Source organism: Canis aureus, chromosome 36 (assembly GCF_053574225.1).
Source record: "Canis aureus isolate CA01 chromosome 36, VMU_Caureus_v.1.0, whole genome shotgun sequence".
Lineage (NCBI taxonomy): Eukaryota > Metazoa > Chordata > Mammalia > Carnivora > Canidae > Canis > Canis aureus.
In genome coordinates, this window is record NC_135646.1 from 18335553 (window position 1) to 18827500 (window position 491948).

Below are 491948 nucleotides of genomic sequence, written 5' to 3' on the forward strand. Positions count from 1 at the left end.
CAATAAAAAGATGGAGGTCAGGAAAGGGCTTCTGGCTTCAGGAGAAGGTAAGACAGAGCAAGACACTCAACAGGCTCAAAGCAGAAACTCAGTCCTCTGAGATATCAGTAAAGGGACTTGGAAGAATGCTAAACCTTACCTGAGTATGGCAGGAGCCCAGTAGCCATTTCCCAAGGTGAGAGTCCAGTGGTCAGAGCTTCATTAGTTCTAAGTCTTGGATAGTGACTAACGCTAAGGCTCATTCAGTGAAGGACTGAAAAATTTTAAAAACCCTTAAAACGTTAGTTAGGACTGAGGTAAAATAGGGCCTGCAGGTGAAGCAAGACATTTGGGAACCCAGATGAAGAAAACTGATCGAGATAGAGATATGAGACAAAAATAGGGCTGATTGGATGCCAAGATCATGTTCTGAAGAGGCTAGCACTCATAAATTCTGATACTTTTATTTTAGAATAACTATACTTCATTGACAAACCTAACATGAAAAATGCCATACTTGCTTTTCCTTTGGGTTCATTGTCCTTAGGAGGGTGCTATTGTATTGCAAGGATTGATGGGATTTTCTAGTCACTATTTTTTAAATTAAACTATCCAAGTTTAGTTGGGTTGAAACCAGACCGTGGTTTTCAAAGAGCAGACAAATTGAGACCAGACTATATTCTAAACTCCCCCACATTCTGGTTTCATTATGTTCTTGAAACCCAGACCAATTTTATGAAAATAGTTGATAAAAGTGGGCTTGATTCTTAGCAAACCTGACCCAGTTAGAACCTTAGGTTGGATTAAAATCGGCTTTAATTTTGGGGTGCAGTGCTAACAGTAGAAGTGAAACTAAATATGTGCAAATGTGTAAGAACTGAAGAGGAAGAAAAAATTATTAAGTGATAAATTTATTAACCCAAATCTCCTAGCAATGAGTGGACAATAACTGGTAAGAAAATATTTCCAGTTCTAAAAGCCCAGCAATTACTCTAAGATCATAATTCTAAAATAACTTTTCTGATTAAGTTCAAACTTTCCAAGAACATTTACCTTTTATCCGAAACTGAACCATGAGAAATTTCAAACTAAAAGTCTTCATAGACTGCTTGCATGAGAATTATGTTTTCATGATGGAACTACTGAGTAATCATTGCCATTTACTAACTATACAATACTGAGGCAAGAGACTAAAAGTCACTGGGGCCAGAAAAGAGAAGGAAGAAGAGAGAAGGGGGCAGGAGGATGAAGGAATGAAAGAAGAAAGTAGGATGGGAGGAAGGAAGCCAGAGTAGACAAGGGTTGTTAAGACTAGGCATTCCCAGAGCAAATCAGTTCTGACCAAACCCGTTGGAAGCAGAATACTGTTAATGTTCATCCAAGTGCTTCTCAGAAACATCATTTTCCTTGGTGTAGCATCTGCCATCTGGACCAATCCCCAGGAGCTCTAACTCCAGGCAATCACAGAGTAATTGGGCCAATATTGATACTCAACTCCCACTGTTATTATCTCTGTAAGCCGGGGTTTCTCAACTTCAGGACGATTGACATTTTGGACCAAAATGGGATTAAACATGAAAGGGTCTTATTAGGAGAAATATCCGTGAAAGAAAATGGGAAGGGAGATAGGAAAAGCTAGAGGAACCGTCAGATCATTATGAAAATCTGACCCCTAAGGGAAGGAGAGTGGGAGGGAAGATTGGGTGGAAGCATGCTAGACCCCTATGCAGTCTAAGAAAAGTTTGGCAAGACTGTCAAGGGTCCTTGAGCCAAGGTGGACCATCTGGAACAAGCTTGCTTTAGAATTCCTACCACTCTGAGTTATTGGCTAGGAGCTAGTCATGGGAAGAAAGACCTCAGCAGCACAGGGCAATGGATGTCAGAGTGCAGCAGCCTGAGTCCCTGGTCCATTACCCTCCTTAAGGTAGGGGGGTTATGAGGCTCATTCTCATAGCCTACTCCTTGTGCCATGTATACCCACTTCACTTAGGTTCAGGCAGCTTCTCTTCCACATTCCCTGTAGGCCTTTCATCCTGAGGGAAAAACTCAAATGAGGGAGGTTAATGGATGAACCACAACCCTCACCACTGCAGTTGATCTCAAGACCATAACTAGTCTTCCTCCTCTCCCTCCCCCAGTCTCTATTCTAAATTCCTTCCCCATATCCTCAGCTATCACCTCAGCAGATCTTGGCGGCTTACCTCTTGATGTGACCCAAATCTCCATTCCTGATGATCTGAGCCCTTGATAATCATATCCTTCACAGCTCTGGGTGACAACACATTTTTTTTCTTAGTTACAGTGGGTCAAGAGTACCAGGACACATCCAAGTAGATCATCTGTGTTCCACCTCTATTCCTCCCTGTCCCATTGTGTAGAAGCAGCCCTACCTCCCTCACTGATCTTTGTCAATTGCCCGCACTAGAGTGATGAGTCTTCTTCCTCCCAGCTGGTTAGGGAACACAGGATTTCCAAGGTATCCTCATGACAGCCATCATCTATAGTTCTTTGGGAGCCTTGCTGTGTCTTCTAGCAAAAATGTGCTCTTCTTGATTAGCAGAGACAGAAAGCACAAAACCTCCCAGTGGGTCAATGGGAGTGATGGTAAATGGGCTCAATTCTTCTTCCACCCCTTCATTCCTTGATTCATGTTCCCTTTCTACTGGGTACACAGGACCATAAAGGAGTCTCTGATTTAATAAATATATTGCATCCTGAAGGATGACACTCTATCCTCTCAGGGTGTTTTTTTTAAGCTGACAGTTTGGCTGCTGCTTTCAAAGGACATTGCTGCACTCTGTGAGGCTGACTGCCTATGGGTACAGTATGTGATACAAGCAATGGACACGAGCCCATTCCAGCACCACCTTCGATGTGAAGTGGTTCCTCTGGTCAAATGATATTAAGAATGAATTATTTGCATGTGGATCAGGCATTCTAGAAGTCCCTGAATAGTAGTGCTGTTATAGGGCTCTACAGGCAGATACAGCAAGTCTATCCTAAGAGTAGGTATCTGTCTCTGTGAGAGAGAACCACTAGCCCTTCCAGTATGGAAAGGTCTCAGTGTAGTCACCTTGTCCCCAGGTAGCCTGTTGGTCTCTTAAAGGAATAGTGCCATATGGAAGGCTCAATGTTGCTAAAAATTTGGACATTCATAGATAGAATTAGCTAGATCTGCCCTGGTAAGAAGTCCAAACTACTGGACCAACATGTCACTCCATCTACTTCTATTCATGTGTCCATTGTACCAGGGCTGGGGTAACCAATGATGAAGTCTGGTTAACATCAACTGGCCAAATAATTGTATCCACTTTGTTGTTCAGTGCTCCTTTCATGGTGAATGCTTTCTTATGGACATTAATGTGTGAAACAAAATATTTATGCTTTGTGCCCACGTCCAAATGTTTAGTTTCAAGATTCTACCCCAGGCTTCCTTATTTCCAATCTTCCAATCCTTTCCTTCCAAGTCCTTTATCAGATACCCAGGACATTGGCCACTTCCCAGGATCTGTAGTTTCATTTTAGGCCATTTCACCTTCCACATAGAATAATGACTGGGAGCCTGGCTCACAGATCAGCGCACTGGGAAAATTCTTCCTCCTCCCTATCTTTCAAGGCCATACCTGAATGAAGCCCTAATGTAGCCACCGCCAACATCCAGCCTTTACCCAAGTCCCAGGCAGAGCCACCCATAAACAAAACTTTGGCTTTTTCTTCCCCTTTCAGCTGGTCATATTGGAACACCCATTTGACAGTAGGTACAAGCTGGGAAAGTGGCAAGGGTACAACTGTGGTGGATGACATGGAATCTGGGCCATCTGCTCAAGCAGCTCACTCATGTCTGCTAGCTATTCTTAGGCTCCATCCCAGATATACCATTTCCGTTTTATGATAGACTGATTTGGGACCATGTGACTTTATAATCTGGTGGCTCTAGGCTCATTATGGGCAGTTTCAGCTGCACAGTCACTACATCTTTTGGGGTCCAGTAACAAACCAAAAGCTATTTCTCAAAGAGTAATGCTGCAAATGCCATGAATTACTCCAGAATCCTAGCAGTCTGAATTATGATTCTTGTGCTAGAGCTTGTAATAAACTCCATACTGCATCTTTTGCCACCACTGATACCTTCTACACCATAGGACCTCCTGAGCCATATGACCCAAGTGACAAGGCTGATTGTACCACATTCTGGACATGCCACAATATGCTTTTCTGCTCTGAACTGTGCTCAAAGCTATCAGCCTTCCATGTAACCTGAGACAGAGGTGAGAGCAATATCTTTGATGTGGGGTGTGTTGCCTCTAGAACTCAAAGAAGCCTACCAAATACTGTTTCTTTTTTTTTTTTTTCATTTTCTTTTGTGTGTGGTTGTGATAGAAAATGCAAGATACAATAATTTGTCTTTCACTTTGAAAGGGCTATTCCAGCATTTCCCTGAGCATAGGACCCCTAAAATCTTCATTTAGGTGTCTGACCCTGAATCTTCACCCCTATTAGGACATACATAGTTTATCAAAGCCCTCATAATAGCCACCTCTTGTTCAATTGCCATGATGTCATCATGATGTCATCTATGAAATAGATCAGTGTGATGTTCTATGGAATGTCCAGGTGGTCAAGGCCTTTGCAGACTATACCATACCAGAGGACAAGAAAAACATAGGGGAAAAACAGAACTGAGGCAAAACTGTAAAAGAGTATTATTTTCCATCCCATGAGAATGCAAACTATTTCTGATCCTCTTTTCTAACTGGAATGAAAAAGAATGTATTCATCAAGACAATAGCTATATACCATGAGCCTCAGACCTTACAGTCTACTCCAGGAATGACCCCCATTCTGGCACAGAAGCTGTACTTGAGACTGCTATTGCTATGGTAGTCTATAGAACTTTTGGAATCTATCCAGTTTCTGAAGGGACTAGACAGGTGAATTAAATGGAGGCGTGGTAGGAATCACCACCTCTGCATTCTTTAGATCTTTAATGATGGCACTAATCCCTACCATCCTTTCACCCCAATATATGATATTTTGGGAATCTATTATCTTGGATGGGGAAGAGGGGTGGTAAATTTCAAAAGTTTCTACTTGGTCTTCCAATGGTAACTCTTATTCCATGGACCAATTTCCAAACATATCAATGCCAATTTTGTAATCCTCCAGGATTCTATTTATCCCTTGGCCCCCATAGGCCCTCACTCTAACAAAGGGTGCCATGATGATATTTTGGAACTCCAAGTATTGGTCATCTCAGACTTTGTGTCCATTAATCCTCAGTATGTCTGGTTATCACCCTTTCATCATTGGAGTAAGTGGTCATAGTCTCTTGGGAAAAGAACCGATGGAATTGTCACAATATTCATAGCATGGGGCTAAAAAGTCCATCTTCCTAATCACCTGGCCATCTCTTTTGTCAGGGAGTTCCAGATCTGAAAATTGGATCAAGTTGAGGAATCAAGTGAAGGATTGCAACTTTTTATGGGAGTAATTTTCTTCAGCCTCCTGATCCTCCACTCTTGTCTTTGTTTTTTCTTGTACTTGCATGGCTTTCCAGAGTTCTATCATCCCTAAGAATGTTAACAAGCCCAGCACTGTGACTACCTCTCTTACCATTATCTCTAGTATACAGAGGAAGCAACCAGTGATGTTGGTGCCCCTCTCCCAGCATATTTCTTATGGCATTGACAAATAATTTGGCCTCTGGTCTCTCTAATGGAACATCATCCTCTGATGGATCTTCTGGTCTCATAGAATATATCCATTCCATCATGCCCACCTCTTCAGTTTCTTTATTCCTTCCTTTCCATATGCCAGGGCAACTTCATGAGTGTTGGCAATTGCATTATCCAGCCTTCTAAGAGCCACCCCAACAGTGAGTTTGTCCCATCCCCTAATAACTTCACTAGGGTATTAAATTCCATCCCTCAAGAAAGATCTCTTGAGTCAATTGATTCTTTCTTACCCCATCTTATATTCCAGACCCCTTTATCAAGCACCTTCAAAATCTAATGACAGTATTCCCTTAGCTCCTAGAAATACATGATGACTAATTGTTGCAATTCTTTGGATATAGAGTTTCTTTACTTACCAGGCCCAGCATAACCTCAACCATAGTACACTATCTTAACCCTAGTTAACGGCTTGACCAGCAAGGGGAAAGGGAACAGTCTGAAGGTGGCCCCTGTTTTGGAGGTGAGATTTCTACAGCATATTCCAGCACCATAGAACCACTAGCCTTACTATTGAAGGTGGGACACCTCTGCAAGCCCAGAGGATTTGGGAAGGCTTCAGAGTCAACACCCTCAGGACACCATCCAGATGTCTTTATTCCGTATTTCAGTATTACACATTTTTCCACCAGATCCCTAACCTTTGTATAACAGACCTTCCTTGGCTAAACATTCACATGTCTCCAGAGCTCTTTGACTCTAATGAGTAGGTCATCAATCTACCTCTCAGCTACATCTAGTCTACCTCTCAGCTATATCTTTCCTTCTACTGCAGGAGACATAGTCTTCTTTGAAAACTACCACGGAAGTTCTCTGATTCTCATACATGGTAATGCTGCTTCCTAACAGTCCTCAGTCTGCCAGTATTTTCCTGAAGGACAAGTGCCTACTTTCCCCATGAGTACTTTTCCCTCCTCCCTCATCTCCACCCCCAATAGATTTATTACTCCTTCTGCCACTGCTGTAACCTATAGATACTTCTATCAGTATCCACAATGCTCCATTGGCTTTGTTAATTTTCAGGTTTTCTCCCCCATATTCCATTCCTTAAAGGCAGGGGCCATGTCACTTTTGTCTTAATGTCATCAGCATTTTGAATAGTGAATACACATGTAAGAAATAAATGAAATACTTCGATTATCTCTGAGAGGACAGGGGGTAGCACAGCCTTATATCTCTGAGAGCACAGCCTTTATATTTATATTCTCCCCTCCTTCCTTTTCTGCCCTCTTTTCATTTCTTTCCTTTGGTCAGCACACACAGGTATCCATCCACCCTATAACTGCCGTCCATTATGGTGGCTTTTCAAGGGCAGCAATAAACCCTTTCTAAGAGTGTAAACAGTCTGAGTTCACATATTTTGGGGGTTCTGGGCAGTTATCAAAAATCAAACAAGTATTCCAACAGTCATGCACCTAGATTTCTTAAAAATCTAGATATGAAATATCAAATTGCAAAGACATATGGATGCCAAATCAGAACTTTCCATTTTGATCTGGACACAGCCCTACTTTTACTAGGAAGCTGGGAGGAATGTTGTTAAGGATCACAGCTGCTCTTATGAATTTGCAGCCTCCAAAGTGCATTAGAGTTGACAGCACTTGTTGAGCCTCCAATATACATATGGAAAAGGTCCTTAATGGGTTCCAGATGTCCATGGAAAGAAACTTTCAATGTCTTTGGGCTGAAAAGTGAATTAAATAATAATAGAATACTACTCTTAAGACCCCCTGCATCACAACCTCTTCACAGGTGAAAGCAACTCTGAAATGAAGTCATAACTCCCATGAACTCACACACACACACACACACACACACACACACACCTGGTCACACACACAAAACACCTCAGAAATGTTCTCTCATTCCCAGAATAGTGAGCATGGAGTGCAGGAGGGAGGCTCCAAGAAGAAACACCCTCTACCTTTCCACCTTTCCACCTACATTCCACCTACATTCACCTTTCCACCTACATTCACCCCCCAGTTCTAAGTCCTTAAATGGGTTCAGAAGAAACATAAGACTTATTCTATCCTTGACTGTGGGCTGCTACTTAACATTAGAAATGCATGAGGAACTAAACTGGGTCTGCTGGAAGGAAAGCAAGTACAGGCATTTATTTGTGAGCCGAAAATACGTTGAAAACATATTAAAATGCGGTATCCTAGAATTTCAGTGTTGTTTTTTTTTTCCTTCAGAAAGAAGGAAAAAGGAAAGAAAATATGTTTCTCATTTCTTGATTTGTATCATCTGGAGTAACTGAATACTTGTCCAATAGACTTCCTCAGGTCTCAGGCTCCAATAAAGTTGAAATTAAAAGAAATTGCACTAACTCAGTCTTCCTAAAGCTTTTAAAATTCAGGGTTATTGAAACTATGTCTATAAAACAAAAGAGAGTCTTTAAACCAAGTCTGGTCAGGAGGGAAGGGGAAGGAGGAAAGGCTGCCTGATATGAGTCCTGTTTCTCCCCTTTGCTCTACAGCCCCTCCTAGCCAGTATAGTTGAGTCCAAGGTGCTTCCCTGTTAAATAGAGTCACTTGACTATGTTTAGTTTCTGTCCAGCCTCATTTGGTCCTAAAAGAGGGATTAGTCTGAATTGAACATAAAATTACAGGGAGTACTCATACACTACAGACCTACCTGAAATTAGATGTATTGCCCCAACTCTTGCCTTCTTTACCAAGATTTAGTACTCATTTGTGTATCAGGTAGTCTAAGCTAGGGGAAGAAGAGACTATAGGAAAAGTTTCATGAAAATATTTATGCAACCAGATATTTATATGCACATATACATAGTATATGGGTAATAAATGAAATTAATTTGATTTTTCTTCACACAAAGTTGGTGGAATATGGCTGATGACTTGGATATAGAAAAGAAAGAGTAGACATGATAAAAAAAAAATCAGTGTGAAAGGAGATGAGAGCAGGAAAGAGAGAGAGAGAGAGAGAGAGAGATGAAGGAAGGGGTTGGAGTGATGTAGCCACAAACCCAGAAATGCCAAGGCAGCTGCCAGAAGCTGGAAGAGATGAGGAACTGATTCTCCCTTATGACCCCTAGAAGGAGAGCAGCTGAACTAGATTTCCAGCCTCCAGAACTATGAGAAAATCCACTTATGTTAGGTTAAGCTACAAAGTTTATGGTAATTTGTAAAAAATAGCCTCAAGAAATTAACACACTTGAACCTGAAAAAGTTCCTCCTTTCTTCCTCTCCATGGCATACATGGCATAGCACTTACAGCACTCAACTGTTATCACCTATTTGCTTTTCGTTACACTCCCATGAGATTAGTGTAAGGAAGAGCACTTTCTGTTCTCCCCACTGTACCCTCAGTGCCTAGCACAGGGGCTTTCATAAAATAGATTCTAAACAAATATTTGTAGTAGATACTACATCACTCCAACCCCTTCTTTAATATATATATATTATATTTATTTATTATATTTTATATATATATAAAAGGTGAATGGATGGATGGATAAATGAATGAATGAACAAGGAAAGATTCTCTTATAGAGAGAAAACATGGACACCTAATAATGACTATTTGAAAGGCTATTATGTCAAGAGAGAGAGGTGAAATTAAAATGTATCAAATGTCTGCTGTATCAGCTACCATGCTAGATGATTGATGTATATTACTTCATTAATCATCACAAAATACCTAAAGATATTTCTGCCCTGGTTCTATAGAAGTAAGTTTAAAAAAAAAAAAATGAAGTAATTCTCCATTGTCCTATAGGAAGGAATAGACATCTATAATGGCCCTGAGTGTGTGATGAGACCCAAAAGATGAAAGACAAAGCAGAAAAATTCAATTTAGAAAGCTGTTCTTTGTATTAATAACCAGAGCTATCCAACAGTGATATATGTTGCCTCAAAAAGCAGATAATGGCGCTGGGTATGTTCAAGCAAAGGCAGGATGATAATTCATTTGGACACAAAACAATGTCTGAATTAAAGGGAGGTCTGTGTAGATTCTTAGATGACCTCTGAGGCTCATCCCAACCCAAGTTCTTTGGTTCTAGGGTAGAGCTGGGAAGCCATTGAATGAACATCTTTGTTGAAGGCTTAAGAAACATGTGAATTTATTCTTATAGGCTGTAAAATCTAGTAGAGAACTAGCCACCCATGTTCCAAAATGGAGCCGAAGTTGGCATGAGAGCATAGTTCCTCCTGAGGACCATTCTCTCCCATCTTTGAGCCAGTGATCCATTTTCCCTTTCCCTCCGTCTTGCAAGGATCAGTCCTCAGCATTAGCCCAAACCTCTTCCCTATCTCCTGATACACACCAGGATCCAAATGTTCAGAAAGCTATTTTGAAAGTTATCTGAGCCTTATAAAGCATTACCCAGAGTGTTTTAGGCCCAGTACATGGTCCATGAAAAACAATCTTCCCTGGAGATAGGGCTTACTCCATAATTACTTGAATATACTGTATGTATGAATAATTCTTTTCTATTTTTTAATAAAATCTCTGAAATGAACTTATTATTTACTTCTTTCTCCCAAACACGGACTACAGAAAATAAGATGAGTAAATGAAGAGTTCAGTTTGACTTTGGATGCCCATTCTGATATGACCTCTGCTTCCTTTCAACATTCAGGGATACTTTGTGCTTTGTGTTTCTCTTGGCATCCTTATTTAATTGAGCTCCTAAACTGCCTTGTATTATTGCTATTTGTCTTCTTGTCATAGTCTCCCTATGTGATCATGAGCTACTTGGGAGCCAAAATAAATCTTATTTTTTAATCCCTGAAGTACCTTTAACACTATATAGCATGTTCTAGTTAATTGAACTGCTCAAAGTGTGGCTATAATTTTTATTTTTATGTGAATCTAATTATATTTCATTAACAGATAAGAATTTCTTGGCTATAGCGTAAATAGTACCTTCTGAATTCATATCAAGGTGATGACCTCTCAGCTTGGAAAAACTAACAACTTACTATATGCAGAAATCATTACAATCAAGATTTTAAGATTTTTCTTTGTTGTCTATCAATTTAAACATTTGCACTTTTTTTCTCAGACAAACCCATGTACTTAACGATTGTTTAGGTTTTTATTTTATTTTCTAAATTAACACTTAACAAAATCTACTTTTTCTACTTCATGTGCAATTCTATGAATTTTTACACATGGATAGATTTATATAACCATCACTACCATCAAAATAGAGAACAATTTCCTCATCCCAAAAAACTCCCTCATACTATCTGTTTGTAGTCATGCCCTCTGCCCAACCCTAACCACTAGCAACCACTTTCTCCGGCATTATAGTGTCGTCTTTTGGAGAATGCCAAATAAATGGCATCATACACTATGTAACTTTTTAAGACTGGCTTCTTTCACTTAATACTTTTTCGATTCATCCAGTTGTGTATATCAATATTTGTTCCTTTTTATTGCTAAGTAGTATTCCATTGGATGGATGTACCATAGTTTCCCCATTCATCTGCTAAAGAACATTTAGGTTGTTTCTACTTTTGGTGAACAGAGCTGCTGTGAACGTTTAAGTACAAGTTTTTGTGTGAACATAAGTTTTCATTTCTCTAGGGTAAATACCCAGGAGTGGGATTGCTGGGTCATATGGAAAGGGTATGTTTACCTTCATAAGACAATGTCAAACTGGCTGTACCATTTGGCTTTCCCACCAGCAAGGTATGAGAGTTCTGACTACTTTGCATCTTCACCACCACTTTGTATTATTAGCTTTTTAAATTTTAATCATGCTAATAGACCAGTAGTTGTATCTCATTGTTTTTAGGTTTTTATAACATTTATAAATGGGATAGTTCTATTAAAGTTGGGGGGGGGCATAATCCCTGGGTGGCTCAGTGGTTTAGCACCTGCCTTCGGCCCAGGGTGTGATCCTGGAGTTCCCGAATCGAGTCTCACATCGGGCTCCCTGCATAGAGTCTGCTTCTCCCTCTGCCTGTGCCTCTGCCTCTCTCTCTCTCTGTGTGTCTGTCATGAATAAATAAATAAAGTTTTTAAAAATAAATAAATAAAAATAAAATTGGGGGGGAATTGAGCAGAATACATGGGCTCATAGCTATTTTTATTTATCTTATTTTCCAATATCCCAAGTGTATAATATAGCACTCCCTTATAAAATATTTCAAGGTTGAGCTTAGAACTGAATAATCACTTTCTAAAACTATATTTAAAGCTTAACTAATGGTGTATAGTACTAGAGCAACTAGATGTTCCCACTGAACCTAAGCAGAAATCATAACTGGACATAACGGAAAATGCAGTAACCCCAGCACAGGGAAAAGGGGTACAAAATATAGAGGAGGTAAGTCAACTTTTATGTCATAATTTCAGGGGTGGGTTCTTCTTCCCAGGCCCCTCACTCCCTACACTGCAGACATGCCTAGCCAAATTCATTCCCACATGAGAACTTTAGCACATTCTCTCCCCTCTGCTGGAAGTGCTGGTTCCTTCTTATCACTCAGATTTCCACTTAAATAACATATCATCAATGATATCAATGGCACCCGTCTTATTGCAGGCCCACAAGTCACTCTCTATTTTCATCATGATGCTTATCATTGCCTTACATTATCTTATTTATTTATGATCTGTCTTTCCTTGTCAACTCAATAGTTCCAGGGTCCAGAACAATGCTTCATACATAATGAACACTCAGTAAATGTGTGTTGAATGAGCGGGTGACTGAATGGATAAATATACGTATAAGAAACTTTCTTCCTACAGAGACTGCGGGGGGATATGTTACTCACGGTACTTTAAACCTAAGCCCTGACTGTAACTTAGTCTTCACATCTTTGAGGCATTGATGGGAAGGGGCAAACAAACTGGAACTACCATTTCAAGATCGTAAGCACTTTTCTGTCTTGTGGAGACTCAAACAAATCTTTGGTATAGACCATAAAATCATTTGAATTAAGCCTTTCATTTATAGAACAAAGACCCTAATCATAAATACACATGTCTGAGATGATATCACACCAGGAAAGCAAACTGCTTCTGAGAATGTAAAAGGTTGTCTGTAGGGTGAGCAGACCATGTTTTCTTTGAAGAAACGTTTCTCTTCTAAGAATGAACTTGGATGATGCTGGGTCTGCATACTCACTCTGGTTCCCATGGAGCAGTGTTTTGAATGAAGAGAGACACTCAGAAACCTACTCCTAGGACCTTGAAAATGAAGAATTTGTAGACCTGATTTCATTTCATTTTAAGGGTATGTGGCATGGGCCTGGTGGCACGCAATCAGAACTCTCTCATTACAACCCAGCTTGTGTGCTACTACAGCCTGAGCAACCCAAACTCTGAGAAAGGTTTAAATTAATTAAGTAAACAAGTAAATAAGATGCTTGCCTTTTAATTTTGGAATTCAGAAAGGAAAACATAAGAACTCACAAACACACCCTTATCCACATATATATACCTCTGGATGTGCATTCTCTATAACAACACTGGCCCATTATGCCCTGTTGTGATTGTCTGAAATCAACCCCATGAATAGGGGTGACCTCCTTTAGAAATAAGACAATCTAGGAAATAAAAAAGAGCCCTGGGAAACTGGATCTTGGAATGAGTTGCAAAAGAAAAACCTAATACTGTTTGGGTCTTACTGCCTTAAAACTGGACCCTGAAAAACCAAAGTGTTTTCAGAGTGCTCCTTATCAACAGTTTTTCTTTATAATAAAATGACAGTACTTATGACAATAGCATCGAAAATAAATCCTTCATCCTCACAGAATAATTTGATTCAGCCACTCGGGCATGTGATAAATATTTGTTAAATATCCACTACATGCCACTTTACAGGTACTGAGAAAATAGTGGTGAGCAAAACAGACATTAGCCCTAACTTATGTTGCTCACAATACGGTAGGGAAACAGACATTAGTCAAATACAATCATCCAATTTCAAATCGTGAAAAAAGCAAGGAAGCCCTAGAAGCTTTTATCAGAGAGGTATAATCTAGTCTAGGGAGAAATGGAGGCTCTCTTAAAGAGAGTAATTATTACTAAAGAGTATTATTACTAAGGAAGTAATTATTCCTGAGCTGAGATCTCAACATTGAATAGGACTAAATTAGGCAAAGAGGAGGGGAAGAATATTCCAGGAACAGGGAGTAGTATGTACAGAAGCCCAGGAGGAGGGGAGAACATGGCACATTTTAGGACTGGAAAGGAGGTAGGTGAACGAGGCAACAAAGAGGTCTAGGAGTCAACTCATGCAAAGTTTATGGGTTATAGTAGGGATCTTTGCCTTTATTTTGAGATCATAAGAAGCTTTGAAGAGCTTTGGAAAGATCACTCTGGTGTGAGATAGAGCTCCCATTGGAAAAGGCAAGAGGTGACTCAGGAGAAGCATTTAGGAGGTGTGCCAGTCATTTAGTTAGAGTCTCTCAGCTCAAATCAACTCTTCTGTACTACACAGTGTGATGCTGAGGCTAGGAGTCTGAAGACATTTCTACAGTCAACAACTAGGTCCACGTTAGGCTGTCTATATAGAAGATGTTAAAGGACACTGCAGGACTGAAGCAAGAAGAAGGGATTTGCTTTTTCTTGTCTGCTCCATGCTTGTGTGAACATCGCCCAAGGCTCACTTCAACTCTGCAGCCACCATGTCTTCCATTAGCATCAGCTGGATCCACTTTGCAACCTTTTTCCAAGACCTATAGGGCCAGTTTCATTACTCCCGCCTCCACTCCCCAGAGACACCAGTGCTAACCAACTAGAGACCTCTTCTCAGAGGTCAGGGACCCAAACAAATGAGGGTCCTTCTGTGAGTTGCTAGGCTTTAGTAATTCTAACCGCTTTATCTTGTTCCCCCTGGCCCAGAGTGGTGGTTGCAGTTGCTACCTCCCTGACACATTAGAGTTCTCTTTTTGCTTCTCAACTACCTAGTTCACATCACCAGGCCTGGTTAAATTCTCTTTGTTCAAATAGTGTGGTTTCTATTCTCTGACTGGACCCTGGCAGATACAGATGACTACTGCAGCACCATAGCAGATAGGGGTGGAGGTAGCAGAAAAATAGATAACTACAGCTTTTTTTCTGAAGTTTCTATTCCAACTTGTTTACCCCATAATTGATTTATTCTTTAAGAGGAGAGGGTCTGTCTTCCTTGTAATTGGTAGAAACTAAGTTCATAAAAGGGACCTAATATTTATTGAACAAATTTAAGTGGGTTTTGTAAGAGTATAAAGGGTCTCAAGGGACATCTCTATAATTTCTAATTTGTCCTACCATCTTGAAATAGAATATATGCCTATATATGTTCAGTAATAGGTATATCTAGAAACTGAAGCCTTAAAAGATATGATGGTTCAGTTTGTTGTGCTAAAATAACATAAGAATATTGTCAAGTAATTTTAATTCAGGATTTTGTAAAACACTCGCTAATCCTACCGGTTAATGTGAGACACGAGTTATTTTTCCCAGCTTGATAACAGATACATTTCAAAAACTGTTTCCTCAGCAGAAATGAAACTCACAGCCATTGTTTGATTTAGGGTACAACTTTAGTGCCTTGGGACAATAAGATCCATGAGCTTTCATTTATCTGGGTTATGAAAAAGCAGACTCATATCCCCCATGCTATTAATAAAATATTTAAACTATATGATACATCTATGAAAATGTTAATTATTCTTCAAAGACTATAACTTCTATTAAATTTTTAATTCAATTTAATTTAAAATTGCAATGATGTCTTTTAATGTTTGTGTCACTGTATTAATCAAGGCAATCAATTCACAAAATCACTACTCTATGTCAAGTTAGCCAATTTTCTTGCCTTGAAATATCTGAATTTCTAATTTTTTTTTTTTTTACTTTTTAAGTAGGCTCCACATCCAGTGTGGAGCTAAAAAGGGGCTTGAACTCACAACCCTGAGATCAAGACCTGAGCCGAGATCAAGTTGGACTTGACCAACTGAGCCACCCAGGCACGCCTGCATTTTCTATTAGAAAATCAGTCTATTAGATTATGGCTCATCTTCCCACATCATAGTATTGCAAGTCCTATCAATTTTTCCTTCCCAGTTCCCATAGTATTGCAAGTCCTATCAATTTTTCCTTCCCAGTTCCCATAGTATTGCAAGTCCTATCAATTTTTCCTTCCCAGTTCTTTCACATCCATATTCTTCTATCAGTTTCCTCTTGCACTGCCCTAGTTGGCCTTTGTTACCTCTTACTTGGACTATTATAATAGCCTCCTAAATAGGGTTGCCAGATTTAACAAATAAAAATAGAGGACACCCAATTATTGGGTGAATTTCAGATAAACTACAAATACTTCTTTGGTATTTCCCTAATATTGCATGGGACAAACTTATACTTAAAAAAATTTGTTGCCTATCTGAAATTTAAATTTCACTAGGCATCCTGTATTTTTTCTGGCAATCCTACTCCTAACTCATGTTTTTTTCCTCTCCTTGTCCCAATTCCCTCCTCTATATATTTTTACATATATCTAAAAAATATACTTCTGACCATATCATACCATTGTAACCTTTCATTTTTCAGGCAAAAATGAATTCATTGATGATTTTAAAATACAAGTACCCTGCCCCAGCATTCAAGGCTATAACAATATCCTTTTAAGATTACATTTTGGCATTTTAACTTACTTTTTATCAGTTGAATTTGCACTATTCATTGACCCTATAACTTCATGTTTTCCCATTCCTGTATCTTGTCAGTATAGTCCGACTTCTAGAATTCCTTTTTATCCTTTAAGTTTTATATCAGAAACAGAGTAATAATACCTATACAGAAACTACTCAATAAATGTTTGTTTTTATATTGTAATCATATACTTCAAGCAAAAAAAGAAAGTGGATGAGATTTTTTTAAATAGAGCAAAATATTGATTCAATTCTTATTGCACATTTGCTATATTGAATCCAAAAGCTCCAACCTGGAGAAAGATATATTATTCTATAACAAATATAAAATTTATTATGGAAACTAACGGTGCTAAATCCTCGACACATGAGAAATCAATTAGAGTTGTCTAGAATGGAAAAACTTAAAAATGAACCACCTGGCACCTGTATGTTAGTGAAATGAAAGCACCCCACCCATACCCATGCTGCTCCAAAAATAAACTTCAGTTGTTTTTCTACTTTCTATCATCCTTAAGTCTTATTTGTTCTTTCTATTTATATTGTGGAGCCATTCTGAAATTCTGAGAGTTTGTTTGGAATAACCAAAATGTGGGTATTTAGCTTGAACTCATATTTAATACATATTTAATTTTCCAGGTGTGCTAAAAACAATAAATAAAGTCTCAAATATCCCAAGTAAATTTTGTTGTAAGTTTATACACACACCAAAAAAAGCCATCATGATCCCAGCTTTTATATTACATTTCAATCATTTGCAGTATTAAGCAGGGCAGATATAAGTTAATATTTTTTAAAGACTTTATTTAAAAATCTTTACTTGAGAGAGAGAGAGCACAAGGGAGAAGCAGACCCCTGCTGAGCAGGAAGCCAGATGTGTGGCTGGATCCCAAGACCCTGGGATCATGACCTGAGCTGAAAGCAGAAGCTTAACTGACTGAGCCACCCAGGCACCCCTGTAAGTTAATATTATTAATAGTCTTTTTAAAACACTAATAACAACAGTGCTTGCACTATGCTTTTTTTCCCTCTTAAATATCACTTTGCATGGAAACTTAACCTGAGAAAAGAGATTGGCTTCTGAGAAATGACATAAAACAACTTACAGTATATGAATTCAGTGACTCAAGATGGTGAAGTAGAGAAAACCTACTTCTCCTTGGTCTCTCATTTTACCAGTTTATACTTTCCAAGTACTCTACATAGATATTTTCCAACCTGCTTCCTTCTACAATCTTCAGAAAATATCTTTCCCACTTTGAGAATAAATTGTTTTCCTATTAAGAATACCAGATGCTAATCCTAATGGAATCCCTGGCATCCTTGAAGTGCCCCGGTAGAATGAAGCATGGACATGGCTAGGGGCGTGACCTCAAACAATGGAGAAATGACTTCGGTTCTCACAGGGGCATTTGGTCCCCACAGTAATGAATGGATGAGCCAGCACCTTCCACTCCTAGTGTTGCTGAGTGGGCCTCCAGGAAATGAAACGTCTCCACCAACACCAAACCCCAAACCAATGAGAGGAGCAGCATTTCTGGCCTTAATCATACCCCACTCAGCTCTATGGAAACAAGACTGCTGGCTTGCAAAGAAGCCAGAAATAACACTTCCTCTACTGGTTCAGGCAAGAGCTGAGAGATACCTTGAGAGGTTCCTGGGTTCATGCTTCCCTACCTAGAACTACAACTTATTTTCCAAGTATTTTAGAGGGCTATATTTTTGAAAGGGCAACGGGAAGAGAGCAAAGACGAGAACCATGAGCGCCATCATTTCCATGACTGTCTCTAGCATGAACACTGTGCCTGGTTCATAATAAGAGCTCAACTAGTGGGTGCTAGAGCTGGCTCCCACCTTACCCGGAGACTGATTATTAGCACTGCTTCACAGTTCCCTGTTGAGTGACACCATGTTGGTAGATCAAAATTAGCCATCGTGGGAGTATGCACACCACGGAAATTGGCAAATGCTTCCAGCCCTCCTCCTCTCCTCCTCCAGAGAGTTAGTTATTAAACATTTATCGGCCCACCACTGGGCTCAGTTAATGTTAATCGTTGAAAGTTACGGAATGCTTCTTATATTCCAAGTGTTTTTACAAATACCATCTCACTTGATCATCACAATATTAAAGGTGGAAATAATAAGCAGATGAGAGTGTAAAGTAGCTATGACATCTGCCATTCCTTTCAGTGCCAATGTTCACTATAATTGCCTTCATTTCACTATACAAGTGAAGAGACTGTGGCTCATGTGATTAAGTAGATTGTCCAAGGTCATCCAGCCAATATGAGGTATATCTGGAACTTGAACCAAGGCTGGCTGAAATGAAAACTTCTGTGCTCTCTGTCACACACCACTGTCTGATCAGGGAAAACCCCAACAGGGCATTGAACTGTAGTCTATAGAGCTACTACCTGAAGAGTAAGAAAGTTAAGCTCTGGTCAACTTGGTTGTTGGAAGTACTGCCTTGGCCTTAGAACCTGACCCATTTGGGGGGACCCCTATATTTTAGAATGCCTTCCTTGAGTTCCTTTCCACCTGGAACACCTGGGAACACCGAAAATTAATTATACCATCCAGGCAGGAGCCCAAACAGGGAACTTTGTTGGCTCCAGTTTCTGTTTCTCCCTTTGGGGATGTTCACCGACCTACCAGCATAAGAAGTAGACCACCTGACACAAAGAGCTCTGGAAACATGTCCATGTGGTAGCCCTGAACCCCATGGCCAGGTCTCATTCCAGGAGGATAGCCTGCTGAATGGATTATTCCTACTGGCTGGTGGAGTATTTTTTTCATGGGTTCATGCAACACTGGGCCCCCAGAACGTTGCTGACATGCTGATTTGGAGCGAAGCACACTCATATCACATACAGGGTGAGTGCAGAGCTTTGGGACCACCAGCAAGCCTTGTGGTAAGATAGAATGATGGCCCCAAAGATATTCACACTGCGGTCCCTGGAACCTCTAAATTTGTTGTGTTACGTGGCAGAGAGGACTTTGCAAGGACTTTGTACCTGTAATTAAGGTACAAACCTTAAACAAGGGAAACAAGGGAAATTAGCCTATATTATCTAGGTGGGCCCAAGCTAATCACATAAGTCCTTAAAAGCAGAGAACTTCCTCCATCTGAAAGCAAAAGAGAAATAAGGCAGAAGAGAAAATCAGAGAGATTCAAAGCATGAGAAGCTGCTGTCGGCTTAGAAAATGGATGAGAAAAGGGGCACCTGGGTGGCCCATCGGTTAAGTATCTGACTCTTGTTTTCAGCTCAGGTCATGATCTCAGTGTCTTGGGACTGAGCCCCATGCTGGGCTCCACACTCAGCATGGAGACTGCCTAAGATTCTCTCTCCCTCTCTTTCTGCCCCTCCCCCTCAAACTCTCTCTTTCTCTCTTAAATAAGTCTTAGAAAGAAAAAAAAGAAAGAAAGAAGAAAGAAAGGAAGGAAGGAAGGAAGAAAGAAAGAAAGAAAGAAAGAAAGAAAGAAAGAAAGAAAGAAAAAGAAAAAAAGAAAGAAAAAGAAAAAAAGAAAGAAAAAGAAAAAAGAAAGAAAGAAAGAAAGAAAGAAAAGAAAGAAAGAAAGAAATGAAAGAAGGCCATGAGCCAAGGAATGTAGGTAGCCTCTAGAGCCACAGAATGACACCTGGCCAACAGCCAGCAAGAAAATGGAACTTCATTTCTATAGTCACATGAGACACACTTCTGTCAGCAATCTGAATGAGCTTATAAATAGGTTAATCCCAGAGCCTCCAGAAAGGAATACAGCCCTGCCCACACCTTGATTTTGGCCTTGTGAAATCTGGAACATGACAAGCTGAGCCACGTGTGCCTGATTTCTGACACGTATGACTATAAGACAATAGAGAAGTGTTAAGTTGCTAAACATGCGCTAATTTATTATGGCAGCAATAGAAAAAGAATACAGACCACCACCAACTGACCCTAGGGTTTGAGCCACATATGCAGGCCCATGCACAGGCTCTAACCTGTACATGTCTGACAGCACTGAGGGAAGCAGGAGTGGAAGCAGGTGCTTTATCTTGTACAACCCCTTCCCCACCACTAATACTTCCACCACAAATGGGCCCTTCCAAGTGATGTCTTCCCCTGCTTCCAATTGACATGGTGTTGTCATGCTCTCCTGTAGTGTTCAGTGCTCAGGCCTATAGTGTTAAACTGTGCCTGACATGGGACACATATTCCTTACATAAATGAAACCACTGTTCCCAATCTGTCCATGGAAACTCCCCTTCTCCTCCCAGTTTGCACAGTGTATGGGAGACAGAGATGTACTCATCACTGAAATCACATTCTAGGAATGCAGTGATAATGACCTAATAAGTTCAAAAGTTCAAAAGAAGGTATGATTGGAAGACATGCTGTTCTACTTCATTCTATAAAATTCTGACCAAAACCAAAACCTCTTAAGCTCTCTGCCCCTCAGTTTTCTTATCTCTCAAGTAGGGGAAGGAATTAGATCTACTTCATAAAGTAGGATTGTTAGAAACAGATTATTAAATGAGGTAATAAACATAGCACTTAGTATGGGATAGGGTCTTAGTAAATGGTTACAGAGTAAATTAACTAGTTGGCTAATTAATTAAACAATGATGTAAGTTAACTATCTAAGAGGAGTAATTGTCTTCTACCTCATTGACCTACTCTATTGTCCTCTGATCAAGACTCGCTATTGTCAGTGGGAAGGTGGAAATCAGAACAATTTCCAATTCATTTGTTGCACCAATGGTCAATTTTGAAGTGTCTAGGTGGGGAGGATGCTCTCTGGGGAGTAAACTGGCTTGTCTAACATGGTTCGGGAAACTCCTTTTCCTGGCTTCTCGCTCTTCCCACCGCATCACTCTCCCCTTTTCTCACCATTATGCCACATGCCCTGCACTCTGAGATTGCACCTATGTGTAAGAGCGATCTGAAACAAACTGCAAATCTTCAGCGCCAAAGTGACACAGTACAAATCAAGTGAGATATGACACCTTTTTTTTCCTAAGTAAAAATGGCCCATTTGGCTCTATTTCTGATTTCTTATAAAATCCAAGGAGATGTTGCCTAATTGAGTTAAGGAAAACATGATTATCCCATGGAATTTTAAGGACCGAGCTCTCCAATTTAGAAGTTCCTAGAAATATAACTCTTATGTACAAATTAGAGGTCTCCGTAAATGGAAAAGATCTGTATCCCGTTCCAATCCAATACCATAGCACACCGATAATGTAGGTTTTCCTAAAAAGGAAAAATGAAAAAGCAAACTCCCTTAAAGAAAATATTTAGATGAAGCTGAAAGTTCCTAGTATAGTAAACTTAAAATAATTATCTTTGAAATCACTCTCGTAGTAGTGAAGGTTTTCAGAGGTAAGGAATAAACTACTGTCTCCTTGCTATCGTGGTTACTATTGGAAGGTATTGTTTTGTATTGTTTTTAAATCTGTGTATAGCAAGGTTTTTATCCTTTGGGGGGCGTAGTATAGTTTAATTTAGTTCATATGATGGGCAGGTGTCATTGCTTCTGGCTGCCTACCATTTGACTGTCCTGCCTGTACTTGAAGAGTTGCCTTTATTACGAGTTTTCATGGGAGGCTGGGACCACTTGCTACTCTAAAAACTGAAATGCCAGATACGACCTCTCCAGGCACCCCTTACAGATAGTTCCAGGCACAGGATCTAGCACCCACTCTAGAGTGTGAATCAGATGCACACACCTGGAACAGAAGTGCTGCTGTGCCAGCGACAGAGTTCAGCACCTGGCCAGGGCAGTGGCAGTGGTATCCTTCCCAGAGAACAGTGTGGCGTGATGGCAGGTACCACACTTTGCTGCTGCAGCTCCACGCCTCCCTAGCTCTCCAGCTCTGCCAGGAACCCTACCAGCCACCCTATGTCATTTTAATAAATGAGGTGAAATCAGCTGGAGTCTAGATTGCCTATCACTGAGACAGAACCTCTGACAGACTGAGCACCTAAGGGGAAATTAAAGATACAGAAAGTTGGAGCAGGGCTGTCCCCACCTCTGGGGAGTCTCAGGCCTGGAGTGATATCTCCTCTTCAGGTCTGCCACCAGAGAGCTAGCCACCTGTGGGGGGCTTTTCCATATCTTAGCCCACATGGCTGCATGTTCAGTGCAGCATAAAAGAAAACAGATCAAAGCAATGAACTGTACTGTGCTGCGTGTGGAACTGTCAAGAGACAGGAAGCAATAGACACCCATGAACTGTGAATATTTGAAACCACAAATTAAAAATCTGTGCTCCCTTGGGTCTCCTTGGGTCTGTTTTAAATAAGGCTCCTAATTCTGTTAAGGTAACTCCAGAGGTATTCAAATAAGTGGTTCGGACTATTTTCTTTTATAAAGACTAATTCAACAAAATTTTAGCAAGGATGTATCACATAGACAAACCAAGTGAGGTTTGTCAAGGATTCAGAAATAAGTTAGATTACAGGCTTCTGCATCTCTACATTTACAGAAATATCATGTCACATGCTCATACAGTACTCCGATTATTACAAGTGTCACCTTCTTTTAATACTTCCTATAATAAATAGTTTCATTAGCAAAATAATCTTGTTTTTAAAAACTGTTTCTAAAGTGCATGAAAAGAGTTTATTCTCCTAGATGGATAAGATATATTTACGCATTCTTGTATACACTTATACAATCAAATCTCACACATTCTGGAAAATCAAATATTCTGGATATAGAAAAATCTCCATCTGGCCCATAGATTGCAAACTTTCAAGAACAGAAAACTATAAGATGTACCTACTCTTTAAAATATTTATTTCTATGAGGATTCAGAAAAATTCTTCACCTCCACAATTCTCAGCAAATGCTTTGGAACGGCATTATGAACTCTGATGTAGATATGTCAGTGCCTGATAAAATAGAAGGAAATAATTTTGCTTCACACAGAGCTTTGAGAGTATCATGTGAAGTCAGATTTCAATGTGGTCTTTTGCCAAATTAAACATACTTCCAATAACAGGAATGAGAATAAATAAGATTTCACCACAGGCCCTGGGTATGGCTGGGTGGGTCTGGGGCTGTCCAAGCACATGTGCATGATGCTCACAGCAGAACCAGGCACAGTGTGGTCACAGAAGCCTACAGCTGTCCCTTGGCCCTGCATTCTTCACCCCACTGAGTAACATCAACATCCTGTGACACCAAGAAAGCCTGGATGAGATATGCCGCTGCCCCACAGAAGGCTCAGAGTCTAAATAAGTCCATAGACATTCTCATTGCTGTTACCCTGGGTCTTCAGATCCCTCAGACTCCCCACAGGGACACCCTCCCCCCATATTTGGCGTCCTGCTCTTTTTCTATTTGCCTGCTCCTGTTTCTCCTCTGTGGGTCCATGGAACAGGTGGGTCCTGCTAGACAACTCACTGTCTACCTGCTGCCAACCCCCAAGTAGGGAACACCCAAAGAAGAGAAGACCTACAAGCCCAACTCTCCACACCTCCCTGTTCTTTGTCCTGTCATCTAGGTCTTTGGGGTCATAGTGTAGACCTTTCCTTCTGGAAATCCTACAGTCCACTTGCCCCACAGCTGTCCACTGTATTCAATGCCCCACAATCAAGATGTTTTGGCAAAAGCTGCAGAAAACTTCTTGACTCAATAACATCTTTTCCAGATTTCCATGCTCAATTTTTGCTCAGAAAGTAGCCCTACAGGCTCAACTACAAGGGGACCACCCGAAACTGAGCATTATTTATATTGAACACTACAGTATAGTAAGTAATATATCTAGTCTTTATCCCTGGTTCCTGACACAGAGCTTCGAAAACCTTTGGAATTTCCTGAGTGATAGAAGTGTCTTTTGTCATTCATAATGAACCCCTTGCAATCACACCTGACTTCATGCTAATAAAGTGACTTAAGGTGAGACCCTTAGCTAGTCTCAGGAGGAGCTCATCACCAAAAAGTGGAGATGATCAGTGGGCTGAAATATTCAGCCCCATCCACTGACCTTGGGGGAAAGGAGAGAAGGACTGGACATTGGGTTATAAAAACTCTTTTTTTAAAAGATTTATTGAGGGCAGCCCTGGTGGCTCAGTGGTTTAGTGCCACCTTCGGGTTGGGGTGTGATCCTGAAAACCTGGGATTGAGTCCCACGTTGGGCTTCCTGCATGGAGCCTGCTTCTCCCTCTGCCTATGTCTCTGCCTCTCTCTCTCTCTCTCTCTCTCTCTCTCTGTCATGAATAAATAAAATCTTTTAAAAAATGTTTAAAAATAAAGATAGATTGATTGATTGATTGATTGATTGATTGGGGGGAGGAGCAGAGGGAGAGGAAGAGTCTTAAGCAAACTCTGCACTGAGCCCAACTTGGGGGTCCATCTCAAGATCCTGCAATTACCACCTGAGCCAAAACCAAGAGTCAGACACTTAACCAATTGTACCACCCAGGCACCCCAGGTTATAAAATCTTTTGAGCAATTAAATTGGAAGAGTTTCTGGGTTTGTAAATACATTGAACTGCTGGGAAAATTGAGTGCCCAAAGAGGACATGGAATCTGTGCCACACCCGCTCATAACTTGTCCTGTGTATCTCTTCCATTTTGCTGTTTCTTGGTTTTCTCCTTTATAATAAACCAGTAAACGTAAGTAAAGTTTTCCTGAGGTCTGTGAGCCATTCCTGCAATCTGCCAAACCTCAGGAAGGGGTCATGAGAACCCCCAATTTACAGCTAGTTGATCAGAAGTACAGGTGGCCTGGCAGTTGCAACCATTGTCTGATGTAAGGGCAGTCCTTTAACTTACTGGATCTGATGCTAACTCCAGGTAGTTAATGTCAGAATTGAGTTGCATTGCTGGACAGCCAACTGGTGTCAGAGAATTGGTTGGTGTCAGAGAAAATACCCCAGAGATATCCAGGACTCCACTCTGAGAAAGACTTTGTCACCAAGGCCTTAATAGACATGGCCTAAAAATGCCCCAGCAGAGGAATGTCTTCTCTTCCAGGTTCTGGTTTATTTTGCTGTTTCTTTTTCAAAGGAAAAAGTTAAACGCAAACTCACCCAGAAGCCAAGGACCTATAAATCAGAGTCTAGCTCTTGAGAGGTGAGGAAATGATTAGTCTGCTTGGGCTGCCACAACAAAATGCCATAGGCTGGGTGGCTTAAACAACAAAAAACAATTTTCTCACAGTCTTGGGGACTGGAAGATCAAGGGGGCTGGCAGGGTTGGTATCCACTGAGAAGAGCTCTCTTCTTGGGTTGCGGACAGCCACCTTCTTGCCATGTCCTTACATGGTGTTTCCTCTGTGCACAAGTAGAAAGAGAGAGAGAGAGAGAGAGAGATCTGGTATCTTTCTCTTCTTATAAGGACAGCAGTCCTATTGGATTAGGACCCAACACTATTGACCTCACTTAACCTAATTAACTCCCTAAAGGCCCTATCTCCAAATACAGTCACCTTGAGGCTTGGGGGGACATACTCAGTGCATCACAGGAGGGATGCCTTTATTTGTTTTCTGGAACCAAGCTACATCACTACATCCAGTTACTGGATCATAGAATTATAGAATGTTAGACATGGAAGGAATATTAGCTCTTTCATCTTCCAATGAGGAGATTGGGTTCCAGATGGGTGAAGTGACTTACTTGTGGAGATTATGCACAGTGAAGCTGGGAGTGGAACCCAGACTCTCCTGCCAGGTCAATGCTCTTTTTCACTGCCTCCTATAGCCACTAAAGGATGGATTCTTCAGAAGAAACTTTGAAGGGCCAGATCTTGATTTATTAGCAAAGGAGGGCTTTAGAACAATGAAAGGAACCATGAAACATTGTATGGCCATTAGAAACTCAATACATATTCCTAAATCTAACAGTGAGGTTTTTTTCCCTGTCAAAAACGGATCATGATGTTAGCCAAACTGGATTCAAAGATTTAGTCACTCTGTGGGTATAGCATAAGCCACTCCCTCCGAGCCTATGTGGGTTTTCTAAAACTTAAAGGAGTGTCAGTGACACCCCTTATGCCTTGACCTCATTACCCAGGAAACACACTACTGCCAAGGTACAGCCATCAAGACCTGGTGTCCCACTCTCCCCGAAGTATTCTCAAGTCTCTTCAGCCAACCAGGAGTCAAGTGCAAACCCCAACTTCTATTTTTGTCCCACCTTTGCAAAACCAAGTGTTTCCCACTGGCAACTCAAAGTGAGTCTCTCATATAATTCTCAAATAATGCTGATAAGACCCTCACATGGTCCTGAGACAGATGAGGCAATGGTTGCCTACAAAACTCTGGGAACAGTTTTCTAGGACCATCTTGACACTAACTGTTGAAGCAGGTGCCTCCTGACAGCTGAGCAACCCCACTGGAGACCCTGAGCATGCTACAGACTCTCAGCCCCAGGTCCTCCTCCAGCCCCTGCCTCGTTGATTTGGCTCCAGTCCTAACACTCACCTCCTTTCCTGGACTGACCTCCAATTCACAGTAAATACCACAGCCAAAATCACTTCACAGGATACTGCTTCTCTTTCCCACCTTCAAAATTATATATTATTATTTTGAATATAACCCCAAGATTGTATTGTGTTCATAATAAAATAAAACAGAGGCATAGAACTGGATCTTATCCCCTCCCCAGTCCAAAATGCACAACTCCAGAGTTGGGCTCAACACACTCAAGCCTCAGCACAGTCTTCTTTGTAGTTTATTTATAGTTTACCACATATTATTAGTACATGTGTTAAAGGATTGCTCTATGGGCATAATTTTTCCAATTCTTCTCTGCACTCTGGGAAATGACTTTTCTCAATTCATTGACAGACGTTCTCTTCTCCTGAGTCTGGTGGTCTTGTCATGTTCCATTTAGAGGCCTCTCTGCATGATCACTATCCTACTCTATCCTCTGGGGCAGAAGAAAAAACAACTTCCACCCCACAATATTTCCCTCCTCTCCACAGGATCAGAAAACAGGAGCCTGCCCCATTGTTGTGCTTAAAATATGTCCCATAACAGTCTCTCCCCACCACCCCTTCTGTGAGATAATGATTGGGCACATTGGGTTATCTTTAGCTTGGTTCCTAAAATAAACCTCCAAAGAAAACTTAATAATGGAATGTGTACAATTTGGCTTATTTTTTCCCTCCTGGTCCCCCCACCAGGTGCTTCTTATTGGAGAATTGGGATACAGACAGGGTGTCCTACTTGAAACACAGAAGACAAAGACACAAGGGTGATGTTATTTCCAAAGGAGGGGTAAGAATGCAGCGTGCAGCACATGCAAGCAGACCAGGCAAGGCCTCCTTCAGGAAGTGACCATTAAGCTGAAAACAACAGGATGAAGAAGACTTATCAGGATAAGGAGCATTTCAAGCAGAGGGGGCAGCAGCTGCAAAGGCCCCTAGTGATGGAGAACTTGGTGCTTTCCAGAAACTAAAAGAGACCACCAGCATGGTCGGACCAGGGAGAGGGCGAGGGAGCTTAGCACAGAAACAAAGAGGTGCCATGGACATGGAGACTGAAAGTAAAAGCTTCATATGAGACAATCTCATGAGAAACCAATTTCTCTTCCTATGTGATGCTGTCTTGGACTGCAGACACATAGGACAGGTAGCCTTCTTTCCTGTGACTCTGGTTTCCTCTAAAATCCAGAACCCACCTCATCCCCTCCAGACAATCCTCCCTAATGACCCTTCACAGCACGTGAGGGTCCCTTATCCCAATCAGCAGCCTTTCCCCTACACCAGTTGGTACTAAGAAGAAAACATGGGACAAGAGAAGCAAAAATGGCTCCGACTCTTGGCCCATCCCCTTTTCCAGTGAACTGTAGGAAAATCCTAGCCTCACAGAATTTTTTAAAATGTCATCTTTGTCACTTAATGTAGGGGAAAGGATTCCCTGGCTACTAGAAACACATCACCAAATGTCTAGGCATCCTCTCTTCACGCATGTCTGTCTGCATCTCAAGGCAAAACTTCTCCCATGTTACAAAAAGATTCTTGACTGTCACAAAAAACTATCGAATATGTCCAAAACAAAAACAAGCAAACCAAAAAATTAAATAAGGCTTTCACAAAAATGAAATCAACCAGGAGCACTGGGTGGCTCAGTTGGTTAAGTGGCTGCCTTTGGCTGGGTCATGATCCCAGGGTCCTGGGGTTGAGCCCCGCCACCACTCCCTGCTCAGCGGGGAGTCTGCTTCTCCCTCTGCCCCTCAGCCCACTCATGCTCTCTCTCAAATAACTAAATAAAATCTTTAGTTTCTTTCTTTCTTTCTTTCTTTCTTTCTTTCTTTCTTTCTTTCTTTCTTTCTTTCTTCTTTCTTTCTTTCTTTTCTTTCTTTTTTTATCAATCAATCACATTGTCTCTGCAGGTGTCACAACCGCTTAAGGTCCTCAAATTGCAAGGAAACACACTAACCCATAGATGGCGCAAGTTGACTGCTCAATAAATACCTAGTTCCAGATGACCTCACTGAATTGGTCTGATCTGGAAACCAGGCTGCCTCCAGGCTGGACAGCCTCCAGCCCATCCCCCATGTGTGCTTCAACCACGAGCTGGTTGTGTGGCTTCTTTCTCTATCACACTGGATAATCATGGAGAAAGATTCAGATTTCTCCATTTTTTTTCAAGATTCAGATTTCTCCATTTTTTTTTTTCAAGAACTCTGTCTGGTATTTTAATTTCAATGCTGTATAAAAATTAGCCCAAATTCCTCAGACTCTGGTGCAGTTCTTCCTACCCACATCCTCAGTGGGCAGATTCTAATCTGGTCCAGTGCACTCGGTAGCATCTCCAGCTCTTCCTCATGTCTGTCCTTGGTCTCTGAACCTCTTCCATGTTTTCCACAACCTGCTTGGTATTATTATGCCAAGCCTGGTCACAAACACCAAATCCATTTGGACAATAACAGTTGTAGCTGAAGGGCAACTTCGTGTTGTTAATTTAAGTGTTTATATTTGTTTACTGATAATAATTTATGAAGCCCTATCTTTGCCTCAGTAAATCCTAGCAATGATTCAATGAAAATAGTGGCTTTCTGCAATTTGGAGGTGAGAAACAAATTTAAGAGGCCAAGGATGCCTGGATGGCTCAATTAGTTGAGTGTCTGATTCTTGATTTCTGCTCAGGTCATGATCTCAGGATTGTGAGATGGAGCCTATGTCAGGCTCTGTGCTCAGCAGGGAGGATGCTTGAGATTCTCTCTCTCTTTCTCCCTCTGTGCCTCCGACCTCCCCCCTCAAATAAATTATTTAATTTTTTAAAATTTAAAAGGCCAAATGGTTAGCATTTTCCAGGCTGGTAACATCAGGCCAAAGACAATGAAACAAAAAAAATGAATTTTTCAACCCATCTGAGTGTGTCTCTCCATGCTTTGTTCATGTGTGTCCTCCTAATTTTGTTGTTTTTTTCGTTTTTGTTTCTAATTACAGTGCTATAAATGCTGATCCATAGTTTGCAGTTAGCTATTATGGTTCACAGAATTTATACTTCCTGGGTATAATCATAATGTAAATATTGCTAACACTACCCCCACTTACAGAACCTTTTCAGAGTTCAGGTATCTTTCTAAAATACTTCTTAACTGTGTTAAATCAGGTGACCCTCACCACAATTATATGAAAAGCAAAGCACTATAATTACTCCTCAATTTACAGATGAGGAAGCTAAGGCACAGAGAAGTTAGAAAATTTCCATGAAGGTCACACAACAAATTGTATTATAGAGCTGGGGTCATCTAATTTCAAGGCCATATTGTTACCCACTATACTAGTGCATACTTAGAGCTATTACTGGATCTCGGAATAACTAGGTTCATGTTCCGTCTCCTTGATAAATTTGTGACAGGTTGGCTTGAGTTCGAGCGTAGGGGTGGAAACAGCTGCTGCCTGGAACCTCGTGGTGTGGTATTCACAAGCCACACTGGTCAAGGGAATCTAGTATAAATCCAGTAAGGCTCCCCACAAACTTGGTGAGGCTTCCTAGGGGCAGAGCTAGGGAAAGTTAGTGGAGGTCTCATTACCAAGAGAAGAGTGCCTTAGCCTTTTTTATCTGTTACTCATTTTTAAAATGGAGATAATTCCAACCAGCTCACTTTAGCTTATACTACTCAGAAGTCCACTACTCAGTGGGCAGCACCAATCTGTTGGATCCAGAGTAGGAGCCTCCTTTCTATTAGAATTTCAATGTGTGGTATCAACAATTGCAAGTCTGTAAAAACTAAATGAAATACAACATGTAAAGTGCATTTGCTGGCTCCTTAAAAAGTTAAACATAGAATTACCACATGATCTAGCAAATCCTAGGTACATACTTAGAAGAATTGAAAGCAGGAATGCAAACAGATATCTGTACACCAGTGTTCGTAGCAGCATTATTTAAAAGAGCCAAATGCTGGAAGCAGCCTGCATGGTCTCAATGTTTGTGTTCCCATAACCATATGTTGAGATTCCGATGGCCAATGCGATGATGATAGTAAGAGATGGAGAAGAATCATTACTAAAACAATAAAACATGAACACACACACATACACAAAGAGAAGAGATGAGGCTTTTGGGAGGCAATTAGGTCGTGAGGGTAGAGCCCTCATGAGTAGGATTAATGTCCCTCCAAAAAGAGGCCCCACAGAAGTCCCCCATCCCTTCTACCATATAAGGTCAGAACAAGAAGTTTTCTTCTACAGCCCAGAAGAGGGTTTTTACCAGAACCAGACCATGCTGGCACTTCCAGCCCCCAGAACTGGTATTTTATTACAGCAGCCAAACAGACCAAGACAGAACCCAAATGTCCATCAACAGACAAATGGAAGAAGCTACATGCTACAATAAGGCTAAGTGAGCATGCCACAAAAGGACACGTATTGTATGATCACTTCTATGAAATACCTAAAATATGCAAATTCATACAAACAGAAAGTAAAGGAGAAGTTAACAGTGGCTGAGGGGAGATGGGGAAGGGGGGTTGTCATTAGTGGGTACAGAGCTTCTATTTCAAATGATGACATTCTGGAAATGGATGATGGTGATGGTTACACATTACCCAACTCTGTAGATGTACGTAAGTGCCACTGAATTATGATGACCACAATTCTGATAAGGGTGGCCATGTGACTTACTACTCTCTGCAATGAGATTTAAGTTCCATTACTGAGTGGGGTTTCTGTTCATTAAAAGGTAGAGGTGGGGAAATGCTGATTCATCTGGCATGCTCCCTTTTACCTTTGACCCTTTCTTCCTTCCTCTAGCATAGAACATGGGCATAATGGCTAACATTCCAGCAGCCACCCAGAAACTACAAGGTAGAAGTCAGCATGGGGGAAGCGGAGCAGAAAGAAGTCTGAGACACCCTGGCATTGTGGAACTGGTACACCTTTTGTGGAATGCTTATCTCTGGACTCTGTTACTGGAGAGAAAAGAGAATTCATCTCTGGTTTAAACCAGTATTTAAACCACGTGCTGCTGAGCACTAACCCTAACTGATTAGATCATTACCCTCTATTGTTGTTATTATTGCTCTCCGTTTTATTATCAAGAAAGGGGTGCCCGGGCCAGGGTTGGTTTGACAGAGTCAGCAATGCTTGGAAGACTGGAGATGCTGGAAAATGAGTTATCTACAGGCCTAAGTGATATTCATTTGAAGCTTTCGGATTCAGGAGAACCACCCTGCCAGTCCCACTGCCACAGATGTCATCATAAAAAAACAGAGACATCATTGCCTGTCTCCCGGAGCAGCCATGCTGATTGATGTACTTCTCCCTCAGCTTAAGTGTGAAGAGTTTTCTGGTATTTTATTATACCCTGGTATACCCAGAGTATTTTGGTATTTTGGAGTAGAAAGGACTGCTAGGCATCTGGCATCTTTTCCTTTAAAGGGAAGTTGAAGGGCACCTGATGGCTGTCAGTTAAGCCTCCAACTCTTGACTTCAGCTCAGGTCATGATCTCAGTGTCATGAGACGGAGCCCCATGTGTGGGGCTCCATGCTCAGTGGGGAGTCTGCTTGAAATTCTCTCCCTCTCCCTCTACCATCCCCTCCCCTGCGCTCATGTGCTCTCTCTCTCTGTTTCTCTCTCTCCATCTCTCTGTCTCTCTAAAATGAAAAACTAAATCTTCTAAAAATAAATAAATAATGGCTCAGTCGGTAGAGCATCTGCCTTTGGCTCAGGTCATGATCCCGGGGTCCTGGGATCAAGCCCCACATCGGGATCCCTGCTCATCTGGGAGCCTACTTCTCCCTCTTCCACCATCTGCCACTCTCCCTGCTTGTGTTTTCTCTCTCTCTCTCTCTCTCTGTCAAATAAATAAAATATTTTTTTAAATAATAAATAAATAAATAATAAGGCTGAAGTTTTCTCTAACAGCATTTCACAACTTAATATAATGTGTCACACCAGGATAGAGTGGCTCATCATCTGGTCGAGTTAATCTAACACCTTGTATCATTGACTTCTGCATCATTGACCTTTACCTGCACACCACTCCAAGCCAACAACTTCCTAGAATGGCCACACCCTGGACCTTGACAGGAATAAGAACTACTTCACCAGAATCTTGATATCTGACATTTCCTTGTCCAACTGCCCCTCCCTCTTCTCCTCCCAATTACTGTGCTTCTGCTCTTTGGCCTCATTATGATGGTCAATGCCATGGGTGTGTGTATTGACTCAAGGAAATTCAGCACTATCTATCAATGTTTTAGATGCACATGCCCTTTGGCCAAGCAATGCTATTCCTAGGAATGTATCCTATAGATCATTGGAGTGTGCTCAGTAACACACATGTACAAGAATAATTCAGAAAAAAAAGAGTTTAAAAAAAACTTATCAACAAAAGACTCATTAAATTGTGATATATCCGTAAAGTTGAATGCTATGCAGTTATTTAAAAAAATTGAGGCAAATCTATATGCAATAATATGAAAGTTTCACCTAAGATACACTTACTTGTAAAAAAGGCAAAGTATATTATATGCTTCCACATATATGAGGTAATTTATGTAAAAATAAATTATATATATATTAACTGTACCTAGTTTGTATGTATAATACCTATACCTATAATATGAATATGTAGAATATCTATACCTATAATACATACACATAGTACCTATCTCTAAATGGGTATACAGGACACTAGCAATAGTAGAAGATAGAGATGGAGGCTGAAAAAAGATTTACTTTTCACTGCATATTCTTTCATACTTGAATTTTATTCTGTGTGCCAATATTACCTATTTAAAATAACTTTCAAAAAAAAATGTTCATCCCACTGCTCCTCTGCTCTCCTAGGCTTCTTACAGGCTTGCTACCTCTCTGACCCACCACAAATCCATGGTCTGTCTGTAGCAGACACTCACAATACCTGGGCTTTATCCCCTTAGGCCTTATTTTCCCACGGGCACCAGTAGACCAGACCCTCACCAGCCAACATCTCTTCGCTTGAAGCTTTTCTCTGGCCACCCAAGTTCTCTGTACCTCCAGGTGTAGCAGCTGTCAGCTCAGGCATGATTACCCCTGGAGGAGTCCTAACCATCCGCTAATGGGAATCCCCTCAGGGGAGATAATTGAGATGTATTTCCACACTGGCTCATAGATTCCCCATCACGATGAAGCTCCTGTTGTCTGCAGTGCACGTCCTTTATTGACATCTTTCCCTCCCGTCACACTCCCTGCCCTCCCTACCAGCATTTTTTCCTACAGTCGTCTCCCAGTAAACTGCTTGCTCTCAAATATCTGCTCCAAAGTCTGCCTTCAGGGATCCCAAATGAAGATGGAATAATTTCGATCACACTCTCTTTAAGACTAACAATTTCTCTTGACTTTCTCGGGACCTCCCATGGCAAATTCTACCCTAACCACCTGTTCAGTGCCCCTGAGAAAAATCACTAAATCATGCTGAGTGATCTTCCCCCAATTTCATATTTGCAAACTCAAGCTGACTCTTTAGCACTGTTCAAAATGCCTCATCAGTTCCTTTCTCCTTTCCCAGAAGCAACATCTTCAAACTATTACTATTAATGAGTTCTACTTACCCCCATCTCCTTGCTTCAGGGTCGCCAACCTCTTCCCTGAGAAAAGAGAAGCAGTGACAGCAAACTCTTGGTGGTTTCTGTATCTGTCCAAGTATTTCATATGTGTTTATTTATTTTCTCTGATGGAAAAGTTTTCCTTTTGGGCTTTTTGCAGTTCATACAAAATAACTATGGAACCCGACAAGGTAGGTTCATATTCCGGTCTGCCATTGTGACCAGTCCTGTGACCTTGGGCAAGTGACTCAATCTCTCTCCTCTATAACAAAGAGATAGAAATAGTACCAACTTCATATGATATATTGAGGAATAAATGAGTTAATACATGTAAAGCACATAGACCAGAGCCCGAAATATTGTAAGTACTTAATAAATTTAGTTATAGTTCCAAAGGTTCTGCAATGAACACCTGTCACTTTTGAAATCAGAAAAAAGGAGAGTATTACTGTATATTTGTATGTTTGTTCCTATTGCTATTTACCAGTTCTTACCTCCTGCCTCTTTTGGAAGACCAGAGGCCTCTATTTCTGCATGCTAACTCCTCCACCAGTACTCACTAACCCAGCCTCTAACCTATTATCTAAAATCCTGACCTTCAGCTATCTCCCTTCTCACTTGTATTATCATTCTCTTTTTTCCATTGAATCAGCCTCAAATATGGTCAAATTATTCTCATTCAGAAAAATTAAAGAACTAGCTTCCTTCCACCCTGTGGTCATCTAAAGTTAATGCTTTTCTGTCCATTGCTCCTAGCTTTCAGAACAGCTCATCTTTCCCACCAAAATCAGACTTGCCCCCCTACCATTCTAATAAGCTCCTCCGGCAGTGGCTACTGATCTCACAACACCAAATTGACATTTTTTTTTAAAGTTCTCTTCTACTGGACTTCTTTCCACAGCACTTGACAATGTCTGTTACCACCACCTTCTATTGATTAATTCGTCATGGTTTATTGAGCATTAACCATAAATGTTGTATTATGTAGGGTTTTAGATGCCGAAATACAGTGATAAAGACTGTCCTAGGTTGTGTTTCTCCAGGAAGCAGACCCAGTGACAAGAGTTCATTGTAGCAGTTTATTTGGGGAGAGATTCTAGAAACACCAGCAGGGGAGTAAAGAAGTAAACAGAGAAGGGGGGAAAGCCAATGTAAGTATATTCACGAGCAGTGAGGTTAACTTGGCTGAGTCCTGCTTTGGACCTCTCAGAGACAGCAGAAAGCAAACTTCAGCACTGTCCTTGAGAGCAGGGAGGGGAACCTAAGGTATCTGTCTCCTCTCATCTGTTAGTAACTTCCGGCATCTCCAGCCTGCCTCACCAGAACACCAGCATGCTTGAGGAGGCCTCGGACAGAACATTGCAGATGCTCGCAGTGAGAAGCTGCTGGTATCTATGGCAACAGGGGATATGTCAGGGGCACCAGCAGAGTCTGCTCCAAAGACAGGCAACGTTCCTGTTCTGTGGAGCTTCCTGAGACAGATAACAAGATGTGAGCCAAAAATGAACAATGTAATTTCAGATAAAGACAAATATGCTGAAGAAAATGAAACCATGCAATGTGATAACCACTGGGTGTGGGCATTGTGGGCTGAATTGCGTCCCTTCAGATGTTCAAGTCCTAACCTCCAGTACCTCAGAGAGTGATATATATATATATATATATATATATATTTTTTTTTTTTTTTTTTGGAAACAATCCTTACAGAGATAATCCAGTTGAAAGTCATTAGGATGGTAATACAATTTGACAGGGTCCTTATAAAAAGAAATGTGGACACAGAAATTCACATACAGGGAAATGATGTGATGAGACACACGAAAAAGAACAGCCATGTACAAGCCAAAGAAAAAGCTGGATCAGATTCTCCTTCACAGCCCTCAGAGGGAACCAGCCATGACAGTAACCTTCATTTTAGACTTCTAACCTCCAGAAGATGAGACAATACATTTCTGTCATGTAAGCCACCTGGTCTGTGATACTTTGTGGTGGCCCTAGCAAACGAATACAGTAGATGTCTAATAATTAGATGAGGTGGTCAGGGAAGACCTCTCTTTGGAGGTAATATTTAAGCTGAGGCCTAACTAAGGGCAAGAGCTAGATTTGCATAGGTTGGGGACAGAGGGACAGAGCACTTTAGACAAAGAGATAAGCAAAGTCACGGGCCCAGAGGGAGCATGGACTTGGTATGTTCAAAGAACAGAGAAAGGCTGTTGTGGCTGGATTTAGTAAACAGTAGTGGCGGGTTGGAGAGCTGGCCAGGGGCCAAATGTGGGTCTGCTCAGGTCATGATAAAGTTCGGATTTTAGTCAAAGTGCAATGAGAAAGCACTGGAGGATTTTAATCAGGGGAATGACATGATTTTATTTCTGCTTTTGTAAAAGTGTTCTGTCTGCAAGATGGAGAATGGGCTAGGTAGAAGGAGAACTGGATCAGAAGCAGGGAGGCCACTCAGAAAACTGTTACTGTTGTCCAGGGGAGAAGGGTTAGTGTCCTGGAATCATGGGGTGCCTATGGAAGAAAAAGAAGTGCAGAAATTCATATATAATCAGGAGCTAAATTGATAAGACTTGCTGATGAGCAGAGGTTGGAGGTGGGACATAATCAGGAAAGTATCTGATTGCTTACTTGAGCAACTGGGAGGATGACGAGCCATTTACTGAGATGGGAGAGCTTGGGAGAAGACAAGGTTGGGGTCAGAAGAGAGGAGAATCTCTCTTTCCTTAGCTTTCAGGATACTCTCCTCTCCTGCTTTTCTCCAACTCTCTGACTCTTCCTTCTGTGTTTCTTCTTGGCTCCTCTTTATCTACAGAAATGTTGGCATTTCACATTCCTTTCTCTTTGTTCCTCATACCCTCCTTGGGTGATTTTATTCATTTTCAAGACTCTGGTACCACCTCTATGCCAAATTCTACCAATTGTACATGTCCAGCCCAACCTCCTTCCAGAGTTTTCAGAACTATACATTCAACTGCCTTGTAGATTCTAAACCTGGAAATTCAAACTATTGTGTCTAAGCTTCTCTAAACCCATCCATGCAGCCTAACTCTCAAATCTACTCATCCAGGTGGGTTCTCTAGCTCAGCCAATGGTTCAACCATTCACCTGAACTCTCTTGCTCTCATCTTCTCCCATTTCTACCCCATATTCTTCCCAAAGCTCCATGATTGTTAATGTGGTTTTGAGAAAAGGAAAGAATTAAGAACTAGGATTTTAAACAGTGTTCATGATTTATCTAGAATTGAAAATCCTGTTTCCAAGACAATATTCTAAGGTTATGTGAAATATTACAAGGTTATCTGAAATATTTAGCGATTGAGATTTTTGCTTGATGAAAACATAAGTTTACTAGAGGGAGAGTAGTGGGAAAAAACTCATACACCAGAAATGAGGCAACAAGCATTTAAGTATAGATTTTGTGACCAATTTACCATTTGTCCTTGGCTAGTTGGTCATTTACCATATTGGTGTCTGAGTTTTCTAATCTGTCAAATGGCTATGAAAATTTATACTATCCCTATCCAACTCACAGGGATGTTTTACCATAAAGGAAAGAAGATTATTATCATTAAAAGTATCAGAAAGGAAACAAAATCAAATAGGATATTAAAAGAATAATGCATCATGACCAAGTAGGGTTCAATCCCAGAAGTAAAACAGTTTAATACTTGGATATCTATTAATATTGCTCACTACATTAACAGATGAAGAAAAGAAGTCATACAGTTATTGAGAAATATGCCCAAAAACCATTGGAAAGATTCAATATTAATTTACAATTTTAAAAAACCCCTCTGATCAAGTTAAGCAACTTCTCTTTTAATTTTTGGCTGACTAGTTACATTTACTATGTGTTTCTCATAAATGTAGTTTTAGGGTAAAGAGTTTCAAAAGCCCTTACTTAAAAAAAAAATGCTTTTGTCTCTTCCCTTTTGTGGACATTGCAAAAACACCAATGGCCAAAATGAAGTTCAATCCCTTCATGACTTCTGACCAGAGCAAGAACCATAAAAAAGCATATCAATGCACCTTCCCACATTTGCAGGAAGATTATGCCTTCCCTTCTCTTCAAAGAGCTGAAACAGAAGTACAATGTTTGATCCATGCCAATTGGAAAGGACAAAGGACAGCAAATTGGCAAAGTAGTACAAGTTTACAGGAATAAATATGCCATCTACACTGAACGAGTACAACAACAACAAAAAAAAAGGTGGATGGCACAACTGTCTATGTGGGCATTCACCCCAGCAAGGTGGTCATAACTAGACTAAAACTAGAGAAAGACCACAAAAAAGATCCTTAAATGTAAAGACAAATCCCACCAAGTGGGAAAGAGAAAGGGCAAATATAAGGAAGAAACAATTGAGTACATCCTTGAATAAACTAATATAATATACAACTTTAAATAAACTGTTTTTAAAAATGCTTTTCAATTTAAAAAAAAAAACTACCAAACAAGCACGGAAAAATAGAATTTGAAGTATAATTTCATTATTTGAAATCATCTTAAAGGCTTATACTTGCATTATTTTCTTTTTACAGCTATTATGAGTCACAACCTTAATTTATTGATACACTTAAATCAGAAATGCAGTCTCCAATAACAACTATGTGAGAGAACACCTGCTTTGGGAATGTGGATGAGCTCGACAGTATAGAATCAGGGGCACAAAATGAATTTTGATTCTTTTCTTTGGTTAAGAAATTATCTGTAGATATTCCTATATCTTTCCAGCAACTCCAATATCTTCCAGCTATTTCTAATTGGAACCCAAAGACCAGTCATTCAGCTATCCCACCCCTGGCCTTTCCTGCTGCTTCCACATCACAGAATGAATGCTGGCAGCCCTGAATCATTTCCAAGTCACTGGCAGTGCAAGAAAGCTAGCAGAGTTTGTATTTGTGTCTACTTTCTTCAGTATAAAAGTGAGTTGCTTGTATTTCAGGCCATAGAATTACAGAGCATTATTATTGAAAGAAGTCTGAGAAACCCAGTTTAAACCAGTAGCTTTCAACCCTGGCTGCACACTGGAATGAACAGAAGACTTTTCAACAATGATGCCTTGACTTCACCCTCAGAGTCTAATTTAATTGGTCTAGGAAGAGACATTGGCTTTGGTGGTATTTTGTGTTTCTTTTTATTGAAGTATAATTAACATACACTGTTATATTAGTTTAAGGTATAAAATATGATTCAACATTTCTATACATTATTCTGTGCTAATCAAGATAGGTGTACTCTTAATTCTCTTTATTTATTTCACCCATCCTCTCACTGACCTCCCCTCTGGCAACTACCAGTTTGTGATAGATAGATAGATAGATAGATAGATAGATAGATAGATAGATAGATAGATAGATAATAGATAGATAGATTTTTTGTAAAAAGAGAGAGCATAAGTAGGGAGAGGGACAGAGGGATAGGGAGAGAGGGAATCCCAAGCAGGCTCCATGTTCATCACAGAGCCTAACACAGTCATGGGCCTGATCCCATGACTGTGAGATCATGACCTGACCCAAAGTCAAGAGTCTGACAGAGAAATGACTAAGCCATCCAGGTACCCCTACAATCTATATTTAAGAGCCTATTTTTTATTTGTTCATTTGTTTTATTTCTTAAATTCTGCATATGAGTGAAATCACATGGTATCTGTCTTTTTCTGACTGACCTATTTCCCTTAGCATTCATTATATCCTCTAGGTCCATCCATAGATGAATGGATAAAGAAGATGTGGTATATATATATATATATATATATTAGAATATTACTGGCTTTGGTAATTTTTGAAAGCTCCCTCAAGTGATTCTAATGTAACTGCAGTTATAAAACACTACTCTAGTTTAAGTTTTTCATTACCTGAGCAAACATAGAGCTAGATTGACCAGCTAGGTAATGGCAGATCTCACTGACTTATAGGTAATATTTACATTAAGATTTCCAACACTTGAAAATGAGTCAAAAAAGATGACTGTGAGGAAAAAAAATGACTGTGTCCACTCAAAGCCTTCCTAAAATGTGGTCTTAAGCCCACCCAAAGGGTCATCTTTTAAGACACAAGACATTTGTAAGACATGCTTAGGTCTTTAAAGGTCAGGTGTTAATTTGTGGAAATGAATACTATACAAATGATTTTGTATAATAGAAATAAAAATTATTTTTATTGAGCTGAGAAGATAACCCCAAAGGTTATGATTTTATTGGCCTATGGGACATGAACCAGTATTGTATCTAATTTAGCAATTTTATTCTAGTATATTATTCCATTTATATTCTTACTCACTCTAGCTTTTTCTCCCTCCCTCCCTCCTAATATATCACTTACAGAGATACCTTCTCAGTATCTCAGTTTCCTAACTGGCTTTATCATCTTTCTGGTTACCTCATTAATGAGAAATAAAACTTTGATACTTGCTCACTATGTATTGATATGAAATACAATATAATATAAAATTAATATAAATGTTAATATTATTAATATAAAATTATGAGAATGTTTTGATACTTAAAAATGATGTAATTTCTATTAAGGTAACCTAAACAATTAAGAAGCTTTACTTGATCATTCAAGATGTAATTTATTATATTCTCCAAATATATTACTCATCAACCATATCCAGAAGCCATAAAGTTGGAGACTTTTACTTCCAGCAAAGTGGAGTATTGAGGACCTAACTAACGCTCCCTTTTGAAAAAAAAAAAAAAAAAAAAAAACTAAAAAATAAATAGGCAAAATACATAAGCCTACAGTTTTTAGATATTGGACACCAGAAAGCCCAGAACAATGATCCCTGAAAGCCAGGGGAAAATGAGGAGAGCTCTATGATCGTCCCAGTCTACTATCTGGGAAGATTTTCAAAAATGCAGTGCAGGGAGGCAAGCTCCCTAAATTGAGGAGATGAAACTTGGAACTTAGGGATGCCAATGCAGCTAGAGTTTCACAGGTGAGAGCTTCACAGAGAGAGCTTTAGAGATCTGAAGAAGGTCCCCCTAGAATGTTCAGGTAGAAAGTGATCAGTATATATATGTAAGAAACTACATCAGACCAGGGAAAGAATTAGAGGAAAAATACTTGTTGCTTACTTAAGACTGGAAATAGCTCCTGTTTCCAACCAAGGTGGAAAGTCTCATATTTCATGGCCCATTGGGTAGAAGAATTAGTAGTGAGGAAAAATCAGCCCTAGACTAGAAGCAGTTTTGGTACCATCTAATAAGGTTTAAAAGCAAACCTCAAAAGAATGCAAGTAATTTAGCCTAGAGTAAGCATCAAGAATATTTATAGGAATATAAAAATAACCAGCACCCTACAAGGGAATATTGACAATGTCTGACATTCAATCCAAAATTACCAGGCAGATTATATTTCTAAAACTTTGCAAAAATAAATAAATAAATAAATAAATAAATAAATAAATAAATAAATAAATAAAATAAAAAAATAAAACTTTGCCACTGTGTGAGAAAGGATTATCAAGAAATTGAAATCTTCTGACAAACCATAATTAATCCAATGGATAGAAAGGAAACAAAGTTGAATACAAAAGTTTACTTATTAGCAAAAAGATAAAAAGTGGAGGGTTGTTTTTTTGTATGTCCATTAAGTGCAATTGACATCGAGATTTTTTGTTGTTTTAATAGGGCTATTGTGTTGCTATGGTTACAAGTTGCGTTGGCATTTTCACTAGGAAACGATGTGGTCTGAACATTCCTCCCACTTTTTACATCTGCCCACATGCTCCAGACAGTGATTGGTAACCTGGCTTCCAGCCCTAACCTCCTCCGCCACCCCAGTGAGTGCACATTTTTCATCCCCTTCTCAGAAAATTTTAGCTCCTCTGAGATATGAAGTTAAGCTCTGGTTCCTGCTCAGAATGCATATTGTCAAACCACAAGACCCTGGGCAGCCTCCTCTGTGCAGCTCAATAACCTTTTACCTCTTTGGCGTGATATATATGCATGAGATCACCATGAGAAAATTCATTAATTTTAATCATAAGCTCTTTAAAAATGCATTTAAAAATAAATTTAATCACTACAGAGATATCCATCTTGAAATTCTGGATGTTTTTCTTAAAGCAATGTAAAGCAATTATAAGTTATTTTTGCAGCCTCTGGATGATTCTAAGTTTTACACGTTCATATATCATCAAATTTTTCCTCTCTCCTTCCCCATTTTGATGTCCTCCTCCCATCTTCTTACCAGTTTTTCTTGTAATCGTTATTCCCATCATTCAAGTTTGTATCTCTGAAATTTAATCCTCGAATCAGATCATTGGAATGCCTCCTAAAAAATAAAGAGACAGAAAGCAGAAACATTCCCAGGATTGGGCCTCCTGAGCACTGGCCCGGTAGTAGCAGCAACTGCAACTGGTCATCCTCAGGCATGGGAAGAACTGCTAACCATACCCTAGCTCAGGTTCTTCCATTTCTCATTTCTAATTGTCTTTATTCCTGAATTCCCTTTTCAACTTCTCTCCATACTCCAATCCAAGTGATCTTTCTAAACTGCAGTCTGTCACTTGAAAGCCTCCTAATGGATCCCCACTGGCAATAAGATGATGTCCAAGCTCCTGAAAATAGCATTTGAGGCCCTTAGTGATCTGGATCCTGCCTCCTACTCTGAACTCAACTCTCAATGTTCATGCCCCTCCCTATCCTCCTGCCAGTCTTCTCTCTTTCTCACCCCTTCACCCACCCACAGCAAACTCCCTATCATTCCCAGCTCCCCCATGTTCTATACTTTCCTTTGCCACCATGTGAGGCTTTCTCAGCCTAGAACCCCCTCTGTTCCTCATTCCTCCTCCATACCAGACCAGAATATCAAATTATAATAATATAGTTTCCAGGATGATCTTTTATCCTAGAAAAGGGCACATAGCACTCTGTCTCATAGCTTCTGTTGTCTCTGATCTTTGCAGCCAAGTTTATTTTTAACTGTGAATTGGAATTCTCTACAGTTGTGAGTTTCATGATGTCAGATGCCAGTAGGAAACTGAACATTCAAGTCAGTGATCCACATGTCTGAAAATATATGAATGTTTAGGACTATATGGCTCTGGTCTAAGAAGAAATTAGTAATTAGCGGGTCCTTGGGTTACCACACTCTGAAATCTCCAAGTACTTTCAAATACTTCATTGCATTCACTGGCCTTCTCATGGCGGCCACAGTGGCATTGCTTACATTCTGACACTTGACACAAGATACTTTTTATGGGCAATAGCAGCACAATTTCCGATTGCCCAAGCCATGGGCAGATATGTGGCAGCCTCAATACTCCCTGATATGTGATCCACTGCCTCCCTGGGCACACCTGACCAGTGACTGCAGGGCTATTCTAACCCAAATCTGTGATATCTTGGAAAACACTCAATACTACAGACGCACAAGACTTGAAATTAGACTCTCTATACCTCTACTTCTATCATGTGACCTTAAAGAAGTCATTTCCCCTTTCTGTGTCTCACTTATCTCCTCTTTAAAACTAGTAATTTGGACAAGATCACTGATTTTTCAACTGGGATCCAGTTGACTGCCTGTATCAGAATCACCAGGGATGCTTTTTGTCAATATAGACAATTGGGACCCTCCCCCTCCTATTGAATCACACTCGTTAGTAAGGAGTGAAGAGGCCTGGGGGAAGAGGAGATTTAGAGAATAGGAGAAATTTAAAATCAACATTTTAGATAGCTTCTTAACTATTATGCTTTTTAGAACTTGGGATCCACTGCAATGGATGATGAGGTAAGCAGTGTCTCTCCACCATGCTCCCAATATCTAAGTTACTATCTATTATGAGATGTGTTATAAAGGGAAAGAGTTATTAATAAAGTTTAAAAATTAAGTTTAGAACTATATTTACAATATAAAATTTAGAATTGTGGTATTTAAAAATTAACTATAGGGACTTCAAGGTAATCATTGTAAATTGTGCCACTTCCATTCATTCATCTTCCCTTTTATTTGTCTGGGTGGGAGAGCAAAGTCTTCCAGGCCTTTCTTGACTACGTGCATAGTCCTATATATCCATGTGGACTTACAGATTTGTAGGAATATATCAGAGCTTTTCAAAAGCTCCCAATTCACCAGTTTTTCCGCTTAAGTTTTGTGGTCTGCCTTTAAATGCTAGAAGTCTTACTATTCTTATTGAGATTTAGCTATTTTTCTTGAGTAAATACTCTTGTGATCATTGCAAATCTCTAATTAATTTCCAGAGTTCTAAAGAAGTTGATTTTGATAGTTCTTGATGCTCATCTGGAAGAGCAGATTTTTGGAGATCTTTACACCCCTAATTTGTTTGTTTGTGTTTTGGTTTTACCTCGTGGCCTTCTCTGAATCCCACCCCAACTATGTGCAGACATAGTCCCAGAATTTCAGGGTTGGTAAGCTCCCAAGAAGTCTTCAACTATGGGTAACTGGAGACATCCTTCAGATGGGTGCTGCCGAGAGGCATTCTCTATGCTTCCCCAAGGTTCTGGGAGAACCCAGGCCCCATTGCTTAGTGACAACCTCAATAATGTACCCTTATATTCGCTTTTCCTCTTTCCCTGCCTCACTCTCCATTCCTTCACTCCTGCTTCAAAGAATTGCCTCTCAAATGAAAATTCACACACCCTAGTCCTTGCCTCAGGCTCTGCCTCAGAGAGGACCCAAACTAAAATAGCTTTCAGTTCTGGTGAACACTCAACAAATTACTGTAGTGCTTTGCTTCACCACAGTTTTCTGGGTTTTAATCAAATCTGAATATATTCAATGGGGTTATGTAGCACTCATGTGTATCCCAGAGTAAGAGAGGAGTGAGCATTAAAAAAAGCTGTTCTAAAGCACTATGATTTCTAGGTTAGAAAAGGAGCCGCCAGCCTTTGGATTGGGGGTAATAACCAAATATAGCAAAGGATATATGGAGACATTTGCTTTTTACCTCCAAACAAAACCAGATTTTATAACCAGAAAAGCAGCATCTCTCATACTAAGGGTATTATGCAATTAAATAGAAAGAGGTCTGGGCAAGTTCTTTCTTGGTTGAACTCTCGGATAATCACCACAGGGCTTGATAATGATGATTATGATGCTGACAACAACAGAAATGATAGTTCCCATGATTGACAGCTGACCATGCTGGGCACTCACCATAACCACTTAAAGCTTAGACTTTAGCTCCAGCTAATGAGAATTAGCACCTGATGGGAACATGCATCTGAGTCGCCTTCCCTTATTGGGTGCCTAAAAGCCATGGTGTCTATCTGAATTGAACTTGGATTTACATAAAATGCATGTGTATTCCCAGACTTCCAAATGTCCTTTTAACTATATAAAATCTCATTTGCAGCATCCTTCCATCTGGAGATTCTTGTTACTATTCCAAGTGGCCACGAGATGCATTAGCCACTGGGTCATGTGGTTGCTATTACCAGGTGCTCATAGAAAAACTCCCACCTAGCAGTTTCTAGCAAGAAGCCTAGCAACAGACTTTGGAAGGATTTAAGGGGTCCATGTCATCACTTCACATGTGGGTAAGGAGTTATTTGCCTACCAGCAAGAAGCTTTTCGTTTACCTCTGGGCCTGTCTAGTGGCAGTCACGCTGCCCTGATTCAGGGACTGAAGGCATCTTTCCATTAAGGATTTGACACAGACAACAAAAATTAATGTAAAACTTGTAGAGAAATATTGAATCTACTTTTTGGGATAAAACACACAGTTCTCTACACTGTTCATTATAAATAGTATCAACACACTGTCGTGTCTCCTCAGTAGAAATAGTTGTGAAACCTTCTGACGAGAATGGTTAGTGCTAAGGTAGGCGCCTAATAAGAATTATAAATGACCACAAAAACATGTGCTTTTTTTTTTTTTTTTTTTTTTTTTTTAGTAGCTATCATGTGCCAGGAACTTCACATCCATTATCGCTAGCCTTCAGAGGCACGCTGTAAGGAAGTACTCCATGAGATCTCCAGGTTACATGTGGGGATACTGCCAGAGGTTAACTTGTCTAATTTAATATATGATGTTTGAATGAGTATTTGTATGAATAAATGAGAATGAATAAGTGAAATTAGCTAATTAAATGAAAGGGGAATTGGGACCTGCTCTAGAGCAGGACCAGCAATGCTTCTACTTTTGTCATTTTGGTTCAGAAATAACTTTTTTTTTTTAATAACTTTTTTTTTTGCTTCTTTTCAATACTTCCTGCCAGCTGGTATTTTCCTGATAGTGGATCCAAAATACTGATTTCATAGTATTCTCATATTTTCCTGTCTGCAATTTCTTATAGTTGTTTACTGACCCAACTAAAGATAACTGACTGACAATATATGTATTTCTGCCTTTATGTAAAGTTTCACTATCTACGTAATGCCAGAAATGGTGAATGAATGACTTTAACAATGACCTTCACAAAATGCTTATAAATGTTTTGTGTCAAAATAAACTTTTGCACTTGAATTAGAAAAGATATTTAAGTTTGTTGATTTCTTTTTTCATTATAAAAACATACTAGTTATGGAAAGTTTGACAAAACAAAATAGAATAACCTTTTTATAAATATATATGATATCACTACTGAAACCGTTGTTAGCATTCTAGTGTGCTAAATTTCCTTCCTGCCTCCCTTCATAGCAGAGGTCTTTTGTTTTGCTTTGTTTTGTTTTGTTTTCAATGGAGGGGTATTTTAATGCCTATCATTTTTTGTTTTTTCCTTAACATGTAACATTTTTAAAGTTTTTAGCACTGTATACTCTTTTTATTTTTTTTTATTTTTTATTTTTAAAGATTTTATTTATTTATTCATGATAGTCACAGAGAGAGAGAGAGAGAGAGGCAGAGACACAGGCAGAGGGAGAAGCGGGCTCCATGCACCGGGAGCCCGACGTGGGATTCGATCCCGGGTCTCCAGGATCGCGCCCTGGGCCAAAGGCAGGCGCCAAACCGCTGCGCCACCCAGGGATCCCCTGTATACTCTTTTTAAACATCATTTTTAATAACAGCATAAAAAGATAATTATTATATTATTATTTGGGAAATAATTCATATATATAACAATTAAAGAATTTGCTTATCTGCTTGAAAGCATTTAATGCAAGCAATTTTCAGAATTTAGATTTAGATTTATTTCCTTAGGTATAATCGTGTATGTATATATATCATATACATGATTATATGGTTCTTCTTCATATATATATAATTTTTATGATATATGTATATATCATCATATATATATTCCCCATATATATATATATATATGATTCCTCCCTCCAAATTCATAAGCTTTTTCCCTGACAGCTTTGTGGTACCTCTGATCACTGAATATTATCTTAATTTTAACAGGTTTGGTAAATTTGTTTCCTCACTAATATTTTTCCACTTAACTATTTCATATTCACCACTGCTCAAGCATGTTGCCTTGAGTGTGAGAGAAAAAATGGCAGATATTGCTAAAGTCTTTTCCAATTCTAAGACCAACCAAAGGACCAAGTCACCAGTTTTCCATGTTTAATTCAACAAGCAAAACAATACAGTTCAAAAGCATATGAAAGCAAAGCTAATTATATCCATCCTGCCCAGACTCCACTTCCACCCCCTGAGGTGACCAGTACTAGCAACCCAATGTGCATCCTTCCACCTTTTGCCTTTTCCCTGGTTCATGATACTGGCACAAGTACACATAAGGATACATGTTGTAGATTCTTACCAAAATATTTCCAGATGAAATTATATGGCATTTGGGATTTGCTTAAAAATATTTGCTTGAAAATGTGTTGGCAGGGGGGCACCTGAGTGGCTCAGTCGGTTGAGTGTCTGCCTTCAGCTAGGGTCATGATCTCAGGATCCTGGAATCGAACCCTCTGTCAGGCTCTCTGCTTCTCCCTCTGCTATTCCTCCTGCCTGTACTCTTTCTCTCTGTCAAATAAAGAAATAAAATCTTTTTAAACATTTTAAAATAAAAATGTTTTGGTATATTGCTACTTGTGATTATAGTTGCTATTCTTAGGAAACAGAAATTATCATATTTAAATAATCTCATTTTATTCTTATTTTGCTTATAGTTTTTATTAGGAATCAATGTCATCAAATGCCTTTTCAGAATCTATTGATATCATATTTTTTCTTTCAATGTATTAATGAAATTATGAAATAAATGATAGAGTCTTATTTCTAAATCATCCTTGCAGTCATCAAATAAATTCTATATGGTGATAGTATATTATTATTGTGATACATTGCTAAGGTCTGTGTGCTATTTTATTAGATTGATTTATCTATACCATTCATAAGTTTGGTTTGTAGTTTTTTGTTTGTACTCTATCAAGTTTTGGTATTAACATCATGCTGACATTGTAAGAATTATTCCATCATTTTCTATGGTCCAGAATAGTTATATAATATTAAAAGTATCCATTATTTAAGGCTAAAAAGAACTAAGCTATAAAAACATCACATCTGGAGCACCTGAGTGGCTCAGTGGTTGAGTGTCTGCCTTTGGCTCAGGTCATGATCCCAGGGTCCTGGGATCAAGTCCCGCATCAGTCTCCCTACAAGAAGCCTATTTCTCCCTCTACCTATGTCTCTGCCTCTGTGTGTGTGTGTGTGTGTGTGTGTCTCTCATGAATAAACAAATAAAATCTTTAAAATAAATAAATAAAAACATCACATTCTAAAGCCTTTTCTTAAATGGTAAATCTACAACTACCTAGCTTAGATCATCTATGGCATCATTCCTAAGTTCACAAAAAATAGAAATCAATGGGGGTTCTTGATAAATACAGAAATTACTAGGCCCTGACCCTGGAGATTCTGATTCATTGGATCTGGGATATAATCAGCTGTAGGAATTTATAGTTTCAGCAGGTAGAGGATTTGTAGCATAACTCTATGGTAATTAGTCTAATCAAGTTTCCCAATTAATTTTAGGTTCGTTTGGGTAATTATATTTTCCTAGAAAATTATTTCTTCTAAGTTTCCAAATTTGTTGCACTTGAGTTATATGTGATATTATCTTATAATTCTTTTGATCTCTTACATTTCTGTGGTTGTTTTCTGTCTCATTCCCCATTTTATATATTTTTGCTTTTTTCCTTAATCCAGTCCTAAAGGAACTTATCTATTTTATCAACTTTTACAAAGAAGCAATTTTCAGATTTATTTAGCCTCTGTGACAATTTAAAATTTCTATATCATTAATTCCAATTTCCTTCTAAATTAGTTCTGTCTTAGATTATACACCAGTCAGATAGTTCATGGTCATCCATTTTGATTTGACTGCATGTATATATCGCAAGATTCCTTCATTACCACTATTTTCTACCCTGAATATCTTTTCCTGTCTGGAGGACTTTGGACTTATTTATTGTTTGCTTAAGGTCTTTCCTTCAGCAAATTCCTCTGATTTTGTTTAAGTCTTCTCTGATTATTCTATTTACTCTTCTCTATGGCTGCTGACCCTTGAAGTATATTGTTATTTTCCTTGGTCCTTGAATATACTTTAGCACTAGAATCTTGAGAGCGGTGGAAGCACAGCAGTCTCTGACTGTGCAGCCCATTACATTGATGTAAAAGTTTTCAATCTCTTGCCTAGAAACTGAGAGGATCTCTCTCTTTGTGGGAGAAGACCTAGCTTTCTTCTTTGGCTTCCTGGGGAACAAAAAGACAGGCACACTCATGCTAGCCAATGTCAACCTTCTCTCCAAGTGCTCAGGTATATCCATGTGCCAAGCCCTCCCCAGGAATTGTAGCTTTCAAACTTTCCCTAGGCTTTATCTGGACTTTATCTGGCTCTAGAGTGGTAGGAGGAAAGGAAGCTTGGCCTCCGTGTACCACTTGCTTCCCAGTTAACCCAGGAGAAGTTTCAGCTTGGAGTTATTAGCAATAAACAGGAAGAGAGAATAGGGCCTGCTAAGACATCATGTTCCCAGCATGCCCTAAGCTATGTTTAATATATACCTTGATTATATAAGTTCTGAAAAGATTTATGGTTGTCACAGATATGTATTACTCCTTTGAGTGGCCCAACTCCACCCCCTTGAAGGGCACTTCTGCTCTATTGAGGAACCAGTAAATCCATCTCCAAGGTATACAGTCCAGAAAACATCATGGCATTTATCTTTTTATATCTGAACACATTTTCTCTGGGAGATAATCCCCCACTGTCTGTATCTTGAAGTGAAGCTAAAAGAACTGAATAACCCACCTCAGCCATGAAAGATAAAGTAAAGGGTGCAGGCTCTACCAATCAGATGTCTTCATCAGGGACTTTGATTCTTGTGGTGGTGACACAAAGATCTAGGGATGACTGAGAATTTGTATGTGGTGACAGCACCAGCATTTTAAGTCCAGTGAGGGTGACAGTAAGAGGTGATGAAACTCTGGCCATGTTTACTGCAGCCAAGTCTCTCTTGGTTCCTATTTTCCAAGCCTAATTTTTTACACTTGCTATTGATTCTGTGAGTTGCCTAACAATTCCTTTTTCATTTAAGTTAGCTGGGGTTGATTTCTGTCACTTATAACCAAAAACCCCTATGAACACAGAATGCCAGAAAATTCCTCAATGTCCAACTTCATTGCAAAATCCAGGATGGCATGCTGCACTAGTAGCTACGCTTTTAGCCAGTTCTAAACAACACCAGCTTCTCATCATCCCTCTCCTACCCTACCCCACACTCATTCCTATCTTCCAGTGACTACAATCCCTGGAATGATCAACATTCCTCTCCTGAAATACAGCCAGATTAGATCATAAAAGTAAGAAAATCCAACATTTCAGATTACCCTTTTTTTTGTTGTTCATGGTTTTATTTTAAGATGAGAGTCGTATGATTTTGTAATAACATCCTCTGGGATATATTGGCTTTAGTGCAGGAATATACAAAATATTAAGATAATAAAATACTAGGTTGAAACTGAATAAAGCAATCTGACAGAGGTTATTAGAGGTTATTTGGTAAAATTTTCATTTGATCCACACAATTTTCTTTAGATTCACTCACTTTATTTAAGATCATAATTCATTTACTCCTAACTCCTGTTTTCCCCCTATATATCTAAGCTAAGAAAATGGCAAATGCCCAGCAAATACTTCAGCACCAAAAATGTTGGAAAATGAGAATAGTCAATTTGTTCATTTCTAATGTGAAGCTTCTCATCCTACATCACCACCTCAATACAAACCAAAAGAGATAGTTTCCCTAAATATTGTTAGTTTGATTAATACATAGTGTATTTGATTTTCTATTACTTATGTGCCTGTAAGACACATGGATTAGAGAACTTCCAATTTTCCATATGTACTGGTTTTGACATTTACTACCTTCTGATTTTCAAGGAAATAAATAAACAAATAAAGTAATTTAATCAACCTTTATCTTTGCTAGCCTCATGAAACTGCTTTCAAGTTTTCTGACATAAATCTCTGGTTCTGATTCAACTTGTTAGAAAAGTAGATATCATATTTCCGAAAACATTACCTTCATTGAGTCACATTTTGTCTATTTGAACATATGTTCATTATTTTATAATCTTCCTTTATATATTCTACTCTGCCTCTACAGAGAAGTACCCCAAAGCATTTGCAAGATAAACACATTCCCATTCGTGGCTAAGTCTGACTCCTTTGGAAAATCTCTCCTTTTTTCATCGTTTTCATTTTTATCCTTTGGTTCTAGACCTAGACTGTGACCTATTCTTCTCTAAGATTCATCATGTTTCCTCTGATCCTGGTGTTGTACCAAGTGCTTAATGAGAGTCATCTCATACTAGCCTCACAACTCTATAAACAGGAGTTAGTCTCTTCATTTTATAGATGATGATCTAAAATTGATAATTAGGCAACTTGCCCAAGACCACACCGTGAGTTAGTCGAGCTAGAACTGGGCTCTTGGTCTAATTTCATCTATGCTTTAAATACTATGCATATTGCCACTTTTTGGCTAAGCTGCCTGTATGTCATTTTCATCAGAGAAGAAAAAAAGGGAAGCCTTGTCCTTTAGCTAATTACTTGCTTTTACTGTCATTATCCAAGAAATGTCTCAATCCATCCTTGGCCCTACTTCTAATTACTGTTCCAAAGTAGCTCAATATCAAACAAATAAAAAATATCATATTTGGTGGTGCCTGGGTGGCTCAGTCATTGAAGCACTGGACTCTTGATTTCAGCTTAGGTCTTGATTTCAGGGTCTTGAGATCCATCCATCTGTCTGGCTGCATGATCAATGGGAAGTCTGCTTGAGATTCTCTCTCCCCTTCTTCCTTTGCCCCTCTCCTGCACTCCCCACCCCCCTTTCTCTAAAATAAATAAATATTTTTTAAAACATCATATTTTATAGATGACCAGTTCTCTAACATTTAATGGTCTTATGGCTAACAACCTTATAAAGCAAGTCAAGACATCTAAGCACATTGGAGTTTCTCTAGAAAGTTGAAATTTTCAAAAAAGAGATATTCTGCATGTTGTTAGAGCTTAATAATATGCAGAATATCAAAACTTTTAAATATTATAATCATTATGGCCATGATCTAAGGTTATGGCTATTTAAATCCGAATTAATTTAAATTATATACAGTTAAAGTGTATAATTTCTTATTCAACTTATAAAATAATTTCCTTATAATAACAATATATTTTGTTATGTTTCTAATTTTAAGATGATTGGGAGGGTCTTATTTTGATTGAGTTAATTAGAACTTAATGAGGTCAAAGTCAGTAGATCAATTAGCACAAATTTGGTTTATCAGTTAGGATTCTCAACATATTTTACTATGCAAAATAGTATTAGCTTAAATAAAATAGCTATTTATTTCTCTCTCATTAAATGAAGTACGGATATAAAAGGTCTTAGGCAGGTATGACCTTCTCTATGGTGTCAGAAATCCAGGTCCTTCTTTTTTTGCTCTGTATCATTGGAGTTCTGTCCTTGTCTGCATTGTCCAACACAATTTGCCATTCCATCCACATTCCAGATCCTCCAAAGGAGGAATAAGAAAAGTAGGACATGTCCCTGCCCTTTGAGAATATTTCCATGAGTTTACAAATTACTTCTGCTCACATCCCATTGGCCATAATTTAGTCACATAGCTATATTCTAAGTATCTTTATACCCAGCTAAAAACTCTATTGCTATGAAAGGGGTAAGAAAATATTGGTACAATAGAAATCTCTTCACAGTTGATGAATGAAACTTCCTATGGAAAGCATAGTTTTCTACTTAACATTTTTCCTCATCAAAGATTCCATGGCTATAATTTTTTATTTCAAGTATTCAAACCATCAAAATTAAGTCAGCAGCCTTTGAACCCATTAAAGCTGTTAAAATTGTAATACTTTAGGAAAATTATTTTCTTCTATTAAAGAGAAATAGAAACTTGGGGCAGCCCGGGTGGCTCAGCAGCTTAGCGTCACCTTTAGCCCAGGGCCTGATCCTAGAGTCCCGGAATCGAGTCTCATGTCAGGCTTCTGCATGGAACCTGCTTCTCCCTCTGCCTGTGTCTCTGCCTCTCTCTCTCTCTCTCTCTCTCTCTCTGTCTCTCATGAATAAAAAAAATAAATCTTTAAAAAAAAAGAAAGAAACTCAACATAATGTTAAGAAACAGAATAGGAATTAAATTAACTCAAATTCTATGGTGACTGATATGCAAATATTTTCTCACTTTCTTATCTTTCGAAACAAGATGTTAAGCCAGCTGAATGTTTCGTATTCCCAAAGCCATGTATCAACAGTTCTTCATTATTTCAAGGGTCTTGTTACTAAATATTTCCAATTTCTGATTTCAACTTAATTTTGGTCAGGCTGAATTAGCAAATTTGGATTTGTGTTTCTCTTTTATTTCTGTAATTATCCATTTTTCCATGTGCTGGAGTTGAGCCCAAATTGTTTTTTTTTTTTTTTTATTGGTGTTCAATTTACTAACATACAGAATAACCCCCAGTGCCCGTCATCCATTCACTCCCACCCCCCGCCCTCCTCCCCTTCCAACACCCCTAGTTCGTTTCCCAGAGTTAGCAGTCTTTACGTTCTGTCTCCCTTTCTGATATTTCCCACACATTTCTTCCCCCTTCCCTATATTCCCTTTCACTATTATTTATATTCCCCAAATGAATGAGAACATATAATGTTTGTCCTTCTCCGACTGGCTTACTTCACTCAGCATGATACCCTCCTTTAAAAGAACATATAGTGTCTCTCCCTACAGACCAGTATCCTTCTCCTCACACTTGTTTGGAGAAGGGGATGACTGTCTATTTAGATATAGACCCTCAGTAAGTTTCTCTGGTTCCTTATTGCCTTAAAGGAAATGGCCAGCATAAAATATCTTCACTTACCCATGGTGTAACCTAGAACTCACTGCCATTCAAGAAGTAATCTTCTTCACAGCACTGGACACACTAAAAATTTATCTCAAATTAAATCAAGCCATCAGAAACTTGTACACTATATTTTGCTCCTTGTAGAATTACTTTTATTGATGCAAGCCTTGGCATTGTGCCATACTCAGATATTAAAATATATTGTAAAGAATTGCCCTATGAAACTTGTTATTATAGTTATAGCAAAGATATTAAGAATGGTGTCAAAACATTATTCACTGACTTGCCCTTTGACTCATAAAAAAATTTTGGCCCCTTATAAAGAGCAGTCAGTTGAAACCAGCACAGGTTGAGCTCAGCTGCTCATACACCTGGGCCACAGGGTCATTCAAGATGATGACTTTAAGGATTGGTAATGGAAGTACTTTGCCCCTAGAATAAACCCCAGACCAAGGCTCCCTAAACAAACTTTTGAAATTTCCTCTGTGGAAATAGTTCCAAGTGTGTTTGGGGATAGAGGACAGAAGCACATCAGGACCAAAGTAAACACACACTCATGATAACAAAAGAGGAGAAACAGAAAAGTAGCTCAGCCCAGGAGGGAAATGTACCAAGGAGCTCCATTCACACCAGAGCCCTCCTTGCTTTAGCAATCACTGGAGACCCAACTGCCTCCCTGCTTCGGCCAGGCAGCCTGGGGAAACAGCTGGTTTTGAATAATTGTCGGCCTGAAAAAGTTTTCCCAACCCTGTTCTTAGCACCTTGGGACAGAAATAAGAGCTGGATTGATTTTTGCTTTTTAACAACTGCTAAATCTGCAGGCCAAAGGTCAAACTATTTAATGAAGATAAGAAAATCTGGATTCAGACTGACATATAAAAGGAGAAAGGGAGAAAAAGAAAAGAGGAGGAACTAAATGAGGTAATATGTGTAAAGTCTAACATATAGTAAACCTTGTTTATTAATTACTTATAATGATTCTTATTAATTACAAGGTTAAAGCCTACCTTTAGCATTCAGCCAAAATGAAATGAACTTAATACATCATTTAAAGGATCAACACATCCACTCTAGCAAAGAAGAAGAATAAAAGGAAAGGGGGGAAAGAAGAGAGGGATGGAGAAACAAAATAAAGAAGGAAATAAGGAAACAAAATCTGGAGCCTAAATTTAAAGTGAAGAGATTATCTTACAAGGTATGGCATTTGTCTTGTTACAAGTTAGTCTAAAGTTGCACTATACAACTCCAAATTCCGTCAAACGATTGATATTTTAAACCAGTGGCAGAATCAGAAGGCGGAAAACTCCTAAAGAGCTTAGAGAATTTTGTCAATGGACACACAAATCCACAGATACAGGTATTGACACACTTATCTTTATGTAGCATCAATCAAAGATGCTATCCATCGTTATATTCATGTATAAGTAATATATGAATATATCCATATATGTTTTGTTAAAAACAAAAAACAAATTTGTTTAAAAGTATTACCAAGGGGGCCTCGGTGGCTCAGTCAGCTAAACGTCTGAGCCCTGATCTCAGATCAGGTCATGATCTCAGGGTGGAGGGATCTAGCCCCAAGTTGGGCTCTACATTCAGCGGGGAGTCTGCTTGAGATTTTCTCTCTCCCTTGGCTCCTCACTCACCTCTCTCTGAGCTTCTTAAAGTGTTAGGGGTGCCTGAGTGGCTCAGTCAGTTGAGCATCTGAGTCTTGGTTTCTCCTCAGATCACGGTTGTGAGGTTGAGCACCATATCAGCCTATGTGCTCAGTGTGGAGACTGCTTGAGATTCTCTCTCTCTCCCTCTCCCTCTGCCCCTCCCCTCACTTGCTCTTTCTCAAAAATAAATAAATAAAGCTCAAAAATAAAAATAAAATAAAGTAAAAGTATTACCAAATTTTCAGAAGCCTCTTGTCATTATCTCCTCAAGAAAAAGATACCATTATGTGGAGAAGGTGATAAGATTAAGGCATATTATATTCTTAAAAGAGATTCATACTTCTATTTCCAATAATGACAGGCTAGGTTTTTTGTTTTTTGGTTTTTTTTTTTTTGATCAGTTCTGTTGCTGAAAATAAATAAAGATATTAGTTATCATTTTTTGGACTTTCTTATGGCCTTTTTTTTTACACTGGAGACACAAAAATGAATAGAGTATGGTCTCCATGTTTAAAAAATTCAGAAAGAACACAGAAAGTAGAAACTACCCTACATAGGGCAGAGGGGACACAGAAAACTCAAAGTGGATTGAGTTTCACCTTTTGGAAAGAATTGAATTTTGAGCTGTTCTTGAAGTATGTGAATTGCCAGAATTATGTGAGGAAGGCATTCTAAGCAGAGAACACAGGCAACTTCCCAAAGAAAAGAATTTAAAACCTGTAGATGGACAGCGAATGAACTGACTTGGCTAGAGTCTTAGTCTTTGGCTAGAAAGACCCTAATGATGAGCATAAAAATCTAGATTCCTTATTGAAAAGGATCATAGCTTTCACTTCCACGTGATTCTAACACTGGACATTTCTGAGTAGACAATAAACAATTGTTGATTGATTCAACCTGATTCCAATACAACACATATTTTATTCAGCATTTACTCTAATAAGAAATGAAGCTAGAGGCACCTGGGTGGCTCAGTCAGTTAAGCATCTGCCTTCAGCTCAGGTTGTGTTCCTGGAGTCCTGGGATTGAGCTCCACATCAGACTCCCTGTTCTTTTTTTTTTTTTAAAGATTTTATTTATTTATTCATAGAGAGAGAGAGAGAGAGAGGCAGAGACACAGGCAGAGGGAGAAGCAGGCTCCATGCAGAGAGCCTGATGTGGGACTCGATCCAGGGTCTCCAGGATCATGCCCTGAGCTGCAGGCAGCACTAAACCGCTGCACCACCGGGGCTGCCCCTAGACTTCCTGTTCTATAGGGAGTCTGCTTCTCTCTCTCTCTCTCTCTCTCTTTCTCTTTCACTGTCTCAAACATAAATAATAAATCTCAAAAATAAAATAAAGTAAAAGTATTGATAAATAAAATCTTTTTTAAAAAAGAAATGAAACAAAAAATAAAAATAAAAAAATAAAAAAGAAATGAAGCTAAAGAAACATGAGGGGGTTGGTGGGGTAAATCATCATGTCAGGGGGATGCAATTGGCTTTCAATTCTGAGAAACTGGGAGATCAAACCAAATGAACATTTCTGAACAAATTCTTCTTATTATTCCTGTTTATTTTGTTTTGTCAAGTAAAAGCCAGGAGATACACAGAGAAATTCCCTCAAGATTCTGAATCAGAAAGATATAAGTGACTCTACTTAAAGAAACCTTCTCCTTTTCACTTTTTCATTCAGTTCTTGGCCTGCTTAAACAATTTGCATGTCTCTCCTTTCCACAAGCTACTTTCCTACATGATAGAGAAAAGTGACAGTGGCACATCCATTTTTTGAACTATCTTATAGAGAACCTCTTCTTTTCCCTTATTAAATCTGGAATTATTTCTTGAGCAATTGATTCATGGCACTAAAATAACCAGCTATGTATTTACCATTAATGTTTAGATTAAACGTGCAAATATTTCGTTTTTCCATCTGTCTTGGCTAGTCCGCACAAAATAGGATTTTTGAAGAAAGCTTCAACCTAATAAGCTAATAACCTAATAAATGATGATTGCTCTTAGAAGCCCATCTTGATCTTGGCTCTCCTGAACAAATTCACAGTTCCTAAGAATATCAGTTTGAATACTCACACTGTAGTGTTCAATACAGATTAAAAGTCACACAGCATGACCAGTTCCATGGCTACAGAAAGCCTTTTTTTTTAAGTCTTCCCTTTTGAAATAAAGGCAGAACTTCTGTGTTGTAATACAAAATGGAAACATCCCAGAAAAGATCAGCCTTCAAGGTTATCCAAATTGCTAGTTTAGCTTTAAGATTCAACTATTTTCCCTCAAATATACTCCAGGGTACAATGAATTGTTACGGGGGTTTTCCATACTGAGGAAAATTTCAAAGTTACAGATTGAAAACCTCCATTGAAACAAATGCACTATGGCACTTGAAATAAGAGCATCTGTAAATACTTTGCAGAATAATGTTCTTTGTTCAGCAGAGGAAGGCCAGATGATGCAATATGCAGCTTCCAGCTGTGCTTTCCTTCTCGGGTAATTCAGCCTCCTTTAGTGCCCTGTGAAGACTCCTGACCACTTACTGTGCAATTTTGATGATGTGCTTAAACTCCGCTCTTCATCTCATCACTTATGAGGAAGAAGGAATAAAAATTGTATGAGAATGCATGTGTGTCCACAAAGCAACAGCAAGATGGTTATCTTTCTCCTGGGCATTCTTTTTGAAACACAAACAGTGCCAAAGGAAGAGGGAAATCAGTCAGAGACCTTGGGGGATTCAGAATGAGGAAATCCTTCCACAGGATGAGACATACATCCCATAGAAAGTACATAAACAACAGTATAAGCTGGATATTGTTGTGATTTCTCTGAAGTTTTTACATTTCCCAAGTTTTTAAACCATTCATCGTTTTATTGTGCCAAAATAGATGAGCTAATAAGTTGGCTGCCTGCTTTTAGGAGGCTAAAAGACAGGCAGAGAAAAATCCCCTAAATAAAACATAATGGACATATTTTAGCTGATTTAAACATATTCTTAGCACTTAAAAGTGAGCATTATCAGAGCTAAATGCTAAACAATAAATAAAATCAGAGTGTTGAAATGAAACAGATGTTCAATCAGCCATTTAATAGAGTGGAAGAAAAAGTGGTTCAATTAATTGTTTCATATTGTAGAGACAAAACAAATGTCTGATAGGACTTTTAACTTTTCAAGTTGGTGTGGGGTAGTATTGTATATACACTGGCGATTCAGTCTTTGATTGGTCTGAATCCAGAAGACTGGACTTTTCCTTATTTTCTATAACTTTGTCCCATGGTCAATATCCTGTGCTCCAATATAATGAAAATTTTAAAAATAAGATTAATGATGGGGAAATCTCTTATGTAGACTTTCAAAAGTTTCATGTTGTACCACCATTGTTGGGACATGGCTTAGACTTCCAGCAGTAGTCATGGATCTTTTCCTACACATGCTCTCTGGCCTGCACCTCATCACAAATAGGGATGTGTGTCAAAAACCATGCTAAAAAGCTAACCACTCTTAGGCCCAAAGAGCTATGGCGGCGGCAATAGGAAACCTTGAAGGAACTCTGTCTTGCCTGAAGCTTCCTTGCCATCACCCACGTGCTCCTCTGGTTCATGATGACCATGTAAAAAAAAGTAGAAAAAACTTCAAAGTGTGAATTCTTTTCATGGGGACACAGCCTATAAATTTCTCTATTTCATAACTGTGAGCAATAAAAAACATGGAACCATTTGAGGATACACTTAAGTCTTAGGACTCTGGACATAACACCAAGCTCACATAATTCTATAACTAGTATGATATAGTAGACTTTTTGCTCCACGCAATTCATGGCAGATACTTTAGACTCTAATCTAATGTGTTGGGAAGAGAACTACTGCCTGAGGTTCCTTGTTACTTTAAATGAGTTAGTGTATCCAAAGCATCTCACATTGTGCCTGGTCTACATTAGACCTTGATGCTTTCTCCTTTCAGATGAGCTTCATCTCCACATAGGCTGTGAGGCGCCTCCAATTAATTTTCCTCAATTGTAAACAGCTCTCAACCCAGCACCTGCCCCCAAATACACTTATGTTATCCCATCTGTATATCTCAAAATCGGATCTAGGGACAACTTCCACCTCAAACAATTGGTGGAATGAGGTTAAAAATGCAGATTTCTGGGTCCTGCCCCAGACTTACTGAATCCAAAGCTCTTCAAGGTAAAGGGCCTAGGAATCCACCTTTTTTTTTTTAAATCAAGCTTCTAAGGCAATTCACTAAAGCTTGAGAATCTCTGACACAGACCTTCATAGTCTATCCCTCTATTGGCTTAAACCTTGGAAAAACATTGCTCCTTACCAAAAGTCTGTTGCAAAATTGACTTCATTGTTACTTCTTAAAGTTATTCCCTCTCTCTTTGTGGATTCAAGAACCATATGAGGGTTTGCTTCAGGATTCTTTATACTCTGAAGTTAAGATTCTATTCACTCCATACATTTTTGTGTTTTATACAAGAACCCCATGCCATTTATTTGTGAATTTCATGTAGTTGCAGAGGGGGAAAAAAGTCTATCCACTGATGGACTTATTTTCTTCCTGTTGTCAAAAGATGAAAAATATATAACACCATGTTTCTCTTGTAACTTTAGAAACTGGAAATCTTATAGCAATTTTCTTGCCCAAATGTGATAATCTGTTCTATTCTGTGGTCTAAATATATTTGTTCTTTCTCCTCCTTGTAAGTGAACTTGGTTTTGTTTTACATTTAAATGACATATGGTACAGTTGTGGTCTGTGGTGACCTCTGAACCACTTTAGACAGGGTATAAATTTTTACAAACTAGGAAGTGTACATTTTCTTGCATGCAATTCTTGGCACGCAGCAATTCCTGAAAGGGCACTTGAATCAAAATTTAAAACTTACTTTTTAAAAGATGAAGAACTAGTTGTACTGTATTATGTCCAGTTGAGTCTCTTAATTGGATCGGATACTTGGGTCCAGTTGTATCTGTCTTACACATCTATTTTTATAAATAAAAGCCTGAGAGAAGGAGTTATGGTGCATTTCCAATGCCTGCAGAATCTATTCTCTTGTTGTAAGCTATGAATTTCTGAAGCAACACAGCATCTCTATGGCTGCTTGACAAAATTACTAAGGCTGTCAGAGCTTACTCCTGTGTGGTGGAATGCGAACTAACCAAATAACCACAGCCAATGCAGAATAGAGATCTGTGTTGCCAAGCCCTGTAGGGGGAGATGTTGAGCACCCAATGAAAGCACAACATTCCTGGCAGTGACTGTAGCAAGATTTACTTTGGTACTGGCCAATCTCGGGCATAGGAAATAATACCATGGATCATTTATACCTCTCATACCTCCAAATGCTATTCATCACTTAGGGCAACCATAATTATGGCAAAGTTTGGGTTGGACCAGCAATGGGTTTTAACTCTACCTCCCTGTATGTTTCTTCTGCTTCCTCAGCCCCCTTCCACACAGAAGCATGAGTTACTTAACAGAGCTTGACAATGTTCCCAGAAGTTTTTATTATACGTTTCTGTCATGAAACACCTTCCATGTCTGTCTAATTCAGACACAATGAAGAAATCCTCTTTTTCATTTTTTTTTAATTTAAATTCAATTTAGTTAACATACTGTATGTATTATAAGTTTCAGGGGTAGAAGTTAAGTAATTCATTAGTTGCATACAACACCCAGTGCTCATTATATCAAATGCCCTCCTAATGCCCATCACCCAGTTACCCCATCCCCTCACTCATCTCGCCTTAAACAATCCTCACTTGTTTCCTATAGTTTAAAGTGTCTCACAGTTTGCCTCCCTCTGTTTTTATTTTATTTTATTTTCCTTCCTTTCCCCTATATTCATCTATTTTGTTTTTTAAATTCTACATATGAGTAAAATCATTTGGTATTTGTCTTTCTCTGACTACTTCATTTGGCATAATACCCTCTAGTTCTAATCACATTGTTGCAAATGGCAAGATTTCATTCTTTTTGATGACTAATATTGCATTGCATATATATAAACCACATCTTCTTTATCCATTCATCTGTCAATAAACATCTAGGCTCTTTCCATAGTTTAGCTATTGTGGATATTGCTGCTCTAAACATTGGGGTGTATGTGCCCCTTCAAATCACTATTTTTATATCCTTTGGATAAATACTTAGTGGTGCAGTTGCTGGGTCATAGAGTAGTTCTATTTTTGACTTTTTGAGGAACCTCCATACTGTTTTCCAGAGTGGCTGCCCCAGTTTGCATTCCCGGCAACAGTGTAAGAGGGTTCCCCTTTTTCTCTATCTCGCCAATATCTGTCATTTCCTGAGCTGTTAATTTTAGCCATTCTGACCGGTGTGAGGAGGTATCTCATTGTGGTTTTGATTTGTGTTTCCCTGATGGCAAGTGATCCAGAGCATTTTTCCATGTGTCTGTTAGCCATTTGTGTGTCTTCTTTGGATAAATGTCTGTTTATATCTTCTATACGTTTCTTAACTGGATTTTTTGGATTTTCTGGCTGTTGAATTTGATTGGTTCTTTATAGATTTTGGATGCTAGCCTTTTATCTGATATGTCATTCGTGAATATCTTCTCCCGTCCTGTAGGTTGTCTTTTTAGTTTTGTTGATTCTTTCCTTTGCTGTACAAAAACTTTTTATCCTGATGAAGTCCCAATAGTTCATTTTTGCTTTTGTTTCCCTTGCCTTTGGAGATGTGTCTAGCAAGAAATCCTCTTTGAAATATTCCTGCTGAACTGCTATCCACACCCTGATACAAAAATCTCCGAGGGAATTGTGGCAGAGGGTTTAAGTGTATAGGATTCAAATCTTGGCTCTGTCTGTCCCTTATCATCCATGTGTCATTGGGCAAGTTGTTTAATCTCTCTGAGACTTGGTTTCCTTATCTGCAAAGTATAGATATTTATAATAGTAATACCTTAAGAGTGGTTGTTAAAAATTTAGTACATAGGGAAGATATTGGCCGAGGAGTACAAATGTCTAGTCAAAAGATAAATAAGTTATGGGGACCTAAAGACTATGTTGATAATACTGTATTATATACTTGAAAGTGGCTAACACAAAAGATCTTAGATGTTTGCACCATAAAAAAATGGTAATTATATGACATTATGGGAGTGTTAGCCAATCTATTTGGGCAATAATTTTGTAATAGATAAATGTATCAAATCGATGCATTATACACTCTAAACTTACACAATATTATGTCAGTTATCAGTTATATCTCAAAATAAAAAGAATTTAGCACCTAGTAAGCACTTAAATTATTATTTATTAGCACTCACAAAGTATCTGTTCTGGAATGAACAGTTTTATTGATTGTAAGTTCTTTTTTTTTATAGTAAGTTCTTTCTTCTACTAAATAGATTAAAAATTGTTTCATTAATAACCTCACTCTTTGCTCTGAGTTCTGCCTCCAGAAGCTACCCAGAATACGTATATTCCTTCTTCCATACAATAGCATTTAAAATACTTAAGGTAGCTATCATGTGCCTCTTTTCATATAGTTGGGGATAACCACTATTTTTCTAGCTTGATTATCTTGAGTTCCTTCACCAATTTTCTACACACCCTTCAATCCTGTGGCAAAGCTGGCTAGATGCTTATCAATCACATTTCCTTTCCTTGGGCCTGCAGGGAGGCCTAGACATAAGGTTCTGGTCAATAAAATGAGGGCAACATGCTGTGGGCCACTTCCATGCCAGGCCAAATGTCTTGTGAAATCCTCTTTGCTCTTTCACTTATTGACCTGCTGAATGCAGAGATGCAGAGCAACCAGTGCAGGACTCCAAGGAGAACCTGGGAGATACAGAAGCCAGAGGTGACAGATGCTTGAATCCCTGAGTCATCATATAGAAAGCTGCCTGTTAGACATCTGCTAGACTGTGACACAAGTAGGAAATAAACCTTTATTGAATTAAGCAGTTAAGATAAATATTTGTTCATTACTGTAGTATATCATAGCCTATCAAGGTCCTAACCTTCTCTGGAAATATACCAACTCATCAGTGGCCCTCTTAAAAGATGACACAATTTTTATATCATCTGAATTCAATTTTTCAAATGTGACCTGGCTCTAATGGAAGAAAACCACCTCCTTATTTTACTGAGTACATTTTTATCAATGCTTCCCAAAGTTGCCTTGATATTTTGCAATCACATCACACATACATGTGTGGCACGAGTTAAACTTCTACTTGACAAAAACACTGAATATTTTCAAACCAACTTCTCTTAAGCTAGGGGTGACACAGTTAGCATTCACCAAATATTCCACTTACTTTCCTACACTACCCAGCCTCCCTTATAGTCCAGTTGAAGTCAGTTTATATTTTTGAAAATGGAACTGGCATGTATCACTTTGGGGCTGAGTCAGTTAAGAGACATCGTTCCTGCTCCATTTCTCTCTTCATTGCAGTGAACTTGGAAGATGTATTCCAGAAGAACATAAACTTTATAACTTGCATCAAATTTTGCATAAATGAGAAATAAACATTTACTGTGTTAAAATGCTAAAATTTCAGAGTTTATCTATTATGACATCTACTGTTAATTAACTTGACTCCCCAAACTGGTACCAATGAAATTCATTTGTTTATGCTTTAATTCAAAACTTTATATTTATTGTGGTGCCTAGATGACTCAGTTGGTTAAACATCCAACTCTTGGTTTTGGCTCAGATATTGATCTCAGGTCCTAGGATCAAGCCCCACATCAGGCTCCACACTGAGGGTGGAGTCTACTAGAGATTCTCTCTCTCTCTCTCTCCCTCTCCCTCTGCTCTTCCCCTTGCTCGCTGTCTCTCCCTAAAATAAATAAGATCTTTTCAAAAAAACTTTTATTTATCTCTATTAATTGTTAAATTATTCATTAATTAATTATGTACCATAGGAAAGTGCCATATCGTAAGTGAATTCATAATCCAATCAAGTTTTACAGAATGAATGCACATGTGTAACACCTAGATCAAAAAAAGAACATTACTAGCATCTCAGAAGCCCCCTCAGCAGCCATTAGTATTTTCCTAGATGTTTTATTCTTTTTGATGTAACTGTAAATGGGATTATTTTCTTTTTTTTTTTTTTTTGGATTATTTTCTTAATTTCTCTTTCTAATTGTTAATTATAAGTATATATACATGCAACAGACTTCTGTATGTTGTATCCTGCAGCTTTAGTGAATTCATTTGTTCGTTCAACAGCTTTTAGGTGGAGTCCTTAGGGTTTTCTATATGTAGTATCATGTCATCTACAAATAGTGACAGTTTTACTTCTTATTTGGATGCTTTTTATTTATTTCTTGCCATGGCTAGGACTCCTAGTACTATATTGAATAAGAGTGGCAAGAGTAGGCATCCTTATCTTGTTCCTGATCTCAGAGTCAAATCTTTCTACTTTCCACCATTGAGTATGATGTCATTTGTGGTTTGTCATATATGGGCTTTATCATGTTGAGGTATGTTCTCTCTATACCCACTTTGTTGAGAATATTTTTATAAATGTATGTTGAACTTTGTATGTTTTTTTCTGTTAACGGAGGTGATCCTATGATTTTTATCCTCATTACATAGATTGATTTGCAGATGTTGAACCATCCCTGCATCCCTGTAATAAACCCCACTTGATCATAGTCTGTGGTCCTTTTAATAATAGGATTATTGTTGATTATTGTTAAATCATTGTAGCAAATAGTTGAATTTGGCTTGCTAATATTTTGTGGAAGATTTTTGCATCTATGTTCATGAGGGATATCGAACTATAACTTTATTTTTTTGTGGTGTCTTGTCTGGTTATGGTATGGGGGTAATTCTGGCCTTGTAAAATGAGTTTGGAAGCTTTCCCTTCTATTCATTCTTTGGAAGAGTTTACTAAGGGTAGATATTAAATCATATTTGAATGTTTGGTAGAATTTACTAGTGAAATTGTGTCGTCCTGGCCTTTTGTTGGTAAGAGGTTTTAGATTACTGATTCAGTCTCCTTATTAGTAATTGATCTATTCTGATTCTCTACTTCTTCATGATTCAGTCTTGGCAGATTGTATGATTCTAGAAATTTATTTCTTCTAGATTGTCCAATTTGTTGGCAAATAATTGTTCATAGTAGTCTCAGGATCCTCTGTATTTCTGTGGGATTGGTTTTAACTTCTCTTTTACTTCCAATTTTCTTTAGCTGAGCATTTGCTCTTTTTTTCTAATGAGTCTAGCTAACAGTTTGTCAATTTAGTTTATCTTTTCAAAGAACCAGCTCTTAGTTTCATTGACCTTTTCTATTGCTTTTTTTAGTCTCCATTTTGTTTATTTCTGATCTTTATTATTTCCTTCCTTTTACTAACTTTGGGCTTTATTTGTTCTTTTTCTAGTTCCTTTAAGTACAAAGTTAGATAATGTATCTGACATTTTTTCTTGTTTCTTAAGGTAAGCCTGTATTGCTATGAACCTCCCTCTTACAACTGGTTTTGCTTCATCCCATAGATTTTTAGACTGTTGTATTTCCATTTCCATCTGTCTCAACATATTTTTTTAAATTTCTTCTTTGATTTCTTCAGTAGCATGTTGATTAATCTCTAAATATTTTATTTTTCTATTTTTTCTTGTAACCAATTTCTAGTTTCATACCATTGAGTTCAGAAAATACGCTTGATATGATTTGAATCTTTTAAATGTATTAAGACTCATTCCATGACCTAACAGATGATCTATTCTGGAGAATGTCTACGCGCACCTGAGATGAATGTGTATTCTACTGCTTTTGGATGGGACAGCCTGTATATATTTATAAATCTAACTGGTCTGTATTTCTTTAAAGAAAACTCTGTATTTACTGGATGTGAGTGTCTGTTCCTTCCCTAGGCTAGGGAAGTTTTCAGTCATTATTTCTTCACATAATTTTTCTTCACCATTCTTTCTCTCTTCTTCTGAGACCCCTATAATGCAAGTATTATTTCACTTCATGTTGTCCTACAGGTCTCTTCAACTATCTTCACTTTTTAAATTTTTGTTTGTTTTGTTTTCTGTTCTGTTTGGGTGAATTCCACTGCCCTGTCTTCCAGATCACTGATCTGTTCTTCCATTCCATCTATTCTGCTGTTGAACTCCTCCAGCATATTATTCAATTCAGTGATTGCATATGTCAGCTCTGTGACTTCTCTTTGGTACTTTCTTATATTGTCTATCTCTATGTAGAGGTATCTCTTTGTTTGTCTATTATGTCCACACATGCCTCCCTAGACTAGCAAGAGAGATAGAGAGTGCAAAAATGGTGCTCACCAGCACTCTGTCCCAAAAGAAAGTTGTAAGTGATCCCTGCTCTTCCGGCAGATGCTTTAGGATTAGCAAATGAATCTCTTTCACATATAATCCAATATCCTCTCATAGTGCTGCCTTTGTGCTCATTCCTGGTATAAGTGAGTATACATGCAAACCTCTCAAAAGTAACATCTCAGATCCCCATAATCCCCTGTGTCTCCTGGACATAAACCCCATTGGTTTCTAAAACCAGATGTTTTGGAGCACTTATTTCTCTAGTTGAGGTATTCACTGTAGGGCACAAACCCCTCACTCCTCAGAGACAAGCTCCAAACCACAAGCTCCTTCCCTACTATGTGTCACCATGCCAGGGGTGAGGTTTTTGGTGAGACCTTGTCTCTACCTCTCCTACTGGTCTAGGTGAGGCTTTTTTATCCTTTATTGTGGAGGAAGCTACTCATCTATTTCTCAGTTCTTTTCAGAGGGAACTATTCCAATTGTAACAATAGATTTGATATACCCATAGGAGGTGGTGAATTCAGGCTCTTCCTGTATCATTATCTTGAACCACCTGTTTTACCTTTTAAATTTATATTGGTAAAATTAATTAATTAATTAATATTTATATTGGAAATTCATCTATAATTTGAGGGTATGATATGAGGCAGGGATTAAGTTAGTTTTTCCATTTGGATATCCAATTGACTCAATGCCATTTATTGAAAAGACTACTTTACCCCATTGCACTGGAGTAACTCCTTTATCATATTCAGGTAATGGATACCTGGGGATTCTGCTTCTAGACTTTCTATTATGTTCCCTCAGTCAGTTTGCCTCTCTTTTGCAAATATTGTTAATCAGTCTTGACGTATCTGGTAGTGTACATCTTCCAACTTTGTTCTTCTAAAATACTTTTGCTATTCTTGGTTCCTTATGTTTCTGTATGTATTTTAGAATTATCTGGGCAATCTCCATAACATAATCTGTGTTGTTTTGATTGCAGTTTTGTTGAATTCACAAATTAGCCTTTGTAGAACTGACTTCTTTACAGTGCTGAGTCTTCCAACCTAGCCTAGCCTCTTCCTTTACTTGTTCAGGCATTCTTTAGTTTCTCTCAAGTGTTTTGTAGTGTTTAAAATAAAAGTCTTGTACATCTTTTGTCAAATTTATTCATAGATATAAATGTTTTTTATGCTTTTTAAATGATTTTTTGACTTTAGTCTCTATTTGATGCTAGCATATAAAATACAACTGATTTTTGTGTATATGCCTTGTATACATGAATTGCCAAATTCACATATTAATCTAGTTTGTTGATTCTTTTGGACTTTCTATACATGTAATCATGTCATTTGTGATTAATGACTTTTTCTCTTTCTAGTCCTTATGCCTATCACTACTGCATTTTATCTTTTATTTTTTTATTTTTATTTTTTTTGCATTTTATCTTTTAGTTTTAAGTCCAAATCCCAACTCTTGAGATAAGTTCAAATTATGCTTTTATAACACAGAGCATTATCTGTTTCCCCAACAACTTATCAGATTTGTGAATAATAAACATGCATTATATGTGCTCATCTCATTCAAATCAGTGTCCAAAAACATTTTTTTAAATGAGAAAAGGCTGAGACAAAGGCATGGAGAATATGCTAGGAGATCTGCTTCCAAGTTGAAACTAATCATTAATTAATTGTCTTGAATGCAAGTGTTCAACTATCACTTGATCCACCTAAATATTAGCCAGGATCAATCTCTTCACTGAACTATCATAAGATATTTTATCAATTTTTATTTTAAGTCTGTATGCACTGTGGGCCAGTAATTCTCTATCTCTTTAGACTGAAGCTCTTATGTAGAATATAAAAAGTTTACTTCTCCTTTCTCTTAATGAACTCTTAATACTGGTATCTGAATGATGACCACTTCCCTTTTTATGTAATCATAAAATATCTGTTGAATGATTCATTCTGGCACTTTGCTGGGGGCCTATGGTTTCATGGATATTAATTTTCTAGAAGCCACTTTTCTCCCTTTTTTTGGAACTTTAAGGACCACGGCTATTCATTTCTAGTTTCTTGTCATGCCTCCTACCTTCCACAATTTTTTAGAAATTACTGAAATAATTCCTAGGGTGCTAATGCAAATGATGTGAGTTCCATGGGTTACAATCTGTCTGCCTGAGAACTAAAATGCTCATAGGGAACAAGGAAATGTTTTGCTATATCTTCACTTAGTGCATCAGTCAGGATCCTGGCAGGACACAGAATCCCCTCCTTACCCCCAGAGGGATAATATCAATAGATTTTAACAGACAGAATAATTACAGAAATGTAGACAGACTTAAGGAGAAAACAGGGATGGTAAAAGACCAGAGATGGCAGGAAGCTAGTTAGATCCTGAATCGATCAGGGTACCAGTAAGAAATAGATGACACACTTAAACTGGGTAATTGAGAGAATGGATTGCATACAAAGCCCTGGGCAGTGTTTGGGATAAATAAGGAGTGATAGTGCAATATCCTAGAGCTAGTAAGGAAGGGAAATTGGGAAGAAAAGTATCCCCCAAGCCTAAATGAGTAAGTGGAGGGAGCTGTTGCTAGAATCCACAGAGATTACAGTATGGAATAGCTCTGATAGAAGCTGTATTTGGCCTTTTGTAGAGGCCAAAAAGCAACCCAGCATAGCAAAGGGAGAAAGGATAGAGAAGGACAGAGGAATAAATATTCCAATCTCACTTTCCCCACCCCTATTTTCTGAAATCTTATTGATGTTTCTCATTGACTGAACCCACTTGGGAGCCAAAGAAAAGTGAGCCCTTTGATGAAGTCCATACAGAGTAGCCTTCTAGACACAGAGCAAGAGAGACAATATGGCTAAGTAGTTCCAGAACGGCAAAGAATAGCCAGCATAGCCCCTTTGGCCTGAAAGGACAAGTGGAGGAAATGTTATTGGAGCCCTCTGCAAGCTAGAATTGGAAGAGGAAGAGGGGCCATCTGGTGGAAAGCTGTAGATGTGAAGGAATGAAGCACCAAAGCAAGGGAGGGTGCAAGGAAGTACACCCTGCCCTCTCTTGTCTAGGTCTCAACTTGTCTCCCCTGCCTGATTCAAAACCAACAAGATGCTACTTAGCAAAGAAGCTCTTGTGGTATAATCCATTTAGGGCTATCTCCCAGAACATGGAGCAAAGCAGGAAAAGAGAGATGAAGACTAACCAGCAAATTTGCTCTTAGAAATTATCTAAACCATATTTATTTTACATATCTCAGTTTGAAGATAATTTTCCATTCTAGAAACCAGGGAAATGAGGTAAGAATTTAGTCATTTTGTCTTCTTAGTGTCATTTTATATATTCTCTGGCCAAATAATATACTTCTCCTTCCATTTTCTCCTTTCTATTAAGAAGTTCTTCAAAAGTTCTTTCTGTTATATTTTTTAAAAAGATTTTATTTATGTGTTTAACTTAGTGAGGTGGGAAGGGGCAGATAGAATCCCATGCAGAATCCCGCCAAGCATGGAGCTTGATCTCATAACCCTGAGATCATGACCTGAGCTGAAACCTAGAGTCAGCACTTAACTGACTAAACCACCCAGGTGCCCCTCTTTCTGTTATCCTTAAAATTCTTCACAGGGATGCCTGAGTGTCTCAGGGGTTGAGCATCTGCCTTCGGCTCAGGGCATGACTCTGGGATCCTGGGATCAAGTCCCACATCAGGCTCCCCGCAGGGAGCCTGCTTCTCCCTCTGCTTCTGTCTCTACCTCTCTCTGTGTGTCTCTCATGAATAGACAAATAAAATCTTTATTTAAAAAATTCTTCACAAATCATTACATTCTAGGTTTCAGACTCCTAGACATTTAACAAATGTTTAGGAACTTTTGCCTCATAGAAAACCCTGAGCTAAAGAATCACTTGTGTTTCCATGAATGAGCACAAGCCAAAGAGCAGTGCACAAGTCTCCTCCACTCCAGGCATCTATAGACCACTCTGCTCCCTACAGGCAATCTCTGTCAAACCTGGAAGAGTCCCACTCTCCCTAGATACTATGCTCTGACCCAAGAAATCTCTCATCTTGTTTTCTTAAAGACTTCTAAGGGCTTAAACTCTTGGAAACAAAAGCTAGAATGTCTTTTAGATGTTCCACCTTACTGACATAGCTCTTCTAAGACAATGAAGTTTAAGGCCACTTTATTACTTAAGTAGCCAGGAAAGGAGGGTGGAAAGAGAGAATGCAGAGTGAGAAAAAAAGAAACATACCAATTGATATCTCAAATTATGACCTAGAGACATTTGGCTCTTTCCTCATCTTCATTTCTTGGATGTGGCCTTTTAAACTCTGAGTCTACCAGCAAGCCCTCCTGGAGCTTCATTGGTTCTATCAGTTGTTTCTATATTTTCCTTACTGCAATAATTTTATATCACATTGTAAGACAGATGAGTGGATAAAGAAGATGTGAGATATGCATGCACACACACGCGCGCGTGCGCGCACACACACACACTGGAATATTACTCAGCCATCAAAAAGAACAAAATCTTGCTATTTGCAAGAACATGGTTGGGACTAGAGGGTATTACGCTAAGTGAGATAAGCCAGTCAGAGAAAGACAGGTATCATATGATTTCACTCATATGTAGAAACTAAGAAACAAAATAAACGAACATACGGGAAAGGAAGGAAAAATAAGATGAAAACAGAGGGAGGAAAACCATAAGAGACTTAACTGTAGGGAACAAAAAGAGGGTTGCTGTAGGGGGGTGGGGTAACTGGAGGATGGGCATTAAGGAGGGCACCTAATGTAATGCGCACTGGGTGGTATATGCAACTGATGAGTCACTAAATTCTACTCCTAAAACTAATAATATGGTATATGTTACCTAAATTGAATTTAACTAGGAAATTTTAAAAACATATTTCCTTTTAAAGGATGCCCATCCACACTGAATTATCTTCCCTTCTGGAGCCTCTCACGATGAGAAAAGTCTACATTTTGAAATCAGTTTTTATAAAATAGACTAAATCCAATATTGTCTTATTGACTATTTTATGAGCTTAAAACGGTCACTTTTTTTCCCAATGTTAGCTTAAATTTCAACGTGACTATTTTTTCATTGCTGATCAATTATAGTTGACTCTTGAACAACATGGGTTTGAACTGTATGGGTCCACTTATATGCAGATTCTTTTAAATAAATACAGTAGAATACTAAAATGTATTTTCTCTTCCTTATGGTTTTCTTATTAATATCTTCTTTTCTCTAGCTTACTTTATTATAAGATTATACATATAACATACAAATATGTGTCCACTGATTATTTATGTTATTGGTAAGGCTCCCAATCAACAGTAGGCTATTTATTAGTAGTTAAGTTTTTGGACAGTCAAAAACTACACATGGATTTTGACTGTGCAGGAGATAAGCATCCCATGCCCACATTGTTCAAGGGCCAGCTGTGTTCCAGAGTTATAGTTCTTATTTTATTTTTTGCTAATCTTTAAGAATTGGGTGACTAGTATACTATGTTTAAAAAAGAATATACAGAAACCATAAAAATCCTAGAGGAGAGTACACAGTGTAATGTCTCCAACATCAGCGATAGCAACATTTTTTTAGATATGTCTCCTGAGGCAAGGGAAACAAAAGCAAAAATAAACTATTAGGACTACATCAAAATAAAATGCTGTTGCACAGCAAAGGAAACAATCAACAAAACTAAAGTTAATCTACTAAATGGGAAAAGATATTTGAAAAGATATTGACATATTTGATAAAGGATTAATATCCAAAGTATCTAAGGAACTTACATGACTCAACACCAAAAAAACACAAAAAAAAAATCCAATTTTGGATTTTTGGCCAGAAAATGGCCAGAAGATATGAACAGACATTTCACCAAAGAAGACATACAGATAGCCAAGAGACCTAAGAAAAGATGCACAACATCATTTATCATCAGGGAAATGAAAATAAAACCACAATGAGATATCACCTCACACCTGTCAGAATGGCTAAAATCAAAAACACAAGAAACAAGCACTGACAAGAATGTGGAGAAAGAAGAACCCTCATGTACTATTGGTGGGAATGCAAACTGGTGTGGCCACTGTGGAAAACAGTATAGAGGTTCCTCAAAAAAATTAAAAATAGAATTACCATATGATCTAGTAATTCCACTACTGGGTATTTACCCAAAGAATAAAAAATGCTTAATTCAAAAAGATGATATGCACCCCTAAGATTATTGCAGCATTATTTACAATAGTCAAATTATAGCAGTAGCCAAGTGTCTGTTGACAGATGAATGGATAAAGAAGATGTGAGATATATATGTAAATATGTATAAATACATAGTAATATTACTATATATAGTATAATCATATATAATCATATAGTATTTGTATAATCATATACTATATATATAGTAATATTACTCAGCCATAAAAGAGAATGAAACTTTGCCATTTGCAGCAATATAGATGGATCTAGAGAGTATAATGCTAAGTGAAATAAGTCAGTCAGTGAAAGACAAATACCATATGATTTCATTCATGTTGGAATTTAAGAAACAAAACAAATGAACAGGGATTCCCTGGGTGGCTCAGTGGTTTAGCACCTGCCTTCAGCCCAGGGCATGATCCTGGAGTCCAGGGTCACGGGATCGAGTCCCGCATTGGGCTCCCTGTGTGGAGCCTGCTTCTCCCTCTACCTGTGTCTCTGCCTCTCTCTCTCTCTCTGTCTCTCCTGAATAAATTTAAAAAAAAAATCTTAAAAAAAAAACAAATGAACAAAAAACAGAGAGTAAGAGAGAGAAACCAAGAAATAGACTCTTAACTATAGAAAATAAACTGATGGTTCAAGAGGGGAGGTTGGGAGGGGAGGGGGCTGCAGTGAAATAGGTGATGGAAATTATCATAATAAACACTGAGTTGTGTATAGGATTGTTAAATCATTATATTGTACACCAGAAACTAATGTAACACTATGTGTTAACTATATTGGAATTAAAATTTAGGAAAAAAAGAAAGTACATATCAATTGTTTCTTTTAGGAAATTGAGACTTCCAGCAGAAGACTAGTGGTGCTATTCTATGCTTTAAAATGAACAATATACACCTGGTAATAAACATTGGTATAATAAACACATCAATATGTAGTTCTCGAGCCACATTGATTCATCAGGGAGTCCCACATTTTGCAGAAATAGCCTGCATTAGAATTCTCACTCTGGTCATTGGCTGGCAGCAGCCCACAGAAAATTTGGGCCTCCACGTGAACACAGTGTTAGATCCAGTTAGGGAGAAGCTGGGGCCACAGTCAATTACACTCCCTGCAACAGGAAAGCTGAGTGACATGTTTTCATGGGCATCACAACCATACTAATAGATTAAGAGTAGAAAAGCTAGAAGATTAACTTTAAATAGCAAAAACACTGTTCAATGTCCAATGTCAAAACACTGTTCAATGTCCATTTGTGATTTTAAAATAATCATTAGCAAATAGGACTACAAGTGAAAATACTTACCTGGTAAAGAGCACACACTCCCCCCAATAAAAAGAAAGAAAGAAAACTAGAGCGAATCTCAAGCTTAATAGTGAATGTTGAAATTCTTCTCTTTTAAATAATGACCAAAATAGGAATACTTGTTCTCACCACTTCTATTCAACCTTGTATTGAAGCTCTTAGCTACAACCAAAAGCAGGAAAAAGGAATAAAAAACATTAGGCTTGGGAAGGAAAAGGAAGCCATCATCATTCATATGTGAATATATAACATATGAATGTACATAACACAAAAGAATAGCCAGAAAAATTATTAGAACTAAAAAGAGGGTTTGACAAGATTGTTGGATATATGATTAATGTATAAAAGTCTACTACATTACTATATGCCATTAACAAAACATTAGAAAATACATCTTCAGTAAAGTTTTTTTCTCCTTTAAGTTATTACATATATTTTCCAAATTTATTCCAAGATACCATACTTTTATTGCTTTCTAAAATAGCATTTTTTTAGAAAACTAAATGCATGCAATGATCTGCCACATATTTAGATGGTGAAACTTAATATTATAAACATGTTAATTCTATCCAAACTGATGTTTAAATTCAATGAAATGGCAATCCAAATCCGAACAGAATTTCACATGGAATTTGACAAGGTAACATATATAGAGAACAACAAATAAGAGTCATCCCGATGAAGAAAGTCAAAAAGCAAGTTTATGAAAGCACTGCTATTAGGGGAGGGCAATTTTAGCTCAGCAAAATAGACAACTAGACTGTTGGAACAAAATAGAGAGCTGAGAAATAGATCCATATCCATATGGGAGCTTGATGAAGAGGTGTCATTGGATTATCAGTGCAATGGTGGGACAAATGGAGATCTTTTTGGAAAAAAATTAAAGTTATCTCAATCCCATACTATATTCAAAAATCACTTTCAAATGGATTGTAGGCTTAAATATGAAAATAAAATAAAAAAAAAGAAAAGAAAATCATGAAAACCTTTGGAAGCAAATATGATCTCAGGTGCAAGGGTTTTTTTTTTTTAATTTATATATTTGAGAGAGAGAGAGAGCATGCATGTAGGGGAGGGGCAAAAGGAGAGGAGAGAGTGTGTCCAGCAGACTAACCGCTGGGTGGTGGGGCACAGATTGCAGAGCCTGATCCCAGAACCCTGAGATCATGACCCGAGCCAAAATCAAGAGTCAGATAGATCTCAACCAACTGAGCTACCCACGAGTCCCCTATGGTAAGAGAATTTTTAAATGAGACATAAAGCACACAAAACCAACAGAAAAAAGCTTCTAAACAGAAATTATCAATTTATCTTAGCCATGTTTATTCAAAAGCATCATAAAGATCAGGCAAAGGTAAGCCACAACATAGGAGATCATATTTGTAACACAAATAAATAATAGGGAACTGGAATTCAGAAAATCTAAAGAACTCCCTAAAGTAAATGAGAAATCAGCCCCCTGCCAAAAATAAATAAATGAATGGATAAAAGACTTGTCCAGGCATTTCACAGAAGAGAAAACATACATAGTCCAAAAAATTGAAGAAATACACCCATTTGTTGAAAAATACAAAGTAAAACACATTGAGATACTATTTTATACCCATCATACTCACAAAAATTAAATGATAATGATGTTGGTAAGGAAGTGGAAAAACAGAAATCTTAAACATTGCTGGTGGGAAAGAAAATTGATACAACACCTGGAACAAATTTGCCATTAGCTACAGAAGTTGGAAATTAACATAACTAATAACAGCAATTCCACTCCCAGGTATGAATTCTTTAAAGAAAATCCTCTGTGCATGCATAAGGAGATACTAGCTTTCTTTCTTAAAATAAGGGAAAAACAGGTCAGCCCAGTGGCCTAGCAGTTTAGCGCTGCCGTGGGCCCAGGTCGTGATCCTGGAGACCCGGGATCGAGTCCCACGTCGCGCTCCCTACATGGAGCCTGCTTCTCCCTCTGCCTGTGTCTCTGCCTCTCTCTCTGTCCGTCTCTCATGAATAAATAAAAAATTAAAAAATCTTTAAAAAAATAAGGGAAAAACAGAATACAACTTAAATTGGAGACTGGACTGGTACATAGTCAAGAATCAGAAATACCATAGTTCAGTGAAAATGAAGAGCTCAAAATGAATAAATACCTTAAGTCAAATAGTGAGCAAAAAAAGCATGTTGCGGAAAAAAACAGAAAATGACTCTACATAAAGGCCAAAAACATGCAAAACTAAAATATATATTGCTTAAAGGTGCATACATATCTAACAAAATTAAAGTAACCCAAGAAAGTGACAAAACATAAGCCAATATTTATCTCAGGTAAGGAGAGAGAAAGCAGGAATAGAAGGTTATGGGAAGCTTCCAGGATACTGGTTATGTTCTACATTTTATTTCTTATTCTAAGACAGTTGTACACAGGTTTTCATTATATTATTCTGCTTTGAATCCTGTGTGTGTGTACACACATTCTATGTACATTATTTGGACTCTTTTGTATGTATATCTTATAATAACACTTTTAAGAAAAAATAAAGAAGACAAGCTCAAAATAGTTTTTGAACCCTTCAACATTTCTCCTGAGGATTATATAGATACAATTCCCAGAAATGAAGCAAATGACACACAACCTTGAAGACAATAGCCACATCCTAAAGATGGTAGCATGGAAAGACAGAACAAGCCTGGTTCTTTTTTTTTTAAAGATTTTATTTTTTATTAATTTATTCATGAGAGACAGAGAGAGAGAGAGAGAGAGAGAGAGAGGCACAGACACAGGCAGAGGGAGAAGCAGGCTCCATGCAGGGAACCAGATGTGGGACTCGATCCTTGGTCTCCAGGATCATGCCCTGGGCTAAAGGCAGCGCTAAACCACTGAGCCACCTGGGCTGCCCCAAGCCTGGGTTCTGATCACATGGTTGAGCCCCTGAACCAGCCCCGGACAGCCTAGGAAATTTCTTGTGATTGAGCAATTTGCTACTAAAGCCGGGCTGTCTTTTGTTCTCACCTGAATGAAATCTTAGAGGAAAGTGTATTAATGAAACCCTCAGGATCTAAGTCCCAACTATAGTCTTCTGTTTTGATCCTCCAATCACATTCATGTCACTGGGGATATGATGATCCATCTCCCATTCTTAAATCTAATAGCAACATGGTTTCAACACATTCTCAATTTCTTCTCCTGCTAGAACCTCCATTTCAACCTATACTTTCTAATTCAACCATTTGCTTCATTAACTATGTCTCCGTTGGTGTTGCTCATTATATCCCTATGCATGCATATATCCCTATGCATCACACATGCAAATGCTGGAAATTCAGAAAAATTCAATAAAGCTCTGACAGGGAAATATGTTCTAGAATATTATCTGCAAATGGTCTCCTACAAAAGATGTTTTCAATATCTACAGAGATTATATTTTTAGAGATCTCCTTGCTTGAGGAAAGTAAAAAACTATGGCTTCTGGGCACATTGTGACCTGAATTTCTCCCCTCCATTATTTGTAAGGGTTTTTTTTCTAGTTATGATTGTTTCTTGATTCATACTCTATGAAAAGATCTCTCACCCTTGAATTCAATAGCTGACCTTAAAATTAGGTTTCTCATGAAGATATACTGTGTTTCGTGTGGCTATATGAGCATACACTCACATATGCACACAGAGTCAGATGCATATGGGTCAGAGATTAAAACTTTGATTTTGAGAACAGTATTGTGGAATGTTTAATTTCAGATGCCATTAAGAATTCCTGTTAAGAGAGGCCTGGGTGGCTCAGCTGAGTGTCTGCCTTTGGCTCAGGACACATTCCCGGGTCCAGGATCGAGCCCCTCATCAGGCTTCTTGTGGGGAGCCCACTTCTCCCTCTGCCTGTGTCTCTGCCTCTTTCTCTTTCTGTATCTCATGAATAAATAAATAAAATCTTAAAAAAAAAAAAGAATTCCTGTTAAAAGCTTTTGGCTACTTAGAAATCCTTCTGGGAACTAACAAATTTTATTGGCCTGGTTTTTATACATGATCTGATTACCAAATACAGGGATAAAATATTCGGCAGTTCAGTCGTGGTACTTTTTATGTCCTTTCTTCCCAATGGTTAAAGTGTTTAGTTTTTAAAAAATGTAACTGAGTCATTAAAATCATGATAAACATGGAGTCATTATGCGATCCATGTTCAATAAACAAATGAATTTTTTTTCCGGCATCCATTGGAGATATTGAAGATGAATGGATTCTGCACCCTTTGGTCTGAGCTTCCAGAGCAGCCCAGACTACTCTTCTCTCCTTAAACTACTTTGGCCTTCTTTTAGGACAATTCCCTGGAGTAAAATACCGGCCTAAAGAGAACAGGAAAGCTCTCCACATCCACACATCTGCTCCAGCAGGGAGTGCTGGTTGTCCAGAGAAGGACTAGGATCTTCACTGATGCTTATACAATTGCACTCTTTTCTTTCTTCTCCCTCCCAGCCAGTTACATATGCTCAATTAAGTACATAGATTCATTTTTAAAAATTTCTAAAGTACAATCAGTATGGGTTTGTCCTTTAGATGGAGAAGGCTAAGTAAGGTTCAACTCCTTTCTCTTGTATATATCCTACCACAACAAGCACTTCAATTCTCTATGCCTCAGTTCCCTCCTCTAGAAGATGGGAACAATATGTCTACCTCAGAGTGTTGCCATGAAGATCAGCAGAGAGCGTTTCATAAGCTGAATTGTGCTACACAATTTTAGTTTTATTATTATTATTTTAATTCTCAGCTTCAAACTGAGTAAGACAAGTATTAGCAACCTTCCGTAGAGGCCAAGGATAGAAGCAAAAAGGATCCTAAACCAGCATCCCAAAATGCAATGCAGGACACTAGTTTCATGAGTTATTAATAGATATTGTATATTTTAAAAATAAGTTAAAAAATCAAAATTAGCTGGGAAACATTTTTCTAAAAGATAAATCAGTTTTTGGTGAGCATTAGCATAACATATAGAGTTGTCCAATAACTATGTTATACACGTGACACTAATATAACATTGTATGTCAACTATACTTCAATTTTTAAAAAGGTAAATCAGTTTTTTTAATTATAGGACTTCTCAGAACCTTTAATATGTTAATGTACATCGTGACTATCTGAAGGGAATATTATCTGTAGTGTTTCCCCAAAGTTTTTGACACCTTATCTTTTTTCTTTTTTGCAAAATCCTATCTTTAGCAAACACAACTTTATCTTTTGTCCATTCTTTTCCATTTTTACATTCATATTTTTTGTTACCTAACTCTTAGAACACACTCTTCAATTTTTTATATTGGAAAACTGTTAATAGGCAGAGAATAATAGAGTGCCCAAAACAATATTTTGTTGGAACAAAAACTACACAGGTAAGCCCATTCTAAATAATATACTATATCATATAACAACATAAGGGAACAGGATGCCTGGGTGGCTCAGTTGGTTAAGCATCCAACTCTTGGTTTCAGCTCCGGTCATGATCTCAGGGTTGTGAGATGAAGTCTTGTGTCAGGCTCCACACTCCGTGGGGAATCTGCATGAGAGTCTCTCTCTTCTTCTCCCTCTGCCCGTCCCCCCACTTGCATGCATGCTCTAAAAAAATAAATAAAATCTTTTTTAAAAAAAGAGAGAAGGGAACAAAGTATTAAAAGGAATCCAAAACAACAAAAACATGAGTTATATTGTAGTTATACTTCTTGACCTACAAAACAGGTTTTCATAAAGGTAAATAAGCCATCATCATAATTTATATTTAATTATTCTTTCTTGTGAAATAATATGATATAAAGTCTTAATTGTAGGTCCCTTTTCTGTAGATTTTCAAGATGCAACATCTCAATTTTCAAGTTTTGAGTTACATGATCATTCAGGTGCCTGTACTATATGACATGGGGTTCAATAGGCATTGGTTTACATGCTAATATGAAGACATGCATAGTAATTTTATTCATTCAGCACATTTTAGGCCTTAGCACAACTTAAGTAGCACTCAGTTCCTTATTTGTGGCATGAAAAAGTTCCAGCACACTTTCAAAGTCCCAAATTTGCTGTCCTATGTATGTGCATTCATATTTGCCTAAAGTACACACCTTCCCCTTCTCTCAAATGTTTTCATGCCTCTATGAGTCAGATCATAAGTTCTTGGGCCAGACCCAACTCGCCTGCCCCTCTTTTTCCCTTTTGTATTATATGTAGTACTTGTAATCCTTCCCAAACACCCAGAGGCCACCGAGGTGTAACATATCTGTGACTGTGGTAGTTGTCTTTCAAAATATTGCCCACACCTCCCCCAGCATGACCCCCACACTCCCACAGACCCTCATGGCTCATTTTCTCCACTCCAGTGAGGCAAGCAGGCACAAGCTCCACCTAATTTATAAATGACTACATTCTGCAAAGACCCATCTACAGTCAGAAAACAACCTTGGGTTTGATTTGAGTGTGAAAACCACGTACTCACTTGTTTGTTAAAGGAGCTATGAAGATGTATTAATCACTTCAATTTCTGGACTACTCCCCCCGAGAAAAATGAAGAAAAGAAAAACAAGTGGGAAGGAAATCTCATACAGTGTTATTTCATGCCTTGACACAAAAGTTCATAGACTTGTAGAATCTCTGAATTAGGAGAGATCTTAAGGTGAGGATGGTTTAAGCACCTAGCCCACAGTGAGATTGACATGAACACTAGTGAAAAGAGAGGAAGCTTTGAGGTTGAATGAAATGGTTGGCTTTGCCACTTCTTGACACATGGCCTTAGACAAGTTACTTAACTTCTCTGGGTCTCAATTACCTTAACTGAAAATAAACAGTGTTCAGGGTTATCATTAGCATAGGAGGTTATATATTTAAGATGCTTATCATTTGCCTAGCACCAAACAAATGGTAGCTATGATCTTATTTATTACTTATTTAATTCCTATATATTTGACAAATGATCATCCAGCTATCTTCACTTTAGAGATGAGAAACTGGCTGCTTGCCTAGTCAGCCCATTTCATCTTTGGAAAGTTGTCTAGGAGTTAGCTACAAAGTGTATCCTTAATACTGAGGTTGCTAACTGCCTGAGGACGAAAGACTGGGGCTGGATGATAGCAAGGGCTATATTAATGACTAACAGAGGAGGCTGTGGACTCAGATAAATAGGAAGATAATAATTCAGGCTCAGTCAGGTCAGCAGGTGCTCATTAGCACTCCTACACATGCATACCCTACCCTCAAGCCCTTTAAGCTTATTCACAGAAGATTGAAAGAATTTGACTATCTAGCTGCAGCAAAAAATGTGAAGAGGCTGGCAGTGGTAAGCGCTTTGGAACCCACAATATCCAACCAATTCTTAGCGTAGCTCATTCTCTACGTAGGTAACTTGCCTCCAAGGTGAACCTCATGGGGAAAAAGTTTCAGATTCACATCTAAGAAATTACCACAAGTCATGGGTACCAATGACTTGCAACAAGTTGAAAGAGACCACGTAAAGCAAAATGATTAATAATGTGGCTCTGGAAATAAATTCCCTGAGTTTGAATCCTTGACAATCTACTTAAGTTCTCTAAGTCTTAGTTTCATTGTGTCTAAAAAGAACAAAACAGTGTCAATCACATAGAAAAATTGTGAAGACTGGATAAAACTATGTATATTATGCATATGCTACAGTGCTTGGTGCTTGTAAGCATTCTCTAAACATTGGCCATGCATTACTACTGAAGATTCAAATATTAGCTTCTTGAATGCCAACATATGAAAGCTACACATATACATGTGGCATTTGGAAGGAATTTAGAAGTAATACAGTCTACAGAGATGCTGAATACAGATGGATCCCCAGCAAACACTGATATTATCTTTTGATCTCTTCCCCTGCAAGCTTTAAAGATTATAGTGTTAAAGTGATCTTACATAGAAATCTATCCATCAAGTCAAGTCTCCTTATTCCAAATGTTAGACCCTTTCCACTTTGCCTTGATATTTTCACCGTACTGTTGTTGATATGGGATTTGGGATATATGGCTATTTTAAAATTCCTTGCCCCTTCTCCCACCTTGAGAGTATGATTCTCCTTCCCTTGAAATGGGTTGGTCTGGGACACCTGGGTGGCTCAGCGGTTGAGCGCCTGCCTTTGGCCCAGGACGTGATCCTGGAGTCCTGGGATCGAGTCCCACGTCGGGCTCTCTGCATAGAGCCTGCTTCTCCCTCTGCCTGTGTCTCTGCCTCTCTCTCTTTCTGTGTTCCTCATGAATAAATAAATAAAATCTTTTTTTAAAAAAAAGAAAGAAATGGGTTGGTCTTAGTGACTCACTTCTAACCTCTAAGGCAAACCGCTTCTGCTGAACCTCTCAAGGTATCCTTGCCCTTGGCCTCCAGCTGCCATACTATTAGAAATCCTATGCCATATGGAAATAGTCTATAGCTCCCACTTGGCTGCCAACCATCTAATAGGCCAAAGCCTCCAGCTAATAGTATCCCCTGAAATCCTAGCCAGATACCAATATCAGCTGCCAGACTATATGAGGAAACCTTCAAAATGGAAAGCCTTGGAAAACTTTGGAAAGCCTGGAAGCTTTCAAGAAGCTCCAGAGGTACAAATGAGAATCACCAAGCTGAGCCCAGTCAACCTTCAAACTACAAAAGATAACATAATAATATACTATTGTTACGTGCCATTAAGTCTGGGATGGTTTGTTACATACAAGTAGATAACAGAATGAGAACAGGGGTACAGAAAGGGGAGACAGCACTCAGACCTTCCAGTACTATTTGTTGGTATAGGCAACAACTCTCAGAGAACCAATTAATCCTATGTAGGAAATAGCTCTGTCCACACGGGAATATAGTACAAGCTCTGATTATTTTTCTTTGCCCCTCTGATATCAAGTCATCCTGTGCATTCTGCACCAAGAGAAGAATCAAAGAGCTTGCTTTGCAGAAAACAAATCCCACTTAGTCCATTCCCTTCTATTCATATAGTGCAGCAAAAGGTCAGGATTGGATGGTTGAAATGGCCTTTCCCCACACTCTAAAAATAATGCTCAGGGCACTCTGTACACATATGTATGTGTGAAAGGTGACTAGAATCACTCTCCAGGCCAGGATTCACTGCTCTACCTCGCCCTAGATCCCTTTCCCCAGCACTACAGTTCCACCTCATTGTTTAAGTATCTTTCACCATCTATAACTTTCTCTTATTCCTTCACCTTTCATTTCTCTCTACTAGTTGTCCTCTTTCCTTAAGCAGCTTAAATCTTTGCCTCCTTACAACAACAAAAACTTTCCTTTACCTAATTATTTTCCTCTTATTCTCCAATCAACAAACATTTGAGGAATTTCCATAAACTAGTTAATACACAGTGTGCTGAACTTTGGAGATACCATCAAGGAGCTTCCAGACCAATAAAGAAGCTCAGGTGCCGAGAAGCTTCTCTTCAGAAGGAAATTTCTTGCCAGAAGTTCTACTCTCTCTCTCTCTCTCTCTTTTTAAAGACTTTTTCTTTCTTTCTTTCTTTCTTCTTTCTTTCTTTCTTTCTTTCTTTTCTTTCTTTCTTCTTTCTTTTCTTTTTCTTTCTTTTCTTTTTCTTTCTTTCTTTCTTTCTTTCTTTCTTCTTCTTTCTTTTCTTTTTCTTTCTTTTCTTTTTCTTTCTTTCTTTCTTTTCTTTTTCTTTCTTTTCTTTTTCTTTCTTTCTTTCTTTTCTTTTTCTTTCTTTTCTTTTTCTTTCTTTCTTTCTTTCTTTCTTTCTTTCTTTCTTTCTTTCTTTCTTTCTTTCTTTCTTCATGAGAGACACACACAGAGAGACAGAGAGAGAGGCAGAGACACAGGCAGAGGGAGAAGCAGACTCCATACAAGGAGCCTGAAGTGGGACTCGATCCCGGGTCTCCAGGATCACATCCTGGGCTGAAGGCGGCACTAAACCACTGAGCAACCCAGGCTGCCCGAGAAGTTCTACTCTCTTGATCTCCCATTTTTCACTGCCTGGTCACAATTTTTCCTGCTAGGACTTAATTTCCAGCCCCCTGTGTCACTGCAAGTAGTCTTACCAAGGCCCCAGTTGCTAAATCCAAAAAAACTGGTTTCATCTCTCATCTTACCTAATGAACACTACTGACTACACATCAGACTTAGAAACTTTCTTCTCCTTTAGAGTAAATGTAATCCTTTTTCTTCTTTACATTGAAATGTATGAAATAACAGTACTTTCAGCTCAAAAATAGCCAAATAGCCAAGAAGGATGATAGTAGAATGTAGGGAATTTTTTAGTACAGTGAAACTATTCTGTATATTTTAGTGATGAATATACATCATTATATATTTGTCAAAACCCAAAGAATGTACCACACCAAGAGGGAACCCTCATGTGAACTATGAATTTGATCAATAATGATGCATCAATGGTAAATTCATTGATTGAAATAAATGCCAGTCAGGTGGGCGATGTTGACAGGGGAGGTTTTTTGGAGTAGGGAACTATATATATATATGACAAACTACTGAGCTCCCACTTGGCTGCCAACCCTCTCAAGTCCTCTTCATAGGCCTTCCTCCCCTCTGGACTGGCACCCCTTCCCACCCCCACAGCACCTTGGCCCGTACTGGTTAGCTCCCACAGTGCCATTTTCTAGAATGTACCCCCCGGGCCCTGGGAGCTGGGAAGAGCTACATCACCCTTGCTGATGGGGGTCACCATGTAAGTTATTTTTGTACATGTTCAGGTGTGGGTTCTATGGCCCCATCCCCTTCAACCCCACCATATGAATTGTACAGAATATCGCTTTTGAATCTGGGACTGTCTTTTCCTTGCCTTTATATACATTAAACACATGTGAATCTTTAAAAAAAAAAAAAAATATATATATATATATAGGATCTCTCTCTACTTTTTCACCTCATTTGGCAGTGAGCCTAAAACTACTCTTTCAAAAAATTGTGTATTAATTTTTTAAAGGTCAAATATCAATCAACTTCACATGTTTTTACCTAATAGTTCTACTCTCCTCCTTTCCAGTAGCTGCCTTAGGTCTCCACAGATTTTCCTTCCTCAGTCCTTTTCTTAGCTATTGGTATTCTCCAGGGTCCTGTGTTTTCATCTCACTCTGAAAACCCCATAAGACAGCCTCTGTCCTGAGGATCCTGCATATCAGGCTGTAGGCAATGCTATTCCACATCTCTTGTCCTACAAACACAAAATGCTGGAAGAATGCCATGAAAAGTTGTAGGTTGCACCTCTGCCCATTTTAGATGCAGATATTGCTTCCAAGTTTTGAAGAAGATTGAATACCAGAAACTTTTCTTCAAAAAAAGAGTTAATCCTATAAATTCCTCCTCTCAGCATAAGTGCAATAGACCCTTTTACAACAAGATATCACTTCCCACTACTACTTAAACATTCTTTTTCTTGCTTCTCTTTCAGTTCCAATTTGTGGTTCCAGAAGTGCTCACAAATTAGCACATAGTTTCAAGAAGTTCACTTAATATTTTGTAATATTTTGCAATATTAAATAATTTAAAAGACTCCAAAATCTGTATATATGTAAGCCTAGAAAACACACATGAAGGTTGAGACTGACTCTTTGCTATCATAGGTTAGGTTTCTTGAAACCAAACTCTGAGATTCTGAAATTTATTAGAATTTTTACAGGGAAAGCAAAAAAACATCCAGTAGGAAAGCGCAATGAAGGAATCAGGATTGAGCACAGGGAAAAACTGAACTGTGATGCAGTTGCAGTTAAAACAGAAGCCTCAGTCAATACTACTAGAATTTCTGGAGCAGAGATGGTTGTCCCTTCTGAATTGTCCCAATGGTGGCACCTCCAAATTGACCCACCATTAAACAAAGGCCATTCTAGGGGAGAAGGAGTAACTCTGGATAAAGCAATTGCCTTCAGCAGAGAGCAATTCCTAGAGAAGGCACCACCAAAAGCAAGCACTCCAGCAGCACAGAAGTAAAGGGTCAGTCCTACAGGTGACCTGGATGGCACATCTTAGCGCACACCACATTTACCTGGGCAACTAAATGGTAAAATTGCAAAGTATACAATATTTATAAAAACATTAATACCATTTATTTAAATCTTTAAAATAAATAAATAATTGTATTTTAAGAATTTTAAATTGTAAAAAGACATAAAACAATTTTATTAAATTTTTTAGTTATCAAAAGAAAGCCTATGAGAAGGAGGCTAACATGGTTGGAAAGAATAATGTATGTAAGTCAGAATTTTGGCCCAAAATAAAAAAGTCATATATGACTCATTGTTTGTATTTGGCACTATATGAGACGCATATTCAAATATGCTGCGAGTGATAACTGTCTTTGAAAAAATTCAAAGAATATACACAATATTTTACGGATTTGCCAAAAGATAGAAACCTTCCTTAAACAGTAAATTTGACCTTACAACTGCTTTTGAGTACATAATGGGAATGCCAACTACTGTTAAAGCAATTAGACTTCCCTTAGACAAGACAGATAATCCTTTAGAAGAATGAAGTGAAATAACAGAAGATCCTCAAATAAAAAAACAAATTGTGGTCTGTTAGAAAATTGAAATTAGTTCCGTACTTGTTCTGGCACAAGTATTTGGTAGGGACTATTACTTGTTATTTATTATAAAAAGAAATCGATCTAAAAAAAAAAGAAATCAATCTAAACGTGAATGTTTTCTTTTTAAAAGAAATTTAAAGTATTTTTATTTTAGAGCAAATTATTTTTCTAAATGAGAAAAAAGCTACATGTAAAAAAATACAACAAAAGTGGGATTTTAACAAGTTATAAAGAAATGAGTATGAAGAAGATCCATCCATAAGTTATCCCGAAACTAATTTTTTTATTTTTTAAGATTTTATTTATTTATTCATGAGAGACACAGAGAGAGGGACAGAGACACAGGAGAGGGAGAAGCAGGTTCCCTGCAAGGAGGCTGATGCAGGACCCAACCCAGGACCCTGGGATCATGACCTGAGCCAAAAGCAGACAGACACTCAATCACTGAGCCACCCAGATGTCCCTGAAACTAATTTCTCTACAGACTATTTTCTGACCATTTGAGATCAAGGCACAATCTCAATTTGACAAAGAATTACAATGAATTACAATGAGTATAGATAAGTTGCCTCATTCATCATTATAAATTGTGTTTAAAATATTGATTATAACACTTATGATTTGTGCTGAAATAAAAACAAGAAGAATTAGTTTTATGGCATAAGTATATGATAAATTTTTTAAATTCTTTGCTAAGGTATAATAATACAGAAAAGTACACAAATCATACGGGTACAGCTCAGTGAAGTTTCAGAGCAAATAATAACCAGTACCCAGTTCCAGAAACAGAGTATGATAGGTGTTTTAATTTTATCGCTCATCCAGACATCTCAGCCCATTAACAGAAGATCTAGTCATGTATGACAAATTCAGTTGTTGTTAATAACTGCTAACTCTTGGTCTTTACACGTATTTTTCTATTTTGTCATTACGAAGGTATATTTGTCCCAGTAGAGCAATAGAACATATTTCTTAATACCCTGTTTTGATTTATATTGTTTAGGTATTTAGTGGCGCCTCCATCAGTTGGTATTTTACCCTCAGCTCCACGAAGATTGGGGCTTGGTCTGCCTATGACTTCAAATTTAAAAGGCTCTCCTTCCAAGACCTCCTTAATGCTCTACACCCTGCATGTCCAGGTGTAGAGAAGCCTTACCTACCCACTTATTTCTCCCCTGCTTTCCCCAGTCTAAATTTGTTTTATGGTATTATTCTATCGCATAAGCCATATTCTTTTCTTCACAGCATCTACCTCAATTTGTAATTATGCACATCTTTTGTAAGTTTATGTGTTACTGCCTACCTCCTACCTTTCTGAAAGTTCCATGAGGTAAAGAAACTTCTCTGCTGCTACCATTTTATACCCAGCATGTAGCTCATAGAAGACATTCAATAAACATATGTTGAAGAATGAGAAAATGAATAAACTATAGATTGATGCCTGACTCAAAAACTCTGTATCCCAGCCCAGGTCTGACTCCCGAGTGCCACATTTCTGTGTCCAGCTGCCTCAGAAGGCATCTCTACCTGGATTCCCTAAAACGTGTCAAACTCAGCAAATCCAAAGTGAACTTTATCATCTTCCTTCCCCTATAAAATCATTGTCTCCTCCTGAATCCCCATCTCAGAGTGGAAGTACCACCTGCTGTAGCCCCTATCAGCACCCAGAAAGCAACCTTCTCCCTCCCTCTAATAACTCCTAATCAGTCACCATCCCAGCCTTTCCAAATACCTTTCACTAACCCCCCTCCATCCCACATTCTTGCATGACTTATCACAACAGCTACCAGAGCATCCTTCCCATGCTAGCAAAACTATCTTTCCAAATTGCAAACCTAATTAGGTCCCTTGCATTCTTAAAACACTTCCAAAAACTTGGGAGGGTGGGAGGTACTGGAAGTGAGCTAAATGCTTCATCTTTCACTGTGGAGAGTCCATAAGTACTGTTAAGTTTAATAGATCAAGCAATATGAACATAAACATTTTAGAGTCATGAAGATAAATAGAAACTGTAAAAACTGAAGACTAGAACTGTAGGGGAGAGGACAAGCAAGAGAAAGACTTTTAGTTTTCATTTTATGGCTTTCCATAATGTAAGGTTATTAATTATAAATTATAATAATTCAACGTGAAGATTAAAATATATATATATATATATATATTATTAGCTTTCCAGTGCCCTTGAGATAAACTCCAAATTTCTAGGCATGGATTTGTCATATAATGATGTCAGCCACGTTGCTACTCCCAGCTCTTACACTCTCCAACCGTTAACCTGCTCTCCAGCTGTTCTGAATTCACATGCTGAACTCCTCAAAGGCAACGTGCTTGTGTTTTTGCACAAGTTGGTCTCTCTACCTGAAATGTAAACCTCTTCTCCGTGATCTGGCTAAGTCTCTCTTTCCTTTAAGATCCAGCTGGTGTTTCATGTTCTCCACGAATACTTTCCTGAGCCTCTGCAACTCCTCCCATGAGCTAAGTGGTGTTGTACCCTTGAGTTCCAATATCTGCCTATGCCTTGTTTAAAATAGACATATGGGAAAGGTACTGTATCTCTCATAGCCTGGAAGCTTCTTGAGGATGGGGCCTATATCTAACTCCTGTGCCAAATGCAGGGCAGGCATGGAGTTAGTATTTCTTATTGATGAATGCACAATGAAACAAGAGCTTATAACTTTTATCACTAAAATGAAGCAGTTACAAGCAAGGGCTAGTTTCCTTAAAGGGGTCCTACATTAAAAGGCAATAATACAGCTGAAAGAAATGAACAAAAAATATGAGTCGACAGTTCACAGAAAATGAGATATAAATTACTCTTAACCATATGAAAAGATAATGAATCTGATTCAGAAAAAAAGGAAATACAAATTAATTCAGTAATGAGGTCATTGTTAAACTATCAAATTGGTAAAGATAAAAAATGTTGATAACATTGTATTATGGGGAAAAAATAGGATGACAGCCGCTCTTGAACATCAGTATGACCTCTATGCAAAGCAAATTGACAATATTTCTAAAACTACAAATTCAAATACTCCCCCTCAAAGCAATTCTACTTTACACAAGTTTGAAAAGATGTATATACCATAATACTCATTCCAGGCCAGAGCCAAATCTGAAGTTCCAGTCTACAATAAGTAATCTTTCACCTCTGAATTTGAATTCTATATCACTCAATTGGAGCTTAGTATTTACTGTTTATGACCAGTTATTTCCCCAGCCAGACTGTAAATTTCTGAGGTCAGGACTATTTGTTAAACCTCTGTGTCCTTCTCGGTGTCTATCACTATAATGAACACATGTGTGTTCAGTTTGCATTCTTTTCACAGGACACAAGCCTTCCTCCAGGAAATCCTGAAGAAGTTAATGTGTCATCCCAAGAAAGATCAGTGATACCTGAGTAGCCACTGCCAGAAGCTAAGAGAAACTGAAACAGTCAGGGTCGATCCCAGTAAATCTACTTTGACCCTCTGATAAGATTTCATTAAAAGAAAAATGAAAGAGAGTTTTCTGGTTAAATTTTAAGCCACTGGTCTTAATTAATAATGTAATTTTTTAATTCATATTTTTAATAAAGGGTATTTTGAATTTTAAAATTTAATATCTTTTTAAAATATTCATTCTTTTACACCTACTACAATCTCCCTCCCTGACCAGTCCCTGGAGTTTAAGGAGCATTAAGAGATACAGGATTAGAGACTACTCAGCTAGAAGAATCTTGAAAGACTTTACTGGTACGTAATGTTCTATACTACAAGGAAGTGAAGCAATGTTCGTCTTTTTCACATATAAATTTAATTAAAAAATAACTATAAATTCCCCAGACTCCTTTCAAGAGGTGCTCCTTCTCATCAATTCATATAATAGGAGAAAGAGGTGAAAGTCTTACTGATCTCTTGTGGAGAGATCTCTTGTATCTTCTGCTATTCTGTAGTCTATAACACCCCGATAGGCAGTGTGGTCAAGGAAGCAAGCTTCCCGAGTTTCACACGTCAGCAGATATGAATACTATCCTGAGTGTGGTAATAACATTAGTTATTCAGAATTATCAGAGACTCTCAGTCAATGACACAAGATACTATTGAGTAAGTTCTGTGTATCCCCAAGTAATATAATTTATGAGTATTTATGAACATCATCAATAAGCATGAAGATAGAGTTGCTAGTTAAATGCTTTAAGCTTCATGCGATAGGAAATCCAACTCAAATACCTTAAATAATACAGCTATTCATTGTCTCACATGACAAGAAGTTGAAGAAAGCACAGCTTCAGTATTGGTTCCATCTGCAGCTCAACAATGTCATCAGAATCCAAGTTCCTTTCCTCCTCCTGCTCTGTCTACCTCAGCATGTTCTTATCAGGCTAACCCCTCACAGTCCTAAAATGACTGTTCCAGATACCGCTTACAGACACAACACTCTAGCAAAAAGAGACTGTTTATTTCCACAGACCTCTTTTTAAGAACAGGGAAAAATTTTCCCAGAGGCCCCTTTAGAATGCACTGCCATGGCTATTGGTCAGAATATTGTCACGTGTCCTTGCTTAAAACAGTCACTAATGAGAAGATAGGACCACTATTCCAGCTCAAACCAATCATTATCCATTCCTGGAACTCCCCAAAAGCACATGGAGCATAGATACCAGAACACAATTAGAGTTCCCCTTCTGCCAAGGAAGAGGAGGTGGCTTTTGCTTCTGAATGTCTGAACAATGTCTGAAAATGTGTATCAATAAGAATACAGTTCAACAATTTAAGAATTGCTAAATCTTTATCAGTAGTCCTCAATTTTCCCAAGTCTTTTCATAGTAACTATTTCATCTAATCTGTCAAAGACCAAAAGATGTTGCAGATATTTATCAACAGAAAGATGTTCATTCATCCATCTGCTTATTCATTCAATTAAGTATGCTGAACACCTATCATATTCAAGATATAGTTTACCATGGCAAACTAAATAATATGAAGTTTATGTCATCAAGAAGTTTATTATTTTGGGGGTGCCTGAGTGGCTCAGTCAGGTAAGCATCAGACTCTTGATTTTGGCTCAGGTCTGGCCTCAGGGTCAAGAGATTGAGCCTTGCATCCAAGTTCCGCACTGAGCGTTGAGTCTGCTTAAGATTCTCCCTCTCCTTCTTCCTCTGCTCCTCTCCACCACTCACATGCATTCTCTCTCTCTCTCTCTCTCAAAAAAAAAAAAAAAAAGTTTATTATTTGGAAAATGACAAACTCTAAAAATGATGTAATCATTTCTTATGTTATAATGTGAAGGTGCTTTTCAAATTAAATAATTCACACAAAAAAACCCACAAGTTTCAAAATTTTCTCAAGATTTCTAACCTAAACTTATGAATAAAATTCATTAATTTCTTAAGAGAAAGTGATGGAAATCTTTGTGACAAATTATTGAATTTAAGAGTTATATGAAATTGTAGGCCTATTCAAATAATCCTTATTGACAAATATCAAACAAAAAATATATCTATAAAACAGGAATGTGATTCTGGGCAAAACCCCAAAACAATGGCATTTATTTGGGGAAGATTATCCTGGCAGAGTTATAATAAGGAGTATTAAAACTCTTATAAGTATCAGATTTGAGGTTATTTAGTCTAAACCCTTCATGTACTGATAACTATAAAATAAGAGTAGAGTCTGCCATTTACTGAAAAGTTCCAAGGACTCCCAAGAACTAACTCCAAACCTAGTGTTCTCCAGGTCACAGATTTTTTTCTTCTGAGATCTAAGCCAGGAGGTTTCTTCTCACTTTACTCCTAAAAAGCAACATACACACACACACACACACACTCCCCCCCAAGATGTATTTCAGGAAAAATCAACCAAATGAATTAAACTGTGCAGGAAAGAATAAAGAGAAATTTGATGGTATTAAGAATCATTCCACTTTTTTGGTTGTTTTTAAACTCATCCTAGGTAATTCCTGTTTTGAGAATGAGGATCTAATTTTTCTATAAAGAGCCCAGTAATCAAGTGGCAGAGAGGCAAGCATCCTGTTAGCACTTCGGTAGCCCATATGTGTGGGCATTAGAGAAAGGCACTCTCTCTGGGTGGACCTAGCTCTTGCAGGTGAGTAGCTTAAGGGGATCCTACTGGATTTCAGTCCCCTCCAGTCCCTTGGCTTGGGGTACTTATGCATGGCATACAACCCATAAATGTACACAGTGGCCCTACAAGATGGAGAAGAAAACTCTTGGAATTCCTGAGGCTATTCATACAGAATCAGAATTTGAATGCCATAAACAAAGTCAGGATAAATTCATTCTGCCAGAATCCTTATTCATTACTGACATCCTAGACTGTTGGCACAATGATCTTAATCATCTGACCTTTTAGAGGCAATTTCCTGATCTTGGCTGGACAGATTGGGATAAATGCTACATTTGGCCCTGTTTTTAAATTGCCAGATGGTGTGAATGGGTGTGTGGCGTGGGGTGCCCACATATGCTGGGCTGCTTCCAGGGACTACTTGTACCTTGGGTGTAACCAGCAGCTACAGACAGGAGTCAGGAGTGAGGATGAGGGAATGGCAAGAGCCAAGTCAGAGGCCTTCCAATCTGAGTAAAACCAATTTCACCAGTTACATGCGAAAGTTTGGATTCCAGGGGTGTCACTCTTGGTCACCCATAAAGTGACAGCCGACCACAGACCAAAAGCACAGGTGATGGGCAAAAGTAGGAGGCTAATTCTGAGATGGCTGCTTCAGACCTCTGCTGCACCCTGCCCATGCTGGATTTGACTATGCTCTGTATGGAAGAGTTCGCAGGGAGAGCAGTCCTGTTCATTACACAAGACAGGCCATATCTTTTGTCCCTTGCCTGCTGTGCCTCAAAATTTACTTTGTTTCCTTAGAGATGAAAAGGATTTGATAGAGAAAAGGCAAGCGCGACTTGAGAGAAGAGTAACCACAATTCCCAAGATTTTTAGGCTTTTAGCAATAATGTACAGGGGATTCCATCATCTCAAATAGCTTCTCCTCCTCCTTACTTATAATCTCCTATTCCTTCCACCTAAAATGGCTTTCCCTCAGATGAAGTTTCTTTTTCCATATTCTTGAATGATCCTTGCCCTTCTTTCAAAACAGATAGTTAACATTCACCACTCCCAAGAAGCCTTTACACACATCCACACTGATTGCTTCCAGCCCTAAAAATGCAGATGGTGGCTGGAACGCAAACACCAACTTCTAGCTAAAATTGTGGCTTGTGTCTAAGTCAGCAAACTGCAGCCTGAGGCCAAATCCAGCCCACAGCCTGCCTTTGAACAACCCATGAGCTAAGAATGGATTTTACGTGATAAATGGTTGGGGGAAAAAAAAATTGAAAGAATACTCATATTTTGTGACATATGAAAGTTATACGAAACTCAAATATCAGTGTCTACAAATAAAAGTTTACAGGAATGCAGATGTGCTCCTTTGTTTACGTATTGCCTGTGGCGGCTTTTGCACTCCAGGGGTAGGAGTTGAGTAGCTGCACGAGACTATGTGGTCACAAAGCCTAAACTATTTACTCTCTGGCCCTCTGCAGAAAAAGTTTGTCAATCCCTGATCTAAGACATTAAATGTGCTGGAAATGTTACATGAGAACACCTCAAAGAAATAAATTTCCGGCAAACCAACCAAACAAAGGCTATCAAATAGCCACATGAAAGTCTGAGCCCATAATTAAGACTAAATGGTTATCCGGAGGAGGAGCAGGGTATTTAAAGAAGGAGAAAAAGAAGGTGTATGAAGTCTACACTTGGCAAGGGAGGAGATAATAAGGCCTGTGTTGCTCACTGCCACATCCCCAGTACCTAGCCCACTTCTGGGAGCTGAGCAAGTGCTCATGAAGTAGTTATTGAATGAATGAAGAGGAAAGGAAGAGGAAGGAGCATGAAACAAGTGAAACAAGAGTTGCACAGGGTTGGGAGCAGAAAAGGGTCCCCAACAGCAACTTCAAGTGTGTCTACCTTTGTAGAATATGCCACAGGTTCTCAAGAGTTCAAAGCTAACATACCATTTGGAAGCTAACATCTCAAATGTTAAGTATGCACCCAGGAGATGAAAGAAATGACTAAACTATAGTAACGGCCTTGATGCCCATTCGAGCCCACCTTCTCCACCCCTTCCTCCATCACCAGACACTTACATATTTAGTCCAGAGACTAAATTGAGACTTAGAGATTAACAAAGGGAAGGAAATCGAGTATACAGCTCATGAAATAAACAGCACCACTTGTTGATCTTTGATTAACTGGCTCTTCTTTCCGAAACAGGGCCTCTTTTTCTTTCTCTCTCTCTTTGCTTGCAGGTGACACCCACACATATCCTTCAGTGTTGGCAGAGATGCTCACTCAGATAACAACTGGAGTTCATGCTGCACATTTTCATCTTCATGTGTCATCATCACCAAGTAAAACCACAACTATAGGAAAACAAAGCTGTTTGCTGCTCTTTTGTCTCAACTGACATTTCCAGCCCGCTCTCACAACTTGTTCTCTGGAGCTAGAGGAGTGTTCAAATCTGTCATTGAGATAGCACCGACAGATGCAAGGCAGGGAGAGTCCAGTCCACCCCTACTCTGGGATAAATTCACCCTTCTGTGACTTTTTTGTCCCCTTGAATTCCTGGCACTCCAAAACTTTTCACAGTTTCAGCCAGCAATTAGGATAGGAAACGGGGCTTGGAAAGTGTACAGGCCTTCAGAGTGGCCTCAGTAAAGAGGTCAGCATAGAAAAGACAAAATATTCTTGGATCATCCACATTTCATCCCAAGTAATTTTCAAGTATGGAGCCCAAGTGTCCACATACCCTGAAAGGAACAAAAGAACCACCAAGAAAGTACGCTCTGGACAGTGGTCTGGGTTTCTAAGTGCTGAGAGCCTGTGAATTTTCAAAGGGAAAGCGTACATTCCTTTGGGATGCCAAATCAGAGAAACTTGGGAGCTCCACTCACTCAGATTTGTTACCAAAGAACCAAACTTTTGAGTACCAGGAGAACTGACAAAAAGTCAAGAGTTAGGCAGTACCTCAGTTTAGGGGACACAGAGAAGTTACCAAACAAGGATCTGCTATGACTCCCAGACCATCCCGTTGGCTGCTGCTTAATGTAATAATTAGCATTCATTATGCTGGATCCAGAAGTTTCTTTGATTTTTCTCACTCATCCATTATCTTTTTTACAGGCAAGATGAGGGTGGAGAAAGGTTACTGCTTTAAAAGAGATCTATATGTTTTATCAGACTGGGGGAAAAAAGTTAATTCAGGGCTGAGAGCAATTACACCATTCACATAGTTATGTAGCTAGAACATGGTGGGAGGTCTGTTAGGTAAAGTTATGAAGCTCGCATTTTATTTCACTTTGATCTTGGGTTTCAAGGTACTAGAACCTTTTTACAGAACTAGGTTACACTATTTTTATTAGCCCAGCAAAGGAGTGCTTATTGAGCAGATTCATTTTTACCAATCTTGTCCCTTTCCTACTGAATTGTTTTGTCTAGTTGAATTCATAAGTGACTGCTAAGTTCAGTCTTTCTTGGAGTAGAAGGACACATATAAGCTCATCTTTTTCAAGTTTACCTTTATTCAACTTAATGAGCTCCATTTCAACAAAGAAAAGTCACTTTGAAGAAGAACTCATGGCACACCTATTTAACTTCAGGCCACTTTCAAAGCACCAATTGCAATGAAGTAAATTGGAGTTGCTATGTAAATTATCAGGCCAGCTCTGTGTTTCTTGTTCAAGGGCCTTTCCCTACCCACAAGATAATAGCTCTGTGTCTTCGTGTGGTATGTGTGCGTGTGTGTGTGCATGTGTGAGTGTGGTGATTATGTCTGATTTGAATTTTCAGCTTACTCCCAGTGCCACAATCTTGTTCATTGTTGTTCTTATATTTTTTTTGTTCTTGTATTTTTAAATTATTGCAAGCTATTAGAGTGTTCAATCATGAGCATGACAGAAAAAGAAGCTGAAATTGTCCCCAGCATTCTCATCTTCAAGCTCTTTTTGAATCATAGCCAGGCAAGGCATTTATAGAATTTGTTGGGGCCAAAAAAAAAAAAAAAAAAAGAGAGAGAGAGAGAGAGAAATGAGTAGCAGTTCAACAGTAAGATGGGATTTAAACTATAAAGGCAACATTTTCAGAAGCCTTAGTGTAAAGGCATGTCTAAAACTTAGTCAATATTCCATTAAGAGTAGATTTGGGGACTTTAGTGGAAAATCATCTTGCTCTTGACTATGCCTTATTTAGCATGACTTTTCAAGATGTTTCTTTCTAACAGTATTGATTTTCCTCACTGCGCAAAAATTTCTAAAATGTGAATGAACTTCTATCCATTAGATTTTCTTTCACCAATTTTGGCTATGTGTATGTTTAACCTCCTGTTTCACTGATAAAATAGATTTTGGTACTTATTAATAGGAAAGTAGAAAACAGAACTATCTCTCTCCTTCTCAGAGCATTATTAGTACATTTAAACTGAACATTAATCCATAAGGTATATGAAATTCATTCATTCAATCAATAAATATTTATTTCATGCCAGGTACTATTCTAGCACTGAGGATATAGCAATAAACAAAGCAGACAGGGTTACATCTCTCATGGAGCTTACATTCTGGTTTGGGGAAACAAATAATAAATAAATAAGTAAAACAAATCTAGTGTAAGAGAGGGTGAAATGCTGTGGAAAAGTGCAAGCCAGGAAAGCACATAGGGTTTAGTGAGGCAGGGTGGGGAGGTGGTTAACTAAGGTAGGTGGTGACATTTGAGTAAGGGCCTAAAGGAAATGAGGGAACAGGCCAGGTAGATATCTAGGGGAGAACATTTCTGACAGAGGAAAGAGTATGTGTAAAGGCCCTGGGGTGGGAAAGTGCCTGTAATGTTTGAGGAAGAATATGTCAGAAAGTATGCATATACTTTTATCAGAGATTTTCTGGGCCTCACATCCCAAGAAGTCACTCAGTCCAAGACTTAAGAAAGTCATTGCCACTGTCCTTGACTTGGGTTTATAACAGGTCTACAGCAGTGATGACCCTGGTTCTGGATCCATCACTGCCACCATCTCAAACCTTTAGCATGTATTTGAATTTAACACTTTGGGATCAGTCCCCAGGTAGGCTATGGATCCTATCTAGCAGTGCAAAAAGCTGGAATAAGGGATCTGACATCCATGTAACCATCAACATCCCCATTAAATTAGCCATGAGAACTAGTGGTTCAGTTAGTTAACTGATGGAGTCAAGGCTGAACTTTGATCTCTCTCATAGAGCATTCACATCGTACAGAATGCACAGCCTGACATCCCAGAGACATAAACCGTTGGTGTGATAAGAAATTGTGGCTAAATACAAATAAACAAACCAGGAGCGTGAGTACCTTGCTTGACAAACTAATATATGAAAATTTTGATTTTTTTTTTAAGTTGAACTGGAGATTTATTTTAAAAAGACTTATCCCACATCATTTTTAAATTGCAAGTTTTCTCCAGATTCATAGCCAAAAGTTTACCTGCTCTGAAAGAACAATACTAAAGCACAAATTAAAAACAGGCACAAGATAGCTCAGTAATTTTACCACTGAATACACAGAATATAATGTACACTTGGTCTCTTTAACTTGGCATGCTCAGCCCAAAATAAGTGAGCTCACAATCAAAAATTATAGAAATACTATTAATTATGAGACTCTTACAATAATAGCAGCAAATGACATTGTTTTCTTCATAATTACCATATCTGAAACTGTAAAAGCATTGCTCCAACCACTGTTTTTAAACCATTTCTTGGCTCATACTAATAGTGAAAATGGACTTCCCTATTAACATTTCTACTTTGGCTCTGTTCAGAGTGAGTAAGAGAAATCTAAAGTGTGATTCATCTTCAGTAAACCTATTTTTCCCATCAGAAAATAAAACCTTTTTTTTTTTACCAAAGATCAAATCTTTCCATTATTTTTAATTTGTTTTTTGCCATTACTCTTTATAAAATTCTCTAGCTCTATCATTTTTAAATCCAATCCAGTAACTTGGATTAAAGAACTTTGTGTGCTAAGAAGCTTGGCAATTTAGCACATGTGCCTGTATAAATTCAAGAGTTCTTTGTCACCCAAGTACTAGTGAATTTGACCTTCTTTGGATTATTTATATTCATGGAATAGAAGCCCATTTCAAAGTCAACCAAAGTACAATGTTTTCTGTCTGGAATCATAGGATTCCCCTCCCTGCATCACGAAAAAAAAAATAATAAAGAAAACCTCTTTCTATACATAAAATTAGAAGCCAGAACACTGTACATTTCATTACAGGCTTAAACATTCCAAAACAGGAAAATGGTAAAAGTTAAGAGGCTCTCAAATTTTATAGCACCTTATCCCCGGGTAGTGGGTTTGAATTTGTTACAATATTCTCTCCTTTCTCAAGGCATTGCCCAGTTTACCTTTTTTTTTTTTTTTTAATTTTTACTAATTTACTTGAGAGAGAGAGAGAGAGACACACCACAACGGGAGAGGGAGAAGCAGACTTCCTGCTGAGTAGAGAGCCTGACATGAGACTCCATCCCAGGACCCTGAGATCATGACATAAGTCAAAGGCAGATACTTAACCAACTGAGCCACCCAGGCGCACCCCAGTTTAATCTTCATATATTATTTATATGGCAATAATGATAGTAGGTGACATTATTTGTCAGGTATGGTACTAGTGTCAGGGACAAGCAGAAAAAAAAGACAAACTTGGGCCATGCCCTGATGGTGGTTATAATATAGTATATAACATTTACTCTCATTACCTCCATTTTATAGTTGAAGAGCTAGAGTCTTAGAAAGTCAGTGACTTGCCTAAGGCCAGCTAGAAATGGACCCTGAACCAGATTTATTTTATCTGCTTCTAAAACCTAGAGTCCTCTGACATCTGAGTAAATAGAAGCACTGAACAAATTGTAAAGGTAGCAGTAAGGCTGTTCTTCAAGGTACCCAAGCATATGCCAGTCGACCCAAACTGGAAGCAGAAAAATATCCATGGTCATTACAAGGTCAGCTCTTACAGGGTCAGGCTTTGTAGGATATTTTGAGAACTTTGATACTGTCTTAAAAGACACACTCCAAAATACTTTTCCATGTCAATGGACCTCCTGAGTAAACACACAGCTGAACTCAGAGTTCTGGAGCTCTGAGCCCTAAAAGTAAATAAAGTTGCTGTAAAGGAACTCTTGCCATGTCTCCTTTGCCTGCTGTCTTCTGGAAATCTTCCTCCAGATGTTGGCCACCCCCTCAGTACATTGGCAAGAGTTGCATGATCCCCTTTCATTCTCCTCCTCCAGAAGAAGTTTCTTGGGACTCATCCCCCATTTCCTATTGAATACCAACACCTCCTTTTCACAGTATCATCACTGCTCTGGATGCACTTTCAGTGTCCCACTTCAGATTTCCACACAGACAACAAAGAGACCAACCAGGCAAACCTGAAATATATGGAACAGAAAAGCCCCCTATATGATTTGACTGGAATGATCTGCTAAAGAAATAACCCATCAGAGTATTCAAATGATTTTGACATCAAGTAGCATCATTTCCTGACACATTCTTCCTTGGTATGGGAGGACTATTTTATTCTTTTCAAATCATATTGTGAATACTATATTGAATACCCATCACAGGAAGTAAGGAGAGCAAGACTATTTGCCTCAAATTTCCTCGAAGGAATTCCATTGGTCAAAATGACTAAATATGACCAGAATTCATTTTTAAAAAATCTATATCTTTCTAAACTAAAACAGTATTAAATAGAAAATAAGTGGCTCATTTCATAAATGAGAGACAGTGTTTTAATAATTTTTTAAATGTGTAAGTCTCCCGCCCCTCCCCCCATTCTAACCTATCCCCACCCTATACCCTCATTTAGCCAAAAGGAATGATTTTCTGACCTTTCTTTTCCATCTAAAAAGTCCTTCCATATCACATTTCACTTGACCATAATGTTCAGGTGAATGAGAAAGGAATGAAATGAAAATAGATTTCAAGGCTAATAGAATCCATTGCTTTTTTTGTTTTGTTTTCTACTGTAACCTCAAGTCAATAAATACATGGTAAGTTGGAATTTGGGTCATGGCACTGCAAGATAGAGCCTGCCACAGTAATATTCTTTAACTTCATTTCAGAGTCTCAAAATAATGTTATTTGGTATAGTCATTCAAGAAAAATTGGCATCGGTGGCCTAATAAGAGCCCCTAAAAGGAGCCCATGGCCGGCTGAAGACGAGGCGGGTTTTTCCTATCCAGAGCAGTTGTGTTGAGCAGGTGAAGAGCTGCCAGCCGGCTCGCATCTGGATAGGCGTCCATGTCAGGAGCGGTATGCTGCAAAGTCGCGTGCTGGGGCATAGGGTTGGTAGTGCCTTCGGGTGGGCCCCGGCCTCCGGGGGGTCATGTTCATGTAGTCACTCTGAAGGATCCTGCTACTCTTACTCTTTATCTGCAGAAAAAAAGAAGTGTCACTGTGGAGGTGGCAAGGTAACAGAGGGAGATGGAGGAGGAGGAGTTCTAAGACTTGGGGGGCAACTACTTAGAATGTAGACTATCAAACGAAGCTGAATACACCTGAATTCATTGAGCACCTTGGACCTGGATAATGCCTAATCAAACCTAACTACTTTGGACTCTTCTCAATTAACATGCAAAATCTGAATCAAAGAAAGTATTTTTAGATAAATGTATATCCATGTTACTCTCAATGCAATCATTTGACCTAAACTCCAAAAGCATATCTAACAAATATATCCACTGTTCATATGTAAATACTCTTGAAGGCCCTTCTTCCTTTGGCAAGGTTAAGCATCCCCACTGCAGTCTTCTTACATTTGTCATTTGCTTAACAAACCATTTTTCAATAATTAATCCAAGAGGGCCTTCATCCCTTTAGAGTCTGAAATAATCATAAATCCATAGCTCTGGAGTCCAAATTAGTGGAAAGGTATAGTTCTAGACAATGAGTTACATTCCTATTCTCTTATATATATGTACATACATTTCCATAAAGACAATAGTGTCACTCATCTCTGTTCCTCAGACTCAGCTCCTTCTGGATGAATTTATATCAGGGGTGAGGGAAGTAGTGGCAATACCAAACCCAGAGCAAGAGCTATACTCACCATGAATCTTAGCATAGTTTTGACTGAGGGTTAGGAGCATCTTCTCTGAACCAATGTGATGGTAAAATTTACATGTTTGATAAAAGACCCATAAAAATTCTAAAAATAGCTACCCATATTTCTGAATTTGTAATTCCCTATTATGAAAAGTAAATATTTCTTGGCACCTAGGCCCAATGTATAAGTAGACACATGGCACATGAATGACATGAATACTTGAATAAATAAATAAGCAAGTGACTTCTGCCCCAGCCTTATTTCCATGCACCCTTCTCTGAGCCCTTCACACCTCCCTTGTCAAATGAGCATGAGCAAGTTCTCATTGGCCTCCACATTACTAAATCCATCTGATATGTTTTCAGTCTCATCTTTTGAATTCTCAGCAGCATTCTATTTTAATGATTACTCTTGCCTTTTCGAGACACTCTTCCACTTTTGCTTTCCATGAGATGGTACCATGTTGGTCTTCAGCCTACCTGTCTGGCTACTCCTTCCCTGCCTCCTTTGCAGGCTCATCCTTCTCTAAGTAGCCATTCAGTGTTAGAGTTCCTCACAGGACTTCTCCTCTATTCTATCCTCTCTCTCTAGGCAAACTCATCCCCATTTGCAGCTTCATTTACCACCGATTTGCCCAAATTTATATCTCTGGACAAGACCTCAAAAGGTACTTCAAACTCAGTATGTCCAAAAGGAATCAGATTCTCCCCTAAAGTCAGTCCCCTCCCAGTATATATACCAGTATACATAATATATACTATCATATATATATATATATATATATATATATATATATATATATATATATACGGTTGCTCAAGACCTCCTAACTCTCATCCTTGACACCACCAATTCCCTTATCCCTTGCCCAGGGGACATTTGACAATGTCTGAAGGCATTTTGAGTGGTCATAAATGTGAAAAATGCTATGGCATCTAGTGGGTAGAGGCCAGAGATGCTGCTAAACATCCTATGGTGCACGGGGAAGCCCCTAACAACTAAGAATTACCCAGCCCAGAATGTCAATTGTGCCAAGACTGAGAAATCCTGATCTAAGAAGTCTGATCATGAAAAGGAATGGAATGAGAAGGAAGCAATGGATACAAAATATGGGACCAAATTTAGAACGAATATTGTTGGATTGCTTAACCTTCCCTTCTTGCTCATCCCAGGAGATGACTGATGATTTGAGCCTAGGAGACTGGAAGGAGGCTATTCCATCCATAGACATAAAGCAGAACAGTAGGAGAAGTAGGTTTGTAAGAAGAGGCTATAAATTCAGCTTTGGTTATTTGGGATTTGAATGACGGATGGGTTATCCAGCTAAAACTAAGAAGAAGATAGCATTAAACAGACATAATTGGGAGATTCATTCAAAACAGGTAGTCATGGAAACCAAGTGGGTGAGGGAAGTTGCTCTTCAAACATCTTGGCTCTACATCCTTTCTATAAAAAAAGACTAGAGTTCTCTCAAGCACAGGGTTATGGCAGGGCAGGAGTAGGGGCAAGGAAACCTCTACCTCCAAATAAATGTGGAAGGCTGCTGCATCAGCCTGGAAAGCATTTTAGTGTTCACTCCCACTCTGAGGACTTCCTTTGCCAGACTCACAATGGCGATCTTCGCCCCCCAGACACCCAAATACAACTACAGCTGGTAGAGAGGCCCTAATAATGAAGATGTCTTGAGTCTGAGGTTCTCCAGGTTGTACTCAGTCAGCTCCTGTGCTTACCCTCATGCTGTTTTCAGATAGTGGATTTAAGCCACTAAGCTGTAAACACAACAGTGGATTGGAAATTACACATGCGTGGTGGAGAATACGATCCAGAACCCACAGTGTGTATGCGCAGCCAGCATATGCATATATGTGTGGAGAGTATTCATCTTATGTGTCTGTGTGACTGGGTCATCGATTCTGCCCCTTTACCATTCCGCTATGTCTGCTAAAGATGTGTGATTTCAGGACCATCCCTCTCCTGCCCTTCCTCCACCCCACCCTACCCACCTGCTTCAAGGGAAGCAGCAGCAAGATACAATCCATTTAAAGACACAGTCATCAAGAACACACTAGGTTTAAAGGCAGACACCACCTATCCGCACACTATCCACCACCACCACCACCCTTGTGATTGATAGTGGAGAAGACTGTGTTTTTGAAAAGGCTCCTTTAGACTAAGAAAGAGAATAGGCTTACTAGCTCAGTTGAGTGAGTGGAAGATTGAGTGACAGTAACGGGTGCTGTTCTGCAGCAGCTTGGCAAAGAGGAGCTCTTTATTTATTCAAATGTCAGCAACAGGTCAAGAACTGGGATAGAATGTGCAGCTGCTCCCAGAAACCCACTCAGCATACAACTGCCTACGATAGCACATCACAAGCCCTCAGGAAGTTCCAGAAAACAGCAGCTTACACCAAGACCAGCTGAAAATAGGCTTCCAGAATAAGACCCAGGAAATGGCTAAACTCTAGGGATCCCTAATGGCCTGGTGGCCTAGGTCAACAAGGTATAAACAGTAATAGCAGCAAGAAAAGATGGGCCAAGGGGAAAGTGCTGTGTTATCCTATGAAATATAAATATATATTTCATACCCTTTACAGAAAGTACAAAGACCTAGGTTGAGATACAAATAACGGGTTCTTATTGGACAACCTAATTAACTACAAGAGGCAACAGAAGATGAGATCATGCCAACCACTGGCTCTTCCTAATTCACAGGGAACCTAATGAAACAGAGTAAGACCAAAGTAAGTTTTATCAAGACAAAGCAAACAGAGCTATCAAAAAAAAAAACCCGTAGCATCCATGATGCTTCCAAATTGAAAGTAAGCTGTTTAGGGTGCCTGGGTGGCTCAGTCAATTAAGCGTCTGCCTTGTGCTCAGGTCATGATCTCATGGCCCTGGGATCAAGCCCCACATCCCACTCTCTGCTCAGTGGAGAGCCTGCTTCTTCTCCTTTTCCCTCTGCCACTCCTCCCTGCTTGTGCTGTCTCTCTCTTAAATAAATAAATAAAATCTTCAAAAAACATATAAACAAACAAACAAAGTAAACTGGTTAAATTCACTGAAAATGAGAATTGGCTTTTGTTCCTCCACGTGATTCAAGCCACTGAGCAAATTAGTGCCAAATTATAGTAACTGATATTCTAATGCATATTTACAAGTTTTAAATGATGAGTAGCACCCTTCTGGCCACTAAAATTAAAGTAATTCCCAAAACTACTTCCTGGGAAGCTATAAATTACACTGACCTAGGTCAGTGTATTACAAGGGAGCACCTATCCTGGAAGTATACCCAAAAAGCCACTGCATCTATATTTTAGATCAAGAAGTTGAAATTCCCAAGAATCAAAAATAAGGATGAAGATTGTAAATTCTAAAATCATTGGCAAACACCAAAGAGGTTCAAAGTAGGAAGGTACCTTGTATGAAGACCCCAAGGTCCAGAAAGATGAGGGACTCAACTGACATCAGAGGAAGAATTTAGGCAATATATCTCTATATAACAGGTTACCAGGGTTGGGCAACTTGGAGGAGGCAAGACTGGTAAATATCAAGTTGATAGGTAGCATAAAGGATTTCCAGGAATAAACAGCCACTTTGCTCCCTATGCTGCAAAACGTACAGATTAGGCCACAGGCAGCCTAAAAAATGTCCATCTGCCCCCGAAATCTTCCAAAATATGAGGAACATGTGGGGAACGATTGAGAGGCAAACTTTGGTAACAGGCCAACAGAGTTTAAAAGCATCTCAGTCAGGTCACCTGGGTGCCTCAGTCAGTTAAGCATCGGACTCTTGGTTTCAGTTCAGGTCATGATCTCATGGGTCGTGAGATTGAGCCCCACGTCCTGCGCTCAGCAGGGAGTCTGCTTGAGGAGTCTCTCCCTCTGTCCCTCTCCCCACTCACACGCTCATGCTCCCTCTCTCTCAATTAAATAAATCTTTATAAAAAAATAAAGGATTTCGGGCTGGATCTATTATTGAAATGACTATGAACCCAATGTGGCCCTCCTCACCTCCACCCACCTCTCCCAGGACCAAGTCTATAGTCAACAGGATAGTTTCATCTGGCATGGGTTCCAGAAGTCACTGGCCTTTATATAGATTAGTTGAATGTACAGAATGTGCCTTAAAGATATGTTCATTTAAGTCCTAAGTTTGGCCTTTATGGGGGTTATCAAGTCATCAATTTTATAAGCACTCATTAAGCATTACATATGTTTATACCAAATGGATGGTGAATATCAAGAGAAATGGTCCTTTATCCTTGGGGAGCATTCATTTCTTATTGAAGAAATGACTCATACATGCATCTAACTTTAGAAAAATAATTCAAAGACAACATGGAATCAATGCAGGAGATATTCTGTTCCACACCATGTACATGAGAAAGGGGGGGTTCTAAGTAAGTGAAAGATACTTGATAAGGGAATCCCATCTTAATAGTAGATATGGTCATCAAGATGTGTTCAAAACTTCAACTTTGAAGAAGGTAAAGAAAAATACGTCAAGCTCATTACATGAACATATGCACAAATTGGTAAACTCTAGTTCAGTGCTGAGAGCTCAGAAAAGTCTAACTCCCATTATAGTTTCAAAATGACAGCAACCATACTTGGCCTCATGAAACTCAACTGCTTCAGAGGAGATAAAAATATGACTCAAATAAACAGACCTAGTTTCTTTGCTAGGTTTGAATGCATAATTTCAGTAGCCAAATTTCTCACAATTTTTGGCCCTGAACCAAAACTGTTCATTGGTTTCAGCGCCTAGATTCCCAAGTTGCTTGGATTTTTATCCATATGTATATATTAAAACGATTTTATATGTAATCATGATCTTTTTTTTTTTTTTTTTTTTTTTTTTTTTTTTTTTTTCTTAATAGTGTAATCATGATCTTGCAAAATGAGAAGAAAAGCAACTGGCCCTAAGACTCCCACCCCCTACCCTCTACTCTCAAATTACCCATTTAGCTTCTTAATCTGCCTGGCCACCTAAATAGTGCCTTCTAGAAAATAGAATTCACATTAGATTTTCATGTCAGATAAAGCTGAACAGGCTAGAAGAGAATCTACCCAAACCTACCAGGGAAATAACAGCAATCACACATGTTAAACAGAAAATGAACGACATAGGCAAAATTCTTGAACATGTTCAGATACACATGCAGTGCGAAAGTCACACAAAAGCAGTGTTGCTTCTCTTACCCAGTAGGCACAAAGAGCCACTGTTACTAGCAAGCTATAGAAAACTAGGACTGCACCAACCACCACCAGTGCCCAAAATGGCTTAGAAGAATCAGGAAACAGCTCATCTGGACAAAGATGTTTTTCTGAAAAATAGAATAGAGTGAGTTAAACAACATGGGAATGGCACTTGTGTACATTTCCTTCCTTCTGTACATTATGGAAGAATGGGAAAGGGATCAAAATATGCAAAATGTCACTAGTACAGAATGTGTAAACTTCCTCTTTGGGATTTAGCCAACCCCACCACGGATCATGACCTAGTTTTCAAGACTGCCATTGAAAACCATTACTTTAGAGTGGTGCACTCGTAGGGTTGCTTGTTACCTTTCACATGGATAATGGTCCCATTGCTCTTCTCATTGCCAATGTAAGGAGGTGGATACATGACCTCAATTTTGCAAAAGTAAATATCCGTTTGGTTAACGAACAAATTCCGGAGGTAGAATGTCACTGTTTCATTGCCCAGTTTTCCATCACAGTCGAATCCTGTACTTGAGTAGAACTGAGGCTGATGGGAGTAATTTCCATTCACAACACAGACTTCCACAGCACTATCTACTCCCTTATAAAGGGATGCCCGGAACTCCTTTGAGAAGAGGTTGTAGGTATACTTGCAGCTCAGATTGACCTCATTGTTGTATACCACAAGCCTGGGCAACTGCTTCACCAAAATCTTGTTTTCTGAAGAAGGAAAAATCAGAGTGAATTACTTAGAACAAGGGCATGAGGACTTTTTTTTTTTTTTAAATCAAGATATATTAACAAAATAAACAGATCTCCAGCAAAGGCTTTCTCTTGGCAGATGAAGATGCAGGCACTCTTTGAAAGATAATTATACTGAGAGTCTAAAAGTTTACATTTTGATGTTATTTTCATCCTCCTTTAAATGGATTGATGGAGCATGTTTTCACTTGAAGGGCAGAATGTGGCCTTCTGTTGGCACTAATCACCACAGCTCTACATTTGGAATTCTTTTTTTTTTTAATTGGAGTTCAATTTGCCAACATATAGCATAACACCCAGTGCTCATCCCATCAAGTGCCCCCCTCAGTGCCCCTCACCCAGTCACCCCCACCCCCTCCCTTTCCACCGCCTCTTGTTTGTTTCCCAGTTAGGAGTCTCTCATGTTCTGTCTCCCTTTCTGATATTTCCCACTCATTTTTTCTCCTTTCCCCTTTATTCCCTTTCACTATTTTTTATATTCCCCAAATGAATGAGACCATATAATGTTTGTCCTTCTCCGATTGACTTATTTCACTCAGCATAATACCCTCCAGTTCCATCCACGTCGAAGCAAATGGTGGGTATTTGTCATTTCTAATGGCTGAGGAATATTCCATTGTATACATAGACCACATCTTCTTTATCCACATATTCTTCATCTTTCGATGGACCCCGAGGCTCCTTCCACAGTTTGGCTATTGTGGACATTGCTGCTAGAAACACCAGGGTGCGGGTGTCCCGGCGTTTCACTGCATCTGTAACTTTGGGGTAAATCCCCAGCAGTGCAATTGCTGGGTCGTAGGGCAGGTCTATTTTTAACTCTTTGAGGAACCTCCACACAGTTTTCCAGAGGGGCTGCACCAGTTCACATTCCCACCAACAGTGCAAGAGGGTTCATTTACAATTGCACCCAAAAGCATAAGATACCTAGGAATAAACCCAACCAAAGAGGTAAAGGATCTATACCCTAAAAACTACAGAACATTTCTGAAAGAAATTGAGGAAGACACAAAGAGATGGAAAAATATTCCATGCTCATGGATTGGAAGAATTAATATTGTGAAAATGTCAATGCCATCTAGGGCAATTTACACATTTAATGCAATCCCTATCAAAATACCATGGACTTTCTCCAGAGAGTTGGAACATTTGGAATTCTTGAATTTGTACTAAGATTCCAAAGATGTTAATCATGCTAATTGTGTTATCTTCCTGATTGAGTGGAATCCTTGGAAATGGCTTTTTAACACCTGACATAGATACACAAATTGATTTGGTTTTACGTTGTGATATAGGCTTTTGTGAAGGAATTCAAATGAAACATTGGGACTTTGTTTATTGGCCATTCCAAGAGTGGGATGAAGAAGAGTAAGAGAAAACATAACCAAAGAGTTTAACTTACCTTCCATAGCAAATTGTGAGAAGCCTTCTCAAGAACTTCTTCACATTTTGTTCCCTTAATTCATGGGAGATAGAAGAGGTATACAAGAGCTCCCCCTCTCCTCCATTTTTCTTTTTCTTTTTTTTTAAGATTTTATTTATTTATTCATGAGAGACATAGAGCGGGGTGGGGAGACACAGGCAGAGGGAAAAGCAGCTCCACATAGGGAGCCTGATGTGGAACTCGATCCCAGGACTCCAGGATCACACCCTGAGCTAAAGGCAGACGCTCAACTGCTAAGCCACCCAAGCGTCCCATCTACCCCATTTTTCTACCTTTATCCTATTTCAGTAAATGATCAAAGAATATGGAGACTATCTAGTTCAATCTCTTCACTTTCAAAGCAAAGTATCTGAAGTTGGTATTATAACCTAAATGAGGAAGAGAACACATCTATTCCCTCTTGTTTCCCACTAGATCCCATTGCCTGGCACACGATAATATATTCCTTTTTTTAATGACATGAGGCCTAGAAATATTAGATGATTTGTCTAAAATCGCTGAACAGATGGTGAGTAAAGCTACAACTAAAAACCCAAGTAAACTATGACCACCTGAGAAATAGACCACTTAACCACTAAGAATCAATTTTGCAAATTTCTCTAAATTTTCTGTTACTCTAAAATAATGAATGGCTTTGTGTCTCTGATTCAAAATTTAATACAAACCAAAAAAAAAGCCATTATTTTGAGGTATGCTAATAATTGTCTACCTGTTTGCATTCTTTTTAAAAAAAAGATTTTTTGAAGCAATACCCCACATACCTACACTGAAGAGCCAAATAAAATAAAAATCTATTAAAATAAAACCTAAAGTTTAACCTGGATTTGCATTCAAGTGCTCAGGTGTTTTGTTTTTACTTTGGGAAAAAGGGAGATGAATAGAATTAAGTCACTAGTAGCTTTTCATCACCTGCATTGTTCTCAACCGGCTACACATTAAGAACTTAAAATAAGTAAATAAATAAATAAATAAATAAATAAATAAATAAATAAATAAATAAATAAATAAATAAATAAATAAAATAAAAAATAAAAAAACCTACGTCCAGATCCCATTTCCAGAAATTCTTATTTAATTAGTCTTTGCTGGCCTGGAGAAGGGATTTGTATTGTTTTTTTCTCATTTATTTTACACAACTTATTGAGATATAGTTCAGGTATCATAAAGCCACTCTTTTTTTAAAATTCACCCTTTTAGTGACTGGGTGACGTGCACTGAGGGGGGCACTTGATGGGATGAGCATTGGGTATTATGCTATATGTTGGCAAATCTAACTCCAATAAAAAAATATACAAAAATAAATTAAACAAGTAAATAAAATTCACCCTTTTAAAGTATACAATTCAGTGATTGCATTTTGTTATGTCTTCTTTGAGGATAGTTGATACACAATGTTACATTAGTTTCAGGTGTATCACATACAGATGCAACAACTCTATAGTTATGCTAAGCTCATCACCGTGTAGCTACCACCTGTCCTACACAACAATATTACAATACTACTGACTGTATTTCCTATGCTGCACTATTTACTCCCATGACTTACTCATTCCGCAAGTGGAAGCCATATCTCCTGCTCCCCTTCACCCATTTTGCCCATTCCTCCACCTGCCTTCCCTCTGGCAGTGGTTTTTATTATATTCACAAATTACAAATAGATTGCCAGTAATTCCAGAATATTGTATTTTTATTGCCCCCAAGTAGAAATCCCATACCCATTAGCAACCCTCCCCCCGCCCCCGCCCCCCGCCGGTTCCTCCTTCCCTCTAGCCTCTGGCAACTACTGAACTATTATCTGTTTCTATGGATTTGCTTATTCTGGGCATTTCATATAAATGGGATCATACCATATATGGCCTTTTTCATCTGGCTTCTTTCACTTAGCATCATGTTCTCAGGGTTCATTTATGTTGTAAAATGTATCAGAACTTTATTCCTTTTCATGGCTAAATAATATCCTGTTGTATAGATATACCACATTGTTTTTCCATTCATCATATGCTTTCACTTTTTTGCTATTATGAATAATACTGCTATGAACATTCATATACATATTTTTGTGTGGACATATGCTTTCAGTTCTCTTGGGTGTGTACCAGGAGTGGAATTGCTAGATCATACAGTAACTGTCTAACTTTTTTTTTTAAGATTTTATTTATTTATTCATAGACACAGAGAGAGAGAGGCAGAGACACAGGCAGAGGGAGAAGCAGGCTCCATGCAGGGAGCCCGATGCGGGACTCGATCCGGGGTCTCCAGGATCGCACCCCAGGCTGCAGGCCGCCCCAAACCGCTGCGCCACCGGGGCTGCCCTCTGTCTAACTTTTTGAGGAGCTGACAAACTGTTTTCCAAAGCAACTGCACTATTTAACATTTCTACCACCAGTGTGTGAGGATTCTGATTTCTCCACCTCCTTGCCAACACTTGTTATTGTTCGTTTTTTTTTTTTACTATAGCCATTCTGGTGGATATGAAACAGTATCTTATTGTGGGTTGATACCCATTTCTCAAATGACTAATGATGGTGAGCATTTTTTATGTGCTTTTTTAAATTTTTATTTATTTATTCATGAGAGACAGAGGGACAGAGACAGAGAGAGAAGCAGGCAAGCAAGCTCCATGCAGGGAACCCAATGTGGGATTCGATCCCAGGACTCCAGGATCACACCCTGGGCTGAAGGCAGGCACTAAACCACTGAGCCACCCAGGGATCCCCTCTAATGTGCTTGTTAAGTATTTGTCTATCCTTTTAGAAAAATGTTTATTTGGATCATTTGCCCCCAACTGGGTTGCCTTTTTATCAGAGTTCTTTCAAATTTTGATTCAAGTTCCTTATCAGATTTGTGACTTACAAATATTTTTCCCATCTATGGATCATCTTTAGAATTGTCATAAAAATTTCCCCCTTTGATTCTAATATTTAGTTGGGGTTGAAAATCACAACCATGTAACAGATTTCTCAGGGCAGCCCGGGTGGCTCAGGGGTTTAGCACCTGCCTTCGGTCCAGGGCCTGATCCTGGAGTCCCAGAATCAAGTCCCACGTCGGGTTCCTTGCATGGAGCCTGCTTCTCCCTCTGCCTGTGTCTCTGCCTCTCTCTGTGTGTCTTTCATGAATGAATAAATAAAATCTTAAAAAAAAAAAAAAAAAACAGATTTCTCAAGCTGACAGTATATTAGAATCAGCTGCAATTTTAAAAACCCTTGATTCCCCAGCTAATTTAATTAGAATCTCCGTGTAGAGGACCCAGACATTAGTATTTTTAGTTTCTCAGGAGATTCTAATTTGCAGTCAAGTTCGAGAACCAGTGATTTAACAATTGAAAACTCGTTTCTCATCCTTAATTCATGCGCCTCCACAGGCTTTTCCAGGCTCACCTCCTCAAACCCAATCCTCCCAACTAGCCAGATTGTTTAAGTCAACATCCCGGCAACATACTGTCTATGCATTAATCTTTCCGTACTTTGTTAACTAATTTCATGGCCTAGAGTTTTTCTCCCTTCTCAGATCTCAAAATGATTACTATCTGTATCACTCATTTGCCATTTGGTCAGGCTATACATGTTGAATGCCCCTTGTTTCATATGCTTTGAGCTTTTCATTTGTGTGTGTTTATTTCCTCTAGACTTCCAGTTCCTGGGTCTTCTGTGAGCAAGGACAATCTGTTATATTTCTTTGTATACAACTTTGTGAATAATAGAATCTCATTAAATAATCAATAAGTGAAAGATGGTAATCTGACTGTATCATGGTTATCAGCAGCAAAGTCTGATTACCATCTCATTAAATCCTTACTCAAAATTTGTGTCTCAACAATGTTAGCTTCATTGTTCATTCAATGTATTATTCATTCAAACACACTCTCGAAAAGCACTGAAAAGCACATGTAAGGAACCAAAAGGTTCAGCCTGTCATGATAGGGAAATATGACTTGTTTTTTATTGTGTTTTATTTTGCTTGGTTTTATTCTTTGTTTACTTAAAAGAGTCACCGGGCCAGTTCTGATTAGAAGAACCAAACCCAGCAAGAAATGTCAGCATCTCCCCCTGCTTTTCAGGGAGTCCAGGTTAGGTGTAGGTATTTCTGCTTACTGAGCCCTCCAAGAGATTGTTTCTGTTACTAATTATTTCAGATTTTGTTGTGAGGGGAGGCCAAATTCTTCCCACTGTGTCTTCGAGGTCTGATATAAGGAAAAAAATGAGAAGAGGACTTCTTTGCCAAGGTAATAAAAGGGAGCATAACCAGGGAAACTGAAGAAAGCTGGAGAGAAACCCTTAATTGTGACCCAGATTGGTTTCCTTCTCCCAGCACCCACAGTGAGGTGGAGAGAGGAGAGGGAGAGGGAAGAAGAGAAGCTCTAGTATCTATACTTCAGTAGTTTGCTTAATATGTTGCCTTGTATCACTCCAGCATTTCTGTGGGCAATTGGAGAACAAGCTAAGGATTTCTAAAAGTGACTGCTGACCTGAGTGTTGAAGCATGCATACATTTATTCAACATGTTTATTAAGTAAAAGCCTAGCAAGATGAGTCTTTGTGTCAGGGGGGTGAAGTGAAGTAGGAAAGGGTGTGGTCAAGAATAAGGCGTGAGGTAATGGTACATGGAATAGACCACAGGGAATACAATACGAAGAGAGAAAAAGAAGAGTCTGTGCCGAGGAGGTAAGGAGGTGAGAAAGAGCAAGGCAGATGTAGGGAATTATAGCTGCCTCCCAGTTTTGCTGGACCATGACTTACAAAAGACAAGATTGGCAAAACAAGCATGGTTCACAGCTTGGGCCTATTGAAGCATCTTAAGCAAAAGATGATTTCATTGTATATATACCCCTTTGGTAAAAACGTGGAAGGTAAATTTGAAGGGCATAAGTATTAAAACATGGAGACCAGTTAGGTTACAATCGTAGTGGCCTAGGCATGAGGTGACAAGGGCCTGAACTATGGTTACAGAGAAGTGGATGAACTCAAGAAATATTTATAGGTTAAAACTGACAGAACTCAGCATTGGCTTAGATGTGGTGAGGGAGAGAGAAGGAGCTAAAAATGATTATCCTCACGCCATACAGACCAGCTAGTAAGTGACACTGTTTGTTTTTCTTTTGCCTACAACTCTTCTTCACTCATTATGAGAAACTGAGGTGAAGTTTAGATATCTGGGCTATGAAAAAGACAATCTTCCAGCCTATGAGATCACTGCAAAGAAAATACTAGTTACCTCAAGGTTTCTGGGGACACAGCTGACTCCGTGGAGCTTAGTTTACTATTTTCTGTTTTCACAAGGGAGAAATGGTGGATTTCTCTCCTGAACTGGTTTTTCCTTCACAAAGCATGATATAGTGAGGTAACTAGAAGATAGACGGTTTTTTTTTGTTGTTGTTGTTCATCATGGGGCCTCCAAACTCAAACCTCAGCATGATTAAGGGGATTTCTCTGAACCCATTCTACTTCAGTAAATTGAGAAATCTCTCAGAGAAGAGCAATTCAAGATCTCAGTGTCTTGACTGACCATTATATATTCAATATTCTCCTGGTTAATGGCGCATCCAACAACTACAAAGGGGAAGGAAAAGTCTTTTTTTGTTTGACTCCTTGTACTAATATTTTATTTGGAAAGAGCTTGAAAAATATTGATTATGTGGCCATTTGATGAAAAAGAGATGCCCAATGTATTTGTCAATGTTTACTTTTGTGTCTTCCATATCAACACATAATTTTAAAGTTAGGTGTTGTGCTTCATGTAGTTTGCCAAATATGTTCTAGGGTGTGGCAATGGTCTTCTAGCTTAGGGTTCAACCCAAGTTAAGGATTGGCTGATAGAACTTCTTGTTTTCAACACTTATACCCTGATAGCCCTTGGTCCCACCTTGGTTCATGTCAATCATTCACGAGAAGCCTAAGTAAGAAACCATCTTATAGGACTTCAAAATCTTCATCTGCTTTGAGAGAGATACTAACTGAAGGAAATTCACTTTTGGTGGTAGAAAAAGATAACCAATTTCTCTAAATAATATTGAATATATCATTATATTCATGATCATTATAACTTACAGTAGGTACAATAATTCTTATTTTTTTCTTAAAATAGAGCACTGAAAATGCATACCCCTTACTCAATGGGAGTGGAATATTAACATGGATAAGTCACAGCTACCAATAACGGAAACATCAAATGATATTTGGCTTTGAAATGTATTTTAGTTTTCTGAGTATCAGGGAATCCACGGGACTTCAAATAATTTATGAATACATTGTAAAATTTAAGAACATACCCAGACTCAGAAGAAACTAGAGAAATATTTAGCTTCCCCATACTAACTTGTATTTGATTCCTTTTTACTTTTTAGTTCATGTCAAGTGAAAAGCACCCTTCTCAGGTTAATTTGATCTTAGCAGAACTAGCCTTTCCCTGTGGATATTTGGTTTTCCTTCTTGTGAGTAGTTAGGCAAGATCCACCTAGGTCAAATCAACTGCATTAAAAGGGAAACATTCTCAATCCATCAATTATATTTGCTTCTGGTATCAAAAGATTCGCTTGGCTGACATTTCTCTAACTGAATTGACAAGTTGTTTTGATGATGAATTTGGTGCTTTGCTTTCAAAGCCTTTCCTAGCAGCTAAATCAGCTAAAGGTGTGGAGGCAGGAAGCTGTAACCTCAAACCTCTTTCCCTCACAACTCCTCCTTAACAACAGGCAACATGAAGAGTAAGATTAGAGGTGAAAAGGTACTTATCTGCCCCTTATAAGTAAGTCAGTGAGAGCTAAAAGATTTCCCACAGATAATCTTGAATCTTGTGATACAGTTGACTTTTAGAAAATTGGAAGTTACTTGTGCTTCCATGAGAATTGGTTACCAAAAAAAAAAAAACAAAAATCTCTTTTTGTCTATTGTAAAAGAGTCAATTACTATATTAATAACTGTCAACTCTCTGCACAAGAGAGTGGATAACCAAAAAAAAAAAAAAAGAGTGGATAACCATCTCTCAGGTGTGGTTCCAAGCACCAGAGAAGGAACTCGGTCCCTTCCTCACAGCAAGGTTGGATTTCAAAAGAAGATGAAGCCTAAAATGCAATGTGGGAAACACATTGATTTAAATTAGTAATTGTGGCCTACATTCATAGGGCTACAAAGTGCTTTTTCCTATTTTATCTCATATGAACTCCGTATTAACCTGTGAAATAAATAAATAGGATGGTCATCTTTATGCCCATCTCACAGATGGGGAAACTGAAGTTAAAGAGGTCAAACAATGGGCAGCCCGGGTGGCTCAGCGGTTTAGCGCTGCCTTCAGTCCAGGTCATGATCCTGGAGACCCGGGACCGAGTCCCATGTCGGGCTTCCCGCATGAAGCCTGCTTCTCCCTCTGCCTCTATCTCTGCCCCTCTCTCTCTTTGTGTCTCTCATGAATAAATAAATAAAATCTTAAAAAAAAAAGAGGTCAAATTGCCAAAGTTTATAGGACAAGTGACCTTTAGGACTTGGCTCATGCTTCATGATTTCTAATTTATTGTTCTTTTCCCTCTCTTCGGTTACGTCAAAATTTCAGCACAATTTCAGTGATTGATTCTAGATCTTCTCAAAGTTGGATGGATAACTGGATGGTACTAGAAGTGAGTTAGGGAGGAAAAAAACATGGAGTAGGGGAATAAATGGAATGGAATCGGGACAAAACTAAGTTAAACTCCATTTTCTCCACCATTTTGCTGGAGTACCATCCTGGAAAAAGTGCTCAGTTGGAAGGAATGTTGGAGATGATTTAAGTCAAACCTTATAGAAGAGACAACTGAAAACAAAAAAAAGGTAAATGACTTTTTTAAACAAGGTCACACAAATAATGGAAGAGCTAAGATTATTTATTTATGTTTCGAAGAATAATGTTTGAAATCATGAATGAATAGGAAACCAACTTTCTGTGTTCAGCAGATTCACTTGATATCATGGCCATATTTAGAAAAAGTATGTTTCCAAACTTTGTAATGCACACGCACAAAACATTTTGCTTATGATTTCAGAGACTTCCTGAAGGTCATAGATGGATCACAGATAAGGTCTACAGACAATAAATACTGTCACATGGAATATCTCTTATATATTATTTCAGATCCACAACCAATAATCATGCAACACTCTGAACATGAAATCAGTTAATACATAAAGTCACTTTTCAGTCTAAGCCTCATTGGGCAAATTCTTAAACTCGGGACCTTTGTGAATCACATATATTTATCATGTTTAATTTATAATATGCCATCTTTCCTTTTCTCCATCGTAGCATCATAGAGAAACAGAATGGCACCTAAAGACTAGTGACCCAGAGAGTGGAGTAGACAGCACTCAAAACTGACATTTGCATTGAGACATAAAGGAAGCAGTAAAAGGAGATATAATAGGTCTTTAGTTAGCAACGTGACTTTCTTTCGGAACCTCCTAAGAACTTTATTGGGTTCTATCTCTTGCACATCACAATCAGTTTCTCTTGCAGCTTAAAAATCAGGTCGTAAGATCCTAATCACGTCGTTTCCTTTTTTAAAATCCTGACTGAACAGAATTTAATGTGTCAGGCAGGAACCAAAGAAAATGAAAGCTTTCTATTTTCAACCATCTTGCCCTGTGGTGTTTGTGAATACAATGCAAAGATGACACTGGTTTCCTTGGCATAGAGTACCTCCCTCCTGACCACAGAGTTGGTGAAGTTACTGTAACTTTCCTCTGAGTGTATTTCCTGTTCAGGCCTAGGATACCCTTCAACACGTGGCCATTTGACCACTTGTTCCTTTTTAGGCTCCATAAAGGGTAGGCTTGCTCACAGGCCAACCCAGTGTTTGCTCAGGAACCTGTGAGACCAACTGTGCCTTCTGGGAGGAAAGTGGCTCTTTCCTCTGTCTGTGGCTCTGGTAACTCTAGCTGGTGGCTCAGTCTCCTACAGATGTGAGAAAGAGGAGTACAAAGCATTCATCAGATTTCGCCATCTTCTTTGAGCTACTAGGAAGATAAAAAAAAAGCTATGAATGACCTAGTATACCTTAAATGGCTCCAGACTCTGAAATTCATGTTAAAATGAAAAAAAAAAAAAGTAACACACATTACATTTTCAAAATAACTTTGCGATCATTCTCTCTGGTTTTCCAATGGCTGTCATCTTGAAACTCTCCCCATTTTCACAAGGAATAAAGATTTAAGGAAAGCTCCCCCTAAAAAAGGGCTTTGAAAAGGCATGTTGTGTATACATATATGTTGTCTCATTCAGGACTCCAGCAGAAAACAGGCAGCACACTCAAAATTGGGTAACAGGAGGAAGATTTATTTACAAAAGGACTGTTGGCAAAGGTGTGGAACCACAAGACAATTGCTAGAAACTATAGCTCATGGAAGCAGAGTTATGACCACCCTTAGGTATAAAAGGGCATGACCAGGATGAGGTTACCAGAACCAGAAGGAAAGAGAATTGTATAGAGAAGGCCACCATGACAGATGCAATGACTTTGTTCAGAGAAACAGGCCATGGGACCAGCCCTGCCCAAGATTGTGTGTGTACAACTATCAGTTCTGTCAAGCACATTGGTGATTTTTATACAAAATCTAGAGACCTTGGTTAAGCAAATACAAATGTCTACAGATAAGTAGGAATAAAAATAGAAATGGAAACCTAATAAATTTACTCAATAAGCTGCTGTTAACTAGCACCAATCTAAGCTCCATGTTTCACCCTCATCCATGTTTGTACAGAGGAAGACATGTAGTGTAGAGGACATTTGTTCTTGTCCTTTTAAATAACTATTGTGCTTCATGCAACTGTCAGAAAGTAACTCAAAGGTCAAATAGTTCAGTAGCAAAAAGTCCCAACTGAGTACTTAGTCATTAATTATGAAGAGAGAAAAATTATCAAAATGGTCAATGAGTACTTTCAGAATAGAAATTTCAATGTGTCAGAAAATTGATCTTTGGTATCCTGACTTCTGCCATGACAAAGTCATGCATTTATTCAGTAAATAAATAATAGAGCCAAATATACTAGGTTTTGGGGAGATGGAAGATATAAAAGATGCACCCTCTTTCTTCTAGGAAAAATCCTAAGGTAAATACACAATTAGCTATACTCCAAAGCCATAGTACGGACAGTCATATAAAAGAGGCCTTGTTTCCAGACAAGATTATTTGGAGGTTTTTATGCAGACAGACTGGTCTTTAGCTGGGCTATAAGTCGGACTAAGATGAAGGAAATAACTTTTAATATAAAGATTTATTGGGGACCAACAGAGCATTCCATTTACACAAAGAGGAAATAGGTAAAGATGCCTGATACCAATAAAAGAGAGCTTTTAATGCCAAGAAAGGCACATGGATTTTACTAGAAAGGCAACAGGAGACTTTAAAGACACCTGAATTGAGAATAGGGTGATAAGTGCCCCTTTGGGAAAGTTAGCACAGTAGCGCAGAGGGCACTAGCTGGAAAGAGGGTAGTACGGAGACTGTGACCAATCGGGAGGCTGTTGCAATAGCTTTGATGTGAGCTCATAGGGCCTGAGGTGCAGAAGGGGCAGCTGGGATGGAAAGAACAGACACGGAATGGTACTTGGTTGTGCTCACTGGAGGTGAACAAGAATAAAAAATAACAGAGTTTGTGGGCTGCATGAGGGTGAAAGTAGAAGCACTGCTGGCAAAATTAGGTTAAGTGAAGAGAGGCAATTTGTTTGGAAAAAAGCTGTTGGGTTCAGTTTTAAATATCCTAGGCTTGAGGGATGAGTAAAGCATCCTGCAGGAAAGCTCCAAGAGTTAGATGTGTTGGACTCGAGCTCAAAAAAGCCAGATATGTATATCAGGATGTCATCTCTATCAGGATGACAGTTAATATTAAACATGCTGAAAGCCATTTCCTGCATCATCTATCCCTAATGCTCAGAGACACTGCCCAGCAGTGCAGGGTATAAACGCTCCAGGACTGAAACTTCCTAAACAAAGCAATGTAAATGGATGTGATGTGACCCAGCCTCTACAATTCAAAGGTCTACAGTTGTCCTCTCAGCTCCTGTACTAGAAGAATACTCTAAAAGGCCAACAAAGCAGAGCACCTGAACTCACATGGAAGCTGCCAAACCGTTCCCAAATATCCAATTTTATTACCCTAAAAGGGTGCCTGTAGTCCAAATAGTAAGTAACCAGGGCTTTATATTATCCTCCATAAATAATATGACAATAATTCAATCTTACATCTCCAAAGAGCCTCCGCGGGGCCACCTTGGCACATACAGAATCTTCTAGCCTAATGTCATGACCTAAAAGTTTGAAAAATAATTACTATGTGGAAGCTTAATATTACATAGGAAGGCGGAGGAGAAAGAGCAAAGGCCAAGTCCTGCCACAATCTCTAAGCATCTTTGTACCTAACATCATGGTTTGCAATCTCTCCGAGCAATTTCAGAGATGGCTGCTTGGCAGTTCTTTGTATTTTCTCTCTCAGATCTTATGATGAGCATCCACCAAGGAGTGGAGTGGTTGAGTTGTCATGTTAAAACCGATAAAAGCTAGCATTTTTATTCCACATAAGGAGCATTTTTAAACCAGAAACAGATTTGAGATGTCTTCAAGTCCAATCCCCTCATGTATTAGACAAGGAAATGAAGGCCTAGAAAAGTTTTGTCACAGATCAACAGACTAAAACTCCTAGTCATATCCCCCCAACCTTGAGAAATCAGTGGCTTTAGCTTTTAAGTTTGAAAAAAAGAGGGCAAGGGGTAGAATAACAGACATGGCCTCTCTAAAGCCAAGGGCAAGTACTACATACTTGATCAAAAAAACACAGGGAGATACTGTTTGCAAATATTTATTACATACCTACCATGTACAAGAAATGGTGAACACTATAGGTGATAGAAGTTCCCAACTGTCTTCATTTTACCTAGCAATTTCCTCTCTTTCTCTATTTTGTTCCCCTCTACTTTTTCTTGACCTTTTGAAGTCTTATCTTCCTTCCCCACCATTCTAAGCTCAAAAGTCCCAACTGGCCTCCTTTTAGTCAAAATCAATAGCCTTCCCAAGCCACTGTTCACTTCTTCCCTTATACAGTTAATACTACTAAGCACTCTCTGTGAAATTCTTTCCTCCTTTGGCTTTAGTGATGTTCTATCGAGCCTCTTTCCTCCTTTTATCTCTCCAAACACATTCTCTGTTTCTTTCACTGGTTCATCACCCTCTTTGGCTGACTCCTAACCAGAGCAGTTTTCCAGATTCAGTTCAGCTCTCTGCTTTTCTACAGTTATACTCTCTCCTTTCCACTAGTTATCCATTCCCATGATACCAGTTTTACTCCAAAGATGAGGATTCCTAGATATTTTCTTCTTATCCTGCTTCTATAGCTTCAAGTTTGTGCTGGACATCTTTCTGCCATTTCAAGGCTTTACTCAAACTCATTGTACCTAAAAGTAAACACTATTTTACTCCAAAACTCAGTTGCACAACATCTTGATTTCAGGTGGTCATACCACCATTTCTCTATTAAGCCAAAAGCCTTGGCATCACTCTTGATCCCTCCCTCTCTTTCAAAGCCTGGCACAGAGGTGCCTGGGTGGCTCAGTGGTTGAGCATCTGCCTTTGGCTCAGGTCATTATCCTGGAGTCCTGGGATCGAGTCCCACATCAGGCTCCCCACAGGGAGCCTGCTTCTCCCTCTGCCTGTCTCTGCCTTCCTCTGTGTGTCTCTCATGAATAAATAAATAAAATCATTTAAAAAAAAAAAAAAAAAAAGCCTGGCGCAAAATCCTGGAATTTCTACTTTTCAAACTTTCCCCAGAAATGTCACTTCTTTCTCTTCCCACACTTTCTACCCAAATTCCTATCTCCTACCCCTCTTCCTGGCAAAGTGTCAGAGTGTTATAACATGATTTCCTTTGCCACTAGTCTCCACATATTCTAGACCATCCTGCTTCCAGAAACTTCCAGCTGCATCACAATGCCTTGAAAATGAAGTCTGAACTTGTGGTATCAGTATTCAGTCCTTGGTTTGACCTGTTTCTACCCTATCTTTCCACACCTCCACACATTCAGTCCTGGCCAAGAATAAGAACAGTATTCCTGGTGTAATTTCTTTATTTTACTGCTTTTCCCTCCTGAGGTAACAGGGAGTTGGTAAGAATATGAACCCGGGAGCAAGTGTATGGATTTACTCACTTACTAGCTATGTGATCACAGGCGAGTTGCTCCATTTGTTCCACACTTCAGGTTTCCTCATCTTACAGATAAGCTAATAATAGTAACTGTTTCATAAGATTTCAGGGAAGAATAAATTATTTAATATAGGGAAAGCTAGGTGGAACAGTACCCGGTACATTATAAGTGCAAAATAAGTATTAGCTAGCAATTATTATTAATAACATTATCTATTCAAATCATACCTAGCTTTAATGTCCAGTTCAATTCCCAACTCTCCATAAATCATTACTATTGTATATTAATCTTAGTAGAATGTTATGCTTCCCCATTTTAGTACTAACTCATTCATTTCCTTCTTCAACAAACATTTGTTGAACACCTATAATGCTTCCAGCACTGTGCCAAGAAGTTATGATGATTAAGACATGATCCTGCCTACAAGGAGCTCACAGTCTGGGGGGGGGGGTGAAAAGATGCATCAATGCACAATAAAAATGTTGGGAACCCTGAGAAGGAAAGAAGTCCTTCACTTTGCTATTTAGGGTTTCAGAAAAGGCTTCTTCAAGTGAGAGGTGTAGGGGACATTTCTGATTACAAGAATAATGCATGCAAAGTCATTAAGGCATGAAACAGTAGGAGAAGTAGCCAAGAGTTAGTTATCTGTTTCCAGCTGCTATATCCTGTCATGTATAATCTTCTCAACTGGATCATATAGTCTGTGAAAGCAGAGAGAACTTGGTTAATTATTCAAGCAGTTCTTTTGTGCTAAGTCTTTATAGTTCTTTTCCTCTTTTTATGTTCCTTTGGACTCCAATAGAAATTAAAATATAACTGAGGTTTTAATAAATATTTGCTATATTGAATTACACTCCCATTGGAACTCCTTTTGCAAGTCTATAATAAAGGCTGAATACCCAGGGAGAACTTCCTCAAAAGAGGTGAATCTTACACTATGGTCATAAAGTGAAAGATGAGTAAAGCTGTAATTTTGGGTTTGAGAATCTTATATTAGGATGTAAGAGAAGATTGATTGGCCAATCAAGAAGGGTACAGCCTTAGATCATCCAAAAAAAAATGCTGGGAAACGTTGCAAAACCTCTTTCTAACAGCATCTTCTAGGAGCCATCAACACAACCTCCATTTCAATAGCTTGAGAGATATCTGAATTCTTACCCATCTCTAAATGTCTGTGGCTGAATTCACCAGTTCTGTGGATGCTGCTGCTTATAACTGTTTGCCATAAAATAAATTATTATGAACAGAGAATCATCAACAATGATGCTAAATTGGAAGAAAAAAATTTCTAGAAAGATTTCACAATTCTCATATTTACTTCATTGAAGCTCCAACTGGGTTTTTGTATCATTCATAGAACCTAGACTAGCACCTAGAAGATGTTAATAAACACCTATTGAATGAGCACACGAATAAAGACCTGCCTTGCTAAAGTGTAAGAAGAAAGAGGCACTTTACAGAAGAGGAACCTAGTACTTTAGAAAACAGTTACCTTGTGATCCCCTTTTAGTCTCCCTGGGAGCTTCAGTAAAAGGAAACATTCTTCTCATATGGGCCCTTTCTCACCCAGTTTCTATGGAACAGAGTCTGTGGATCAGAAGTGGAACCTTCTGGACCCAATATTCCTAAAGACGGTCTTAAATTATGTAGACTTATTATTAGTAGTGTTCAATATCAAAGAAAGTCATCAGGTTACATGGAAGCTGCAGACATAGCACAGTGATATTGACTCTTCATCATCTGTCAAGTATCCCTAAGCAATGAAAAGTACAACTCTCCACTTCTCAGCAAGTAAAAAAAAAAAAGAAAAAAGAAAAGAAAAGAAAAGAAAATCAAACACCCACCTACATTCCTAACAAGGGAATCTATGTTACTTTTACAACGTAAGATATGTCAATAATGCAGATTCTCGTGTGAATGAGTGGGTGATGAACAGGAGTTCCTGCCGTAATCAATGCATTACTTGGTGAATTGTGAGCCACAAAGTTCACTTAGACACTGCAAAAAAGGGCCCCCGATTAGATCAGAGGTCAGAGTGAACTATGAGTGGGTGACATTTATGACACCATCAGGAACCATTAACAGAGTTACCTTGGTAGCCAGAGTCCCACAGATAATGAAGATGATGACAAATGAAAAAGATGACGGTAATGATGATGCAGAGATAAAGTTGCAGCTCAAAGTTAAATAAGAAATTCTCCACCACAGTGCAGGTTTTCATCCAGCACTGAAAACAGAAACACACGTAACCCATATGGTGACACATAGGTTCAGTCAAGATGCCTATGACCTTAATGTTGAAATACTAAGGCCAAAGTAGTTTCAACTCTCTTTTTTCACATCCGCTAACAAGTGACCAAGTAGCCCTTGACCCCATCCAAGGCTCCTCTCTTCTGATGTTCAGTCATCAAAATGAGAGTGACAAGCAAAAAGTTAGACACCTTCTTTGCGATCACTTCTCCATGGGGCCTGTGTTACCTTCCCCTCAGCTTCAGGGACCCATTCTTATGTAACAACTCTCAGTCTGAAAGCTCTGGGTACCATTTTTTGATGACAAAGCCATGTCAAGGCCAAAAGAGGCAAGGAGTCACTATAAAAGAGACAGATTCCTTAACGCAGTTTCGAAAACCAGAGACCCCTTCAGCAAGTCACAAAACCACCCAGATGTCATTTTTTCCAAAGGTTCAGCTAAACCACCTACTGAGAAGAACAGTACCAGCCTCTGTGAAGTTCCATAAGTAACAAATTTCTTGAAGAAAAAGGCAAGCAAAAATTTAACTGAGATGAAAGGGAAAAATGAAAATTTTTATCCTTTTCAGTGACCTGCTGCAAAATAACTGTGCTTTGAAAGATTGCCTGCCCTCTGATTTGTAGACAAGAAAGTTTGCAATCGTGTCTCCTTATTGATGCCTATACTAGTTAATAAAGAGCTATTGTTTGGGAGATGATAAACCACAAACAGAATTTTCTTCTAGGATATCAGTGGCATAAAATTTTTCATTTTGTAAATGTCAGCACACTACATACAGGAAATGCTTGGAGGAAAATATCCACACATGATAAAAGCTGAATGGTACTCATGTGGCATTTGTCCACTCATGAAAATAGAAGAGAGCAAGACCCCCACTCCTCACCCATAAAAAAGGTTTCAATGGGAGAGCTTCAGAGTTACAATCATGGATTAATTTCTCTTCCTAGTTTGTGAAAATGACTCATTTTATTTCTTGGTATTGATATATTGATATTGACTTTACAGTCCTTGTTGTAGAAGTCCTTTCTGGACAGTTGCCATAAAAAATAAAAAGTAATATCCTATCTTAGGCAAAGTCTATACATTTGAAATGCTCATCAGATTTACTTGAGATGACAAAACACCTAGTCAATTTTTTAACAGCCAAAAAACAGGCTACAGTGCAGTGAATGTCATGCAGTTTTGGCAATCTGATGATTGTATTGCCTTTTCGATGCTTATGTCTCTCTTTTACTTTTCTATGTCCAGCCTCAGAGCAACACTTCCCTGTAAGAGATCAATTACTTGTCTCTGTGAACAACTACCTCAAAGGGGTCACTTGCTGAACTAAAAATGAAATCTTTACCTTGCTTTGCTGATGATTTTTTCTTAAATACCAACCATCTTCCTGCCTTTCTGCTTTTGCCAGAAAAAGAAGCTCCAAGGGAAATGCAGAAGCATTGGAGAAATCAAGCACATTCAAACTGGCCATTATTCTGACAGTTTATTTGCTGAGGTTTGAGAGAAATGAAACGAAATCCTCTTTTGGAAAAATAAGTGGCATTGTCCTGATTTTTATCTTCATACGGGATGATTAACCTTGCTGAAAAATAACCAATATTGGCTGAAAAAGCTACAAACATTGCCATCTATTATATCCACACTCCTTCTATCATCAATCACAAATTGGTTCCCTTTCAAAGAACTACAGTTCTGAGCTGGACTCATATTTGAAAATCCAACAAAATCCTCTCAATTTGTGGATCTCAGTTGCACAATGGCCCAAATCTCATAGAAAACACGTAACTTTAGTAAAGGAATTGTCTAAGTTAAGGTTTCCTCATGCCTCTTAAATTATACTTCTTTATATTAGCCATAAAGATCTTTCTACAGCATCATGAAAATCATGAAATATCAGGTTAGGTTGAACCTCCATAGAATAACCATTTTGAGCCATGCTGTGAGCTAGTGAATTAGAATTTTTAAATTAGTGGGAAAAAGGACTGCTCTTCCTAAACACACACACACACACACACACACACACCCCTCAACACAGACATACCAGAAATCTCTCTAATGCTCTAATGCTAGGGAAGACAATTACACTATGACCAGATAATTTCCTTCTCCATAATTTCTTTTTGGAGGTCGAATACAGAGACACAAATAGCATACGGCAGGTTTTGCACCATTGATGAAAACGGATCATGCATTTTTGTATGCTGTAGTCGTTTTATCTCATCAGCTTTCTTACGGAGAGAAGTGCCTTCTCTACCCCTTGCCTACTTCATTAGATGGCCACTCAGCATCAAATCTTGAAAATTATTATGGGAATGAGTTGGCATTTGTAATATATATGCACCTCAAAATAGAAAATAAAGGTTCCCCATGTGTGTATGCTTAACAGGGTTTTTAGCTACCCCCCTTTCAATAAATGTTCTAAAGGAAAAATATAAAGCTTTGTGTCTTACAAAAAACATTTTCAAAAGAGATTCAATGAGTTGATGACAGATGGATGTCCACAGAACACATCAGGAAAATATTTTGTGTACAAATACTTAAATGGTTGCTGTGAGAATGAGGCTTCTCTTTCCTTTCTATCTATTCGGTCTATCCTGTACTGTGTAAACAATTAGGAAATTTTAAATATGTTTAAAAATAAGTTTAAAATTAAAACCACCATAAGATACTACCTTATACCAGTCAGAATGGCTAAAATTAACAAGATAGGAAACAACAAAGTTGGCGAAGACGTGGAGAAAGGGGAGCCCTATTAAATTGTTGGTGGGAATACAAGCTGGTGCAGCCTATCTGGAAGACAGTATGGAGGTTCCTCAAGAAGTTAAAATAGAGCTACCCTATGACCCAGCAATTACACTACTAAGTATTTACCCCAGAGATACAGATGTAGTGATCCGAAGGGGCACCTGCACCCCAACATTCATAACAGTAACATGCACAACAGAGGAATGGATAAAGAAGATGGTGTACGTATATATATGTATGTAATATATATAATATATTTTACATATATATAATATATATGTAATATTATTCAGCCATCAGAAAGGATGAATACTTACCATTTACATCAACGTGGATGGAACTGGAGGGTATTATGCTGAGTGAAACAAGTCAATCACAGAAAGACAATTATCATATGGTTTCACTCATATGTGGAATATAAGAAACAGCAGAGGATCACAGGGGAAAGGAGGGAAAACTGAATGGGAAGAAATTAGAGAGGGAGAAAAAACATGAGAAACTCTTAACTATAGGAAACAAACTGGCAGTTGCTGGAGGCGCAGTGGAGGAGAAGGTATGGGGTAATTGGGTGATGGGTATTAAGGAGGATATGTGATGTGATGAGCAATGGGTGTTAATGCAACTGATGAATTCTTGAACACTACATCTGAAACTATGTACTGTATGTTGGCTAATTTAATTTAAATGAAAAAATGTATAAATTGTAAAGATCCCTTAAAAACAGTTTAAAGACTTTTTTAAAATAAATTTTAAAGATTATTTTAAAATATATTTGGTAGCTCTAAATACTTGGCACCAGATACTGGGACATAACCTAGCTCATAACCAGTTTATGTCTTTCATTGTATGGCCACATTTTTAAATACACACAGTTTGTAAATGGCTCCCTGGCACAGAAGGCAACAAAATAGATGGGTGCATATGTAACTATTTCACTTGTGCAGGTTGGAAAATTATACCCTTTGGAGCACATGCACATGATGTCAAGAACAGCAAATAATGCAGTCTCCACACCCACCAAAATAAATGAGAAAGAAAATTGAAGATTCTGGCTTTTCACTGTATCTTCAAGAGGAAAATAATTACTCTTATTTATGTCCACATTATTAGATAATATAATCTTATATGCACACAATCTTATATTATCTTATAATATTATGATATGCTCATTACTCAGTACAAAGCTTGAGCCAAGTGAGACACTTTTCTTACTCTGAGAACAAGTGGAACAAACACCTGTCTCCAGCCCACCAAAGCAACAAGCTCTTTCTGTCCGGAATTGTGATTTTTCCAAAGATTGTTTAACCCTGGATATATCTAGAGCTATAAAATTATAAGCCACATCATGTTAGATAGAAGAGTGTAATGGTCAAGAGCATAGGCTGAAGAGTCAGATTAAGGTGGTTCAGACCCTGACTCCAATAACTAATATCTGTATATCCTTGGACAAATTAACATTCCTATCCTTTGGTCTTTTCATCTGAAATCGAGTTCCATTAGAATAGTGTTAGGAGTATCATCCTCATCATCATCATTGGAAACTTAAGGGATTTTTAATCTAATATAACAGATTTCAGCCAATTGTGAAAGAAACTAATTTATTGACATTTATATTGTGCAGCCTTCTGTGATGACTCCGAAATTTATTTTGACACATTCAGTTCAATTCGAGTAGACATCGTAACTACAACTAACATTCATCTTGCAAGCCAAGCTCTGATTGTGCTAAGCATTTCATGCAGATTATTATAACATTCATCTTGCAAGCCAAGCTCTGATTGTGCTAAGCATTTCATGCAGGTAATTAATATTTCATTTTATCTCCACAATGACCTTGAGATGAGGTTACTATCATCCCCAATTTATAGAAAATAAAACTGGAGCTTAAAAAGTTTACATACTAGTCTAAGCTTAGCTAGTAAGAAATGGATCCGTGATATGAATCTTGGCAGTCTAAATCCACAGCTTTCAGAAGCAAGCTGCTTGTAGCAGTTGTTTTAAGTTTTTTAAAAAGTATGATTTTGATACCGTCCTGGGGCAGTGTCAATTAATAGCTAAATAAAACTTATTTAATTCCAAAGACTGTTTGCTAAAATATTATACTGTAGACTGAGACCAGTGAGTTTCTAAATAGCAGGCTGCCATGTTAGAGCAAAACTACATTTCAAATGTCCAAATTTCATAAGTCGTCCGAAATTTAAGATGAGCCAAGCCAACCAAAGACTTTGAAAGAAAAACTTAGAGGAGAAAGGAAATCAAAATTGTTTACCTGTTACTTGAATCGAGGGGAAGAAGTTGAGGGCCAGAAGCAGCCTGAGGATCATTGTGCTAACGGTGGTCCAGGGCTCCAGCCCCCTCCTCCCTGAGGAGCCCAAAGTGTGAGGGGAGCTGAGGATGCACCTGCCACAGCCTAAGTGTCTCCGTCAACCACGGCCACCCCCAACTTATTTCCCTCAGGGCACATGATCAAGGGACTCAAACCACAAGGCATCATGACTGCAACATTTCACACAGGATATTACATTGTTTTGATGACTTTAGACTTTTCCTCTTCTTTTAAAGACAAGCTTTTCTTGTCACTGAAAAAGAATGTCAGTTACTCTATGATGGGCTCATGAGAATTATTCTCCATACACACATAGCAGAGCTATGACAATAAGTGCTTAAAATTCAGCAGGAATTTAAGGGCAGACAAACAAGTATTCTAAAGGAGGAAGAAAGCTAATCACAGAAGAGAGACTTTCAAAGCACCGGGAGAAACAGTGTCAAAAAGACAACAAGAATTACATTGAGGATTTGGGAAACATCCACATCAGTGTTGAGAGGAGTTATTAATATTAGGAATTCAACTTTTGTGTTAGACATAGGTAGCCCTGTGGAGCATTTAGCACACACTGCTTGGCTTCTACTGAGCCTCCCTCAACTCACTTCCAGGAACTTGGCAAGTGCCAACCCAGTGAGCATCTGGAGAGGGTTCCCTAAGCAAAGGGAGAGTCTAGAAACATCACAAGAAACCATTCAAGGTTAAGTAAGAGGCATGAACGTAGGTTCCATAGCAGGCTCCCCAAAGCCAGAAACCACACCTCTGCAACTCTCTTCTACAGGCCAGGCCTCCTGCACGTAGAGTCATCCCACTGGTGGGGCCAACGGGGCCAACCTTGCTCTCCTCATCCGGCATCTGGGTCAAGATCTTATATTCAACAGCTTTCTCAAAACCTTTCTAGTAATTTTTTTCTACTTTCCTGATAATCTAAGCTTTTATTACTAGCTTAACTTTGGTATTAGGTATGTTTTTAAGATAACTTGCATGGTTTTTTTATTCTGTTAAAATAAGATGGATTTCACATAGAAAATTTGTTAAAAGATATATTTTACCTTTTTAAATGATAAAAATAATTATTAAAAAAAAAAAAGTTGGGCAGCCTTTAGCACTACCTTCAGCCCAGGGCCTGATCCTGGAGACCCGGGATCGAGTCCCACATCAGGCTCCCTGCATGGAGCCTGCTTCTCCTTCTGCCTGTGTCTCTGCCTCTCTCTCTCTCTCTCTCTCTCTCTCTCTCTCTGTCTCTCATGAATAAACAAATAAAATCTTTAAAAAAAAAACTTGCCCAAAATCTTAGCACCCTGATATAAACACTGTTAATATTCTGGCCCATTGCCTTCCATATGTTTTTTCTATCAAGATTTTTACATATTTAGTATCATGTTGTATTTATATTTTTCAACAGATATATACTGTTCTCTGTTATACCTTAAACATTTTCCCATGACATTTAAGTATTCTTTGTATACATCATTTTTAATTGATGTGTAATATTCACTCCATCCTCTAATTATGTCATAAACTGTTTAACAATCCCTTATTGTTGTTACCAATTTCTTGACTATTTTAAAATGCTACCGTGAACATCTCTGATGATCTAGCTATAAGCGTAAGAAGTCTTCACATCTCTTCCTCCTCAGCTGATAAATGACAGATCAAAAGTATTTTGTCTGCTGACAGACTCTGTTTGTCCCCATTTCAATTTTCTCACAAACAGATCTTGATGATCCTTTTGTACTAATCTATGTCTCTGCCCTTTGGAGCACTCTCCTTGGAAAAGTTTCACCTACACTTCTGACTTAAAGGTAAATGGTAAAGTCATGTTCCCAGTCCTGGGGAAGATTCACTTCTAGATTTGACCCAGTATTCCTGGCTCTGACTCTCTATATCCTACTCAAGGCCTGATGTCTTACCAGGGACAACTTATAGAAGGCAAGATGCCCTTCTCTAAAAGGTAATCCTTATTCTGAAGCCACCAGACTATCCAGATCTAGAATCTGAGGCTCTCAAACTCATTACAGAGATTAAGAATACATACAGTAGAAACAAAAACTCCCTAAACTTTCCTATGATTGATAACAAAGGCTAAGGCATGAGTTAATAACAATCTTCAAGTATATTAAGGACAATTGTATAGCACCTAGCTAATATTATAACTATGGTAGTGCTTAATAGAATCAAAATATGTGGAAAGAAACCATGCAATTATCTGATCTCCTTTATTTTGCAGAGGAAGAAGCTGAGGCCCAGAGAGGTTAGATGACTTATACAAACTCACAAAACAATAATTAAGTGTACTTGATTTCACTACTTGACCAACCTTATTTGGTTTTCATTCTTTAGAATAAAAAGAAATACCAACTTTGACTTCTTTTTTTTTAACACATAACCCACTAAAGAAGTAAATAATTCCATTAGAATCCTTTCACATTTCCTCTTGAAATTCAATAACATTCACATATACTAAGAAAAAAATGATAGAGATAAAATAAGGGACCTCATTTCAGTAGAGAAATACAGTATTGAGACCCTACTATATTTGCCATAATAATAGCAAGCACTAATATACCAAGCACTTATATGTCTGATCTCATTTAATACAACCTTGGAAGATGCTATTATTATCCTCATTACATGGATGAGAAGGCTAACCCTGAAAGAGATGGGATTGTCAGGAAGTGTGCAGCTGGGATTTTGGGATACCTGGGGGGGTTAGTCAGTTAAGTGTCGACTCTTGATTTCAGCTCTGGTCACGAGATCGAGCCTTGCATGGGGCTCTGCCCTGAGTGTGGAGCCTGCTTAAGGTACTCTTTCCCCCATCCTTCTACCCTCCCCCCACTTTCTCTCTCTCTCTCAAAAGAAAACAAACAAACAAACAAACAAACCAAAAAAAACCTAGATCTTTCAAACTTGAACTGCTATTCCCTAATCACAGCACTTTACTGACTCCCTACTTTCAATCCTTCCCAGGATTGTAAATTGCTTCAGGACAAAAGAATAGGGAATGTGCATTACCTTTCTGTTGCAAGGCCTATTTAACAAGAAGTCTTATTAGAACCTGTGTGACTGGAGTATGGAGGGGAAAAAAGCTAGAGGCCCAAGATAGCACAGAGGAGATATAAATCAAACTGCATTTCATAAAACTGCACCTGTACATTTCTGAAGAAATTCCAGATTGCTTAAATCCACACAGTCTTGAAATGCAAGCACATATGCATCGCGATGAAACAAATGACCTTAATCAACAAGTATATTGAAGGCCCAACTACATGGCTTGTCAGAAAAAAAAAAAAATATATATATATATATATACACACACACATATATATACATGTATATATATATACACACAAGTGACCAAATTCTATAGGCTATTTGAAACATAACAGGAACTAAGGCTGGAGGTAAAAGCCTGGGGTGGGGGAGAAGGGGACTCAGAGCCCAGAAGATTATGATATAATACATATTTTGTTCTTTGTCCTTGGCCCCTAAAACATTTGTAACTTCCTAATCAATAAAAGTGCTAGGAGTACCTTCTGCTTTACTATTTGAGTCTTTGACCCTAGTGTCTGATATATAGCTCCCAAATCCCTTGGATTTCCTGAGTGATAGAAGCATCTTATATTCTAAGAAGGCAATTTTGGTGGATTTCTGGATAGCTTTAGGATGGGAGCTTGTCACCAGAAATATCAAGCCATAATTAGAAGCTTGGAAGAAGCCTGCCCCTGTCGTCTGGGGTGGGGAGAACAGTTAGACATTGAGTTGGTAATTGATTATGCCTACATGACGAAGCCTTTGTAAATATCCCTGAACTACAGGGTTCAAGGAGCTTCTGGATTGATAAACATATCACAAGCTAGGAGGGGGGTGCACCCCAACTCCACAGGGACAGAAGCTCCAACACTGAGACTCCAGACCTCACCCTATATATCTCTTCATCTGGCTGTACATTTGCACCCACTATCGTATCCTTTATTTTATGATAAACTGGTAAGTAAGTGTTTTCATGAGTTCTGTGAGCTGTTCCAGAAAATTATTGAACCTGAGCAAGGAATAATAGAAACCCAGTTTATAGGCAAGTCAGATGGAAATACAAATGACAACTTGAGACTTGGAATTGGCATCTGAAGTGAAGGCAGTCTCCTAGAACTGAGCCCTTAAATTGTAGGATCTAACACTAACTAAACAGTGTCAGAACTGAATTGAATTGTAGGACATCCAGGTAGTGTTGGGGAAATGGTAGGTATGGGGAGAAAATAACACATCTGGAATTCCAATGGCTAAAAGCACAAGATGTGCAGTCCTATACTTAGGGATCAAGTTCCAGTTGGGCCACTTTGTGGCTATACAATCCTAGAAATTGGTAGCCTGAATTCTTTGACCATAAAATGGAGATGAAAATACTTCACTCAACAAGTTGTTCATACCTCACAAAATGTGTGAATCTCTCCACCTTTAGGGTAGAAATAATATTTAATGAATCCCCATTTCATACTCATTTACAATGGGCTGAATAAATGTTTGTTGGGTCAACCAAAATGGATCATTGAACATATGTTCGATATATTTATGTGGATTGGCTTTTTTTCATACCATGAGTGCCACCAGAACTCTGTTTTAGAAATTAGCATAGTGTTCCTCCTTGGTGCACAATGCTTTAATGATAACATATGCCAGTAAAAACTGCAGAGTATCACTGAAGAGTGTAAAGAATTTTAGTTGCCAAGCCAGTCAACCACGAGAACCCTTGTGGCTATCTCTAACTCACATAGACCAAGCCTACCAGGATAATATCGTCTTTGATCTAAATTCCAGACACTTGCGTTTCATTTTAGTTTCTAATTCTCCCCAAAGCTCTGACATACAGAGGTTCAAATGCTCACATGGTGATTGTGGGAAAATAATAAGGCCTGAGATTCTCTTTTTGAGCTATGTGGTATCACCCCAGCTGTTGGTTTGAAAAACTTATTCAAAAAATAGACAAAGATGACATTAAGAAAGTCACGCATATTAGCACAAGCCAGCAAGACCAAAGCCTGAAAAAACATGTGTCTAAAAGAAATGAAAAACAAGAAACAACTGCCATATTTGTTGACTCTTCCCCATGAGTAAACAGCAATTACAAAAAGATCTTTTTGCAGGAACAATCTAGGAGGTTTTATCAAGGATAACATGAAAAATATGGTTTAAAAAAAAGTAGCTTAGAACAATTACCTAAAAACCTTGTGACCAGTTAGAAAGGCAGGCCTACCATTCCAAGTGGTAAAAGCTGGAGCTAACATTTCCTGGAGGCTTTCTGATGGAGGCTGCTGTAGCTAAGCATTACACATACATTATCTCATTTAGTCTCCACAACAAGCCTAGAAGGTGGGTACTTCTTAATATCTCCATCTTATAGATAAGGAAAAAAAACTCAGAGAGGTTAAGTAATTTACCCATAATCACACAGTAAGTAGCAAACCAGGGATTTGAGATCCATTTAGTCTAGATCTATGTGTCATTATAGAAGCAGACACAATCCTGGTCAACCAACAGCTTGAATATGTAATTGATAGTTCAGTGGTTAGGAACAAGGTTTTTAAAGAGAACTGTATCTTTTTATAGGCTCATCTGACCTTTAGTACCAACTTCATAAAGAAGCAAAGAAACAAACAAAAAAACACACAAACACAAAGAACAAACCGGTGCACGGTTACCAGAGGGGAGGTGGGTGGGAGATGAATGAATAGATAAAAGAGATTAAGAGGTACAAACTTCCAGTTATAAAATAAAGAAGTCACAGAAATGAAAAGTACAGCATAAAAAATATAGTCAATACTACTATAATAATGTTGCATGGTAAAAAAAAATAATAATAATAATAATAATAATAATGTTGCATGGTGACAGATGATGACTAGACTTATCTTGGTAGCACTGAGTAATGCATAGATTTGTTGAATCAGTATGTTGTACACCTGAAACTAATATAACATCATATGTTAATTATACCTCAAAAAAAAAAAAAAAGATTCAGCGAGAATTCTATGTGACTTACAAAGTCTTTCTGCAATGAGGAGTAATGCGGTTCTCATTACCTTCCTGCTGACCGCAGCCAAGAGGAAGAGATAAAATGGGTGTAGTTTGACATCATCAGTAAAGGAATCCATCCTGATGAGACCAGGAATCTGTGTACCATCAGCAAAGATACATTATGCACCTAGGCATCGCTAATCTGAGCTTTAGGACAGTTTCATGACAACACGTTCATTCACTTGGTAATCTGGGGTTGGGGGGAGCAGAAGGGGCATGGCAAATACAGAAAATGTCATTCACCATCATGAAAGATTGAGAAAAACTACTACCAGTTAGATTCTGGCTAAACCATTATGAACATGTAAATGTATAGGTTTTAGGACCAGAGGTATTGTTAGGAGAGAAGTCTACTATGCTGTTCTCAAGTCATGTCATTCAGAAAATCTAATGGCCTCATGGAGCCATGTTCTTTCAGTCTCCTAGAAGACCGGCTGCCTGCCTTAGTGTTGGCATGATACAAAGGTACCAAGGGACCTGAGTCAAGCTGAATCTTTTATTTTTTGAAGCCACTGGGACATTTGGATATTTTCTAGTAACAGGAATGTTAATTAAATATGACTGGGGTTGAGGGGGCAAGGTAAGGAATGTATTTCACTCCACATCTTGCATTAAACCTGATTTGACCCTCTTCTATTCCCTACTGTGCAATCAGTGGAATGGTAAGGAGGAAACCTCTGACCTCTCCAGGAAGTACAGTCTTGTCCGGGCCTTGGGAAAACTGTGATGCCTGGTTTTCCTCATTTTAGAAAAAAGTTAAGGGCCTTCATCCCCCTCATATGTTTTTAAGCACAGAACCTCCAGGAAATTGAACTGTTCACTTCAACACTATTTTCAGTGATCTCTCATGTTACTGGGCCCCAAGGGAACCTTCCCACCCTCCCCACTGTGGCATCTCCCTTCCCCCTACCCCTTCCCACTGGTTCCCACACTCACTGAATAAGGAAGGTCAGTCTGAATACATCTGTCCACATCTCTGGAATGCCACAGAGGAGTAACAGCTGTTGACCCCTGTTCCAAACACATGATCCTGTTTGTCCCAAAAGTAGCTTGGATGAACTCCAGCTAATATATACAATCTCCACTTCCTATGGAGAATGTAGGGACGAGGGAGTATATTCCCCACACGTGCTTTGGTATAAAAACAACCTACCTTCAAGTACTGGATCCTATTATACCAATAATAATATCAAAAATTACAAGAAAAATTGTAGCAAAAAATTTATAAAGCACTTCCTATGTGCCAAATGTAACAGTAAGCTAAAAACACCCATTTTTTAAGTTTGACTTTTTCCTTTAAGCTTTAGAAAAAGGAGAATCTTCCCTTCTAAGTCACTACACTTTCACATCTTAATACACACACACACACACTTTTACTAACCCTCTGGTGTACAGGTGATAAATTGAAGATTTGATGTTTTCTCCTAGAAATGTTGGAGGGGGAATAAAAGAAATGCGAAGAGAAACAAAACAAAACAAAACAAAAAAAGCTCTAGCTGAGATGGTACAAAAGTCCCAAAGTGAGAGAGCAAGAATGTTATATGGCGACACATAGTGACTACACTTCTCTTGGTAACACTGAGTAATACATAGAATTGTAGAATTGTGGGGAGCAAGGCTGTGGTCTGAGGAAAGGTCCAGACAAATCTAGTATTTAAGACTCCATCCAGAAAAATCCATTAACACCACAGTGTGTATGATATCTTTTATATATGGTCTTGAGGAAAATTTCAGACTAAATTTGTTTAGTTTAGTTTCTGTTATATGATAGGCCATATATATATTATATATGTGTGTATAATATATAAATATATTTATATAAATAAATTTTATATAAATAATATAAATGTATTATTTATTATATATTTCCATATTTTATATAAAGAAATTATATATAGAGATATAGATAGATAGATATATAATACGCTGCTCAGATTTGAAGTGACTAAAAACTAACTCAGCATTTTCATTGAGGGGCCAGAATCTATATTAGAAACATAGGGAAATCCCATCCATGTCAAGAATCCAATCCACCCTGATTTCTCATGCTGCTGTTCATTGTGGGAAGTTTATCCAGATATGCTATGCCAAACCGTTATAGGAATTTCCTAGAGAAATGAGAATTATTTAGTGGGCTTCGAAGCAGAACAAACAAGAGTAGGAAATCTATAGTGACCTTGAAAAGGCGCTCATTTACCCAATAAACTCATGTTTGGTGCCCACGACAGAGGAGGCCTGTTCTATGCCCTGAGGTTTCCAAGGGAGACTCAAGTCTGAAAGAAATATTGAGGAAGAAGCTCCTAACTTGCTTAGAGAAACTTCTCAGGGCAGGGATGCTACAGTTTGAAGGATAAGCAAAACTGGCCCAATCAGTAATGGAGAAGAATGGGACTTCCTTCTGGGCAAAGTATATACTATTTGAAAAACCCCCAAAAGTTCATGACTTATTTTAGGAATCACAAGAAGTTCATTGTGGCTGGAGCAGAAAGGAGAGGGAACAGAAGTGACAGGCACGCAGGGCAGTCACACCATGGTAAGAAGGTTGCTCTTGTCCTGAGCACATGGGTCAGCCTGCAGGACTGGGCTGCCGACACAGATCTAGGAGCATTAGCATGCTGGACCCAGACTTCAGATAGGTTTCATCTCTTACCTCAATTCCAATGATTGATATCAGCTGCCTGGATCACAGGGGCGAGCAGGGTTTCTGAGACAGCACACCAGATCAGTAGGAGCATGGGAAAAGCCAGGCGAGGGATGGGAACAGCTTCTCTGTGGCTTCCTGACCAGGATTATGATAAAGCCATGAACACAGATCAGATTGCAGCCTACTCCTCCCCACCTGTCCCTCGAATCTTGGCATTTCTCCATTGTTGGAGTTTGAGGAGGCTAACAAATTATTCCCTTCGGCTTGCTAATTCAGTTCTAAATCAAGTCTGACTAAAAAAAGACAAAGGAGGGGGTGCCTGGGTGGCTCAGTGGTGGAGCATCTGCCTTGGGCTCAGGTCGTGACCCCTGGGTCCTGGGATCGAGTCCCCCATTGGGCTTCTTGCGGGGAGCCTGCTTCTCCCTCTGCCTGTGTCTCTGCCTCTCTGTGTGTCTCATGACTAAATAAATAAAATCTTTAGGAAAAAATAAAATAAGAAAGACAAAGGAGTCAGGCTGGTAGAGATGCAAATGGACTGAGTACTACGAGAGAATGTGGCGAAGACGGGCAGCCACAAGAAGCTCCCCAGAATCCGGCACGTACCCACCAGGTGGGGCATTGCTAAAAACCAGAGGCCCCATGTACAGGAGCAGAGTCTTTACCACTCAGCTACCCCTGGGGTAGTGAAGAACACAGCTCTCTGCAAGCAGTTGGGTCCCAATCATGGGGAGAGGAGGCAGCAAGAGCCAGAGGGAGATGTGAGGTCAGGAGGAGGGTCTGTTTAAGGCCGCAGATACAGGGAGGTAAGCACCATTTCACACTCAGGCAAGGAAGACACTGCGGAAAGACTGAAGAGGTAAAACGGAAGGACGAGACAAGAGGAGGGGATAGGAAATAGGCCTAGGTCATAATCTAATACCTTAGCGTTAATTAAAAAGGAGGACCCTTCTTTGAGACTAGCACATCTGTTAGAGCAATCCGATCAATGAACATCACTGACCAGGCACTTTTCATCTCCTAGAAGCCCTGTGCAGGAACCGTTTTTATTGGTTCATTTCACATTTGAGAAGACCACTAAGGAGAAGAAAAGGACTGGAACACATGCATCTGCTTCTGAGACTAATCTTGGGAAAGTTGAATTACCTGATGCCTTGTTCTTTGCCATTACACCGTCATTTCATTAAGCCATCCCTTTAGAAAGAGCTTCCGCTAGGACCATAAATCAACAGGAGAAGCATTTTCAGAAACCTTCATTCAGTTTGTGTGATGGAGAGTGGAGAATGGAGCACATGCATGGCCTTTTAACCTTTAAATTCGATTTTTAAAATCTCTGAGGAAGTGAACAAACATCTCCTTTTGCCTCCTGTCTCCCTCTCTTCAAGATGCAGAAATAGAGGGGCACCTGAGTGGCTCAGTCAGTTAAGCATCTGACTTTTGATCTCAGCTCAGGTCCTGATCTCGGGGTTGTCAGTTCCAGCCCTGCACTGGGCTCCATGCTGGGCATGGAGCCTATTTGAAAGAAAAAAAAAAAGATGCAGAAATGGAAATATTTTAATTTCAGTAAAGGGGCATAAAAGGATTTCTTATCTCTAGGTGTCACCTCAGACTTTTGGGAAACCAGGCTGACTTCTCAGGGCTTGTTATCAGTGTTTTGTCTCTGCTGAGAAAGTAGACTTCCTAAAAATAGCACGTATCAGGTGGCTAAGCTGTGGGAGGTGGTAGACAGGCTAATAATTTGCATTGTGCTTGTTTGTGGTGTCACCTCTGAGGACCCTGAGGCTACAGCCCAAGGAAATGGGGAAAACTTGGGCTGAGTAGGTTTTTTTTCCAGGAGGTCAGAGTTGTTAAGATTATGTCTACCCTTCTCTGGCTCTCTACTTAGGAAACAGTGGTGAAAATGCATTCCCTGTACCCAAGATTATGGGGGTTCCCTCCACGATCGTTCTCTCCCTCTAGTCTCCTTAGACCAGTCTCTCTCTTTTTATTTCTCAGAAACTCAGACTCAAAATTGATCCACAGGCTGAATAAAAATATGTATGCATTTCTGCACAAACACAGAGTTGACAAGTACTTATTGCCTCAGTCAGAAGACAAGAACACTTCATATGAAGGTGGACATGTGGACATTCTGTCCCCAACATTCCTATTATACCCAACTGGCAAGACTGTGTCCATGAAGCCTGGCAGTTCTTACCTTTTTTTGTGTCAGGGACCCACTGAGGACCTGGAGGCCTGAAAAACCCTCTCTCAATCATATTTGAAATTCAAAACAATAAAATACATAGGATAGCAAAGAAAGCCAGAAGTACTGAAATGCAGTTTTCAAATATTTTTAAAACATGATATAGTAATAAATGTGCTTTATTAACACATTAAATAACAAGAATCTAGCTATGGTATGATAACTACTGTAATTTTCAAGTAGTGATATGCGTAAGTGATATTTTGAGATATCCGCAACAACTATGTGATATGAAAATATCTGTGATTTCAACTGATGACAAAGTCACAAGTACTGCTAAAATTACTGTGATTTGTTGCCTAAGTATATTGTTGCAATGCTAAATCCTAGCTAGTGGGGTTACTGAAAACAAAGATGTAATTTTTTTTCTGCCCAAGATTACATCAGAACCCTGTTTAAGAACCCCAGAATAAGCTACTGCATCTGGCTGCCATCAGCAACTCATCTAACAACTTGTGGTACACACACACACACACACACACACACACACACCAAGCACTACATGTCCTGCACTCTCAACTGAAATCTGACAGCATCTTAATGACATTCAAAGGACACTTCCCAGATGTCTCATATCCTGAAAGCTCAAGGAGCAGAAAGTGCAACGAACATAGAGACTTCAACGTCAGTATTCTCTTCAGCCCCCACTTCCCAATGCGGACCAGGCGAGGATGGCTACTCCCAACCATGCTTTTCTCGTGTGGGCCTGATACTTGGCCAGAACCAGAAGCTCTCCAGCTCTACCTGTACTTGTTTTTCTCCTGCATTTTAGATGAATTCCAACTTTCCATTCTGCTCACTGGTTCCTCAGCGGGGTAAGACATACAGTGTGGAGACTTTCAACACACAGTGCAAGGACCACATTCAGGCTCCGACCTCTTGCTTTGCATGATAACCTCAAGCCCCTTGACCACTCTGCAAGCACTCCACATCTTCCATTTGATATTGTCCTTGACCATAGATCAAAAAATTCCTTGGATTCTTCTGTCAGTTAGAGCACGCTCCTCCCCGCGCTCCCACCACTCACTCTGCTGCAGACCCATGAGAATTATTTTTAATCCTCTGAAACACTAATTGCTGTTAGGCATCAAGTCATTCTCTTCCTTCCTGACAGTCATTTCTGGCCACTTTATATAAATCAGGTACTTCTTTCATTCGCTACCTCAATATCCAGTTTATTTTCTTTTAGGTCCACAATTTATTAATTATTTTATATATTTGTGCTTTTGTCTGTCTCTTCCATTAGAGGCTAATGGAAGAGCCTTTTTTTAAGGGTGGAGGGTGAAGACCATATCTGGCTTGTTCACCTTTATATCCCAACACCAGTGCAAGGCCTGGAACATAATAGGTGCTCGATTAAAAAAAAAAAATTTAAAGGTGAAGACCATATCTGGCTTGCTCACCTTTATATCCCAACACCAGTGCAATGCCTGGAACATAATAGGCGCTCAATAAAAAAAAAAAAAAATTGGTGAGTTCATTAATCAGTAATGAGCATGCCCTTTTACAATATACAGCTCTCTAATCTGTCACGTACACACTGAGCTCCTATACCAGAGCAGGAATGGAAGGTAAGGGAGAGTAAAGTGTCAGATGGTACATATTCAAAAGTATTCCTCTGCTTTATGGGGCAGTAGTGGTATCCCATCTGGCCTGGTTTGACTGCCTGTCACCTGCTGATCCAGCTCCCACAGTTCACTGCACTTGCTGTGCCAATATCTAACAGGTATGGATAACTCTGTGCCTTACTTCTCTGATCCCAGGGAAGATGATGGTAGGAATTACAGTTATTTAATCTCTGGGACCATAGTGCTTGGTGCCTTAGGGACGCCCCAATCCTAGCTGGCCAGGGGCTCCTCCTGGCAAACTCTCTTATCATGATTCCAGGGCAATCAGTTTTGGAATGGTAGGCCTCTCCCTGAAATTCACTTCCTTTACAAGCCATATCTTCATGCACAGACAACGAATGAGCATTACACTCAGGGATGGATGCGCCTCTTGGTGCGGGCTGGAAAAGACAAAAGCAAATGAAGCATGCCCTCAAGTGGCTCAAGACGAACAAGAAAACCATCAGCAACTTGTACAAAGTAAGCTTCTGTTTTTACATTGCAAGGGGCAGGGAGCACTATCTGAGTTCCTATAGACATTCTCTTTCCAAAACGTCTGTAACACCATTTAAATGAAGCACCAGAGATATGTTCATGTAACTGTGTGTGTGTGTGTGTATTTACTTTTGCCATCTCTCACAAAATCCTGAGAGTGTATCTCCCTCTAAGTGGCATGTGAACCAGACTTTACCATTCCCTATGATTACTGTTGCTTTAAGGGAATGACTGCAGTTGCAGCACTGCCCAGCCCAGTAAGCACAATGGAACATTTTCCTTGGAATTACCTCACTCCCAATGACCCACACAGGAAATAATTATTTTGGTAGTCGCCAGTAAACAGTGAAACACACTTACTTGAAAAATAAGCTCTTTTTTGACCCTATAAGACAGTGGCTTCACAAGCATAGCTGAGCTTAGTTTCTACCCAAATTCAATAATTTTGTACGTAAATGGTGCCTTATTCTTGGATTGTGGGTTCCCAGATCCAGGCCACGCTTCAGAGTTCTGCCAAAACACTACAGCAAACAGTGGTTGCCTTGTATTTCTGGCTAAAGCAGAATGTAGCATCAAAGAGAAATTAGATTTCTTTCCTGGGATAGAATATGGAAATTCCATGGATGTCCTAGCAACAAATTCAAACACTATAGTCCTGTCTGAGAAAGTACTCCTGCTCTTAGAGACATCAATCATGGGAAGTGCCAGAGAAATATGGCAACATTTGGAGTAAGTGACAGTTCTGGGCAGGATTTTTGAGTCTAAGTGAAAAGTCCAGATCTCCACTCTCTATTCTAGCTGAGGCTTAATTTCAATGGCCTTTCTTTTTCCATGTTTCTCCCAAAAGGCAGCACCCTACATGAAAGCTACAAAGCTCTGAGAAGAATCACACTACCTGTTGAAACAGATGAACTGCAATAACGAAGCAATGTTCTCAACTAAAACTGACTCTATTCTCCTAAAATCTAAAGTCATTGATTTAGGATAAAGTCTTGGTTGCTTCGACAGAGATGTATATTAATGTTGGTTTAAGCACAATTGACAGTTTTTCTTCTCTCAGCTAACAGTCTGGGAGTAAGCAGTCCAGGACTGGCATGACAGCTCAAAGCTCAGGGTCCAGATGCCTTCTCTCGTGTAGTTCCGCATCCTTGGACCCACATGGTCCAAGATGGATCACTCTCACACCAACATCACAGGCAACCAGAAAGTGTGATGAAGAAAAGGATGATTTGTCCCTTCCCCTTAAGGGCACAAACCAGAAATAACACCACTTCTGCTTTATCTCCCACTGGCCAAAGCTTAGTTGTGTGACCAACAGAGCTTCAAAGCTGTTAGCAGCTACATGTCGGGGATTCTGTTATTATGGGGACATAAAGTGAGAATCAATACCAAGAGGCAGCCAGTGGTTTTTCTACAATTGTCAATTTTCATATTATTCCTTTGATGATGAGTAAGTCATCAGAAGACACAGTCTCTTCCTGCAAATCTATTGTATACTGTGCTCCCCTCTAAAATTAGCCCATTTGTCAGGTCACCCATGCCAGTATGGTACACCAGTAGGCCTAAGGAAGGAAAGGCCTTGGGAGTAGAACTGCAGCATCTGTGCGTTAGTGTAGTGATATCTGACTAAATCAGTATGCAGGCTTGGACCTCCTCCTGGGAAACTCCTCTGCTGATGGCTCTGGTTGGTTCTGACTATTGTCATCATTTATTCTATAAATCAAAGACACTACTTGTGTTATCTTAAGAATTACAGGTTATCCCATGGTTGTGAGGGTCACTTTGTCTCACTCTGGCTTCTCTACAGCTCTAGCAGGTAAATAATGTAATCATGAGTCAGGGACACAAAGTTCTCAGGCAATTTCAACTTTGGACAGGAGGGAATATTTCTCCAACCTTGAAACCCTGAGAGAGTAACCTAGAACAAGAAAGGGCTACATGTGAATCTGAACTTTTCTCCGTGGGTTTCTGAGATCACTCCAAGAAATAGGTTGTGAATAAAAGGAGGTAAAGGAGTAATTGATCTAGCCCTTTTCTTGAGTTATTTTGAATTCATGGACTTCAAAAGGTATAGAGAATTCCTGAGCAGGGACTTCCCAGAGATTTTCATTCATCAAGGAGGAAAGAGTGGTGAGGGGCTCTTGTGCTGAATGGATTAGAAACCCACCTGGTGTTTACACCAAACTGCAGGATGTGCTTAATATCCTGAATGGGCCATCACTTGGCGGCAGACCATACCACCTGCTTACAGTATGCAGTCTGGTCATATAAACTGAACAATATTACTCCAGTATCAAGTGATGTAAAAACCAAAGATATGGGTGTTCAATATTTTAAAGATGAGCTATAAAGTGATTCATTAAAGAGGGCCAAATTGTAAGAATTAGTACCTAAAGAGATGATAGCAAAAAGTGAATTTGTTTTGAGTTTTTAGCAGAAATTGTGATATATTACTAGTAAATTATAATAAAGTCATAGCCAAAAAAAAAGTCTTTGAGGTGAGAAAATCCAACATTAAAAGAGAAAATCACCATCGTTTGACATAAGACAAAGTATGAAAGTATAATAATTTATAGTGGATTTTTAAAATATTTATTTATTTATTTATTTATTTATTTATTTATTTATTTACTTATGAGAGAGAGAGAGAGAGGGAGAGAGCGTACCAGAGTGGTGAGAGGCTGGAAGAAAGGGAGAAGCAGACTCCTCACTGAGTGTGGAGCCTGACTTGCGGCTCAATCCCAGGGCCCTGAAATCAGATTCTTAACTAACTGAGCCACTCAGGTACCCCTACAGTGGATTTTAGTGATTTTATATAGCACATGTGTCATGGCTGATTATATAATATAGTTAATACTCACATATGTATAGTATAGGACAATAAAATCCTAACAATGATTTTAATCACGAAACTATTCCAAAACCCAACTTAGATCTCTACTCAGGGAACATTAGGACATCCTCTTCCTGTTTCTGCCTTTTCCAAAAGCTGGAACAGAACTCTTGGAAGGGATCCAAGATGTCAGGAAGAAATTATTTTAAGTGCTGTTATGCTTGGGAGAGGCAGCGGGACAACATGAATTGAGCTCTATATCTGAATCTGTGTATAAGAATAATAAGGTATGCCCTAAAAAGACTCCACTATGTAAATTTCTGGCAATGGACAAGGGAAATTGCACAAATGTCATTCACCCAGGCCTGTTTAGTCACTCCTTCCTTTTCTCTTTTAGCACATGGTGCATCCCTCCAGGAGCACTTATGTCATTTGTTACACGGTGACTACTTATTCACAGGCCTGTCTCCAGCCCTGGCCTGTGACGTGGGAAGGGGTTAAGAACACTAGCTCTGGGACCAAACTGCCTACATTTGAATTCCAGCTCTGCCACTAATTTCTGTGACTTAGAGAAAGTCCCTGAAATTGCCAAGCCTCAACTTCTTCCCTATAAAATAAATTTAACAATGGTATCTAATATGGTAGCTGTCAATATTTCATGACAGACGAGTGAAAAATATATCCCACCTTAAGGTATATCTTCAATAACTACTAGCTGTTCTTCTGATTACCATCCAGGGATAAATCACATCCTATTCATCTTTCCATTCCCAGCATCTATAGGGGATCCAACTTCTGAAAGTATGTAAGTTGAATGAACCAATTAATGAGAAAATGTGATAAAAAAAAAAAAGGCGGTCCCCTCTAATATTCTTAACTCGCTCTGCTCTCAGGCAGTACAAAGAATTCTCTGATAAATTTGGAGAGAAAAATTAGGCGTGTATAGCCATCTCACCCATCTTCCCCTTGTGAAAGAGCTGCCCTCAAGCGGTACGTGCTCGACTTGAAGCTTCCAGCTCAGCCCTGGTGAATAGAACTGACTCTTTCCTCTTTATCTTCCTTTGGGGAGGGGAGGCAAATTGCCCACAGTAAGCAGGCATTCTCTACTTTCCTCCAGAAGCAGGTTTTCCCTTATATGGTTTGGTGCCAGAGAAGACTGATGAATTCTGGGCTCAGTTGGTAGAGTCATAGCCCTCACACTCATTCCCTCCAACCTACTTGACCAACCTATCACAAACACGTTATTTTGGCTTCCATCTCCCATTCATTTGGATTATTTTCTAGTATATTCTATTTACTGAAATCCCCTTCAAAACCCTAACACTGCTTATCAACAAAAAGAGTTTTTTCAGGTTTTTAATTTTCATTTTTTTTAATTCAATTTGCCAACATATAGTACAACGTTAGTTTCAGATGTAGTTTTCAATAATTCATCGGTTGTGTGTAACACCCATTGCTCATCACATCACATGCCCTCCTCTAGTGCCCGTCACCCAGTTACTCCATCCCCCACCCACTTCCCTTCCAGCAATCCTGTTTGTTTGCCATAGTTAAGAGTCACTCATGGTTTGTCTTACTCTCTGATTTTTCCCCATTCAGTTTCACCTCCTTCCCTTATGGTCCCTTGCACTATTTCTTATATTCCGCATATGACTGAAACCATGTAATTGTCTTTCTCTAATTGACTTATTTCACTTAGTATAATACCCTCCAGTTCAATCCACGTCGATATAAATGGTAGGTATTCAACCTTTCTGATGACTAATATTCCATTGTGTAGATGATAGACAGATAGATAGATAGATAGACCATATCTTCTTTATTTATTCATCTGTCGATGGACATCTCAGCGCCTTCCACAGTCTGGCTACTGTGCACATTGCTGCTATGAACACTGGGGTGCAGGTGTCCCTTCATTTCACTACATCTGCATCTTTGAGGTAAATACTCAGTAGTGCAATTGCTGGGTGGTAGGGTAGCCCTATTTTTAATTTCTTGAGGAAGCTCCATACCATCTTTCTGAGTGGCTGCACCAGCTTGCATTTCCAGCAACAGTGTAAAAAGGGTTCCCCTTTCTCCACATCCTTGCCAACATTTATTTTTCCTGTCTTGTTAATTTTAGCCATTCTAACTGGTGTAAAATGGTGTCTCATTGTGGTTTTGATTTGTATTTCCTTTTTTCAGAATCTTAATGAAGTGCTATTCTTGTGAGGAACTGAAAACACATGAAACTCTGGAGAATTGAAGAGTTGAAAGAGGAGAGAGCTGTTTGGTTTTTTTTTTTTTTTTTTTTTTTTTTTCCACTCCAGATCAGTCTTGGCTCTTCTCTTCTGTGTTGGATCTCAAGAGGCTGGCCCCTTTGGCTGCGTCATCTGGACTCTCGCCTTCTGGCTTTCCAGTTGGGTTCCAGCTATTGGAGAAGCCTGAGCGTGGAAAGACCGTGAGATTGGGGTGTTTATTCTGACTGCTTCTTCCCCGATGACAGGCAAGGCTTGGGCAGTGGCTGCATTCCTCTACTTATGGCCGCAGCTCCCATTGGCTTCCCTTCCTGTGGCTACACTCACGCTGAGTTCTCTAGCACCACGGGCTCTCTGCATCCCCTTAGGCCTAGGAGCAGTAACAGCACCCCAACATTGCTAGCTTCTTGGGTGCTCCATCATCTTTGCTAGTACCCTTACCCCTGCCCATACCCCTGTAAAGAGTCCCTTTAATGTCACTAACCAAAAAAAAAAAAAAAAAAAAAAAATGCCCTTATTCTGATAACACCTCACCTAGAAACTTTCTGATAACATAGCTTTCCATGCTGTTCTAAAGAAATAGAAGTCTTGGGACACCGGAGTGTCTCAGTGGTTAAGTGCCTGCCTTCAGCCCAGGGTGTGATCCTGGAGACCCGGGATCGAGTCCCACATCGGGCTCCCTGCAGGGAGCCTGCTTCTCCCTCTGTCTGTGTCTCTGCCTCTCTGTGTGTCTCGAATGAATGAATGAATAAATTAATTAATTAATTAATAAAGTCTCTGGTCAGGCTGCATCTACGTACAGGTTCTCTGGATGGTACAGTATCTCCTCTCAAATCAGAAGATTGTTATTGTTCTTTATAAAAATAGTGAATGGAAAGTCAAAGGGAAGCGGAGGTGGTAGCATTAACTTAGTTTACTTTTACTTCTATGGAAAAAAAAAATCACAGAAGTGAAGGAGTGACATTATAAGATAAAGAACTCTAAGATCAGTGTTCAAAGATAAAGAATCTGAGGTTTACCAGGCACTAGCTTCTGCAAATGTAGCCTTTACATGAACTTGGGCATAGATTCAATTTTTGTTTTCTAACTCTCTAACTTATTTCCATCTACCCTTTCATATTTCAATGCGTTGCCTATTTACCAGTGTTTACAAGTATAGACAATTTCTTACCACCTTAAACTTCAATGCGAGAATAAATTCTGGCTCACAAGATAGCATCAGTAAAGATCAGAACTCTGAGAGAAAGCAATAGCCAAACAATAATTAATTCTCTGCAGAAAAAGTGAAAAGCACAACAAAAATCCTCAGTCCAGCATTTCAAACCCTTCACAATCCAAAGCCACCACACCCAGTAAACTCACTGACCTCAGAAATATACCACGTTCCTTCTGCCATTTATCCTTTGCTCATTCTATGATTAACCCCTGAAACAACTTCCCCATCCCCTCTATCTGTCCCAACCTGACTCTTCAACCTTCATCCCCATCGCTCCACAATGCTTTTCGCAGCATGGCTGACCACAATGTTCTCTGTCTTCTGAGCACCTCCCGCACTTAATAACTTGTCACTTACCAAATGGCACATCACTTCTTTATTCCTTGACCCATTTCACTCTCTCCCTCCAACCTTATTCCTGGAGTACTTCTTGGTGATTTCAATCTCCTTCCAATATAATGTGATCTCTCATAAGCTCTTTATTCATTCCTATTGAGTCATCCTCTACAACACTTCAGCCCCCCAATCCTATCTTGTCATTACCATTGGCAATACCCATTCCATAATCTCAATTTCAAGCATTCATTCTCCAATCAATTACAACCCCCAATATTTCAGATGATTTCAATACCTCAAACATCTCCACTCAATGCCTACTATCCTTTCCTTCCCTTTGTGTTCTAATTTTCCTCCTTATCCAGCTTAAAGACAAGATCCATTACCATACTCCCTAACTCACATGCACCTCAACTCCCTAAACCTTCTCTCCCTCTTACATATTCCTCTGGCAAAAACCCAAGTCTGGTTAAATTCAAGTTCCTACCTTTTCTGTACCTGTACTTGAACATGGCTGGGGATAAGCACACAACCACTTTGACCGTTCTCAATTTTCTCAATTTATATTTGAGACTCTCTTGATGGACTCTAAAGTATTCAACTTGGTGTTTGTGGAAACAATAAACTTCTTTGTTTTTGCTTTCTTAGGCTTAAATAACTTAAATATAGTAAATATTTCATTAAATAACTAAATATAGTAAAAAATGCAAGTGGTATTAACAGGTTTGGGAATAAACCAAGCTGTCTCTTAGTAAGCTGGGAAGAATAGAAGTGTGGGATCTAATAGTGAGTAGCCTACTACTCTGGAATTTTCAACAGGCTCATGGACCTCAGCCGGAGAGTATTACAGAAAGTATGGAGAACCTCTATTAATCTGGCAAGTAAATATAGTGATGGTCAGTTAAGAGAATGTCTACTATACATGTACACATGAAAACTATAGATCCTGTCACTAAGATTCTGTAAATGAGCAAAAATAGGACTTACTTCTTACCACTTCGTTATTGTCAATAGAGAGTCTACTTGAGCCCAGTCTTGTTAGATTTATAGTAAAACTATTGAGAAGCCTATCAGTTTGCCTCGGGTTCTTCCATAATTTATCAACCATTTGGGCTTCCTCCCGTCAGGGTCATTTCCTAGTTAATGCTATAACATAAATACCAATTCTTTAAAATAAAGTAGTTTCACACAGAAGTAGATTATCTCCTCTGCACAGTATGAAGACAACATCAAGGGCAGTGTCTCTCAACTATTTATTTTTATTATCGCCCCCCACCCAGGAACATTTTTAGACATTTTTTCTACTTACTCCCCACTCCATGAAAATCAATATCATAGATATATTTTGTATCTGTTCATATACTGCACATATGCTTATATATTAAAAAGTAATATTTTATACACACAAGAACCCATTGTCACCTCCTTGGGACGGTTATCACACTGCTAAAAATGCATGATTTAGGGAATATGAAGTGCATCCTATATATGACTATTTAATTAAAAATTATATATATTTAAGGTATACAACACAATAACTTGGCATACATATGTGTTGTGAATTTATTACTATAGTCAAGCTAATTAACATATCATCTCCTCATACAGTTATCTTTCTTGTGTGTGTGCTGAGAGCATCTGAGATCTACTCTCATAGCAAAATTTCAGTACTCAATACAGTATTATTAACTATAGTCACCATGTTGTACATTACATCCCTGGAGTCAGTGGTCCCACATAACTGCAACTTTGTAACCTTTGACCAACATCGCCCCACCTTCCCCACCTTCCCACCTCATTCTACTCTCTGCTTCTATTACACAAACCTTATTTGGCTGTTATCTGTGGCTGACAAGGTGAACACAGGGTCCATGGATTTGGGGGAAGTGGTCTATTTTAGTTGTGGAGCTGTCATTAGTGTTTCATGATCTTATTTTTTCATTTGTTTTATTCCATCTTCATTAGCTATCCTATTCTTACCAATTCACTCTCATATTTTTATTAAAATGGCAAACAATTCAATACCAGACTAGGACTGAAGATCATATTTTCATCAAGAATGATACCATATTAAGCAATAGCAGCAAATAAGCCTTTCCTTTTCAAATTATCACCAGTTTCCTTGACCGGAGAAATAAAGTACCCATGAAAAGTACTCTCCAGTATTATTACATACCACTTCATTATGGCCCCTTCACTCCATACTTATTTACGTCAGGGCATATGTATCATCAATATTAGCAACACAGCCCAGAGGTCAACATGATAGCTTTGGGGAGGGTGGAGAGGGGGATGGAAAGAAAAAAAGACAAACGAGAAAGATTAGAAAAGAAAAAAATGCTGGGTTTTTTTCCCTATTTATATCCACAATTTTCAAAAGGAGCTATGAAACATCAACTTAATAGTAGTGTGTTGTCTTACTATATTAAAGAGGTGACTTTGTTCCTCCAATGACCACCTTCTAATACTGAGGTTATTTTAAGTTATTTTCTTAGTTCTGGAGCCAGAAATAAAAATATGCTGTGTCATGTATAATTATTTCATAAGCTTCTAAGAGTAGTCTTCCTGACATTTGGAGAGCAGTGCAAATGACTACTGCTCTTATTTTCTATCTCTGTAACCATTTCTCTTATCTTCTATCTCTGTAACCATTCATCCTTTCATAAATTCAATATGCAAGAATGTACACCCTGATTATAGATGTAGGTAATTTTTGAGCTCTAAAACTTCCATGCAAAACAAGGTTCTGACTCACTAAGCATCAAAACCATTGAAAAACAACTTTAGGAAAAATCAGACTTGTTTGCCAAAAAGTGTTTTTTGCCATTAGCAACTGAACCAAGCCCAGCAGCTGAAATATCTAGAATAAATATTAATTTTCACCCTTTTCCCTATAGAAATTATGCATCTTAATCGTTTATTTGTATAAAGGTCTGTCTTTCTCCATCAGATGTACACTCCACAAGAAGCAATGCCATGTCTATTTTGCTCACCATTACATTTCTATCATAAACACAAGACCTGTACATAGTAGATGCTCAGTAAATTTGTTAAGGATTGAATAAATTGTATGGTGGGAAGGACATATTGATATTTTTTTCAATGCAAAATGATGCTGCCACCACAAAATTTATTTTATTCGCCCACCTTGATTTATTTATTTACTCATCACAGAGTTCTTTTGTGCCTGAACAGAGACTATTAAGACACAGCCCCCAACCCTAAGAGACTCATAATTCAGAGGGGGAGACCAACATTTAAAACAATTAATCATAGTACAGAGGGATACCAAAAATAATACGTATCCATACAAGGGGGAGAGAGAGAGAGAGAGAGAGAGAGCAATCCAATTGTCTCCTATTGAAATCAGAATTGCATCTCCATCAGGCAACCAGTAAAGGGTGGAAAAAATAAATTTGAACTGAAGTTTTGTTTTGTTTTGTAACAGGATCATTGAAAATGAGCCCAAACTAAATTGGGGACTTTGTCCATCTAACTCTATTCAAGTCTTGGTTTCAGGTCTTGAGAGAAATCTCCTCTGATCCCTCTTCACACACACACACACACACACACATGCACACACACACTGGTGATTCCTCTTCACATGCACGCACTAGGTTAGGTCTCCTGCCATACACTCCCATTGCAGTGAGAAGTCCATGAGGCCAACAAATATGTCTAACAGTCCACTGACTGTTATAACTCTAGAGCCTAGAATTATCTCTGGGACATGGTAGGTGATTAATAAATGTTTGATGAATAAATTTTCCCTTGCAGCATATTTTTTTCTCTTTTCAAACCAATTTATCTCATTTTTCCTTTCTATAAACAAAATAATAATTCCTTTCCCTAAAAAAATGTTCTTTGCCTTTTCCTTCAAGATGATTGTTTTTCTAAATGCTTAAAGACATTATCACTTAATAACTTGAAGTAAATTGCCCTTTATGCATCTACACATAGTAGAGAATTGGACTTGAATTGTATATTTGAGGTACCCCAAGGACCAGGCCTATACAAGTAGACTGCCAGAGTAGTTCCCCATGGCATTTCTCCTTACCTCTATTCACAAAATTTCCAAAGGATTAGGCTGAAGAAGGAAGTCTTTCTTTTAGAGAGTAAAGATTAGTATTCTCAGGGGAACAAGGAAAGTCAGCATTCATTTTCTGTGCCCAAAATTAATTTTTACCCTCTGCTTTACTAAAGGGAGGAACAGAGGATCAAGATGCTGGTATAAGGCTTGGAGTGCTCCAGATATTTTGAAGCAGAAACTTAGGGAGTATCCTGAAGAAGGTTTCAATCATAAGACACCAAGTTCTGAGGTCAATGAGTCTTGTGTTTGGTGCTTCCCCAGGCCATGTGGCAGTCAGAGAGAGATATTTTAAGTCATGGCAAGGCCATGTGGCAACCTCAAAAACCACACCCTTTGAATGTGAGCTTTCTCCACCAATGTGAGGCAAGTTTGGCAAAAGGCAAGAAATAAGGGCTGTGCTATGTGGAGACAAACCCCACTGAAATGTTGTTGGCCCTTTTTTTAAAGTTATTATAAGTTCCTTGTTCTTTTATTTGCCAAATGTTATGCTGAAAATTGAAAAATCCAGTCAAAATTGGATGTTTCCAATGTCCAGATGTGTCCTAGATACAGCCTAGATGTCAGAAAGAGGCTTGAACTGATTTAAATCTGAGGCATTTTTTTCCTCACTGTAGAAATATCTCTTCTGAATTATACACAGTTTTTCACATGACCCTTAAAGTAAATAGGGAATAAATTTACTGAGGAGGAATAATGTTGCCCCCATAAATACAGGCTGAAGCAGACATGTGATTAAAGAAAAAAGTTTCAAAGTTTCTCTTAATAGTGTCTTTTTCACACACACACACACACACACACACACACACAATTAAATGATCACTAAAAGAAAATGAGGGTTTTTAAGCATATGTATGTATATCTTTAAGTATATATACAAACATGTTTTTTGCTGTTTCAGTTGCAACATATTAAGATGTTATACCATTATACACTAGTTGTAACAACTGATATAACTGAAATTTGCTGGAGTTTCCCATCAGTTATTATGCCATCTAGAAACAGTGATTTCCTCTAGTTTCCTTAAGTTAAACTAACTCAAACTTGGGGAAGGAGTACCACTTCATTAGTCCTGAGATAGAGCTGCAGATACAGCATCTCTGGATGACGTGGATTCCAGTCCTAGCTCTGCCACTTACTACTCACCTGGGAAATAAACCAAGAATATCTCTAAAATTCCTTCTAATGCCAGCATCCCACAATTCTGCAATCCCCTACAATTTCACTGGAGACAAATCAAGGAGACACTGAGTCAAAGGTCCAAGCCATATCTGCCTAGATACACTAAGCAGCTATTTCTTCACTGGACTCTCGTCACTTCCTCTTGAAACTTGTGAGCCCAGAAAAATTTGCTACTTTGGATTTTGTTTTTGTTTTTGTTTTTGCAAGGATGAGCAGTAAAGCAATGAAGAAAAGAAAATACTGAAATACATTAGCTAATATTTCAAAAATGGTGATAAATTTGGGAGTCATAAGCTTATAATATATTGTTGAAGCCATAAATTTGAAAGAGATCACCATGGGAAGATAATATATAGTAAAAAAAGAAAAAAAAAGAATTAAGATTGAGGACTGATTCCTCTTGGTAATGAAAAGAAGGTAAGCATAAGAAAAGTCCTACACTAAGTAATATATATAATATTGAGTCATTGTATTGTACAACTGAAACTAATACAATGCTGTGCATTAATTATACTTTAATTTAAAAAGAAGAAGAAAAATCCTAAAAGGAGAATTAATATAAAAATAAAGAAAACTGTGGTGCTTTGCAAGAAACCAGAGAAGAAACTACTTTAAGAAATCAGTGGTCGGGGGCACCTGGGTGGCTCAGTCAGTTAAGCATCCACCTTCAGCTCAGGTCATGATCCCAGGGTCCTGGGATTGAGTCCCACATTAGGCTCCCTGCTCAGCAGGGAGTTTACTTCTCCCTCTATCCTTCCCTCTTACTCATGATCTCTCTCTCCCTCTCTCTCTCTCCCTCTCTCTTTTTCCCTCTCTCTCAAACAAAATCTTTTTAAAAAGAAAAAAAAAGAAATTGATACACCAAGCAAATGCTCCTTCCAAGGTGAGAGGTTCAAATCTGTACTACCCACATGTGCTGTAATCCCAACTCAAAAACGTAACAAAGTCCAAGCAGAATCAAGTTCAGAACATCTCCATAGTGCACTTTCACAACCTTAATCACATAAAGCTCCATAGGCCAAAAGCAAATCCAACCTAGAAATGAGCTCATAATCAACAAGTACAAATCTCAGAAAGAATTTGAACAGTCACTCCACCAAAACAGATATCCAAATGATCAATAAACATAGGAAAAGGTGATCAATCTCATTAGTCATCAAGAAATAACTAAAAAATGAAAAATAAACTACATAGCCTCCAGAATAGCTAAAATTTAAAAGACTAACAATACCAAGTATTGGTAAGAAAGTGAAGCAACTGAAACTCTCACACATTATTAGTGAAAGGGTGACTTGTGCATTGTATAACACGGCAATGCAACAGAAATGGGCACATATGAACATATACACAGAACATGTTCCCAAAAAAAAATAGAAAAGAAACATAGAAGATATTCATAGTGGACTATTTGTGATATACAAACTAGAGACAATCTAAATGTCCATCAATAAAAGAATAGACAGGGACGCCTGGGTGGCTCAGCGGTTAAGCATCTACCTTAGGCTCAGGGCGTCATCCTGGAGACCCGGGATCCAGTCCCACATAGGGCTCCCTACATGGAGCCTGCTTCTCCCTCTGCCTGTGTCTCTGCTTCTCTCTCTCTATGTGTGTCTCTCATGAATAAATAAATAAAATCTTTAAAAAAAATAAATTTAGAAAGAATAGATAAACAAGATATAGGTATTCATCTGAGGGAATATTTTACAACAATGGGAACAAACTATGACCACACTCAACAACGTGGAGGAATCTCACAAAAATGAAGTTGAGAGAAAGAAACCAAACATAGGAGTCCATATAAAGTTCAACAAAACTAACCAATGATGATACAAGTTAAGATAATGATTACTTTTCAGAGGGTTAATAACTAAGAGAAAAGGCACAAGTGGGACTACTGGGATACTAGTAGTATTCTATTTCTTGATCTAGGTGGTTGTGACATCAGTTACATTCCATTTGTGAAAATGTATCAAGCTGTAAAGTTATCATTTCTACACTTTTCTCTATATATGTAAATATGAGTATATAAATTATATATATTATTCATACATTATATATAAAATTAAGATTTTGTGACTATAATAATGACTAGTTGGAGGAAATAAAAAGAAAGTTGAACTAAGGGGTGCCTGAGTGATGCGGTGGTTGAGCCTCTGCCTTCGGTTCAGGTCGTGATCCGGGGTCCTGGGATGGAGTCCCACATTGGGCTCCTTGCAGGGAACCTGCTTCTTCCTCTGCCTTTGTCTCTGCCTCCCTCACTGTGTCTCTCATGAATAAATAAGTAAAGTATTTTTAAAAAAGGAAAGAAAGAAAGTTGAACTAAGATCCTATATACCAATAACCTGAAATATGGGATGGGATTGCCATAGTTCAAATATGCTAGAGTCCTTATATTATTCTGGGGGAAAATAGAAATATTTATTGTTAAATCTTGTTAAGTATATATGTTAAAAATGTAAAAATAACCACTAAAAAATAAGAAATATATAAACTTTTAGCATAAATTGAGGGAGAAACATTCATAAAGAAAAATTAGTTTATGCCAAAAAATTGGAAAAAAAGAAAAAGCATTATAAAATCTCCCACAAAGGTGATATAAATATGCCCAAATAAGTCAGTAATCACAATAAATATAAACAAGCTAAACTCACCAACTTAAAAATAGGCATTTTCAGATTGGATTAAAAACAAAACAAAATGCAGCTACAAATACCTTACAAGAAACACACCTAAACCTAGTAACATGTATTTATTTTTTTATTTTTATTTAAATTCAATTAGCCAACATATTTTTCAGATGTAGTGTTTAATAATTCATCAGTTGTGTATAACACCCAGTGCTCATACATCATGTGCCCTCCATAATGCCCATCACCCAATTACCCCATCCCCCCACACATCTCCCCACCAGGAACCCTCAGTTTGTTTCCTAGAGTTAAGAGTCTCTCATGGTTTTTCTCCCTTCCTGATATGTTTAAAGTAAAATAATAAAGATGTCTAGCCTGAGGTTGGATTGACCTAGAGTTTAGGATTTGTTGGGTGAGTACAATAGAAAGACAAAGGGTCAGAGAGGTAAAATAAAATGGTGAGAGTGGTCAGAGTGATAGGCTAGCTACATAATCTAGGTTGGCTCATAAGAAAATGATGGCAGAAGACTACTGATAGGGAGAAAACATAACAAATGTGACAGAAATATAACAGGAAAGAAAATCTTCAAAGAAACCATAGTCTAATGGGATCCTAAAACAAGTATAATGGCACTAAGAACAAAGGAACAAGTTTGGTTTCCATCAAATTTAAATTTAGATCTAACCAGGCCATCTGCTCATGTTTTAACTTTGCCCAACTTTCTTATTTAAATAATCCTCAGGGCTCTGCAAGACATAAAGAATTAATTCATAGCTATGTCCTTCAAAGTTGAAATGTGTTTCAAGAAGTTATCAATCTTTAAACTATAGTCAGCCTTGAATTCTGTTTCAGAGTTGCCAAGATGGGTCCGCAGGAAAACCAGTCATCTGGTCAACAATCAAAATTTCATTGACTATCATGGCAGTTGGGACACAGAAATCTGAAAATTATCTAAGCAACCACTGATCTTTCATGTAACAAATGAAACACACATTAGTTTGTTAATATTCACTTTTTTTTCCCCTGAGTCATGTACCACTAATTTGAGGGAAAACAACCCTTTCAATGTTTACAGGACACAGTAGGTGGAAACATTAGTTCTAGATTCAGCTTAGTAAGTATATAGCTATAAACCCCTTAATAGACCTCTATCTACTGAAATTCTTTTAATTTTTAAGGTCTTGGCCAGTATGCCACATCCTCTTTAACCCTTCTCCACCTTCCTCAAGCAGAATGTATCATTGTTTCTTGTGCATTCCCTCTTCACATTGGTAGTATGGTTAATATATCAGTTATCCTATTCCGCTTATAATTATTTTCATAAGTCCTTATCTCTGTTAAGATTATAAACATTTTGAGGAAAGAACCACTCTTGAACTCTCTCCCAGAATATAGTACTCAATCTTGTAAAAAAAAAAAAAAAAGGACAATAAATGTTGAATGCAGACAGTTGGTCCATTTTGGGGATAAGGAAGAATGATTTTGTTCCATGAGCATTTTATTTCTCTCCATTAAACTAAGGAGGTTGCACGCTGGCATGGGAGGATGACTGGTCTTCCAGATTGTACAATAATATCTCTTTACTCAAAAGAGCTGGAATACCAACAAATATAGGACGAGTCAGTTCAGTATATTTTGACACTGCATCTCTCTGATTTTTGCTTAGAGGCAAGTTTGACCACTTTCTCCTCTTTTCTAATAATTTGCTATGAGTAAATACTTAGGGAGTCTTATAACCCATTCCTGTCCTCAAAATGTACTAACTGTCCCATTAATCCATGGAGCGAGTCCATTGTCCTAATGTACTTATTTCTGAAGGCAAAGTCTATTGCAACTCGGGCAAGTGTTCACGATGCCTAATGAGATTGGCTCTCAGTACAATCAGGGGTCCCAGGTTAGAAGTAGATCGTTATACTATAGCTATAGCAGGCTTTAGGCTTTAGATCGAAGCCATAGGGACTTGTTAGTGCTAATTATTGTTTAAAATAATACAAATGTGTTTAGACACCAGAACTAAAATCTAAGCGTCAGAATCTAAGTCTTAAAGTCTCCAATTCCTAATTTCTATAGCATGGTGAAGTAATTTGCTTGCCAAATAAAACAATCTTCTGTTTTCTAAATCAATGGTTCTCAAAGAATGAAGTTCCCAAATTAGCAGCATTAACATCAACTGGGGGCTGGTTAGAAATGCAAACTATCAGGCACCACCCAAGACCTACTGAAGCAGAAGCTCTGAGGGTAGGGCCCACCTTTCATGTTTTAACAAGCCCTCCAGGAGATTCTGGCACATAATAAAGTTTGAGAACAATTGCTCAAAATTAGAACAAAGCGTAGTCTGTGGACCCATGCATCAGCATCCCCTGGGAGCTTGTTAGAAATGCAGAATCTCAGGCCTCAACCCAGACCTACTGAATCAAAGATTCCATTTTAACAAGATCCCCAAGTGATTTGTAAATTCATCAAAGCTTGAGAAGTATGACCAACGATGAAATTGAGAAAATTAATAATCTCAAAAAAATAAATACAACACTATGGAATTTATAATGTATTTTTCCTCGGTTAATTATACCACATTGTAATAATTCCTCATTCTGTCTTCTTTTATTGTTTTGATTGTTACCAAATGTTTATTATCTGAGTACATTTTTTTCATTGTGCCTTCTTTTTGAAAAAAAGATTTGTTTGAGAGAGAGAGTGCATGCATGTGCATGTGGGGGGAGGGGCAGAGGGAGAGAATCTTTGAGCAGACTCCCCACTGAGTGTGGAACCCACCGCAGGGCTAGATCTTAAGACCCATGAGATCATTACCTAAGCCAAAATCAAGAGTCAGACACTTAACCAACTGAGCCACCCAGGTGCCCTTTATTGTGCCTTTTAATTTAATCCTCTCAGTAACCTTGTGGACCAGTGTATGAACCAGACAAATGCCATTTTGGACAGATCCACTATAGTGACCATTCTGTGACCTGAAGTCTTCTTGAGCATAGCTATCCACTGTCCCAAACTCTTTTGTTTTGTTTAACCACACCCTTAAATACACCCTTGGAGCATAACATCTTTGGTCAGCTCTGGAGATATGACTATGATCTTCAAACATTCCCTCCAGGGTGGTCTCCTGGCACGTACTTCCCAGCCTTTAGGGTACAAAAGCAGGTTTTACAGGAAGTGGGGTGTGGAGATCTACTTATCTTGCAGCCACCCAAGACAGAACTCTGTCTGCAAGTCCCTTTAACAAACCATTTCTCATCAAGCTGGATTTGCCCTTTTTCTTTCCTCTTATGAGGCTCCTCTAGCCTTTGGAGGTCGTTTTGCTTAAACCTTTCTTTCAAAGAACAACCAAACATTGTTGTGATTGTTCTCTTACATATGAGATGCAAGGAGACTGGATAATTGGCCTGATATCACAAAGCCAGCTTGCAGAAGAGTCAGGATTTACATGCAGGTAGTTTGACTCTGGAATCTAGGCTGTTAGCCACCACCTGTAGCTATTCTTCTTGTAACTCCAGTAGGGTTTGGTGTTGAATTTGTTTGTTTGTTTTACTACATTACATTGCCTCTCTAAAGGCATTTTCATTCATAAGTAACCAATTAAGCTCTTTACTAAAACTAGAAATAACATATATCCATTTTGATTGCATAAACATTTATTGAAGTCTATTATATAACAAACCCTGACTTGGTGGGGCTTAAAGCAGTAGGCCAATGAAAGTGTCAGTGGGCCCTCTTGCTAAACTAGAGACCAAAACAGTTAAAATCAGAAATAGACAAGACCACTTAACTCATGCTCTAACTGAAACCCATTGTTCTTATTTCTTATCACACTTTGAGGCATTGGTGAAGACCTTTTGCAATGACCAGGAATACTCCAATCACCAGGCCAGAAAAGTCCTGATAGCAATGGAATGCCTAGACCACATTCCCTTCTCTGCCCATGATCACATGCTGAACACATCCCAACCCCCACCTATGATCACATGCTCTCTCTGCCTGCTGTCTTGCACATAACCACTCCCTCTCATCCAAACCACTCTCTATAAAAACTATAGGTGTCCATCTTGCAGAAGAGAGGTGGGTTGTGAAGGCTGAGCCTGCCACCTCTCCTGGCTGCAGCACCCCAAATAAATTTCTCACTTTCTTTTGCCAAGCCCTTAGGTCTTGAGTTGTTAACTTCTCTTTCAATGAGTTCATCCAAGTTTATTCAGGAACAATGTTGGCAAATCCAGCCAGCGATTATGCTTTTGATTTGTCCAGCCCTCTTGGGATTCCTTGGGACAGAGCAGTCAGCCACAGCAGAGCCCCAGCGCTCCCCCATTCATTTCTAGAGTTAGAGGCTATGATAGATTGATTGGTAACACAAGTGTTCAAAAAGAGTTGGCTGAACCAAAGAATCCGTGAATGACTTTACTATAATATGCTAATGATACAGGAACAGAGATGAGGTGCCTGTACACAGCATGGGACCTGAGACACTTCCTGTAAATGATGTATGCTAAGCTGAACCCATACACAGAGGAAGGATCAACCAAGAATGAAAGAAAGGAGATTCCAGGCATGCTAAAGAACTTGCACTTTATCTGAGGATGATGGAAAATGACTAAGGAATTTAAGCAGGCGATATGAACTCAGATAGACACATGTGAATGCATATATTCACAAACAGTTATATACAATATATTTAAAATATCAAGAATCTTTAACTCCCCAAAAAGCCATCGGAACTTCAGGTATAAAACTAAACCATCAGGCTTTAGATTATTAGCAAACATATCCCATCAGAGGATAGGATTGTATGGTTTCCCACTGTCTTACCTCCCTATACATGGAAATGGAAAGAAAGGGATTAGTGCCCTTAGCTGCCTGATGAGTGAGAAGGGCCAAAAAGAGCTGGAAGAAATGGAGACTCTGCCTGGGAACCATCAAAGAAAAAAATGGGAAGCCCTCCTTTAGTTCCAGTGTCAGCTCTTAGAAGTTATAAAAAATGGAGGAGAGCTAAATTTGAGTGACATACCAATTTTCTCTTTGACACTTAGTGAGTGACACCCCACTAAGATGCCTGTCCCTAAGAATCCCCCAGAAAGTGGAATTCTTCGCTTTTTAAGCTTCATTTACACTATTTTTAAAAAATCAGATTTCTTAGAACTTTCATGAAGAATTATAGACACCCTAGGGGCCCCTGGGTGGCTCAGTCGGTTAAGGGTCCAACTTTTGGTTTTGGCTCAAGTCATGATCTTAGGGTTGTGAGCTGGAGCTCTGCATTGAGCTATGTACTCAGTGCAGAGTCTGCTGGAGATTCTCTTCCTCTCCCACTGCTCCACCCCCTGCTCTCTCTCCTTCTCTCTCAAATAAATAAATAAAATTTTTTTAAAAAGGAATAATTTCTGGGGCACCTGTGTGGCTTAGTGGTTGAGCATCTGCCTTTGGCTCAGAGCATGATCAGGGATCCTGAGATGGAGTCCTGCATCAGGCTCTCTGCAGGGAGCCTATTTCTCCCTCTGCCTATGTCTCTGCCTCTCTCTCTCTCTCTCTCTCTTCTCTCTGTGTCTCTCATGAATAAATAAATAAACTATTTAAAAAAAAGGAATAATTTCTATATCTTGGTATCTCTAAACAACAATGACAAAAAAAAAACCCTCTCATCTTCCTTTTTCTCATATTTTTGCTTACATTTTGCTTTATCTCCAAAGAATTCAAAATTTATTAAGTAGATTAAATAACAAGCATTTAGGGAAACAGGGTTGCTTGTATCATCTGTTTTGTGCATCAAGATTTTTCTTCATCAGAAAAACAAATTGTCTTATGCTCTTTATTAGGGCTCCAGTATTAAAGGTGTTTCCCTTGAGGTGTTCATAAAGCACAGAAAGTTCAGATGAAAAATGCTTTCATTCTCAGTTACCCAAACCAAAGTTCAGACTTGTAAGCTTCTTCTTCAACATAGGGTGTGTTGGAATCTGAACTGGGACATGCAGCCAAGCACCCCACAGTCAAAAGTGCAGGGACAGCCTTTCTTCCTTATCCAGATACCACCACGAACCAGGAATCCACAAAAGAGACATGCCCTTTCCCCTGACAAAAAAAAAGAGAGAGATGACCTAAGAGATCAGGGTTGAGCAGAGATCAAAGCAGCCCTCGTTTTGAGGAGCCCAGCAACTCCCCAGCTGTTCCTCACAGAACATCATCAGCCTCTTTGTGAGGGCACAAGGGAAAGAGGTGAAGTGTGGGGCAGAGGATGGATAGTTCACTTCTTGCAAATGACATGAAAACCACTGGACAGAATGTCTATCTACCTATAACAACCTTGTTTGCCCTTAGTCTTTTTTTCATCCATAACTTGACAACCTCAGTGAAAAAAAATTATAAGTCACCCAAATATTTTAATAAAAGAGCAGACTTACAGTATTGGAACTACCTTAAACCAAATCAACATAGCAACTAGAAACCCCACTTCATCTTCTCCTTATAAAAAGACTTCATTCAAAAATCAATTCTTGAAAGTGGTTTTTATCATTAAGCATTAATCACATTGGAGGGAATTTTCCTGAATGAATGTAAACTATCTATAAATTTCTACTACTTCAAATTTCTACTACTTCAATACAAATACAAATATATACCTACTACAGGTTTAATTATACTAGTTATATACACAGTTAAGGGTCTATTTTTGAAACTAGCTCTAAAAAAGAAAACACTCTTCTATTTTACAAAATACTAAATCCAAATGAGAGAATGACCCACCTAAAGAGTAGTTAACAGTTGTGTCTATATTATACCAAAATTACTATTCATTCCCAATGTCCCAAATTTTGGAGACATAAGCAAAGCTAATTATTATGAATAAATTAGCATTTGATAAAGATCATCTGCTTGGCTTCCCACCCTTTAGAAAGCCACGTATTTTTGTTTTATCCCTTAACAGTTTGATATTTCTTTGTTATATGTAAAAAATAGTGGGCTGTTGATGAGACTAATACACTCACATTTAGTTTTTTAAATATTTTTAACCTCTAAGACAAGTTTAAAAATGATCATTGCCATACATGTCAAGTGGCTGATCAGCTATGATATTTTGTCTTTGAGTGTGGTCCAAATATGGACTGTGTGAAGCCATGGTTATGCCCCATAATGGTGAAAGATAAATATATCCTCTGCTGTATTCTATAGTGGAAAAACAAGTGCAGTCCCCCCTATTTAAAGGCAAACCTCGGGATCCCTGGGTGGCGCAGCGGTTTGGCGCCTGCCTTTCGCCCAGGGCGCGATCCTAGAGACCCGAGATTGAATCCCACGTCAGGCTCCTGGTGCATGGAGCCTGCTTCTCCCTCTGTCTATGTCTCTGCCTCTCTCTCTCTCTGTGACTATCATAAATAATTAAAAAAAATAAAAAAAAATAAAGGCAAACCTCTCCTTACGCATTATCAAGTCTACATTTTTTTGTTTGTTTTTTGTTTGTTTCGGGGTAGAGTTTAGTGATCCATCAGTTCCATATAACACCAGTGCTCATTATATAAAATGCCCTCCTATTGTCCTTCACCCAATTACCCCATCCCTCCCGCCCACTTCCCTTCCAGCAACCCTCAGTCTTTTTCATATCGTTGAGTCTCTTACAGTTTGCCTCTCTCTGTTTTTTCTTATTTTATTTTTCCTTCCCTTCCCCTACATTCATCTGTTTTGTTTCTTAAATTCCACACGTGAATGAAATCGTATGGTATTTGTCTTTCTCTGACTGACTTATATCACTTAGCATAATACACTCTAGTTCCATCCACATCATTGCAAATAGCAAGATTTCATTCTTTCTGATAATATTCATATATATATTCCCATATTTTGGCAATTGCAGACATTGCTGCTATAAACATTGGCTTCTGGGAGCTTTAGAGCCATCTCTTATTCCAGCTCCACCCCCACCCCACCCATGTACCTATACAAATGTCCAAATCATATGAATGTCTTTTTCCAATGCTCAACTACTATTTCGTCTTTTTCCTCCCTTTATCAATTTTTTTTAAAATCTACACTCTGTCTCCACTTTCTCATTTATCCCAACTCAATCCTTACAATTTGACTTCAAAATCCACAACCATAAACCAAAATGTTCTTTTCTTAAAGACACCAACATGATCAAATCCACTATCCCCTTCTCAGTCCTCTTTCCCATTAACTTTTCTTCCTATCTGAAACTGGTACTTCATTCCATTCTTAGGCTCCTCTTTTGCACTGTCCACCAGCTACTCTATCTGAATCTACTTTCTACTACATCTGTTTCTTTTATGTGCCCCATTTTCTCCTATTGTCCTCTAAATAAAGGCATTCTGCATGGATCAGCCCTTGAACTTATCTTCCTGGGCTTCGTTCCTACAACAATCCTTTCTGGACAGAAGATCCTCAAATGTGCCAGTTCTTAGCTCAGCTCCAAGTCCAGGTTTCTCTCTTCTTCCTAGATATCTTAACCTATATGCATTTTAAACCCAGTATGTCCAAACTGGTTTCAAAGTTCCTATTAAGCTTGTTCTTTTTTCCCCAGATACTAGGAGAGAAATCTAAGAGTAGTTTTTGGTTATCTCCCCTTTCCCAACTCCCACATTTAATTACTGTTTTATATATTCTTACACATTCCCAGTCTTACCCATTGTCTTTTATCTGAATTGTTCCAAATGCCACTTGTAGATAGTTCCACATATTCAGTCTCTTTCTCTTCTGACCCCTAAAATATCCTACACACTGTTTCCAAACTAACCCATTAAAGGATGGTTCTTATGGTGTCATTATTCTGCAAAATGAAGCCCAAATGTCTTAACATGTTGTTCAAATCCCCACAAAATGCCTCTGCCTTTGTTTTTTTTTATTTTTTTATTTATTAATGAGACGAGGGAGAGAGAGAGGCAGAGACACAGGCAGAGGGAGAAGCTGGCTCCATGCAGGGAGCCCGATGTGGGACTCGATCCCGGGTCTCCAGGATCAGGCCCTGGACTGATCCCAGCGCTAAACCACTGAGCCACATAGGCTGCCTCTGCCCCTGCCTTTATTACAATACACCTACTCATGAATCTTCTACTACAATAGTACTGGATGCTTCAACCGCTAGTGTAACACTTTGCCTTTGTTCATGGCTACTATTTCGGCCTGAAATGTTCATTAACTCCCAAACCCTTTCCACCTCTTAAATCTAAAGAATATTTCAATTTCTATCTCTTCCATGAAGCCTTCCCTGTTCTCTTAGAATTTTCCCTTTCTTTGTGAGATTTAGAACTCTATTCCAATAAGGTAAATAAATGTCTTTCATAAGCTGACAAGCGTGTGTAGAGATTCTGTTTTATGCCAAACACTACATTCAGGATACAGAGAATAGCCAGTCTCTGACTTTGGGAAGCTTCTGCTCATAGAGGAGAGAAAACACTTAGTATACTAAATTGTAAACATACGGGTGCCTTTCTGTACTAGAGATTCCCATGCAGGCACAGAGAAGGAACACTTAACCCAGCATGGGGCATTAGCATGGCTTTTCAAAGAAGCAACACCTGACCTAAGTCTTGATAGAAGATGGGGCAAAGATGGGCATGAAGTGCATTTCTGAAATGAAAATAGCATATAGAAATTCATGAGAGACCATGTTCCATTTCAAGAACTTCAGTTAAATCAGTTGTCTGGAATTTAAAGTGCACTGGAATGGTGGGACACGAAGCTAAAGACGTGGGCAAGACCACATTGCAAAGAACCCTGAGTGCCTGTATCAGTTGTCCATCACCACAATGGTACTGCATAACAAATCATCCTCAAACTCTGTGGCTTAAAACAATAGACATTTATATTTGCCCATAAGTCTATGGGTCAGCAGATGGCTTTCCTAGTCTCGACCTGAGTCACTTATATGTCTGTAATCAAAAGTATGCATTGAGGAAGCACTTCAGCTGCTCTTCACTGAGCATTCTCACTGGCTCGCCATCAGCTGGTTTAATATGGCATTGGTTCTTCTCCACATTTCTCATACATCTCAAGTAGGTTAGCCTGGGCATGTCCTCGTGACAAGGCCGACTTGAAAAAGAAAATACATCCAATCAGGCAAGACAGCAAGAAGAAACACACATGCTTTTCAAGTCATTGCTTGCCGTTGTGTTCATGCATGGATGAGCCCAGAGTCAGAATAGAAGCTTGTCTCGGGTTTTTTGCCTTCCATGTTCCCAGCCTGGAATATGGTTGTCATAGATACCTACATGGCTCCTCAATCCTCTGTTCAAATGTCACCTTATCCGAACAACTTCCCTAAATACTCATTATGAATTAGCACTCATGACTGCCTTCGCACCCTATCATTCTCTATTCCTGTCTTTCTGAAATGTTATATATTTATTTGAACACTTCTTTATGATTTGCCCCTCCCACTAAACTTTAGGATCAGTGCAGCAGGAACTTAGCTGTCTTGTTCACTGTTTTATTATCACTAGAGCCTAGAATGTAGACTTGGTACATGGTAGGCTATCAACAAATATTTAAACCAGGTAGCTTTGCCCTAGCCACATTGCATATAAACGTTCAGCACAGGCTAACTCTGAAAGAAATTCGTTGAGTTTTATTCATCCTTTCTCTTTCAGGTCCATTTCTCAACACTACTCAGGATTTAATTTGGCTATGATACTAAGAAAGTTGAGGAAAGGGATCCCTGGGTGGCTCACTGGTTGAGTGTCTGCCTTCAGCCCAGGGCGTGATCCTGGAGACCGAGGATCGAGTCCCATGTTGGGCTCCCTGCATGGAGGCTGCTTCTCTCTCTGCCTGTGTCTCTGCCTCTCTCTCTCTGTGTCTCTCATGAATAAATAAATAAAATCTTAAGAAAAAAAAAGTTGAGGAAAATGAATTCTGCAGTATTTAAAAGGTATCAACTTTAGACATTTGCTTTAAAAAAGGGGGGGGGGAGTCTTCCAGCCAAATTCCTAAATTAATGTGCATAAGAATAAAATAAGCTCGCCTAATCTCCCTCAAATCACTTGAGTAGTTCTGAACAGGGAGTGATGACACCACAAGCTTCTATAAATGCATGGCGGGCACTTGCCAACCTGATCTTTTAATACCGAGCAAGTGCCAGCTTCTAAGTATATATATATGTTAATGCTGTTTTCCAACATATCCACCTCTAAATCATCAAATTAAAGAATCCATTGAAACTCTTGACTCATTATCCAGGCTTCACCAAGCCTTGTCGACCCTCAAGGAGAAGGCCACAAGTCTGCTTTTATTTTTTTTTTTAAGATTTTATTTATTTACTCATGAGAGACACACAGAGAGAGGCAGAGACACAGGCAGAGGGAGAAGCAGGCTCCATGCAGGGAGCCCGACGTGGAACTCGATCCCAGGACTCCAGGATCATGCCCTGGGCTGAAGGCGGCGCTAAACCACTGAGCCTCCGGAGCTGCTCAGGGCTGCTTTCAATGCCTGTGCAGGGCCACCTGGACAAGCACCCTCACATGCATTTCTGGTTTTTTTCATTCTGCCCTTTCTTTTATCATGATTTACTTTTCAGGTGTATCCTGCAGTATCTTTTAAACAGTATGCTAAGGACACCCCAGCATTTGATCATTTTACCAAATTTTGTAAAATGTATCGTTGCTGCAACTGAGTATATATACTGTTACTGAGGTCCGTTGGGATTCATCTGGCCAAGAGTAAAATATGCGGCATCATGGCAGATGAACAACAAAGATAGATTGTTTGGTTTCCTGAAACATGTAAACACTTTGTTCCATGAACATGAAAGGCATAATAGTAAGGGCAGCACATGGCCAAACCGGCCATTCCCCAAACACAGACATAGTGTGGAAAGACAGGCACATAAGTGGTGCTCTTGCTGGAGTTACTTTTGTGGACACCTAGAAATATTGTTCTCTCACCATGGAGATGGTGGTGTAGTTGGTTCTTTGAAGCCCTTCATTTGTGTAGCCAGTAATTCTAGCAGCTGAAAGCATAACACAGAAGATTGAGAACCTCCAATATTACCAGGGGCTTTACACTTGTACGGAAGACCCAGGGAGTACCTGCAGATTTTGGATATCTGTAGGGTTATCTGCATATACTCCCTCACACAGAATATGGAACAAGGGGGCGGCTTAATTTAAGGATGACGCTGCATCCCAGAGGCAATTTTCAGAAATGAGTAGTCAAAGTAAATTAGACCAACCCTAAATCTGATGTCTCTAACAGAGGACATTACATAATCTCAGAAGTTCTCCTTACTCTAATTTGTGCTTTGAGATGTAACTATCCCTCAGGGTGCCCAAAATAGGAGACTATGAGAATCAGAGCACTTAAAATTCCCCAAACTCTTCCTCCTCCTTCTGCTTCACCATCTTCCAACTAAATTATATCGGTAGCCGTGTTCCCTCCTGAAGGGTTGTGTCTGAACCAGACACGATGCTGGGGCCTTTTTGGAGATGCTTTTGCTTTAATAAATTTTGTAAGAGAAATACACGTGAGAGCTTCCCATCTCTGTCAATCATATAAATTTAAAATTAGGGCAGCCCCGATGGCCCAGCGGTTTGGTGCCGCCTTCAGCCTGGGGTGTGATCCTGGAGACCGGGGATCAAGTCCCACGTCAGGCTCCCTGAGTGGAGCCTGCTTCTCCCTCTGCCTGTGTCTCTGCCTCTCTCTCTCTCTTTGTGTCTGTCATGAATAAATAAATACAATATTTAAAATAAATAAATAAATAAATTTAAAATTATAGCACTTGTGAGGATCAGAGGTGATGGGGAGGGAAGAAAGAGGGGGGAGGAGGTAATCATGAATCGTTCCCCTGCAGCTGGCATTGCTCAGCAACAACTGTTCATGCAAAACAAAAGATCACTTCAGAAAACCAGAGATAGAGGCCAACAGAAAGAGATCATTATAATCATATTTTAGAGATCAAACAGCTTGAATTACATTTGCTGGAGCCTATTTAAGTTTCTTCATTGTTTGTATAAACATGACAATTTAACATAACTTCCTACACTATGTTAATATAATGACAAGCGTGTATAATAGTATCTCCAGGCATCTAGCATCTGGCAGGTTTCTTATCTTCTACTTATCTTCCACCCTGTTGTGGATAAAAGATAAAAGATGTTCTAACACAGGGAGGCAGTATAGCACAGTGGTTAAGAACACAGCCTTGGCATCACAGCAGGATAGAGTCCCAGCTTTGCCTCTTACTGTTGCGTGACCTTGGGCAAGTTTCTTTACACTCTCCTAAGGCTCCGTTTCCTCAACTGCTAAATGAAGGTTGACATTTACCTGCTTTGTGGTTATTGTAAGAATTAATAGAGATAATGTACATAAAACATTGAGCACAGGGGAGCCTGGGTGACTCAGTCAGTGAAAGGTCTACTTTCAACTCAGATCATGAACCTAACCCCTGGGATGGAGCTCAGAGCTCCACGCATCGTTTGTCCGGCTCCCTGCTCAGTGGGGAGCCTGCTTCTCCCTCTCTTCCCTGCTCGTGCTCTCTCTCACTCTCTCTCAAATAAATAAAATCTTAAAAAAAAAATAAAAGCATTGAGCACAGTGCCTGGGCCATACAGAGCACTTAGGAAATGTTTGCATTTATAATCAATAAATGGATGAATAAACAAATACTTTGTTTTTCCATTTAAACTGCCCACAGTCTATCCTTATCCCACCGCCAGTCTAAGCAAAAAAGGAGAGAAGTCTTGGGAAGTACTTGCAGTATGCTTGCCATGTCAGATTGCTAAGGGAGACTGAGACAACTCTAATTGGCTAGACCCAATGTTGCTATTGGATCAAAGACCTGCTACACAGCCTTGCTCCCTATGGAGGATTCGTCCTCTCACCCCCTCTCCCATGTCCCCAGCTGCACTGCAGGACTCCAGTCACACCACCATGCCTGTCCACGTGGGAAGGAAGCAGCCACCATGCCTGTCCACGTGGGAAGGAAGTATTACTTGTAAGTACTCAGGTAGTTCTCACTGGGAAGTAAGGATTACACGGCTTTTATGTGGAGACATAGTCTCCTGGGGCCAAAGCCCACAATGACGACAAGAAACAAGCAGGGGCAGTGGGGTGGAAGCCTTCTGAAAAAAAATCTGTCTTTCTTTTAATAGACAAAAATATGAAGTGTTGCTAGCTTTAGATCTTAGCTATTTCCCTACGATGTTTACTTAAAGGTCTTACTTAACTTCTTCAAAACATCGAGAATGACCACATACCACATAACCAGAAAAAAAGACAAGGGAACATTATTTATGTCTATGTAAACAATGAAATCAAGAAGGAATTTTACAATTACAGGTTTTCTTTGACAAAAGAACCAAAAGGCCTTCTGCCCACCAAACAGATTTTACAACTGCTTGGGCCTCAGAAGTGGGTGGTACCGTCACTCAAAATGGCTTATAGACCATCTGAAAGTCTATCCACACCAGGGAAAACAAATCTGGTCACGTGCAAGATCCTGCTGCTGCTGCTGCTGCTGCTGCTGCTGCTTCTAATGAGATTCTGTTAAAATAACGTTTTTAAAATGCTTCCTAAATAAATGCAGATTGCATTAACATAAAGGTATTTGCCTGTGTCAGACATTATAGAAGTGCTAAATGACCCTGAGCCTCACTGGCCTAAAGCCAAGAGAAGCACTTCACCCTGATAGAAATTATAGTGCTGTCATTGTGTTGTAATAAGCCTTCATAATGTGAAGCATTGTGTTTCTGCTAAGTCTTGAATAAAAAAAAAAAAATAGAATCAGGGTCGGGTTTCCTTAGAGGAAGAGGAAGAAGTGTCCTTGCTTCCGTAGAAGAGGATATTTACTTGGTCTCAGGAAGTACACACTTTGCTCATCTTTTTTAAAACTCCGTCTTTCAAAGAAAGCTATCTTTTGCTCAAATTTGAATTCTGCTTAAGTGCAGAAGATGTTGCAGTCTTTTCCTCCATAGATTTTAAGAAGTGCACTTATTGATGATAACTGGCTTTATACACAGAAAATCTAAGTGGAGGGAAGCAGTATTGGAAATGTGACACACAGATGACGCTGCATTTCCCTGAGCCATCTCCAGCAGGAAGTGCAGAAACCTGAACGAAATTTAGTGAGCAGTTCACAGGGTGTTCCTGCATTCTTAAGGCTCAACTGTTATGTGGAAAGTAGGTTCAGCCACCTATGCTCCAGTGTAAGAAGGCAAATCTGGTGAAAACCAATAGTGGTCCTAGGGCCAAGAAGGTGAAAGTAGGTTGTCATTTTAAAAGGTTGGTTTCTTGTTAGGAAAGAACAAAGGTCATTATAGTTCAACTTTTACATTTTCATTTTTTTGTTTTGTTTTGTTTTTTATTCACTGGAGTTGTATAACGTGATGCTTTGGGCTAGAGACTGCCCGACGTTGTTTTTTACCCTAACAAAATACTCTTATGGTTATTAATGCCTAGCCCAATCCTATTCATTCCCTATTTCAATACTCTGAGAACTTCTTTTAGTTTTAAAAACATAAATTTTCATCACTGACATATGTTCTAGATTGATTTTATTACAAGTCTCAGACCTAATCTCCGTTAACTTGGAGCTTTTGTTGGTGTCCAATCAAGAAGTTGAAGGCAAGCAATAGCCATTGACTTGTGTGTGTGTGTGTGTGTGTGTGTGTGTGTGTGTGTGTGTGTGTATCTGTACCTTTGAGGAAATAATAACAGTCATAGCTCCTTTTTATCAAGTGTGACCCTAAGCACCTTGCTAAAGGCTTTAAAACATAACCTCCTTTAATCTGTATGACACTTTTCAAAAGAGAGCCTTTTATCTCCATTTTACAGAGAAGAAAATTAGGATTCAGAGGAGTTAAGCAATTTGCCCAGTATCCCAAAGCTCATAAATCACAGCCAAGAGTTAAACTAGGCTGATTTAACATCCATTACACAATGCGACCTCCCAAGCCCTGAGTCTGTTTGCCCTGGGCAAATATTACACTTATATTTCAAAACCCAAGGAAAAAGAGGGAGGTGGAAGTTGCTAAATGGGGGGAAGCAAATGGAAAATTTTGTGGCTGTTTATTCATCCACAAAGTTTCCTGAGGTTCAGACACACTTTGTAAGATCCTTGCAGGGTGGTGGTACAGTTCCTGCCCTCAGGGAGCTAACATTTTAATTGAGAAAGCACCCAAGAATAAAAGTTAAAAATCAAATAAGTGCTTCCATAGACGTATACACAAAGTATTGTGTGTAAGAACACGGAAGAAGGGATTTTTTTTTTCCTGATGGCTTGGAAAACAGTTGGAAAGATTTGTTTTGTCTACTAATCATTAAATAGCACATATTTTAATCTAGTCATTAGGAACATTTGACATTTGTTTGCCAAAAGTAATGAATATTAATTTTGAATATTTGAAGACTTTCAAGTCACTGAACCAAAAAATCTGCTTCTATATTCTCAAACGTTGTTGCAGCAATGGAAATTGACAAAATTTAAAAAGTAAAGTTTCTGGAAAGCAAACCGGTGACAGGGACCAGACTTCTAGGAATTTATCTACTTTCCTGATAAGTTCTTGAGTTAAAGATACATGCATAAGAATGTTCCCACCTTGCTTGTACCAATAAACTAAACAACCCAATGTCTGTCAACTGGGGATTCATTAAATTCTGATATATCCATATAATGGGCTATCATGAACCTTTACTCATTACCTGCACTATGAACCTGATACTCATTAAAGGAAAGAAAATCTCCATGACAGATGGTTAAGTTAAAAACAAAGTATACAAGTATATGGTATCACTTATATAAGTACACACACATATGCACGCACAGAGATGGATAAAATACATAGAGAGATGTCAAGAGAAATTTTAACATTTCTTGGGTGCCAGGATGACTTCATGTTTTTAGTAATTTTCTGTATGGCTTGGATTTTCTGTCTTACCCTATCATTTTTGTAATCGGAAAAGAAAAACAAGAAAACTACTTTATTTGGGGAAAAGGGGAATATGTCTCCTAGACTTACATCTCCTAAAATGATAGATTCTAGAGACAATATTTCAAAATATATTTCTACTGATGTAGTTGTAACTCACCTTGAACAAAACCTTTTCTCTGTCACATCGTAGATTGGAATTTGCTTTGTGGACTTGTCATCGTCAGAAAACCATAACCATGTCAAAGACAGTGGACATGCGGTTGGGCTTGGCTGTCTTGTTCTTTGATGCAGAGAGGCACAAATAGCCAAAGATTCTACTTAGTATATAATGCATATTCTAACAGGGAAAGCATAGGTCTATTCCTTTTATTCATGTCCACTCTCTAGGAATATAACTTTGAGGGCCTAAGATGATTCCACTGACTTGTAACCACGCTTCATACCAGAGAACCCAAGTAGCTGGAAGAAATATGCTGTATCTTTGCTCTTTTTTTCTTTTTTCTTTACTAGTGTTTCTATGTTTATAAACTAAATGACTAGAAGGTGCAAAAGGCATTTTCAACTTTGCGTGCATTGTAATACACACCTCCAAAAGCAAATCAACTATGGAAGTAGGCATTACAAACTCATTTAATCAACGCTATAAAGAAATGATATCATTTACTTTAGGTTATGCAAGTTAGATTGCTATGATGAAAGTAATCAATTTGCACAAAGATCCCTGGGCTGTTGTTTCCTCCTGTACAAAATTAGACCTCTTTCACGGCTAACAATCTAAGATTCTATTACTTACAAGTGTAGCAAATGTCCTCTTGGCGGTTTAAAAGTTTTATGGTTCTCAATAGATAACATTTCAGAATAGAGTTTATTGCAATTATGGGAGTGAGCTGATTATATGAGGAGTATGTGTTGGTGCTGCATTCCGTCATTACTAAAAGAGCACAATTATCAATCTCTCGAATATGGTTAAGAGGATTTGACGTCAACAACTTCATGCCAAGTGCTGAGACATAATAAAAACATATATAACTCAGTAATGAGAAGTGGAAGAAAATTATCAAGAGGAGGAGAATGAAGAGAAAAAAGTATAAGGTAACCCTCTCCGGTCCCTTCCCTCTTTGGGAGCTTTGTACAATCATTCAATAAACTTTAATGTCAGAAACTTTGCTATGCTGCCCACCACTCTTTGTCTGGTCTACCTCTTCATTCTTTGAAGCAGTGTGATTGAGAACCAGGGCACTAAAAGAAAAGAAAAAAGGGAGAGTTTTTAATAATGAAAATTATAGAAAAGGGAAAATTTTTAAAGTCTAATGAATTAAACTGAGAGGACGTAGCCAGAAAAGAGAGAACTAGTCTCTATAACCAAAATTATTACATGGAAGTTTACACAGTTTATGCTTTTAAATGAGTTTTCTGGGGCACCTGAGTGGCTCAGTCAGTTAAGTGACTGCCTTCAGCCCAGGTCATGATCCCGGGGTCCTGGGATGGGGCCCCACATCTGGCCCCTGCTCAATGGGGAGTCTGTGTCGCCCTTTCCTTCTTCCGTTCCCCCTGCTTCTTCTCTCTCTCTCTCTCTCTCTCTCAAATAAATACATAAAATCTTTTTTAAAAATGAGTATTCCTGGGCAGCCGTGGCTTAGCGGTTTAGTGTGGCTTTCAGCCCAGGGTGTGATCCTAGAGACCCAGGATCAAGTCCCACGTCGGGCTCCCTGCATGGAGCCTGCTTCTCCCTCTGCCTTTGTCTCTGCCTCTCTCTCTCTCTCTCTAATAAATAAATAAAATCTTTTTTAAAAAATGAGTATTCCTAAATTGTCCCAGATCGTCTTGTCATTTAAACTATTCTTATCATCTTTAAACAAATGATATATCATTCACAAGTTCCAAAACAAGGAAAATCCCTAACTCTCATACACATTTCTGAGGTTAAAAACCAAATCATTTTCTACAAAAGCATATAATTTCCAAGTTTTCCCAGGACCAAAATGAAAAGAAAGTTCTCAGACTCCCAAATAGTTTTGTTTACCCTTTCATAAATGTCACATGTTTGCATCTTTGGCAGTAGGAAATTTCTAAAAGTTTCTTCATCAGTAAATCCTCATCTCCCACATTTTCTTCTAGGACATAAAATAGAATAACTTTGTTAAATACTCTGAAAATCAAACAGAAAGGAAGTAAGTTGTTGCACCAAAGAATCAACGGGCTGGGTCGATGGATCTGCCACTCACCCTGAGCATAAGTTTGGGCAATGCATGCAGCTTCTGAGCTCTACCTTCTTCAATTTAACAGCCTCTCCTTAGAATTGCATTCAAACCTTGAGTCCTAATGATCTTAGTTCAAATCCTGACTCTGCTACTTGCCAAGCACCTGTGAACTTGGAACTTTACTTAACCTTTTTTGAGTCTGATTCCTCATCTATGAAAATAGAACACGAATACCCACTCCACAGAGTACTTGTTGATAATTAAATGAGAAATGACATAATGTGCTTAGAAAACAACAGGTGCTTTCTAAATGCTAGCTCCTTTTCTTCCCGACTTTCCTTTTCTACACCCTTGTCTTATTTCTTCAGAAATATAATTTAATACTTTATAATTTTTTAATACTTTATAATATTTTTAAAGAATGATGACTTTACTTTTTAAAAATTTGGCTGTGAGGTATAATTTACATACAATAAAGTATGTGAAGTCCACAAATGAGACAATTTTTATATGTATACACTCCATGTAATCACCACTCAGAGCCAGGTGTAGAATATTTACAGGCCCTCAGAATGTTCCCACATGCCACCTCTAATCACTACCCTTCCACAAGTAACTATTATCCCAACTTTCATTATGATTACTACTCTTAAATATCTTTAAGTGAGAGCAAAAATAAATGATGGCATGTCCATATCAAGGAATAAAAAGCAGTAGTTAAAATGAGGGAAGTAGATCATACATACTAACATGGGAAAATCCCAAAACATATTGTTCTAGATTATTGATGTAATTCAAAATCAATAATAGAAACGATGATAGAAAGACTGATAGATGGAAAGGAGAAGAGAAACTTGAAAAGCAAAACTATTTTGAGTTTTTGAAATCCTCACCAGTGTGGCCTCGCTTAGTTGCAGAAGAAGCATCTACACTGAAGTTGGCCACCAGTCACCTAAATTGGAAGACAGTGGGAACCATTGACAGACCACATATTTATTAAAGCAAACGTGCTCCTCTCCCTCGGACTTGGACACTACCACATCCCGAGCTGAAATGCATGTGGAGCCCCACCTTCTCCATCTCTATCCTAAGTGGATAAATGAAAGGCAGAGAACCCTTTAGTCTCAATGTGCAATGATATGGACACCCACCGGCACTGGGGTTCATCAAACTCTCCCTAAATGTCACAATCAAATGTAGTTTCTTCTGGGATTCAGTAAATAGATACAGCCTCAGAGAGCATTTTAGTTGGTTCCAGCCAAAAGCAATCTAATGGGACAAGGCTTTGTCTCAGAAAATCCGGAACCTATCTGATTTGTGTCTATACCTTCAAACTAACTTTTTGTTAGTAACTGGATTTAAATAGGTAACAACTAAATGATTTCAAGCAATGAGCACCTGGTTTGCTTTCAAAATAATCAAAAAGCTCATATTCAAATACCACGTTCATTCTTCCTTCACATGTAAATGTGAATGAGTGGACACAACCATAATTGTACATTAATCTCCCCCCCCCCCCAGTTGCCAGGAAGGCTCGGGAGCCTCCCTGTTAATAATTCTCTGCCCCTAAACTTTCTGAAGTACAATGTAAAGCCTCTTTCTTCTTGCCCTATTATTTGTGGAAATGGGAAACAACCAATGTCTTTCTTATGATGACCTGTCAAATCTTTTAGACCTTTATTCTTTTAAACTAAATAACCCCACAGCTCTTTGGCCTTTCCTCTTAGCCCTTATTTTCCAAACCTTAATTACATTTTTGCTCTTCTCTGGAGCTATGCCAGCTCCCCACATCCTCCTTCAAGGGGAGACACAAGTAGCCACAGTTGGGGTCAGACCAGTGCTAAGAACTGACAGGCCACTTCCTGCCTTTTGCCTTTCATGCATCCCACTATCTTATTGGCTTTATAAATAAACAGCATTTATTTAACTAATTCTAGCAGGGCTGCTATACTGAGTTGAAGTCCACCTTTCCCCGTCTGGCATGGTAGCATTTTGATTTTGTCCTGTAAACTTTTTGCACTTACCCCTTTGAGCTTTGTTTAATTCAAAATATCTTACCCAACAAATTGTCCAGGTCACTTCACTTTTGATCCCTACTTTCTCCATTTCTTCACAAAACCTTTTGCCAATGTTAAAAGTGCCTTCCCAGAAGCTAAGCCACCGATGAAGATCTACTGAGATTTTTCTCTATCTCCCTCACACCATCCCCAAGCAAGTGCTGATACCGTAGTGATAATAACCACCCTTCACCAAGAGATTAAGCTAGGAAATCTTGTGTATGTCACTCACTATTTCCTCACAACAGCCATATGAAGCAGATCTTATTACCCCCATTTTGTTGAAGAGGGACCTGAGTTAGCTATCGATTATGTAGTCTGTTATGGTCGCAGAGCAGGTGTTGGATTCAAACCTGGGTCTCTCTGACTGCAGTGCTGGCTGTGAGCACAAGGCCAGAAAATTGGTGCTCATTGGCATTTGGGTGTAACCTACTTAGCAAATGCAACTCCACTTGTAAAGTGTATGTATGCTTTATCCCCAAAATCAACAACAATCATGGGTGCCTGAAAAACTTAGGAAAAGGAAAAAAAAAAAAAAGATGAAAGTCAAAGACAGGGCAAGACGGACAGAGAGGAATGAAGAGAGGGCATGACTGAAGGTCAGCAGAACCTGTTTCAGGTGACCCTTGGTGAGGTTTTCAAGTGCCCTGTTCTTTCTGATCATAAAAGCAATAATGTGAGACAGAAATAAACTGTTTAATGGTCCTGACAGAGTGTAGCACACTTCCTACATTCCCCTGGACACAAACAGAGAATTACCCAACTGTGACTAGGAGTCATCAGGCCAGAGAACAGATTCTCTAATGAGACACCTGTGCCTAATCAGTTGTTTCAACTGTTAATTTACTACTAATTATTTGGCAGAGCTAAACATTATTTGTCCTATTAAATCTGTTACTGCTTTATCAAGAAAATTAATGTTATGAAAATAGAATTAAAATGTTAGGGGAAAACTCAAAAGTCATGTGTCTTTGTGCCAGTGCAGCTATATATGTGTATAAACACCTAGAAAGAGGATGGACAAACCTGTGGCCAGAGCTAGTCTGGAAAAGGGGGAAGGAGGGGCTCTTTCAAACAATACCACCTAGGGGCACCCCCCACCGCCCCACCCACCCACCCCCACCCCCACCCCCAGCTGGCTCAGTTCTCCTAGCGTGCAATCTTGATATCAGAATTGTGAGCTTGAGCCCCACGTTGGGGATAGAGCCTACATAAAAATAAATAAAGTACATTTCCAAACAATACCACCCAAATTATAAGACATTTGCGTATTATATGGTTTAAAAATTTTTAAAACATTGTTACCAAAAATAAAAATAAAAATAAAAAAAACTAAAACATTGTTACCATGTCATCTGCCCAAGACTCATTTTAAGGAATTTTATTGTTTAATAGAAAAAAAGTCTCAGTTCTACAAGCAAAATATTAAATAAAATGCAGTAAAATAAAGTTTAATAAGAAATGTGGATTTGGGGAAAGTTGGCTTTTAAAAATTGATTTCCCAGAATCAATTTTTAAAGCTCCTAAGCAGAAATAGAATTCTTAGTTCTTGATCGATATCAATTCTACAAACCCAATATCATTAGGAGGAGTGACCCAAATGTTAAACTTTTCCTCAAGGATTTGATGAACTTTCTCTACTGTTAAAAAATAAATGTCCTACTTTTTATTACCAATTCTGACTAAAGCTGGACCCATACTAAATCAAATAAGAATGACTTTGAAATTTTAATACTCGTCTCGTGAGTTTTCTCATAACTTTACCCTTACATATCTCAGTAATGTATTTTTATAGAAAACTGACAAGTTTATCAATGCATCTTTAAATATCGACATTAGAGAACCTCAATTTGCAGCCAGTCAGATTTAGATGTTTATTTTATGGAATAAAGACATTTCTTTAACTTTCTAAACAAAATGTTTTCAAGATTTCTCAATACATAGTCCTTGCAAGCCTGCTTGCCTTTGTAATCTGCTTGTTTGCAAAAATAAATCTATTCCAATAACTGCCTGGTCAAAGTTTCAACCTAAAATAAACTCAAGAGATAATCAATAGGTTGATTTGCTGATGCAGTTGATTGTAGTTAGGTAGGCCTGACCAGAGGGCATCCTGCTAAAACAATAAACAACTTATTCTTGATATAATTCAGTGCAGAAAAACCAACATAGCAATAAAAACTACATCATATCAGGGCACCTGGTTGGCTCAGTCAGTTAAGCATCTGCCTTTGGCTTAGGTCATGATCTCAGGGTCCTGGGATCGAGCCCCACATTGAGCTCCCTACCCAGTGGGGAGTCTGTTTCTCCCTCTCCCTTTGCCCCTCCCCCATCTCCTGTATTCTCTCCATCTCTGTCTCAAATAAATAAATAAATCTTTAATAAAAAATTTTAAAACTAATCATATGGATTTAGTAATATGTAAGTCCTCAATCGGTGTTTATTGAAACTGATGTCAAATCAAACACATGTGTAAGTTCCTCCATTGTATGATATGATCACAACCATTTGTAAATAGTTTAGGTCTGCAATTAAGTATTATCTGTTTTTCTACAACAGAATTCCTTTACTACTGTAGTGTTTATTATAAGACAGTGTTTTAAAAAGTAATACTACATGAATATAGAGCCCTAGCCAAAATTAATGTTCTCAGAATTAATGGCTATCTCTATATAGGAAAGTTTCATAATGAGAAAAATACATAAATTATTCTATGCAGCCTATATGGAATTACCTTAATTTAAACATGATGTAATTAGGCCACCTTCTGGTTGACTGTGCATCAAGCTTTTGATTTGTAGGAGTTGTGTTAGAAGAAACTTAAATGGCAAACCTTCATTTTCAGTTTTGTTCTTAGAAGGCTGCATTGGCCTGGAACATCTGCAGGCTCAAAATGTTTGGGGATCTTTCATAGTAGCTTTGAGAAAAACATGTAGTCAGTTTAAGTTCACAATAGATTTTTCACATCTAATGTGAGTAAGTTCCAAAACAAATAAGTTCCAAAACTCCCATTCTGGAAGTAAATGCATCCTAAAACCACTGACCCAAGATCAAGGACAGGCAGGTAACATCATTAACATCTAATGGAAAGCAACAGGGCAGAAAGATCTGGATCTCTTTCTTCTTCTGCTAGAATATGATGAGCAGTCATGGGTGACATCTTTGTAGTATTCATGCCTTATATTCCCCTTCTTTGCTCACAAGTCTCCTTTGAAACCAACGCAAGGATTGGCAGGCATTCAGAATGTCTCAAAGTCAACAACTGGTCAAGCATGCTGTCTGAGGTAGAGTTCTGTGTACAAACATAACAAACAATGAGGCAGAATCATACCAATGGTTCTAGGCTTGGTCCCAAGTCATGTCACAATGGCAGGGGAAGGCCAGGGAGCAAGAAATTCACCTACTAATTGTTGAAAGGCAGTGCAGAGCATGGCTGAAGATGAAGGCTTGCAGCCAGACCACCTGGGTTTGTATACCAATCCTGACACTTCCTAACCAGGTAACACTGAGAAACTTTCTTTACTGCTCTGAGGTTAAGTTTCCCTGCCTAAAAAAGAGGGATATTTAATAATACCCACCTCAAAGTGTTGTTGCAAATATTAATGCTATAAAGGTAGGTGGCACATGGAGAGCACACAGTTAATGTTAGCTATTCATCCTCATAACTCAATATCTCATTGTCAGTGTAACTCTCTAGATGGTCTAATGCTTGAATTTATTATCCTTGATTTCCAAGCCTATAGTCTCTCCCTCCTTGGAATGTCTGGAACCACCTTGGAATGTCTGCCAAGTTAAGCTTTCTAAAAAGTCTCTTCCACATTTCACTTCTCTGCTCAAAAACTTTCAAGGGCTCCCTACATCTGGGAAAATGTCTGACCTCCTTAGCCCAGCTAGCAAAACTGCCTATAGCCGGCTCCAATCTATTTTTCCAACCCTCTACTCCAGCTCAGCTGATGGCCCTCCTTTTTGCATCAGCCATCTGATAAATATTTCTACTTCACTTTTCATGTACAACTACTTGATGGACAACAAGTGGTTAGTAACTACTTGCTAGCACTATTTTTGCTCTGGCAGCCTGGAGTATGGATGTTTATGTGTAACTGCAGCAGAGGGCCTGAAGGCTGTGGTCTAACCAGGGGAAAGGTATGCACGGAAACTCCAGCCTGACCACAAAGGACCCTGGGAAACTCTGCAATAGTAACAGGGGTAAGCTAAGGTCAGTAGCACAGAGCTACAATTACATTTAACCTCAGATGTGCTCAAGGAATATATACCATATGGTAAGCTATTTAAAATGAATATCCCTAATGAGATATGTAGAGAGAAATTCTCAGGTGAGAGGTCAAAAAAATAAGGCTCTAGAGACTGAGAGGATTTTAAAAACCATAGTTGTGTTCGTGGCTCAATATTATTATCCCAACTGTAAATCTTATTCATTCAGGCTTTCCCCCACAGGGGCACTCACTTTAGGAGGAATTTATTTTGATTTATTCATACAAAGCAACAAAGTAATCTCTCCTTCTAATCAACAAAAACTTCCGGCCCTATTCACAAAACTGACTTAAAACTCACTGTTATGATGGCTTTCTTCCTTTACGGTGCCACTAGGGTTTGGGGAGGACATAGGAGAGAGCAAGCACAGTGTGCCTGGGATTAAGGAGAGGTATGCTAATAACCCCTGAGGATAGAGTAGGAGATGGAGGGAGATTCTAGAGGAATTTGAGTTTGCAATTCCTACTAGAGTTGGCCTCTTTGATAAACCTCTTATGGATGGGCTTAGGTGATACATCCAGCACACGGTCCTCACACATACCTTCATTTGCCTTCTACCTATACACCTCATTCTTTTCAAGGCTCTGTCAATTTTATACATGGTTCTCTTTCTGAGCAATCCATTGCAGAGATCCGTGGAGGCTCATTTTTTAAAAATCAGACAATGAGAAGAAGCCACCCCTACTTCACACTCCTCAATCCTTACCTAATCCACAGGCTCAGCTGGGCAGATGGGGCTTCAAGAAGTCCATTTCTGCTTTCATGCTGAAAAATCCCACCTTGAATCTGCCATCAATAGCTTCTGGCTTCATAATATCTTAAGGATAAAAACTTACTTTCTGTAAAAGAACACAGAGAGGATTGTTTATAATGTTTATAATGTTCTGGCTGCCCTGAAACCTCTCCACAACTGCTTCTCTAGTACCACCTGCCTCGTCTGGCCCACCAAGAAAGTGCAACAGGCTTTGTTGCTTTGGGTTTCACCAGAACATTTCATCTTAAGTGAAATGCATGGCATTCCATTTCTTGGCCATGAAGGGGGATAAAGGACAGAGTCAGCCTTTGACATAAACAGGACTCATCCAGTAAGTAGCCAGAGGGAAATGTTGGCAACATGTAATTAGCCAGCTGGTCAACCTCTATTTAAATCCACCCTCATCTCTAAATGCCAAGTTTTGAAGAATTAACTATTTTGCATACCAGGCATAGTTCAAAACCAGATTTTTAAATATGTTTTCACATTGCCCCGTTTCTGCTTAACTAGTGTCATGTACAAAACTAGGGGTCAAGTAAGTTAATACCTTATATAAAAGGGTGCTGAAACTTTTGGTTGGAGCCAATTGTGAAGTCAGTATAAACTTCTCTTGAACTCTTGCTCAAGAAGAAAACTTCTTGAGTCTCAATTATCTTTCAGGATGGAATGCTTAGATCCAGTCCAGCTCCTTCAGTAGGACAAATATTTCCTTTTTTCCCGGCTTACAAAAGATAGGCTTGGTTATCGAAACGGACTCAAAGCATGCATGAAGTAACTGAAAACCACTGTTGCACATGACAAGGCACAATTCTCATCTTTTTTTTTTTTTTTTTTTTTTGCCTTTTGCAGTCTCCTGTTCAAGAGGCAGGGAAGTGAATGGTCTTTCCTGAAATCCTAATAGAACTACACCCCTGGTTTCTCCCTTATTTGGGTTCAGCTTTCTAGCATGCCACCTCCTTTTTTGTCTTTCTCCTCGACTTATAATATGTTTACTTCAACCATACTAAACTCAAAGGACATGGTCCTCATCAAAGCAAGAACATTCTAACTCATCGGTTTTTTATTTCACTTGCTAATGCTCAAGACTGAAAATCTTAAGTTTGGATATTCTTGGACAAGAAATATGTAGTAAAAGATAACAAACATAAGGAGTAAAGTCTCTCATCATGGAAAATGTTAAGAGTCTGTCTTCTCAGATTAAATAGTGAACAGTTCATGTGAGATTTCAGGAAAAAGTGACTCTCACTAAGGAGTAGCTTATGGGAATCATTCCACACAGAGGTATTCATTTACTGAAATACTTTCCCATTTGTTATTATTAATTGCTCTTTACAATGAACTGGAAACATTTTTTTAATTTTAGTTTCAAAGAGAAATGACAGCATGTCTTCTTTGCTCTTCAAACCCCAGTGCTATACATACATTGTACATAAAATTTACCATACAGCCACTTATGAGAATGGAATCTTTGCCAAATATGCTACCAATGTATGGGCTTTATTTGTCAGAAAATGCATGATTAAGACAATAGCAGAGTGTAGTTCAGTGTGTTTCCCACATGTGCTGTTATGATACTTGGGGCCAACACATTTTTTTCCCTTTTACAACTCAGAAGAGAAGAATGCTTGACTTGTCTTCTCACCTACTTCATTTGATGCCAGAACTCCTCGTGTGCATCTGGGGTCAGATGCTCAGTAGATACCATGGTCAAAGACCATCAGATGTTATGTGAGAAATAGCCTAGGACAAGATGGGAGTAGGCTTCGGCAAATTGCTTTCCTCCCTCACAAACCCGAAATTCCTGTCTCCCAGGCCTAGTAATATTGCCCAACTTCTGAGACTCAGTTTCTTCCTTTCTTGTTTTTAGCACTCATCTTCCTGACGCTCCATTTCCTGCCCAGTTGCGCTCTGCGGATCACAGGCTGACCCAGCCCCCTGCTCCTGGCTCCCAAGGGCTAGTCCGTCTCAGGTGCCCGCTCTGCTGGTCATTGTATTATACTGGCTGCATCCACTGGTTCCCTATAGTTTCTGATATGGGATGAATCATGTCCCCCCAAAAGACATGTTCAAATCCCAACCCCAGTACCTATGAATGTGACTTTTTGGGAAATAGAGTCTTTGCAGATGTCATCACTTTAAGATGAGGTCATACTGAATAAGGATCCTACTGAATTCAATATGACTGGTCTCCTCACAAGAAGAGGGAAATTCAACCATAGGGACACAGTACCCAGAAGACATGCACACAGATGGAGAACACCATGTGAAGACAGAAGCAGAGATTGGATCACACAGTGGCAAGCCAGAAAACTGCCCAGGATGGCCCGCATACACCAGCAGCTATGAGAGAGGCATGGGACAGACACTCCCTGAGGGCCTCGGGAAGTAACCAACTTTCCTAACACCTTGATTTCAAACTTCCGGCTTCCAGAACTGTGAGAGAATACATTTCTTTTGTGTTTAGCCGCAGCCACTGTGCTTGGTCATGATAGCCTGAGGGAGCTAATACAGTTCCTTGCACAATTTGAGAGAATCCCTCCATTCATTTAACAAATATTTATTCACCACCTACTATATGTAAGGCAATCTGCTAGGTGCTGTGAAGACCACCGTAAGTGAAACAGTCTCTGCCCCCCCGAGACCTTTGTGCAGCCTTGTCAGGGAAATGATGTCATATGATAAGTACAGTGACAGAGGCACACACAGGGTGCTGAGAGAACAAGGAGAACACTTACTCCAGAGCCGGGTGAGGGGAGGGCATCCTGGAAGAGATAGTGCCTGGGAAGAACCTTGAAGGCTTCACTCCCTAGAGGAAATCTGCCGGCTGGAATGGAAAAGACAGCTTCTCCTCTTCCACACACACCCATCTCTGAAAGCAGCCTCTTCCTACAGCAAATGTGTTTAAAGGGCAAATTCAAGCCATGTTGTGCCACATTATGATTCCCCAAGTGCTTTTCTGCAGCCTGGATCTTCTTACCAGTCTGGTTTTATGGGAGAATAAAAAGCATTAAGTTCATTTCTTCTTAAGCTTGATGAGGGTAGAGAGGGAAATCTTTTTATTTTTTCTTTTCCCCTTTTGTAACGAGAGTTTATTTAATTGGAAACACTGGTGCAATGCCATTATTTGTTTGTGGATACGATTGGCCTGAAAACACAAAATGCTTTGAATTAAATCAAAGAAAGTTAGGCTCAAGCTCTTTCAGAATGAAAGGTTAATTGGGTCCTTCCCATTATACTGGTAATATATATATAATACGAAAACAGCTAAGAGAAAAGGTGATGCACAGATAACTTGGAAAATTGGAAAGATGATATTTTAAAAAATACTCTTAGCCCCGCTACCCAGAATCTATCATTGTATTAATATAGTTTGATGGATTGCCTACTGGATTGTTTTTCATGCAGTTTTTATTTTGTTTCTCCGTACTCTATAAACAATCTTGTATCCTGCCTTTCTCACACAGCATTATAGCATAAACATTTTCCCAGGCCTTTAGAAACTCTCTACAAACATAATTTTAATGGCTATAAAATGTTTGGCTGCACAGATGCCCATAGTTTACTTAACCAAGCCCTGGGTTGGCCATTTAGGTTAGATCATAACTTCTTAAATTGCCTTCAGATAAACTTAATGAGTTTTAAAATGGAGATTTCAAGCAATTTCATCAGAGACTATTGGTTGCATTATGATACAAGGACCATTTTATCATCAGGAAGTTGATTTTAAAACAAACAAAAAGACAAAGATGTTGACAACGTCAGCAGCTGTTGTCCCCAACCCACCCAGAGATTTTCCCTTCATTGGCCTGTGGTTTTATTACGGGGCCCACTCACATCCCGCTCCTCCCACTTTACGGCCCAGCTTGGTGTGAGTCCTCTGGGGCCTCAGCACCAATCTCCCTGGGCTGAGTACTGAGCAAGTGTCCCCATCATTCTGGGCCATGACAAGTGCTTCAATGCTACATATTACGATGTGCTGGGAGCCAGCTGATGCAGCCTGCATGTGCACACACGTACATATACACATACACACACATTGATACAACAGAGTTTTGCATCAGTTGCTATTTTTCCAAGTTTCTCTTAATCTATTTGCTACCAATGTTCTTTGATACCCTTGCCCTTGTCTTGATCTCACCTGATACCTGAGACTCAGACTCTATTACCTGTGCTTATTTACCTGGGCCCTTGAGAATCATCAACCAGTGGAGACACACTCCTACTTCTTGAATCCCTGAAGCCAACCATTTGCCTGATCCATGGCAAGAAATTGCTGTGCACTTTAGGTAAAATACCTTGCTATCCCAGCTTGAACTTTGTTATTGGATAAGCACCACCCCCTTAATCCCCCAACATACCTCAATGGCCATCGTTGTCATTCAATGTTGTGGCCCCAGTGAGCAGTGCCAGCAGCAGTTCCGGGTCCTCCACCACCACCATTCTGACTGGCTATGAATGAGCAAGATAGGGTAACAACCACTTTTATTTTTAATTCCTGTGTAGTTAACACACAGTATTATATCACTTTCAGGCATAACAATCATTTTGAAAGATATTTAGGTACCAGTCCTAGATATAGGTCCACAATCTATTTGTAATACCCAAATGCAAAATTTCTGAAAACTTAGCCTTTTTTTCATAATTCATTTTGCAGCAAAACCTAATTGTATTAGTTTCCACAAACTTGGTGGCTTAAAACAAGACAAATTTATTCTCTCACAGTTCCGGAGACCAGAGTACAAAATCCGTTTCACCGAGCCAAAATCAAGGTGTAAGCAAGGCTATACTCTCTCCTGTGACTCTATGCATTTGGTGGTATTTGGGCCGACTCAGATAATCCAGGATAATGTCACTTGTCAAGATTCTCAGTTAAGGATATCTACCAAGATCCATTTTCCTGTAAGGGAGCGTTTATAGGTTCTGAGGATTAGGACATGGTATTTTTGGGTGGCCATTGTTCAGCCTGCTCTACTGACCCACGTGAAAACAAGGCTCTCTCTCTCATAATGTGAATGATCATTATGGTGCTACCCTAGACCTCATGGGGGAGTTAGGTAAAAGGCAACATAGGCACTATCTTTCCTTTCTAAAATCAGAAAAACTCTATTCCCTTCTAAAACTTGCTTGACTACAAAGGTACCAGATAAAGGTTTATAAACCTGTTTCAAGTCCACATTGCCCGAGGGAATGACATGTGCCTCTGAATTCCCCTGACTCAAAAGCACCAGTGTTTGCCATCTGCAGAGCATTTTATAGTCCTTTTCACACACAGCATCTCAGTTAACCTATGCATCAATCCTATAAGGTAAGCAATGCAGGTATTATCTCTGTTTTAAAGGGTAGGAAACTCAAGGGATTGGCTGTTTTGTCTTGTCTAAATCCTGTAGCTTGTCAATAGCAAGACCCAGAACCAGAATTTGAGGTTCTAATTTTCAATGCAGTGTTTCCAGTTCATAGATCTCCCTCCCCACAGAGAGACAATCTGAAATGAATTCTTCTTTAAAACATATGATTTGAATATTTTTACTGGTGAAGGTTAGAAATAGCACTTTGAAACCTGTCAAGTGATAAAACAGATAGGCCCTGAGCCAAGATTAAACAAAGGAGACAGGGAAAGTATAATCAAATATTGCCTAGAAACTAAACGCAGCTATGAAGGCTTTATTGCTTATTGACTTGCCTTTTTATTCCTCTGTATGATTTGACTTTCTATTTATGCATTATCTGGTTTTAGAATTCAGGAAGAAAATTTGCATTCATATAGAAATTCACATCATGTCACAGGCAAGTAGACCTATCATTTGTAAAATGAGGATAATGGTGCTTCTTTTGCAGGATTATCATGAGACTTAAATAAGAATATGTGAAATTTCTAACACAGAGCCTTAATAAACATCCGTTCCCTGGAAAAATTCATTATATGCCTCACTCTCTATCTCCATTTCCTCATCTCTCAACACCTTTCAATTTTCTTAAATAGAAACCTGTCTATCTGATGCCACCAATGACCTCCATATTCCCAATCCCAACAGACATGTTCCAGGTCTTAGCTTACTGGACTTCTCTGCTGCATTTGATGCTGTTGACTACTCTGCCTCTGTGAAACTCTGTACTCCTTTGATTTTTGTGGAAATATAAATCAGGGATAATCAGTACTTACGATCATAAATGATCACTGGTGAAAAGAATGAATTCAACCTTAATGGTAGCTAGAGGAAAACAATCATGTCAGAGGAAACTTGGACTCTGGAGAAATTACTCTGGCCCCCTTTCAATGATGTTCCTTCTCTCAGGGTAAGGAGTCTGCAAGGCCCAAGACCAGGATCCTAGCATACTTCCTCAAATAGCTTTCCAAGGCTTTGACAATCCTCTTGCCCAAATTCTTGCCCACCATCAGGGTGATCACACCTAACACTGAGGGATGGCAGGGAAGCAGCTGTTTTCAACAGTGTGAGCAGAACTTAGACATACAGATTGGAGTGCATACAACCACACACTTGCACACAAGGTCCTTCATAATTTGCCTGTGGGTCTCAGAAGGAAAGTGATAAACCATGGCCAGTGGCTGATCTCCCCGTGTTGCCACATTCCAGCATGGAATTCTGAGGAGTAAGAGAACTCCAATTACAATGAAGCCGTATTTTTCAAGATAAGAAAGGAAAAAGTACATTAAAACCTTTCTAACTTGAGCTATAACTCTTAAATATTTAGACATAAAGTATGTAGCCTCCATTTGCTCTCTTATCCCAGACCACAAACATTAGGCATAGGCCTGTGTGGGAGCTGAGTGTTCACATTCGCCAAGACAGTGACTGGCTTTCACCTTGGGTGCCACCTCCAGTGCACCCATCAAGCATGCTTGAGAACTGCATTGAGAGCCAGCAGGGAGGAATTCCTGGACAGATTAGTTATGGGCACAATTAACACCTTCCTTGACCCATCACACTTCTTCATTTGATGTAAGAGAAAATTAAAGTCAAGAGCAGCTAAAATACTCTTCCAGGATAGCACTAGGATTCAGGTCTTCTGACTCCAGGTCCTAGCAGGATAGCACTAGGATTCAGGTCTTCTGACTCCAGGTCCTGCCCTTTGCTTTTGCAATGCTGGAAGCAGGACATGTCTCCATTAGCTGCTAGGCTTGTATGCAGAAAGAATATATAACAGAATGGGACAATTAATTTAAAAATATGCCATGTAAGGAAGATGCAAGTACAGGGATTTTCTAACAAAGCCAGTGTTCTAAATTATGTAGAAATTACTCTGGTTTAATTTTAAGGAAAAGGATATGAACAATCAGTTTGGAGACACAAGGAAATATCTTAATAGGAAGACTGAGTTTGAGGAATCTAAATGGGGATACACTAGTTGGATCTTTTAAGTTGGCTCTTTTAAGAGTACAGAAGCTAGGGGATCCCTGGGTGGCGCAGCGGTTTGGCGCCTGCCTTTGGCCCAGGGCGCGATCCTGGAGACCCGGGATCGAATCCCACATCGGGCTCCCGGTGCATGGAGCCTGCTTCTCCCTCTGCCTGTGTCTCTGCCTCTCTCTCTCTCACTGTGTGCCTATCATAAATAAATTTAAAAAAGAAAAAAAAAAAAAAAAAAAAAAAGAGTACAGAAGCTAATACCTAAAGTAACTCTTGTGACAGATCATAGGACATAAGTGACAAATATTCAGCGAACAGAAGAACATGACAAATGTGGTCTGGAAACCAGCTGCACAGCCTTGGACAAGTGAAAGCCCTTATCCTAAACTTCAGCTTCATTTGTGATACAAGGGCAATCATATTAGTTTATACTCTCGCTATGATGATTAAAGATGATAATGAGGTTAAAAACAAATACAGAGAGCAGGCATTTGTGTCATTGTCTTTGTGGACCCTGTATCATTCATTCAGCCACACAACAACCCTTTAGTGAGTATCCCGTTTGCACCAAGCACAGCTGTGCCGTGGGTCCCAACTTCCCCATCAGGGGGAAGAGAAACAAAGCCAGACACCACCAAGGTGGAGCTGGTACCCAGCCAACTAGACTGCAATCCTCATTTTGAATCCACATTCAGGCTTGTCACCCCTAGAAATCAGGTTAGTTCTGAGAATGTTTCCAGTCTTTCTCACGGGAAGGTAAGAAAACCTCTGTGGATAATAGTGCTTTGTTTGGTGTCAGAGGCAGTTCCATGCAGTGGTTAGACATATGCTGTGCATCCCAACAGCCTGCGTTCAATGTTCGGCTATGCCACAGCCTCTTCATCTGTAAAATGAGAATAATAATAGTGCGTCTTCATAGAGTTGGAGTGAGGTCTAAATCAATTAACATATGTTAACATAGCTAAAACAGGGCCTGGCACATGCTCTGTGCTTCATAAATGTTAATTATTGTTATTTAAATCTCTACTAATCACTGGCACCCAGGAGTCTCCTATTTCTATTGCAGGCATGGGCCTGGTCCCTTTGTAAGTGTTCCCGCACTGGGTGTTGCTTAGAAGAACTACCGTATGAAGAACCTCAAGCTATCAGCTTGATAAGCCAATTATAGGCACATAGAAAAATTCCAATACCCACCCTGGCACCACTTAACGCAGGGTCTAGCTTGCCCATAACAACCTGTTTCATCCCTGAGTTAGCCCAGCCGTTCCCCCTTCAGTCTCACAGGTGAAGAAAACAACCAGGCATTTAAAATGAAAATACTCGTTCCAAATCCTTTGAGCCAATGATTCCCCTTCTGGGAAGCCATCTTAAGGTAAATTACCATCCTAAGAGAAATTCAGAGGTATAGGTACAAGCATCTTTGTAACAGGAACTAAAACTGATGCTTCACCTGAAGCACAAAGACACAACAGTTGCTCCATTCCAAAGGAGAGATGAGTCTAAATGCAAAATTTCTCAAGGATTTAGCTGAAAATTGGTTATACAAGTCTCCTAAATTCCTGACTCACAATGGAGATTCAAAGAGGGCTGAGAGAGCGAGGAGCAGGAGGGTTTTTGAAGAGAGTATCTTGAGAGGACTTGTGCCATGGGTCCCTCTTCCAAGCTTGTTAAATGGTCTTGTTGAATCCCTCCTGGGGTCTGAAATCAAGGGAAAGCACCACTTCCCTCTTTGGTGGGGAAGATGGAAAATCTGCTTGAGGTTCTCTCCCTCTCCCTTTCCCTCTGCCTCTCCCCCCAGGTTCTAAAATAAATAAATAAAATCTTAAAAAAAATAAAGTACAAGTATTAAGTATTACATTTAAATGTGGAATATCAAATTATATATATGGTATGATTTTAATCATGTAAGATATATATGGTTACCTAATGACCATAATCATACACACACACACACACACACACACACATAATGGAAGACATATTGCAAGTTAACAATAGCTATCTCTGGAGATATGAAGGAGGAATTTTTTATTTTCTGCTGTATACTTCTTTATCATTCATAATGACAACGAACTAGTTCTAGGGTCCATTCTCTAACATTACTTGGCACAAGCTGTTTTGCTGGATTCTACCTCCAGAAAATCTTGAATGAATTTCTTTCTTGGCCTCTTCACACTATCCTATCCCTTTCCCCCTTTTGGTGTGCCCTTTTCTTCACCATCTCTGCCTTCAAAAGTCTCCTGTCAATTTTGCTCACTTCATACCACATCATCTTGACCTCAGGATATCTTTATTCCCCTTGTTTTTCTTCTCAGTGAACTTCTGCTATGGATTTACACTCAAACATCCACAACCCCGTGCTATCCAGGAGATAAGTTCATGGCCAAAATAAAACATGGCAATTCTACAATATACACATTTTTATAACATACACATAACTGGAAAAAGAAAAGCCATCGTGGAGAAGGAACTCAACCCCGATGAAAACACAGAGAGCTATAGCATTCAATGCCATCCTCCCCTGGTGAGATCAAGTCAGTTTTGCTCCACAGCAAGAGTAGTAGTGATGGTTTTTACCCAAAAGGGCCTCTAATCTCAGACATACAGAAGTAGAAACCTAAGTCACTGAGCATCTCTACTACCTAGCCATCTCTTTTTTATCTTGCTTCCTTTTCTCCTTCTCATGCCCATTCCCCAGTCACACCTGGGAATGCTCAGTGGCACTACCTAATGCCCAGCAGTCAAGAAGTCAATAATGTCCATAGTCATGCTGTCTGATATGGACCACTTCTCTACAGGTCATCCCTTGTTCAGTGTCTGCAAACTGTGTTCTGCAAACCATTAATTCCAAGACATGTGATTCATTAAATATTTTTTTATGCCCTTCAGAAAAGTAATTCCTTGAAATTTGTTCAACCCAGAATTTTTCACACTTTCTTTTTGACCAGTTTAAGCAACTGCTGTTCTGGGGAATCCTGTTTGAGAAGTACACTCTGACTTCAACCAGCAAGTTATTGCTAAGGAAGTAGGTGGCTCTGGGAGGCCACTTTGTTCTTTCCAGAGAGTCTTCCTGACATAAATCTTTCTACTTTCCCATTAACTATGGAGAAACTGCCTACTGTTGTCAAAGAGACTCACCCCACCCATTTTAACCAGAGATAGCTAAAATGAAGGAAAAGTTAGCCCATGATTGGTGGATGCACTGAAGTCAGAGGACTTTTTGAAGTAAAGTAATCACATGGAGCATTTTTCTGGACTTTCTTACTTTGCACATCAATGCTTTATCATTTTGTGAGTGATTTCTCCACTATATTCCTGGAAGATGCCACCATTCATCTTGTTGAAGTCCAAAGTTGGATTGATTTAAATGGGTCCTATAACTGATGAAAGCTTGTTACCACAGGCAGGAAAGGCAAGTTGTGTAAAGAAAAGGAAAATGAACATTTACCTAAACCTATAAATTCAGGCACTGGGATCTCCCTGGTCCTTAAAGTTACCTGGAAGTGACAACTCCCTAACTCCTTTCCTGTCAGCAAGCCACCAAGGAGTCATCCCCAAGGCCTGAGTACATGTGGCAGCATGAAAAACCTTTGGAACCACTAACACAGCAGAGCACCTAGAGTGGACCCAGGGTACCTCATAGGTCCTTTTTCCTTTGGCACACAGACCATTTTCTATAGGGATTCCAGAATCCTATAAGATTCTCTAGGGTCTTCTGCAGGAATTGGCATATCACTTGGGACTTTATCACCCACACCTATAATCTTTACATTCTGAAGATACTCCATTCCTCTGGATCACAAAACGACCGAGCCTTGTATTTTCTGACACAGTGAGTTTGTTGTTCTTGTTGCTTTAGGTTTGTTTGTTTGTTTGTTTGTTTGTTTTTTGAGCGCAGGCATAATTTCACTATATAGTGCTCAAAACTTTCTTCTTATACATATGTGATATTTATTTCATCCAATTTTATGTTTCTCAGATACTAATCTCTTAAAACGTTGGCTTTATCTCCATGTTCCCACTTTTGAAACTGAGCAGGGAAAGTCCCAAGTGCTAAGCATTAGCAGATAAACACTTACATCCAGGGGGAATCAGAGACACTTTTAAGACCAGCTGGAAACCATTTCATAAATGTGTGGAAAGGGTTTCCTTTTATAATCTATATTTCATTTTAGAGCCATGTGACTGATAGTGGGAAAAAGTTTGTGGTTAAAACACAATACATGAACAACAGAATACTGTAAGCAGAAGGGATATAAAAGATGTTATATGAGAAAAAACACAAAAGGTATAAATAATATATTGAGGACGTCACTGATTGTGAGCAGCTAAGTCACTTAGAGTCACTAAAATCATTTGTTATTTATGTTATTTATGGATTTTTACAAACCACCATTCTTCCTTTCTCCCAAATGTGCTCTGAATGAATGACAGAGGGCCCATGCTGTCCTTCTTTGGCTACTCTGGGTAATTTAGAGGTTCAGCAATTTTCCTAATGAAAAAAAAAATCAAATTCATAAAAAATGTTTACGGACTGCCTTGGCAGAGGGCCTGAGACCATATTCAGGATGTGATACAACACATTTATGTGATTGCTTTCTTTTTCAACACACATTGGAGCTCTCCAAAATTGGTTTTGCCTCTATTCCAAACTCTGTTGGCACAGCTCTTTTCCTAGGTCCTCTGATGGAGTTAAAGTATCCACCATTGGAGTCTTATCCAAGGAAACAGATGATGTGAGTGAAAAAGATCCAAATGGTAATAATCTAATATGGTTGCCGGGTGGGAATTTACCTCTGAGAACACTACCAAGCAAATCATCCCTGATGCCACAAGACAGAAAGGCTCAAAGCCTCAAAATTGAATATGCTGAAAATTGCACGATTTAGTAAATATATTTAAAATACACCATGAAAAAAAATAATAATAATAAAATAAAATAAAATAAAATAAAATAAAATAAAATAAAATAAAATAAAATACACCATGAGAGGGGCTCCTGGGTGGTGCAGTTAGTTAAGCATCTGACTCTTGGTTTCTATTCACGTCCTGATCTCAGGGTCATGAGAGCAGGCTCTGCATCAGCCTCTGCACTCAGCATGGAGCCTGCTTAAGACTCCCTCTCTCTCTCTGCCTCTCCTTCTCTCTTTTTCTCTGTCTCTGTCAAATAAATCTTTAAAAAATAAAATAAAATACACCATAAGAAACAGAGCGAAAGAGTTGAACACACTCAGAAAAAGGCCACCCAAGTGGGTGGGAGGACCATACTCGTATCTCTTCTCTCTCTTCCTTTCTCTCCTTTCTCTCTTTCTCTCCCTCTCTCCCACATCAGCCTATCCCACAAATGGTATGCTTATGAAGACCAGAGATAAGGTTGCACCAAGGAGGCCAACAGACAGAAGGTGCCCTGGGATAACGACACACACGTGTTCTATCAAAGATACACACAGGGAAGTTCACCTGGCCACAGCTATAGCTTCCCAATTAGTCTACAGAAGCTCTGGCTTTGATGTTCATTTGGGGGGAATAATACATGGGACCAAAATGGGTGTCACTGATGGGTAGCCATCTAGGGATGACATAGCTATTGGTCCAGAGGTGACACGATCATGACTTGATCCTTCCATCCCTTTCTATCTATAGGTAACATTCGTGTCTTTTCCCATCATATATTTCACTTATTCTTTTTTTACTATATTTTATAGATTGCTAATTTACTGTCTATGTGGAACACATCGCATGATTTCTGCCTGTCTCACAAGCTATTTCCTTACACCGTATCTTTACTTACCATCCTAAGATAACATCCTAGGAGTTTCACCAATATCTCAAAAGCTCTTGGCTCACTTTCTGTGTACTTTCAACATTTCTTGTGAGCTTTACTTTCCCATTTGCTTTCTTATCTTCCACAGAAGAATCAAATATATCAAACAGACAAAACTAAATATAGACTGTACAAGTGGTATAGCAAATGTATATTACATACAAACCTTTTCTTGTGCCTTACAATAGAACCCACAGGGAATATCTCAAGAGGCAGTGAAACACTCAGCATGGTCTTGAGGCTTTCTCTCATGTTTTACAAACTGATTCCTTCTAAGAAACCATGAATAATTGGTCCAAGTGTATTTTGAGTATCAGTCTTAGGGGCTTGACCTGAAACAAGAAGACTGATTATCCAATGAAGTCTCAGGGACCACAAACCATTTCAACTCCAATTTGGGGTCATTTAGTTGAGCATGTACAAAAGACAGCCCTTGGCCTAATTCTCCTTGGAATATTTATTTAATATAAATCCCCATGTAGATAGAAAAAGAGCCTGAAACCCTCATCTCACTGAGACAACATATAAAATTAAGAGTATAGAATGTGGCTAAACTAATGCTCCAGTGATCACAGGACTCGGCAGTCCCTGTGCTAGAATGCCGGAAACAGAATCATTCCATTGCTGCCTCTATACGATGGAGATTTAGCCAAGGCATTGCTTCCACCTAACCTCGTGTTACATGGCCCATCTGTACCAGAAGGGCAGGTAAATCTGCAGAAAGCAAGAAGGGTAGGAGAACCTCTGGCCTAGTTCAAGAGTTCCCCCAATGCTTTGCTTTCTCCAGTATGGCACAGTCTCTGAAGACACACCTACCTAAGGTCAAATCCCAGCTGTTTAACCCCCATTGGCTGTATGATCCTAAACAAGTTCCTTAACCCCTCTGAACCTCAGCTTCTTCATCTATAAATCAATAAGTATAATAAGGCCCACCTATAAGAGTTGTGGTGAGGATTGAATGGAATGATTTACACCAACAGCATAGCACCCTAAACCTTAGCACATACCAGTCTGATAGTTGGTGCAATCATTGCTATTATAATTGCTGTTGTTGTTGTTGCTGTAACTATTAGCAAGGCCAGCCCTGGAGCAAGAATTATTATTTCAGGAGCAGTGTTCCAAAAATGCATCCCTACCTACTGAATAGTGCCCCAAACCCCTTCAATGAAATAAAGCCTTTTATTTCAGAATTGGTGAAGGACCTTAAAATGAGACTATCTTCCTGGAATTGCAATATATTGACTTAAACTCACACAAAGGCTCAAATGTCTATGGTAAATGCCTTTTCTAGTAGAGGTTTTGAAAATGACAGAATAAGAAATAGAAGAAATCTGGAAAACGAGAGGGTCAGAGAGACAACTGGAAACATTTGGCCCAGTGCACAGGCTTTGAAATCAGACAGAATGGGTCTGATTCCAGACTCTTGTCACACCACTGTCAGTGTGATCCTTTTTAACCCTTCTGAATCTCAACATCCTCATTCATAAAATGGGCATAATTATTGTACCTACCTCCTAGCGCTCTTACAACAGTTCAAAGAAATACAGCATATGAAACACATCAGCTGACACATAGTTCTCACTACGGAGAACTTTTATAGTGCTGCCCAGAGCTGACTCTCGTTCTCTCATACCAGATTTTCCCTTCTGGCTAGTGCTGGCTTTCCTACAGATCATGAGCAGAAAGATTCAGAGGATTTTAAGATTGGATTTCTGTATGAAAGAAATAGCAAATAGAAGCTATATGTTGATGATTCAACTTAGCTGAGAATCTGGACACTATCAACCCTGCTACCACTGCTAAAAGACAGCTAGTGTCTCTACCTCTGGATGAAGTTCTGGGCCAGAAATTTTCTCCAGTTTATACAGCCATGAGTGGGCTTCCAGGCTTGGGATCTCCCCAGACTGTGGAATTCACCAAGGTCAGGATGGTTAGAAAATGGACCCGGGACTTCTGCTCTGCTCTACAGTCTGGAATCCTCTCTGAGCCTCTGGGTGTGTTCCTCAGGAACCTGGTCTCAGCTGAAGCATGGGAACAGACCCCTCAGATCCTTGAGGCCATCCCTGAGCCCCCAGGGTTAATCTGGGAAAGGAGGAGGGCAGGCAGGAGCTCTCAGGACTCTTGCACAGCTAAAGTTTCTGCTTCTACCACTTTCTCAACACTGGATGTGTTCCCCCTCAGGGCCCTGGGAGAGAGAGAACAGCGCCACACAGGTTTTGTGAATTGAGGTTTTTTCTAGTAACTCAAATTTGAAAAGGGGAAGAGAATCCCAACATCGATGGTGGGGAGTAGAAAGTAGGAGAAACACATTGTCAACAAAATTCTCTGCAGAATAGTGAAAGTAATTACCACATTATATAGTCCTCACCTTGTGCCTGGCCGTGGTCTCAGGGCTTAGTTCATTCAGTCCTCACAATAACCTTACAAGGTAGTTGGTAATGTTTTCCCCATTTTATAGTTAAGGAAACAGAGGAGCAGCGAAGTTGAGTAACTTGCCAAAGGTTGCATAGCCAGTGAGCAGTAAAGGCAGGATCCAAAGACAGACACGCTGGCACTGGAGTCTGTGTACTTTACCATTGTGCTAAACCATAATGACAACAAATGTTTATTGAGCACTATCTCGCAGGCACTGCACTAACTGCCTGTTTTACATGGATCGTGTCGTTTGATCTTCGCAGTAACCCCATATGGTATTACTTTAATTCCCATTTCACAGGTCAGTTAACTAGAGTTTGGAGACATGGAGTGATTTGTCCCAAGTCTCAGAAATTACTTTGTCCAGGTCTATGAAGAGGAAAATTACTAGGCTGAAAGAACTCCTTTGCCATCCCACACTGCAAAGCAGAAGTCTTGAGTTGTTGCTAATGAGTAGACAGTAAGCAGTTTTCTCAACATCTACTTCAAGGGCTCTTCATTTTGTTGTTTATGGATCTCAGGGCTTATTTAAACAAAACAGGTCTATTTGAGGATACAGAGTTTTCATGCTATGCCGTCTTTTACTGTTTAGTCTGTTCATGCTGCATCATGCCATAGTTGTATTTGCATTACTTCTACCCAGATGTGAAAGACATTAGCTAACGAGGTCTGTGCTTATGTCAGAGAGGGAGGGGACTCCATTACTCCTGAGAGTGACAATAGCCCTTTCTGCTTCTTCTGATTGTCCAAAACCCATGCCAGCTGATGAGGCTTGCCTATAGTAAGTGGTTCTAGTGTTCTAAGTGCCTAAAAATAAAGCAGCTCTAAGAATCCCATAGTTCTGATGAGATTTTTTTTTCTTTCTTTTTGCAACTGGTATTTGGCTGCAATCACTCCTCAGACATGCTGTAGCTCCTCCTGTGGCTTCCTCAAGAGTGGTGAGTTGATGGTATTTTTGGTTTGGGGTTTGAGGTAGAAGTTTCAGGGAGGAAACAATGAAGCAGCCTGTGATTTCTTCTCAAGTCACGTGCACAATTTACATCAACTCTGAAAAGACTGAAATTAGATGTAAGAAGGTCAAGGGCACCTGGGTGACTCAGTGGTTGAGCGTCTGCCTTTGGCTCAGGTTGTGATCCTGGGGTCCTGGGATCGAGTATTGCATCAGGCACCCCATAGGGAGGCTGCTTCTCCCTCTGTCTGTGTCTCTGCCTCTCTCTCTGTGACTCTCATGAATAAATAAATAAAATCTTTTATAAATAAATATAAATAAATGTAAGGAGGTCAGCCAGGCCTGACTCTGACATAGGAGACTGAGGTACATGCCCCCTGAAAATCCAGTTTGCAGAAATCACAGCTGTGTCTGAGTGATGACAAAAATAACTTCACTCTGAAACATAAAGAGGGATGTCACTTGGGATGGGAAGGATTTTTGGGGGGATTTTCCTATAGGATCCAGTGCAATATGTCAGGTCATCTCCTATAGATCTCTTTTGCTTTCCTTTTGTAATTCCAGAACTATCCTGAGCCCTGGCCTCATCACTCAGACCTCCAGCCCTGGCAACCATCAGGACCCAGACATGGCTAACAGAGACCTACCAGTTCTCCAGGCCCTTTCTTTCTCCCTTTTGCTCTCATGTGCTTTCATTTAAAATATCTCAGATTCATCAGTTCCATTCACCCATCTTTTTCCCACAGATCCCCTGAATAAAGGAGAAGCAGACACTGTTTGCATGAGGAAGCCTGTTCTGATTGTGTCAGTGCTAAACCTCCTCAGTGGTAAATAAATCACCCCAGTCTCCATAGTTACTAACCTCAATCATGTCATGAGCTTCAGACACACAGTAAAAATAAAGATACTTGAGGCTGCATGAACATCAGACTTCATGAGCCTCTGAGGTGACTTGGACTTAGTCCTCAGGCCAGACAACTCGGTTTCCAGAGCCTGATTTTTCATGATTATTCTCTTATTCTTTTGTCTGTGTATAGCTGGTATCAAGGGAAATGGCTGATGTGTAAGAGACATTGACACCAAAGTACTTCGGTGGATAAACAGAAATAAGACTGACATAAATCTATCAACGAGTCAGGGGCAGGGCAGGAGGGCGGCTGGGCTCAATCAGTTAAGCGTCTGCCTTCGGATCAGGTCATGATCCCAAGGTCCTGGGATTGAGTCCCACATCATGCTCCCTGCTTATGGGGGAGGCTGCTCCTTCCTCTCCCTCTGCCTGCCACTCCTCCTGCTTTGGTTCCTTTTCTCTGTCTGCCAAATAAATAAATAAAATCTTTTTTATATATTTATATATATAAATATATTTATAGTTATAGATATGTATTTTGATATATTTTATATCAATCATATATATAGATATAGATATATACATATATCAATGAGTCATTTATCTGCCACCAGCCTGAATAATGTTTTTTCAAATGGAATTTTCTTTTCAGATCTTAGCTCTGGTTAGCAAACTGACAGATGAAAACATAGCAGGTTGCCAGAATTTTTATGATTACTTTCTTCCCAGTCCAATACATAACGTAACAGTTATAAAAACAAAGAAAAGTGTCCAATGTCTTTTCCATACAGGAATCCTTTCTACAATATCCCTGAAGGGCTATTATCAAATCTCCACTGGAATAATATCCATGACAAAGTTGACCACAGCCTTAGGGGAGAGCTCTCGCTGGGTGAGTGCGTGCGTGTGTGTGTGTGTGTGTGTGTGTGTGTGTGTGTATGTGTTTAGTCTTCTTTATGTTGCGTTTATTGCTTTCTGATTCACTAACGTCATTTCCTGGGTTTGCCTTCCACAAGAGCAGAATGTGCAGCCTTAAGTTTTCAGTCACTCAAGGCAAACTAAAAGAGCATTAAACACAGACCAGGAGGCCTGTGATCTAGTCCCAGCATCCCTATTGAACTGACAGGCTACTTTGAGCAAGTGAGGTTAACCTGTTAAAGCCTTAGTTCTCATTTGTAAAATGAGAACAATAGCTACCAGTCTACCTGACAAGGCCCATGGAAGAATCAAGTTAAATAATAAAAATGAAAGAGCTTTTTAAAAAAGATTTTATTTATTTATTCATGAGAGGCACATAGAGAGAGGCAGAGACACAGGCAGAGAAGTGGGCTTCTCGAAGGGAACCCGATACGGGACTTGATCCCTGGATCTGGGATCACTCCCTGAGGGGAAGGCAAACCTCAACCACTGAGCTACCCAGGCATCCCTAAAAATAGCTGGTATTATCTTGGTATTTGCTGACATGATAGTTTCTAGATTTCTTTTGCCAGTTGTCCTCGCTTCAAAGCTTCTTACTTGTCATTGTCTCTTTTAAGCTCTGTGCTCAGAAAAATCCCCCAGAAATGGTAAAACTAGCAAAAGAGAAGGGACTGATCCCTCCGCTGCCTCTGAGGCTGAACACAGCACACCCCCTCAATTACTGCTGCCTCAGGTTACGCTGGTGTTTCCAGGGGCTTCTTCCAACTGTTATTACTCTAAGTTAAGGTCACTTACCACTTCTATGTCCTTTTCAGATGAATTTCTGTCAAATCAGGATTACCTTTTCCTGAGTCCATTCAATGTTAAGGTTAACATGAATGAATTGTCTTATATTTACAGATCTTGAGTTTATCCCTATTGAACTCCATCTTATTAATATTAACTCATTATCAAGGAATAGAATGTTGTTTCATTATTCTTCAGCTACTTCAACTGACCTTTGGGCCATAAATGGGAGTTTCTGCAGCAGTGTGTGACAGGAAGACTTCAGAGAAGTCCCCAAAAGTTCAGTAAACAAAAACATTTGGAAAAAGATCTATGTACCACAGAAGGAAATCTCCTTAACCAAGGTCTCATAACTTACATTCCTGTGGTGAGAAAATATTGTTTTAATAAGATTTTATTGTTAAGATGATTGATCTAGTAAAGTATTTTTAGCATTAATAGACATTTCCGTTTCTAGAGAGTCCCAAACATAATCACAGTTCCAAAGTTTGCAAACATCTTTCTATGTTTAGAGTATATGGATTTTTTTAATTAAAATATTTTTTCAGTCAAACAACACCTATAGATTCACATTATCCATTATGTGAACCAGAGGTGATAAGACTTTTTCTAAAGGAGAAGCCAGTTACTGAGTCTGAAAGCATGGATGGACATCAGAAATGCTGCTTTATTATTGGCCTCTCCAAAGGGGATTGGCAGTGGCCAGGCAGAGGGGACAATATGCCACTCGCCTCCAATGGGCAAGATTAGGTAGGAGTCCCTTGGTTGCAAGTGAAACAAATCCATTGCTAAGTGACTTAACCAAAAAGGTAATTTCTTAGTTTATGTGGTAATTGAAATGTCCAGAAATTCCACTCCTAGGTGTATCCCCCATGCATATATGAAGATGTCAAGGGCAGCACTGTGTATGGTACAAAGGAGCTCAAGTCAACCTAGGAGCCCCAGCCACAGTCAGGTCAATGAGTTATACACAGTAATGCTATAGGAACTTAAAAACACAACATTAGGTTAAAGGGAGGGGTGAACTTAGTGAAGTCTATAATACAATGCCATTTATTTCTATTAAAAACACACACAAGGAGATCCCTGGGTGGCTCAGTGGTTTAGCGCCTGCCTTTGGCCCAGGGAGCGATCCTGGAGTCCCAGGATCGAGTCCCGCGTTAGGCTCCCAGCATGGAGCCTGCTTCTCCCTCCTCCTGTGTCTCTGCCTCTCTCTCTCTCTCTATGTCTATCATAAATAATAAATAAATATATATTTAAAAAAATAAATAAATAAAAACACACAAAACCATCTCAATATATGTTCTTCAATATTATGTACCTTTGAAAAACATAAAAGACATTTAAGTAGGGGCATATAATGGGGGGAGAATGTAAGAGGAGATGGGGGATGAGAGAGAGAAATAATTTTTAAAATGAGAGATGGTTGGGGGCACCTAGGTGGCTTAGTCGGTTAAGTGTCTAACTTTGATCTCGGCTCAGGTGTTGATCTCAGGGTCACTAGATCAAGCCCCATGTCAAGCTCTGCACTGGGCATGGATCCTGCTTAAGATTCTCTCTCTCCCTCTCCCCCTGCATCTGCCCTCCTAAAAAATAATATTAAAATAAAATGAGAGGTGGTGACCATTGATGATATATGCCAAGAATTGAGGGGTATGATTAACTCAACTCCATGTCCCAATAGTGCAAGAATTTTTTTTTAACATTTTTCATCAAACAGTGTATCATGAATCAGGTAGTCTCCATCTCTTAGGTCACTTCTCTCTGCATTGGCTTCCTTTTCCAGTGAGTTCTCTCACATGGAGGGAAAGAAGCAGTAGATTCATGTGATGTTTACAGTTCATGGTCTCAGGAGGAGAAAGACTTCCAAAATTCCTGCCTCTCTCTAGACAAGGTCTTAACTCTAGTTGGGTCATGTAGACCTGTAGACCCATCACTGTCACCTGAAAACAGAACATTCAAATTGGTCAGCCTATTCAGGCACCTACCTTTCTTGTGGGGGTAGCAAGGTCCTTTGATTGACAGTCTCTGTCCTGGGTACCACCAGCCACTACAGCAAAGCATCTCTAGCACAATTCTGGGATCCAAAGAAGTCCTAGGCAGTCCAGAGATAACATTACTCTTACAAAAAGTTGTTTATTAATCGTGCTAGACTGTATAGAGTGCAAACAGAAAATTAGGTTTAGTTTCTTTTTCTCTCATTCTTATGCTTCAAACTTGCTGTCAGATCTTTTTCCTGACCCCAGACAACATCTTGAGAAAAATGTGTAACTTTTCTAGGTCCTTTTTATTTTCGTAACAATCATATGTCAAGGTATCATCCAGGTTCAATCTTCCTTAATAGCCAAACTTCTCTCTTTCCTGTTGTTCAAATCTTCCTCCCTTACATTCTAGATCAGGTCCTAATGGGTTCCAGTAACCTGCAACAGGGAAGTGGAATACACTTCTTTTTCCAACCACACCCCAACCTTGTTTGTTGTTTCTCCCTGGTTGAGGGGTGGAGGAGAAAGGAGAAGTAATGAAGCAAAAAGGTCTTCATTATTTAGCTGGTGCTATTTTATTTTGTTTATTTTATTTGGTGTCCTCTGTGACTCTCCTGAGTCTCCTGGGGAACTTATATGTGTTCCTTAGAAAAAAAAACTCACACACCCCCACTGAAGATCTCCAACACTTTTCTGTCCCCTCATGTAGAGAATAGATTATACTACTGACCACTAATGATTCTCCCTTAGCTCTTGCTCAGGCAGTAATTCCATACACAGACAGTATTCTTGGTCAGGGTCTTTTCAAGTTGGTTATACTTTCCATGGTGTCATTTTACTCCCTATAAAACACAATATTTACCCTGCTTACCATGGAATTGGAGCTTACTCCCACTACAACCTCCTTTCTTCTCTTTGCTATGATGGGCAGTTCCAGCCAGCTTCATGTCTAGTCAAGGAGCAGACTCCATGCTCTGTGCTCACAAACTTTGGGGACAGAGTTCTAGGCTCCCAAGACCACACAAAAATATGTACATGAATATTCATATAGCATTATTCAAAACCCCAAGAGTGGAAACAACCTAATGTCCATCAACAGATCAATATGGTATATACATACAATGGACTGTTAATCAGCCTTTAAAAAGTGACATTCTGAAACATGCTAGAGTATGGATAAACTTTGGAAACATAGTCCTAAGTAAAAGAAGCCAGACACAAAATGTCACATATTGTATGACATTTAAATGAAGTGTCCAGGACAAGCAAATTGATAGACACGAAAAGCAGACTCATAATTGCCAGGGGCCAGGAGAAGGAGAGATGGTGAGTGGCCACTAATGAGAACAAGTTTTTTTGCAGTGATAAAAGTGTTCTAAAATTAGGTAGTTGTAGTGGTTATACAACTATGTAAATATGCTAAAAACCATTGGATTATATACTTTAAAGTGATAAATTTGATGGGGTATGAATTATATCTCGATAAAGTTGTTATTTTTAAAAATTCTCCCAAGAACTCCTGTTGGAGTTGGATGGGGGACAATAAAAACAGTTCAGGGCATCTCTTAGCAAGCCCTGATGTTGGTCTGGAGCCTCTCAATAGAATGTGTAGGCACTTGTGCCCTCTGTGCTCTACCCTGGAGACTCAACCTGAGGCCACAGGCAAATCCACCTAGTAATTTTACTCTGGGTCCTATTTCCAGACCCTAAGAGTAATCAAGATGCATATAGCATCCTCACCAAGTTCTACATGGGCTATTTGCTTTGCAAAATTTTTGGTAGTAGAAATCCCTGATGACACAGCTATAGAAAGTATCACTGTCTATTCAAAAACCAGGGACACTTCACTCCTTTGTGATCACAGAAATAAAGGAATGATATTCACTAAATATCATGATTGAAGATACAATATGAAGCCCTGGTGGTTTACCTGTCACAACAAGGTTGTTTATTAATGTCCTCATCTTGGGACACCTGGGTGGCTCAGCGGTTGAGCATCTGCCTTTGGCTCAGGGTATGATCCTGGAGTCTCAGGATCAAGTCCCACATCAGGCTCCCCGCAGGGAGGCTGCTTCTCCCTCTGCCTGTGTCTCTGCCTCTCTCTCTGTGTCTTTCATGAATAAACAAATAAAATCTTTAAAAAAAAAAAGTCCTCATCTTGTAGCATCATGCAACTCCTTCTACTATTGATAATTACAGACATTGTTTTAGGTGGAATATGCTTTATTCATCCACAATTTTATTGAGGGTCTACCATTGCCGGGCACTCACATGACACAGGGGAATATATAGGCAGGCCCCTTGCCCGCACTGAGCTTACCTCATTTTGGATTCAGTGAAGAAGTATTCCAATGATGCTGCCAAGAAATGCTTCTGTCAGCAATTACCACCAATCAGGAGAAGATGATGTCTCTAGCAGATACCAATGACTCACATTACATGGTCAATAAAAGCATCTAAGATATTAAAAATATAAAAACACATAAGCATACAAAACAAACATCACCATTATAAAGCACTACAATTGAAATCCTTCAAGATTATTATTTATGTTACAAAAGAGATACTCTTGTGGTCACATCCTTTATTGACTGTTAGTGCCATAACACTGTAACTAACACAAGGAGAGGAAGAGAAAGGCTTCCTCTTCCCAAAATGTTACCGCAAGATTCTTGCACAACGATTAATAAATAAATCCACTGTTTTTTCAAAGGACATTTCAGTTTTGCACTTAGAGAAGTGGTTATACTTCAAGATTTCCAAAATTCTGATAGCTACATTGATGTTGAGGGAGTCTATATGCAGGGGCAGCAGGTATATGGTAAAACTTTATACCTTCCTCTCAATTTTGCTGTTAACCTAAAATTGCTCTTTTTTTAAAAAAAATCATCTTTAAACAATTCTTATGGTTACCATCTTTCTATTAACCGTGATACAGTGAAACTTTGTAATTAATGTCCAGTTGGTTTTTCCCCTACAAAGACATACTTTCCAATCTTCTCCAATCCTCTAATTCCTCCAGGTTGCGTTGAACTAGATCAAACACTGTCCCAGCCAGGACTTGCCACCTCAGATCTACCTAGTGTGAATATTAGACCTTTTCAAAAACAAATCATCTTTTCCTACATTCCAAGTCCCCTTGTACTCCCATCCAGCAAGTCCCTTCACTCTGGGACTGGTTGGCCTCAACTCTAGGTCCAAAGGAGTACCTTGATGTCTGTGTGTCTGCATGCGTGCACATATATATGTGTGTTTGTGTGTGCCTGTGTTGTGTTCATATTCCTCACTTGTCAGAGTTTGAGTTGGGGAGACAAATATGAACATATCTGTTTAAACAAACATCATCCAGACTTGGAATTGGAAGAAAGTCTATAGAGCATCAAAGTCCTTCACTTTTCAGACAAAGAAACTGAGAGGTGGAGAGATTAAGTGACTTGCTCAGAGGCACACAGTAATCAACAGTGCCAGAGCTGCAAGCAGCACTATATCCTCAGTCTCCCCCTCCAATGCACAGCTTTCTAAATGCCCTCTCTACTTTACCCTTTTCCAATCTTTCTCTGTGCCATTATTTCCTCATCTTAGGATAGGAATAATATGTTCCACCTACCTCATGGGGCTGCTGTGAGAATTAATGAGATAATGTATATGAGTGTGCTTTGAAACCCTTGCAAATGTCAAATGCTATTTAAAATGAAAATTATTTCAACCCAAGAAAATAAATGGTCACCATTTTTTAAAAATGGATAATAAAATAACTCACAAATGAGAAATACTCTGCAGATGACTTCTAGCACTTATAATTAAGTTTTCAATTAAATTTAAGTACCAAATAGAATTGAAGGGAAAATGAGATTGTCTTCTGTGTGTGGGGCTACAAGAAATCAGCAGGTGCCTAATGGAAATTAGGCAGCTACTGGGGCCTAATGAAAATTAGGTTATGTTGCTAAAAGCAGGGGATTATACTACGCCCTCTATTTCTCTTTCACTATTGTCTCGCTTTCACACCACCCTCGTCAGAAATGGAGCTTTGTGGTTATTATCTTAACTAGACTGTCTTATTCAAGAAGAAAGCAGCCATGTTCAACAGAAGTCAGTCCACGGAGAGAGAAATTCTTTGGGCTGACATTTAAACTATATTCGAGGTTTGGAAAAGTCTGAGGCAGCAAAAATAGGAATGGAGAAAACAGAGAGGAAACCCATGGCTTCCTGAAATACTGAACACGCATGTAAATACTAAGAACAAGAAATATAACAAAGAACTAAAGTAAAAACAATCAGAACTGTAATACTATGACTTCATGAATTGGTGAGTAGTGGAACAATATACGTGACTGGTATTGAGCAAGACTGGCTATTCAGGGAGATAAATAAATTGGCAAAGAAAATTTCTTAACTTGGCCATCTAGAAAGGAAAGTCCCAAGTAGCAAACTTTATACATAGCAACCCGCTCCTAAGTACATCGAGGCCAATGCACATTTATTATAGATATCTCCTAAGATACACACTCCAAAAATTCCTTTGAACCAGCAACTGTACTGTGTAAGTCACTTCATGAGCAACACAGAGAACATCTGACTCAGTCCTTTTCCCTTCCCACCTTCTTTCTATCGCTAGAGAAAACTAGGTGGGAGCAGAACAGCCCTTAAGTGAGATGAGACCAGACACTAAACACCTGCTTGAGAGGGTCAGGCCAGTGTTTGGGAGACAGGCACTAAGGAAGAACCAGCTATGTGAGCATAGTGTCAGGAGAGTAAGTTAATAGGTGAGTGGTGGATCAAGTGGAAGAAGAAACAAAGCAACAGGGAATCCTAGAACAAGTTATAGTTAGAAATCCAAGCAGCAAGAGATAGGGCAACTGGCAGCTGGAACTGTACTTGGAGAATGGAGTTCAAGGACAGACTGTCAAGGCAAAACCTCTGCTCCAGAAGAACCGAGGGCTTGACCAGAAACTAAGGCCAAGACTAAGGATGCAGGAAAATAAGACAAAGACTCAGTCACTGCAACAAAGATGCAAGGGACTGGAATTAAAATAAAAACTTAAAAATATATATAAGGTAGAAGTTTGGTCCAAGGATCAGGGGACAAGGCTTATTTCTGGAAATAAAGCAAAAATTCAAGACAGGCTGACCTGCACTAACAGGGTTCCAATGCTCAACAGCCAAACTCTGGCCTGGCTTGTTTTTTTTTTTTGTTTTTGTTTTTTTTTTTTTTTTCTCTGTTCTCCTCAGTAGGAAAAGTTTCTCAAACCTGGGACAGAGCTACATGGAGACAAAATTTTTAGCTTGCTAATGGGGCTAGCCGCTCCTCTAACACCCTGTGTATATTACTATCATTGCACTTATGTATTTAACAAACACTTATGTAGCACTTACTATATATTTTAGGCGTTCTCCTACATATTTCATTAATATTAAGTCCTACTGCAATCCTATGAGGTGGGTCCAATGATGCTTCCCATCTTACAAATGTGGAAACTAGGCATAGAAATGGTAAGAAACTTGTCCAAGTTCACACAGATAGAAGTTGGCAGAGCATGAATTTGAACCCACTCACTCAGGTTCAAAGTCAATGTTTCTTTTTTTTTTCTTTTTTTCAAGATTTTCTTTATTTGACAGAGAGAGCAAGAGAGTGAGCATGAGCTGGGGGGGTGGGGAGGGTGGGGCAGAAGCAGAAGGAGGCTCACCACGGAGCAGGGAACCAACGCGGGGCCCGAGCCCAGGACCCTCAAGATCATGACCTGAGCCAAAGGCAGACACTTAACTGACCGAGCCACCCAGGTGCCCCTAAAGTCGATGTTTCTAACCATTTATCCCACCTCTCATTTTGCCACCTTTGTCACTATCTGTATGTGTGTCTCTTCCCCTCTAGAGTCTTAAATGTGGCCCCGGCACCAAGAGAGCTTCAGTTGCCTCTATCCCTGGTGCCTACTGCAATGCCTGTAGTACCTAGTGGGTCTTAATAAATGCCTGCAAGATGGCTGCATGAATGAATGAATGAATAAATGAATGAATGAGAAAACGAATATGTACTGACACAGTAAACACACAAACACCAGGAACTGCCAAGTCCTTGACAGAGGGAACAACAAGGAACACAGGATTCAGATAACGTGATCTACATGACTGTGACAGAAGGCAGCCAGGAGCCAAGACAGGGAGTGGCCAGTGGAGCAGCGCAGGGGGAGGTTATGGTTCATAACAAAAGCTGTGGATCAGTGGCTTTAAAAAGCAGCTGAAGTCAGAGCACACTGGGGCACAGGAAATGGTTATACAATAATCTGCTACTTGTAAACGCTCCACCTCCCACTTGCTCTGTGGTATTTTAAAGGTTCTGGCCACACCTGAATGAGTCCATAGATTTGGCCAACCGCTATCATATGTAACACTGACTATTGTTCCCAGACAGCATCGTTAGTAGTCTTATAGGGTTGGTGTACAATGACTTCTGGGTAAGATTAAGCTACAATAAGCATGACTTGAATTCCTCTATCAAAAGGACAGAACAAAGTTAAAAACAGAACTGATCTGCCTCATAACATAAAGCCAGAAAACTGACTTCTGAGAGAAGTCTTCATACATGTTTGAGCATCCAACGGGCCTGTTTTGCTTTTGTGAACAGATATGGGTGCATATAGGTGTTAAGGTGGACCAGATGGTACATCCACATATTTCTCAGTCTCTTATAATTCCCTTTCCAACCAGAGCCATCAAGCTAGACAATGAGTCAGTAATCAATTGGCGTTGCCTATAATTTCAAGAAAAGGAGAAAATGAAAGTAGCTAATATTTACTGAGTGCTTAACTTAGTTCTAGCTTTTATCTTAATGCTCCACATATATTAACTTACTGAGGCCCTATGACAATCCTCATCTTACAGAGGTGAAGAAAGAGGTACAGTGAACTTCGACAATTTGTCCAAGGTCACATGCCAAGTAATTGGTAGAGGCCGGCCAAAAACTCAAGGCAGCTTATCTCTGGAGCCTGGGCTTAGAATCACAACTTGTACAGTTCATCCACTCTGAGTACAGCAAGTAATGGAATGACTAGAATGTAAAACTGGCTTCTTTCTAGCAGCTACACCCTTTTCACCTTTGTATACCCACCTGGAGCCCAGGGACTGTACTTATGCTCCTGATGGTGCTAAGTCACCCAGAATCCTTTCCACTAGATTTAATAGATATAAGGGACTATAGGCTGTGTCCACAGATGTACATTATAGTCTCCAGGTAAAGCCTTTCCTAACCATTGATGGGGCAAAAACAGTTTCAAGAAATATTCAATCCAAGAAACAACAGTGAATTCTGCTCCATGCTAGGTTAGCAGAAGCTACTATTTCAAGTGACTGTGTTTTCAAGCCACTACTACTCTCTCTGGACTCCCCAACACGATTTCTTCAGACCAAACTTACTCAAATCAGAAGATGCCTCTACATAACTAGGAAGCCTTTGGCATTAAATTTCCACCTTGGCAAGAAACCAGAGCAAGAAGGCCTTCCTCAGCCCGTGTGGACCAAGCCCATCCAAAGCAAACAGTTCCCATAACTGTTTACGGTAGAACAAGCTTCTTCCTTTAAACAGGGTGAATGTGGAAAATCACCCAGCCAGACACTGCTTGTTATTTTAGCACTTCTGAAATTCAGGGAGGAGGCCATCCCAGCTAGAGACCCAGCGTCTTTAAATGGGGAATGCACAAGTTGGGAAACATATTGAATGTCCTATTAGAGTCTATAAAAATTTAATGGTTCCCTAAAAGCATGTTTTTATCATAATTACTTAATCGGAGACTGTTTATTATCTGCACATAATAACACCTCCTGGCCCAGCTTGCAAATTCTCCACTTTTTGGTGACACTACCCAAAGGAAATTCAGAATCTGTGTTCCTCTGGACTGGCAGGGACAAGACAGAAAAAGAAACTTGGTTGAGTGGCTTCCCATCATTGGCTTCCATAACTGGATTCTTCTAGCTTTCCGGTTGTAATTAAGAGCTGTTACATTATTACTAAAACACTATGAGACAATTGGTAATGTACACTAAATTTTTTTCTAAATATTTGCGGGGGACCTGGGTGGCTCAGTCAGTTAAGCATCTGCCTTCAGCTCAGGTCATGATCTCAGGGTGCTGGGATCAAGTTCGGCATCAGGCTCCCAGCTCAGGGGGAAGTTTGCTTCTCCCTCTCCCTCTGTCCCTCCTCTGGCTTGTGCTGCTCTTTCTGTCTCTCTCTCAAATAAGTAAATAAGATCTTTTAAAAAAAAAATTGTGAATATTGACAGTCCAAGTCTGAAATTTGGTGAAAGCAAGACATCTGGGTGATAGCCAGATTAGTTGACAGCTTCATTAAACATCAGATAAGCTAAATGTAAGGATTATGGCAAGCCTGTTGTCATTTATGCATATCAGTGATATGAATGATTCTAAATAGATTTAAATTTTCTGTTTTCTAGTTTCCCAAGAGTAAAACATCCCTTATACAAGTTTAATTGAACATTCAGTTTTAAATTCTTAAATGACTAGACCAATTAATAGTACTAAATGTATTGGGAATAGCAAAACAATGTTTAATTCTTATTTATATGGAATCTATCTTAGAAATGGAATTCAGTGGAATTCAGTACACAGAGAGAAAAATCACCCACTTAAATTTCCATGTTCCTACACCATAAAAAGGCAGCGGAGGGGTGGGGAGCGGCAGGGAGCAGTGACCTTTAAGACAGGCTTAGTTACTTATGTTTAAAATAAAGTAGGATCCATGTGCCTTGCAAGGGTGAATTCATGATTACCCAAGATCCCCACAACTAATGGCCCAGAAGAAAGGCCACTGGGAGGGAAACGACCAGCGGACCCTCTGGCTTTACCCTTCTCTGTGTGCAGCTAAGGAAGAGAAGGCCCTTTGGCAGCATCTTCTGCTCTTTGCTCCGAAGTGAAAAGCTGAGAGTAAACGTCAGTGATGCTGTCAGATTGGCTAACCGGCTGGCATGTGTGGCAGCAGCTGCGTGGACCTCCAGAAAACTCTCCTTCTCCCCACAGATCAGATTTTGTATTCCTAATCCCAGGAATCAGGGTGCCAAGCGTGGTACTACAAACTCTGCTGTATCAGCCTGGGAAATAAATAGCAACAACTCCAGGCCCCAGAGTGATCAATCTGTTTATAATTCTGAAACAGGGTGAAAAACAAATACGTAGGCCTTTGTATAGGTCTTTTAAATGAGGATTGCTTGAAATGAAAAAAAAATTGTTTTACTCAACTGTTGCTGCTTCTTTTTTTTTTTTTTTAAAGTAAGGGAGACAATTGTGAAGAGCCTTGGGTATTTTTTTAAGTGAATTTTTAGTTTTGAGCAGAGGCAAAAAAAATGAAGGAATAACTTTATTATAATTGCTAGATTATTTACAATTAAAAACAGAATTTGGAAGCCTATGCAGTGAGTACCTAATACTCCAATGACTACTATTAGTGTTATTTTGTTTTATTAAAATACCAAATACTCTACTCAGTATCTTTTCATATTCTCATTTGCAGAGCACTGTAATGATCATTCTATTAGTCACATGATTACAAGTTTCAACGCTATATATGATTCTTTTAGACTATGTTGAATAGCGATTGCATCTATGTAGAGACTCTAGCTTCTCTCTTCAGCTAGGTTAAATCCAACCACCACATCAAACCAAAGCCACAGATTTCAGTTTGAGTCAGTTGTATTTGTTTTTTATTTATTTATGAACCCTGCCTCCTTCAAGGCAGGATTTGAAGTTGCTCTTATGTTAGTCACACCAGTCCTTAGGGGTCTAGTGGTTGGTAGAAACCAGTATTTCTGGTTCCACTGCCCAGGGAACCTCACACATGCTGATTCACAGCAATCAGAGACCTGTGCAGACTGGCTCAGACAACCACCAATAGAACTTGCCATTCTAGTTTGCTTCATCAGCCATGAGTGGAGCCAGCCAAAGTGGTGAACTCTATAGGGCCTACATCGTTCTTATCGGTATAGAATAGGCAATCGCGACCACCAATAAATACCTCTCCCTCTACCAGTAAAAAAAATACACCCAACTTCAGAGCAGTTGCTCAAAGACATTCTGTCCTAGACTCTGTCAACTGTCAACACAGTCAACATAACCACATTCCTGCCAACTCACAAATTACACATCCGCATCCTGCCATTAGTGTATTTTCTTCTAGTACAGACAGCTTTCCGAATCTAGTTTTCCCATTCACATATTTTGACTGCTCATTAGAAGCCAGAGATTTTCCAGGGAATCCCTGCTAAACGGCTGGATGCATGATCGATGCTTTGATAGCCCAGAGACCTAATGTTCCTTCTGGGCTGTGAACTTGTCACCTCTCATTTAACTCTGGACAATTCTTACATAAGAGCTTTTGGGAGGGGGGAATCTGATTACCCAAAAACTGAAGTTAATGATCCAAGGGACAATTTTCTTTCTTGAGTAAGGATAAAATCAACACACTACTGAAACGTGACCCTCCAGTCTTGGATATTTAGATTTTTTTTGAAAATAAGAGTGCTAAAATATATATATATATATATATATATATATATATATATATATATATACATATAATGTGTGTGTGCTCATTAAAGGAATATGATAGAAAAGGTATTTTGATCCATTCTTTCATTTTGTCAAGATTTCATATTAAGAACTGCTCTTGACTTTTCTCTCTTCAAAGCTATTGTGAAGTCTTACTGGTATAGAATAACTGAGCACAGTTCCTGAATCATATGCTGAAATCCAGCAGTGTTTCAACTCAAAGCTCTACCTGAGGGTTCTCCTCCATCTGCAACCAGCTTTTCTTCCTGAGGCTTAGCAAGGTTTCTGATGGAAGGAAAAGTTGACAGTAGCAGCCCACTCCTCATATCATCCAGCAATTCCACTGTTGGCTTTCCCTTTCATTTTCCAGTTTTTTGGCAGGGTGTCCTCTCAAAAGGATATTCTGTCCTGGTGTGCCTAGGTCAATTAGTTAAGCCTCAGACTCTCAGTTTCAACTCAGGTCATGAGATGGAGCCCCATATGGGGGGGGGGGGGTCTGAGCTCAGTGGGATTCTCTCTGCTTGGGATTCTCTCTCTCCCTCTCCTTTTGTCCCTCCCCACCACTCTCTAAACACAAATAAATAAATCTTTTTAAAAAAGAAAGAAAATTCTGTCCTTCACCAAAGCAACTCTATGCCCCAGACCTGACCTAACACTTGGCATGTAGTGAGGTCAGTAAATGTTAAATGAATGAATGGATTCATGAGTGAATGATTTTCTTTTTCTATAACTTTACCCCTTTTATCTCAGACCTCTCCCCACACCCCTTATTTAACTCTAAATACCTTTAACTATGATCCATTAACCATAATGGCTTTTATAGAAGAATTATCCAATTGAAAGAGAGAAAGGCTCTTCAGGAATGAGATAGAGTCAAATCACCTCATTCTATTCCCTTACAGTGTCAGGTCATTCCACTTTCAGTATGAATTTCAAAAGATAAAAATAATTACCTAATTTTATTTCAATGTTTCCATTGTTAATTCTTTTACATAGAGTATTAATGTTGGATGTTTTACTCTCACAGATGTCAGGGATTATATCTAATTACCCAGTCTTTATGAATACATAATAATAATATAGAAATACTGTCTATCTACATACCTTCAAATTAACCAAAGAAGAAAAATAGCCTTTAAAAAAAGGAGTTGGAGTTTACAGTAGTGCTGGAAAAAGTCACTAAATAAATCATATATTCCCCTCCCCCTTTCATTTCCATCCCAAAGAGCTAGGTTTATCCCCATAGAACTGGTTTGAGGTCAGATGGGAGCCATATGCAAATAGGGTTTGAGAAGTGAAAGGTAATATAGAAATAAAAGATACTATTGTTGTTATCTTGTTGTTTCCATAATCACCAGCTGTTTAACCCTACTGAAGAAGGCAAAAGGAATGTTTACAGTGTAATTTTGTAACCATAGTCCCGTTTCTTAGTCTGCAACCACTTAAGACACCATTAAAGAAAAAAGCCTGGGATCCAAAGAGAAGCACAGAAGTCAGGAGGAGAAATCAGCACTCCAAGACAGAGAAAATCAATGACTAAAATAGCTTCACATGCTAAGCCCTTTGAAGTGGCATCTTCTCTGCTATTTTCCATCACCTCTAGACATCTCCTCTTCGATGCACAGCTATCTATATGTAATCTTCATTCATAGTATGAGCACATGTGATTAATATGGAAGACAAGCCACTCAAGCATCTTAACAAAGGGTTTACATTAGCATGTGTGAGAAAGACTCAGATAACCTCACCAAATGTGATTTTTTTAATGTTTAATCTACTGTGAAATAATTTCCTCTAGCTATTGCATTATTTCCCTAACATTAAGGGCAGAGGAGTTGTGCTAACATGAAAATGTGTGATCTTTGTGTAATTTGTTTTGTATACTTCCGCATACTGTTAATAATTAATCTGGCTTCTGCCCCTGCCATTCCACTGAAACTTCTCTCTTAAAAGGCATCCATCACCTTGTAATCACTAAACACCATTTGGGTCTGCATCCTCCTAGAGCCCTCAACTATAATCCTGAGTGTTGCTCCACCTGTTCCCAAAACCCTCTCTTAAATTTCAACAGGCTTCATTCTCCGGGCTCTCCCATGGCTCAGACCATTCCCTCAGAATCCTAGTGCCACTCCCTCCTTTTTTTCCTGTCCTTTAAAAATGGTTTTTCTCTAAAAGTTTCCAGTGCTCTCTTTCACTCCCTATGGGGATTTTTTGGTGATCTTATCTCCTCCGCAACTTCACTTTTATACCTGCATGTCCATACACATTCTCAAATTCTCTCTAGACAGGCTTCCAATTACCTCCAGTATATCCCTGTTTCACTGCTTTCTCAAACTCAACACATCCACAGGCAAACCTACTTTTCTTCCTCACTTCCATATTTCCATGAATGGGGCCGTCATCTTCCTAGACACCCAGATTCTTGGAGCTTCACACCTATTGCCTCCATTTAACTTTTCCTGTACGTTCTTCTGCTCCAAGCTACCATGGCATATTGACTATAAGCTCAGTTATGGGATTTAACATATTCTCTCTTGTAATTTAGTTAACTGTACATTTATCTTATGTTCCCTCTTAGATATAATCCCCTGAGAAAGGATGTGCCTTTCTCAACTTTGTATACCTGTAGAGTCTAGCAGTCTGGCACATAGTAGATATATTTCATTGAGAAAAGCAAAATTGAGTATTCATTGATACATTTTATCTACATTTTCCACTGTTCTTTGTTATCTCTAGTCAACAACACTGAACTAAAATATACTTAGTTTCGGTACTCTGAGGAAAAGTAACCAAAACAAAAAAAACAAACATTCTAAGTGATACACTAAAATACAGAGTTCTTCATGTGCTGAATTTATTGTGTGCACAGCCCACATTTTCAGTCATTGGTTCCAAATGAAAAAAAAAATGTATTTGGAAGGAACCCTGGAATGTGGGGAACCAAATCCACATGTCATTTAAAAGCTATTCCCTTGGTTTGCTTCCTCAGTAGTGGAATCCCTTCTCCAGTTCCCTATAATTTGTTTGTTCTATTATTACTCCCACACTTGGTTATGAGAGCTCTGTATTGCTAAAAGCTATACTCAAAACACTGCAACCTTAATTCAGTGAAAGCACGAACCTCTGAAAGTGACTCAGCATTGTAATGATGCCCACATTCCTACTTTTGCTGATCACTTACTGACTCCTGGTGTGGTGTTAACTGAGCCCAGATGACAAGTTTTAGGTTTAGGGGTTGGTTTTTGTTTTGTTTGAAAATAGAATAAGCAGCATAATGGAAGGTAACATGGTCAAGCTGTCTGATATCCAGACCTGCATTCCAATACCAGATACATTGGCTTTATATCCACTAATAAGAAGAGAGCAGATGTTGGGTTTATTGTAGCCTGGGGAACTAAAAAGAAGCTTGCACCAACCCGCACTCTGATGCAGACAGAGGTTTAAGAAAATTTGAACAAATCATTCCTCCTCTTACTTAAAGGGCTATAAACAGCTAAATGAATAGAGTACTCCCTCTGCCCTAAGGATTTTTCCAGATTCATCATTTTATAGAAAAAAAAATAGGCAATTCATGCCTGAACCTGCATTTTGAGTGTGCTTCGTTAAGCTCAACAGTTAATTTTTTTTTATGTCCAGCTAGTGGACAGTATAAAGCTAATACATTTATACCAATGCCATTAATGTGTGAAAAGTTTAATTGACTGGTCAATCAGGAATGTTACAACCATAGAATTAAAGATACATTTATAATTCTTATTTGGTTCACATCTAATATGGTTGACAACATCTCAAGCTAATGTTTGAATATTAGCTTATTGTTGAACAGTAGGTGAAAGAGATCTTTACCTGAAACAGTATTGCTAGATTGTTTTTAATGAAGCAAAATTCAAATGGCATCACTTATCTGTTTACTCCTCCCCACTCCCTACAATCTAAATTTCATCTACTTCTACCTATTTCCAGCTCCACCTTCACATTCCCACATTTCAGCCAGCTAAACAACTCATTCATTCCCCTACCATTTTGTGGATTGTTGCTTCTACATATTTAATGTGTTATTCTCTGGTTTCATTCTCAAATCTCAGATCAAATCTTTCTGCCTCCATAGAACATTCCTTGACTCTCCTTCCAACCATATATTTCACTTTACCTGTACTTCTCAAATAATTATCATCACTTTCTACTTTGTATTTTTTTAATTATTTCTATCTAACTTGATTTCCTCTCTTAACATGTGTAAACTCCCTCAGGGAAAAATCCACAGAGAATATACTATACTTTTTTGCATGTAGAAATCCATTAGTATACCTTGGAATAAAAATATAAATGTTTCAAAAAAAAACAATCAAACAAATGTTTCCCAAGGCATATATGATAATGGAAAACTGTCAGTCACTTGTACTTTGTAGGACAACAATCTGTGAGTCCCCTTCTGGGTTCATAGTCATAGATATGATTAGCAAGGCCTCTTATGATTTTCTTTCCTCAAAATGAGACATTGCAACATTGCTCTGTGCCAAATGTTTCCATTGTCAGTGATTGCTGTTCAGTATACAGTGGCTTCACTACACAACTTCCATAAGCTGTGTTAGAAGGAAGCATAAGGCACATGTTTTATAAGTTGCCATGTAAAAAAGAGCAAAAAACTGCCAGTAAATAGCAATTTTACTCTTTCTATTCTAAGGCAATGCCAGCAATCCTGAAGCAGCCAGTACATGGTCACTAATGTCTTGCCAAGTCTTCTTACATTATCAGCTCCATTGGTATCAAAGCCAGTTATCATCATCATCTATTGATTCAGTTGCCACAAAATGCTTGGCATCATACTAAGCACTTGAATAAAAGTGCCTTAATTGTTGAAAGCACGGCCTCTAAGTTCTTGGAATTTCCTTAAGACAGACCACATTGGCATAAAGTATCACCAGTAAGTTAGAAGACTAAATTTTATAAAAGAAATAAAAATTAGATTTTTAATGCAGTCACCTTGGAAGGCAATGTAATTCCAGGTGTTGGCATTGCCTAAAGTTGTTTTAAAACTCTTTTGAATTGTTTTTAAAGTCACATTTATCATAATCTTCTAGCACATTTTATTATATTTATTGCTTTTTGTTTTCTTTTAACTTCAAGTAGAATCATCCCACTTGATTGCCCAGACCTGACTCCAAATGACCACTGGTGGTTTGTTGTGTTTTGTTTTTTTGAAACTCACATCCATCTTCAAAAGATGCAATTTTCCACAACTGAGGACATTTCAAAGAAAATTCTATAGGCCCTGAAGTCTGTTCTAAACATATTTTAAACAATAGCAACATTATTACAGTAAATGTATAATCTTACTGGGAGGGGAAAAAAACTTAGTCTGTGTTTAGACATATTTATTATGTAGTCCCACTTAGCATGTTTCCAAAAAAAAAAAAAAAAACCTATAAAAGGCAAATAGAAAAATCATTAATTTCTTGCATTTATGCATATTGTCTTTTAAAGAAAGTTTCCCTATTCATAGGAATACATCCTTCTAATGAAAATTAACTTCTGTGGGAGCCAAAACATTGGATCTGAGGGCCAAAAAGACTCAACAAAACTAAATATACCACACAGCTATGTAGTTGTTGGAGAATGGTTCACAAATTTTAGTTGTTTCTCATGATAGAATACAATTTAATTTGGTCTATGTATTATAGGATCTCTCTGTTTTTCTAAATCATGCCAAAAATTTAATGAATCACAGCCTCCAGCATAGATGTTTTGCATCTCTGCAGGCACTCTCCAAAGCTGGTACTTAAGCACTGCAACCTTAGCTGCACTTGAACTTGAGGCATTAAGATGACACAATGGACTCCACAGGATACTTGAGAGAACACAGCTGAGCTATACCATTTGGTCACATTATTCTGTGTCATAAGAGGAAAAAAATTATCAAAGACTAAAGGGGGAGTAGACCTAGTTTCCCATGCTATGTAAATGTTTATTTGCAAGTATTATATGTGCTACAAATACCCATTGACTTTTCAACTGTTTAGCTGACCTAATAGTATATAGAGACCACCGAGGATGATCAAAACAATCTAAGCAATGGATATGTTAAATAAAAGTCCAGCAAATAATAATTGCAATTGGAAATGTACAGAATAATTACTATAAATATCTTTCCACAAAAAATGCCTCTAATATTTTAAAGAAAATATCTCCAATATTATAAAAGTAATGAACTACTTAATGAAGAGTTCTAAATCTAACTAGTAGTGATTATAACAGCTCCATTTACTGAGCACCTACTCTGTACACATAGTACATACTTTAAGGTAGCTATTAAATGTCTTAGCATGGCAGGTGGCTCAGAGGCACACAGCTAGTAAATGAGCAAAGTCTATTCTATGTGGCTAGACCCAAAATGGTCATCCTAGAGCCTGATTTCTTTAAATCCATTTCAGTTTTTAAGAATAATTTGGAGGGGTAGTGCAGCACCTGGGTGGCTCAGTCAGTTAAGCATCTGCCTTCAGGTCAGGTCACAATCTCAGGATCCTGGGATCGAGCCTCGTGTGGGACTCACAGTTCTGCGGGGAATCTGCTTCTCCTTCTCCCTCTCCCTCTGCCTCTCTGCCCACTGGTCTCTCTCACTCTCCCCACACTCCCTCTCTCTCTCTCAAATAATTAAATAAAACCTTAAAAAAAGAGCAATTTGAGTGGTAATAAGAGAAAGAAGGGAAGAAAGGAAGGAAGAGAGGAAGGGAGGAAAAGAGAAAGAAACACTCCAACACAGACAGTATCCATTGCCAAGACTCTATTCATGGCTTCAGTGATTCAATCTGTGAACCTATAACCCATACACATTCTATTAGTTCTCTATTTTTACTGAGCCCAAAGGAGTACATAGTCATTTGCTAAAGTGAGAATGGGACTATAGCTGGCATAGAACAATGCTAACTGCATATACTGCAGACCCTGCCTTCTTGGAGCTTTTATTCAGTAAGAGAGTACGTCTGTTTTCTCACTAACTTTTCTCCAGCATTTGCACCGTGCCTGTCACAAATTGTGTTCAACAAATATGTGTTGTTAAAAGCATGTTCAAAGAGTATTTGGAGAGGAATATGGGCAAATTTAGGGAAGTGGCTGCCTGGAGTAATCATAAAGCAACAAAAGCTGCCCCTACTCAAAAAACCTTCAGGGACATCCTACCATTTGGAAGTCCAATTGTGTTTATAGGTTTCTTTTTAAAAAGGTGAGCCAGGGGTACCTGGGTGGCATAGTCGGTTAAGCATCTGACTCTTGATTTCAGCTCAAGTCATGATCTCAGGTCTTGAGATCAATCCCCACATCAAGACCCACGCTCAGCATGGAGTCTGCTTAAGACTCTGTCTCCTACGCCCTCTGCCCCTCCCCCAACCCTGCATGCTCGCTCTCCCTCTCTCATTAAAATAAATCTTAAAAAAAAAAAGGAAGAAAGAAAGAAAAGAAAAGGTAAGCATAGCAGCCATTTACATCTTTGTGCCAAAGTTCTTATTAGGTAAACATATTTGGGAGGGGGAGGTGAAGTCAAAGAGAAGGGAGTGGGGAGTTAGAAAGTATAATTAAGGAAAAGTAGAGAAAGATTCCTCTTGTTCCTCCAACTTCTTCCCCACTCCACTCCAACTTTTTAGTGGATAATCTTCTTGGGCAAGAGAGTCCTTTATTAAACATGACTGAAAAACATCTAATTGCATTATCAACACATCAATACTACAACATGATGCCCGAGTTTGTACATGACCTCAGTTCTAACTTCTGCTACTTTTATGCACAACCACAAACGTATATTCTTGGCCTAGGTTTTCTAATTCCCTAATGCACTACTTGCTCTTTTTACCTTGGCTTTAATTGTGTAACAGCATCTATGTCTTTTTTTTTTTTTAAGATTTTATTTCTTTATTCATGAGAGACATAGAGAGAGAGAGAGAAGCAGAGACACAGGCAGAGGGAGAAGCAGGCTCCATGCAGGGAGCCCGACGTGGGACTTGATCCCGGGTCTCCAGGATCACACCCTGGGCTGAAAGCGGCGCTAAACCGCTGAGCCACCTGGGCTGCCCAGCATCTATGTCTTAAGCTGTGTTTCTCACAAGTTATTTTTCCAAGTGTATGGAATATAGACATATAAAGTTACAGATAAACACACAACCTTGGCAAAACCATCTGCATTCTTCTAAACAGGAATTGGTGTGCCTCACGGCTTCAGCAGTGTCATGGAAAAAGTGATGACCTTACATTCATAAGTCTCCAGGTCCTAGTCCTGCTACCTACTATGTGTTTGACCTTGGGTAAGTCATAGCCTCCTTGTGCTTGATCTTTCTCATCTGTAAAATTTTATAATACATGAGGTGTACACCTCATGGAGCTATCAGGAAGATTAAGGTGATAACATATGGGAAAGTGTTTTGTAAATGATAGAGCTCTGTATAAATACAAGATACTATTATTGTTTGAAGAAGCAGAGTGTTGGAGTTAGACAAACTTGGTTTCTAATCATGGCCCTACTGTGCGAGCTGTGTGACATTAAGCAATTATGTAATCTGAATTTCAATCTTTTCATTTATAAAGTAGAGATAATAATTAAGATCTAACAGATGTGGGATCCCTGGGTGGCGCAGCGGTTTGGCGCCTGCCTTTGGCCCAGGGCGCGATCCTGGAGACCCGGGATCGAATCCCACATCAGGCTCCCGGTGCATGGAGCCTGCTTCTCCCTCTGCCTGTGTCTCTGCCTCTCTCTCTCTCTCTGTGACTATCATAAATAAATAAAAATTAAAAAAAAAAAAAAGCCCTAAAGATTTAAAAAAATAAATAAATAAATAAAAAAAAGATCTAACAGATGTGTTGGGAGGATAAAAGAGGAAAATGTTCCTGGAATACTGCCTGGAACCCAGTAGGTCCTCAGTAAATGTTATCTCCCTTTCCCTTCCCTGTTGCAGGTTCAAATGCCTTTATTTTCTTAAATCAGAATAATTCCCACCATTCTCTTGCCCAGAAATAGCCAAGATGAATCGTGATAGTATGATGAAACAACAAAGCAGCAAATCAGCAATAAGACACAAATCATGGTGTTTTCCCATCCATTAACAATCTCTCATTGCGCTGGAACCATCTACTGCAAATTTCATCAAATGCCAAATAAACACCCAAGGAAACAGCATGAAGCAACCATGGCAAGATAAATTAACCTGGAAAGCTACCATAAAAATATAAGAAATAATCCTGAAAATATCCTTATTTGTACTCAAGAACATAATTACAAATTGCTTAGGCAAGCAGAGTGTGTTAATTAGATTCTTGAAATTTTACCAGACAAATGGTTTTGGCTTCCTAAGACCTTGTGGTGTCCTGGGCTCACAGTACACAAGCTATTGTGCAATTTATTTGGGATTGCTTCTTACCACAAATACTTTTTTAAAATGCATAATACTGCATACTCTGCTACTAAGCTCTACTGTGTGTTATTTCCTAATTAGGGATGCAGACAGGCTGTGCAGTAATGATGATTGATGTCTGATGCACGTCTTAGTGAGGCGGAAGGTGAGGCTGAGGATCAGCTGCAGCCCACAAGAGAAATGTGGTAATTGGTATTGCTCACTGCACTGCAAGTCACATCTTCCTGGAATTATAGAAGAGACACTTAAGAATAAAGAATTATCTTGCATACAATTGTAGTTTTTGCTCATTCTGGGGAACATGAGGCACTGTATTTAATTATTTTCAGTATATAAATTAATGATGATGTGATTTTTATCATTTCATTTTGGTTAGAGCATCACAATACTACTACTACTACTACTACTACTACTACTACTACTACCACTACTACTACTTCATTCTTTACTTTCTGACATGGACCTCTTTCATCCCTTGTGTTTTATACTTCTTGTGTCTTGAGATATATCAATCTTTCAGTTGGTGTTTTATACCTCCTAGCTCAAAATCAGCTATTTTAATGGTAATATTGATAACTGTCCTTGCAATCGTGAGAAACAGTTAATAAATAAAGAACAAGTTCAGAGCTAAGGGTTAATTCTGCAACTTGATCTTTTAGCAATTTACTTGTTTCCTCTAGAATGAAACACTGTAGGGGAATTTGGGTGGCTCAGTTGGTTAAGCATCTGCCTTCCATTCAGGTCATAATCTCAGGGCCCTGGGATAGAGCCCCACATCAGGCTCCCTGCTCAGTGAGGAGTCTGCTTCCCCCTCTCCCTCTGCTCTTCCCCCCACTCATACTCTCTCTCAAATGAATAAAGAAAATATTTTCTTAAACATTAAACACTGTAATTATTACCAATTAACAAACACCAAGTACAGGTAAAACAAGCGACTATACCGGGTATGTAGATTGCACAATGTAAGAAAGCTTTGCCTACAGAGATGGTGCCTACTACTTATCAAGAAAAACAAAAAGGTCTCTGCTATGAAGATGTGTTTTCTACCTAAAGTTAATCTTATAAAGCAGACTTTCTAAAGAGTATGAGTTCTTTATCTATACTCCCTGACTTATCCAACTAACACATCAAAACATAGCGTTAAAATCTTTATCAATTGGGGACTGCATCAGTAAGTTACAGCACACCCAAACAATGAAACATTATATGACCATAGAGGAAAAAAAAAAAAAAAAAACAGAAGTGGATGAATAGCATGAGCTCATTTATGTAGAAAGAAAGAGAAGATGAAAGAGAGAAGTAAAAGAGAAAGAAAGAAAGAAACAGTAGATTTTATTTTATTTTATTTTATTTTATTTTTTTATTGGTGTTCAATTTACCAATATACAAAATAACACCCAGTGCTCATCCCGTCAAGTGCCCGTCACCCATTCACCCCCACCCCCCGCCCTCCTCCCGAAAGAGTAGATTTTAAAAGTTATCACCACACACAAAAAAATTATAACTATGGGAGGTGATGGGTTTCTTAATTAACCTTATTGTGGTAATCATTTCACAATATGTACATATATCAATTATGTTGTATACCTTAAACTTACACAATGTTACATGGTAATTATATCTCAATAAAGCTGGGAAAAAATGAAAAAATAAATACAGGTTCTGGTGAGACTGAGACACCCAGTCTCTCTCTCTTGGTTTCCACCAAAAAAGAAAGGGGAGGAAGAGGAAGGAAGAAGGGAAGAGAGGGAGGAAGGAACAGAAGGAGAAAGAAAGCAAGAAAGAGAGGTTGGGGGCTGAAGGGAGGGAGGGAAGGAGAGAGGGAGGAAGGGAAGGAAGAAAAAAAAGAAGGAAGAAAGGAAGGAAAAAGGGAGGGAGGGAAGGAAAGAGGAATGAAAAGGAAAAGAAAGAAGGAAGGAAAGGAAGACAGAGAGAGAAAATAAATATGTGTATGTTTGTATGCATTAAAAACTTTTGGAAGTGTCCTTGTAGATCATCTTCATCCATTTGTATAATTTATCTTGTTCACATTACTTTTTTTAAATCTAAAAAGAATGGGGCTCTCCTAAGTCTAAAGTTCTCCAAGCTCTGCAAATCTGCTTTATCCTCTTGCTACTTTGATCAGGAGCAACAGCTCCATTCCAATCCAGGTTCTGGATATGGTTGTTTTCTCCCATAGAGCACATAGACAAGAGACAAGAAGGAAGAGTGACAGACTTAACCTCTCTCAGACCATGAGACGATGTTGGAGAAAAGATATTTAACTCACATTTACCTAAGAATTTCCAAAAATCAGAAAGAATCTGAATTTTGCAAGAGGCTGGGTGGTTTTTTTTTTTTTTAAGGGAGGGTGTCCACAGATAAACTGGCTCTGGGTTCCTGAGCGAATCAGAATCAGCCTTGGTAAACTCTGTGCATTCTCTTTAAAGGGCAATTTTGACCCACTCTGAAAAGAAAGGTGGGAGTAAATCAGAGACTTAGCATTCAATAGAGCAGAAAAAAATGGAGTCACTTTAGGCTATTTCACACTCAACATGAGGAGCAGAGTGTCTATTAAAGAGCGGGTTCACAGCCATGCTAACAAAAATTTTAAAAGTTGACTGCAAGGCCATTCTAGGTAGGGCTCAAAGTGGGGCATATCTGCCCAGTGGGCCCTTGCTCCCTGATTAGGAACCAACGTTCACCTGAGACAACTCAAGATAGGACCACAGAGCTGAGGAAGTGTTGGAAAGCAGCCTTGGGACGTATGGGCTCTCTCACTTTGCAGACAGAAATGTCAGGCACAAGACTCATTGTTTCACTAGCCCAGTTCCACTTCACTCAACCTTCCTTTCCTTAGCACAGATGTAGAAATGTAGAGCCGAACAGTTCCTTCATTCTACCAATATGGAAAGGGAGGTGAGGGGCTGGAGGGGTGGAGAGGAAGAGGGGTGGAGAGTGACATGCTCAAAGTCATACAGCCAGTTATTAGCAGAACGGTAGAGTTTTGATGCCATTAAACCCCACACCAGTGTTCTACTGTATCGATGACCTCCAGTTCTTAGGTCTCCTGATGTTTCCCAAAAATAAATGAATTGCTTATCTCCAAGGTACTCATCGAAGACAATGGTCCAATGTTGCCCTTCTTCCAGAGGCTTCTGAATTTTTGTCCACCACTCCTAGAATAAAATATTTCATTTCAAAGGAGTAAATCTCAAAAGACAGGAATAATAGCTAGCACTGCTGTCTGTCCCCAGTGCTTCATTTTATTTCTTGCCTGCATACTGAGGCTACACAGCCAGCACTGATGTTCTGGCTCAAATCAAAGCTGCATTTGATTGAGTTGGAGGGTGTGATGGCATGAGTTTCCATAAGCGGCTCCAAACTTCAAGGTTGTACAAATTATGTTTGATTTTATAACTGGTTGTGTTTCTAACGAGTGCCAGTGCTATTTTTCTGAGTCAATTTCTTTATTTGGAAAGTAAGCAAAAGAAGTATTTTCATTCCCAATGGTATCATTTTAAATTCAGATATTTAGGAAAATGTCACAAGAAACAACTGCAAAAAAAGAAAAGAAATAAGCAGGGCAGGAGGAAGCTATTTTTTTTTCCGATGAAGGATAAAGAATTCTTTTGCTTGCAAATGAAAAAAGATGACTACATATTGACATTATTCTTTACTGTAATTAGAATAATATATACAAAAAATGATTGGCTCTCTATACATCAGACAAAGCATACCTAAAGCAATTATCTTTCCATGTGTACAATGAGAAAGGATGCTTCTGAGTAAGGTATTCCAGATATGCAATCCCCATGATTCTGAATTAGCAAAAATTATCCAAGACTTTTCACCAGTAAAAAGATGATCTCTTAGGTCCTCTCCAGCTCACAGGGAGTTTCTTTTCTTTCCATGGAAAAAGAGTTAATCAAATTAGCTAATTGCAAAGAATCAGTAGCAATATGACTTTTACCTTGGGCAATTCTTCCATGTCTTTCCACATTAAAAAAGTCCCTGGACTTAAATAAAAACACACATGGCTAATTTTTAACTTACGAAATAGGAACAAGATATTTTCCTTATAACAAGCCATTTATCTCAGAGGTAGAATAGCTAAGAAACTTTCTAGGTCTTTTTATATTCTGTTTACAATTTCCATTGTGTTGAAATTTGTTGACTAATAAGTCAAATAGAGCACTGTCATAGGGTAGATCCCCTTGTAGGGTCCCTGGGTTGAAGGAACACAGAACAGCATGTTTGTGAGAAACTGCCTTTCTAAAACAATGTGTGAATTCCCTTCCCATGAAAAAATGGATTCATTAATTCAGATGGTTAAATATTTCTGAATAGTTTCCTCATTTTCTTTTTCTTTCTTTTTTTTTTTTTTTTTTTAGGATTTTATTTATTTGTTCATGAGAGACACAGAGAGAGAGGTCGAGAGACATGGGCAGAGGGAGAAGCAGGCCCCCTGTGGGGAGCCAGAGGAGGGACTCAATCCCTGGGCCCCTGATCAAGACCTGAGCCAAAGGCAGATGCTCAACCACTGAGCCACCCAGGTGGCCCCATTCCTCTTTTTCTTTCTATCACACTTGACTTTCAAATTAGGATTTACAAAGGGCAATTAAATTGATTCCAGTAAACATTTTAGTGCCTAATACATATAGAATCAATCTGATTATTACACGTAGCCTCTTCTTGAAATAAATATTGAAAAGTTTTTGTTTGTCTAATATACCTTCCATCCAATGAAGTACATATCCTAATTGGAGGGAAATTTACCACCACCACCACCACCACCACCACCACCACCACCACCTCCACCAACCCAGCCGGGTTACAACAAAGTTTGGATTGCAAATATAATTATAATGGTAATTTAGGGGGAGAACAGAAACTCAATAGTTCCCTACAGCTTCTTAAAAAGTTAAATATGAAGGGCACCTGGGTGGCTCAGTTGGTTAAGCCTCTGACTTTTGGTTTTGGCTCAGGTTGTGATCTTATAGGTCATGGGATGGGATACGTTGGGCTCCACACTCAGCAGGGAGTCTGCTTGAGATTTTCTCCTTCTCCCTCTGCCCCTCCCTCCTCAAATAAATAAATAAATTTTTTTAAAAGTTAAATTTGAAAAATATAAAATTATTTCATTATTTGAAGTTGGATCAACATTATTATATTCTGCTTTAGAAGGAGGAATGTCTAAAACATGAAAAATAAATTTGAACATCTGACTATAATGCTTTGGGTACCTACTAACGTAGGTAGTCATCATGATTTTCTTCCATAATTTTCTTCTTCAATAAGTTATACCTTCTGAAAAAATAAATTGTATTTTTATGGTCCTTTGCAAATAACTTCCAAATATATTATCTGATTTAACTTAAATAGGCAATTATCATCCCCATTTTACAGATGAGAGAAATAAGCCCAAAAAGGTAAGGGCTCCTTAAACAGACCTTCTATATCTAAGTTGACTATACCAACTACTTCAAAATTGTTAGAAATAGGGCAGCCCAGGTGGCTCAGTGGTTTAACGCTGCCTTCAGCCCAGGGTGTGATCCTGGAGACCTGGGATCATGACCCACAGCAGGCTCCCTGCATGGAGCCTGCTTCTCCTTTTGCCTGTGACTCTGTGTCTCTCATGAATGGATAAATAATAAAATTTTTTTAAAAATTCTTAGAAATGCCAAATTTTGCAAGCAGTAAAACATATTTAAGATCAGTTATCCCTGAGGGGATTAGTAAGTATGAGTTCCAGAGAACATGACCATGCTTAGAGCTGTTTGTGAATTCCTCAAAGATTAATCACCATAATGTCTCTAGTATATAACATCATGCCTGACATGGTAGGCTCTCTATGAATCTTGATTGGATGAATGAGAAATAATTTAATGAATACATGAGTAGTGCCCCTTTTCCCTTTCTGACCTCTAAAACAGTGTCCTTCAAGCTGTGCTATTCAAAAGTACCAAATGGATTTAAGAAGTATACCATAAAAGTGAGCTCAACCAGAAAGTTTTATAGGCTCTTATAGAGAATTTTCTATGCATATTAGCTTACTCAGGTTCTGAAAGGTCCTTTGGTAAAGAATCTAATTTTAGTTGTCCAAGTACTTCCCAAGCATTTACCCACAGAAATCACTCTTCTTTCTTTTTATAGAATTATTTTAACTTCCCTCCACACACCAGTGTGCTATGGAATAAGGTTTCAAAAAGAAACACTTAAAATAAAATCCCAAAAGCTAATAATGGCAGAAGGATATCACAAAAGAGGAAAAAAGTATTCTAGGAATAGGAGCAATATTTTCAAAAAGTTCAGAGACAAAAGTAGAACAAAGTAAGTAAAGGTCAGTTGGTGTGAGATGGACCAGATCAAGTAGCACCGGAGAATCTAGGATGCAGTGTCCCATCATATATGTGGACCAGGAGCTCTGGGACTGTTCTAGGTTAGGCATTGGACAGGAGCCTGGATAAGGAATAGATTAGTATCAGGAAGTTTCCATGTAGGAAAAAAATAGGTAAGAGTCAGGTAAGAGTCAAAAAATAGGACCCCAAACATCCAAGGCATCCAGGAGTAGGCTGAAAGCAGAGATGGAGGCTGATGGCCATCAGGAACAGAGAGGTCTTAGCAAGCACCAATTTTTATAGGGGACTAGGCCAAGGGCCAGAAGTTTAAGTCTAAGAGCCCTATGAGTAAGGTAGAACTCCAACTCCAGAGAGGGTCAAGTCCCAAGTCAAGGATGTTGACAAAAGGGAACAAGTTAGGGCCTGATGACCATTAAGTATCATATACTCATATTGTATTATATTGTGTTTTATCATACTGTGTTTTGTTGTATTTTATTATACTGTATCATATATTATACTATATTATACTGTACTATATGTTGTATTATCCTGTACCATATTATTTTACATGTTATATTACATGTATATCATATTATACTATAAATAATATAATTATTATTTAACAATTAACAATTATTTAGCAATTAACAAGGGAGCATCCCTGCTACTAGACTGAAAATTTGGAAGTCCTCCATTCACCCTATCTGTCTACACTTTTGAACTCAAAGACTCTCAAGATAAGGACGACGTCTCCTTATTTGCTGGGTCTTCATTGTTTTACACTGTACATGACACATGGTAGGGAATGAATGGCAGGGGAATAAATTTGGAATAAATACAAAGAGAATGTTCAAACGGCATCAACAGACAGGATGACTTGAGGCTGAGTTGTCCAGATACTGGCCTGGGGCTCTATAAATTGCCTCAGACCTGACCAAGAGTTGTTCCTGAAACCTAAGTGTAGGACAGAACCTGTGGAGTGAGGGCTTAGGGATCCCAGCTGTTGGGGCCAAAAGAAAGGCGATTGCAAAATGCCAGAAAGAGACTAAAGCATTAGCCTTGATAGAGTCTGAGCAGGTCTTATAAAGTGGATTAGAATATAAGAAAAAAAAATGAAAGTAGATAAGCAGGAAGGACAGCAAAGGATTAAAGAAAGCATTACTCTGGGAGGTTAAAATAAAGAGTGTGTGTGGGAATTTGATATGGGAGCATGATCTAAATTTAAACTGAGGAGTTTAATTTTTCCCCACCCCACACAACTGATTTGGAAAATGTGACCAAGTTGAACAGCAGTCATGGTGCATTTAGAGGAAGCATTTCTGTATGATTGGAGTGTGATCTGAATGTCTGTAATGATTTACTTCTTGTAGGTAAGGACAAGCCTGGCATTTTTATGTGTTTATTTACAACTCTAGAAAGAAGTGCTGGGATCAACATGGATAGGACTCCTATTCTAGCTGAAGATCCATTAGCAACCCTTTGCTTTGCTTCTGGATGAATATTGATCCTGAGTTATAATCACTCCATTCACCAACTCTTTTAATAGATGCCTAAGTCTAGGGCAGAAACATTCATCTACTGTGGCAGTCCAAACTAAGAAAAGTATCTTGATAAGAAAAACCAATTCAGTTACCATGACAAGCAGTAAAATAATCAGACATCAGAAACATGTCTTGTTTGTGTATTTATTTTAATGAACATTTTATATTTACAATAAATCATCTTGTAATTATTTTAAATACCATCCTTTACACTAAATTTCGTTATTTCAGGCTCATTAATTTGAAGTATGTAATAATCAGTCCTAGGTTTGATATTAAAAGAGAGTTTTAAGAGGTGCCTTGGTGGCTCAGTTGGTTAAACGTCTGCCTTTGGCTTGGGTCATGGTCCCAGGGTCCTGGGATTGAGCCCCACATTGGGCTCCCTGCTCAGTGGGGAGCCTGCTTCTCCCTCTCCCTCTACTTGCTGCTCCTCTCTGCTTGTGCTCTCTCTATTGAATAAATAAATAAAATCTTTAAAATAAAAGGGAATTTTACTTCTCAATACAGTTTTATTTTTTCTGCAATAGAAGTCTTGCATATTTTTTTCAGTTAGATTGAGATAATCTCTAAAAGGTGCTCAGAAGAGTGCCTGGTACATAGCAGGAGCTATATACAGTGTTAAATGTTACATTACACTTGTACTAAAATTAAGACTTCAAGAAAATAGTCTACCTCCTTAAGAATACAAGCAGTTATTACAGACTTTAAAAACATGTCCAGTTGTTGTTCAATAGGCATAAAGTTTCAATCAAGCAAGATGAAAAAGTTCTAGAGATCTAATGCATAGCAATGTGTGTATAGTTAACAACACTATAATGTGTGCTTAAAATTTTTTTCAGGGGGTAAATTCAAGTTATGTGTTTTTTACTACAATTTTAAAAAATCTGTATCCAAATGGTCGGTTAATTGCAGTGAATTTCATCTATTCATTAAAGTTCAGCAGAATCTCTTATTGGAAATTTCCAGTAAATGACAGTAATAAGGATATTTATATTGCTGGAGAAACACCAGCTACTATAACAAATTTCTGTTGTCCTATAGCTATTCTACATTTTGAGGCCTACCTCTTGCTCATATAGTACTTCTGGTGGGCCGGCAGCTTTCTTTCAGATGGTGACTTGGGAATCAAGGTTCAATTTATTTGTGGCTCCACCTCCTTTAGGCCCTCATTGTCATGTGCCTCCAATGGGCTGGAGAAGGATGAACAGGATACAGAAGAACAGATTGCAAGTAGAAAGTCCTACCTGCTTCTTAAGTCTTGGCCTAGAAGTGACAAAAGATACTCCTGCTCACATTCTGTTGGTGAGAACTACCACGTGGCCACACTCAGGTGCAAGAGAGGCTGGGAAATCCAGACCTTGGCTCAGCAGCCATGTTCCAGCAACAGCTCTAACCATAAAAAGAGAGAACAGATTTTGGTGAACAGCTCGCTGTCTCTGCCACAGCACCTGAAAACAGTTCTTAAAAACATGTTTAATCTTGGGACGGGGACACCTGGATGGCTCAGCAGTTGAGCGCCTGCCTTCGGCCCAGGTCATAATCCTGGAGTCCTGAGCTCGAGTCTCACATCAGGCTCCCTGCATGGAGCCTGCTACTCTCTCTTCTTATGTCTCTGCCTCTCTCTGTGTGTGTCTCTCTTGAATAAATAAATAAAAATCTTTTTTTAAAAAATCTTGAGGTGCCTGGATGGCACACTTGGTTACGAAGCCCACTCTTGGTTTTGGCTCAAGTCCTGATCTCAGGGTCATGAGCCTGCATTGGACTCCAGGCTGGGCTCCACACCAAATGCAGAGTCTGTTTATCTATTCCCCCCAATCCTTCCCCCTGCTCACTTGCTCTCTCTCTCTCTCAAATAAATAAATAAAATCTTTTTTTTTAATGTTTAATCTTAATTTCAGACTTCTCACAAAATCAAATTGTTATTCTCTTCAGTACTCTGAAAGTACTTTAATTGCAAAGATACTACAAAACTATTTTAAGATTCTCTATTCTCATAATTTTTCCCTTTTACTTTGTCACATCCTTAATTTCCATATATATGACTTTTAAATGTGATTTAAAATGATCCAAGGACCATGAGATTCTTTTTGAGACTTCAAAGAAAGATTTAATGCTGACAACAACATGGATGGAGCTGGAGAATATAATGTTAAGTGAAATGAGTCAGTCAGAGAAAGACAAACACCATATGATTTCACTCATATGTGGAATTTAAGAAACAAAACAAATGAGCAAAAGAAACAAAAAAGAGAAACAAATCAAGAAACAGATTTAACCATAAAGACAAACTGATGGTTGGGAGTGAAATAGGTGATGAAATAGGTGATGGGGATTAAGAGCACACTTACCATGATGAGCACAGAGTAATGTAGAGACTTGTTGAATCACTATATTGTACACCTGAAACTAGTATGACACTGTTACTATCCTGGAACTAAAACGAAAAAACTTAATTAAGATATAATAAAATAAAAAGAAATATCCAACACTGACAAAAATGGCCTCCAATACTTCTTTCTGGCTATAAAAACAGTATTTTATACCATGCCTACAGCATATATTGAATGTACAGTAGGAAAAAGAATGTCAGCCAAATTATAACTTAATTCATATGGAACATTCATTTATTCAAACGTCTACTTTTAGCTTTCACATCAAATTCAACATAGATTCATAATGCTATAATTTTTCAATAATATAGTACTGCAAGTAATATAAAAATAATTTTTTCAGGGATTAAAATGATAAATAAAAGCCCCTGAGGTGACATTAAAGGTGAATTCCTAAGAAGTAAAAGTAAATGGAGACAGGACATTACAAATATGAGGAGGGATAATAGGATTTCAAGTTCTTCCTACTTGAAAAATGGATTGAGCCAACAATTTCAGTGAATCATGTGAATTTGCACATTCTCAGTGTTTTTGTCATAAGTAACCTGTGGTTGTATGATTATTTGTATTATCATCTCTATATTCTAATTAATAGATTATTATTATTTAATAATAATTAAATAGTAGCTTACTATGGAAACCTGAAACTATCTGGTCTACAATGAAACTGCTTTAGAGTGAAGTTGGACAATTTAAATCCTCCTCCCCCACATGCATATCCTTCTACATAATGAGAAGTGGCACTGCGTAATTCAGAAGCAATATTCTTGAGTGCAATAAATGACATTTTCCTTTAGAACCCTACTTCTCCCTCTTCATAGAAAAGACTCACCTGAGTCTTCTTGCTTCATGCAGGCCTCTCTCCACCTCATCACCCATGTCAAGGACCTAGTATCTCCTCCCAAATCAATCACTTAAGCTTATTGATCAAACTGGCTTATTACCTTGGTCTGAATGAGTCTCAGTCAATGTATCTCTTCAACTAGGCATTTGTCTTTTATTCTAATTGTCTCTGAAAGGAGTTGTCAATGAAAGGAATGCCAAGCATAATCAAGCAGATAGAAGTCTTTGTGTGGTCAGGGAGACTCTGGAACCACTTATGACCACTCTGAAAAATTAGTTTTTTTCCTTGCATGTCAAGTGTGGCAGGGTCCCTGTTGGGCTGAATCCTTCTTCCTGGCCTTGAAGAAATAGCAGTTTTCAACTGAGAAGAATTCCTTTGATAGGTGGAGGACAGGGCTCCTAAACCCTGAACTTACTCAACTTACTCAATCTCCCTGAAAAAGGGGATCACATTTATGCAGCTTCAAATCAGGTCAGAAGCTGAGACTTCCACGTTTATTCATGTTCCTGATCAGATTTCTCAGAAACATCAACCATTTGGTCAGTGAGCTAAAAAGCCATTGGAGACACAGTCTGAGGAATCAAGCCTGAAAGTAAGAGTAAGAGCTTTTGAAGAGCAAAAGGACTCTGCTTGGGTGCAAAGTCAATAATGAATGAGGTCAGGAGTGAGACCTCAGTAGGACCTTACACTTTGTTAGAGACAACTCACACCTCAGGATCTAACCAGTGGATCAAATTATTCCTGGATGAAGGGCTGTAACCCAGGAAACCAGAACTTTCTTTGGGTGGCCCTGGAAATTTGATACCTGAATATCAAAAGTCTAGGGAAAAGACATTTGAGCCAACACACAGTTAAACTCTAAAAACCACCACCATATCCAACCCATACCATGTAACCTGCTTTCTACTACCTCACCTATGCCTGGCCTCACCTGAGATGCTACTACTCTGTTCCCACCTGTAAAACCATGTCTAGTACAATTTCTTAGCCACTTTCTTTCTACTGAAAGGATAGGGAAATCTCAGCAATGACTATTTTCTTCCCCCTTAAGTAAATGATTTTCTTTTCTCCTGGGAAAGGATGCTAGCTAGACTCTGGTTCCGAGAATCCTATTCCCAGAAGAAGAATCTCCCAAAGCAAGAATCTCATTTTCACCATTAATGTCTAGAGGGGAGTCCCGTCCCATCTGTACTCAAGACCCCTCTGTCTCCTAGAACTTCCTACTCCCTCCAACACAGCTATGTCTTTACCTCTTAACACTAAGTTTACCCCTGCCCTTCTTTTTCCCAAGACTCCCAAAGATAGATCATGTTTTCTTTAATTCTGGACAGAATTTAATTATACACTCAGATGACAAGACCTACTTTCCTATATATCTTATGCTTTTTCTCTTGTTTCTACTTTTTAATAGTAAAGGTTTTAGCCATCTTTAAATGTGACGTTTTATTTGCTAATATAATATTCCATTTATATTATTGTTATATATATGTTATATACACTCAATTCAGACTGAGAAAATTCTTCATAGATATTAATTCTGTAAGGTCTCTTGACTCTCATTTTTGCAATTTAGATCAATTTCTCTTTAAAATATGTTTTAGTCAACCCATTAATGGCGAAAACCTTTGTGATGTTCCAGGAACTCCAGAAAAATAGTGTTTACTTCTTTGGCTTATATGATGAGAGACATTATCTTGATGCTTTTAAACAATGGGGTGAAGTTTTAAGAAAAATCCGACAATGAAAGATAAGACTTTGACACTTCTCTGTCTTCTCTGATCCCCAAATTCTCCATGCCATCCCTTAGATCCCTTGTCCTCTCCAGACTCTGAGTTCAGTCCTGTTTTCTGGCTTCTTAAAGCCTGAAACCAGCCTTCTGCTGGTTATGCTCTGTCTGGATATATCCCCTTGTTGTTATCACTGAGTTTTGACGTAGCTCCCTGTATAGCTACCATCTCTTTCTCTTACTTCAATAGCTAAATCCCTACCCCTACCCCTTATTTTGTTTTTAATTACAAGAAGTCTGGAAGTGTGGCATCCAGGGCTAGGATTGTGGCTGCACGGTATCAAAGACCTAGCCATATTCTCTTTTCTCCACCATCCTTAGCATTGCCTCTGATCACTATGTACTGATGCAGCATGCAGCATACTTATCTTCAAGGCTGGAAAACAAAAAGAAAAGAACGGGTTCTTGCCAGCAATACTTTTCTCTATTTCTCAGGAAAACAAAATATTTCCCAAAAACGTGCCCCTTACTCCCAACAGATATCCTTTATTTTTTTAAAAAAATATTTTATTTATTTATTCATGAGAGACAGAGAAAGAGGCAGAGACATAGGCAGAGGGAGAAGCAGGCTCCATGCAGGGAGCCCCACGTGGGACTCGATTCTGGGACTCCAGGATCACACCTTGGGCCAAAGGCACATGCTCAACCGCTGAGCCACCCAGGCGTCCCAACAGATATCCTTTAATATGTCTCACATTAGAATTGGATAGCATAGCCAACCAAATGGGGATGCTTTTAGGGAGCAAGAAATGGTATATGTTGTAGTTCCTACTATTCTACTTGTTCTAACTCTGGGATCCACCTTGCTCTTGTCCTTCCGGAAACCAGAACCTGTGAACCCTAGACCCATAGCAAGGGCAGTGCTACCCAATTCCAGGCCTCCTATTGCTGACCACCTGCCTGGGGTTCCACTCGTTGCTCTGACATGACTCATGGATGTTGCTCTCAGATTGACTGGACAGCTTCCCATTGCCTTGGCTAACCACATCTTCAAAGCACCCACTCTATGTCCAGTGCTTGGTCAGTCCAGTGCTCTGAGTCCCCCAACCCCCACCCTTCTAGCCAAGCTGTTCACTAGGGCTAAGCTCCAATGCTGATCTTCAGAGATAATTTAGCTTTTCAGTCCTAGCCTGCCTTTGATCTTATGTTTCTAGGAGTATAGCTGACACATAGTAAAACCTCACAAAAGTTTTTTTTGAAGGAATGAATGTCCAGGTCTACGTGATAAACATGGATTAGAATGAGAGGTTAGGCAAGCCAAAAATCTGGAAGGAAATCATCTATGATAATTCTTTGTTCTATATGACACTCTAAGAGTACACATTTCTATGTGATTAAAAAAAAAATTTACATGTAGATGATCTGTTCTTCAATTGCTATGCTGCTTTGGGAATGCTGGAGGAAAAAGATTTTTCTCCCCCTTTCTGGAGCCTTAAAGAAAGAATCAGGCACACATCCTCACATTACACCAAGAGCTACTAACTTTTTTTTGTTGTTGGTCTTCCCTGTATGCAGTTTTAATGTCTTGATTCTGTGAACCATGATATATAGACGTGGGTAATTGGTGGCAGATGTACGTATCTTCTCCTCTAGAAGAAGTTTAAGAAAATATGATCTAATTGAGGAACAGTTCAAACAAGCACTGATATTCAATTAAAGGTCATGTTCCCTTTGGATAAATCTTAAAGGAAAGAAGGTTTTTGTTATACAAATAGAGGCATAAAACATAAATAGGAAATATGGTAAAAATATTTGGGACAAAAAATCTTTCACTTAGAGTTTTGACAAATGTTCTACATGGACAGCCCTTCAATAAAAAAAAATGCATAAGAGGCCTTGTGGTTTCCCATTATTTGTTGTGGTAACAGCAAAGATGTATCTCATCCTACATTACCATGATATTCTAATTATAACTTTTACTTAGCATTGCTATCACATGCATAAGTGTATCCAAAATTGGAGCAGGGGAACAGAGAATAGGAAATCTCCAGACAAAATGGAAACTCCCTATGTTTCTCTTTGTTGATTTCTATACTTCTAGGAAAAAAAAACAGTAATTACACAGCAAAGGTTATTACAGAGGTTGCAAATATATCATTGAAGAAACTACTGGTAGTGACTTGCCTCACTCTTTACCAAATTATTTTAGAAGGAAAAAAAATCAGTGGATGAGTTAAACACAAATACATGTGAGAGGATTAACTACAAATCACCTAGTGATTCTTCTTATGATATAATTAACTGTCCTTATTACATTCCTGTCAACATTTTTTTTAAGATTTTATGTTTATGTAATCTCTACACCTAACGTGGGGCTCGAACTCACAACCCTGAGATCAAGAGTCTCATGTTCCATGGATTGAACCAGCCAGGTGCCCCTCTCATCAACATTTTTTTTTTTTTTTATGGGAGAATCAGGCTCTCAAAGGACAAAGTCACTACTGAAGTTTTCTAACTTTATCAATTAATCCATATTATTGGTGCTCATACTTTGAAATTTTACAAACTGGAATTAATCTTATATTAATAAATGTCAACTATGGAAATAATACCATGTGTCCATTTTCCTTACCTCTCTGATCTCTGACTTTTCTTTCTCATCAGAATTTCAACTGAATTTGTGGAAGAGAGTAGATATCATGTAGCTGATCCTTTTGCATTAAGGCTTCAGACAAAGGATTCTCATTCAGCTAAGCAAGCTTGGGCAATCTGACTATGTGGGAGGATGAGACTTTGGAGATATGTATTTATGGCTTCCTCGTGTATTTTCCTCTTTCTCATCCTAAATTCAGGAAGGTAGTAGGCCACATGCTTCTTGCCTCGGGGGAGTATTAAATATGTCATAAGGAGGAAAGCAGAAGTTGCCTGCATGATACTTCCCTACTTGGTTTTATTTCCAAATGTCTAAACTACCCCCCACTCCCCCCTCCAGAAATCTATGTTGGATTCCCTGGAGGGAAAAGAGAACTGAGTCTGCCTGTGAGGGAAAAGGTTGTGCCTTGAAGAAAATTAGAGATTTCTCTGCATCCTTGTTTTCCTGCCCTCCCTTCCCTGAAGAAGTTGCCAAATATTTCTAGCTCACCAAAGATGCCTGTACCCAAGGGTTGAATGAGAACAGCAAGAGGCATGGGTCTGAGAGACTCTGAGAACTGAGGCAGTGAGCTGCTCTGTGGAATGTAGAGTGGGGGGATGAGAGAAGGGACCTCCCCGGGACTGTGAGGGTCTGTGAAGCCTCCATATTTCCTTGGCAAAGGATGGGGAGCACCAGGGAGAAGAGCCCTAGGAATGACTGAGGTTGAATTTCTTGCCTACACTGTGGAAGGGGAGACTCTGAGTCAAAATTAATTCAAAAAAACAAAGAAATGTGGTATTTTTTGCACATGAGAGTTTGAGGATTGAGATTCATAGCCAGAAAACTGAATACAGATACTAAAAAAGTATAAAATGGAAGATACACCTCTTTACTGAAAAGAGGTAATGGTCCCTTTCACCAACAACTGATATTCTTTAGAAACTGTGGTGAACCACACATAAGAACTATACGTGTCCATTTGAGTACGTGATCTTGAAATACATATGAAGCATTTAGTGGCCTGGTGTGCAATTTGAATATGTAGTCCTGTATCATTGCTCAAACCTCCTCATTGTTTCATTCAGCCATTCCATTCTTGTTCATTCATCCCCTGTGCTCACAGACAACGTTCATTCCCTGAGCATATGCCCTCTTATGTGTTCCCATAGGACCCTTCTATTTGCCTTCAACAACAGTGTCCAAATTGTGCACTAGTCTGTAAAGTCCATAAAGGAAGGAGTTTTGAAAAGACTCATTCTTTCTAGAGGACTGGTATCCCCATTATTTGTTCAGGTTTTAAAATATAGTGTAATGACAAGAACAGTGAATGAAAATATTTACTACTTTTGATCCATGATGGGCAAAACTTGATGCTAATGTGGCTTCCTCCCCCATCATCCAAAATTAAAGTTGAAATGGATATGGGATTATTGCTTAGGTAGAAAAGAAAAGGGGAAATTTTGTCAAAAAAACTTTCAGTTTCTTATGGAGGACAATCAGGTTCTCTCTAATTCTGGTTCATAGTGTGTAAGCAAAACCACACACACACACATAAATGTTCATGGCTTTAAATTTAACTTATTTTTTTTTAAACCAATTAGATCTTCAAATTTATTCAGTTGAATTTTGGTTTTTATTTATTTATTTTTTAATATTTTATTTATTTATTCATGAGAGACACAGACTGAGAGAGAGAGGCAGAGACACAGGCAGAGGGAGAAGCAGGCTCCATGCAGGGAGCCCGATGTGGGACTTGATCCCGGGACCCCAGGATCACACCCTGGACCAAAGGCAGGCACTAAACCGCTGAGCCACCCAGGGATCCCCTAAATTTAACTTATTTTTAATGAGACTCTGATCATTAAAGCAACAGGATTTTCCTGGGTATTTAAAAGTTGGGGAGGCAATTTATCACATATAGATATTGGTTATGTATAATATTCTCAACAAAAGATAGAACTATAGCTATTTTACACTTTCTCTAAGGATTAACGCAGGTGTTTGGAATCACTTTTTTAAGATTAGGCTTTTAAAAAAGATTTATTTATTTATTTATTTTAGAGAGAGACTGGGTGGAGAGGCAGAGGGAGAAGGAAAGAGAGAATCTCAAGCAGACTCAGGGATGAGGGCAGGAGCCCAATGTGGGGTTTAATCTCATGGCCTTGAGATCACAACCCAAACTGAAACCAAGAGTCAGATGCCTAACGGACTGCCACACAGGCACCCCAAAATTAGGCTATTTTGGCGGGCAGTTTTAGGTTTACAGAGAATTTGAAAGGAAACTACAGGATTCCTATACATTTCCCTTTACCACCTCCCATGCCCTGTTCCCCCCCCCCCACCAATCTCCCTATGATTAATATCTTGCATTAGTGTAGTATGTTTGTTACAACTGATGAGGCAATATTGAGACATTATTGTTAACTAAAGTCCATAGTTTCTATTAGGGATCAATCTTTGTAAATATCCCATGGGTTTTGGCAAATGTATAGTGACACCTAACCCACCATTATAGTATCATATAGAAGAGTATTACTGCCCTAAAAATGCCCTTTGCTCCACCTACTCACTCCTCCCTCCCCTGGAATCACTTTTTAGCCTGGTTATAGATATATTATTGGTATTCTACTGGTCCTGATGGGCAGGACTACATAGAATTGTACTATTTCATGCTTATGTTGGAATTATTGTGAGAAAGGTGTCATGGCCCAGGTAAACACTGCCAAGGGAGTGCCTGGGTGGCCCAATCTGTTAAGCATCTGCCTTGGTCTCAGGTTGTGATCCCGGGGTCCTGGGATTGAGCCCCACGATGGGCTCCCTGGTAACAAGGAGTCTGCTTCTCCCTCTGCCCCTCCCTCTATTCATGCTCACTCGTGCACTCTCTCTCAAATGAATAAAATCTTAAAAAAAAAAAAAAGAAAGAAAGAAAGATAATGCTATCAAATGTTTTCTAATACCTGATTTGGACTTAAAATTTACACTTACACTTGAGGCAAAAAAGGCAGAAATTTGGAAGAAAGCAGCTGAAGAGATTGGGCAAAGTTTTTAACTTATCCCTGAATATATTTGGAACAATACATTCTCTTTTCATGGAGAAAACAACAAAATCATCTGCATACATAGATGTAACATTTCAATGTCATTCAATTTTTTCCCTCCTGTGTATAAGATTAAAGTTTTATAAACTAGATCCTTACAGTTAGTTTTTTTGTGGTCATTTTACTCAGATTCTTGCCTTTAGGCAAAATAACCCTTAAGCCATTTTCCTCCCATAGTTTTTTTCAGAACTATCATAAAACTACATTATACAAAGTTCAGAATTCATTTAATTGCTTGATACTCTTATGGTGATAAATCTATCTAGGAATACCTAAATTTCATCCTGTGGTTATATGCTCATTCCTTAACTCAATCTCACTTCCTAGGGAGGAAGAACCCTTCTTCTGTATAGCAAATTTTCACAAATATTAAGATTATTGTTAGGTTCATTTCTATTTTTTTTCCCTCACAGCTAAATGATTCTGGCTTCTTCATCTTTTCCCATCAGGTCTTACTTCCCATTCTTAAATTATCTCAGTGGAAATGATGAGAAAACATGCAACATAAGGATGACAATTTAGTATCATGAAACTGTCTTCCAGTGTACCAGGCCATTTCTAACTTATAAATATTCACAATGCCTTATGCTTTCATCCCAGAAGGACTATCCTTAATATTTCAGAGCTTTGACTTAACATGTAATTTACTCAATCAAAATGAACAATGAGTTCTATGAGCACAATCTGTAAAACATGGTAGGGTTCTTGTCCTTGTGGGGTTTATCAAACCATAAAAAGCAGATGTAGGTATTGAATGCATGGTGCAGAACTTGCATTTAATAAACATCTGGAGAAGGAAGATTTCTCTGGTTGATTTGGTGAGTATTTCATGGAGTGTCCTAGAGGTGGCTGGAAAGATTGGACAGGATTTGGATGGGCAGAGCGAGGAGGTGAGGACAGTCCAGACCAGGAGCACAAGAGTAAAGCCACAAAAGCAAAGGCCATTAAGTGAGCAAGGAAAGATGAGAAGTCCAGCCAAAGTCTAACGAAGTTGAGAAGTGTGGGCAGAGAAGGAGGGGGTGGTGAATAGCTTTGAAGGCAATCTTAGGAGCTAATTTGAGACAGTAACAAGTTATGGGCTTAAAAACATGCCTATTTTGACCTCTTGTTGCAAATGATAGTAACAGGCCGTTTTGGCAGAAAGAGGAATCTATCCGTTTATATATCCAAACCTAGGGAAGGAGAGAATATAAGCTAGCAGTTCCTGGAACAACTCCAACCAAGCATGCAAATACCACTGGGATTCTCCCTGTTTTCCTCATCTCTGCTTTGCTCTCATGTTTCCTATGATATTAGAACCATAGTCACCAACATTTTCTGGTTTGCCTTTTCCTGAGTGCCTCATTAGAGAAGAATTGCTTCCCCTCACCCCCGCCCCAATCCTACTCGAAGGAAAGAAAGAAATGCTGGGAATGTCTCTAGTTATCCTAGTGTGGATCACATGCTCTCATCTGTAACCAGTAAAGAGGTACCATGATTTCCAGCTGTCCTTAGAAGCACCTGGTTAAGGTGGAGGCTGGGTTAGGAGGTGCAGCTCCAAAAGAAACATACTGTCTCTAGAAAAAGAGGACAAGGCAGAGATAATAGCAAATGTCCTCTATAAAGCCATTAATCTTTTTCATTGTCACTCTATGAATAAAAAAGCAATGCAAGATCATTTGGAAAGTGGGAATATTGATTAAACACAAAGAAGGAAAAAATTAAAATCACCTGAAGTGTTAATCTAGAGATAATGAACCTATTAATATTTTTGTCTACTTTGTTTTGATGCAAATTTATGTGTATCTATGTATGAGTGTGGCAGACATCATAATGCTCCTCCCCTCAAAAGATCCATGTCCTAATTCCTAAAACCTGTGGATATGTTGCTTTACACAGCAAAAGGGATTTTGCAGATGTAATTAGGGATCTTGAAATAAACAGCCTAACCTTATACCTAACTAGAAAAAGAACAAATAAAGCCCAAAGCCAGCAGAAGGAAGGAAAAAAAAATAAAGATTAGAGTAGAAATAAATGAAATAAAGGCTTAAAAAATTGAAAATTTCAATGAAACCAGGATATGGTTCTTTGAAAAGGTTAAAAAAAATTGAGAAACCTTTAGCCAGACTCATCAAGGAAAAAAGAGAGAGAACTCAAATAAATAAAATTAAGACTCTTAAGATGGAAAGATTATTCTGAATAATTTGGTTGGGCCCAAGTTAATTACAATGGTGCATATGAGAGGGAGGCAGGAGGATCAAAGTTAGAGAGAGAGAGAGACTAGAAGATTCTATGCTACAGGCTTTGAAGATGGAGAATGGGGCCATGAGCCAATAAATACAGGCAGCTTCTAGAAGCTAGAAAAGGCTAAGAAACGGATTCTTCACAGAACTTCCAAAAGAAATGCAGCTCTGTTAACACCTCAATGTTAGCCAGGTGAAACCGATTTTGGACTTCCGACCTCCGGAACTGTAAGATAATAACTATAACTCTGTGTTGTTTTAAGCAACTAAGTTTATGGTAATTTGTTATAGCAACAATAGAAAACTAAATAATGCTGGCACCTGGGTAGCTCAGTAGGTTAAGGGTCCCATTCTTGATTTCAGCTCAGGTCATGATCTCAGGGTTGTGAGATCTAGTCCCAAGTCATGCTCCATGCTGGGGGTGGAGCCTGCTTGGGATTCTTTCTCTGCCTTTCCCTCTGTCTTACCCTACCCACCCACCCACTCTTGCCAGCTCTCTATCTTTCGCTCTCTCTCACGAAAGAAGGAAAGAAGGAAAGAAAGAAAGAAAGAAAAAAAGAAAGAAAGAAAGAAGAAAGAAGAAAGAAAAAATTAAACAATGAATATATATATTATATACATATATATGTATAATATGGGGGTGAGTTTTTTTGTTTTCAACAGAGTCAGGATCATACTGTACCTGATGTTTAGTGATGTACAGTCTTTCAAAATAAAGATTGTAAATTTTTTTGGTTTGTTTTTAGCAGAAAAAAATGACACAGTGAAAGTGGTCCCGGTAGTACCAGAGATTGGTTAGAAGTATTATGCAGGGTGTTTCAAAGGGAGAAGAGAGGCTAGTGGGAACAACTTCACAGATTTTTGCAAAATGGTAGTTTTGAGATGCTGAAGATCTTGAGAGGTGTAGTAGCAGAGAGAACAGTGAAAAGGGACATTTAGGGACATTTGAAGAGCATGACTTACGGGACTCAGTGACAACACTTTAGGTGATGTCATGTTCTTTGGCATAGCCTTCTCTCAAAGTATATAACCAGTGACCAGTTTTTCATCTGTTAACTTTGTTTTTCCATGATGTATTTTTTCAAATGATTTTTCTCAAGCAGTTCAGAAAATCATGCAGATATGACCATGAGGCAACAAAGAGAGACAGCCATTTCTTAACTCAATCATCAATCCCATAAAGGAATTGTTTTTGGTAAAAATAAAATTGTTTTTGGTAAAACATCTGTTTCAAAAAGCACATTTTGTCTATACGTTGCATGTATACATTTTGACCATGAAGTTTGCAAACCTAAATAATATTTTACCTTTTTACAGATTAAACACTCTCATTTACTTCTTCTAGGGTATGCTAAAGATGCACATTTACTCAAAGAAAACGTGAGACACAAATCATCTGAAGTAGAGAATAACAGATGGATACGCATCTCGTACGTTCCCTCCACCGTATTCGCAGGGCCTAGGCAGTGCTGGCAAAACAAAGATGGGGAGAATGCTATTTTGAGGACACTAGTCTTGTGTTGGCCGTATTTTTATTTCCTCATCAGTCTTGCACCTTGGGTGATAGAATTCATTTTGTAGAATGGTGATAAATAGTGCAGTGGGGGACTAAACAACTTTTACCTTGGAGCTAGCGGTTCTTTAACTTTCAAAGTTGATGCAAATTTTAAAAGAGGTGCTCTATTTTAAAAGGTTGTCTCGTACATCTAATGCTGATTAAAAAAAAAAAAACATTGATTTTCTCCTTATCCTGGGTCACCACCAATGGAAAGACTGCACTAATATACCATGTTCATTGCAACTTTGCACAGTGAATTGAATTATATATTGCTGATAAGGAACAATATATATCCTGCAGTATAGTTCAACACATCATATGTGATATCCGTAAACTATTTATTATATGTAAAATATATAACTATAGGTGTATTTGTGTTCCCACTCTCCCCCTCCCCCAGTCCTTAATTACTATGTTTCCAGACTGTGGTCACCAGGTGCCTGTGTATTTCTTTTCTTCTTCAGCCTTGATTTCTCACCTTGGATAGAGTTCCTTCAATTCAACAAATATTTACTGGGCAGCTGTCATGGACTGAACTGTCCCCTCCTCCTGCCCTAACCATCCTCCCATCTGGAATGTTTTTCCCTGTTTACAGTGGCAACTCTAGACCGGGTGACAGCCCACACTAAAGAGATACTTGATGGAAGTTCATGTTCTGCCCTGTATTTTACCATTGCAGACATTTTCGAGATGGGCATAACCTTTACAGTTTCTTATTAAGCACTAAATATCAAAGTCACTCACTCTTTCAATGAGTGTGTAGCTAATATTACTACTACTAATTTAGTTATTGAGCTAGATAGCTGGTTTAAAAGTAGCACTCTGTAACATGTGCTGAATCAGGATTGCTGAGTTCTGATTGGTTGAATTCTTAAGTGGTCTGATTGTGGACGTCAGAATATTCGTAAGAGTGAAGGTTGTGGTAACTGTTCTTGCATAATAGCTGGTGTTTGTTCTAAAGAAATATCTGGAAATGTCCAGCTCCACAAATTTTGCAGGTAACATGCCTCCCAAAAGGGCTACTTATTAAAAAACACCTAATATCACATTCAAATTACAAAGGATGTGTAATATTCTATTTACTACACATTTATATTACATAGGACATGTAAATCCCACTTGTGAGAAAGAAATAGACATGCTTTTATAGGCAAAGATCAAGTGTTCTGCAGTTGTTAATGTTCAACTGGGAGGGGTCATGTGTGTCCAGTATGGGGCATGGGAGGCCCTTACCTCACTTTATATTATTGCCCCAACGCTGTTTCTCCCCTTGGCATTCAGATTCCAAGTGTCAACTAAATCTCACTTCTTCGATGAAGTCATCTCAACATGCTTCAACCCCACTCAATTTTTCTCTTCACTTAATTCCTACTGTATTTAAAGATACCTCAGGGTGAGAATAACTAGATGTATTTACAGTCTGTATTAGAATTGTTGTTCTCTGGTTATTTTGTATGTTCTTGCCTCACCAACAGTTTCTTGAATGCAGAGATCCTTTTTTAAATAAAATCAACTTTATTTTCTATTAAATAATATATACTCTGTGTGTTATTTTCCTCAACATTTTTAAAGGTTTCTTTATCTTCGTAAATATTAACTTGGTTCATTCATTTTAATTGCCAATTACAGAATACAAAATCTTAAAAGATAAAGAAATAACAGAAAGCACCACAATCATGCCACTCTGCAATAAATATGTTTGCTTTCTTGTTGTATTCTCTTCTATATTTTTCCTATGTAATATGTTTTTTCATGAATTCATATTGTGCATGTTTGTAATTTTTTTATAAACATGTACATATCTTTTCATATCAAAAACCATTCTTCTAGACATCATCATTTTCTTAATCTGATTCCTGGACATTTAGGGAATTTCCAAGTATTTGCCATCATCCCACAATATCCTAGCTAATGTTTTGTTCTTACTTCTTAGAATAAATTTATAGAAGAGAAATTGCTTGATCAAAGAGATGCATAGTTTAAGGTATTTTAATGTTTATTGTTAAACTGCCCTCCAAGATAAGGTTGTAACAATTTATATATATTTTTTCTTTTTTTTAACAATTTATATTTCCATCTGCAGGATATGAGAGTGTGTTTTTCCCCATCCTTTCCAAGAATGGGTAAGATCATTTTTGAAAATCAGAGACTATTTCATGTATTTTTCTAGTACTCCTTAAAGTAATACAACAGAGCTGGAGACACAGTGGACACTAAAGAAATAGTTTTGATAAGTTGATAAATAAGTAGTGTTCTTTTCACTACTTAGGATTACAGATTTTTAAAAGTAAATAATTATTCATTAACTCAACACATTTATAGTAAATGGGTTTGTCTCTGGTGTGCCTACTAAAAATGAATATAATACTTTGTTTGAATTACTGAAACATAAGACAGAGATGACTAGTTTCAAAGGTAATGTGTATAAAAGCTACTTTTAAAAAGAAAGTATCCTATTGTCCCAAGAAGTCTCTTGGGAATAAACAATTTGTCTCATTTTTCTAAGAATAGGAAATACTAAAACTTCTCCTCTGGAGAAAAGGACTATGAATTTAGGATATGAAAATCTTCCCATCCATTAGCTATTAGAGTCTTCAGAATCAAGGGAATTGTGCCAGAGAGGAAGTCAAAACCTGGTGTGGATTTTCATAATCTCAGTTCATTTTAGAACCTATCCTTCCTTCAAGATGAAGGGGGAAAAAAATCAACACTAAGATTTCTGGGGAGAGTTTTTATGTTTCTATTCATTCCTGAAAGTTTGTTTTATTTAAAGATACCTCGGGGCAAAGGCAACTAGATGGATGTCCTATTTAGTTAGGCGATTTAATTTTACAAGGCTCCTGCTAAATTATCAGAGAGATCATACTCAAGTAATAATTGGTCCCACTTTTCCAATGTACAAATCTCTCCACCTTATGTAAAGTGGTAATCATTAAAAATTAGCATAGCTTTAGAAATTACTGATTTGAAACCTCAATTAAAAGGATATATCCCATCATCCCTTTATAACATTTTTCTATGATTTGCTGAAAGTGCTAGAAAGAGTTCATAGCTCATAAAACATTATGTAGTAGAAAGAGCATGTGAGTAGGGTCAGAAGATATGGATTCTCATCCAGTGTCTTCTAATAATAGCTACTTAACTTAGGCAAGTCACTCTTCTTGGAGCTATAGTTTTCTCCGGAAACCTGCTCCTCCATCTGGAATCTCTACTTCACAGAAATGACCACGACATTTCAGTCTGTCTCCCAAACCAAAATCCTAAGGGTCATCCTAGCTCTCTCCTTGTCATTCATTCCCTCATGTCCAATTATATATCAAGTCCCTATGGAGTCCACCTCCTTAATATTTCTCCCATCTAGCCCCTCCTGCCCACTTCACCTATAGCATATCTCATCCCGGTGTTACCACCTCCTCCTAATTTACTCCTGCCCCAGTTTAGTCTGTCTGGTCCCAAAAATTCAAACTTAATTGTTTTGGGACTTAAAATCTCCAAAGATTTTATTATTTATTAATATTGTCTAGAGTATCAAGTTCAAACTCCTTGGTTTAGTACATGAGGCCCACCCACCACCCCCTTTTTAAAAGAAGTCCTTCTACTTTTTTGTCCCACCTCTTTGACCCTTTTCTGTGCCTACCCTGACAAAATGGAACCACCTGCCGATCCTCTAAAGCATTGTGCTATTTGGCACCTCCATTCTTGCATAGGTATTGTTGCCTTTGTCTGAAATGCTGGTTCCCTCCCTTCTCATCAGGTTAGCTCCTCTCTGTCACTGAACATTCAGTGCAAGAATCCCATCCAGCAGCACCTGAGTAGCTCAGTTGGTTAAGTGATGGACTCTTCATTTTGGCTCAGGTCATAATCTCAGTCTCATGAAATTGAGCCCCGCATCAGGCTCCACACTCAGCAGATAGTCTGTTTGGAATTCACTCTCTCACACTCCCTCTGCTCTGACCCCCTCTCTAAAATAAATAAATAAAATCTTTAAAAATAATAATAATAATCCCCTCCAATAGAAGACTTTCCTGAGCTAGGAATGTACTCTGCAATAGTGACTTCCTCGCATCCTTTAGCCACTTAGACTTTGTGCTTTCTGAAGGCAGGAACCACCTTGCCATGTCTTTTTTGCCTTTGTGTTACTAGGCCTTAGAGCTCAACAAACCCTTGTTGAATGAATGCATAGTTTCATGATTTAAAGGAAATGATAAGAACTTGCTTACTCTCCTCTATGGCCAAAAGTGACTTTTGTTTTGTTTTGTTTTTCTTTCTTATTAACCTTGACCAACGAAAGCCCCAGGAGGAAAGATAATTAATTAAAAGCTATTTAAAAAGCACTCAATGATCTATTTTTTAAAGGAAGTTCAGCAAGAGGAGTACCTTCCTTCTGTAGTATCACTCAGCCTGGTAATAGCATTTGATGACAATAGAAATTTATTAGGTCTGGCACTCAGGTGTATATAATCTCAATAAATCTGGTCATGGAAATGGTTGGAAGGCTATAGACAGATTTGAATTATCACTTATCAAAATGTTTGCATTTGTTAATTTAAAAATATTTATTGTAGGGCAGCCCGGGTGGCTCAGCGGTTTAGCACTGCCTTCAGCCCAGGGCGTGATCCTGGAGACCCAGAATCAAGTCCCATGTTGGGCTCCCTGCTTCTCCCTCTGCCTGTGTCTCTGCCTCTCTCTCTCTGTGTGTCTCTCATGAGTAAATTTTAAAAATATTTTTAAAAAATTAAATTAATAAAATAAATAAAATAAAATAAAAATATTTACTGTGGAAGGTACTATGCTAGTATGGAAGATACAAGAATAAACTTGTATTACATTCATTAGGGAAGATCATGACTTACTGAAATAATTAGAGGTAATAAATGGTGAATTCCACAAGAAAGGAACAGAAGGCAAGAAATTGGTCAGCAGTACCATCTTCATTTATGAGATTACAGCATTCTACACACAAATATTAAAGCACCTACAAAACTTAAAATGCAAAAGCCCAGTTATATCTCCAAAGTACAAATACCTCAAGTATGAAAAGCAGCTAGCTAGTTAACTGTGTCACATGGTCCTAGATACCAGTTTGAAAGTATTGTGTACCAGTTCGGAACAGATTGAGCAAAAAGACTGGAACCATTTGGAAGTCCTCAAGAATATCTGAAAAAGGGGGATGCAATTAACCAAACCAGGATATGGCCCCAGGACAGAGAAATGAACACTCTGGTTCAGGGAGTCCAAGTGTCAGAAATGTACAGTCAATTCTTTATCTGTGAAAATTCAAGTTGCAGATACTCGGCAAGCAGATGGGCAGACGTGATAAAGGAATGTTCACGGAAACAGATTCCAGATCACACTTCCGATTGGTCAGTTGTTTTATTTTTTTTAAAGATTTTATTTATTTATTCATGATAGACACACACATACAGAGGCTGAGATATAAGCAGAAGGAGAAGCAGACTCCGTGGGGAACCTGATGCGATGCGGGTGGGCCTCGATCCCAGGACCCCGGGATCATGACCTGAGCCAAAGGCATATGCTCCACCACTGAGCCACCCAGGTGCCCCTGATCAGTTGTTTTAATGCTGTCATCAGAACTTTCCATGTAGCCAGGCAAAAAAATGACTTAATTCTACTTCTTCCTTCCTTTGATCAACTTCAGGAGGTCAAAATAATGATATAAAACTTGAAGATTAAAAGTCTAAGTCCAGCCTGCATCACAATAAGCAGTATCTGAGGAATTGAGAGCTTGGTGATCAAGGGAAAATGCCAGCTCCTTATCCCTACACAATTTCAGCAAGGAGGTGATAGGAATTAAGAACGCGGGCAGCCCCGCTGGCTCAGCGGTTTAGCGCCCGCCTTCACCCCAGGGCGTCATCCCAGGATCGAGTCCCGCATTGGGCTCCCTGCGTGGAACCTGCTTCTCCCTCTGCCTGTGTCTCTGCCTCTCAAGAACAAATAAATAAATAAAATCTTTTTAAAAAAATGCAAAATAGGCAAAATTTAAAGGTCAAAAGTAATCAATGATAACGGAACTGCGCAATTTCCAAAAGCTTGTCGTGCATGAAAATACAGAAAAGTTGTCGGGCAAAATGGGTTTTCCTTAAAAGAAAAAAAAAAAAAAAAGCCTCAGACTGCAACGACCATAAGCCTCAGACTGCAACGACCAGGGTCCTTTAAGCGCCCGAGGCATCGGAGGTGTGGCTGGGGCGCCTGAGCCGTGGGTGAGCCGTAGGTGCAGGCTCACGGGGCCCGCCGGGTCCGCTCGGGGCTCCAGGGAGTCCCACGCCCAGGGCCGGAGGCCACCGGGCCCGCATCCAGCGGAAGGCGAGCCGGGGGTGGGCCGGCACCGGGGCGTTCCTGCCTCGCTCATTCATTCCCTGATTCACCGGCTCCGGGAGGCGGTCCGCAGGCGCGCGGGGCGGGGGCAGCGCCGCGGGCAGCCCGGCTGGGTGCGGTCCGGCGCCCGCGGGGAGGGCGAGCGGCGCGCGCGGGGGGCGCGCGGGGGGCGCGGGAGGGGCGGGCGCGGCCGGCGGCGCCGGAAGTGAGTGGCTGGCGGCGGGCGGGGGCAGCGAGCGGCCGGGCGCGAGGCAGTCGGGCCGTCGGCCGCCCGGCCCTCAGCTCCGCCTTCTGCGTCTCGGCCGGACGCGGCCGCCCTGGGATCGGCCCCCGCTGGGCGCTGCGGCCGCCCCGCCCGCGCGCCCCGCCCCGCCCCCGCCGCCGCCGCCGCCGCCGCCGCCGCCCGTCGGTCGGTCAGTCAGTCAGTCACGCTGCGCGCGGCGCGGGAGCTGCGGGCGCTCGCGGCGTCTCCGGGGAAGGAGCGCCGCGCCTGAGGAGGCGGCGGCGGCGGCGGCGGCGGGAGCAGGGGGAGCGGCGGCCGCCGGACCATCGAGCAGCAGCCGCGGTGAGTGCTCAGCCTCGCCCTCGCGGCGGGCGGGGAGGCCGGCCGGGCGCGGACCGCCGCTCCCGCCTCCATTTTCCCGGCTCCGGGCCCCGCCATCCGGGCGCGGTGCGGGCGGCCGAGCCGGGGCGGGGTCGCCGCGGGGCCGCTTGGACCACGCCCAGCGGGGCGGCGGCGGGGCGCAGCGCCCGAGCGAGACAATGAGGTGCTGAGGTGCGGCCCCGCGTGGGGAGGGTGCGGTTCGCCTTGGACCCGGCGGCCGGGACCCCCCCCCCCGGCTTGGCCGCAGCACCCGGGGCTCCGGCGCCCCCCGCCCCTCATCTTCCCTAAATGAATTCGGCGCAGAGATGGAGAAACGCGGGGCGCCTTGCGCGTCCTCTTCTGATCCAGCGGGCTGAGCAATTGCCCCCGGGCTGCTGAGCCCGCAGTCCCCTCGGCGGTGTGCATTCCCGCCGGAAATCCAAACTGCAATTCCCGGGGGCGGGGGGAGGGGCGGCAGTGTGCCGGTGCGGGAGGCCTCGGTCCGAAGACGCTCGGAGGTGGGGGGGGGCGTATTCGCGGGTGTCAGGGCGTCCCCGCAGCGCGAGCCGGGAACCGCCTGAGCCTGGGCGCTTCCGAGCGCGGAAGCCAGAGCCTTTCCGAGGGGCACAAGCGTCGCAGCGAATGTTGCCTCGCGGGTGTGTGTAGGGGTGGGGGGGGGCGGTGAGGGGGTCTTGAATCCTGTGAGGAGAGCACTTGGGGAAACCTGCGGAAAATCTGAAAGGTCTTCACTTCACCTCCCGGTGAGGGTGGATGTGCCTGCAGCCTTGTGTCCTGGAGACGTGGGAGGCCGCCCGTGTGTCGGTGTGTAAAACCTGCTGTGTGGGAACCGCGAAGGGAGCGGGCTAGGGTAGGGATAGGGCGTGAACGGGTTATTCAAAGGGGGGGTGGGGTTGGATCCCCGGGTGGCCCGGGGCGTGACCCTGGGGCCCCGGGATCCAGTCCCGCCTCGAGCTCCCTGCATGGAGCCTGCTTCTCCCTCTGCCTGTGGCTCTGCTTCTCTCTCTCTGTGTCTCTGTGTCTCTCAGGAATAAATAAATAAAATATAAATAAATAAAATTAAAAATAAATAAATAATAGGTGGCGGTGAGCTCATAGGAATATTAAATCCAGCGAATCGTTCAGAGTGAGGGACACAAAGTGGACAGGACCTGCAGCACGGAGTGGTTGGAGAGAGCTCGTGGAAGCCAGGCAAGCCAGAGGCTCCGGAAACCCTTGGAATTGGCTAGCAGTGTGACAGCTAAGCTATTAACTCTGAATCGTACTTTCCTATCAGTAAAATGGGAATAACCCCACCTATTTACCCTCCCCCCCACCCCACCCCCGGTGGTTGTCCCACAGATTAAATGGGATAATGTATGCAAAATGCTTGAGAAGCCCCGGTGGCCCAGCGGTTTAGCGCCGCCTTCAGCCCAGGGCGTGATCCTGAAGACTGGGGATGGAGTCCCGCGTTGGGCTCCCTGCATGCAGCCAGCTTCTCTCTCTGCCTGTATCTCTCTCTCTCTCAGTCTTTCATGAATAAGTAAATGAAATCTTTAAAAAAAAAATGCCTAGCACCTTTCAAGGTACTGAGGTGTTGGCAAATGTTGATTCCTTTCTTCCCCCAGCCAGCTGCTCTTGGGATTTTCCTAGGGGTAAGGTGTGTGTGCGTTGGGGGGGGGGGGGGGGGGGGAGGGGAGAAGTTAAAGTAGATAGTAGTAATGCAACCCATGCATTATATAATAAAATGTAGAATAAAGCTACAAAATAGGGGAGCAAAGAGGAGAGAGATTAATGCTAGAGTGGGAGCGCTGAGGGGAAAATCTCAGAAGCTGCCAGATTTAAGTGGAACCTTTATGAATGGGCTAGGATTTTAAAAGAAGGAGGGGTAGGATTTCAGCTGATGTAGATGGGGAGGACATTCCAGGCCGAGGTTGGTACTACCGTTTGAGAGCCCAGTTGGGAAGTAAGACCAATGGAGGAAGGGCAAAATAGAGACGCTCCAAAGCTTTTTAGCTCTTGTTGAGTCTGACCTTCAAAGATTGTCTCTGTTATTTTGCTTTTTGTGTTGTGAATTTCCCAGAAACCAGATCTAGCCCTATTCAAGTAAGTACAAAAATGTCTACAAAGCTTTAATACATGATTTTTTGGATTAGACATTTTGTGTGATTTGGACTGCCGCTCTCTTCTGTTTGAATTTAATAAAGAATTATTTGTAGATGTCTCCTCATGGTGAATATTAGCTCTATTTGGTAGAAAAAGCAGCTGATTTTTCAGACTCAGAGGTCTCATTAAGATTATATAGTAATAACTGGCTAAAAGGAGTGGAGTAGTGTGCCTCAAATAATTTATTTTCACTACTATTTTAACACTTTATTCTCAGAGGAGGGTTTTTTTTTAACCATGTCTTTGAGAATAATTAGAATGACTTTTCTTTTGGTTTTGCTGTCTTTTGGTTTTCACCCCATTAATAATTACTGTATTTTTTAGATTAGCATGGTGAGGGGCACCTGGGTTGCTCAGTTAAGTGTTAGAGTCTTGATTTCGGCTCAGGTCATGACTGTAGGGTTGTGAGATCTGGCTCCACTCTGGGCGTGGAGCCTGCTAAAGTTTTTCTCTCTTCCTCTCCTATGTAGACTACCCGTCTCTAAAACAAAATTAACAAAAAATAAAGATTAGCATGGTGGATGACATCACACTTTCATAGATTCTATAGAATCTCTTGGCTTTGTCTTGGTTCTGAAGTAGTTCAGTGTCAGCAGTAGTATTGTTAATTCCAGACTCTTACTTTAGGAAAGTTAATATTAGCAAAACAAGATATGTGACCTCAGGCAAATCTCTTATCTTGGTTTCTTCCTTTACCTGTAAAGTGAGAAATTTGGATTAGATCACTGGTTTTCAAAGTGTGTTTTACTGAACTCTGGAGTTTTGAGGAGTTTCAAGGTTCTGTAGATGTTTCACTTAAATCTCATTAAAAATATATTTTAAACCTGTGATAATTAAAAGTGACTACTAAATGACATGCCCTGTTGTAAATGCTTTACATGTAAAATTTACTTAATTCTTGCCATAATTCTATGAAGTAGGTTGTTTTACTGTCTGAGCAGACCAGGCACAAACTACAGAGCTTATAAAGTGACAGAGCTGGGTTGAAACCAAGCAGCATAATTTTTAAGCTTGTATTCTTAGCCACATTTTTATACTGCCACCATAATAAAATAAATGGCACACATAAGTTTTTTTTTTTGTAAAATATACAACCTGAAATTTACCATTTTAATCATTTTTAAGTGTACATTTCTGTGGTATTAAGTATATTCACAGAGTTGTGCAACCATCATCACTATCTTCAGAACTTGTTCATCATCCCAAACTGAAATTACTCCTTAAATAATAACCCTGTACCACCCCCACTTCTAGCCCCTGGTAATCACTTTTCTTCCTGTTTTTATGAATTCTAGGAATCTCATATAAGTGGAATCATGCAATATTTGTTCTTTTGTATTTGGCTTATTTCACTTAGCATAAGTCTTCAAAGTTCAACCATGTTAGCATGAATCAGAATTTCATTCCTTTCTAAAGACTGAAAACTATTCTATTGTATGTATATACCACAATGTTTATTCATCTGTAGATAGATGTTTACTGTTTTCACCTTTTGGCTATTGTGAATAATTGCTGCTCTGAACGTTGTCATACACATACCTGTTTGAGTCCTTGCTTTCAGTTCTTTGGGGTATATACCCAGAAGTGGAATTGCTGAATCGTATGGTAATTCTATGTTTAATTTTTGAGGAACCGCCATACTCTTTTCCACAGCAGCTACAGCATTTTACACTCCAGTAGCAAGGCACAAGGGTTCCAGTTTCTCCACATCTTCAGCAGCACTTGTTGTTTTCTGAGTTTTCTTTTATTTTATAATAGCTATCCTAATGAGTGTGAAGTGGCATCTCATATGGTTTTGATTTAACATTTTTCTAATGATTAGTGATACTGAGCATCTTTTCAATTGCTTATTGACCATTTGTGGGTTTTGATTTTTGTAGAAATGTCTATCCAAGTCTTTTGTCCATTTTTCTTTTCTTTCTTTTTTAAGGATTTTATTTATTTATTTATTTATTTATTTATCCATTCATTCATGAGAGACACAGGAAGAGAGAAGCAGAGACCTAGGCAGAGGGAGAAGCAGACTGCAGGGAGCACAACGTGAGACTCCATCCCAGGATGCCAGGATAATGTCCTGAGCTGAAGGCAGATGCTCAACCGCTGAATCACCCAGGTGTCCCACTTTTGTCCATTTTTAAAATCAAGTTTTTGTTGTTGAGGTGTAGGAATTCCTGATATATTCTGGATATTAATTTCATATCAGATCCATGATTTATAAATATTGTCACCTATTTCATGAATTGCCTTTTTACTCTGTTGATGGTATCCTTTGATGTACAGAGTTTTTAATTTTAATGAAGTCAGATTATTTTTTCTTGCTGCTTATGCTTTTGGTGCCACGTCCAAGAAATCATTGTGAATCCAATGTTATGAAGATTTTCTCCTGTTTTTTTTTGTTTTTGTTTTTTGTTTTTTCCCTAACAGTTTTATAGTTTTATCTCTTACATTTAGGTCTTTGACTCATTTTGAGTTCGTATTTATGTATGGTGTTAGGCAAGGGTCCAACTTCATCCTTTTACATGTGCATATGCAGTTTACTAGCACCATTTTTTTAAAGGACTGTTCTTTCTCCATTGAATGGTTCTGGCACCCTCATGTACGTATATAAATTTTAGTTCAGAAGCAGTTGGCATTGACAGGTATCTGTTGGGCGTGGAGGTGACTCCACATGATTGGATTCAGTGTCCTTGCATTCACTAGTAGATTAGAATGCAAATCTTCATGAAGACCTTGACTGGCAAGACCATCACCCTGGAGATGGAACCTAGTGATGGCATTGAAAATGTGAAGGCCAAGATCCAAGATGGAAAGGGCATTCACCCCTGCCAGATAAAACAACAGCAAAGGCTCATCTTTGCAAGCAAGCAGCTGGAAGATGGTCGCTGCACTCTTTCTGATTTCATTATCCAGAAAGAGTTGACCCTGTACCTGGTCCTGCATCTGATGGGGCGTATGCTGATCTTCATGAAGACTCTGACCAACAAGACCATCACTCCGAAGGTGAAACTCAGTGACATAAAAAATGTGGAACCTAAGATCCAAGATAAAGAAGGCATCCATCCCCACCTGACAAGCAGAGAGGTTCATCTTTGGAGGCAAGAAACTGAAAGATGGCCTCACCCTTTCTGTTTACTATATCCAGAAAGGGTCAGCTCTGCACCTGGTTTTCCATCTGAGGGCTGGTGATTAATTCTTTAGTCTTGAATTCATAGCGCCCAATGACAGCATTATGTTTCACTCTAGCTGTTTGTCCCAATTTAAGTTTCGAAAAACTGTTAATAACCCATTTCAGTAATAGCTGAATCACTGTTTTTTTTCAATAGCTGTTCAAAACGTTGATAAAGATTTTGTTGCATGGTTAACATACACACATTGAAAATCATAACACATTCCAAACCAATTTTGAAAGAAAAAAATTCCTTGTTTAAAAAATTTTTAATCAATTTAATTGAAGCATATCCTGACACTACAAAAGCTGCTACCCACTTGGAACTATTTATCTGGGTGAAATCAAAATAAAACTTTATGGTTATAAATGGGTTGCTTAGAATGTTTTTAAGACTGACATACTTAATCTTTAATTGGTCTCTTCAAGTTAGTAATAAATTGATATATTTGAACATAGAATAGTATTAGCAACATTTTTTGTCAGCTCCACATATTTGAGATGATCTATGAAGATTTCATCTGGGAAAGTTTTGTCAGGAAATATTAGAAAACCCACAGATTACATGATCTCTAAAAGCTTCATCCCATGCTTCTGCTGTTATTTTAAAATACAGTTTACCATATGTTGAGGCAGAGGTCTTAAAATGCATCACTGTTGATTTACAAATTGGCTTTTAAAACAGTATAGATTTTGCTAGTAATAAAATACATATTGTTTCTCTGCTTTAGACAGAGCTAGACATAATAGAGAAGTCAAAGAGCTAGGTATTCATTCCAAAACAGAAAGATTGTGAGTTTAAGTGAGGGATACAAGGAATCACTAGAGAATGTAATCAAGGGAGCAGAGTCCAAGAAGCAGCACAAGGTAGTACGATTTCAAAACAAGTGAAGCTATTAGGTTTGGAAAAGAAGGGACAAGTAAGCCATACTTTTAAGTGAGAAGAAAAGCAAAGTTGGAAGGTTCATAATTGATGTCTTGTCATTATGTGACAGTTAACATTTAAACCTCCTGGTGAAGAATGATGAAGCTGGGAAAAATTAGAACTGTAAATATATTAAGTAGGCCCAAATATTGTAGAATTGCAATAAATCAATTTTGTAACTGTACTTAAGAATTACATGCTTTTTTGGAAAATACCTGTAAAAGCATGTTGCTTAGTTTGGTATGTGAAGAAAGGGGTTGGCTAAGTCAGTACAGCAAAACAGCTAATAATCTGACCTGAAAAATATGGTATATTCTTTTTTTTTTTTTTTTTTTTTTTAAGATTTTATTTATTCATTCATGAGAGACACAGAGAGAGAGGCAGAGACACAGGCAGAGGGAGAAGCAGGCTCCATGCAGGGTCTCCAGGATCACACCCTAGGCTGAAGGCAGGCGCCAAACCTCTGAGCCACCCAGGGATCCCCAATACTGTATATTCTTTATCCCAACTTGTAAATGCTTTTATCCATGGTTCTCAGTCTGTCTTCTCCCTAATTTTTCTAGTCAAAATCACCCTTACCTTTTGGGACCCAGCTTTATCCATCTCTTTTGTGAAGCTGTAGACACCAAGCAAAATTAATTGTTTTCTTCTTCGTTTCTCTAGACCTTCCTTGCTTTTCCTTGTGTTGTAGATAATTGTATACTGTCTTAAATCCCCCTGAATTTTGGAGTATTGGGCCTTTCACTCATCTGAAATGCTTCTCAGTCCCTTACATAGAATAGAAATTCAATAAAAAAGGTTTTTATGAAAACTATTATTTGAAGAATTATTTACAGTTGGTATTAGATTTCCTGAAAGGATTCACTAAAATCTAATAATGTTAATTTTATTTATAAAGACTAATTCTTTCTTGGGTTATTTGGCTTATTTTATTTTATAACAAATGACTATAGAGACTAGTGAAGGGAATCAGTGATCCCCTCATCTGTGAATGGAGTACTTTATAAATGTTAGTAATGGCTCAAAAACCTTTTTGTTTACTCTAAATTTTTAAAATAAATACATATTTTTTTTAAAGCAGGAGCAATGAATATATTGCATTATGTTTGAAAAATCTTGGGTTTACTACTTAGAAATAAAGAAATTCCAAAGTCTGGATCTTGAATTTGTTTAATTTGGTACTTGGTTTTAATGTTTGTCTTAATTAAAAGGCAGCTCATCTAGAGATATATACCTGGAAAGAGTGAGTACATATTTGGCTATGCTTTCTTTTTTTTTTTTTAATCATCAAATGATCAGTGAGAGAGTTCAAGTTGCAATGAGATCATCATGTATTTGGGCTATGCTTTCTTAATGGAGACAATCATTGTTTAATTTCCATACACCGGGGATCCCTGGGTGGCTCAGCGGTTTGGTGCCGGCCTTTGGCCCAGGGCGCGATCCTGGAGACCCGGGATCAAGTCCCACGTCGGGCTCCCTGCGTGGAGCCTGCTTCTCCCTCTGCCTGTGTCTCTGCCTCTCTCTCTCTCTCTATATATATATATATCTATCGTGAATAAATAAATAAAATCTTTAAAAAAAAATTTCCATACACCAATTTTGCAGATTTGGCTAGTAGGGTTTGCTTTTCCTAGGCAAACCAATGTGAGGATTTGCATTTATATATTTTTAATCAGTGTGTTCAAAATCCATAGAAAACTGTTTTGGAAAGCACTTAGAGTTTGAGAGTTTGAAAATGGTTTCTCTGATTTTATAGTATCAGGTACAGTAGTTCAAGATGACACATTGTTTTTGTGTTTTTTTTTTTTTAATACAGTTATTTCTTACCAAGTTTTAAAATGTCTCATTTATTTTTAAGGTACAGAGTAACCAATTTTTTGTTTTTAAAAACAATGGCTACGTAGCATAAGACTAATAGTTACCACAGAAAGTCAGCAAATTTAGACTTTTTTTGTAAAAGATAAATTCTTAAGTTTTTGACATCTCTTTTTAAATACTTTGCCATGAAACAACTGATAAATCTGTTTAGTACAAAATGCTATGGTCACTCCTCAACTACATCAATAAAATATTGTAACATTTGACTGTCTTCTTACTTTATCTTCTCTTTTGCTTCAGTAGTTGCTTTTGAAATTAAACTTTACTTTCCTGCCCCCAACTTTGTTTTGTTGAAATCAAAACAGATGCTTCATGAAGGATTATATAATACACTTTTCCCACAAAATAATGTTTTTTTTTTCCTTCTTTTTTTGAGAGGGAGGCGATGGGGGGCGGTGGTTAGAGGGAGAGAGAGAATCTTAAGTGTGGAGCCTGACACGGGCTTCATGTTACAGCCCTAGAATCATGACCTGCATCAAAAATCAGGAGTTTGGATATTTAACTAACTGAGCCACTCAGGCGCCCCCATCAAATATTGTTTCTATTAAGGAAATTATTTACTGTTGAAACTCTTCTCTGGAACACCTGTCTCTTGTAGCAGCTTCCACAAAGGTGGGTTCTGGGATGCCTGGATGGCTCACCAGCTGAACATCTGCCTTCGGCTTAGGGCATAGTCCTGGGGTTCTGAGATCCAGTCGTGCATTGGGCTCCCTGTGAGGAGCCTGCTTCTCCCTCTGCCTATGTCTCTGCCTCTCTGTGTGTGTCTTTCATGAATGAATAAATAAAATCTTAAAACAAAACAAAACCCAAAAGGTGGGTTATTTCATTATTGAAAAAAGAAGCTAGCAAATACTGTCACTCTCTTCAGAATACTTAGAATTGCTTCATACCAGAATACTTCAGTTGTGTGATTGTCTGACAGGTGACATAGAGAAGAGGTTAGTGTCATTTTGTGTGTTAAGGAAACCTGTATATTCTATTCCATTATATTATACTCAAAATAAATATGTGTATTATAATACAGATTAAATATAAGAACTCCTAATAAGGTCTTATATCCCATACATCATCATCACTATACCTCCTCGGGTACAATCACCTCCATTTTGGAAACCACTGTACAACCTTACTATTGTTAATGAGCCTTTCAGATTAAGTTCTATTTCATAGTGTGTAATATTCTTATATGAAGCCATCTTAAAAATAAAGCACTCAGGGCAAGACATTCTCATTTTTTTTACTAATTGGAAAGTGATATTCATGGAAGAAAAATAGATGAATTTCAGCAAAGTGAGACCTAAATAAAGTGTATTCTTCACCACAATTGAAATTACTGGCTTTTTTTCAGAAGCTTAAATTTGGATTTTGCATTATGCTTTGGGGAATTATTCAAGGTGAATTAAAGGAACCCATTAAGCATTTAATTTAGTAATTCACTAGTTTTGATAGATATTTTACAATGTCCATAGTAAGCATTTTTCCCCTGACATTTCTAGCAGATACAGAACATTTTCCATGACTCTACCCTTTATCTTTCCCCACTCTCTTTTGACTTCTCCTCATTCTAGAAGCAATTGCAACCACAGGTAAATTTTGCCTTTTCTATAACTGTATTAGTTGATTATACATAAATACTCCTTTGTCCCTGATTTCTTGTACCCAGCATGATGTTTTCAGATCCACCCATATTACTGCATATATTAATAGTTTGTTTCTTTTTATTCTGGAGTAATACTCAATTTTATAAATACATGAATATACCATACATTGTTTATCCAGTTTCCTGTTGATGGGTATCTGGGCCATTTCCAGTTTGGGACCATTTTGAAGGACACTTCTATGAATATTTTGTTTAGTTCTTTTTTGTGGATAAGTGTTTCATTTCTCTTGGATAAAGGAGTCAATTATTAGGTCATAGGTAGATGTTATTTCCTCTTCTAAAAACTTTGTATTAAAGAACAATGTACAGAAAAGTATACTATCACAAGTGTACACTTTTGCAACTTGAATACTCCTGTGTAACCAGTACACAGATGAAAAAAAAAATTACTGGTGTGTTAGAACTTCCCCCATCTCTGATTCCCTGTACCACTGCCTCGCAAGGGTAGCCACAACCATGACCCTCAACTCTATTCTGCTATAGTTTTCTGGTTCCCTTGTTTCGTGAAAAATTTCTCTTTTACTTTATTGAAGTATAATCTCCATATAATAAACTGTATACATTTAGGTATACAATTTTATAAGTTTTCATACACACGTGAAACTGTCACTGCAATCAAGATAGTAAACATGTTTCCCATAATCCCCAAAGTTTCCTCATCCCCTTTGCAAGTCATTTCTCCCTTCACCTCTGACTCTGGATAACCTGTCACTATAGATTAGTTTGCAATCTCTGTCATCTGGCTTATTTTCAAGCAGAATAATGATTTTTTATATTGTTCCATATTGTTGGTTGCTTATCTATTCACCTGTTGATAGATACTTGGACTGCTTCCATTTCTGGTTCTTACAAATAAAACTGGTATGACATTTGTGTACAAGTCTCTTCATGGATATATGTTTTTATTTCTCTTGGTTAAATACCTTTGAGGACATGCTGGTTTATATAGGGTAGGTGTATTTTTAATTTTTTTAATTTTTATTTTTTTAAGCGCAAATTTTTATCATTTTATATATTCAACGGTATTTGGTACTGTCTTTCGTTTTGGCCATTGTAATGCATATATAGTAGCATCTCATTGTACTTTTAATTTGCATTTCCCTAATTGCTAATAATATAAAGCAATTTTCCAGGCTCATATTAGCCATTTGGGAAGTGACTACAAGTCTTTTGCCCATGTCTTTTTTTTAAAGATTTTATTTATTCATGAGAGAGAGAGAATGAGGCAGAGACACAGGCAGAGGGAGAAGCAGGCTCCACCCAAGAAGCCCGACATGGGACTCGATCCTGAGACTCTGGGATCTCACCCTGAGCCAAAGGCAGATGCCCAACTGCTGAGCCACTCAGACATTTCTCTTTTGCCCATTTAAAACATTGGGTTGTCTTTTTTTATTATGTAGTTGTAGCAAGTCTTCATATATTCTTAATACAAGTCCCTTATCAGATATATTTGTATTTTATCTGTGGCTTGCCTGTTTTATTTTTTAAAAGATTTTATTTACTTGAGATAGAGAGCACACAAGCTGTGGGGGAGTGGCAGAGGAAGAGACAGAAGCAGACTCCCCGCTGAGCAGGGAGGACTCGATCCCAGGACCCTGGGATCATGAATTAAGCTGAAGATAGATGGTTAGCCAACTGAGCTATCCAGGCGCCCATCTGTTTATTTTATTTTTTTTAACGGTGCCTTTCAAAGAGCAGTTTTTATATTGGAATTCATCAAAGTGTTTTTACTTTTATGGCTTACTCTTTTCTGTCCTAATAAATTTTGTCTACACTGAAGTTGCAAAGGGTATCTTATGTTTTCTCCCGGGAGCTTTATAATTTTAGCTTTTCCATTTCAGTCTGTGATCCGTTTTGAATTAATTTTTGTTTATGGTGTGATGAAGAAGTCAAGGCTTCTCTGCCCCCACTATGTTTCTCTCTTCCAGCATCATTTGTTAAAAAATGCTTTTACTTTGTCAACTGTATCTCAGTAATTCTAGAAAAACAAATCTTTCCTTTCCTCCTTACCTACTTTGACATCCTGTTGAAAACCATTTGACAATATAAAAACGAGTCCATTTCTGGACTGTTCATTCTTTTACATTGGTATAATTCTCAATTCTTTTGCCATTACTACATTGTCTTGATTCCTTAGACTATAGTGAGTCGTAAAGGCAGGTGGTTTGCCCCAGGGTCTTTAACCAGATTGTTTTTGGCTGTTCTGGTTCATTTGCTTTTCCATCTAAATTTTGGAATCAGATATTGGCTATAATTAATTAGTGAATACCTAATTCAATATGGGGACAGTTGACATATAACAGTATTGCATCTTCCAACCCATCAACATAGTGTGTCTGCCTATTTAGGTCTTTAGTTTCTCTCAACAGTATTTTCTGTTTTTCAGTTGTCATGAAATATATATGTGCGCATTGCATGCTGCCCTATTTGTGTCATTTCTTACAGCTAAATGATTAATTACACATGCTTATTTTTATGATATAAATTAAAATTTGGTATGGAGATTTTCCATATGATGACCTTATCTGATGCACAGATGAAGGGACCATGTATTTTGTGTGACAGTACCAGAAGTAGAAGAGATTAAACCAGTATCTTTAGAAACATTAAAGTAGAAATATACAGCTATATAATTATTGGCATAATTCTTTTGGCTTGTATGGTTGTGAATATTAATATTTAAAGAAGCTTATCTTTGTTGACATAGTCCAGTATTTTTAGAATAAGAAGTAAAGCAGGATCTTATCAGTTTAATTGGGGCATAAGTTTTTACCAGAAGATTTTGAATTTGCAGTTTGCCTTCTCTTTTTTTCCCCCCTTTCAATAATAATAATAAAATGGGAATATGAAACATTTAAAGATGTAAAAACAAGAAAGTAGAACACAGCCCTACCACTGACAAATGGCCACAGTTTAAATTTTGGTATATTTTCTCATCTTTGTATGTATGTATTTTTATAGCTCATTATTGTATGCACAGTTTGGTTTTGCTTCTTTCATTTAATGTTACATCACTGGCATTTTCCCATGCATTAAATACTTTATGAATAATTTACAACACCTGCGTTAATATCCAGAATGGGCATTAGGCACACCCCAGTTTACTCAGTTTTTTCTTGTAGGATATTTAGTTGCCCTCCCCCTATTTTTTACCCATTTTGTTTTTTAAAAAATATTTGTCTTTAATGAACGTATTTGTTCACCATCTTTGTCCATGTTTTGAATTTCATCTTAAAATTAATTTTTATCACTTCTTAGCCTTTTGGCTAAGATCAAGTGTAGCATCTGTTCTTATCAGTTTAATATCTGGTATGTTCTCTATCCAAGAACAATATATTAAATGGATTTTTGAAGCAGGGAGATGGCATAGGGGCTTGCTCTGTCCACTCCATGCATCAGTATGGTATTGTAGAACAGTGTACCCCCTCTGCGGAAATACTCTGATATCTAAAGTCAAGCTCGAACAGTAGGGTAATGTATCATTTGGGATTGTGTGCACTGGAATGCTTCTGCCTCCAAGTGTCGAGGTGGGCGACTTGTGCCTTGCCTGGAGAGGGAGATAAATACACACACACACACACACACACACACACACACACACCATGGTCTTCCACTCCATGAGGAGCATGAATAGAACTATAATTATACAAATGGTGGAAACGGTTTAAGTAAATAAATTAAACTAAATAGATTTGTTGTTAATTTTGAAACTTTTTTTTTTTTTTTTTACTTTATTTAAGTAATTTCTACACCCACTGTGGGGATTGAACTCACAACCCTGAGATCAAGAACCACACACTCCTACCACTGAGTCAGCCAGGACCCCCTGAAATATTTTAAGTCAAAGTATAAAACATGGTAGACATCTACATACTTATCAACAGTAGTAATCAGTTGTTTATATTTTGCTTCAAAGAGTTGTTTATATTTTGCTTCAAACAGCTACAACAGAAATCCTCCCCCCCAGGTAACAATTTGTGTTGTTCTGCTTCATGTTTTAGTGCATTTAATACATTTGTATCCATAAAATTTTACTTATTGTTATTCTGTGCTTTTGAATTATATATAAACAAACTATATTTACCTTCTAAAATTTTCAGTTTTTTACTTAGCAGTATTGTTTTACCATATTCATGTTGATTCCTGTAGATCTGGTTCATCGTTTTATGATGACAGACAGCCAGTTTTTCTATTCACCTTTTGAGGGATAGAATGCTGTGGTGAAATTTATTTTACATTTTCCCTGACATTTGTCTCTTAAATAGTTGGACAGTTAGAGGTGTCCAAGGATCTTTAGATATGTAATCTCCAAATGGCTTTCCAACGTGATGAGGAATAATATATGTCCCTACAGCAGTGTTCCCGTTCCACACCCTCCCCAACCTCTGGTTTTATCAGACTTACTATTTTGGCCAACTTGATGGTTATGAAATCAATAATAATTTTTTCTTTAGTTCATTTCTAGAAATACAATTATTAGGATAAGGAGTATTAGGTTGGCAGCATATTCAGTGAAATTTTTCATCCATGGAAATTGTATTCTTTCAGAGGTCTGTTAAAAATTGTCTTCTGGGGATCCCTGTGTGGCTCAGCAGTTTAGCGCCTGCCTTCGGCCCAGGGCATGATCCTGGAAACCCAGGATTGAGTCCCACTTTGGGCTCCCTGCATGGAGCTTGCTTCTCCCTCTGCCTGTGTCTCTGCTTCTCTCTTCCTCTCTCTGTGTATCTCATGAATAAATAAATAAAATCTTTAAAAATAAATTGTCTTCTGATCACTAAACCTTTTTATTTTTGTTAAAGACAATATTTATTTAAATTCAACTAATTAACATATAGTATATTATTAGTTTCAGAGGTAGTTTGGTGATTCATCAGTCTTATATAACACCCAGTGCTCATTACATCACATGCCCTCCTTAATGTCTATCAGCCAGTCACCCCATTCCCCGACTCCCCTCCATTCCCCTCAGCAATCTTCGTTTGTTTCCTGTGATTCAGTCTCTTATGGTTTGTCTCCCTCTCTGATTTCATCTTTATTTTTCCCTCCTTCCCCTGTGCTCCTCTGTTTTGTTTCTTAAATTCCACATCTGAGTGAAATCATATGATTATCGTCTTTCTCTGATTGACTTATTTCACTTAGCATAAATATACCCTCTGGTTCCATCCATATCATTGCAAGTGGCAAGATTTCTTTCTTTTTGATGGCTAAATAATATTCCATATATATACATATATATGTGTGTATACATATATATATATATATATGTATACACACACACACACACACACACCCCCCACATCTTTATCCACTCATCTGTCAGTGGACACCTGGGTTCTTTCCACAGTTTGGCTATTGTGGACATTGTTGCTATAAATATAGCGGTGGAGGTGTCCCTTTGGATCACTGCATTTGTATCTTTAGGGTAAATACCTGGTAGTGCAATTGCTGGGTCATAGGTTAGCTCTATTTCTAACTTACAAACTGAAGCTTTTAAAGAATTTTAAATAACAGCATTGTTTATGTTTATTGACAGTGTGTAAGTGTTTTCTATAAAGATATACTAGCTGTGTTAGCTATAATACTGTCTTATAATGGAGAATTGCCTAAAATACTTTAACTCCTATGTTATGACATCTGTGTAGATAATTTAGATGATTATTTGCTAATAGAACCTATGAATGATTTTTACTTCTAGTAAGCTTTTTGGGAGAACATATTTAATCTTTTTGTAATCATGAACAATCAGGTAAAAATATATTAGCTATAACAGCTGTTTGATGAATGCTTATGACAAAAGAATAGGAATTATTCTGGAAATGTCAGATGTATCCTTCTTACAAAATTTGTCTTCTTTAATACCTCCCCCTACCATACGCATGCATATGTGTAAAATGCAAACATCTCAGATTTAAAATATTGTTGCATGTAGGTGTATTAATTTGAAAATAAAAAGTATAAATGGCTAAAACTTCTGTTGGAGATTTTAATAAAATTGCCTGGGGGAGGAGACCATATTTAACCCTTTAAATAGCTAGATTCCCTGTAACTTAGTGCAGTTACTGGATTGTAGGGTAGTTCTATTTTTAGTTTTTAATCCATACTATTTTCCACAGTGGGTGCACCAGTTTGTACTCCCACCAGCAGTTGTGTTGACACCCTCACAACACTTGTTTCTTGTTTTTTATTTTAGCCATACTGACAGATGCGAGGTGATATCTCATTGTAGTTTTTCTTTGGTATTTCCCTGATGGTGAGTGGTGTTGATCTTTTCATGTGTATGTTGGCCATCTGGATGTATGTTGTCCTTGGAGAAATGTTTATTCATGTCTTCTGCCCATTTTTTAATTAGGTTGTTTTATGGGTGTCAAATTATATTCGTTCTTTATATATTTTGTGTACTAGCCTTTTATGAGAAATGTCCATTTGCAAATATCTTCTCCTATTTCATAGGCTGCCTTTTAGTTTTGTTGATTGTTTCTGTCACTGTGCAGAAACTTTACATTTTGATGAAGTCCCAATAGTTTATTTTTGCTTTTATTTCCCTTGCCTCAGGAGACTTAATCTAGAAAGATGTTACTAGAGCTGATATCAGAAAAATTACTACCTATGCTCTCCTTTCAGGTTTCAGGTCTCACATTTAGGTCTTTTTTTTTTTTTTTTTTACATTTAGGTCTTTAACCCATTTTGAGTTTATTTTTGTGTATGGTGTAAGAAAGTGGTCCAGTTTCATTCTTTTGCGTGTAGCTGTTCAGTTTTCCTAATACCAACTTGTTGAAGAGATGGTCTTTTTCTTGTTGGATATTCCTGCTTTATAAAAGACTAATTGACCATATCATTATAGGCTTATTTCTGGATTTTCTATTGTATACCATCGATCTCTGTGTCTTTCATGTCATTACCATACTGTTTTAATTACTACCGCTTTCTAATATAATTTGAAATCTGGGATTGCATACTTGGAGTTTTTTTCTTTTTCAAGATTATTTTGGCTATTAGGGGTCTTTTCTGATTCCATATAAATTTTAGAATTGTTTGTTCTAGTTCTGTGAAAAATGCTTTTGGTATTTTAATAGGAACTGCATTAAACCTATAGATTGCTTTGGGTAATAGAGACTTTTTTTTTTTTTTTTAAGATTTATTTATTCATGAGAGGAAAAGAGAGGCAGAGACTTAGGCAGAGGGAGAAGCAGGCTTCCCACAGGGAGCCTGATCTGGGACTGCATTCCAGGACCCTGGGATCATGACCTGACCAAAGGCAGGCACTCAACCAGTGACCCACCTAGGTGCCCCAATACAGACATTTTAACATTTGTTCTCCCAACCTATTATCTAGAATGTCTTTTCATTTCTTAGTATTGTCTTGAAATTCTTTTTTCAGTGTTTTATAATTTTCAAAGTGCAGGTCTTTTTCCTCTTTGGTTAAATTTGTTTCTGGATATTTTATCATTTTTGGTGGAGTTGTAAATGGGATGTTTTGTTTCACTTTCTACTGTTTTGTTATTAGTTATAGGAATACAGCAGATTTCTGTACATTGATTTTGTATCCTGCAACTTTACTGAATTCATTTGTCAGTTCTAGTAGTTTTTTTGTTCACTCTAGATTTTTCTATATATATTTTATGTCATCTGCAAATATTAAGAGTTTTACTTCTAAAAAAAGAGTTTTACTTCTTACCAATTTGGATGCCTTTTATTTCTTTTTTTAATATATTGTTGGATTCAGTTTACTAATATTTTCTTAAGGATTTTTGCTTTTGTACTCATGAGAGATACTGGCCTGTAGTTCTCTTTTTGGGGGGGTATCCTTATCTGATCAGGGCGGTATCAGGGTTGTATCAGGGTGATTGCCTCATTGAATGAATTTGGAAGTTTTTCTTTCTCTTTTATTTTTTGGAATAGTTTGAGAAGTAAAGGTATTAGCTCTTCTTAAATGTTTGCTAGAATTTGCCTGTGAATTATCTGGTCCTAGACTTTTGTTTTTTGGGGAGTTTTTTGATGACTAAATGAATTCTTTTTCTCATAATTGGTCTGTTGAACTTTTCTATTTCTTCCTGCTTTAGTTTTGGTAGGTTATATGTTTCTAGGAATTGATCCATTTCTTCTAAGTTTTCCAATTTATTGGCATATAGACTTTCATGATATTTTCTTGAGTTGTTTGTATAATTGGCATTGATTGTTATTTCTCTTCTTAATGATTTTTTTTGGGTTTTCTCTTTCTTTTCTTTTTTTTTTTTTCTTTTTAAGAGTGTGGCTAGAGGTTTATCAATTTTGTTGATCTGTTTAAAGTACCATCTCCTGGTTTCATTGATTTGTTGTTTCTTTAGTTTCTATATCATTTAGTTCTGCTCTAATCTTTATTATTTCCTTCCTTTTGCTGGTTTTGGGTTTTGTTTGTCCTTTTTTCTAACTTTAGGTATAAGGTTAAGTTGCTTGAGATTTTTCTTGCTTTTTGAGGTAGGCCTGTATTGCTATAATCTTCCCCCTTAGAACCACATTTGCTGCATCCCAAAGATTTTGGATCATTGTGTTTTAATTTTCACTTATTTCTGTGTAATTTTTTATTTATTCTTTGATTTCTTGATTGACTCATTTTATTGTGTAGTAGCATGATATTTAGCCTCTATGTATTTATACTCTTTACAGATTTTTTCTTGTGGTTGATTTCTAGTTTTATAGTGTTGTGATGAGAAGGGAGGTATGATGTGACTTCATTTTTTTTTTTTAATTTGTTGAGACTTGTTTTGTGGCCTAGTATGTAATCTATTCTTAAGACTATTCCATGTGTACTTGAAAAGAAGGTGTTTTAGGATAGAATGTTCAAAATACACCTGTTAAATCTATCTGGTTCAGTGTGTCATTCAAAGCCACTGTTTCATTGTTGATTTTCTTTTTAGATAAGCTGTCCGTTGATTTAAGTGGGATGTTAAAGTCCCCTACTATTATTTTATGACTGTTAATTATTTCCTTTCGTGTGTCATTAGCTGTTTTATATATTTGTGTACTCTCATGTTGGGTGCATAAATATTCACAGTTGTTATACCTTCTTGTTGGATTGTCCCTTTTATGTAGTGTCCTTTTTGATCTCTTGTTAGTCTTTGTTTTAAAGTCTATTTTTCTGATATAAGTATTGCTACCCCAGCTTTCTTTTACTATCCATTTGCATGGTAAATGTTTCTCCATCCCCTCACTTTCAAAATGCAGATGTCTTTCAGAATGAAAGTCTTGTAAGCAGCGTATAGATAGGTCTTGTTTCTTTACCCACCCTGTCACCTGTCTTTTTTGATTGAAGCATTTAATCCATTTACATTCAAGGTAATTATTCATAGATATGTATTTATTGCCATTTTGTTACTTGTTTTGTGGTCATTTTTATAGATTTTCTCTGATCCTTCTCTGCTCTCTTTCATGTTGGCTTTCTTTAGCAATATACTTGGATTCCTTTCTCCTTATTCTTTATTAATGTTTTTTTATTTGTATATTAGGTTTGTATCTAACATCTTCAGTATATAGCAGTTTATTTAAGTTGATGATCACTTAAATTTGAACCCATTCTTTATTCTTCTCTTCCTCACGACTTAGGTATATGGTGTCCTACTTTATATCCTTTTATTTTGTGAATCCCTTGACTGATTTTTAGGAATATGCTTATTTTACTGCATTTCTGCTTTCTACTTTTTCTTACCGTTATTTAGTCTTTCCACCCAAAGAGTCCCTTTATCATTTTTTGTAGGGCTGCTTAATGGTAATAAATTCCTGTAACTTTTATCTGTTTGGCTCTTCTGACTGACAGCCTTAGTGTGTAGAGTATTCTTGGCTGCAGATTTTTTTTTCCTTTCAGTATTTTGAATATATCATGCTATTTCCTTTGGCTTGCAAAGTTTCTGCTGAAAAAAAAATCAGCTGATAGCTTTATGGGATTTCCCATATGTAACTGTTTGCTTTTCTCTTGCTGCTTTCAAAATTCTTCCTTTATGTCTACTTTTTGCTATTTTAATTATTATGTGTCTTGGTGTGAACCTCCTTGGGTTGACTATAGGATGAATCTTGTGCCTTCTGGATTTGGATATCTGTTTCCTTCCCCAAATTGGGGAAGTTTTCAGCTATTATTTCTTCAAATAAGTTTTCTGCCCACATTTTCTCCCATCTTCTTCTGAGATCTGTATAATGTGAATGTTATTATGCTTGATGGAGTCACTTACTCCTCTAAGACTATTTAGAGTTAAGTCAGTAATTGAGAAATAAAACTTCAGACAAAAATGGGTTGGAAAGGGTTGGGGGAGGTCTTTGGATTTGCTAGTCCATCTTTTCTTTTGCATATTAAAATGAGAACTAAGGATTTAAATGATTCAGCCTGAAGTTGTAGTTAGTGGCAGAAAAAGAATTTCTAGTCTTTCCTGACTCCTTGTTTAGTCCTAGACAACTTGGGCTAGGAAGGTGTTGCAGACTTTCTTTAAATGGACCCTTTCAGTGGTATAAGATAATGAAGGTTTTATCTTTACTAGTTCAAAAGTGGAGAATAAAAAAATGAAAGATTTACTTACTTAAGTTTTCTTTTTTCTTTCTTTTGTTTTTAAGTAGGCTCCTCATCCAGCATGGAGCGCAACACAGAGCTTGAACTCACAATTCTGAGATCAAGAGGCAGAGGCTAAGCTAAGCCACCCAGGTGCCCCAACTTGAGTTTTCTTGTTAACCACTTTGTGTTAAAATTTTAGAGGATGTTTTAGCATTTGTTGTTTAAACACGCTACAAACTCATTCTGAAAATTTCAGTAGCTTTTTCCCCATATTTTCACCCAAAGCAATTCTTGACCATTAAATATTACCCATTTCCATTTGTGGCTGGTTATGGTCAGGAATAATGAGCTATATCTGGTTGGATTTCGACTCCTGCCAGAGTAAAATACTGATAAAGATGGAAGAGAAACTACTACTGTATGTGGGATTCACTAGTAAAGTGATTTTTTCCCAACCTTGAGTTTCTATTCAGAGTTCTGGCTAATTCTAAAAATCTATTTTAGCAATTGTGTGAATTCAGAGTTCTGGCTAATTCTTAAAGTCTATTTTAGCAGTTGTGTGAAATTTAGGTATTGAGAGTAGCTTCTTTCATGGATATGGAGAGAAAAAATTTGACAGAATGGGAAGAGAAAAATCTAAAGAAATGGAGATAATAAAGCAGGTTGTAGAATAGTACAGCATTTTGGAATGAAACCTTGAAAAGGAGAGCAAAGGAGCTGAAGAAAATTGAGAGAAGAGTTTCAATGTGATAAACATATTGATAAATATCCTTATACTTTGAATTTGATTTGATTCTTTGTTTAAAATTAGTTTGAGTTAGGTTTGTATCCTGTACAGGAACCCATATTATGACTCATTTGTTACTCTTTAGGGGAGTCATATTATTAATACACCTATTGAGTCAAACCTATCCCTAGAAACAGATAGCCTTATAGAAATATCATCAAACTATTCCACCAAAACCAAAGTGTATTGTAGTAATTTCTTTGATTTTTTTTAAAAATTTTTTTAATTTCTTTGATTTTTTAAAAATCATTCTGTTGATAGGGAAATTAATTTTAAATGTGTTTTGGTTCCTTGAAATTAGTACTTCTTGAAAATTGGGTAAATTAGCCTTTATTTTTTTAAGAAGTGCAGCCTTAGTTTTGAATCCTTTGAAATTAGATGTCATCGTAGGTTTGGAGTCATCTTAGATTGGAAATATTTAATAGAAAAAAAGTTGAAATTCAGATGAAGAAAGAATCTGCCTCTTTGGTAGTTGTTCTGGGGTGACAAATGAGAACTACTATATGGTATCTCTCCTGAAGTCTGCAACCTACTTGGGTGTGGAGGGTGATAAGGCAAGTGCACGTATAACCACCACATAATATAAGGCTGATTTGCTGTAAAAGCCGTAGAGAGGTACAAAGTTCATGGGTCTCTTGGAGGAAGTAGCATCCAACTTGTTTTGTTTAGAAGGATTATGCTTAAACTTTTTTTTTTTAATTGAGATATAATATTCATTTTTTTAAAGTGTAAAATTTAGTGGGTTTTACTGTATTTACAAGTTTGTACAACCTTGCCATCAAATTCTAGAATAAACCTTCTAAAACTTGAATGTTTTTAGTTGAGGTTGTGTCCTCTAGTTCTCAGGCCCTACCTACCACTCCCTATTTTATATTTGGTTACTACTGGTATTTATATTAGTCATCTGACGCCTGAAGGCATTTAAGTTTGCTTGAGTTGTTTTTTCTAGTTTCATTAACCTGGAAGCGAATGCCAAAATTTCCCTGGAATCCAATGTCAGTGTGGGGAATAATGGCTCTTGTCCAGCATCCTTTTTCCCACCTCTATTCCTTTGCCCATTCTATGCTCTAACTCCAAGAATGGTCCCCACTTCTGCAGCCTTTTGTGAGGGATGACTTCTTATTGCCATCAAGAGGGCTTCCTTAGAATAAAATCCAAACTCTATTTCTTGGTTTACAAATACTTAAATGATATGGCCCTCTCTTCCTATCAAACTAATTTTTCTTCCTACTCTCTGATACACTAAACTTGTATCTTCTACTAGAAATGATCTTCTCTCTGATCTGTGCATGTCTGATTCCTTCTCGTCATTCATATCTCAGTTTATTGTCACTACTTAAAGAAGCCTTCTTTGTACATCCAGTCTAAAATAGCTACTCTGTGACTTTCCATACAACTCTAACTTAATTTTCACCACGCTTGTTATGGGTCTTATTTTTTTGTTTGGTTTTTGTTGTTTAATATTTCTCTACTTTGACTAAAATCGAAGTTCATTGTTAGTTGGTTCCTTGTTTGTCACATTTGTAACTGTAACCCAAGCTTCAAGAACGATGTTTGGCAGATAGTGTATGCTTAATGTATATTTCTTGAATAAATATTGAGTGAAAATGCTTGCTTTGATGGCTTCGGGCCTGGTTCATCTCCCTGTATGATTCTACCTGTTTCTGTCTTCCAGAAATTTGCCAGAATCTCTGATCTTTGGTTAAGCTTTTGCCATCTCTAGCTTTCATTGCCTTTGAGCTTATTCCCTTTTGTAATTGTTTACTGTCATTTTAGTGGGATTTTAGGGAGAGAAATGTATTCTCTCATTCTTTTGATAGGCTGAGGTGTTGCAATCAGGTTGAAAACATGAACAAAGACCAAGTTAAGAAAGCATCGCTTGTTTTTTGAGAATACTAAGTAGTTTAGATTGTTTGAAGGGTAGAAAATAAGGTTGAAAATTTAAATTGAGGCCATGTCAGAGAGGGTGTGAAATCATTTGGTGTAAAGTTTGTACTTACTTCAGAATGTCATGGGGAACCCTGCAGGTGTTTGAGCAGAATCATGGCATGAAAAAAGTTTTTAGGGAAGATTAGTTTGACAGTGACGGATTTAAAAAAGAGGTCAGTTAGGAAGTTGGTAGAATAATCTGAGGACTGTTTGGTATGGATCTGAACCAAGATAGTCATCAATATAAGAGGGAAAAGACTCAGAAAAATAGTTGAGCTTTCTGATGATGACACTGATGAATGGTTCTGTAATAATTTAGTGATGTGACTTTTATTTAGATGGGTTGGTTGATTGCATGGGGAATTATATTGAACGTATCTTCTATCAGCAATGTGTTGTAAATGTCTTTCCTAGGATTTGTATGTTATGAGATAGATGAAATAAAGCAGACAGCTTTGTTGAATAGGGGATATGTCAACACTGGCACTTGCTATCTGGATGTTGGGCAAGAGCTCAGGGAAAATGTGAACAAATAAAAGCAAGGTACACGTGTTTTACTCCCTTGGTTCTCACATGTAGTAACAAAATTCTTAAAGCGACTTAAAAACTCATCTTGAAGTCCTTATTTAGTAAGCCTTCTTATTTGATTAAATAGAGTTGATCCTGAACAGTGCAGAGACTAGGGTGCTGACTCCCATACAATGAAAAATCTGAGTTTAACTTTTGACTCCCTCAAAATGTAACTAATAGTCTACTGTTGACCAGAGGATATATCACTAATACACAGTTGATTAACACATACTTTGAATGTTATATGTATTACATGCTACATTTTTATAGTAAAGTAAGCTAAAGAAAAGAACATCTTAAAATCATAAGGGAGAAAAAATACATTTATAGTACTGTACTGTATTTATCTTAAAAATCTGTATAAAAATGGACCCACTCAGTTCAACCTATGTTGTTCACGGGTCAAGTGTACTAGTCTTTGATTTAGAATGAATTCTGGTTTCTTCCTGACCTACTGTGACAATAACCAACTTTTTTTTTTAGTTACTTGGTTTTTTTATCTAAAGGTTAGAAATGATTGGCTTTGCCTCTATGAAAGAATGTCTGTTGAGTATTTTTCTAAAGTGGTAAGCTTTTATTTGCATTAAAACTAATTTAATGATGACCAAAATAAGCTAAAAATGTTACTGAGTGAACCAGGCAAATGCAATTTAGGAATGGTAATATATGCATAGGATAATAAAAATCATGTGTTAGAGAAATACGCAGTTATATTTTAGGGACCTTAGACTGCATTATTTTATTTTATTTGGTAAAAATGTTTGTCAGCCTATTTTTTTCCCTTAAGTTTATTTCTGAATTTAAAACAATGTATTAGTTGAGATACTGTGTTTTCCTAACTAAAGTACAGTTTCTTGAGGACAGACTGACTTTATCTCTTCTCTCTCCCTCCCTCTCTAAATTTATTTTGATATAATTTGAAACTTACAGAAAAGTTGTAAAAAGAGTACAAAGAACTCCACATTCCCTTTATCTAGATTCACTTATTGTTTACTTTTTGCCTGATTATTATTCCTCTCTATATACGTATTTATACATACTCACATATATTTTTTTTCTGAGCCATTTGAAAATGAGTTGCAGACCTTGTGCCCCTTTATGACTAAATTCTTCAGTGCGTGTTTCCTAAGAGCAAAGATGCTGTCTTACATAACTGCAGTAGTATCAAAATCAGGAAATGTAACATCAATATAATACATGATCTAATCGACAGCCCATAGTCAAATTTTGACGGTTTATATTTATAGCTAAGTTTATATGTTTACATATTTTCTTGGGGTCCAGGATCCAGTCCAGGATCAAGCATTGCATTTAGTTGTCAAGTCTCTTTAGGTTTCCTTTAAACTGGAACACATACTCAGCCTTTGTGTTCTTAATCTTCACGTTTAACTGTAGGCCAGTTATTTTGTAAAATGTCTTATGATTTGATTCAAGTAATGCATTTTTGTCAGGAATACCATAAAATGATAATGTATCTTCTTGGTGTATTATATCACAGGAAGCATATGATACGGGTTTGCCCAATATTAGTGATGTTAACATTTATCACTTGGTTCAGGCAATGTCACCTAGTAATTTATGGGGAGATATCTTGACAGTTTGTAAATAGTCTTATCAAATTTTCACCCATAAGTTTTAGCATCTACCAATGCTTAGCTGAATCACTTGTTATTAGAATGGTTGCAAATGGTGACCTTCTGTCATTTTATCTGTTTTAATTCATTGGCATCCTATAAGGAAGAGCTTTTTTTCCCATGTATTTATTTATATCAGTATGGATTTGTGGATTCTTATTCAATGATAGTTTCTTCCTGTCATAATTTATTTTTGATGCTTAAGTTGTTCCATTTTATGCTCTAGGGCCCCCCTTTAGGCTGGTTTTTACGTCCTTATGACTTCCTGGCACAAGAAGATATTCTAGGATCTCATCTTATTTTTCCCCAGCCCCAGCCTTTGAATCATTACTTCAAAGGTCCCTGGTTCTTTTTTAGCTAGAGTATGTATTTAGAAAAAACAAAAACTGGGTGGTAAGTATGCTAATTGCTTATTGGGGTGTCATTGCTACTAGGCTTTTTGAGTGGGGATACCTACAAACACACATAAACACGTATCTATGTTTATTTCTACTACTCCTGTATTTACTTCTATCTCTTTGAAACCCAGAGTTCATAGGGATGATTCAAAATGTAGCCTAAATGGCTCCTAAGCCACAGGCTATTATTGTCTAGCACTCTCCCTCCAGTTGAAGTTGGAGAGTACATGCATAATATCAGTTATTTCCAAAGATAACTGATATGCATGTAGAATAGCAGGAAAGGTCCCAAGTATGGAGCAGAATAAGCAAGATGAACATTTCTGGAAGCAGTCATGGAAGCCCCATTTCTACAGATACGTATAGTGATTGTATGTGTTTCCTAGGACTGCTCTAACAACCCAACACATACTGGGTAGTTTAAAACAACCAGAAACTAATTCTCTCAACAGTTCTTGAACTTAAAAAGCTGGAGTATTAAACAAAAATATTACTTACTATTATTTGTTTTTGTTTATTGGGGTTTCTTTTAGTTGCTCTGTGATTTCAGATTATGGTTTATGTTCTCCTTTGTAATTAGCAATTATAAGATTGATCATTAGAACTTCTTATTTATTAGGAATGTTAGGAGTTTCTTTGTAGACCATTGAACTTAGCTTGTTTTTTGTTTTTGTTTTTGTTTTTCATTTCAGATAAGGCGTTCCTGTTTGGGGTTTAATAGATTAACAGTATCCAATATTATGAAAAATCCAATATTAAATAAATAAACGAATATGGTTATTTTGTGAAAGGAATTCCTTTGCCAGAGGTGCATATAAGTGCTTGATAAATAAAACATTATATTAACAAATTACCTGATTTGATTTATAGCTCTCTTTAGACATTATGAAGAACTGTTAAAAACAATACTTGTTTGTTTTTATGCCTTTTTATGTGATCTTTAGTTTACCTTTGAGTTAATGTACATGATAATGAAGAGGATGTGTTAGTTACATCTTTGGTTGTCAAAAACTGAAACATAAATAAAGGAGATAGATAGCATAAGGGGTGAATCGCCTCCCCTAGTATTTCTTTTTCCTCTGGGTAAGGAAGGTTTCCACCATGGCCAGCCCAAAAATAGCACACTTTTTAATTCATTAGGGAGGTTTCATTCCATGTAGAAACTACAAAACTTAGTTCCAGATGTCAGCTCACTCCCAGAGGATGAGGCTATGTAAGTTTCCTGGTGGCCAATTTACTCATATTGCTCCTATGAAGCCTTGGAATAACAAGGACATTATTTCCTTCTTGGTCCCCTTTCAACATTTCAGAAACCATAGCTTCCCTTAAATTTGCTTCATGCTCAGGCCTACAAAAGGAACTTTGTTCCTAGAGAATTTTTTTATCAAGGTGCTTCATTCAGTGTTAACCATGTCTCCCACAGTTAGGATTAATTGTCTTTGAAATCATAGAATGTATTTTTTGTGTTCTGCATAGTATTTGGCATAATGCAGTTTGTAGGCAAAGTATTGAAAGTGTTGGACCCTAAGTAAAACTTGGGCCATTTCTGTTGAGGGCCACTAACCTTAACAGAGAATACTTCAGTGATTGATTTACAAAAAGCAACTTTTGACTTTTTACATTTTTTTTTACTTATCTGCTCTATAAATTAATAAAATACAAAGTTACATTTATTTTAAGAATAGGTACACAATGGAAAGAACCTGGTGTATATAAAAAATACATATACATTTTAAGAAACTAAATTTTGGGAAAAATCAATTTAAGGTCTCTAATGCCAAACTCAGCTACCTATGTTAAATGTAATAACTACAGAAAAGAATGAATAATAAAATAAAAATTTACATAAACATTTATCTGATTTCTGGGTCAAGAAGAATTAACTCACCAAAACAGTGCAAGAATTCACCAGGAAAAGAATTTACATATTTGATAACTTAAAAATAAAACTTTTAGCAGTGTCTTCAAAAAAACCAAACACCAGCCAACAAAATTAAAAGATAAAACCTGAGGAAGATGTTGCTGTACATACAACACACTTTAATATCTTGATTCTGTGATGAACTCATGTAAATTCAATTGGTTCATTAAATTCCCAGTTTCCATTTGGGCAGTTTACAAATGATGCCATTTAGTTCCTGGCAGAACTGTGTTCTTTGTTGAAAAGTTGTAGATCAAGAAAGAAATGAATCAAGAACACCTCTCTCTGGGTGCCCTAGTCAGATGAGTAGTTAATGGCCCTCCATCCCCCACAGTTCTCGCTGCATTTTACATTATGGTGTGTCCTATTTCTCCCCTTTTCCTTCACTGCTCTGACTTCCTCCCTCCTCCTTTTGATGAGTCTTCCTCTTTTTGTGCCTTACTAATTTTAACAGAGTTTTTTTCTTACTGTTTCTTTTGTCTGATTGAGGTTTCCTTCCTCCTTTATTTTGCAAGAGTTGTATCTTGCACAGTTAGGAGCACTCCTTGAACTGGGAAGTCTTTTTAGCCTCCCTTCTCCATTGCCTGTTTTTCTTGGAAATTATCAAGTAGAGCAGCATCGCAGGTTTTTCAAAAAATGGTTTTGTCAGAATTACTGAAACATAACTGGACATAAAGAACTAAAACTTCTATCTAAATGAATAACTTTCAGAAGAAGCATGGGACTATGATAATGGAGGAGGAGTAATTGGGGTACGTTAATGAAGGGATCTTGTCAATGCCTAATTTCTTTATGGGCTTTGGAAGTCCATGTCGTACTTTGCCTTTAACCAAACTGTGGGAGTGTGAAACTGCATTACTTTTGTCTTGCAAGTCCTCCCAATGTTTGTAGCACAACACACTGCAGCAGTTGTCAGACTTCAGTGGTCATAAGGAATACCTGGGGTGACTTGTTAAAAATGTCCCAGAATCCTGGAAATTAGTATTTGATAGATCTTGGACAGGCCATTTTAAAACTGACTTTACAAGAAGCACTCCAGATAATTTTGATGTGGGTCATCAGCAGACCACAATTGGAAATAACATTGCTATACAGTACAGTGTCAAATTTAAACTCTTTGGTATGGCTTATAATTTTGCCCCTAAATCCTCTCCAGTCTCCTTTTCCATGGGTCTACACCACACATCTTATGCATTAGAAATGTTAAGTCACTTAGCGTTCTCAATATGTCTGTCTTTGTCACAGCTTTATACCCTTGAACTTACTGGTCCCTCCACCCAAAACACCCTTCTCCTTCTCTGCCTTGCATATTCATTCTTCAGGTCTGGACTGAAGCATCATCCCTTTCTTGTCTCCTCAAACTGAGCTAAACTACGGTCACATAACATACCTCTGTTATAGCACTTAAAACTGTTTTATTGTTGTTGGTTCCCTTGTCTGTCCCCTACTTGCTTGTGTATTCCTTAAAGACAGAGGCTATCATGTCCATCTCTATTCCCCCAGTGTCTGGCACTGCTGTAGATGAACAGCAAATATTAAATAAAATCAAAGTGTCTCTTGCCTCTTTGGAACATTGAACATGTTAGACCTAGTGAAATGCTGTAGTGAGAGCTTTGCACTCCTCCTGCCTTCTGAGAGATTTAATGTGGTTTTAAGGATACTTATTTTTACAAAACAATTATTTTTGAAGTGTTACAGGAACAAAAAGAGTTCAGTAATAAATAAGGCATCCTCATTCAGTACCGTGTATTTTTCTTAACACTCTTTAATATATGACTTGTGTAAGTTGTATTTCCTCTGAGGACTTTAATTTCCATTTCTATAGTTATCTCTACATAATGTTTACAGTAGCCTTCTGTTGGTCTTTCCCTTCTTTAATAACTCTTACACAAACATCATGTCCTCTGACTAAGATATGATTTCTCCCCCTGCCCCTTGGCTTCTTTGTTTAACAATATGGTTGCCTTTGGAGGTAAAGAATAGACTTGGCTTTCAAGGTCATATATATATGACCTTAGTTTTTGACTTTTAAATCTCACTTTTTCCTCTTGTTTTATTTGAGTCAATCTCATGACATTTTACAAACACAGACTTTCCCCTTTGCTCTTTCAGAATTTACCCTACCTGGAATATATGTATTCAAGTTCTTAAGCCCTACTCTAAGCCCAGCCTTCTTTTTTTTTTTTTTTTTTTTTAAGTTTTATTTATTTATGATAGTCACAGAGAGAGAGAGAGAGGCAGAGACACAGGCAGAGGGAGAAGCAGGCTCCATGCACCGGGAGCCCGGACGTGGGATTTGATCCCAGGTCTCCAGGATCGCGCCCTGGGCCAAAGGCAGGCGCCAAACCGCTGCGCCACCCAGGGATCCCTAAGCCCAGCCTTCTTGATAAAGATCACTGTTCTGTCTCGCAGTGAAGAAATTGAATAGTAAATCAAAATATCTTCCAAGAGGAAGGCGAATAGGGAAAATATGCTTGAATAATTAACTTCATAAAAAATTTAGCGGAAATAATATAATTTCATACAAAGGCATACAAATTTTGTTATATGTAGTGAAGCTTGCTACATGTAAGTTTTAACCTGTGGTAACTGAAGCACAATTACTGACTGTTACGTGTGAAATGAAACCAACCAGCATATAAACAGTGGTGGATCATCCCACCATTATTTCTGTTTTTACTTCATGAAAAAAATAAATGTAATTAGTTTAAAATATGAGTTCAATCATTATTACCTGCAATCTGTGACTATTCTGTAATAAACATGATTTTGAAATAATCAGGCTAACCAAACCTTCTCATTACTTGAGTCCTAGTAACCCTTCCTTGTTTTTTCCCATTTGAATATTTACTAGGCACCTTTCAATCTATCTTCAAAACAGAATCCATACCCTCCCCAACTCTAAACTGCTCCAGAGGACAGTGTGGCTGGAAGGGAGAGTGGGGAGAGAGATCAGAGAGGTCCGTGAAGGCCAGGATCATCAAGGGCTCTCTTGATATGCCAGTGTCTTTGGATTTTATTCTGTATTCATTAAGTGTGCCCTTTGGGGAATAAACTTTTTCATTTGTGTTAGGGTACATTTATTCTTTCAGGACATAGCTTCCCTCAGATGTAATGGACCAGGGAATTAAAGTGGAACTTTAAAATATACCCCCCCCTAAAGTAAAAGTACCTAATCTAATAGTCATAGAATAATTTAATAATATTTGTTCTAGTATATATTATAGTTTCTTTGGGCCTGTTTCCACATCATTAAGGAAAAACATCACATCAGAAGCTATTCTTTTAAATCCAAATTATTTAAAAATAAGATTCATAAGTTCTATTTTCTTTTCCTTAATGTTTTTCCCCCTTTGCAGGGACAGTTGACTGTTATTTTTATTTTTATTTTTATTTTTTTACAGTTTCTGCTGTCGTCATTTCCATTTGGGCCATTATGCTGGGAAGATTCAGATTTAAAATTGTGATCTAATTGGAGACAGACATCAATATATAATGGAGAATGAATTTCTGTACTAGATTTGCTGACTTTAACACTACAGAGCCTATAAGAAAATTTGGGGGATGCTCTCATTTGGTGTGTGTAGTAATCAGAAATGATGGCATTTCTGGGTGTAGGAGAATAAGGATCAACTAAAACTTCTAGAGAAGGGAAAATGCTATTTTAGGGTATAGATCTATTAAGAAATGTAGGACCTAAATTTTTACTGCAAAACTCTCTGAATAGGTGCTTAATTTTTATAAAATAACCCACATGGTGACAAACTCAAGAATGGAAAAAAAAATGGCAAAGGTTACATAAATAATAAAAGTCAAATAGTTGCTTCAGAATTTCTATTTATTTTATGACTTTCTGTTATTAACAGCTCCCTAGCCATATTTCCCTCTACTTTAATCTGCAGTAGTCTAGATAAAACTGTTAATGAAAATATGTAGAGAGATATTTAAAAATCCAAATAATTATTGGGTTTGAATAATATGAAAAAAACTCAAAAAACCCACCAGTCTCTGATGTGGAGTCTATAGTTCCATTTAGCTCCATAATAATATAAAATACTCTATTCAGGGTAGCCCCAGTGGCTCAGCGGTTTAGTGCCGCCTTCAGCCCAGAGTACAACCCTGGAGACCTGGGATCGAGTCCCGTTTCAGGCTCCCTGCATGGAGCCTGCTTCTCTCTCTCTGTGTGTCTCTCATGGATAAATAAATAAAATCATTAAAAATATATATTCATTTTGAACTATTTTGCATATGCTCTGCAAAACTATATGCAAAATTATATTCCTATTTTACTTTTACCAGTATAGCATCTTCTCTATGGGCAATTATGTGCTCAGAAGGGAAGTGCAGGCATAAGTATCATTATCTCAAAGCAGAATTCCTCCTAGAATATTTTAGCTTCTGAGTTATTCCAGTGTGTTTAGTTTTAAAGATTAGGGAGGAAGAGGAAGTTGACTTTTAAATTCTCAGTTCTGTTGCTTGTTGGCCTTCATTATGAAGGCGATATTCCTAATCCTAGATGTTCTCAAACTAGCAGTTATTTGAGTTATTAAGCTCCTGGTCAGAAGAGGTTTTTCTTCATACTAACATTTTATGTTTTCCTTGGTAGATAACTTAATGAAGTATGATACCAGGTTTCTATTGTAATAGATCTGTAAATCCTAGAACTAGTATTAACACAAGTGAATTATAAAAACCAAATCTCTTTAAGAGTCAAATGTATGATTTTGGGAATTAGTGGATATATTTTCCATTTGTTAAGAGAGAATTCCCTGTTTTATACATGCTTAGAGTAGTGAAATTAAGAAGTGAGAATGATCAGTTAATATTAGAGATACTGGTAAGTTCTGATCCTTTGTAGTATTAAGCTTATGAAAATTATCTCCCTTAAGTGATTAAATGGGATACGATCTAATTTTCCATATTGTTAGAACTAAGTTCAGTTTGATTTTTGTAACACTACTTGACCCTTTCTGCAAAATTTCATATAATAAGGGTTAACATTTAGCTTCATGACCTCTCATTAGATAATTAAGTTCCTCACATCTCATAACCACATTTTAAGGATCACAGTTACTTTTGTTGATTGTTGCTTTGGAGGTGTAATATGTGTTCAGATTCTTATTTGAGATTAAGGATATCTTTAACCTCTGAGGAATTGTTTAAACCAACAGGCAAGTGGTAGCCCAAATATTGCCTAGATCCACTGGAACAAAATTTGTGCTTCAGAAACATGAGTCAAGAATATGGAATGTAGAATGATGATACTTATTGTGTCCCTGGGAAGGTTAATAGGTATTACTCCAAATTGAAGGGAAAGGATTTGTAGTCAAATTAATTTGAAATATGTTGGTTTAAGCAAAAATAAGCTTTACTAAAGTTTTCTCAGAGAGAGACAAACCAAGAAACAGATTCTTAGCTATAGAGAACGAACTGATAGTTACCAGAGGGATGTAAGTGAGGGGATGGGTGAAATAGGTGTTGAGGATTAAGGAGTGCACTTGTGATGAGCCCTGGGTAGTGTATGGAATTGCTAAATCACTACATTGTATGTTAACTATACTGGGATTTTTTTTTTAAAGATTCTCAGAGCCTTTAATATTGAAATATTTTACATTAATCAGATTAATCTTTAAGAATTTTAAGTCTCAGTCATTGATCTCACTTTGTTTTGTGTAATCTTTTCCTCTCTTCACAAAACAATATACAGGTTCCACGTCAGATACCCCATTACTGATGAGAAGAAATGAAATCTCTCTTCTTTCAAGGACTTATACTTGAAAAGTCACAACATATAGGAAATTTTGTATATAAATTTAAAGTTTTCAATTCCAGTTTTCTGTAGTTTTTTTGTTGTTTTTGTTTTTAATTTCAGTAGTCTTACTAGCTCTAGTTCCTTGGATTTTGTCAGAACTGATGAGAAAGTAAGATAGAAAGAACACTAAGAGGAACAAATCCAACAGACTAAACTAGATTAAAAATTTTGTCTTTTTCTTAAGTGCTTTTTGGACTAAGGTTTTGCAAGATACATACTTACTTGTATCTAGGTTTTTACAGAATAAGTGAGATAATAACCTGCTGGATTGAAGTCTTCTGAAATTAGTTCTCTGGTGATTGGGGTGTTACAGGATCTGTTAGTGGAGAAAGCTATACTATAATATCCTCTGATTAATGGGTGGACTCTGCAGTTTTAAAATTCTTGTTACTTGTGATTCTGATAATAATCTGATACATTTTGTTCTTTTACAATTTCCTAAAATTTTGAGACTTAATTGCTCATTCCTACTCACTTGTCAGCCCTGTCTCCATTAATGACTTCTAATTTCCTTGTATAATATAATCTTTAGTTTGGAAGGTTTGATTCTAGAAAGTTAACAGTATATATCAGAACATGTATGGCATGGCAGGTGGCCCCGGGTGGCTCAGTGGTTTAGCGCTGCCCTCAGCCCAGGGTGTGATCCTGGAGACCCGGGATCGAGTCCCACATCAGGCTCCCTGCACGGAGCCTGCTTCTCCCTCTGCCTGTGTCTCTGCCTCTCTCTCTCTCTCTCTCTCTCTCTCTTTCTTTGTCTCTAATAAATAAAATCTTAAAAAAAATGTATGGCATAATTTTTCAAGTTTAACCTGTTACACTCATTTTGTCTTTCAGATGGAGCAGTTATCAGATGAAGAAATTGACCATGGTGCTGAAGAAGACAGTGATAAGGAAGATCAGGACCTGGACAAAATGTTTGGAGCCTGGCTAGGGGAGCTAGACAAACTCACTCAGGTTAGAAATAGTGTTTGAAAAATTGTTTAAGGATTTTAAGTCATCACTGTGTGCTAAAAGTTTACTGTGTAGACATAGGGATGTGGATATAGGTTCCATTTTTAAATGCTGCTATGAAGGGAAAATGTCCAAAACATTAACAGGTAAACGAATGGTAACTTTAGAACACAAAGTATTATCTTTTGTGGTTATTTTAAGGAGTCTAAAAGCAAAAAAGTACTTGTGACAGAGGTTCTGTTCATCTAAAGGGATTATTTAAAATCTGTTTTGTAAACTAAGATTGCTGGCTAAAAAGTTTTAAAACCTAAAATCTAAAAGTCTAAATTTTAGCAAAGTCTATTACGTAACTTAGTAAATATGGATATTTACGACACTTTACAACATAAGTAGTATCCTCACATGCAGGTATTTTCTATCACATAATTCTAGAATATTGACAAAATTTCATTCCTGGCTGTATTTCAAAACAACAGCAAAGCATTTTAATCTTGTTTTATTGTATCTTAAGTTTTAAAAAAGGTGGGTTAGTAACTATGCTACTTCATTGCAGATGGCTTTCTACTGGTTTGGTATTTGTATTCTTCCCAGTATTTTAAATTCCTTGCCATATAATGTTAAGAGCCACTCATCAAAAAAGTTGGCTTCTTTAAAAAAAAAAAGAAAAAAAAGTTGGCTCCTAAACTAATGCTGTGACTGGGTTTTTTTAAATTGTATAAATCTGTCTTTAGAGACACAACAGATTAACCATTGCATAATGGTGACTCACTGCTATAAGTTGGTTTTTAACACTGCAGAAATTTTCAAAAAATATTTTATGTACTTTATTAGTGACTAAAACCTCAAGTTTTTTGTTTTATTATTTTAGTTTATTACAAAGTGTCATCTGTGCACACACTCCTATCACATGTGCCATATTAATGGGATTTTCAGCTTTATATTAAATTGAGTTTAAGTTTTAACTAGTTGGTGAATCTTCTAAAATTGTTTGTAAAATTTTTTGTGTGTTTACATTTTCATGGAAGAAAGTTAAGAGCTTTTACCAAATCCTTATGATGCTCCCTCCACACCTACCCTCCCAAAAGTTAAAAAAAACATCCTGTTAGGTTACCAATTTCTTGGTATCAAAGAGTATTTTTTTTTTTTTTTTTACTATTTATTTTGTTCTCCCAGCACTGTGGGTACAGCAGATAATTATAACAAGTATCTGTTTATTTGAATTGGTAAACAGATTGACTCAATATATCCTCAATTATTTTCAAGTTATCTTACAGAATAACTGTAAAATACCTACTTATTACTATAATTTACCTACTTAATTTTTTATTTGCACTGAGAGAAGCATTAGGACTTAAATTGCAACAGAAGAAAAGAGTTTGCAAAGGTTGAAAAATACCCTATTTTGTGAAACTTTGAAATAAGTCAGTGAATGATTGTGGATCCCCTAGTTTAAAAACTGGTTGGACACTATCTGAATAGATTCCTTTTATCTTGAGACAAAAGAATAAAGAAGCACCATTCTAATCTAATTCTGTGATTTTACATACTGTCCAGTATTGTTTTTTATCTGAAACCTATTTGATAATTTAAATAGAAATTAAAGTTTTAAAAGGCTATTCTTAGTATTTGAAAATTTCTTTAAATAGACACTAAATAACTCCTGACATTTTCCCTGAACCTCTCCGTTATAAGCATCTTATATTCTTTATTGTAGAAAAGTTAAGAAAAGTGTCAATTTTAAATGTGGCTAGATAACCTACAAAACACTCTGTCCTGAAGTACAGTATAATTCTAGACTTAAAGGCAATATCATAGCTGGGTTAAAGTTCTTCCTCATCTTAATAGAGCTTGAGAAGAACAAGGATATTCCATCATTGTCTGAAGTTGTAGCCATTCACCAAGCCATTAAGATCTTGGGTCTTGGGACTTCCAGGGAAGATGTCAGAGTAAGAAGATCCTCAACTCACTATGTATCTCATGGATACAATTAGATAACCTCTACATCAGTGTAAATAACCCAGAACATGACCTAAAGACTAGAACAAACTTCCCACAGCTAATTGTAGGGAAGCCACATTCAAGAAAGAAGGAATGGCAAAGACATGAGGGAGGAGCATTCTGGGCACAGAGAAAGGAGAGAAACAGACTCAGACAAGGGAGCCTACATGGGGAAGATGTATCCCCATAACATTTGGCTTTGAAAACTAGCAGGGCCGAATTTCCCTTTGTTCTTACCGTCCATGGACAGTCCATGGAACTTAACACATAGAACTTTAAAAATCAGTGGAGTTGGCTCAGGCAGAGCCAGGACAGCTGGAGGAAATGGAGGCCCTGCCCTTAAAGAGGCCCCACTGAGATACAGCATAGAAGCAACAGTTTGAAAAACACCTGGGGTCAGGGAGAGGAGGATTTGTTTACTAATCTCAGAGCATGTGCTGGAGAGGCAGGGATCATTGAGGACTTCTCCAGGAACAAAGAAGCTGGCGGGAACCATTTCCCTCCCCAACTCCTGGCATAAAGCCACAGACAACTGCAGGAACCAGCCTGGAGCCAATACTACCTAACTTACTAACAGTGTGCCCTGCCCCCACGATCTATAGACATGCCCCCTCCAGCCATGCTTCAGCTCCAGGTCACCTCCCACAGTAGGCCATGCAGACCTTCCTACTTTGCTAACACCGTGCATCCTACCCTATGTATTTCTCTGGACCTGCCCTCCTCCAGCCTGGCCTGCCTCTTCCAGTGGCTGCTGGTCCTCTTCTACAGCAGACCAGAGCAGACTGTGCTAACATCACCCACCCTGCTCTGTGTTCTCTGCAGTCCTACCCCTTTCAGTATGCTCTTGGCTGGAACCCATTCAAAGTGGTACTACAAGGCTGGCAGGGTGAAAGCAACCCCAGCAGGGATGAGAACCACTCCAAAATGACTCCTGTCCTGGGACCAGAGGAAGATAATCGCATATATGAATACAACTGGGCCCAGCAGTGGTCTGGAGGTAGACATCTGGTCAGACTGCAGGCCCTGCCCACCAGTGAAAGCTTCTCAGGGAACAACACAGGGAGAAAGCCTTGCAGTTTGGTGTGACTGCAGCTCTGGCAAACACCTGGTCTGATTCAACTTAAGCCCAAGGTGGACCCAGACTGACTCACTAGCAATATAGGGACTAAACCCTGCCCACAACAGGCAAAGAGAACCATTGCACACCTAGACTGAAGGCAAAATTGAGTGAGCCACAACAGTGGGGCACATATAACCTACAAAGGAAACACCCCTGAAGCATCAGGTTCTGGTGAATAGAAACAACAGGAAACAACATTTTATTGTAGGGCACTACTTTCAAGAGCAGGAGACTTAACTAACTTTCCTAACACACTGAAACAGACAGAGACAAAATGAGGAGACAGGAATATGTTTCAAATGAAAGAACGGAACAGTCACAGCAAGGGAGCTAAACCAAATAGAGGTAAAATAATATGCCTGTTAGAGAATTTAAAGTAATGGTCATAGAAATATTCACTGGACTTGAGAAAAGAATGGAAGACCTCAGTAAAACCCTCAACAAAGAGATAGAAAAAAAATCAGAGGTAAGGAATCCAATAACTGAAAATTAAGATATACTAGATGGAATAAATAGTAGACTAGAACTATTGTAGAACAGATCAGTGACCTGCAGGACAGACTAGTGGAAATCAATCAAGCTGAATAGGAGAGAGAAAAATAATGATAATACAAAATGAAAATACACTTCGGGAATTCAGTGACACCATCAAGTGTAATATTTTTGCATTTTTAGGGATCCAGAAGAAGAGAGAAAAAAGGGGGACAGAAAACTTATTAGAAGAAAAAATAGCAGAAAACATCTCAAATCTGGGGAAAAAAACAAAAATCCAGATCCGGAGGCACAGAGATGCCCCAACAAAATCAGTCCAGGAAGGTCCACACCAAGATACATAGTAATTAAGATAGCAAAAAGTAATGATAGAAAAATTTAAAAGTAGCAAGAGAAAACAGTTGCAAGCATGGCAAACCCCATAAGGCTATCAGCTGACGTTTCAGCGGAAACTTTGTGGGCCAGAAGAGAATGGCGTGGTATATTCAAAGTGCTGAAAGGAAAAAACCTGGAACCAAGAATACTCTGTCCAGCAGGGCTATCATTCAGAATAGGAGAGATAAAGAGTTGCCCAGACAAACAAAGGAATTTATGAACATTAAACAGCCCTATGAGAAATGTTAAAGGGTACTCTTTGAGTGGAAAGACTAAATAGCAGTAAGAAAAGTAAGAAACACAAAAGCAATAAAATAAGTATATTTCTAAAAATCAGTCAAGGAATTCACAAAATAAAAGGGTGTAGAGTATGACACCGTATACCTAAATTGTAAGAAGGAGAGGAATAAAGTATGGGTTCAAACTTAAGTGACCAACAACTTAATGTAGCCTGCTATATGCAGAAGATGTTATATACAAACCTAATAGACAAATCAAAAACCAGTAGTAGATAAGCAAAGAATAAAAAGAATCCAAGTATATCACTAAAGAAAGCCAAAGAATAAAAGAGACAAACCAAAACATAGACTCTACACTATAGAAAACAAATTGATAGTTAACAGAGAGGTGGAGAAATGGTATAATGAGCACTGAGTAGTATATAAAATTGTGGAATCACTGTATTGTATACCTGAAACTAATAACAGCATATATGTTAACTACAGTTAAAATTTTAAAACAAATTTTAATGAAAATAAATACATAAATACAAAGAAAAAAATGAGCTTGGATCTCACTCATGTTGAGTCCAGAACTGTGTCTTATCTTCAGGGTACTTCATGCCAAGAATGAGACTCTGCTGGACCAAAAACAAATCCCTTTGAGGAAAGAGATAACAGAATTCTCTACATTGTTCCTTTCTATGTTGTATCTTACCATGCCCATATTCATACATTTAGCTTATAGTGAATTTATTATGTAAAATGAGCTCAGTCACTATATTTGATGTATTTGGAAAGATACTCACTTCAAACTAGGGTGATGTTAAATGCCTTAAGTAAGCATATATCTAAAAGTGAGAAAAATAACCAAAATGATATGAAAAACAATTATATTAGTCCTTAAAACTAGAAGGACTTTGGTTTTATTAACTATTACGTGACAGTTTAATCAAATAACAAGCTTTATGCATCTTTCTTATAATTGAAGCCTGAGAATAATACAACTTATTAAACTTTCTTTAGAGTTTGGATTCTGACAAGCCCACGGAACCGGTAAAAAGATCTCCTCTTCGTCAGGAAACAAATATGGCCAATTTTTCTTATCGCTTCTCCATATACAACTTGAATGGTAAGATGTAATTGGAAATAAAATGTAAAAGAGTGTACTAAATCATATAATGCAGAAGTAATGCAGCACCAGTTCCAAGTAGCTCAATACAAAAACTACATGCATAACTTGAGTTCTTATGTTTCTTGGTTTGTGCATTTTATTACTAATTCAGATAATCACAGAAAAAAATGAACTGGAACATAACAAAAATAGTTTTCTAGTTATTAATAGACAAAGTACATACTCCGGTGGAACCCCATGATAAACTTACTTGCACTTGTTGTATTTTCATTGGAATAAAGTCCAGTGAAATTACATGTTTATAATTTTTAAATCAGCCCCTCTGGCTTTTATTTTTGTATTATGCCCAATCAACTTTGTGATATTTGGAATTGACATCACAATCTGTAATTTTTTTAGGCTTTACATTTTTCTCTCCATGCTCTACCAGGGCACTGATCATATTAACAACATAGAGTCTATGGTAGAAAGTTGCATGGGGGATATGGTTAAAACCATGGGACAATATATGGTTTTTGCACTTTTAATCTTTCAGTTCATAATTTTATTCTTCCCTGATTACTACAAATCTTAAAAGACGGACTATTTGCTTCTAAAATTTTCTCTGAATTTAAAACAAAAAACTCTTAGAAATTATTCAATAGGCCTTAGGCCCAGTAGGATAAATTTATTTGCTTCCCTTTCATCCTTTGACAGATTTATAATAGAATGTATAAATTCTGATTCAGTGTGTTCTGGAAACATCATGTATATATTGTTCATTGCAGAAGCTCTGAATCAGGGAGAAACTGTGGATCTGGATGCCCTGATGGCCGATCTTTGCTCGATAGAGCAGGAGCTCAGCAGTATTGGTGCAGGAAATAGTAAGCGTCAAATCACAGAAACAAAAGCCACTCAGAAATTACCTGCTAGCCGACATACATCAAAACATGGCACTTTGAAAGGATTGTCTTCTTCATCTAACAGGATAACTAAGCCATCACATGCCAACTACTCTCTGGATGACATCACTGCACAGTTAGAACAGGCTTCCTTGAGCATGGATGAGGCTGCTCAGCAATCTGTACTAGAAGATACTAAGCCCTTAGTAACTAATCAGCACAGAAGAACAGCATCAGCAGGCACAGTGAGCGATGCTGAAGTGCGCTCTATTAGTAACTCCTCTCGTTCTAGCATCACCTCCGCAACCTCCAGCATGGACTCTTTGGATATTGATAAAGTAACACGCCCTCAAGAACTGGATTTGACACATCAGGGGCAGCCAATTACTGAGGTAAGTACATGGAACTTTCCCTGCTATTTTAGTATTTTAAAAAGGAAGAAATGATACTTTTAAAATGTATAAATTAAATTTCTTATTTTTTCTACATGTAAAATTTGTCAGGATTTTTTTGAGCTAAGGTTTAAAATCACTACATAAGAATATATTACCAGAACAGCAATGTCAAAATGATTAAGAGAGTGTCTTCATTTTGTTCTTAGACTATATGAAGACCTTGAATTAATATCAGTTGTCTCACATGCTTAAAAAACTTGAAATGTGGTTTATACTTGGTGATACTTTACAAAATTATAATAATTGTTACGCTGATAGTAACTGCTGTTTAACGTAACTGCTGTTTAACGTATGTTTATTATGAAACAAATTAAGAAAAAGATACCTACCACCACTCTAGTCCTCCCAAGATTTTATTTTATTATCAAAGAGTCAGTGTACTATAGTGGAAAAAGCCACTGGGCTTGGAATAAGGAAGCTGGATTCCAAGTGTTCTCTTTGCCACTCACTATCCATAGGACCTTAAATGAGTTATTCAGCCTCTGTGAACATCAGTTTCTTGTAAGTAAAATGGAGCTAATAGTACATGGTCTGATCCTCATATGATAGTTCAGAGAATCCAAAGTGATAATATATGTGAATGGAATTTTAAAAGATAGAGTTCTGGATGTGATGGGGTGAGGGCAGGGAATGGTTTTGTGTTAAAATAAGTTTAGCAAAAGCTGATTTTGGTGTAGGTAAATTCTGTATTGAATATTTTTGTTAAGAAGAAGGCAATATTGTTACAGGGTGGCAGCAAGAAAGAAGATCAGTATGGATAAAATAAAGCCAGCTTTCTCTTCAGTTTACGTTTACAGTCCTCTGTACCACAGAGTAAAATAGTCTATTTATGAATAATCAATACTAAGGTAAAATCTTATAAAACATGGTTTAAATAATTACAGAGAAATTTAAAATATATACCTATTACTCAACATTATTAGTTTCCCCCCAATTATTTAATTCATTAGGTTAATTTCCATCAGTCAGTAACTTTTTGTACCTATTAATATACTGAGTTTGGGCCCTGTGAAGCATAAAAGAAGCATGAATCATGATGGTTTGGAGATAAATTTTGAGTTTAATTGCTTATAAAGAAAAAGTATATTAATCTAAAAAAATAGACTTTCACTTACTTAAAATGAAGCTCATCTAAATGGTATACATTCTATAGAGAAAAATTTATTTCTGTTTTATGATACCTGGGGATTATATTTAGGACGAGCTATATAGTATGTATCATTTATATCTTTTAGATTTACCTGTTGGGATATGAGCAATATTTTATTAGGGATGTGCCTTCTTGGTTACTTTGTGTTTTGTATGTTGATATTCCTTCTTTCTAATCAGATTATTTTGAGTTGAGTCAAGATGCATGAGGTCAGGTTAAACTAATCATTAAGGATCTTTGTGTGTGTTTCATCTGTAAAAATATATACTCATTATATAAGTTCATATAATAAAAACAAAGTAAAAAGTGAAAAGTTCTCTCCCAGCAAACTCTTCAGTTATGACCTACTGGTATTCTTGGACAAAGATACCAGTGTTCAATAGTATAATATTTAGTGTAAGACTTCAATATATAAAGTTTGGTGAGTAAATCAGAAATAAAGCATCCTCTTCTTTTTGTCTTGCCTGGATGAGTAGACAAGTGGTTTAACAAACTTGGAACTTGCTTTACTGTACTTTTTAATGAATTTGGTCTGTTCTTCAAATCAAGAAAACCAATTGAGGCTTACTAGATCCCAAACCCATGTCTTAAATTGACCCCACACTTAAATACAGTCTCTAAAAAATATTTTAATTACTTTTGCAAGCATAGAGTTTAAAGAGTCAAATAGTTCTATGAGACTTGTAGAACACTTTGCCACACATGTGCACACACATGCCACATCCTCTCAGAGGTCAGAGCTTTAACTCTTTTAGCTGATTCTCAGGGTATTTACCTCTATGTCATTAAATCTGTATTGCTGTTTCTTGATATTTTTCAGTTGTATGTGTTATCTGCTGACTTCTCACTCTGGAAGATTAGGTTTAGATAAGTCTTCTCTCTTCTCCCCTCATTCTCCCCTATCCCAGTATATTTTGGTTGGTTTACTATTCAGTTTTTATATTATCATGACTATATACATGCAATTTGGTGCTAAACTGTATGCTTTTATTACATGGGACAACATTTTGCTTACCTGGAATTAATAATTGTCTTGAGATTTAAAAATATATAGTTTTTTTCTATGTTTATCATTGTTTCAACTCCAGACTTTCCCCTATTTTAAGTCTCTTAATTCAAACAAAATTAGTATTCTATTAATATCAACTTAAAATTCTTTGCTGTCTTTCCTAGTCTTTGCTCCAGCATCGTTCTTAGGTCTTTTCTCTCAGGTGTGTGAGCTTCTCCAGAGAAGATTCTTCCATTCTCCTGCATAGAGCATATATGCTGGCTGCCCGTGCTTTAGCAGCCCATTTGGGAAAGAAGGCTTGCATTGTAAGGTAGTCCTCAATGTTCAGTATGTGAATTTCAATTTAATCCTTTTAGGTCAGAATTTCTCAGCATTAACTAGTAACATTTTGGGCTAGATCATTCTTTGTTGTGGGAGCTCTCTTGTGTACTGTAGGAAATTCAGCAGCATCGCTGGCATCTATCCTATCCACTGTGTGCCAGTAGTATACACACCTCTTTCAGTTGTGACAACTGGAAATGTCTCTAGATATTGCTACATGTCCCCTGTAAGGCAAAAGTCCCCACTCTGAGGATCACTGCTTTAAGTAGAAAGGGTTATTGGCAAGTCTGCATCCTTTTTTTCCCCCAAGGGAAATGATCTTGGTGTTTTCCTTCTCCAGGCCTTTTTTTTTTTTTCCCTAGAAACTTGACTAATAAATATAGAATGGTTCCAGGTAATACTGTTTATTATAAACTGACCTCTGATTAGTGAGTACATATGGAGCAGGAAGACTGTGAGTGAACTATAAAAGCCTATGAAGAGACACAGACCTTTGTTTCCTAGTGTGAAGTATATCAGTTTTGTAAGTGAACATAAATACATCTCTTGAGAAGTCCTGGAACCTACACGCTCATTGACTGTTAAAATGTATTGCTGGTTCCTTTTGAGTATGTAGTTTCCTTAAACCAGGGTTATTTCTGTACTTACCTACATGATTTCTGTCCCTTAGAATGGTGGGTCCAGAAATGGCTCTTAGTGACCTATAAGATCCTTTTTAAAGATAGCATGTCTCATGCTAGCATGCTTTGTCTTTCTGTAGAACTAAGTGAATTTGGTGCCAAGCCATGGTCTGTTAGGTCCTGAGGGACTGTCAGTCTGAACCTAAGACCACTGCGAGTAAGCGAGTAAAAGAAAGAATATGTGAATTAACTGCTTTCTTAAGTATGCTTTCAACTAATCCTCCTGTTTTCTTGTTTTCTTTCTTTCTTTCTTTCTTTCTTTCTTTCTTTCTTTCTTTCTTTCTTTCTTTCTTTCTTTCTTTCTTTCTCCTTCCTTCCTCCCTCCCTCCCTCCCTCCCTCCCTCTCTCTCTCTCTCTCTCTCTTTCTTTCTCTTTCTTTCTTTCTTTCTTTCTTTCTTTCTTTCTTTCTTTCTTTCTTTCTTTCTTTCTTTCTTTCTTTCTTTCAAGATTTTATTTATTTATTCATGAGAGACACAGAGACAGAAAGAGAGAGGGGCAGAGAACACAGGCTGAGGGAGAAGCAGGCTCCATTCAGGGAGCCCAATGTGGGACTCGATCCCAGGACTCCAGGATCACGCCCTGGGCCGAAGGCAGGCGCTAAACCGTTAAGCCACCTGGGGATCCCCTGCTCCTGCTTTCTTTCCAACTATCACTTCTGTTGCTTCTGGAGGCATTTAAGGTTACATGATGTACATTGGGTACTCCTCTGCTTTTTCCAGTGCTGGCTTAACAATTCAGCTTTCCTTGGGCCTACTGAGCTGGTTACCTGACTTTAGCCATATCTAGCACAATCTCCTTTTTCTGCCTGCAGTCTCTTGACATTGGAGTGCCCCAAGGTACAGTCCTCAGACTACTTTTCTGGTCTATATCCACTCTTTTGTGAGTATAAATAATGACAGTTCCCACATAACTCTATTTCATATATCAAAGACATACCTTTTCCCCACACTTTAATCCCTCTAAAACAATGGTTCTCAACTGGGAGCTATTTTGCTCCCCACATTCTGCAGTGTCTGGAGACATTTTTTGTTTGTCACTGATAAAAGTGTGCTACTGACATCTAGTGGGTAGAGGCCGAGGGTGCTGCTAAAACCCTACAGTGCACAGGATGCCACAACAAAGAATTGTCTGACCCAAAGTTGTGCTGAAGTTGAAAGACGATGTTTTAGAAACAGGTGGCATCTGTCACTGTCAGGTGACAATTTTGGGTGAAGGTTTCTTTTGACAGTTCCTGATAATGTTCAAGAAAATACCAACGTGGGGATGCCTGGGTGGCTCAGTGGTTGAGTGTCTGCCTTCAGCTCAGGGGGTGATCCTGGAGTCTTGGGATCAAGTCCAGCATCGGGCTCCCCAAAGGGAGCCTGCTTCTCCCTCTGCCTTGTCTCTGCCCCTCTTTCTGTGTCTCTCATGAATAAAAAAAAAAAGAAAAAGAAAGAAAAGAACAGAACAGCATGAAGTCACCTTAGGTCGAAGAAATAGAGGTATCTTTTAGCAGTGCCTCTCTCCTGAAATACAGGCTCGTACATCCTATCTCTAATCAATATCTCTATTTGGATGTCTAATAGATAGCTCAGATTTAACTGGTCTAAAACTGAAGCCCAGGTCTTTTCTCCCAAACTAACTCCTCCAACAGTCTCCTCCATCTCAGGTAATGGCTCTTCCTTCCTTCCAGTGCATCAAACAAAATCCTTGGAGTCTTTGTCTACTTCTCTTTTTCTTTCCATTCCCATTCCAGTCTAGCAGCAAATTCTGTTGTCTTTACCTTCAGAATGTATCCAGAATTTGATCGTTTCTCACCACCCCCCCGCCACCAAGCTAACATCATCTTGATGTAAATTTTTGCAGCAGCCTCCTATCTGGTCTTCCTTTATTTACCTTCCCTTTAACAGTCTACCATCCATACTGAAGCCAGAGTGATCCTGTTAAAAGGTAAGTCAGAACTTGCCCCTTCTCTTTTCAAACCCATAGACTTTGTATCTTACTGTAAAACCAAAATCCATACAATCGTCTAGAGTCCTTACAGGATTTGCTTTTCCATTACCTCTGCCTCTGTTTTCCTTTCTTTCCTCCTTTCCAATCCATACTGCCTTCTGGTTCTTTGCCAGACATCTGAGCCCCAGTTAGAAAAATCAATTTGAGATTGCTACTGTTCCATCTTAGGGACATGGATAGTCAAAATGTCCATCTAAAGATGAAACAACACTGTAGCTTATCTTTTTGCCTTGTTGCTCTCTGAAAGCCAACCAGGGTTAGGCACAGTACAGTTTCATATCATGAAAAGTAGGTCTTTTTCCCCCACCTTTATCTTTGCTGACTTTTGGTGAAATACTGTGCTTTCAGGCATTTTACATATATTGTGTCATTGAAGCATCCTACTATCCCCTTGGTAGGGGCATATTCCAAAGAAGAAATTAAATAGGCCAAGTAACTGAGAAGTCTGTATTTGAATTATGAACCTACATTTGCCTCCCAGTTTTTATCAAAATCTTAAAAATAAAGTGAAGTTGATGGTTAAAAAATAATTATTTTTTTAAATTGTAAAGAATGTTTAAATATTTCCCATGGATAAGCATTAAAATGGATTATAGAATAATTTCAGTCAATACTCTTGAAATCCATTAGTAGTGCTCGTCTACAAAGTTTTTAAATTTTCAAAAAAAAAAGTTTTAAATTGGAATTCTGTGTGGTCATAATAAATTCTAGTAAGATCTCTTTGTATGTTACCTAATGTGAGATAAATGTTGAGGCTGATTTCCTGGCATTGTTATGATACTTTTATTCATGTTAAATGATAAAACAGTAGTTTTCAGTTAGCAGTTTGGAAATATAAATGGTAATTGCATTTATAAATTTTATATACAGGGATCCCTGGGTGGCGCAGCGGTTTAGTGCCTGCCTTTGGCCTGGGGCGCGATCCTGGAGGCCCGGGATCGAATCCCACGTCAGGCTCCCGGTGCATGGAGCCTGCTTCTCCCTCGGCCTGTGTCTCTGCCTCTCTCTCTCTCTCTCACTGTGTGCCTATCATAAATAAATAAAAATTTAAAAAATAAAAAATAAAAAATATATATATAAATTTTATATACAATAGGATTCAATGATAAAAGGTTAATGCTAACACATTCCTTTATTTTCTTATGAGATTTAAACTTTAATGATTCCTCTGAATTTGGAATTTTATACGTGAAAATGTACTTTTAAAATGAAAATGCTTTTAAAAGCTATTATTGTAGTTTATGCCAGATTCAAAAGGTTTTGTTGAATCTTACTAATACTTGATGATTGTACTATAAATATTATGATTGGAAAAAATTGCTTAGTATCTGAGCTACTGAAACTTTTGAATGTTATGATTGTTTTCCTCATATTTATAGGTTTTTTTTTTCCCTAAATGAAATCTTTCATGGATATACCTTTTTTTTTTTAATTTTTATTTATTTATGATAGTCACAGAGAGAGAGAGAGAGAGAGAGAGAGAGGCAGAGACATAGGCAGAGGGAGAAGCAGGCTCCATGCACCGGGAGCCCGATGTGGGATTCGATCCCGGGTCTCCAGGATCGCGCCCTGGGCCAAAGGCAGGCGCTAAACTGCTGTGCCACCCAGGGATCCTGATATACCATTTTAATTTATGATATGCCAACAGCATATCATAGGTTCAGTGTAATAAATTATTCCAGTTCCTTCATTTTTCAGGACTATTTCAAGAATTAATGTGTGCTGAAATTTTTAGATAGTGGAAAGAAAATAGCAATTGTGTTTATTGTAGCAATGGGGGTGAGGAAGCTCCACTGGCATTTATGTCCTAAATTATTCTTAGTAAACAGCCTTTTGGTCTGAAGTATTAACTCAATGGGAGCACAGGGCTTTCTCAACCTTAAGAGGCTTACATATCTAAAAAGATTAGGATTATTAATTGGCTTCTCAAATTATTGCAGCTACATTTCTCTTAAAATTCTAATGGTTCCGTTGCTACACTTTACTGAGATTTATTCACATGTACCCACTTGGTATATAATTCCAGATGTCCCCAGCGTGGTGAGGTTAATAAATAGCAGAAAGAACAGGTATCAGGTGAAAGAAGAGGTGAAGATTTGGTGAAAACCAGGGTGAAAGTCTAGTTCTTACTCATACTTTTCAAACATGCTACCCCAGTCAACATTGGCATATATGCTCTGATTCTTGTTTTGTGTATTACTTAGGAATCTATGTAATTTTTCATCTCTGAAGAAGTAAAAAAGCATCTTTATTTGATTTTAGGTCTGTCTTGGATTTCTTTTTAATGTTGTGTTATGGAGGGCTGGTAGAGGACCTTTTTTTGAATAAGAATAGAAATGTATTCATCTTTTAAATGAATAAGGACTATAAAATGTAGAAGAAATAATTTTAAAAGAATTCAGACATTTACTGGCTATATATAATGGCTAGTAAAAGGAGAGGAATAGAAGAGGGAGAAAAATAGAAAAATAATAGCCCCTACTCTATTGAGTACTTATTCTGTTGTTGGGCATTGTGCTTAACAACATACTGAATCTGCACAGTGCCTCATGGAATAGATATTATTACCTCCATTTTCACAATGGAAGAAACTGAAGCAAATTTAGTTCCCCAGGGATTTGAACCCAGATAGTCTGGTTGGTTGTAGAGTTCATACTGCAATACCATGCTGTTTCATCACAGCATTGAAAGAGAATCAGGACAAGGCTAGACTGGCCAGTGCTCTTAGATCCAGACCTAGAGACAGAACTGCAAGGGCAGAAAAAAAAGGGCAAAGAGATTTATCCAGTAACATCCCCATCTTGTGGTGTTTTAGTATATTCTGCATGTATTGTTTATATATATATATTAGATTTTATTTATTTATTCATGAGAGACACACACAGAGAGAGAGAGAGAGAGAGAGAGAGAGAGGGAGGCAGAGGGAGAAGCAGGCACCACACAAGGAGCCTGATGTGGGATTCGATCCTAGGTCTCCAGGATCAGGCCCTGGGCTGAAGGCAGCGCTAAACCATTGAGCCACCCGGCTGCCCGTATTGTTAAAATTTAACAACTCTAAACTGGTCCTAATTTAAATGAATTGAAGCTTAAATGAAATTCAGGTGAAGGTTGGTGGTTTCCCACTTTTGTAATAGTAATATTATTCACTTAATTCTTACGGCAACTTTTGGAGAAAATGCTGTTATCCCTCCATTTTACATGTGAGGGAAACGGGGTTAAATAGTAAGCCTAGAATCACATTGGCAGTAAATGGCTGAGCCTGAGGCTCAAACCCAATCACTCCAGCTCCAGGGTCCACATTTTATACCATCAGTGTTCATTTTTAATATTTATGAAAAAATGCAGACATGTCAGTAAAGGATGAATGTAAATCTGTTTTACTGAAACACTAATGTGTGTTCACAGACCTCCACGTCATTTTTCTAGTTGTAGTCTAAGGTATTAGTTATCAAAAGTTAAGTGTTTTATTTTGTTCTTTGGGATAAGGCCATTTCTTGATTATGGTTTGGCTTCTGTGTGAGATCAGTGCTTTTCTATACACCTGCCATCCCCTGCCCCCTGCACCAGCACAAGATTCTGGCTTGTAAGTAGTACTCCATTCTAACATGGTACAGATTCAATTCAAGAAAATGATGATCCGTAACTAACTTTGTGGAGATTTTTGGAGTTTTTGAGGGATTGTTGGAGAATTTGATAGCTTGATAGCAAACAAAATTCTTTGGAACTGAACATGTTTAGAGCAAAATTGATGTACAGAATTGACCTCCAGATTCATTTTTGAGGTAAAAATTAGATTTGGTGAGCTTTTTATAGAAAAGTATGTAAATATTTTGTGGTAATGGAACCTAATAGTGAAAAATTGTTTAATGTTTAAGCATCTGTAATCCCTTTCTAACTTTAATAATGTAACAACATTTAATCTTTGCACATGTACTATTTCTACTGTTTTTGTCACTTTGCCTACATCTATTCATTTTTGGTGAGGATGTGTTGAATTTTAATAACTAATGTTCCATCATACTGTTTCATAACATGGTATATTGGCATCATCTTTTTTGAACACTTCAGATTTATATACTTAAAAAATTAACCAATAAGTATTTAGAAATATGGGAACTTGCATGAGACTGAATTTACAGAGAAGAGATTTTAAACTTTTTGTTTTGAAATAGTATGAAACTTTCAAAAACTGAAGAATAGTACAAAGAACTCATTACTCAGATTCACTAATTTTTAGCATTTTGCAACATTTGCTTTATTGTTCTTTATATATATATGTGTGTGTGTATGTGTGTATTTTTTTTCCTGAACCATTTAGAGTTGGTTATATTTGTCATGCCCCTTTAGCCTTTAATACTTCAGTTTTTATTTCCCAAGAATGAGGATATTGACAATATAGATTTGATAGGCCTCCCATTGATATAGTGATTGACACAGTGCTATAGAATATATTTAAGAAGGTAATGTAGAGAAGGCAAAGCAAAATCAGTCTTGATCTGGGCAAGCTTATGGCTCTGGCATGAAGTCCAAGAAGAAATAGTTATTCACGGGATGCCTGGGTGGCTCAGCGGTTGAGCATCTGCCTTGTGTTCAGGGCGTGATTGCAGGTCCTGGGATTGAGTCCCAGATCAGGCTCCCTGCGTTGGAGCCTGCTTCTCCCTCTGCCTGTGTCTCCCTCTCTCTGTGTGTGTCTCTCATGATTAAATAAGTAAAATCTTAAAAAGAAATAGGTATTCACACATGCCATAAATATTTGCGCGCCTAGGCATTGCACTGGGCTGTAAGGGATAAAACTATGAACATAATACACAATGTCCTTATGAGGTTATAATTTATAGTGTGAGGAGAGGGTGTCAACACAGACAACCAATTTCAATTTCAGTATAATATGATGAGTGCTATGATAGGAAAGACAGAAAACCTCAATTAAAGGTCATTGGTGACTTTGAGAATGAATTACAGAATGCAAAAAAAAAAAAAAAGAATTACAGAATGCATTACAACTCGAAGGATGCAGACTTGGAGATGAAAGATAGATACTAAATTGTGGAAATTTGACGGATAAGTGGAGGGTGGTACACTGTAGCTGAATTCAGGAAATTTGGCAGTGAAAAGGAGAAAACACTAGCTTAACAAGAAGTGTGTGCCCAGAAGTATTGAGTATTTTTCTGTCCTTCCCATTCCCAATAGACTGGACTAGTTGAGTATCAGATTGAGAATGGGAGGGAATGAGTGGGATCTAGGACATGCTTAACTTTAGAGGGGAATACATAACTTACTCATATAGAAATTGAAAGAAGGATGAGGATGGGGTGTTGTAGTTACAGGATACATTTTAGTGATGAAAATCCTTTTGATGGACATCATGTTCTTAGTAATGGGAAGTGAGGTCATATGAAGAGGTAGGAGGGTGAAACTAGAAGCTTGACCAACTTGGAAACTATTTAGAATGAGCTTATAAGGAATGACTTAGGGAGTGAGGGGAGAAGAGTAATAATAGTACTGACAAACAGCAGTCAGGGCCCAGTTGAAGCAGGAATTGGTATTGGAATTGTTTTTCTCCCATAGATTTCTGCTGTCAAGAAGTAGTGAGGTTAACTTAAGGGTAGGTTAGAGTTAGGATCATCTGGTTCTTTTTTATTTTTGCATAATATAATGAAAGATGCATGCAACTTTTCATTACTGTTTTGTTTCAACGATTCATTTCAGTGATCTTTTTCTCTTCCTGCATGATAGTGAGACTGGCCCTTTTCCACCTCCTTTACCTATCATTTTCTTCCTTCCTGCATTTTCACAGCATGCTATTTCTCTGAGATGTTCCAGCAAGCAGGCCAAGCATCATATTGACTTCACAGAAGAACAGGCTGAGCTGACACCTGTAAGTTCTGTAAACATGTCCATGGGACTACTTAAATAGCAGTGAAGAAGAATGCATTCTTTAGAACTCCTGATGATGAAACCTGGTCATATACCTGTTTTTTTTTTTTTTTCTAACAAAAATTAAACCAGTTTAAAAAATAAATGAGCAGAAGACAAATGAGCAACTATATGATACAGTACGATTGAATATTAATACTTATGGTAAGATTATGTAGGTGGTAGCATACCTGATGTATCAAAATCTAAAACCACATGCTTTCTTTTCTATTCTGAAGCTAAGGGCTTTTGTAAATTTCTTAGGATACCAACAAATTTAGCTATTCTTCAGAATGGAGTTATCAAGTAGAATAACTCTTCTGTTCTCATGCTTCACTGAAAACCTAATTTCTTCCTTCAAAAATGTATCCTCTGGTCAGTGGTTGACAAATCTGGATTCTTCGGAGCTGTGCTGTTGCTTATAGTAAGCCCTAACCACATATGGCTATTGAGGACTTGAAATGTGGTTAATCCAAATTGAGATGTGCTATAAAGATAAAATGTAGAATGAATTTCAAAGACCGTAATTAAAAATATAAATATATCATTAATACTTTTTTATTGATTATTTCGTGAAATTATACTGTTTGGGATATTTTCAGGTAAACAAAAGATACTAATGTTTATTTTGGTGTTTTCTTTTTAATATGGTTAGTAGAAAATTTTATATTTGTGGCTTGTGTTATATTCAGTTGGACAGTGCTGCTTCAGAATAATCTGTAAAGCATAAAAAACCCCGAGGTCCTGACCCCCACCCAGCTGAATCTGATTCCCTCTGATCCTCCTTCCCTTCCTTTGCCTGGTAATAACCCAGTAACCCAGTGAATGGGTCATATCCGGTATGTGAAAAACACTTTTCTTACCTCACCTTCAGCCCCTCCCTTACACTCTCAAGCATCAGCCATGTTTACTTTAACACTTGCATTGTCATCTGCTTGTTTAGTTCCTAATCCTTTCAGTCCTGGTACCCCCATTTTATAACATAATTTAAATCACTAGTTTTGTCCCAAATGAAATTCATAGATAGTCTAACCTACCTACATATTTTTTAAAAATGAATTTAATGCTCTAATACCCATGATGAAGGAGAATAATCAAAAAGTAATTTAAATATAATGTATTTCAGTTTTTAAATGTTTGGCCACCACTGCAGTAAAAGACACAATGACATAATCATATACCCACTTATAAGACAAGTGAAAAGATCAGAAGTCATATTTTACAGGAAAGAGAAAGCAGAAATGTGGTGGAAATAAAACATATTGTGACAAATACTGGCAGACAAAACATATCTGTATATGGTAATAGAAAAAGAAAATAGCTTTAACTGAAGTAGGTATAATGTGCTGAGACAATTTATAGAAATTTGAAAAAGAAAATGGTGAAATATGAAATTTTACAAATGAGTCATATAATTGTTTTTTTTGTGTGGTTTTTTTTTTTTTTTTAGATTTTATTTTTTTGAGAGAAAGCGAGAGCATGGTGGGGGGAGGCAAGGAAGGAAGGGTCAGAGGGAGAAGCAGACTCCCCTCTGAGTAGGGAGCCTGAGATCATGACTGACCCAAAGGCAGCCACTTAAACCGACTGAGCCACCCAGGTGCCCAAGTCTTATGTATAATTGTAATAAAACCATTCCCTAACTTATAATTTTGGATGAGGCAGTGATAAAATGACTTTGATATTTATTTTTACAGAATAGATTTCTCATTGTGCTGTAACTATTTTATATAAGACATAATAATGTGCATTATTTTTAAGTAGTCTTTATTAATGAAACTCAAATTCTTGCATTTCATGTCTTTTCATTAATTTAATAGTATTTATTAATTCTGTGAAAAGGAATTCCAAATGTCTCCTGTCATTTACTTGCATGTAACAGAATGCACATTGCTACTGCCAGTTTTGGTATTGGCAGCTCTTCAAGCTGGTTTTCCATTGGTGAAATGATTTTCCAACATAATGAATAACTTGGTAAATTCCGGACAAAAGAAATTGTAGGCTTCTCTCAATTTGTTTTATAGGGTAATGGCATTCTCAGAAGAGTCATTGAATATTAAAATCATACAGAGGGCACCTGGGTGGCTTGAGCATCTGCCTCTGGCTCAGGTCATGATCCCAGGATCCTAGGATCAAGTCCCACATCGAGCTCCCTATGGGGAGCCTGCTTCTCCCTCTGCCTATGTCTCCCCCTCTCTCTGTGTATCTCTCATGAATAAAAAAAAAAAAAAATCTTAAAAAAAATAAAATAAAATCATACAGAAATACATTGTATTTAAGGTACATCATACATGTAAAATGGAGTTAGAGTCTAAGCCCAGATTGTTATGAACAGCATTTCCCATTTATGTGATTTTTCATATGAAGACAATAAAAGTTCATGTGTGATGTGGGACTTTTGCTGCTTCTTATACATCTTCCAGGACTCTAAGCTTTTTCAGAAATACTTTCCCTGAGCCCCTGATTCTGTCTTAAGTACTGTACCTCCTACTTGCTTCTATACCACTTGACACATTGTATTATAGATGTCAGTTAATCTCCCTGTTAGACTCTAAACTTTGTGAGAGTAAGAAATGCCTATCCTGGTCACCTTTACATCCCCAGTACCTTGCATGGTTCCAGGCTCAAAGTTGAAACCTAATAAATAATTGAAAAAATAAAGTGGAAAATGGAAGAGAGAAAGAAAATAAGCTAATAAACCAGTGAAGTGGATTAAAAATAAGCCACAAACTTCATGTTGTTAGTAGTGAGTGAAAGAAAATGCAAGAAGGCCCTATTTAAATGAAGTGATATGCATTTTTATTATCAGCATCATGTACCAAGACAGAAGGCTGATTTAAGGACATGCCCAAAGCAATGTCCTTTGCTTTTTCTCAGTCCTCCAACTGCATACCACTCTTCTTACTCCTCTTGTATCTTTCTCCAGTAACAAATTATCCCAACGCCTTGGCCCCCTTTCTGAGGAATTCTAGAGCAACATATGACTGGCACCATTAGGGGACAATAGATAAAGTAAGGTATTTATTGAAGGAAGTAGTTTGCTTCTAATGTTTTCTAAGTTTTCATTTTTCTGCTGCAAATACCTATAGTTTAGATAGAGGAAACATGCAGACCTGGCTTCCCTCCCTGCTAATGAGTAAGCAGTGAATAGCTCTACCTGACCCACACAAGTTATCGTCGCATCCAGCTATTATTTGTGGTCTTTATTTTTTTTTTTAGATGTTGATTATTTTTGATACACTAGCGATAGTAATTTAATGATTATCTTCCTTTTATTTTAGGCTTTCAATATTTTTAAATGGATAACTTCTACTTCTGAGTCTTTAAACAAATACAGTTAGATATCATTGTTTCTTACTGATCAGATCACAGATTTTTTTTTTTTTCAGTGATTTGAATGAAGTGTTGAGGTGAATTGAGTTTGAGGATGAATTGAGTAAATCTTGTAAGATTTTTAAGTTTAAACTTGAAATCTCTGGTATTACATATACCAAAAAGTTTGTTTTCATGGCATGAAGCAGATTTATTTTTTTTTAATTTGTAATATAATTATCTGAATTTAGGTATTCTACTTATTTGGGGGGATCTTTTTCGGAGAAACTAATCTTTGCGTAAGATAAAGGAAATAGGAGTAGGTTTTTTAGAAATTATATTCTATGTATTTTACCTAAATGTGTAAGGAGTTTCTTTCCAAAGGACTTTTTCTCAGGAACAACTTTAGGGTGGGGGGAGCAGGGAAGGAAAGAGAGTCCCAAACAGACTCAACACTGGGCACAGAGCCCCTTTGCAAGGCTTGATCCCACGACCCTGAGATTAGGACCCCAGCCAAAACCAAGAATGGGACACTCAACCAACTGTAGCACTCATAAGCACCCTGCCAATATATTGTTTTAAATGATGATTAGTAATTACATAGCATTAAAAAAATAAGTGCTAATTCAGAATTACTTAGGGATAAGCAAGTCTGAATTACATTTATATGGAAACAGCTATAATTTATATGAGTATAAATACAATTGCATAAACTTACCTTGAACATGTTACTAAAAAGTTATTAAGAGGGAAAAGGGTAGTTAGAGCCTTGATTATTCACAAATCATTTTCATGAAAATACATTAATTGCTTGAATTTAATCAATTTTTAAAGGAACCAATTTCTTAAACGTTCTGTTCATGTCCTTTGTTTGCTATGTAAGTCCTTTACCATGTAATACAGTCTTACTGGTATTCTGATATAATGAGTGAATTAATAAGATTTTACTGAAAACAAGTGATATCCATTAGGCAAAATATTTATGGACCTTTTTTTCTCAGTGTGGCTATCATTGAATTGATCAGATACTTGCAGAGTTTTTTAAAAAGTTTTTAAAAGTCTTATTCTGTTTTCACAAGAATATACTAGTCCTAAAGCTATATAGGTCTTTATAGCCTTTAACAAAGGGAAGGAATATGTTTAGTCATTGGTCTTCAACACCTGTTTATCTGTACTGTGCGCACAGCATTCACAAACATTGCCCTAGAAGACAGGCTGGCTCTGTGATCTGTGCAGTGCATGATCCATTTTCACAGAGTGAAGGACTGGCAGGAGCCAGCTAGGGCATGCCTACTGGTATAGATGGTGTCTGCCTTCCCATCTTTTTTTTTTTTTTTTTAAGTTTTCTTGTGGACACATTTCACTGTAGGAAAAAGACATGAGATTAATGATAGAGAATCGTTCTTTGTCTACTTTATATTTTAAACACATAAAACCTCCACTGACTTCTGTTGCCTTTTTTGTTTTTCTCTCTCTTTTTCTGCACAAGCACTCCTATCTGGACAGGGAAACCTCCCTTCTTCTGAGAAACATTGCAGGAAAACCTTCTCATTTGCTGACCAAGGTGATACTTCTTCTTTCCACCTGCATGTAAATATTTAACTGTCTTTCAGGTAGAATATAATTTCTGGTTTTGATTGTGCTCTCAGATGTCTCAGATTGTGCTTTCTTATTTCAGCATCTTTGTTGTTAATAGTTTTTTTTCTCTCTTAACTGAAGGTAATTGTTTACTGATCTTAATGACTTAAGATACAATGACTTAATATTCTACTCTCAATAACAGAAAATACTGTAAATGCCTGACCATCTTCCCAAGTATGTTACACTTTTTCTAGTTTAACATTTTACTTCATTTTAAAGTCTGAAAACATTGCTTTAGCTTTAACTTTTATTAGTAGTGGTTATCCATGCTGTTTCTTCAGCAAATTTTGTTTTCTAGTTCTTGTTTATATTACAGACATCTTGCTAATTAAAACATTTATTTATATAAACAATCTTATTTTACATTAGCTTAATCAAATTGTAAAAGAAGGCTGCAATTTTAATTTCTCATTTCTCCTCAGAATGGTTTGAATTGGTCCAACTGGATTTTCATTGGGCTAATATTTTACATCAATTTAAAATCCTTATGTATTGTCACTGTTAACTAAGAAATAACAGAATAGGGAAGCTGAATAGATTTTTGACCAATTTTCAAGTCATGTTTTTATTTCATTATCTATTGTCACTGTTAACTAAGAAAGAATAGGGAAGCTGAATAGATTTTGACCTCAAGTCATGTTTTTAGTTCATTATCTTATTTAAATAATGTTAAATTCAAGAATATCAGATGTCATTATAGTTTCTTGTGAATATGATGGTGATTATGGGTAAGTTATTGTGTCTGAGGTTTTTTTAAAAAGTTATTACTTAACCTTATAAACTTGTAGAAGAGGGTAATAAGGCTATAATTAAAATCTCCCTGAGAAGTAGCTCAAAGAGAAGACCCAAGAGACATTGAAACCCTTTCTCTTGCCTGAGTTTCTCTTTAAAGTAGACCTAGGAATAGAGTAGTGCTTAAGATCAGGGAAATGTAGAAGTCTAGGTGGGTAATAGCCGTATTATACTTTATAAAAATAGCAGAGTTCTTTCCCTCAGCTTGTCCTCAGTTTACTCTCTCTTTCCCTGGAATCCACACTCCTAACTTCAAAAAGGATCTCTGTTCTAGATCAGATCTCTTTACCTAAGAGTAACATATGTCCAGGTTGCTGTCAGGTATTTCTTGGAAGATAACCAGCATTTTACCAGCACCTCCAGTCCCACAGATCTTTAACTTCCATACCCATACTCACCCTGGGGCCTTACAATTCATATCCTTCTTGTGACATTGCTGTTTCTGCTCAGAATGCTGTTACTCTCCTGGTTACCCAGATGTGAGCACTCTACCACCCATGGTGCCGTTCTTCTCAGTTATTATCTTAAAGCTCCAGTGAAGAATCTGCAGGATTAAGTTCACCCATCCATTTAGTTCCCATTGCCACTGCCCTAAAATAGGCTCTTAATCTGTTATCAAAGCTACCACACTTGTCTCTTCATTCTTGCCTCTCCTTCCTCTGGTCCATTTTGTACACTGCTCTCAGATGTAACAGCTTACCATTTCCATTGTTTGTTTATTGAACAAATATTTGTTGAGTCAAATACTATCCTGGAGCTAGGACATACTTTGTATAAAATGGATATATCCCCCTACCCTCAGGGCTCACAGTCTACTTAGGAAGGTAGATAAAAAATATTAATGGGCAAGTATAAACAAATTCTAAATCATGTTAAATGCCATGGAGGAAGCAAAGTAAAGCATTAGAGCAATACTAGAGAGAATATTGGGGGTACATTTCCTTTAGATGGCAAGATCAGAAAAAGGCCCTTCTAAGGGGGCAACATTTAACCTAAAGATTGAAGGATGAAAAGCCAGCTTGAAGGTGAAGTTTAGTGCTCCATGTAGATAGGCCCAGGGAGAAGAGTTTAGCAGGTTTGAAAAGCTGAAGAGAAGCTATGTTGCAGGAGCCACAGTAGTTGAATGAAGATAGGAGCGAATGTCTTGAGTTTGGAGAAGGAGGCAGGAACCAGATTATCAAGGCATGCTAAGGAGTTTGTATTTTTTTCTAAATGCAGTGGCAAATCATTAAAGAGAATAACTTCATCCATTTAGCAGATGTTTACTGAATACTACCATGTTCACAACCCTGGAGATCCTGCAGTGAATAAATACAGAGTTCCTACCACAGGGAGAGCTATTCTTTGCAAGTTATGGATAAATGCAGTCAGTAACTTCTCATCTCCCTGTACCCAAGAAAGAGACAGTGATACCAACTACAGCATCAGAGCCATCTCTGCTTGGATCAGCTCTTCTCCCATGACCCAAGTGTTGGAATTGCTGGTGTTTGTAACCAACATCTGGCTCCAGCTACCTCCTACATACTACTCTGCTTACATACAAGAAATTTGAGAAGGACTGTGATTCAGTAGCAAAAATGTAAACATTTAGGTTGGAATGGGGTGTGGAGTCAAGGAGGTAGCAGAAATTCCTAACTTGAGCTGCAGGAGCCTTTCAATGTCGGTGTCCTCAATCCAGGAGCACTTGGCTGTTTTGAAACTAAAATGGGTTTACACGTTTTGTGTGCCACCTGTGTGGCAGTCTGGCTCCCCTGACCCAAAAAAGCATAGTGCCTCATATACACTTGACCAAACTAGGATATTGTAACACCTAGTAGTTAGGACACAGTAGAATGAGCATAGTAGCACTGTGTTTAGGCCAAGGCAGCAGCCAAAAGAGTGTTTTGGGTTTTTTTTCCATCATAAATTTAGTTGTCACTAAACCACTATTAATGAAATAACTAACCCACATACAGCTCTGAGCTGGGAACCTCTGCAAAAACAATACCAAACAGTTTCTTCTAGGAATGGCATTAGTACCGTAAATGGGTGCCACGGGCAAAGGACATATTGTTGATCTGTTGCCCTTAAATTTCTGGGAACTATTCTGAATGTCTTCCCTGGCTCTTTATCTAACAGTGCGTTTTTTTCACTCTTTACTCCTCTACCCTGCTTTATTTTTTAAGATGGGACTTATCCCAGACTGACTTACCACACATCTATTTCTTTATGGTCTTGTCTCTTATTAAATGTAAGCTCCTCGAAAGCAGGTACCCTATACCCTATACCCCATATACCCTGCCCTTAGTCCCAAGCTTACATAGTCTCCCCAAACATCTGTCACAGAATGGTCCTTTAGTGACCTTCAAGGACTGTTGTACTGTTGACCACCATTTTCTGTGCTTCAGAAAAGTTATAAAAGTGCTATTATATTACTGTAAGTCTTTCATTGTTGACAAACAGTTTTTATTTACTGTTATCCCTTAAGTTTGCGCTATAACCCTTATGAACAAAAGGAACTGTGACACAGTGGAGAGAGCACGTGATAAGTCATTTGGTAACTGCCTGTATGATCTTAGAAAGATTAGTCTTTCTGGGCCTTAGTTATTAATCAGTACAGTGTATGTAATAATGATATTGGCCTTGCATTATTGAGAATTAAATGAGATACCGTGTGTAACACACCTCAAAGTGTGTGGCAAGTTTTAGGTTCATTTGATGTTAGTTTTCTTCTCCGTGAGATGCTATCAATGTCATGATTTCTTCAGGAAAGTGAAGTAGTTGTTACTATTATTATTTTGGCCGTAAGTAATTTTATAGGGTAGAGCATTTCATGGACAGTGAACTATTTACCACTCCAGGTTTTCTTTGAACGTTTTTAAATTTATATAAATTTAAACAAATTTGTTGTAAAATGTGAAAGAACCTAAATCTCAAAGAAACTGCTACTTTTTAGCCCATTAATTTTAACTGGATTTGTTTTGAACTTACAAAGCCTTAATTTCTTAGTTGAAGGAATTCACTAGCCATCTCTTAGCAACTGTCACTCTTTGAGTATTCTAATTTTTACACTCCTGAGAATGCTTTAACACTTTGTAACCACAGCATTGGCTTTCATTTAATCATAAGATCTTCACTGAGTTTTTGTTCTTTATGTAAATTTGAGGAGGCTTGGCATTTGACGGTTATTGATAGCCGCACAGGAGTTTTTCAGGTAGAAAATGGGTTGTCTTTTGCTCTTTTAAAAGACAGGGTAGAAGAGAAAGTTGGTATATGTGTGAGATATCTTTTAGTTATGTTGAGGATGGCTGTGGGACAAACAACATGAAGAAAGGGACAGTCAAAAGATAGGGGGACAGAAGGCTTAAGACCTGAGGTTGTCTGCATTAGCAAAAAGAAGAGAACAAGAAATGAATAAAGCTTTGTTCTTTGTACTGAAGTTGGGTTGCAGACATTGAATATAGACTTGCATTGCCTTTATAAATAAACTACCGGATGTCTTCTTACTATATAGTCTAAACACATCAGCAAAGACTTATTGATCTTTCCTGTACTGTGCACTTTATGAGCTTAAAACAGTTTCTTCCTCTCCTAAGTTGTAATGATGAAAAGTAAAGCTATGGGTATATCTACCATGGTAATGTAGGTAAAAGTTAAACTTTCTGAGGAAGAGGTTATCCATAGGAAACATAAAATACTATGAATCTTGCAATTTGATATATTTTTATTTTCAGTTTTGCTCCAGTGATGATATTCAGCCTCTTAAAGTAAGAGGCATCTTGATCAGTTGTTTCTTCAGAAAGCTTCTAGCAAGGATCATCCTTGTTAATAAACTGGAGGAGAACAAAGCTGCCTAGGTTGAAATTAGGCACATAGCTCTTAAATTTGAATTTGATACAGTTTTAAAATAGAGCAATTTATGTAGTTATTAAAGAGTAGTATTTTGAGCAATGGAAGTACTAAGTTTGGATGTTAAGATAGCCTTAAAGTTAGATGCTTTACATAAAGATGGTTTTTTAATTGATGGCTAGGAAATCTATTTGTTTAATATATGTTAAATGGTTGCTCTGAATCTCGTTTCTTCCAGTGTGTCAACATTTTCCTGTTAGCCTGTGAACAGAAACTTAATCTTAGAATTGAATGACTTTTTGTATCAGTCCTTTAAAAGATAGTACTGGTTGTATTCTTTTGTATTTGGCAAATAGTATTATACTAAAATAGGAGTATGAAAATACTATTTTTATATTTATAATGAATATTAGAATGTAATATTTAAATTTGTATGTTCCTTTCTAAAATAAGCTTTTTTTTTAAAGAGTGGATTTAGATTCACAGTGAAATTGAGGGAAAGGTACAAAGATTTTCCATATACTACCTGCCCCTACACATGTATAGCCTCCCTATAGTCAGTATCCCCCACCAGAGTGGTACATTTGGTACAACTGATGAGCTTTGGTTGACACATCATTATCACCCAGAATCCACAGTTTACATTAGGGTTCCCTCTTGGTGTTGTACATTCCATGGATTTGAACGAATGTGTAATGACATGTATCTACCATTGTAGTATCATACAGAATAGCTTTACTCCTACAAAAGTGCTATGTTCCATCTATTCATTCCTCTCTCTCCCCAACCCCAGGCAATCACTAATCTTTTTACTGTCTCCATAGTTCTGCCTTTTTCAGAATGTCATACAGTATGCAGCCTTTTAGATTGGCTTCGTTCACTTAGTAATATGCATTTAAGTTTCCTCAGTGTCTTCATGGCCTGATCATTTCTTTTTAGCACTGAGTAATATTGTCTAGATGTAGCACATTTTATCCATTCACCTACTTGGAAACAGGTTGTTTCCAAGTGTTAGCAATTATAGATAATACTGCTAGAAGCATTTGTGTGCAGATTTTTGGGTGGAGGTAAGTTTTTACTCATTTAGGTAGATATTAAGGAGCATGATTACTGAATCATATTGTAAGAGAATGTTTAGATTTATAAGAAACCAACAAACTATTTTCCAAAGTGGCTGTACCATTTTCCATTCCCACCAGCAATGTATATGAGTTCTTTTTGATCCATTACTTCATCAGCATTTGATGTTTTCAGTGTTTAGGTTTTGGGCCATTTTAATAGATTGTATAACCTGGTATCTTGTTTTAATTTGGTGTTCCCTAAAGACATATGATATTGAGTATCTTTTCATGGGCTTATTTGCTGTCTCTGTATCTTCTTTGGTAAATTCTCTGTTCATGTCTTTTACCCATTTTTTTAATTGGAATGCTCATTTTCATGAGTTTTATGTATTTTATTTCATTTTATTTTGAGTTTTATGTATTTTAGATAAATAGTCCTTTATCAGATGTCTGATAAATTGCAAATATGTGCCTGATAAATTGCAAATATTTCCTCCTAGTCTGTGTCTTGTCTTATTCTCTTGAATATTCTTTTTGCCTTCAAAATGTTTTTTTGGCTTTTGGGACAATTTTTTTAACTTCTGCTGAATAATTATAATGTTACAAAAAAAAATTAGCCTTTCAGAAGTTCGTGTTTATATTCCAAATACACAAAACACTGATTTTACATATCAATCTTTACTCATCAGACTTTGAGATTTAAGTTTGCTTTAAAGAGACATGAAGTAAAACTTGCAGATATGCTTTGGTAAATTTTTCTTCTCTGTAGTAGGCATTCATACTAATACATAAGCTATGGCAAATGAGCCATGAGAAACAGAAGATAATTATCCCATTGGAAAAAAAAATCATAAAACTCCTGCTTTCCTCTTTCTTTTCCAAAAAAAAACCAAAAAAAACTCCAAAACAAAAAACCTGTTAAATAACTGGTTTCATAAAACCACTGGGAAATGCTAATATTCAAAATTCATTTCTAGAGTAGTGCTAGATTCATCAGAAACACAGGGTTTGGTAATTTAACTAATGATTTGTTTCTCTAAGAAACAGAATTCTAGTAACTGGGAGTTTTAATGAGAGTAGTGTAGTTTCCTTATTGTATAGCATGCATTTAAAAAAAAAAAATCTTTAAAATAATTAGGCAACGCCTAATTAGGGACGCCTGGGTGGCTTAGCGGTTGAGCAAGTCTGCCTTTGGCTCAGGGCATGATCCCAGGGCCGGGAATCAAGTCCCACATTGGGCTCCCTGCGAGGAGCCTGCTTCTCCCTCTGCCTATGTCTCTGCCTCTGTGTGTGTGTGTGTGTCTCATGAATAAATAAATAGAATCTTCTACGTCTTCTAAAAAAATAAAATAATCAGGTAACATATTTTACAATTATTTATTTGCATAAAAGGGGATACAGTTATTTAATCTTTTAATCAAATGAATATATCTATAATTGTCTATGAATCAAGTCTTCTTTTACCCCCTCCATTGTTAAAATAAAGTTCTTTGTTCTCAGTTTAATTGGGTTTACAGATAGTATTTCCACACCTTGGTTATTATGTCATTTCACTGGCTCCTTTCATTGAAAAGGATCCGATTTCTAGCAAACAAGCCTACTGTCTTCTCTTAACTACTGTTTCCTCTGTTGTACAGAGTAGCAACTACTAAGCTTGAAATGGGGGAAGATTTAGTATGAAATGGAAAGAGAACAGTTCAGAAACAAGAAAGCCAGCAGAATTTAGGAGAACAGGGACCAAATCTATTAAATGAATTGAAGTTTCATTTTTGTTTTTGGCTCAGGAAGCTTTAGCTATTTTGTGAAGAATAACACATGGTTTGTGGTTTTTAATCATAATCCAGAGCAGATAAAGTTGGCTAATATAACTAGGTCCTTCTTTTGTTTTAAGTCTTCTATTGAATATAGGAATATATAAGATGGCAGTGTATATTTTTTTTAGATATTTTCCAGAGTAACCAAAAACTTAGAGTTAGAAAGTAATCCTTCATAAGCAAAGATTTACTTACATGAGTTTTTCTCAACTGGAGGTTAAGGCTACAGTGTACAATGGCCTACTGCTGGAAAATACAAGTAAGTACTGGTATTATAGCACTATACGTTATTTTAGGAAAAAATAAATAGAGTAAGTATAGTTATAATTTTTGATAGTGTTACTACTATTTATAATCTAAATTTTACAAAGAAGTTACTAGAAATTAAATATTTGGAAAGTTCTATTTAGCATTTTAAAAATTTCATCAGTGAATTAATAGGAATAACTATGAGTTTACTGACATGAGACATTGGTTGTATTGTGTGCTTTTCAAAGCATAATGAAACCTAAAGTATAATGCAACTTCCATTTGCATTGATAAATTGATGAGAACATACCTATATTTTTTACTAAGGACTTTTATGTGGTTGCAAAGAAATAAATTGATATTGTTTTTTGCTGTTTTATGGTGATATGATACATTTTCAGTGTAACTGAACAAAACATTAGTATGCAAAAAATTACCCATACTTTGGAGGCAGGCATAAGTTCAGAGTTGAGGCATTGTGCAGGTGCGGCAAACTGTCAGGCCATCACATAAACCGTTACACATTCCCTGTTTCTCCTACCTGGAGCCTGAAATTCTTTTGCTTCGGATTGACAGAATCAAACTCACTAATTTGCTGTATCACAGATTTCTTTTTCTCTAGAAGATGGAATCTGGTCTTCTTGATAAGAGTTCCTGAAGCCTGCATCTTAAAAATGTTCCTTTGTACTATGTCTGTTCTCACTTTTTGAACAGGTTATTTTTAAATGTGCTCTATATAAGTATGTGAAGTTATATTCTTACTGAAATCCAATGGTGGCAACATCCTTAAGATAAAAAAAGACTTTTCAAAAATTCTCATTATTTTAGCATTCGTTTATCTCCAGTGCTTTGTGTTCACAGGAAGAACAGGCAGCAAAATTGAAAGCTGAGAAGATCAGAGTTGCCCTGGAGAAAATTAAAGAGGCACAAGTGAAAAAGGTGCTATTTGGGCTTCTTCCTCGTTTGGGATTTTTTGTAATCAGTTTTTTAAATCAGATTTATAAAGAAGTGCCTTGTTTATATAACATACCTTCAAGATACAGAGAGAAGGGTATTCTTGATATATTTGTCACATTTTTTTTGGTAGATAAAATGTATTAGAAAGAACTGCTTTAAATTCTCCTAAAATAGTAAAACAAAATAGTCTTACTATAATCTTACCTGTTATTATCATTTAAAAAATGCTTTAAATTTGTTTAGGTTATTTGATACCTAGTTTTAGAGTATCTTTCTTGCATAATAAAGTCATTATTTGTGTTTTAATTTATATTTACCTAAGAATGTTACTCAAAACATTACTTGATATTGGGAGAAATTACTAGAATGCCTATTTTTTGGCTTGTATTTAATTTCCTTTTTACCTATTGTAGTTGGTGATTAGAGTCCACATGTCTGACGATAGTTCTAAAACAATGATGGTGGATGAGAGGCAGACAGTGAGACAAGTGCTGGATAACCTAATGGACAAATCCCACTGCGGTTATAGTTTAGACTGGTCGCTGGTAGAAACCATCTCTGAATTACAAATGGGTTAGTAATCTAATTGCTTTATTTACTTTTTAGTTACTATGCAATGCTAACAGGTTTCATGTTAACTAAAGCACTTTGAGTCATCTTTTTCCCCCCTATGTATATGGAGCCTTAGCTTTTTACATTATCTTTTTTCCCCCTCCAAGTATTTGAGATTTCTCTGAATACAAGATCATTTCCAGTTCACTTCAGATCTTCTTATGGCTAAACTAGTTTTTTTTTTTTTTTTAAGTAATAAAATGCTTTTTCCTTCAAATAACTGCATAGACACATTTACTAAGACCATTCTATTTATTTGCTTTTGTTTTGAATTCCCTATACCAGCATTTGACTTTTAGGGAAAACATAAAGCCTATCTTTTTTATTTTTAGCTAGATGTACTAAATCTTAGTTTCCTATGATTTATAGTTAAGTGTGGTGTTTTCTAATTTTAAAAATCCCTCATTTTTAATGCCATCATTGATTCTTTAAAAAGTTTCTAATATTAGTTGTGTGATTTTAGCAACCTGGCAATTGTTATTTTTAACAATTGTTATTTTATACCTAATAAAATAAGGTATATTTGAATCAGTAATCAATTTCAACTTTGTATTTTATTTTAAAAAGTATTTGCATTGGTCTTACTACCTGTATATTTAAATATTTCACAGCAGTTTCCAGAGAAATAAAAATTTAATTATTAACCTTTTTGTCTCAGAATTGCACATACATAGCCCCCAAACTAAACTATAAGTTATTAGTTTATTAGCATGTATAAAATGTATTATTATATTTTTATAATATTATTATATTATTATAATATTATTATAATACTCATAACTCTTCTTAGAGAATTACAAAGGTTTGAGTTCATACATGTGGCATGATGGTACACAGAACACGTTTAGATGATAATGTTTTTAGTATGTCCATGTCTATAGGTTAATGACCCACATATATAATATTATATTTTTCTATTACCTTTTATATAGTTGGCTATGGTCTTTTTTTTTTAAGATTTTATTTATTTATCTGAGAGAGTGGGTGCATGCACATACCCGAGCACTAGCTGGGGTAGGGGCAGAGGGAGAAGCAGATTCCCTGTTGAGCAGGGAGTTGGAGGAGGGGCTTGATCCCAGGAGTGTATCATGATGTGAGCCAAAGGCAGATGCTTAACTGACTGAGCCACCCAGACACCCTTGGTTTTTTGTTTTTTTCAAAGGTAGATAGGAAAAGACTGAAGGCTGAGAAAGATCTAACAGAAGACCTAGATTTTAGTCCTAATTCTTCCATGTAACAGCTATGTGACTTTGCTGAAGTCACTTAACACCATTGGGCATGTTTCCTTATTTGAAAATAGAGGGAAGACCAGATAATTTCTAAGGGCCAAGAGCTATAATGTCAATTAAAATTCTCTGGTTCGGGCAGCCCCGGTGGCCTAGCAGTTTAGCGCCGCCTGCAGCCCGGGGTGTGATCCCGGAGACCTGGGATCGAGTCCCACATCGGGCTCCTTGCATGGAGCCTGCTTCTCCCTCTGCCTGTGTCTCTGCTTCTCTCTCTTTCTCTCTCTTTCTCTCTCTCTGTGTCTCTCATGAATAAATAAATAAAATCTTTAAAAAAAATTCTGTAGTTCTGCTTAGAATTACTTCACAAGTTTTATGTCTTTGATGCAGTTCTGATCAATACTAACAAAATACTGATATTTTATCTTGGGACAGAGAGAATCTTTGAAGATCATGAAAACTTGGTTGAAAATCTTCTTAATTGGACAAGAGATAGCCAAAACAAGCTTATATTTATGGAACGTATAGAAAAATATGCACTTTTCAAAAACCCACAGGTGAGACCAAATACCTTAGAGAGGTCAGGATTTCTAAATGTTCACCTTATTCTATTACTTTTAAGTTAACAGAGTTAAAAAAAAAAAAAAAAAAAAAAAAAAAACTGGCAACCACCTGGTTGGAGCATTGCGGTTATAAAATCCCATGGGAGCATTTAGTACTGCTGAGGTGGGAAGTCTGCTTGAGCCCAGGTATCAGGCGTCAAAGAGGTTACTAGTCATCCAGAGCCAGATGGGGTGAGCCCTTAGGGCAACAGCAGTAACTCCAGGGAGTTTCTAGATTTCTGTTTTGTCCAGAACTGTTGAGCCCACCTGTTTGCTTCGTGAGCTTCTCATCCATCAAAGAAGTGTACTTCTATTTTTTAGTTCTCTACTTCATTTATCCAGTTCACAATTAATTTTAATATCTCCTTTTTAAATCTAAATACCCTTGATTATAAATGGTTCCACTTTTAATATGTTGCCTTGATTTATTTGGCATCTTTATTTATTCCATAATAATATTTGAGTTAGTACTTCCTAATACACAAATATTTTATAAAAATCAGGTGAGAGAAAACAACCTCACTGTGAAAAGTAGTAATGATACATAGTAGCAATATTAGAGTATTAAATACCCTTCAGACAGCTTAATCATGACACATCTTTATTGGATCTTTTTAGTGAATAATACACATTTGGGAATACCAATAGATTAGATGATTGCAAAAAAGTTTTTTATAAGGCTAATAGTTAGAATTCAGATATTAATTGGCAAGTGATATTATGATAGTCTCTGAGAATTGGGGATTTCTTCTTTCAAAGCCAGAACACAGATTAAATTTTCTGCATCTGGATCAGTTAAGCTTAGCATATTTTAAGGAAATCTGCCTTACTCATTGTACTTAATTTGTAAACCTTTCAGGTCCTTTCATTAGTTGTACCGAACATTTGTCAGCTATTGGATGTGGCATCATCTCAGAATTTGGGGAAGGACAATTTATCGAATAATTCAAGATAATGGATAAAGTAAGCAGGCGGCCAGCATTAAGCATTTTAGCAATGATGCACATGCACAAGTTAATGTTCAAAGCAGTGTTCCTTTCATTCTAGACAGGTAGACACAGTTGCTATGTTTCTAGAAGAAATCATATATGCACCTGTGCCAAGGACATAATAGGGTGGATTTCTAACTTTCATTTATTTATTTTTCCAGAATTACCTTCTGGGGAAAAAGGAAACTGCTGAGATGGCAGATAGAAACAAGGAAGTGCTATTGGAGGTATAACTGTTTACTTCCCCCACCCCCTCTCTTCCTGCACGTTATAGTATTAAAATATTAAGCACTGTTTTGAAGCGAAGTATGCCAATGCTGTATATTCATAACGATACGTGTAACTAGAGAAGCTGGTATTCCTCCATAGACTGAGGGGGAGAGTTCAGCTATGTGAATGTTAGGCCACTAAAGAACCTCTTAAAAATTGTTGTTTTGCCATGTAATATATTAGTGGACTAAAAGAAGTCATAAGCTGTGAGAAGCAGACAAGTGGGGTAAAAGGCTGGTCAATGAAGGACGTGATTGTGGTACTTTATCTGCTTACCCAGAGAGAAATTTGAGTATACTTAGTTATTTACAAAATATATCAAGCCTTAGCTTTAAATAACTCAAATAATTTTAAAAATCATAAAGATCATTTTAATGTTTTTTAAACAATATTTATTTATTTATGATAGTCACGCAGAGAGAGAGAGAGAGAGAGAGGCAGAGGGAGAAACAGGCTCCATGCACTGGGAGCCCGACATGGGATTCGATCCCGGGTCTCCAGGATCGCGCCCTGGGCCAAAGGCAGGCACCAAACCACTGCACCACCCAGGGATCCCCATAAAGATCATTTTAAAAATACACATTCCCTTATTTTAATAAAACAAACTGAAACATTCAATTTTTAGCTTTTGGGCCTTCGCTGATTTTAAGAAGTTAATATGTTTGAAAGCCAGAATAAACTCTTATTTAGCAACAAGGCAATTAAGAAGATGAAGATCAGCACTCAGCTTTTCATAGTGATAATGGCTACAATTAAAAATCCTCTTTATAATTCTTGATTCCTCTGTACTTTGGGAAGAGATAAGTTAATTTAGACTTAAAATGTCCTATATTAATATTTAGTGAGGATTTCTGATTTTCTTTTACCAAATACATGTTTGATTTTTAATTACGTTTTTATCTAAGTATGGACATTAGAATTCATAATTTTGAGTTTGTTTACTTAGATTCCTTTCAACATGGTTTTAAATATTGAAAGAATAAATGTGCTCTGTTTTAGAATCATACCAATTAATACAGTTTTTAAATTATGAGCATTTACTCACTTAGCATGTTGCTTTCTTTTAAAATTTAGTTTGATAGCTAATCTAAATGTGTTCTTAATTTGGAGAAAAATAAAGTCTGATGTTTAACTCTGACACTTCTATTAAATTTACTGTTAACTGTGATGTTTACAGGTGCATTTAAATCCTGTTGTATGTAGCTCAGTTGACAATTCAACTTAGTTTCTTCCAGTGTTGGTGAAAGTTCATAGGAATTGCCATAGTAGTTTCAAAATGAATCTATATGATGTTTAGAATGGAAAGTTCTAATTGAGGTAAAATTAGCAATGTGGCTTTAATACCAAAGCTATTTTGGTTTAATTATAGTATCATGAACTTCACAGGGCTAAACACAATTGTTTTCTGAGAATCCAAAGATCACGTCTTTCCAAATCATCTTTTTATTTTAGGAGTGTTTTTGTGGAAGTTCTGTAACTGTACCAGAAATTGAAGGAGTCCTGTGGTTGAAAGATGATGGCAAAAAGTCCTGGAAAAAGCGTTACTTTCTTTTGCGAGCATCTGGTATCTACTATGTCCCTAAAGGAAAAGCAAAGGTGTGTCCCTTCTTCCTTATGATAGTTGATTTTAATTTATAGGAAGTGTGCTGACAAAATGAATCCATGCTCTGATTTGTTTCAACTCATGTAGGACACACAGAATATGTTTTGCTTTATCTATTGATCTGTTATAAAGAAGAAGAAATCTGGAAGTGGTCACTCTCTGGTCATTCGTTGGGCCCATCTCAGTTTCTCTTGCCACATATGAAATCATACTTTTATGTATCATGTTCAGAACTGTGTCAGAATAGTTTTTGCTTGTTATTGTTTGGGAAGAATAGCTTTCTGGGATTATAAGGCATTTCAGCCTTGCTTGGATAATATGCTCATGCTGAGGGCCCACTTGGTAGCTCCACTTCTGTGTTTAGTGGGGGCCAGCACTGTTTTAAACTCCTTTAACCCTCGTCTCATCCAGGTTTTGTCACCCTCCTGAGAGGCATATATTGTTGCCTCTATTTAAGGTAAGGAAACCCTGACTTGAGAATCAATGTACTTGAGATAGGCATTATGGGCACTGAACTACATGATATTTTCTTCTTTTTTTTTCCCAGAGTTCTATTATACTATATTGTATTTAATGTACTATATTTAGAGTCTCCTTAAAATGCCACCCTTTCCAAGCAAGTCTGTGTTCATTGTGAATGGCAGACAGTAAGTGAAATGGACTGCCTTTTTGTTACATCGTGGGTTAAAAGGAGTCACATTTATAGAGAATCTCACTGTCTTGTCATCTGCAAAATAGTACTGGTTTCCACCTGTTTAAGTTTTTATTCTCAACTAGAACCTGTTACCAGGTATGACATTTACTTGTTTGTACGTTATTGTTAATTCAGTATTTTGGGTTTTTGTTTTTGTTGTTTTTTTTTTTTAATCTTAGCTGTCTCGGGAACTGGTGTGCTTTCTCCAGCTGGATCATGTCAATGTTTATTATGGACAGGATTACCGGAACAAATACAAAGCACCCACAGATTATTGTCTGGTGCTAAAGGTAAATTCGTTTCTCTTTTTAGGAATTTTAATTGGTGTTAGACATAGAGTGAGTTATTGGGCATTTTAGAATAGTTTGTACCTCTATCAAGTATACTGGTTTTGCTCTTTCTATAGGCTTTTAAAGGAATGGTGAGGAAAAGAAGTATGTGCTTACACCATAGTTGAACTCTAGCCCTAATTAGATTAGTGCTACTAAGAAATGAGTACTGTATGATAAGCTTTGGGTCAGAATATGTAAAACAGGTTAGATTTTAAATTTGAGACTTTTATTTAATAGCAGGCTTATTTTAGGAAAACTTAGATCAAAGCCAAAAGTGGGACATAGGTATTTTTTAATTCTTTTCCTGTATTTACTCAGCAGAACCATCAGAGGTTACTGTGCCCAATTTCAAAGTGGACTGGCTCTCATCTGGTCCAGAAATGATTTTTGTCACTCGTTTTCCAGCAAATCACAGCCCTGATAGCCAATATTATGGCATATCTGAGCTACTTTTAGTGAGGTTGTTTTCCACCTTTATTCAGATTTTTGAGCTTCTCACACTGATTATATCTGTGCTTTTGAGAACTCTTATTTTTATTTTTTTTAAGAACTGATATTTTTAGTGCATTTTAATCTATGGGAAACTGGTAAAGACACAATATGAGTGAAATCATATGGTATTTGTCTTTGACTTATTTCACTTAGCATTATATACTCTAGGTTCATCTATGTTGTTGCAAGTGGGAAGATCCCCCCTGTTTTTTTTAATGGTTAGTAGTACTCTGTTGTGTGTATGTATATATATATACATATATATACATATGTGCTATATATATATATATATACATACACACACATCTTTTTTATCCATTCATCCAGCAATGGATATTTGGGTTGTTTCCATAGTGTGGCTATTATAAATAATGGTGTGGTAAAAATAAGGATGCATATATCTTTTTGAATTAGTGTTTTTATTTTCTTTGGGTAAATACCGAGTAGTGGGGGCAGCCCCAGTGGCCCAGCAGTTTAGCGCCACCTTCAGCCCGGGGTGTGATCCTAGAGACCCAGGATCGAGTCCCACTTTGGGGCTCCCTGCATGGAGCCTGCTTCTCCCTCTGCTGTGTCTCTGCCTCTCTCTCTCTTTCTCTCTCTCTCTCTGTGTCTGAAATAAATAAATAAATAAAATAAATAAATAAATAAATAAATAAATAAATAAATCTATCTTAAAAAAAAAAACGAGTAGTGGAATTACTGGATCATATGGTAATTTTTAATTTGGGGAGGGACTTCCATACTGTTTAGTACAGTGGCTGCACCAGTTTACATTCCTACCAGCAGTGCATAAGGGTTCCTTTTTCTCTGTGTCCTTGCCCACATTTGTTATTTCTTTTGTTTTTCATTTTATCCATTCTGACAGGTATAAAGTGACATCTCATTGTAGTTTTAATTTACATTTCCCTGAGTGATGATGAGTGATGTTGAGCATCTTTTCATGTGTCTGTATGTCCTCTTTGGAAAAATTCTGTTCAAATCCTCTGCTCCTTTTTTGATCAGATTATTTTTGGGTATTGAGTTATGTAAGTTCTTTAGGTCTTTGGATATTAACTCCTTAATGGACACATCAATAGCAAATATCTTCTCCCATTCAGTAGGTTGCCTTTCTGTTTTATTGATAATTTCCTTTGCTGTGCAAAAGCTTTTTATTTGATGTAGCCCCAATAGTCTTTTTTTTTTTTTTTTCTAGTTTTCCTTGCCTGGGGAGACCTATTCAAAAATACATTGTTAGGGTCAGTGTCCAAGAGATTATTGCCTATGTTTTCTTTTATGAGTTTTATGGTTTTAGGTCTCATATTTAGATCATTAATCCATTTTGAGTGTATTTTTGTGGATGTTGTAAGAAAGTGGCCCAGTTTCATTCTTTTACATGTAGCTTTTCAGTTTCCCAGCATCATTTGTTGAAGAGACTGTCTTTTCCCCATTGTATATTCTTGCCTGTTTTGGTATAGATTAATTGACTGTATAAGCATGGGTTTATTTCTGAACTCTCTTTTCTGTTCCATTGATCTATGTGTCTTTTCTTTTGTGCCCAGTACCATACTGTTTTGATGACTACAGTTTTGTTGTATATCTTCAAATCTGGTATTATGATAACCCCGGCTTTGTTCTTTTTCAAGAGTACTTTGGCTATTTGGGGTCTCTTGTGGTTTCATACAAATTTTAGTAGTATTGTTCTAGTTGCGTGAAAAATACTGTTAGTATTTTGATAGAGGTTGCATCAAAGTTGTAGATTGCTTTGGGGTAGTATGGGCATTTTAATACCTGTTCTTCCAATCCATGGCATGAGATGACTTTCCATTTCATTGTATCATCTTCCATTTCTTTTATCAGTGTTTTACAGTTTTTGGAGTATGGTCTGTCACCTCCTCGATTAAGTTTATTCCAGTGTTTCGATTTAGGCTACTCAGAATCAGGGGTAGACATATATCCAAACAAAATTGGAGCTCTTTAAGAAAAAAAAGAAGTAGTGGGGCACCTGGGTGGTTCAGTCAGTTGGGTGTCTGCTTTCAGCTCAGGTCATAATCTCAGGACCCTGGGATCAAGCCCCCCATGTTAGGCTCCTTGCTCAGTGGGAAGTCTGCTTCTCCCTCTGTCCCTGCCCCCACTTGTGCTTGCTTGCTCTGTCTCTCAATCACTTTCTCAAATAAATAAATAAAATCAAAAAAAGAAAAAAAAAAGAAAGAAAGAAAGGAGAGAGGGAATAGCTGTGGGGAAGGCAACCAGTATATGTTACAGCCAAAATTAATTATAACCATTATTATTTTAATCCTTTTAGCAACTCAGAATTCTTAGGTTAGGAATATTTTTGTTCTAAGGAGTTTTTATTAGTTTATATAATAATTTATGTATTTCATATTTGCTTTTAATAAAGTAAATGAAGCTAAATTCACATATATTGCCTATTTATATTTAGAAATATTTAAGGTATTGAAATAAACTATATCATTAGGCATAAATAGTAAAAATAATTGCTATCATTTATTGAAGAACTCTAGGGTGACAGACATTGTGCTAGAAGCACTATGCACATCAGTGTCACAGATCTGTTCTAGAGTCCCCATTTTTCATATATGGAAACAGGTTTAGAGGGATCAATGTTCTTGAGGCCACACAAATATTAGTATTTAAGACATGCCTTTTTTTCTTGAAAAGTCTATACTAGATTTTGCCTATGTAAGTATTTTTATTCTTGTGCATATGAATTCTAACAAAAAAAATGCTGCCACACAAGATCTACACAAATGTAAATATTTATGGGATCTGATCCTATTTATCAGCTTTGGGCTATAACAACCCAGTCTGAATTCTTCCAGTAAAATGCAGGATACAGGAAATAGAATACACTTGTAGGAAGTAATAAAACACATTGTTTAGTAATTAGTTTTTTTAAGGGTACTAATAAAAATGAGATATTAGTAATTAGTAATAAAAATGATAAGAACTGGGGATCCCTGGGTGGCTCAGCGGTTTGGTGCCTGCCTTTGGCCCAGGGCGCGATCCTAGAGACCCGGGATTGAGTCCCACATCTGGCTCCCGGCATGGGGCCTGCTTCTCCCTCTGCCTGTGTCTCTGCCTCTCTCTCTCTGTGTGTGTGTGTCTATCATAAATAAATAAATCTTTTAAAAAAAGGATTAAAAAATGAGAACTTATTCATGAAATATGGCAATGAGGGAATAAATAGGACATATGTTATTGATTATCTGAAAGAAGTCTGTACTTGTTGGAAGGTGTATGCATGAATCTAAGTTTCTTAAAGGATACCTGTGCTAAATACATATATCACAGTAATGGTTGGAATACAGCTCACCTTAGCCAGGTCTAAATTTTCATTCCTAAAGAAATGAGGGAAAGGAATTTATTTTAGTATATTAAGTAAAAAGGAAAAAATAGAATTTAGAGGTAGAATATGAACATGAACTTTTCAAACACTGTTATTTAAAAGAAAGATTTTATATATGATAATGGTAGAAGTAATAGAATAGAGTGTTACACAATATCTGCTAGCATAGTAGTAATCTGGAATTACTTACTGTGTTCTCAAATGTTTTTTTGATTCTCAGGATTTTTACCTTTTACCAGAGAATACAGATTTTCCAAATCCGCATCATTTAAAAAAATGAAATGACCTTTCTTTCTTAATAGCTACTAATTTGTTCAGGGGAACAATTTGATTATGTATTCTCTCTGGAATCTTTAAGAATGAAGATATGTAATATCTTGTAATATGTAATATGTAATTCATTGGGTTTTCCTGAGGAGGGAATGAGCTAATTAATATATGTGACATATTTAGTATATTGCCTGGTATGTACTAAGTGCTCAGTAAATGCCACTTTTAAAAGTAATCTCTACACCCAGTGTAGGGCTCGAACTCACGATTCTAAGATCAAAAGTCACATCCTCTACCAACTGAGCCAGCCAGGTGTCCCAATAAATGTCACTTCTAATGAAATAATATATTGGTGGAATAGGCAACTGCCTGAGGAATTGGTGCAGAGCCTGGGTGACCATAATGAAAGGATGCCTTTATTAGGTGGGAGGTTGAAAAAGAAAAGTTATGGGGTTCTAAGATAAACTTTAAACTAGCAAGTGATCCGCAAATACTTAAGCATGATGTAGGGATGCCTGGGTGTTTCAGTTAAGTGTCCAACTCTTGATTTCGGTTCAGGTCATGATCTCAGGAGATGTGCTCATGACCCCCATATGTGCTAAAGCACAGAGCCTGCCTAGAATTCTCTTCTGTCTCCCTCTGCCCCACCCCTGCTTGCCTGCACGTGTGCTCTCTCCCTCTCCTAAATAAATAAAAAAAATTTTTAATCCTATCATAGTATTCTTTGTGGTGTTATTTGGATTCCCACATTAGAGAATTGAGGAGAAAAGCATAGAGGATTATTTCTCTTTGATTCTGTCTGATATTGTTGATAAAAACACTCCCTTAGTGTATAGAATGAGTAGAACACAGGCAGGGTCACTGCTACAGTTGAAGACCCATGCATGGTAGGTAACTCTGTTCTCAAGAAATGAAAGGAATAAGTCAAGAATGGTTTATGAATCACCATAAAGAGAGGGAGTGGTAATAAACGCTGAGAGCAGTCCTGTAGCCCCTTGTTCAGATGTCCAAACCCTGCCCTGTAGGTGATGCCCGAGTGATGCAGGAAGTGGAAAACACCTACTCTTCAAGCCCTAGTTGGTAATATGAAAGCCCTTTCTCAGTCATCCCATTTTATCTTCTGCATGAACTGGGAATTATTCTGTTTTACTCACAGTGTATCCCAATACCTACTTAAAGATCTGGCAAATAGTTCTTAATAAATACCTGTTGCATAAATGAATGAGATAAAACTCCCCTTCCTTCTTCTATGGAAAAATATATTTCCTTTACCTGTCCTCCTCTGCGTTTTCGAGATTGCTGTGGTGGTTTATTGTAATGTGATTTAATAAGAACGAGGGAATATATTCCAAGAGAAGGCTGTGGAACCTATAGTATTTCGAGAGAAAACTGTTAAGCAGTGTTTAGCTAACCTTTTTTTTTTTTTTAAGTTTCAGAAGTAGAATTTAGTTGTGTGCATCAGTTACACACAACACCCGTGCTCATTACAGCAAGTGCCCTCTTTAATGCCCATCACCCAATTATTCCTTCCCTCTATCCAACTCCCCTCCAGCAACCCTTAGTTTGTTTCCTAGAGTTCACTGTTTCTTCTGATTTGCCTCCCTTTCAATTTTCATCTTATTTTATTTTTCTTTCCCTTCCCATGTTCATCTGTTTTGTTTCTTAAATTCCATGTATGAGTGAAATCATGTGGTATTTGACTTTTCTCTGATTGACTTATTTCTCTTAGCATAATACTCTCTAGTTCCATCCATGTTGTTTGCTGCAATCTTTGTTGAGGATTTACTGTTTAAAACTTTCACTCTAGCCTTTAATAACTAAATCAGTTTTGGTATTAAATGTTTTATTATGGGAGCTCTATAAAGCAATGTATACAATAGAACAAATGAATGAATGGATTTAAATTTCTCCCATTGTAGATTAGAGAGATTTATTTTATTATTTTTTTAGCACATGCAAGAGTGAGCAGGGTGGAGGGAGGGGCAGAGGGAGAGCAAGAATTTTAAACAGACTCCATACCTAGCATGGAGTCTGACTTAGGGCTCAATTGCACAATCCTGAGATCATGACCAGAGCTAAAATTAAGAGTCAGGTGCTTAACTGACTGAGCTACCCAGGCACTCCAAGACTGATCTTTAACAATACAGATATGGGTGGCCATCTATTTCTACAGCATTAAGAACTTATCCAAATTGCTTATTTTATTGATTGCAAGGATTTCTACAACATTTATGGTTAGAGAATCTTTAAAGCCTCGTATAATTGAACATAATCTTAAATATTTCCTCAGGTAAAATGTAGCCTTTAAAAAAAAATTTCAGGGGATCCCTGGATGGTTCAGCGGTTTAGCGCCTGCCTTCAGCCCAGGGTATCATCCTGGAGTCCCAGGATTGAGTCCCACATCGGGCTCCCTGTGTGGAGCCTGCTTCTCCCTCTGCCTGTGTCTCTGCATCTCCCTCTCCTCTCTCTGTCTCTTGTGAATAAATAAATAAAACCTTTAAAAATAATAATAATAAAATAAGATTTCAGAATAACTGAAAAGAGAAATAATTAATGACCATTACATCCAGAACCAAGTGTGATTTAAGGTTTTTCTTTCCAGGGAACTAGTGGTTGTGGCCCAGTACAGTTAAAATACCTTAAGTCTGTTCTAGCTCTTGCATTGTGTAGCTGGTCTAGTCAGTCATCCCAATCCAAACTGCTGCTGAAAAGTATATTGGGTTGTGAAAACTGAATCTGATGATGCAGTTGAAAAACTGCTGGTTCCCTGGAGGGCATGTGCTAAGAGGGTAGACGGGTGCAGAGCAGTGCTTAGTCCACAGCAGGGGGCACCACTGCATCAGGTGTGAGCACCCACTTGTGGCCCAGGTGCTGTGCCCTGCACTCCACCCACCCCATCCATTGGGAAGCTTTATCAAACACCCTCTCATTTTGGAGTCTTCTGAATTCCTAATTCCAGTGGATTTGAGGTGAAATCAAAATCTTCCCTTTTCATAGTCTTCTTGATGAAGAATTCTATTGACTTTATTAACCTTGATGGACTTTGCGTCTCTGAAATATAGAAGGGGTATTTGGAGATTTGCCATGCTATGAAGGTATTTTTTAAGATGCATATCTTGACCTAAAATACAAGTTTCTTTATAGTTTTGGGGGTTTTTTTAGTTTTTAAAATGTATTTTTATTTATTTTTTTAGAGAGGGAGGGACTGAGGGAGAGGGAGAGAAAGAGAATCCTAAGCAGGGGCTCAATCTCATAACCCTAAGATCGTAATCTGAGCCAAAATCAAGAGTTGGCTCCGAGGGGCACCAGGGTGGCTATTGGTTGAGCATCTGTCTTCAACTCAGGTCATGATCCCAGGGTCCTGAAATCGAGCTCCATGTTGGGTCCCCTGCTTAGTGGGGAGTCTGTTTCTCCTTCTCACTCTGCTCCTCCCCTCTGCTCCTGCTCCCTCTGTCTCTCACTCAAATAAATAAAACCTTTAACAACAACAACAACAAAGAGTTGGTCTCAGCCAACTTGAGCCACCTAGGGCTCTGCTCTATAGTTTATTTTGTAACAATACTTATGGGCCATTTTATTTGGGTTTATGGCCATATAAGTGGTATAAATTATTTTTGGCCTTAGCTCTGATAGCCTATGACTTGTCAGGATGTATTTAAGTTTTGACAGAGTTTTGATAGAATTTTTCTTTAGTTCTTCAGGGTACTGAATTGAACTTTGCCTTTACTCTTGCAGCACCCACAGATCCAGAAGAAATCTCAGTACATCAAGTACCTTTGTTGTGATGATGTGAGGACCCTGCATCAGTGGGTCAATGGTATCCGCATTGCAAAGGTAGGGTGGGTTTTTTTTCAGTTTGATGATAGGATAATGAAGTTTCATGATATGGTTTTGATTATCAGGTTTATGATTTTATTATTTTGTCAGTGTTTTCTGAAGCCTAAGTTTTAGGTCTTAACATCTTTTTTCTTTGATGCGGGGTTGGTATACATGGCATAATATCGCTGGTAAATGCTTGTGTATATCAGAGTGATTTATTTTGGCTCTGAAGAACACATTATATGATTCTTATATAGCAGAGTTTAGCCTAAGGAAAAGAAATTTTTTGAGATTTAAATCACCTCATGGTAGGAGTTAGGGGGATGAATAAGCAAGACACACAGGATTTTTAGGGCAGTGAAAATATTCATACTGTAGGTGATACTATAATGGTGAATACATGTCATTATACATTTCTCCAAACTCGTAGACTACAACACCAAGAGTGAACCTGCGGTAAACTGTGGATTTTGATTATTATGTGTTAATGTAGGTTCATTGATTGAAACAAATGCACCCTCTGGTGGAGAATGTTGATAAACGAGAGAGATTGTGCATAGATAGTGGCAGGAGGCATTTGGGGAATTTCTCTACCTTCCTCTCAATTTTGCTGTGAATCTAAAACCATTCTAAAAAAAAAGAAAGTCTTTTAAAAAAATTTTAAGATACCTTGAAGATGATTACACATAATATATAAGGGAATATTTATGTGCATTAAGTGAAAATAAAATTTATTGTAGCTATAAAATGAAATTTGCCTTAGGAATAATAAATCTTTATATTGATAGTGAACAAATCAAGTGTTAACTTCTTGCTACCTTTCTTAAAATGAGGAAAAATAAGAGTAGATGGTAACTTAATGGTATTAAAATAATTTTTGAAGTACTATAGGTATTAATTTTAATGTAAACTATGAATTAGTAAACAAGAAAGTATCCCCTTTTCTTGTCCATCTGTATCATATCCAATAAAGTTCACATGTATTCATTTACTGCCTTCTGTTTAGTATGGGAAACAGCTCTACATGAACTATCAAGAAGCCTTGAAGAGGACAGAGTCAGCTTATGATTGGACTTCCTTATCCAGCTCCAGCATTAAATCAGGATCCAGTTCTTCAAGCATCCCAGGTATTTTGAAATGCTGAAAGCCAATATGAAGACATTCTATAGACTGACCGGAGGCCTGGTTATTTCAGCAAGGTTCTTAAAACCAGAGCCGTTCCTAATGTTTAAATTATAAAATAAATTTTGTTTTGGGGGTTAGAGGGGACAGTATCATGGGCTAGTTCACAACTATATTTGATATGGAACACCAGTATATAGAGTTGTAAATCCAGGAGTCTTGTTATATATATTTGTAAAGTTTATTTCAAACTCAATCATACTGCTAAACAACAACTGTTGATGCATAATTGGGGATAGAAAAGTTGCTTGGAGAAAGTCTCCATATTCAGAATCCATGATGAAACTACCTGCTTTCCCCACAGGTTTCCTGACATTTCAGCAGAGTAGAAATAACTAGAATTGGTTCAGTATCACAGTTAAGGAAGCTGTTTAACTTACTAAACTTACTAAAGTTTTCACAAGAAATCAGTGATATTCAAAAGGTGCTTATTTTCAGATTCCCACATCCTTTAAACAAGTTAGCTATTATCACACCTTAAAAATAAATGCTGCTTTCCCTTAATAGTATTCCATGAATGATAACTATGTCCTCTAAAAGCAGAGTATTTTTTTGATCCGACATCACACCTCATGAAAGAAATAATTTTAGGAAGTATTTGAAACAAACAAACCCTCATTATTTATTAGTACAACATATAAATTAATCTTTTAGTGTATGTTTTTACCTGGTTATGCTTTAAGGAAATTCTTTTTTGTTTTTTTTTTTTAGATTTTTATTTATTGACAGAGAGAGACAGAGACATAGGCAGAGGGAGAAGCATGCTCCCTGTGGGGAGCCTGATGCAGGACTTGATCCCAGGACCCCAGCCAGGATCATTACCTGAGTCAAAGGCAGATAGATGCTCAACCACTGAGCCACCCAGGTGTCCCTAAGGAAATTCTATTTTAAAAACATAGACTTTTTCAAAAAGAAGTAGTTGACTAAAAAGTTGTAGGACTATCTCATCTCTAAGAAGGAGCAAAATGAAGAATGTGTAATACATGGATTAATTTACGTGAATGTATTTCCTAGTGCTGTCCCCTGAGAACTAGGAGCTGTGACACCTCAGTAGCAATGAAAATACAGAATACCTTGATCTTGGTTTTCTAATACCACTTCCCAGAAAAGAGGAACTAGGGCTCTTTGATAAATAGCTGATTTTAGGGCCCTGGCAGAGAATAAGATGAACCTGAAGCAGCTTCTGATGACTCAAAAGACACAGTGATGGAGCTGTGTGAAAGGGACACAGGAGCCACTTGAGGAAATGTGCAGGGGCCAAAGATGAAACAGTCTGAGCAACAGAATAACATAGTATAAGATTATAATTCAAATTATAAAATTAACAGCCACCAGTCCGTACTGATAAACATTATTGAATGAATGAATGAATGAATGAGAGACAGATTTTCTCCGTGGAAGATTCTAAATGGTTTATGTAGACATTTTGCCCTCAAGGAGATGGAGCTTATTCCCTACCTCCTTAAGTTTGGTTGTGCAAGGTGACTTGTTTCCAAAGAGGATAGTTGAGTGGGGGGGGAGGGGGGGAAGTAACTTTACAGTAGAGAAACCTGACAAACAGTACCCTAGTCAAGTGATCAAGGTCAGTATCTTCAGTAATACGTTCTATTGATAGCATGTACCCTTCACATAATGTGATGGGATTGGTGCTTTCCATCTCTTCCTCTCCAAATTTAATTTGGTCTTCCTCTCCAAATTTAATAACTCAGTCTAATCAAAAGAAAAACAGGAGAAAATCAGAACTGAGATACATTCTGTAAAATACCTGACCCAGTACTCCTCAGAACTGTTAAGGTCATCAAAAACAAGGAAAGCCTGAGAAACCGTCATAGGAGACATGACAACTAAGTGTAATGTCGTATCCTAGATGGGATCCTGGATCTAAATAAATAAATAGATAGACAGACAGACAGACACAGACATTACAGAAAAGCTAGTGAAATCCAAATAAAGTTTAGAGTTTAGTTAATAGTAATGTATGAGTTTCAGTGCCTTAGTTGTGACGAATGTACCGTGGTAATGTAGAAAGTTAATAATGAGGTAAATTGGATGCTAGGTATATAGGTACTCTGTACTAACTAGCTTTGCAACTTTTCCATAAATCTAAGACTATTCTGGAAATGTTTATTAAAGAGGAGGAAGACACTTTGAGATGATGGATTGAGAAAGGCAGGGTAAGAGTATAAGATTTTAGAAAAAGAAATTAAGGGAAAGATTGAGGAAAAAAGATGCCATAATATTTTTTTAAATTCATAAAGCCTTAATGCAGGTGCTTCCACACATTTTATGAAGTGATGTGCCTTTTCCTAGTTCAGCATCAACCTTCCTTATACAGTGTTAAATATTATGCAGACTTTTAATATAAATTATAAAATCATATACATAAATGCTGAAGAGAGTACAAGGATTCACACGTTCCAGCCTCCTATCTAATAGGCTGTTGTCTGGTTAGTAATTAAGTAGGGATGCAGGAGGCTAGTGGAGTTGTAACTTAAAAAAAAAAAAAAAAAAAAAAAAACAAAAAAAAAACAGCAAGAAGCAAGTATTGATGAGGATGTGGAGAAAAAGGAACCCTTGTGCACTGTTGGTGGGAACGCAAATTGATGCACAGCCATTGTGGAAAACAGTATCAAGATTCCTCAAAAAATTAAAAATAGAACTACCCTACAATCCAGGAATCACACCACAGGGGTATTTACCCAAAGAATACAAAAACACTAGTACAAAAGGATGTACGCACCCCTGTGTTTATGGGAGCATTTTTAGCATAGCCAAACTATGGAAGCAGCGCAGATGTCTATCAATAGATGAGTGGATAAGACGTGGTAGATGTAGATACAGACACAGACACACACAACTGGACTACTGTTCAGCCATAAAAAATGAAATCTTGCTATTTGCAGCAACATGGATGGAGCTAGAGAGTATTATGCTAATAAGCAAAATAAGTCAGAGAAAGACAATACCAAATGATTTCACTCACATAGGGCATTTAAGAAACAAAACAAACAAGCAAAGGAAAGAAAGAAAGAGACTCTTAGCTATAAAGAACAAACTGATGGCTACCGGAGGGGGGAGGTGATTTGGGGGGGAGAGGTGAAAGAGGTGAGGGGATTAAGGAGTGCACTTACCATGATGAGCACTGAGTAATGTATAGAATTATTAAATCACTATATTGTACACCTGAAACTAATATAACTATGTTAATTATACTGGACTTAAAAAAGACTCAGCAATTGAATGATGAAGAAAAAAACTGCATAGGTTTTATCCTGTATTTTTTGCCTGAGGATATGTCTTAATTTTATCCAAAGGAGTTTGTGGCTATTATCTCTATACTGCTTGTTGGCTGGACTTGATAAAGCAATCTAATAATACCGCCTCCACAGAGTCCTTGAATGGGACTAGCTTTAACATCTGAATCTCTACCAGATGTCAGCCATTGGACTAGGTGCTTCCTTCTGCACGGTTATTATACCTGACTTGGGGTCCAGTGACAGTAGCTCCCCCACATCCCTCACCTGGAATGCCAGGCAGATTGCAGTATATCCTCCACCATTCCCAGCAACCTTACACTCAAGTGAGAAGTGTTTTTAGGGATTCGGGTTTTGGCACCACAAAGCAGCAGCTACACCAAAGCCTGGTCTCCAGGCAAGGCAAGAACACCTCTTCAGGGTTGTCAGGTTACCAGTAATGTATATACGAACCTTTCATTGTAATTCTCAGTCACGGTGAACTGTTTAAAAAGAATCAAGATTTCCTACTGGCCCTAAGATAAGGAAAGTTTTCTAGAGGAAGGTTCAAACCATGTTTAAATGAAACAAGTTGAGTAAAAGTAACTTGTGCAGTTCTGCATAGTATCTGATCTTGTGTAAAAGAGCTCTCTAAATGTACATATTCACACTGTCGGAATAACGACTTATTTAATACTATTTCTGAAAATCTGTTTTAAACAGAGTCTCAGTCAAATCATTCTAATCAATCTGACAGTGGAGTGTCTGATACTCAGCCAGCAGGACACATCCGCTCCCAGAGTATTGTGAGCTCCATCTTCTCTGAAGCCTGGAAACGTGGCACTCAGTTGGAAGAGTCCAGCAAGGTAGGTAACACACTTATGTTAACTTACATAAAAAGCCTCTGATGTTCCATGGGTTTAGTTTGTTGCTCTTTTATTCCTTTATTAGGACTCTGTCTTGGCCCTATTTTAGTATTTTTTACTTTGACTTCTCTTCAGAAAGGGATATCTGTGAACTGGCTCTAATGACCTAAGATCTCAAACTGGCAATTTAATGACTTTATCGATGACTCAGATGTTTAAGGAATAATGATTTCTTCCTTCTCACTGTTAATTAATTTGGATGGAGCAATACCATTTAGTGCCAGCATCCTAACTTTGTTTCAGAGAAACTGCTCGTGATTCAGTAATTTATTCAGACTCATTCCTTTATCTTCTTTTATGCTTTTTGGCATTTTTCTGCACAATGATGAATTTTCTCAAATTTTAGTACATGCAGAAGACTAAATTAAAATTAATCCTTTTAAAATTTTGGATCCCTGAGCTTCATATGGTAGCTTGTTCAATGACACTGAAGGACGAGTTATAATTATTGCAGAACTATTTAGAAATATAAAAGTTCTTTAGTCTGGGTGAGAGACATCGCATCAGACTGCCTCTGGAGCTCTGTGGGCAGCCCTGTGTTCTGGCTGTACTTGCCCTCTGAGCAGGAATAGCTCACCCATCACTGGGGGTCAGTGGCACAACTGGCCTGACCATTGTATTTTTACCCAATAATTATTTTTTTTTCCCCTTTGGTCTGAATCACTTACACAAGTACACTCATCAATGAGAATTAAATAGATAGTTTCCTTTAATTTATTCCTTTATTTGCATTATGTGGTATATTAACTGCCCCTCAGCAAGAGGCATCAGTAGCCCATTGTGGGGGTGGAACACTTTGTCTTAGAAATAAATACTTGAAAATTGGTCCTAATGACCTGAATTCTCAAAACACTGACAGTTTGTTGAACTCCCTTATCAGGGGCTCAGACTTTTTAAGAACTAATTCTGTCTCCCTTTCCCCACTTAATCAATTTGGATGAAACAGCCTTAGCCGGTGCTAATAACTAACTCTGTATATGTAGTTAGGCAGATTTATGCAATTTTGATATTTAAAGAAAAGTCTTCTCCCTTACTGAATTTTTAATAGTGTTAATGACCATGTACATATTAAATGAAAGGCCAAGAGAAAAGAGAAACATAAAAGCATAAAAGGTCCAAATGCTCTGTGATGAAGCAGCATAGTTGGTCTGGTAGTTTTAGAAGGAGCGTGCACCCTGCCATGCAGCAGTGATGGTCCATCTGTCTTGACCCCCACCTGTGTTTCTTTGTTACCTCAGCCTCAGGTGCCAAATGAGAAGGCCAGCACAGCTAAGGTCTGCACCCCTGCAGCAGCCAAGACAGGGTCAAGTTAAGGTCAGGGGCTGTTCTTTGGAAACATTAACCTGGGTGACTCCTGTAACCAAGTCTCGCAGACTAATGCTTTTACTTTGTGCGGTATTTAAGGAAACATGTGAGTGTCCTGATGGGTATTAGAATTCAGCCCTGTAACGAGCCTTCTAGTCTACTAACCTGAGCGTTCTTGATGCTAATTAGAGATCATTCATAGTTTGGAAACAAATGGTTTATCTTGGATCCTCACAGTTTGTTTCAAAGAACCTAAAACATGTACCTAAACTTATTAAACCAAAGGTCCTTCCTTTGTGCTTTTCAAAAATACTTGAACCACATTCATGCATGAGTGGCTCCATGACACAGGTGCCCAGATGTGCTAATTCGGGCAGTGCCAGAGGTGCCCAGAGGGGCTGGTCAGCAGGTTGTTGGCAAACTCTAGCTCTCATTTCTTGATATATTTCCTTTAGTTTTCTAAGGTTTCCTGTCATTTTCTCTTGGCTTTTTCTGTATGGCATTTTTATAATCTTTTGCTGTAATGTTTATAAAGCATTTCTTTATGTATTTTCCAGTAAAACAAATGTAAAGAATGCCCCCCCTTTACCTGCATTGCTGGACTTCTGTGCATGTTGGATGCAAGTGTCTCACACGAACACGAGTGTGTGTGTCAAGCTCATTCATTCCTGTGTGACTGTGCACGCCTGCTGAACATTCTCATACTCTCACGTGTCAGCTTGCTAGCATCAAAAAGCCATCCTCATTCCTCGGGAGGCCCTCCGCCAGCACTCCTAAACCCAGTTATGGCATCTGCTTGATGTGGATGCAGCAATGGACTGAAAGGTGAACTCGAGCCATCACATCCCCCCTGGCCACAGTCCGGGTGGGTTCAGTGTGCAGGTGTGTGAAAACAGGGCTCAGAAATCAGACCGCCCAGCACTGACCTGCAGGACATTTTTCTTAGGTTGTTAGTCAGCCTTGCCCTTTGAGAGTATTGCGGAGTGAACAAATTCCCTGTGCCCTTGTTGCCAGGGAGTCTTAATTTTCGCCTTCCTGACACCGGCCTGCTGCTGAGTCCTTTCTCGCATGTCCCAGATTCCTTGCTGTTTAGTTTTACACAGTCAAAGCTTACCTCTGTAACTGGTGTTTGTTGTGTTTTCTCTCTCCCACCCCACCTCCCTTTTATGCTCCTTTTAGGCCAGAATGGAGTCTATGAATCGACCCTACACTTCACTTGTGCCCCCTTTATCCCCACAGCCCAAACTGGTCACGCCCCACACTGCCTCACAGCCTTCCCCACCTCTACCGCCCCCGCCCCCACCACCCCCACCTCCCCCTCCCCCGCCCCCACCACCTCCCCCTCCCCTGCCCAGCCAATCTGCACCTTCTGCGGGCTCAGCAGCCCCGATGTTTGTCAAGTACAGCACAATAACCAGGCTGCAGAACGCTTCTCAGCACTCAGGACCCCTATTCAAGCCTCCTGCACCCTCAGTGATGCAGTCTCTGGCCTCCACCTCACAGTCAGGAAAGCCTCAGATCCTGGTGCCCCCCAATGGAGTCGTTCCCCCACCGCCTCCTCCACCCCCACCGCCCACCCCGGGCTCAGCTATGGCCCAGCTCAAACCAGCACCCTGCACCCCGTCCCTCCCACAGTTCAGCCCCCCACCTCCTCCACTGAAGATTCATCACGTTCAGCACACCACTCAAGTGGCTCCTCCAACGCCACCACCACCCCCTCCTGCCCCCGCGCCCCTCCCTCCCCAAGCACCCCCCAAACCCCTTGTGACTCTGCCCCCACCGACCAGCACCAAGACTGTGCCACCTGTTATGACGCAAGCTGTGCCACCCACGCCTACTCCTCCAGCCCCACCAGCAAAGAAGCAGCCAGCTTTTCCTGTTTCCCATATTCCACCCTCTCCCCCTGCTCCCCCAGGTCCGGTCCCCCCACCCACGTTACCCAAGCAGCAGAGCTTCTGTGTAAAACCACCTCCCTCTCCTCTATCTCCCGTGCCCTCCGTGCCCTCCGTTGTGAAGCAGATAGCCAGCCAGTTTCCACCCCCTCCAGCCCCTCCCCCTGGGGAGCCGCCCTTCAAGCCTCCCTCCACAAATGTGGCCCCACAGTCCCCTCCTGCTGTGAAAGCAAAACCCAAGTGGCAGCCCAGCTCTATCCCTGTCCCTTCTCCGGATTTCCCTCCTCCTCCTCCTGAGAGCAGCCTGGTGTTTCCTCCACCACCTCCTCCTCCTCCACCTCCTCCTCCGCCACCACCGCCGCCACCACCACCAGCCCCTGCCCCAGCCCCGCCGCCCCTGACAGCTACACCCACAGTTTCTCCTGCCTCGGACAAAAGTGGATCTCCAGGCAAAAAGACCAGTAAGACATCCAGCCCTGGGGCAAAGAAACCTCCCCCAACCCCACAGCGAAACTCCAGCATTAAGTCCAGCAGTTGTGCAGAGCACCCTGAGCCTAAAAGACCCTCAGTGGACAGTCTAGTGAGCAAGTTTGCGTCGCCAGCAGAACCCTCAGGGTCTCCCAGCAAAGAGACCCCACCACCTCCAGCAGCGCCCCCCAAACCTGGAAAACTCCATCTTTCTGGAGTCAACCTTCCCGGAATTCTCCAGCAAGGGTGTGTGTCGACAAAAGCGTCTGTTCTGAGTGGGCGTGGAAAGGACTCTGTGGTAGAGTTTCCTTCTCCTCCATCTGACTCTGACTTTCCACCCCCTCCACCTGAAATAGACCTTCCTCTGCCCCCCATAGAGATTCCAGCTGTGTTCTCGGGAAACACCTCGCCCAAAGTGGCAGTTGTTAATCCTCAACCACAGCCATGGTCCAAAACATCCATGAAGAAGGCGCCTCCACCCACACGCCCCAAGCGGAACGACAGCACCCGCCTCACTCAAGCGGAGATCTCGGAGCAGCCGGCAATGGCCGCAGCTGTGCCACAAGTGCCCACCTCTCCCAAATCCAGCCTTAGTGTCCAGCCTGGATTCCTAGCCGACCTCAACAGGACACTGCAACGGAAGTCCATCACTCGGCATGGCTCGCTCTCCTCCTCCCGGGTATCCAGAGCAGAACCCACAGCCACCATGGATGACATGGCGTTGCCCCCGCCCCCCCCTGAGCTGCTTTCTGATCAACAGAAAGCTAGTTACGGAGGTAGTCATATATCGGGCTATGCAACGTTGCGGAGAGGACCCCCTCCCGCTCCCCCCAAGAGAGACCAGAATACCAAGCTCTCAAGAGACTGGTAGTTGCTACCATAGGACTTTATTTTCATGGTGTCTGTAATCAGTTCTACAATCAGCTCACCTGATCACCTACGAATTCTGGTGTTCAGAGCCTCCTAGTATGATGTTTGTATTCAGGTAGTATCCAGCTATGTGTGTGTGTACATGTGCGTGGACACACAGAGCTATACATATATAGAGATAGTGTGTGTGTATATGTATATATATGTATACATATATGTTTGTGTATATGTATATATATAGCTGAGAGTGAGTCTATTTATTCCTTTTCTCTCCTAATCTGAAAACGGGCTAGTGTATTTTGGGTGGAAGAGGCATGGAAGGGGATGTGTGTCCTGTCCCTTATGATTTCTATTATCTATCATGTGGATTGGACCAAAAACTTCTAATGACTTACTTAGAAGGCATTTTGTAAGTGTCCATGTGCAGCTTCTCTGTGCATGTTGTATATTATATATTAAGGAATAGACGTATCATGTGCTGTTTCTCAGTTTGAGAAGACAACAGAATGTTTGGTGTATCGATGGGACTTTTGTGTTTGTTTTTTCCCCAGTTGGCTGACGTTCGAACTGCTTGGCTGACACTTCATCACTCATACGTGAAGGGGCACTTTAAGTCAGGAAACTGTCAGCATCGTGGGTGGGTCAGTAGCACAGTACGGGGAAGTCGTCACAGATGCTGCGTCTGTCCGTGGCGGGGCACAGAGTAAACAGGTCATGGAACTAAGGCATTCTAGCTGAGTCGTGCTGCCATGATCACACCTGTATCTAGGATGTGTTCAGTCACAGGTAAGCTCTTTGCCTGCCGTCCACGGATAATGGAGTGCTGTAATGCTGGATAATTCTTTTTGTACTGTTGGAATCTTTTTCATGAGCTTTGTGAAGCCTCATCAAGCTTGGCTTCGCGATCCTGGTTTTGATTTGTTGAAGAGAATATCTGACACAGTACCCCTGGAATGCTCCATCCCAGTATGTCTTTGGGTCACCAGTTATCTTACAGTGTGAGCTTTAGGTAGGTGTTGATAGTAGAGATCTGTAGACAATTGCTGTATCAAATATACACATCCCATGTCCGACACAGTGCTCATTACACAGAACAGAATCACCTTCTGAAATGTGTTTTTGTATGTTGCTCTAGGATGGGTGATTAGGAAAGAACAGAATTGACCCCTGTGCGGGTATCATTGTGTATGGACTGCCGTGTAGAACAAAGAATTCATTTAAGTATGGGACTGTAGGAGAGGGAGGGGAAAATGAGGTTTTTGACAATTTCATCCTTAGCTACTGGAGCACACTAGGATTCTTGCTTGCTGTAGCCTGGCTGTGGAGATTTGTCCAGGTTACCAGGTGTTCCAGTGGAGTAGTATAGTCAAGTACGTCAGTGACATTACATATTATGCATGTGCAGTTGGTAGAACATGGAATCCTGGCTCTAATGACACACTACAATTCACACTATGCTTATGCTTTTTTTCTTTTTTTTTTTTCTTTTTGGTCCTGTGAATTTTTCTTGGTATATGAGAGAAATGTGTCTCATTAGTTTATGATGATAAAGTGACCGTTAGAAATGCAACCTCAGAGCTGCTCTTAAAACAATAAAAACTAGCCATCCCAGCAGTGATAAATGAGCACATCTTGTAATGAAAGTCTCTACCTGTTGTGAATAAGGATTACCAGTGGAAACTGCAAAAATCTTGGACATTGTCCCGTAAAGAAAAAGTGAGGTCAGTGCAGTGGGGCAGAGATAAATAATTTAAGAATAAGCAAAACATGTACTAGATACACAAGGCATTCCTATAAACCCACCTCCAAAAGTACTGCATCATCGAGAATATGAAGTGGCACCACCCCCCCCCCACCCCCCCCACCCTATCTCTAGGATATTGGTCAGCAATTCAGGTGCTTTTAAAGCAATAAGAATACCATTGTGCATTTTTCAAAGCCCTGTTTCTTTAAAAGATACTTTTTGGATTTTTTCATTTGTTCTCAAAGTTCTGTGTGCTTGATATTCTTAGGCTTATGAAGTGACCTTTAACACATCTGCATTGTTAATTTAGGCATGCACAGCAATCTCCGTTGAGACGGATTGCCAAGCTCCACTGTAACTCATGAGTGACGTAGTTTCCCATGGTGTTCTTTCTGCCTACAGCTTTATATTCTAAGAATCACCCTTATTTGTTGGGTAAAGTTACTAATAGGAATCCAATGATAAAAATATTCATCACTAGGGTTTTTGTTGTGGTGATGGTCTTTATTTTATATGAAGGTGGACTTCAACTCTCCTGGAGGGGAAAACCAATAATGTTCTCTGTCTTCAGCCCTAAGATACAGCCTTGGTTTGTTCAGTGGGGGGTTCCCTAGGACTTCTTGGTTTCTGTCGGTCCCAACAGCTGTCCGAACCAATGCTTCCAATGTACCACTTTCCGGAAAGAGCAGACATCCTTTAGAATATGGCAGCAAGCAGAGAGCAGGGCCAGAGGAGGAACTATGTCATTTATACCGCAGTCCAGTGGCTTGTCTAAAACAAGCCTTTACATTTCTCCAAAGACAGAAAAGGCTATTCATCAACTTTTTCCCCCTTTGTTTTATGTGAAACGCTGAATAATTAAAAAAAAAAGACCAAAATAATACATTAGATTATGCTTCTAGCTTTTTATTCCCTAGTAGGGTGGGATTTTTGTTGGGATGTAGTTCTGTGGGGTTCTTTTCAGACTTCTCTGTTATTTTTGTAACTTCTCTCTGGTGCGTCGGTGGAGAACACCTACTGCCAGAGGACACTAGTACTGTGCCTTCTTCCTGCCTTCTGCTCAGCAGCTCTTCCAGCCCCATGTGTCTTGCTTCTGGTCAGAGAAGAAAATGTGGACAGCTGACGTGGCTGTACTGAAGAGTGAAAAGCCTGCTGTTGAGGGCAGTGCGAACAGGTGCCTATTTCAGCTAGTGACACCCTTAACCTTTACCACAGGTAATTTCAGAATCGGATCACCCTGTGTTTAAAGTTTTGGCACCAACTCTGAAGGGCACAGAACCTATTTGGTTAATAAAACAACGGACACTAGGTTCTAGATAAAAAATATGAATGCTAGACTATTCTGTAATGAAATTTTATTCATCTGGGCTTTTACTACCCAAATACATTATTTCTTCAGCTGTTATAATTTTCCCTTAAGAAAAGTATTATTACGGCTTTTATAGGTACCCACTTAACATAAATTGGGTTTTTCCAACTTCTGGGACTTCTTAAAGATTGGTGACTTAAAAATAACAGGAAATAATTTTCATCAGAAAATTTCAAAGTAATGTAGACAGGATGGTGTTTTATAGCCCTCTAATATCAAGGAGCTCCTGCCCACTGATGGCATGCTCAGCTAAGGCTGTGAACTATCTTGGAAGTCCTCTCTCTATGAAAGTTTATTTGCCACTAAAAACAATGCTGAGTTTATCAAGAAAGTTTAAACAAAATTAGATCATGAGTAATTCCCATAGAGCGATAACTAAAGATCAAGATTAAGAGAGCTCAAGCTGTGCATCCAATTAGAATTTCAGAAGCTGCTTTTCTGGGAGAATACAACTGCTAATAAACTTGTGTCAAGGGTGTAAGAATATAAAATAGCCTGGAAAAAAAGTGTCAGGTAATGGTATAGATTGGTTTTATTTGACTGTCAAGCCAACAGAACTGTTTGTCACCTTTTTTTCCTCAGCTAAAAGCAATTTGTTACAAACAGGTGATTTTAAACAAAAAACCTTTCCCTAGTTTTATGTTAATTTTTTCATATACCTTCAGAGCTAATAAATTATAACTGATACAATGTCTCAGATTTTATTCAGGTTCAGACCAGTTAAGCCTGTGTGGTCCTCCTGTTTGATTACAGGTGTAATGACTTGCTTGAAGTAAGGATAATAACCCGGATTTGTATACTAGAAGAGGTCTATTTCTAGAACTCCCTGTTAGGTTACAAGTACCTCTCAACACTTGGACTTTTGTTTTATACGCTTTACATCATTTATATAAAGTGGGTTATCCCTAACCCTGTAGGAGTATGTGATCATTCAAATTGATGTGATGAATTAGAGAGATGCGAATAAATATCCCACTAACTTTTAAGATTTGTTTTCCTTTAAAAATTCAATAGAAGAACATTTCTACACCTTTACCAGTCTGTCCCTTCCAACTGAACCAGTGCTGTGTTCTCAATGTACCATTGGAAGGTCTCTATGTAAAAGAAACCTAAAATTTAGCTGTAGAATAAATTTGCTAAATAAAAACAATATACTTGATAAACACATAAGGGAAAAAAATCTCCAATTTGTTTGCTCTTTGTTGAAGAGAAGACACTAACTGCTATAATCCCCAGTGCCTTGAACTCTTTTGGAGAAATAGCATTAAAAAAAAAAAAAAATCCAACAAGCAAACTTTGAGGTGCTAATGAGAAGGAAGAGGAGTATTTGTAGTTTGTGCAGAAATAGATAAAGTGTCTGTCTCACAAGAGATGGCTTCATCTACCTGAATGGGGTCTGGCCGCTTTCTACCAAAGACATTTAGAGAAGTGAGTCGAGTCAGGGTGATGGCAAATGCTACATATTAAAAGATGGCTAAGTTCAGAAGTGACCATGTTGATCACGGATGGCTGTTAATACCAAGCTCTCTACTGTTGAAGCCTCAACCTCTTCTTAGGCAGAACATGCTTGCAGCACTTACGGAAAGTCTTTGCATTTTGGGAACTGTCCATTGTTTGTCAGATTTATTGTAACCTAATACCAAAAACTGCCATTTTTCATGATTCCTACCTACTTCCTGTATCTTTTTTTCTACTTGTAAATAATCCCTCCCAGAAAATAAGCATTAACTGGAATGTTTCAAACAATTTTGCTTAATTTCATCATTGGCCACTAGTGAACTCCTTTTATAGAAATGTACAGTACAATATCATCAGCTTGTGCTAAATGTTGTAAAAACACTGTTTACTGTTTTAAAGGAAAATTGCACATATTTAACTGGGAATGCTCCTTTTCCCATTTCTTGAAAAATGGAGTCAAGGCTTACAGTGATACCTAGGCTGTGGGAGCTTTGCCATAAATAAATAGATACAATGTAGGAATATAGTTTTTTAAAGCATGAAAAAGAAGGCAAAAGGAACTGCATTATAAAGTACCTGATAGAGGACATTATTCAAGCGATTATGCACAGCTCAGTAAAGGTGAAGTTACAATTTTTCTTTCAGCTTTGTTGCTATTTTCTTCTGCTTAAATGTACGCTCTCATTTCATTATGTGCCTTGCTCCCTGATTGTGCAAACCTATATATAGATATATATATATATATATATATGAGAGAGATATATTCAGTACTACTGACGATGTTTTTTTGTTCTGCTGGATTAAGTTATTTTCCAAATTACCAGTTACTGTCAGTGAACTATTGTAATGGCTTAGGACAGTAGTCATACAGTCAGTGTAAATTTGTTTTCAGTTATGTGTTTTCATTATGTCAGCTTACCCAATCCTTAATAAAAAGAATACATAGATTTCATTTAAACACGGGGACTGGACTTTGTTTGTGGATCAGCATCATTAAGAACTTGGTTTTGCTGTTTATGTTGGGGCGTCCAATAAGGTGTGCGGTAAGAACAAATATTTAAGATATTTTTTTCCTTTAAACAAAGTACAACCATATCCAAAAAAGATGCTTTTTTGCTTTGAAGCTTTGGTATCACAATTATGGGTTGGTCTGCTGCCATGTCAAGGTATGTGTAAATGTGGGTTTTTTAAGAATTATTTATTCATGAGAGAGGGAGAAGCAGGCTCCATGCAGGGAGCCCAACGTGGGACTTGATCTGGGACCCCAGGATCACACCCTGGGCCAAAGGCTGACGCTCCACCAGCTGTATGTCCCTAAATGTGTATTTATAATGTAGTCACAAATCACTATCATTTGCCAAACTACAGCAAAAAAAAAAAACCCAACACTTTCCTTTTTGTATTAAAGTTTGTATTAAAGGAATTGTATTTAGGGGCAAGTGATCAGAAAACCCTCATGTTAAGTTACAGCAACAGGGAAGGATTTTTCTCTAGTACACTTCGACTTACCACCTTAGTAACCTCTTTGAAAACATTCACAAGACATTTGGACATACTTTGTAGAATTTTATTTAGGTCAAGTTCTTAGTACACAGCAACAATTTCAAATCACAATTTTGAAATTAAAAAGTGAATATTCCCCCATTCATCTGGAGGTGGCTTAATGGCACACACGAGAAACATTACTGGCAATAGACTGCTCCCTCAAGTTTTCCTGCATGATTTCTACTCAACTCCGAACACCAACCCTCCCTGCAGGAGCTTAAAAATACAACTGGCCAGATCACAAATTGTTTAACATTCTTTTTTGTAAACTATTTTAAGAAAAAAGATGCATGGACACAAAATATGAAAAACTGCTTTTCCATAGAGTTCTGAAGTTGCAAAAGACATTTTCACCATAATGTGAAAATAAGCTTTTTGTTTTCGTGTTTTACAAAAAAAAAAAAAAAAAGATACTTTGCAAGGATCACTTATACACAGCTAGGCCCTATCGTTTCATTTGTCAATTTTTTTTTTAAGAATTATGACATTCTCAGTAAGAAACAGGACCAAAGATCAGCATGAAGTAAACGTAAGGTTATGAGCACAACGCCTCCGTTTAAGAACTGTTTTATAAATAAGGCTCTCTCAGATAAGGCTGTTTGCTGTGCTCCTGCCAGTGCTGAAATCAGGTTACCTATTTTTGCTACATAGTACTGAGTGTAGTAGTAGAGGGGTTAACACGAAGATTATTTTCACTAATTAAGGTTGCGCTGAGTACACTCCTTTTAAACAGTTTGAATACTGATGGTATTTATTGGAACAGCATATCTTTTCAAGTATCTTCCTGAAGACATCAAGTAGCACTCGTAATTTTTAAAGAAACATACAGCACATTCAGTTAAGACAGCTGTAGAAAGCACAGGCATGAGTCAGGAACTCTACCGTTGTTAACCAGCTGTTATCTGAAATGAAACATCTAACCTTATCAGTTAAAATGAAAATGAACTAGAATTTTTAAAATCTCAGCTAGCTCTAAAATTCTATGATTCTAAGTATATCATGTGAGGGAAATCATCACCTTAACACCAGTCAGGAGTTCCTGGCCAAAGAAGTTCAGAAGTGAACAGATGGGAAGTGATTCAGATCCCCATTCTTTTCGAAGACTTGGCAGTCACCTGCCAATTCCTCCATCAAACCCTTAGTGGCCTTCAGGACATGTCATGCTCTCTCCACCAGGAGAAAAGGTAATAAAAAATAAAAAATAAAGGAACAGTTCTTAATGCAGAAAGGTACCTGCTAAAAGAAAATGAACACAAAAGGATAAAAGCAAACTACTATCATTTTGATGCCTCTCAGGCAGAAAAATCCTAAGTATTCCTCTGTCATCAACATAAGACTGTTGGGGAGCACAGCTCCATCACAGACCTCATTGTAGAGATGCATGAACCTCTAGCTGGGTAATAAACAGCAGCAGGAGGAGGAAAAGAAGGGGAGGGATGAGAATGTCTCACCTAGTGATGTTTAGAAACACAGCAAAAGTAGCAGGCAGGCCCTTGCCAACCCTAAGATGGGAACAGCAGGTGCCCCTGAGGGAGATAGAAAGCAAGGAGCCAAACAATACTGAACAAGACATCTTAAAAGATTCATATTTATTCCAAATACAACAGGCTGAATCTCTCAGGTCTAGATCTTCACACTATATTGGTTTTTGATTTATTGCCTTGGCCATAAGGTCAACAAGGAAGTATATTTTCATTCATTTCCCTATGGCCTTTAAAACAGTAGTACCAAAGCGGCAGGGGGCAGGGGGGCCTCTTAAGTCACTTTTTTAAGGAAAAAAAGAAGCACTTCAGAAGGAAAAAAAAATCCCTCTCCCATTAGAGTCCCTCTATCCCGTTAAAACGGTTGCTTACTAGTCAGCAGATTTTAGACTTGGATCATCTTTGCCACAATATTACGTATCCTGTAAGATTTCTGCATTCATTTCGAATTCCTACTACCAACCATCCTGTAGTTCATAAAAAGATAAATGGGGGGAACTTACAATAAATCAAGAAATACTACCTTCACAGACTATTAATAGCATGCAATCTATGAAATATTACATACATTAAAAGTCTCCAATTACTGTAGGCCTGGCCAGTCATCATTACATAGCATCCTTCCAAGACAATATATAGAATTCAAAACTGTACAGAAATTTAAAATATGCAGAAAACCAACAGGTGTTTTAAAAACAATTGTATACGTTAGTACTAAATAATATAGAAAAAGTCCACTGCCCCGTGGATCCCCCTCCACCGCAGGCCTTCCCTGTGAAGGGCTGCGTCAGTGTCTGCTGCATGCCACGATCCAGCAGGCGTCCAACAGGCAAGCTGACCACCACCAACTTTTTTGCACAATTATCTTCCCTGCTTCTGTAGGTGTGAGCTGTGAGAACTATACTGGATTTCAAAATACCCTCTTGCCTAAAAAATCCACTAAGCTTTCTCAGCACAAAGCTATTTAAGTAAAAACTGGAACATATCTAATTTTAAAACAGTTTTCCTAGTTCTATGCCAACGCTAAGATGACTTTGACCTCTCCAGGCAGGTGGTCCTGGTAGTAAGGAACCTGAAGCTCAGAGGACATTCAGGGCCATCGCTTTAAAGGAAAACAGGGCATAAAGAATGTCAAGATGACCTGACAAAAGCATGAAGTGGAGGCAAGTTAATGAAAGCTAAATTCAAAGTGTTGAAGAAATCTAAAAGCAAAACAGCTAACTTGTTTGTGGGGAAACTTCTGCAATTTTGAAACAAAGTCTTGATAAGGGAACTCTATAGCTGGGTCTCAGTTAAATGGTGATGAAGTTTTGTGCGCAGATAACAGATTCACAAGTGTAATATTAACTTTTGCTTACACCATCTGAATTCCCTCATACACCAGTGCACTTGTTCATTTTTCAATCAAATTCCTCTACCTACACTATCCTTTTCAAGGCCTTCAGATTTGAAATAAGTGCAGTGATTGCCTCTCCCCCTTTCACCCAGAACTGGGAAATTACCTGGCAAAGGGCTCTTCTGGTCAAGCCCCTGGAACTGGGACAAACCCATGGAGCTGGGTCCTCCCCATAGTATCCAGCTGCTGAGCAGCAAAGCCCTCCTGGACCTTTTCAGGTCTTAAACTGATTAAAGAAGTGGTGACTAAAGCCGTCTACCTTACAAACTTCACTGAATGTGAAGCTGTAACTTGTACAGACAAAAAAATATTTATCATTGTTTTGCTCAAAGTTATCTTAATTTTTATCTATGTAACTGGGTAAGTATTTGGCCTCATACTTCTTATCCCACTAGTCTTCGTCTGAGATAAAAGGTTCAAATTCTTGCCAAGAGCAGCAACTTCAAAAGCCAATCATAAAACTGGGAGAGTATTTACCTTTCCTAGAACTAAGTGAGCAAACTCAGTAGCAGCTAACACTGGCCATTAACAACATTCAGAGAGCATAGGAGCAAGCCTTTGATTCCCAGTGACTGTCAAGAGACCTGAAAAGAACTGCTATTTTTCAAAAGAATGTTTTCCTAAATAGTGAAAGAAGTAAAAAAAATAGCTGGTCTGACCTCCTAGATTCCTGGAAACCGTGCCTAAGGCAACAGTCTAGGAAGCCTACTAAGCAGAACATTTCCTCCAGTTCAGTCTCTTCAGAACCTCAGGAAGCTCACATCTTGCCTCAATGCCTACTTCAGTGTGTGAACCAAGCTACCACACGCCACACGTCTGGGTCCACAAGCCATCCCTGGCAGTGTAGTCTCATGCAGCAGCAACACAGTAAAATCAAACCAGCAATTGTTAATCACCCTCAGAATATTTGGGGACTCATTTCATCATCCTCAATCTACAAACTGAAAAACATGAAGTCAATGCAAGTCTGCAGCATTAACTCACTTGGTGCACTCAAGTGCTGAGAGAATGCAGAATTTACAGTGTTAAGAGGAAATAAGCCATCGAAATGGTTATCAAAACGGTTAAGTAGGATATTTAAATACTAGTTCGCTCCTCCTCATACAAGTAGAAGAAAGTGTGGGGCTAGGGTACGGCACCAGGCTGCAAGGCTGACCCTTTAGCACAGGCACTGAGAACACCCAATGCCACAGATTCTGCAGGAGGAGAAATCCCAAGGGTGTACAGTATTCCTGAGAAAGATCCCAGATTTTCTGAATCAGTCTTAACCTGATTTGTTTTACAGGGTTATATGCTGTTTTACCTCTGACATATTTAGAAATGGTCTATTTTAATCCAGACAGCTCAGCATAGTACAAATAACGGCAGAAAGATCCATTTGTTCAGATTCAGCTTGCTTTTTTAATACTGGGGAATAAACCAAAAAAACATAAATAGTTTGTGTCATTTGTATCCTTCCTTCATTTCATTGGAGGGGAATCCCCAGGGCCTTTGATAATCTGGGAAGACCTGACTATTCCTGTGAGGGGACACAGCGCTGCTGAGCTTTACTCAGAATAATGCATGATAGACTCAACATAATTGCCAGGAAAGAGCCCAGTCACTCCATTCATAACTCCCTCATACCAACCATCATCATTCTTCTTGATGACATAAATAATGGCTCCTTCCTGAAACGACAGCTCATCTTCTTTGTCTTTTGTATAATCGTAAATTGCCACAACTGGAGGGGGGAAAAAACAAGACAAAAACAAAACCAGGATGTGAAAAGAATAACATCCCCCAGAAAGACAGAAATAAATGAATGTCCATCCTTTCCCAACTTATGCAGCACTTCAGTGAGTTTCTAAACACAGACTAAAGAAAAATTTTTTTCTAATACCCATTATATACAATAGAATCCCATCTTGGAGAGGTTAGGTTCAAAACAGTATAAATGGCAAAAAAAAAAAAAAAAAAAAAAAATTCACATTTAGTCAGACTTACCCTTCAAGCACCTACAGGAAAATACCTTACTGAAGAAAGATGCACAATCCCAGAACTGGGAAAGATGGCTGCTACTTCAGTTGAGTTTGTGTTGAAGCACCGTGTTGTATAAAAATATGTATCTTTAAACATGAGAAGTATACTAGTGCAGTGAGGTGCACCATAAAAGGCAAATGAGAGAAAATAAGGGAATAGTAGATTTACATCCACTCAAATTTTCTAAAGCCTGTGCCTATTCATGAAGTAGAATAAGTGGTGAAACTCCCACAAGTTTTTTGTGTGTCAACGATGGGGATTTGATATATATATTTTTCCAAAACGCACGCTGCGTTGTGCCAATTTAATATATCCACAATGACAAGCCAAAAATTTTAAGAAAACAAAGACACCTGTAAGCTCTCCTGTTATTTTCACTGTTTAAATAACTTGGTAATTGGGGGCTTTCAACAATACCTGAGATAATCTCTGGTTGCTAATTATTAGACCTCTACAGTTTAGTTAAATTGGGATACCTTATAACTTGCTCAACTCCACAGGAAGATTAAATAAAAGGATCCTCTGTACCTTTATTATACCACTCAGATCTTTATTCAATAAAATCTCCATCTAGCCATCAATCTGATAAGTATACACTAACACTGTTAGTTTCTCATGTAAACTTAATCCTCACATAAATAAGAAAACAAAATTACAACAAGGACTTAACAGTGTAGCACAACTTGCCCTAGTTAATGGTTTCTGGCATGCTTTAGTAAAAATTAAAGGGCTTTTTTTTTTTTTTAAAGATTTTATTTATTAATGAAAGAGAGAGAGAGGCAGAGACACAAGCAGAGGGAGAAGCAGGCTCCATGCAGGGAGCCTAATGCGGGACTCGATCCTAGGACCCCAGGATCATGCCCTGAGATAAAGGCAGACGCTCAACTGCTGAGCCACTCAGGCATCCCCCACTCTTGCTTTTAACAAAATTTAACAAGTATTATACTGGAGTTACCAACGGACACATGATCAAACATAATTTTTCAAGACCGAACATTATTTGATTTTGGGCAGATAATGCTAAAGGAGTTTTAAAAATTGAGTGACAGTGCCACATGAAGAATGTGAACAAGATTTTCAACACCACTACCTCAGCTGAGGCCCTCATCTCTTGCTGAGGGAGCTATCCAACCTGGTCTTCCCAATTCCTATTTTTCTTACTGCCTACTCTACACTATTACCAGGTTACCTTAAAAAAAAAAAAAAAAAAAAAAGCTAAAATATAAGTTCATGGGAACTTACTATTAACCTGCTTAAAAATCTTCCACAATTCCCCTCTACCATTAGATTTTTTTTAAAAAAAAGAAAAAAATGCAAACACCTCAGTAGTAGTCAAGGCTTCCCACCACTAATTACAACTTACTTCTGGAACTTCCTACACTCATGCCCCACCCTTCTCCTTACAACCACCATGTGGCATGTGACACTACTCACCATATCCACAAAGGCCGTGCCCTTTCACTTAGAGGATCCCCTCTGCCTGGACGGCCCTTCTTGTCTTTCTTCTTTGCCTGAGAAACTCCTACTCATTATTCAAGACACAACACAAATGTGTCCTCTGAGAAGCTTCCTGGAATCCCCAGATGGGATTATCTATTCACTTTTTGACAATCATTAATAGAGCATCCATGCTGATTTTTAGAGATACAAAGGTGAACAGGACCAGGGACTGTCCTAGTCTTGTGAGGACAGAGATGTCATCTGCTAAGTTACAGTACATTGTTTATATTTCTACCAAGAAGTTATGTCACCAAGCTGCAAGAACACAAGAACAGATGACCTGATGGAAGGAAGGGATATAAAATGGGCACTGACAAATAAGTTAAAGTTTGCCAGAAAGATAACTTTAATAAAGAGTTCAGCTAAGATTCCATCCCAGATCAAGCTTAGGACTGTGGGTAAGAATGTGGGCTCTAGGAGGGGGAAAAAAAAAAAGAATGTAGGCTGTAGGGTTTCACTATCTAGTCCAGATCCCAGCTCTACCACTTGTAAGTTTTCAGAGCATACTTACTTTCCTAAGCTTTTTACTCAACTGAATAATGGGAATCACAATAGGCCTAACACAATATAACATTGTTATATTACAAACAATATAAACATTGTTATATTAAAAGAAGCAATGAACATACAAGATACAGCCCAGGGCCTTGGTTAGGATAAGTAAACACCATCTATATAGATGTTACCTTCTTTTATCATTAATAACTACTGATATACTACTTTTTTTGTACTAACATTTTCTGTTATATAAATTATTTCTGAACCTCAATTTCCCAGTTTGCAAAATGGGGACACCAACTGCCTTACGTATGTCCTTGCATTTTGCCTAGGACATAATAAATACATGAAAATAGCTGTTCTTTACCCAAGTTAAAGCAAGATACTTACATCTATACATTATCTCCATTTGGCTAATATGGGCAATAATCAAGGGTTAAGATAAACCACACCTCCGATGGCAGTGGTTCTTAAACTTTGGGATTAATGGTAGAACTTTAAAAATTCCTGATGCCTGGGTTGCATGCCCATGGATTCTGGTTTCATAGGTCTGGAGGTGCAGATATATTAAATGATGCCTAGATGACTCTAAAATGCAGGCAGGGTTGAGACCTAGGCCCTACTACAGTCTAAGCTAACAAAATGAGTCATTAGGCAGCAGCTTTAACACTGATGCACATTCAAACAAAAAAGCAACCATAAGCAAAGCATGGTTGGGTCTTTTTGTTTTGTCAGAAAGAATGAGCTTATTTGATTTTCATGTTTTAAAAGATCTGAACTTAACAGATAAATCAAACTTTGAAGAACATCTTAGGGAACAATTCAGGCATATTCTTTTAAACTCTAAAGAGTTAATTGGACTGAAAACAACTCACTTCCCTCTCACAAACTTCTCCAGGTTTTTTACATGTTCACTGAAGAGTACAATTTTAGAAAGTAAAACCTTTCTTTGATTGTTTTTCTCTGAAGGAATAACTGAGCTGCTTTCTCAAAGCTGAAAAATGTCATCACTTTATCTGTTAAAATCATGTAGAAGTTTGAGAACAGGGATCCCTGGGTGGCGCAGCGGTTTAGCGCCTGCCTTTGGCCCGGGGCGCGATCCTGGAGACCTGGGATCGAATCCCACGTTGGGCTCCCTGCGTGGAGCCTGCTTCTCCCTCTGCCTGTCTCTGCCTCTCTCTCTCTCTCTCTCTCTCTCTCTGTGACTATCATGAATAAATAAATAAAATCTTAAAAAAAAAAAAAAAAAGAAGTTTGAGAACATGTCAATGACCAAAGCCATATCCTAGTGTAGTACCTTGGACTTCCTTTTTTTTCCCCCTTAAAAACAGCTTTACTAAGGTGTAATTCAGATACAAAATACAACCACTTACATGTAGAGTTCAATGAGTTTTGCTCATGTTCATTGAAGTTTCCTTTCCAACCTGTACTGGTTCCTAAAAACCACTGATCTTCTAGATTTTATTTAAATGGAATCATGAAGTATGAGTTTTTAGTGTCTAGATTTCTTATTAGTACAATGCTTGAAATCCATCCATACTGTTGCTTGTATCAGTAAGGTTGTTCCTTTTCTTTGCTTAACAGTATTCCACTGAATGGTAGTTAATTCCACAACTAGTTTATCCATTCACTAGTTGGAAAGATATGTGGGTTGTTTCCAGATTTTAGCTACCATAAATAAAGTAGCTATGAATGTTTGATTTTAAGACTTCTTGTGAACATAGAATACGTAAGAAAGGATTGCCAAATCAGCTTGGCAACTATATGTCTAATTTCATAAGAAACTGACAGCTGTTTTGTCAAGTAGCTGAAACATGCTGCACTCTTACCAGCAAACAGTAAGAGCTCCAGTTTCACCATACTCTATCCAGCACTTGGCATTGTCAGGGTTTCTAACTGTAGCCATTCTAGAAGGTGTGTGGTGGTATTTAGTTGGGTTCACTGTGGCTTTAATTTGCATTTCCCTAATAACTAATAATATTAAACATCTCATCTGGAATTCATGCATCTAATTAGTGAAGTCAAATTTATTTTCTACAAGTTGTTTGCCTCCTTACTATTTTGCAAAACTTCTTCCCAATCTAGGCTTGCCTTCATTTTTTTACAGCATCTTTTTTTTTTTTTTTACAGCATCTTTAAAGAAGAAAAGTTTAATGAACTTCAATCTATCAATTTTTTCTTTCACACGTTTTTATGTGCTCTGTATAATTTTTTTTCCTTATCCCAGAACACAAAGATTTTCTCCAATATTTCTCTCCAGAAGTTGTGTAGGTTAGGTTGTACATTAGGTCTAAAATACATTTCAAGCTAATTTTTGTCTATGGTACCGAGGGTAGAAAGTACATGAACATTAACTTTTTACCTTTACTTCACCATACACATAAATTTTTCTGGATTCATTCCTAATGGTTTTAAGTAGGATTAATCTGATGACTGTTGTTCTATCTTGGCCAGAAATGGAAGTCCACTATTTGTTAATGTAAGCTCTCCAGATGGTAGATATCCAATTGTTATAGCATATTTGTTGAAAAACACTACCCTTTCCCCATTGAATTACCCTGACACCTTTGTTAAACAATGTGTGTGGGTCTTTTTCTAAATTCCGTATCCTGTTGACTTATATTTCTGTACTTTTATCAGCACCACATGTCCCGAATACTGTACCCTTTAGTTTAAATCCTCCACTAAAAAATAAATTAAAAATCCTCCAACATTAGTCTTTAAAAAAAATTTTTTTTTAAATCTTACTAGTTTCTTTTGTATTTCCACCCGACTATTAAAATCCCCACGTCAATTTCTGTAAGAATGGCTCCTGGAATTTTTACTGGAGCTGCACTCAATTTACAGATCAATTTGGGGAAAACCAATTATTAAATAATGATCCAAGAGCATAATATATGTCTTGATTTAAGGCCTTTATTAATTTCTCTTAATATTTTACAGTTTTCATCATATTGGTCTTACATATACTTTATAAATTTATCCTTAAGTATCTCATATTTTTGATGTAACTACCAAAGGTATGGTTTTATAAATGTCAATCTCCAAGTATTTGTTGCTTGTAAATAAAGATCCAATTAAGATTGCACATTGACTTTGTGGCCTACAATCTTGCTAACCCCACTTTTTAGTTCTACCAGGTTTTGGTGGATTCCTTTTAGGATTTTCTACATATGAGATCATATCTTAGGTGCCTGTGTGGCTCAGTCGGTTAAGCATCTGCCTTCAGCTCAGGCCTTGATCCCAGGGTCCTTGGATGGAGTCCCTCGTGGGGCTCCCTGCTCAGTGGGGAGTCTGCTTCTCCCTCTGCTCCTCCCCACTGCTGGTGCACATACCACCCTCTCTCTCTCAAATGAATAAAATCTTTTTTTAAAAGAAAAAAGATCGTTATCTTCTGCAAATGAAGACTATTTGATACTGTCCCACATATCTACTGCTCTGTCATTGGTTTCTATTTTTTCTCCATGTCTCATTTTGGATAGTTTCTATTATCTACTGCTCTGTCTTTGGTTTCTATTTTTTCTCCATTTCTCATTTTGGATAGTTCCTATTATCATATCATCAAAGTTGCTGATCTTTTCTTCTGAAGTATCACTTCAGATGCTGTTATTTTTCATCTCTAAAAATTCTATGTGGATTTCTCTCTTTTTTTAAAGATATTCTCTCTTGTGTTTATGCTTTCTTTTACCCTCTTGAACACATGGGGCATTTATAATAGTTATATAACACCCTTGGTCTGCTAATTCCACCATCTCAGTCATCTCTAGCTCTGTTTCTATTGACTGAGTTATATTTGCTGTCCTTTTTTTTTTTTATTTTAACATGCCTTGTAAATTTTGGTTGGATGCTGGACACTGTGAGTCTCACTTTTTGGTGCACTGGACTTTTTGAACAATGTTGGATTTTGTTCTGGAAACCAATGAAGTTACTTGAAATCAGTTGGATGCTTTCATGGTTTGCATTTAAGCATTGTTAGGGCAGCCCAGAGCAACCATTAGTCCAGGGCTAATTTGGCCCCATCACTAAGGGGACACAGTTTTGAGGCCTCTTCTCTATCCTTGTGTATTACTGCCTTGTGTGTTAATTATTCCCAGGTTTGTTATTTCCAGTATATATATATATATTTTTTTTTTTTGCATACTTCTGGTTGTTGTTCTCCAATCTTAGGTAGTTTCTTCACACACATGCACAGATCAGTATTCAATCAAAGACTTAAAGGGACCCTTCTGCAGATGCAGATCTCCAGAGCTCTGTTCTCTGTCTTTGTAGAACTACTACTTCTCTATGGCCTCCCAAGACTCTCATCTCTACCTGGTTTATAGAGTGAGATCTTCAGGCTCTGTTTGGGATCCACCTCCTTGCACTGTGGCCCAAAAATTTCCCCTAGTTTAGCAAGCTAGGACAATCAAAGGTTTACCTTGTTTGACTTTCTTCTCCCTGGGGTCTTAGTCTGCCACACTGCCTGTTGTCCAAAATCTGAAAATCACTATTTTTTGTATTTTTTTCTGGACTCTTTCCTGTTTCAGGAGGGAGGGTATATCTGATTACTGTTGCTTAATCTTAGCCAAAAATGGAAGTCCAGTATTTGTTAAGGTAAGCTCTCCAGGTGAGTCTAATAAGCCTGTGTCTCAAAAGTGTCATGTCAGAAAAGTTTCATTCAGAGAAACTTTTCACTTAAAAAAAAAAAAAGCCCAATGCTACTTTGCAAAGAAATTGAGAAACCATTATTGTTTTGAAGAAAGTTTCATATGAAGATACTTAAACTAAAATATCTAATAGAAGATACCACAAAAATAAGAATTTGGAAAAAATCATCCTCTTCCTGAGGCATTCCAGAAAAAAAAAAAAAGTCTATTTTAAAAACTTCTCTTACAGAAACCACTCATTAAAAAAGCATGTTCAGTAGGAACAATAAATAGCCATCAGTATAAAATCAGATAGTCATAGAATTTTACTAGTGTGACTTTCAAAAATCATGAACCTTGTAAACTAAATCAAGAAGACATTGCATAGGCACTGATAGGTAAGCAAAACTTTACCTATCAGTAAAAAAATAAGTAAGATTCTCTTCAGTACCAGTAAATTCCAACTGTACGTAGAGGTGTCTTCCCATCATAGATATCCCTCTGCAACTTACCCTTTTCCAAGTAAGACCTTGGAGCCCACGGTGGGTCCTCTTCAGCATAAGGATCACTATACTCAACCACAGCTGCTTCCTCCTCTTCATAATCTTCTGGGGGAGGAGGTGGAGGGGGGGATTCATCAAAGACTGGTTCTTCCACAGGTGGTGGTGGTGGTGGTGTATCTGAAACTAAGAATGTATCAAGCTGATAACAAAACTACATGAGATGCAAAGTTCAGTATTTCCTATCCAAGCTTCTATATACATGGAATATAAATCTAGATTTGAAAATAACGGTTTTAAATAAAAAATGAGTGGGCAAGAGAAAGCTCCCCACCAACTATAATATTTCCAATCTCCAAGCATGACTTCTCTTCCCTTTTGGTCAGGGCTGATGGGTGTTGAATAAAGTGTAGCCAAAACAGTTATTAAATGAGCCTCCTGGAACCTGTTTATGCTAATACATAATCCTCTTCTTCAAAGAAAGAGGTAAGTATAATACAGTTTAGTTTTATATTAGATCCAATGAGGAATGGTTATCAGAAATCTTAATAATTTGGAGATTTATAAACATTTAATTTATAATAAATTAGAATGTACTCATGAATAGTCAAATGAATTTTTTAAATAGCATTTTACCCAACTAGTAGAATGGAAATAACAAGGCTTTGGGTAACTTCATCTATGAAGATGTTTGTGTCTGCTATTTTTAATATATATAGAAAGAATTTCAGTAATTCAGACTAGTTCAGAGTAATTTATGATCCAGAATTTCTTCAAGCTGAATTCCAAGAGTGATTTGAAAATTTCTCCGTGTAGATATCTGCTTCCACAGCTTAAGTATCAGCATATAGTAACATCTAAAAGATTAATCTCCAAAACCAGGGAACTCAAAGCTTTCAAAATGTTTGGTACATAACTGAGCACAGCTCAACAAAATAAACTGTAAAGCTGCATTTATCAGCTGCCCAATTTTATTTATGAATTCTTATTTATGAGGTACCAGTACTGTTCCTGTGAAATCCTTTGAGCAATCTTGTTTATTTTCTTTCATCTAAGCCTACTGATTGAATTAAATGGATCTGAGAAGACTGCTGATGTCTGGTGAGTATCATGTCCTGGCCTATTCCAGTATTCTCCCACCTGCTGCCACTCTATTTCCCAACCTATCTGCTTTATGCACTTCAAAACTTATTAAAAGTTATTCTTTTAGTCCTAATGGGTTTCTTAAATGAGCAAAAACTATAGATATGTGATTTAGTATAGATTTTATGACAAGTTATATATGGTTGGGCTAAGAATCAACCTATTTGACTTTAAACAATCACACAAAAACAAAGATCCAAAGGAACACTGTCTTCCAAAACAATCACCTTGAGAAATTACACTACAAAACTATTAAGAGTCTGCCATTGCTCATTTTTACCATTTCTTATAATGCCTCAGAGTTACTTTAATGAGATGGACATAAGCTACCATTTTTTTTTACTTAAAATGTGCCAATTACTCAGCTAGCACTTTCTGATACATTATTTCATTTAATCTTTACCATAGGAAGTGTGTTTTTAATCCTCATTTTTATGGATGTGGAAACTGGCTTTCCAAGATTAAGTAGTCCTACACTAGTGGAAGAGCAGGAATTTGAACTTCACTGCCCGTTATCTCAAAAGATACACTATTATGGATGAGATCAGTAACTTTAAAGTTCTGTTTCATTATTACTTATTCAACAGATGTCAATTGAGAGCCTACTATGATTAGCTACTATGCTCAGCAACGGGACATAGTAGTAGGCAAAAGTCACAGAGATATGGACAACCAATTTTTCACTTATAATTACGTGCAGCAAATGCCTTACATCATGAAAACACAGCAATAGACCAAAACTCTTACGTGGGTCAGGATAGGCTTCCTGAACCTGAAGGGTAAGTAAGAGTTAATGGCCAGAGGCTAGGATGGAGTGAGAGTGGATATTTCATGTCAGATGTAAAGGAGAAAAAAAAAATACAAAGATAAGAGAGTAGGAACCCTTCAAAGAACTGGCCAAAGTTAGGTAGAAAGAGGCATGTGGAAGCTGAAGAGGACTAAGCAGGAAGGGCCTTCCAGCAGTTCGAATTCTATCCAAAGGGGAGCCATAGAAGGATTTTAAGAAGAATAGAATCATAGCTGCACTAGTTAGCCCAGTATACCTGGTTCCAAATAATTCCAGACTGTTTCCAAACATCTATCTTATTACGGACTATGTAATAGCTACCACAGAGTATCTTCAAAATAATATACCTGAAAACTATGAAGATAATTCCAAAAGATAAGTATGTGTCTTTCCAAGGTGAATGTTTTGAAGAGAACATTCATTTGAATGTGAAAGTCCTGCTATGTTTGTAAAATCAGCGACAGCTCACCTCAAAGTTTTCTTATTTTTATACATTTTGTAGGTGAGAAATGTATAGGACTATGGAAAAGAAAGAAAAGACTATTCCAAAAGGCAATCACACTGCTAAACATCGGAGGTGCTCATTGTTTACCTTCCAATAAACATAAATTAGACTGTTATCAGAAGCTAACAGAGATGCAAAGGCATTTGGAAAGAGACACTGAGCCCTCAGGCAAGTAAGACTGGATTATAACCAGTTAAAATACAACAAAGAAATGTGTCCATAAAAAGGAGGCATTCGGTTAGCTACAGAAGCACAAAAAAACAGGGACTAAAGTGTCTGCTTTGTGTCAGATGCTTCTCTATGTGCTGGGGAAAGAGCCAGCCAACAGAATAATAAAAAATTCCTACTCTTGTGAAAGCTCACATTCTAGTATTGGCAATACCCATATCCAAAGAAGCAGGAGTCCTAAACAGCAGAGTGCAAATACTTCTATCCGTCTGGTGAGGCCATCCCTGTTATGAGATGCATACATTCGGCTTCTTCATACTGATAGCATTAAAACTTTCATTAATGTAATTCCCCTAATTCAGATTCCATGCCCATCATGCAACCTTGATTGTGATGTGGGCTCCTCGTATAGACCGCTCACATAAAGAGAACTCCTCTATCTTACAGACTATGTTCACTGGTCTCTGTGATAGCAATTCCTCACTGAATGTTGATACAGGTTTCCTGTTTAGTAGACATCAGTCTCCTGAATTTCCTTTAATGCTTACCTAGGAGAAGCTGAATATGTCAAGAAAATTAGTTATCTGATCCTGCATGTCTCGATCCCAGACCACAGGCCAATGTAAATTCACTGCCAATCTACAAGGCCTCTTGGGAGACTTGGTGGCAATTTGGTCCCTTGAGACCTACCACAGCACGGCCATTTTTACACCTGGAATCACAAGACTGGAGGAAGATTCTCAAGCCAGCCACAAAACTCTAAAACTCCAGTTATAGGAAACTAGGCTACTACTTGTTTGAAGAACTCAGAGAAAAAGATGGGATATCTGGTGACTAGACAGCATCTCCTTGGTTAGATGTGGTCGTTCATTTCTTATATGTGCTTTATTTTTGTCTTATCTTCACTACCAGATTTTAAGTTATCTGAAAGCAGAGAATTTCACCTTATTTTATTATTCACACTAGCTGCTCACACAGTGACTTGCTCATAATATTCAAGTATGTGAAGTATCAGCAAATGACTGACAAATCAGCCAATCATATATAATTGACATTTTATGCCTATAATCTGATCTACAGCATAAAGAAGACATAAACTTACTATTTTCTTGGACTCTGGCCACAAATCCCATTAAAGGTAACTGAGGAGTTACCTGTAGGATGGAGGGAGGAGGAGGAGCAAGAGATACTGCAAAAACAAAAAAGGTGTGGAGGATAAGGGGTAAGGGCAAGTTACATTAAAAGGAAAGGCTAATACAATAAAACGAACATATAAGGAGGGAAACCACTATGTACAAATATTTTATAAGCTATCTTAAAGATCCTCTTTTGAGAGATAACACATTAACACAAAAAATAAAGTATTAGGGGGAGTTTAAAGAAAATTCTAAAAATTGCAATAGGAAGCATTTATTATATACAGATCTATTCTACCATGAAATGGCAAACTGATCATATCACTAACATGTCTTTTCACAGAAAGAATTTCTTCAGATTATCATGAATAATTTGGTTTTCAGGATTTTAAAGCTTGTAAGTTTAAATGTTCATCAATACCAGAAAAAAAAAAAAAAACAAACATTGCATCCCACATCCTAAATTTATACTTTTCATTACTTCATTAACAGGCAAATTAATTGGTTCTTCATTCATTAATTAAACAAATATTTACTGACTTTCTAGTAAGTGGCAAGCACTTTGCTAGGAGAGACCAGTTATCAAAACCATTCTGAGAGTTAGGTCCATGTCATTACAATTTTTCATAATCTCAATTCATACAAAAAACACTGGACTCATTCAAATCATCTTCTCCTCCCCAAGGTGTCTTTTTCTCCATCACAAACACCTGGCACAGTGCCTAGCACTAGTCAGCCTTCAGCAAGTGTTTAACATATGTAAATAAATAAACCAGGTACAGGCTGAAAAACTGCCCAAGATTAATTCTACAGTTATAGTTTCCCTCAGAATGGGTATAAAGTATAGTATGCATCTTCTTATAAAAAGAGAACACCTTTTATTAATTCCAAGTTACAATTAAGACTAATACAATTGGAAAGATGAATGAGAGTCACTGCCCTCAAAGATATTACATTCTAATTGGGAATACAAAACAAAATAATAACCTTAACCCAGCAATGTCTGTAGCAATTCCCTGGAGGTGGCTGTGGTGGGAGAGTCGGCAATGGTGATAGTGGTGGGGGCACAGGGATGGGCCAGTAGTAAGGAAAGCCACACAGAAATGCTCTCTGAACAGGCACCAGAAGAAAAAGAGTTCAAGCAGACAAGAATGGAGAAAGACCAGCTGAGAACCAAGTCAGGGGCAAAGGCTTGGAGGTATAAAACAACATGACCAGTTCACAGGACTGGAAATGTTTCTATATGCTAGCACAAAATAGCCCTGAGGGAAAATAACCTGGAAAGGTTAAGTGGGTAGATATGAAATAGGGAAGTACCTTAGGTGAAAGAGTGCTCCGTACAAAGAGACTGGACTTTACAGTCACTTGCGTCAAATATCTGATTCACTATTTTTTGCTGTTAAACACCAAGTTAGTAATAACAAAAACCAAAAATCTAGTGCATGCAGAATGCCTAACCCAGGACCTGGCACAAAAATAGCAAGACAGCAAAAACACAAAGAACAGAACTTAGTAACTGTGAAAAAGTACCACTTGGTAACTGAGGAACATATATAAATGTATAGACAAGAGTTAAGCTATTAGTTAATACTGAAGAATATCTAGATGTAAGAGACAGAGTAGAATAACCCTAGAAATGGGTACCTTTTTTTAAAAAAAGCTATCTTTTGATTAGGTTTTTCCCTAAGTCCTATTTCTTGGTAGTAACCCTTCAGCAGTGTGTTTCCCCTCGCAAAGGCATGGGAGGGACAACTGTTGATACATTCCCAATACCCCATATTTCCAACTTGGAGAAAGATGGCGATGTAATGAACACAGAAGGAGCAGAGACAAATAATAAAAGAAAAAAGCAGCAGATAGCAACTGGCATTCTAGGAAAGTAGAGATTGGGTGTATGTTCATATCAAATAAGATGAAAAAGTTCCTCCTCTGTCAGCACCAGGCCCAACCTCCCCTATAAAAGAAAAGTAGGCAATTTCCCACCTCAGTCACTGTTTCTCATCCAAATTAAAAATAATAATAATAACCTTCTGGTGCTCAGTTAAACCAAATGATTAGGTGCTTAACTCAGAACAGTCTTTCTGTAGGTAAGTCAAGTGTATTATTGTTTTTTAAGATGAGTATATTCTATTTCTTTTCTAGTTCTGAAAGTGAAAATCTGAAACCATATTGGTTTTAGGAAGTCCACCAAGAACAGCCCAGGTAAAAAACAATTCCAAATCTATCTAAAACAGATTTACTTTATTAAAAATTCAGTTCCAAATGGAGTTTACAAAGGTCACCCCAAATGTTACTTTTCTTCTCCAGGGAAAAATTTTTATGTGATAGTTCCATTAATTCAAATACCACAGTATTTTCTTTCTAGACCATATTAAGATTGTATCTGACCAGAACTCCTGTGAACCAGAACATCCTACTTTACACTAGATTTATTTTCCTGAGTTGAAAATCAACTATGCTAGGAGATTTAAGCAGGATTTTTATGAGAATTATTTGCAATATTCAGTTCTAGTCCTAGGCATCTTGTGAATAGGGAAGAACAGAAGTAACCAGACACTTGTTTTCACTCCACTTAGCTAAGATGATTCTTCATATAAGACTCTTTCCCTATAACAACCGAAAGATCTCCAAACTTAGATTCAAGAGTTTTATATTCATAATATACACTAATGACATTAATGTGAAGAGATGGCCTCACCAAATGACTGGAATTTATAAAGAGATCTTATGTTCTACAGACAGCAACAAGTAGATATGTACAGAGTAAAAAGCTCTGTAAGCAAACCAAACTTAGAGGATGAGTCTGTGCTGATGAAATATATAGACTTCCCAAGCATGACCTTCCTGGTTATTTATAAAATCCTTTGAAGCATAATCTTTGAGGTTTCTTGTTTTATTTTTCCTAAAAGATTTTATTTATTTATTGGAGCGAGAGAAAGCATGTACAGGGGCAGAGGGAGAGAGAGAAGCAGACTCCCCACTGAGCAGGGAGCCCAATGTGGGGCTTGATCCCAGGACCCTGAGATCATGCCCTGAGCCGAAGGCAGAACCTAAACCAATTAGGCCACCCAGCCTCCCAAGGTTTTAAAATGTCTACCTCAAAGAGTTTTGAAAAATAACTTGGAATTTTACATCTTACTTCCACAGATTTATAAATATTATGAGAAAATAAAACTAAAGAAACATTCTAAATACTACTTCTAAAACCACTAAAGAATACTACCTGGGGCACCTGGGTGGTGCAATCAATTAAGCATCTGACTCTTGGTTTCAGCTCAAGTCGTAACCTCAGGGTTGTCAGGGCCCCACTTCGGACTCCATGCTCAGTGCAGAGTCTGCTTAAGTTTCTCTCTCCTTATCCCCCTTCCCCCAGCTCTAAAATAAATAAATACATCTTAAAAAAAAAAAAAGATACCACCTTTAGAGGTTATAGACATCTGACACCCATTCAAGTTTAGTTGCTTATATTTTACATTGCAGTGAGGGAAATGATTTAAGCAATTCATTTTAAAAGTGAAATGTTTCCTAAACAGGAACAGCAAGGAATATTTAAAAGTGAACCTGACTTATCAAACTCAGCAAGGAGGATTTTTTTGATAGAAAAGAATAAAGTTACCAAATAATTATCAGTTCTATAGATTCAGGATAAAAAAGAATTGGATCATTATTGTTATTGCTTTTCAAGCCAAAAAAAAAAAAAATCACCGTAAGATGTTATGCCAAGGAAAAGTAGCAGATTAACACAAAGTTTAAAAACACAGCTTATGTTAATATCAGTGTAAACAGTCTATCTAGCTTACTTGGTCATCTGAGAATATAACACTTTTCAATTGTTTTCTTGCTCTTTTTGCTTTCATTACAGTAAGCATTCTTTTTAAAAAAAAAAAAAAAGAGTAAGCATTCTCTAACAAACCCTAAAGATTACCTACTATAAGGATTTGAAAATTGCTTCTTGCTATTGTTCTTTATTCATACTTGCTAAAGCCCCACCACATCTGTATTTTTCTGGAAATTTATGGTAGTGCTGTAACTTAACTATCACTTAGAGAATATATGTTAGTGGCTTTTCTTCTGTAATATCACCAACCCAATATTATTTTTTTACTTTTTTAGTTGTTTTTAATAACATCCATTGTCTATATACAGTCACATTCCTTGGAACCAACATTTCACTTTATGAATTAGACTTTTTAAAGTCTTTCCTATAAGAAAATGTGAACAGTAAAATATAGGATTACCTATTACCAAAAGACCTTGGTACTTAAATACCACCTTATTGATTCTTTAACATTATGGACTGAATATTTATGCATCCCTAAGTTCCTATGGTGAAATTCTAATGTGATGGTATTAGGAGGTGGGGGTCTTTGAGAGGCAATTAGGTGGACCCCTCATGAATGGAATTAGTCCCTTATAAAAGAGACCTAGATAACTCCCTCTCTTTCCACCATGTGAGGATATGAGAAGATAGCAGTCTGCAAACCAGAAGAGACTTCAGAACTTAACCATACTAGTACCCTGATCTGACTTCCAGACTCCCAGAACTATAAGAACTATGAGAAATAAATTTGTTATTTATAAGCCACACAGTCTGTAGCACTTTCTGAGAATAGCCTGAACTAAGACACTTATCAAACTAGGTTTATTTATCCAAATGTAAATATCTGTGTGTGTGTGTGTGTGTGTGTGTATGTGTATACACATACTTCTTTACCACCAAGGGGCTTCAGCTTCACATTTATATTTAAGGTAAAAACTGTTAACTTATGCTTAGCTCTCTTTATTTCAGTGACCCTCTTTGCTGCTGACAAGATGAATGATAAATTGTTATTCCTATTTCTTGGGCTAGATTAGTAACAAACAATGAGAACCAAAGGGGTTTCATTTATGCCCCAAAGTGTTCCTTTCATTAACTTGCTTCTGAAATAATCTCATTAGAAAACACTTATTGTACCCTTAGGATCATTAGAAAACAATTAATATACTCTTAGGACTTGGCACTAGACACTGGGTATTCCATATTTTAATTCCTATGTTGAAATGCTCTTTCAAATTCAAACAAAATATAGTAACAGTGCTGCTAGATTTCCATCTCACAGAAAACCATACTGAATTTGGGACTCCTGGGTGGCTCAGCGGTTGAGCATCTGTCTTTGTCTCAGGGCGAGATCCTGGGATTTGGGATTGAGTCCCACAACTGGTTCCTTGCTGGGAGCCTGCCTCCCTCTTCCAGTATCTCTGCCTCTCTCTGTGTGTCTCATGAATAAATAAATAAAATCTTTAAAAAAAGAATACTGAATTTATAGATTCCCATGAATCCCAGACTTTTAGCTCACTTCTTAAGTACATTTCAAGTCTCTGATTATAAAATACAGGCTTATAAAACAAACACCTGAGATAATTTTGTTAAATCAGGGAATTAGATTGTTAGAAAGCACAACACACACTTTTTTATCTTAAATATGAATAAACAGGGATGACTATAAGACCAGTGGGAGTAATATAAGACATTTATATAATATTCTAAGGCAAATAAAATGAAGGGGGATCTAGCAGCCTTAGAACACTGGTTTGCAAAGTATTAATTCTTGCAAAAAAGAAAAAAAGATTTTCAAAGAACATGATTTAGAGACACCCGGGTGGCTCAGTCAGTTAAGTGTCTGCCTTTGGCTCAGGTCATGATCTCGGAGTTCTGGGATCAAGCCCCATGTTGGGCTCCCTGCTCAGTGGAGAGGACTCCCTTCTCTCTCTGCCCCTCTCCCCATTCATACTCTGTCTCTCTCTCTCTCTCTAATAAATAAAATCTTTAAAGAAAAAAAAAACATGATTTAGTTAAAAAAAAAGTTTAGGAAAAGCACTATGATAAAAAGCAAAGAAAGCTGTAGTCACCCTCTTTAAACAATTACCAAATCCCTGGGGAAGAAAGGCAGAACTGAGAAGAGTACAGGAGGGGAAGAAAAAACTAAATAAATTATACTGAAGGTTCAAAAATATCAATTCATTTTATATCCATGAGTGTGAAAATACTTTCATTAAAATCATTCCAGAGAGTAGGGTATTTTTCTACTTTAACACATACTTTCAAGTATGTTAAAATCAGATTTCCAAAGAAAGAAGTATTGAAACATGTATTTAAAACACATTTAAGTATGTGCTTAAAGAGTCTTCAAATAAATGCCAGCAACAGGGTTCTTTAAAAGACTAATATTTTGCACATGTACACAAAAAAAGTATCCTTATATCTATTTCCTAAGTATCATATACAGTTGGTCACCAGTCATAACAGAGAAACATCTCTCAGGTCCATTACGGAACCACCATTTGGACTGACATCTTTCAAACTCTACGTAAGGATAAGGAAGGGCATGAGGGCCATAAGCATTAATTGTCTAGACTTCCAAGAGGGCAAGGGAGAGAACTTATCTTCAGCAGAACTAGGAAACAGGCCATATCTAACGAATTAAAATAAAAAAAAATGCATTTAGGTACAAAATAGCACCTGTTCAAAAATGAGTTTGGAATACATGATTTGAGGGGATCCCTGGATGGCTCAGCAGTTTAGCACCTGCCTTTGGCCCAGGGCTTGATCCTGGAGTCCCAGGATTGAGTCCCACATCTAGCTCCTAGCATGGAGCCTGCTTCTCCCTCTGCTTGTGTCTCTGCCTCTCCCTCTCTCTGTCTCTCATGAATAAATAAAAAAAAAAAAAAAAGAATGACACAGCCAAAATCACTAAGTGTAATCAAGGACAGCAGCAACAGAAGTATATTTCAATTAAGGCAGTGGGTAATCACACTACAGTGTACACATGGCATTTAATTTTAAGAAGGATCCAAAAGAGTGAAGGGACGAATAAAGGAAGGTCTCTGGCTCTCATCCATTTTATATCACAATGTGGACATCTCCTCACCACCCACCACCTTCCACCAAAGAGAAGTCTAGGAGAGTAAGAGAGAGAGGAAAGAACATGAAACTTAGAGACAGATGACCTAAGTTCAAATCCTAACCTGACATTACCTCAGCCTCAGTTTCTCATCCTATAAAATACAAATGAAGATGATCACATGATTGGAAGAATCAAATGAGATAATATATGTAAAAACATTCTTTAAACTGCATTTATCTAGGTGGTTCAAATTTCTTCCGCATGACTCCAAAGGAATAAGGTTTCACCAAAAAGTAAGTAGCCACAATAGACTGGTTTCCAGGCTTATCAAAGATGGAATGGGTTGTCCCCTAATATTAAAGATACCCAGGTTTACTAGCCTCTGGGCAAAAATCCAGAAAAACACACTAAGCTGATATACCATATCCACAATAATCACAGAGTCTAATCTTTGCTCTTACCTTCTCTGGGGAAGAAGCAAAAATAATGATTGAATATGGTATTAAATATGTGCCAGATTAATTTTTTTCTGTATGCATAAAGCAACTGAAAGAAAACTGTAATATCTGGGTCTGTCCAAGTCCCAGCTTTCCCATCATAGGATTGGTATGAGAATTGAGTAAGATAGTTTAACTGCCTAGTACAAAACAGCTTCAAAATACCATTTCCAGGGCAGCGCAGGTGGCTCAGTGGTTTAGCGCCACCTTTGGCCCAGGGCCTGCTCCTGCCAGGATCGAGTCCCACGTCGGGCTCCCTGCATGGAGCCTGCTTCTCTCTCTGCCTGTGTCTCTGCCTCTCTCTCTCTGTGTGTGTTTCTCATGAATATATAAAATCTTTAAAAACAAAACAAAATACCATTTCCAGGGGTGCCCTGGGTTGCTCAGTCAGTTAAGCATCTGCCTTTGGGTCAAGTCATGATACCAGGGTCCTGGGATTGAGCCCTATATAAGGCTCTCTGCTCAGCAGAGAGGGAATCTGTTTCTCCCTCTCCCTTTGCCCCTCCCCCTGCTTGTGCTCGCGCTCTCTCTCTCTCTCAAATAAGTAAAATCTTAAAAAAAAAAAAAAAAAAAAAAAGAAAAAAACTCCACCATTTCTCTTTTACTATACCATTTATCTCTGTTCATGAACACTCAATTTTCATTATTTGGTATTCATAGAGCAAGGTTATCTGATTAATAAGGAAATATTGCTCACCACAATATTATTTTTAAAAGCAAATGATCACCAGCACAAAGATTCTGTTCAGAAAAATTAGGTTCTACAAGTTTATATGGAAATCATGTACTGATTAAAAAAAAAAGAACTGAATAATACAGTATTAGCAACCTTATAGTCATTCTTCCAATCATTCAACAAATAGTACTAAACACCTGTTATGTGATAATAATTTATAATTCAAGGTTCTCCCCCCGCCCCAATAATTGAAATTTTTAAACAGATATATTCTACAGAATGCAGAAGAAAATCTAACCTGGGTTCTGGCTATAAAAAGGTCCTCCATTCATCTGATTCTGAAGGCTTGTCTGTGAAGTTATGGAAGGAGGGCGTCTATAGGGCAACGAGCCCCCTATTGTTGGGGGAGTATGGCGAGAGGCAGGTCTATTCATACTGTAGAACTGAACAGGATGACCTGGAAAAGGCAAAGAGCATAAATTTGTCATTAAAAGAAAATTATGTCAAACAATGAAGTGCTTTAGGTACATTTCCTGAATCTTAATAAGATTATTAAAAAAAACAATGTTTAGTTAATTTGCTATCTGATAAACATCATGCAAAGTCACAGTTATTGCTCAGCTGACATATCAAAGTGCAAAAGCAGGAAAGTAGGTAAATAAAAAAAAACAAAATTAGGTTTGGAAAAGCTATGTTCTAAATAGATTACTAATATAATTTGATAGGGTTTCAAAATCATCACAATTAAAATTTATGGCTTACTTCCTCTTCCACCCCCCCAAAATGGCCACTAAAAACTAAACAAGACAAGGAGTGCCTGGTTGGCTCAGTCACTTAAGTATCTAACTCTTGATTTCAGCTCAGGTCATGAGTTGTCAGATTGAGCGTCACATCAGGCTCTGCACCAGGCCTGGAGCCTGTGTAAGATTCTCTCTCCTCCTCCTTCTAAAAAAAAAAAAAAAAAAAAAAAAAAAGGAGGAAAGGAGAAAAGGAGGGAGGGAAGGGGGGAGGAACGGGGAAAGGGAGAGAGTAGGAAAAAGAGCACCTGGATGGCACAGTTGGTTAAGCACCCCACTCTTGGTTTCAGTTTCAGCTCAGGTAGTGATCTTAGGCTCCTGAGATCAAGCCCTTATGTCATGCTTGGATTCTCTCTCCCTCTGCCCCTCCCCACTGATACTAGCCCCTCCCCCAACTCTCTTTCACTCTCTCTCTTTAAATATATATTACATAAGAATGGCATCTGGGAAAGCAAAAGAAAAAATGTCTGACACACAACACAGTCTTATCAAAATAATAGTAATAGCAGGAGTAAATTTAAGGTGGCAATTAGTTTAAAGGAAAACAAAATATTCCAGCAAAAGATCAAGTGATATTATTCCAATTCAAACACATCTTTATTCAATCAAAAATCTCCATCTCCAAAGCTAGATTATTTTGTCTTAAAATTAGAGTTTAAGAATTTTACAATTAAGGAAAAATCTAAGATACAAAAAGTGCATCAAAATATATCTTGCTTGTAATACCATCTCTAAGCCTATAATATTTATTAGCAATTTCACTCAATTTTGCTGAGTACTTCAACAACCATTGCTAACTAAAGACATTCTTTCTTAATCTATGCAGTTCCCTAATGCAATCCAGTTCCTAAATTTTATCTTGACTCCACTTAACTTAACATCATTCAGCTGAAGGCCTACTATTTCAGACAGAGCACTAGAGCACTCATGAGATTACTCCAGCCCAGCTGAAAGAGGAGGAAAGAGAAGGGAGAGGGAAGGGGAGGAAACAGAAGTGAGAGGGGGAAGGAGTGGGGAGATGAAGGAAAGAGGAGGGAGGAGAAAGTGCAAGGAGGATGAAAAGGAGGGGGAGAGGAGAAAAGAAAGAAAAACACTTCTTGCAATTTTTCAACTCATCCATGATTGTAAAAATAAGGTTTAGAGGAGTAAAATTGGTCGTCAGGAACTCCATACTTTTATCAAACTTGGATTCATATGAACTCATATATAATGAATATTATAAAAGTACTCAAGATCGGCTATATTATTTAATTCTACATATGACAGCATCAAAATCTAAAAATCAATTCTACTGGATGAAAATCTGGAGTATACAAGCTTAAACATAATCTATTGTCAAGTCTCTAACAATGATAAAAAATAGAAAAATATATAAAGTAATACATTATTAAAAGGTACATTTTGTCATTTGAATCACCAGGTACAACAGGTACTGACACTTTAGTAATCAATCTGTAACAAACTAATATAAACCAACCATCTTCAAATTCAAAACATCTGATAATTAACACTATTATGAATATTATACTCAGTAATTCAAAGACACTACATAAAAGACTCTCTATTCATACCATTAAGAAGACATTTACTTTGCTTTGGGTTAAAAAAGCAAACAAAACTAGAGTTAAAGTAACATAGACCTAACTATGAAACAGAAAACTAAAAAGTTCTAGAAAAAACAAAAAAAAAAATCTTTATGACCTTGAGTGACAAGTTTAAAAGTATGACACTGAAAGCACAATCCATAAGAGAAAAAAAAATCAATAAACTAGACTCAATCAAAATTAAGAACTCCCCTTCTAAAAGACACCATTAAGAGAATAAAAAGATAAGTCACAAATGGAAGAAAATATTCCCAAATAATATAACCAATGAAGGACTTACGTTTTCTTATCAAATGATTTTATTTCTGAATAAACAAACCAATTCAAAAGCGGAGGGCAAAGAAACAAAAAAACAAATTGTCAAATTCAAAATTTGGACAAAGAAACAAAAAAAAGAAAATAAACAGATGGCAAAGAAGCACAAAAAAGATGTTCTACATCATCAGTCATTAGGGAAATGCAAATTAAAACCACATAAGAAACTATTATACACCTATTAGAATGGCTAAAGTTTAAGGGGGTAAAAAAGGAAACTAGAGAGGGAGACAAACCATGAGACTCCTAACTCTGGGAAATGAACAAAGGGTTGTGGAAGGGGAGGTGGGTGGGGGGGATGGGTAACTGGGTGGCGGGCACTGAGGAGGGCACTTGATGTGATGAGCACTGGGTGTTACACTCTATGTTGGCAAATCGAACTTCAATAAAAACAAAAAACAACAAGAAAAAAAAGCAAACTGACAATAAGTGCTAACAAGTTGAGCAACAGGAAGTCTCACACTCTGCTGGTGGGTGTTCAGCCACTTTGGAAAACAATTTGACAGTTTCTCATAAAATTAAACATTCATTTACATCCAATCCCAGCAATCCTACTCCCTAAGGTGTTTACCCAAATGAACTGAAAACCTACACTTACAGTCTGTGTGTGTAAGCTTATAGCAATTTTATTCATAATAACCCCAAAATGGAAATACTCCAAATGTCCCTCAACTGGGAAAGGGATAAACTGTGGTACATCCAAATGACAGAACACTACTCAGTAATAAAAGGGAACAAAAAAATGACATATGAAACAACATGAATAAATATCAAATGCAGTGGTGCCAAAAAGCCAGACCCAGAAGGCTACGTATCATATGCTTCCATTTACATGATATTCTTACAAAGGCAAAACTTTAGAGACAAAAAACAAAACAACAACAGATCTAAAGGTTGCCAGAGGCTAGGAGTGAAAGGGAATGACTGACTACAAAGAACATGGAGGACATGTGCAGATGATAGGACTATTCTACCTCTTAACTGAAGTTGTGGTGACATCACTATATACATTTGTCACAAGTGTAGATGCCAAAAAGGGTGAATTTTACTGTATGTAAATTACAACTTAATAAGAAGAAAAAAGTACTTGGTGATTCAAAGAGTGTATAAAAGAGATTGATATAAATTGTTATGAAGGTATTTACCTTGCTTTTTTGTTAAGAAAAACTAAAATTATCCACTCATATAACAAATGTTTATTCAATGCAGACTATGAAGCAGTACCTATTAAATTATTTTATTACTAAAATGTTGACTCGGGTGGTAGCGATTTGTTCCTTCTGGGCCTATAACCAACCTCAAGATATATTTTTTACTCCATTGATTCTGGAGCATAACATGATTCCTATATTTAACCAGACAGTCTGGCCTAAGAGATATATGTGTAGATCAAAGAATAGCCCATGTTTACATTTACATGGAAAGCTTTTCTTAAAAAGCTATCACGGGGTGCCTGGGTGGCTCAGTCAGTTCAGGATCTGCCTTCAGCTCGAGTCATGATCCAGAGTCCTGACTCCGGCATCCAGTCCCATGTCAGGGCTCCCTGTTCAGCAAGAGAGTCTGCTTCTGCCTCTGCCTCTCATCCCACTCGTGCTCTCACTCTCTCATAAAGAAATAAAAACAAAAAAAATATTAAAGTGCTATTACAGACACTATCCCATAAAACACCATCCAAAATCCATTTTAGCTAAAAGTATCCTTTAACACATTTAAACATCTGGTTATAGCTGCAGAGCTAAATATGTAATCTATGAAATATTTGGCAAGCTAAGGTGATGTGTGTCCAAACATACACATTTTTGTTAATAGATAAAGAATTTGTTTACTAACCAGCATCACTATTAACTTTGCAAATACATTTTGTAGCAACTGAATCTTCTTCCCCCTCCCCATCAAAACGGATTTTAGGTTGCTATTTTAAAACACTGAAACACCAGTTAACCTTAAGTAACATTTAACTAAACATGAAATTCTTTAAAAGTCCATTATCTAGGGACGCCTGGGTGGCTCAGTGGTTGAGCACCTGCCTTCAGCTCAGGGCGTGATCCCAGTGTCCTGGGATCAAGTCCTGCATCAGACTCCCCAAAGGGAGCCTATTTCTCCCTCTGCCTATGTATTTGCCTCTCTCTGTGTGTCTCTCACGAATAAATAAAATCTTTTCAAAAAGTCCATTGTCCATATGTTTTCAGTGCTGCTATAATAGAGACTTCTAAACTGTTTTATCAGATATTTCCTATAAAATATACCTTATAATTATTTCCATATTATTTCCATAGACTTTTCTCTGTTAAAGTCTTAATCTGTAACAATATTTCTAACAACAACGTCTCAAAACTGTAAGAAGATGGCTCCATATTAAATTCACAGAACTCCAATAAATGAAATTCAAGCATTAAAAAAATGTGTATTTGTGTTACTCTACTGGAAAAAAGCATGTGAACTTTACCCTGATTTCCTCAGGAAATTCTATTCTTGGTCACATGCCATTTTCTAGTTAGTCTGTTATTCTTCAGATTTTATACACACACACAGCACAAACAAAAGTCATAAAGCCAGAGTTCCAGATAAAAGAGCCAGATGACTGGATGTGCCTGCCAAAGAACAAGCCATACTCACCTGTAGGGGGAGTGGAAGAAACAACAGGGGGAGTTGGAGAAGTGAAGCCATCAGCAAGGGTCTGGGCCCCCCCAGCAGCAGCGTCTGGGGCAGTGGAGGAAGGGACAGTAGCAGGAACAAGAGGGGCAGGGGCAGATGCAGAAGTAGCAGGAAGGGGAGGAGTACCAGCAGAGCCAGCGGGGGCTGAGGGGAAAGAGGAGTAAGAGGCGGCATTAATGAGGCAGACCCATTAGGCAGGATTAGAAAAAGCATTAGAGAACCTAATGTTAAATATTCAGCGCTTAACACTAACCAAAGAAAAGAAGAGAATAGGGAAAAAAATGAAGCTTATATTAAAGGATAATTAGGTTTGCAGCAAATAATTCAAAATGCTCAGGGCAATGTACAGATTTTTTAATTCATTAAAAACAGCATTCCGTTTTACCTGAAGGCCACTACTCTAAGAAAAGTAACTTTTCTACTGTATTGTACCTTTTATATTATAATTTTTAGCATAGTATTTTGTAAACAGTATACAAAACTAAACATAATACATTAGGAAACAGTATTCCATTTTGAAACACAAAAATCAGAAAATAAACATATTCTAGACAAAAACATTAGGTAAAAAAAATCAGAAAAATCTTTTTCATGATTTTAAAAATATTATTATAAAAAAATTATTATCTATTTGGTATAAGTAAATTAAATACAAAAAAGTCTATCCCTAGGTCTTTTGTGTCACACTTTTAAAACTAAAGTTCAACTTTGATGAATAAATAAATTAAATAAGCACATTTTTCTGTTTCAGAAAAAAAAAGGTAGCATTTCAGAGTATTAAGTTCCAAGAGTCCACTAAATTTAACTGCCAAAACTACTTTTAAATTTGTCCAGTCCTTTTTTTACCTATGTGATTCTCACACTGTGTCCAAATGCACGCAATGTCATAACGCTGGAGTTAAACATATAACTCATACCCAGGAGGTACCTGAAACCTCAAAGCACCAACTGAGCCACTGCACCAAAGACAAAGCCAAATAACAGAGGTATGTGAGCATAAATTCAGAAATCACTTGGTTAAAAATAACAAATGCATAAAGATTTCCCAACATTTATGGAGTCCTAAAGGAAAAAAAATCTTCATTATGAAGAAAGCCCATCATTATTAAATTGGAAATTGAATTCAAATTCAAAAAAGACAAGTAAAGATGAGGCACCATTCATGTTTTACCTGGAAAGACACTGGGAGGAGAGGGAGTAGGAACAGCAATGGGAACACCCACACTCCCACTTCCACTGTTCTCCCGACTGCTGCTCCGACTACTTGGGTGACTTCCTCCACTACTCCCACTGCTGCTAAAGAAATAAGAGCCACCAAAACATGAGTATTTATATAAGATACCACCAGTACTTCCCAAAATTTTCTGAAATGAATATAGCTAAACAAAGATTATTCAAAAGCCCTCCATTTCATGTATTAATTTCAGAGTAAAACAGGAAAAAAACATGAGTTCAAGAAATTCATTCTGACTACCTTTTAATAAGCATCTATTAAAGAAAGTGAAATTGAGAAAGAAGGAAAAATTCTGTAGAAATATAAGTGGTAAGTGACAGGACTCAACACACAAAAATAGTATTACTTTTACTGCCTGAAGAAACTTGTTTTATAATAAAAAACACAGTTTTCCTAAACAGGTTATTTGATTAATTTTATTTATGATATCTTGGTGTACCATTTCATATTAATGTTTTACCATGTATAGTTTTTCATCTGTAAAGTTCCACCAAAAAACAACTTGCAATTTCCCACATCTAATCCATAACTTTTTTCCCCACATCTGGTCCATAATTTTCTTTCAGGTCAACTACAACTATTAATTTTTTAGAGAAGTTTGTATTTTTAAGATGTCTGTTTTTTCTGGGTTTATTATTTTTTTTCCAACTTCCTGACCTCAAAGCTGCATCAGAACATGAGGAGAGAGAGGCAGAATCAGATGAGGTTTGGGAGAGTAGAGTGAGGAAAAGAACTTAGTGCTTGGAAAATGAGAGAGATTTAACTGAAGTAATCTGAACAAATTATGGTACTATGACCATCACATTTTGCACTGAGGTAGAGAAAATACCTGTAAGTTCGATTTCTTTGATTCACAGAAGCTGTCCTCACAGGGCTCTGCTGCGAGGGAGCCATATTACGGGTTGGGCTAGGTACGTAATCATTTGGTACCACTGGAGGACGCACTGGCTCCAGTGTGCGATAGGGGGAGTGCCGCCTACAAAAAGAAGAGCGTATGTATTGTGTGATTAGCAAATTTCGGCACAATAAATTCAAAGAGTTGCCAGTAGTGAAATACAATTTGTATTCAGAGATAGGAAAATGTTTTAACATAACCCAGCTACCAATTTCAGTTTTTCCTTAAGTATCGCTTCTCTGCTGTTAGGGTTTTGATGAGTATTGCTGTTCTTTCATCCCCAACCTCATTTCCCTGTACTAAGGCAATTTTGTTCACTCACTCTCAGAGAGTACAAAGATTCAATTCTCCCACCAAGTAAGCCAGTGTCTCCCAGACTCTTCCTTTGGGGGGTGGGGGGGAGAGATGAGTTCAAATTATTTTAGTACCATGTCAAAGTTTCCCAACTGCACTGCACGAATGCACTAATTATCTTCCTCACCCCTCTCTCCCTAACCAAAGATATTCAAAGATCAGATAAATAAATCCAGAATTTGGCTCCACAACCCCCCACAGTGATAATCAGTAGCAACTATAACAAGTCATCTTCCTTTCTATATAGTAAATACAAAGAAACTGAACTATATCCATACACAGAAATACGCAAGTTAGTCTCATCTCCTTCCATTCTCATCTCACTTCCTCCTTCAACTTTCACCTTGCTCTCTTTTACCTCTTATCCTCCTCAAATTCAACATTTAAAAGGGATATAAAAAGAAAAGACCACCTAAGTCTTTCTGCCTTATTTTTTTCGAACTGCAAAGTACAAAAAGGACTGGATTTTATTAATATATTTCCTTCTTCTCAAAATTTCCTTTTAAAAGGAGAGAGTGAGGAAAGAAAGGAAACAGGATAGGAAATAGGATGCACAATGGCACATTAGTGATTATTAAATTAGGTCTCATCCCTAAGTTTCTGAATTCTTTATGACAATGATAAATACTCAACTGACATGAAACTGACATTTTGCAGATAAGATTCTGATTTCTAAAAGAATAAAAATTGGAATCTCAAGATGTGAAAATTAAAAAGCTTTCTTTTCCTGAAATGATGTTGCTCCCTTACAAATTTCTCAATAATTCTCTCACCACAAAGTCCCAAGGTTCCTTTAAATACTGCTCTTCTGGGCTACTCAAGTTATGGTTCATTGATTTTGGAAGAGAGCACTTTGAATTGACCCTGTCCACTCTTCTACCTTCAAAATCTTGCATAAATGCATGTGTACATTAATAATTAAGAATAAGTAAAAGACACTGCATGAGATATTGGGTCCAAGGAAGAAAACAAAATGTCAGGAACTTAGATTTAAAATACTAAAAAGTTTAGGTATCTTAGAAATTATGTAAATATTTTTAAAAATTAGATAGGAAACTGATTAATTTCCAAACATTTGATTTCTAGACAATTTTTCCCAGACAATAAAAATGTTATGTTTCAAGCAAGAAAAAACCCTTTGCTGACTGAGAACAATACCATGAAGGCAATGATAAAAACAAAGTCAAAAATAAGGGGCAAAGGAAACAAAATATGATGGCTATGCAAAGCTTATGCAAAAAAGCCAGATTGTGACCATCAACTGGTTTGTGGTGTTCAGCAACTCTGGTCTCCAATGATCCTGCAGAACCCTTGCTAATACACAAGGGAAACAAATACTGGACTATGAATAAATCTTCAAATTTTTAGAGCAACACACAGTTTTATTTTCCTAGAGACGACAGTGGGTTACCTTGCTAACGTTCTTGACTTAAAATTTTAAAAATCTGTTAGGCAATGACAGAAACGTAGCCATTCCATAGGAGAGTAAATACTTCCTCTTGATCTCTCTACTCTTACATCTGCATAATTATACCCCATCATGTCATCAACATTCTCTCCTGAAGTTTAAACCTTATTTGATCTACTAGATGCTTTTCTCCCTAATGTAAGCAGAATTTGTTTTGTTTACCCCACATAAGATCATCCTATTCCTGGCTGGAACTCATTTTTATTCTTTTACTTCCCACTGTCCTAACTATAACTCCTCTTCCAACATTATCCTCTTTTATAATTTTTTTTTCTTTTTTTTTCTCTTTTTTAATTCTAATTCATCTTTGTCCTGTCCTGACCTCTGGTGCTTAATTAGGTTTTCTGTCATTTTCTTTCTCCTTTTTACCTTTTTTCTTTCTTTTTCTTTCTTTTCTTTTTTTTTTTTGGTGAGGGGGCCAAAACCAGCATTGTCAATTTAAAAAAATTTAAGCACACATCATAAAGCCAATGGTTGTCAAAGCATTTTGTCTTTGTCTTATACATTTTTTAAAAATCCAATGTGCAGTACAATGACTGAAAAGTTTGATAGAGAACAAATATTACCCCCCTTTTACAGATGAAAAAACTGGATTGCTAAGAGGCTGACTATGCAAGACAACAGAGCAGAAGCAGAGCTGGACCACAATTTTAGTCATCTGGCTTCTGGGACATATTATGTCCACCTGATCAAAATTTCCATGATAAAACTTTTTTTCATGTTAAAAACATTTCTTTAAGTAATCTCTACTCCCATTGTGGGGCTGGAACTCACAACCCTGAGATCAAGAGCTGCATGCTCTTCTGACTGCGCTAGCCAGGCACCGCAATAAACCAAATTTTTATACTATGATGCTATAGAAGAAAAATATTATAAACTTTTTCATTAATTGGCCATTTCTGCCAAAAGTCAAACCCATAACTCACTTCTGCTGTACTGAATTAAGCTCGGTATTCTCAGAACAACACAAGATACACAGATTTTGGTAATCTACACAGTGTTCTTCATAAGAGCAGTCTAAAAGCACAGTCAACTGTAATATGAAATACTCTAAATATTTTCTGAAATTAGAGTGCAATTTATAATAAACCATGAACTTAGGTTAGGATTTTACCTCAAATTTAAAATTGATTAGAAAAATAACTTTTAAACAAAATCTTTTTAAAGTATAAAAATGTTTCCCAGAAAAAGGAAAAGTTATACACAAAACAGTTAATCTTAGGAAGAAAATATTGTTTCAAATATTTAAAAATGGTTTAAATATACGTAGTGTTTAATTTTCAACAACACTACAAGAAATGGTTTTCAATTATTACTTAGTTACATACTTACCCAAGTGTCCCTTTCCCTGACATAGGGGGACTGGGGGGTTTCTGAGTTGGAGGTGTTGTACGCGGCAGCCCACCCATCTTCATATTCTGGGTACTCACCTAAAAAAATTTTGAGGAACAATCAACTTGTATGTAGTAAAACAAAATGCCACTTGTGGGAAATAATGTTATACTATTTATTAACAAAGGAGGGGAAGGTTTAAGTAGGAAAAAAAAATTAGAGGCCATGCATTTCATATGCAATTTCTACTCCACTATTATTCTACAGTTGTACTCAAAGGACTCTTCCTAACACAGATTTTCAAATGATTTTAAACTTATATGCAAAGACTGTATTTGCCATTAGGCCATCACACCAACAGATCACTGGTCAGACTATTTGATACTATATTTAATTGAAATTCAAAAGGATAACTACAAGAACTTTAGTTTTAATAAAGAGAAATTCAATTAAAACAATAATGCCTTTAGGGACGCCTGGATGGCTCAGTGGTTGAGCCTTGGGCTCAGGGTGTGGTCCCAGAGTCCAGGATCCAGTCCCACAATGGGCTGCCTCATAGCCTGCTTCTCCCTCTGCTATGTCTCTGCCTCTCTGTGTCTCTCATGAATAAATAAAATCTTTAAAAAATAATAAAAATAAAAATAAAATAATAATGCCTTTAAACAATTCCTTGTTTTTGAGATAGCAAGTAGATCATAAAAAGTATGTTGCCCAACAAAATATGTAGTACAGTTTTGATTCATTGTAACTACAGAATATAAAAGGTTGAATTGTATGATATATCAGAAAAATTTTCAGTTTTTAAAATAGTTATCAGCCTTACAATTCAGATTTCTTTACTGTTCTCTTAACTGTTCTCTTATGAAGGAATCACCTACCTTCATAAACTGCCAGATGTTAAGTCACGTTCCTAAACATCTGAACTAGAGAGTTAGGGCTGAGGTATCCCATTCAACTATGAGCAATACAGGGGACACACTGGCGATGTCCTAGTTCTACTGGGAATTAGACCCACTCAGGCCCAAAACAATGATTATGGGAAAGATGTAACAGAGTCCTAAATCAGACCTGGGCCAGGACTTCTCACTAAATGCAAGGGTAAGGAAAGTACATAATCTGGAAACAACTGATGGAAACGCCTAAGAAGTATATAAGCACTTATACAGAAAGCCCTAGAAATCTGGATGTCTTAAAGAGGTAAGAGAAGTCATTCACAAATATAGTTCAAATGTAATCTCAAATTGAGATTACTAATGGGTTAGAGTAAATGCTCATCATATAGATTCACGCCTGACCCTATTTTAAGCCCCTTTGTTCTGGATTGCCAAACACTTCAAAAAAAAAAAAAAAAGAATCTTAACTTTTCTACTGTCTGGAGTAGTCAAATTATACTTATAAAATTAAACTGCAAGTCATTACACCATTGAAATGAGTACATTTATAATTATAATTTCAAAATGTAAATTTTAAGAAAACATATCATAATTGTATACAGAGTGTTGAGGCTGCCAAAATTAAATGTGGCTTAAATGAAAACTTTAAAGCTCCTAAAATACTACTTGTTATCTGAACAGGCAAGAAATAATATATCAAGAAACAAACTCTTCAAATGAATAGTCCAGTGAACAAGTTGTGTGTGATGTTAAAACAATCTTTAAAGACAAATGATACCTTTGAGATGTCAATATTTTAAAAATGAAACATTTATCTATAATCGTTTTATTGTTACTTTTAAACAATAAGTACAAAACAAACCAGTTATTAAGTAAGAATAAAGATTAACTTATCCTTGTTCTCCCCCTCATTAATAAGTAGAGGGTACGCTAATTATACATTAAAATGAAAATGCCAGAAAGAGTTTTGAAAAAAAAAATCAATCCACATTTGGGGAAAATTTTAGAAGTAATATGACAAATAACCAGTAGCTTTTCAAACTGTAAATCTTCATTTATGATACCAGAAGATTTTTTATAGTAGTAACCAAAGTCCTTTAAGCTCAACCTTAAACAACATAAAACCCAAAGTTACTTTAAGTGACGAGGGAGAAGTAGGTGAGCCAACACTAAAACTACATCAATTTGCTAGAAACAGGAAGGAAAAGGAGCAGGGACAGAAAAAGTAAAACAGAATTTTATTCTATACATGGAATAGCTAAAATATTTGAAAACAGCTTTTGAACTCTGATTCAAGGTTTTGATATCTAAGGTGTTTTTATTTAAATTGCAGTATCTTCTAGAAATCTTTTAATCTGTTAAAAAATATAAACAATCTATAAATTAAAATCTGACACACGTTTCCATAAACAAAACTTGATACATTTTATGAGCTGTGGGATCAAATAATCGTATCTGCTTGGATAACTGGGTTTGGATAAGTAACTTAAATCACTTAGGAAACCAAAGAGACCATATAGAATGTCCAAAAAATCTATAATTTTTATACATCACTGATACTGTGCCCTTCTATTAAGCTAAAAGAGTTTTTCAGTATATCTTCAAGGTGGTTTTCCTTTGTAAAAAATGCTTCTATGCTAGTAAAACAATGAATATGCGATGCAGACCATAAATATTAGGGGGCACCTGGGTGACACAATCAGTTGAGCTATCCACTCCTGGTTTCGGCTCAGGGCATGATCTGTCAGGGTCGTAAGATTGAGCCCCACATGGGGCTCTGCACTCAGTGGGGAGTGTGCTTCCCTCCCTTTCTCTCTCTCTCTCCATCTGCCCCTCCGCCTGCTTGTGTGCATGCTCTCTAAAAATCTTAAAAAAAAAAAAAAAGTATATAAGTACTGTCATCTAATATGAGGAAAAGGGGAAAGAACAGAACAGGAATAACTGCCAAATAAAACAATTTGCTGGGCAGCACTGGTGGCGCAGCAGTTTAGCACCGCCTTCAGCCTGGGGTGTGATCCTGGAGACCTGGGATCGAGTCCCACATTGGGCTCCCTGCATGGAGCCTGCTTCTCCCTCTGCCTGTGTCTCTGCCCCTCTTTCTCTCTGTCTCTATGAATAAATAAAAAATCTTTAAAAAAATTCATTTAAAAAAATAAAACAATTTGTTTATCATATGTAGAATCTGTATTATAATTAGAGTTTAATTATATTTGATTTATATATGGCATATAAACATATAGTTAATGGTCCTGGACCATGAGTGGGATTATGGTCCAGTACTATGAGTATAATGCTCATTATACTTTTCAAAGTTTTGGGAATCAGAATGAAGCTTTGCTGGTTAATTGCAACAATCATTCAATTATGTGGGTATTTTTTGAAAATCATCACTGAGAACTAAGTAAAGCAGGTATTAGGTATAAGGAGAAACAGTAGGAAACATCCCCCTATCCTTTTTTTCCTGCTTAAAAAGAAACTACCAAAGCAGAAGAAATATTTCATTTAAGTGATTAAGCTCACAATACTTTGCCAGTGGTCTGTGACTAAGGAATGCTGATCTCTACAACTAGCAACAAGCATCAGGCCCATTCTTATGCTTTAATATTTTTTTCTACAGTGCTCCTACCTTTCTTGCTCTATACTTTTTTGGTACATTCCATACTTCCTTGAACTTTGATATATCATAATATAATGTTCATTACCAACCTCAGTGCTTTCCAGTACCCTGTGAACTTCAGTATTGTTTATAAAGCTGGCTAGCCACATATCTCCAGTTCACAGAGGACATCACTTCTGTTACGGAGAAATCTCCCACTGACAGATGACCAGCTAGGATAGAATAGTGGCAGACACATTCTAAAATGATATCTGTGGTATATCCTTCATTTATCAACCACTTATCACCTACCAGACTACTAGGTAAAAAGTTAAAGGAATATGAAAATTAAGGGAGACATTTGGATGGGGGAGGAGAGATAAAATGGAACACAAAGGCCTAGAAAATGATTCCTCTGCTTTTAAGGAACTTGTAATATTTTGGAATAAATAAGCCTCCTATGTTTTAGGCAAAACAGAATACCTACAAATGATATAGAAATCTCCAAAAAAATATCAATATGACAGGGAAAAACTACAAAAAGTTTCAGAGAAAAATCTAAGCTGGACTGTTGCTTTATTTTTTTTTTAATTTTTATTTATTTATGATAGTCACACAGAGAGAGAGAGAGAGAGAGAGAGAGGCAGAGACACAGGCAGAGGGAGAAGCAGGCTCCATGCAGGGAGCCCGACGTGGGATTCGATCCTGGGTCTCCAGGATCGCGCCCTGGGCCAAAGGCAGGCGCCAAACCGCTGCGCCACCCAGGGATCCCTGGACTGTTGCTTTAAAAAAAAAGCAGGATTTAAATATACAAAGAGAAGGGTAGTAGTAGTATGGATAGCCTGTATCTGGCTATGGAATAGTGAGGGGGAGCAGAAGCCGTGGTCAAGCACCTCTGGGCCTTCATTCACTGTCCAGTATTGTTCCTCACTAGTCCCATCCAATGCATAATTCTTTGGCTTCCTGGAGATCTCTATCCCTCCCTTCAGAAAATATATATTCCGACTGCAATGACCAGGGCTAAGAGGAAAAGGACCAGGAGATCCTTTGAGGGAAATCAAAGCTGAAATCAGGGGTTTGAGTATGAATTCAGAAGAGGTAAAATTTTTGTAAGAGCAAGACAAAAAGCCTAAGGTACTAAGAGTCCTAAAGTAATCCAAAAACAGACATAAGGGAATAAAAGAGTAGGAATAATGGGAAAGAGAAACAGGTAAAGAAAGGAGGACAAGAAAAGAGGAATAAAGATGGGCAGATTTCTGCTTGATCCTGAAAATACTTTCTGACAACCAGCCTTTGCCAAAATAGAATTGGCGGCTCAGATTGGAACTAAAAGGCAAAAACAGATGGGTCCCAAAGGTTGCTGTGATTATGGAGCTTTCCTTCCAAATGACGAGTCAGATAAATGCTCAAGAGTGAACCCTCAGCTGCACTTTAGAGCTGGAAATGTGAGACACAATTCATCATCCTCCTGCAGGGAATGACAAACACTTGTTAAGGAACACACTCAAGTGAAAAACTAAAGCTATTTTTTACACAGGGATAAGTTAAGTGAGATCTCAAGCAAAATTTTCAGAAGTGTTCTATTCTTAATGTGTTGGTTGTAAAACAAATCCATAACCCCTCCTCATTAATTATTTAGAATTTGCTTGCACAGCATGTCCAACTGCAATAAATACTACACTAACAGATTAGGAGTCCTTACTGCTTTTGTTTAAACTAATATATTAATTTTAAAAGTACTGAAGTTTAGCTTCATTAGTGACAACTTCACTGCTTCAAAAGAAAAAAAAAAACATTTCAAATACATTAGTAATGGGGTCCTAAAATTCTTTTTACTATTAAAAAAAAAGTGGGACGTGATGTAATGAGCATTGGATATTATATAAGACTGATGTATCAATGACCTCTACCTCTGAAACCAGTAATACATTATATGTTAATCAAATTTAAATTAAAATTTTTAAATAAAATAAAGAGTGGGAAAAGGGTATCCCAGTTCAAGGTAAATTCTACTTTTATATGGCCTCAGGTATACACTAAAACACTTCCATTATGGCATTCCACCCTTCAGCTTTTTATTCTTATGCCTTTTGTTGTAAAAATATCACCATATTATTTTCAATGGTCTTACGAATTAAACTCTACAACTTGTGGGCAGCCTGGGTGGCTCAGTGGTTTAGCGCAGTCTTCGGCCTGGGGTGTGATCCTGGAGACCCAGGATTGAGTCCCGTGTCAGGCTCCCTGCATGGAGCCTGCTTTTCCCTCTGCCTGTGTCTCTGCCTGTGTGTGTGTCTCTCATGAATGAATGAATAAAATCTTTAAAAAAAAAAAAAAAAAAAAAAAAACACAACTTGTTCTCCCCTGTCAACTAAAGGAAAAAAAAAAAAAAAAAAAAACCAACCTAAATTTTTTATGAAAAGAACCATGAGCCCCCATGAGAACATGCTATTCAAAATGTTAAAAATTCAACTTTTAGTATGGAGGATTCTTTTAAGTCAAAACCCATGTGTCTGGCCTCAAAGTATGATCTTTGTTTAAAGTCTGTCTGAAAGACATCAAAAGTCTAACAGCAATAAAGAGCAAAAAGAGAGTTCACAAAGAACTGAGGAAATCAAAGAAGCAGATAATCCTACCAACAAACATCAGGAGACCTCTAGGGCACTTGACATAATCCACAAGTCTCCAAGATCAGTTGGAAACCACTGAACTAGTTAATTATCCAGTTCCTTCCAACTATAATATTTTCTCTTTAATATTTCTATTTAAATTTTTTAAATTTATTTAAATTTCTATTTAAATATTTCTATTTCCTACCTTAATGTATTAAATTATTCTATTAATCACCCTACTAAAACCACTCCTTTTTAAATACCAGAATAAAAAGAGAAATACTTGTTATACATTGAATATTTTTTCACTCTACTTTGTTTTGGTTTACCCAAAATTATTAGCAATGTGCTATAGGTTTACAGAGAAGGAAAAGTCACAAAGAGGGACAGGAAGAAAGAAAAGACAGAGTGTTGGTACATTCTAGCTTCTAGAATGAGTTCAGGGTACTCTTCTCACCAGGCAACACCACTCAGAGCAGAAACACCTACATAGAGCCACAGTACTCAGGAGTGAAGCTTTTGTATATTTGTAAAGATGTCAAGGAATCTTATCCAAGTGTGGTATATTTCTTTGCTTTCTAGGGGCTTATTTCCTACTCACTTTGGTGTATCTCCCACATAGAACAGATCCTGAATCCAAGAAGGTCAAAAAGGAATCATAGTACAGTTTGGAGGCATGAGCATAGGAAAGTAGCTTACACAAACTGGTCTAAACTTAAAGGGTTAAAGAACTGGTCCATTTCTGTGTTTTTTTCCTTTAGGTGATCTTTCTGTGCACTTGTATCACTTTGAAGAAAACCCATCAATAGCCAAAATTTGAATGCAGCTTTTACAGGAAAAGAGCCAAGCTAGTTACACACTGCTTTGGGTCTACTTCTTTGTATTTTATGCAAAAGGAATCTCCTCAGAATTCCACATCCCCCACTTACCAAGACTGAGACATTCTACTCAATAACACAAGAAGTACATGCGCTCGACTCCTCTAGTCACATCTCTCTACCAGGATCTGTTGAAAAGTCTGTGGCCCTGGTTAGTATTAGTAGCTAGTTAATGATTCAGATCTCAGTTATCTTCTTATCACTTTCTATACTGGAGACATGACAGATAACAGGGTTTTAGATAGTGTATTTGAAAAGAATTTATAAAGTTCAGCTAAGAAAATAAGAAAAAGGAAATTCATGCTCAGTTTAGTGAAAATGTTAGTAACCTTCTATTTAAATGTTCTTGAATACACTTGAATGTCTTTTACCATTAATTCTCTAAAATACTAAAATATAAACAAAAATCCCTAAAATGTTAGTGAAACAAGTATTTCTCTAATTCTTAATGTGAATTTTGTTAAACACTCATGAACTTTTGAAGTTTTGATATAATTAATACTCAACTAGTAAAACTCTTAAAGTTTATGTTGAAATATGTATCTTATATAGCAATTTGAAAATGAGAAACTAATTTTGCTTTTTGCAAAATACATGATACTGCAACTTAAAAAAAAAAACCTGTAACATTGAATATTTTCCATTTCTCAATTTCTTTACATTGACTAAGAGTCAAGAGATAATGACATACTGGCCACAAGGTGTCTAATAAAGCACACCATTTATAGAATAAAAAGGCTATTACACAGGGGGAGGGTTAAATAAAGCACATTAGTTGGCCCTCCAATCCATAACATAAATCCTGTATTTACAAAAGTCCAGCTAATTTTATTCATAATGACATTTTATAACAGGTAACCTTAATTTTAATTTCACAAAATATATGAACATTACAAAATACACATTTATTCAAAAATATTTACTAAGCACCTAATGTGTGCATCAGGCACTGTTGTAGGCACATAGGACAAAACTTTTTTGTGAACAAAACAGACAAAAAAATCTGCCCTCATGGAACATGAAGACACACCACAAAGTTGGATGACAAAACTTTTTAAAAATTAAAGAGGAATTATTTGTTGATTTTAGAAGGCCAAGTGCCAAATATCTCTTCACTCCCCATATGTAATATTCTACATAAGAACAAAGAATGGAAATCCAGCCCTGGAATCTCTTACCTTAAATCTAAGCAACCACTTAATGCATAAATGGAGCAAATAAAAGAGGTAAGGAAAAAAAGCATTGAAAGGTTAGTTGGAACTTCAGGATGTGAAGAGAAAGGAAAAAAAACAAAGAAAAAACAAGTTAAGCATTCAGCATTAAAAAATAATGTTTCAGTAGATCATAGAAAGAGTGGTCAAAGCAGAATGTGTCATGAACAGGAGGGGTTTTTTTTGATGAAATTATATGACATTGTTTTATTCAAAAACTTTAATAAAGATTTCTTCAAATTAGTTAGCCCTAAACTCTAAAAGCCCAAATAATAAAAAGGACTCCAGAGTCCCAAAAGAATAATATTTTACTTGAATTAAGTTAAGAATTAGAGTGGGAAGGAAACCATGTTTTTATTGTATAAGTGGGCAAGTACAAATATTATGTTTTATATTCTAAGTACCTTTTGTAATTAGATTCTGGCATTACCCTAAAATTATTTATTAGCAGTTATTAGTCTAGAATAAATCTCAAAATTATAAAATTTTTAATATTTCATAAAGTCAAATATCAAATTCCAGATAACAGTGCTTGTATCAAAATTCTGAGAAAGAAAAATACTTAATTTGCACTGTATGTTTTCTTTTACCTAGGTCTACATTAGATTTACATTTAACTGATTTCCAGGATACTAGTGTAGGATATTTTTTTAATTTAAATTTGCTTATATAGACATAAATCAATTGCATAAACTGTACAGTTTCACACATATGTATATATTCAAAGTCACATTTGAAGAGTCATTGCCCTTCAAATCACTGATTAAGATGAAAGCTTTAAGTAACTGAACACTTAGCTGAAGCTCCAAATAGTTTAAGTATAAATACCAATTTAAATCAAATTTATATGCACCTTAGTTTTGATTATGGTACTTTTACATATGCAGCAGATACTCCAATACATTTTAAAAGACAGCCAAAATATATAATGGCTACATACTCAAAAGCAGTGGAAATACTAATTCACATATTACTTTCATCTACACTACTCTCACCCAAAATGTTAAGATAAAATTATTTTAGAAAGATTCAAAGTACATGTTTGTTTATAGATGTTCCTTCTGAAAACTAACACCAAAGCGTTGCTGATAAATTTTTGAAATAAGGTGGATACTTAAAGAACATGCTGAGTAGTTTTTTAATCGGTCATACTAAGTCATTAAAAGATTAGAAAAATTAAACCACACTTATTTGCCCAATCTAGATGAGGTATCCTCATAGCTGATTAAGTAAATGCAATTCATTTAAAGGTGACTGTTTAAAATTTGAAAACACAGCACCAGGAAGAAGCAAGAAGGATAGAATAGTTATAGTATTAAAGAACCTTCAGAACCACAACTGGGCCAAAACCTGGACCTCCAGGAAAGAAAAGACAAAAGCTTAATTTTCTAAAGAGTTAGTTCCATTATGGACTGCTGTTTTAAAAAGGTTGACAAAAATTATACTTACCTTTACTCCATGTCCAATATCATCTAGAATTGTATAGTCAATAGGTTTTCTAATATAACGAACTGGTCGTTCAAGATTGGCTGGAGCAATAATCTTATGTGTCCTTGAAGTGTTTTTATTGGTAGTCAAAATACCAATCTCTCTTCTTGCAACTTTCTCTTTATGAATATCAACGGTCTGCAAAATATAAACACAAGACAAAAATGTATAGTTCTAATCCCCAGAAGAATCAAAATATAAATGCTCAGACATCTAACATTATTATTCATATACTTAGCCCCAACTGCTAAATTTTGTTCTTTTTGGATCTACTAGCTTTCTCCATTCTTAGGCTAAAGCCTAAGGTTGGCAAATCATGGCTGGCCAACCAAATCTGGTCCACAAACTGTTTTTTATAACCTGAAGTTTTTTACAACCTGGGAGTAGTGTTTACATGTTTTAATGGTTTTTAAAAGTCAAAAGAAAAATAATGTCATGACATGTGAAAATCATACCGAATTCAAATTTCAGTTTCCATAAAGAAAAATTTTTGGACCACAGCTATTCTACTTGCTTACATATTTTCATACTACAGGGCAGAGATAAGCAATTAAAACAAAGACTGCATGGCCCGCAAGTCTAAAATATTAGGGGGTTCTTTACAGAAAAAAGTGTGCCAACCTCTGGGTTAAAGCATGCTAATTTTTTCCCAAGCTCCATTGCTCCATTAATACTCAAACTAATATATAATGACTAAGAAAGCTCCAGGTATTATGTTGGTTACATTTTTAAATAACCTATTAGTATAATTTCCATTGATGCTCAAATGCTTTTCTATTCTTAAAAAAGAGAGGCTTAAAATATAAATACAATGTTATCATCTTTTTACAAAAAAAATTAAGTTTGTGTATATTTTATCATGATAACATTAAAATATTTCATTAATTTATCCTATTTATTAAATGTTCACATAGGATAAATGTGTTTTTACTTGGTCTTCTATTTGTTGATAGCGAATTTCTGTATAAACATAGATAATTAATATCCCTAAAAAGCATTTCTCAAACAGCAGGTTGTAATTTAGTGGTATGTGAAAGGCAATTTTTTATTTTTTTAAATTTATTTATTTATTCATGAAAGACAGAGAGAGAGAGAGAGAGACACAGGCAGAGGGAAAATCAGTCTCCATACAAGGAGCCCGATGTGGGACTCAATCCCAGGACTCCAGGATCACGACCTGAGCCGAAGGCAGACGCCCAACTACTGAGCCACCTAGGCGTCCCAAAAGGCAATTTTTTTAATAAAAAAAAATAGAAATATTAGACTATATATGCATAGTAAGTATTTTTTCTTGAAATATTTGTTATATATATATATATATATATATATATACAGGAATTGATACAGGAAAAAGATACAGGAATTGTGTACTGGGTGCAACATAAAATATATTTTTTTACTGTGAGTTGCAGTCAAAAAAGTTGGAAAACACTTCACTAAAATTGTTCATATCTCTCATACTCTTCCTGGGCCAAGCAGCAATTAACAGACACTCATTCCTCTCCAGTCCTACTTCATTTTCCCCTTTCTGAAAACAGAACCAGGTAATAACATAGAAACGGAAAGAAAAGATAACCATTATGACAGTATTAAATATCACTATAAGTAATCTGAAAGCTGATTATCCCTCTAAACTATCCAAGGTATGAAGGGAACTTGAAACAAAAGTCTCCTATTTCAACCAAAAGATTTTAAAAGCAACAGTATCTATAAGCTTCACAACTAGTATCTAAATGAAGCATCAAATCAAAGACTGGCCAAGGTAGTTAACTTTATCATTTTAAGTATTTCTTTTTAAGGCAAAAATAATCTTTGAGCTTTCCTGAGCACGTTAAGTAAAAATTACAAAACCTGCCTTCCTTTTCAACTACTACAGGAGAGCTGTAACAGAGAAACAGACATTTATACATTAGTGACAATATTGGTATTTACTTATTTTTAACTTCAGAGAAATAAAAATCTCATTTTAAATAATTTCTAATGTGTCATGCTGAATCATTAAAACATGCACTTAGAAATATTTCATATGTTTTAAGTATGCTTCAAAATAAACAAAACCAAAGAAAATATGGCATTTTTTGACACCTATTTTTTTTATAACTGGTCTTCACAATGTCAATAAAAGAAAATTTATCAGAGAATGTAATCGTCTTGAGACACTGTTCTTCCTCCAGTTTTTAGAAATGTAGTTATACTATTCAAAAAGGAAACCAAAAAAAAAAAAAAAGGGAAACCATAAGAATGCAAACCTAACCAACCATAGAATTTTAAGCTTACTGCAAACTGAAACTTTAATTTCAAATTTTAATGGTGGAATTATTAATACATCTCTGTATTAATAAATAAAATGAGGGGGAGACCTGGGTGGCTCAGCGGTTGAGTGTCTGCCTTTGGCTCAGGGTGTGATCCCAGAGTCTCCGGATCGAGTCCCTGATGTGGGGACTCCCTGCATGGAGCCTGCTTCTCCTCCCTCTTCCTATGTCTCTGCCTCTCTGTGTCTCTCATGAATAAATAAATTTAAAAATCTTTAAAAAAAATAATAAAATAAAATGGGAAAGCAAGTTTCCATATCTGCATTAATATAGTTATGTTTTATAATAAGCACATATTTTTTAACTGTGAAAAAATTAAGACTTTTTTTTAAAAAGCACTGAAAACATTTGATCATTTGTCTGGGGATTGGAGGCACTTACATATTACTTATAAGTTCTTCTTATATATGCACAAACACAGCCCAAACCTACAGACCATTCACTAAGGATAAAACAAAAACCAATATAGCAAAGAAAAAAAAAAATCTCAGAATTATAGGTCTAAAGTGGGCTCTTACAACTTCCTGAGAGGGAAAGCAAAGTGCAAACAATAAACTATAAGAAAATACATCCCTTCATCAGGAAGGGACAATTTTCCCAGCACTAAACTCCAAAAGGAATTTTGGCTGGAGGAATTTTGAACAGAAAAATGTTGCTTCTTATATTCTCAGTTAAAAAAAAAAAAAAAAAAAAAAAACCTCGCATGTTTTAAAACATAAATCTTAAGAGCATAACATCCATGGAAAATCAAAAGAATTTAGTTTGGTTATATAATATTTCTAGTTGTTTACTCTAAAAGAATTCCTACATCTTAGAAAAACTAGACCAGGGTTTCTCAATAGTGACACACTTGACATTTTGGGCCAGATAATTTTTTGCTGTGAGAGGCTGTCCTGAGTATTGCATCATGTGAAGAAGTATCCCAGTAGACCTGTAGCACTCCTCCAAACCAAGTTGTGATAACCAAAAATGTGTGACATTACCAAATGTCTCCATGAGGGTAAGTGAACCAATGATTTAGCGGGGGTACTAATTCACTTGTCCTTACATTACACACTCTGAAATATCAATATCAATTACTTCCAAACTTCTTACAAGAGCTGACTTAAGATTAGTATCTCTAGTGACTAAGTATAGATAGTTGGTGTTATTAACTTTTTAAAAAACATCTATAATAAAATATAAGGTTAAGAAAACCAAAGAGCATAATTTGTATTCCTGCCATCCTACTACAACACTAAGTTAAACTGGAGGAGTTCTTGTTAACAAAATCATATCTATATTCAGAAAATAGCTATGTTTTTATGTGGAGTCTGAATAATAACAGAGAACAATGAATCTACTACTCCATTAGGAAGGAAGAGAAAGTTTGGTCCATAAGATTATGAAATTTTCAGCAATCACCTACTTCAAATTTTTCAAAGCTTTCTCTTGGGGAAAACCATAGTCAAATTAGAATAATAGAAGGAACACTCCTCTCTCTATATAGCTAATATCAGCATTTATCAACTTACAACTGTCAGTTTTAAAAGAATTTTTGTAAAGCTCCTATGATGTATTGTTTAATTTAAAAATAACATGAGTTAATACATAAAATCTTTAATATATACGTGTGTGTGTGTGTATATATATATATATATATATATATATATATATAAAACTACTGTTTTTTCCTAAATCTAACTCATTGCTTGCACTAACCACCATTGCATTTGCCTTCATTATATTCTTTGATGTTATAAAGCTAAAATGTATTAATGCTAAGTTTTGGAAGTACAAGTTCAACACTGATGCTTAGGAAGAATTTTATTTTATTTTTTAAGATTTTATTTATTTATTCATGCAAGACACAGAGAGAGAGACAGAGAGAGAGAGAGACAGAGACAAAGGCAGAGAGAGAAGCAGGCTCCATGCAGGGGGCCCGATGTGGGACTCGATCCTGGGTCTCCAGGATCACGCCCTGGGCCAAAGGCGGCGCTAAACCGCTGAGCCACCCGGGCTGCCCAAAGAATTTTAATAGTAAAATAAAAGTATTCCAAATTTGTCCTGGATTTTTAAAGTTACTAGTTATATGACAATAAATTTATTCTTATTTAGTAGAGATCTCAAGAATAGCGCTTATCCATGGCAAATAAAAAGCTTAATTAGCAAAGACCAAAACTAATGAAAGTACACTTCTAATAAACACCATTATTGTTCCTACCTGCTAACCAAAAAACACACCAAGTAATATCACTGCAACTGTGTGGACTATTATTATTAATAGATCCTTATTAATTTGTTTCTCTATCCTTCTCATTGTAGCAACTGCCAAGTTATGCAGTGCCAAACCCAAGTCCTCTAAAACACCTCTTATCATCACCTTGAGATAGTTATACTTGCTCCCAGCTCCCTTGCAAGCCTGAGACCCACTCCCACATCTCCTTCATACACAGGCCACAACAGATATCAAGAAGGTACTATATAAAATATTTTGTTTTAGGATTATCTTTATATTGTGTGTCCCATTAACATGGATAATTAAGAGTTGACTGTACTGCACAGCACTGCTTCAGACAGCTGACCATCAGTGTGGGAAAATATGTGCAAACAGCTACAGTGGACTAACTCAACTAAGTTGCATGTTTTCATATATGTCTTAATTTTTTATTAAGTTAATGTTTCATAAGCTTTTAATTGTTTAAATGACAAATATGCTTAAATATACTCATATTATTCACCTTTCATAAAACAAATTAGTTACTACTAAATGGTAATTTTCAGTTATTTGTTAATAAGATGATATAAACTATACATAAATTAAGGACTATATAAATCCTACTTTTTATGCATAACAACATACCGATAACCTTTAGTAGGATTTCCTTAATTTAAAATAGAATTTTGGGAGTGCCTGGGTGGCTCAGTTGGTTAAGCGTCTGCCTTTGGCTCAGGTCATGATCCTGGGGTCCTGGGATCAAGCCCCACTTTGGCTCCCTGCTCAGTGGGGCATCTGCTTCTTCCTCTACCCTGCCATCCCACTTGTGACCCCGCTCTCTCTCTCTCTCAATTACATAAATAAAATCCTTAAAATTGAATTTTTAAACAAGGCTATCAAGTTTTTTAAACAAAAAAATTACCTTACATGGTGAGTTCCTCAGGGTGTAGACTTTCCAATGCATTTTACTATCTAGTTCTTCAGAAGAATTTCTTCCCTTCTATGGCATTTTATAATAATCCTTTCTTATTTCTTTTGCTATTTGCTAACTACTTCAACACCTGGCCAAATAAGTTCTAGTCAACTCTTGGAAGGGTGGGAGGAACAATACTTTTTAAGCTCTTTATGTTGCCTTTGACCCTCTTGATCTTCTCCTAAGCCATGATAAACTGAATGTAGATCATACTGATTCTCTCTAGTAAGCTGAGAAGAGATAGGCCTGGCTTAGAAGAATTTTAGTTCACAAGTTTGTAAAATTTTAGTCTGAAAAATGTTCTACAGACCTCTTTTTTTTTTTAACTTACAAGAAATGGACACAAAGTCAAGGACATGGTAAATAGCATTCATCTATACACATAATACTCACTGACTTAAAAGTAGCTATATATGTTTATACAAGTAATTCAGAAAATTCTATGTTCTGATAACTACATGTTCTTGAAAAATATTTATTAATTTAACTCCTACTCTCAGCCTGAAAATTAAAAATTTCAGTTAGCTTTTTAAATAATATGCTTCCAAAGAAATGATAAGACAATAGCAACAAAGTTAGAGATCGAATTTCTTTAAAACTGCCATCCTTGGGGTGCCTGGGTGGCTCAGTTGGTGATCCTGGGGTCCCGGATTGAGTCCCACATCGGGCTTTCCGTGGGGAGTCTGCTTCTCCCTCTGCCTGTGTCTCCACCTCTCTCTCTCTGTCTCTCATGAGTAACTAAGATCTTTAAAAAAAAATTGTCGGGATCCCTGGGTGGCGCAGCGGTTTGGCATCTGCCTTTGGCCCAGGGCATGATCCTGGAGACCTGGGATCGAATCCCACATTGGGCTCCCGGTGCATGGAGCCTGCTTCTCCCTCTGCCTGTGTCTCTGCCTCTCTCTCTCTCTCTCTGTGACTATCATAAATAAATAAAAATTTAAAAAAAATTGTCATCCTTGGAGCACCTGGCTAGGTCACTCAGTGGAGCATAACCTCAGGGTTAAAAATTCAAGCCTTATAATCGGTATAGAAATGACTTAAAAATAAAAATCTTAAGAAATAAAAATAAATTTGACATCCTTAAAATACCTAAGGTAATCCACATCAAGAACCTCTCCTAATACTTCTGATGGATATAGTGAGTGTGGTATAAATTACTACACTACTTAATGCTATTATTATCCATTTACTACAAAAACAGTCTGATACTAAGTAGTCATAATCAATTCTATCTTGTTTTTCAAAACCTTCAACTTTTAGAGAAGGAGTTATTATTTTGTTGTGTTGAACACAACTATGTATGTTTCCTGATACACCTTCCTGATATATAGTGGTAGAGTTGAATTCCCATCCTCAGATTATAAATCAGAATAATTTCTGAATAGTTGTTTCCTGTTTCAGGAAACACCTGTTATATCAGAGTGATAGAAGGTTGAGGTCAGTGAGCACAGACAGGTGAATAGCAAAGTCAGCAGAAAAGTAAGAAAGCAAATATAAATCAAGTTCATTTGTGATAATCTCAAAAGAATAAAGAATTCAAATTGAAAGCTCAGAAATCATCTAATCAGTCCTACCATTTTACAGATGAGAAAACTGAAGTTCAAGTAAGTCAAATGTCAAGCAAGTCAGCAGAAGAACCAAAGTAAAATCTAGATCCTTTACCCTCTCCACTCCTAAACCTATGGAGAAAAGAGCTAGAGCACTAAGAGGCTGAAAAGTATAAGGTTCTTACCCAGGAAACAGGAAAAAGATACTGATAAGGAAAGAAATACCCCAAAGATCTAGTATCTCCTAGTCCTGAACCACTCTACCAGACAACACTTGCAAAACAATTCTTGATACCTACTACCATTCCAATAAACACGTGATCTGATCTTGTCTTTGACCTGACTGAACCTCCATCCCAATCTTCTCTCCAAATTCTCTGAATCTAGTATTTTTGCTCCAAATGAAAAAAAAAAAATCTAGGCTCAATATATTGGAAGACCTTTCTGGCTCCCTCTAAAAATATAATAATATTTTAAATAAAGCATAATAATGATATAAGTACCAAATACTTGGGAAAAAAACGTATTTTAGAACAAGGGCTTACAAACTACAGCTTACATGCCAAATCTGGCTTTCAGACTGCTTTTATATCACATACAAACTAACAATAGTTTTTTTACATTTTTGAAAAGTTGTTTAAAAACATATACATACCAAGAACATGAGATTGATACCACATACCTGGACCACAAAACTTCAAGTATTTACCATCTGGCCTTTTAGAGAAAAAGCTTGCCAATCCTTTTATTTAGAATACTTACTAAGTATTTGCTTTGTACACAGAAAATGTTTTCTCATACTATAATCTTTCAGTCTAAATAGTATCAAATAGCTTTGATGTTCAATTGACTTTTAAAACAAAGGACTCTACCTATTCATTAAACATAATTGAAAGATATTTCAAGCCTTAAAGCAAATGGTAAAAAAAAGATATAATTTTTTTAAAATTTACTGATTTCGGGATGCCTGGGTGGCTCAGTGTTGAGCATTGGCCCAGGGCGTATTCCTGGAGTCCCAGGATTGAGTCCCACATTGGGCTCCCTGCATGGAGCCTGCTTCTCTCTTTGCCTACATTCTCTTCCTCTGTGTCTCTCATGAAGAAATAAAATCTTTAAAAATAAAAAAATAAAAAATAAATAAAATAAAATTCACTGATTTCTTAGATATAGCCTTCTATCACCCCATTTCTCCTATTCAACCTCCCCCCAACATGCTATTTTGTATAGACTTAACAGGTATTTACAGCTGCAGATCCCTCAGTCATCCTGGGACTACTCAATTCCAAATGAAGATGATTCAAAATAAATAATAAAAATTAAAACAAAATGAATAAAAAATTTTTAGAAAAAAAGGTTCAACTTATTCAGGGCTCTGACTCAGTCCCGTTATTTCTGATCTACTGAATCTTTATCCATTCATCTCTCCCATTTTTCAATTACTCCTTTAAAACTGCTTTAAAACACACTACTAATTAGACCTATTAACTATAAATAAATATGATACTAAAAATAAAATGTTCTTATTAACTGAATTAATACATATAATTACAACTTAGATAGATTTATACACCTTCCTCAAGATTGCTACTCTTCTCTACCAAAGGAGTACAGAATTCTAATCAAAAAACAAATGACTTTAAAAAAAAATGACTATCAGGCCACTTGGCTGGCTTAGTTGGTAGAACATCTGACTCTCAATCTCAGGGTCATGAATTCAAGCTTCACATTAGGTAGAGAGATTACTTAAAAAAAAAAAAAGATGATTATCTTTCACTGTTATTTGCTTATTATCTTCTACCTTCACAGTCTTATACACTCTCTTACAAACTAATAACAAACTATTCATCCTTTTTAAGAACTCTAATATATGGGATCCCTGGGTGGCGCAGCGGTTTGGCGCCTGCCTTTGGCCCAGGGCGCGATCCTGGAGACCCGGGATCGAATCCCACGTCGGGCTCCCGGTGCATGGAGCCCGCTTCTCCCTCTGCCTGTGTCTCTGCCTCTCTCTCTCTCTCTCTCTCTGTGACTATCATGAATAAATAAATAAAATCTTAAAAAAAAAAAAAAAAAAAAAAAAAGAACTCTAATATATGAATTTCTCTTCTGCGTTTGCACTTTTCTTCTCACTTTCTTTTTGGGTCCTTTCCTAAGGACTTCAAACATGCAGAAATTTTAAGACTTTCAAGTGTAAACTTCAAAATTCTCTATCAGATCAGTAATTTGTCAACATTCCTCCTTCTATAGAAAACAAGTTCATCTATTTCATCATTATTATTTTCTAAGGGATCTCTTCTGAATAAAATTTCCCTCATTCATTAAAACTCATCAATACAAAAAAAAAAAAACCCTCACCAATTCTTTGGAGTTGTTTTGTTGTTTTTTTACTTTAAGAGACACAGCAATATAACAAGCAGTAAATTATACAATCTCTATAGAAGTTTATATTGGGGGAAGGTGCCTGGGTGGCTCAGTTGGTTAAGCATCTGACTCACGCTCTCAGCTCAGTTTTTGATTAGGGTCATGAATTCAAGCCCCACGTTGAGCTCCACATGGCATGGAGCCTACTTAAAAAATAAATAAAAGTTTATATGGGATGTAAAGAAAACCCTACAGTGACAAATTCATATTTAAGATCAAATTTAGTATTAAATAACAAGAAATCTCTTTAAATTAGTCTGATGAACTTTCAAATAATAGAAATATATGGGAGTTCTCCAATATCTGATTTGATTATCTCAACTGATTTTATTTAATTACACAAGTTAAGCTTCAGACTTTGAAAAATTGTTCGATTAGTCAATTTCAGAAGAGTCCTGAACTCTTAAGATAAACAAAAAGAAAATATAATGTACATTTTTTATAATGGACATTTTAAAATTTGCTATTCCAGAAAAGTTCTAATCATTTAGATCTAAAAGAATGTTGAATACTAACTACATCGTTACTCAAGTAAGAGTGCTAAACTAGAAAAGCTCCAAGATCTCGCCAGAGAAACAAACAGGCAGATCAAAACCTTTACTTTTTAATGTTTTTTAAATTTTGCAATTACAAATTGGCTTTTCACTGAAGTATTTAGATGGTTCCAAAATACAGAAATGGTTACGAAAGCTATGACATATATACACGATACAGCCATTGAAAATGTTTACAAAGAGCTTATAACATCACGGGAAGACATCTGTTGTCATAGTAAATTAACAGAGCAAAATCTAAACTCTATACGTAATATAATCACAGCTACATTTTAAAAACTATTTAAAGGAAAAAAAGTATTGGAACAAAGTAAAACAAAATATTAAAGGTAAAAAGTTTGAACCCTGCATGAAGTTTTTTTTTCATTTTACTTTTCTATACGAGAATGGCTATTAAAATGGAGAAAGCATAACATTAAAATTTTTTAAATCTTATATAAAGATAATTTTTTAAGTTCACTTAGATTAATATTTCCATTATTGAGGTTCTATCCTGGTAAACAAAAATCCTACCAACAGAAAAAAAAATTTAAAGAAGTGATCAGGTTATCACACTAAATTTTTTAAAAAGATAAACAAACATGAAATTTGGTAAAAGTTAGAAGAAACCAGACAAATTTTCACCTAAAGGCTGCTTACTTTAACTACTGAATTATAATAGAAACCATTAAAATTTACTTCCCTGTCAAAATCAGAGAAGATAATGATTCCACAAAAAGAATAAAAAACAACCTAATATTGAATTTGTATTTTCCAAATCATACAGGCAAGCTAACTCACACAGTAAATGCTGCAAGAATTATATAGACTGCCTGTGTTTAAAAAAGTGTTCCCCATAGGCAAAATAGAAAAACAGTGTGGTCTCACTTGTGAAATATGATTGATTGAAGATTCCATCCTCCGTAGCTGGGATGCCTGAATATCCAGCATCTGTAGGACATTGTTGGCCAAGGTATTTATCAGATAGGCAACACTTGCTAAGGACTGGGTGGTGTAGGCTTTGGTTTCTTCTAGAGCTCGCTGCTTATCTGCTGACTAAGGGGGGAAAAAAACAATCATTAATTTAAAGATAACCCAGTCTATCAATCTACTCTACAAAAATACTCATCAAAACCATTGTTTCTGAATCTACACACACTAGTAAAAAGGTTCTGAATGTTGATTATCAGTATCATTAAACCCAACAACTACTGATTGAGTTGACTAATATTTACATGTTGAATAGGTAACATCTTTGTATATCTATAGCCATTTAATAAATGAGTTCCACTGGATGTTTTCAGCAATGGCAGCAAGCATATAGCTTCTCAAGATTAGACTCCTGGAAAGATAGCACTGATTTAAATGTCTAAATTCTGGCATCCGTTTTTCTACTTTCCTGAATTTGTCCTTTCCTTCCACTCAAAGTATGAAATGTGTTTATAACGTAATGTCTCATTAAAGTAATGACAATGATAAAATAAAGTTATAAGTAAAAATAACAAAGTAAATAAAAATGGGTAATAATAATAATGATAAATAATAAGAAATTAAAATAAAAATAATTAAATGGGTGCCTGGGTGGCTCAGTCAGCTGGGTGTCCTACTCTTGATTTTGGCTTGGGTCATGGTCTCAGTGATGTGGTCAATCCCCAGTTGGGCTCAACTCGGTGCAGCCTGCTTGAGATCTCTCTCCCTCTGCCCTTGTCCCCCTCCCTCCCTCAGAAATAAATATTTTTTAAGATTAAATAAATATATAAATATATAAATTTTTTAAGAATAAAATAATCAAAGAAATCTTTCTTCTCAAGCATTTTAAGTGTTAAAAATCTATCAGACATAAATTGCTATCAAAACAGAGTACACAGTAAAAAACAGTCAATTCATTATTTCCAAGATCCTAAGGCAAAACAATGATAAAGACACACATTCTATGCTGCTAAATGCCAGACACCATCTACTTGTCCTAGTTCTGTTAAAAAAAAAAAAAAAAAAAAAAAAAAACACTGGTTCAGTAGAAAGTACACAAGCCTCTGAACCAGAACCTTTCATCTTCAGGTAAGCTCTACTATTTACTACAACGCAACAACTTGGACAAGAATAATAGTTTCTCAGTTTCCTCAGTTACAAAGCAGAGGAAAACCTCTCTGATAAACCTCTCTATCAACCATTTTAAATAGTGTGAACACCAAATAAGATAATGAATGTAAAACCATTTTCTAAAACTACAGATCATTCTATATAACAACTGTCATTATCTCTTTGAGTGGTCATTAACTGTTCAAAGTCCACTATGTTCCACTCTCCTCTCTCCTACACAGTATAGAAGTGAAAATTAACAACCCTGGATATGTTTTTCCAGGGAGAGCAAAATTCTTTTGAAGAAGCAGCAGTCAACAAAATAATCGAATGATATCCAGTTTAACTTGCAAAGGGCTAACTAAGGATAACTATATTCGCTTTTTTCTTTTCTATTCTAATCCTCAGTAATCTTGCTAACATCAATGCTTGAATTAACAAGAGAATTGGAACCAAATTTGGCTGAAGATAAACACTTTTAAAAACACATCATACAGGGACGCCTGGGTGAAGTTGAGCCTCTGCTTTCAACTCAGGGCGTGATCCTGCGTCTGGGGATCGATGGAGTCCCACATTGGACTCCCCACAGGGAGCCTGCTTCTCCCTCTGCCTATATCTCTGTCTCTCATGAATGAAAAAATAAACTCTTAAAAAAAAATCATACAAACTTCTAGATTCTGATTGTGTATGTAAGGAGCCTGGAGTCACCTTTCATCCTAACAAGTAAAAAGCTCAATACAATGAAAAAGATCAACAACTTTTCTTGAATTCATGGGAAAAGCAGCAAGTCATTAACACTTTTCAGACATTACTCTAAATCAGAATATTTACTATAGAGAATAATTCAAAATTAAAACACTTAGATAATTTATTTGATAGTATATGTCTTCAAAGGATCAAGAGGATAGATATTATTTTCAATGTATCCTTTTTTATATTGATAGTATTTGAAGTTTTTTGAAAAGCAGTATTATTATCACTTCATGCTCTACCTTTTTTGCTAGTGTATACATGAAATCATACAGCTGACTGATACTGCATCAAAGATAGAAGAGGCCCTTTTATAAATAGGCTTTGTATATATCTACTTTTCTATATAAAATTGAAGACCCTGTAATATAAAATGTATGAAGAAACCTAAATTGCATGTTGTTTGTAGTTGATATAACATTGATGTAAAATAATATAAAGTATGTATTCGGGGGCATCATTCTTCTGCATTGAAGTAGCAAATGAACACTCTAAATTTTATAAATATATTGCTGTATCAATTGCTCTTTAGGAAAAAAAAACCTGGCAATCCATTAAAATCCTGATGTATCTTCCTAATAGCAATCAAGTCATGAAGTTTTGAACATATAAAAGTCATGAATATCAGCTGATGAGACTGAAACAAAAAAAAATCTTCACAAATATCAAAGTATTGCTAACTCTTTCCTAAAAGGTATATATTTATTGTACGTCCATGCTTAATAAATAATTGGTCTCAGTTTTGAAAACCAAAGTTAGCACAACTCTCAGATCATCATCATAAGAACAAGAATGCTTCTTGATTGCTTGTAAGTTGTTTTTTGACCAGGGAGCAGGTAGTGGATTTTGAAATGCTTTATTCACACTGTGTGAACTTAATATATTTTATTTAATAAAACTAAATGGTTTCTAACGTACTGAAAGAAAAAAATTATTCTTGGAACCCTCTGAGAGAAGATGACACAGATGACATGATCGCCTATAGAGAAATCGAAAAGAACTGACAAAAAAACTCTTGGAGTAATAAGAGATTACAATAGTAGGATACAAGGTTAATATACAAAAGTCAACTGTTTTCCAGCAATGAGCAAGTGGAATCTGACATTAAAAACACAATACTATTTACATTAATAATCAAAAATATAAAACACTTAAGTATAGCTCTAATAAAATATGTGTATGATCTATATCAGGAACACGGCAAAACTCTGATGAACAAAATCAAACGACTAAATAAATGGAAAAGCAGTCCATATATGGATAGGAAGACTCAATACTGTCAAGATGTCTACTCTTCCCAAACAGAAATATAGAGTCAGTGCAATCCCAAACAAAATATCAGCAAATTATTTTGTGTATATTGACAAACTGATTCTAAAATGTTTAAGGGGAGGCAAAAGATACAGAAGAGGCAATACAACATTGAAGGAGAACAAGAGTTGGAAGACTAACACTAGTCAACTTCAAGATTTACTCTACAGCTATAGTAATCAAGACTATGGTACAGGTGAAAGAACAGACAAAAAAGTTCCAAGGAAAAGGAGAGCCTAGAAATAGACCCACATCAAAATAGTCAGCTGGTCTTCAACAAAGGAAAAAAGGTAATAAATAGAGCAAAGACAATCTATTCAACAACTGGTGCTGGAAAAACTGGACAGCTAAATGCAAAAAAAAAAAAAAAGGATCTATACATAGAGCTTATATTCTTCACAAAAATTAACTAAAAATGGACTACAGACATAAAAGTAAACTGAAAAACTATGAAACTACTAGAACATAACACCCATATTGGGGTGACCTTGGGTATGGCAATGACTTTTCAGATATAGAATCAAAGGCATGATCCATGAAAGAAATAATTTATATGCTAGACTTCATTAAAATTAAAAACTTCTAAAAAAAAAACAAAACAAAAACTTCTGCTCTACAAAAGACAATGTCAAGAGAAATGAGAAGTCACAAACTCAAAGAAAATATACAAAAGACACATCTGATAAAGGACTGCTATCCGAAATGTATCATATAAACAAGGGGCACCAGGGTGGCTCAGTCAGTTAAGCATCTGACTTTGGCTCAGGTCATGATCTTGGGGTCCTGGGATCGAGCTTCACACTCAGTGGGCAGCCTGCTTGTCCCCCTCCCGCTGCCCCTCCCCCACTGCTCATGCTCTCTCTCTCTCAAATAAATATATATACAAAATCTTTTTAAAAAAACAAAATAAACAAACTCTTTTAAAAGTCAATAGGAAAAATTCAATTAAAATATGGGCAAAGATATTCACAGACACCTCATCATAGAAGATACACAGATGGCAAATAGGCACATGAAAAACTGCTCCGTATCATATGCCATCAGAGAGATAAATGCAACTTAAAACAACAATGTGATACTACTACCCACCTATCAGAATAGCCAAAATCTAGAACACTGGTAACACCAAATATCGATAAGGATGTAGAATACTAGAAATTCTCTCATTCACTGCTGGTAGGAATTCAAAATGGTATAGCCATTTTAGGAAGATAGGTTGGTTAAAACCAACTTAATATATAAATAATGCATTCACATCAAACAATGACCAAATATACATTACACTGTACTGTACAAACAAATATAAGTTTTTAAAAAGAGTTTGCAATTAGGATCCCTGGGTGGCTCAGTGGTTTAGTGCCTGCCTTTGGCCCAGGGCGTGATCCTGGAGACCCATTGAGTCTTGCATCAGGCTCCTTGCATGGAGCCTGCTTCTCCCTCTGCCTGTGTCTCTGCTTCTCTCCCTCTCTCTGTCTCTCATGAATGAATAAATAAAATCTTTTTTAAAAATAAAAAATAAACAAATAAAGCGTTTGCAATTGCTTAAAGAACTAGGAGACTTAAGTCACTCCAAGGAACTGCCACAGGGCCAGTCCATCGTACGCTCTATAATATTGCTCAAAAGAATTGGTAAACGAAAAAAAAAAAATAAAAAAAAAATAAAAAAAATAAAAAAAAAAAAAGAATTGGTAAACGACCACCACCATATTCAAATTTCAAGGACAACTGAGTTTTGGCAAAATATAATCCATGACATTACTGTTTCTGACTTATACTTTATTTATTCAGTAGTTTTGTTTTGCTTATAAATTACATATTTATAGTTGTTACAAGAGAGGTGTAATCATAAATAATTTATATGCAATTTTATGTTTGAACATTAAACATTAGCATAAAAATTAAATGTACTTTTCAAAATAAGTTAACACAGGCAGATTTCTTTCTTTTCATTTAAAGGGTTTGTCCTTGGAGTACATGGGTTGTTCAGTCAGTTGAGCCTCTGACTCTTGATTTCCCCTGGAGTCATGATTTCAGTGTCATGGAATGGAGCCCCGCATCGGGCTCCACTCTTGCTGCAGAGCGGCCTGGGATTCTCTCTCCCCCTCCCTCTGCCTCTGCCCCTCCCACCATCCCGTGCCCTCTCTTTCAAATAAATAAATCTTAAAAAAAAAACAAAAAAAAAGAGGCGGGTATGTCAATCAATCAATAGGTTTGTCCTTTACTCAAGCCTAAGATTTACTATGTCAGCCACCTGGGTGGCTCAGTCAGTTAAGTACCCAACTCTTGATTTCAGCTCAGGTCATGATCTCAGGGTCCTGAAATCAAGCACCGCATTGGGCTCTGTGTCTGGACAAGGAGCCTGCTTAGAATTTCTCTCCCTCTCCCTAAGACCCTCCCCTAGCTCATACTCTCTCTCTCTCTCTCTCTAAAATAGGTGAATAAAATCTTAAAAAAAAATTTACTATGTCAGTTCATATGTAAATATGAAAAAAGAATGCAAATATAGTCCTGTAAACATTAATGTAATAGCCCTTATGTAGACTAAGGGAGGACACATGTAGACTAAGGGAGATATTTTTTTCTCACAGAATAACAGAATGTTATTCCCACAAAATAATTCAGTAAACTAGAAACAATTCATTTATCTATGATACTCATTCTTATACAAAATTCAGTTTTGTGTAAGACAGTTTTTTTTTAAAAGATTTTATTTATTTATTCATAGAGACACACAGAGAGAGAGAGAGGCAGAGACACAGGCAGAGGGAGAAGCAGGCTCCATGCAGAGCCCGACGTGGGACTCGATCCAGGGTCTCCAGGATCACGCCCTGGGCTGCAGGAGTGCTAAACCGCTGCGCCACCGGGACTGCCCTGTAAGACAGTTTAGTAACTATTTTCATTAATAGAAGAGGCAAAGGGGCACCTAGGTGACTCAGTGGTTGAGCATCTGCCTTTGGCTCAGGTCATGATCCTAGAGTCCTGGGATCAAGTCCCACATCAGGCTCCACACAGGGAGTCTGCTTCTCCCTCTGCCTATGTCTCTGCCTCTCTCTATACGTCTTTCATGAATGAATAAATGAAATCTTAAAAAAAGGAGGGAGGGGGGCATCCCTGGGTGGCTGAGCAGTTTAGCATCTGCCTTTGGCCCAGGGCATGATCCTGGAGTCCTGGGATTGAGTCCCACATTAGGCTCCCAACATGGAGCCTGCTTCTCCCTCTGCCTGTGTCTCTGCCTCTCTCTGTCTCTCATGAATAAATAAATAAAATCTTTTTTAAAAAGTGTTAAAAAAAAAAAAAGTAGGCTTTAAAAAAACAAAAAGGCAAAAAATCGGGACACCTGGGTGGCTCAGCAGTTGAGCATCTGCCTTTGGCCCAGGGCGTGATCCTAGAGTCCTGGGATCGAGTCCTGCATCGGGCTTCCTGCATGGAGCCTGCTTCTCCCTCTGCCGCTCTCTGTGTCCTTCGTGAATAAATAAATAAAAATCTAAAAAAAAAAAAAAAAAAAAAAAGGCAAAAAAATCATGGGGCACCTGGGTGGCTCAGTCAGTTGAGCATTCAATTCTTGGTTCCAGCTCAGCTCATGATTTCATAGGTCATAAGACTGAGTCCAGAGTCAGGTTCTGCACTCAGCAGAGAGTCTGTTTGAAAGACACACTCTGTCTCTCTTTCTTTTTTTTTTAAGATTTTATTTATTCATGAGAGACACAGAGAGAGAGAGAGAGGGGCACAGACACAGGCAGAAGCAGGCTCCATGCAGGGAGCCTGACACGGAACTCAATCCCGGGTCTCCAGGATCACACCCTGGGCCAAAGGCAGCACTAAACTGCTGAGCGACCCAGGCTGCCCTGATTCTCTCTCTCTGCCCCCCCTCCCCACTCCCACTCAGGCTCTTGTGCTTTCTCTCTCAAATAAATAAATATATCTTTAAATAGAAGAGGCAAAAATCTGGTTCCCGTAAACTGTGTGAAACAAAAATAACAAAAAATGACATATAGAAACAAATGCTGAGGACAAATGATACAAAGAAGGAGAGCTGTGGGGCCACTGCTACAAAAAAAGAAAAAAGTTTACTGTAACACATCTACCATATATGTAAGACATTGAGCTCACAGTTGAGGAATTTTAAAACATCTTAACTGCTCTCTCAAGGATCTATTATGAGAGAAGATTCACATAAATTATTAAAGTGAGTTAAACAAGGTAAATAAAAACAAAGTACAGTGAAATAAGGAAAATATGATAGATAGTATGAGGAAAATGGCAGGTTGAAAACAATGTCAATTATGTCAAGTGCATAGATAGATTTATAATGAAGAAAAAAACTGAATTAACATACACAGCTGATTCAGAAAAGTAAAATTCCCACAGATTACTTGTATTATACGTATCTTTTTAATTACATAAATAATTTTATGACAAGTCTTAAGTGAAAGAAACTCTACTCCCTATTAATCTTCAAATAACAATGTCAGGAAATTTTACATCATTATTACTTTGCATTAAAAACCAAAACAAGTTCACATGGGATCCCTGGTTGGCGCAGCGGTTTGGCGCCTGCCATTGGCCCAGGTCGCGATCCTGGAGACCTGGGATCGAATCCCACGTCGGGCTCCCGGTGCATGGAGCCTGCTTCTCCCTCTGCCTGTGTCTCTGCCTCTCTCTCTCTCTCTGTGACTATCATAAATAAATAAATTAATTAATTAATTAAAAAAAAAAAAAAACAGGTTCACAATGGGGAGGGACAGGAGTAATTTTTTCATAGGATAAACACCCTATATATAAACAACTCTTTATATAAACAACCATATATATTTTTTCTTCTTAATTTGTAAAAAGCTCATTCTGTCTTGGTTTCTAAGTTATGAGATTATAATACTGGAATCAGAACTTACTCAGAAACCAATAATTTTTATTTAAGCATTAACGTTAGCCCCAGTTATTTCTAATGGGCATCTTTTGAGAGAGCCATCCTCACCACCTCCTCTATAAGATTCTCCACCGCTCAATTTGAATGTTAAGAATATACATTTTCAAATATAAAGCCATCCCTCCAGTCCTTCAATATAGCAATTCTGGAACCACTTCAGCATATGATCAACTAACAATAATCTGATACACCTATGTCTGACACAATGAGCCTTTATCAGGCCATAATTTATCCTAAAAACATACCTCTCGTCCAAGGGTCTCAATTCTAGTCTGAGTTTATATAAGTTCCATTACACTGGGATTCCTAGGTGGCTTCAGCAGTTAAGTGTCTGCCTTCGGCTCTGGGCGTGATCCTGGGGTTCCAGGATCAAGTCCCACATCGGGCTCCCTGAATGGAGCCTCCCTCTGCCTATGTCTCTACCTCTCTCTCTCTCTCTGTATGTCTCTCATGAATAAATAAATATAAAATCTAAAACAAACAAAAAACACAAAAAACCTCTACTACATTTATAGCTCTAATTCTATTTTAGAAAAATAATCAAATACGAAAAAGGCACAGACAAGGCTGTTCACTGACACAGCAAATGACAAAAGAGAAAAAACATGAGACTGATTACACAATGCATTTCTATAGTACATTCATGTAGTAATGAAAACAGTGCTGCTATGTACTGAGATGGAAATACAGCTACAAAATCACTAACTGCAAAAGAGCTGGTTACAAAGCAACAACACTAATCATCCTAATCCTATAGGTGCCTATTATGTGTAAGTAAATATGAGCACAAGAAAAAAAAAAACAAAAATAAGTGCCAAAATGTTAACATAAGCTTTCTCTGAATACTGGGAATACAATTTATTTGGGTCTTTTAACAAAACTTTTAAATATGGTCCAGTTTTTTGTTTTTGCCTTTTTTTTTTTTTTTTTTTTTAACTTCAGGGAAGTATTACTTGCCTTGTCAGGAAAAAAATAAAGCTATTACTTTTTTTTTACCTGCAACACATGAATTAATACAAAAGAACAAAAAAATAAAATTAAGTGTTTTGTCCTAGTCAATTCTAAGGAATATTTGTAAGGCATAAAAGTTCCAAAACAATTTATTAAAATATTTCTGAAATGTATTTTACATTTGCATGCTTATTGAAACAGTTATTTGGGGCTCAAAAGTTTTTTATTTATTTCTAAGTTCAAAATGAACTTAGAAAAGGTTGAGGTTGCTGCACATCTACACTATGGATAAGTTGATCCAAGAACATTATGGTTTTATAAGAATCTAGTATAACAAGAGCCGATATTCTTTTTTTTTTTATTTAAGATTTTATTTATTTATTCATGAGAGACATAGAGAGAGAGAGAAGAGGCAGAGACACAGGCAGAGGGAGAAGCAGGCTCCATGCAGGGACCCCGATGCGGGACTCGATCCTGGATCACGACCTAGGCCGAAAGCAGATGCTCAACCGCTGAGCCACCCAGGCGTTTAAGATTTTTGTGCTCACTTCAGCGGCAAGTTTGAGATTTTTTTCCCCCATAAATGTTCAATAAAGACTGGAATAAATGTAAACAGACATTATTTCAGTAAAACTGATACTAAAATTTCTACTTTGTCTTTAACCTAGAAGCCTATTAATGATAAAAGAAGCTACGATATCTTATTTCATGTAAAAGAAACAGTTAACAGCACTATAATAGAGGTTGTTTTGCAGTTCCCAAGCAGCAAGGTCTAATAAGTAAATATTTGTGACTATACAATTTCTCCTATAAATTTATTTAACTATTGACCATATTATAGTTATAGGTCATGCACTAAAGTCAATCTGACACTTCAACCGAGCTATTTCTTTTTTTAAGATTTTATTTATTCATGAGAGACACAGAGAGAGTGAGACAGGCAGAGACACAGGCAGAGGGAGAGGCAGGCTCCATGCAGGGAGCCAGCCTGACGTGGGACTGGATCCCCAGTCTCCAGATCAGGCCCTGGGCTGAAGGCAGCGCTAAACTGCTGAGCCACCTGGGCTGCCCTCAACCGAGCTATTTAATACTCCAACTTAAATAAGATTAAGTTACTGAAAGAAAAAAATCATTTAGATAAGAGAAAAAAATATCATAGATTTGAAAAAAACACGATGTATGCTCTGGTAAATACAAGTAGTCCTATGAAGACAGATTTTTAAGATTTTAATTATTTATTCATGAAAGACACAGAGACAGAGGTGAAGACATAGGCAGAAGGAGAAGCAGGTTCCCCTTGGGGAGCCTGATGTGGGACTCGATCCCAAGATCACGACCAGAGCTAAAGTCAGATGCTCAACCACTGAGCCACCCAGGTGCCCTGAAGACAGCTTCTTATACAGAATAGTAACCTCCTTGGCAGGTCCATATTATGCAGTTATTAATCTTCCAACCTTGCTATCTCTTGACTTTCCTTCATGATACCAATTACTTTCTACATGGAGATGTTCCTGTTCTGTCTTCAAACTACTTGTCTTCTTGCTATACTTTCACTCTTTAGAATGAAACTTCATTCCTTCCTCAGGTATCAATTCCAAGCACAGAATTTTAGTATCTATGTATAGCTTACCTCACATCTCTCCCAAACCCTTATTTTTGTTTACACAGTATCTCATCTGTATATTAAAAGCTCAATGTACCCACAACTCATTACCTTCCCCAAAACCACTTCCTCCTAATTCTGTTCATATCATCATTACTCTATCCTCTAAGATACTTTCCAACTCTCTGTATCCTGTACCTTATCAATTGCCAATATACTTAAATTCTAACCATGTCTGCACTCTTTCAGTTCCACTGCCTATATTCTACTTCAGGTCCTCATTATATCTTACTAGTACTACTTATACTAGCTTCCAGGTCAGTTGGTAGTATCTTACAATCTGAAGATTGTCCTGAAGATTAATCTTTGTAAATCGGTCCTGAAACCCCCCACCACTTTCTGCTACCTACTGCTATATATAAACTCCTCTACTTACCACTTACAGCCTCCCTTAATATGGTCTAGAATTTATCTCCCATTCAACCCTACTAGGACCCTTTAGATTATAGCCTAATGAGATTCATGGTTCTGAAAACACAGGTCATTATTTCTTACCTCTGTACCTTTGACTATTACTTCATTTGTAACACATCAACTTTACCAACAACCTACCTCTGCCTCTTCAAGGTAATCATTCCTGATTATGATATTCATTATTTTTAATTGAGAATTCCTACAGCATTTTGTCAGATTTACAGCACATATCTTTTATGTGCATGTTTCATTGACCCAAACCACCACACACCCCCTAGTGGCAAGCCCTTGATGGTAAGCACTATGTCTTACGTATCTTCATATCACATTATACACAGAAGTTACATATTATTTATTGAACTGTATCTACCTTAAGGTTCCAGAAAATAATGGTTACTTCTTCACCAGTGAGAGTGAGGATGGGGTAGAAGAAGTGATATAAGGATAACGTTTGGCACAATCCAGGCTATTCATGGTTATCGTATACCCCTAAGAAAAAAATTTAAACTTAACTTTTCAATTCGGTCTTCTGGGATTGATACTTGGAAATAAAAAGAATAAGAGCTTTACACCCTCTAGAGCTGCTCCAAACTGTAGTATCATTATCATCAGGTTCCTACTATTACTTTTTCTTTCTATTTCTACTAAATAGAATCACAGATTTGTCAGATATATGTGTATAGATAATGGGGAGGGGGCAGGAACAGAATTATAGTATTCTGGGAGTATGAGTGGGAATATGCAGGAGAGAATTCTCCTCCACAGGTAACACCCTTGAGATCTACTGTCTGTTTCTTTCTTTTCCCAAGCACTAAATCTCTTGCCTAGTCTAGTCCAGTGCATTACACTATCTGGAAAATATATAATTATTTTTGTTGTGACTATAAATATAACCAGTTAGATAAAGTGTCCGTACTTAGTTCCCATTAAAAGTTAGCCCATCTAAAGTATTAAACAATATGGGGATCCCTGGGTGGCTCAGTGGTTTAGCACCTGCCTTTGGCCCAGGGCGTGATCCTGGAGTCCCGGGATCAAGTCCCACGTCAGGCTCCCGGCATGGAGCTTGCTTCTCCCTCTTCCCGTGTCTCTGCCTCTCTCTCTCTCTCTCTCTCTCTCATAAATAAATAAATAAATAAATAAATAAATAAATAAATAAATAAATAAATCTTTAAAAAATAATAAAGTATTAAACAATTCCTTCTAGACCCTCCATGATTAAGTTTATTTCAATAAACTCTTATCCATTGAACACATATTACATAACACATAACCTACTATGCAGTAGGACAGCAAAATGAATCCATGTTCTCTCAAGAATTTTTCAGCCCTGGGGCACCTGGCTCAGTCAGTTGAGCATCCAATTCTTGGTTTCGGCTCAGGTCATAATCTCCAAGTCCTGGGATCTAGCCCTGTGTCAGGCTTGCTCAAGCAGAGTCTACTTCTTTCCCTCTGCTCCTCCCTCCTCTCACATATGCATTCTCTAAAAATTAATAAATAAAATTTAAAAAATATATCACATGTGTAATTACCGTACTTAGCTCACAGATGAGTCATAGTATCTGACTCAATAATGGGACTGAGGGGAGTATTCTTAGAACACCTATTTACTGAGCTTTCAATTCTAAATCCCAACAAATCTCATAACTAAACCAAATTTGAAAGAAATACACTACCACTAAATTTTTGAAATTCAAGTAATAGATTCTAAAATATATGACAGTCATTACATGCAAATAGAAAGGTTTCGTCGAAGGAGCATATGAAGCATTGGAAATAGATACTTATGCCTTCAGATTTATTCAACTATTAATCTCTATAATGCCTACGAAAGAATATATTCATGTTTTGCTTCCAGATTCCTAGATGGAGAAGGCAGTCTTAAAAAAAAAATGATAGTACAGTATTCAAATTAGAATGAGTCATACATGTCATAGTGAAAAACAGTAAAACATAATTAGATAAACATAGACAAAAAAGGAACACAAGAGAGATATGAACATGGGAAAATATTCAGCTATACAAATGGAGGGAAGGGGAAATGAAAAAAAAAGTACCATTTTTACCAAGTAATTAACAAGAAAAACAAGTTTTAAAAAATATGCCCACACAGTTTGAATATGCTTTGTGATCATCTTGTTTTGACAGATGAAGAAAGAAAAGCTCACATCAAGGATGCCAAAGACTCTTAAAAGTTACAGTAATACTGAACTTGTCGGTACATACTTATGGTAAAATGTGCTAGATTCCAATACTGTTATATTTTCCTAAATTAAGAATAGGGTTGCACTAAAAAATAAGCTTATTGTTAGAAATAACAACAAAAAAAAGGAACAACCTCCATCTGTAAAAATAAATTAAGCAAACCTATTATGCAGTCATTAAAAATGTTAATATGTTATATTATGTAACATTAATACTTGTTACTGCATTGTTATATATTACCTCATTTCTTCTTTTAATCATGAAAAAAATCTATAAATGACTATAAAGAAAACATAGTAGGCATTTAAGTATATAAAAACATGCATAAGGGCAATGGGAAAATTTACATCAGTTAAAATGTCAGGGTAATGGAAGAGTAACTTTTTTCTTTTGAAACATTTTTAAATGTCATATGTGCACTAAGCGAACATAAATTTTAAAAGGTGACAAATGACATTAAAAGCACAGGCAACAAAAGAAAAAGCAGATAAAATCGACTTCAAAAAAATTAACTTTTGTGCAAAGGATCCTATCAAGGCAGTGAAAAGACAACTCATGGAATGGGAGAAAATATTTGCAAATCATGTATCTGATAAGGGTTCAATAGCCAGAATATATAAAGAACTCCTGTAACTCAATGACAAAAAAAGACTCAATAAGAAAATGAGTAAAACATTCAGTAGCTATTTCTCCAAAGATAAACAAATGGCCAAAAAGTACATAAAAACATGTGCAACATCACATCATTAGAAAAATGCAAACCAAAACCACTTGATACTACTCCATACATATTTCGAATGGCTATTACAAAATAAATAAATAAATAAAATAAAAACAGAAAACAATCCTGACAGGGAAACAAACAAACAAAAAATGGAACCCTTGTGCACTGCTGGTAGAAACATAAAATGGTGTGGAAACTGGAAAACAGTTTGGCAGTTTCTCAAAGAGTTAAACAGAGAATTACAATATGATCCAGTAATCCCACTTCTAGGTATATACCAAAAAGATTTGAATCAGGTACTGAAAAAGATACCTGTACACCAATGTCCATAGCAGCATTGCTTACAATAGTGAAAAGGTAGAGATAACCTACATGTCCCTCCACAGACGAATGGATAATAAAATTTGGTGGTGGGGATTCCCAGGTGGGTCAGTGTTTTGGCGCCTGCCTTCGGCCCAGTACATGAATGATCCTGGAGTCCTGGGATCAAGTCCTGCCTCGGACTCCCTGCATGGAGCCTGCTTCCCCCCTGCCTGTGTCTCTGCCTCTCTCTCTGTGTACTCAAGAATAAATAAATAAAATCTTTTAAAAAATAATAATAATAAAATAAAATTTGGTGGTTACAATGGGATATAATTAAACCTAAAAAAGAAAAAAAGTCCGGTACATTCCATGATGTGGATAAACCTTGAAAACCTAAGTGAAATAAGCAAGATGTCAAAGACCAATGCTATGATTCCACTTATATAAAGTACCTAGAATAGGCATATTCATACAGATAAAGTGTAGTAAAGGAGAGAAGGAGAGGGGGACTATTATTTAATGGATACAGAGTTTGTGTGGAATAATGAAAAAGTTCTGAAGATGGAAAGTGATAATGGTTGGACAACACTGTGAATGTACTTAATGCGACTGACTCGCACAATTAAAAATGGTTAAAATGGAGAATTTTAATTCCAAATGGTTAATTGGAGAATATGTATATTTATCACAATAAAAACCACTAAACAAAACAAATGGTGATAGAATGATAATTTCTTAATGGCCTAATACAGAAGTATTTTTAAATACATGTCCTTTAGGTTATAATAATGGGATCAACTGAGAATGAACTTTGTGAATTCATGGTAGATCATTTGGTTTTATCAATTTTTTTAAACTCTACAATTGGAACTTTCAGAGTCATTTTCAGACCTCTGGATCAATGCCACTCCAAAGTACAATCCAGGATAATCCTATTTTAAAACCAAACTAAGGGGGGGATCCCTGGGTGGCTCAGCGGTTTGGCGCCTGCCTTTGGTTCAGGGCGTGATCCTGTAGTCCCAGGATCGAGTCCCACGTCGGGCTTCCTGCGTGGAGCCTGCTTCTGTCTCTGCCTCTCTCTCCCTGTGTGTGACTCTCATGAATATATAAATAAAATCTTTTTAAAATAAAAATAAATAAAACCAAACCAAGAATGTTCATTTTTTTGAGACTACACTTTAGAATTGTTCTTCTGCAAAATACAGCCATTACTTCTTCCAAATGTTTTCAGTTAGAATTAAAAAATACCTATATCCCCAAAATATAGTCATTACTAAGATCTTTCATTAGCTACAGGAAAAGGGTGTTTAGTAACAATGAACTCAATAGCATGAACACACTTCCCCTATCAACAAGCAGCGACAATTTCTTCTATTTCTGATAATAAAATCAACAAAAAATACTTTTACTTCCTAGTGAAGCTTCACTATTATGATGTTGGCACTGCACTTAACCATAATACATTAAGAAAATACTGAAGGAGACACAAATGGCTTACTACACAAGTACACACATTATCTACAAGACAGAACTCATCAAAATTGACAAAGAAGCCTTTGCTATTTCAAAGGTAAGAATTTCACAATTACATGTAAGGTCTCACCTCCACAAATACTATTTATCACTAGTCTCTATTTTCAAAGGATATACAGCTAAATCCTTAAGTCTGTTCCTACTTATGCATTACTAGAATCATGTTGAATCTGAGTTGTCTCTAAGAAAATCAAAAAGCAGTGGGAACCTATTTGGGACAGATGTCAAGAAATTTAGAAGAAAAGGAAAAATAGGGTCCCTGGGTGGCTCAGCAGTTTGGCACCTGCCTTTGGCCCAGGGCGTGATCCTGGAGTCCCGGGATCCAGTCCCCCATCGGGCTCCTTGCATGGAGCCTGCTTCTCTCTCTGCCTGTGTCTGCCTCTGTCTCTCTCATGAATATATATATAAAATCTTAAAAAAAAAGAAAATGAAAAAATACACACTATTTAAAAGCATGGAAATGCAAAGCACCCTTGTATCTCCAACACTACCTATAAACAGTGTGAAATATGAAGTACTGGTACCAAAAAAAATGTAAACAAAATGAAAAGAATGAGGTGTAGAGAATAAAGAGAATAGATGATGACTAGGAACTATCCTTCAGAACTCAACCTTCAGAGACTAGATAATATAGAAAGTAAAGAATCTGTCAAGGACAAATGAGGTAAAACACCAAAGAAAGCAATATTATAGAAACCAAGAGAAGATACTTTCAAGAAGGAAGACATGGTCAATGCTACTGAGAAGTCAAGAAAAGATGAAGCCAGAAAAGCATCCAGTGAATGGCTGTGGCAATATGGGATCATTTGATGAATATGAAAAAAAGGCATTTCTGTTTAATAGTACTATAGAAACCAGATTAACATGAATGTTAGGATTAAAGGAAGCACAGGTAGATAAACCTTCAAAAATGTCTGTTCATATAGGGAATCAAAAAAATGAGAGCACAGCTAGAAGAGAATATAGGGTTAGAAAAAAGTCTAAGATGGGAGATGATCTGAGTAGCTCAGTCAGTTAAGCATCTTCCTTCAACTCAGGTCAGGATCCTGGAGTCCTGGGATTGAGCCCCACATCTGGCTTAATAAATAAAAATCTAAAAACAAAACAAAAAAAGATGGGAGATGATAGAGCATGTTTGCATGCTGAGATAAATGTTCCAGTGAGACAGGAACATTTGAAGAAGAGAGTTAAAGCAAAGGAACATGTATTTCTCATGTATTTACATAAGAAACAGTTCAAATGGAGCAACTGGTCTTTGACAGAAGGAAGATAGTTCTTTTAACAAAAAAAGACAAAAAAGGAGAAAGTCGCTGCAGGTATAAGGTTTGTTAAGGTGGAAACATGAAGAAGATTTAGTAAGTGGTTTTAATCTCTGTAGTATGAGGCAGTGTAATCAAATAAAAATAAAGAAGACAGGTTTGGGAAATAAGGAAAGACAGATAGGACATGACAGAAATAGAGAGCGAAGAAGACGGAAAATTAAACAACATCATGCATGCCATAAACGCAGCACAGAACTTGGCACAATGGAAGAGCTCAAAAGAAATGACAGCCCCTTTTATGTTATCTGATCTTTTTTTTTTTTCTTTTCAAAGATTTTATGTATTTATTCATGAGACAGAGAGAGAGAGAGAGAGGCAGAGACACAGGCAGAGGGAGAAGCAGGCTCCATGCAGGGAGCCCAACGCGGGACTTGATCCCAGGACTCCAGGATCAGGCCCTGGGCCAAAGGCAGGTGCTAAGCCGCTGAGCCACCCAGGCATCGCCATGTTATCTGAGCTTTAGATGGAGAAATTCTGCTAAATATAAAGAAAGCAATGGTCAAAAAGACAACCATGATCTCCATAAGTGTTATATCACAAAATGTTTTAATTTATAAAATGACATTTTAAAATGGAAATAAAAATCTATACCCAAGAGAGTGAAAGACATAAATATAAAAACAAATTTGAGACAGAAAAGTTAAAACTTCAACTCTGTAAAAAAGTTACGCTGTGAAACCCTGGGGAAAAAAAAGTTACGTTGAAAAAATATGCCACAAAATGAGAAAAAAATTTTACAAGACACATCTGATAAAAGACTGCCATCTGAAATGTGTAAGGAACTCTTAAAACTCAAGAATATAGGAACACCTGACTGGCTGTTGGTAGAGCACGTGACTCTGGATGTCAGGGTCATGAGTTCAAGCCCCAGCTGGGTGTAGAGCCTTCTTAAAGACCAAAAAAAAAAAAAAAAAAAAAAAACCTCAAGAATAAGTAAACAATCAAATTTCTTTTTTAAAAAAATAAAAGATCATAGGTGCCTGAGTGGCCCAGTTGCTTGAGTGTCCAACTCCTAGTTTTAGCTCAGGTCATGATCTCACAATCGTGGGACTGAGCCCCACACCAGGCTCGGTACTCAGTCCTGAGTCTGCTTGAGATTCTGTCTTTCCCTCTGCCCCTCTCTCCTCTCCCACACACAAATAAAATAAACAAAATCTTCAAAAAACCAAAATATCTAAACAGATACTTCACCAGTGAAGATAAACAGATGGCAACTAAGCATATGAAAAGGTTCAAGTCTGTCACAAGGGAATTGCAAAGTAAAACAATGAGATAACACTACACACCTATTAGAATGGCTAAAATACCAAATACTAACACCACCAAATGCTAAAGAGAATGTGGAACAAGAATTTTCTTTTACTAGCACTTGCTAGAACTCATACAGCAGTTCAGCAGTGTGGCAGGATACAAAACCAATGCCCAGAAATCAGTGGCATTTCTATACACTAACAATGAGACGGAAGAAAGAGAAATTAAGAAATCAATCCCATTTACAATTGCACTCAAAAGCGTAAGATACCTAGGAATAAACCTAACCAAATAGGTAAAGGATCTATACCCTAAAAACTACAGAATACTTCTGAAAGAAATTGAGGAAGACACAAAGAAATGGAAAAATATTCCATGCTCATGGATTGATGAATTAATATTGTGAAAATATCAATGCTACCCAGGGCAATTTACACATTCAACGCAATCCCTATCAAAACACCATGGACTTTCTTCAGAGAGTTGGAACAAATCATCTTAAGATTTACGTGGAATCAGAAAAGACCCCAAATAGCCAGGAGAACACTGAAAAAGAAAACCAGAGCCGGGGGCATCACAATGCTGATTTCAAGTTGTACTACAAAGCTGTGATCAAGACAGTGTGGTACTGGCACAAAAACAGACACATAGATCAATGGAACAGAACAGAGAACCTAGAAATGGGTCCTCAACTCTATGGTGAACTAATATTCGACAAAGGAGGAAAGACTATCCACTGGAAAAAAAGACAGTCTCTTCAATAAATGGTGCTGGGAAAATTGGACAGCCACATGCAGAAGAATGAAACTAAACCATTCTCTTACACCATACACAAAGATAAACTCAAAATGAATAAAGATCTAAATGTGAGACAGGAATCCATCAAAATCCTAGAGGAGAACATAGGCAACACCCTTTTTGAACTTGGCCACAGCAACTTTTTGCAAGATACATCTATGAAGGCAAGGGAAACAAAAGCAAAAATGAACTACTGGGACTTAATCAAGATAGAAAGCTTGCACAGTAAAAGAAACAGTCAACACAACTCAAAGACAACCTACAGAATGGGAGAAGATATTTGCAAATGACATATCAGATAAAGGGCTAGTATCCAAGATCTATAAAGAACTTATTGGGCAGCCCGGGTGGCTCAGTGGTTTAGCGCCGCCTTCACCCCAGGGCCTGATCTTGGAGACCCAGGATTGAGTGATCCTGGAGACCTGGGATGGAGTCCCATGTCGGGCTTCCTGCATGGAGCTTGCTTCTCCCTCTGCCTGCGTCTCTACTCTGCCTCTCTCTCTCTGTCTCACTTATGAATAAAATCTGAAAGAAAAGAAAAGAGGAGAGGGAGAGGGAGAGGGAGAGGGAGAGGGAGAGGGAGAGGGAGAGGGAGAGGGAGAGGGAGAGGGAGAGGGAGAGGGAGAGGGAGAGGGAGAGGGAGAGGGAGAGGGAGAGGGAGAGGGAGAGGGAGAGGGAGAGGGAGAGGGAGAGGGAGAGGGAGAGGGAGAGGGAGAGGGAGAGGGAGAGGGAGAGGGAGAGGGAGAGGGAGAGGGAGAGGGAGAGGGAGAGGGAGAGGGAGAGGGAGAGGGAGAGGGAGAGGGAGAGGGAGAGGGAGAGGGAGAGGGAGAGGGAGAGGGAGAGGGAGAGGGAGAGGGAGAGGGAGAGGGAGAGGGAGAGGGAGAGGGAGAGGGAGAGGGAGAGGGAGAGGGAGAGGGAGAGGGAGAGGGAGAGGGAGAGGGAGAGGGAGAGGGAGAGGGAGAGGGAGAGGGAGAGGGAGAGGGAGAGGGAGAGGGAGAGGGAGAGGGAGAGGGAGAGGGAGAGGGAGAGGGAGAGGGAGAGGGAGAGGAGAGAAGAAAAGAAAAGAAAAGAAAAGAAAAGAAAAGAAAAGAAAAGAACTTACTAAACTCAACAGCAAAGAAACAAACAATCCAATCATGAAATGGGCAAAAGACATGAACAGAAATTTCACCAAAGAAGACATAGACATGGCCAACAAGCACATGAGAAAATGCTCCGCATCACTTGCCATGAAGGAAAAACAAATCAAAACCACAATAAGATACCACCTCACACCAATGAGAATGGGGAAAATTAACAAGGCAGGAAACCACAAATGTTGGAGAGGATGTGGAGAAAGGGGAATCCTCTTGCACTGTTGGTGGGAATGTGAAATGGTGCAGCCACTCTGGAAAACTGTGTGGAGATTCCTCAGAGTTAAAAATAGAGCTACCCTACCACCCAGCAATTGCACTACTGGGGATTTACCCCAAAGATACAGATGCAGTGAAAAACCAAGACACCTGCACCCCGATGTTTATAGCAGCAATGTCCACAATAGCCAAACTGTGGAAGGAGCCTCGGTGTTGGGCAGCCAGGGTAGCTTAGCAATTCAGTGCTGCCTTCAGCCAGAGGCATGATCCTGGAGAGCCGGGATCGAGTTCCATATCCTGCATGGAGCCTACTTCTCTGCCTGTGTTTCTGCCTCTCTCTCCCTGTGTCTCTCATGAATAAATAAATAATAATAAATAAATAAATAAATAAATAAATAATAAATAATAAATAAAATCTTTAAAAAAAAAAGGAGCCTCGGTGTCCACTGAAAGATGAATGGATAAAGAAGATGTGGTCTACACATACAATGGAATATTCCTCAGCCATTAGAAATGACAAATACCCACCATTTGCTTCAATGTGGATGGAACTGGAGGATATTATGCTAAGTGAAGTAAGTCCATCGGAGAAGGACAAACATTATATGGTTTCATTCATTCGGGGGAATGTAAAAAATAGTGAAAGGGATGAAAGGGGAAAGGAGAGAAAATGAGTGGGAAATATTAGAGAAGGTGACAGACTCCTAACTCTGGGAAATGAACAAGGGGTAATGGAAGGGGAAGTGGGAGGGGGGATGGGGTGACTGGGTGATGGGCACTGAGCAGGGCACTTGACGGGATGAGCATTGGGTGTTATACTATATGTTGGCAAATCGAACTCCAATAAAAAAAAAAGAATTTTCTTTTACTGCTGGTGAAATGGAAAGTAGTTCGGCAGTTTCTTACAAAACTAAATATACTTTTACTACATGATACAGAAATTATGCTCCTTGGTAAATGCGCTGAAAATTTAGGTTTATACAAAAACCTCACAAGGATATTTTGGCAACTAATTATAATTGCCAAAACTTGGAAGCAACAAAAATGTGCTTCAATAGGTGAATGCATAAACAAATTGTGGTACATCATACAAGGGAATATTATTCTGCAATACAAAGAAATGAGCTATGAAACCTTACAAAGACAGAGGAAGTTTTAAGTGTATACTGCTCAGTGAAAGAAACCAAAGTGAAAAGACTACATACTATATTATTCTAGCTATATGACATTCTAGAAAAAGTAAAACTATGGAGACAGTAAAAAGATCAGCGATTGCTAGGGGTTTGTGGGGAAGGAAGGAGGGTTGAATAGGTGGAACACAGGGAAATTTCAGGGCAGTGAAATTATACTTTATGAAATTGTAATTTGTCAAAACCCAGAGAATATGTAACACCAAACCTGAACCCTAATGGACTTTAGTTAAGAACAATTATAGACACTGGCTCATCAGTTATAACAAACGTACCACACTAACACAAGACATTAATTAGGGGCAACTGGGAGGAGGTGGGGTTAGGGGTATATGTAACTGTACACTTCCATTTTTCAGTAAACCTAAAACTGGTCTAAAAACAAAGCCTACTTAAAACAAAAAACAAACAAAAAAACCGTAAAACCAATAGAGGTAAAGACAGAAAACCATTTGGAAAAACACAAAAGTAGAGCAAAGGATAGATCAGAATATTCATGAAATAAATTAAAATAAGGAATAAACAAGAAAAAAAAAGTTTAATCTCACTAGCACAGCACAGCTTCATGCTTAAAGCCTGAAATCAAACATATTTGGGCTCCACCATTTACTAGCTATGTCACCATAAGCAAGATTTTAAACTTCCAAGCATCCGTCTCTCAAAGTATAGTCTGACTAGTATCAACGGTATCATACAGAACCCACTTGTTTGAAATTCAGAAGGCTGGATCAAATCTTAGAATTACTGATTTAGAATCTGTTTTAACAAGATGCCTAGGTGATTCGTATGCATATTAAAGTTTGAGAAGTCTACTAAGTCTCAATTTTCTCACTTCTATACTGAAGATTAGTATTTATCTCAGAAGACTTAATATTAAATAAAGTGAAACACATACTTAGCAACCACCAAAAACTTGATAATGTTTGCTATTACTCTATCATAACTGAAGCAAAGTAAATTAAAAGATACACATTTTTGCAGCTTTAAGCTAACAAAAAATTTCAAAAACAACAATCAAGCCTGGTGAAGACAGGTGAAGAAAGATAACCATCCACACAACTGGTTAAAATGTTTTACAGATACAATCTTTCTAGAAAGTAATTTGGCAAGATATGCCAAATGTCTTTAAAATGTTCATACTCTTACACCCACTTCTGGGAAACTATGTTAAAGAGAAATGTAGATAAAAACTGTTCACAGATGTTCTCTGCACAGTTATTTATAATTAGAAAATGTAATAAAATGAAATTAACTAAATCTTTCCTCCAACTCATGCTATGTTGGGGGTCTCCTTTTCCTGTTCCTAGATTATGCCACCAGATTTTGTAGCTTTTCTAGTAATTTTCAGGTATTAAAATAGTTTCATTTTCAAACATTAAAAAGATCATTTCAATCTAAATCGGAAATTCAATTTTCATTTTAATTCCTCCACTCAGGCCTAAGCTGAAAATTACATAAGCCAGAATTAGAGCAATGTGTGTTCTTTCATTATTCTTCTACCTTGCTCTTCTGCTTCTTCACTCTTCTTCCCCCCTTCATGCTGCTGCTTCCAGTTCATTTCTCCAGAATCAGAAGCAGCATAGTAGAAGAAAGCAAAAGAGAAATGAAAAGTGCAAGGATTTACGTGACCATTTCAAAGCAATCTGATGTCAATGCTCTATCCTAACACCAAATTCTGACCCTCTTTATAGGTTCCTCTGAGATCCTCAACATGGGTGATTCATTCCAGTTATAAGACATAAGACACAATTTAATATGGGTGAAAGGATGGGGAATACTTATGTCAATATCTTATTTAAATTTAAATTCCTGGCATACCTGGGTGACTCAGTGGTTGAGCATCTGCCTTCAACTCAGGTGGTCCGCCTTTGGCTCAGGTCGTGATCTGGAGGTCCTGGGATGAAGTCCTTCATCAGGCTCCCCATGGGGAGCCTGCTTCTCCCTCTGTCTGTGTGTCTCTACCCCTCTATCTATGTCTCTCATGAATATATCAATAAAATCTTTTAAAAATATAAATAAATAAAAAATAAACTTAAATTCTTGTTTTTTCCATGCAGCAGCCTTTTTTTTTTTTTAATGATTTATTTATTTCAGAAAGAGAGAGAGAGAAAGCAAACGGGAAGAGGAGCAGATGAAGAGAATCTTCAAGCCGACTCCCTGCTGAGCTGGAAGCTCAACATGGGGCTCAATCTCAAAACCCATGAGATCATGACCTGAGCCAAAACCAAGAGTCAGACACTCAACCAACTAAGCTAAGCCACCCAGGAGGCCCCCAGCAGCCATTTTGTAAGTAGCAATAAAGGATGGTCTAGTTGAAATTTAGGTTCATTCCTCATCTGTTTTTAATATCACACAATACAACAGGCTCTGCCTTCCTGTATTCTTTAGAGTTTCATTATACTTTTTCTTAATATTTTAGCCTCTGTCTTCTATACTGCCTCCCACCAAAATAAATTCAGTACAGCAAAGCAGTATTACAGAGAACATTGTTTCTTGCTCAGCATTCATTACCGTTCTTCTGAAAACAGAATTCTGCCTTCATGTGGAGAATTCGGTCCCTGTGGGTTGACTCCCACCCTTCCTTATCTACCTGTGCTACAGGTATGGATTCATGATACAAGCCTACCAAAAGTCCACCAATTCTCTGGACACTGATTCAGAGAAGGGCATTGATCCACGCCACTCAGTTTTCTTAGTAACTTTTCTAATAGATTTATTGGAAAATATTTTTCAGTGAAGATTGCTGGTATGGTCAAAGACACACGTTTTGATCTCCCTTCAAAAGAGTATGCTTTAGATACCAAAGCTGACTGACAGCCACCAGCTGCTTCATGAGATATGGTGCTAATCCTAAGGTTACACTTCTAAGAAATGTATTACTTCTAAATAATAAAGCATAAGTCATTCTTGAAAACAGTTACTTTGATTTTGGTCCTCCCTTGTTTCATAAATGATAAGAACCGAAAGAGACTAACAAGGGTCCTTTCTAATCTTTGTGTTGGGTCAACAGCCTCAACTCAGAAGTTTCCTGATCTTAGAAAGTCATACCCTTAAATATTGGTCCAACCTAATTGCCAAGCAAATTTCCTTTTCTGCACGCTGGGCTTCTCACTCATCTGTTGCTTCCTACCTAGCCCATATCCTGAGCCACAATTTTATTGATCTCTAGCAAACTTGAGTTTCTCTGAACCAGATCATTCCTGGTATCTTTAAATGCTCCTTCATGCCCCTCTTGCTGAACTGATTCTTTGGCCTAGTCATAGCTATCTATGCTTACTATCTCTGTCCCCTACTGTCTAGGTGTTCAAATAATCCTCTCCACCCAAAATTTCACCTTCCTTCTTACCAGTCAAAATCTTTGTTATTCACGACCTTTCATGGCAATACAAATAATTTTTATTTTTTTTATTTATCTATGTATTTGAGAGAGAGAGAGAGAGAGAGAGAGAGAGAGAGAGAACGCACACATAAGCACATGTATGTGCTCGGGGGTAGAGTGGGGAGAGAAAGGTCAGAGAGTGAATCTTAAGCAGGCTCCATGCCCAACATGGAGCCCAACATAACCCTGAGATCATGACCCCAGGAGAAATCAGCATGGAGCCCAACATAACCCTGAGATCATGACCCCAGGAGAAATCAAGGGACAAATGTCCAACCAAATAAACCACTCAGATGCCCCAATACAAATCATTTTTAAAACATTTAAATATTACCTCCAAAGTATAATTCTATCCTTAGTCAAAGCATCCATCTAGGGAAAGTTGAATACGATTTTCAGCACACAGGTGTCAATTTTTTAAAAAAAACTTTCCATGTATTCTTTCTCACTGGATCCTCTACTCCTTCTTCAAAACAAAAAGCCAAGAAAGAAGGAATCATGGGATCCAGAAAATAGGATCTACATCAAGAGGCAAAAAGGTAAACCCAAGTTCAATGGCAAAGGAAATTTTAGAGACGAAAACTATGCAGAACTAAAACAATAACCACACAATCTAGACTGGAGAAAATAGCACAGGGTTCGAAGAAATAGGTCTCCTGAGAGTAGAAATGAAACTGATAATTGAGAGAGAATTCTTCATGGGTCTTCTGCATTTCTGTACATCATGTGAGCAAAAGCACTTTGTTCTGGACTATCTTTTCAAGGATAATTATATAGAAAACAGCTTTAAAGGATAGACTGTTTCCCTATGGCACAAAGGGCAGGCATGCTTACTGACCAATATAAAAGATTCAGGCTCCCTCCCAATAGTGCAACCCACTGCATATGTAGATATCATCTGGCCCTTCATATTACACTGAGAACTGGGATTTGGGGATGCAAGAAAATGCTGATACTCTGGCTTATGTTATTCCTGTAAGTAATCAAGTCCTTTGTCTTTGACCCTACAGTCTCAAATCTTCTGCCACACCCATAAAACTGGGACCATCTAACCTGAAAGTATGAGTTAAATTTCAGACTCTTCACAGTCTTGGCAACTGATAGATTACTGATGTTTTAATATTTTAAGATTTATAAGTCCAGGGGAAAGTTTAGAGATGAATTAGAGATAGATGTATACGTGATGAATAAGCCAAAAAATAAGACAATTATTAGTGCCAAAGAAAACATCTGCTTAAAAAGTATAATTATAGTCCACTGTGGGCTTCAGCTGTGAATATTTACATAGATATAATGGACAAACTGAATAAACCCAAAATTGCTAAAAGTCATGTTGATAGGATAAAAAATGTAAAAAAAACAAAGTCTCCATTTCTCATAGTAGAAATGTCCAACACACTAAAAATAACAACATGAGCATGGACATATAAACATCAAAGGAAACAAATAGGAAACTGCCTCTGGACAGAGGAAAATCAAAGGCAAAGAGGGACTCTGGTTTTTTTAATTCTTTATTGTACATCCAATAGATATGCAATGCTGGAGATAATCAAATTGTGCTATCAATACAGTAGTAAGTACTATGATTATGGAGCATTTAAAAGCTAGTAGAAAATTTTCATTTAAATTTAATTAACATAAAGTAACCATATGAAATCAATATGTAAAAGTCAATTGTATCTTTATACAATAAACAATCCAAAAAGGAAATTAAAACATCAACTTCATTTATAACACCATAAAAAAATACTTAGAAACAACTTTTAAAATAGAAGTGTAAGACACTGAAACCATAAATCATTAAAACAAAGATTACCTAATTAAATGGAAAGACATCCCATGTTCATGGACAAAAGGCTTAATATCATTAAGATGGCTCCTCAAGTTTATCTACAAATTTTACACAATCCCTATCAAAATCCCAGCAGCCTTTCCAGCAGAAATTAATAAATGATCCTAAAACTCCCATACAAATCCAAGAGACAGCATAACCAAAATTATCTGGTTTTTTTTTTTCTTTTTAAAGATTTATTTACCTATTTTAGACAGAGAATGAGCATAGGGCTAAGGGGTAGAGGGAGAGAGAGAAAGTCCAGAAAGACTCCATGCTGAGTGTGGAGCCCAACCATGGGCTTGATCTCCCAATCCTGAGATCACAATCTGAGCCAAATTCAAAAGTCAGCCTTAAACTGACTGTGCCACCCAGGTGCCCCCAAAATTATCTTGAAAAAGAACAAAATTCTTTTCAAAGACACATACATCAGAATTTCAAAACTACAAAAGTACAGTAATCAACACTGTAGTAAAGGCATGAGGAGACACACAGATCAAGGTTATAGAACTCAGAGCCCAGAAATAAAACCAAACATTTATGGGTAATTAATTTTCAACAAGACAATTTAATGAGGAAAGTTTTTACAACAAATAATGCTGATATCCACATGCAAAGGAATAAATGTCATAGACTACTACCTCACAACATATGTAAAAATTATCTCAAAAGGGATCAAAGACCTAAATGTCAAAGTTAAAACTGTAAAAAACTCCTAGGAGGAAATAAAGGAATAAATCTTTGTGACCCTGACTTAGGCTTTGGTTTCTTAAATATAACTAAAGCTCACAAAAAAGGAAAAACTAGATATGTTAGCCTTCATTAAAATTAAAAACTTGCATGTCAAAGAATACCCTCAAGAAAATGAAAGGAGGGCAGCCTGGGTGGCTCAGTGGTTTAGCACCCTCTTTGGCCCAGGGCGTGATCCTGGAGACCCAGGATCAAGTCCCACATCAGGCTTCCTGCATGGAGCCTGCTTCTCCCTCTGTGTCTCTGCCTCTCTCTCTCTGTGTCTCTCATGAATAAATAAATAAAATCTTAAAAAAAAAAAAAAAAGGAAAACGCACAGAATGAGAAACAATATTTGCAAATCATGTACTGAAAAGGGACTTGTATCCAAAATTTTTGAAAAAATTTTGCAATTAAAAAACTAAAAGAAAAAAAATAAAATAAAATAAAAAAATAAAAAACTAAAAGACAGCATGAGCAGTAGCCGCTGCTGGGGAAACATGGTGGAGCAAGAGCAAAGAAAAAAGATCCCTTTGGTTCCAGAAAATCTCCTGAAAAAGAGGAAGGCTTATCAGGCCCTTAAAGCAACTCAAGCAAAGCAGACACTTTTGGACTAGAAGGAGCAGAAGAAAGGAAAAAAGCTCAAGTTTAAGTGACTGGAGTGATTCCTACATGATTCCTGGTGGCAGCAGCGTGACAGGGTGTGCCTCAGAGGCCTGGAAGTGAAACCTCATGGCTTAGAAGTGCCAGATAAACATTCTTTGGCCTTCATTATACACATCCAAAGGATTAATGAGGTGAGTTCACTGGTGCAGAGGACCATTGCAAGGCTGAGCCTGAAGATCTTCAGTGGTGTCTTTTTCAGAGTAACCCCCCAGACGATGAAGACACTGCGGATAGTGGAACCTTATGTGACCTGGGGATTTCCAAATCTGAAGTTTGTCCGGGAACTCATCTTGAAACGTGGACAAGCCAAGGTCAAGAATAAAACCCCATCCCTTTGACAGACAACACAGTGATTGAGGAGCATCTGGGGAAGTATGGTGTTATTTGCTTGGAAGACCTCATTCATGAAATTGCCTTTCCGGGTTAGAATTTCCAGGCCATCTCTGCGTTCTTTTGTCTTTTCCACCTCTCAATAGCCCGAAATGCTACCAAGAACAGTGTGGGCTTCCTCAAGGAGGTGGGCTTACCTGGCTATCAAGGTGAATGCATCAATCAGCTCATTCGGCAGCTGAATTAAACCCAGAATATCTGAAAGCACAGTGCATTGGTGGCATGTGTTTTGTCTTCTGGAATTGTTACCAATATCTTCAAAGAAGATTATTTTCTGCTATATCTTCAGAAACTAAAGGGAGGGTCAAGGAAAAGATGATGATGCTCCTGGCAGGCACTTCAGACCATAGCAGTTCCAAGGAAAAGTTCCAGTGTGTTTTCCACATTGCCTGCCACTGCCACCTCTCAAATCAGCAAAGGACTCATGCCATGGAAGGAGTCCTGCTGCGTCACATCTTCTGTCCTGAGGTTTAATGGTGAACGAATACCCAAATGTGAATGGAAGACGGCAGTGGACCAAGCTCAGGGACATACTTGAACCTGGGGGTTCTGGGGCCTTGTTTTGGACAGACCTTGAAATACAATTACAAAGAAGAGCACACACACACACACACACACAAATAACCCTAAAAGACAAATAATCCAATTTTTAATGTGCAAAAGGTTTGAACAGACATCTCTCCAAAGAAGATACACCAATGATCAACAAGCACATGTAAAGATAAACAACATCATTAGTTGTTAGGGAAATGAACACCAAAACTCAAAAAGTTACAAAAAACTACCACTTCATGCCCATTAAGATAGCTATACTCAAAAAGACAGTCAATAGCAGACGTCAGTGAGGATGTGGAGACACTGGAGCCTTCATACAATAGGATACAAACTACCTTGGGAACAGTCTGGAAGTTCCACAAATGGTTAAACATAGAGTTATATCATCTAGCAATTCCATTCTCATTTCAAGAGAAATAAAAACATATGCCCACAGGAAAACTTACATATGAATATGTATAATGTTATATGTTCTGTATGTGTGGTAGCATTATTCATAATAGCCAAAATGTGTAAACAACCCCAAAATTAATCGATAAATGGATAAATCAAATATAGTATATCCATTCAGTCATTAAAAAGGAATGAGGCACTGGTACATAATACAACATGAATGAACCTTGAAAACATCCTAAGTGGAAAAAAAAACAAAAAGCTACATGTTGCATGATTCCATTTATATGAGATGTTCAGAAAAACCACCAAAAGTGTATTAGTGGTTGCTTAGACCCGAATGAATAGCTACGGGAATAAGAAGTGACAGCTAAAGAGTACAAGGTTTCTTTTTGTAAAATTAACATTATGGCTGCACAGATCTGTAAAGATCGCTAAGAGTCCCTGAATTTTACATGTTACATGAGTAATTGCGTGGTATATGAATTATATCTCTATAAAGCTGTTACTTAAAAAGAAAAGACAAAATGATGTACTGATATACTACAACATGGTAAACCTTAAAAAATTATGTTAAATGGAAGAATCTAGACACAAAAGATAACATATTGTAAGATTCCATTTAAATGAAATACCTAGAATAAGCAAACCCATGGAGACAGAAAGATTTGAGGTTTCCAGGTGACATGGAGGATGGGGGGATGGGAAAGTAACTAACAAAGGGTTTCATTTTGGAGTGATGAAAATGTTCTAAGAATCAGACAGTGGTAATGGTTGCACAATCTTGCGAATATTGTAAAACCCACCAAAGTGTAATTAAGTGGGTGAATTTTATGGTTTGTAAAGCAGATCACAATTCAAAAACATTAGATAAAAAAAAAAAATTAGATAGCAAATAAATGACAAGTGACTACTTTATTGGACAGCAGAGCCACAGAGTTGCCTAAATTCACAGCAGGCCTTCTTAGAGAAAGAAATGGATTTTGTTTTAAACCATGTGGGAAGTATGGGTTGGGACGGGAGGGGAAGCAAATTATGAATAGCAAAGAAGTGCTAAACCTTTTTTTTTTTTTTTTTTTTTTTAAGATTTTGAGAGAGAGACAGAGCTACAAGAGCATTAGCGAGATAAAGCATGAGCAGGGAGGAGAAGGAGAACTAGGCTCCCTGCTCAACAGGGGGCTCAATCATTTGGGGCTCAATCCCAGGACCCCCAGATCATGACCTGAGCAGAAGGCAGATGTTTAACAAAGTGAGCCACTCAGGTGCCCCATGAGAAGTGCTAACCGTCTGGAATGTAATTGCTTAAAACTCTTTATTTTTTTTTTTAGGGGGAGACAGAGAATCTCAAGCAGACTAACAGCTGAGTGCAGAAGAGCCCAAGGCCAGGCTCAACCTCACACCCTGAGATCATGATCTAAAATAAAATCCAGGGCAGCCCCGGTGGCGCAGCGGTTTAGTGCCGCCTGCAGCCTGGGGCATGATCCTGGTAGACCCGGGATCAAGTCCCACATCAGGCTCCCTGCATGGGGCCTGCTTCTTCCTCTAAGTTTCTGCCTCTCTCTCTCACTCTGTGTCTTTCATGAATAAATAAAAAAATAAAAAAATAAAAATAAAATAAAATAAAATCCAGTGAGGTGCTTAACTGACTGAGCCACTCAGGCATCCCTTACTCAAAACTTTTGAATATAAACTCAGATGAAAGTCCAAAAGTTGTGGTCCAGGAATAGATGACTTTAAAAGAATGTCCAAATTCTATGGACATAAGCCTCAAGATTTATAAAAAAGAAGAAAATGAACTACAACAGCATTTCCAAGATTATACTATACTATAGTATTTAATAGCTGTTGGGCATGCAAAAATAGTTTTGAGGATTAATACATTTTGTGAAATACTACATTTAGGTAAGTCAAACGAGTTTACTACATGACACCCCAGAACACTTAAAATTATACTGTACCTTGCAGGTTCAGAAGGAGGCACATTTTGCAGTATCCACTTTACAACACAGCTATTTTTACACATTATGTAATGCTAGTTTGAGAAATACTAGACTATATGACTACAATGATTCTATCAATTTCAAAGCTGTATGATTCTTAAAAACTTCTGGCTTCAATTTTTGTTTTTTATTTAACTTGGTTTGTCATAAAAGTAAATTAGTAATTCTTTTTTTTTTTTTTGTAAATTAGTAATTCATTAAAAAATAGTTATCTAGTCCTAAAGTTATAGAGAAATAAACCATGTCAACTAGAATATGTAAAAAAGATCATATCATTTCCTGATTTTGATGGTTATTTTGTGATTGGATTAAAAATGTTTTTAGGAAAAACACACTCAAATGTTTAGCAGTGATGGGACATCAGGTCAGCAACTTCTTTCCAAGTGGTTCAGAAAACAAAAAGTTCTTTAATCTCAGCTTTAAAAAAAAAATATTTTAAAGAGAGAGAGCACATGGTGGGGAAGGACCAAAAGTGAGACAATCTCAGCAGACTCCCTGCTGAGCAGAGTCTGACCTGAGGCTTGATCTCACCACCCAGAGATCACAACCTGAGCTGAAATCAAGAGTGGGACACTCAAACAACTGAGCCACCCAGGTGCCCCTAATTTTAACTTTTAAATTAAAACTAAAAGAACAAAATAAAAAAATAAAAAAATTAAAAATTAAAAATTAAAAAATAAAAAATAAAACTAAAAGAAATTCCTTACTTTACTTGGATGGAATAATATTAAATTATTGTTGAGCTAAAAAAAAAATTTGAGGACAAGTTTCCAGTAACTTGTTTCACCATCATTAAATTTTGTTTCACCACCATTAAATTTTGACTCATAAATCTACTAACATAAGACTTTTAATTATCCTGTCAACACATAACTTATAATTAAGCATGTAAAAAACTCTTCCATAGTCACTTCAGCCAATAAAAGGCATGTATCTAAATTATACATATTTTTTTTTACCACTACTTCTTAAGCTAATTATCTCCTTCGGACCAATTAAAATAATGATTGAGTTTTAAAGGACTTTTCATGTTTAATGTGGAGACTATTACTCATCAGAAGTGAATAAACATAAAAGTACTAGGCTGAACCTTAATGACATTATTTTTACTTAGGATGGAATTACTAAGCCTTTTCTCTTTCAAATCATTCCTCCTTCATGTTAATATATAATTACCTGGTTAATACCAAATTCTAAGAATCTAAAAAACATCCAAGTTGCAGAATTCTTGAAACATTATAGAACAATAACTCCTATATATGAATGTTCCTGTCACAAGTATCGGGCCTTAAGCAAACTGCCAAACCAAAAATTCATTACCAACATAAAATAACTAAAGCAACTACAACACCCAGTTTGAAACCAAAGAGTGGTAATAGTTCAATGTTATATAATACTGTTTTGTTCAGAATAAACCTAAATATTTCAAAAGTAGAATTTCAATCATTATGTAATTTCTATTCTCAGCTCTAACACAGGGACTACTGTCTTATGTTTATTCTCTCCAGAAAGGCTAGAACATGGTGGAAATCTATAAATGTCTGTTGGATTAAACTGTCTTCACCTTTCCACACATGCCACTTAGGAATGCTATAGATATGTACTGGATTCTATTTCCATTATGGGATTTCCATTCAACTCACCTTGACGGTTTGGCCACAAAAGAAATTAACCTTTATTTTTTTTTTTTTTAACCTTTTACATGATGACTCATTACTTTCTGTGAGAGAGGCAAAGCCCCTAAACAAACAATAAAAGTACCTAACACATACCTTAAGGCAATCACTATGTCTTAATTATGTTAAAGAGCAAACCTCCATTTCATACTCAAGAGGAAAAAAAGTACTACCTAAGTAAAGGAAAACTAAATAAAATTAAAACAAACTGAAGTTTACTAAGTATAAATGACTGAATAAATTTAAAAATCCACTCCAGCACATGAAGTGGGGAAGCAAAACCAAGGGCTCCAAGTACAGGGTCAACAGGGTCAATTTTAAAAGCTAATACCTTAAGATTAAAAGATGAAAATGTGAAAGAATGACATTTCACAATATACCTCCCTCCTTACTGCCAGCGGTTTACTATCTTATAACCTGCTCTCCCCAGAGTAAGGTAGCTCACTGTTTCCTACCTTACAGGTCACTGTCACTTCTCTCAAAGGCAAAATGTTAAATGAAAGAGATTTCAAAAAAAAAAAAAAAGATGGGATAACAGCACAAATTTACACCACCTTAAGCTAAAAATGAGAGTGAAAAATACATATATGGCTTAACAAAAGACAGTAAAATAGAGCAATCAAAGATCTTAGGAACTATGCAAAGAAGAAATGTGCTGTATTTATGATTATACAGCTCCAGCAATGGATAAACCTAAAATAGAGCAAGTTACTGTTTCTCCACTCCTCACTTTCCTTCTTATAGTTGATGTATTTATTCAGCCAGCAACATGGTATATCCCACACAATGGTGATAGACATGCTTACTAGTTCCTTATGTCCACAAGTAGAATTATTTCTCTCAAAGATACAACAAAGTATTTTCTGTTAGTACAAACTTGAAAAAAATGCCAAACACAAAAATAGCTTATGACAGACTTCTCTGGTTTGTGTATGTCTGCAACACTAAATTTCTCAAAGATTTAAGTAGTTGGGAAATAATTATTCTGAAATCTTGTTGAGGAAAGTCCACATTATAGAGAGTTACATTATAAACAAATTTTTCTCAGAAGCAACCTCATCTCATAAAAAAAAGAAAGTATGTAGGGGCACCTGGCTGGCTTGGTAGAGCATGTGACTCTTGATCTTAGGATCATGAGTTCAAGCTCCACGTTAGGTATAGAGATTAAAAATGAAATTAAAACATAAATAAATAAGTAAATATTTAATAATAAATTAATAACTAAAATAAATAAAATAATGCTTTAAAAAAGAAAATATTTACAAAAATTATATGCATCTTTAGATTTTCATTACAATATATTTTCACTACTTAAAAGCAATTACTAGCCCAGCTGGAATTTTTTTGAATTATCATTAAAAATTAGCTGCCCTTTCTATGAACAGTAACATTCATGTCAATCTTCATTTGCAATAGTGAGACAGTAACATTAAGCTACTAGATAAGATTCTTTCTAAACAAAGACCAAAGTTTTATCATTAAGGAACATCTGGGTAATAACCAGTCAACAGTAACACTTGGCATTTCAAGTCACAGGAAATTAGAAATACATCTAGATTCGTTTTTTTGTTTTTTGGGGTTTTGTTTGTTTGTTTGTTTTTTAGAGAAGGAGAAGGGCAGATGGAGAGGAAAACAGAATCTTAAACAGGTTCCACCCCCCAGCACAGAGCCCAACATAGGGCTCGATCTCACAACCCTGACATCATAACCTGAGCTAAAATCAAGAGTTGGATGCTTAACTGAGCCACCTAATCACTCTAAAACACATCTAAATTCTGAATTAGTTCTATTTATACTTGGATTAACAAAAACTTGAAAATATTAAACTCAAATCTAACAAAATGAGGCCATCTGAGAACCTGTGTATTTTCTCCACAATTCCGAAATAATCTGTAACTTAATTACAAACACTGAAACAATTATTTACGGATTGATTTTCCTTTTCATATTTATGCCTTTATACCCACAGGAAAAAAGTCCATAACGAGGAAAAATACTAAAGCATAGATGATCATAAAGGTAAATAAAAATTAAAGATAGAAAGGGGACCTGGGTGGCTCAGTTAAGCAGCTGCCTTTGGCTCAGGTCATAATCTCAGGGTCCTGGGACTGAACCCCACACGGGGCACCCTGCTCAGTGAGAGCTTTCTTGTCCCTCTCCCTCTGCCTGCTGCTCTCCCCTTCCACCCAGCTTGTGCTCTAATAGATAAAATCTTAAAAAAAAAATCAAGATGGAAGGCCTAACAGGCTAGATAAGTCATCAAAGGCCCTTCGACCATGATCCTCCACCTGTGCTTTATAAATGGAAAAAAACAAATGACACTACTATACTCTAATTCAAAGGGAAGAGAGATTAATTAGAGACTTAATAACCAGTAGCACATAAATAAGTCATAAGAACAGAATGTATACCTTGGTAATCATAGTTAATAATACTGTATTATACATTAAAGTTGCTAAGATAGATCTTAAAACTTCTCTCACAAGGAAAAGAACTCTTCATGTATGGTGATAAATGTTAACCAGACTTACTGTGGTGGTAGTTTTCCAACATATACAAATATCAAACCATTATGCTGTACAGTTAAAGCTAATAATATTGACGCCAGTTATACCTCAAGAGCAAAAATAATAAGCAGTAGCACAGCACAAACTTAAATACATCACAATCTCTCTCCATACCCAAAGACTACCGACAAATGTTTTAATGACAACCTACCAAGTATCACTGTTTGCAAGGGCAAGAAAAAAAATTAAAAACACCATGACAATTCAATTAAACAGTGAGCATTATGTTAGGTCTTGGGGCGTGGGGTGGGTGGGTAATCACTCAAGATTCAGTTACAAGAAATAGTGCCACATTTTTCACAGAAATAGAAAAAACAATCCTAAAATTCATGTGAAATGAAAGACCCTAAAGAGGCAAAGTAAACCTAAGAAAGAAGAAAGCTGAAGGCATCACATTTCCTGACTTTTTTTTTTTTTTTAAGATTCTATTTATTTATTCACGAGAGACACACAGAGGCAGAGACACAGGCAGAGGAAGAAGCAGGCTCCCCTGTAGGGAGCCTGATCCGGACTTGATCCCATGACTACAGGATCAGGACCTAAGCCAAAGGAAAACACAATCACTGAGCCACCCAGGTGCCCCCAATACTTCCTGACTTTAAAATGTATTATAAAGTTAGAGTAATAAAAACACTATTATACTGACATAAAAATAGATATGTCAATGGAACAGAATCAAGAGCCAGAAAGAAATCTTCACATCTACAGTCAACCAATATTTTGACAAATAAGCCAAGAATACTCAATAGGTAAAGGATAGTCTCTTCAATAAATTGTGCTGGGAAAACTGGATAAACACAGATTTAAAAATGAAATTGGACTCCATCCTACACCATTCACAAAAATTAACTCAACATGGAGTAAAGGTGTATAACATAAGACCTGAAACTATAAAACTCCTAAAAGAAAACACAGGGAGAAGCTCCTTGATGTGGATCTTCGCAACTGATTTTTGGATGTGACACTAAAAGCACAAGCAACAAAAGTAAAAAGGAACAAGTAAAACTACATTAAAATAAAGGCTTTTATACAGAAAAAAAAAATCAACAAAATGAAAAGGCGACAGAATGAAATATCTGCAAATCATATATCCAATAAGAGGTTAATATTCAAGCTATATAAGGAACTCCTACAAATCAAGAGCAAAACCACAAACTGGACAAAAAATAGGTATAGAAATTGAATATACATTTTTCCAAAGAAAATACACAAATGGCCAAAAGGTACACAAAAAGATGCTCAACACAACACTAATCATCAAGGAAAGGCAAATCAAAACTACAATGATATATTACCTCACACCTGCTAGAATGGCTACCATAAAGAAAAAAACAAGTGTTGGCGAAGATGTGGAGAAAGGGAACCTTTGTACACTGTTGCTGAGAATGTAAATTAGTATACCCACTATGGGAAGGAGGATGGAGGTTCCTCAAAAAGTTAAAAATAGAACTACCAAATGAGGGCAGCCCGTGGGCTCAGCAGTTTAGCACTACCTTCAGCTCAGGGCGTAATCCTGGAGACCCGGGATCGAGTCCCGCGTCAGGCTCCCTGCATGGAGCCTGCTTCTCCCTCTGCCTGTGTCTCTGCCTCTCTCTCTCTCTCTCTCTCTCTCTCTGTGTCTCTCATGAATAAATAATCTTAAAAAAAAAAAAACTGCCAAAAGATCCAGCATTCCCACTTCTGTGTATATACACAAAGAAAATGAAACCACTATCTCAAAGAGGTATCTGCACTCACATGTTTACTGCAACATTATTCACAACAGCCAAGATAAGGAAATAACCTGTGTTCATCTAAAGATGAATAAAGAAAATGTCCTTCTCTCTCTCTGTCTCTCTCTCTCACACACACACACACACACACACACACACACACACACAGGAATACTATTCAGCCATGAGAAAGAAGGAATTCCTGCCATTTGCAACAACATGAGTGGACCTGGAGGGCATTATGCTTAGTGAAATAAGTTAGAGAGAGATGTATACTGTCTGATCTCACTTAAATGTGAAATTTAAAATAGTCAAACTCGTAAAAACAGAGAATAGAATGGTGACTGCCAAATGCTGTACAGTAAGGGAAGTGGGAAGGTACCAGTCAAATGGTACAAACTTCTAGTTCTAAAATGAATTAAGTTCTGAGAATCTAAAGTACACCATGGTGATTACAGTTAAAATATCATATACTTGAAAGTTGCTAAAAGAGTAAATCTTAAATGTGCTCATTGCTGCCTCCGAGAAAACAGTAAGTATGTGACATGATAGGGGTATGATCCTATTGTGGCAATCATTTCACAACATATACACGTATCAAGTCATCAAGTGTACACCTTAAACTTACAAATGTTATATATCAATTATATCTCAATAAAGCTGGGGGAAAGAGCCACACTCACTTTAAGAAATCTGTACAAGGCACTGTTTCCCAAACAGTAGAAAATAATAGAAAACACTAGAGGAATAAGTTCTAGGATGCACCTCCAGCTATATACATAACAAAATCACCAAATTGCCCCACACAGAGCAGATGTATCTAAAACAATTAGAGATGTGAGAATAAACAGAATGCAACCACTGGAAACTCTTAATCTGAGAAACACACCATCTTATTATGCTATGATCAGGAAATCAGCATATAATTACTGATGAACCTAGAACCCCATCATACTTAGTGAATGTGAATCATCCAAAAAGTGTATGTACCACATCTTAGCACTCAATACTCATGAACCTAGTAAATGGACAATGCAACAAAGCCACAGAAACACCTAATGTTCCCACACTATTCTGGCCAGTACAAACCACAGCTAGAACAGAAATGTAATCCCCCATTCATTTCCCCATTCAACTATCAAATGAATATATCATTTTATAACTACCAAAGCAATAACTGTCTCAGGCAAAAATCATAAGTGTATATGAAAAGTAATGTGAGAAAATCATTTAAAAAGGGAAAAAAAGTACCTTTACATTAACAGACATATGATATGATAAATGCAGCTGAAACAAGCAGACAAATTTAACATCCCCAATAATGGCACACACTCCTAATATATAATGCACTATGCTGAGAACCTATTATCACCACTTGCTGCCTAATATACAACAATGCATAACTAAATGTTATCACAGGGAAACAATCAGAAAAACCCAAATTGAAGGACAACCTAAAGAAAAAAAAAAGCAAAACAAAACACTGGCATATACCCTTAGAAAATGTCCATGTGTTGAAAATATAGAAAAGTAAGGAATTGTTCTAGATTAAGAACATGACATGTCATGACATGACAAATAAATATAATAAAAAATACCAAACAGGATCCTAGATTGGAAGAAGAAAAGAATTCTGCTAAAATAGATATTACTGGTACAGTTGGCAGAAGTTGGAGTTCAGTCAACAGAGAGGCAAGAAGCTAGGAAGATGTGTAAATACAATTCATAAGTCAAAAGCAACATACTGTTGCACAGAGAAATCCAGACATGTGCAGAGGGCCTCCTTTTAGTATTCAGCAAAATATTGATTGATCAATACATGCATAAGAGAAAACTATCCAGGGGTGCAGAGAGAATCAACCAAGAGGATTATAATGAAGAGTGCCTGGTCCTCATACAAGTTAGGGAATAGTGTGTGGTCCTACCAGCCAAAATGGAAAAGCTCTCAATTCACGGGGCACTGGTTATACAAAGAGAAGTTGCCTTCTGAGTACTGGGGAATAATTAGCTCAGACTAAAAAACTCCACCGTTCACACCAAACAAATTATAAAAGGCACAAAAGGATCAAATAGTTTTCAAGCAACTTAACTGCATTCAAGAATAAAGCTTAAGAACAATTTATAGGATGATAAAGATCAAGTAAATTAATAATGACAAAAAGTAGTAATCAGAGATTACCAAGGTAAAAAAAAAAAGGAGGAAAATATACTGATAATGAGGAGAAAAGGTAATTGAAGCCAATCTAGAATGGACACAAATGTTAAAATTAGCAACAAGGACATTAAAATAATTATTATAGCCATATCTGTGCATTTAAAAAGGTAAGCAAAGACCTAGCCAATATAAAATGAACCAAACAACTCCCAGAAATGAAAACTATAACGTCTGAGACAAAATACATCCGATATAGACAGAAGAGGTTACAAGAACAAAAAAAGATTAATGAACTTGAAGACATAAGAACAGAATTTCTGGTTCTACAACTGAGGGCACTCGCAGCTCTCAGCACCCGGTCCAGCTTCTTTCAAAATGTCTACTGTTCACGAAATTCTCTGCAAGCTCAGCTTGGAAGGTGATCAGTCCATGCCCCCAAGTGCATATGGGCTGGTCAAAGTATACACCAATTTTGATGCTGAGCGTTATGCTCTGAACAATGAAATGGCCATCAAGACCAAAGGTGTGGATGAGGTCACCACTGCCAACATTTTGACCAACTGCAGCAATGAACAGAGAAAGGCTACTGCCTTTTGCCTACCAGAGAAGGACCAAAAAGGAACCTGCATCAGCACTGAGGTCAGCCTTGTCAGGCCACCTAGAGACCATGATTTTGGGCCTACTGAAAACACCTGCTCAGTATGATGCTTCTGAGCTGAAAACCTCCATGAAGGAAATTAACATTAGGGGGACTGATGATTCCCTCATTGAAATCATCTGCTCAAGGACCAACCAAGAACTTCAGGAAATAAAGAGTCTACAAGGAAATGTGCAAGACTGATCTGGAGAAGGACATCATTTCTGACACATCTGGTGACTTCCGCAAGCTGATGGTTGCCCTTGCAAAGGGCAGAAGAGCAGAAGATAGTCACTGATTATGAAATTCATTGATTATGAACTGACTAACCAAGATGCCTGGGATCTCTATGATGCTGAAGTGAAGAGGAAAGGAACTGATGTGCCCAAGTAGATCAGCATCATGACTGAGAGGAGTGTGGGTCACCTCCAGAAAGTATTTGAAAGATACAAGAGCTACAGCCCTAATGACATGCTGGAGAACATTAAGGAGGCGGCCAAAGGAGACCTCAAAAATGCTTCCTGAACCTGGTCCAGTGCATTCAGAACAATGCATTTTGCCAACCAAATGTATGACTCCATGAAGGGCAAGGGGACTCCATTAAAGGTGGAAACAACCCAAATATTCATCAACTGATGAATGGATAAACAAAATGTGGTCTATCCATATAATGAAATATTACCTGTCCATAGAAAGGAATGAAGTAGAGCCATATCTCATTCTATTGTGCTTCATAGATACCATTTTGGAGATTTTTTTTGTTTTTTTAGATTAAGGTTTTGTAGCAATCCTGCATCAAACATGTCAATAGGTGCCATTTTCCCAACAGCATCTGCTCACTTCATGTCTCTGTCACATTTTGGTAATTCTGACAATTTCAAATTTTATCATTTTTATTATATTTGTTATGGTAATCTGTGACCAATAATTATGACTCTCTGTAAACTCGGATGATGGTTAGAATTTTTTTAGCAATGAACTATTTTTTAAAAGTGATCTCTAAGCCTAATGTGGGGTCCAAACTCACAACCTCAGGATTCAAAGTCCCATGCTCTACCAACTGAGCCAGGCAGGCACCCTAGCAATAAAGCATTTTTAAACAAAAAGTACAATATTTTTTAGATGTAATGCTACTACACACTCAACAGACTACAGTGTAAAAATAATTTCATATGTACTGAGAAACCAAAAAATTCATTTGACTTGCTTTATTGTACTTTTTGCAGTCTTGCAGCGCTCTGGAACCAAACTCCAATGTCTCTAGGGCATGCCTGTGCTGAAACATGTTACAACATGGATTAATGCAGAAAATATTATTATATTAAGTGAAATAAGACACACAGAAAAGGACACATATTATGTTTCCATTTATATTAAATGCCCAAAATAGGCAAATAGAGACAGAAAGTAGATTTATTTTTGTCAGGCTGTGCAGGGACAGGGAAATGTGGAGTGACTAATGAGTAGAAGTTTTCTCTGAGATAATGCAAAAGTTCTGAAATTAGATTTGGTATTGGTCGCACAATTCTGTAAATATATTTAAAAACACAGAATTTTACACTTTAAAATGGTTAAAATGGTATGTTTTGTGTTATGTCAATGTTGTTTAAAATAAAACAAAACCCAAAAAAAAATCAAATAGGGTTTTTAACAAACTGATGACAACTGTTATATTTAGAAAGAGAGGAGACCAGGATCATTAGTAGCCAAAATGACTTGACCTAATTTACATATTTTGTATCAAGAGAGTCTGTATAACATCAAATAGTAGGGATCCCTGGGTGGCGCAGTGGTTTGGCGCCTGCCTTTGGCCCAGGGCGCGATCCGGGAGACCCTGGATCAAATCCCACGTCGGGCTCCCGGTGCATGGAGCCTGCTTCTCCCTCTGCCTGTGTCTCTCTCTCTCTCTCTCTCTGTGACTATCATAAATAAATAAAAATTAAAAAAAAAAATCAAATAGTATTAAAACAATTTGAATTAATCAAACTCTAATCTTTTTCTAAAAGTCATGTTAATAATACATGAGACCCAGTCTTTATTCACTTCAAGAAAAAGTTGGGATACAATGCCTTGTCATTACATGTATATAACACATCTACACTGCAAACCAAACTGCTAACATTAAGTTTATGTTATATGGAGGTTTTGCTATTTGCACATGAATAAAATTTGTAATTGTATGTGTTTCATATAAGCAAATGTGCAGAGAACAAAAACCTAGAAACTATAAATTTAACATCAATAAATTTTAATTTTTTCTTCTCTCAAAAATAGTACTATATATTAAACTAAGTTACTCAAATTCTTTTTCTGAACCCGGTCTGTTCTTCTAGAATAAAAGGTTTTAAGGGAGAAGAGAAGGGATCATTATTCAAATGCGATCTCCTGGCAGAAGACTTGTACTACATATTGAAAAGGCCTGGCATCCTTTGTTACTTCCCTTATTCAATCTTGTTTTGTAGGTTCTGGAAGTCCCTAACAATGCATCTCCTTGCCTCTATTCAAAGTCTTCAATAGATAAATGGATAAAGCCAAATAGCAGTCAGCAAGAACAACAAAAGGAAAGTACTGCCACGTTATATTTAGTCCAAACCCCACTAATTCAGAATTCAGTAAACAGAGGCTCCTCATAGCAATCAAAATGGTAGAATTAGACAACTCCATGAGTTAACAATGATTTCTAGCATGAATACTATTTCTTGAATGAAGAAAAAAATATATATGTAAAAAAATTTAATGGTAGAAAATATAATTTCAATCATTTTATTCAACAAAGGACAGGGGACACAGGCAAAAAAAAAACTGAACACAATTCCTATCTTTGCAAAATTTTAGTTTAGCAATCACAACTAAGTTTGAGTTTACTTAACTGATTTTCAAAAACAGGAGTATCTTGGGGCACCTTGGTGGCAGTCAGTTGAGCACCTGACTCTCGGTTTCAGCTCAAGTTGTGATCTCAGGGTTGTGGGATCCACCCCTGCATTGGGCTCCAATTTCAGCACACAGTCAGCTTGGGTTTCTTCCCACTCCACCACCTCTCCTACTCATGATCTTTCTAAAATAAATCTTTTTAAAAAGTAAATAAATGAAAATGGAAATATCTCCCTTACTCACTATACAAGAAGTTAGAGATCTATTAAGACATTTAATGAGCATCCACTATAGAATAAGCCATGCACAAAGTGCAAGGAAGTGAACTGCAGAATTAACTCCAAAGCATTAGCCACATGTGAAATACCACTTACAATTCTGTTGGTCACATCTATATTAAATATCCTGGATAAATGAAAAGTATTCACCAGCTTCATTTACCTGTACACACAAGTACAAACTCTTCCATTTTGGAAAACTCATTTATTTCATTACTGCCACGGATATTTTCTACAGCTTATAAGAAAAAAAGCCTTATTCTTTTTACAAATATTTATTGAATGCCTGTTTTGTCCCAGGCACTGTTCCAGATACTGACAATGAAAAAGACTCCTTTTGGGGATGCCTGGGTGGCTCAGTAGGCTAAACATCTGACTTTTGATTTTGGTTAAGGTCATGATCTCAGGGTTGTAAGACTGAGACTCCCACTGAACTTCACACTGGGGTGTAGACTGCTTAAGATTCTCTCTCTCCAGGCCCTCCCTGTCTAGTGGGAGGTGGGAAATACTTCCTGCCCTCATAGCTCACCAGCCAGGGGAGACAGAGGCAAATAAATAAGACACATTATAGGTAAAATGGTAAGTAATATTAAGAAAAATAAAGCAGGGATCCCTGAATGGCTCAGTGGTTTAGCGCCTGCCTTTAGCCCAGGGCGCGATCCTGGAGTCCCGGAATCGAGTCCCGTGTCAGGCTCCCTGCATGGAGCCTGCTTCTCCCTCTGTGTCTCTGCCTCTCTCTCTCTCTCTCTGTCTATGTCTATCATGAATAAATAAATAAAATCTTTAAAAAAAGAAAAGAAAAGAAAGCATAGAAAGAAAAGTACAAGTAAAAAAGGGAGCAAACAAAGGGCAGAAGTATGTTACAACTTTACATAGACCAAGAAGGGTCATCAAGGAAGGTGACATTTGGACCAGATGTCTCCAAAGGTGAATTCCACCGACATTTAAATAGGAATACCAGGGCACCTGGCTAGTTCAGTCAGTGGAGCATACAATTCTTGATCTCAGGGTTGTGAGGTTGATCCCCACTTGGGGCATGGAGCCTACTTAAAAAAAATGTTTTTATGGGTGCCTGGGTAGCTCAGTTAAGCAGCTGCCTTTGACTCAGGTTATGATCCCAGGGTCCTAAGATCAAGCCCCACATCTTCTCCCCCTCCCTCTGCTGCTCTCCTGCCTGTGAACATACACACACGTACTCTCTAATAAATAAATCTTTTAGGGATCCCTGGGTGGCGCAGCGGTTTGGTGCCTGTCTTTGGCCCAGGGTGTGACCAGGGAGACCCTGGATCGAATCCCACGTTGGCCTCCCGGTGCATGGAGCCTGCTTCTCCCTCTGCCTGTGTCTCTGCCTCTCTCTCTCTCTGTGTGACTATCATAAATAAATAAAAATTAAAAAAATAAAAAAATAAAAATAAGTAAATAAATCTTTTAAAAAAATTTTTAATTAAAGAAGAATTAATGCCTCTTCTCAAACCACTCCAAAAAACCAGAAAAGCGATGAAAGCTTCCAAATTCATTCTACGAAATCAGCATTATCCTGATACCAAAGCCATATTGACATCACAAAAAAAAAAAAAAGAGAGAATTTACAGACTAATATCTCTGATAAACATAGATACAAAAATCCTCAACAATATATTAGCAAACCAAATCCAACAACACGCTTAAAAAATCATTCACCACAATCAAGCGGGATTAATTCCTGGGATGTAAGGGTGGTTCAATATTTGCGAAAAATCAACAAAATACATCACTTCAAGAGAAAAGATAGAAACTATATGATTATTTCAACAGACACAGAAAAAGCATCTGACAAAGTACAATATCAATTCATGATAAAAACACTCAACACACACACACACCAAAAAAAAAAAAACACTCAACAAAGTAGGTCTGGAGGGAACATATCTCAACATAATAAAGTCCTTAAATGAAAAATCCAAAGCTAACATCATCCTCAACTGTGAAACACTAACAGCTTTTCAAAAACAAGGTAAGGATGTCCACTCTCACCATTTTTATTCAACATAGTACTGGAAGTCTTAGCCTCAGCAATCAGACAACAAAAAAAGAAATAAAAGGCATCCAAACTAGTGAAAAAAGATCCCTCACTATTTGCAGATGACTTTCACTGTTTGTATCCTGTTATCTGATACTATATGTAGAAAACCCTAAGAACTCTACCAAAAAATTGCTATAACTAATAAATGAAATCAGTTCAGTTGCAGATTATAACATCAAAATACAGAAATCTGTTACATATTTATATACCAAGAATGAAGCAGAAATAGAAATTAAGAAAACAATCCCATACAATTACTAAGCTAAAAGATGTCCTACTGAATGGGAAAAGATATTTGCAAATGATATATTCAATAAAGGGTTAATATCCAAACTAGACAAGGAACTTATACAAATCAACACCAAAAAAAAAAAAAAACAACAAATAATCCAAGTGAAAAATGGGCAGTTGATGTGAACAGACATTTCTCCAAAAAAGATGGCCAACAGATACACGAAGAGATGCTCAACATCACTAATCATCAAATGTAAATTTTGAAATGTAAATCAAAACCATACTGAGATATCACCTCATACCTAATCAGAATAGCTAAAATCAATTAATACAAGAAACAACAGTGTTGGCAAGGATGTGGAGAAAAGGGAACTCTTGTACACTGTTGGTGGGACTGCAAACTGGTTTAGACACTGTGGAAAACAGTATGGAGATTCCTCAAAAAACTAAGAATAGAATTACCATAGGATTCAGTAATTCCACTACTGCATATTTAACCAAAGAATATTAACACACTAATGCAAAAAGATATATGCACCCCTATATGTATTGCAGCATTATTTACAACCACCAAATTATGGAAGCAACACAAATGTCCATTGATAGATGAGTGGATAAAGAAGATGTGGTATGAAGTGCCTGACTGGCTCAGTCAGTAGAGCATGTGACTCAATCTCAGGGTTGTGAGTTCGAGAGGCATATTGGGCACAAAGCTCACTTAAAGAAAGAAAAATGTTGTTACTGTTGACTATTACCCATAAAAAAGAACGAAATCTTGCTCTTTCCAACAACATTGATGGAGCTAGATAGTATATCACTAAGTGAAATAAGTCAGAGAGAGACAAATATATGATTTCACTCATATGTGAAATACACTTCCTTAAATATGAATTTAAGAAACAAAACAAAATGAAGGAAGAAAAGAAACAAGCAAAAAAACTCTCTTAAATATAGAGAACAGGGACACCCCAGGGTCCTGAGATTGAGTCCCACATCGGGCTCCTTGTGGGGAGCTTGCTTCTCCCTCTGCCTGTGTCTCTGCCTCTATGTCTATCATGAATAAATAAATGAATCTTTAAAAAAATAGAACAAATGGTTACCAAAGGGGAGGTAGGTAGGAGGATGGGTGAAACAGATGAAAACGATTAAGAATACACTTATTGCGATAAGCAGTGAGTAATGTATAGAATCGTTGAATCACTACATTTTCCATGTGAAACTAATATAACATTATCTAATTAAACTGAGATTAAAAAATAATTTTTAAAAGTTTTTGGTTTTTTTGGATTGTTACAAATTTATTATTACTTATTAAGTACTACTAGCTTAATATTCCAGAAAATTTCAAATCACCCTTCAACAACCCATTCTTCCCTCCCCCACCCAAATTCTGGATAAAGAGCTCTTCAACATGCTCTCTTCTCTCTTCTGTATAAAACTATCAGATAAAGGCAAAGAATTGTGTATATCTTGGTGTAAAATGCTGCCCACGGCTGTGGAAACTATCTGCCCAAGCTCCTTTCACTGTCCAGGTCCTGAAAGGCTGTTGTTCATGAACCGTCTCTTCACGAAGTCCACCACTTGCTAGTTTATCATTCTGAGGACCAAAAACTTTCTCACAAAGTCTCAGTCTCTTGTCTCTTTTAAGAGAGAACAAGAGAGCTGCTTTTAAGTAGGTTCTTATCACCTTATTTTCCTCTTTGTTTGCAGGTTTAACATAAATTGCATTAAGTGGAAAACCAGGCTCTCCAGGAATGGAAAATTAGTGATTCCCAGGGTATAAATTTCTTTTGCACCTTGGCTTTTTGGAATCTCATAGTTTTTTTTGTTTTATTTTGATTTTTGTTTTGTTCTCTTTTTTTTTTTCAGATGTATAAACTATTTATTAATAGACAAGACCTACAGGTTTATTTTTTCTTGAACACACCAATGGTGTGACCAAGGCACCCTGTGGTCTTGGTGTGCTGGCCTCAGACATGAAGTCTCCAGTTAGTGGTGCAGCCCCCTGTTGGCCCAAATCTTCTTGTCTCTCCAGATCTTCACGAAGTTCGTTGTCCAGACCATTGGCCAGGACCTGGCTGTACTTGCCATCCTTCACACCCTCTTATCTACTCAAAACCCAGTCTGGGATCTTATACTGGCGTGGATTCTGCATAATGGTGACCACACATTTCACCTCATCCTCAGTGAGCTCTCCAGCTCTCTTGGTGAGATCAATGTCTGCTTTCCTCAACACCACATAAGCATATATTCGCCCCACACCCTTAATCGCTGTGATGGCAAAGGCTATTTTCCACCGTCCATCGATATTGGTGTTGAGTACTCGCAGAATGTACTGGAACTTCTTAGGGATCACCACAGACATGGTAGCACCCCCAGCAGCGGGATACGGGCATCCTGTGGAAGAGGGGATCTCATAGTTTTTGAAGAAGACATTGGCCTTGAAGTAAAATATGGCTTCAACTACAGTATCTGTATCTTTTGTCTCTCTGCGAGTGGGTCCTTTGAACTGACTTCTGATAGGCAACAGTGCCATGACTCCAAAGAGTCTGGTGTCAAGGTCCATAAGACAAGAGTGGTAAGCTGGCATCTTCACAGTGCCCAGGTTTCAAGCTAGACAAGAAGTAAAAGTTGTTTTGGTTTCTTTTAAGTCAAAAAAATATAAGTTGACATTTGGTCAAAAGCATAAAAAAGGTGAAAGATCCAGTAATATAACTATCTGGAGAATGAGCACTCCTGGTAAAGGGTGTGGTAAATGCAAAGTAAAAAAGTCTTGAGGGACCTTTCTCACATCCAGCTACCTTGCAGCTGCTCTTGGTTGGGGCCATCCTGCACCTTAGACAGGAAGATGGTGACCCCAAAAAAGATGAAAATGTTGCTGGAATTGATCAACTCTAAGCTCCAACTCATCATGAAAAGTGGAAAGTGCTGGGCAGCCTGGTGGCTCAGCGGTTTAATGCCGCCTTCAGCCCAGGGTGTGATCCTGGAGACCCGGGATCAAGTCCCACATTGGGATCCCTGCATTGGGCCTGCTTCTCCCTCTGCCTGTGTCTCTGTCTCTGTGTGTGTGTGTGTGTGTGTGTGTGTATGTGTGTGTGTCTATCTCCCCACACACCCGCCCCCCCCCCCGTGTCTCTCATGAATAAATAAATAAAAAATCTTAAAAAAAAAAAAAGTGGAAAGGGCCTGCTGGAGTAGAGGCTGACTCTGAAAATGATCAGACATGACAAAGTAAAACTGGTCATCCTCGTCAACAACTGCCCAGCCTTGAGGAAATGTGAAATAGAATACTACACCATGTTTGCCAAACATGGTAATAATATTAAATTGGGCAAGCATGTGGTAAATACTATAGAGTATGTACACGGGCTGTCACTGGACCCAGGTGATTCTGATATCATTAGAAGCACGCCAGAACAGACTAGTGAAAAATAATTCTCACAAAATTTTTCCTTTAATAAAAGTGGTCAGAGTTTACTTAAAAAAAAAAAAAAGGAGGGAGACTGGGTGGCTCAGTCAGTTAACTGACTGACGGATCTCTGCTCAGGTCACCATCTTGGGATCTTGATATCTAGCCCTGCAATGGGCCCCATGATGGTAGTGGAGCCTGCTTAGGATATTCTCACACTGCTCCCTCCTACAGGCCTTCGCCGCCATTTGCATGTGCACACACACATTCTCTCTAAAAAAGTCTTGAGACAGAAGTTTGCCTATTATGTTCAAGAAAAAGAGGCCAAGTGGCAGGAATAGAATAAGCAAAGGAGAAGAATTAAATTAGGAGTCAAGACTAGAAAGCTAGATCATTGATGCTTGTCAGCACTACTAAGGCCTACAAGAACTAGAGAGTTCTTATGCTGAGTGAGAAAGGAAGTCTCTGAGTGTTTTGAAATGAACATAATCTAAGATTTTTAAAAGATCACTCTAACTATTGCTATAACTGAGGGATAATGGTGGCTTGGACCAGGCTGGTAGCAGTAGAGGTGGTGGTAGTCAGATCTAGACACATGAAGATAAAGTTATCTGTTATCCAATGCAAAAGAGAAGGGTCAAGGATAGTACCAAGGTTTGGGGCTCAGGTATCAAGGGGGTTAGACTTGCCATTTATTGATACAGGAAGGAAAAGTTATGTTCAGATATTGTGACTGAATAATGCTCCCTCTCCCAAGATGAGCACATCCTAATCTCCTGGCACCTGTGAATATGTTACCTTACATAAGATGGAAAGATTATCAGAGTGGGCGCAAAGTGGGTCTTTATAAAGGAGCAGAGGATCAGAGTCAGAAGGCAACGTGACAACCCAGCAAGGGGAGCAAAGGGGAATGTGATGATGGAAGCAGGGAGAGAAAAAGATGTGAAAACAGAAGCTGAGGTTGGAGTGATGCCATTGGTGGCTTGGAATCTGAAAGAGGTTCATAAGTTAAGGAATGTGGACAGCCTTTCGAATCTGGAAAAGGCAAGGGAATTGATTCTCCCCTAGAGCCTCCAGAAAGAACATAATTCTGTGGTCCATTGTAGACTTCTGACCTCCAGAATTATAAAACAATAAATTTGTGTTGTTTTAAACTGCTGAAATTTGTGGTAATTTGTTATAACAGCAACAGAAAATTAATATAACAGTTTGAATGTTTAGAAATTAAGAATTGTCTGCAGTATCAGATTTTTTGTATTATAATAAAATCTCCTTCAAAGTTTGAAAGTAATACCATAGGACTATAAGGTTGTATACTCAAAAGATACTGTGTCAAGTTAAATAAATGTCTTCACATTTTAAACAAATGGCCTTATACACATAAGTTCAAAATAGGAGCTACAGTGGTCATAAACTAAATGATAATACAATATCTGGTGATATATCATCTGAAGACTCCTCCATGAACCTCTGGACTTTGCCAAATTTGTCACCCTGATATAAACTCTAGAAGGCCCAACTCACCTAAATCCCTCCATCTTGGCAAAATGCTGGAGAAGCTGAAAGTTACAATGGTTATGCTCTAAGTCAGTATATAATCATAAAATGGATATAAAAGAAGGAAGGTAGGTTGATTTTTTTTATTTATCAAAAGAGGGCATGAGGCATAAAAAGTTAAGAAATATCACTCTAGGGACTCCTAGGTAGCTCAGTGGTTAAGCATCTGCCTTTGGCTCAGGTGGTGTCCTCGGATCGAGTCCTGCATCAGGCTCCCCATAGGGAGCCTACTTCTCCCTCTCCCTATCTCTGTGTCTCTCATGAATGAATAAATAAAAATCTTAAAAAAAAAAAAAAAGAATATCACTCTAAAGCAATTATTCAGTTTTTGGATAAAGCTTTTGAACCCAGGGAATCCCTAGTTAGTATATCACTATTAAATTACAACTATTTATGAATGTGAACCACAACATTATGGAATACATTTTAGTTGCAAAAAGCTGTGAAATTTTGTTTAACTAGAAAAATACTGCCATCATATATTGGTAGTTAAACAGGACATGTGGGGGTACCATGCTGGCTCAATCAGTGGAGTACATGACTCTTGATCTCAGATTGTGAATTTGAGCCCCATGGTGAATGCAAAGATTACTTTCTAAAAACTGCAACAAAAAAAAATTTTTTTTTAAATTAAAAACAATAAAAACAGGGACGCCTGGGTGGCTCAGCGGCTGAACATCTGCCTTCGGCTCAGGGTGTGATCCTGGAGTTCCGGGATCAAGTCCCACACTGGGCTCTCTGTATGGAGCCTGCTTCTCCCTCTGTCTATATCTCTGCCTCTCTCTCTCTCATGAATAAATAAAATAGTTTAAAAAACAAAAACAAATAAAAATAAACAGGACATGGGAAACTAGCATGCAAAAAATCCTAGCACCGCCTAGCATCTTTGAACCTCAAATATAATCATATTTCATCCTATCAAAATCCTTTAAATTAAAAAAGTAACCAAAGACATACTACAAAAGAGCAGGGTAAAAAGATGACAAAATATTTAAATCTTCATCATTAATAATGATTATCATAAAAGCAAACAGCATATTTCATTGTAGGATATTTTTTCATATTTTAACATAATCGAAATCGAAATGAACTGCGTCAGTCAAGTGGCAGTATTTTAAGTGTTTACGAAGCAGTGTTCATTAATTTAGTGGCACATAAAATAATGGTGTATCTTAAAAACTGATAATCTTAGATTTGATTAAACATGTATTGTATTAGCTATATTAACTCACTTAATCTTCAAAACTACTCTATAAAGTAGCTGCTGTAATTATACTATCTTTTAGATAAGAAAACTGAGTTGGAGAGGTTAAATAAACTCCCAGTCACATGGCCACTAAAATTAAAATTATCTTCAATACATAATAGTATTTATTTATTTTTTTTAAGTGGATTGTATTTTTTTTATTTATTTTTTTTATTTATATATGATAGTCACAGAGAGAATTTATGATAGTCACAGAGAGAGAGAGAGAGAGGCAGAGACACAGGCAGAGGGAGAAGCAGACTCCATGCACCGGGAGCCCGATGTGGGATTCGATCCCGGGTCTCCAGGATCGCGCCCTGGGCCAAAGGCAGGCGCCAAACCGCTGCGCCACCCAGTGATCTCCATAATAGTATTTAATTTCAAAACCGCTATTTAACCCATATCATATTCTCAGTTTTTAGATAACTATTTTAGTGATCTCAACATGAAAACAAATGAGCTTTTTAAACAATGCTGTAAGCTTTTATAAACAGTCCTTCTGCACACAAAAAATATAGCATATAGCAGAGTAAATAGCAGTCCAATTACAATGTACTCCTGTTTAGCCAAGCTTGTTTATTGTAGCAAATTTCTAGACATTTATATATGTCCATTTCTTGTAAAAGAAAAATGGTCTAGAATTCAAAATGCATATTACTTCACTGATCAAACTTTCTATAAGTACAATTTTCTAAAATACATTTTGTAACCAAACAATTCACCTTATCAACAGACTAAAAGTAAAATGAACATCTTAGTAGGTATGGAAAAGGCATGTGATAAAATATAACATCCATTCATGGTTTTTTAGAAAAAAAAAAAAAAAAAAAAAAAAAAAAAAAAACCTTCTCAGCAAACTAAGAATAAAAGAGAACTTCCCCAATCTAACATAGGGCATCCACAAAAAACCTAAAGCTATTTTCATATTTAACAGTGAAAGATTAGCTGTTTTCCCTCTAAAACTGAAAAAAAGTGAAGAACATAGGTTCTCACCATTCCCATTCTTACTCAACATCATATTGGAAGTCCTGAACAGTGATATAAGGCAAAAAAGGGAAATAAAAGGAAAAAAATTAGAAAGGAATAATTGAAGCCACCTTTATTTGCTGATAACATGACTGTCTACATAAAAAACACACACACACACAAAAAATCTTCAACAAAAGCTATTACATTTAAAATATAAATTTAGCAAAGTCATAGGATAAAAAGATCAATATACAAAAATCAATCTTATTTCTGTAACACTAGTAATGAATGGAAACTGAAAATTTTAAAAACAGTACTATCTACTATAGCACCAAAAATCATGAAAGAATTAGGGATAAATGTAACAATATATGTGCAAAATTTGTATTCTAAGGCCTATAATGACAAGAGAAATCAAAGATGACCTAAATAAACAGAAAAAATACCAAATCCATAGAATGGAAGACTCAATATTGTCAAAGTATCAATTTGTCCCCAAATGATCTACAGATTCATTCCAATTCCATTCAAAATCCCAGTAGGGCTGCAGAAATTAAAAAGCTGATTCTAAAACATTTATTTAAAAAGCAGGGGGTGGGTGAGTGGGGTGCCTGTGTGACTCAGTGGTTGAGAGTCTTCCTTTGGCTGAGGGCATGATCCCAGAATCCGGCAGGAAGCCTGCTTCTCCCTTTGCCTGTGTCTCTGCCTCTCTCTGTATCTCTCATGAATAAATATATAAATTAGTCTTTTTCATGAATTTTAAAAATAAAATATAAAATAAAAAGCAGGGGACCTAGAAAAGACAAAACAATTCTGACAAAGAACAAAGTAGCAGGGCACCCCGGTGGCTCAGCGGTTTAGCGCAGCCTTCAGCCGGGGCATGATCTTGGAGACCCAGGATTGAGTCCCACGTCGGGCTCCCTGCAAGGAGCCTGCTCCTCCCTCAGCCTGTGTCTCTGCTTCTCTCTCTCTCTGTCTCTCTGTGTTTCTCTCTTGAATAAATAAATAAAATCTTAAAAAAAAAAAAACAAAGTAGCAGATTCACACTACTTGACATCAAGACTTAGTATAAAGCTATAGCCTGATATGAACAAAGTGTATACACAAAGATCAAAGGAACAAAACAGAACCCAAAACCAACCCACACACATTTCAATTGATTTTTGGACAAAATGCCAATTTTTTTAAAGACATGACTCTATCCTCTAGAAGATTTATATATGAAGAACACAAAGTAAATGAAAAAATTCAAAGTAGGTACTGTCCCACTTGCTACTTCATGAGACCAATCTATTAAGAAATCCCATAAAAATTCAATCATAAGCTGTCAAAGTCCACAAATAGTCTAATTTTCAGGATATTTCCATTCATTCACTGAGATTACATTTAGACACACTGCCATTGCATGCTATTAAAATTCCTTCCAGGGGATCCCTGGGTGGCTCAGCGGTTTGGCGCCTGCCTTTGGCCCAGGGCGTGATCCTGGAGTCCCGGGATTGAGTCCCACATCAGGCTCCCTGCATGGAGCCTGTTTCTCCCTCTGCCTGTGTCTCTGCCTCTCTCTCTGTCTCTCATGAATAAATAAAATCTTAAGTAAATAAATAAATTAATAAATAATAATAATAATAATAAAAAAAAATTCCTTCCATTTTAAAAGGAAAGTAACACCAGAAGGATCCCATGCTCAAAAATATCTCCATGGTATATTCTACACAAAAGTAGATCAATCTGGTTATTAACTATTCTCTGGGAGAAAAAAGATGACCCTGAGTAAAGTAAGCCTATCACATATTCAAACATTAATCATACCACAGTAAGAAGTCAAAGTAAAGGAGAGTTTATGAATTGTTTGAGTAAAGGGTAATTTCATACCAAGAAGTTCTTCAAGGTAGGGCAAAATGAAATGCAATCTCAGTCCTTGGATCAATAAACGGAATTAAGAAGCCAATTAAGTACCATGGGGTAGAAAGTACACAGATGACAAAATTCTAAAAAATTATTTTAATTATATATTAATTATTATTTTATTATTTTATTATTTTATTATTTTAACTTTAATTATAAAAAAGAGTTAGGGAAAAAAAAAGAGTTAGGGTTCAAATATAATTTAGTCTGTGTTCACAATGTTATCAAAGCTCTTGATAATGATTGGGTTATTACTAAAAATTCAATTACCAAATATCTGTTAGGACTAGTTTCTCTGAGGATGATAAACCTTAATCAAATCCTGCTGAATTAAGTCACTTCAATCTAGGGAAACTCAGTCTGGTGTCCACTTATGTGGTTCATTCCTCTCTGTGGAAGTAAAAGACAAAAGTTATAGGGAATGATATAAATATTGGTCCTGAAGTTATCTACTCTCAAATGACTTTCTCCTCTACACTAGGTGACTTTAAGATTCTTCTATTTGTGAGAAGAACTCAAATACATAAAGATAAACCTCTTGATATCCAGATCATAACTTCAAGCCCCACACTGTCCGGAGAGAGTACTTAAAAATAAAATCTTTACAATGAAAATAATAAAATTTATTTTTAAAGAAAGGTACAGAGGTAATAACATGAGCCCATTTTTGATATATAGTTGTGTATAGCAAAGATTTAAAAATGTAAATACCAGACACATATGCAAAATGACTGGACAATTTTAAGTTTCTTCCTTAATTTTTCCTAATAATTTTTCAACAGTGAGTATGTATTCTAATAGTTTTTATTAAATAACAATTTTAAATCTTTATATTGTTTATTACTTTTTAATGAATCTGGTAACAAGCCATGCTTCTATTAGCTCTTATAAACTTTTCACACAATTTTTAATGAATTCTGGGAGTATCCTTATTGATAAAGATGAAAAAGGGAAGCCACTAATGACATCTTTCCTATTATCCAAAATAAAAAAAAAAATCAGATAAGACTTAAGGTACATGTTTTGAAAATATTTTTTATTAAGTATTTTTTATTTTCTTATTTTTTTTAAGTAAGCTCTATGCCCAACATGGGGCTTTAACTCATGACCTTGAGATCAAGAGCTGCATGCTTTACAGACTGAGGCAGCCAGGCTTCCCCTAAGACACATTTTTAATTTCTGTTCTGAGCAAATCCATGTTACTGGATGATTTTGCTCATACTCCAAGTGATGGACAATGGGATTTATTATATATCTAATGTGAATTATCACTCACAAAAAGCAATAACTATTTTATCTAACAAAAGGAAAAATGTAAGGTCACCAGGTGGCTCAGTCAGTCAAACGTCCAACTCTCATTTTCAGCTCATGTCATGATCTCATGGTCCTGGGATCCAGCCCTGAGTGGGACTCCTCACTAACCAGGGAGTCTGCTTGTCACCCTGTCCTTCTGCCCTCCCCCTCCCCAGGCACACATGCTTATCCTCTCTCTCTCTCAAACAAATATATATATTTTTAAGATTTTATTTAGTTACTCATGAGAGACACAGAGAAAGAGGCAGAGACGTAGGCAGAGGGAGAAGCAGGCCCTTTGCAGGGAGCCTGATGCAGGACTCAATCCCTGGACCTGAACCTCAGGCAGATGCTCAACTGTTGAGCCACCAAGGCATCCCAATAAATATATCTTTTCAATAAAGGAAAAATAAGTTTCTCAGATCTACTCTAGAAAAAAAACTATAAATTTATTTCATCTACCAACACATTAAAGCAACTCATTAAAATCCTTCTACTTGTAAAAATGTAAGTTCCAAGTCAATCAAAACATTGTTTAAAACTTCTGAATACTTCTTAGATTAGGTATCAATGTTTATATTAATAAATGAAAAAAAGACACACAGATCTTACATGTATCTTTTAAAAAATCCTTAACAATTACTAAGTCCTTTTTTACAAATAAGAAATAAAATCAATCAGGTAAATATCAGCAAATGTTAGTTATAACTTTTTACCATCATTTTAGAATATTTTTACTATCACTTTTTCTAGAGGTTGAAAAAAGAAAACCATTTAAATTTTTACTAAAGATGATCTTAAAATTTTTAACATCAACTGCATTAGTAACCTGCAAAACTACTACTGACAACATTGCTATACATGTGTTTGTGTGTGTTAAAACAGGCAATACCTAGTCACTCTTAATGCTGATAATATATCTGAAGGAGGTTTTTATTAGGAACAATTTAAACACAGTTGTTTCCAGAAGGACAGCACAATCATTTTTCCTTCCTTTGCTCAATTTTCACACTAAATATAATCCACATTTAGAATATTCTTATTTAACGTATTTATTTGGATATTCCTATGCTTAAAACCAGCTATTTAAGAGCACTGAACAAAGAACTTTACCCTTTGCCATATACAATCAACAGATTTATCTTTTTCTACTTTACTGTCAAAAATTACATTTCCACAAAATAAAATGAGCGTCAGTTAACCCAAGCTTGTGATTAGGGCATGATGCTCTAACAAGGCTAAACTGATAGTTAACCCAAGCTTGTGATTAGGGCATGACGCTCTAACAAGGCTAAACTGACAATGTGATCATATATCCAATGAATTAACTTTCATCTACTGCAGGGTTAGAGGCAGCATCAAAACCCCTGCTGGTCAGTTCTCTGGTCACAAGGAGAGCCAGTTGGGTCAAATGTACAGCTGGGTCAGCACAAATCCACTATCAGCATGTTCTATTTATCAACTTTACTACAAACAAATCATGCAAGAGCTGTCATCTGGGAAGAGAAAAACACCAATAATATACCCACTGCATCATGAAACAGATGATAACCTAGGGTGTAAAATCTAAAGTGTAAAATCTATTTTAGTTGCTAAATTGAAAAAATATTTTAAATCCATTTCTATTAATATCTATACTATGAGTTTTAAAATGCCACCACACTAAATTTTTATTCCTATTGCTAAAACAGATAATGGTGGTGGTAATGTTCTTTTCAACTAGATGAAACGTACAAAATATTTAAAAAGATGACTCAATCCCTTTAACCTCTCAGCTTTATTAATCCATATACTTTACCTTTATGTATTAACTGTAATCTAATAAAAACTATACCTTCAAATTACAATAAGAATTATTTTCCGGGGATCCCTGGGTGGCGCAGCAGTTTGGTGCCTGCCTTTGGCCCAGGGCGTGATCCTGGAGACCCGGGATCGAGTCCCACGTCAGGCTCCTGGTGCATGGAGCCTGCTTCTCCCTCTGCCTGTGTCTCTGCCTCTCTCTCTCTCTCTCTCTCTCTGTGTGTGACTATCATAAATAAATAAAAATTTTAAAAAAATAAAAAAATAAAAAAATAAAAATTATTTTCCAAAGAATAGACAAATCTGTTTCTCTTTTTATTATTATTATGGCACTAACGGCTACCAAATCACTTTTTCACTCTCAATGTCTCTTCTGACCTATAATCCCATAATATGTTGCAAGAGGCAATGGAATTATCAGGTCAGTCCTTTTAGATTTGCCTCTCCTAGAGACTGTGAATTTCCTGAGAATAGTATAGCTTTCTCCAGTCCTTCTTCCTACCTTCAGTCCCTTACAGAGTATGAATTGACACACTACATTATTCATTTGCTCACAGATCAGCCTCTCCTATTAACTACACTATGAAATTCCGGAGACACTAGGTGAGTATCATCAACCCTTTACACAGTGCCAGGCTACAGAAGATTTTTTAATATATTCAGTGGAAAACTGAGCAACTCAACATTTGCCTCTTTCCTATCCCACTCAGAATTAGCAAAGCATCCTCCAAATATGGACCACTGTATTTTTTTTTGCATGCATCTTTGACCCGAGACACATTTTTTCAGTTCCTACTAGCCATACTTTCCCTCTTTGGGAGGGAAAAACCTTGGATTATATCTGGTTCCTTCTCCAACACCAGTAATCCGTACAAGAGAATACAGAGTTCGGTATACATCCAATCAAGTAAAATCTAACAAATCCTTAGTTATTTATGCATCCTTACAAAATTTATGAACCTATACATTCTAATACCTATTTATTTAGTTAGTTTACACTAAGAGTGAAGAATGTTTCACAATATAGCTGTATTAAGAAGGATGCCTGGAGAGACGGAGGTGGGGGGGGGGGGGAGGGATAGTGAAAAAAAAAAAATAACTTAACATACTTCTTCCATTTCCATCTTCATCCCAAGAGAATTTAAATGGGAAGGGGGAAAAAATGGAGGTAGAACCTGGGATTCAGAAAAATCAACCATAGAGAAAAACAAAAGATGGTGTATTTGCAAACTGTGTGCTTTAACCTCTCCTCCCAAATCATTTTTAAATGATTTTTTTTTTTTTTAGGCCGAAGACTCTTTTGCTTCATCCAGGCGCAGCTGGATCTCATCTCCCCCAAGACACCCCACCTCCACACAGAGAAACAGCGTTACCCCTAGGAGCCCCCGCGCCAAACCAACCATCTCAGGGAAAAATTAAACCATGAGGATCCTCTCCTAATCCTGGCTGAAAAATACAGTTTTTCCCCCCACAGGAAAATTAAGTCTGCTAAAGGGGAATGGGGGGGGAGGGGGGAGAGGAGATGCTTATTACCGTGCAGTTTCTCATTCTCTATAGGGAGGAAAATGGCAGTAACTTCCAACAAGAGGCAACTGCTCTCCTACTGTATTCCCCGATTAGAAACTATAAAATAAACAAACAAAATCACCAGCCCCTCGAGGCCTTTATAGGACTATAAAACCGAGGCACTTTACTCTGCAGCAACAGAGCCCCTTAAAAATCCTCCAGAGCCTGAGGGAAGGGGGAGGGGGCATCCATCAATCCCCCCCCCCCCCACACACACACACACGCACACGCACACCCCTGCCCTAGGGGGGAACCGAATTCTGTCAAATCCAAGGAACCACACCGTCCGCCTCCTCCGCCCTCGCGAGCCCCGCCGGGCGCCGCGTGCGGGGGCGGCCGAGGGGGAGAAGCAGCGGAGAGGCGGGGACACCACACACGCACGCCCCGCACCGAGGGCTGATTCGGGGCGTTTTAAGGTGTCTCAAAGCCACAATCTCCCGCAGCCGGAGGCTTCTGGCCAAGTCCCGGCCCCAGCTCCCGCCCTGCTCCCCGGCCCCGCCGCGGCCTCGGCGCCCCCTCAGGCGCGCGGCCCCGGCCCCGGGGATCCCCCCGCCCCCCCTCACCCCGCCGCGCGCCCGGCCGGGACCGGCTCCGCACCTGGATGTAGTTGTTCTCGCAGTAATCCGCCACCCGTTCCAGATTCGTGTAACTGTCGAAGAGGGCCCGGCGGCCCCCCGGGATTTCCTCCTCCAGCAGCATCTGCAGCTCCGCCATCTTCACATCCTCCTCCTCATACAGACCGCAGAGGTAGCGGCGGCGGCAGCGCCTGGGAAACCCAAGACTGGGAGAGGAGGGGGAGGAGGAGCAGGAGGAGGAGGAGGAGGAGGAGCGGCGGCGGCGGCGGCGGCAACTCGGGAGGAGCGAGAAACACCCCCCTCCCCGGCGCGCCACAGGGGAGGGGGCCGCGGGGCGGGGGCGGGGGCGGGGCGCGAGCCGACGGCCTCGGAGGACGGTCACCGCAGCGACTGACGGACCGCCGGGCGCGCGCACGCGCGCTCCCTCCCCTCCGCCCCCGGGCGCCCGAAAAAGATTCCCACCCTCGGCCGCGCGGCCCGCGCCGCCCCTCCCCCACCGCCGGCGTCTCCTAGCGACGGCGGCCGTGGGGCCGGGAGCGCGCGGGAGCCGGGCGCGCCGTTAACCCTTCGGCCCCCGCCAGTTGCGTGACTCGGGACGTGTCCGCCGCGGCCTCCTCGGTGCGGGCGGCGGCTCCGCTGCCTTCCCTCCCGCGCCGCCCGCGCCGCCGCTGGGCGCCGTTCCCCACCTGAGGCCGAGCCCCGGGGTCACGGGACCTGAGAAGAGGAGCCCACAGAACTTCGGCGCGGCTTTAAGTGCCCCCTCGCTTTCCATTTTCCTCTTCTTTGACTCCATCCAGCCTCTTTGGTACAGATAAGCACGTTCCAGTTTCCTAATCCCAAAGGTCGTGCGCCCAGGATTTTCCTGCCCTCCGAGCGCCGCCAGGCTCCCCGCGCGCCGGGCCTCGGCCTGAGGCTCGCCCTCTGCCCGGTTCGCCTCCTCAGGGACGGCCTTTTCTGTCATTTCTCGCCTTCTGTCAACTTCCTCGCCCCCCCCCCCTTTTTTTTCCTTCGTATTTCCTTCGTAGGTCCAGTATTTAAAAGTCTAGAAAAAATGTATTTTGCTGCTGCAAAAATCTCCTTCCTCACAGGGCTGGGACATGGATGAAGTAAACGTTGAGGTGAGAGCGCCTTGAAAAACGTAGAAATGCTACAGAAATTCAAGGTAGATCATTTTGATCTTGCGGGGCTCTTCTCGTTCCCCAGATACTGTCTCTGTTTCCCTACATCCTGACTGCTCCACACAATGCGATCTTTAAAAAATTGAAATTTCAGGCCACTCCTGAGCTCTCTCCGTGACCTTAATTTGTGCCGTGGAAAGTCAGGGTTGGCCACATTGGTAGTTCAGAACAGGATCCATTATTTCTTTCTTTTTTTTTCTTTTTCTTTTAAGATTTTATTTATTCATGAGAGGCAGAGGGAGAAGCAGGCTCCATGTAGGGAGCCCGACGCGGGACTCGAACCCGGGACCCCAGATCACGCCCTGGGCCGAAGACAGATGCTCAATCACTGAGCCACCCAAGTGTCCCAGGATCCATTATTTCAACTCTTGTTCTTGCTTTTGTGATGTCTTGGCCCTCCTACAGTGATTCCCACTCCACCCGCCCCCGGATAATAAGGAAACTGTATTCTATACTTTTTCAAAAAATAATTTGCAATGCCATTACAAATTTCTGGAGCAGTCTCTGGTGTTGTTCTATTCACTATATGATGATCTACACATTAACAAATTATTTTGAATTTTCAGTGTGGAACCAAGATTAAAGGATATTGAAAATGTTGGTCCAATTCATCTGTTTTTTTTTGTTTTTGTTTTCTTTTTCTTAGTCACTTCAAACATCTGAATTAGTGGTTTGTTGTTTTTTTTTTTTTTTTTTTAAGATTTATTTATTTATGATAGAGGCAGAGACACAGGAGGAGGGAGAAGCAGGCCCCATACCAGGAGCCCAAGGTGGGACTCAATCCCAGGACTCCAGGATCGCGCCCCGGGCCAAAGGCAGGCGCCAAACCACAGAGCCACCCAGGGATCCCCTGAATTAGTGGTTCTCAAACTTAAGTGTAAGGAGTGTGTTAAAAATGAAAGCTGTAGGGTCCACACTAGAGATTGATTAGAAGGCAGTGGTGACAGAATGGGGCAGTTACTTAAATAATATATAAACTTGCTTCAAGGAATAAGAAACATGAATAATCAAGTGAGCAAAACAGATAAAACTTTTCTTTCAGACTAAAGTGAGTTAAAAGGCTACTGTTGAACTATAACAAGCCCACCAGGTGAGTTAAGTGGTAAACAGACTGTATTACACTTATTTCCACCTGGCATTTTCAAATACTGTTTAGCAATTAGCCCAATAAACAGGTCTCCCTGAAAGATGATGGTCATCCTAGGAATCCCTGCCTGAAGATTCTGCTGTTTTCTTAAGCTGGCTTGTGACAACCTCTTTGGATCTTAGCTTTTTTATCTGAAAAAAAAATCAAAGGGTTTAAATCAGGTCGGTTCTCAAAGTTCAGTCTGTAGTGGAATCACCTGGAGGGCTTGTTAAACTACAGGATTGCTGAGCCCACACCCAGGGTTTCTGATCCAGTTGGTCTGGCCCAAATTATAGTTCTAACAAGTTTCCAGGTAATGGCTGATGAGATGGCCCTTCTGGCTCTGAAGGTCTATGATTATAAATTTCTGGCAGCTGGGAATCTACCACTAAGCAAGGAGATACCACCTCACACCTGTCAGAATGGCTAAAATCAACAACACAAGAAACAACAGGTGTTGGTGAAGTTGTAGAGAAAAAGGAACCCTCTTGTTGGTGGGCATGCAAACTGGTGCAGCCACTCTGGAAAACATGGAAGTTCCTCAAAAAAGTTAAGAAGAGAACTACCCTAGATCCAGCAATCACACTACTGGGTATTTACCCCTAAAATACAAAAGCATCAGGATGCCTGGGTGGCTCAGCAGTTGGGTGCCTGCCTTCAGCCCAGGGCATGATCCCAGGGCCTGCCTTCAGCCCAGGGCATGGTCAAGTCCCACGTCAGGCTCCCTGCGTGGAGCCTGCTTCTCCCTCTGCCTGTGTCTCTGCCCCCTCCCCCCGTCTCATGAATAAATAAAATATTTTTAAAAATATAAAAACACGAATTTAAAGGAATACATGCACACCGATGTTTATTTGCAATAGCCAAGGTATGAAAGCAGCACAGATGTTTATCAATTGATGAATGGATAAAGATATAACATGTATCATCTCTATATAATGGGATATTAGCCATAAAGAATGAAATCTTGCCATCTGCAACAATATAGCTAAAACTAGAGAGTATAATGCTAAGTGGAATAATTCAGTCAGAGAAAGACAAATACCATATGATTTATTCATGTGTAGCATTTAAGAAATGAGCGGGGGGGGGGGAGACAAACCAAGAACTGACTGTTTTTAGAGAACAAACTGATGGTCACCAGAGGAGAAGGGGGGGTAAATAGGTGATGGGGATTAAGGCATGTACTTATGATGAGTACCCAGTGTCGTATGGAAGTTTTAATCACTATATTGTACACCTGAAACAAATATAACACTGTATGTTAACTAACTGGAATTAAAATTAAAACGTAAAAAACAAAAACAGAAAACCACTCAGCAGAATCTAAGGATCCGAGGATATAGATATACATCTGCTGCTGCTAAGATAATTTAAGCAAAAAGGAAAACGAAAAAATACATGTATCGTGTGCATATATATTATCTGAGTGGTGGGACTGTAAGGTTTTTTTGGTTTTGCTCATCTTTCCTAAAATGAACAGGGATTCTTTTTCTTTTTTTAAAAGATTTACTTCTTGAGGCTCCTGGATAGGGCAGTCAGTTGGACATCCAATTCTTAGTTTCAGCTCAGATCCTGATGCCATGGTTGTGAGATTAAGCCCCATGTCAGGCTCAATGTTCAGAGCAGAATCTGCTTAAGTTTCACTCTCCCTCACCCTCTCCATCACCACCCCCACACACCCACGGACGTGCACCCACATGAGCAGAGGAGGGCCAGAGGGAAAAGGAAGAGAGTATCTCAAGCAGACTACCCACTGAGCACAGAGCCTGACTTAGGGTTTGACAATGACCCCGAGATCACGACCTGAGCCAACACCAAGTCAGACACTCAACTGACTGAGCCACCCAGGCACCTTGAAGATGGATTATTTTTCTAAGAGTTCAGTGAAACTATTATCTCCCAAAATCAGAGCAAATATTTTTATTAGTACTGCCCAAGGTAACACATTTTAAACAATTTTATCATCAGCTTGATTCAAAGTAAGCACTAAACATTCCTAGATTTTTTTACATATTAACCCACTAATGACAAGTACAGCTGATTCTTTTAAAAATCAAATTACAGTTTTTCATAAGCTATACCTTGGCTTTGCCCCCAATTTTAATCCTTGTTATCATCTCTTTTTTTAAAATATTTTATTTATTTATTCATGAGAGACACAGGGAAAGAGGCAGAAACACAGGCAGAGGGAGAACCAGGCTCCTTGTAAGGAGCCTGATGCAAGACTTAAACCCCCAACTCCAGGATCACACCCTGGGCCAAAGGCAGGCGCTCAACCACTGAGCCACTCAGGCATCCCTTCATTACCATCTCTTGAAATAAATAATCTTGTTTTACATCATCTACAGATCTGATAAGCAAGATTTTGGGGTACATCATAGCCTTATGTTAAATAAGTTAAGGCAAAGAAGAGAGCCTGTTGGCTTGTCCTTATAAATCTGTTGCTCAGACCACTATCAATATATGATAGTTCCTCCCCACCCCTTATCCATGGGAAATACTTTCCAGGACCCCCAGTATATGTCTGAAACCTTGGCTAGTATGGAGCCCTACATGTGCTGTTTTCTCGTATACATACATAACTAGGATAAAATTTACTTCATAAATTAGGCACAGTAAGAAATTAACAAGTAACAATGGAACAATTATACTGTAATAAAGGTTATATGACTGTGGTTTCTCTTAAAATATTTTACTGTACTTACCCTTCTTATGATGATGTGAGATGACGCCTACATTAAGTGCATGAATGAGGAACGCCTGGATGGCTCAGCGGTTGAGCATCTGCCTTCAGCTCAGGGCATGACCGTGGATCTGGGGATTGAGTCCCACATTGGGCTCTCTATGAGGAGCCTGCTTCTCCCTCTGCCTCTGTCTCTGCCTCTCTCTGTATCTCTCATGAATAAATAAATAAAATCTTAAAAAAAAAAAAAAGTGTGTGAATGAGGTAGGCATTGTGATGAAGTGTTAGGCATCTCCTTCCCAACTACAGTTGATGATGGCAGGTGACTGAAACCACAGAAAGTGAAACTATGGATGGAGGAACCACTGTACCTTAAATTTAGTCAGTTTTTTAAAAGATGTATTTACTTTTAGAGAGAGCGTGTGTGCAAGGTAGGGGTGCAGAGGGAAAGAGTCTTTCAAGTAGACTCCCTGCTGAGCAGGGAGCCCAATGAAGGATTCCATCTCACAACCCATGAGATCATGACCTGAGCTGCAATCAAGAGTCACGTGCTCAACTGACTGAGCCACGCAGGTGCGCCACGCAGGTGCCCCAAATTTGGCCAATTTTGAATGGACCTTAAAAGAGTCAGACTATTCAACATTTCATCATTGTAGCCATAAAACTGATGAAAAAAGTGTCAAATACTTCTGGAATAAAGATGCAGTATGTCTGTGGAATTCCTCTGACATATATCATCCTAATAACTATCCTTAACTGAAGAAATTAAGGCAAAGTACATAATTCAATGCCTGATTGTGTGGGCTCTAAAGAGATAAATGTTACTTAATGGAACTGTTTACATGGCATGTCTTACAACATCTATAAGACATACCCATTCACTCCAGACTTTCTGCTCAGATCCTTTCTGCACACCATTGACATGCTAATTAACCATAATCGTTGTTTTCACTATTAACACTTTGTCCCAAAATTTTCTGTCTTAAATGGCATCAACCTATTAGCTTTAGTATCCTTAACATTATTAAGAGTGTCAATCAGTATGTAGTATAACTGGATTTTCTCATACATTTTTAAAATATATTAAAGAGTAGCATCTATGGCACCTAGAGAATAAAACCAGCTGTTTCATATCTGCACAAAAGTAGTTCCTGTAATATTATCCCTTTTCTTCATTTTATATTAAATGTTTGGAAACTATTAAATGTCTTCCTTCTTCATGAAGATACTTTGTGTAGTTTAACTTTTTTACCTTGACAATTTCTTTTTTTTTTTTTTTTAAAGATTTTATTTAATGGGATGCCTGGTGGCTCAGCAGTTGTGCGTCTGCCTTTGGCTCAGGGCATGATCCCAGGATCTCCCTCTGCCTGTGTCTCTGTCTCCCTCACTGTCAGAGAGACAGAGACACAGGCAGAGGGAGAAGCAGGCTCCTCGCAGGGAGCCCAATGTGGGATTGATCCAGGGACTCCGGGATCACGACCTGAGCTGAAGGCAGACGCTCAACCGTTGAGCCACTCAGGTGTCCCAGAATATATATATTTTGATGAAATTTAGGAGAATTCCTTTTTGTGCAATTGTTTTCTGTTAGAGATATTACACTGTACTTAGGAGAAATGCAAGCAGAGGGATTTTTAAAAGTTTTTATTAAAAGTCCAGTTAGTTAACATACAGTGTAAAATTAATTTTAGGTATACAGTATAGCGATTCACCACTTCCATACATCACCCAGTGCTCACCACAAGTGCACTCCTTAACCTCCATCACTTATTTTACCCATCGCCCCCACCCATCTCCCTTCTGGTAACCACCAGTTTGTTCTCTATAGTTGAGTCTGTTTTTTTATTTGCCTCTCTTCCCTTTGCTTGTTTGGTTTGTGTTTTAAATTCCACATATGAGTGAAATCATATGGTATTCATTTTTCTCTGACTTACTTTGCTTAGCATAATAGTCTTAGCTCCATCCATGTCACTGCAAATAGCAAGATTTTATTCTTTATGATTAAGTGATATTCCATTACATACACACACACACACACACCATCTTCTTTATCCATTCATCAATTGATGGGACACTTGACCTGTTTACCTAATTTGGCTATTGTAGATAATGCTACTACAAACATCAGGGAACATGTATTCCTTTAAATTACTGTTTTTGTATTGTTTGGGTAAATACTCAGTAGTGAGATTGCTGGATCATTTTAACCTTTAACTTTCTAAGGAAACTCCATACTGTTTTCCAGAGTGGGTTGCTCTAGTTTGTATTCCCAACAGTGCAAGAGAGTTCCTTTTTCTTCACAACTTCACCAACACCTGTTGTTTCTTGTATTGTTGATTTTAGCCATTCTGACAAGTATGAGGTGATATCTCATTGTGGGTTTTTTTTTAAGATTTTATTTATTTATTCATGAGAGATACAGAGAGATAGAGAGGCAGAACATAGGCAGAGGGAGAAGCAGGCTCCATGCAGAGAGCCCGATGCAGAACTCGATCCTAGGACTCCAGGATCATGCCCTGGGCCCTGAGCAGAGGCTCAACCCCTGAGCCACCCAGGCAGGCATCCTTCATTGTAGTTTTGTTTTGCATTTCCCTAATAAGGGATAGTGAGTATTTTTTCACAAGTCTGTTGGCCATCTGTATGCCTTTTTTTGAAAAATGTCTTTTCATGTCTTCTGCCCCATTTTTATTTTTTTTTTTATTTTTTTATTTTTTTATTTTTTTTTATTTATTTATGATAGTCACAGAGAGAGAGAGAGAGAGGCAGAGACACAGGCAGAGGGAGAAGCAGGCTCCATGCACTGGGAGCCTGATGTGGCATTCGATCCCGGGTCTCCAGGATCACGCCCTGGGCCAAAGGCAGGCGCCAAACCGCTGCGCCACCCAGGGATCCCTTCTGCCCCATTTTTAATTGGATTATTCATTTTTGGGGTGTTGAATTATTTATTTTTTGAGAGAGAGTGCATGCAAGTGGGGTGGGGGTTGCAGGAGGGCAGAAGGAAAGAAAGAGAATTTTAAGCAGGCCCTACTCCCAGTGCAGAGCTCAATGCTTAATTCCACAACCCTGAGATCATTACTCAAGCCAAAATCAAGATTTTTATTTTAATGTAGTCCCAATAGTTTATTTTTGTTTTTGTTTCCTTTGCCTCAGGAAACATATCTAGAAAGAAGTTTCTATGGCCAATGTTAAATTACTACCTGTGTTCTCTTCTAGAATTTTTTATAGTTTCAGGTTTCATATTTAGGTCTTTAAACCATTTTGAGGAACGCCTGGGTGCCTCAGCAGTTGGGAGTCTGCCTTCAGCTCGGGGCGTGGTCTTGGGGTCCCAGAATCGAGTTCTGAATCGATCTTGAACTCATAACCTGGAGATGGGGAGTTTTATGTTCCAATGGCCTAACCAGCCCAGTGCCCCTAATCTTTACATTTTTAGGCAAGCTTTATCATCTGAAACTTTGTGATAGTGATATAAACTTTTAGTTTTAGTAATATAAACTTTGGTCTCAATTTTAGGGATATTTATTTAATGGTTAAAAATGTACTAAAGCATTTTTTCAAGAAAAGCTTACTGCAGGGGATCCCTGGGTGTCTTAACGGTTTAGTGCCTGCCTTTGGCCCAAGGACCTGATCCTGGAGTCCTGGGATCGAGTCCCTCCCTGCATGGAGCCTGCTTCTCCCTCTGCCTGTGTCTCTGCCTCTCTTTCTCTCTCTCTCTCTCTCTCTATATATATATAATGAATAAATAAATAAAATCTTAAAAAAAAAGAAAAGCTTACTGCACAATAAAGCACTCTGTGCTTTATACTTATGAGTTACATTTTATGAAATAAGTTAGAAATTATTGAAAAAATACATCCTCCAAAATTAGTTTGTAAAAAAAAAAAAACCCTCATTTTTAAAAAGTCAGTAGCTCCACAGCCCACAAATCTTATATATATTTTTGTTTTCATTTTTATTGAAAGCCATATTTTTTGTCTCTTTATCATGGAAATTAGAAACATACAGTATGGAGAATGGTATAATGAATATATAAATACCCATTAATTAAAATAACAATAACTTCTATTTTACTTTATCTTCTTATAGTATTCTTTACCAAAGACCTTTAAGTATGTAAACATGACATTTAATCCTTAAACACTTTAGTGTGTGTGTGTGTGTGTATGTATATATATATATATATATATATATATATATATATATATATATACACATCTGTATTTTGCTACATAGCCACAATATTGTTAGCACATTGAACAAAATCAGCAATAATCCTCTCATACTATCCAATACCCAATGAAAAATATTTTTCAAGAAGAAATTACTCTGAGGAAATATTATATATCCAGAATACAACTTGGAGAGATTTTATTTAAATACTTAGCAATCTGTAATAGTTTCCTTTGAGAGACAACAAAATAGCTCCCTTACTTATGGAAAACAAAAAGAAAAAAAAATTTAAGTCTTTATTTTAATTACTTGGTGTTTACCACAAGTACACTCACTAATCCCCATCACCCATTTCACCCATTCTTCCCACCCACCTCCCTTCTGATAACCTTCAGTTTGTTTTCTATAGTCAAGGAGAAAACAATGTTTTCCATTAAACTATGACAGTGGGCAATATAAACCCGAAATTGTTCATGGTAATATAGCTCTGTGTATAGGTTTAACAATGGGTAGATAATTTATCTTGAAAGGTATGTTTTTGAAGAAAAAAAATTCCTCAGTTCTTTCATTTCTCCTAGAACTGTCTTTATGTATCCTTCCCCATGAAAAGCACTGCATTTCAGAGCTAAAACATAAAACAGATAATAGTTTCCTCACAGCAGATTACAAATTAGTTCACAAAAACTGATTTCTGAAATTAGCTACTTTTGCTCACCTTTTGTTTAAATTATGTTAAAGATTTTATAAAACTTCAAGCCTCAGAATGTGCAGGGTTTTTATTACTGAAAATTCTACAGTACTGACCTTCATTTAATAACATGAATTGCTAGCAGTTTGAAATACCAGTTGATTATGCATTAATACCATTAGAACCTGTATGCTGAATATTAACTGACCTACATCATAAATTATTTCCAACAGTTGCTAAGTTTTATTTATTACAGTCTGTTTCTTGTTAGTTTCAGTAATATCGTAAACCAAGAGGTTATACTTTGACAGAATTGCTAACTAAATACCACAGTGCATGGTAGTTAAGTGTTATATATGCAATACAAGGTTGATAAAAATAAGGATATTCTTGACCACTGATTGTTATGTTCATGAAATGGAATGTGGAAGAGGTTAACAGCAAAAAAATGGTTCATGATTTTGTCAAAGTAATTTTATGTAGCCTCTTGGAAAGAAAGGATAACAGAATAATTTTGATATTTTGAAATGGAAGGGAACACTGAATTTAACTACACTTAAAAATACATCAGTAGGATTTCTTCCTTCCTCCTCCACAGGAATTAACAATATATTTCTCACAGATTTCTGTTAGCTACTTCTATTATCTAAATGTCTACCCCTATGAATAAGTGAATGACTCATATCACTGAAATATTTCATAGGGTTTTATGATGATATTTCACAGAAAATTTCCATTTTACCTTTCAGCTGAAAAATCTTTGGCAGTTATGATTAAAATACAGGAAAAGTAAAAGTTCCGTCAGTGAAATGGGGGTTCAAGATGAGATTTTTTTACTGTACTAGAACACTTCTGCAACTTCAATATACATGTGTACTATGAAATTGCTTTTTTTTTTTAAGTCTGGCAGCTATGTATTGCTTATTGTGTAGGTAATTTTAAGATATCCGACAGAAGTTTAAACCACTAAATGATAAATAATAAATGAAACACTTATGGTTATTTGCAAAGATAGCTAGCATACAACCAGGAAGTATAGCACTTAAAAACCACTGAGTCACAGCACCATGCCATGTAAGGTCAGATGTGTCCAGGGTTGGCCTCCTGGGGTGCAACCGGTTAAGTCTCACAGAACCCCACTACTCAGATGGGCCCTATGCTTTGGGGTAGAATACTTTGAGGGCACTGTAGTAAATTCTTAAAAATTTTATTTTTTTAATTTGTGTTTTATAACTGGAGCCAAATAGGATGACACAGCATGCACTGAAGGCTTGGAGACTACTACCTGGCTTCCCTTCTCAGGTTCTCAGTGACAAACTACCTGCTGCCTGGTACCCTGGGCCCCACCTGACCTCCATCTCCTACCCCTGAAGTGAGCATTGAGGCCTTTTGCCCAGGGCGGCAACAGGATTACATTACCAGGGGAGCTGGTGAGGAAGGCCCACTTTCTGCCATGGTCACCCTCCATGGGGAGGTCTGGGCTCCCACAAGTGATTTCTCTGGAGCATCTTGAGGCAGAGCAAGGAAGCAGTCATCCCTGCCTTGGGCTGGCCACACCACAGCATGTTCACTGACTGGTCAGGGTTCCCTTGCCTACCCCTGATCCAGGTAAGTAATGTGTCTTGGAGTGGAGATTTCAATCTCTTAGGGAATCCCATAGGGGTTATTCACCTACTTTGAAAATAGCAGGCCCACAGGAAGAGAGATTGACTTTGTCTTAAGCTAAGGTCCCATATTCTCATTTTGCACTGGGTCCCACAAATTATGCAGTCAGCCCTAATTTATGGCTCTTACAATCAAAATAAACTAAAAAATCTTTATAAACATTATAGCACAGGGGAGTGCCTGGTTGGCTTAGTTGGTTAAGCATCTGACTCTTGATTTCGGCTCAGACCATGATCTCAGGGTCCTAAGATCAAGCCCAGGGTTGGGGTCTGCACTCAGAGGGGAGTTTGTTTGAAATTTTCTCTCCCTTTGCCCCTGCCCCTGCCCATGCATGTACATTCTCTCTCAAATAAATAAAGAAATCTTTTTTAAAACCTATCACAGCATGGACTGTGGGGCATCTCTTTTCAAGTGTTGTTTGTTTTTAGGAGGCTATTATCTTATTTCTCTCAGTTATCAATACATAGTACACTAATTTAGCCAGTTCTTTTTGCATTGGGGCCTTTTCTTTTTCTTCTTTTTAAAAAATTCTTCCTTTAGAGTAAGATGAAACAAAAAGGAAATCTAAACATGTTTTTTAAAAAAGTATAAATAAGCCCGAACATATTCCCATATAAAATAACCTCTCCCAGTTTAAATTTCCCCCTTTTGGGCAGCCCCCGTGGTGCAGCGGTTTAGCGCCGCCTGCAGCCTGAGGTGTGATTCTGGAGACCCAGGATCGAGTCCCATGTCGGGCTCCCCACATGGAGCCTGCTTCTCCCTTTGCCTGTGTCTCTGCCTCTCTCTCTCTCTCTCTGTGTGTGTCTCTATGAATAAATAAATAAAATCTAAAAAATAAATAAATTTCCCCCTTTTATATGGGGATTGGATTAGAAAATTTCTATGGATTCTCTTAAATGTAACATAGTATTATAAAGCCTATTAAAACTTTAAAAGAGAATCAAAGCTTACACATTAATCATACTTCTGAGCTCAGTTAATTGTCTTCAGGGATTCTTAAATTACTATAAACATTCATTTTTTTTTAAAGCTGTAGAGGAACTACAATATAAAAACATGAACAGCTCTTAAGCAAATATCTCAAAATTTAGGCATCCGTGTTAAGATTAAGAGTTTTTTTTTTTTAAGATTTTCTTTATTTGAGAGAAAGAGAGACATAGAGAAAGAGGGAGAGTGAAAGGGAGAAGCAGACTCCCCATTGAGCAGAGAGAAACTGCTGTGGGGCCTGATCTCAGGGCCCCAAGATGACGATCCAAGCCAAAGGCAGACACCCAAATGACTAAGCCAGGTAGGTGCTTCAAGATTAAGAATTCTTAAGAAAAAGTCATAGTTACTGTTATGAAAAGACACTGGGAACTACTCCCTTATTCCTCTACTTAATAAATTCACATTTCCTAAATTAAGGATGAGAATTCCTTCCTCCTAAACTTATCTTCTTCAAATCCTACTACTCTTTTCTTGGCCCTTCATGTGCAAAGTAGAGCCTGAGAGTCAAGAGTATCCTAAATAGGATAAAAGGAAGTAAAAGGTCTATTAATGGTATCTGTCTAGTGGTGCTGGATTGGAGTTTAGGCCAGAAGGAGCTTCTAAGGTGTCTCTGGGCACATGCCTGGCCATTGTAGAGAAGTCTCTTGTGGTTCTAAGTTAACCTATGATATCAACTGTGGTTTAGATTTAGATAATTTCAGGGAGACTGGATCAGTTTGGGGGTTAACCAAAATATTTGGCCCAGATTTTCCCATACTCCCTAAGACTCTCCTTAAATCTCCAAAATAAGAAAAAACTGAAACTCCTAACAGATGCATGGTTTGACTTCAATCCAAAATTTCACCTGGGTTTGAAACCAGATCTCTGATGATGGAGAGAACAAGAAGACATTCATCCTGGTGGGACTTTTATGCTACAGAACTGCCCTATTGCTTGATTTGCATCTTCCAAAATTATAGAATTTCCACAGGGCACCATGCACATAGAAATACACCACAGTGCCCAATTCTTATGATTAAACCCTATACTGGTACTGGGAAAGATGAAAACCTCAAAGAGACAGACATAAAATTTATACACACATTAAGAAAGGTTGTCATGGCAACTTTACTTGAAGATATGTATTTTTAAATCTAAGTAAATTTAACATTCAAAACACATTTGCATCTCCCTCAAAGGTTCTGTATCAAGAGTATTTTTTAAAAAATTTTCCAATTCCTTCTGAAGCTACACCTCCTTGAAAGCTTAACAAAATCCTTTGAATATAATAGCAGCATACTTAAACACATATTTTCAGAAGGATATAAGAAAAAAATCCAAAGTAAAAGACCAGTAATCTTCCTGGTTCCAGAAGCCCTAGGCTTCTCTGTCTAAAATTTAAAATTGTAAGCAGGCCATGCCATATAATCTCTACAAGGCTCTTTTAAGCTCTCAACATCAATTCTCTATTAGCTGATGGCCTTGCAACACAAGCAACAAATCATGAAAGTGGAACACACCTAGTGCTGCCGTATATTTAAGCAACAATTCACAGATGACCACAATAAATATTTTTCCTTAACCTAGTCAAACCGATTCTTAGTATAGTTTCATCTCACCCTGAAAGTTCTACAGTATTCTTCTTTAGCATCAATGTTGACGGTTTTACTTGATAAGACCCCTAGATTCTTCTCTTGCTCATAACGAAAATAGCAAAAATCATGGTTTGCCATCTAATAGTTCCTGTTCTTCCCTCCCTACAGCCTGTAACTGAATGAAGCCTTCCAAGTGTCATGTAATCATCTAGAAGTTCTTTCCTATGTATGTCCCTTTAAGCTGCTAACCTAAAGGATCCTTGAGCTACTTTCAAAAGCCAGGACCTACAGAGCTGAGTGCTAGATGCTAGAAGGTTAAGCTCTAGGATGTCGAGATTTTAGGGTTGCCTATCCTGGGGTAGAGCACAGAAAAGAGAGAACACAGTTCTAATGTCATGTCTGTTTTGTTCATTGTTACATTTCCACTGCCTAGTCTAAGACTTGGCATGCTCAATAAAAAACTGTTTCCAGACTAAATAAGTCTCATGTCTTTGGATGGGAATATAAGTCAGGACTGCAGTGTAAGGGAGAATCAGCAGAGCTACTGGGTGCTGTACTCTCACAGGGAAAAGAGGTAAAGACAAGGGAGTGAGAGAATATGGAATTCAGAACGGCACCTGGGTGGCTCAGTTAAGTGTCTGCCTTTGGCTCAAGTCGTGATCCTGAGTCCCCGGACAGCTCTATGTCAGGGCTCCCTGCTCAGCAGGGAGTTTGCTTCTCCCTTTCCATCTGCCCCTTCTCCTCCTCCTCTCTTTCCCTCTCTCTCCAAATAAAGAATATAGAATTCAGGTGGTTTGGTTCTAAGACTATAGTTGTTCCTAAGCTAGAGAGCCTCTGGACCACACATAGTTTAAGGAACCAGCCAAGACAGACATTCCTTAAGACTACTATTTGTCTCCAGGTCATGTTGGACAAAAAGGGTTCTGTTCTTCAGAAGACTCATTCCATGAAATAGTGGTTTTACAGAATTAAAGGTGAAACTGAAAAAAGGGGAACCTACATCAAAAACATGAGGAAGGGATGCCTGGGTGGCTCAGCAGTTGAGCGTCTGCTTTTGGCTCAGGGAGTGATCCTGGAGTCCTGGGACTGAATCCCACATCAGGCTTCCTGCGTGGAGCCTGCTTCTCCCTCTGCCTCTCTCTCTCTCTGTCTCTCATGAATAAATAAAAATCTTAAAAAAAATTAGGAACATTCAGGGTTATGTCAGTTAAAATAAGTTTCTCTACAGATGAACTTCTCAGCACTTCTGATATATCAATATGTATTATAAATATCTGAGAAAAAATATAGAGAATCTGAGAGTGAGTATGATTAAGTTACCTTTTCCTCAGAATATCACAAGACAGTGTTCCATGAAACATACTTTAGGAAATCATGCTCTCGCTAACCTAATTTAAAAAAAAAACTGTGTTCCTTAAAGATTTCCTGGTTTAATGATAAGATATAGAAGGAAGAAAGGACTACTTGCTTACCCAACTATTTTGGTTGACATTTTGTATAATGACAAAAAAATCATTATAAATCTATGTTCATACCTAGTATAGACACCACCAAAAAGATGTCCACAAAACATTTTAAATATGTCTAGTCATGGGATATTTAGCATATCACAAAGTTCTACTAGCATTAGAGGTAGTTTGGCTACCTAGAAAACTCAACTATTTAGTAATCACCTTTACTTTATTCTACATGCACAGAAAACCTCAAAGAAGATTTCAATCATTTCTTCAAAAATACTGATTGCCTTTTCTTTTTTTATATATTTATTCATGAGAGACACACACAGAGAGAGAGAGAGAGAGAGAGAGAGAGAGAGAGGCGAGACATAGGCAGAGGGAGAAGCAGGCTCCATGCAGGGGGGCCTGACGTGGGACTTGATCCCAGGACTCCAGGATCATGCCCTGGGCCAAAGGCATGTGACAAACCAACCACTGAGCCACCCAGGGATCCCCCGACTGCCTTTTTGACAATCTTTACAACTTTATAACATACTTAAAATGGTCAAGTAAAGTTTTGTTTCCTACTATCCTGTGTTAAAAATTATAACAAGAATTTGCAAGTATTTCAGATATAAATAAAATTGTGGGTTTTCTTTTTAATTACCAAACGGGATATTATTTACTTGTGACATTTTATTACATGCTATAACAAGATGCATTCCCAGTTTCTAGAAAGCCCCAAACTGTAAATCGATTACACAAGGGAGTTGAATGGAAGAGGAATGTCCTTCCTGCCCCTTTGTTTATCGCCTAGATGTTTTTAAAAATGGTTCCTAACTCCAGTTTTACAATTATCCATTCAGTTACTCAGTGTCATCAAAATAAATGTAGTGCTTAATTCATAGATTTTTATCTTATTTATTTTATTTTCAGTTTAAGTCTATTCCCCTCTTACCCCCTAAAATCTATTCCCCAAAGCCCTTATAAAAGTAACAAAGGAAAATGTTTAAAATTCATTAAGTGAAAAGCAAACCATATTGTTATGATGGCAATGTGTAAAAATATATGTATGTGGAAACAGGAAAAAAATTAATCAATTATAGATATGGCTGAGTTGGTAGCATCAGTTTTCTTTAAGATTTCTTTTTTTTTTTAAGATTTATTTTAATACTGCTTTTACAATACCCTTTTTAGTCAGTTTCTTTAACAATTATGAACACTACATCATTGGAAACTATAGCTTGATTCCCCCTTAAATAACAAAATACGTCAATAAACCCCACTGAAGATACTAATTTGAAATTTAGATCATTTACTTTCTATTTCTTAGCAACTATATGCCTGTATTCATTTATAGTATTTTTTCCAGCAGGAATGAAAAACCATGCTCTAAAGGACTAAAGAAAGGTATATAAAGTATTTGGTTTATAACAAATGCTCCTTCCACTCCCCTTTCTACTTGAGCTTAACTCTTGCTGTAAATTCAGTCTCACTCCTTTTTATCAGTGGAAGGCACACACAGTGCCTCAAAGCAACATTATACTAAGCCTTTCTGGCTGTGCTGATTTCCTCTGACTTCTGTAGTAACAGTAACTGCTTTCTTGTCCTACCTACCCACCCACCCCCACCCCCCTTCTCCCTTTCTACCTTAATCATTGGTCTTACTACTTAGGAAACAGGCAGAGGACTGGCTGAGGAGAGAAATAAGGTCACTAGTATCAATTTGTTGATATTATATAAACCTGCCCTTGAAAATAGTGTCCATTTCTCTCACAAGCTATCCTCTCATAACTACTGACCTTACTTACTCCGTGATATTTACTGGCCCATGCCCTCAGTTTTAGAGACTCAGTAGAATTGTTTAAACAGTTTTCAATCTGTCAATATAACCACATGTGAAAAAAGTACATTTTATAGGTTAACAGCACTTTTCATGGATCTGGAGAAAAAAATGAAGATGGCTTCAAGAGAAGAATCTTAATCTGTTTGCCCCAGAGTCCAAAAACAACAACAGAGACTCTTTAAGATTTCTTCCTAAAAGCTGAAATGCCACCTCAATCTGAATTTAATTATATTTTTCTTAGGATAGAAGAGTAATTTCAGGGGCACCTGGGTTGCTCAGTCAGCTAAGCCTCTGCTGTCAGCTCAGGTCATGATCCCGGGGTCCTGGGATCAAGCCCGCAGCAAGCTCCCTGCTCAGTGGGGGAGTCTGCTTCTTCCTTTCCCTTTGCTGTTCCCCCTGCTTGTGCTCTCTCAATTGCTCTCTCTCAAATACATAAATAAATAAATAATATTTTTAAGAGTAATTTCATTTCTTAAATGCTCACTGCAACACCTAGACTATTCTATGCCTTAGCAACTCAGATGTACCAATATATAAATTACTCTTTTGATAAATGGAGGAGGAAGTAAAGCCATTTTCAGTGTTGAAAGGAATAACAATACTTGCAAAAGGGAAGAGGAGAGAAAAAGAAATGATGAAAATCTGTGCTTACTTTCTGAGTGAGAAGGATATTAATGTTTCAATTGTAGAAAATGCTACTTGTTCTTAAGATAGTACATGTAGAGGGCAGCCTGGGTGGCTCAGGGGTTTAGCACCGCCTTCAGCCCAGGGTGTGGTCCTGGAATCCAGGGATCAAGTCCTCCTATGTCAGGCTCCCCTCATGAAGCCTGCTTCTCCCTCTGCCTGTGTCTCTGCTTCTCTCTCTGTGTCTCTTATGAATAAATAAGTAAAAATAAAAATAATTTTTAAAAGATAGTACATGTAGAGAACATTATATATAATCTGTCTGTAGAGAACATTATATATAATCTGTCTGTAAAAATTATAAGTGGATATAAAAGAGAGCAGAAGCAGCTACCCCAGAAATTTATGACTGGCTAACTCCAAGTAGTGGGACTACAGGTGAGTCAGTTTCCTATTTTTGTGTTTCTGTATTTCCAAAATTTTTCTACAGCAAACCTATATAATTTTCATGACAAAAAAATAGAACATTTTGTTTTAAAATATAAACTATTTTAAGATAAACAAGACAAATACATTTTTACATAGGGTCTATAAATAAGATAGAATCTACTTATATAAAAAAAAATGGAACTGCACATTTGTGGGCCAGATAAAACAGCATGCGAGTTTGTCATTTTTCCCAAACACATGCACAGAATCAATTCTGCCTTGAATTTTATTAGCACAAAGTGTGGAAGAGCCCTTTCTTTCCATAATCTTTTTTTTGTTGTTGTTTTTTTAAGGGAAGGAGAGAGAAAGAAAGAAAAAGACAGGGAGGAAGGAAGGAGTGGGAGAGAGAGAATCTTAAGCAGGTTCCATGTCCAGCACGAACCCTGACCTGGGGCTTGATCTCAGGACCCTGAGATCACCAGCTGAGCTGAAATCAAGAGTCAAATGCTTAACTGAAGCACTCAGGTGTCCTATGCTGGTGTTTTTAACAATAAACTTCTCAATAGTCAAAAAGAATGCAGATCAAAATCAGATAAGAAGTAGTTTTAAAAAACCCAAAAAGCTACAAAACTTAGGAGTCCTGCTACAAGCCATTACTGACACTGAGGGTATGCAATTTTAGTCATTTGATAAATATAAAGGGCCGAGTAAGGACAACAGTGAATGGATAAACTTATACATGGTTAACAGTATTTTTATTTTTTAAAATCCACTAGAAGATAATTTATGTGTAATGTGTTTAGTCACATAACCACAGATAAAATTTGCTTATTTACCTGATTCTTTTATTTTCCTTAATTCAAATCATTATTAGTAATTATACATTGGCTTATATGTTGGCAGTATGCCAATTCCCTCACTCTCTGTTCAGCTGCCCTATTTTTCCCTTTATCATTGCTGATCAGGTCTCACTTGCTTTAAAATTCTCCTCATCTCATCTGATTTTACTGACACTTGGTCTACGTATCAATTGCCTACTCTAACTTTCCACTGCCAGTTTCTAAACCAATTAAGGTACTTGGATAATAAAGGAAGATGCTCTATATACACAAAACCATACAAAATGATAGGAGGGAATTTAACAGTGTGCCTTTTTGAAATAACATGATGCTGAGAACTAAGAATACATTTTACTTAAAGTTTTAGAATTTAAATTATTCCATAAATTAACTATTTTCATCAGATATAAAAGCGGCATCTAATCTCTTAAAATCTATTTTAACCACTCCTAACTAGTTTTAAAATGTTAGCTATCTGACCATAAACACAGCATAAAATAACTCAATAACTAGAGTAGTCTTGAAACTAAAATTACAAGAGGAATTGAGCAGTGTCAAAAATAAACCCACTTGCAAACAGTTATCATTTTTCTCCCTTTCCTCTCTATCTGCACTTGGCATATTTCCTCCAGTTGTTGTCTTAAAAAAAAAAAAGGTTCCTCAAGAACAATGTAACCAAAAAAAGTGGACTAAACTACAGTGTTATCAATAAAAAGTACTAAATATAAAACTTATCAGTACAAGGTGTAAATTTTCAAAGCCACTTAAAATATTTTTAAAATAGCCCCAATATTTCTTTGCTTACTAGTGAGACTGACCTTTTTTCCTAAAGGTTGAATTGCTACTTCCTCCTCTAAAAGCTGTTTATGTCTTTTGACCATTTATCTATTATGTTTTCTTACCAACTTATACAAGCTATTTATATATCATATGTATATCATATGGATATTATCCCTGTCATATGTTTTGTAATGTTTGTTTTCTTTTTTAAAATTTGGTTTTGGGGGATCCCTGGGTGGCACAGCGGTTTGGCGCCTGCCTTTGGCCCAGGGCGCGATCCTGGAGACCCGGGATCGAATCCCACATCAGGCTCCCGATGCATGGAGCCTGCTTCTCCCTCTGCCTGTGTCTCTGCCTCTCTCTCTCTCTCTCTGTATGACTATCATAAAAAAAAAAAAAAAAAAAAAAAATTGGTTTTGGTTTTTAGTTGGTGCTTTCTTGTTTCATAATCATTAAGTTCATTATATGACATAATAACAACAAATTAGGGATTCAGTTTTTCCCACAAATAAGAATTGGTTAAGTAATATAGTGCTACTAAAATTTCCGGCAAAACAGAAGGTAAGACAAGCCTCAATCTTAGTTTGTCACTTAGGTGGCACTTCAAAACACATTCAGTAGTTTCCAAATGACTCAGAACCATTCAAAATTATGAGCTTTGTATAAGTCATGAAATGAACACTATTATCTGGGAGGCATAAAAGTAGGCAAGTACAAGGTAGGTCACTCAACCTAATAACAATGATTAAACTTAAACTAATTTATACTCAGAAAATAAAAATGTTAATTCAAGAAATAAAATTATGGAAAGTCCTTGTTTTCCCCCTTTAAAGTGATGTAAAGTATGAAAAGAAGTTGGGATGTTTTCCTTTTATGAATATTCAGAAAACATGATTCCCCAAAGTGTGTAAAATAATGTCTCTCTTCAAGAAATTTAGAGATCAAACTAAGAAAAATAATATGAAGATACTGTCATAGAAAGTGATAAAACAAAACAAAAACTAAAAAACAGAAAGTGATTAAACAAAAATTAAAATAGAGAGCTTCCTGTTAGAACTATCATTATATTGATGCAATAAAGTATAAATGTATATCATGCATTAAGAAAATCTGATATACAAAAATCCAAATTTACATAATGAAGTATGAGTAGGTATAGTATTACTTGGTTTATAAAAAGATTCAATATAGATTTTCTAAACCATCATTTTCCTTCAGAAAGTTAAACATATAAAATTTTAATATCTCTTTGAGACAGTGATCCAAGTTTCTTCCTTGGATGATGTTACCAGTTCATACTTAGTTTCAATAAGTTGTCCCTCCACGGAAAGTAGGTGCAGCCTCCTCACCAATACACTCAGAAGAACTGTGGCCACCATATATGCAAACCTAGTCAGGAAGAAAGTCGACTGGTTACTAAAGATTAACAATAACACTTTAATTATATAGACTGCTCATTCTCATCAGCAGTCATCAAAATTCTAAGTATAAAGTCTAGCATCTTTCCTTTCACTTTGCTTTCTCTATCACTTACCTCAACTCGGGGCATTCCTGCATGCCTGAGAATCCAAGCAAGGAGAAAGTTTTCATCATCGATTCATCATCAAACCGGTCTGGATCAAATCTAAAAAGATTTGGGGCAAATCACAACAGAACTCCATTGCCATATTACATATTTGTACTATAAAAACATAGTTATCTAATAAAGTTTGGAAAGTACTGAAAATAAAAACTGTCACAATTGTATTTAAATTTCACCATTAGAGGCAACTTAGTCGATTAAACTGACTCTTGATTTCAGATCAGGTAATGATCTCAGGGTCATGGGATTGAGCCCTGCTTCAGGCTCAGTGCTCAGCTGAGATTGAATCTCAGTTTGAGATTCTTTCCCTCCCTCTCCCTCTGCCTCTTCCTTCCCCTCCCCTGCACACATGCACACTCTCTCTAAAATAAATAAGTAAAAATATTTAATAAAATTCACCTATTATGTTCTCAAACTATTAAACATATATTTAGTTTCTTTCTGCTTAATTTATTATTTCTAAACAATAGATAGAAAATATATTTCTCTGGAACCAGCAAGGAATGAAACTGTAACATGGGTGTGCATCATTTTATGAGATATAAGGATAAATCATACAAAATCACATAATGAATATTTAAATTTAAGAGTGTTCAGAACATCTGTTACATGAGACCATCTCATCAATATGTAAAGCATTTTACACTGCCTCTTCAATTAAAATATATTTCCTAAAACTGGATACACCAGACTTAAAATTATATTCACCAATTATATTTACCTTCAGACTTACTAGTAAGTGGGAAATGAAGAGGCTAGAAGGGCTTTTTTTGTTTTGCTTTTAAAAGATTTTATTTATTCATTCATAGAAACACAGAAAGAGAGGCAGAAAACAAAGATAGAGGGAGAAGCAGGCTTGCCGTGGCGAGCCCGATGCAGGACTTGATCTCGGGGTCCCGGGATCACACTCTGAGCCAAAGGCAGATGCTCAACCACTGAGCCACCCAGGTGTCCCTAAGAAGGGTTTGTTTTTTTCCTTTACTTTTTAAAACCATAACGTTTATTTTGACTAATCGTTGAAATCCTTAAGATGAACTGGATGCTGCAACAGCTGCCCTCTTGGGCTTAGGTGTCGTTCCTTCACGGAATCCATGCCTGAATCTGCGGTATACAATCTTTAGGCGCCTCATTCGACCAGTCTCAGTGGTATTCCGTCTTCTAGCCTTGGCACTCCAGTTATACTTCCTCTTGCGCTTGGCAGGGTGGCCACACTTGCCGCAGGTGGACTTCTGAAGGCGGTAGGCCTTAGAGCCACAGCGGCGGCACAACGTGTGCATCTTGTTGCGACACTTTCCGAACCATGACGTCCCCTTTGTCATCTTGTTTCCGCAGCAGACCCCAAAGAGGAAGGTTTTTTTTTTATTGTACAGAATTTTATTTTATTATTTTTTTAATTTTAATTTTTATTTATGATAGTCACACAGAGAGAGAGAGAGAGAGAGAGAGAGAGAGAGGCAGAGACACAGGCAGAGGGAGAAGCAGGCTCCATGCACCGGGAGCCCGACGTGGGACTCGATCCCGGGTCTCCAGGATCACACCCTGGGCCAAAGGCAGGCGCTAAACCGCTGTGCTACCCAGGGATCCCTATTGTACAGAATTTTATTCTATAAAAAGTCACTGATGAAATAGGATATATAGAAACAAACAAACAAACTCACCCACTATGGAACATAAAAATTCCTCTCAAAACCAAATGTTAAAAGATTTAAACTGTGGCATGAGAAAAAAAAAAAAAAAGAATTCTGCTTCATTTTTCTTTTTCTTCTTTTCTTTTTTTTAAGATTATTTATTTATTTATTCACGAGAGAAACAGAGAGAGAGGCAGAGACACAGGAAGAGGTAGGAGAAGCAGGCTCCATGCCGAGAGCCCGACATGGGACTCGATCCTGCGACTCTGGGATCACACCCTGGGCCAAAGGCAGAGGCTAAACCACTGAGCCACTTAGGCGCCCCTCATTTTTTTCTTTTATTATTATTTTTTTAAAGATTTTATTTATTTATTTATTTATTTATTTATTTATTTATTTATTTATTTATTTATTTAGTCATTGAGTTCAAGCCCCACACTGCATGTAGGGCTTAAAGTAAATAAAATAAAATTTTAAAAAATTAAGTAATCTTGGGGCTCCTCGGTGGCTCAGTCAATTGAGCATCCACCTTTTGTTTTTGGCACAGGTCATGATCTCATGGTTCCTGGGATCAGGCCCTGTGTCAGGCTCCATACTTAGCGAGGAGTCTTTCTCTCCTCTGCCGCCCACTTCCTCACTTGCTCTCTCTTCTCTAAAATAAATAAATCTTAAAAAAAAAATTAAGTAATCTCTACACCCAAAGTGGGGGCTTAAGCTTACAAACCCAAGATCAAGAGTTGCATGCTCTTCCAACTGAGCCAGCCAGGTTTTTCCTTTTATAAACTATCTTGAAAATTGAGACCTTAAATTTTACCCAAAGGTAACTATGTATTTTAGATTACAAAAGAATCAAACTTGATTTTTCCAATTATTTTACAAAACACCTCACATTTGGGGTGCCTGGGTTGTTCAATTGGTTAAGTGTCTGACTCTTGGTTTCAACTTAGGTCATGATCTCCTGTTCATGGAGTTGAACCCCGTGATGAGCTCTGTGCTCAGTGCAGGGTTCTGCTTCAGATTCCATGTTGGGCTCTATGCCCAGGGCAGGCTCTGCTTAAGATTCTTTCTCCCTCCCCTTCTGCCCTCCTCCCAAAATAAATAAAAACAATAACAACAGCCAAAAACATCTCACAATTTTAAGGATTAAGAATGAAATGAAAGCCAAAATAACCAAGGAATTTTGTTTTTCCAGCTTTACTGAAGTATATTTGACAAATAAAATCCAAAGACCTTACTCATCTTATAACTAAGAGTTTGTACCCTTTTATCAGCAGCTCCCTATTTCTCTTACCCCTACTCCTAGCCCCTGGCAAGGACCGCTCTATTGTTTCTGTGTGTTTGACTTTTTTTTTCCTTCTCCCAGATTACACACATAAGTGCTACAATGCAGTTCTCTGGCTTTTTTCACTTAGTATAATGATCTCCACATTCATCCATGTTGCACAAATAGAATTTCCTTCTTTTTCATGGCTCAATGTTTCACTATGTTGTCTATATATAGATATACACACATGTATAATGGAATATTCACTTCTTCTTTATCCATTTAACACCTGTTGGCATATCTTTTTTTTTTTTAAGATTTATTTATTTATTTATGAAAGACACAGAGAGAGAGAGAGAGGCAGAGACATAGGCAGAGGGAGAAGCAGGCTCCCTGCAGGGAGCCTGATGCGTGACTTAATTGCGGGATCACAACTGAGCCAAAGGCAGGCGCCCAACCACTGAGCCACCCAGGCGTCCCAGGATGACTGTTATCAAAAAGATAAGAGAGGAAAAAAAAAAAAAAAAAGATAAGAGAGGACAAATGCTGGCAAGGATATGGATAAAAGGGAATTCTGTTTTGTTTTGTTTTTTAAAGATTATTTATTTATTTATTTATTTGAGAGAGAGAGGGCACCTGAGTGAGAGCACAAGCAGGGGGAAGGAGAAGAGGGAGAGGGAGAAGCAGATTCCCTGTTGAGCAGGGAGCCCAATGCAGGGTTTGATCCCAGGACGCCCAAGCTGAAGGTAGGCACCCAACCAACTGAGCCACTCAGGTGCCCCAAAAGGGAATTCTTGTACGATGTTGGTGTGAATGTAAACTGACAGCCACAAGGGAAAATAGTATTGAGATTCCTCAAGAAATTAAAAACAAAACTACCATATGATCTAACAATGCCACTTCTACATATATATTCAAAGGAAACTGTCATTATCATGAAGAAATATCTGTACTCTCATGTTTATTGGTATCCTGGGCCATAAAAAAAGAAGGAAATCCTGGTATTTACACAATATGGATGAACCTAAGCCAAAATCAAGAACCATCCAGGCACCCTGGTATACCTTTCTATTTATATGTGTCACCTTCAATTTCTTTCATCAGTGTCTTATAGTTTCCAGAGTATAGGTCCTTCACTCCTTGGTTAAATTTATTCCTAAATTTTGGGGGTTTTTTGGGTAATTGTAAATGGGATTGTTTTCTTAATTTCTCTCTTTGCTAGTTTGTTATTAGTATATAGAAATGCTACAGATTTCTGTATATTAAATTTGTATACTGAAACTACTAAACTCATTTATTAGCTCTAATGGTTCTCTGATGGAGTGTTTAGGATTTTCTATATGTAATATGTTATGTACAAAAAGTGAGAATTTTACTTCTTCCTTACCAATTTGGATGCCTTTTATTTTTTTTTTTTTCTTGTTTGATTGCTGTGGCGAGGACTTCCGTTACTATGTTGAATAAAAGTGATGAGACTGAACATCTCTGTCTTTTTCTTGATCTTAGAGGGAAAGCTTTCAGCTCTTTACCACTGAGGGTGATGTTGGCTGTGGGTTTGTCATATATGGCCTTTATTATGTTGAGTGATGTTCTTTG

At 37.9% G+C, this 491948-nt stretch overlaps 5 protein-coding genes, 4 long non-coding RNA genes, 1 other non-coding gene and 6 pseudogenes across 86 annotated transcripts in view; 8 read left to right on the forward strand and 8 right to left on the reverse strand.

The window, feature by feature from the left end:
• Positions 1-38274: 38274 nt before the first annotated feature.
• LOC144306058 (large ribosomal subunit protein uL24 pseudogene) lies at positions 38275-38692 on the forward strand (annotated as a pseudogene).
• Positions 38693-98052: 59360 nt separating this feature from the next.
• CD28 (CD28 molecule) lies at positions 98053-130678 on the reverse strand. 2 transcript variants are annotated; one of them, XR_013372866.1, is made up of 5 exons: positions 130510-130678; positions 108246-108602; positions 107880-108004; positions 101463-102006; positions 98053-101000 (listed from the first exon to the last, which is right to left on the reverse strand). XR_013372866.1 is itself a non-coding variant. In XM_077884970.1 (4 exons), the coding sequence occupies exons 1-4, from the start codon at positions 130562-130564 to the stop codon at positions 101878-101880; spliced, it is 666 nt and encodes a 221-aa protein (XP_077741096.1). In that variant the 5' UTR covers positions 130565-130678; the 3' UTR covers positions 98053-101877. The 2 variants fall into 2 exon arrangements, 1 of the variants encoding a protein (XP_077741096.1); XM_077884970.1 differs by having other exon boundaries at positions 98053-102006.
• Positions 130679-163931: 33253 nt separating this feature from the next.
• LOC144305734 (uncharacterized) lies at positions 163932-184394 on the reverse strand. 8 transcript variants are annotated; one of them, XR_013372802.1, is made up of 6 exons: positions 184235-184392; positions 181991-182548; positions 177025-177150; positions 176201-176240; positions 175159-175281; positions 163932-164205 (listed from the first exon to the last, which is right to left on the reverse strand). XR_013372802.1 is itself a non-coding variant. In XM_077884807.1 (5 exons), the coding sequence occupies exons 2-5, from the start codon at positions 182002-182004 to the stop codon at positions 164152-164154; spliced, it is 234 nt and encodes a 77-aa protein (XP_077740933.1). In that variant the 5' UTR covers positions 182005-182548; positions 184235-184394; the 3' UTR covers positions 163932-164151. The 8 variants fall into 8 exon arrangements, 1 of the variants encoding a protein (XP_077740933.1); XR_013372806.1 differs by having other exon boundaries at positions 175795-176240; positions 177025-177112; positions 184235-184388; XR_013372804.1 differs by having other exon boundaries at positions 175795-176240; positions 177025-177115; positions 184235-184387.
• Positions 182574-225584, forward strand: LOC144305736 (uncharacterized). 5 transcript variants are annotated; one of them, XR_013372812.1, is made up of 7 exons: positions 182574-182755; positions 200787-200823; positions 201399-201661; positions 202473-202573; positions 203584-203729; positions 224100-224206; positions 224855-225376. It is a non-coding gene; the product is annotated as an uncharacterized LOC144305736 (long non-coding RNA). The 5 variants fall into 5 exon arrangements; XR_013372813.1 differs by having other exon boundaries at positions 224911-225375; XR_013372809.1 differs by lacking the exon at positions 224855-225376 and adding an exon at positions 225392-225584 and having other exon boundaries at positions 182575-182755; positions 203584-203752.
• Positions 225585-226779: 1195 nt separating this feature from the next.
• On the reverse strand, positions 226780-240898 carry LOC144305850 (uncharacterized). The gene is made up of 3 exons (XR_013372874.1): positions 240767-240898; positions 234419-234563; positions 226780-228468 (listed from the first exon to the last, which is right to left on the reverse strand). It is a non-coding gene; the product is annotated as an uncharacterized LOC144305850 (long non-coding RNA).
• Positions 240899-254391: 13493 nt separating this feature from the next.
• Positions 254392-349920, forward strand: RAPH1 (Ras association (RalGDS/AF-6) and pleckstrin homology domains 1). Of its 8 annotated transcripts, XM_077885149.1 has the most exons (17): positions 255267-255385; positions 288754-288873; positions 294100-294205; positions 294976-295481; positions 306494-306574; positions 311411-311485; positions 320168-320245; positions 320677-320836; positions 322534-322655; positions 323851-323916; positions 325412-325555; positions 326436-326546; positions 334432-334530; positions 335522-335642; positions 339654-339796; positions 341095-341170; positions 342341-342456. In XM_077885149.1, the coding sequence occupies exons 1-16, from the start codon at positions 255335-255337 to the stop codon at positions 341167-341169; spliced, it is 2058 nt and encodes a 685-aa protein (XP_077741275.1). In that variant the 5' UTR covers positions 255267-255334; the 3' UTR covers position 341170; positions 342341-342456. The 8 variants fall into 8 exon arrangements, with proteins under 8 accessions (XP_077741270.1, XP_077741269.1, XP_077741272.1 ...); XM_077885144.1 differs by lacking the exons at positions 255267-255385; positions 341095-341170 and adding an exon at positions 254392-254545 and having other exon boundaries at positions 342341-349920; XM_077885143.1 differs by lacking the exon at positions 341095-341170 and having other exon boundaries at positions 255255-255385; positions 342341-349920.
• LOC144306304 (small nucleolar RNA SNORD81) lies at positions 262078-262151 on the reverse strand. Its single transcript, XR_013373373.1, has one exon. It is a non-coding gene; the product is annotated as a small nucleolar RNA SNORD81 (small nucleolar RNA).
• Positions 267602-267782, forward strand: LOC144306316 (U2 spliceosomal RNA; annotated as a pseudogene).
• On the reverse strand, positions 346639-466231 carry ABI2 (abl interactor 2). 50 transcript variants are annotated; one of them, XM_077885152.1, is made up of 13 exons: positions 465882-466224; positions 405523-405690; positions 394616-394792; positions 393134-393151; positions 384980-385077; positions 381760-381906; positions 380868-380989; positions 379658-379840; positions 374624-374782; positions 366235-366321; positions 362542-362715; positions 355015-355107; positions 346639-347228 (listed from the first exon to the last, which is right to left on the reverse strand). In XM_077885152.1, the coding sequence occupies exons 1-13, from the start codon at positions 465996-465998 to the stop codon at positions 347026-347028; spliced, it is 1746 nt and encodes a 581-aa protein (XP_077741278.1). In that variant the 5' UTR covers positions 465999-466224; the 3' UTR covers positions 346639-347025. The 50 variants fall into 50 exon arrangements, with proteins under 50 accessions (XP_077741278.1, XP_077741277.1, XP_077741280.1 ...); XM_077885151.1 differs by having other exon boundaries at positions 380868-380992; positions 465882-466222; XM_077885154.1 differs by lacking the exon at positions 465882-466224 and adding an exon at positions 428905-428926 and having other exon boundaries at positions 380868-380992.
• LOC144305975 (uncharacterized) lies at positions 391533-429726 on the forward strand. Of its 3 annotated transcripts, none has more exons than XR_013373006.1 (3): positions 391533-392106; positions 399271-399422; positions 429499-429726. It is a non-coding gene; the product is annotated as an uncharacterized LOC144305975 (long non-coding RNA). The 3 variants fall into 3 exon arrangements; XR_013373005.1 differs by lacking the exon at positions 429499-429726 and adding an exon at positions 410731-410931; XR_013373004.1 differs by lacking the exon at positions 429499-429726 and adding an exon at positions 407122-407337.
• On the forward strand, positions 433834-434586 carry LOC144305749 (large ribosomal subunit protein uL30 pseudogene; annotated as a pseudogene).
• Positions 445790-446730, forward strand: LOC144305789 (annexin A2 pseudogene; annotated as a pseudogene).
• On the reverse strand, positions 453061-453396 carry LOC144305756 (actin-related protein 2/3 complex subunit 3 pseudogene; annotated as a pseudogene).
• On the reverse strand, positions 453290-454350 carry LOC144305755 (small ribosomal subunit protein uS13 pseudogene; annotated as a pseudogene).
• Positions 465836-467644, forward strand: LOC144305974 (uncharacterized). Its single transcript, XR_013373003.1, has 3 exons — positions 465836-466031; positions 466885-466977; positions 467250-467644. It is a non-coding gene; the product is annotated as an uncharacterized LOC144305974 (long non-coding RNA).
• A 14394-nt stretch (positions 467645-482038) lies between these two features.
• CYP20A1 (cytochrome P450 family 20 subfamily A member 1) overlaps positions 482039-491948 on the reverse strand; it is a 60380-nt gene continuing 50470 nt past the window's right edge. For 6 of the 7 annotated variants that reach the window (XM_077885203.1, XM_077885202.1, XM_077885207.1 and 3 more), the window contains 2 exons: positions 487413-487502; positions 482039-487267 (listed from right to left, as the gene is read on the reverse strand). In XM_077885203.1, the coding sequence (XP_077741329.1) occupies positions 487117-487267; positions 487413-487502 (241 nt within the window). In that variant the 3' untranslated portion in view covers positions 482039-487116. Of the gene's footprint in view, positions 487268-487412; positions 487503-488655; positions 488780-491948 lie in introns of those variants that run through there. The other variant, XM_077885204.1, reaches the window with a different exon arrangement.

Bases quoted from the DNA above. Each gene is read 5' to 3' on its own strand.
- RAPH1 (XM_077885143.1), top strand. From the start codon at position 255,335: ATGTGCCTGCAGCCTTGTGTCCTGGAGACGTGGGAGGCCGCCCGTGTG. The intron at 320,246-320,676 runs GTGCTATTTGGG...TACCTATTGTAG, and splicing joins AAGAGGCACAAGTGAAAAAG to TTGGTGATTAGAGTCCACAT. The intron at 326,547-334,431 runs GTAAATTCGTTT...TTACTCTTGCAG, and splicing joins ATTATTGTCTGGTGCTAAAG to CACCCACAGATCCAGAAGAA.
- CD28 (XM_077884970.1), bottom strand. From the start codon at position 130,564: ATGATCCTCAGGCTGCTTCTGGCCCTCAACTTCTTCCCCTCGATTCAA. The intron at 108,005-108,245 runs GTAACAAGCAAC...TCTATTTTTCAG, and splicing joins GACCATTATCCATGTGAAAG to AAAAACATCTTTGTCCAGAT. The intron at 102,007-107,879 runs GTAAGAGAAGCA...TTTTTTCTGCAG, and splicing joins TGGCTCTTTGTGCCTACTGG to ATAAAGAGTAAGAGTAGCAG.
- LOC144305734 (XM_077884807.1), bottom strand. The intron at 176,241-177,024 runs GTAAACAAAACT...CTTTTCTTTTAG, and splicing joins CATGTGACATTTATGAAAGG to TGCCCTGGTTCTCAATCACA. The intron at 164,206-176,200 runs GTAGACCAGACA...TTTTTTTGTCAG, and splicing joins CTGCTTCAAAGAATGAAGAG to GGGAAAGGGCATGTCTCTTT.
- ABI2 (XM_077885151.1), bottom strand. From the start codon at position 465,998: ATGGCGGAGCTGCAGATGCTGCTGGAGGAGGAAATCCCGGGGGGCCGC. The intron at 374,783-379,657 runs GTGAGTATGGCT...TGCCTTTTCCAG, and splicing joins TTCTTCCACTCCCCCTACAG to GTCATCCTGTTCAGTTCTAC. The intron at 362,716-366,234 runs GTAAGTTTATGT...ATACATTCTTAG, and splicing joins GGCCAGAGTCCAAGAAAATA to TTTCAGATACACCACCACCA.